The sequence below is a fragment of the Myotis yumanensis genome, unplaced genomic scaffold (genome assembly GCF_028538775.1).
Source record: "Myotis yumanensis isolate MYYU_CA2020_CCGP unplaced genomic scaffold, mMyoYum1.0.hap1 SCAF_7, whole genome shotgun sequence".
NCBI lineage: Eukaryota > Metazoa > Chordata > Mammalia > Chiroptera > Vespertilionidae > Myotis > Myotis yumanensis.
The window spans coordinates 57,473,689-57,931,919 of record NW_027223758.1 but is presented as its reverse complement, the minus strand read 5'-3'; the positions used below and the strand labels follow the sequence as shown (position 1 = coordinate 57,931,919).

Here is a 458,231-nt window from a genome sequence, read left to right as displayed (position 1 = left end):
GTGCCTTTATAAAGGAGACCCAGAGAGTTCTCTCTTCCACAATGTGAGGATATGATAAGTCATCATGTGCAACCCAGAAGAACCTGATCTGATCTTGGACTTCCAGCATCCAGAACTGTGATAAATAAATTTCTGTTGTTTATGCGCCATCTAGTCCATGGTACTTTGTTATGGCAGCCTGACCAGATTAAGGCAGTAGCATGTTTTCAGAAAGTCATAGGTTAATGGGGGAAAAAAGATTATTGATGCTTGTATTTCTTTTCTTATAAAGCTCAGATAAGGTGGGGACTAGGAGGAATAGAAGTATGGTAGGCAGTTAGACGGCCATGAGCAGAGCAAACACAATGGGCCAGGTCCAGGTCACCAGGGCGAAAAGCTGGGGGTGAGTTGCAAAGGACAATTGTAGAGTGGGACCTCACCCCCAGGGTGCAGTTTGGACCCCCTGACCTTTCCTCCCCGGAGATAACATCGAGGCCTCACCTGTATTTCAGCACCAGGCCCAGAAAGCCACAAAACCAGCCACAGCTGACCTCAGGATCAGCTGCATTGACTAATGACCCCTTGCCCTGACACTGACCAATCAATAAGTGGAGACCTAGACCCTGAAAGGACACACATAGAAAGCTTTTGACTATTCTATTGTTCTATTGAGATCTTCCCCTTGCACCTCCCCTAAAATCTTCACCCTTAAAACCCTTAATGGAGGACCCAGGGCGCTCTCCCTCCTGGGAGCATGCCCTCACCTTTCGCTTTCACTTTTGCTTTCCCTTTTCCTTCTCCTTCACCCACCACCATGGGTGTTACCTGTCAACTTCCTCACTCTCAAGCTTCAAGGGCCCTTCCTTTACCCCTATAACTTGTTTCCTAAGCCCAACTCTTTTATGAATTACTTCTACCTCTGTAATTTTCCAAATAATCATTCTCTGACAGTTTGGGTCTTGGCTCTGAATTCTTTCCTAGCCAGAACTCAAGTACTGAGGTTGCTGAACCCAGGTCTGGTCTGACCCCACCTGGTGTTGTTCCCACTGCCTACAACAAAAGCATACAGTACTTTAAAATAATAATAATAATAATAATAATAATAATAACAATAATAATAATAATAATAGCAACGATCTGTCGAGAGGGCTTACTATGGGAGATTTTTAAGGGATTTTTATTACCTCAGTTACTCTTATAACAAACCGGTGAGCTGGTACAACTATTAGATACGTGCTCAGCTGCAAGTAATAGAAAACCTCAAAACAGTGCCTTAAATAGATAAAGATGGGGTGGGGGGGAGGCGCGGGTGTTTCTCTCATATAACAAGAAGCTCTAAGGCAGTGGTTCGCAACCTTGGCCGCACATTAGAATCACCTGGGAATCCTTTTTAAATCCTGATTTCTGGGCCTCATTCCCAGGTGATTCTAATGTGCAGCCGAGGTTGAGAACCACTGCTCTAAGGTATACCTGGTACAGTCCAGGACCACGAGAGCTGCCCAGTGATGCTGTAAAGGACCCAGAATATCTCTATATTTCAGCTTATTGGTGATAACTGTGACCCATTGTCAATTCTAGCTGCAAGATCAGTAGCATCAGGAAAAAGTGTACAGACATTGGTAACTATCTGTTATTGTCATTATTACCAAAACTATTTATCACTAAAACTTCTGTCCCAGGCATTCAAAGGCCTAGACCAGTGGTCGGCAAACTCATTAGTCAACAGAGCCAAATATCAACAGTACAACAACTGAAATTTCTTTTGAGAGCCAAACTTTTTAAACTTAAACTATATAGGTAGGTACATTGTTATTAACTTAATTAGGGTACTCCTAAGGCTTAGGAAGAGCCACACTCAAGGGGCCAAAGAGCTGCGTGTGGCTTTCGAGCCGCAGTTTGCCGACCACGGGCCTAGACCATTGATATCTACTGAGACTTCAAGTTGGGGGATAGTTGGCCCCTAACAACTATATCAGTTACGTCCACACAGCCTTCAAGTCCTACTATCGAACAGTGATATGGAAAAAGTTTTAGCAAACACAACATTGTTAGGAGGTTTCACTGAGTACAGCTCAGAAGTGTTGGTAAGACTCTCTGAAGCCACGGGGGCTTGCTTTCAGGAGTCTTCTGTGGCCAAAACAATAACAATGGGAAACTTTCTCCCCGACACTGAAATAGAAGAGGTAAGGAGGTGTCAGCCTGGCATGCCCTTCTACACAGTGGCCCAAATTTAGACTCAAATCTGAGAACAGGAGGACAGATTGTTTCCATTGTAAATTCTACATCCCCAGGCTGAATTTCCATTAGTATCTTGTAGTGGCCTTTCAAAGCCCCCCACATTCACCCCTCTCCCAGGCTGCATCTGCTTCCAGATTGTAGACACACAGAGCTGTTTTCTAGCACAGAATCATTAGAAAATTCCAGAAAGTTTGAGGAGACATGAAATGCAGAAAGAAAGGTGGTTATTTGATGTGGTTAACAACAGCTCTGGAGAAGATCTTTCTTCACAGCAACCCTTACCCCTGCCCCCAAACTGCTCTTGTTTCTCAACCATGGGACAGTCAGTTGTTAAAGCTGATTTCTGATTGTGTGCAGAAGCATGGGTTCTCTCCTATTGTTTTCCTCCTTGCTACTCTGGGGGTTCAGGACAAGTTGCTCCAAGATGTGCCTCTGTGGTCCGCAGATTGTTTTGAGCTAAAGACAACTTAGCCGTAGGCTCAAGAGAAACTTCTGACCCTCCCTTAACTACCTAGAAGAATTTGAATTTAGGGCCTTGCCTATAATTAGCCATTATCAGAGATGACCTCTTTGGACCTAAGGGCAAGACATACTACAAGCATCTGCTCTTATCATCATCCTGCAATGACCCTTTGAAGCCCCAAGGCACCTTTCCTCATCCCTAGCTCAGGACGTCTTATATACCCATGTTCTCTTTCTGTCTCTGAACCTCTCCAGCATGTGGGGTTCCCATACATATGTATTAAATGTGGTTATTTTCTCTTGCTAATCTATCTCATGCCCATTTGATTATTAGACCACTCAGAACCTTGAGGGTAGAGGAAAGTTTGTTCCTCCCCCACACTACTCCTCTGTTTGTATCTTGTCTTTATCTTTTCCCTTCTGGTTAAAACAGAAAGTCTTAATAGTGTGTGGTATGTTTTTGGAAGGGAGGATGAAAAGGGAGTGGGATGTGTTGGCTGAGGGTAAAGGACGGTGGGGAATAGAAGCTGTTCCAACAAGGAAACATTTGAGAATCCCCTTTCCAACTGTACCTTTCCTTTCTTCTCTTTGAGACAAGTGCTGTATTCTTCTCCACCCACAAATTAATAGGAACAAACAGGGTCATCACTGAGTTCAAAAGTAGTCTGTTTCCTCAGAAAAGTTTGTGGAGGGTACTTAGTAACTAACCCGCTCGAGATTAGCTAATCTAAATATATTAAAGCCTAAGCGACCCTTATGACTAAAAGACAGGAACAACTGGTTGACCGATCGCTATGATGCACACTGACCATCAGGAGGCAGATGCTCAATGCAGGAGCTGCCCCCTGATGCTCAGTGTGCTCCCACAGTGGGAGCACCACTCAGCCAGAAGCCTGGCTTACGTCTGGTGAGCGCAGCTATGGTGGCAGGAGCCTCTCCCTCCTCCATGGCAGTGCTACCAAGTGGCAGGGGCAGTGGTAGGCGCAGCGGGGTCAGGATGAGCGGCAGTGGCGCTGCCTGGCCCTGGCTGGGGCTCCTCCCCAGCCACCTGCTGTTTTGGCACTGCTACATCCCCGCCCTGCCTCCCCCTCCCTGCCCTCCCCCACAGGGGTCCTGGATTGTGAGAGGGCACAGGCCAGGCTGAGGAACCCCACCTGTGCATGAATCTGTGCACCAGGACTCTAGTTAATTAATAACTACATAGCACTCTAAACTTGCTAAACATTTATTTAATGAATTCTGAGGATTATCACTTAATGACAAAAGACTCCCCTAGTGAAAACACTGAAACTCAAGTTCTAACAAGAGGATAATCTACAAAGTCATACACTTTCCCCTGATTTTTCTAACATCAAAAGACATTTGTCTACCTTTAGTAAGCCATTTAGAGAAATGTGAAGGAAAGATGGGGGAAAAAAAGAAAAACATTTTGGGTTGCCAAGAAAATTAATTTAGTGATGATCTTTTGTGAGGGAGAAAATAGGGAGGAGGGAAAGAAGAGGCATGCATACATCATCAAGAATCATTACTCAGAACTAACACCCCCAAATTGGGGAGGTACAAAGGATGGCTTTTGAAATCTTTTGGAAGGGAGCAAGGAGAGCAGACATACTCTACAAACACATTCTTTTAAGAACAGTTAGTGGTAGTCTAGACATTCCATTCAAATTAGTGGCTATTTTTGAAGAAAATAAAGACAGTAGCTGCTGAAACAAGCAATCTGGAAACACAAGAAAGTTAATATTCACGTACGGAAAGTTTTTCAGGCTGGTCTCAGAATTATTGGTGTAACAGTGAAGTGCTGAGGGCTTTCCAACAAGCTGGAGGCAGAGCCCTTCTTAGGTGAGTTAAAATCTCTCCTCACCTCCCCTTCTTAAATTATCTTATTACTAGCGTTAACAGTATTTGTTTGGTTATAATATAAAATACATTCGGATGGAAGAGCCCTACAAAAGAGCAGAAAAATCTCAAGGTGCTGATTAATAAAATCCTTCTACGAAATCTGCAGAACACATTTTCTCTAAACTGCCCGACTGAAAACTATGAAAGATAATGGGCACTCCAATGAGTAGTTTTTTGGGGAGAGTCTGTCTTCTAGATGACATCAATTGTCCTCAGAAGATCTCCCATGGGCAACAGTCCCCACTGCCCTATGTTCTGAGTTACCCCAGCATAATGAACTGCCCAGGACTGGAGAGATTCCAGCATAGACAGGACAACAACATTCACTGCTGAGATTTCTGCCCCAGCAGCATCCCTAGTTTTACAACCTTGGCAGCACATGACCAGTGAAAATCAGAAAGGCCACGGAATGACTGGAACAGTCTTTGTTCCCAGGACTAAGAATTATAACCGCTGATTTAGAAGAATGCAAACAAACCTAACTGGAATGATTTGGAGATAGGTATATCATGAGTAACTTATTAGTTAGAAGAGTGTTCTACTTCTACTAGTTCCTTTTATACATCTGGTCCATCTTACATTACTTTTTCTTCCTCATCATTTGGAAGGATTTAAAAAAAAATTAAAAAAGCTGTATAATGCATTGTTGAAAAAAATCATTCCTTGCAGCTTCTTAGGGAAGTCCTAAGATGTAAGTTTATCTATCTTACAAGAGCTTAAAGTAAACATAAAGCTGTGGGCACACAATAACATTAAAAAACGTACAGGTGTATTTTGTTACAATGGTGTGTTTTTTCTAACTCTTTTGCTCTATATTTCAAACCATTATCTCTTCTAATATAAGCTTTTAGGTCTATACATTTTCCTTTAACTCCTTGTTCAGTTTTATCTCTCAAACTTCCACATATGGTATCAAATATTTGATACATAGAATTGAAATATTACCCTAGCTGATTTGGCTTAGTGGCTAGAGCATCTGCCTGTGGATTGAATGAATGGTCCCAGGTTTGATTCTGGTCAAGGGCATATGTCTGGGTTGCAGGCTCAATCCCCATTAGGTGGTGTGCAGGAGGCAGCCAATCAATGATCCTCTCATTATTAATGTTTCTATCTCTCTCTCCCTTTCCTTTTCTCTCTGAAATCAGTAAAAACATGTATTGGAAAAAGAATTGAAATATTCTCATATATCCATATGATTTATTTTTTATCCTGAGTTTCCAAACAGATGGGTGTTTCTATTTATCTTTTTAAAAATTTGACTCTTGACTTAATTGAATTTTAAGAATATAATACAAAATTTTTGAAATTTGTGGATGTGCCTTAATGATTTTGTGGTTCCAGTTTTATTAAACTCCCAGCTTAAAGGGCACTAGGCTTTTACTCCGGCCCCCAAGACTCCCAAGGCAGCAAAAAACAATATTCAAGTTCACTAAATTCAGCAAATACCTTCCAGACAAAAGCTGACTTTGGGCTCTGCTTACCTCTGTGGGTTCTGGCCTTTATTCTGTCCTGGTGCTATTTCTTAACTTTTTTCCAATTTATAGATGCCTTCCAGAATATATTTTTAATATTTTATCCAGTATTTTTGTTGTTGTTTTCATTGAAACTTAGTCCAGACACCCTAGCCAAGTATATTACTAGACATGGAAATCTTCATTTATTTTTCATCATTTATTGGGCACCTACTATCTATAGAATAAGTGTTATGATAGTGATCTGTACAAGGTGGACTAGTAGTGTGAGAAAAAGAAACATTGATTGGGGTAGGACAATAGAGGCAACTAATGAAGGTGATGGTTAGAGAATCAAGCAGGCCTGGAAACAAAGCCCAGAGTCATGCTCACTAACTGTGAGACCTGAAGTAAGTCACTCAACCTCTCTGTGCCTCAGTTTCTTCATCAATAAAGTGGTGTTTACAATAGCAGCTGCCTCAAAAGTTTGTAGCTAGAATTACTAGAAGAGCTAAGCATATGGTAATGGCTCAGACAATGCTAACTAGTCTTTGTCCTTACAGAAGAGATGCATACATACAAACAAAAAAATATTTCTTTAAGGCTTAATCACCTCTCCTGGGAGCTGCCAGAGGGAGAACGTAGGACCACCTCCCTTCCAACTCCAGGGTGGGGAGACTTGATATTTCCTGTGCCCACTTCTTGATTCCCTCAAATAGACTCCTTCTCATGGGCCCTCTCCTTCCTGACTTAGATTGGTTCCTCAATGAGTTTAGAGTGTTGGAAATTAAAGACAGGAAGGAAGTGTCTTGCAGGCAACTTCTGCTTTCCAGAAGGTCCTTGAGACAAGCAGAATGCCGGGGTGCATTCTTATAAGGGGGAAAGAAAGAGGAAATACAGTACATGGAAAAAACAGAAATTAATGTTTTAAAAATTACCCTACTAAAAGGGAATGGCTAAAGCATATTGGCTATTAGGAGCTGGAGAGAAAATTTGAGGAAAAAAAAAGAGCATCCTGGATGCCATGCTAGGGGACTTGGAGTTTTTCCTCTAGGTAGTGGATTGTCAGTAATTTGTGCCAGGGTCAGATCTGCAATTCAGGGTAGAGGGTACTTAGAACTATGAAAGAATGGAGGGCAGGGAGCCCAGCTTGAATATGCCTGCAATGAATCATAAGACATGGTGAGGGAAGGCCTGATTGTTAGAAGAGTGAGGCTGCACGGTTATGAAACTGTGGAGGACCTGAAGGTGGGCAACAAGGCAATTCTGTAGAGAGCTCAAGAGAGTGGAAATGACAGGACTTGGTGGACATGGAATGGGAGTAGAGGGCAATGAGACTCCCGCCTAGGTTTCTGGCTAGGATGACTAAATGGATGATGGTGCAATTAGCCAAGATCAGAGATTCAGGAGGAGCAGGTTTGAAAGCAAACATGATGGGCCTGAATATGACGTCACTGTGGGCCATGCTGGTAGAGAGGTCTAAAGTCACTGAGCACAGGCATGTGTGGCTCTCAGAGGAGTTCTGGCTGATGAGAGGAAGGGGTTTTAAGAAGGAAATTGTGGTCCATGTTGTCTTTCCCTATCGAGATCATGAGAAAGAGGACCTGAAAGAGATCCATTGTTTTTGACAACCAGAAGGTTGTTGGTGACTTCAGTCTGAGCCGTTCCCGGGGTGGAAGAGGAGCAGGAGCAGGACTGCAAAACGTGAAAAATATGAGACTCCTCTTTCCAGGTAGCTTGTCTGGGGAGGAAGTTGTGAGATAAGTTGATGGGATCCGGGGGAATAAAGGGACAAAAAAGTCTGCGTCTCCTTCTCTTCCTCCTCTTCATTCTTTCCTCTCCACCCTTCTTCCTAAGTGATGGAGCTGGAGGGTGGTGAGGTCAGAGGGCAGGTGAAGGAAGAGCTTCCTTCCTCTGACTTTCCACGGGAATTCCTTGGCTCCCCACACACCTCTTAGGTGTCAGGAGCAGGAAGGGTAGGGCTATCATGTAACAAATATTTAATGAGTCTGTAGTTCGCTTTAAGTGGTGGCATAAAATAGGTAGACACTAGAGAAGAATGAGGAAGTCTTAGAAATGTGAACCAAGCAGAGTGAGGTGTACAATCTAAAATGGGAGCATGGGAGGGATGCCTATACTATACTGTAGCTTCCTGAATGATGGAAGGGAGAGAGGAAGCTCGGCAAAACCCTTCCCTCCCAAGGCAGGAGGAAGTGAAAATAGCCTGGGAGAAACAGAAAAGTCTGAGTGGGGAAAATGGAAGAAAGCCAATACTAACAGCACTGTTGTAGGTTCCAGACACGAAGCTAAATTGGGCATTTTATAGGTAATTGTGGGACGGCCTTAAAACAATCCTGGGAGAAAGGCACTACTGTTTCCATCGCATTGATGTAGAAACGGAGGATTCAGCTTTTTTTTCGCTCTAATTTCACTCCCCCATAGACAAATAAAATGCTTTGAAATATGGAGGGAAAATTCCAGTCCCGTCTTTTAAAATTTTTATTTCGCTTGTGGAGTCAGGTGAAAGGCACAAAAGAGGAAAATTCCTAGTGTGCGTGGGCCAATGAAACCACCTGTGTCTCCGTCGGGCCTTGATTAAGGATGAGGCGAGGAGTGACGGAATGCTACAGAAAGGCCTAGGCGCTTGGATGAAGAAGTGGTTGCCAGTTCCTTCTGCAGGACCAGCCAGGGGAGCACTGTGACCGCGAGCCATGCCCCGGTCCCAGCACAGCCGTCACTCCACACTCCGTCTGCGGGGAGAAACTGTGCGGTGGCTGGGCGCTACACAGAAGCTTTCTATAAACGACTTTTTTTTTTTTTTTCAATATCCTCAAAGCTATATAAATTATCATCCACAGGATGCATATGGAGAAATTAAATGGCATTGAAAGAAATATGCATGCACTGCCATTCATAACTTTCAAGAGAATAGGCCGCAAAAAAATAAAAACCGGTGTGCAACAATAGTATGCACTACTGATAACCCATTTGTTTAAACATATGTATTTAAAAGGAGATGTAATAGAATTTGGGAGCGGGGCAAGGGGCAAGAGAAAGTAACCAGTTAGACAGCCACTGGTGATAAAATGTGGAAAACACTCATGCCCTATACTTTTTTGCACTTTAATAACATGTATTCTTTTTTGGCAACTGGGCTCTAAGGCCCACGTGACGTGCCGCAGGGTTGCCATGGAGACCAGAAGAAACTTTATTTTTAGAAAAGTAACGCCCGGGTGGCGGCGAGCAAGAGGGAGGTCGGAGCCCCAGTCCCGCAGCGTAGGAGGTGGGCAGCGGCGTCGGCGGCGCGCGAGCAGCGGGACCCGCCGAGAGGCCGAGAGGGGGCGGCGCAGCGGGGCCACGTGACCTGGGCGGGGCCTGCGCGCCGTCCGGCTGCCGCCGCCGCCGCCGCGTCCCATTCATGAGGGCCGGCCGGCTCGCCTGCGGCCCAGGCGGCTCCCGAGGTAGCGGCGGCGGCGGGCGCTGGAGCTCCCCGCGCGCCTCTGGCCTGCCCCGCCCCCTCAGCTGCTCGCGAGCCCGCTCTGCCCCGCAGGTCCTCGCCGTCCCCGTCCAGCCGCCACCGACCCTCGTCTGCCCGCGGGTGCCGGCGCGGGCCGGGAGCCCACCCGCCGCAGGTAAGCGGGTGCCGGGCCGTGGTCCTCGCGCCTCCGTCCGGCCCGCGGCGCGCGTCCTGTCCCTGCGCTCGGAGGTGGTTGGGGGCTCCGGCTCGCGCAGGGCTGCCCTGCGGGCCGGACCCTCGGGGCAGCGCGGGCCTCGCCGCCCCTGCCGGCGCCCCACACTGCCCGCCGCCGTCACGTAGACGCGGCCCCGCCGGCGCCGTGGCGGGACGGGCTCGCGGGATGGGCTGGGGCGCGGTACCGGGAGGGGGGACAGGAAGACTCCGAGAAACTCGGGTTCCTCGGCCGCTGCCCGCGGTGATGGCCATTCAGACCCCGCCACCCGCGCGGGTTTCTGGCGTGGAGGCTCGAGCTGAGGGTTGGCCAAGCCGGCCGCGGCCAGGGAAGTGCCGCCGGAGGCCGCGTCTCCCTCCCGCCCCCGGTCCGCGGGGGAGGGGGCGCCCGCGGCACGTGACCCGTGGGGCCCGGGCTGGGAAGTTGCAGTTACTGCCGTGGGGCCGGGCGTCCGCGCCTCCGGGTGGAGGACCGGGTCCGGAGCGTGAGTCCTTGTTCTCTTCCCAAGCCCCCTCCCCTCGGCCGGTCTTCACGGGGACGGGACTGGTCCAGATCCCCATCCTCGGGGCTTCTCTCGCAACTTGGGACTCCGGCGGGTCGCCCTTTCCCCCTGACGATTCTTACCGAAAACCTGGGGTGACATTTTGGAGGCACAGTTACAGCACCAGAGGATCACCCTTCCTTTCAGAAAGTGCTGGAACGCTGACTATTTGGAAATGCTCTGAAGGATTTTTTTTTTTTTTAAACAAGCCGCTAGGCTCATTTTAAATGCACATTTGGCGATTATGATTCCAAACCTGTTTTCTTTTTCTTTTTTAATTAAAAAAGTGTCTCTTGCCTTGGGGTCAAGCCAGGCCCTGTTGAAGCTCTGTGCTCAGTAGAGATGCTTGGTGTTACTGTTTATTAAAACTTGGCCTGATTCGTTCATCATGCTTTGACGGTACAGCATTGAAATATATTTCGAAATATTTACAAATAAATTAGTGGCCCATAATGGTTTCTTTGTTGATGGGATAATGATTGTTCTTAGTGGCTCGGGGATGAAAAGGGGCGGCAGGTGATGTTGAGATGGGGGCAGCAGAGCCCGCAGCCAGGTGCAGGGGAAGGATTAGCCCTGAGCTCTCCGTGGGCAGGTCCCCCAGGGCAGCATCCTCACTCTGCCCCAAGGGCAGCCAGCCTCCTGCGAGCTCACGGCCCAAGGCCACGCCTGAAAGAGTGTTTGTTGGGCAGTACGGATGACTTCTTTTATCCAATTAAATACCAGTTGGTTTCGGTATATTAAACCGAAGTATCTCCATCCCCAACTTTTGGTAGAGATGGCCATAGAACGCTGCAAATGAGATGAGCTTGGTGTTTGATGGCACAGGTGAGGACCAAGAAAAGCTCTATGTTTAAGGGGAACTGGAAATGGGAGCATGTGAAGACCATTGAACCTATAGTAGAGCCTCTGTTAAGAAAACAAATAGAGTCAGCTAGGGCTTTGTGTCCTTTATTGCTATATCACCCTGAATTGTAATTTTTGGTTTGCTGACTGGACTGCCTCCTACCCTAGACCAGGAGCCCTTGAAGACCAGACAGACTCTGGTTGCTGCCTGGTACCTAAGACAGTACCGGCTTTTAGAAGAGCCTCGGTTGAGGTCTGTCAAATAAAAGTAGGAAGCAACAGACAGTGTCCTTTCCAGTGACCTGAGAGCTGGTAGCGCTTCCTGAATGAGTTAACTCAACTTTCCTGAATTGTGAGCTTTGGATGAATAATCCTGGCAGTGCCAAGCATTAGTGGTGGTAAAAGTTTAAATTAAGTTGATGGTCATTACAGTAAACATTTTGCAATGTTTAGTTTAAATATTAATTTTTTTAAAAAAATATATTTTATTGAGTTTTTACAGAGAGAAAGGGAGAGAGAATATTTTATTGAGTTTTTACAGAGAGAAAGGGAGAGAGATAGAGAGTCAGAAACATCAATCAGCCGCCTCCTGCACATCCCCTACAGGGGATGTGCCCGCAACCCAGGTACATGCCCTTGACCAGAATCGAACCTGGGTCCCCTCAGTCCGCAGGCCGACGCTCTATCCACTGAGCCAAACAGGTTTCGGCTAAATATTAATATTTAATTTACTTATAGCTTGGTTCTTTTTGTCAGCAACTCTTTCCTCTGGGTATGTTTCTTTGTCTGCATATTTCCTCCTGTATAAGCAGCACAGTAACACTTAGCCTGAAGCTTTGTCTTGTTAGGAGGTAGATTCAGCTACCTCCTTTTGGTGCTTAGCAATCTGATCAGGAAGTATTCCGTTAAGCTTGACTTAAGTCTGCCCCCCTTTAATTTAAATCCTTTCCTTTTTGCTCTGACCCCAGTGGTTGACATTGTGCATGTGTTTATAGTGACTTGCCCAATCACTAGGCAGTGGCTTTATTTTGAAAGCCCGTTTTTTTTTCTGTTGTATTCCCTTCTTCTATAAGTAAGTTATACATACTCCTGTCTGAACCTCAGAATCGTTTGGTCTATCATTTGCCTTCTTCTTGATGAAATAACTCTCTAGTTAGTAAGAAGGTATTTGAATAAGAAGTTTTGATGGCTTTGCTAGCAATTAGCTTCCCTTTTTGGAAGTTACCTTTCCTGCCATGGTCTTGATTCTTTATTTTGTATATTTCTGTACTCTTCAAAAGATAAACCTGAGGGAAAGTTACTCACCGTAACTGGGTAGTCTTCCAAAGTCAGCTCTGTAGTCCTCACCTCCTGCAGCCCTGCTCCTGATCTGGAACAACCGGAAGCTCTTGGCCCAGAGGTCTGCCTTTGGTCTGAAATCCTTCCACTGGATGATTCTGCTCTAAGTTTTCAGTTTATCAAAAGGGAAGGAGCCCTGGTAAGGTGCTCAGTTGGTTAGAATGTCATCCCTATACGCCAAGGTTGCCAGCTCAATCTCCAGTCAGGGCACATGTAAGAAGCAACCAGTGAATGAATGCATGAGTGGTGGAACAAAGGGGTCATTGTTTCTCTCAAATCAATCAATAATTTTTTACAAAAATGGAGAGAGAACAAAAAAAGAATTCGTTAGGATATAAACTGCTGCAATGCAAGATAAAGCCTTTAATGTGACGTCTAGGATTAGAATGATGATAAAGTATACATTTTTTTCTTACTAGATTCACTGACTGTTTAGATTCTTTTTATTCTAAAGCCTTTGAGTACTATATTTTAGTGATCCTATTTGTCATTTTAGATTGGTGTAAAAATGGTTACTGAGAAATGAGGAAGAAAGGAGCCAGAAATCATTTTTCTTGTAAAGTATAACAAAACAATTACAGCATCAGCTCCTTTTCCTACCTTCATTTCACCCCTGTACAGAGAGAGTATGGCTGAAAGGCAAGGAGGTATGATTGTTAGAAGTGGGATCTTTTAGATTATTTAGGTCAGCTGTATAATTTGAGAGAATACACGAATGCATTAGAAAAATGAAGGGGGAGCTCCTATAAAGTGTGGTCTTTTAAAAATCCATTTAGAATGTGGTACCTATTTTTGTAATCTTTGAATTTAGAACTTTATTATGTGGTATTTACATCTCTCTTTAGTGTCATATTTTGAACATAAGCTATCCAAAATAGGCTTTTCTACTGTTTTGGAGGAGAAACACTAGCTCACAGAAAAACATACCTTGTGATGTTCAGGTAGCTGGTACATTGCCTTTATCTCACTTTTTGGCATATTTGAATGGTTTAGAAAATCTATACTTCTCTAATCTTATGAACAGTAACTGCATCTATATTGCCTTTGTTTCATTTTATATCCTTATTTTTGTCTAATTCTCTTATCTTAATTTATTGTTTTCTCATATATGTCTGAGCTACATCAAATTATTTTTTTCAACCAGGCAAAGTATAAATACAATTTAAAGTGATTTATAAATTCTAAATTCTTTTCAATTCCTAGATCTTTTTATCTTTCCTATTCAAGACTCTACAATGATTCGTTCTCACCTGGTTTAGCAACTCTAAATTCCTCATCTCAGTTCTCTCAATTAGTTTTCTGCCTACCATCTCCACCTGTCCCAAACATTTAATTTTCTTGAGTACTCACTTTCCTTGATTACCTTCAGAAGTAGGACTCACACCTCTTTACATGTGTTGATATTATGTTTTTTAGTGTTCTATTTGTGTTTGCTCTCAAGTCATCTATGACTTTCCTCTAGCTGTTAATCGATATTAGAGTAAATAACTACTGTCTCCTTAATTTTCAGGCACTTGCCTGGTCATTTTGCCTCCTTTGCTTTCTATAAACTGAGCAAAGAGTAGGGGAGAGATGGAGAGAGTCAAATGGAAGTAGTAAGAAGCTGGCCTTGAAGGTTTGTCTGATTCTAGTAAAATAAGTAGGATTTGAGGAGGGAAGGAAGGAATGTTTAAACATGGGCACCTTGAAATATGGTCATAGGGACAGGATCTGTTGATTTTTAAAAATAGTTGTGAAGGGGAAAGAGGAAATGATGAATCTTCATAGGTTGTACAGAAAGAGCTCAAATGCAGTAAGCTAGAGTAGTTGAGCTATAAGCCCTGTTATTCTCGGTGCATTGGAAACTTTGAAGATCTGGTGTGCACTCTCCCATTGTTTTGATTTTTAATTTTTGTGGTCACTTGTTAATTTAGTTGAAATTTTAAGTAACATTGTAGGGGGTGTAAAGGGACGTGGATTTGGAAAGATTAAGGAAACACGGTTGTTAAAAACTAGTATTTCAAAAGAGGTGCCAGGATGTAGGTTTAAAAATTATTTAGTGGCTATAACTAAGTAATTAGGAAAAGAGGAGAAGCTGATGATGGGGAAAGCATCCTTCAGAAATTCTAAAGTTGGAACTAGTGATTTTACTGCAAGAAAAAAGGCATATGGTAACAAATAACTTTTTTAGTAACTGACTTTCTGCATTTACCTACTTTTGAAATATGATGGGAAAGATACTTGATTTAAATCTATAGTAAAGATGCTTTCTTTTACATAGAAACTATCATAATTATAAACAAAAAGTTCATTGGTTAATCTGGAATTGAAATCTACCTAAGAAAGTTTTTTATTCCTTTGAATAAACAGAATTATATAATGGTCAGGATGGTTCTAATCTATTCAATGCATTATGATGTGGCACTTATTGCTCCTAGCAGAATAGGTGTGTCCAGCTGTACTAGAGACTTGGTGTATAACTCATTCTAAAAGAGGGGTGTCCAGAATAACCCTTCAAAGGTATTTGGCCATAATCTATTTAATATAAAGACATCTGATAATTTGATTATATGATTCTGTATTGTAATAAGACAGTAAAACCATCAGATAGTTAATGTGAATTATGAACTTTGGATTGGTGTTCTTTGAATTCTGATATGGTACTTTCCCCAAGAGTTGAGTCTGTAAATTGTTGGCCCTCGTAAAGTGATGTGCCTTTCTTCTGAACCAACGTAAGTCAAGGAATACTTGGGTTTACTGAAGAACCATAAGGAATATACTTTTTGCTTCCTTTGGGATGCTAAGTGTAATTGTATTTCTTTGTAAAAATCCCAAAGTGTCCACATGATATATTTCTTTAAAATCTCAACTTTTTTTTTGATGAATATTAAGCACCTATTTACTCCATCATAGAGACTCTTAGTCTTTAAAAGGGCCTGATGCCTTCGTTTTATGATCACTAAATGTTTCTAGAAGGTGTTGCATGTTTGCAAAAGATTGTCATTATTACAGTTACATGATTGAACATCTTCTGGCTAGGTGTTGTGCTTTACATAAATTATCTCTTTAAGAGTTAAAACAACCCTGCAAGGTAGATATATTAGCCTCATTTTCTAGGTGAAGACACTGAAGCTGAATGAGATTTGCCAAAGGCACCAACCGTATGGTGGTGGTGACCTAATGCCAGTGCCGCTATGCCACCACATTGCCCAAGGACTATGAGAAGTATGTGACATGCATAAATCAATTTTAGGGTGTTGTTTTGACTTTATTAGATAGAACTGGATAACTTATTGTTAATGTTAGCATCTATAAGCTGCTGATAGACTAGTGCCAGCTCTATAGGGACCTTGGATTTCTCTGAATCATTGGTGTATGCAAATCCAACTGTATTAGGGAGAGAATACCAGCCAAGAAAACAGTGGAGGTGATTCAGTCCCACCAGGCCAATTTGGTGTTTGCTATGGAAAGAGGGAAGCTGTCTGCCTTCCACAATGCAAGCACATCACTGCTAAGTTGGGACTGAGTATCAAAAACTCTAAGTATTACAGTTGGGCTCAGCTTGAGAGCAAAGTGATTCTGTTTAGAAGGAGAAGTGGACTCAGTGGGACTTTTTTGAGACATGGGATATCAGTATTCAATATGATACCTTCTTCAAGGATTTTCCCTGGTATTTTTTTTTTTTTTTTTTTACTATTCCTGATTTGAAAACTACTCTATCCCTGGATTACGTGGGACTGGACTGTGTGTAGGAATACTGAGTCACAACATTTCATAGTTGGACAGAGCTTCTAGCATCTTACTCTATTCAGGAACCCTTGTCCCATCACATTGTGGGTAGCCAGCTGAAACCCCTAATATTGTTGAGTATCTGAGTTTTAGTTTATTTTTTTGTTTTTTAATCCTCACCCAAGGATATTTTTTCCATTTTTTTTCTTTGAGAGAGTAGAAGGGAGGGTTTGTGGGGGTTTGGGGGAGACATGGATGTGAGAGAGACACATTGATTGGTTGCCTTCTGCACAAGCCTGTTATGCCCAGATTTCAAGATCCCCACAGACCAACAGGGAGCCTGCCAGTCCCATGCAAAAGCATAAGAGTCCGTATTTCAAACCCGGGTTTGGCTCCCCTACCCTCCTTACCAACTCAACGGCAAGCCAAGTGGCAGAGAGAAAACTCTGTGTGGAGACGGGTTTTATAGGGGGGTTGGAGTAAGGGGCGGGGAAAGGACTGTGCTCTGCCGATTGGCCAGGCGCAAGTCGGTGTCTTGTTCCTGGGTGTGGCTAGCAGAGGCTTAGACTTCTGGGAAGAAGCTCCTTGCCAAGCACGTGGCTGCCCCAAAATGGAGGACACAGGATAAGATGGAGGGCGTAGTCCTCGCCCTTTCAAAGCCCTGACCTAGAGCAGAGATTGAAACCTGCAACCCAAGTATGTGCCCTTGACTGTGAATCAAACCCTTGGTCTCAGGGCTGATACTCTAACCACTGAGCCAAACTGGCCAAGGCTTCATGTTGAGTAACACTCCCTCCACATTCTGCGTGGAGTAGGGTTTAGTATCTGAAAGAGGAGCCGCACAACAAATGAGAGAAAAAGACACGAGATAATTTCACAATATTGGGGGACCAGGCGGGCAAGTCCCGAAGGACTTCCACCTATCTCAGGCCCAGGCCGCTCTAAGCTTTTATTTGATCTGGGGTAGCCCTAGGGTAAGGAGGTTTGTTTGGGGCAGCCCTAGGGTAAGGTGGTTTGAATGACTCATGGATTAGTTCATTGGTAGACAATTTCCAGAAATAGGCAGAATATCTGATCAACAATAATCAACAAGGATCTACACAAGTATCTAAGGAATTAAGGGAACTAAGGTGGGGATGCTTCAGCTATTATTACCTAAATTAACTGGGTGGTGCAGTTCTGACCTTTGCTAGGACTTCAAAGGTTACTAGCTTTTGGGGGTCTCTGTCTAAACAGCTAGTGAAGACAATGAATGGACTCCGGCAGCTTCACTGTATTATTTTGACTCATTTGGTAACTAACTACATGTGTGGATACATTCTCTGTAATGAAGTTTTAATGGTGTTTTACTTACTATAATTGAATAAATGATTTGGTATTTACCAACTGTTCAATACAGAAAAACCTCTTATACAGAAATACATTCATAAGCTTTTAGGAATTCCCAAATTCATGAGTACACTTTTGGTATATAGTTTACTCAGTTGTATCACCTGTAAAATGGAAATAATACCTACTGATGGGTTGTTTCTGAGGATTAGATGCAGAGGCAGGGCAGTAGGCTAGGAGCTCTAACTAAATGAGACAGTGTGGAGAGGCACTGGGCAAAGGAGAAAAAAAGAGACTAGAACATCTCTCTTGTCCCTGAAGTAGCTGAAAGTCTTGTAGGTGGAATTAAGTCTGTTACATAAAGTAGATGTTTATAAAACTGCTGTAGGGAGGGATTAAGAAGAGAGTACTGCATGAGTGATTGAGTGTAAGTTACAGAAGATATCTTGGAGAGAGCTTTTGTGCTTATATTTTTAGCATGAAATATGTTTAGTTGAAAGGTGTTTGTGTCTTGAATAAAAATATGACTGCTTCATGTGCTTGCTTAAAATTTCTATTTTGACCCAGAATTTTTACTTTTATAGTGCCAAAATAGAAAATGTACTTTTTTAAGTTAGTAATGTTGTATATAAGTTTTATGCACTACATGTTTCTAAATTTAAGCCTTGTGAATTTTGCCATTAAAATTTATCTCTGAATTTTGTTGTCCAGGCCTGTAGGTGGAGCCTTATCTTTGTTTAGAAAGCAGAGCTGTCTTCTATACGTAGTGTATACAAGATGGGGCAAAAGTAGGTTTAAAGTTGTAAGTACATGAAACAGAGTTTATTCCTGTGTTATTATTTATTAAGTATTGTATTATTTTCCATGCAAACAGCTGTAAACTACTTTTGCCCCACCTTGTAATAGTACAGATGAATGCTTAACTGCAAAGAATAATTCTGTTGCTCGCTAGTTCATGAAGTGGCTAAGTAATTAACATTTTTCTATGAAATCTAATAACTGATTTTTATAAAAATTTCCCTAGATAATAAAACTACATGAAATTTTATTCTATTTGAAAACCACTAATATACATGTATTAAGGTGGGTGATTTTCTTTTTTTTTTTTTCTTTAATTTTCTGAATGCTCAATAAATCTTTTGTGGGTGTCCTCACCATAGAATGGAAAAGGGCTTTTGGCCCAGCTGGCATGACTCATTGGTTCAGTGTCGACACCAGGAGGTCATGGTTCAATTCCTGGTAAGGCACATGCCCAGGTTGCAGGCTCCATTCCCCAATGTGGGGCATGCGGGAGGCAGCCTATCAATGATTCTCTCTCATCATTGATGTTTCTATATTTCTCTCCCTCCCCCTTCCTTTCTGAAATAAATAAAAATATATTTTTTACAAAAAGAGAGAAAAGGGCTTTTGTATTAGGACATTTTCTTATCCCTAGTGAATGAACTAGATCAGCGGTCACCAACCTTTCGGACCTCATGGAACTAGAACTAGACCTCACGGACCGCTGAACTAGATAACTTATAGGAACTTGGCTGTACTTAAATTCCCTGGTTCGTTTGTTTTGTCCTGTTAATTACACATACTTAAAGCTCAAATGGGCCATAGATGCTGATTTCAAGAGTTAAAAAAGAGCTTTTCCTAATTAAAAGCAAAACCAAACCCACAGTGCTTATATTTGTTTGGTGTTTATTTTTTCTTTTCCATAGTTTTCATTTCTGTAAATATGATTTTTTCATAAGGCTGCATCATATAATAGTTTTGTTTATCTTTAAAATGTTTAAGTATATTATTTTTTATATATAACTTTAAAGTTCAAATAGTACTTTGAGGTATATTATGAAAAAGACCAGTCTCTTCCTCACTGCTGATGCTGCTTAATAGAAGTAACTTCTGTCAACTCATACCTGTTTCTTGTGGGATTTAAGTTCATATTTGTATGCTTATACTACTATAACTTGGATTTTAAATTTTAGACATTTTCTATGCATTTCCTACTATGCAAGATGAGGATTCAGCTTTTATAATACCTTCCTTACACATTTCCCTCTACCTTCATAATACAGTTGTATCATAACTTTTTATTTTCTCAATATTCAGTGTTCTTATTTTCATGACTAAATATTGTTTAGAACAAGCATGTGCGATGATTTTATTTCTTTTCCTGTTCAAATTTTTGTTTTCTCTGGACGTAATTGTTTTGTTGGCTTATGCTTCTCAGTACCAATCACAAATTCAGGCCCCCAATTTCTGACAGAACTAATACAAAACTTCCCAGTGCAGTCAATACCTCACCTGAATCCCAGTAATTTCTCCTGGGTTGGTCCTGTTTACTAGATATTCCTTTCAGCGTGCTTCCTCATTTTGGTGGGCACACCCTCCTCTAGCTTTTTGAGAAAGGGATTAGAGGAGGTCATGTCTATGAGACACCTTACAGGTCTGGAAATTTATTCTAGCCTACTTGATTGGTAGGCTGGCTATGAAATGCTAGAATGAAATAATTTGAAGTCCCAGCTTTTAAATTTGTTTCTCTCTCCCTCAACTTCTCTTTTTCTATCATTTCCCATTTTCTCAAGATTTTTACTTGTTTTAGCACCTTTTTAAAAAGTCTCTCCTTATTTTCTCATCTCTTGATGAATTGCCTTCATTTGTGATTTTCAGTATTGGTCCCTGGACTGTTCATGGTCAGGGAGTGATTGGAACACCTGGAAGTGCCCTTCTCAACCTGGCTTCATGGTGAACCTCCAATCCTGGGCTTGTTTTGTATCCTTGCTCCTGGCTAAAAGGCAGGTATGTCACTGGCCTCAATCAGTCAGGAGAGAATAAAAACATGAGAGAATATAGTGCAGTGATGGCAAACCTTTTGAGCTTGGCATGTCAGCATTTTGAAAAACCCTAACTTAACTCTGGTGCCGTGTCACATATAGAAATTTTTTGATATTTGCAACCATAGTAAAACAAAGACTTATATTTTTGATATTTATTTTATATATTTAAATGCCATTTAACAAGGAAAAATCAACCAAAAAAATGAGTTTGCGTGTCACCTCTGACACGCGTGTCATAAGTTCGCCATCACTGATATAGTGGGTGCTTCTCAGGTCTGGTGAAGCTTCACCTCACAAGCAGAATCATCCGCAGCTGTGTGTGCTCATGAACTGTTTGGGAAGTGGCCAAGCACTGGGATACTGCAACTCTGATTGAGAGCATGATGTGCATCTGCTTTGTGTAGCTCTGCCCACTGAAGGTTTCTTAATCCTTTGCCCTTAAAAAAATTGCGGAGCCTTTAACATTGTCTTTTGGCATCTTTCTGTCCCGACTGCCTTTGGTGGAGCCCACAAAAGTGCAGTCCCTTTCCATCCTTTGTCCTGGACACTTGATGGGAACTTTCAACTTGGAAAATTGTGTCTTCAACTCCGGGAAATTTTCTTATCGTTCTTATTTTTATGTATTTCCTTCCTTCCTTCCTTCCTTCCTTCCTTCCTTCCTTCCTTCCTTCCTTCCTTCCTTCCTTCCTTCCTTCCTTCCTTCCTTCCCTCCCTCCCTCCCTCCCTCCCTCCCTCCCTCCGTTAACGTGGGCTTTGTTTGAGCACTTCCTTGTCTTTTTCTTTTTTTTCATCATTTTTTGTCTTTCAAAAACCTGACTTCTTTCATTTCCTATAATTTTCCTGTAACCATTTTCTTTGTACTTGTGAGTTTACCCCTTTTATATTTCTTTGCTGTTACGTTAGTAGTGTATTCATTTGCTAGAGCTGCCTTAACAAAGTTCCACAGACTGAGTGCCTTAAACAACAGAAATTATCACAGTTCTGATGGCTGGAGGTCTGAAATCAAGGTGCTAGAAGGGTTGATTCCTTCTGAGGCTGGGAGGGATAGTCTGTCCTGCCTCTTTTCTAGCCTCTGTTTGCTGGCAATCTTCAGTATGTCTTGTCTTGTAGGCGCAGTACCCTATCTCTGCCTTCATGTTCACATGGCTTTCTCCCTGTATATATGTGTGTCTGTCTTTGTGCCAAATTCTCCTTTTATAAGGAAGCCAGTCCTTCATTGATTTAGGGCCCACCCTAATGGCCTCATTTTAACTTGATTACCTCTAAAGATCCTATTTCTAAATAAGGTCGTGTTTTGAGGTATTGAGGGTTAAACTTCAACTTATCACTTTTGGGGACAGTTCAGTTCATAACAGTGAATTTCAAGAAAAGTGTGTGACATCTGTGTTTAACAGAAGGTCTAGTTATAGCAGTATTTTCAAAGATGGTTTAGTCACATCTATCTTCACTGAAGATCAGAAACCGCTCTCGGAAGTACTTTTTAGATTACAGCTGGAGATTTTTGTTCAGATTTTTGTGTTACTGTAAAATTTCCACTCATTTCCCGAATGTTTAACTTAGTATCGGAGTCATCTCATTTTCTACTCTTGCTTTGTTTCTGAAGTAATTTGAAGGTTGTAAAAACAACTAAGGAAAAAATAGCAGCAGTGTCTTGTGTGAAAGTAAATCTTTTTTTTTTTTTATTTCTTTTTTATTGGTTTCAGAGAGGAAGGGAAAAGGAGAGAGAGATAAAAACATCAATGATGAGAGAGAATCATTGATCGGCTGCCTCCTGCACACCCCCACTGGGGATTGAGCCCGCAACCCAGGCATGTGCCCTTGGCCGGAATCGAACCCGGGACCCTTCAGTCCGCAGGCTGATGCTCTATCCACTGAGCCAAGCCGGCTAGGGCGAAAGTAAATCTTAAGTATGTGTGAACATGATCTTCCAGGTTCTGATATTCTATCTCCCATGTTACTTATACCCTATTTCTTTTTCAGATGTGAGCCTTCCTGGAGTTTGTTGGTTTTTTAAAATTCTGTCATACATTTTCTTGTTTTTGGCTTCCTAAGCCCTTTACCTAGAATAGCCTCTTAACCTTCCTTACTTTCTGAGAGCATTACTCTTTAATTTCCTTCATAATAGTTATCCCAGTCTAGAATTTTATTTTTCATTTGTTTTCTCTCTCTGTTAGAATCTAAGTGCTATGAGAGCAGGTAACTCATCAGGCAAGTTCAATGCTTGATCCCAGTTTAGAATAGAATAGTGCCTGGCACATCAAAGTGGACTCTGCTTTTAAACAGATCAATGAGTGAAACAAGCTTTCTTTTCCGGTATTCCAAATGTTGTTTCACTGACCTGTAATTGTTCTTGGAAGTCCTCTCTAGTTGAAGTAATTCAGCACAGCCTTTCCTGGCATTTGTTTTGCATAGCTACATCCAACAAGGACACAGCTCAAACTAGAATGATGGGTGATGCTGATAGCAGTGGTGCAGTTGGCCTCCATTTCCACAGCCTCTCCCTTCATCCTCCCACATGTTCTCCCAGAGCCAGGAAAGGGAGCTCCCTATTCTAATATTTCTGAAAAGTTCAACTGGGGTCCCAGTAGGCACTGTACAAAATAAAGCAGGGCATGCAATTTGAGCTGTATTTTAATTGGCATTGGTGGAAGATTTTTACACATCTCCATTTCCCTAGGACCCTCAAAAGACACCTGCACAGGATGCCTATATTTGTGAGCAGTATCTCTGCATAGGTACTAGTATATAGGCATTGACATCCCTGTTTCTTGGCCTCATGGTCGTCATGTTCTATTTAACTGAGACAGATGGGCTAAGGCAGTTCCAAAGAGCAGTAGAGAAGTGGTGAATTTGTGCTTCCTGATCTTCTAGTCAAAGACTTCCCTCTGGGAAACTAGGGGGCTGCATTCCCAAGAGTTAAATGCAAGATACATTGGAGGTGTTTGAAAAAACTGAGTGTAATGGGAAATGAGGAATTATCCTGGTCACTTTTATGACATCAGCTCAGTAAGCTGGTGGATTGGTACTTGTTTTTTACTTGTTTCTTTTCTTTTTTAAAAAATTAGTAATCAGGGAAGATCCTCTTCTGCACCTATAGGAAACATTATAAGATGATTGATGTAGTATGTTGGTTGGTCAAATTTTTTATGTAAAATCATGGCACTGTTTTGATTTCTTCCTGACACACCAAAGGGCTACAGGCACAATGGCTTGATATTCTGATGATGTCCCAAAGGTGATTGCTGTAGCTTTAATTTCATTAGTGTTTCTTTGAATTTCAGTTAGATTTAGAAAAATACAAGCTTCCAAAAATAAGTGTACATATTCATGAAGTGTTGAATCTGGCACCTCTTATGCAAAAAGTTTACAATTAGCTTTGGAGTTCCTAGCAGATTTAGAGAACTTGGTGTCTGTGGCAAGGTCTCTGTAAAACCAAATGATTCTTTCTGTGTGTTGGTGAGGAGAGGGGAATGGCATGTGGCTCTGTTGTTCTGAGATATATTATTTGATCGGTACATAGACACATACATACATACATACTATCATGGGATGTGAACAAATAGTCAGTTCTTTCCTGCAGCCTCACAGTGCTAATTGAGATGGGGTGATGGATGATAATTGATGGATAGTATTCATGATGAAAAATATTACTATTTAAATAACAAGTACAATATGTTAATAAATCTAAAGGGGTTCAAATATATGATAATGGTAGGAACACAGATGTTGAATTGTAATCTTGTACACCTGAAAATTATGTTATTAACCAATGTTACCTCAGTAAGTTCAGTTTAAAACTATTTTGCTGAACAGTTCATCCATAAAACTACATTCCACCAAAGTAATTTTCAGGAGGAAAGATTGTAAGGAAAAAGAGAGGTAAAAGACATAAGAGTGACAGAAATTTGATTATTTCCTTTTCACTTCAGTTGTAGTATTTTTTTATTACAAGATTTATACGTTGTGTTAAAGAGAACACTACAGGGCCAATGGTGTCAGGTGCTATAGCCATGATATCGAGGAAAAAGTGAAGGCAGAAAATATATAAAATGGAGTCACTTTAATCAAGCTGCTAAAATTAACATTATGAAGGTTGAGGTATGAGGAAAGACTTTATTTTTGTTCTAACTAGCCCTGAAACTTAAAAATTTTGAACTTTCTAGTCCTTAGTCATAAAAAAATGTAACTGTAAAGGAATATGACAAGAACTTATCCAATCAAGTGTACATTGCCCAGGTTAGTGACAATATGTGCATTTCAATGATGCAGTCATTCTCAGAAGCATTCTTTTAAAATTGCTTTCAGAGTCTTGAAATACAGGGTGGGGCAAAAACATGTTTACAGTTGTGAATGCATGAAACAGAGTTTATTCTCGTGTTATTTATAATTATTGTATTATTTTCCAAAGGAGCAACTGTAAACCTACTTTTGCCCCACCCAGTGTATATCCTTTTGTATTCACTTCTGACCTGGAGTAGAGAAACCTAACACTGTGCTTCCTAAAGTACCTTTACTTACTCAGTGTTGTAATACACTCGTTCATTCCTGTCAGTTGTGAGTTTATAGCAAAATATTTGTTTCTATTTACTATTTTCAAATTTTATAATAATATGACTTGCATTTTAACAGAATTTCTTTTATATATATTTTTTATTCAGAGAGGAAGGGAGTGGGAGAGAGAGATAGAAACATCTGTGATTAGAGAAAATCATTGATCAGCTGCTTCCTGCATGCCCCCTACTAGAGATCGAACCCGCAACCCATGCATGTGCCCTGACCAGAGGTCGACACTCAACCACTGAGCAACACTGGCCAGGCAACAGGATTTCTGGAGTGTGAACAAAATGGAGCGACAAAGCCCTAGTACATAAAATTGCTTATATTGTAGGATGTCACCCCTGAGTGTCAAAGAAACAGATTTCATTAAGACAGGGTCATTCACACACACACACATCCAGTGAAGCAGCCGTCATGGGAGTTCTGATTAGTGCAGAGGGTTTCCCACTTGTTTTGGCTTTATTTATTGGAAATGTCCAGAATTTGTGACAGTCAAGCCATGATTCTTCTGATCCTTGATTGGGCTGCTTAGCTTCACTCTCTTAATGATCAAACAGATTGGCTTAACTGCTACAGCTGGACAACTCTCAGTATTTTTCTCTCTGGTTTCAAAATATTTGGTGAAAGTTTGACCTTAGAACATTAGTGTCAGAAGGTTTAGATCTCAGAGGATGTTTAGTCACGAACTTCTTAGATTGTAATATGTACACTGAGGATATTCTAGGTCATGTAGTATGTATATTATACATTAACCCTTGAACTTTGGCCAGTTAGTCTTTTGGTTTTTTTGTTTTGTTTTTTAAATATATAAAGAAATGGATGCACTAGAGCAGAATGTAAAATATGTTGAATTTTAAAGCTAAAATCTAAGTCTTCAAGATTATCTTTGGGAGTGTCACTTTAAGCTGGGCCTTCTGACTCAGGAGAATCTTTTTCCCCTCCTTTGTTCCTAGAAAGACCTGTTTGCATTTGATTATTCATTCATTCACAACTCAAAATAGTCACTAGCTACCCTTTTTATTATTTTTTTAAAATATATTTTATTGATTTTTTTACAGAGAGGAAGGGAGAGGGATAGAGAGTTAGAAACATCGATGAGAGAGAAACATCGATTCAGCTGCCTCCTGCACACCCCCTACTGGGGATGTGCCCGCAACCAAGGTACATGCCCTTGGCCGGAATCGAACCTGGGACCCTTTAGTCCGCAGGCCGACGCTCTCTCCACTGAGCCGAACCGGTTAGGGCGCTAGCTACCCTTTTTAAAGTTTTGATAAAGTGAGGATATAATGAAACACTGGGACTTGAGTAAACTAGATAGCCATTTTCTAATAAACAGTTAAACTGCAAATGTTTGAGAAACCTCAGAGTGGCATCAAGAGGAATTTTCTCTTGGTTTTGAAGGAAGCATATCAGTAAATTTTGGGTTGTTTTAATAGGTAGACAGTGAATTATAAGTAGTTCCTGATAGGGAAAGAAAAACTTGATATGCATTAGTGTAGATGATAAGAGCCATCTGCCTCAAGGAACTCTGTTTCAGGGGGTTTTGGTCCTTTTGTGTGAGTATCTGTCATACATGAGTGGTCTTGAAAATGCAGAAAGGCATTTGAGTTAATTCCTTCACTATAGAATAATTATGGTGGAGATTATGAATTCTTTGTAACTGAGGCTATTTTCATCATAATTTTTAAAATATATATTTTTATTGATTTCAGAGAGGAAAAGAGAGAGGGAGAGAGAGATAGAAACATCAATAATGAAAATCATAGATTGGCTGCCTCCTGCACACGCCCCCTACTGGAAATCGAGGCTGCAACATGGGCATGTGCCCGACTGGGAATCGAACCGTGATCAGGTTCATAAGTCAATGCTCAACAGCTGAGCCACTGAAGCCGGGCATAATTTTTTTACTAAAAACTTTAGTTTTCTCACCTCTTTATTGGTAATTCAGTAGAAATATATTGTTACTCCATTGTATGACCACTGGGGGGGAGTATCTTATTTTTATGTTTTGTGTTAAAATCAGAATGTGATTTGTGGCATAATGATATTTCTATTGAACCAGTGTAGCCCAACTTCAAAATAAGCAAATTTCAAGTTAAGAAGTTTTAAATAAATTCTTAAATCTTCTTAAACCTACTCTCATTTACTAATGGGATTAGTAGTAGAAAAACACACACAAAGTATATATTCTAATGTTACTATCAGTTGTGAAATCTAAACAAGATTCCAACTCTCTTGACTAGCAGTTTAGTTTTGTTTCTCTGAGATAAACTTCGGAAAGATTTAAGTCTTGGGAAAAAAGTATTCCAACTTCTACACACCTTAAAAAAAAAGATAATGAAGATACTATGCAAAAGTAAAAAGTAATTTTTTAAAAAATTTAACCATTATTCTTATCTGAGCCTATAGAGAAAAAGTTTGACAATATACAGTAGCATTTTTCTTTGAAAAGTCACATGTGTGATAAAGAATTATTGGTTTGATTTGCAACATCATGGATGGAACTGGAGAGCATTATGCTAAGTGAAACAAGCCAGTCAATGAAGGAAAAATACCACATGATCTCACTCATTCATGGATAATAAAGACCATTACAAACTTTTGAACAATAATAGATACAGAGGCAGAGCTGCCTCAAACTGATTGTCAAACTGCAGTGGGAAGGCCAGAGAGAGTTGGGGGGCAGGAGGGAGGGGAGTAAGAGATCAACCGAAGGACTTGTATGCATGCATATAAGCATAACTAATGGACATAAGACACTGGGGGGTAAGGGAGCGTAGTGGTTTGTCAAGGGCGGGGGGGAGGGGGAAAGGATACTTATGTAATACCCTTTGTAATACTTTAAGAGGAAAATAAAAAAAAAAATAAATAAAAAAAAAAAAATAAAAAAAAAAAAAAAAAAAAAAAAAAAGAATTATTGGTTTGATTTTTAACTCTTACTTACCAAGTCTGCAAAGCCACCACTCAAGTGACAGGCTGTAACCAAAATATTGGGTACCAGCTTGGGGGTTACATGATCCAAGGTCACCATAGGAGAGGAAGCTGGAGGTGTGTGCCTCTTGATTAAACAGATGTTGGAAGATGATCTCACCATCTGTTGCTCCATGTTGCATGCTCCCTTGCAGTCAGGACATTCTGCGAGTCATCAATCCAAACACTGAAATAATTTCAATACTAGCAGGAAACTGAAGTGACTGGCTTTGGGCCTGCTTGTCATGTAAAATGCATTTGAGGCAAAGCTTGCCAGAACAGAGGTCATACCCTCCAATCTCTGCCCTCCTGGATCTCACCTCTCTTGTTAGGCCTTTCTTCCTCTTTCCTGCCAATCTGTATCCCCTTTCCTGCTAGCACTTTCTCTTGTCTTAACCTGGCATTGTGGGAAAAAAGGTGCTGAACCAGAAACCTAGTGTCAACTAAGTGGATGAGCTGGGGCTAATTGCCTGACCCCGTTCTGGGCCTCAATTTCTTCACATTTAAAATGGATGAAGTTTTGCCCTGGCCAGTGTGGGTCAGTTGATTGAGTGCCCTGCCAAGTACCAAGAGAGGTCATGTACAGGAGGCAGTCGATTAATGTTTCTCTATTTACCTCTCCCTCTTCTCTCAAATTCATAATAAAATAAAATAATAAAAATAATTAAATTAAAATTAAATATAAAATAAAATGGATGAGGTTTTTCTCCATTTTTTTCTCTTTCCCTGTGTCTTCATCCTCCCATCTACCCTCCTAGTTAAATTTTCCCCCTATATGTTTTCTCATCTCTTCCAAGTTTTATTTCTTCTGATTTTTCTTCCCTCCCCACCCCACTTCATCACCTTCTTATATAGTTTCTCCTTAATCTCCTTTGTCTCCCACCTCTTATTTCTCCTTCCATTTTTTTCCCACTGGCAGCACCCCAGTATCACTTTTTTCTTACTACTCTCTGGTGTCAGGGATTCGGAACTGCAGAACTACATGGAGGAAGAGGTTTGGGTTTTTATACAATGCATAATATTTAGACTTTCCAAAAAATCACTTTTCGTGAAAGGAAGAATTTGTGTACATGATGCGTATTGAATTAGATTGCCAGTGCCTGTGCGCACTTCATGTACTCTAGGCTCAAATTAATATTTGGTAGGCTGGGCAGCAAGCAGTGTAATAAATTGAACGTAAGGAAACTTTTCCCATTTCTGATTTTGGTGAAATTTTTTAATTCTGCCATTTAACATTTTTATTATGTGTATATTAGTGATATATTGCTGCAGTAAACATTATCAGCCCCTGTTTATTTTGTCAACTATTTGGAAATTTTATCTTTTTGTAATGTTTAAAGGTAGAAATAAAGTTTTAACAATATGAACATCATTAAAAGTTAGAGGACCAACTAGTATATTGTTGATGAATTATAGCAAAATACTTTTATGGAATGAAGAAAATTCTGTCATCTTTAGTTATTCATTAGTAGAATTTTGGCTGAATATCCTTTTTTACCTCCCTTGCTCTCAAGATTGTCTTAGAGTTCTGAAGTAGTATTGTCCAATGGAATGTTATGGGAGCCACATATGTAATTTTAAATTTTCTAGTAATGTTAAAAAGTAAAAAGAAAAAAGCAGGTAAAATTAACTTTAAGAATATATCTTATTTAACTCAATATATCCAAAATGTTATCATTTTAACATGAAACCTATATAGTATGTAAAAAGTAATGAGATTATTTCACGTTCTGTTTTTATTCTAAGTCTGTATTTTATACTGATAGCACTCTTAATTGGTACTAGCCGCATTGCAAATATAACCACATATGGCTAGTGGCTATTTGTAATGAACAGAACAATCCTAGATACTGATGAATAAAAATAGTATATTTTAATTTAAAAATTAATACATTTTGTCCATCTGTATTTTAGGTTTGTTTAAACAATTCACTTGAAGCTCCTATGTTGACTTACTGAGAGCTAGAAATTCCAAGAATGTTTGAATTTTACAATGTTGCATTGTCATACTCTTTAAGTTAAATAAATGGTTCATTATTATATAATTATGTAATAATATAACAATAATATTAATATACTTAATATGTTAACACTTTATTATTTGTTCATTATTTACAGTCCTGAGCAGGCTATTTCTCTTCCAAAATTGTGAAAATATGTTGGGTCATGCCAGTATGACAAAGTAAAAAATTTTGGGTAATTGAGTTCAATAAAGCATATATAACCCAGCTGTCTTTGGGAAGCTCGTTGATACTTACAAATATACATAAATGATTTTCCCTTCCATGATTACTTTATATAAGCGTACTTCTCCATATTATAGTTGTTTTTATTTCTAAAAACAAGGATGTGATTGATTTAGAGAATCATTAACTCAATCCCTGTCCTGTGTGATGGAAGCTGCAGTGACCGTCATGTGATTGGGTAGGACTTGGTACCTATCAGTGTAAACACATGGCACAGCCTGTTCCATGCCCTTTCTTATCTCCTTCAGAGAGAAGGGGTTGAGTCGTTTTGAGCAAATCTTATTGGTAAAGTCGTGTATGTATTGCTTTTTTTTTAAAGAACCATTTCCTTTCAGTTTTAACCATATTACTGTGTCTGCAAACAGTTTGTCAGCCGAGCAGCTTTCCGTTTTGATAATTTAGAATTGTGCCTTCATCTTTGAAAAAAGACATGCTTGATAAGCTAGTTCAATTTTAAGATGTTTTACTTAGAAGATGATAGTGAAGATGAGGAGAAGGTTCATGAAGATTCATTAAGTAAAACTGAAGATGTTTACTATGGAAAGGCCCCAGCTGGTATCCTGGTGAGTTACATCCACCTATATCCTGGTCACTTTGCTTGCTCAGTCTGGATAATACTACAAGAAGAGGGGAGAACACACATCAAAAAAATGGCTAATGCCTTTTTTTTGGAAAATGTAGTGTCATAAGGGATTTTATTAATTTTTAAATGATAGGTTTAACAGAAATCTTTGCCTACCTGTTCTCCCTCATTCACACTACACCATTTTTCTACCTTTTTCCATTTATTAGTTAATAACTTTGTGCCTAGAAAAAAAATGAAGTTGATGATTTAAACTGAAAATTAAAAAAAACCCCACTGGTTTTAAACTAAATGTATCTGGTTTCACATTCTCTTTGCATCTAAGTGCAGTAGTTGAGGAATAAAAAAAATATTTAAAGTTCTTACAGTTTTTATTGTTTTAGCCAAAAGTTTTGAAAACTAAGCCAATATTGTGAAACTGGCATTTTATTCTGATATATGATAGAGAAGTGTGATTGCAGTCTTTTTTCTTCTGTTATTGCAAACAAAAAGATTTTGTAAGCATGAAATAGAGGGGGAAATGCATATTGTCTAAATTTTTAAAAAAATATTTTATTAGGATGTTTTATATATGTATTTTTTATTTGGATGTCTGAGATTTTTTTATCTTGAGTTTTCTCTTACAAAATATAAACCAAGTCACATAAACTTAGTGTTAAGTTCCAAAAGTCTGCATTAAGAAAACAAAATCAGGAGAATTAAGGGTAATATTATTTAACTCTATTTATGGAACCTTTTCCTTTAAAAATAATCTGAAGTAAATGCAATGAGGTAAAGGTATTTTTTAGAAAACTAAAAAATGTTTTTATGAAGATAGGTATAAAATAAACAGGACAAATTAGTTTCTAAAGTCTGTGGCTCATAATTAGGTTGATTTTAGTTTTAAAAATTATATCACCTTTTAAAAACTTTATCATATCTTGTGTGTTTTTGCTTTAGGATCTGTTGGTAAAAGTACTTTTTCAGGGTTCTCAGGAATTGATAGAACTGGACATTATTTGAATATGGGCATCATTTGAGTATGAATGGAAGCCAAGTGCTACTGAGAGGCAATTTACTTTTGAAATTTCCATTTTAATAGTATATAGCAGAGGTCCTCAAACTTTTTAAACAGGGGGCCAGTTCATTGTCCCTCAGACATTCCACACATGCGCACTGTGGGCCCCGGGCCCGGGACGAGTCAGCTGCTAAGCAGGACAGGTAGCGGCGGCAAAAACACCCATCGGGCAGGATAAATGTTTTCAGCGGGCCGCATGTGGCCCGTGGGCCGCAGTTTGAGGACGCCTGGTATATAGTATATGTAGATTCATGCACTTTTGTTGTAAAGCTCAGAAAGGAAACCAGTGAACCCAGCTGATAAGAAGTATTTTAAAAATTCATTTGGTGAGTAGCACTAACCCAAACCACCCATCATAGGAAGAAGTTCTTATGTTTCCTGCTTTCTAAAGGTGTGTGTGTGTGTTTGGGGCGGGGAGGGAGGGAGGGGGTATTTGGTTAGGTTGCATTTTATTATTAGCTCCCTTTTATCATAATGTTAGAACATTGATTCTGTGGGTTACCTCCCTGCCCCAAGAGAAACTTGGATTTTCTGAATGGCTAGTGTTCAATACTGGATTTGATATATGCTTAATAAGCTTATACTGATTGCATAAGAGCTAGACTTTATAACCTGGGTGTGCATATATAGGCGTGGGTGTGGGTGTGTGGCAAGGGGGAGAGGGCGAATCCTGGTTTTCAGGGTCCAGGCCCTCAGTGACCTGGATGCTCCCTGCTGGTCATATGTTGTCTGCAAACACCTCCCATTGGAGGGTGAAAGTCTTCATCTTAAAGAAGGTGATTGTATGTGTTTGGAATATAAATGTATATCTAGTAACTTAAAAAACACACAAAAAACTTTCTGTGCTTCATTAGAAATTGGGAATTTTTTAAAAATCATGTTTCCATAATAATTTCTAAACAAGTGAAGATAAATTTCTTTATTTGGTAAGGAAAAGGCAAAAATAGTTTTATATTCAAATATCTTGAAGTTTCAAAATAATTTGCTGGCCTTAACCCCACTTATTTTAAATTACCTTGATTGCCTTTTTTAAAATTAGGGCAGAATGTACTACCGGAATTCTCAGCCAAACTTGTAATCCTAAGAAATGCTTCTAGAATTGAGTCTTTCTGTGGTTTAGAGCTGGAAGAGACTCTAGGGCAGGGGTCCTCAAACTTTTTAAACAGGGGGCCAGTTCACTGTCCCTCAGACCGTTGGAGGGCTGGACTATAGTTTTAAAGAAAACTATGAACAAATTCCTATGCACACTGCACATATTTTATTTTGAAGTAAAAAAACAAAACGGGAACAAATACAATATTTGTATTTGCATGTGGCCCGCGGGCCGTAGTTTGAGGACCCCTGCTCTAGGGAGCATCTGGCCATTCTTGTTAGATATGAGAGCCCCTCTAATGACGCCGAAGTGAGACTTGACCTTGCTTGGATCTTCTTATTTTCACCAGCTACAGTGGACTCCAGGAAGCACTGAGGAGGCAGTGCTTCTCCACCCTTGTCCCTCTGCTCTCTTTATCAAAGACCTAGGCACTTGTGTGATTGAGTCCTAGAAGCTCACTTTTTTCATAGAGAATTTAATATTTTTATATTATTTACTGCAAGATTTAGCAACATAAACAGTGGTAGAAGATAGCGAGGTACCCTATAGGTAGAGTGTGTGGCTTGGGGCAGTGCGCTTTATTTTTTTTTTTAAAATATATTTTTATTGATTTCAGCGAGGAAGGGAGAGGGAGAGAAAGATAGAAACATCAATGATGAAAGAGAATCATTGATTGGCTGCACGCCCCCTACTGGGGATCGAGCCCGCAACCCAGAAGTGAACCTGGGACCATTCAGTCCGCAGGCCGACACTCTATTCACTGAGTCAAATCAGCTAGAGTGGGACAGTGCGCTTTATATTGAAAGTTAGGAAACCCTCAGTAAGGGTGGGGGTGGGGTGGAGAAGATGTCCCTGTGGCCCCCCCCCACCCCACCCCCCTGCCCCAGCACATTTGTCATTACTCCCTGCTGCCAGAAATCCTAGGTGAATGGGTCCAAAACCAAACTTTCCTTCAATCCAGCATGGAAATGTTCACAAACCTGATTAAATATTTAGTGGCATAGAATTTTATTTCCTCACAGAAATGTGGTGATGTTACTAGTTAGGCACCTTGAGGGAGTAAATTCTGTTAGAATCTTTCTGTTTTCACAAATTGTTGCCTCATTTAATCCTGATGCCACAGATGAGCTCAGGTATTTGGGGAAGAGTAACTTAGAGGCTTGGCGAGAATTCTGTCTCTAGGTTGTTTCAAAATTATTATGCATTTTTATATTTATGCCCTTATCTGCTTTCAGAAAGAAAGACTTGGAGCTAGCTTACAATGAAAACACATGTATATACAACTGCTCCACAATATTGTAGAATGCATGACTAAACAATTTAAAGAAACCAAAATTATCTTCATTCAGTAAACATTTATTTGCCACACTGAGTCTGCTAGATGCACACAAACTTTTTTGTTTGCATTTACTAAAATGTCTGAATTGTTTGCTACTTTAATTTTGTGAATAACATCTGGACAGATATCCAGCAGATGCTTATGTAAATACTAGCTCTTTTAGTTTGCCCGCATACTTGGTCCTAATTATATACTCTGAGATAGTTCAGCTATTTCACTCAGTTGATTAGGAAAAGCCCAGTATATAGATGTAATCCAGATGCTGGTCAGTCAGTTTTGTGCATAGAAAATAAAAGTCATAATCCCATCACTGTCTTTAGGCATTTTAAAACGTCAAGTGTAGGTCTAGTCTAGAGGAATTGGACATAGCTATTTGAAAAGATCTATATGAAAATATTACCTCTCCTGGAAAACACTTAAGTTTTATCTGTTTGTTTTATAATCATACCTTAGGTATTAAATATTCAAGACAACCTAGTTCTACTGAAGAAAAAATTATAGACACCAATCCTAGAGTAGATAATTTTTGCATGTATTATACATTATTTATCTAATTGAAAGTAGAGAAAATAATTATTTCTTTTCTTTTCTTTTCTTTTTTTTTTAAGAGAATTCCACTGATTGGAAGGCAGAGGTTGGGAACGTTTGGTGAGGGCCCTGCCAAGGCAACCACAGGCAGGACTTGAAATTCAATAATCTAGGAGCTTTTTTCATAGCAACATAATTTTTAAGTTGGTAATTTTGTATGGCCCACAAATGATATAAATATTCAAATGGCCCTTGGCAGAAAAAAGGTTCCCCACCCTGAACTCAGCCTTCTAGGAAAAAATATCCTGTTTCTTGTAGTGGGATAGAAACTGGTCCAGTTTTGTGGCCAGCATTCTTACAAAAATTTGTGAAGAGACATTGAAAACTTGAGGGAATGTTTAGTGATTTGAGTGCACAGAGAAACCATATGTACAGGTGGGTCAAAAGTAGGTTTACAGTTTTGAGCACATGAAACACAGTTTAGTACTGTAGTGATAGTTATTAATTGTACTAGGAGCCCAGAATCTTGCGGCCCACTCCCTCTCCGGCCCTTGAAGCAGCCACGGCAGCTGATCAGTCCCTCCCCCAGCGCAGGCATGCTCCCCGCCCACTGCGCTCGAAACCTCCTCCTGTCTGGTCGACCCTTAATGGCGTCCAGGTTAATTAGCATATTTCTCTGTTTTTATATATATATATACACACACACACACATATATATGTATGCACACACACATATATATATAATTTTTCATATAAATAACTGTTAACCTACTTTTGAACCCCCCCCCCCCCGTGTAATAATATGCACACAGCCCACTCAAACAAATGACAAAAGTCACAGAATTTCACTAAAACCAAATTTATTTTAATCCTTGAATTATGTTTTTGATAAGGCAGTCTGTATTCTTTTCCTAAAATGTAACTTTCTTTTTAAAGCAGGTACTTTGTTTATCAGACTCCTTCAGTCTTGGGTTGTTGAGGTTGCTTAGGTGGTGAACTTAAGGCCTACAGGTGCTTGTTAAGTTAGCACCTGCTAAGTTAAAGTGCAGTGACCATCAAATCCTACTGAGGTAATTCATCTGGCTTGTTCCTACCTGCACTTAACTAGGTAATATGATGCAGGTTGAAGGACTTTCAACCCAGGGAATTAACACAGTTGGTACAACTTAATTCATCTGTGATACTAACTGACATTCTTTTAGGGGGATAAGAGAAAGATGAGTGAAGCTTAACATGTCTTTCCCTAGACCTCCAAACTACAGGACTGTGTTCATTTGTTCCCATTCTCACTGCTATAATTTCAACTGTAAAAGAGTCATGATGTCAATTCCTGACTTCTAGGTCAGTGAGTATGTAGAAAGAACATCAAATAAAGTCAGAATGTTTCAAAGAAAATTATATTCTACCAGTGTCTAGACTAAAGTCATAGTCATCACTGAAAATACTATGTATGGTTTCCATGGAAACCTGTTAAGATTATGTGCCTTTCATATGTGAAATTGAGGCAAACAATCAGGTTTCCTGTTTTATTTTAGAGTTGCTATGATTATCAATGACCACCATCAAAATAGGTTACCCACACAATTCTATAATCCTAGAAAACTTAGAATGAGAACATGTTCCTTAAAACATTTATGACTATAATGTAATCATATCTTTAAAGTTACTCATAATAAAAAGCTTAACATTTTCATGTATGATAGCATGTAGAAGAATCATCAATTATTGCTCTCTAAATGCACTTATGAAATTCCTACTTACATGTAGCCCTGAAAACTACATCAACTTAGCATTAATGTTTTTAGGAACTTGTGATCCCAAGATTCAGTAAGAAGATCCTGGGTATATGAGACATACGTGAGCTTTTGTCTGTGCCTGTCGCTGTATAACTATCTGCTCTGAACCCATTTTCTTGCTTGTACAATGCATATAACATATGTCTTATCTAATGAGGATTAAATGAGATGAGGTATGTAAAATGGCATTTGGAAGGGATAAATGTTACTGCCCTTTTCCCCTTTTCCCTCATCACTTCCCCATGGCTAACACGAGGTGGAATACTGAGTAAAACATCCAATTATAGTTTAGATTATATATTATTTATCAAGGATATGCATAGTTTAAAATATTAGGGTGTGAGTAAATGAAGAGTTTGAATTTTTGATGTTTTCTGGCCGGGCGGCTTCAGAGAACCCAGGCGCCTTTGCCTTGGAGGAGCCTGGGCTGGCGAGGCAGGGCAGTGGGGTAAACCAGAGCAGTTCGGAGTGGGGTGGGGAGGCCATGGCGTCAGGCAGTAACTGGCTGTTGGGGTGAATGTCGTGCTGGTGATGGCCTACTGGAGCCTGGACTTAAAAGAGGAGATTGATATTCAACTATCCAGGATTCAGGATATCAAGTATGAACCACTCAGCTCCTTGTAGACTGCTACAGCTGGACACCCAGGGAAATCAGAATTGCTACAACTATTTATTTTACATGCAGTAAACATTAATATTTTAAGAAAAACCATCTTAAATATAATAATGTTACATGTAATAAACATTAATATCTCAAGAAAAACGATTTTTAATATAATGTTACATGCAATACCAATTATTCAAGAAAAACTATCTTAAATATAATATTACATGCAATAAACATTAATATTTCAAAAAAAAAGGATTTTAAGTATAGCAATATTACCAAAACTGTACCAACATAGTATGATATCACAAAAGTCATAGGAAGTATTAAAAATCTGCAAATAACAGAATTCTATTCTAAAATATTTTTTTTCCTTTGGCTCTATTTTTGTTCATCAGTTTATGTTGTTCATTATATTCCACAAATGAGTGAGATCATGTGATATTTATCTTTCTCTGACTGGCTTATTTCGCTTAGCATAATGCTCTCCAGGATCATCCATGCTGTTGCAAATGGTACGAGTTCCTTCTTTTTTACAGCATCGTAGTAGCTACAACTAATTATACAGGATGAAAGCTCTAGATGCCATCCGTGCCTCTGAAATCCCATTTCATGCTGAAGGTCCGGCATCCTCATTTCTTAATGGGCAGAATTTTCACTCCTATCTGCTAGATCTTCGAAGCGCTAGTGCTCCTTTCAAGGGTGTGCACAAGGCCCTCATTGATACCCTGCTGGATGGCTATGAGACAGCCCCGTATGGGACTAGGGTCTTTGGCCAGAGAGAGTATGCACTATCAGGACCTGCGCTTTCAGGAGGCCCTGAGTGTGCTGGCCACAGTGGTCAAAGCATGAAGTGGGAGCTCCCAGCGACATCAGTCAGCAGCCAAAGACCTAACCCAGTCTTCTAAAGTTTCCCCAACAGTCATCCAGGTGACATACCTCCCCTCCAACCAGAAGAGTAAACGTGCCAAGCACTTCCTTGAATTGAAGAGCTGTAAGGACAACTATAACACACTAGAGAAGTGATGGCGAACCTTTTGAGCTCGGCATGTCAGCATTTTGAAAAACCCTAACTTAACTCTGGTGCCGTGTCACATATAGAAATTTTTTGATATTTGCAACCATAGTAGAACAAAGATTTATATTTTTGATATGTATTTTATATATTTAAATGCCATTTAACAAAGAAAAATCAACCAAAAAAATGAGTTTGCGTGTCACGTCTGACACGCGTGTCATAGGTTTGCCATCACTGCACTAGAGAGTACTCTGTAATGGCGCTAAAGGACTTGCTGTTGATGGAGCCAGAGAGACTGCATTGTGTTTGCCAGGTGCCCCTCAGACCACCTGGACCAGCAGGCCTACACTGGATTAGCTGAAGCTCCCAGTTGTGTCCAGAGCTCATGCCTAGAGAATCATTCTCCAAACCTTTCTTATGGCCAGTTTTCAAAACATCAGTTAAGACTTTATTTTCCCTTGGTAGCACTTTTTTTCTGGAGTTGAATTAAGATGTTTTTCTTAATGTTTCTGTCAGAACTTCCTTAAAAGTCCTCACTTGGTTTTGATCATAGTTCATCTGCCCTTTTCCAGACTATAATCCCAAGGGTAAGAGAGTTGGGGTAACAGGGAAAGAATGGTCAGACCAATGCACTGGTCTGACTTTATAAATTAACTAGAGGCCCTGTGCATGAAAATTCATGCACTTGGCGGGAGGTGGGGGAGGTCTCCTCAACCTGGCCTGTGCCCTCTCGCAGTCTGGGACCCCTCGGGGGATGTCCACCTGCCAGCTTAGGCCCGTTCCCTGGGGAATTGGGCCTACACTGGCAGTCAGACATCCCTCTGGGAGCCCTCAGGGAATGTCCAACCAACGGCTTAGGCCTGGCATCATTAGCGCTGCTGCAGAGCTGCCTGGGAGCCCTCGGGGGATGTTCGACCAATGGCTTAGGCCTGCTCAGAGCGGGCCTAAGCTGTTGGTCAGACATCCTTAGCACTGCCACTACGCTGGTCAGCCATGAGCTGGCTGGCTTCTGGCTGAGCGGCGCTCCCCCTGTGGAAGCGTAGTGACCACCAGGGGGCATCTCCTGAGTTGAGTGTCTGCCCCCTGGTGGTCAGTGCGTGTCATAGCAACTGGTCGTTCCACCTTAGAGTCAATTTGCATATTACCCTTTTATTATATAGGATAAAATGAACAATGAAACAATAAAAAAGTTTGAATTTTGACCTGTGTAAGTGAATGTAACTCCCATATATGAAAATTCAAAATTATGAAACAGTTAAATTATCACCACTTTATAAAATAATTTAAGGAGGGATTTATTTTAATAGCAGACTCCTAGTGCACTAAAGATAGCTTAAGAACAATAGCTGCAAAATCAATCTTGCAAAAATACTTCTAAGCAATTCCACTCCTAAGTATTTAACAAAGTGAAATGAAATTTTATTCACACAAAAGCCTGTACACAAATGTTTTTAGTAGCTTTATTTGTAATTGCCCCATACTATAAACAACCCAGCTACCTTTCAGTTGGCAGATGGATAAACAGACTTTGGTACATCCGTACAATGGTCTACTACTTAACACCAAGAAACAAACTATTGATACTTGCAATAATACTGATTTTTTTTTTAGAGCAAAAGCAAGTTTTATTTAGATAGAAAGATGCTAGAACAGTGATGGCGAACCTTTTGAGCTTGGCGTGTCAGCATTTTGAAAAACCCTAACTTAACTCTGGTGCCGTGTCACATATAGAAATTTTTTGGTATTTGCAACCATAGTAAAACAAAGACTTATATTTTTGATATTTATTTTATATATTCAAATGCCATTTAACAAAGAAAAATCAACCAAAAAAATGAGTTCACGTGTCACCTCTGACACGCGTGTCATAGGTTCGCCATCACTGGGATAGAACATGGGTTCCTGGAGACAGGATCAAGGTTGACTCTCCTATGGCCCCCCTTGTTGCAAGTCTCACAGAGTGCTATAACAATATTGATTAATCTCAAATGTATTAATTAAGCTAAGTGGAAGAAGCCATATTCAGGAAGCTACATACTGTATGTTTCTACTTATATAACATTCTAGAGAAAGCAAGACTAAGGGACAGGAAACAGATTGGTAGTTGGCAGGGGATGGGGGAGAAATACTGGCCACAGAGGGACATTAGGGGTGTTTTGGAGTGGTGATCTAGTTCTGTATCTTTATGGGTCAATTTTACTCTATGTAAAGTGCACCTTAATTTTTTTAAAAAGTCTGTTTTGAATAGCTCAGGACACAGGCATAAGTTATTTGAAATCTTATTGCATTTCATGGAGTTGGCATGAACTTTCAGCTAGAAGTTTTATGTGCTGATAGGTATAACCATCACACAAAGTTGGCTAAGTAATTACTTAATATCTTTCATGATTATTTGCAAGTTTTTTGTTAATCCTCACCCAAGGATATTTTTTCCCATTGATTTTTAGAGAGAGTGGAAGAGAGGGGGACAGACAGAGAAACATCAATGTGAGACACATCTATTGGTTTTCTCCCCTATGTGCCCAGATCAGGGCCTGCAACCAAGGTATCTGCTCTTGACAGGAATCAAACCTGAGACTGACACTTCAGTCCGAGGGCTGGTGCTCTTACCACTGAGCAAACCCAGCTAGGCAGTTAATTGCGTTTTAATTTTACTTCTGTATTTCTTTCCAGTCTCCAGTCAGGTTAAATGTTCCCTGTAACATTTATGATCTGTCACCTCATGTACAAGTAGATTAGAACTGGGGATATTGTAGTCATGATAGGAAAAGATATCAGAAAGCTTCATTACAGTGCATTATTCTGCAATTTGTAATAATGGAGAAGCAGTGAAGAGAAATGAAGGAATGAGAACCATTAAATTTTGTAGAGCTGTGATAGTTCAAAACAAATTTGGACACAGGAACACATGGGAGTTGAGGAAAGTAGTTGGGGCCCCTAGTGTGCTGCTTTCTACTTTAGGATTTATTCAAGGAACAAACAATTTATTGTGTATTGAAATCTAAAGATATGTGTAAAATTGAACTTTTCTTTTTTCCTTTTCTGTTGCTGAAGAAAATGAATATTCTGGTACTTGCTGAGCATTAGGAAAATGAAACTATTGCTATCTGCCATTACCTTGAAGGTTGTGCTCTATAGAATTGTGATGTTGGGCATTTTCATGTAAGTAGATTGACTAGTCGGAAGTGGTAACTGTAAGTTTGTTTTCTTTCACTCTCTGTTTTCTGTAATAATCTTGGTCATGGTATAACCATTGTCCATTTAGCCTTGCCGGTACCTCAGCTGACTTCCCCACACCCACTTCCCCTGACAGACCAACAGTCTAGTCTCTCTTCCGCCACAAGTCTCTGTGAGACTGGCTGCTCAATGTTCTTCAGAGAAGTCTGCACGGATGTCATTTGTTCTCACAGGGATATTTTTAGATTTACTCATTTAAGGTGGGTGTCATTATAATTGATACTCACATAGACTAGATTTATGCAAGTTTTTTCTCTGAGGTTTTCACCAGTATCTGGAGGAAAAGCATTGGTTTCTGAATATCTGAGTTTTGCTTTTGGAACATTGGGTTGTCCTCCACTGTTCTTGGCATTTTAAAAAATATATATTTTATTGATTTTTTTACAGAGAGGAAGGGAGAGTGATAGAGAGTTAGAAACATCAATGAGAGAGAAACATCTATCTGCTGCCTCCTGCACACCCCCTACTGGGGATGTGCCCACAACCAAGGTACATGCCCTTTACCGGAATCGAACCCGGGACCCTTCAGTCCGCAGGCCGACGCTCTATCCACTGAACAAACTAGTCAGGGCAGTTCTTGGCATTTTTTAAATGTGTGGTGCTGTATGTATGTGTGTGTATACAGATATATCTTTACCTATTGAATTTCTTATTCGGGTTACAATACCAAAACATTGTACATATTCCTCCCTCTTCTTGCTGATTTTGTTCACTAGATCTTGCATTCATCCACTTGTTAATTCATACATTCATTGATTGAAAAATACTCATTAAGAACCTGCTATTGCTAGTCATTGTGCCAGGCAGGCTTTGGGGAAATGGTGAAGCATACAACACTTCTTTTTTTTATCAGAAGTTAGTTTGGAGGTGTGATAAACAAATTACTGCAGTGTGGTGAGTGCTTATATGATGTGTTAAGGAGAGGGCAGGATACATCAGTGCACACAGCCACAAGTACTTTGCTACTGCCCTCTGCTTTCTTCTCATCATTGAGCCCATGCTTTCCCATCTCTTTTTGATCTTTTCCATTATGCTGTGTGTGTGTCCACAATCTCCTTTGGACATACTAGGTGTACTGGTTAATAATGGTGGATTTTGTAATCAAAGAAAACACGACAATTTCAAGAGAAACATCGAAAGTGCTTTATTCAAAGTAATGTCCATCGCTAGCTACACATTTTCCCCATCTTTCAGGTAATTTGTGGATACCGTCCCAATAGAACTTTTCTTGTTTTGAGGCAAGCCATTCAGAGACCCAATTTTCCACTTCTTTGTATGTTTTGAAGTGCTGCTCAGAAAGTGCATGTGCCATCGATCGGAACGAGTAGTAATCTGAAGGAGCAAGGTCTGGTGAATACGGTGGGTGGGTTAATACCAGGCAAGATCTTTTAACCCGTCTTTAACTGGTTTTGAAGTGTGTAATGGTGCATTATCATAAAGCAAAATTACTTTGCCCTTTCTTCTGGCCCATTCTGGTCATTTTACGATCAAGGCATGGTTCAGATTGATTATTTGTTGTTGGTAGTGATCAGTATTAACAGTTTCACCTAGATTTAGAAGCTCATAATACACCACACCTTCCTGATCCCACCAAATGCAGAGCATTGTCTTCTTTCCAAAGCCATTTGGCCTTGCAGTTGATGATGATGGTTGACCTGGATCAACCCATGATTTTGTGCATTTGGGATTCTCAAAATAAATCCACTTTTCATTGCCAGTCACAATTCAATGAAAAAAGACTTTCTTTCGTGCAATTGAAGCAACATTTTACTGATGACTTTTCCGTTTTCCATTTGTCTTTCGTTCAGTTGATGTGGCACCCATTTTCCTTCCTTTAAAATCTTTCCCATTGCTTGTAAATGATCGGAAATTGTTTGCTGAGCAATGTTTAATCTTTCTGCAAGTTGTTTTTGAGTTTGACACGCATCTTCAATAATGCTTGTAATTGTTGGTCTTCAAATTTTTTTGGTTGACCTGGACGTTCTTTGTCTTTCACATAGAAATCATCACTTTTAAAGCATTTAAACCAGCGTTCACAAGTATCTTGAGATGGAGCATGTTCACCATAAGCTTCCTGAAGTATACGATAACTTTCAGCAGCACTTTTCTTCAAAATAAAGTAATGAATTAAAACTTCCCACAAATGATCTTTTTTTGACACGAAATTTGACATTTTTAAACCTAAAAATATGTTAACACCTTCAGCAAATTTGACATATGAAGTTTTGAAGCTTGCTATCAATACAACAAAATAGCATACATATCAAATTGCATATATATCAATATATGTTTAACTCCATCTATTGGAAAAAATCCGCATTATTAACTGGTACACCCAGTACTATATTTATTCCCATTTCTTCATCCAGGAAGTCTAAAACATCTTGCTCCTCATATAAAATATTAGATAAATAGTAGTTGATGGATTGAGAAGAAAACTAGTGTTGGATTTTGAAAATTATTGAGTCAGTGACTAGGGTGGAGGGTGGGGAATTGATGGTGTTTGAAGATGCATTAGGTGTTGACACATTATCTTTCCTTAGTTGTACTGCTGAAAAGCTGAAACAAATAGTTGAATAAAACTTGGGGCCACCACTTGGTAAAGAATGTATCTATAATAATAAAAGCATAATATGCTAATTAGACCCGACAGCTGAACAACCTTCTGGATGAAGCTATGGTGGCGGTTGCTGAGGCAGAGCCGGTTAGGGGTGATCAGGCAGGCAGGAGAGCTGTTAGGGGCGATCCAGCAGGCATGCAAGCAGTTAGGGGCGATCAGGCAGGCAGGTGAGTGTTTAGGGGCAATGAGGTAGGCAAGCAAGTGGTTAGGGGCGATCAGGCAGGCAGGCAGAGTGGTTAGGAGCGATCAGGCAGGCAGGTGAGCAGTTAGGGATGATTAGGCAGACAGGCAAGAAGTTAGGGGCATCAGGCAGGCAGGCAGGCAGAGGTGGTTAGGGGCAATCAGGCAGGCAGGCAGGCAAGCAAGCGGTTAGGAGCCAGCGGTCCTGGATTGCAAGAGGGATGTCCGACTGCCCTGCGGGATCGGGCCTAAACCCGCAGTCGGACATCCCCGAGGGGTTCCGGATTGCGAGAGGGTGCAGGCTGGGCTGAGGGACAACCCCCCCCCCCCCCCAAACAATTTCGTGCACCAGGCCTCTAGTATTTCTATAATGGCATAGTGTCTTCCCTTTTTTGAACTTTACTCAGTCAAAAATAATTGTCTACTTTGTAGATAGTGAGTGTGGTGAAATCATAGAGAAGTGAGCCCAGTGAGCTGAAATCTGTGTTTCCAAACTTCTTAAAGTATATTTTGACAGGCTTGAAATCTGAATTTATCAACTTATTAGCCTTGACAGAATCATGTCACCTTATTAAACAACAAAAAACAAAAGCCTGAGGTTAGTACAAGGAGGCTTTCACTGGGTTACATTTGGGTTATTTTCTTGCTAATTTTCCCAGGGTGTTCTTCAAGTTAGAATCAGTATCAGCATATTTGTATTTAAGTCCTTTGTTGGCAGACATCAGAAATGGACTCTGAACAAGCCAACAAACAAACTTATGACTTTATCATTCAGAGAGATGATAAGAGGGCAAGAACTAGGGCTGCTTGGCATCTCGGTGTCTTGAGCTAGTGAGCCTTCTGGATGGCTCAGGTGGCTCAGCCTCGCCGGTTTCTGATTACGTTGACTCTCCATACACACTTCAAGAGTATCAATTTGGTACAGTTTGGGTCAGATGTCTCCTCACTCCATCAGCCAGTTGATGCCAAGGCCCAAGCCCCATATTATAGACATGGCTACTGGGGTTTACTTCTGTGTTTGGGGATCTCAGAGAGGAAATCATTGCGATACAGGGAGCCCTATTTATAATATGCTCTGAGCCAGCCATTGCTTCATATAGCTGTTCAAATACCAAAACAAGATTATTGAGTCAGAAAATTTCCTCTGTATTCAAAAGGTTGGTGTTGAATAGTACTGAGTTGTAATTAGGGAAGGAACTCCTAGAAAAGCAATCTTCCCAGACCAGAATTTTTTAAAATGAGTTTTTGATGGAATCACTGCCAGTCCTAGAATTAATCTTACAAAATGATCAGGTCAGCTGTTTGTTCAGTAAAACATATAAAATTCAAGGTCTGTTAAGTTTGGATCACATGTCCAGGTAATAGATATGCCTTAGAGACTGGGATATATGCTGAGAGATCCAAAGGTTCATACCCCCCGCCCCCCCCCACCCCGCCCCTTGTAGTCTATTTTATGACAGATTGATTTTTTTAAAAATATTTTTTATTGACATCAGAGAGGAAGGGAGAGGTAGAGAGAGACAGAAACATCTCAGTGATGAGAGAGAATTATTGATCGACTGCCTCCTGCACACCCCACACTGGGGATGGAGCCCGTAACCCGAGCATGTGCCCTTGACCGGCCAAACACAGGACCCTTCAGTCGTAGGCCGACACTCTATCCACCGAGCCAAACCAGCTAGGGTGACAGATTGATTTTGGAACTAAAGAAGAGTCATGGAATTTTATCAGAGGGTCTCTTGCTTTTACATGGAGCTATGCTTTCCTAACTTGGCTCATCTTCATTATAAGTTATTAAACTTTTAAAAAGATCCAAGGAAAATTGCATTTAAAAAACTGTCCAGGATGATTTCATGTATATACAATTTTGAACCAATGGAATAAATAATATTTTTCAAGTTCAACCTTGATAGAAAGTTTCCCACCAACTCTACCCTTTTTATTTTCATATCTAAGTTGGTTTGTTCATTCATTCAACAATATTTACTGAATTCCAACTATGTGCCATATGTATTTCTAGCTCTGTCTAGAAATTGTGGCATGATTCTAACCAACTGCTTTCTTTCCATTAACATCTGCCTTGGGTTGGTCATCAGGTCTTACTGATTCTCAGCCTCCTTTGTACCTCTTCTGCCTTTACAGTGGTGCCATCTCTTGCTTGATTGGTTGTAGTAGCTTCTGAAGTGGACTCTGCTTTTAGCCTCCTCTTCTCCAGCACATCTCCCCACTCCTAAGTCATTGAGTCACTTCCCTGACTACAACCACTGCTGGTGCCCATTGCCCATGAGATACACTTGAAGCACAGGTCCAAGACCTTGCATAACTTCTCACCTTTGCCTCATACTCAGCATACTCATCATGTGTTTTTCTCTCTGTCTGGGACTGCCCACTGAAACTTCCTTTTCTTGGCCTAATAGACTTCTCACATTTACACTGCTAGAACAAATATTTGCTGCTTCCTGAAGCCTTCCTTGACTCTCCAATGAAGTTCTTTTTTTCTTCCATTCTCTAGTCTTCCTAAGTCACCAAAATAGCATTACCACAGGCATTATGTAAATTAAGACAGTATGTCTCTTTCTCTGTTGGACCCAGAGGCCTCTGAGAGAAGGATGGAAGGATTTTATTTACAGTGGATCCTCGGTTCTCGAACTTAATTTCCGGAAGGCTATTGAAAAAGTGATTTGTTCGAAAACTGATCATTTTTTCTCATTAGAAAGAATTTATTCTTATTTGTCCCAGACCCCAAATGCTTCCCTGTTTAAACCTTTCTTATATATAGTACATATCTAATGTACTGTTTAATCTATGAACAAACACTTCTTTTCTTAAATTTATCAAACCACCTCCTACTAGCCTTAAATGAGTCACTTTCAGCACTCATTCCAGGGTTGTCTTTTAGGAAGTCAGCATCTTCGCTTTTTCACATATCACTGCCTCCAAAATACTGTCACAGCTAACTGCTTTTCGTTTATCCAAATCAACAACCATTTTTCTGCCTCTTCAATTGCTTGTAATCATTGTTTCTTTTACACCATTATCAACAGTAGTATTCTTTTTTTTTTTAAATATATTTTATTGATTTTCCACAGAGAAGAAGGGAGAGAGATAGAGAGTTAGAAACATCGATGAGAGAGAAACATCGATCAGCTGCCTCCTGCACATCCCCCACTGGGGATGTGCCCGCAACCCAGGTACATGCCCCTGACCGGAATCGAACCTGGGACCCCTCAGTCCGCAGGCTGATGCTCTATCCACTGAGCCAAACTAGTTTCGGCAACAGTAGTATTCTTTTTTTTTTTTTTTTTTTAATATATTTTATTGATTTTTTACAGAGAAGAAGGGAGAGGGATAGAGAGCTAGAAACATCGATGAGAGAGAAACATCAATCAGCTGCCTCCTGCACACCCCCCAGTGGGGATGCGCCCGCAACCAAGGTACATGCCCCTGACCGGAATCGAACCCGGGACCCTTGAGTCCGCAGGCCGACGCTCTATCCACTGAGCCAAACCAGTTCGGCAACAGTAGTATTCTTGATTGTCCATTTCTTCAGCAACAAAAGTAAAAAACACCAAAAAAAAAAAATCACAGTGCAATTTTCTGAAAGGTTAACAACTCCAGGTTTAGGGGAAAACTGACTGGCATTCTCTTTTGTGGCCTGAGAGGTACTTTTTGTCATGCCAATACATCATGACAAAGGGTAGTGAGATCTAGAACCTAAGTTTTGTTCAATAACCAAGACATTTTTCCTGTGAACAACTTGGTCAAGAATCGAATTGTTCGGGATGGGATTCATTCGAGAACTGAGGTTTAACTGTATTTTATATTGTAACGACTTACTGTGGTACCTGTCATGAGGCAGGTGCTCAACTTTGTTTGACTATATGAAAATCCTGTCAGACACAGGTCAGTATAATGGTCATTTTGATAAGTAGATTATAAATTATCTGTTGTGTGCCTTGAAGGAATTACACAGTCGGAGTTTTGGTTTGGTTTTTGGTTCACAGATTCTGTAGATGGGGCACTAAATGGTCTAGAAATGAAGGAGAGCCCTGTTCCAGTGATCACCCTACCCTGTACTCTGGGGCAGAAAGAGACCTGCCATGTTTTTGAGCAGATGTTTGGGGCAGTGTGTTTTATTTTTTACTTATTTATTTTTAATTGATTTTAGAGAGGAAGGGAGAGGGAGAGAGAAATGGAAACATCAATGATGAGAGAGAATCATTGATTGGCTGCCTCCTGCACACACCTTACTGGGGTTGGAGCCCACAACCCAGGCATATGCCCTGACCGGAAATTGAACCGTGACCTCCTGGTTTCTAGGAGGGCCACACTCAACCACTGAGCCACACTGGCCAGCTGGGGCAATGCATTTTAGATATGCAATTATCAGCATTTCCTCAAGGATTTTGGCTTCAAGGAGATCCAAATGGGGCTTAATTAACCATCTACTTTGTGAAGTTCCTGGGGTTGGCAACTATCTCTCTGATTGAGGACAAGGGCCGTATCTTGTGCAACTATTTCCTGTCTTATTTTATAAAGCAAATATTAAAAGGCAGCTAGGTCCTGGCTGGGTAGCTTAGAGCATTGTCCCCATACACCAGTGATGGCTAACCTATGACACGCGTGTCAGAGGTGACACGCGAACTCATTCTTTTTGGTTGATTTTTCTTTGTTAAATGGCATTTAAATATATAAAATAAATATCAAAAATGTAAGTCTTTGTTTTACTATGGTTGCAAATATCAAAAAATTTCTATACGTGACAGAGTTAAGTTAGGGTTTAAAATGCTGACAGGCCAAGCTCAAAAGGTTCGCCATCACTGCCATTCACCAAGGTTGCGGGTTATATCCCCAGTCAGGGTACATAAAAGAATCATTCAATTAATGCATATCAAATCAATTTTTTTAAAGGCTATCGGATAGAAAATAAGAAAAATTAAAATAAACAAGTTAGCATTCTGCTGTGATGGGAAAAAAGAAAAACTGAGAAGTACAGAGTAAGTCATTTAATGGAATTTAAGTGACCAAGAGCAAGTCATTTAATTGAATTTAAGTGGCCAAGAGCAGCTTCTTCAGGAAGTCTGGGTTCTTTGTCAGGTTTAGCATCAGTTGTCTGTGGCACTGCTTAATGCTCACTTAAAGACTGCACCTGTTTAGCTTTATTTTGTTTTGTTTTTATTGATTTCAGAGAGGAAGAGAGAGGGATAGAAACATCAATGATTAGAGAAAATCATTGATCGGCTGCCTCATGCACACACACACACACCCCCAACCCCCCACTTTCCCTCCCTCCCCTGCCAGGGATTGAGCCCATAACCCGGGCATGTGCCCTGACCAGGAATTGAACTGTGACTTCCTGGTTCATAGGTCAACACTCAACCGCTGAGCCAAAACAGCCGAGTGAGCAAGACTGCACTTGTTTTGAATAGTTCTTTGTTCTATGTGTTTAGCTAAGTTGTAACCTCCTGTAGGTCATTATGGTTCCCATGTGTCTGCTGGGCACAAGATACAAGTTTTAGAGAAAATGTCTTGACTGAGTTCATCAGCCCCCACAGGATGTGGGCAGATCTGCTAGGGGACTTTCACCCCCTCTTGTCCCAAACCAGGGAGAATTTTGCAGGTGCTGTTGTGTGTGCTATTGTTACCTTTCATCACCCACTTTTCAGGAAGTAAAGTTTTCAGCCAGGCTGAGTGGTACCCTCCTTTTGGGGACTCTTGGACCCTTGGAGAACTTAAATACAACTTGAGTTCAGCCTTCAGATCTCTTGTCTTCAGGAACTCCAGTCTGAAGATTTAAACCACAGATGGGAAGTAGCAGGGAGGTTGGGACCCTGAGTCACAGTGGCACTGCGTTCTAGTGAATAGTAGTAAACACCTTGTCTCAGTCTAAATGCAAACTGAAATGAATAATGTCTGCCTTGCATAACGTAAATTCTTTTTTTGAAGATCAAATGAAGTATGTTTGAGAAAGTTCTTAAAAAATAAGTGCTACTCAAACGCAGAGTGTAAGCTTGGCTGCCTGGAGGAGTTTGGTCCCAGAGCATAGGTATACGCTGGAATGTGTATGAGGTAACAGTGTTCTGGTGTTTGTTTCCTGAAGTATATAGAAGTTTCCGTTCCCTTATAGCACATTCCCTCATATCTGTAAGCAGAAGGTTAGATGGAATGTTGAGGGCAAGTTCTTCGATAAAAGCTGTCCTCAAATCCTCATCACATGGAATCTCCCAGGAAGTTCACACCCTAACAGTGAACCTTGGGTCTAGTGGAAGGGTTAAAAGTCAATGCTAACTCATAGTGATGTGTGGAGGAGACTTGGAAGATGGATATGGTTCTTTGGACTCTCTCTAATCATAAAGGTTATGTGTCCAGGTAGCATTAAGTAACAAATATTACAGTTCCTAAAAAAAACCTGGTGTGTGTGTGTGTGTGTGTGTGTGTGTGTGATTTGTGCATGTGAGCTTGAAGATAGGGAGGGATGCTCTTCTAGGAACAAATTCAGTTCCACAGTACTCTTTCTGTGGGCATCTTTGTCAGTCTGATTTTCTGATTATGTATTGTCTTTGCTTTTTCTCTGAGATTTCACTTGCAGCAAGGAATCTGGGGGTTTCATCATTGCTTAGAGCATTTCTGTCACTTAGCAATTCAGGGAAGGACATAGGCTCTAGAACAGGGGTGGGGAATGTCCGGCCCAACCACCTGTGGCCTCTCCCCCTGGCCATCCCCGCCCCTGATCGCCCCCACCCACCTCGATCAGGGGCAGAGCCTGCTGGCCAACAGTCCTTGGCCCCTCCCCCCAGCCGGCCCAGCCCAATCGCCCTGATGGCGGTGCCGGCCGGACCCCACCCATGCACGAATTTGTGCACCCAGCCTCTAGTACTAGTATAAAATGGATATATGAAGGTAAACTTAAAACTTAGGAAACAGATTTTGATTATATGTATAAAAGCAGTTTAGAATATATCAATTTGTATTGATAACAATTTTTACATTGTAATATTTTAATGGCTACCTATATCTTGGTAGTAACTCTTTTCTCTAACAAACATTTTTATTTTTGATTGAACATGTTACCTTTAAATAATTTTGGGCAGTTTTTGGAGGAGGGAGGAGATCTGTATTTGAACCTATTTACTGATGCTTTCCATTTATAAATCTCTACTACATATCATGATGATTTGCTTTAGTGTCTTTGATGCTCAGGTAAAGTTGCTAAGCAAATCTTTAAACTTCCGGTAAATAATTGAATCTGGAAAGCTACCCATTTATTCCAGGCACTAGTGTATGTTTAAATTATTTAATAAGAAAAATCTGATAGTGGGCACCATTGAATTGCATATATGAAGGGCTGTTTGATCTATTGAATTTTATGTATGAAGGGCCATTTGACCTCTAATAATTTTTTAGTTGATTACCCCCTACTGATTTTTTTTTTTTCATTTTTTAGTATAGTGATCTATAAGTGCCTGCCAGGCCTGTCTGTGCCATTTGTCTAGCTTTGGGTCTCCCATTTAAAGAAACACAGATAATTCTGCATTTAAAGTGGAAGTAAACATAGTCATTTCCGATATTTTAAGGAATAATAATGCTTAGCCCAGAATAAGTGAGACCATGTTGTGGTTGTACAATAAACTCTTTGGTGTGTAGTAGCGTCCTTTAGAAGAGGGTGGTACATAATTCAGTGTGTTTTCTAGTGGACATAATAACTAGGGCTGTCTGATACTGTTGTGAATTTCTTGGTGAAAGGAGTGTCTCTCTGTCGACTGGAAGCATCCCTAAATTGAAAAGCAGTGTAACATAGGATGTTAAAGAAGATCCTTGTCTTAGCCAGCCCTCATCCTAGATGTAGACAACTACCTCTCACTGTGTCCTCACATGGTGGGAGGAGAGAGAGCATGCTCTGTCTTCTTCTGGTAAAGACATTGATCCCATCATGGGGGAATCAGTGTCCTCATGACCTCATGTAAACCTAATGACTTTCCAAAGACCGCATCTCCGAGTTAGAGTTTCACCCTATGAATTTGGGTGTTGGGGGTAAACATTCAGTCCATAATAATATTTAAAAACTTTCTAAGCCTCAGTTTTATTATCTTTAAAAATAGAAATTCTACTTACCTACAAAGTGGTTCTGAGATGATAATGCTTAATAAGCTTAAGAATAGTAGGCTTTCAAAAATGGTAGTAGCTGCTACTGTGATGATTGTTAACTTTATCATATTTCAGAATAAAATGCTAGAAGCCTTTTTGGTATTTGTTGCAAGACTGAGTTGGATTAATTCTTCCAGTTTTAAGAATCAATAAATGCATTTTAATGTTTTTCTTCATGCTTATGAGCTGGAAGATAAGGATGCTGTTCTATGAACATTCTTCAGTTCCACAGGGTTCTTTCTGTGTGGGAATCTTTATGTCGTTCTGCTTTCTGATTATGTAACGTCTTTGCTTTTCCTCTGAATTTTTATCTATCTCTTTCTGCATTCTTCTCCCTTTGTCTCTGTCACTCTCTGTTCTTGAGTTAATGTTCTCTTCTCTTCCACTTCTTTTTCTCATCATTCACTATAAAATATGATAGTTTACTTTGCTATATTTTGAAATCTTAGTTTTATTTCAAAAGCTTATTTTACTGGCTTACCCAACCATCTATCTTTTCTGCCCTCGCACAGAGTCCTGCTTTCCTAGACTATGATCAGGACAGGTTGGTGGTGTTAGAGACCTGACTTTGCCGTCACTGGGTTTTATTATTGCTAGTGCTGAGCTGGGCATGTAGGAATAAAGTTTTATGGTGCTAGATTCTGCTTAAAAGAGGAAGCTGTTTAAGGTACCATGTATACAATGACTAACTGCTTTTCCTCCAGACATAACCATGAGGAAGCCCTCCACTCTCCCCCAGCCTTTTTGGGTTCTCCCCTAGCACTGTTTTGCTCCTCATTCCCAGGGTATAGTGACTATTAAGGCATAAGGACTCCCTTTACTTTTGTTTTCTCAGCCTTCATAACATAAACAGAATTGTTTTATATCTGCTAAGAGAAAATTAGTCATTCATTCGACAGACTGTATTTTTCTACATTTAACAACTGGCATTTACACAATAGACTTTCTTTTATAACAAACAGCATATCCTTCAACCATGGTAATTAAAATCATATTGAATAAGTGTAGTTACACTTAATTATGGATTCTATTGATTCCATGTTGATGTAAGCTTATTATAGATTTACTTTATAAGACTTGTTTATGGGTGAATGAAGTTGCATAAAAGTTACCATTTTCAGTTTCTTTTAAGAAAAGGCTTATTTAATTAGCTATGATTTTTTTTTAAATTATAACAAAACTAATTTTAAAATTGTCACTATCAGCCTGGCCAGTGTGGCTTAGCTGTTGAGCATCGACCCAGGAACCAAGAGGTCACTGGTTCGATTCCTGATCAGGGCACATGCCTGGGTTTCAGGCTCAATCCCCAGTAGGGGACATGCAGGAGGCAGTCGAGTGATGATTTCTCTCTCATCGATGTTTCTCTCTATCCCTCTCAACTTCCTCTCTCTCTAAAAATCAATAAAAACATTTCTTAATAATTGCCACTATCAGTCAAGCATTAATACAAAGATTGACTACTTGGGTGCTGTTTGTTTGACTAATGTATGTGCCAGGAAAAGCAAAAAAGCATGATGTGAATATATATTACTTACACAATATGAAAATTCATATGTATATATAATAGATTTTATTCTTAAAAAAAAACTTTATTGTTGAAAGTACTATATATGTTCCCTCTTTTCCCCATCCTCTTCTAGCCAACCCCAACCATTACCCTAGGCCTGTGGTCGGCAAACTGCGGCTCGCGAGCCACATGCAGCTCTTTGGCCCCTTGAGTGTTGCTCTTCCTAAGCCTTAGGAGTACCCTAATTAAGTTAATAACAATGTACCTACCTATATAGTTTAAGTTTAAAAAATTTGGCTCTCAAAAGAAATTTCAGTCGTTGTACTGTTGATATTTGGCTCTGTTGACTGAGTTTGCCGACCACTGCCCTAGGCCTTCACCACACTATTGTCTGTGTCTATGGGTTATGCATATATGTATACCAGTTCTTTGGTTGATCTCTTCCCACCTACCTTTTCTCTGAGATTCAACAAGTGTGTTCCATGCTTCTATGTTGCTGGATTTACTTTATTCATTAGATTCCACATATGAGTGAGATCACGTGATACTTAACTGGCTTATTTTGCTTAGCATAATACTTTCCAGGTCTCTCCATATTGTTTCAAAGGGTAAGAGATCCTTCTTTTTTACTGCTGCATAGTATTCCATTGTATAAACGTACCACGGCTTTTTTATCCACTCATCTACTGATGGGCACTTGGGCTATTTCCAGATCTTAGCTATTGTAAATTGCACTGCAATGAACATAGGAATGCATAGATCCTTTCTGAGGTATTTCAGGTTTCTTATGATATATTCCTAGAAGTGGGATCACTGGGTCAAATGGCAGTTTCATTTTTAATTTTTTAGGAAATTTCATACTGTTTTCCACAATGGTTGCACCAGTCTACATTCCCAGTGTACTAGCCTTCCCCTTTCTCCACATACTCACCAGCACTTGTCATTTGTTGATGATAGCCATCCTGACAGGTGTGAGGTGTTACCTCATTGTCGTTTTAATTTGCATCTCTCTGATGATTAGGACTTTGAGCATTTTTTCTTCCGCTTTCACCACTCTTACTCAACATAGTCCTGAAAGTCCTAGCCAGAGCAATTGGACAAGATAAAAAAACAGAAAGCATCCAAATTGGAAAGGAGGAAGTAAAACTGTTATCATTTGCAGATGACATGATATTATTATACATAGAAAACCCCAAAGACGCCACCAAAAAACTACTAGATTCCATAAATGAATTAGGCAATGTAGCAGGATGCAAAACCAACATCCAGAAATCGATGGCATTTTTATACACCAATAATGAATTCTCAGAAAGAGAAAGTAAAAAAATAATCCCATTTACCAATGCAACAAAAAAAAATCATGACACACAGGAACAAACTTAACAAAGGAGGTAAAAGACTTATACTCGGAAAACTACAGGATGTTGAAAAAAGAGAGAGAGGAAGATATAAACAAGTGGAAGAATATGCAGTGTTCATGGATTGGTAGAATCAACATCATTAAGATGTCCATACTACCCAAAGCAATCTGCAGATTCAACGTAATCCCTATTAAATGGCATATTTCACAGATCTAGAACAAATACTCCAAAAATTCATATGGAGTCAAAAAAGACCCCGAATAGCCACAGTAATCCCGAGAAAGAACAAAGTTGGAGGGATCACAATACCAGACATCAAGCTATACTACAAGGCCACTGTAATCAAAACAGCCTGGTACTGACACAAGAATAGGCACGTCGATCAATGGAACAGAACAGAGAACCCAGAAATTGACCCAAACCATTACACTCAATTATTTGACAAAGGAGGCAAGAGCATGCAGTGGAGTCAAGACATGATGTTGGGAAAATTGGACAGATACATGCAAAAAAATAAAACAACCACCAACTTACACCATACACAAGAATGAACCCAAAATGGCTAAAATACTCAAGTGTAGCCCTAACCGGTTTGGCTCAGTGGATAGAGCATCGGCCTGCGGACTGAAGGGTCCCAGGTTCGATTCCGGTCAAGGGCATGTACCTTGGTTGTGGGCACATCCCCAGGAGGGGGTGTGCGAGAGGCAGCTGATCAATGTTTCTCTCTCATCGATGTTTCTGACTCTCTATCCTTCTCCCTTCCTCTCTGTGAAAAATCAATAAAATATATTAAAAAAAATAAAATAAAATACTCAAGTGTTTTAAGTTGTGAAACCACAAAAATCCCAGAAGAAACCATAAGCAGCAAAATCTTAGACATCTCTAGTAGCAATATGCTTGCCAGTACATCTCCTAGGGCAAGGGAAACAAAGGAGAAAATACAGAATATGAAAATTCTGATAGACTATTTTAGGTTGCTGAAAAATACTTGTAGTAAGTGAAAAATTTTATCTCACTTTCGTTTTTGGAGACATTGTTAACATATAAAAATTGTATCCCATGACCCCCCAAAATAAGGCACAAACAAGGTGTTTATTCCCTTTAAATTAGTTGTGCTCTTTCATGAAACAAAATTTAATGATATATTTATACGGTGAATCACCTGAAAAGATGTTCATCATCATTAGCTATTAGAGGAATGCAAATTAAAACCAATATCATTACACAACTGTCATCATGGCTAAATTAAAAAATAGTAACAATGCCAATTCCTGTCCAGGGGTGTGGAGAAACTGCATCTCTTAAACATTGCTGGTGGGAATATAAAGTGATACAGCAACTCTGATGGCAGTGTCTTTAAAAATTAAGCATGTGCTGAAACTGGTTTGGCTCAGTGGATAGAGTGTCAGCCTGTGGACTGAGGGGTCCCAGGTTCCATTCCGGTCAAGGGCATGTACCTGGGTTGTGGGCACATCCCCAGTGGGAGATGTGCAGGAGGCAGCTGATCGATGTTTCTCTCTCATCAATGTTTCTAGCTCTCTATCTCTCCTCCCTTCCTCTCTGTAAAAAATCAATAAAATATATTTAAAAAGAAAAAAGAAAACGAAAAAAAAAATTAAGCATGCAATTCCCATTCAACTCAGCCACCATATTCTGGGGGTGTTTACCCTGGTCAATTGAAAACTTATTTTCATGTGAAAACCTATATAGGAATGCTTATAGCAGTTTTCTTTGTTAGCTTAGCTGTTCCTCAACAGGTGAATGGTTGAACAAAATATGGTACATTCATACCATGAATATGCTATCATACTATGAATGTACTACTTCACAATAAAAAGGCACAAACTGTTCACCCATGCAGCAACCTGGATGAATCTCCATAGAAATGTGAATGGAGCATGGAACAGAGTGCAGAATCTTGGAGGAAAGGTGGGAAAGGGTGGATGGGGGGTAATCAACCAAAGAACTTGTATGCATATATGCATAGCCCATGGACACAGACAATAGGGTGCTGAAGGCTTGGTGCTGGAGGGGAGAAGCAGGAGTGGGCTAGAGGGAGGCAATAGGGGAAAATGGGGACATATGTAATACTTTCAACAATAAAGATTAAAATATCCTATATAATAAAAGGGTAATATGCAAATTGACCCTAATAGCAGAGCAACTGGGAATCACTGGTCATTATGACACACACTGACCACCAGGGGGCAGATGCTCAATGTAGGAGCTGCCCCCTGGTGGTCAGTGTGTTCCCACAGGTGGAGCTCTGCTCAGCCACAAGCCAGGCTGATGGCTGCCAGTACAGTGGTGGTGGTGGGAGCCTCTCCTGCCTCCTCAGCAGCGCTAAGGATGTCCGACTGCAGCTAGGCCTGCTCCCCACTGGCAAGTGGACATCCCCCGGGGGCTCCCGGGCTGCCAGAGGGATGTTTGACTGCCAGCTTAGGCCCAATCCCCCGGGGAGCAGGCCTAAGCCAGCAGGTGGTCATTCCCTGAGGGGTCCCAGACTGCGAGAGGGCACAGGCCGGGCTGAGGGACCCTCCCAAGTGCACAAATTTTTGTGCACCACACCTCTAGTAAAATATAAAATAAAACAATTTTTTAAAAATGTCAGTGGAAAAAGGCAATCTCACAAGGTTACATACTATATGATTCCATTTATATAACTTTCTTTAAAATGACAAAAATCACAAAAATGAACAGATTAGTGGTTGACAGAGATTAGGGAGGGAAGTAGGTGTGTGTGGCTATGAAAGGCCAGTAGGATGTTTCTTTGTGATGATGGAAATATTCTGAATTTTAACTGATAGCAATGTTGATATCCCGATTGTCATACTGCACTAGAATTTTGCAAGATGTTACCTTTGGGGGAAACTGGTAAAGGGTACATGAGATTGCTTTGTATTATTTCTTAAAACAACATGCATGTGAATCTATAATGATCTCAAAATTAAAAGATTACTTTTAAAAATATATAATGAGTTATAATATAAATATTCTGACGAAACAGTATTTCCTCCCCACATATACTTCTTATTATTTTAGTCTCATTTATTGATGGTTCATTTGATCATTCTTTTATTCATTTCAGAAATAATTATTCTAAAACCAATGTCATCACCAACTTGTCACTGTTTTAGAATTTAGCACATAGAGGACACTCCCTAATTTGGTTACTTAGTAGTAAGTGCGACAGATAGTTTTTATCACTTAAATGTACTTTCTATAGGTGTACTTGGGCGCCTAGGTAACATTAGCTATAAAATATTCAAAAAATTTTCCAGGGTAAAAATACTGTGGTTGTGCTTCATGGTGTAAAACTCATGGGCCTTAATTACACATTCATCTGTGTACAAGAGCGGAAAGAAATAATCAGATACTGCCGGCAGGCACTTGCTCACCTTTAAAGAGTATGTGAGTTTTTCTACCGGCAGATGTCCTGGCAGGCCCCTATCTTTCCCCAAGAGATGGCATTCTTTCTCCAGTTCAACTTTGGAATTATCTGACATCATTGAATGTGATCTGGGAACTTTTCTGAACATGTAACTTTGAGCTCTAGGTGCCTCAAAAGCTGGGTTTAGAGAGACAACTGTGCTTATGGATCACCTGGAGAATCATTTCTTAGTTTTCTGATTTGGTGAACGTCAGCCTCTGGATTAGCCAGAGCTATGGAAGGCTCTCTTGCTGGTCTGCAGCCCTCTATCCCCAAGAGAATGCTTTTTGCTGAATTGTGCTTTGACATAGTATCAGGGGTGCCAGTGTCTAACGAATGAAATGGGGTATTTGGTGACTGGAAATGAAATTTGATAATCTTAAGACTAGAAAGGACTATTTTTTCCTAATTAGTGGAAGAGTTGAGGGGGGTGCCAGGAGACTTCCCCACTTGCCCTCACAGCATATCATATCATGGGTACCCCATTTTGTGGTCAGACAAAGCCAGCCCTAACCGCAGCCACAGCAGGTGTGGGTCACAGAGACAGAAAGCATTTCCTCTCGGCCCTGTAGACTTGTGAGGTGCCCTCGCCTCCTTTTTTGACCCTTTTTGGAGGATTCCTACAGCCTTGTGATCCTGGTTTGAGCAGTGAATTTCAGCCAAAGAACAAGATTAAACCCAATTTTTGGCTTTGAACTTTGTGGAACATGATGTATGTTCCAGTGAGTTATGCTGTAGGATAAAGGGATTTTCCCTAGAAGTAATGTTGTAAATTAGATTAGACCCAGTCTAGCTCACTAGAGTTTATTTAATCTAGCATCTGTCTGAACCATAATATTCCATTAATATCCCATAGAAAACGCAGCTCTCATTTATCTTTCAGCAGGTTCTCCTGGGGGTGATCTTTGGTCATTTTTTTTACCTTTTTGTCTGCCATGGCTAGAGAGGATGCAATAGCCATCTTAGGCAGATGGGCAGTGATGGTGGTCTGGGTTCTTTGGTGGTTCTGTGCAGGTTCTTTACTTTTCAGAAAAATATCTAATGGCATCTAGCACCATCCTTGATGATGGAAAGGAAAAGGAACGTGTGCATACCTCAGATACAAAGGAGGACCGTGTAGAATTGTCTATGTGTGGAAATGTATAGAAACAGAGGTAGCATGAGAATAATAGTTTCAAAATCATCAAGGTTACTAATGGTGCATAGTCTGGTGTACAAATAAGCAATGTAATTTTAGTCACTTTAGTTTTTTTCTTTGTCATTGTCATTAAATCCACAAATTCAGTGTTAACATTGCATCTAACTTTTTTTTTCTTGTCTTTTGTAGTCTCAAACCATGAATTATGTGGGACAGCTGGCCGGGCAGGTGATTGTCACTGTGAAGGAGCTCTACAAGGGTATTAACCAAGCCACCTTGTCTGGGTGCATCGATGTCATTGTGGTGCGGCAGCAGGATGGCACCTATCAGTGTTCACCTTTTCATGTTCGGTTTGGGAAGCTGGGAGTCTTGAGATCCAAAGAGAAAGTGGTGAGTGCAGGGCACAGCCTGTTCTCCAGGAGGGTGAAAAGTTAGATGACAGCAATGAGTAAATCATTACTGTGAGCTCTCTGGGTCTTTTATTTTAAATTTGTATGATGTTAAAGACAGTGGTATGAGAAGTCAACCTTAATTGCATTTTGAAGTTGCTTCTAAATTCAAAAAGCCCTACTATAGGAAGTCTCTCCAAAGGAAATCTCCCTGTATTATTTAGACTGAAAATTATTTTAATAATCCTCTGTGCTGCAGCTCAGAAGAGCAAAACAGAGAAACTGGAGTTATAAATGGGCTTGTTAGGTGTATTTAGAACAAGTTCCTTTACCTTAGATAGCATTTCAAAATATTTAGGGTAATGCCTTCATAACAATTCTGAATGGAATAGACTGACATAATCAAGAATATGTTACATTTCTTTAAACAGTTAATGCCAAAATTTTTTGTTTGTTTTGACAAAGCTGTAAAATCTTATTTGTAATCTAAATTTTGTTGATATCAGGACTTGTCTCCAAATCCAACTGAAATGTAAACCCACAGGCCATAGGCTGGTTGACTTCTATTTATTTTAGGGAAGATTCATTTAAAAAGACATTTGTGTTGGCTTTTCTTTCTCTTACATTCTCTTACCTCCAGGTAATGGAGCAATTGGAAGGTAAGGTTTGTTAGTACATCTGATGTCAATCTAGTCAGAAAATTGAGCTAATAATAAAACTTCCCAGGTACATACTACTCTTGGCCCACAGTATCTACCTAAACCAGTGGTCGGCAAACTGCGGCCCCTTGAGTGTGGTTCTTCCACAAAATACAACGTGCAGGCACACACAGACAGTGCGATTGAAACTTCATGGCCACACTCAAGGGGCCAAAGAGCCACATGTGGCTCGCGAGCCACAGTTTGCCGACCACTGACCTAAACAGTGTGGGGAGATTTTGTCAGGATTTTAAAGCACAATAAAACATCCACACCATTTTCTGAAATAGAAGTACAGTGTATGTGTTAGAGGACCACTGGCATAAGTTGAAAACATCTATTTTCAGATTTGGACTGTTTCACATAGCAGATCTTATTCTTTAAAATAGAAATTTCCCTTTATGTTAATTAAATTTAGGTTATTTTGAAAGTGAAAGATAAGGTTTATGGATTTCACAAAGTAGATTGAAAAAAAATCTCATTTTTCTAGGTATTAACAAAATCAGTATTCCACTGGAAAGCCTCATTTCAGGAGGCAGGGTTTGTATGGTCTGGCCTCTGTTCAGAGTCACCCTTTGGAAACCAAAAGTAGTTGCAACTTGTTTAGTGACTTTGAAACTTTCCATTGCAAAACAGTGTTTAGCCACAATTAACCTTACTGGAATTTTTCTTTCTGGTACCACTAAGCTGCAGTACTTTCACATTGCATTTGCTTTGGTAGAATCAGTTGTAATCTGTTTATGCACTGAAACTTGCCATTAGTTGCTCAAGGATCTGTTTGTAAAGCTGCTTCAAATGTATTGTTTATTTTTGCTGTGATTTTTTTTTAAATCAGATTGAATAAGTCTGGTCTTTCAAAGTGGAACTTATGTATATAATAGTGGCTCCGTGCACGAAATTCGTGCACATTAAAAGGGAATTAAATAGAGGAAATATTGTAATATTGCTATTTGCCCTTTCTCGATAATAGCAGTGTGAGAGATGAAAGGAAATTAGTAAAATGTATATGAAAATAATATATAAATTTATTAATAAATAGTATCAAAAGGATATAACAAAACAGACATGACATAAAAACAACAAAAACATGATATAAAAACAACAGTGATGCAAACAATGACTGATAAAGTGATTAAACTTATTCTAATATCTCCCTGTACACTGCATTAAGAGTGAAAACACTTTCAAAGTGCTTGACTAATTTCCCTTGTGATGAAGTATTTAGAACTTTAACATGCTCTTTGAACTTGAGAGAAAGCAACATATAACCGACCATGTGCGAAAACGGGTTCAGGTAGGAATATTCCTCCTCTGTCTAGAGTTTGTCCTTGTGATTTATTAATAGTCATGGCAAAGGCTGGCATCACGGGAAACTGTCGTCAAATTAATTTAAATGGGAGGCCAGTGTCAGATGAGGACAAATCAGTTCTTGAAATCGGAACAACCTCTCCCTCTACAGATCCTGTTAATACTTCAGCTTCAATAATGTTAGGTTGTAATCTTTTGATAATAAATATGGTACCATTACAAAGACCCCATTTACTATTAAGATTTCTCAATAGCATGATGATTGCACCCACTTTCAATTTTAATTTATGACACGGCATTCCCGAAGGAGTAATACTATTAAGAAATTCGATGGCAAAATTTTCCTTTTCAGCATCATCTGTTGAATCAATGGAATCATCACTCAAATATGTGTGAAAATCTCCATCAAGTATATTCAAAATTTCTTCATTTAATTTTTGAATGTGCTCATTTTTTAGACAAAGAATTGCATGTTTACAGATATATTTTTAACATTATCTATAGCTATACTATTTCCAAAGGTGGCTTCAATAATAGATCCATTACAAATCATTTCACAGGGGATTTCAATAATAATCTATTCCTAAATGAAAACTGCTATCAAGTTTGCCATCTCCAAGTTTTACTAACCATTCACTATAAGCAGAATCCTCTGATCTCATACTTGTTGTAAGAGACAACTTTCTGAAACATCCCCAAACATTACAGTAAACTCATTTGTACTATGGCTGATCCCATAGCATGTGGTACAATACTGAGACACTGTCGAAAATCCCTCCAAGAAAGAGAACTTTCCCACCAAATACAACATTCAAATTCATAATTTCTCTTAGTAGTCTGTCTATGGTGTTTATAGCATGACTGGATGCCATGTGCATTCATCAATAATGAGAAGTTGGGCCTTCTTAATAGTTTTAGCAACTTCACTGTTTATATCAAGTCTAGAAATTGAAGTTTCATTTAATGGAATTGGTAATTTATATTGGGAATGAAAGGTTCTTCCACCGAGAAGTAAATTTACAGCAATTCCTGTAGACGCTGTGGGTAAAACAGTACCACCACGACCTCTAATATAATGTATTAAAAGTTTATAAAGATATGCCTCCACACTCCGAGGGCCGGTTCCTGCCTCAAACCTCGCCTTCGCAGGAAACAGTTTGGGGAGGGTGCAGCCATTGCTAAAGCAACCCCTGCAGGACTGACTTCCTTCCAGTTGGTCAAGCTTTGGTTGTGATGGGTGTTACACCCAGGGTTTTTATATAAATAGATAAGCATTTGTGCATCTCAAATGATGACTGGGCAAATAAGATACCTTTTTCTGCATGCTGTATGCCTCTAAGAGAGTAATACAGTTCCTGTACAAGGTTACACAAATCATTGTGTTAAATATGTTAATTTCTTCTTTTCCACTCCTGGCTTGATATCCCAGAAACTCAAAAGATATTTTTGGGAGGAAATTTGGCTATTTAACCAAAACACAGCTTTCCTGTAACAATAAAATGATGTCCGCCTTGAGATTGCCTGGCACTTTAGATGAACTATTAGTCTTATTTTAGGTCAGTTTGGATTAGGGAAAGCAATTTATTGATTTTAAACTAAGACTCAGTTTTTAATTATGGCACCACCAATTAACTGAACTTTAAAATATATATATATATATATATATATATATATATTTTTTTTTTTTTATATATATATATATATATATATATCTTTTTATTGATTTCAGAGAGAGGAAGGGAGAGGAAGAAAGATAGAAACATCAAAGATGAGAGAGAATCATTGATCGGCTGCCTCCTGCATGCCCCCTACTGTGGATCCAGTCACAACCCCGGCATGTGTCCCTGGCTGGAATCGAACCTGGGACCCTTCAGTTCGTAGGCCGATGTTCTATCCACTGAGCCAAACCGGCTAGGGCTATGAGCTGAACTTTAAGGTGAAATCATAATCACCTTAAAAATCTCTGGTTAGAGAAAATAATAATTTTCCCACTGCCATTGGTATGTTTTTGTTTGATAGAATACCAACACAGTACTCCCAGGACGTTTCATAACTCAGGAGTTTAATTTCAGAAGGTAAAACTGCACTTGATATTTTAAAATATATTTTTGTTTTGTAACACAAAACATTATTTGATTACTTATCAAAGTTAAATAACCCAGTGTATTAGGAAAGACAGTTTCCATTGTGGATGACAAAAATCCACCTCACACTAGCTTAAGCAAAAGGAGAATTTACTGGTTTGCATGACTAAAGTCCAGGGGCATTTGAATTAATCAGGCTCTATTTAGAGTCTCTGAAGGTATTATCAGAACTCTCTTCCCCTCCACCTCTCAGTTCCACTTCCCTTTGTGTGTATTCTAATACAAGATGGCCACCAGTACCTCCAGGCTTGCTTCTTATTAACTCAGCAACCCCAGTGGAAAGAGAGCTTTCCCTTCCTACACTTGAAAGTGCTCAGATGTTTATTGATGATGATTTTTCCCAGTGAGGACCATGCAGAGTTCAGTACACTTAGATTATGGACTATTTTACTTATATTTATATCATGTCTTTATCTACAGGATGGGGCAAAAGTAGGTTTGCAGTTATGAGTAGGAGAAAACGGTTTATTCATGTATTATTATTTGTTATTGTGTTATTTTTCATATGAACAACTGTAAATATACTTTTGTCCCACCCTATATGTTTGCCTTTATATCCCTTTAACAGTCTAAAACTAGAGTTTACAAGGTTATTCATAAAAGTTTTAAAAGTTGGTATTCATTTATTATTGTACAATTATCAGATTAAAAGAATTGATTCACAGCCTAGAGATAAACAACTAAATTACTTTTAAGTGATATAATAGTAGTTCATATTATATATAAACACTCCTCACTTTGCATGGTAGTACAGACCTATAAAAATGACTGGACAAGCTGAAACTGTGCAAAGAAATTTTTTATAATCAAAGAGAAAAATTAGGATTCTTTCATAACCTTTATAAATATTTGTCATAACTTGAACAATTCTTTTTTATTTTATTTTTATTTTCTAAAAATCTTTATTGCTGAAAGTATTACATATGTCCCCCTTTCCCCCCATTGACCTCTCCCAGCTTGCTCCCACCTCCCACACCAGGCCTTTACCACCCTATTGTCTGTGTCCATGGGTTATGCATATATGCATACAAATTCTTTGAGTGACCTCTTCCTACCCATCCACCCCTGACTTCCCTCTGAGATTCGACAGTCTGTTCCATGCTTCTGTCTCTGGATCTATTTTGTTCAACAGTTTATTTTGTTCATTAGATTCCACATCTGAGTGAGATCATGGGATACTTGTCTTTCTCTGACTGGCTTATTTTGTTTAGCATAATGCTCTCCAGGACCCTCCATGCTGTCTCAAATGGTAAGAAGAGATCTTTCTTTTTTATTGCTGCATAGTATTCCATTGTGTACATGTGCCACATTTTTTTATCCATTCACCTACTGATGGGCACTTGAGCTATTTCTAGATCTTAGCTATTGTTAATTGGGCTGCTATGAACGTAGAGGTGCATGCATTCTTTCTGATTGGTGTTTCTTAGGATATAGTCTTAGAAGTGGGAATCACTAGGTTAAATGACAGTTCCATGTTTAATTTTTTGAGGAAACTCCATACTGTTTTTCATAATGGCTGCACCAGTCTGCATTCCCACCAGCAGTGTACTAGGGTTCCCTTTTCTCCACATCCTCACCAGCACTTGTCATTTGTTGATTTGTTGATGGTAGCCATTCTGACAGGTGTTAGGCGATACCTCATTGTCATTTTAATTCCATCTCTCTGATGATCAGTGACTTTGAGCATTATTTCATATGTCTCTTGGCCTTCTGTATGTCCACTTTGAGAAGTGTCTATATAGATCCTTTGCCCATTTTTTTAATGGGATTGTTTGTCTTTTATTAAGTTGTATGCATTCCTTACATATTTTGGATATTAACGCTTTATCAGATGTATCATTGTCAAATGTTTTCCCATACAGTGGGTTCCCTTTTCATTTTGTTGATGGTTTCTTTACTGTGCAGAAGATTTTTATTTTGATGTAGTCCCATTTGCTTATTTTCTCCTTAGTTTCCCTTGCCCTAGAAGATGTAGCCACAAACATATTGCTATGAGAGATGTCTGAGATTTTGCTGCCCCTGGTTTCTTCTAGGATTTTTATGGTTTCACGACTTACATTTGTCTTTTATCCATTTTGAGTTTATTTTTGTGTATGGTGTAAGTTGATGGTCTAGTTTCATTTTTTGCATGTAACGATCCAATTTTCCCAACACCATTTATTGAAGAGACTGTCTTGACTCATTGTATGCTTTTGCCTCCTTTGTCAAACATTAATTGAGCATAATGGTTTGGGTTCATTTCTGGGTTCTCTGTTCTGTTCCATTGATCTATATGCCTGTTCTTGTGCCAGTACCAGGCTGTTGCAGTTACAATGGCTTCATAGTATAACTTGATAATCTAGTATTGTGATCCCTCCAACTTTGTTGTTCTTTCTCAAGATTGCTGTGGCTATTCAGGGTCTTTTTGGTTCCATATAAATTTTTGGAGTATTTGTTTCTTAATCTTTGAAATATGCCATTGGTATTTTAATAGGGATTGCATTGAATCTATTGCTTGCTTTTGGTAGTATGGACATTTTAATAATGTTAATTCTACCAATCCATGAACATGGTATATTCTTCCACTTATTTATATCCTCATCTATCTTTTTTTTTTTTTAACGTCCTGTAGTTTTCTGAGTACAAGTCTTTTATCTCCTTGGTTAAGTTTATTCCTAATACTCTGTAAGTTTAAATCAGCTCCTAACTTTTCAGCCTTTGAACTTTCAATGTCATGAAGTATCTTTGAGAGTTCCTTAAACATGAAAATGTTTTGCCTATGTCACTTTCCTCAGGACCATCTTCATCATTTTCGTCACAACCACTTTCCTTCTATTTGTGGATAAGCTCACCTTCACCAAGTTCCTTGGGCTGCACATTTGAGTCTCTTGAATGGCAGCAGGGTCACTGTTCTCACCATCAGCAGCTATTTCTTCTTCATTTAAAAAAAATCTTCACCCAAAGACATATTTTAGAAAGAGGGAAGGTAAAGGTAGGGAGACAGGGGAGAGAGAGAAAGAAGCATCGATGTGAGAGAGAAACAGCGATAGGTTGCCTTCCATATGTTCCCCGACTGGGGGATCAAACCTGCAACCCCGGTATGTGCCCTGATCAAGAATAGAACTGGCAGTCTTTTGATGTACGGGGCAATGCTCAACCACCTAAGCCACTCTATAACTGTTTACATTTCATCTGAGTTTTACTTCTAATACTATTACTCTTTTTTTCTGTACTGCACTTTGATCTTGGCCAGTTTCCTTTTTCAATTATTCGTTTTTATAAAATGTTACATGAGTTTATCACTGGAGACAAGGAGGCAACACAACTCTGCTTTATTGTCTGAACCGAGTGCTAACAGTGCTAGGACCAGTCACCAACAGACTTTGAAAAAGTGACAAGATAGGTTATTGATCATGATGGGCATCTATTATTTATGTAGTGATTTGTGGACAGAAGAGCTGGCAGTGAAATTTGTACTTTCTATAGTTACTCACAGTTAACATACATTGGTAACTGAAATTTGTGTTTATCTGAACTGCGCAAAGGGAGACATACCTGTGCTGTAACTCTGAAGGTGCTCAGATGTTTGTTTACGATGATGTTCCCCCTATTCAATGATATTTGGAAATTAAATAATTTAAAATGTTTATATGTTATAAAAATAGATGATAAAACATTTTCTTTCAATCCCTGATTACCATCCCCTCCCACACTATCCCCCAAGGTTTGTATGGGGTTTTTTAGGGGTGGGATATGGGGCAGGTAGCATTGTTTCTCTGGGGCTGTCACTCTAGGAACTTCATTACTAAGTTTGACTTGAAAACCCAGAATTTAGCCTTAGTTTAGCCTGAATAAAAGACTCTTAATGCTAAATTGCACTTTGTTTCTCCTTTTAGATTGATATAGAAATCAATGGTGATGCAGTGGATCTTCATATGAAATTGGGTGACAATGGAGAAGCTTTCTTTGTGGAGGAGACTGAAGAGGAATATGTGAGTTCTAGTGGGTCATATCCACTTTATTCATTGTATTCAGGCCTCTGGTGCATATCCCAAAACAGAAATACTCAGTTTTCATGGTTAGTTGTACGTCAGAAAGGAGCTGGAGGAGTGGAGAAGGATCTTTTCTCCATGCCAGATTTCAGGGTTCAGAGAGAATACAGAAGGCTTTCATACTTGCTTTGTTTTAATAAGGAAAGGCACATCTTTTTCTCTAACTTTAATGAGCTTTCTTATTTAGTGTCTGTTACAGTTTATACCTTGACTTGAATACATATGAGTTCTGCCTAAGTAATCAAGGTGTATCTCTTCAGATTATGTGTGTGTTGGTACAAATGTGACCTTTAAACTTGGAAAGCAATTTTACCATTTTGATTTGGGACATTGTATCTCAAACCTTGAATAGTCACAGTGAAGTTCATATGGTCTCAAGGGAATTAAATCAGCCTATACCTTTTATAAGCAATTACTGCATGCTTGACTTCTTTAAGCAAGAGAGCACAACTTGTCCTGACCAACACACATTCCCTCCCCCTCCTACCCTAACCTCTTCCCCAACCCCCTTTCCCATCCCCCTTCCCCATCCTTCTCCTTCTCCCTCTCTCTCCATCCTTCTCCCTCCCCTTCCCTCCCTGCCTCTCTTTCTCCCTCCCCTTCTCCCTCCCTGCCTCCCCCTCTCCCCCCCTTCCCCCCTCTCTTTCTCTACCCCTCTTCTCCTCTCTCCCTCTCTTCCTCTCCTTTGTATCCATTGATTTGAATTGGTGGTAAACTATCCTTAATAGATTTAATGAGGATCTTTTAAATTCTTAGAACGCATTGTTAAATCTTTCATCATCTATACCTCTATCTATCTATCTATCTATCTATCAGCCTAAGTGACCATTCGACTGTCCAACTGGTAGCTATGATGTGCAATGACCACTAGGGGGCAGACGCTGCGACCGGTAGCTATGAAACGCACTGACCACCAGGAGCTGCCGAGCTGCAATGACTTGGCAGCTGTGGTTCTCAGGTGACATACCCGGAACCAGAGAGGAGGGAGTCCGATTCCGGGGTGTGTCACTCAAGAATTGCCCTCTCACAATCCAGGACCCTTGGGGGATGTCGGAGAGCCGGTTTTGGCCCAACCCCCACAGGCCAGGCCGAGGGACCCCACCGGTGCACGAATCCGTGCACCAGGCCTTTAGTAAAGAATAAAATCTCAGATCACTATGGCCCATGAGGCTTAGTTGGTTGAGCATTGTCCCATGCACCGAAAGGTCACAGTTTCAATTCCAGGTCAGGACACATAACTAGGATGCAGGTCTGGTCCCCAGGGTGCGTGCTGGAGGCAACTGATAGATGTTTTTTTCTCATTGATGTTTCTCTCTCTTTCTCCCTCTCCCCGCCTCTCTCTGAAATCAATTTAAAATATCTATACTAATAAAAGAGTAATATGCTAATTAGACTGGGCATCTTCTGGATGTCCCTCCAGACAAAGCCATGTGGCGGGGGGCGGGGGATGAGGCAGAGGTGGTTAGGGGCGATCAGGTCGGCAGGGGAGAGCAGTTGGGGGCAATCAGGCCGGCAAGGGAGCAGTTAGGGAGCGATCAGGCTGGCAGGGGAACGGTTAGGGGGCAATCAGGCCAGCAGGCAGAGGTGATTAGAAGCGATCAGGTCAGCAGGCAGAGGTGGTTAGAGGCGATCAGGCCGGCAAGGGAGCAGTCAGGGGCATCAGGCCGGCAGGCAGAGGTGGTTAGGGGCAATCAGGCAGGTGAGCGGTTAGGAGCCAGCGGTCCCAGATTGCAAGAAGGATGGAGAGGGTGCAGGCTGGGCTAAGGGACCCCCCCCCCCCCCCCCCGCATGAATTTCGTGCACTGGGCCTCTAGTATACATATAAAGAGATTATCATGTAAAAAAAGAAGTACAAGTAAACTTTATAACAAAAACCATTAAATTAAAAGACCTCTGGATGTCAGAGACCACAGCCTGTCACTTTGATAATATCCTATCATTGCAGTTTCTCTCTAAGTATGTGTTGATGGTGAATACAAATTTTGCTTGGGAAAACAAAACTTTGGCCTTGGTGTAATATATTTACCAAACCTAAATTCAAATGCTTGATTTAAAACAATTATGGAAACCCACTTATTTTCAGTATATTACATAAAGAGTGCTCTGAATTATATGAGGCTAATTTGGATCTCTGTTACCTACTTTCAATTTCCTCCATGATATAAAGGAATGAAGCAAATGATTATGAAGTTAATTTCCTGAACACCAGACTTGATCATTTATTTAATAATAAAAGAGTTTATTTCTAATTGTTGGGATTTATTTTCTTCTTTTTAATTCCTAAAAAGGTATCTTAAGTGTTTACGATTTAAAAATCCACTAATTTTATTTGTTACAGAGTATTGTTTCTGTTATCATCTTCCTCCATCTTCAATTAATTTAGCAAACACAAGCATTAACTATAAATTTTACCATAGTTTCTCACTTCACTTAACCCAGTGGTTCCCAATGTGGGGCACACGCCCCAAAGAGGGGGCAATTTAACCTTTAAGGAGGCCAATTTGAGAATGAGTTATTAACAGCGAATTTTTTGCATTTCTTATAGTTCTAGGGGCCTCGTATACAGTATATAAATGTATATCTTGACATATTTATGCATGTCAGTTCTCTATTATGTTTTGAAACTTTATTTGCTATTTTTTCATGTCACTTCATGTTACTATTTTTTTTTTTTTTTAACAATTTCTTAGTGATTTCTTCCTCAGTACTTTAACTGTCCTTCCCTTCTTTTATTTTTCTCTTTCATGGATGCCATATTCTTTGGAAGCTTGTTTAGACCAAGTTAATGGCCTTTTAGGCTTCCTCCACGTGAATAGGAGTTCACTTTTTGAACAATAAGAATTATATGTCACAAGATGAGCATCAGGATTTTATAGATGCTTAGGTGGGGCATGGCCAAAAAAGGTTGGGAACCACTGTCCTATTGTCTGTTGTCTGATGGGGTATTTTTGTCCTTGCCTTCTGCTTTGTCTGTTTTTACTGTTCTTTGTAAGTTCTTTACACATGCTTTGTAACACTTCCTTGGAATTCATCTGCTGCTGCTTTGAATTTCTTTTTACAGATAATTTAATTGGCTTTGCTTTAATTATAGCTTTCATGTTCCATGCTGTCTTGGCATAATGGTTCCTCCAAACATACTGAGTTATGTGGACCAAAGTGAGCTAATAAAGCTGTGTGCAATAAAGACCTATTTAGAGTGGGCAGTGCCCCAATTCAGTGTGACTTTCTTGCCTTCAGGGACTATTGTTTCTGCCACTATGAAAATTTAGATACGCAAAGAATTTATTATTATTTTGGTTGTCCAGTTTGCCGTGAACAACTTTTCTTTCTTTATGTTCTCTTTAAGGAAAAACTTCCTGCTTACCTTGCCACTTCACCAATTCCTACCGAAGATCAGTTCTTTAAAGATATTGACTCCCTTTTGGTAAAATCCGTTGGAAATGAAAGGCCATCTCAGAGTTCCAACATCTCGCACATCTTGGAAACAGAGACGGTTTTTACTCCAAGTTCTGTGAAAAAGAAAAAAAGAAGGAGAAAGAAATGCAAACAGGACAGTAAAAAGGAAGACCAGACAGTTTCCCCTGCTGCAGAAGACACTATGGATATGGATCTGAGCTCTGATGATGATAAGGGGGCCCAGTCAGCAAGGTAGGACTCTCAGTCTGTGAGGGCTCTTTGTGCAGATGCCAGATGTTCATACATGCTCCGAACAGAGCATAGCTAAAGTGAGAAGCTGTTTCTTTTATGGGTCTACAGTATGAGGTTTGGACTTGTTTTTCCCCTTGACAGTTTGTTGTGGAATCAAGTAGGAAAGGCATTTTCTTTTTTTCTTTCCATAACTCGACAAAATTTGCCATCAGACATCCTGCAGTAGTGCTCAAATATCATTTAAAGCAGACTGGCAATGTGTGTCTTTTCATCCAGTAAGTTTCCAAAAGCCAAATAAATTGTAAGTCTCAAAGAAGATCTGGACTAGTGACTCACCTCTGGGTATGCAGATACAAACATCAGGACTATTTATCTCCTAACCCAGTGGTCTTGTGCTTGGTAGCTCACCTATTCCTGAGAATTATTAAAAAGAAGAAGGGGAAAAAAGATTTTAAAATATGAACAATAAAATGTCAATAAACACATGTCTGTCAACAAATGAATCTAAAAAAAGGAAACGAAGCAAAACAGAAGCAGAATCATAGATACAGAGAACATTTTGTTGGTTGCCAGATAGGAGGAGGCTTGGAGGTGAAAAAAGTAAAGGGATTAAAAATACAAATTGGTTTTTACAGATAGTCGTGGGGATGTAAAGTACAGCATAGGGCATATAGTCAATAACATTCTAACTATGCATGGTGTAGGATGGGTACAGACTTACTGAGATGATCACTAAGTTATAATGTCTAATCACTGGGGTGTACATCTGAAACTAATATAATATTGTATATCAGCTGTAATTGAAAAATTAAAAAAATGATTAAAAAATTTTTAAAAAACACCCTAGTAAGTTAAAAGAGGAAAGAAGGGTTTTGTTTTGTTTTGTTTTAAGTGAGAAATCTTGATGACTACTTATTCACCAGCTCATTAGAAGAGCTCAAAATAGATGCCAGTTTTCAAGTCAGCAATGTCTGAGGTTGAAAGGTAGCAATTTGGGGTAGAACATGTATTTTTTCATTCAAGATTGTATTTTTAGATTATCTCTCACCTTTTATACTCAGTGGTTGTACTGGCACAGGAAGGATCATAGGTATGTCAGTGGGGTGCTTATCTTCATTGATAACCATTGAACAAGAAGCTGCTGCCCACAAGCATCCCTAAATTTTCAAATCTTTTAGGAGAATTGGGGTGGGGGAGGATGGCATTGTGACATGTGTGCTGGTTCACTTGTATCCTTCGTTCTCAGCTGCTGAAAAGAGATTATGCCCTACTTCCTGGGAAAATAGTGCTTTAAAGTTCTCTTCATGAAAAATAATTTCTGTCTCTAGTTATAGAAACCAAAAATATACCAATTGTAAATTCTGTTTTGACCTAGTATATGCTTGATTGACCAAGTTTTTGTTTTAAATGGTCAAGTCAGGAAAAAAGTGCTATTATTGTATTACTAGAGGCCTGTTGCACGAAAGATTCATGCAATAGGCCTGGGTCCCGGGTGCCGGAGGAAAACCAGTGCCGCTCCAGCCGGAGCCACCTTCACAGCCCTCGCTGCTCCCGCCAGCGCCGCCTTCAGTCTTCGCTCCAGTCTTCGCTCCGCCGCTTTGTGCCTACGTATGCAAATTAACCACCATCTTTGTTGGTGGTTAATTTGCATATCTCACTGATTAGTCAATGGGAGGTGTAGGGAAGGTATGGTCAATTTCAATCTTTGTCTATTATTAGATAGGATAGTTATACTCTGTTAATGAATAACATAGTATAATAATCCCTTTTTGGCAAAACTGTTAACTTATTTTCCAAAACTTTAAAATCTGGATTGTAAATTCTGGAAAAAAATTCTATATGTGATAGTAATTTTTAATATATGAACTCCTTTTCTGCCCATCTTTTATTACTCATCAACTACCATATTTGAGACATTCTTTCTCAGTCTTCCCACACTGTAGATTTTTATTTCAGTTCTCCTAGAATACAGAATTCCTCTATTACAACTAAACAACAGAAGAAAGCACAAAGTACTTTAGGCTCTACAGACCAGTGTAAACTATACCTAAAAAAAATTTAAAATAATTCAGCTGATTTTTTTTGGTCAGTGTCAAAACACTAGCTGGGAAGAGCTTAACACCTTTGGTACCGCTCACGAGCTTTCTCGTGTTTCGCGCGCCATCTGTTATGGACCTTAGATGTCAACAAACTTTCTTGTCCACATCAAATGAAGCGATCTCATTGGTGGAAACCATGCAGGTCAATCTACGAAAAACTATATAATTGCACGAACCCATAAAGCATTGCAGTTACCTTGTATTTTGGTCATTTGAATAGCCTTCGTCTTCAAGTTCCTGGCGCTTTTAGAAAATGTTTTACGCAGTACCATACGTTAAAAAAGTACTAGGAACTTTAATTGTTTAATTGTTTTTGTAAATAAAAATGTTATCATTATTGAAAAACAACATACAGTGCATTATGATCTGTAGTTATGATGATTTAAATAACGTGCAGTTTGCCCAAAAATGTGCAGTCCCTGGTGTATGTCTTTAGAGATTTCTATGCGGTACGAAAGGTGTTAATTAAAGTCCCAAAGAACTTTAAGCTAATACAGAGTACCGTAGTTTCTTAAAAAGAGACTCTTATTCTTTTCTTCCTGCTTCCAGTCTCTTAAGGGTTATTTGTCTTTTCCTTTCCTAAAAGAATATACTAGGAGACCCTTTGAGATCTTTTATTATTTGATTTTGGTTCTATTAACAACAGTGTAAACAGTTCCTTTAAAAGTTTTGATTTATTTATATTAAAATGTGTAGTGGGCAGGAAATGTATTCTTTTGACAAAACCTCAAAATACACATGCGTCTATATTTTATTTGGATTAGCATTAATAATCTATTAAGTGCCTTAATTCCTGGAAATGTTTTTGCCAACTAAAATTCTAAGATCCACCAGGAAGGATCCTGAAGTAAAACTTTCGTCTTCAAAGTTTCGTTGATGAGTGTTCAGCAAAGTCCTTTGTATAACATAGAACTAAGTTTAGAACTCCTGAACAACCTGCAGCTTTATTTTTATTTTTTTTTTTCTATTTTTCAATTACAGTTGACATTCAATATTATATTAGTTTCAGGAAAACAGCATAGTACCAACCTGGGAAGTTAAAACATTTCTGAAACATATGCGAAGTCATCTAGATGCACAAGAATTATTGTTCTAAAGGAATTTTGTAAATGAGTGCTGCAGGTGGACACTTGACAAAAATATTGGTGAATGCCTTTCTTTTCCAGATTGTGTGAAAGGCTGCATCAACCGAATCTGTTGGTGTACTGATTTGGTCTACAGCGACATGGTTGCCAGCTTCTCTATTTAAACAACAACCTTGCTTGCTTGGCATATCAGAATGCATGTAAACTAGGGCCTTGTAACAATTTTCATGAGTTTAGTGGTTTGCCTTTTCTGTGGGTACCAGTGAATCATAGATGCTACTACTTGGAGGAACACTTTCCTGAAATTTCCTTAAAACAGGATCTGCTTAATTATGTAGCCAACAGATACTAGGAGTTTGAAAAGACAAGATGTAACAGTTGTGAAAGTTCAGGTCATATACTGAAATAAGCGCTAAGCTGATAAAAGGTAGAAGACTGAACCAGTTAAACTTCTGATTGTGGAATAGCGACTTCCTGATCACTCCAGGCCTTCATTTTCTTAATCTATGAAATAAGGGAATTAAGCTACATGGTTTGCAAGGTCCTTTCTGCTCATTATTTAGATTCTAAAATAATTTGGATGAGGATATTTAGGGTCAAAAGTATTAACATCACATTAAGTGACACGTTAAAGAATCTGAAAGAAAAAAGAATAGAAAGTCTACCGTCTTTGCAGTAGTGAGAACTAGAGCTATATGGTATTGGAATTTGGAAGTTTTTAAAAAATATTTTTGTTGAATTTAGAGAAGAAAGGAGAGAGATATAGAAACATCAATGATGAGAGAGAATCATTGATCGGCTGCCTCCTGCATGCCCACACTGAGGATTAAGTCCACAACCCAGGCTTGTGCCCTGACAGGAGTCTAACCATGATCTCCTGGTTCATTGGCTGACGCTCAAGCACGGAGCCACACTAGCTGGGTGGAATTTGCAACTTTTAAATATCTTACCCTCCTCAGCTCCTACCACTTAGGAAAGAAATTCTGTTTCTAGAGAAGATACCTAAAATAAATGATTTTATTTTGATAGATACCATTCTATTTAAACTCTTTCCATTCATAACAGAATTAAGGTTAATTAAGGCTCCTGAAGGAGGCAAATGAAAGACAGCATCATTCTTTAAAGCAGGTTACTATATCACAAGGTAGAAGAAACTCAATTGGTGGAAATTGGAGTTTTAAACTACACAGAGCTTTGTGTAAGCTGTACCTAATGAACCTCTGTCCCTTCCTAAAATTGGACTTTCGGCTTAAATATAGTACAAAAGCCATGTTTGTCCTTCCAGAGGATGTGTGGACATACCAGATGTACCGGTTAATAATGCGGATTTTGTAATCAAAGAAAACAGGATAATTTCAAGAGAAACCTCAAAAGTGCTTTATTCAAAGTAATGTCCATTGCTAGCTACACATTTCCCCCATCTTTCAGGTAATTTGTGGATACCATCCCAATAGAACTTTTCTTGTATTGAGGCAAACCATTCAGAGACCCAATTTTCCACTTCTTTGTATGTTTTGAAGTGCTGCTCAGAAAGTGCATGTGCCATCGATTGGAACAAGTGGTATTCTGAAGGAGCAAGGTCTGGTGAATACGGTGGGTGGGTTAATACTTCCCAGGCAAGCAAGATCTTTTAACATGTGTTTAACTGGTTTTTAAGTGTCTGATGGTGCATCATCATGAAGCAAAATTACTTTGCCATGTCTTCTGGCCCATTCTGGTCGTTTTATGATCAAAGCATGGTTCAAATTGATTATTTGTTGTCGGTAGCGATCAGTATTAACGGTTTCACCTGGTTTTAGAAGCTCATAATACACCACACCTTCCTGATCCCACCAAATGCAGAGCATTGTCTTCTTTCCAAAGCCATTTGGCCTTGTAGTCGATGTTGATGGTTGACCTGGATCAACCCATGATTTTGTGCATTTGGGATTCTCAAAATAAATCCACTTTTCTTTTTTTTTTTTTTTTTTTCTTTTTTAATTAAATCTTTATTGTTCAGATTATTACAATTGTTCCTCTTTTTTCCCCCCATAACTCCCCTCCTTCCAGCTCCCACCCCACCCTCCACCCTCACTCCCCACCCACTGTGGTCATCCATAGGTGCATGATTTTTGTCCAGTCACTTCCCGCATCTCCCACACCCCTTTTCCCCCCAAGAATAGTCAGTCCATTCCCTTTCTATGTCCCTGATTCTATTATAATCACCAGTTCATTCTGTACATCAGGTTATTTATTCACTTGATTCTTAGATTCATTTGTTGATAGATGCATGTTTGGTGTTCATAATTTCTATCTTTACCTTTTTCTTCTTCTTCCTCTTCTTACAGGATACCTTTCAGCATTTCATATAATACTGGTTTGGCGGTGATGAACTCCTTTAGCTTTTCCTTATCTGTGAAGCTCTTTATCTGACCTTCAATTCTGAATGATAGCTTTGCTGGATAAAGTAATCTTGGTTGTAGGTTCTTGGTATTCAGCACTTTGAATATTTCTTGCCATTCCCTTCTGGCCTGCAAAGTTTCTGTTGAGAAATCAGCTGACAGTCGTATGGGTATTCCCTTGTAGGTAATTGAGTCTCTTTCTCTTGCTGCTTTTAAGATTCTCTCTTTGTCTTTTGCTCTTGGCATTTTAATGATGATGTGTCTTGGTGTGGTCCTCTTTGGATTCCTTTTATTTGGGGTTCTCTGCGCTTCTTGGACCTGTAAGTCCATTTCTTTCTCCAGATGGGGGAAGTTTTCTGCCATTATTTCTTGAAATAGGTTTTCAATATCTTGCTGTCTCTCATCTTCTGGCACTCCAATAATTCTGATATTAGACCGCTTAAAGCTGTCCCAGAGGCTCCTTACACTATCTTCACACTTTCGGATTCTTTTTTCATTTTGCTTTTCCAATTGGGTGTTTTTTGTCGAATCTTTGGTTTGATTATTGTGCTCCTCTGGTCTGCTATTGGGTATAATATTATTTATTTCAGTCCGTGTATGCTTACTTTCTAATTTCTTTATCGTAGCATCAAGGGTCTCATTAGTTTTCGTGAGGTTCTGCACAAATTTATGGCAAGCCCTCAAAATTGCGATTCTTAGCTCCATATCCTCCATTTCTGTCATGTTTTTTTGTCTCCGCATCTTTTATGCTTTCTTGGTGCACCCCCTTGTGGTCTCTGTGCGCAGTCTTGTTCTAGCCAAGCCTTAATTGTTGTAGTTAACACTAGAGGGGTTTGACCACCAGGCCGACTGGCTATAGGAATCAGCTGTATGGAAAACGTCTGCCTTCTGGGGAGGCGCTAATCCAGCCTTTGCCTGAGGCGATCCGGCAAATGGCTGTGCGCAGGGTTTGGGCGGGGCGGGATCAACAGGGCGGGCGGAGGGAGCAGTTATGGCCACGCTCAGTCCCGTTCCCAGAGGCTCTGCTTCTCAGAACCCCGGCAGCCGCTGCAAACTTCGGAGAGAAAGCTGCCCTCAGGTTCCAGCTGATGCCGGATAATCCCGCTTCTCCCGTTTGAGACTGGGTCCCTAGAGACTCGCCCGGATCTGGAGCCCAGAGTCTGAGACTCACTCCCGACAGAAAACGACAACCGCGCCCTCAGCCACCAGCCCGCTTTGCGCGCGCACCTCGGTACCTTTGTATTTTCCACACTGCGCCGCCTCTGAGCCTCGATTTGCTGTTCTCTTTCCTTCTAGTTGTAGAGTCTCTCTTCAGCCAGCCTTCCTGTGGTTCTGGGTGATGTCCGTTCAGTCTTTTAGTTGTATTTTTGAAATGGTTGTTTGCGGCAGCGGTCTCCGGTGTTTACCTACGCCGCCATCTTGGTCTCCTCTAATAAATCCACTTTTCATTGCCAGTCATAATTCGATGCAAAAAAGACTTTTCTTTCCTGCCAACATTTTACTGATGACTTTCCGGTTTTCCATTTGTCTTTCGTTCAGTTGATGTGGCACCCATTTTCCTTCCTTTAAAATCTTTCCCTTTGCTTGTAAACGATCGGAAATTGTTTGCTGAGCAATGTTTAATCTTTCTGCAACTTGTTTTTGAGTTTGACACGAATCTTCATCCAATAATGCTTGTAATTGTTGGTCTTCAAACTTTTTTGGTTGACCTGGACGTTCTTTGTCTTTCACATAGAAATCATCACTTTTAAAGCATTTAAACCAGCGTTCACAAGTATCTTGAGATGGAGCATGTTCACCATAAGCTTCCTGAAGTATACGATAACTTTCAGCAGCACTTTTCTTCAAAATAAAGTAATGAATTAAAATTTCCTGCAAATGCCCTTTTTTTGACACGAAATTTGACATTTTTAAATGTAAAAATACCTATGATGTTAGCATGTTCAGCAAATTTGACATACGAAGTTTTGAAGCTTGCTATCAATACAACAAAATAGCATACATATCAAATCGCATATATATCAACATATTAGTATGTGTAACTCCATCTATTGAAAAAATCCGCATTATTAACTGGTACACCTGGTAAATAGCTTATTGGAGGGAAGAGACTTTTCAGATTGGACAGTGCTATAGCTCAGTCTTGAGTGCAATTATATAAAACATGCCACTGATGGAAATACATAATATACCCAGCAATAACAACAGTGGAGGCTTAAGAACACACCATCAAAAAGGAAACACTTTTTAATCCATCAAAATGAGATTTACTTGCAAATTATATCTGGGAGTTGAGTGCAGAGAGCCTAAGATTTTTTAAATTAAATTTATTGGGGTTTTAGTTAATAACATTATATAATTTTCTGGTATACAAAATTGTAATTCAATGAATATGTATTTTATTGCATGCTCACCACCCAAAGTTTAGTTTCCCTTTATTACCATATTCTTGACCCCCTTTGCTCACATCACCCTTCCCAAGCCCTCTTTCCCTCTGGAAATCACCATTTTGTTGTCTGTGTCTATGAGTTTGTTTTTGTTAGTTTTGTTAGTACATGTATTACTTTTTGTTTTATATTCCATATATGAGTGAAATTATAGTTTTTGTTCTTTTCATCCGACTTAATTCACTTGGCATAATATTCTCAAGTTCATCCATGTTGTTGCAAATGACAATATTTCATCTTTTTATGGCTGAATAGTATTCTGTGTGTGTATACACACGCACATACCATATATATATGGACACTTTGTTTGCATGTCTTGGCTGTTATAATAATGCTGCAATCACATGGCCACGATGGCTCAAGGGTTGAGCGTCTACCTATGAACCAGAAGGTCACGATTCGATTCCCAGTTGGGGCACATGCGCGGGTTGCAGGCTCCATCCCCAATATGGGGCATGCAGGAAGCAGCCAGTCAATGATTATCTCTTATCATTGATGTTTCTCTCTCTCTCCCCCTCTCCTTTCCTCTCTAAAATCAATTCAAAAAAAATTATGTATAATGCTGCAGTGAACATACAGATAAATGAAAAGATGTTCAACATCACTAGTTATTAGGGAAATAGAAAATCAAAACCACAATGAGGATACCACCTTATACCTGTTAGAATGACTGTTATCAAGAGGATAAGAAATGAGTTTTGGAGAGGATGTGGAGGAAAGGGAACTCTCATACACTGTGGGAATGTAAATAAGTGCAGCCGCTATGGAAAACAGTATGGAAGTTCCTCAAAAAACTAGATGTAGAACTAACATATCATCCAGCAATTCCTCTTCTGGGTACTTACCCCCAAAATATGAAAACACATATTTGTAAAGATATATGCACCCCTATGTTCATTGCAACCAGACAGCCAAGACTTTTCCCAGACAGCCTCTATTGCCTTGAGGCTTCATACTTCATCTCCTGATCAGTAACTGGCTTCTAGAGTACCCTCTATCATCTTCTGTGGTGACATGAATCTTATGTCTTGCTCCTTGCCCTTTCTCCTCTTTATTTCTGACTCAGACAAAGAAACATTGCAGGGTTTTTTCAGTTCCATTATAAGGTATCTTTTACTAGTATGGGAAATGTAGAATATCCAAATGGAAACTTAGATCATTAGTCACTGAAATTTATTGACCAACACTGTGCAAAGGTTGAGGATAAACATTGTTAACAGAGTTAGTGTTCTTTGGTCATGGTAGTTAGCAACCCCATTTATCTCTTACATACTACCAGTTAAATAGACTTAAAACTCGCTTAGTTCTTCTAATTTATCCTGCATAAGTAATTTAGATTTTATTTTAACTTTCTATTGATTTTCTCTCAACTTTCAAAAATTGAGGTATAATTTACATCTACAGTAATAAAAGTGTATTATGCTAACTAGATTGAACAGCTGAACGACCTTCCAGACGACCTTCCGGATGAAGCCAGGACTGCAAGGGCCGAGCCACTTGCACGAATTTTGTGCATCAGGTCTCTAGGTTAATAATATACATAGATCTTAAGAATTCAGTGGATTTTGACAGTTGTATACATCTTGTAACCTCTGTTGGCTTTTGAGTGGGAAAGGTTTATAAAATGATGTTGAATTTGAAGACATGATGTTGAGGTGCATCTGTGAAGGCTGAAGTGCTGTATACACACTTACTATGAACTTCAACAACTGAAGCTCTCAACCTACCAATCCTGATTCAACATTAAACTATTTACCCTGCCGAAACCGGTTTGGCTCAGTGGATAGAGCGTCGGCCTGCGGACTGAAAGGTCCCAGGTTCGATTCCAGTCAAGGGCATGTACCTGGGTTGCGGGCACATCCCCAGTAGGAGATGTGCAGGAGGCAGCTGATCGATGTTTCTCTCTCATCGATGTTTCTAACTCTCTATCTCTCTCCCTTCCTCTCTGTAAAAAATCAATAAAATATATATTTAAAATAAATAAATAAATAAATAAACTATTTACCCTACTGCAAATCATCTGATGTTAGGCATTAATGCTTATAATTGTCCTTTGTTTCATCATAGATAAAGTTAGTCTTTATACTATTTTCTTCACATTTCTAATACGTACACTCCCTATAAACTTATGCCATGTACTTAGTTTAAGTTACTATGTCATGGTTTGCCCACCTGGTTGCCTGTTCTGAGGCATGTGTGCCATTTTAAAAGCGCTTTAGCAGGTTTTTAGGAGTCCTAAATTAGTTAAAGAATTGCAGGACTGAAAGGAACCTCAGCATTAGCAACCTTTTTCTTCACTCTAATGGGTCTAAACTAATGGGCTCTATTTTTGTCAGGATATGCCCAGAGAAAATAATTTCATGTCTTCCTAGGTTTGTAAATTCTTAATGATGCCTGATCTGTCTTTCAATATTTTACTAAATCCAGTTTGCTTTGCTGAACTCATCTTGGATTATCTTTTATCTTGCAGTGAAATATGTTCCAAAAATATTTTTTATTTAAAAAAATGTCTGTGGCTTTTACATTATTTTCAAACCATTTTCACCTAGATAAATAGTGATGGGTCAAGATGTACTATCCTTTTAAATTTGGCAAATAAGGACATAAACATCTGATTTTTCTCTTTCAGCATTTTATTTTTTCTTAAGAAACGAGGTATTTACCTAGATGTTGGTCTTTTTCTTTTCTTTTCTTTTTTTTTTTTTTTTTTAACATTTTTATAGATTTCAGGGAGCAAGGGAGAGGGAGAGAGAGATAGAAACACCCATGGTGAGAGAAAATCAATGATTGGCTGCCTCCTGCACATCCCCTACTGGGGATCAAGCCTGCAACCCAGGCATGTGCCCTTGACCGGAATCAAATCTGGGACCCTTCAGCCTGCAGGCCAATGCTCTATCCACTGAGCCAAACCAGCTAGGGCTGGCCTTTTTCACATATATGTTTTTCTCCCTTTGAATGAGGTTTTATGCCAGAGTTGAATACTTCTGAGCAAAAGAAGATTAGAGTAGGAAAACCTTGAATTAGAAAGAGCTGCTATATTGAAAAACTGTTACATGTCAAAGTTAGCAGTTAAGGAGAGCATGTTAAATTAAGATATAAAGAAAGAAACGTAATATTAAAAACTAATAAAACTGATTTATAGACCTATTTTTAGTCTAGCAAATTAAGTGGTAGGTATTCTCATTTTACCTTTAAGTTCTGGTAGAACATTGAATTTTCTACTAGATAAGATGCTCTAAAACTGTAGTGCTTTACACTTTTTAGAGTTTTAATTTTTTTTGGTGGTTTTTTTTTTGTACTTTTATTTATACTTTTTAGAGCTTTCAACATGACACAACACATAAATCTCACATTGACTGTGTGAAATAGGACAAGTGATAAATTTCCAACTAAAGATGAAAAATTTGGGCCCACATGCTTCTGAGGGATATTTTAAGGTTATATGGCAGGTTAGTTATATTAACTCTGCAACTTCAAGAAATGCAAAGGATAAATTAAATTAAACATTGATGCATTAGTTCAACCGCCTATGGTTTTAATGTCTGTATATGACTTTTTAAAATACTCATTTTTTTTCTTTCTTTATTAAGGTATTACATATGTGTCCTTATCCCCGCCCCCAATTACCCCTTCCCCTTCCCCGCCCCCCCCCCCATGCCCTCACCCCCCCTGGTGTCTGTGTTCATTGATAATAGTTATATGCATGCATACAAGTCCTTTGGTTGATCTCTCCCTCTTACCCCCACCCTCCCCTATCTTCCTGCTCAGATTTGAGCATCTGATCGATGCTTCTCTGTCTCTGGGTCTGTTTTTGTTATTTATATTTTTATATCATCTAACTCATGTCTCCACATCATGTAGATTCTCAGTAAAGAGAAAGTTTTCAGGTAATACTTGATCCAAACAAAGAGGAAATAAGTTCTGGTTTTTAAGAGTTTTTAGAGTGTTTTAAAATTTTTGAGCCATAGCTCTTCAGCTGATATTCTTATATTTTTTGTAATACATAGGAGAGGGTAGTGCAAAGAACAAGGGCTTACTTGTTTTGAATCTAGCAACTTGACTAGCTTCTTTACTTTGAGCAAGTTACTAAACTTCTCTGGATTCTTGATTACCTAATATCTAAAATAGGATATTATTACTTTAGATTTGTAAGGATTGAATGAAGTATACATAAAGCCTCAGTTTTCTTCTAGCCTTTGAATCAGTTATTACTAAGGGAGGTAAAAATGAATTTTTAATCACATCATCTTTTCTTTCCTCCTCTGTTTATCCCATATTTAAATAGTGGTTGTAGTAGGATATGTTGGGTGACATTGGTGAATCCCCCTTCTCCTTCATATTTTCCTTTTAAGAGGCCTTTTTCATCATTTAAACTTTAGATGATGTATCAGTAGATTTGGGGGATATTTTTAAGCTGACATAGTGTCTTTGTTCCTGCCTTTCTTTGTTTTCCCCATCCCCCTTTCACAGAGGATCTTCAAATGCTTCCTTAAAGGAAGAAGAATATAAGGAGCCTCTGCTCTTCCATTCTGGAGATCACTACCCCTTATCCGATGGAGATTGGTCCCCTTTGGACACGTAAGTATTTTCAAAATTTCTGTTTCTTAAAGGAAAATTATATTAAATTGCCTTTTCTGTTATTGGACAGTAATGGTGTTTCCTATTTCTCTCAGACAGTAGAGGCACTGAATGTGTACTTTTAACATGAATATGGACCTTTTCTCTCAATAATTATTTTGTTCCTAAACTTGATTAAATTTACTGTGTTGGCACTGTGCATCTGTATGATCAGCATGGAGTTTGGCTCTCTACAATTCTTAATTTCTAATCTTTTAGTGTTAACTATTAATTGTACTGTGTATAACATTATGAATGTGCAGTCAGGCTTTGTTCTGTGTTCAAATCCAGTTTCTCCCATGTAGTAATGTTAATTTAATCCTTCTTTCCATGCACTTTCTCTCCTGTAAAATTACCTTTCTTATAGATTTCTTATGAGAATCAAATGGGATGATGCATAGAAAATGTTTACAGCAAGTCCACCATAAATACTAGTGTGCACTGTTTTTATTATTAATAAAAAACTCAAGAGGAAGAAACAATTGACATTTTAAAAATAGATTCTTTATATCAGCAGGATAGAGTTAATATATTCAAACTTACATTTCTTTTAATCTGTCAAACTCAGCAACACTGAAGTTCCTGACTTTAAATTCATTACATTTCTTTGTAATGTGTTTGCAGCCCGTATTCCCCGGCAGCATGTCCTAAGAGTGATTCAGAGCTGGAGGTGAAACCCGCCGAGAGCCTACTCAGATCCGAGTCCCACATGGAATGGACGTGGGGCGGGTTCCCAGAGTCCACCAAGGTACTAGGGTTTACTTACCTACAGAGTAGTGTGTTTGTTGTCCATGAGTGAAGGGGTGATAGCTGACTGAGTCATATGAACATAAACGATGGTAGTGCCCTCATGGGGTCACATAAGTAAATTCAAAGTTAACATTTTTCATGTTTGCACTGTGTACAACAAAGGAAATTAGTAAGGAAAATTTAAAATGTACCTAATGGAATTTTCACACTGAAATTTTAAATAGGAAATTTATTGTGAAAGCTTTTTTGCCAACTCATAATGAAAGAAGAATTGGAAAGATACATTTTTTATTTATTCATTTTTTAAGAGAGACTGCTTTTATTTTATGTATGTGAATTACCCCAACTTTAAGGTTTTCTTTCTGATTTTTAAAAATTTACTTTAGAGTTGACAAATAATATTATATTGGTTTCAGGTGTACAACGGAGTGTTTCAGCACTTATATACCTTACAAAATGACCACCATAATAACTCTAGTAACCATCTGTCACCATACCTAGTTATGACATTACTGACTCTTATTCCCTATGCTATACATTACACTCCTGTGACTTTTTTATAACTGGAAGTTTATACTTTTTAATTCCCTTGCCCTTTTCTGCCCAACCCCACAACCTCCTCCCTTTTGGAAACCATCAGTTTATTTTTTGTACTATGAGTTTGTTTCTGTATCATTTTGTTTCTTCTCTTTTTTTATGTTCCACATATAAGTGAAATCATATGGTGTTTGTCTTTCTCTGTCTCTTGGAAGAGGAAATATTTAGACCTCTAGTTTTTTAAAGATATACATTTGATTATATGTGTGATTGCACATTTGAGACTTCACTACCCACTTTTACTTTTTTAAAAATTGGTTTGTAACATGTAAGTTTCAGGTGTACAACATTATAACTCAACATCTTACATTGTTTTAACAGAGCCTGAAGGTAGTGCAAGCAGGGCTAAATTTTTCTGTAGCATTCAAGTTTTCTCCCTGAAAATGAATACTCTCCCTCTTAGTATCTAAAATTGTCATCTATTTCCTCAGTCTTCAATATTGAACTCTTCATAGTAGAACCAGTTATAAATATAACTTTTATAACTATGATATTGAACAAAATGTGGTTATTAGTTTTCCCACTTTTCAATTATGAAATATTTCACACATAGAAAATAACGTATTTACTGAATATGTTGTTAATAAGCACATTTATTTGCATCCAACTGAAGAAATAGGCTATAACACTTTTGAAAGTAGTTTAATTTTTAATCATTTCAACTTTTTTAGGTCAGCAAAAGAGAGAGATCTGACCATCATCCCAGGACAGCTACGATTACTCCATCAGAAAATACCCATTTTAGGGTAATTCCCAGTGAGGACCACCTTATAAATGAAGTTGAGAAGGATGCGTCCATGGGAGAAACGGTCTGTACCATAGTGAAACCCAAACCCAGAGCCCCGTGTAAGCAGATGAGCGATGCAACTTGCACTGCAGAACTTCTTGAGCCTCTCCTTGAGCCTCAGATTTCATCTATATTAGATGCAGACCACCTTCCTAACCCATTGTTAGTGGAGGCTCCCTCAGAATCAAAACCAGCAGCTAAAGTAGACTCACCATCAAAGAAGAAAGGTAATTATTTGTTTAATTTGGCATCAGATACTCTAAATTTAGATGGTAAATTATTTCAGTGTTTCAAATAATGTGTGATGACTACCATTGTATCTGTACAGCTTGATCAGAACCTGTTACAACACTATTGGAATCACTTGTTTCATATGGCTTCCCCATTGCACTACAGGATCCACTGGAGTGGGACTCTGACTTCTTCCCTGCTCTCCCACAGCTGTTGCTACCCAATAGGCCTTTGAGAAGCACTTATTGAAAAAATATATATATTTAAATAAGTTAATGAGTAAAATAAACCACTTTATTGACAAGGTGTGTCAATAAAGTAAAGTGGAATCCTAAAAAATTATGTTTAAACAACAAAAAATTAGACTAGAGAAAAATATTTTCACTTAAACTTCTGGTTAGTTGAGGCCAAATTAAGTACTTTTTTTTTTCAATAATATGAGATATATAGATAAATGTACACTAATAATTAGCATATGTTCTCTTTCACTGACTATTTTACTCTAAAACAGAATGTAGGGTCCAACTCTTGGCTCAACATCTCTATCCCACTTTTGGAATACAAGTTTAATAAATCATAACATTCTTTCTGTTTAAAAACAAAAGTTATTCATTGATACTTGTTACAGTAAGAGCCAAAACACACTCACTATCTGAACACTAGCCTTGGATCCTATTTTTAGGGAAGTAAAACCTTACCTAAAAATACACATTGTCACTTATAGCCAAATATCTACTTCCATTTTTTAAAATTCTAACACCAAAAGATAATTAACTTAGTAAATATTCACTAGATGTATAGCTCTTCAGGGCCACTCAGAAATAACTTATTCTGTCTAATAGACAAACATGGTAATTGACCATACCTTTGCTACGCCTCCCATTGGCTAATCAGCACGATATGCAAATTAACCCAACCAAGATGGCGGCCGGCAGCCACACAGCTGAAGCGAGCAGGAGGCTTGCTTGCTCCAGTGATGGAGGAAGCCAAGGTTCCCCACCTGCCGCGGCCCGGCTCTGAGCTCCAAAAGCAACAAAGTTTCAATTATAGAAGCTAAACAAAGCCCAGATACCTGCTTTCAGCAGGCCATGGCCTCAGAGCTGGAGCAAGCAGGAGCTGGCTCTTAGCTTCAGTGACAGCAACAAAGTTTCAATTATAGAAGCCAAACAAACCCCAGATACCTGCTTTCAGTGGGCCGTGGCCTCAGAGCTGGAGCGAGTAGGAGCTGGCTCTCAGCTCCAGTGACGGCAGCAAAGTTTCAATTATAGAAGGTAAATAAATCCCAAAATATAAAAAAAAGAAAAAAATGAGAGGCTGGGAGCTTCAGTCACCAGCCAGCCTGAAAACGGCCCTCAGCCCCTCACCCAGACTGGCCAGGCACCCCAGTGGGGACCCCCACCCTGAAGGGTGTGTGACCAGCTGCAAACAGCCATCAGCCCCTCACCCAGGCTGGCCAGGCACCCAAGCGGGACTCCTACCCTGATCCAGGACACCCTTCAGGGCAAACCAGCCGGCCCCACCCGTGCACCAGGCCTCTATCTTATATAGTAAAAGGGTAATATGCAAACTGACCCTAACAGCGGAAAGACTGGTAATGACTGGTCACTATGACACACACTGACCACCAGGGGGCAGATGCTCAATGCAGGAGCTGCCCCCTAGTGGTCAGTGCGCTCCCACATGGGGGAGCTCTGCTCAGCCACAAGCCAGGCTGATGGCTGTCAGTTACAGCGGTAGTGGTGGGAGCCTCTCCTGCCTCCTCAGCAGCGCTAAGGATGTCCGACTGCAGCTTAGGTCTGCTCCCCTCTGGCAAGTGAACATCCCCCGAGGGCTGCCGGGCTGCCAGAGGGATGTCTGATTGCCATCTTAGGCCCAATCCCCCGGGGAGCAGGCCTAAGCCAGCAGGTGGTCATCCCCCCGAGGGGTCCCATACTGCAAGAGGGTACAGGCCGGGCTGAGGGACACCCCTCCCCCGCCCCAGTGCACAAATTTTTGTGCACCGGGCCTCTAGTTTAAAATAAAAGGCTTTGACTGTCAAGGGTATTTGTGGCCAAGTGTGATCATCCAGTTTAATTTGGCATCTTGCTCTTTGATAGATCAGCACTTCTCAAACCAAAAGCCCCTAACCGTGTGCTCTTCTAAGAAATGTTACGGGGGGAAAATCCAGTTGTCAGGGTGAATGCTTTGTTTTAGTTTAGGAAATACTGATTCCCCTATTCCTAGCACATAGTGTAGAAACTGACTAGAGTTAGGGGCACCAAGTGATTCCACCATTCATTTGACCCCATTTCTTCCTCTCCCCCCACCTTTTATTGTGAAAAGTTTTGTGCATATTTGTACGCTTTCACTCTTGCTCTATCTCTGTCTCTTTGTCTCTCCACTCACAAAGTTTTTTATTGGTTTAAACCATTTTGAAACAAGATGCAGATATTATGTCATTTCACCTTTAAATACTCCAAGATACACTTTGCGTGGGTTTTTTATTTTTTTATTTTTTTTTTATTTTTTTTTCAATTGCATAGGTATGCAAGTTTAATCACTTTAAAACTTCTAATATTATCGGTTTCCATTAAATAGAACCAACAATGCTGGGCCTGTTTAAATTACAAGGAAAAAAAAAAATCACTGTGTACCAACCCAGTATCTTACAAAACCAGCCGGGCTGGCCACAAGGGAGGGCGGGGAGCGGGCACCCCTGGGCAGGTGGCTGGGTGCCAGGAGGGGTTCGGGGTGAGAAAGAAGAGGGCTCCCAAACAGAAGGGGACTGATTGTCCTAGTGGGAGGGGTGCAAAAGGCACGTCAGAAGAGCGGAGCTTGGTGGGGAGGGGGCAGGCCAGGCCAGTGCTTTCTCCGCCAGGGCACAGTGTTGGAGGGGGCACGGTGCCGCCTGCCCACCCCTGGCACTTGGAGAACCAGTGACCCATGAGCCCTCGGCACGGCAAGCCCCATCTGAATCATGAACAGTCGCCCCTCCCACCGCGATCCCCATTTCCAAGGGCCCCCCCTGGCCAGCCTCCTCAGAACTTGGGGCTCAGCTACACCGCACTCCCCAGCAACATGCTGCAGCCCCCCCACACCTCTGGGCCAGAGCAGCTGGGAGAATAGCAGGGTGGAAAGTGGGTGTGGGGAGATGGTGGTCCGGCTGCTACCCCCATTAAAAATACAAAAAAAAAAAAAGAGAGAGAGAAAAAATCAGCATCTAAAGTGAAATAATCACAGAGTGAAAATATATATCCTCAAACAGCCCCTGAGATCCCCACAGGGGAAAGCAGCATTGGGTGTGCGTGGTTTTTTTAGTTGAATTTATTGGAGTGACATTGGTTGATGAAATTATATAGGTTTCAGGTGTACAATTCTATAATGTAACAAACTGTATATTGTATTGTGTGTTCACAGTCCCAAGAAGATACACTTTTTAAGAAAAAGAACCTTATATAACTATCGCAAACAATGGTCATGTTGAGGAATCCATATTCGTATTTTCCTAAACATATCAAGAATAGCTTTTTACCATTCTTTTCCAAACTAAGATCTCATCAAAGTTCATATGTTGCATTTTTAAACTTGGAATAGCCTCCCTACATGCACACATGCTCGTGCACGCGCACACACACACACACACACACTTCCTCATACATAAACACACACTGCTACACTTTTTTCCTTCTCTACACTGAAGATATTGACCTTTTGAAGAGCCTGGTCAATTGTCTGGTATACTTTCTTACATTCTGGATAATCTGTTGTTTTTTCAAGATGACATCCTCATATTTTCTTCAACCGGAAGTTAGCTCTGTCCGATAGAAATGTAATATGGATTGCATATATAATTTTAAGTCTTCTCACAAAAGAGTAAAAAACAAGTGAACACATTTTACACACCTCACACCAGACTAGGGCAGTTCAAGTTCTCAGTAGCCACATGTGGCTGGTGACTATTATAGTGGGCTTAATTCGATTTGGGTTACATATTTTTTATTTTTGAATTGAAGATTACTTTATGGGATGATTTGGTACTTCATATTGAAGCTCATAATGTCTCACTATTAGTGATGCTAAATATGATCACTTGTTTAAGGTGATCATTGTCTGCCAAATTTATTTGTTGTAAAGGATTTTTGTCCTTTTGCAATTAGAAGGTAATACTTTGGCACTAACCAACAACCTTCCCTTCATGGTTTTAGGATAATGGCTTCTTTCTTGATGCCAGTGATTTTGTCAAGCTTAGTCGTGCTTGATAAACTTCATTGTCAAATATAAATTATTTTTAGGGGCTAGGATTACTCATGTCAGCAAATGAAAGAATGAGTACATTAGCATATATTTATTGAGCAACTGTACAACACTGAATTTCACTTCCATTGGCATGGGTGGTTGAGAACCACAAATGAAAAGGTTATTTGACACTTTAAAAAATACAGCCCAATTCAAATCATGATGATTGGTTTTATTGTTTGGAAACCTTTGCTTTCTTGCAGAGTTATAAATGAAGAATAACTAACTTCTTTCTCTGATATGTTATTCTTATAAAAACAGGTGTCCACAAGAGAAGCCAACACCAGGGACCTGACGATATTTACCTAGATGACTTAAAGGCTCTAGAACCTGAAGTTGCAGCTCTCTATTTCCCTAAAAGGTAGTGTGTTCCTTGTATATTGAAGGGTGAACAGCTCTGACATAATATAGCTATTTCTAGAGTAAAACATTTAATCTGAGGAAAAGGAGCATGATGATGATATCCTTTAGCTAAGTTAGAGGATTGCTTCAGATTTAGAAGATTCTGAAATTGTGTGTGTGTTGATTTAACTGCAGTGATTTGAAACTAATAACAGCTATTTATGTAGAAATGTTTAGTATAACAAGAAGAGGTACACTAGTTAAACCTACATATGGATATACAATGGGTCTGACTTCACATTAGCACTGTTATAGTATTAATGCAACTCAGCATGCTTAAGAAAATTCTTTAGCATTTGTGTCATTTCTTATATGTTTTAAAGATAATATATCTTTATTGAAAAACTTTTTACAAAGAATGCCTTCACTCCCTCACTGAGTCTGAGCTCCCATGCTTTTTCTGAATTCGAGCCTGAGTCTGGTGAGGCATCATTCCAACTGGCCTCTGCACCCCATATCCTCTAGAGCTCTCCCCTCCTGTCTCTCTTCCTCTCGCTCCCTCATGATTTTCCCCTTAAATAACTCTAAACCCTCAGATTGAATATACTTGTACTGTTTCCGAAGTTCATCTTCATTCTTAGGTGAATTCCATTCCAGTGTACTCTGTGATTACAAAGAAAACACAAATTTTCTCATGGAAAGGTTAGTTTGAATATTCTGAACTGTAGGCACACATACTTAGCACTTTTAAATAAATTATTGGAAAACATTTAAATTTTTATTTAAAATAGATGGGATCAGTATGAAGATTATTTAAATTTTTGGCAGATACTTTTGGAAGGTCCTTAAACTCCTTCCTACTAGCTCTCGAAATGTGTCTCAAATATTTACTTCATTTGAAGTAATAGTTGTGGTTTTTTAATATATTTTTATTGGTTTTAGAGAGAGAGGGAGAGCGAGAGAGAGATAGAAACAGCAATGATGAGAGAGAATCATTGATCGGCTGCCTCCTACACACCCCCTACCTGGGAAGTGAGCCTGCAACCTGGGCATGTGCCCTGACTGAGAATCGAATCGTGATCTCCTAGTTCAGTGATGGCGAACCTTTTGAGCTCGGCCTGTCAGCATTTTGAAAAACCCTAACTTAACTCTGGTGCCGTGTCACATATAGAAATTTTTTGATATTTGCAACCATAGTAAAACAAAGACTTACATTTTTGATATTTATTTTATATATTTAAATGCCATTTAACAAAGAAAAATCAACCAAAAAAATGAGTTCGCGTGTCACCTCTGACACGCGTGTCATAGGTTCGCCATCACTGTCCTAGTTCATAGGTCAGTGCTCAACCACTGAGCCACGCTGGCCGGGCAGTAGTTGGGTTTTTAAGGTGAGAGAACTGAAATGCTCCATTTTTTTTTTTCAATAAGAAAATTATAATGTAAGCTGTCTTAGAATTAGTACTTTCTTTCAGATTTCTCAGTCCTTAATCATTTACTTACATCAAGATTCCTAAGATAGATTTCTTAGTTTCCCTTTTGAAAAATGGGGAAAGTGCCCTGGCCAGTGTGGCTCAGTTGGTTGGGTGTCATCCCATGCACCAGAAAGTTGCCAGTTTGATTCCCAGTCAGGGCACATGCCTGGGTTGTGGGCTCAATCCCTGGATAGGGGGTATGCAGGAGGCAGCCAATCCATGTTTTTCTCTCAAATCAATATTTCTCTCCCTCTCCCTTCCTCTCTCTCTAAAAAATCAATAAAAAAGATTTTTTTTTTAAATGGGGAAATAAGCAATAGAACTCTACTGTGCTCGATTATAATTTTACCATTATTCACTAGGTAAGTTTCTTACCTCATGAACGAATTATTTCTTGAGACATTTCATACATAATTAAAGATAGGGAGACTGTTGTAATGCTTATAAACATATATTTTGTTATGATTGTGTTTATTGTTATCTTGACTAAATATTCAGCATTCATAATTAAACTTTAAATCACATCACCCTTGTGGATTTGGTGACATGTTGAGTCAGGTGGCATCTTCCCTGTATTGGTTAAAAGTGACACTAGCTACTCTGATAAAACGCAAGACCCTAGTGGCTTCCCACGATAGAAGTTTGTTTCTTGCTCATGTGATAATATAGTTGACTCCTGAACCATATGGGGGCTAGGGGTACCAACATATAAAATTTACATATAATTTTTGACTCCCCCAAAACTTAACTACAGTCATCCCTCCACAGGGATTGGTTCCAAGACCTACCCTGGATACCCAAATCTGCAGATGCTCAAGTCCCTTATATAAAATGGTATAAAATAGTGCATACAGTCAGCCCTCCTCGTCCCCAGAAAATACTGATTTTAGTCCATGGTTGGTTGAATACATGGATGTGAAACCAAGGGACATGGAAGACTGACAAAATACCTCTTGAAAAGATCCATGTAAAGTGTATTGGTACTGTTCAAACCCATGTTGTTCAGGGGTCAACTATATTCCAGTGCTGGTGTTTGGTGGGAGGCCTTGCACACAGGGATTCAGGAGCACAAACTCCTTCCATCTTCAGGTTCCATCAGCCCCTTAGGGACTCAGTAGGAAAAGGAGAGAGGATCACATGGGGTAGTTTATAGGGACCAGGCTTGGGAAGGGCACAGCCCTCCCCTTCTGTCCACATCAACAACTCATCTGGTCACATGGCCACACCATAATGGGATGTAGTTGTGTGCCCAGGATAAAGAGGAAACAGGTGTTTGTGAATACATAGCAGCCTTCTGTTTGTGTTTTACCCATGGGGTCAGCCTTTCCCTTCAGCCCCAGCATAGCAGTAGGTTTTGCTGCCTTATATTGGCTTTGATTTTTTCACCATTTCCAGTGAAGAGAGTATTCTAAGTTAATTGCAGTGTTGTGATATTATGCATTGTTATTAAGACAGAACATATCCAAAAACCTAAATCTTTTGTTGGTTCAGATGCAAAACTACAGTTTTTGAAACTGCTTTCTAGCTATGGCATACCTGTATTCTGCTGCCATCTACTGCTCAAATTTGAGATTCTTTTCTGAAGATCTTATAACTACACTGGACTGTATATATTGATCACACACATTAAATATATTGGCTTTCTGAATAAAATAAAATAATTTGAAAATTCTAGAACAATAAATGTAACATCCATTCAAAGGGTGTAGAGCAATTAAATGTTCATGATTAAGAAACTTAAGGTGTCATTTCCTTATTCTTTTTCTCTCAAATTTATGCTTGACTACAGTTTCCCTTTTCATCTCCTGAAATCTGGCTTCTGTGCCTATCATCTAGAAAAATGAAAATATTAAATAACCTTATTTTTATTTCTGGCCCTCACACTAGTGTAAGGACAGTTTATTTTTAATTTATTTCTTTATGCATTTCTTTTTATGGTGGGTCTAGCCTCCTGAGACTTTCTCTTGCTTAACTTCTTTGTTCTGTTTTGTGGAATAACAGATGAATTTAGACGAGACTTGTTTTTAAAAATAACAGTCTTGAATTACAATAATTTCCTCCAGGAAGTATATACTATCACAGCTTTTTCTAGGAAATTAGGATCAAAAGGTTTCCAAACATCAGATTTTTTTTAATTGGCCTGTCATTTTCATCATGGAAATATACATAAATGCTTAAAACTTTTATACTCCTTTAATTAAAATAAAAAAGGTTGTGGGTGAAATGTTTTGTTATTGTGAATAACTTAATAGTTATTCACAATAGATTTTTGTGACATTTACTGTATTTTCAGTTAATTCCTCACTAGTGCTAATAATAGATTATTTTTAATATTATGACGTAACTCTAAACACTGCTTAAGAAAAGCTTTGTCTGATTATCGCTCAATCTGTTGCTTTTTAAAGGGGATTTGTTAAAATCCCCTCAGAATCATGTAGTAAGCTAGGAATATAAGAAGCTGTAATAAAGCAAATCTTTTTCTCCCTGTTCCCTGCCCACAGTGAATCAGACCCTGGCTCCAGGCAGTGGCCTGAGTCTGACACGCTCTCTGGTTCCCAGTCCCCACAGTCTGTGGGAAGCGCAGCTGCCGATAGTGGCACTGAGTGCCTCTCAGATTCTGCCATGGACTTGCCTGACGTCACCCTCTCCCTTTGTGGGGGCCTCAGTGAGAATGGAGAAATTTCTAAAGGTAAAGAATGGAGAAATTTCTAAAGGTTCACTGGGCAGTCATGCCCTGTCTTCACTTGAGAGAGAAGCCTGGTCATCACTTGATTAAAAATCTACTATTAAGCTGTTTCAGAGTATTAAAATTTTTAAATCATCTTGTGCAGGTAACAGGTGTCTCCTTTTTTTTTCTTAATGTATTTTTTATTGTTGATAGTATTGCAGATATCTCCCATTCCCCCTCCCTCCCCTTTCCCCTATTCTCCCAGCCCCTAACTACCCCCCAGGTCTTCACTATCCTATACAGGTGTCTCCTTTTACTGTAAGATCTTTAGCCCCTCACTTAAGGTACCTCATATGGGGTGACATCCTATATAATAAAAGGGTAATATGTAAATCAACTGAACAGTGGAGTAACCAGTCGCTATGACGCACACTGACCAGGGGGCAGACGCTCAATGCAGGAGCTGCCCCTTGGTGGTCAGTGCGCTCCCACAGCGGGAGCACCGCTCAGCAAGAAGCCGGCTCATGGCTGGTGAGTGCAGCGGCAGTGGTGGGAACCTCTCCCACCTCCACAACAGTGCTAAGGATGTCCGTGGGGAGCGGGCCTAAGCCATCAGTCAGACATCCCCTGAGGGCTCCCAGACTGCAAGAGGACACAGGCCAGGCTGAGAGACCACCCGCCCTCCAGTGCACCAATCTCGTGCTCCGGGCCTCTAGTTACATATAAATGGCTTGTATGAGGAAGTGAGCCTTAGAGGCTCTCACTTCACATTAAGAGGTTGAGAGATCATGGGCTGCCCTGTGCCACGACCTTCACTGCGGGGTTCAGGATCAGAAGGAGGGGCCGATGCACAAATGAAAATGCTATACAAGAAATACGAATTTAGAAGGCATCGGGTAGAGACCTTCTTTCTTGAAGAGGCGCACCGACTTCTGGCCTGGTCCACTGTTCATTTACTTGAATACACATTTGCCCTTTAGCAATGCATACAGGCAGATCAAAGGTAAAGTTTGGTAAACAGAATAAGGATGATCAGGTTAGGAAATTGCCTTGAGCCATTGAGCCCACAGCAGGGCAATATTATGCTGATTTTTCCATTGGCCTTCCAAGGGGTCTTTTTGCATTTATATGCTAACTACTGTTTGCTTTAACCTCTGGCATTTCCCCCTTTTGGTTTTCTTAATAAACCTTGAAAGGTGTATGCCCTCTGCAGGGCTCGAGTCCTTTTAAGACTTTTCATTCCGCATCTGCAGACTAGAATTAAATATATAAGAACGAGAATGAGACAATAGTGGTTATGCTAAAAGGCACATGTGGGAAGATCCAATGAAAAGGATTGAGTTCTGTCTTGTCCTTTTAAAATTGTTGTCAGGCATTTAAGGAATTAGTCCATAAGCTTGCTTGGGGCTTCTGCTATTTGGGGTCAGAGCAGTCGTCTGTCTGCAGCCACAGATACAGGTTGAGGCTCCAGGTGCAAGGTCCTCATCAGTTTGGTCAGTTCTTCTCTGCAGATTCATGTTGAAGTTTGATGTTTCTTGCAGGAATCCACACAGGCTTGGAGAAGTTTTCTGGAAATACACAAGCATATTCTCGACCAAAGGTTAATTAATAAAGGGTCAGAACCTTTCCATAAACTAGACTCAGGATTTCTCCATCTAACCAAACCATTTTCCTTTGGTTTATTTTGACACCAGTGTAATTCCATAGGTGTCTTGTCATCAGTGTTACAAGTGAAAAAATTTAAAGTAATTAAGGCTTGGTGTAGTCTACCTACAGGAGATTTCACCAGCATCACTATTCCCCCGTTTTGTTTTTCAAGTTGGGATTTTAGCCACTGATATTGGCATTCTCTAATTGCCTGTCCTTGGGAATTGTGTGGTATTCCTGTAATGTGCTGAATTTTTACAAAATTGCTGGAAATGAGTTTATGTAGGCTTATTGTCAGTTTTAATAATTTTTGGAATTCCTATGATGGCAAAAGTAGTTAGGCAATGATTAATGAAATGACCTGTTTTGCCGTGCCGTGACCCCCCCCCCCCCATTGTCGTCCCCCCCCCCCCCCCCAGATGCGGTGGCCCATAGGACCTTTGAAAGGGTATCTACAGAGACTTGCAATGCCCTAAGGCATCCAAAAGGAGTATAATGTGTTACATCAATTTGCCAGATATGTTCCCTTATCAATTCTCCAGGATTAATTCCTGTATTAGGCCTTTGAGGCAGATGTAACATATAAGTGGGACATTCCTTGACAATTTGTTTTGCCTGCTGTAATGAAACAATTAACTGATTCGCATATGTATTTCCTTTTGTTAAAGGACCTGGCAGGGTGGTATGAGTCCTAATATGAGTAATATAAAAGGGATACTGTGTTTGCTGTACAATTTGCTATATATGAGAAGCCAATATTTTATGAGCAATTGGTTCTAACAAGGTCCAAAGTAAAATTTGCATACATATGCAAATAAGCACTAGCCAAAAAGAATGCTGTCTAAAAGTAAATTTAAGCTTAAAAAGAAATTTTAAAATCTCTTCCGCTACTATTTACAAAGTAAACTAAAAATTATTATTCAAGCACTGAATCTGTAATCTTATTTTCCTAAAAGTCTCTGGCATATCTCTTTCTCCTGTTTTTTTTTGCTTGCTTGTTTTTAGCTGGGGGAGGCGTGGTGAAGGAGGGAGAGGATAGAAATGTTCTTTCTTGTTCTGGGGAAAAACTTTTGACATAAAAAAGTCCTTTTTAAAAAGGACATACTTTATGCTATAATCTTTTTAGTGCATAGAGTGATATGATAATGTCATTTGGGAATTTATATAATCTCTAACCAAGTTAATTGTTATTATTTTACATTGCAGAAAAATTCATGGAGCATATCATCACTTATCATGAATTTGCAGAAAACCCTGGACTCATAGACAATCCTAACCTTGTAATACGGATATATAACCGGTAAATAGTCTTGCTTTTGTAATTGTTAAATACTTTCGCAAGGTTGTTTTCCAAGTACTCTTTTTAACTATTACCATCTTTCTTGGTATAAAATATGTCATTTTATATAAATGAGCTAATGGGCAATGAAGCTTCAGCTCCTTTTCTGGTGATTAATCCTTACCTGAGCATATTTTCCCCCCGCCATTATTAGAGAAAGTGGAAGGGAGGGAGGGAGGAAGAGAGGGAGGGGGGGAGAGAGAGAGAGAGAGAGAGGAGAGAGAGAGAGAGACAGAAAAACATCAGTGTGAGAGAGACATGTCGATTGGTTGCCACCCTTATGTGCCCTAACCGGGGCCAGGGATTGAACCTGCAAAGCAGGTAAGTGCCCTTGACTGGGAATCAAACCCAAGACCCTTTGGTGCACATGCTGATGCTCTAACCACTGAGAAATACCGGCCAGGACTTCAGCTTCATGTTTAAGTAGAGTATTAAAATGTTATTTTTGGTAGATATTACTGCTTCTCTGTTCAGAGACATTTCACCTGACAAAAAACTTAGCTGACAATCTTTTTACTGAGAAGAATAAGGAATTTTGTTACTTCTAGCTCCTCTTTTTTAAAAAAAAAGTATTTTTATTGATTTCAGATAGGAAGAAAGGAGAGATAGAAACATCAGTGATGAGAGAGAATAATTGATAGGCTGCCTCCTGCACGCCCCCTACTGGGTATCCAGCCCACAACCTGGGCATATGGCCTGACCGGGAATCGAGGAACAGTGATCTCCTGGTTCATAGGTCAACTCTCAACACTGAGCCATGCTATCTGGGTTTGCCTCTTTTCTTTCTTTCTTTCTTTTTTTTTTTTAATATATTTCTATTGATTTCAGAGAGGAAGGGAGAGGGAGAGAGAGATGGAAGCATCAATGATGAGAGAGAATCATTGATTGGCTGCCTCCTGCATGCCCCCTACTGGGGACCAAGTCCACAACCCAGGCATGTGCCCTTGACCGGAATCGAACCCGGGACCTTTCAGTCTACAGGCCGACGCTCTATCCACTGAGCCAAACTGGCTAGGGCTGCCTCTTTTCTTTATCTCTCTTTACCCCCTTCTCTCTCACTCCTCATTCTGTGTAATGGTTTTACATAATTTTTATTTCTTACAGTTACTATAACTGGGCTTTGGCCGCTCCAATGATCCTTAGCTTGCAAGTATTCCAGAAGAGTTTGCCTAAGGTGAGTTGGTCTGCTGTTTGTTGTCTTTTCAAAAGTATATACAGCATATAGTACTTAGAAAATTCCATATGTACATATTTCTAAACTGGATACTTTTCAAAGTTTTATTTAATATTATAAAAGATCCAAAGAGTTCTGTGTGCCTACTCAAATGATCTCATGTCCAAAATCTAGGAAGTTACCTAGGCTGCCACATAATTGTCATTTTTACTAGGTATTTATACCATTTCCTGATTGTGTTTAAAACTTCAGAGATTTTTCTAATTGTTAAATATAGAATGAATGAAAAAAAAGGTCTTCTGATTAATATTGAAAGAAGCAGCAAGAAGAGGGTGATGTAGCCACCAAAAGCATGACATCAGTGCAATTGGGTCAAATTGTGCTTAATAAATTTTTGAGGGTTGCTTTGAATCTGTCCTGCAAGAAGACATCATCAGCCTAATTGGTCCTCATAGCTCAGTAGAGCGACATTTTCCAAGGGTAGAGACTTGAGAGCAGCGCACCTGCCAGCCCCTGAGGGGGCTGTTCCTACGTGGCCTGAAACCACTTGGGTCTCATACCACATAACTGCCATGAAGCCAGGTTGCCATGAGACAGGACACTGTCCATCTTTCTGGTGTTAAAAACTCTAGAGGATGCCGAAACCGGTTTGGCTCAGTGGATAGAGCGTCGGCCTGCGGACTGAAAGATCCCAGGTTCGATTCCGGTCAAGGGCGTGTACCTGGGTTGCAGGCTTATCCCCAGTGGGAGATGTGCAGGAGGCAGCTGATCGATGTTTCTCTCTCATCGATGTTTCTAACTATCTCTCTCCCTTCCTCTCTGTAAAAAATCAATAAAATATATTAAAAAAAAAAAAAACTCTAGAGGAGTTTCAGAGATGTGGAGATAGTTGCTCAGACTTCATGATAAGGCACTTCCTACGGGCTAGTGGTAGAAAGTAGTTGGGTGCTTTGTGACTAACAGATTTCTAGACTAACCCAAGTTGATTGTTTCCAGGCCACAGTCGAGTCCTGGGTCAAAGATAAGATGCCAAAGAAATCTGGTCGCTGGTGGTTTTGGCGTAAGAGAGAAAGCATGACCAAACAGGTAACCAGCCTGGAAGTATCCTTTCCATAAGCTGAAAAGAAGTGAATCTTTGATTTTTTTCAAAACACTGTCAAGCACAATAAAGCCCATTTAGGGTATATAAATTTACAGTAATAGTCACCATTTTTGAACAGTTGCTATGTGCAGGTCCTATGCTAGGTGCTTTACATATGTTATCCCTGACCTTTACTATAGCCCAAGAGTATAGATGTTTGAGTTCGCATGTGTACAGGTAAGGAAAGTGGGCACAAAGAGGTGAAATTCCTTGACTGGGAAGGGACAGAGCTAGGGTTTGGCCTTGACATCAGTTTTAATGCCTGTGCTCTTTCCACTTCGCTGCAATACCTTCTAGTTAGAGCAAGAGCTTGCTGCCCTCCTACACAGGAAGTGGGGCATCAGTCACTTCTGTTCTGCAATCCCAGTGTCTCTGCTGTGGACCACTTGTACTATATTTTGTGACTTGAAATGATGCTCTTTTAAAATTTTTCTTCTGGCTTTATAGTGACAGCTTTTGTGGAGCAGCATGTGACTTCTAAAGGGTGTCCCAAAATTCACGCAAGAAGTAATTTTGATAGAAAACACAGGTTTATAATTAAAAATTGTAAATTTTTTTATTGATTCATAAGGTATACAGTATAGGGTTATGTATGGAATAGCATATCGGGTAAATGGCCTCCACGGCTTTGCTGGCACATGCGCACTCTTGTTATTGCCTGAGCAGCCGCATTTTCAAAAAAGAATGATCCGATGATGCCTCCAGCCCAAAATCCGCACCAAACAGTGACACATTGTGGATGCATTTGTTTCTCAACAATCACTCGTGGATTTTCTGAACCCCAAATGCGACAATTTTGTCGATTAACCAAGCCATCAAGATGAAAATGAGCCTCATCGAAATTCAGCCACATTTATGCAAAAACGGTCATGGAAAATTTCAACAAAAGAGTGCGTATGTGCCAGCAAAGCCGTGGAGACCATTTACCCGATATGCTATTCCATACATAACCCTATACTGTATACTTTATGATTCAATAAAAAATTTACAATTTTTAATTATAAACCTGTGTTTTCTATCAAAATTACTTCTTGCGTGAATTTTGGGACACCATTTATCTCAGGTTTCTGTCCTTTGGCTCAAACTAGAGAAAGTGTGTTTTCTTGAGCATTTTTAAGTTGTAGATTCAGAAAGTAGTTTTGCTTATTCTTGGCAAGGACTGCTGATGAATTTTTGTTTGTCGGTGGAGAGAAAAGCTGCACTTGACCATTATTATCTTACTTTTTTAGCTGCCAGAGGCCAAGGAAGGAAAATCCGAGATGCCACCCACCAGTGACCTGCCATCAAGCACAAAGGAGCTGGCCAGTAGCAGGTGGGAACACCCTGTCTTTCCTCCAGGCTCACAGCACTTGGGTCACCCCTGCTTTGGTTATTGCATTCAGGTTGGGCAATTTTGTTTCATTTTTAGTTAGAAACATCTTTCTCCTATGGACATAGGTGAATAAGTGGCTTGTTCGTGCCACTCAGCTAGCAGATGATAACTTCTGCTTTTCTAAAAATAATACTTGCTTAAACCCTGGCTAGGTAGGTCAGTTGGTTGGAGTGTTGTTCTGTACACCAGAAGGTGGCAAGTTCAAATCCCAGTCTGGTTGCGGTGCGTACAGAAGGCAGCCAATTGATGTTTCTCTCTCACATCAATGTTTCTCTCCCTCTCTCCCTCCCTGTTTCCCTCCCTCTCCTCCTTTTCTCTCTCTAAAATCAGTGAACATATCCTTGAGCAAGAATTTAAACTATATTATTCAGTTAGCAAAGTAAGTAGCTCATCACTGCTTCCCAAATACCTGCCCCTCCATCCGGGAGCCATGGAATCGATGCCTCTGAAATAAATATAGGCCTTTGGGAAGGGGGAATATTGAGTCCTAAGATGGGCTGTCCCTGGTGCCCCTGCTCCCTGGTTTCCTTTCGAGCACAAAAGGGAGATATAAAAGAGAATCTCAGAGATTGTGGCTCTCTTTCATTTTTTGGAAGAAGTAGCACCCCTTTGGACATTCACATTGGCTTGCCTTTAGAGGAAGTGCCACCATATACCCCATTCTTTTTTCTGCCATCAATGTACTTTTCCCAGTCAGCTTCTTGTCTTCTTCTGTTCCCTAACTCTTTAGTTCAGTGGTCTGTGTGACAGTATACTCTTACTCTTTACCCCCTTCTGTTAAACAGTATGTAAGAAATCTTTCTTGTTAGTTTTTTAAATCAACATAAGCAAGTATATTTCCTTTTATTTGTACCTTTTGAAATATACGTATCTACTTTTATAAGTAGCATTCACTGGTCACAGCAGAAAATACTCAGTCATAGCTAGAAAGTAACCTCTGGCCAATCATGAGGGGGAGGAGGAAGGTGGCTTTATCACTCCATGAAATGAATATGCAGGCATGGAAGCAGGATGTGGGGGAGCGGCAGAGGGAAAAACTGTTTCCATTTCTAGAATAGATTGAGGATCTCTTTCTTCTTTTATCCTAAATGAAAAGCTCTTACCAATAAAACAGCTGCTGTCTCTTCAGTAACTGGGTTGATGTTGAATAGGTCAGCAGAGGATGACTCATCTAGTGACGAGGGGTCACAGGAGCTTCAAGAATCAGTCAAAATGGACCCCATCCCCACGGAGCCCCCGAGCCACAGCAGCACAACCTCATATAAGAAGTCTCTCCGCCTCTCCTCAGACCAGATCGTGAGTAGTGTGTGATCCATGTGGATTTGGTTGGATTATCTTAGTAACTGTTCAAGTTGATCTCCTTCCTCTTCTGTCCATTTGATCACAAGCCTCACACACATGACACTGTGTGTTTGTATAGATGTTTACGTATAAATGCTCACATAAATATCCACCTCCAGGGACCACCAGGATCACCTGGGGAACCTGAGATGTAGCTTCCTCCACCACCCCTGACCCTGCTACCTCAGTTTCTGGGAGTGAGCTGAGAAATCTGTATTTTTAACTTGTTTCCTCATGAATCTTAAACAGCTCTCTCATCACTGGTCACCCACTGTTTCAAGAGGCACAACAATAGAGAATTATGTTTTCCTATTTAGACACAATTTCCCCTTTCCTATTTGTTTTTACTCCCTGCTTTCACCTGTTTTCAGTGTGAAATGGTTTTGCTGTGCCGCCAGTCTTAGGTATGGAGAAGGAGCGGAGAGGTTTTTTTTGTTTGGGGGATTAGAAAAGTCTCTTGGAATCGCAAGCACTGTTCAGGCAGTGGCTCCCTAGGCCCAGCTCATTGAGTGAGCCATCCTGTTTTATAAACATTTAGACTGTGTGCCAAACTATTTTCATCTGATTTTTTTAAATTTTCAGTTATCTTGTTAATGTATTCCTGCCCATTTTTATGTATTCATACACATATATGTATATTTATACACTGTGGAGATTCGGTTGCTTTTCACTTACCATTATATCTTAGGCAATCTCTCAGTGACTACAAATTATTGGAAAATGTGACTTTTTGATGTGTGTAATTCCATCAGTTTTTAAAATTCTGCCTCTGCGGTTTTCTTTATTCTTTTACTTTTTATAAAAGGCAAAACTGAAGCTCCAAGATGGTCCAAATGATGTTGTGTTCAGTATTACAACCCAGTATCAAGGTACCTGCCGCTGTGCAGGGACCATTTACTTGTGGAACTGGAATGACAAGATCATCATTTCCGATATAGATGGAACAATAACCAAGTAAGCAGGGCTTCGTGGTGGGTGGCAGGGGGAGGAGGCGCAGGTCAGGCAGTGTGCAGTGGGCTGGAGTGGGGAGGCAGGTTTCCTCAGCAAGCACCCAGCTCGTGGTCATCATCAGGAGGGTTTTTTAAACTATATACACTGAGACATCCCGAGTGCAGTCCGCACATGGATGGAGCGGATGGGTGGAGCCATACAAACGTAATGTCGAAAATAACTTTTGGAAGTATTTAGTTATTTCGTTTCTAAATTTTGGCATTAAAAAAACTGAGAAGCTATTGAGATTAAGAAAGAGAAAAAGGTGTGTAGTTGTAAATTATCTCTGAAAATGAACAGCTGGCTGTCATGTCTCATTCTATTTTCAGAAGCTCCTCAGTGGTGTATTTGCAGGAGACTGCCTCACTGTAAATTGCCCTGTCAGTTGTCTTGCCCCTCTACCCAGTGCTTTTCGGCAGCTGGTATATAACTAAAAAGGAAAACACTTGGCTTTTATATGCTTGATTCCCAATACCTTTTCCTACTTTTACCCTCTTAGGTCTGATGCTTTGGGACAGATTCTTCCACAGCTGGGTAAAGACTGGACTCATCAGGGTATTGCAAAGCTCTACCATGCCATCAACGAGTAGGTCTCCTGTCCCACCTGCTAATGTGCTCTAGAATTTTGCTTTAAGAACTTTTGAAAAATAGCGTACATGGAAATCACATGTGTTCATGATCCAGCTATGACCACTCTTCTTTCCCACTCACACAAAGGAAAGTGGCAGCCAACATCTATCATCTCATTCTCACAACGCTATGAATTTTAGGCACTATCTATATTTAGACTTATAGCTATAATTGGGTTTTTAGCTTATAATGTAACAAGCCGATTTTCAGTTGTGCTTTATTAATTAGGTACTTGGCTACTTTTAAATTGGGTATTTCTTTGAGGAGGTCATGCATACATGCATGGGGGCATCATTTCACTCCTGGGGTCTTCTATGCCAGTGCAGCAGAGAACAAACAGTGCCATGGCCTTCATGGGACCCTAATACATATGAGTTAAATTGACTTGAAAAATTAGTGTCTTAAACATTAGTTGAGGATGCCCTAATATGAAAATTATGTCAGTCACCAAGGTATAATTTTGTTCCTTGGCTTATAGAATGGCTTGCCTTCTGCAAATTGTCTTTATAAATAAGATATTTTGTGTCTGTCCTGTATAGCAGATCATTTAAAGATAGTCTAAGATTTTTGTCTGTTTTGTAGTCTGCCTTTCATTGGACTATATGATGAATGTACATCAGTACTTGTAAACTTAGCATAATCCCTAGTTGCATATACCTTCATTTTCCCCCGTGGTATTTTCCATAAAGGTGAAATCTTTATAATCCTGTTTTTCTGTTAAATTCAATGATTTGATTTTCACAATAAATGGGAGGATCTCTATTTGGATCTTTTACAAGAAAAGTGCTTCTTTTTTTCTCCCGCCTTTACCCAAAGCACAATGGGCTAAATAAGACACATTCTCTTTCAGGAATGGCTACAAGTTTCTGTACTGCTCTGCTCGTGCCATCGGCATGGCTGACATGACCCGTGGCTACCTGCACTGGGTCAACGACAAGGGCACCATCTTGCCCCGGGGCCCTCTGATGCTGTCCCCCAGCAGCTTGTTCTCTGCCTTCCACAGGTAACTCCCAGCAGGCAGCCCCTCTGAGTGTGTGGGAGGGGGTGCTGGGGCCTGAATGGACTGTGTGAGGATGGGTGTCAGGCTCGTAGAAAGGGATTGTATCTGTTTCAGAGCTTGTCATAGTTCTTTGGCTTCCCCAAAGCATTCTTTTTTAAAATATATTTTTATTGATTTTAGAGAAAGAGGAAGGGAGAGGGAGAGAGAGAAACATTGATTGGCTGCCTCCTGTATGTGACCCTACCTGGAATCAAACCCAAAACCTGGGTATGTGCCCTGACCTGGAATCAAACCAGTGACCTATTGGTGCATGGGACAGTGCTCAACCACTGAGCCACACCAGCCAGGTCTCCCCCATAGCATTCTAAGTCACAGCTCACCTGGTCTATATCAAACATGGTCAAGGAAAGTTAAGTTCTAGGAGTGGCCATTTTCTCTTTCCCTAAACCCCATCAAATATTCGTAGTTATCAGATTGACTGGCAGAGAAGGAAAGAGACCAGTTACATTTTTAAAATGGGTGGTCATGCACTCTAAAATTTTTCAGTACCATACACCAGGGAATACTACCATTTTGAATTTGGTGACTTTATTTGAATTTTTCCCCCCCCTAGGGAAGTGATAGAAAAGAAACCAGAGAAATTCAAAATTGAGTGTCTAAATGATATCAAGAATCTGTTTGCCCCATCTAAGCAGCCCTTTTATGCTGCCTTTGGAAACCGTCCAAATGTAAGTGTCTCCTTTGGGCTGCACATTCTGATGTGGTGGGTAATATTGAGGGGAGTGTATTTTTAGGGTGTTAGCTATGTCATAATTCTCAAATGAATTTTATAGGCAAAATGCATGTCTATCCTGATAAATAGGTTTTCACTTTATCTATTCCAAATTCTTAGAGTAATTGGGGAGATCCTGTAAGTGGAGATCTGCCCCAGAATTTTGGTATATGATGAAGGGCACTTTCTCTTTGTTTCTGTGGCTTCAATTCTTATTTCCTCGGGTGGTTAAGCCGTGTCCTTAGATCCACCCCAGAACCATGGCATGAGTGCTCATCCTTAATTGACACTTTCCTGACCTGCCTCCACTTAGAGGGGCCTTCAGATCCCTCAGGCATGCAGAAGGGCTGTTTCCTGGCCTCTGGTGGGCAGTGGAGCTCCTCTTGCTTCAGGGTGCCACTGGCATCTCCTTGGCGCCCACATTTCCTGAATCCCCCAGCACTCTCTGGGTTTGTCTCCACTTTTTGTTTGGATTTGTCTAAAGCTCAGTTTCAGTGGCAAAGCTACATGGTGCCCAGTTCTGCATGTTTTCCGTAGAGACGGTCTTTTGTTTGTGCAGTTCTGGTTCACAGGAACTGGAGAAGCAATGCCTAATTTCTCCTCCCTATAATCCTCCTCCTTCATGTTTTCTTCTCCAGGACGTTTATGCTTACATACAAGTTGGAGTTCCAGACTGCAGAATATTCACTGTGAACCCCAAGGGTGAATTAATTCAAGAAAGGACCAAAGGAAACAAGTCATCGTAAGTGTGTTCCCATTTCTCAGCCTCGTGCTGTGCAGCCAGGGTGACAAACAGATACTAAGGATCGGGCCTTGCTCAAAGTGTCAGAATCACCACTGCCTTTGAAGGTGTTCCTCATTGCCTGGTATTTTCCCCTCTATTTATGGGATTGCTGATTCTCTTTGTGCCCAGGGAAGGGATGGAGACCTGTCTCAGGTCCTACCCATATGAGAAATCTGAATAACTAGCTTTACAACCTATAGTATTGTGCTCTTAAATCAACTTCACAGTAAGAGTCTGTGCTTTTCTTCTCCAATCCCTTCTAGGTATCACAGACTGAGTGAGCTCGTGGAGCATGTGTTCCCACTTCTCAACAAGGAACAGAATTCTGCCTTTCCATGCCCAGAGTTCAGCTCCTTCTGCTACTGGCGGGACCCAATCCCCAAAGTGGACCTGGACGACCTGGCCTGAGGCAGCCCCTCTGGGAGATCCTCAGTCTCCCACCTTGCAGCTAGGGAAGGTGACCGGCACTTCTGCTGGACAGAGGACACTGGGATCCCCTCCCAGCCACAGGTGTGGGGCAAGACCTATGTTGACAGCTAGGTACCAGCAGGGACAAAGAGAACTTGTGGAGCAGGAACTGCCCTCTCCTTCACCCTCCTGGGCTTGGCAGAGTTACAGCTCAGTGCCTCAGCAGAATTGAGGGCAGCTCGGACCTGAGGTCGAAGACCTAGGCTCCTGTCACTGGTCGGTTCTCATGCACACTCTGTGTCAGGTTGTGTGCTGGGTGCTCCTTTAATTGCATAATTTAAAAAGAAGTAAAAAGAAGCTAAATTAGGGTGGACCAAAATATTGCACAAAGTAAAGTGTTATAATTTCCACTGGGCAATTGAAAGTGTTTCTCTGTAAAACCAGGGCTTTATTAAGGGGTTCTGGGTCCACCGAGCTGCTTCATGTCCCATGAATGATGTTGGCTCAAACGGCTTGCTCACGTTTCTTCTGTGGGTTCCTCCTTCCCTGCTACACTGAAACAAGACGGCTGCTGGGGCCACCTATCCCACCCCACAGATATGGGCTCCTGGGGAGGAAAAGCCACCTTCTCATCTGTGACTGCTCCATGATGTGAACCTAGCAAGAAGAAACGGTTTTGCAAGATATGTTTTATGTCTGTAAGAATAGGAATAATAGTGAGTGTTGGTTAAGCAGCAAAGAACAGCTGTTTTCAGGGAGGCCTTGGAAATGCAGATGTGCACTTTCTATGGCTCCTGAGAAGGGTCCTTCTCTCCACCTGCCTGCCCCTCAGTTTCTCAGCCTGGTTGTACTGAGCTCGGGTCAGAGTCCAAGCAGACAGCACGGAGGAAGGCTTCTGTCCTGTAAGCTGAGGCCTGGAGAAATCAGGTTGGGTGTTGACAATCAACTCAGTACTAAAATCAACAGAAGTGTTGGAGAGGAAGCTTTCAGGGGACCAAAAATGACCACACAGCCCTCTTGGTGAGAAAGCAGTGAGCCGAGTTCCAGAGCAGAGTGAGAACTGCAGGTCCAGGCACCACCCCGCTCAGGATGGTTTCCATTTCCACCTCTGCTTCCCCCTGTGCTTGTTTTGGGGGGCTCTCCTTATTTTTGTTTACTCCACCCAAAATAATGCTAATGTAAAGATGGAGAAATGGGGGTGGTTATTTTTCCAGATTGGAGAGTTGAAAGTCCCTGCTGTAGCTCAGCCATTTTTCCTAGTGCGTTTGGATGCAGAGACAATGGTGAAGGCCCTTGAATGCGGTTCTCAGTGGCAGAACCTGGAGAGGCACGTTCCCAGAGGGGAAACAGCACACACTTCCTCCAGTGCAAACTTTCCCTCCTTCAATAGGTCAGGGTCTAATTGTTTAATGAGTTTCTTTTTGTACAGTAGGTTAGGGAAACTAGGTTATGTTTTTATGAAGTTCTTCCCAGTTAGTGAATTAAATTTCTGGTAGAGTGGCCATTACTTGATCTCATAGATGCCATCAGTGTGTCCTCGACTGTATTTGCTTTAGAAGAATTTTATGTGCTTGACCTGAGCCTCTGCACATGTGCAGTATGAAGTATCTTAATATATATCTTTTGTAGAGAGCTTTTGACTAGACAGTTTCTTTCTCTCTGGACACACGGGCCTATCTAGAAGGTTCACTGTAGGAACCCGGGTCTCCCAGTTCTGTGTTGAGGGCGGCTGATCCCTTTGTCCGAGTGTCCGTAAGCACTAGACTGTCATTTCCTTGCTGTAGACTGATCCAGTGGGTACATACACTAATTAACATATCTTTTTCCTTATTTAAAGGAGTCCCTCTTGCTGAAAAGTAGATTGCTATTACTGTAGTGTGGTAAAAGTATTGTTTGTGCTGAAAACCCATTGCCATTTGGTACAAATGACGTATTCTTTCTGTGAAAGAGAGATGCCCTCGAGTGTGTTTGTACACAGACCCTTACGAAGGTGAGTGAATGAAGAAGCATTAGCCTTGTGCTGCTTTCGGTGATGGATGGTATCACGGGGAGATTCCAGGCAGATCGGGCTCTTTTAAGTCATTCTCTCAGTTGCTTCACTGGTGAAACAGCCATGGCCCCTTCCCTCTTTCCCGCTCAATCTGACTTTAGTATCGGCGTTGATGTCCGTGTGAAGCTCGTGCGGCTGTGGCATCGGCATCTGCATCTTCCCAGGCATTAGGAAGTACACGTGTGGGCCCACAGTGTGCCTGTGCAGCTCTGCGTGTGTCCCATGTTTGCTGTGCTTAGCACATCCGCATAGTTTTCAACTGGAAAAAGAAAAACCTTACTACTGTGATGTCCTCAAATGAAAGCTGCTAACAGTCACAGGGAGGACAGCTGGTAAATGACTGGAATTACTTGTGCCCCCAGAGACTGCGCACGACCCTTCCACAGTGTGTGCTTCAGGGTGCAGGCAAGACCCTTTAAACATAGGCAGGAAGGCAACTCTTCCTCTTTGCAACTTGGTGAAAACAGACTTTTCCCGGGAATTTTAACTTTTCGAGATCATCATGCTTACTCTAGGAAGCCTTGCTTACCCGTTTTAGAGCATGCTGGCTATAATGTAACTAGTTAAAATTGAGTTTTTGTTTCAAGTAAGTGCTCTTTCCAGATGAAAACTATGTTTTTGGTTTGAAGGTAAGAAGGGAGGGTGAAACTTTGTTCTTTTAATTTAATAATTACTTTCTGATGAAGTATTTGATTTTTAGACAGCAGTGCCACTAAAAAGTTTTAAGTTGTCAGAAATTGTAAGCATCAGTCCAGTACTCTTAGTTATGGCAAAGACCATTGTCTTAAGATAAATGGTTCCTATTTTGGTGCAGTGTTTGATGTTCAAAACAAAATGTTACAACAATAAACAAACGTAAACTGCGTCCGACTCTTTCCTTCAGAGGACATTTAAACCATCTTCTCTGTACTCTTGCCAGAAATTGTTAATTTCCATAAATTAGCATTTTGATCTTTGCTGACACTTAAATTTGTCTACAGAAAGGACTTCTTTTTGGTGCTTGTTTTTATAAAACCTGACTCCAAAAGTGAGGCTACACCCTCAGGAACTAATCTCTTGCTTTGTAGGTCCTGCCAGGGAATGATTCACTCATCCATATGCGATTTCTGGTGTGTGCTCACTGGAATCCTCGAAACTGTGTTTCCATTCCACCCTCAGCCCTTCAGGGTTCCCCTGAGAGTCCTGCTCACAGTATCCCACCTTTCATTAAACCTTCCCTGGGGTGAACACCAATTAGTAATCCTGATGTTTTCATTGGCTTAGGAGAGTCGGAGTGAACTTGGATCAAAAACCACATCGCACGTGTTATTTAAATGAGCATCTTTTTATCCCTTCAGATTGCTGGATCCTGCCAGATGCAGCATGTGCTGGACATGTTGAATCCCAAAAAGTCCTTGAGAGTGTGCCTTCGAGTGTGGAAAGCGCTCATTTTGTGCTGCTTTGCCGTGCCATGATGGTTGGGTGAGAGGTCGTGGGCGGGGGCGGAGGGGGTTGTTCTTTAGGGAGAGAAAGGAAGAGCTCAGACTGGGAGGTTGATTCTAAAGGGAATGGCTTCCAGCTCTTCAGGGAGGAGCAGCCTGGGTCCCAGCCCTGCTCTCAGGAGACCTGACTGTAGCTTCCTTCTGCTGCACTCTGCACCCCTTGGAGCAAGCATGTCAGCTCAGAAAATCCAGCTGGCACATGCATGCTTCTGCCTTCTCTCCCTTTTGCATGCCTCTCCCGCCCGGCACGAGTTTGACATGCTTGCCTTAGAGTTTGCATGTATCCTTCCTTTTCCTTCCCTTCGATAGGACAGTACAGGGAAGACACGTATGTATGTTTAGAAAGTGGATGCAGATATATGCAAAGCCATGTTTCAAATATACAAGCATGGACTTGGTGTGTGTCTGATCACAAATACCTCTATCCTTTCAAACTACAAATAAATTGTGGAAAACAGTTGGAGAGATGATAGGGTCACTGAGAACGCTAGATTAATGTGCTAACATGGAAATAATTTCAAATGCACTTTACATTGATTTGCATTCTTTATTGCTGGGATCATTTTGCTGCTTGCAGTCATTTAACTATGGCCATTTGTAATAGTTCATGGGTGGGGAGAAGGTCTCAGTCTTGTCTACTTACCTTAAGAAGTGCTCTGACCTTTTCTCAGCAACAACTTTATTTCGCAAGTTGTAACTCTGCACCTGCATGAGTCCTGGGGCTTGGTTCTTAGTCTCACTCGCAGGCACACAGGGCTGTTACTTTCTAGGAAGGGGCTGCCCACAGATCCTGCAGCTCAGGTGACCGTGTGTTTTCTCTTGGTCTTTCCCTCCTACTTCATCCTGAAGTGAACACAGGACCTGCTGTAGTTAGACTTAGTGTACTTTGCCCACCTTGGATACACGGAACTGAAATTCTTTTTTTTTTCTTTTTTTTTAATAAATGAGAATGCACTGAGAGAGGAGGACCAAGTATTACTTGGTGCTCTAGAGAACCATCTGTGGTCCCTGTCTTTCCAACTATTGTGCACTTACTCCCTTTGGCACTGAGTTAAGGTGTTTACAAGGGGGTGTGAGGGAGAGAGGGCAAAAGCATGCATGCGTGCCAACTGGATTTTCCTGAAAATGCTCTATTGCACTGGGGTTTTTTCCATGAGTCATTTCTAGGAAGCCATTGATACTCTGACAGCCACCTTTAGCCAGTTCCCCAGCTGGAGAAATGGGGTGAGAATGCCTCTCTCCCCCACCGTCCTGGACAGAGAGACCCAGACTTACTTTAAAATACTAAAACAGCAAACCTTCAGGCTCCTGGCCACTCCTCCCTTGCCAGCGGGTGGGGTGAGAAAGAAGGCTCCTCTCTCAGGGCCAGTGGCCACCTGTGATCTCACTGGCAAGCAGTCTTGGAATGTTCACAATTGTTACAGCATAACAGTATCTGGTGGCTTGACTCAGTCCCAGGAAACTTGTCTGTGGTCCACATCTTTTCCTGAGGTGCTAGGGGATGTGCCTCCCCCAGTGGCACTTGATTGACCAACAGATCTTACCAACCTAATGAGCAGAGACCACCTGGAGCAGAGTCTGGTGTGCCTAGAGCTTTCTGTGGCTGCTGGGAAGGGAGTAATGTGCTGGGCTTCCCTGGAACAGAACGTGCTCTGCAGGGGGAAGTGCCTGCTTTTCTCAGATGATCTCAGCTTTATGTTGGGCCTCTTGTTGCCTGGGAACCCGAGTTTAAAGCCACATCTGTGTGATGTGGGCAGGGAGCAGTCTCATTAACTTACGCAGCTGCTAATTAGATGTGAATTCTCAGCACGCCCTGGAGGAGCCTCTCTTCAGCTGCGGGGCTCAGATGGAGGCCTTGACCTCCCAGCACATCTGGACTGTCTTTACAAGCAAAAAGGAACCAAGTGTACATCGTGGATGCTGAGGAGGAAGTTAAATGGTTGCGATTAATTTATTCGAGCTTACTTCCTATAGCCATTAAAAAGTCAACGTCTTTCTACAGTTTGCTTTTAGCAACAACTCTAAATCCACAAGGCACCGGATTTAAGTAACTTGAAGTGGTTTAGTGGTTTTACATCTTTATTGACACTCCCTGTCTTTGCACTTAATTGTACATGTCATTCAAGAAGCCCAGCGAGCTCACAACAGTCTCTTGGATTCCTTCACAGCTGGGCAGAGGCCCGGGTGAGCAGTGGTGAACCAGACCTGGGGCCGCAGACTGCAGACCCAGGCTCGTGGTGGCACGTGCCACTTCAGTGTTGAAACTTCTCTCCTGCGTGCGGTATAAATAAACACTAGCAGAGACTGTGGCCACAGGTATCCATTTTGGCCAGCCCTCCACCTCAGGCCTGCATCCAGCAGCATTTCCTTCTCCAGCAGCAGGACTGGATCCCACTGCCTCACCCAGGGCAGCACCTTTTAGGCCCAGCCGGCCCCTTGAGGCAAAGCCAGAGCTTGGGGAGGCCCTGGCTTAGAGGTAAGGGTGTGTCCCAGCTCTTCAGCTAGCCCGTGGGCAGGACAAGAGTCAGTCCTTGCTGCCTGCTGGGGAACTCTACGGTGTGTTCACGGCCTCCAAAGCCAGACCAGGCTGTTAATCTTGAGAGGTGGTGGGACGTCGACAGAATACTAGACCAGTGCTCCAGTTACATACATAACGTGAATAATATTAAAGCTTTCCAGTTCTTACAACTTTCCTTCGCCTTACCTTTCCCCAGTGCCCTAGAGGTGGGAAAGGAAAGGATATAAGAAGAACCCACTAAATGTGGAGTACATTTCGTCAAAGTCCGTGTGAGCCAGCCTGCCCCCAGTCACCACGATGTTGACGCCGTCTCCTGCCTTCAAGTGCACGATGAGGTGGAATGCTCCCGGGCCTCCACAGGTGTGCAGAGCCCCTTGGGGCCGGTGGTATTCCAGGAATTCTCTCTTGTAGCCAGCTGTGTGCAGCTGAGCCACGCTGGCATTGGAGACCGACAAGACGGCTTCCACGTATGTGTCCCTCTCAGGAGTGAGGGTGGCCGTGATCAGGTAGCGCCCATCGTATGGCGCTGTGAAGATCCCTGGGAGGAAGAAGGAAGACACCTGTGTTTATGGGACATCATCACAGTGCTTTGCAACAGGTTTTCAGTTAATGCTTGTGGGAGAGGTAGCCCACCTACACCCACCCAATGATAGGCATCGCTCTTGGCCACTGACCCAGTCCTCTGCAGGACCCACTGTGTCATGCTTATCACATCCAGAAGAGGACAAATACTGCAAAACCTCCAGCCCTTGGTATAATTACTACACCTCACCTACACCCAGCGCAGCCCTAGGAGGAACCTGCCCCTGTGTGCCGTGCACAGTGCAGGAGAGAACCATCTGGCCTTGCTGGGAGAGAGCTCAGTCCTAACACTGGCAACAGTGCGCCAGCCTTGGCAGTGCCGTGTGCACCACCCGGGCTTGGTGAAGACACAGGGCCCAGCCCGTGGCCTGCTCCCCCCTCCACCTAAGGTACAGTGAACAACAGCCACCCAGGTTCTGATTGCCTCTTGGAAGCTTTCACCACTGAAAGTACCCCAAAGCCAACTTAGAATCAGCCTCACAGCTTGAACCCAAAAAACCCACAAAGCTTGTTACTAATGCAGGGAAAACCGCAACCAGCTCCCCTGTGGAGGAGCCAGTACACAAGTGGCATCCCTTCATGGCCAGAAGCTGGCTGATTTTCACTTGGCCAAAGATTCGGAGGTGGGGATGGCGTGCGGAAGAGGCAATGGGGTTTGTAGATGTGCCAGTTGCAAAGCAGCGGTAGGTGGCCCCACAGCTAGAAGAGTGGGCGCCCACACCAAGTGCCGCCAGGAGCAGCCACTGTCCCTTGTCTCTGGGGAGAAGACAAGATTTGGAACATGGCCATAGGCCAAGAGCTGGCAGAATGGATGTCCTGGGGCTGAAAAGGAATTTTGGGGTCTGGGTCTTCACTCTGCCCTGAAAAAGAGGCCACCGGCTCCCTTTCCCATCTTGTTAATCACCCAAGGATGTTTCTTCCATTGACTTTTAGAGTGGAAGGAAGAGGGGTTAGGGGGGAGAGAGAAACATCGATGTGAGAAACGCATCGATTGGCTGCCTCCCACATGTGCCTCTGACGGGGGGCCGGGATAGAACCTGCAGCCCAGGCACGTGCCCTCGACCAGGAACCGAACCTGAGACCCACTGGTGCACAGGCGGACGCTCTAGTCACTGAGCAACACTGGCCAGGGCCCTTCTCCAACTTTCAGTAGTAACTTAAAGCTCCAGAATTCTTTCCTTAGGCACCTGGACCCTGAAGTCAGACCTGGCCCCAGCACTCTGGGTACCTGGCCTTCTTGTTCACCAGGGTCACCTGGAATGTACTGAGGACCTGCTTAACTAGAAAAGTTCTGGGCTGGGGGTCCCAGGGTCATGGGAGAAGTGTGGGTCACCATCCCTGCTTGCAAAGATCCCCTGACCTGTCGGAGGGGACCAGCTGCCCCCCAACAGGGCAGCATGGACTGGGGGGCCCTGGAGGAAGCTGTACTTGAGTTGAAAGCACAGATTGCCTCTCACACTGGGCTGGCATGCCTGAGCCTCATGCAGGGTCTTGAGCTTGCCTGCAGGGGCCCCGGAGCTCCACTGTTCCAGCTTCTGCACGTGACTTATGCTCACTAACACTTAAGAACCACTTCCGGAGAATAAGAGCGATTTAGCCTGATGGCAGGCAGGGCAAACCTGAGTGTGACAGCTAAAAACTGCCCAGAGGGAACTCAATTCCACCTCCCAACAGTCTCCTGCAAATCCACCAGCCACTGTGTGCACGCAGCCCTGGGAGAACCCATGTGGACGCCCAGCTGCTGCCACTTGATGCACTGGCCTCTTCTCACGTCTCAGCTCCTCAGGAAAGAACCCCAGGCCGTTTGGGCCCTCAGCCCCTGCTCAGACTCTGCCCTGACTTACCTCCCCTTTACCCTGGAGACCAGATGCTTATGTCTGACCTGGTGGGAAGGGCTCTGCCTCCAGTCCCAGGGGACAGGCCCCTGCTCAGGTTTTGTGGGCCAGTGGGAAGGAGGAAGCCTGAGCGCAGGACCCTCGGGTGACCTCTGCTGCACTGTTCCCATGGGCTGGGGGACAACATAGGCGGCCCATGCAGCTGAAGGGGTTTCAGAGCAGAAGACCCTACACACAGGGCCACCCTCCTGTCCCGCCCTGGCTCTGCTCATCATAAACCACAAGCTGCTGAAGGAGGCAGGGCAGGGCGGACTCTGCTGCCTGTCCCGGGTGTGACGCCAACAGACTGGGAGAGCCTTTATCTCCACAGTCACATGAACGATTCCCAGGCGAGGGCTGGTATGCTGACATCATGACTGGGAAATGTCACTGCACACCCACCGCCCTGCAGACTGGAGCCCTCTTCACAGCCCACAACGGGGGGCAGCAGCATTGCCAGCTGCTGGGCATCTCTGCCAGTCGGGGTCCCCCGCCCCAGGACCCCACACAGCACACCCCTCCAGACTTACCGGTGCTGGGGTCATACATGTCCCCGTCATTGACCAGCACTTTGTTAAAGAGGACAACACCCCCATCACTGGGGAAAGGCTTCTGGGTGAGCCCCGCAGAGAAAGACACCGGAGAAGGCGCTGGAACCCCTGGAACAGAGGACGGAGTGTTCACAGGAAGGTGGGGTTGGGGCCTGGAAGACGAGGCCTGTGTGCCTGTCTCGGGAGGCAGCCTCGCCACTTTATTTTGCCTTCAAGCGGTAGAGCACCCAGGGACACACCATCCGAGAGCCAGCAGTCGGATCGGCTGTGAGGATGGCAGAACTGGGCAGTGGGACAGGCACTGGCTGGGAGTATTCCTGTGTGAGCCCGTGTGTGAGACACTGTGTATACATGTGTGAGACCACGTGCAACCCTGTGAGAGTGAAGGGGGAGAGACTGTTGGAGCGGAACTGAGGCTGACTGAGGATTTCTCAGAACAAACTGATGCTGTATTGTGCATCATACGGGGGGTGGGGGTGGGTAATGGGAAAGATCTAGGGAGCTGCTTGCTTATTGAACTAGTAACACCTGGACCCCCAGGAAGCTGGTCAGGGCCACACCAGGCGTGGGTGCACCCAGTGGGCCTCTCGGGAAACTCCACGAGCTGGGGTCACGGATGAGGGAGAGGTCCTGTCTCTGGCAGGACTCTGACCCTCTCTGGGGAGCTCAGCCCACAGCTGGCAGGCAGGACGCTGGGCCCGGTCTCCACCCACACTAACAGTCCGAAATGAGGAGGAAGGGACACGCAGGGCAGAGGCTGCCACAGGCCTGGCCGCCTGCCCTGGTCTCCTGGCAGACGTACCTGGGGAGGCTGCAGGAGGGGACCTGGAGTACCCTGGAAAACAAAATGGGAAATGGAACGTCAAGCAAAATCCCACACAGCACCTCATTTTCAGAGCCTCCTTTCTCACTGCTCCTCACACTATTTAGTCATAGAGCAAGGGCACCCCTCCAAGCCACCTTCCTAGAAACAGATGCACCCCTGAACCTGCCTCCTCACTCGCCCACTTACCCCCGGGCAGGGAAGAAGGCCCTGAGGGTGAGCTGGATGAGGGACTAAGGGAAACGGTGAGGCGCGGGGGCTTGCCAAGCCAGGGAGGAGAAGGCCACAGACTGAGTCGTCCACTCACTCATGCCAACGACCCTGCTAGCCCTCCAGGGGTGGCGTCTGTTCACACCTTCCCCTCCAGCAGGGCTGGATGCAGTGTTTGCCACATGGATGGACAGACAACAGCTCCAGTGTACAAGCACCCATGACACGTGAAACTAATAGAAACAAACTGCTTAGAAAACATCTGTTTACATGTCATAGCCGGCGCCTCAGCTTACTCCTCTAAACAGAACTAGTAACATCTCGGTGAGTGTAATTTATTGCACGATCCTGGGGTGCCCCAGGCTCTGGGGTTTGATTCGCATGAACTGGTCCCTCAGGACCTCAGCACATTTGGAGAGCTACCTTTTGGACCTTATACCCTGAACCCTGAACCCACAAGCCCCTGCAGAAGCCCCCGGAGGCTCAGACTAACCCTCCATGCAGTCGCACCCTCTGCAGCTCAGATGTGCTGGCCCCTGTGAGCCTTACCTGGTGCTCCCGCGAAGCCTTCTGTGCTGGGGACGGGCGCCTGCCCCGTCTGGCCATCCACGCCCTGGGGCAGGCCTCTCCCCGACACGCCCATCCTTCCCGGAGGCCCAGCCTCTCCAGTCTCCATAATGACCCCAGTGGAGCCAGGCAGGCCTGTCCAGCCGGGCCACGCTGGCCAGGGCAGTGGCTGTTGGGGTCTCTTGGGCGGAACAGGCTGTTGGCCCGTGTGCAGCTGTTGTCCAGGGTCCTCAGGAGGTGGGGGCACACTGGGCCTCGGCAGCGGCGGAGGCGTCAGCTCCGGAAGAGATGGCTCCGTGGGGACCTCTGCCAACTGCGGGGGCTTCTCGGAGGCCTGTGGGGCCTTCCCTCGGGGAGGAGGCGGGGGTGCTTCTGAGGGCTCCTCCCCTGAGCATTTGGAAAGTGGAAAGAAGTAAAGTTGAAAACCTCAGGCTTGACTGCTCGGCCACTGCCCCTCTATGCTTGGGTGGCTGTCCGAATGTGGCATCAGGGAAGTCAGCCCTGCGCCAGGAGCACAAGAGCGGCCACCACAGCGTGGGCACGGAAGGGGCTGTGTGTCCAGCTGCCCTCAGGGGGCCTGGGAGCCACTAGGCGGCCATGGGAGGCCCCGGCCCAGGGAGGGGGTTTTCAGCCTCCCTCCATGATGGCTGTGCTCTCCCAACAGACCCACGCTTGGCTCCAGCACCGGAAACCTCCCGATTTCACCGTGTAATTATCCCATGGCGGTACCACAAGTTACTGAAAGGAACCGGCTGACCTTACATGCAGACAAGCTAGTCTTGGGGTCACTGTGGACGATTTCAAAAGCTGAGGGCCTCGGTACAGATGCCAAGGAACCCCAAGTAGGTGTCCCCTGCTGGGTCCCCTCTGCAGCCAGCGCAGGCCTTGCCCTCACCACAGCCCTAAGATCCCCAGCAGGGGATTTCCAGCAGAGGAACCTCCTGACTCACGCTTCCTGCCCTCAGGATGGCACAGTGACGCAGCCAGGAAGCTGCCGCCCTGTCCTCCACGAATACGTTCCTGGAACGAGGCTTCCTTTGGAGGCCCACACGGCATCTACAAAGAACCACGCCTGGCCAGACACCCCACCTCCTCAGGCCCACACGGTGCCTCCAATGCCCAGGCTCCAACGCTATAAAATTACGTCCTGGCAAAACCCGTGATTGCTTTTTGAACATCATCTAGTTTGATTTTCAAACTCACTAAAGTAACTGTGGCATAGAGAGTGTTGAAAAGTGAGAAGACTCCAAAATACATAAAATCTAGCAAATGATAACGCAACTCTATTACTAATTCAGCAAAAAGCAACATAATCCTCTTTAGCTATGACTGAGCTGTTTAGCTGGTAATGGCATAAGTACTGACTTGATTTTTGTGCTGTAACGGTTAGGAGTGGGAGAGCCTAATGTACAGGCCGTCTGTCGCTGATAAATCACATCATCTACTTAATATCTAAATGCTACCTATAATATCTGTATGGGAAGATACATAAAGCTAATCAATCACTTTAGAAATATGGAGGAGTTGCACGTGGCTGCCCAGAGAGAGGGTGACGGGGAGACTCGGGCACCGGCACAGATTTTCATCATCAGCTTTTCGGCACTATTTTTCTTGTTTTTATAAAATATAATTGTAGCCAAAACCGGTTTGGCTCAGTGGATAGAGCGTCGGCCTGCGGACTCAAGGGTCCCAGGTTCGATTCCGGTCAAGGGCATGTACCCGGGTTGCCGGCACATCCCCAGTGGGAGATGTGCAGGAGGCAGTTGATTGATGTTTCTCTCTCATCGATGTTTCTGGCTCTCTATCTCTCTCCCTTCCTCTCTGTAAAAATTCAATAAAATATATTTAAAAAAAAAATATATATATATGTATAATTGTAGAAAACACCAAGGGCCTATTTCAGGGGTGGAGAGTGTCTGGCCCTCAGGCCACATGAGACCTCAGAAATCATTTGGTCTGGCCCTGCCAAGGCTTTCGGAGTGAGGTAGTTAAATGTGTGACCAAATATAGCAGCTAGTTTTTTTTTGTTTTGTTTTTTTTTTAAATATATTTTATTGATTTTTTACAGAGAGGAAGGGAGAGAGATAGAGAGTTAGAAACATCGATGAGAGAGAAACATCGATCAGCTGCCTCCTGCACATCTCCCACTGGGGATGTGCCCGCAACCCAGGTACATGCCCTTGACCGGAATCGAACCTGGGACCTTTCAGTCCGCAGGCCGACGCTCTATCCACTGAGCCAAACCGGTTTCGGCAGCAGCTAGTTTTTAAGCTGATAATGTTGCATGGCCCTTGAATGATGCTATAAACATCCAAATGGCCCTTGGCAGAACAAGGTTCCCCACCCTGGGCCCTATTCTCCCCATCCCTCCCCCCTTCTTCAGTCTCTGTCTTTTGTCTTCTCTCCTCCTCCTCGCTGTCCTTCCTCCCAGGGCACACCTCTGCCTGAGCTGCGCCATCCAACATCACTCCTCTCTGCACGTCCCTTTCCTTCCTCCCCTCCAAGTCCTTCCTTTAAGCCCAAGTTTAGGTGTCTCCACCCAAAATGTATAAAGAAAAAATACTTGCTTTAGTCCTACACCCTCAATGAATTACAGTCAGCAAAGTACCTTAAAATAGCGAAGTCCAGGCCCTAAAACTGGCCCTTTTTTTTTCTTCTCCCCACCAAGCCCTTCTAACCAACTGTCTCTCTCTGAAATCCACCATCATTTTCCTGGTCTCTCATCCAGGCACCCAGCCTCATACTCTCCTCCTCCCTCTCTTCTTCCTCCCTCTCCCCCTCCTCCCTCCCCCCCCCCCCTCACACACACACACACACACACACACACACACACACACACTGATCTGTTGCTAAGTCCAGCTGACTCTAATTCTGAAATATTTTGGCTCCTTCTCCCACACCTTTTGCACAATGCCCTTTAGAAAGCATTCTAGTATCTTTTCCCTGCTCAAAACTCTTCAGCTGTTTCCCACTGCTCATCAAGTCAGATTTTCTCTGCCTGGCATCCCGAGCCCCCACCACCTGCCCCTCTCCTGCAGGCGACAGTACCTCAGTGGTGCCCGGCTCTTACCTGAGCTGCGTTCCTGCTGTTTTTTCTCACTCCCTAAATGGCCTCTTCTGGCTCCCTCACTGAGAGAAACCCTCCCACCCCTGAAGTTGCAGCTCAGATACCACCTCCTCCGTGAAGCCATCCTGGATCTGCCCAGTAGGGCTTGAACAATCCTGTCTCTAACCATGAAGCTCTCTGGGCCTCTAGGGCAGCGATCACCAACCTCGGACCATCCGCGGACACTGGTGGTCCGTGAGGCCCGAAAGGTTGGCGACTGCTGCTCTTTCAGTTTCTTACCTGGCCCCTTGCCGGGCGATGAGCACTTGAGGACACATTTAATGATCTTCCATCCCCACTGCCTGGCACCGGTAATGGGTGAATGCAAGGAGGCTGGAAGGATGGCACGTGCTATGGGCCACACCCAAATTCCTGCCAGCATTAAAGTGGCACCCTAATTTTGCCAACAGCTGCTCCTCTGGGTCCTGTTAGGTGACACTGGTATGCAGAGACAGGGACAGTTCTCTCTTTCATAGCCATCTCTCCCTCAACACCCAGACCCAGCATACTGAGGGAAGGCAGAGGGAAAAGAATGAATATACTGCTTGGGCCAAATATCCTCCACTAATCTCCCTGGGGGTCCTTCCACGAGCACTGAGAGCTGAATGCTACACACACACACACACACACACACACACACACACACACACCATCGCATCCCAGCAAAGAACGAGGAAGCTGCACCCGGACGGAGCCCAGCCCCGGCCCCTGCAGCCCACACTCCGCCCGGCACCCGTGGCTCCTGGTGCATACGCTGACTACAAACTCGAAACAGACCAGACAGCATTTTGCTCGCTCCGGAAAGATAACTCTGGCAGTCGGGCTTTCTGAACTGAGCATATGTTTCTCATTCAGACAGTGACCATCTGAGCTGAGTTCATAAGAGCCAAGTGTTGCTGCCCGCGTGTTAGTGCGTGAGGCGTGGTAAGCAATGGGCCAGCCCCACGGGTGCTGGCTCTTGTTCCGGGAACCTGCCCCCAGGGCAAAGCCTCCCCATGGATGGACTTGGTAATAAAAGCCACTCACTCTCCTTAAAAGTTCCTACTAAAAGCCAGTTTCAACTTTACTACAACAAAGACCTGCCTTTAAAAACTACCCAAAATCCATGAGGCTGGTGTGCTAAGCACACGTGTCTTCCAGCTGATTCATGCGGGTTGTCTCCTCCTGCAGCCGCTTGGGAGCCCAGAGGCAGGCTGGCTGCAATGTGAATCTCTGGTGCAGAAGTTAAGGCTCCTTAGCGTGTCCCTGGCATGTTCGCGGTGTCTTCGCGCAGAACATGAGGCTGTGGGTCAGGCCCTGGCCTCAGACGGCGGCATCTGTGTTCGAGGCCTGGCTGTGGGAGAGCCACTGAAACCCCCTGAGCTATGCCCTCCCCCACGACACAGGCCAACCCTGGGAGGGTGGGGGTGCGCTCCCTAATTGCAAAACACTGCATGCGGGAAGTGCAATTCACCAGAGGTCTGGTCAGGGGACAGACCTGCCTGCGTCCTGAGGATGTGTCTGCAGAACAAATGCTGCAACTATGGAAGTGCTGTAAAGACGTCAATCAAGACTTCTGCCTAAAAAATCCACCAAAATGCTGACATGAGGCAGCTAACTAGATGGATGCAGGATGTCCTCAGAGCCGATTACCACACCGAGCAGCAGAAGCTCAGTTTTTGGGAACAGCCCACGCCGCCACCGCCAGGAAGTCCCCACGGTGGATCCCGCACTGACCGCACAGAGTGGCCAGGGGAGGGGCCTCCCGAGGAAACAGCGTGGTTTCCCTGCAGGAGGGCAAGGCGAGAGCAGGCCAGAAGCTCGCCCCCTAAAGGGTGGGCAGGGAGGTACAGGAGAGGCTGAGGAGACAATCTACAGAACCTGCTCCCTCCGGACAACACAGGGAGGGAGAAGGGACTTCACTGAATGGCTCTACTCAGCACACGGGGTGGGGGGCCGGGGGGGGGGGGGGGGGAGGGAGGGAAGAGGAAAAGCCCCGGCTGGCACAGGGAGCTCTGGTTGGTTATGTCATAGCAGGGCCCATGCCGAGTCTCCTCGCGAGGGCCGAGCCCAGTGGGCTGGCCGTGACCACACGGAAGCCCGTGGAATCGGGCTGAACAGAGAAACCGGGTCCACGTCTCTAAAGAGCACAGCACTGATGATACAGCTGTAGTTGCGTATTAAAAGCGGCGGCGGCGATACACGAAGTGGGAAGTATTCACTCTCTGAATCTCAGAGAAGGGCCTCGCCTATGAGCGTCGGCATCACTTGGGGAATTCCTCTTTTGGCAGAAACCCACAGGCTGGTTCTAAGGTCTCTATGGAAAGGGGAGCGGACCCACACCACCTGACTCATGAAGCCGCAGCAATCAAGGCATAAGGAGGGGCAGATCGGTGACAAATGCGGAACCAGTCACCCTTCTGCTGGTGGCAGGTGTCACCGTCGGGGGTTTTATTCTCTCCCCTCGCCTCCCTCCTGCCCGTGTCTCCCTTCCTGGCACAGCCTGTCCTGGGCAGGTGGCTCCTGCTGCCTCTGAGGGTCCTCCCAGTTCCAGGACCAGAGCTGGGGAGGGGTTTATTGTTTTCATCACAAACTTTGCTACAAATTCCTGGATCTCCCCTCATCCCCGTGGAACAGGAATCTCCAGAGTGAGCCCAGGAGTTCTCGGTTAAGCTCCCGGAGGGTTTTGCATGCAGCTGTGGGAGAGCTCAGTCCGCAGACACTGCGCTTCTAAACACAGGTGACGATGGGGAAAGGCAGCTGCTACTTATAACAACTAAAGAGCACTGCAAAGTCAGATGCCCTTGCCCTGGCCGATGGCTCTGTGGGTTGGAGTGTCATCCGGGACATCACAAGGTCGCGGGTTCGATCCCCAGTCGGGGCGTGTATGGGAGGCAACCGATTGATGTTTCTCTCCCATCAATGTTTCTCTCTTTCTCCCTTCCTCTCTCTAAAATCAATTTGAAAAACACACACATATCCTTGGATGAGGATTAAGCAAACAAACAAAAACAGATACCTGCAGGGTCCAAGGCTGTGTGTTGTCTGGTGTTAGTATGGTCTGAGGGCGTGTAGTGTACTTAGTCTTTCTATGTTCATAACACTCCAGGCCCACCATGCGGCTCACACCTAACCTGGTCCCCTGGTCCCACGCCAGCATCAGGCCACTCTCCCAGGCCCGGCTTCATGGTTGGATCGTTATTTGAAAAATCCATGCTTTTTCATTCTTACATCTTAAATTAAGCAACTTGATATTGATGGGATTCTTAACACTGAACACTCCTAAATGAAACGTGATTAATATAACCGAAGTGGTATGAGAAGTTCCCCTGAGACGCGAGAAGACAGAGGTGGGCGATTGGAAAGGGAAGTGATGCTGTGGTCACTAGAGAATGTTGAAACAATATTGTGGCATCTACTCAGCCGGTCCCTTCTTGGAACTGTGACGTAGGGAAAGAGAGCTTCCCTGATGCACAGAAATGCTCGTCTGCCCACCATCTGTACTCGGTGAAGACCCAGGTTTCTCAACCCCAGGAAGTCCCCTTGTCTCCCAACTGTCAGGGGAACAGCAGACGCTGGAGTCAGCGGGCTCAGCGTCTCCCGCAGACAGAAGGCTGGGCGTGCAGGCCGGCCCGGCTGCAGCCAGTCTGGGGTTGAGGATGCTTGCAGTGCTGGCCAGGGGGGTCCTGGGCCCAGACAGGAAATAGACTCTGCCTTCCACCCTTGACTGGAGACTGGGTTCAGTGAAGCTGAAACTGGGCAACTTGGGGGCCAGGTGCCACTAAAGGAAAGGGAGAGGGTGCTGGTGAGAAGGTGTGAAGAGCCAGGGCCCTCGCCCATCTGTGGAAACGCGAGTGAGTGTGTCCAGGCAGAGGGCCCAACCCCTCCAGCCCCGGGGGACAGAAGAGCGAAGGATGAGAACCCTCCTTGTCCTTCGGAACCTAACCTATCCCTGAGTGCCAAGCCTCTAATGGAAGTATCCTACGTGAATTCTGAATGCTAGGGAGGGGCGACTACTAGGCTTTTTACACTTCCTACCGGGTCCACAATTTATCAAAGAAAAACACAAAAGGGAAAGAAGGAGGGAGCAACGCCCTTGCCTGTCGAGAGCATTCTGCAGAGCAGCCCGGAGCCTGACACCCAGAGCTCTCCTCCCACACCCGCTGTGTGGACAGGCCCGCTCACTCCTCGGAGGCTGAAGGGAAAGGGAGAAAAGTTTGGCCAGGCACTGATTGCCCATCCATTAGAGGGGACAGAGGGTTAAAATATGGGTAATATTTATTGCGTGATCACCACGGGCTAATTAATACACCACTACTTAGGAGTGTTAATCCTCAGAACAACTTTCTGAGGTATTGTTATTATTCCAATTAATAGATGCAGAAAGTTAGGCACCAGGCAGATAAATAACTTGCCCAAAGTTACAAAGAAAGTATGGGTTTAGATGGGATTGCAAACTGCTTCCTGGCTCAGAATCCTCTGATAGCTTCTCATTGTACTTAAAACCCAAATCCTTCACCACAGTCTGTAACATCCTGCACGCTCTGCTTCCTACCCCCTCTGCGGCCTCCCTGTCTACAACCTTCCCCCTTGCTCACAGACTTGATCAAACTGGCGTTCTGAGTTTCCAAAGCTGGCATTCATTCCTGCCTGAGGGTCTCAACATGCTGTTCCTGCTACCAGGAACACTTGTCCCACAGATCTCTGCAGGGCTAGTCCCTCACTTTATTCATAGATCTGCTCAAAAGCTATCTCCACTGTGCAACCCTCCCTGACCACTCACTTAAAATATACTGTCCCCCACCCTAGCCAGTTTGGTTCCGTGGATTAGAGAGTCAGCCTGTGGACTGAAGGGTCCAGGTTTGATTCCGGTCAAGGGCACATGTCCGGGTGGGGTGATCCCCAGTGTGGGGTGTGCAGGAGGCAGCCGATCAATGATTCTCTCTCATCATTGATGTTTCTAGCTCTCTCTCCCTCTCCCCCTATCCTCTCTAAAATCAATAAAAATATATTTTAAAAAATAAACTAAAAAAAATATATTGTCCCCCAATCTCTATTGCCTTACTCCGTTGAATCTTTCCTCACACACCGATTACTAGCTGAAATCACATCTTTATTTGCTTGGCTGTGCATTGCCTGTCTTCCCAACTACAGTGTAAGATCCCTCAGTGCTGAAACTCCAGCACCAGGACACGACTCAGAAAATATTCGTTGAATGAATGAATGTGTGAGAGTGTAGGGGGGCCGCTGCGCTGAAGGTGAGACAGTGAGGAAAATACAGTGATTCCTCACCTTTTGAAGGTTAGGCACCTGCCCAAGTACTAGATGAAAGTCATGCACCGTGTGTCCCATAAAATAGCCAAACATCTGCACTAACAGGAGAGACAGGAAAGAGACTTGGATATATTTGAACATCAGCTGAAGCCCCTCTGCCCGCCCTGCACTGGCTGCCTCCTGGATACTTCAGCCCCCAAGAGGGATGCTTCTGAAGAAAAGAATGAGACCTGTGAGGAGGGCAGTGGACTGAGAGGGAACTGTCTGCATCCGGGACCAGCAATCTGGTCACTGGCCACTGCATACACTACATTATGCATTCTCACCCCTGGCCCTTGGCTCCCAGTGGGAGATATGAGGACTGACATTCATGTTCCCTGCCTCCTGACAAATACAAGCCACACCACCCTTCAAAAGCTAACTTGCTTTGACCAACAGAATGTGCAGAAGTGACACCATACCAGATCGGGGCCCAGCCTGGAAGAGGTCCAGCAGCTCCCGCCTTCCCTTATGGCCGGTTGCTGTGTGATAAATCTGACTATCTTGAGACCATCCTACTGCGATGAAGCCCAAGTTAGCCACATGGAGAGAGAGAGGACGGCCAATGGAGGAATCCTGCAGCATTGACATGTGACTGAAGTCTTCCTGGACCTTCCAACCCAGACAGGCCAATGCCAGCTGATTGCAGCCTAGTGAATAGCTCAAGTCGACACCAAGTGGAGCAGAAAAACCGCCAAGCCAAGCCCTGCCTGAGTTCCTAACTTGCAGAATAATGGAGAACAACACATCTTTGTTATAGGTTGTTACATGGTAATAAGTAAGTGATTCATTCGCACCAACTCTTCACCAGGTATGCCCTTCATCCTTCTTCTTTTCTGATTCCTACACATCCCTCAATTAGCCCCAGTAACACTTCCTTCCAGAAGTTTCTCTCATCACTCTACCTCACTCCTCAGCCTCTGAAGTCTCAACCTTGGACTCTCAGCTCAGGTGCTCTCTCCTCTGAGAAGCCTCCTCAACTTCCTCAGCAGCCGTGGGTGCTACTCCCCAAGCCCAGTGCACCCATGAACACGGCATTCCCATGACCAACCCTGTCTGCTTGCTTCCCCTCAGACTGTCACTGTCACATACATAGTCATCCTCATACTCCACACACATAGCTCATTACCGACCGCACAATAAAGGTTCAATAAGATCCTATGAACTAAAAAATAACCCCTACCCCACCCACTGGACCTGGACATACGTCTCATTCAGGTCTCTGCAGACCTGTGTGTCTTCACCACTATGACCGACAGTGCCTTGCAGGTGAAGACTGTGATACTCATCTGAATCCCTCACAGAGCCTTGCACATAGTAGGAGCGCAATACATGTTCTGTTGACATTTTACTAGTCAATGTAACTTACACTGTGATCCTAATGCACCCCTGGATCTCTGATACTCAGGTCACAGATATCCCAGCCCTGGAGGCTACATGAGAGCGGATGAAGCTCTGCTTGATTATTTGGGCTCTTTGAAATGCCCGAAAGTCCACGCATTCCACATTCACAACACTGAGTTCATCGCAAAAGGATAATCTTTTGGAAGCCACACCTCCAACTCCTATTTCAACAGACAAACGTGAAAGAGTCCACACAGCGTCCCACACTGCCCGGGAGTTGCAAATCAACTGGAAATATCTGGTTCAATAGGTTACTATAAAGCACTGTCCAGACAGCACTGTCACCACAAGGGACAATCATTCTATGAACACACACAGTCTTGTGACCGTTACTCAACATTCCAGAGATACAGGAGCTTCGTGGGCCTGGGGAGGAGGCGGAGGGTTATAAATAGTGTGGTGTGATGGGCCCAACACCGGGGCAGAGGCCAGCTTCCTGCTCCTGGTTGACATGGGTAGCTCCTTATCTACAAACCCCTTATCTCTGACTACCTCGGTCCTTCCCCATGCCTCCTGAGGACCTGGCCCTGGCTCTCCCCAGGCAGGCCAGAGCTCATCTACCTCTCATGCTCCAACTGCCCCCTCCTCACATTTTATGTCTCAGCTGGGACCTAATCATAAAATCTTATAGGCTCAGCCCTGACTGGTTTGGATAGAGCGTCGGTCTGCGGACTCAAGGGTCCTGGGTTCGATTCCGGTCAAGGGCATGTACCTTGGTTGCGGGCACATCCCCAGTAGGGGGTGTGCAGGAGGCAGCTGATCGATGTTTCTCTCTCATCGATGTTTCTAACTCTCTATCCCTCTCCCTTGCTCTCTGTAAAAGAACCAATAAAATATATTTTTTAAAAAAATCTTATAGACTCACACCAGGCCATGAAATTTCAACGCAACGCATAAGGGCCTTTCTCACCCGGAGCTGAGCAAGGTAGAGAAGGTGATAAAGGCCCAAAGACGAGGAGAGAAGAAAAGAAAACGGAGAGGACAGGTCAGGAAGTGGTGGGGCGGGGGAGTCCTTCTGTCCAGCTGGCTCAATAAGTCGACGTTCAACCTTGGGAGTCACAAAGGAAATGTGCGCTGGACGGGAAGACAACAGTTCTTGGATGCAGCTCACACAGGTGCTTGAATGCTACAGTGATGTCAAATTCCTTTAAAAGTTCCTAAATACATGTTCTGAATGTTGGTATTTATGTCATTGCTACCCAGCACCAAGTGATTCACAAACCGGCACCAATCTATGAAGCACACTTCGAGTAGCGCTGATGAAATTAATTCCACAAACTGTCTAAAATCTAACACAATGTATGTTGCAAGCACACACAAGAACGATATTGTAAAGGTCAACCTACCTGCTGGTGGCTGAAACTTGATCAGATCTTGCAAGTCAGTAGAAATCTGGAAAACGTGGCTATAGAACTGCTGCACAGAATTCTTCAGGCCAGAAATGTCTCTGGAGTGTGATCGGAGGGTCCCGTTCATCTGCCTGACACAACTCCACAGGCCGCTGACATGCTTGTTGAGCCCTTCCTTGATCCTCTGAAGACTTCCTGAGATGGAATCCAGTTTGCTGCAAGTTTTCTCCATCTGAGACACCCTGTGCTCAACCACCGAGACCTCCCTCTGGACCCCGTGCGTATTGTCCTTACAAGTGTCTAGCTCCGCGAGCACCTGGCTCTGCAGCCTCTGCCATCTCTCCTCCAGCTGGCTGCAGCAAGGAGCCTCGGTGTCCTGGGGAGACGGGAGGGGCTCCACCGTCCTTTCTTGCTCGCCCCCCTTAGGAAACCCATCCACTCCAGCGTTTTTACCTTCCCTACACTTGCTCAGCTCATTCTGAAGATGATTCATATCATCTTCTGTGTGGTTTAGTTGAGAATACAGAAAAGTAAAGTCCTGTTGAAGTTTCTGGATGCTACGTTCAGTTTCTTGAAATTTCCTGTGCATCGTTTCATTCAGAGACTTCAAAAGACTCGAACTATCACCCACTGTGTGGTCTTCTCCATTTGGCAAAGTATCTTCTATCCCATGAAGCTCTCCCTGCAGGCAAATATCCTCAACAACTTGAACTTTCTTCTTCAAGTGGTTTAATTCCACCATGACCTGGTCATGCCCAGCCCCTGACCCACCTGGGCGGGCTGATGCTGGGGGAGTGGGTTCTGCATCAGTGTTGTTGGTCATCTCTAGGAGCAGGCTCCCCAGACGCTCTTCCAGAGACTGTATTTTCTGGTCAAGAAGTTGCTTCAGGTCATCTACCTCTCCATTAATGGTCCCCCGGAGGGTTTCTTCAATGTAAAAGCAATGTTCTTCCGCATTCTTCTCTGTCACATTGATCCTGGCATCTAATTCGTTCCATCTTGCATCAAAGTCCACATCTGGCTCTGGAACTTGGAGCCGGTCAAACTCATTGTCCAGTCGTCCATTTAGCATTCTGGTGGCTTCAGCAACTCTTTCAATTTTCTGGTCTAACACCTTGATCTGTTGCCCAAAGTCACCAGTCTTTCCACCATCACAGCAATTTGACCGGGCTGAAGGATCTTGCAGCCGGGCTCGAAGGTCATTTATTTCTTTTTTCAGGTTTGTTTCCTTCTCTCCTATAAGCTCAATCACTCCCAGATAGCTGCTCCCATAGTCATCACACTGCTGTTGAACACCAATCAGCTTGTACTCACAGGAGTTCTTCAGATCGGCCAGCTTTCTGTCCATTCCCTCCATGAGCTCCTCTCTCAGGGCTTCAATCTTACTATCGACATAGGCTTGGTAGAGTTCATTGGTCGTCATGGTCACCGTAGGGCCCTGGGCAGCCTCCTGGAGCTGTTTAAGCTGCCCTTCATAACCCTTCACTTTCCCGTCCAGCTCTTCCAGCTTGTCACTCTTGGTCTTCAGAGCATCCTTGACTTCAGCCAATTCGGATTTGATGTCCTTCATGCCCGATTCCGTTTTGTTGAGGTCACCAGGAAGCTGGACCGTTTCAGTGTCTCTACCAACAGCACTGTCAGGCACTGGCTGGGGGTGCAGGTTATTGAGCCATGATGCCAGCATTTTGCTGGCATCGTCCTGAATGGTATGTTTGATGTTTTCATTCACTCCAGCAATGGAAGACTGGAGATCAAGAACTGTCCTTGTGAGCCGGAGAACCTTCTCCTCAAGCACCTGGATTTTCTTATCCTGAAGTTCTTGGGGACCCAGTTTTGGATCTGCTGCCCGACTTGGTTCCGATGCACGAGTTGGTGACAAAGTCTTCTTGGGCTCTGAGACTTGGCTTGGTTCATTGTCTGTTACAAAAAAAGAGTTGGATATGACTCAACTTTCACCTTGTTTCTGCAAAGACAATAACCAGGGTACTTACAGAATACACTTAAGCCTTCACTCCCACATCCACTCTCACCACAGGTAATTAGAATGGAAAAGACTATGGGCTTTCAGTCAAACAGATCTCCACTTTCAGTCTGCCTCTGCAGTTTACTGTCTGCCCTCGAACATGTGAATTAACTTCTGTGAACTCTGATCCCCTCATCCATGGAGCGGAGGTACCATCTTCCCTCCTAGGGTGTTAAGAGAATATGTACATGGCACATGATACTCAATGGTCTCTTTCACCCTGAAGGGAAATATTCTTTATCTACTTTATCATACAAGTATCATCCCCCACACTAGTGAACTGCAGCCACACCCCAGTGGCTGACTGCCTACTGTAAGACCACAAGAAGCCACTTTATCGAGATCCACCCATTAGCTGTTGGGTGGTATATTATTCAAGCAGCAAGCTACTGTCCATGTAACTCCTAAATGTTCTTTTACTTTTATTAGCATCCCTAAGCTAAGAGAGTCTCAGAGACATTGTTTAGCGCTGTTATGCAGTTGGGGAAACTAACAGCAAAAGAGAGATAAAGCAACTGATTCTCTTGGCATCTCTTAACAAGGGAGCCATTTGGCCATATGTAGGAAGGCTCACTAAGTCAAAGAATAGCAACTTTGAATTTTTGATAATCCTACCTTGAGAAATATATCCCCAAGGAAATAGTCCAAGAGAAAGAAAAAAATATTATAAAATGATTGTGATGAGTCATAAAGTAAAAATAAACTGATAGGTATAGAGAAAGATAAACTAAAAGGAGGTGATCAAAACCAGAGGCACTGGAAATTAGAAAAAAATGAACAATGCTTTCAAATCTAAAGGGAAATTATTTCCAACCTGGAATTCTGAAACTAGAATAAAAATATTTTTAGACTATAAAATATCAGAAAGTTTCTCTCTCGTGCAATCTTCTCATGAGACTGCCAGAAGGTGTGCTCTACCAAAGCGAGGGAGTGGACTGAGAAGGAGCAAGCGGGCCCAGGAAACAGAATCGACAGGAGAGGCCAGTTCAGGTCGCAGGCAGCAGCTGGGAACAGAGAGGGTGGCAGCCCAGGTCGGGCAGTGAGGGCTCAAGGTGAGATTTCCTAAGGAATACTCGTATGTAACTGATGTACTGGATGTAATGAGAGGCCTTTTAGACAACCAGAGGAGGGTCTGGGTTGAAATAGGGGTAAAAACATAAAAAAACAAGCAACGAAAAATAGAAGATCATTATTCACTTTACAGAAATCAAAAAGCTGTATACGCCTGGCCAGTGTGCTTAGTGGTTGAGTGTCGACCTATGAACCAGGAGGTCATGGTTCGATTCCCAGTCAGGGCACATGCCCCCCGTCGGGGGCAGCCAATCAATGGTTCTCTCTCATCCTTGATGTTTCCATCTCTCTCTCCCTCTCCCTTCCTCTCTGAAATTAACAAATAAAAACTATATTTTTTATAAAGCTGTGTAGGAAAAGCAACAGATTCATAGCACACGACAGCTGCAAACATTCTCTACATAGTTACTACAAAGTAAACAGTAAACACTGAATGCATAAAAACGTGGTATAACCATATGGGAAAGATGGAGGTATATAGGAGCAGTGTGTTGGCCAGTAGATGAAAGGGAGTCAAATCCTCACCTTCCCTGTGAGAAGTCAATAGCTAGAAAGTAAATTATAAGTGGGCACTGGCAGCGTTTAAAGTAAGTATCCCTGGGGAGGGAAAGTGCTTTCCTAATAGTCCTTATAAAGCTCTTCGACTCATTAAACTGCATGTATGTTTAAAGGTAGCTAAAATGAAAACTGAACCTAAACAAAACAAAAATAAACTATTATGGTCCAAGACCATATGTGCCCATCATAGTACCTTCATGAGTTAGTATAACTACTTGTCTCATGTTTGCCTTCCATGAGGCCAGGGACTGTGTTTGCCATGGTCTTCCCATTTCCCAGGTTACCTAGTGTAGCTTCAGAGGCTCAAAAAATATTTGTGGGGAGAATGGATTTTTCTTTCACAACAATGTATATGCCGACTCGGGAAAGAGAGTAATGTTTTATAACAAAATATTAACAGTAGTTATATTTTGATGATGAGAATATTTGTACTTAAATATTTTCCTATGTTTGCCCTGCTGGTGTGGCTCAGTTGGTTGGTGTGTTGTCCCATACACCGAAAGGTTATGGGTTCGAGTCCCCGTCAGGGCACAGATGAGAGGCAACTGATTGATGTTTCTCTCTCTCCCCCTTCCTCTCTCTAAACATATCTTCGAGTGAGTATTAAAAGAAAAGCAAAGGTGTGCTTTGGTGAAATGATCCTTTCTTTCTTAGCAATTCATTGAGTTTCTGCTACTTCACTTCAAAAAGTTAATTCAGAAACAAATTTAAGAATAACCTCACTGGATGCTTGTAATGGGGGACTTAGCTTTGCAAATAATCTCACCCCAAACAGAATGAGGATGATTCTATATACCTATTTAAAAGAATTTTTTTAACTCCTTTAAATTCGGGTTTATGGGAGCTTATAGATGAAAGTAAACACATACAAAGCGTCACTGCTTTTGAATCTCTTCTCATCCCTGCCTCAGGCCATACAAGTCTGAAACTCCCAGCGTCTCCTACACTGACTTCTAAGACCTTGGCTTTCACGGTAAGGTGGCCCTAACAAAGCCATTTACTTGCAATAAGTTTGTCTTCCAATGGCTACTGCTTCTGCAAATAAATGTTATGTGCTACCCATGTCGGCTGCAGGCATAGATTTGCGTTCTTTGAAGACCTCAGAAAGCTCAACAGCGTAGCTCAGAGTGGTGCTGTCTGAAGGAGCGCTGGGAATGCAGTGGTGCCCTGCCCAGCAGAGCACAGGCCAGAAGTTACCTGTGGGTTTCTTCAAGCTGCTCCGAGGCCGGGCGGGCGTGGGACGCAGGGCCTTCCCGGGGTCTCTGGGGCCTTCTTGGCAGTCTGCCCCTCGGAAGCCAGGGCAGCACCTCCATTCCAACTGTGTCACCATCTTGTACCTGGTGACGTATCTGGGTCTGAAGTTCACGCGATACCTGCGGAGGAAGAGGTGGCATCTCTTTACTGGCTCCTGTCACAAACCCCCTGGCGCTTCTAGAGTGGACTCGAGGGACGAGGACCCAGGTCACTCAGGGCCCTGCCTGCTTCCTGCCAGGCTCCTCCATCCAGCAGTGACCTCCTGGGGCTCAGCCCACATCCTATTGGCCTCCTCCCTCTACTTCTTAGGTTCCACCCACCCCCAGCCTAGCACCCCTCCCACTGAGGCTGGGGAAACAGACAACTTAGCAAAACCTGGCCCCACCATTCCCATTGGGCGTGGCCAGTTTTCACAAACTGAGCTTTTGTTTCACCAACAGACTTTGTTCCAGAGTTTGCTGTTTTGTGGACAATTTTTCAGGTGTCACTCGGTCATTGTTTTAAAGGTGCATCCCCCGGCCTGGCCGGCATGATTCAGTGATTCAGCGTTGACTTATGAATCAGGAGGTCACGGTTCAATTCCTGGTCAGGGCACATGCCCGGGTTGCAGTCTCGGTGCCCAGAGTGGGGCGTGAAGGAGGCAGCTGATCAATGATTCTCTCATCATTGATGTTTTTCTCTCTTCTCGCTCTCTCTCTCTCCCTCCCTCCCTCCCTCCCTCCCTTCCTCTCTGAAATCAATAAAAATGTATTTTTTTTTTTTTAAAAAAGAAACATCCTGGCTCCCTTTCTCCCATAGAACCCAGGCATGACCACAGCCCTCTCTCCCTGGCACTAGCAAGATGGCAGGCCTCGAGCTACTCAGGAACTTGTGTTCAGGTTTTTTTAATGCTTTGACTCCTATAGCTAATGGGAGAAACAGGAAGCAGGATTGGAACCATTCAAAAGTCCCCATAGAAAGTGCGCGTCCCCCGATGCACCCGATGCAGGTGCGCATCACACAGACCCTGTGACGAGCTGTGAGGTCTCCACACCCGGCCGGGGCCGAGACCCGCCATGGCCCAGGGGACGGCTCCGGGGCGGCGGCTCCCCAGGGCCCGGCGCACAGCTCAGATGCGAGCGGCTCCTTCGTTTACCCCAGCCGCTACCTCTGGCTCGGAACCATGGCTCTTGAACCTCGTCCCGTTCTCTTCACGTTGAGCACCAGCACTCGCAGCTGGTCATGTTTTTAGGGCCAATTCCCAGAAAGAAAGAGTCTTTGTATCACTTCCCCAGGGTTGCTGCGTGCTGCTCGGGGTGGGGCTCGGGTCGACCAGCTGCCCGGTGGCCTGCGGCCCTCTGCCAGCCAAGCGACCCCGCCTGGGCAGCAGCCATGCGGCAGGTGCTGTTCAGGGTTATGCTCCTGAGAGACTTGTAACTCCTGCATGCAATGGGCTCAGCATCCTCCTGGAGGGTCAAGACCGTGGCACCCAGAACCTGTAATGTACGGTTCTCCACCACCAGCCAGGCCGGGCGGAACCCCAGGGGGCACTGCCCAGCACCTTCCATGGTCCCTGTTCCGCCTGGTGGTTTGGGCCCGAGAATCACTGTGAACACCTGTGAGCAGCTGCTGACGCCTGCGTCTCACCTCGGTGCTGACCGAATTGGTCTGTGGTGGGGCCTGATGTGGGGACGTGGAGAAGGTGTGGTGGGAGCCCTTTTCAAGGAAAACTGAAGAGAAAGCCCAGTAAACAGAAAAGAAGGGCTGCTCAAGGAGGGAGAGGTAAGGGGTGGGGCAGGGGGGGGAGCAAGACCTCCTTCCTGGCTCTTCATTCTCTCCCATCCCCACCCTACCCCCCAGCCAGTCCCCACAATTCAGATTTTCCTCTTTTCACAATGAGAAACAGAGGCTCAGAGAGGCTGTGACTTGCCCAAGTTCCAACAGTCAGGAAGGGCAGGGCTGGGATTGAAACCCGTGTTCTCCTCTGCCCCCTCCACCTCGCCCCCCCCCCCCCCCCCCCCCCCCCCGCAGCCGCGAGCCTCTCTGGCCGCACCCACCCCGAGATGGTCCAGAGGACTCGGTGAGCAGCAGCCACTGTCCCCACTCGGCAGGCATTCGCCCGAGTGTCTAATTCGGCCCAGGTGCACACCACCCTTGGCCCTACCACCCACCCACCCACCCACCCAAAGAATCCTCTGTGTGGCCCTAGAAATGATATTAGAAAACAATTCCACTTCATTGTTTTGCACGCTCCAGGACAGCATAATGCTGGAAAAATGTGCAACCTCAGAAAAACTTGGTTCCTCTGAGCATTTGAGATTGAATGTGAGAATGCGGCTGCTCTTGGGTTTTGCTCATGTGCCAGGAGATGACAGCCCACGTTAAACCCTTTGGATGAGGCTGCGCAGATAGGAGGCCCTGATGCCCTGGGAGGAGGTCCGACCTCGCACCCCACCCAGGGCCGTACCCTCGCCGCTGAGCCGGGTGAGAAAGTTTGGCTTCCCCACAGCCGTTCTTCCCGCGGAGGCGGTATTCTTTTGGAACCAGCTCGTAACTTAGAAAGCTCCCTGGAGTCCCGCCTTCCTCTCCACCCTCACACGCACCGCTCCCACCCTCCCCTCGCTGGCCTGGCAGGCAGGGTTCCGGTTTCAGATGGAGTTCAGGTGACGGCATCCCTGACAGCTTCAGGTCCAGCAGGGGAGGCGCACCTCCCCCCTCCCCCACCACCCCGGGTGACAGCTGGAAATGATCAGGCAGCCACCTCTAACGTGGGAAAGCACACGTTCCCACTTCTCTGTGCGTAACCACACGGACCCCAAGCGGCTTCGCGTCCTCAGAGCTCAGGGTGGGGGGTGAGGGAAGGAGGTAGGGCTGTCCAGCTCCACAGGCTCACTGGGATTTTCCCCACAGAAACGGGAAACGGGGTCCCTGCCTCCACAGTAGCCCGCTGGGGGGGTTGCACAGAGGATGGGAAGAATGGATGGGATTTCCATGCCCCCCAGAGCATGGCAGACAATATCCTGGCCAGGGAGCGTTACAGAAAAGCCTGGGCCTTTACCCCTCAAAATCCTCATCTTCATTGGCTTGGGGGCAGGGGGCACCCAGGAATCTGTACCTTTCAAAACCTCCCTAAGTGGTTGTCAAGCGCAGCCGGAGTTGAGAAGCAGCCTCAGACCCAGGAACGCCTCTGCCCTGAGGCAGCCAGGGCTGGACCACCCGCAGGGAAGTGACTAGAGCGAAAGCAGCCCAAGGGGCCCCTGGGCTGTGAGCACACGGAGATGCTCAATGAATACTTTCTGAACCAGCTAACCCGCTGCACCCAGCTGGGCCACCAAACCGAGGGGCTGAGGGACCGACACCCACAGGCGGTGCTGGGAGAGTGGAGGGCTGACCCAGACTGCAGCCTTACCCCCTCCCATGGCCGGTCCCTTGGGAGGCACCAATCCCCGCTGTTGCAGCATCCTGGGGGACCCTGGGGACTGTGGCCTGAGCCTGCCCAGACCCCTGCCTCAGCCATGCCCACTTGCCCTCTCCTCTCCCTCTGGGACTCTTTTTTGGTGAAACAAGGGTTTTCCATCTTTGAAAGTTCAGCCTCTGTGTGAAAGGCACCAGCCCAGCCCGAGGAAATGGTAGTGAGAAGGAAGGTAGCAAGAAAAGAACTGAAGGAGTTGAAGCAGAGTTCAGGGACCACACGACTGGAAGGGTCCCTGTTAGGACAGAATGTGATGGAATGTGCCTTCATTTGACCTCAGCACCACAACAACTCCTTCCAGGGGCTTGAGGTGAGGCCTCTTCCCAAACATGCTTCCACCCTCACTTGCATTTGCTTGCTCAGCGCCTGTCTTTCCTGCAGGCCGCGAGCCCCACTGGGGCAAGAATACCTGGGGGTGGTGTTCGCCACTAAAATCACAGTGCCTGGCCTATAGTAGGTGCTCAATAAACAATTACTAATCAACTAATAACTGATCAATCAAATAATTAATAATAGCAGGTCTACTTTTGACAAGGTTTTGTGGAATCCAATGTCCTAATTAAAAATTTCAGAATTACCCTTGGGTATAACCCCAAGTAGACACGAATTCCTGAGTCTTCCCCAAATCAAACCAAGCTTCAGGGCCTCAGGTCATGATGAACTGGGTCGGAATCACACACCGGGTAACCTAGAACTGTGCTGGCCAATAAGGAGCCATTAACCACGTGTGGCTATTTACATTTAAACTATTTTAAATGGACTAAAATCAAACATTTAGTTCCTCGGTCGCACTAGCCACATTTCGAGGGGTCAATAGCCCCGAGTGGCTAGTACATCTCCATTGTCGCAGTTTCACCGGCCAGGACAAGCCTAGAGAGCCTCAAGGTTGCCACGGGAACACCAACGGCACACGCCTATCTGCTCATCTCCTGGTTTCTATCTCACATCCACCCGCTGTCTTTCTCCTCCCACATCCTAGAATCGCTGGCAGAACATTTCTCTGAAAAATAACCACACATCCCTGGCAGAGGGACATCTAGATAGCGACTCCACAAGGCCAGAATCTTCGGCCTGCACTTCGGAGTTACCCGAATTTTATTTTAACTCCAACTACCACCACTGCACACATCGAAAGCCCAGTGCCCCATTGCAGACACTATTTTGACTGGGATTTCTCCCAAAAACAGATTTTTAATTTTTTTTTTTTAGTAAACTCTTCTCCTTCTTCCAGTCACTGGCTTGCCCTCAGAAGTCTGGAGCCAACCCTTCTGGCCTCACTCTGCATGCGTGGCTCTGCACAGCATCGCCCAGCATGGGCCTGAGAGGATGGGAAAGGCCAGGCAGCGCGGGGCCTGGAGGACTCCCCGCCTGCGGGACACGGAGAAGTAGCACGCGAGGGTGAGAAGTCATTTTGTCGCGTTTCAGGATGCTCACAGGGCGGACTTGGTTACTCAGCGGCTACGCCAGGTTTTCCATAGAGCAGCAACTAATCCACTTTCTAAAATTGTGGTAAATTACGCAGCACATTCCATGTGCCACAGCCATGTGTAAGAGGCCGTTGCACCAAGTCCGTTCACATTGCTGTGCAGCCGTCACCACCACCCATCTCCATAACTCGCTCATCATCCCAACTAACACTCGGCACCCATCAAACACAAGTCCCGTCAGCCCGTCCCCTCGCCCCGCAACCACCATTCTACTCTCCAGCTCCATGAATCTGACCTCTCCAAGCACCTTGTACAAGTAGAATCATGTAGTCTTTTTCTTTTGGTGACTGGCTTATCTTATTTAGCATAATGTCCTTGTAGAGAAGGAAAAAAAAACTTTTCCTCTACCCTCTTAGGTTTGTTCTGAGGCCTATGAATTAAACTGACAAAAGACAGACTAACAAGAGAAAAGACATACAGATTTTACTGATGTTACTAACTTTACATGCAGAGCGTCTTCACAGAAACGAAGAGAAAAATCCAAAGAAGAAGTGGTTAAACTTGGACTCATATACCATTTTAACAAAGGGCACAAGTTGTAGAGTAGCGGTTGGACAAAGGAAAGGGGCTTTGGGCTTCGAGGGGTGATAAATTGTGGGAAGGTGGCTCGGAAATGTACGGGGGAAACTAATGGAAGATAAGGCCTGTTTTAGGAGGTTTGCTTAGGCAGATTTGTGTCAGTGCCAGCTCTGCCTGCAGGGACAAGGTCACTGCCCTCATTCTGGTGCAAGAGAGGTGGGGGATTTACACTCGGCTTTTGAGTCTGAGCGGAGGGGGACCGAGAGTTCGTCTTTGTGTCTGCTGATTCTCAACGCTTTCAGCTCAAAAACATCAAGATGGGATGGCATATCCCGATCCCCTCCATCCTCCAGGTTCATCCCTATTGTGTCAAAATTGCCTTCCTTTTCGTATGGTGATTCGCTTTTACAAAGTTTGTCTCCACGGTCCAAGTTAGAATCGACAAAACAGTGGACTGATTTTCTAGGAACAAAGTGTGACCAAGAGGTTCCCCCCTGTTCTTTTTCTATCAATCAGTAAATAAATCCATGAGTTCTTAATTGAAGTAGCTGTTTGCCAAAAGTAAGTGCAGCCAGGCAGTAGAGACTACGAGGTTTGACATTAGAAGTGATTGTGGAACCGCGTGGAAGGAGAGCCGCTCTGACCGGCAGAGGGACACTCGCTGTTTGAATCTACTGTGCCCTGCTGACACGCAGGCTGCACCAGAGGCCGCACCACAATCTGAGGAGGCGACACTGGCCCACGAGGACCCCCAACACGCACTTCCCACGGTCTGAAAAGGTCCCCAGAGATAAAGTGGGGGAACCAAACACAAAAATCAGAATTTTCATCTTATCTCTTTCAGCTACGGTACACATTTTTAATCAGACCTCTGAAATCAACAACATAAAAAAATGTAAAATATTTTTCTTGACTTTCTAGGAAAATCCACCTAAGTTTTAAAAGCCAGAATGCTTAGGCAAATATATTTCTGAAATACAGACTGTATCTAGTGGATCTAAAAGTCAGACTGATGAGCCCTGAGTGAAGTCAGATTACAACAGAGCTTTGTACACGTTTCTAAAACAACAGCTCCTACATCAAAGCCATGTGTTCACAACGAAAATGTACACAGAGGAGACTGTTTCCCGGGACAAAGGAGATGTTTGCTGGAGAAACCACAGTTGTAAGCTGCTGATTTTTCTGTTTCCTCTTGAATTCATTTCCTTATGAATTACTTTGAGCAGCAAGTTAGATTTCACAACCTGAAATTCTCTTTACTTCTACTGATCATGCAGCATAATAAGTAGAAACTTTCCTCCAGAATTTTCCACAATTTATCACCCCTTAACCCTAAGGACAGAACAGTCCCGGAGAAAGGTGATTACAGAAAACCACAGTGGCTCAGCTGCAAGGCTCAGTCCAACTCGGCTGTAGAGAGAGTTAAATTTATTATAAGAGCAATCAGGACCTTCGGACAAACTTGCAGCGCTAAAGATGACATCATCTGCAAGTGCAGGGCGTGTCCACACCATGAAATACAGCTTATGCATCAGTTCCAATGAGCCCACATTCTCAGATTTAACTTCCTCACTTTGGGAGACACATTACAGAACTCAAGTCGATGCCGTGACAGCGGGGAGGAGGGTCCCAGCTAACCGGATGGCTTTCTGGAGGGCGAATAATCCAAGATGAATGATGAACTATGTTCTCCTAAAGAATGCTTTTGGGAAGGGCCATCGCTATTGCAGGCCATTTCCCCCAAATAAATGCTATACTCTTCCATTTCTCAAACTTGTATCATGTGCTCTTATTCCTGGAGTCAGAATCCCAGAAGGCTGTCCTCATCACTCCCCCGTGCTCACACTCCGAGTTCCCACAGTGCGGGCCATGCGACCGCCGGCTGGCCTCAGCCTTTCCCATCATGCTCACCACAAATATGACTTTCCGGGGTTTGGGGATCCAAACCTTTTCAGAGCCACCCAATAACTTTATTTTGATTATTTCCTCTTTTTGTTGAGCAGAAAAATTATTTTCTCAAATTATCCCGCAAAGTCACAATAATTTCGAAATCCTTTTTCCTGTGTTTCTCTTGACTTGGTTTGCAACATCCACCTCCCCGCCCCCCGCTCCCCCCCCCCAAGTATCTCAGCCACTCCCTGCTTTCTCTCCTTCCTCAATTCCATATCCTCCAGCCACTCTCCAACTTGCAGCTACACATCCATTGTTCTTAGTACTGCTTCTTGATACTGAAAAGGAATTGGCTATGACATCCCATCGGTATTTATTTTACACCTTCGGGTAAAGTCTATGGGTGCTGGCAAGCTCTTACACAGGCCACACCTGTAACTGGGTGGAAGTCACTTACAAGCTGAGAAAACCCTGAGAAAGTATGAGTTTCTCTGCAGATATAAAAACATTTTCTTCCTTTGGGCCGAGTCACTCACAGTTTAGAAAGTAATAATCTGGGAAGTGAAAACACAGGAACACTTGCATTTCTTTTGTAATTTATGACCAAACGGGGGGGAAAGGACGAAAACGCTATAACATGGGTTCATATTTCTCACATTATCCAGGCTAATCAGTATTACTTCATGTTTTTAAAATCCACACTTCGCACAGCGGCGCGACAACACTTCACCCACCTGCACTCTGCTTAGGAGGAGCATTGCTTTTCTCTGAAAGATGCTGCCACAACCCACCCCACCCCAAGACCTTAAGGTGTGGAAAAGTAGAGAGTGGGGGCTGGTTAGCAAAACCAAAAGAAGAATTTTTCTTATTTGCCTTTAAATGGGAGTTGGCAATGGAGCAGTAGGTCAAGGAAAAGGAACTTTCCTCCAAGAACACGTGGGGTGGCCAATGGATTTTCAAGGTTGGTGACACCTGCGACGTCCTTACAGCCACCTGTGCGGCTCACCATCTTCAGAACAGCCCTCACTGCTCATGCAGACTCATGGGACTGGGACTTTCTTTTTTTTTTTTTTTTTTTTAATATATTTTATTGATTTTTTACAGAGAGGAAGGGAGAGAGATAGAGAGTTAGAAACATCGATGAGAGAGAAACATCGACCAGCTGCCTCCTGCACACTCCCTACTGGGGATGTGCCGCAACCAAGGTACATGCCCTTGACCGGAATCGAACCTGGGACCTTTCAGTCCGCAGGCCGACGCTCTATCCACTGAGCCAAACCGGTTTTGGCAACTGGGACTTTCTTAAGGAATTGAGGGCATGGCATTCCTACCTTGGCCAACCCCATGTGGTTTTAAGAGAATCACCACAGAACCCAGGTGTGTAAGGGCTATGGGACAGCAAGCCCTGGGCATTGCCCCAGGTTAGAGGGAAGCTTTTGGGCAGGTGGTGAAAGAAATTTCTAGACTCAGATGGAGCTGCTCCTGACCAGGGTGCCACATCAGCAAACTGAGCTTTCATGTTCATGTAAATGCTCAACCTGGCCAGACACACAGTATCTCCAGCCAGCCAATCCCCAGATGCCAAGCCAACTCTGGGCTGTATACCTGTTTCTGTTCCTTGATCTTTATTCAACCACAGCCAATCATGCCCTGTTTCAGTGCTCCTCTTCCAACATGCTATAAAACTCACTCTTGCTGTGAAAAATTAATAAACAGAAACCTCACTTAAAATGGAATCCAGATGCCCACCTGACGTGGCTCAGTGGTTGAGTATCGACTTATGAACCAGGAGGTCATGGTTCAATTCCCAGTTGGGCACATGCCCTGGTTGTGGGCTCGATCCCCAGTGGGGTCGGGGGATGCAGGAGGCAGCCAATCAATGAGTCTCTCTGATCATTGATGTTTCTATCTTTCCCTTACTCTCTGAAATCAATAGAAATATATATATTTTTAAAAGTGGAGTCCAGAGCCTAGAAGAAAGGACACTTGCATATGTGTCACTCAACACACTATTGATCCCAACAGGAAGAGATATGCCTTACATCTCTGACAGTGATACTACTTTACTAACTCGGTCCTTGCCCAGTAACAGCTCAGTCAATGGGAGACCTGCCATAACTCAGCCAATGAAAAGTCACTATCCTTCCAGCTTTCAGTTTCCTCCAATGAACTCTTTGTTTACAATAGCCCCTCCCAAGTCCATAAAAGAGTGTCCGTCTTCTTTGTTTCTCTGGACCTGCTGGCGGCTGCCTTCACACCACATGTCCCAAATGGCCCTCTATTTGTTGTTCCTGAATTAACCCATTTTGCTGGAGAAATATCAGGCCCTCTGTTTGTTGAAGGTCAGGAGTGCCCAAGATCCTTCAGGAAGAGTGCTCCATTGCCTGTGAAGCACTGTACTTCACCCCCTCCTCCACCCGCCCCATTGATGGGTTATTTTTCCTTGAATAAAGGACAAACTTGTTACTAAATTATACAATTAGAGGGGAATCAGACAAATATATAGACACTGAGTGAAGAGGGGTCCAACAGATATCTGCTAAGTTGAAAATATGTGGGAGAAGACGGCATCTGCACTCCAAGGAGAGAGGCCTAGGACAGATCCTTCCCTCACAGCCCACAGAAGAAACCAGCTGTGCCCACACCTCGATTTACTCGTCACCGTGGACGTCCCTTCACATCCCATCTCCAGGCCTTCGTTCACGTGCTCGCTTGGCTTATGCTGGCATCCTCTCACCTTTGCATATATTCACTAGAACCATCCTTCAAAGCCCTGCTAAGATGTCACCTCCGCAAACAAGTTCTCACGTGCCTTCTGGCGGGAAATGATTTCTTCCACCTCGGAGCATCCTCTGCTGTTTGTGCTTCTCTTATCGCAAGTCTCATTTCTACCTTTCATTTTACTGCTTTCCATTTATGTCTCATTTCGCCTAAAGGACGTGAACTTCTAGAGAGCAAGAGAGAGGTCGGGTCCCTTGCTAGTCCTGTGCCAGACATGGACCCTGCACAAAAATTTGTTTAATGAAACTGAGTAACCAACAGTCTTTAAAGCAGCGGTTCTCAACCTGTGGGTCGCGACCCCTTTGGCGGTCCAACGACCCTTTCACAGGGGTCGCCTAAGACCATCCTGCATATCAGATATTTACATTACGATTCATAACAGTAGCAACATTACAGTTATGAAGTAGCAATGGAAATAATATTATGGTTGGGTCACAACATGAGGAACTGTATTTAAAGGGCCAGAAGGCTGAGAACCACTGCTTTAAAGAATTAGTCTTCTTTAACCCTACTGAGCTTTCAGTTCATAGTGTCTTATACTAATTTTGTAGCCTTAATCCAACATTTTCAAGGGCTATAAATGTGAAATATGGGTTGTTGTTTTTTACTCCATTATGGCTTTATCTAGTGTTCTGCATTTGTTATGCATTTATCACCTCATTGGTCTTCAGAAATATCGGAGAAGTAACCTTACTGTCATTATAAATTATTTTCTACATTCTTTTTTCACCAATTCTCAGTTGAAACACAACTACTCTATAGAAATTGTGGTGTACACATACAAAGGAATATTAGTCAACAATCAGAAGTGACCAACTATTGATACGTAGTACAAAAAAGATGTACCTCAAAACAATTATGCTCAGTGAAAAAAAAAGCCTAACATAGAAACAGTACGCACTGTATAACACTACATAAAACTTTAGAAATCGCAAACTCATCTACAATGATGGAAAGAAAGCTCATCAGCCTGGGGAAGGTATGTGGGGAGAACCTGGAGGGAGGATTACAAGGAGCATGGGGAAACTTTGTGGTGATGGAAATGTTCAATATCTCAATTGTGGTGTTGATTTCATGGGTCAAATATTAAATTATCCAACTTTAAATATGTACAGCACATACAGTGTATCGAAGTTAATCTCAATAAACCAACTATTTTGCATTGGGGTTATTTTTAAATCTCTTCAGGACTGTGGAAGCAAAATGCTAGCAAGTCTTGTCCCAACTACCCAAAATATGTCTCTGCTAAGTGGAGACCAAAAACAGCATCACTGAGTCTTTTTCAGAGTTTCAAAATGAGCATTTAACTGAAGTGTGGTGGTGGTGTTTTTTTAATGTATCGGATTACTCTTCAGACACACAACTCATTGCTTTGTCTATTGGGAACTGACGCTTATAGTTATTTTTGCACTTTTAAAGGTATGGATCAATGATTAAAGAAATTCAAGACAGAAATTTTCATAACTACCTTCAAATTGCCATTTTGTGTAAAATTACACAAAGCATCGAAGACATAAATTAGCATTTTGAAAATCGGATGGTCTACTCATCGGGATTATTTTCCAGTGACCCTTCCGACATGGAGTGTAGAGGAGGCCTTGCTACTGGATTCACGAAATAAGCCACTAAAGGTATTTCTGCTTCCCCTCCTGCACCGTCGGTGAGCAGGGAATCTGCGTTACAACTTCCTAGTTGTTTTTTACAATGATCAACACAATGACTCCCAAAGATCTCCAGAGCAGCCAGATGATGCAACATGTTGGGATGGGGAAAAGGCACACCATGTATCAGGACGACCAAGCTGGCCCGGACCTGGTCTTGTGGTCCTGAAAGGGCTGTTCCAGCCGAAAGCAGCTGATGGCTCTGCAGCGTGGGCCCCTGACACACGAATCAGATCTGAGCACTGTCCCGACAGCAGGCCAGACTGGAGATTCAGGAACATTCCGGATACCCAGAGGGGCTCCACGCTACCTCCCCGCCCAAGGCCCTGGATTCCACCAGCATATTGAGAGCGTTTTGGCTTGAAATGGACCGAGCCAGAGGAACGCTTTAATAGTGAAAAGACTGGACTGCGGGCTGGAACGTGAAACTTGCCCGCCCCTCCCTGAGTTCTGTCGCAATCACTGCCACAGCTTTTGGGCTACGTTTCCAAGATCCGAGGGAAAGCCTCAGCCCGGAAACAAGTGGCACTTTCACCTTCACTTTCGGAAAAACTTAGGCCCTTAGGCCGCGATCCTTCAACAGCCTCCCCGCTGAGATGTTGGAAACTTGAAGCCAGAGGGAAATTTCTAGAACCCTGTCTTACAGTGGATTATGAGCGAGTCTCTGAAAGAGACCTCGGATTACATCCCTGCACTCGGCGGATACTGTACAATCACAACTAATCTAAAGACGGGAAAAGTGAGGGAAACACTGAGAATCCTCAGGGCAGATTGCCTTCCATCGAAATGACCATGTTGAGAGACCTCCACCTAAACCCATGGTCAGCAAACTGCAGCTCGCGAGCCACATGCGGCTCTTTGGCCCCTTGAGTGTGGCTCTTCCTAATTAAGTTAATAACAATGTACCTACCTATATAGTTTAGGGTTAAAAAATTTGCCTCTCAAAAGAAATTTCAATCGTTGTATTGTTGATATTTGGCTCTGTTGACTAATGAGTTTGCTGACCACTGACCTAAACCATCTGTCTCTTAACCAAATTTTGTTTTAAGCAAATGCACAATAAAATGCACTGTCCTGAAAGGCAAAGAATAACTTTTAAGCGTCTCCCCTAGTCATCTAATATTTTCGAAGGTGGAAAAAAAAGGGCCAGCTGGGCCCTCACACACCCAGGAAAGTTTGCTCCTACAGCATTTTCAACCCGGGAATTGGGTTGGTTTGAGCCCTGCCCACTTTTTTCAACACCCATCACCACTTTAAAACAGGAAGGCAAGAAGAGCATTGACTGTGAGTCTGCCTGTAATCAGTTCATTATTTTTCCTCCAACGTGAACCACTACCACGACGGAAACGACTGTGCTCCTGTCCAGACCCTGCCAGGAAAATCAGTCTTCGCAAGGAGCAGTCACACCCGCACCATTTTATCAAGCGGTTCGTTGCTGTTCTTAAGCGCAGAAACTGCTTCATGAAGGACGGTAGCAGTAAAACAGTCTTGTACCCAATAATAAACCAAAACAGCTGGGTGACAGTCTGGGCGTAATCTGAACACTGGCCCAGTCTGTCAGTTTTAGCTTTTAAAAAGCAGCATGTAGGACACTGACCGTCCTGCGCAGCGCCTACCACACCATTCACACTCGGTGACATTAGCACCATCTTCACGCTACCAACACGAGGAAGAGGATTTGTTCTAAAGGTAAAGCATGAAAGCAGCGTGTCAGTGGCAGGGATGGGCAGAGATCACCCCCCTGGGGGCACCTGGGAACATGCAGCTCACCCGCTGACTGGCCTCCACCCCCCAACCCCCAGCCAGCCAGCAACACCCACGCGGCTGGAACCACCTGTTATTCCCTGGACAAACGCTTCTCTGTCTCTGCTTCCACAGCAGTCTTTGCAAGTTTAACTTCATGTTTAAAAGTCGATTTCAGCCCTGGCTGGTTTGGCTCAGCCGATAGAGCGTTGGCCTGTGGACTGAAGGATCCTGGGTTCGATTCCGGTCAAGGGCACATGCCTGGATTGCAGGCTCGATCCCCAGTGGGGGGCCTGCAGGAGGCAGCTGATCAATGATTCTCATTGATGTTCCTACCTTCCTCTTCCTTCCTCTCTGACATCAATAAAAATATATATTTTTTAAAAAGTCGATTTCAGTCATTTCCATTTCGTGATGATCTTAGCTCACCAAATGGAGTTCATTCTTTAGCCCTCCCGTCCTTCTCTGCCAGGTGAGGAAGCATGAGCTTCAAAGGCAAAGCCCTGAAAGGTAAGGCCACCTGAGTGGCAACACTTCACACAACACTTCACACAACACTTCACACAACACTTCACACAAGCAACGGGAACAGGCACAGTCACCAGACAGCCGTGCTGAGCGCACCACACATGAGCCTAACAGGCGCTTCTGCACAGTTCTGTCCGCTATGGCGCCTCCCCGAAACGCAGCGATGAGGACACCGTGCCTCAGAGAGGGTGAGGGGCTCGCCTGCAGTCACACAACGGGGTGGTGGGAGAGCTCAGGCCAGAAGGCAAGACTTTCACCTCCTCTTCAGAACATGTTGGCCACGCCAGCCAGCCCTGGGGGACGGCCCCAGCGGAGGCCTGGCCCCACTCACTTCCACCTTCCTGCTCACCTGGGAATTGTAATTCATTTACCAAGTGCCAACGTGGTAGACTAGATCAAGGGAGGAAGACCAGTTCATGGGACCACAACGGGGCTTAACAAAAAGCAAATTTTTCCAAAATGTATCTTTCAACATGTCAAGCTCTATTCTATTTAAGACAGGCCTACCACTGGCATTGGGCCCCATGCTGCCTGGAGGACATGGGGTCTGTTGTTTTGTTGTTCTCTCTTTTCTTTTTTGAAAAATCAATAAATTACAAGTAAAGCCTTCATGGAAAAAAAAAAGGGGGACAAATTTTTCCTTAAGGCCATGACCTCTACTTGAATCCCATTAATTTCCCCCAAGATAAGGTAGGAAATGTAGCCCATAAACATGAAAGTTCTGTCCCCAAGACCTCTGTCTCGGCCCTATCTACTCCCCTGAGCGTGTGCTGAGAAAAGGAAAACGCACATGGAAGCCTCTGGAAGCGCCGAAGGGCTCCCCGTCTTATCTACTGGGAGCCGAGGGAGGGAAAAGGTCAAAGAAGCTGAAAGGAAGGTCTGAGGGGTCTAGGGAAGCTCACACAATACAAACCCAAAAGGCAGATAGGGATGGAAAGTGCGAGGGAACCACACCAGCGGCAGCGCCAGGCCCTGGGGTCGGGGGGGCCTCCCACGCTCCTTCACGCCTCCTCCATTCATTCGCGTTTTCCTGGACCCCACGCTGTTTAACAGGCGGGGGGAAAAAAAATCCCCCAAAGCCATACACACAAGAGGCTCGTTTGGAATTGTTCCTGGAGATGCAGAAAACATAGAATTGTCTCTAGAAAACGTAAGCCCTTATGTTTCCCCTTAGTCTTAAGTGTTCTTAGTTTAGTTTTAGTTTTTTTTTAAAGCTTTTCCTGGCTGAGATTACTCCTTAACAGGCAACTTTTCTTCCAGCTGAATGACCATCTGCTCCCATTGGAACCAGCGGATTACAGAAGTTCTGGAAACTCAGCATTTAGAACCCACACCTGCTACACATGCGCAAATCCTCCGTCTATGTTATCAGAGCAGCGCAGGTTCCTTCAGTTGGCCCCATCCGGATGCCTCCCCTGACTGATGAGATTTTTTTAAAGAGCTAATAGGAAACATTTCACCAAGATGCTACACGCCCAAGAAGTGGGTGGGGAGAGGCTGATAAGCCCTAGTCAGTTTGTGGTGTCAGAGAGCAGGAAACTGCAGCCTGACAGGCAGCGCCTCAGCCCCGAGCTGGAAGGGACGCCAGTGCAGGGGAATAGCCTGCCTTGCATCTGGGACCCTCAGAGCCAACGGCAAGGCTCCAGCAGGCAGCTGCTCCGCTCACAGGACGCCCCATGTCTCAGGACTCACATCACTCGGCTGGACCACCGCAGGCTGAGTGGGAGGTTATGCAACTATCTGGAGTTACTGCCAGGAGGCATGAATGATGCATGAGAGGAAACAATGCCCAGTCCAAGAAGGAGAAGAAAGGTAGCGCTGTTTCTACCGCTGGGACACCCCCAAACACGACCCCCCCCCATCCAGAGAGGGACTCTGAGAAGCCTCCAGCCCTTACCTCCTCCCCTCCTCCCATCATCACAGCGCTGGGGTCACACACACACATCCTTGGGGTACTCATCCCAGGGTGCTCCCAGCAAGGGGCTACCGGGTGTGCAGTGGGAAGAGCCTACAGCTTGGAAATAACAGGCCTAGATCTGAATCCAGGCTCTGCTACCTCCCAACTACATGCCTGCCTGCAAAATGGGGCTACCAGCCCATTACAGGGATTTCGGTAAAGATTGAAGGCAATGCAGATAAAGGGGCTCATCATGTTACAACGATGCAGCCTGCGAAACTGTACTAAGCCTTCCAAACAGTTCTCAGTCACTGTTATGAGGGCACTGCCTTGCATGATGAGGGTGTACATGTTCTTTGTAGTTGAGTACTGTGCAGTCTACTGAGGCACACACTAAAACAAGCAAATGCATTCTCCATCCCAGGGACAGAGGCCAGGCCCCAAGGCCAGCAGCTCAATCTCTTACCATCATGTGACCACAGGCAAGTCAGGGAACATCTCCTGCTTCCTCGTTGGTAAAATGGAGACAATGGTGTTCATCTTGAAGGGCTGTCGCAAGAATTAAACTAATGTAGAGAAAGCAAAGTCCGGACACAGCGCCTGCCACTCAGAAGGTCCTTTACAGCTTCAGGAAAGGAATTGCTCAAAATGCCCTCATGTCACATAAAAACCCTCTCTGCTCCTGGGGTCGCACACCCCATCCCCAATGTGCAATCTCGAATCTAAGGCTCTTCCCACGTGCAAACGGAGCACTGTCTACACTTCCTGGAAATGCCCGTGGAGGCTTAGCGCCCGGTGACGGGTCAGGCACAGCCGTTCTCCTCTCCCCCCATCACACCCCTGTCTCCTCCCCTGTTCCCACCTCCGTTTGGAGCGTATTCAGCCTCTCCCTCTGGCTTCCTCACTTCTCTCCTAAGCCTGCAGAGTTCCCTCTCTTTAATTCTTCACCTGCTTGGCTTCTATCAGCTCCCTTTCTCCACCGAAGCCTTTGAAACATCTGATTCTTGGGTAACTGGGTCTCCTCGTGTCCTCCCTCAATCGCACAGGAGCCACAACCCTGCACCCCTGAAACTGCCTCCTTCTGCGTAAGCCAATCTTCCTGCTACCAACACCTCGGCCTCTCGGCCTGAGGTCTCTAAGATGTAGTTTCCTCCTCCCAAAGCTTGACTTTGCTCTCTCCCCCCGCCTGGCCCCTCTTCCTCCTTCCCCCCCACAACCCCTGACAACCCAGGTCCGCTCCAACTGGATGAAGGCCTCGCTGGCTCACACCTGCCACTCCAGCCGCTCAACCGTTACCAGATGCTAATGTGCATTTCTAGCTCCAGATCCTCAGCCAACCTCCAGTCCTATCCAGGCAAACCCTGGAGAGAGTGGGTTCGGGTCCAGACCACCGCACAAAGCGAGCACTGCACTCAGCGAGATGCAGTCATTCTGCGGGTGGAAGGCCTGGCCGTAGTTTGTAAAAAACGCAACACCTGTGAAGGGCAAATAAACAAGTACAGCTGTGCTTCTCACACGGCCTGGAAAGTGGTCCGAACGAACCTCCCCTCCCCAGGCCTCAGGTCTAAGGCCCCAGCGATGAAGACCTCACCTAACAGAGCCTGGAACTGAGAGAAGTTCCTCATCAGCAAACCCAGAAAATGCTATGTCAAACAGCCATTCTTTCTCATTTAAGTGTTAAAAAATGTTTCTCTTTTTGTCTTCATTTATCTACTAATCCTCAACATTTAGAAAACATTTCGTAGTTGAAAAGTAAGGTAAACTGGTCCTTTCCTGTCTCTAAAGACACAGAAAGAAAAGAACAGGACTGAGTTGAGTACTGTGCAGTCTGAGGACTGAGGACTGAGTTAGCCCCTTAAGTTAACTTCAAGATTTTCAGCTTGACTGGCTAAAACAGTGTTTTTATTTTTTAAATTTCACTTTTAATGCAGTACTTACAAGCACATTTGAATCATTTACACGGTTATTATAGAATAAAAATACCGAGGTCACTGACTTTGGTCTTGTTTCGTAAAATTGCAATTTTTATGCTTCCCATTGGATATCCTTCCCACCGGCCTTTCTCTCACCTGCTGGTCTGGAGGAGATTCACCCCCCACTGAAGATAGAGAATTTGTTTCACTGGTTTTGGTGAAATACAACAATTAAAGCGCCGCTTGATTTCCCAAGCACTAAAATATTTTCAGAAACTTTAAAAAAATCATTTAAAAGTATTACCTCCCCAAATGAAAAATTTGTTTATTTCTGACTTGTTACAAGTAAATATTAAAGTTATAAAGAGGCACAAAATTCTACTCTTGTGTAAGACAAATGAAATATTCCTGATTAACAAATCTAATTTTATAGAAATCAATTCAAATTGTATTGACTATTTACAGGTCTCTACCACAATGTAAAAATCTTACATGGTTCTGAATTCACTGACTGCTAACCATAGACTGTGGGTTTGTATCTTACCGACCTCAGATGCAGACAGAGCGACTGCACTGCGCCCCTGACAATCTGCCTAGCTCAACGCTGCAGCCAGCGATTCCCCTTCTGCCTGTTTCTCTGTGTCATCAAAGGTGAGATCTCTTCTAGGTGGTTGGTGACCCAGAGGAATTATCCCTTTTCTGTCTGCAGTTCCCATAGCCGCCCCTGGGGGGTGACTTAGGGACCACTGGCACCTCACTTGCCTGAAGGTTCAGGTCTCTGGAAGGAGGTTTTCTGGAGGACAAGTTTCAGGCCCTCCCTTTGCTTTGCCAAAGACAAATCCCCCTACTGGCTATTATTCTTTGCTGCAATGACAACTGTGCTCTAAGACAAACAACGTATTCTTAGGGGAAAACAATTAATTTCAGCCATCGGATGTGTTCCCCAACAGCCGTGTATTCACATGGGCTTGTCCTCGGATATCGGGCTTACACAAAACACGAAGACGTGCCCTGAGCACTGAATGAGTGTGCTGAATTTAAAGGAATCTTCACTCTATCGCATTGCCTTCCTCTTTGTGTGTGTGTGTGTGTTTTTTAAGCTGGTGAAATCTTTCTAAGCAAAAAGATGATTAATTCCTCCCCTTGTCTTTAAAAACTATGCTCTCATGACAACCTCTTAGCCAATCCCCAAATCTAACTTGGAAAAAAACAAACAACGACAACACACTTTTAAACAAGTTATTCCTGGGACTTCAGAGATTTACAGCCCTGGATGAGGTCAGTTTTACAGGGACATCTCAACAAAACTCATCTGTTTTAGGACACCCCGCTAATCCTACATATAAGCATTTTTAGCAGTATACGTGCTGAAATTTCTGTATGCCCCAGAACTCACAATATGGATCTAATTAGGTCCAGCTGCCTTATGTTAGTAATAAAATTGGAGAGAGAGAGAGAGAGAGAGAGAGGGGGGGGGGGGGAGGGATGGGGGTAGGGGCTTTGTTCACTCCCGCCTGTGCCCTGGTGATCACGAGCAGGTCCTGGGTATCATCAACGCTCGCTCAGGGCAACACATGCGTCTTCACTACCCTGCGGGCCCCGGCCCCGCTCGCGCTGAAACTTTTCAGCTGCGGAGCTCGCACCCGCCGGGGAAGCGATTTACGCAGCGGCCGGAGCCCCACGCTCGGACCCCACCCCACCGCCCCCGCCCGCTCCCCGGCACCAGGACTCACACCAGCGCGGACGGGCAGGGCATCTGGTTCCAGGGGCAGTTGTATTGAGCCTGGATAAAACTCTCACTTCCCTCCTGCACAGAGCAGCTCACATTCTTGTTCACGATGTAGGCGCACCAATTCCTGGGGCGGAGAGAGAGGGAGAGGGGCGGTGTGTAAACCTGAGGCTGGGGGAGATGGACTAGCTGCTGCAGCGGCAGATGGAGCAGATGGGGCGAGGGAGGCCGGGCTTGGAGAGCCGGCACCTTTCCCCTAACAGAGACGGGAAGGGGGAGCACCCGGCCCCAAGGACCCCAGCAAGTCCTGGGAGGGGTTTTCTGATCCCTCTGCTCTGCGGGACGGCCCTCTGCGCGCGGCCCAGGAGGCAGCACTGCTGGAGGCGCTGGCGAGGTCGCCGGGACCCCGCGCGGACCACGGAGCGCACGGCCACCCGCAGGAGGCGCCCCCCAGGGGCAGTCCGCGGGGGACCCCGGCTGCGGCTTATCGCCTCTGGCAGGGCAGTTTCGGGGCCCAGCCCAGGGCTTTGAGGGGGTGGCCTCGCCGTCCTGGGGGCGAAAAGAGGGGCCCCGCACTTACTTGTTCCTGGCACCGGGCCGCGCGGGGCCGGCTTGGCACAGTCCCGCGCCGCCCAGGGCCAGCAGGGCCAGCGCCCAGCGCCAGGACGCGCGGGGCCGGGGCCACATTGTGCGCGCGGGGCGGGATCCGGAGCGCGGCGGGTCGCGGCGAGCGCGCGAGTGTGCGGGCGGCCGGGGCGCGGCCGGAGGAAGCAGGAGGCTCGGGCCCTTCGCGGCGCCCCCACCGCGCTCCGCGGCCGCCCCCTCCGGCTTCTCGCTACCACTTCTCCTTTTCCACCCCGTGGGCCCGGGCTTCTCCTCGGTCCCTCAATGACGCACAGGTCCCCCCGGGTGCCGCCCTCTATTTCACTTCCCTCTCCGAAACGTGACTCTCCCTCCACCACGACTCCGTGTCTCCAGTCCCCCGGCCGCTCAGCAGGGGCCGTGGGGTGAAAGGGCCAAAGGGCTTGGGAGAAGGGTCTGTGTTACAGAATTTCCAATTACTCATTCCTTTGGTCTCTTCCCAGCAGCCGGGCAACCCCGCCTCCCACCTTCCAGCAGGCGCGCCCCGGCCCCTCGGGAAGTGGCCGCAGCCGGCGCGGCGCAGTCCTCACGTCGAGCCTGGGTGCCGGCTTCCCAGGGTGAACGGGACACCGTTATCAGTCCTTTATCAGAGGCGACTCGCATTTCCTCTTCTGGCAAGACGCGGCCGTTCCCCCGCATTTGGATTTAGGAGAGTTTAGGGGGAAATGAACGCGGATCCTCTTCTTTTTCTGCGCCCAACTCTGCCTCGTCCATCCATTTAACCGTTTCCAAGCCACCATGCGGGGCAGCAGGGGACCGTGGAAGCCACCGCCCCTCCACCTCCCCAAAGCTTCAGAGGCGCATCACACTGACCTTTGAAAGGCAACCTCGGCCTCTGCTGCTGCGGTCCTCCTTTGTTTTTCTATCAACAGTAAACCCATTTACTCCACCACAGTCCCTTTGCTTCTTAACAGTTGAGACACGGCTAGCCATGTCTTGTCACCTGCCTGCATATTTTCTTCATATTCGTGAGTAACACTCATCTTTATCAATTTCTTTGGGGGATGAAGCAAACCCCCTGAATAATGTTACATAAAATTCAGACCAAAGGGCTGTGTTCTTCTATTTGAGTTTACCCACTGCATGGAATGAACACTAGAGTGAGGTTATCGGTGTAGGTTAACTGTAATGACTGTGAGCTGTTATTACACTGTTGGCTGTGAGTTATGTGGGCAATAATAAGGCTTTGCTGCGTTCCCTGCGCTACTAAATGAGGCCATTGGCCCGTTTCTTTTCTAATATGTTTTGAAGGGGGATGTTGGTCTTTTGATTTGCAAATGAGAGAACGTTCCCTAAGTAGAAACTTTGCAAGATCCAAGCAGAAATTATACCATGTAAGGACATAGTCTGTTTATGAACTCTCCAAGGGGCGGATCATGCCAATAGGGACTGAAGTCATCCCAGCCTTCAAAAGAGCCACCCCAAGGGGAAAACAGCAGAAAGGGACAAGAAGCTGCCTTGCATAACCAATCTGTATCTTTCTGTGTGGCTGCACTACCGTCCCCATCCTGACACGATTTCTGTTCACAAAGTGTCATAGGGAAGAAACGGAGCCCAGAAATGAAGGAGAGGGACAGCAGGGTGGGGGGGGGGGGGGGAATGGAGGAAACACACAGGTGTGTGTCTATCTAAAATTAACAGCTAACAATCACAACTTCAATACAGATAATTCTCAAACTTGAGAGTGAAGATGAACTGATCAAGTCAAATCTATTTTTTCCATTGAATCGAAGTTAGAGTAGGAAGTTATATTCTAGTTCCAGAATTTGAGAACCAACTTCTCATTGAGAGGACCACAAATTATATTTAAGTCAGTAAATAAATTTTATTCTGAGCATCTGTTCCCTGCTAGGCATTGTACAAAAATACTGAGGATTTGTACATGGCTCTGTGTTTATCGAGCTTCCGTGTGCTGCTGTGCAATGAAGGGTATGAAGTTTCTGATGCTCAGTCCATTACGTGAGTCACAGTTATTACAGACAAGCCCACGTGTCCTCAGTGTGGGGCTGCTCTGGGAAGATGGAAGAAGACTCTTGGCTCTCAGGCCAAGACCCCAAGAGACTCTCTTCCCTTCCTCTTCTCTCGCCAGAGGAAGGGACACATCAAACTAAGAACCACAGAGCCCTCCAGGAGCTTCGTGAGGGTAGAGAGCTCACACACCTTAGGAAACAGGCTAATGTGGGCAGGTCATCTGGTCCCAGCCATAAGCAATAATGTGGACACAAATGGTAGGATGCTGGAAGTGTGGATTGCTCATCAGCCGCCCACTCCCTTAAGTCCTTGAAAACTCAGTTTGCTATAACAATCTAAAGGAATCTCTTCTGCTTTTAAATAAAAAGTGCCCCATAGTGACTTACACTCTTGATTGTGACCAACTTACCTAAAGCAAAAATGCGAAGTAGAACTACTCCATAACCCATTCCCTCACTGTTGGTCATGATAAGAGATCCTCATCGGGCTCTGAACTTGGGGGTACTTCTCACGAAGCAGTGAGCCTGCTGGGCCCTGGGCCCCCAGGTGGAAGGAAGGCGATCCTCACAGAGACCGCAGACAGGATGTTCCCCCATCACCATGCTCAGTCATCTGGGCACAGACATTGGATCAAGATGAACAGATTTTGCATCTCGGATGTGCTCAAGCCTTTAAGACTTGCCTGGGTGTCCCACGCTTCTCTCTCATCTTTGCTTTGTCGACATAGGAAATGCCCAAACCTGTAGAGAATTTTTATGAGTTTATTTGACTCAAACTGAAGACAACTGCTGGGAATCAAAATCTCAACGAATTGAGAAAATGCTCTGGAGAAGGGCAGTTTTGCAGTTCATTTTATGCATTACAATGAAAGGGGGAGGCGTAGGGAGGATTACATGAAAGCCATTGGTGGTAGATGAAGGCCGATGGAGAAAGCAAAGTGGGGAACCCTGGGATTGGATAAAAGTAAAATGGAGAGACACATGCTTCTCTTACATTGGTGGGTACAGGATAGTTCATGAACATTACAGCACACAGAGATGGCTGTTCAGGGAAACAATGCAGGTTCTGTGGTCTGCCCCTGGGTGTGGTGGGTGATTTCTAGCCCAGTTTCTTCCTCCTGCTCCCCAAGAGAAAGCACGTAGCTCAGCTCATTGTTTAGGAGCATTAATAACGCCACAAAAATAAATGCAGATCATCAGGCAACTCAACCATGAATATCTTCTTCCTTAAAAAGATGAAATTAGTTACTAATTCCATATCCCCCAATTTTTTCCAGATGTTTCTTCATTCTAAGGCTGCTCCCTATAACTAACTTTAAGCCAAATATTACATTTGAGAATTTATTGCTGTCACACTTATCATATGATTCTGAACACTTTTTTTTTTCTTTATAAGAAATAACTGACAAAAATAGGCTCTAAGAATGTGTTTGTTTCTTACCAAGAGAGCTATAATAGCTTAGGCAATAATTCTTCATCATTGCAAGCCACATCAAACTATGTTGTAGTTCATCATTTATTTATGGAATGAGAGTTGATTGTTCTGGAATCAGCAAACTGTTTTATATAGGCAGAATGAGTTTGATGATTTTAAGTTAATCAATTTTAGCACAATCTTGGTTCATACTCATTAGAATAATATTCATGAGCAAATTAACTCTCTCCAGTATTTCAGGTTGTGCAGTTCTAAGCAGTGGTTTAAGTATTTGAATCCAGTCAATTCTCATCATTTAGCACAGTATGTTCTATAAAGTTGCTGCAAACACTGAATTAGGGAATGCTATACATTGCTTCTAGGGGACATACAGAGTAGTTCCTACAAACCTCTGGTCACAATGGTTTTGTCAACCAGTCAATACATGATCCTGTTTTATATGTGTTTCTTTTAAAGGCACCTTACTTAATATATATTATTGGTTCATTAACATTGAACTCATGGCTAACACCACTGCAAGTCATACTTAACTAACATATTTTCTCCACGAGGCACACCACAGTCTTCTTGTGCTTAGAAACACTAGACAGCACTCAGCACTATGACTGAGGCCGTTTTGAACAGCAAAATGACTCACAAAGAGCACGAAAATGAAAAGGATGCCTGTTTATAGCATGGGAGCTAAAACAAGAAGGCAGAGCCTCGCCTTGCTGGACTTCAGCTGGGAACGTGCACATCGGGCAAGTCGTGTTTCTCACACGTCCACAGATGGGCATGAAGTGCTGCAGTACTTGCTGCTTTTGGAGTTACACATAAATTTAGGGAGTAGGCTAATTCACAAACACAGTCTACGAATAATGAGAATCAACTGTATTTCAACTTAAGTCTGGAAACAATAAGAAAATGGTATATTTGGGGAGATAAGAAGTTCTTGAGGTTTTGTGGCCATCCAGAGATTTGTTTCGTTGGGAGCATATTGAGGAAGTTTTACATATTGAACACTATCCCAGGCAATATGGAAGCCAGAGAAAAACAGATTTAGCTTTTATGTTCATTGACTGGGAAGCAAGGCACACATGTTTGAAATGACTTCAGAACATGTACAAAGTTACATTTAGTAAATAGAATATAGAGCATTGTCCACGGAACAGACTGACAGCTGTCGAGGGTAGGGGAGAGGGGTGACTGGATGAAAGAAGGTGAACGATTAGCCAAAGAACTTATATGCAAAACCCACAGACACAGACAACAGTGTGGTGATGGCCAGAGGGAAGGGAGGATGATGGGGCGGGGGCGGTGAGAAGGTGGGCAAAGAGGGGAAAAATGGCGGCATCTGTAATAGTGTAAGCAATAGGAATAAAGTCACAAATAAAGAATATAGCATTGTAAAAACAGCATACCTCGGAATGATGAAGAGAGATTGAGGCAATCAGAAAAGTTGAACATTAATTGGAAAAGGCTGTGGAGAAGTGTTTCTATTTTTGTTTTGTTTTGCTTAAAATCAGCTGATAAGAAAAATGAATGTGATCGCAAGAGAGGAAGTGATTGCAGTTGTGACCTGTGCACTGTATGTTTTTAATAAGCAAAGGCAGGAGCTAGCCCGCAGATTAGCTAAAGCAGGTGGTCTTTGAAGGATGTAGATGAGGCAGAACCAGGTAGGACCGAGGAGTCATGAACATGACCAACGGGTGCAGGACATTTCACTGTTAAAGGGTCCAGTACAGGCGAGTGGAGAAAAACAAGCTCTAGTTTGTTGTTTGTTTTTATCCCCTTATCTAAAAGTAGGGGGGCTGTCCAGATAGCCTGATTTGCCCGGGCCAGTCCCAGGTTACTCCGTTGTGGGTCAGTTAACATTGCTAATTCTTTTTAGTGTCTCCTTTCATCTTCCAAAGTGCCCTGGGTTTGGTCACTCTAAGAGACCTAAGATGAACTGAAAGACACACTATGTTTGTTTAATACAAACAGTATTTATAAAGGCTAAAATATTAGTAAACGTCAATGCAAATAATAAAACCAGAAAATGAGAAAGAATTGAACTGCTCTAAGTCATAACTTTATTCGGGAAAAGTTCTTCTGTTCTGCTATTACCTCATGTATTTTGGTAACTTTTTGAAGTTTATATTGTAAAAAAACAAGTTCATTAAGCACTGACAACTAGGTTATTTAGTTGTCAATGAAGCAGGATATTTGCATGAGTTTCTTTGGCTCAGTCTTTTCAGACTTACTCACTTTTTCAAAAAATATTTTTATTGGTTTTAGAGAGGGAGGGAGGAAGGGAGAGAGAAACATCAATGTGGTACTGGGGACTGAATCCACAACCTGGATTGTGCCCTGACCAGCAATTGAACCGGTGACCTTTTGGTGCTCAACCATCTGAGCCAGCCAGGGCCAGACTTAATCACTTTTAAACTCACCCTGAGGAGCTAAGAAAGAACACAGCACCATGGTGCAACATCACATTTAAATTCTCTGGCCAGGTCCCAGCACATTTAAATAACGCAGAGCAGGGAAGGGCATGCTCAAATGGAGCTCACCATCTCAGCCCATTGACATCTTTGATCATTTATTGGTTAAAAGACTACAACAACATAAATAATAAGCCATGGGCAGATAAAAGTTGCTAATATCTTTTGACTAATGGCAAATACAGGTGAGACGAGTTTCATATGCAGAGAATGCTGAGGGGTCAAGTAGGAAAGTGACTTCGTCTTCTATTACACTCTTACATGTTTTCCTTAATTTTTAAAATATAAAAACAAAATATTTTATTCCCAGAATATTCTGAGGTTATGCTTTCCAAGTGGTTGTTTGCGGGGGAAGTGGTGGTGCCAGGACTCCTGGGAGAAATAGGCAGAACATTAGAAAAAATGTACCAGCACTCAGTTCCAGCATATTTCAACCCTAAAACTATCTTTCCCTTTAGTACCAGGGATTCCAATGCCATAAAGGATTTTAAAAAGTAAGTATTTATAGATTAGTTTCTAATGTAAATTTTATCAACATACAGCATTATAAAAAGTACTTAAATCACAAGTGATTTATGAATGAATTTTCACAAAGTGACTATGCAATCAGCACCCAGATAATGAAGCAAGTCATGACCAGCACCCAGAGCCCCTCATGCCTCCTTCCAACCTTGAATCCTTTCCAAAGGTCACATCGACTCTCACCTCCAACACCATTGATTAGTTTTCAATGCAGGTTTGTTGAAGAAAAATGATTTCTTATTCTCCTTATTCATGCTTTCACCCTATGCCTGGCACAGTGCCTGGCATATATCAGTGTTCATTAACACAAGGGTAAATGAGTGAAAGATAGATAGGTATCTGGCTTTTGTAAGACAGTGGACCAAGTTCACATACGTAATATATAGTGGTAAAGTGGCATTAAATTTGGGGGAGAACTGGGATCTGGGGATGCTAACTTGGACACAAGTTGAAAACTCAAACTTTGAACAGAAGAGCATGCTTCAGCTTGATCTTGTAACAAATGTGCACAACATGAAGAAATCTAAACGGCCCTTACCTTTCCTTGGGCCTTTATCAACTCTGCTCACATCAGAGTGACTGGGAAGGCCAACCTCCAGAGGCTTGTTTCTCGTTCTCACTTGTAAATGGACCCATATTAGCGAGGCCCTCGCCTGACCCAGGCAGCCAAGAAATGACTATTTTCAGCTTCCCCACCCCACTCTGAGGCCCAGAACAAAATAAGAGTCACCCTCTCCCTAGGCCAAAGCATGTGATCTCCAGCCAGAGTGCTTCCCGCCCTCATGGATGAGGTAATGAGGGGCCAACTAAGGATTCAAACCTATGCTGCCTTAGAATTAGTTTTCCTGAACTTCACTTTTAAAAAGCTGGAAGTAAGAACCAACCATTGCCAAATCACTGCTTAGCCAGAAAGGTCTGTCAACTGTAGAGATAATAAATAAAAGGGAAATCCATTTTAAGCTTTGAACTGCTGTTCCTAAATGATTGCCAGGGAAATAAAAATTAATGATGTCTTCTGAAGGATGAATTCATTATGCATAATCTCATAGGTTAGGGAAAGTCTGAAAGGGAGCAAGTCTGGACAACGAAAACCGTTTTGGTCAGAGGAGGTTCCCCCCCTCACCAAGAGACGCAGGGCGCTGGATCCGAGGGGAGTCTTGAGAGGCAGAGCTAAGGCCCAAGAGAAACACGCAGAGCCGTGTCATCCACATCAAAACTAGTCTTTAAACGAAGAACGTTAAATCCAGAAACTAATCTAACTTGCCTGAAGAGGGCTGAGGAGGGAAAGGGATACTTTCCTCTTATTACCTGTTTCCAGTTATGTCTGATTGAAGGCCTTTAAGCAAATAAAATCTTTGCATAAACTGCTCCCTCTGTGTGGAGTTTTCTTCATGCCTGGGGACCTTCACTCTACCCTCAGACCCTGCAGTCCTCATTCACTCTGAAGCTTTCCCTCCTCCAGGCCCCTCACATGTTCTCAACATGTAGCTGATAGAGTTGAGAGGAACTTAACGAATCAACAACAATAAATCAACAAGAAAAAGACAATCCCATAGAAAAAAGGACAAAAGACTGGAATCTGCACTATACAAAAGAAAGTTAAATGGCCAATAAAAAATATATGCTCAACCTCATGGAAGTGCAGAGTAATTAATATCTACGATAGATACTACATCCTACCAGATTGACAAAAATTTTACAATCTGACAATTCTCTTAGTGTGAATGCAGACAGAAACTCTCGTTCATGGTCAGAGGGAGTTTAAATGGGCACAACTCCCTGGCCCGTGTGGCTCCATGGTTGGAGCGTTGACCTGCATACCAAAGGTTCCAGGGCTGGATTTTCCCAGCTAGGACACGTGCCTGGGTTGCAGGTTCAATCCCTGGCCCCGGGTGGGGAGCATGCAGGAGGCAACCAATCTATGTTTCTCTCTCACATCGATGTTTCTTTCCCCCTCTTCCCCCGCTCCTTTTCATTCTCTCTGAAAAATCAATGAAAAAAAATCCCCTTGGGAGGGGCTTCAGTGCAGGCCAATGTCAGCAGCTACCTGTGACCAGCCTGGGGCTAAGTCAGGGGTGGGCAAACTTTTTGACTCGAGGGCCACAATGGGTTCTTAAACTGGACCGGAGGGCCGGAACAAAAGCATGGATGGAGTGTTTGTGTGAACTAATATAAATTCAAAGTAAACATCATTACATAAAAGGGTACGGTCTTTTTTTTTATTTCAATAGTTTTATTCATTTCAAACGGGCCGGATCTGGCGGGCCCGCAGTTTGCCCACGGCTGGGCTAAGTGGTAGGAGCTACAAAGTGATCCATGGTTGGTAGCTCCCTGTGCTGGCCTGGAGGTGCATGGAAGAGGCCACACTGTGAACTGAGGCCGGCTGCCACTGGTACCGAGCCTGGGCAGCTCTGCAAAAGGTATAGGGCATAAGGCTACTCATAAGGCTCAGCCCCTGAAAGAGCCTTAGACTGTACACAGTTGGGTGAGACAGGGTCTAAGGAAGTTACCAGAGGGGAGTGAATGGTGTCGACCAGGTTAATGTAGATTCCAATCGGGTGCCATTGCTGAGCCTGGGACCACACAGAAAAAAGCACAGAGCACGCTGAGGCCAGCTGTCACATGCCTGGGGCCTAAAGACCTTGGAGGTTTTAAGGAAAAAAGTCTGCTCATTTTTAAATTGGATTTTCTTTCGCTCTTTCTATTGAATCATATGACTTCTTTATAGATTTTGGATATTAACCCCTTATCAAATATATGATTTAAAAATATTTTCTCCCATTTGATACTTGGTCTTTTCATGTTGTTGATGTTATCCTTTGCTGGTCAGAAGCTTTAGTTTGATGTAGTCCCACTTTTTTTAAACCATTTTTTAAAATTGATTTCAGAGGGAGAGGGAAAGAAACATCGATGAAAGAGGATCATTGATTGGCTGCCTCCTGTATGTCACCCACTGAGGATCGAGCCCACAACCCAGGCATATGCCCTGACTAGGAATCAAACCAACAACCTCCTGGTACATGGGGTGCTGCTCAATCAACCAAGCCACATCGGCCAGGCCTTTCTTCTTTCTTAATGTGGTTATTTATAACTACATTTCCCTCTAAGCACTGCTTTAGACACATCCCATAACTTCTGGTGTGTTTTCTTTTCACTCATCTCAAAATATTTTCTGAATTCCTTTTGATTTTCTCTATGACCTATTGGTTATCTAGGAGCGTATTGTTTAATTTCCAAGTATTTGAGTTTCCCAATGTTCCCATTATTTCAAATTTCATTGCATTGTGACCACAGAACCTACTTTGTATTACTTCTGTCCCTTTACATTTTTGGGTTTGTTTTATAGCCTAGCCCTAGCCTATGGTCTATCCTGGAGAACTTCCTGCATGTGCTTAAGAATGCATAAGGTTGTTGTTGGGTGAAATGTCCTATGTGCTTGTTAAACCTAGTTGGTTTATACTGCAGTGGTTCTCAACCTTCCTAATGCCTCGACCCTTTAATACAGTTCCTCATGTTTTGGTGACCCCCAATTTCATTGTTACAAATTGAACATAATTAAAGCATAGTGATTAATCACAAAAACAATATGTAATTATATATGTGTTTTCCGATGGTCTTAGGCGACCCCTGTGAAAGGGTCATTCAACCCCCAAAGGGGTCGCGACCCACAGGTTGAGAACCGCTGGTTTATAGTGTTCTTTCCATTGTGTTGTTGGTTTTATCTATTAGTTGGTCTAATTGTTCTACCTATTATTGAGAATGGGGTATATCTGATAGCAAAACCAGACACTAAAAAATAAAAAAAATTATAGGCCAATATTCCTGATGAACATAGATGCAAAAATCCTCAACAGAATCCAGTATTAGCAAACCGAATTCATCAATACATTAAAAAGATCATATACCATGATCAAGTGGAATTTATTCCTGGCATGCAAAGTTGGTTCAATATCCATAAATTAATGAACACGATACACCACATAAACAAAATGAAGACTAAACATTATTATCATATAAATGCAGAATAGCACTTGACAAAATCCAACATCCATTTCTGATAAAAATTCTCAGCAAAATGGTGATAGAACATCCCACAACATAATAAAGGCCATATATGACCAACCCAAAATTAACATCATACTTAATGGTGAAAAGCTAAAAAAATGTTTTTACTGATTTGAGAGAGAGAGAAAGGGAGAGGAGAAACACCGATGAAAGAGAGAACCATCAATATGGATAGGCTGCCTCCTGCACACTCCCCTGCTGAGGCGTGATCCCGCAACTCGGGCATGTACCGGGAATCAAACCAGTGACTTCTCAATGCATATGTTGACACTCAGCCACATGGACCAGGCTGAAAAATTTTTGTTTAAGATCAGGAACAAGACAAAGACATCCATTTTTACCACCTTTATTCAACATAGTATTGGAAGTCCTAGCCACAGCAATCAGACAAGAAAAAGAAAGCATCCAAACAGGACAGAAAGAAGTCAAACTGTCATTATTTACAGATGACATGATACTTTATAGAGAAAACTCTAAAGATTCCACCAAAAAACGATTAAAATAGATGACTCAGTAAAGTAGAAGGATAAAAAATTAATATTCAGAAATCAATTGCATTTTTATTTATTTTTGTTAATCCTCACCTGAAGATACTTTTACCATTGATGTTTTTAGAGAGTGTGCAAGGGAGGAGGAGAGACAGAGAGAAACATTGATGTGAGAGAGATACATCGACTGGTTGCTTCCCGCACACACCTGAACTGGGCCCAGGAATTGAGCCTGCACCCAAGACATGTGCCCTTGATCAGAAATGAACCCGAGACCATTAAGTCTGAGGGCCAACACTCTAACCACTTAGCCAAACTGACTAGGGAGATATCAGTTGCATTTTTAAAAAAAATACATTTTTATTGATTTCAGAGAGGAAAGGAGGGAAAGATAGAAACATCAATGATGAGAATCACTGATCAGCTACCTCCTGCATGCCCCCTACTGGGGATCAAGCCCACAACCCAGGCATGTAACCTGAGAATCGAACCTCCTGGTCCATAGGTCGATGCTCAACCACTGAGCCACACCAGCTGGGCTGAGCTGCATTTTTTTTTATATATATATTTTATTGATTTTTTACAGAGAGAAAGGGAGAGAGAGAGAGAGAGTTAGAAACATCGATGAGAGAGAAACATCGACCAGCTGCCTCCTGCACATCTCCTACTGGGGATGTGCCCGCAACCCAGGTACATGCCCTTGACCGGAATCGAACCCGGGACCTTTCAGTCCGCAGGCCGACGCTCTATCCACTGAGCCAAACCGGTTTCGGCAGAGCTGCATTTTTATACATCAATAACAAACTATCAGAAAGAGAAATTAAAAAAGCAATTCCATTTACAATTGCATCAAAAGTAATAAAATACCTAGAAATAAATTTAACCAAGGAAGTAAAAGATCTGTACTCAGAAACTATTAGACACTGAATCAAGAATCTGAAGACGTAAATAAATGGAAATATGGTGCTCATGGATAGGAAGAACTAACATCATTAAAATGTCCATACCACCCAAAGCAATCTACATATGTAATGCAATCCCTATCAAAATACCAATAACATTTTTCACAGAACTAGAAAAACTAATCCTAAAATTTATATGAAAGGTAAAAAGACCCTGAATAGTCAAAGTAATCTTAAGAACAAAGTTGGAGGTATCACGCTATTTGATGTGGAACTATAGTACAAAGCTACAGTAATTAAAACAGCATGGTACTGGCACAAAAACTGATACATAGATCAATGGAACAGAATAGAGTCCAAAAGTAAACCCATATCTACAGGGTCAATTATGACAAAGGAAGCAAGAATATACAATGGGGCAAAGACAGTATCTTCAAAAACGGTTAGGAAAACTGGACAAATACATGTAAAAAATGAAAATGGATCATTTTGCAAGTTATGTCTAATTACTATGTTGTACACCTGACACTAATATAGTATTGTATCATAACTGTAACTAAAAAATTAAAAAAAAAATGAAAGCAAAAGGTCCTTGCCGGTGTGGCACAGAGGTTAGAGTGTCGTCCTCTGCACAAAGTGTTGTTTTGGTTTGATTCCCAGTCAGGGCACATACCAAGGTTTTGTGTTCGATCCCAGTTAGGGTGCATATGGGAGGTAACCGGTTGATGTTTCTCACATCATCATTTATCTCTCTTTCTTCCTCTATCGCTAGAATCAATGAAAAAAACAAATCCTCAGGTAAGAATTCAAAAGAAAAAAAAGAAAAGAAAAAAAAGTAAAGGAAAATGGGGCGCAGTCTCCAACTATTATTGTTAAATTTTCTTACTTTCTGTCAGTTTGTGCTTCATGTATTTTGGTTCTCTGTTATTAGATGCACATGTTTATAATGTTTATATTCTGATGGATCCTTTATCATTATAAAACGTCCCCTCTTTAACATTTTTCTTTTTAAAGTCTATTTAAAGTTATGTTTTTGTTGACATGCATCTGTATTGAATGAACATGTGCAAACATTTTTCTTGTCATTGTTCACTAACAATACAGTATAAAAACTATTTACATAGCATTAAGTATTGTATATAATCTAGAGAAGAGATTTAAAGTATAAGGGAGGATATATGTAGGTTATGTACAAATACTATGCCATTTGATATAAAGAACTTGAGTGGTTGTGGATTATGGTATCAGCAAGGAGTCTTGCAACCAATTCCCTGTGGATACTAAGGAATGACTGTATATCCTCTTTTGTAAGTCAAAACAGGTACTATGTTCAACAGGCATGCAAAATAAAGCATCTTAATTAACATGTGTGAAAATAATTTTATAAATATAATTCCGTAACAATGAAGGGGAAAAGATGATTCCATGAAAATGTTTATCAGATATAACTGAAAAGTCATTTTAACAGCATAAAAATGATACAAACTTTTTACTAAAAAATATTATTTGAAAATTTATACTAAAATATAATTGAATTAATCCCACCCATTTAAAATAATTGTAAATAACCAAGTCAGAGAAGCAAAAGTATAGACTTTGATGTTTTTAGCACTAATATTTAAGAACAAATAAGAACAAGTTTCACTTAAAAGGAAACCAATCTTCCCTTTAGCTAATAGTATTATTGCCATTTTATTGGTCTCTTAAGCAAAACAGTTAAATGACTTCCAATTATAAAGACAGGTTAACATTGTAATAGCTTTTACCAAGGTAATAACTTTTAGAAAGCTTTCAATTGAAAAAAAAAACTATTCAATAGGAAAACCACCAGTTATTAACCTCACTGTGTATTTAGAAAGGATTAAAAATACACATTTCCTGGGACACAAAACTGTACCAAAAGTATTTCCTTACAAAGTAACTTTACAGAACAATACAACTGGACTTATACAAAGACATATATTGACATGTTAGCTTTAATACACAATTCAGATGTGTTTGAAGCAACTTTCTAGCAGGGCCTTATTGCATTGATATGGAAGTGTACAACTTCTTTAACTCTTTAAAAATAGTAATAAAAAATTACAAAATAATGCAAATGTAGAATTAAGGCTGAGACTATATAATCTAGTATTAATAGAATCAAACAATACTTATAAAAATGGATGCTGCTGTGGCCTATTTTATATATACAAGGATAAAGTCTTTAGAAATTTAAAATGCTACTGCTGTCACAAGTTCACTCATGTAGTTAATATTCTTTTCATGTATTTTAACATTTGAATTCCCAGATACCTGGTGCTTTTTCTTCTTTTATTTTGAATTCTTCATTAAGAGTTTCCTCACATATTTAAAATTAAATACCTAACCTCTGGAACTTTCCTTAGATACAATCAAAAAAACAGTTTTGTTAAATAAATTTACAGAAAAGTAATAAAAAGGTTTGTTTCCAAGAAATAGTTCTAGCAAATTCATAGTAATCATATTGAAAAATAGTTCATATATTTTTCTTCAGTATTAATCAATGCTATGTGCCAGTTTTATAGTCACTGCCGTCCAGATTTGCACATTTTCCTCTGACACATTTGCAAGATAATGATAACCAAAGGGCATGTTGACTGGAATAATTACAGTTAATCCATTATCATCCAGTAAGAGTCATAAAATTGAATGGTTGCGTTCTGGACAGACATGGAAATGAATGCCCAGGTGGTTGTACAGTCCCCATAGATATTCAGTCTGGTAAATCACCTCCTTAGTCTTCCGAAACAGAGCTGCAGAAGGCAGGGCATTCTCACTGAGACCACAGGTCCCCTCTTCTCTGTCACCTTTCACACATTTGTTTTGGTTACAGTTCTGGTCATAATGGAAAGAGAGAAAAACCATAATAAATGATATGAATCAAAGTTTTCCTTTCCCAAACTCCCTCATGAGACCTGTATGGTTAAATATCCAAAGGAACTATGGGCTATTATAATTCTTCATATAAACATATTTAATTAAGTCCTTGTACATAAACACTTCGTTGACATGTATGCCAAAAAAAAAAAAAAGTAAAAAAGCCTTAAAATAAAAGCAGCAAAAATATATACATGGGGTAATTTGTACCACAGTTCTTTACAATGGTGTATGTCAGACCCCAAATCTGAAGATTTTCACTTACTTAATCCCCCTTTTCCTTAAATGAAATTACAATTTAAAAAATTAACAATTATAATGCTTATTACAAAAAAGTTATAAAGACAAGCAAAAAGAAAAAACATGAAAAAATACCTATATTTCTATTCACATAGAGATGAACATAGTGAATACCTTGCATATAAATCTATCCAGACGTTTTTATTTGGGTATATCTAAATAATTTATTTTTTAATGATAGTTCCTTAAACTAAACTTCTATTTCCAAAAAGATACACATTTTTTTATAAAGAGCTAATTTGTGATCTTTATGAGTAGAAAATGAATTAGAAAACTGAAATCTCTATTAAAGAAAACGAGTCTACTGTGTAGTATCCCATAGTGCTAAGTATATTTTGTCGACTGTAAAGTCCACGTTTTTTCACATTTAACATCTCTGAAACCCACCTTTGAATGTCATGAGTTAATATGCAGTGTTTTTCTTTAATGTTCACGAAAGTTTCTATAATGTTTCTCTTATAATTAACATCTTAAAGTTGATGAAATATGGTAATAACTATAAAAGCTTATAATAAATATATAAGTATGTAATACACATATACAAGTAAAAACATACACACACATTTTGTTGCTATTTCCTGCTATTTAATTTGTTCCTGATTATATGGATGAAATAGATCACTATTTCAACAGTAAGATACCGCTCAAATGCTTTAATGTTTTTGAGATGTGTGAGATTAGTCCAAAATTTATGGAGTATAGGCCAAGACTGTGTATGAGAAAATTACTAAACACTAATTTAAGTTTTACATAGAAACTTATGAAATTTAAATTTTAAATGGCAAATTTAGAGTGACTTTAAATTTCCCAAAGATAAACAAGATGCAAAAGGCAAGGAAGCCATAGGCTGGAATATACCAATTTTCAACCTAAAACTTCTAACACTGCCAACACAAAGCTAAACCTTCTGGTGTGTGTTTTGTGTGTGCCAAAATGTGCATTGATAACATGGTTCTCCCTCTCTCTCTCTGAGAAAATTTACACTCTTCCATCTTTCCTTGATGTTCTAAAATTTTACTATCAATTATCTTCGAGCCTCTTTAGAGTCAGTCATTAGGCTAGGCATTCAATGCACCCTTTCATTCATCCGTGGAAAATTCTCTTCCACATATTATTTTTTTTCTACATTTTCTTCTTTCTAGGATTCCTTGGTCTGAACAGATTCTCTCTCTCCTCCTTTGTCTTCACATATTTTTTTTTGTAGGAAGTTTCTTTGACTTTAGTCCTTTGAATTTTTAATTTCAGCAACAGTATTTATCATTTATAACCTTGTACCATCCATAATCTCCTAATACCCTCTTGAGTTTCGTGACTATAACTCCTTCTGCAATCTTATTAAAAATTACAAAATTTAAAAAGAGTTTGGTTAAATTATCTTCTCTAGTTGGTTTTGCTATTTTTCTCTCACATGCATATGCATGGCGATTCTTGGTTTTATGATAATACTAGAGGCCCAGTGCACAAAATTCGTGCCCGCAACCAAGGCACATGCCCTTGACTGGAATCGAACCCGGGACCCTTCAGTCCCCAGGCCGACGTTCTATCCACTGAACCAAACCGGTCAGGGTGCTATAAAAATCTTAATTAACAAGATCCAAACCAGTGACATCTGTAGAAGTGCTGTAACTATAAGGTCTTGGGCTACTTCAGTGCTGAGGCTAAGATGAAGCTTCAGTATTAAGTACTTTAGTTTAGAACTGCTCAGCAGGAATTTCTTCACTGGCCTCTAGAAAACTGGAAAAATACTCTCCATCTTTAATAAAACACTCAATTAAAAATTATGGGGAACTTCATAAAAAAAGCTTCAGTAATTGTAATACTTTGTTCAATCTATTTTGATATCCTGTTACACATTTTTCCTCCTGTAGTATTTTAGAGTGCATCCCAGGCATATTATTTAACCAATAAATACCTCAGTACACATTTTTTTTTTGTTAATCTTCATTGGAGGACACTTTTACCACTGACTTTTAGAGAGCAATGGAGGAAGGGAGGAGGGAGGATAGGGGAGAAGGAGGAGGTGAGGGGAGAGGGAGCAAGAGAGAAAGAGAAGAGAGGAACATTGATGTGAGAGATACACATCGATTGATTGACTCCTGTACATGGCCTGACTGGAACTGGGGGTCAAATCTATAGCCATGGTATGTGCCCAAGACCCAATGCTCTAACCACTGATCTATACCCACGAAGGCCACATTTCTAATATATATTTATTTTAATGTAAATACCATGATGTTGTTATCCTTCCTATATAATAAAAGAGCAGCAACTGAACGGTGGAATGCCAGAACGACCAGTCACTACGATGTGCACTGACCACCAGGGGGCAGACGCTCAATGCAGGAGCTGCCCCCTGGTGGTCAGTGCGCTCCCACAGTGGGAGCAGCCGCTCAGCTGACTGGGATAAGTGGTGCTCCCACAGCAGGCTGATCCCCCAGGCCACACCCCCACCAGTGCAGGAATTCCGTGCACCGGGCTTCTAGTATATATATAAAATTAATAATTTCTTAATAAAACCAATATCCAAGTGATATTAAAATTTCTCCAAATCTTTTCAACTTTGTCATTTTAAAGGTTCAAATCCAGATCCAAAAAAGGGTTACATACTGCATTTGATTGTTATATCTTTCAATCACTTTTATTCTACAACAAATAGTTCATCCTACTTTTACGTAATTGATTTAGTGACAAAAGCAGTCATCTTTCCTGTACAATATCTTATACTTGACATTCTGGATTTGGTTAACTGCTTCCTGTGGTATCATTTAACTTGTTACTAAAGTTCCCCTATCTCTTGTACACTTGTTAAATTGAGCCTTTCTCAAATTTATTAGAGATTTAAGCTCTAATGCCTTAAGAAATGAATTATATGGAATGAATTAAATTCCTACCATACATCCCACTTTCATTCACCTAGTAATATATAGCACACAATGAGCATTCAAACATTTACTGCATAAATGTAGAATATGTAGATAGAAAGGGCATGGATACCAATTCCAAATACTACAGTCTCAAAGGAACTACTCTCAGGTCAATATGAGACATGTATACAGACAAAGGTTATATTTAAACTTTTTAAAATAATGTACAAGAAGCCCTTGTACCATGGTATCCTTCTGTGTGAGGGCCTTACTAATATCTAATTTAAAAGGATAGTTTTCTTATCATTGAGTTAGGTTGCAGACAGCTTTGTTGGTTTTTTGGAGAGCTATCTACATGGTATGTGATTTTCTAAACCAAACATGATATACAATTTTATTTTTAAATTAAATAGCCAACAGTACTTTATTTATTTATTTTTTAAAATATATTTCATTGATTTTTTACAGAGAGGAAGGGAGAGAGACAGAGAGCCAGAAACATCGATGAGAGAGAAACATCGATCAGCTGCCTCCTGCACAACTCCCACTGGGGACGTGCGCGCAACCAAGGCACATGCCCTTGACCGGAATCGAACCCGGGACCCTTCAGTCCACAGGCCGACACTCCATCCACTGAGCCAAACCGGCCTCGGCCATGATATACAATTTTAAAATAAGTAATGTGAAATGGTTTTGCATAGCCTATACTTACCAAGTTGCTGATCCTATGAAGTAGAATGCAGTTTTTGAAAGTTAAGCCCAACAACAGAAGAGCAATTTAAATCTTAACATTGACTTTCAACATATAAAAATAAACTATTAAACTTTCCAAATAATTAGCAAACATTATTTAGAAAATTGGAGTATCCTAGAAGAATATAATGATTATGTCTTCCTTCATTATCCATCGCTTAGTTCAATTAAAAAAATGCTAATTCTGGCTAAAGGGGAAAATTAGAAATAAACTCATGCTATTTTTTAAAGCATAATGAGACAAGTGCTTTGATAAACTAACCAATGATAACTCTCAGGTCATAAATAGACTTACCTATTTTGTCTTGTAACTTCTCTTCTCATTCTTTTAGGAGGATTTGGACAATCTGTCATTTCAACCTTTGTTGGATGACCTAATGAATCACTGCCCTTACGTGTGGGAGTCACACCTATAAAAGTAGAAAATTAACTTTTAGAAGACTGGAATTGTAAGCAAGAAAAGCAAATACAGCCCTAGCTGCATTTGTGGATAGAGTGTTGGCCTGCGGACTGAAGGGTCCCGGGTTCGATTACAGTCAAGGGCACATGCCTGGGTTGCAGGCTTGATCCCCAGTGGGGGGAATGCAGGAGGCAGCCAATCAATGATTCTCTCTCATCATTGATGTTTCTCTCCTTCTCTCTTCCTCTCTGAAATCAAAAAAATCTACACTAATAAAAGAGAAACATGGTAATTAGCCATACCTCTGCTAGCTACCCTTCCCATTGGCTAATCAGGGCGATATGCAAATTAACTGCCAGCCAAGATGGCGGCCAGCAGCCAGGCAGCTTCAAGCGAACATGAGGCTTGCTTGCTTCAGTGACGGAGGACTCCAACGTTCCCCGCCTGCCACTGCCAACCTCTGAGCTTGCAGTTTGAAACACTGTAACAAATATAGAAGCTAAACAAAACCCCAGAAACCTGCTTTCAGCCAGCCAGGATCTCAGAGCTGGAGTTGAAACAGTGTATTGATTATAGAACCCAAACAAACCAGATACCTGCTTTCAGCAGCAGAGGCCTAAGAGCTGGAGCTAAGCCTCAGAGCTAAAGCTGGCCCAGAATAAAAAAAAAAGAAAAAAAGGAATGGTTGGGAGCTTCAGTCACCCGCCAGCCTGAAAACAGCCCTCAGCCCCTCACCCAGACTGGCCAGGCACCCTAGTGGGGACCCCCACCCTGAAGGGTGTGTGACCAGCTACAAACAGCCATCATCCCCTCATCCAGGCTGGCCAGGCACCCCAGTGGGGACCCCCACCCTGAAGCGTGTGTGACCAGCTGCAAATAGCCATCATCCCCTCATCCAGGCTGGCCAGGCACTCCAGTGGGGACCCCCACCCTGAAGGGTGTGTGACCAGCTGCAAACAGCCATCATCCCCTCATCCAGGCTGGCCAGGCACCCCAGTGGGGATCCCCACCCTGATCCAGGACACCCTTCAGGGCAAACCAGCTGGCTCCCACCCATGCACCAGGCCTCTATCCTATATAGTAAAAGGGTAATATGCCTCCCAGCACCGGGATCAGCGGAGCTGCAAGGCCTCCCGGCACCGGGATCAGCGTGACAGGGGGCAGCGCCCAAACCCCTTGATTGCCCTGCTGCTCTGTGTGTGACAGGGTGCGGCGCCCCAACCCCCTCATCGGCCCTGCTCTGTGTGTGACAGGGTGCGGCGCCCCAACCCCGCCCCCCCACGGGCTCTGCTCTGTGTGTGACGGGGTAGAGCCATAACCTCCCCAACGGCCCTGCCCTGAGTGTGACAGGGTGCGGCACCCCAACCCCCTGATCCGCCCTGCTCTGTGTGTGACAGGGGGCGGTGCCCCAACTCCCCTATCGGCCCTACTCTGTGAGTGACAGGGGGGAGCTCCTCAACCCCCTGATGGGCCCTGCTCTGTGTATGACAGGGGGGAGCTCCCCAACCCCCTGATCGACCCTGCTCTGTGCGTGACAGGGTACGGAACCCCAACCCCCCTGAGGGGCCCTGCTCTGTGCATGACAGGGGGCAGCGTCCCAACTCCCCAATCGGCCCTGCTCTGAGCCTGACCAGGGGATGCTCCTAGGGATTGGGCCTGCCCTCTGCCACCCGGGAGCAGGCCTAAGCCAGCAGGTCATTATCTCCCGAGGGGTCCCAGACTGCGAGAGGGCACAGGCCGGGCTGAGGGACCCTCCCTCCCCCTCGAGTGCACAAATTTTTGTGCACCGGGCCTCTAGTCTATACTAATAAAAGGGTAATATGTTAATTAGGGCGGATGTCCATCTGGACAAAGCCACAGCGGCTGTGAGGGCCTAGGGCTGCACCACATGGGAGGGGCGGGCGGGTCAGGAGCTCACACAGAAGGGGCGAGCCATTCTGGTGCCGCTTGTCCAGCACTGCGGCCCCTTTTGCAGAGGCAGTGAGAAGGCAGTGCCGAACCCCCTTGGGACAGGCCGCGGTGTGGCCCAGTCCCAGTGCTGCCCCTTCTGCAGAGGCAGCACTGTCCAGGCACCATGCCTCCGCAGAGGCTGGACGGGGTGCAACCTGCTGTTCCTTCAATCTCCCACAGCTCATCCTCAGCAGGCCTGGCCCCAGATCACCCCCTACCCACCAGTGGGTGGTGGGCAGGGCCAGCACTAAGAAGCGAGGGCCAAGGACCTGCAGCTGCAGTAGCAGCAGCAGGGTGACGGGGGCAGTGCCTTCCCCTAATCATCCCGGTTGCCTCCCACCGAGGAGGACATCCCCTGAGGGTTCCTGGACTGTGAGAGGGCGCAGGCCGGGTTGAGGGACCTCCTCCCCCACCCCCCGTGCACAAATTTCATGCACCGGGCCTCTAGTATATATATATATATAAAAGAAAAGCAAATACATCTTAATTTATAGAAAAAGAATTAATAAATAATACTGAGAATGATTCTTACTACTCCTGCTGAGAGAATAGTTTACAACCATTTATCAGATGACTTCGAGGTCAAGAGTGTCTGTAGATTTAAGTTCTGTATCATTTGCATTCTTTCTTATGGTTGAACCTCTTTAATCATTAATAGTCATCTTCATGCTAACAAAATAGATGTTAACAAAAAGTAAGTACATACCTAGAAGGTGTTGCTCCATTAGTTTCAGAGTTTTCTCTCGTTCATCAAGTTCTTGTTTTTTCTTCTTCATTTCAGGAGACTGCAGGTACTCTAATTCACTGTTAAGTTCCTTGGTCAAACTGTTCAACTTGTCCAGAGCATTACGATACTGTTGAAGAAGATCTGCAAAGAAACCAAAGGCATTTGATTAAAACTACTGATATATCAAATTAGGGTTTTAGGAAAGAAGAATTAGCAACAATGGGTACTATGTTATAGTAACACGTGGGAACTACTTTTAAAGCCACAAAACATTCAATGTAAACAAATGAAATAAAAGAGCACACTTTAGACCTGAGCACAAAACAGGCTGCTAAATTTTAATTTTCTTCAATTGCTTGACTTTAATAAATTTATTTCTGTGTAAGGAGTTTTCTACATTAAAGTGCTCTGTAAATGGGATCAAACAATGTCTACATCCTGTTTGATATTCAGTATCTAATTTAACTCCACATAGACAAATTTAAGGAGGGATGCAAATGCATCAAAGGCAGCACTGTTAGAAAATCCTTGCTCCTAGCAGACATGACTGTTACCTTAATCACAGCTTTCAAAGATGCACTTTTGATAAAATACTTATTTTTTTTAAAAATTTAACTTTCCCTATATTACTTTTCTTAAAATGTAGTACAACACAGACCATAGTGTGATGATAGCCAGAAGGAGAGGGGGGTGAGGGCTAGGTGGAGTGGGCAAAGGCAGAGGGGGGGGAGGGGAATGGAAAGAGTTTTTTGTTTGGGGCAATGGGCGTACGATGCAGCCTGCAGATGATGTTTCATTGAGTTTTACACTTAAACCTGTATTGCTTTACGAACCAATGTCACCTCTATAAATTCAATTTTAAAAAAAGTAAAACTAAATGTATTAAATTATCCAAATTTGAGACTATCGCCTGTCTGTATGATTTACTTGATACTAAATATTAAATACAGTGACTACACTCTAGTCCAGGGGTTAGCAAACTACAGTCCACGGGCCAAGAATGCTTTATACAATTTTAAATGGTTATATTCTAAACGGCTATATAAATACCTTCATACTACCCTTGATTTTGTCTCTTGGCTCACAAACCCTAAAATATTTAATGTCTGGCACACATAAATATGATCAATAGTCATGAGAATAAAGATATAAACACCTAAACATTTAATAAATATACAGAGTAGTTTACATATAAAATTGTGAAAGATATTATTTAAGAGCCAGGCTCAAATTGATTTGAGAGTGGAAGTGGGCGGGGGGAAGGGGGGAGAGAGAGAGAGAGAGAGGCTGGCTTCCGAAGGCACCACGAGGGGAGGGGCGGGGATGGAACCTGCAACCTGGGTGTGTGGCCTGACCAAGAATCAAACGCCACCTTTTGGTGCACAGAACAATGCTACAAACATCTGAGCCACACCGGCCAGGGCTAAGTGTCTTTGCTTTTCAATTAAAGAATTTAATGTATTTACATGTTACTCAAGATCTTATTTCTAATCATCTTATTTTGTAACATGTAAATATTCTTTTCTTCCTTCTGTTTTTTGCTCTGATTTGCTGTTACCTCATATTAAATACTATAATGCAAAACGCTGTGTAGGCAAAATTATTTGAAGGCACTCTGCTTTAATTGTGTTAGTATAATTTTTGTGGAGGTAATGTGATTGAAAATTGCGTTTTCTCTGCAAACATCCCATGATATACTAGAAGGAGGTTCCTCAAAGCTCTGTTTTATCTGGTCTTTACTATGCTGGTTGATTCAGGAGGGACAATCTCCTAGAAGTTGTAGAATCTGAGTTCTGTTAAAAGATGCACTCCAGGATGAAGGTGAAAGGAACTCAAGGCTGCTGAAAGTCTCAGAGCCATTTCTGGTTCTGTCTTGGCTGTTTCCAATCTTCTTTGAATCTGTGAATGCTTCCAGTTTCCTTCTAAATACATTCCCATCTTGCTTCAAGTGGTCAGGGCTGGCTGCTACTGCTTACAACCAAAAGTACTTTGTACATATCAATAATCTTAAACTGTTTCGTTTGATTTTTTAAAACTGTTCGTCAAATATTTAAATTTTTATTGGTGAATCATTAGTATGTATATAGAATGTATCTTTGAAATATACATCCAGAAGGATTAAGCATCTGTTATATTTTTGAAGTCCTTGTATTATCTGTCAACTTTACATATATAAACAACCCAATAGAGAACACAAATCTTTAATTATAATCTTTTCTTCCCTAAAGTCTACAGATAATGCCTTATGGTTATACTAATGTTCAGGTTCCCAGGTAAACTAGAAATTCTGTCTGTACGGCACTTGTATATTTTAAAAGTACCACAGGTAATTCTTTTTGTTTGGGAACACTGCATAAACTATAGTGCTAGAGTGATAAGGGTTGAGGCTTTTTTATGTCGATTCACTGCTCTTTGCGCGCCCCCCGCCCCCCCCCCCCCCGCCTGATTTCTTACAGTTTGCTTAGATGTTCATTTATTGTCTACACAGAAGACTTTTGTAAGCATTCAATGCCATTATAAACTGAAGTAATGGACCTTTGTATTGTGTATAATTTTAATTTTCTATATATTATGATATGTTGACATCTTTAAAGACCTTTCTGGCTGGGAAACAGACTGCCCCTCCCAGAGTTAGCCAATTCTTGAAGATAGCAAAGGGCCCAGCATACCTTTGATATGTAACTAACTAATCCAGAGCCAAACCTCCTCTATCTGGCCTGTGCATGCCAAGACGCAATATTCTTCTGCCTTATCATCTCAGGGCCAGTTACCAGGCAACTAGCTAGAGACCACACCTATAACCCAAAGCCCATTGGAATTATTCAAACTAGTCCGTCCTGAACTGTCCATCCTGTGATGTGTGGCTCTCCCTCAGAAACCCCAATAAAGGCTGTGGCCTCAGCACTCTCCTTCCTGTCTTCTCAAGAATATTTACTCAACCCTAAAAAGAAAGGGTTTTCTCATATATGCTATAACGTGGATGCACCTGGAAGGCATTAAGCTAAGTGAACTAAGCCAGTCACAAAAGGTCAAATACTGTCTAAGTCCACTTATATTAAGTGCCTAGAATACTCCAATTCACAGAAAATAAAACCCTAGTAGTTGTCAGGACACTGGGGCAAAGGGGCAAGAGGAGCAGCTGTTTAATGGGTACAGAGTTTCAGTTTTGCAAAATGACAACAGGTTTGGAGATTGGTTGCACAACAATGTGAATGTACTTAATACTACTGAACTATACATTTAAGAATGGTTAAGATGATACACTTTATATTATGTGTATTTACCATTTTTTATGAAATATTAACAATAACAAACTACTTTTTACTGAAAAAGTAGATACCCAAGTATATTAAAGCTCTATAAAATTAAGAGCAAATAGGCTCTAAGGTAATGGCCTGGAGCGGGATTCCTGAAAAAGCGCAGGTGACCTTTAAACAACACAGGGTTAGGGGTGCTGACCACCTCCCCTCATCTCCGAATACCAAGATCCACAGATGCCCAAGTCCCTTACAAAGCATGGTGTAGAACAAGGCATACAGTCAGCCCTCCACATATGTGAATTCCCAACTGCAGATCGAAAATACTGTTTTTAATCTGCTGTTGGTTGGATCCAAGGATGCAAAACCTGGGGATATAGAGGGACAACTGTATATTTAGTGAAAAAAAAAAAAGATTCCTCATGTAAGTAGACCCATACAATTCAAACCTGCATTGTTCAAGTGTCATCTGTATATATACTTCAGAGCACAGATGTAAAAACAATTATATTGGATAACTAGAAAAGAGCTTGTAGAAGGGAAAATGGGGGAGGGCGGTCACATGTCATGAACAAAAACATCTTATTCATATGTGTTACTAGATTACTTTTCATGTTAGAATATCAATACACAAGCCCCAGATAAAGTATTAAAATTAAATGGGAAATTGTTATTTAGGAACTTATCCAACCTACCTATTTGTTGCCCTAAGACCAGGCACTGCTTTGGTACCGGAGCTCCAAATACCATTCCCCGAAGTTTGTCCATTGGAGGAGCTTTATTCTGAAGGCCCCCAAACTTTCCATTACTTCGAATGCGATCTCCATCTCTCGTGAGCAGTGTAGGACAGTGTGTGATTTTAACAACCTATTTTAAGTAAATAGATATTAATTAGTGAGTCCATAAAACTTATTTCAATTGTTCTAAGAAAGGAGAAATCATTTAAGAATTCTGAAATTAGAAATGACATGCCCATGCTAGTATTTATATAAATATTTTAATAAGCTAGTGATGTGTAAGATGAATTGGGGAAAAACAAGAGGCAGGGCAATAAGTTAGTATGAGTAATTCTCAAGTGTTAGCCTAAGTTAGACTAGTGACAACACAAATGGAAAAATGTGAAATTGACAGTTTGCTTGATAAGAAGAAGGAAGAGAGAGGGACCAGCAAGAGTAGGCTGTGCTTCTGAAAGCCATGGCAGTATCAAGGCAGCTTCAGTAGCTTAATTTCCTTCTGTGAAATACAAATTTTACAGATGACCAAAAAAAAAAAAAAAAATAGCAGAGAAGATTAGACTGAAGAAAATACAGACTGAAAATCATAGCGCTGAATCTTTAGTGGGCAATACTACAACTTCAGTCGTGGGAAGTAAAAGAGCTAGTAATGTGAGAGTTAGGGGAACTAGAATTACGTAGTAAATCCTAAGTCGTGGAAAAAAAGTAGGTAGGGTTAGTCAAGAATTAAATTCTTCAGAGAAGTGAGAGAATAAAAGAGACACTATATTTAGTATTTCATGAACTTCAAGAATGTTCTTTCAAAAAAGGTTTAGGAAAGTGTAAAAAAATTAAATGTTTGCCCTAGCTGGTTTGGCTCAGTGGATAAAGCATCAACCTGCAGACTGAAGGGTCCCAGGTTCAATCCCCAATAGGGAGTGTACAGGAGGCAGCCAGTCAAGGATTCTCTCTCATCATTGACTAGAGGCCCGGTGCACGAATTTGTGCACCAGTGAGGGGTCCCTCGGGCTGGCCTGCGTGATCGGGCCAAAACCAGCTCTCCAACATCCCCTGAGGGGTCCTGGATTGCGAGAGGGTACAGGCCAGGCAGAGGGACCCCACCGGTGCACAATAAGGGCTGGGGAGGGAAGTGGGAGGTTGGCCAGCCGGGAGGGACCACAGGAGGGCTCCAGGGCGTGTCTGGCCCGGTTCGCTCAGTCCCAATCAGCCAGATCCCAGCAGCAAGCTAACCTACCGGTCGGAGCGTCTGCCCCTGGTGGTCAATGCATATCATAGCGACTGGTCGACTGTCTGCTCCCTGGTGGTCAGTGCACGTCATAGCAACTAGCCGACTGTTTGACTGTCTGCCCCCTGGTGGTCAGTGCACGTAATAGCGAGTGGTTGAGTGGCCTTAACATATCAGTATACTAGAGGCCTAGTGCACAAAATTCGTGCACGGGTAGGGTCCCTAGCAGCTGTTTGCTGCCGGCCAGGGCCTCCCTCTCCCTGGCTGCCTGCCATCACCCTGGCCGGGGTGGGACCAGCCAGGGGGAGGGGCCACAAGGGGTTGGCCAGCCGGCCTCGCCCCCTGGTCGAACTCCCAGTCGAACTCCTGGTTGAGGTGACAATTTGCATATTAGGCTTTTATTATATAGGATTATACTTTGGTTGAATGGCCAACTGGATGACTGGACACTTAGCATATTAGGTTTTTATTATATAGGATAGGATGTTTCTATCTCTCTCTCTCCCTCTCCCTTCCTCTCTGATATCAATACAAAAAGAAAAAATTTAAATGTTCAACTTCAAAGGTCATCAGAGAAGCAGAATTCAAATGCGATATAGTCACTACTCAGAATGTTAACACATGCATACTGCACTGCACACCACCCTGAATGTTGGGAGAGTTATGGAGAAAGGGTCTTTTTGTCCTCATCTGCTCTGCAGCAGCCCTTCTAAAAGGAAATGTGAAAGTATTAAATAGCTTAACACTCTGCAAGACCCAGCAATTCTTTGTCTAAAAAGTTACTCTGAAGAAATAAAGATATGAACTATATGAAACTGAATGAAAAATATGAAACTCACATTTCAATAAGTTACAGAAATAATGGTAAATCCACACAATAGAATGCGTACATTAAAAAAAAAGTCTGAAGAACATTATAAGTTAATATGTAAAACCTACTCCAATCTAACAGTAAGGGTAAAATAGTCTCTGATTTATAAAAATAAAATTTGATATTTTTAAAATAAAAAAAGTAGTAGATCATGTAATAAAAAATCATGACCAGTATTTACTGTTCTATTATAATTCCAGGGGTACTTTACAGAAGTTTTCTCAACAAATTGGATCTTAAAAAATTTAAATGCAGCAAAATGCTTACTTGAAGAAAACGTGTGGTGAGTTCTTTGATAAAGTGAATCAGTAAAACAACACCTTACTTTCTTAGTTTTGGTTTGGATTTTTGTGTTTTCTAAAAGCAAACATTAACAATACAAACTGGATTCATATATTATCCATTTATCAGGAGTCAGCCAATGTTTTTAAGGATTTGATATCCACTAAAATAATAACACACTCAAACTTACAGACTTGTCTATTTTACTGTTAACAGACTGACGGATATAAGATATAAGCCTCAAGTAGAAAGAACGTTTTGGCTCCCCTTTTAGAAAAAAAATATGCTCATATTATGTTCATGGATAGTTTTTCAATGTACAAAGTATCCTTCAATCTTATAATTCTACTTGACTAAGCACTCTACTAGGACAAAAAAAACGAAAGAAAGAAATGACAGAATGTGCAAATCCAGTGAGTGAACAGCAGCCCTACCACTCTGGGAAATACCTATTCACAACTCCTGCAGGGACTAGCAAGGGGTGGAATAAACAAGGGATTGAAGTAATATAAATGGCATGAAAAAAATTAGGAAGATAAAACAGTAATAAAAACTACTGAAACTTAACAATGTAACCAAGGGATGCATAAAAGGCTTTTCTCAGAAGAGCTTTCAAACAATATTTAGCCACTGAAATTACATATGACTTACTTCAAAACTTTGGAAGCAAAGAAATCAATACATGCTATACCAGTTATGAGGAGCATATACTGCACCTGCTTTTGTCACATATACTCGCATTACGTTTTTTAAAGCTATGGATTGGTGTCTTTTATCAGTTTAAAAAATTTTTCACCCATTAGTTCAAATGCTGCTATGATTCTCATCTTGGCATTATAATTAGACTTTTTTGTTCTTTGAGATTTTTCTCATTCTATTTTCCATGATCAACCTTTTTCTTATATTCCTTCTTTCTGAGCTGCAGTCTGGATAATTTTTCTTACCTATTTCCCAATTCACTATTCTCTCTTAAGCTGTGTTACTTGTCCAGTATTTATTACATTTTTTATTTTTAGAAGCTCTATTTGATTTTTTAAAAAATATATTTTATTGATTTTTACAGAGAGGAAGTGAGAGGAAGAGGCATAGAGAGTTAGGAACATTAATGAGAGAGAAACATCGATCAGCTGCCTTCTGCACACCCCCTACTGGGGATGTGTCTGCAACCAAGGTACATGCCCTTGACCGGAATCAAACCTGGGACCCTTCAGTCCTCAGGCCGATGCTCTATCCACTGAGCCAAACTGGTTAAGGCTCTATTTGATTTTTAAGTTGATTTGTTCTCTCCTAATTTTTTAAAAATATATTTTTTATTGATTTTAGAGAGGAAAGGAGGAAGGGAGAGAGAGATAGAAACTTCAATGATGAGAGAGAATCATTGATCCACTGCCTCTTGCACAACCCCCACTGGGGATTGAGCCACAACCTGGACATGTGCTCTGACCGAGAATCAAACCATGACCTCCTGGTTCATAGGTCAACACTCACCACTGGGCCATGCCACCCAGGCTGCTTTCCTAATTTTTAACACTTTTATTTCTTGAATTATATTAAACATATTTTTAAAACCTGCTCTTTATTCAATATGGAAATTATTTCAGTTCTAAGATAAAGTTGAATTCCTCCAGAGAGAACCTGTGTTTCCTCTGATCACATATCTAAGGACACTATCAGTTCAGCACCATATGAAAACAAATATTTACCTTCAGATTTTTCAGACCATCCAAATATTATGAATGCAGGTTACAAACAGACATGAGGGCAAACCTGTTATACTTTGATAGGCCAACGTATCAAATTCTCCAGGAGAATAATTTAATATTTTTTCTTTTCTTCTACTTAAAACCAAAGGTTCAAGAGAGGCAATTTTCTTGCAGTCTCCAGGGGCACTTGGAATTGAGACCAAAGTGGCAGGTATAATATTTCTTTGTTTACCCTTACACTAAGATTTAACCCTTTGGGGGTTCCAGTTTATTGGGAAAGGGTCTTCTATCACTACTTGGAGAAACTCACAGATATATGAGAACTAATACGTGTTACTGTTTAAAGCAACTTTTGGAGTGTTTGTTATATAGTAATAGACTGAAACATGTATACTGCCCGACTGTGCCTTCTAAGGTGTTATGGGTTGAATTATGTATTTCAAAATTCTTATATTCAAGTCCTAACCCTTAGTCCCTCAGGATGTGATCTTATCTAAAGATAAGGTCTGTACAGAAGCAAGTTAAAGAGGTAATTAGCCCTGGCCAGTGTTCTCAATGGTCAGAGCATCAACCAGCACACCTAAGGGTCATGGGTTCTATTCCTGGTCAAGGGCACATACCTGGGTTGCAGGTTTGATCCCCGGCCCCAGTCAGGGCATGTTTGGGAGGCAATTAATCGCTGTACCTCTCTCACATCAATGTTTCTCTCTCTCCTTCACCTGCCTTCTTCCCTCCCTTCCACTCTCTCTCTCTCTTAAAAAAAAAGAGTAAAAAAGAGGGCCCTAATCCAATGAATGGTGCCTTTATAAAAAGGGGATATAGTTATGCACAGATATGAATAGAAGAAGCCGACCATCTACAAAACAAGGACAGAGGCCTGGAAAATATTCTTCCCTTACAGCCCTCAGAAAGAATCAACCCTGTTCAGGCCTTGAATATGGATTTCAAACCTCCAGAACTGAAAGGCAATAAATTTCTGTAGTTTAAGTTACCCAGTCTGTGGTACTTTGTTACAGCAGCCCTAACAACTAATAAACAAGGGATACATAAAATTACATTTCTACCAACATTAATGATAGCACGCTTTTCCAATACCATCCTATATAAGAGAAACATGTAAATTGACCGTCCTTCCACTACGCTCACCAGCCAATCAGGAGTGAGTATGCAAATAAACCTGACAAAGATGGCAGGTTAATTTGCATAGACAGGCTCCAAGTGGCCTGGGTCCCGGGAACATCCTCGGGACCCAGGCTGCTCCTAGCTGTAGGCCTGCGCATAGGCTCTGAGCAGCTGGGGTCCCAGAATGCCTCCGGCCACTCCGGGCCTACGGGCGCAGGTGCCAAGCAGATGTTCCTGCCCCATGGCTGCTTGCGCGTGTGCTGGGACCAAGTGGTGGCCCAGATCCACACCCCCCAACCCGGTGCCCACAACGCGGGGCTGCTGGTCTGAGAGGTGTGCCCCCGGCGGCAGTGGCTGCTGCGCGGCCCGGGTCCGCCCACCCCCAGCCCAGCGCCCACAATGCGGGGCTGGCTGCCAGCCTCGGGGGCATGCCCCCTCAGCAGCAGGAACATGCCCCTAGCCCAGTGGACATAACGCAGGGGGTCCTCTGCGCATGAATTGCAGAGGAAACACCTTTTCTTTTCTTTTTATTAAAAATATATTTTATTGATTTTTTTTTACAGAGAAGGGGAGAGGGATAGACAGTCGGAAACATCGATGAGAGAGAAACATCGATCAGCTGCCTCCTGCACACTCCCCACTGGGGATGTGCCCCCAACCAAGGTACATGCCCTTAACAAGAATCAAACCTGCGCCGAAACCAGTTTGGCTCAGTGGATAGAGCGTCGGCCTGCGGACTGAAGGGTCCCGGGTTCGATTCCGGTCAAGGGCATGTACCTGGGTTGCGGGCACATCCCCAGTGGGAGATGTGCAGGAGGTGGCTGATCGATGTTTCTCTCTCATCGATGTTTCTAACTCTCTGTCTCTCTCTCTTCCTCTCTGTAAAAAATCAATAAAATATATTTTTAAAAAAAAAGAATCAAACCTGGGACCCTTCAGTCTGCAGGCTGATGCTCTATCCACTGAGCCAAACCACCTTTTTTGACTGCTCATTGGCTAAGCTCCCTGTACACCGCCATTTGCAGTATTCTTGGTAACTGGGTTATAAGAATCCAAGAAGGTGATCTAGGGTTTTCCCACCACACTCTTGGAGGAAAAAGCAAAGGTCTGCTGCTGGAGGGGCTAAGAAATGTCATATCCTGCCCTAGCCGGTTTGGCTCACTGGATAGAGCCTCGGCCTGCCGACCGCAGGGTCCGTGTTCAATTATGATCAAGGGCATGTACCTAGGTTGCAGGCTCCTCCCTGGCTGGGGCCCAGGTCAGGGCTCATGCAGGAGCCAACCAATCAAAGTGTCCCTCTCACATTGATGCTTCCCTCTGTCTCTCCCTCTCTCTTCCACACTCTCTAAAAAATCAATGGAATCATATCCTCAGGTGAGGATCAAAAAAGAAAAGAAAGAAATGTCATATCCTATGAAAGACACATCTTGAAAATGCCTGTTTGGTCGTCTGTTCGGTTGTTTTGGTAAGCCGCAGTCTGGCCTCCCCCTGCGGGAGGTGACCCAGCTGATCAGGGGAAGGCTGAGTGGGGCGACAAGGCCGGCAGGGGAGTTAGTGAGGGACAACCAAACAACTGAACAGCAGGCTGCGTGGGGTGACCAGGCTGGCAGGGGGGACCATGAGGGGTGACCAAGCCAGCAGGGGAGGGGGTTAGTTGGAGGCAACCAGGCCGGCAGGGGGTTAGTGAGGGACGACCAAACGACTGAGCAGCAGGCTGCGTGGGGCGACCAAGCTGGCAGGGGGGTTAGTGAGGGACAACCAAACAACTGAACAGCAGGCTGTGTGGGGTGACCAGGCCGGCAGGGGAGACAGTGAGGGACAACCAAACAACTGAACAGCAGGCTATGTGGGGTGACCAGGCCGGCAGGGGGGGGCAATGAGGGGCCACTAGGCCAGCAGGGGGGACAGTTGGGGGCGACCAGGCCGCAGGCGTGGCCGTAAGGGGAAACCAAGCCGGCAAGGGGCCTAAACCGGCAGTCGGACATACCCTGAAGGGTCCCGGATTGGAGAGGGTTCAGGCTGGGCTGAGGAGGACCCCCCGCCCCCTGCACCGGGCCTCTAGTCATCAATAATAGATATCAGTTTTGAGTCTTCGATAATTTCATAGCCCCAAAACATGCATGATTTTAACTTGCATGATGGCCAATTCATTATTTTGCCCAATTTTATGTTGCTTATCGATATGTAGTATTTAAATTGGTTTTGACAAGGTTAATCATTTGCACATTTGTCATAAAATAATTTTTTTGCCATATAGGTCTACAATATATTAAATTTTAAAAATATATAATAGAACTAGAGCTACAAGTTAAAAAAGAATTCAATACATACCTCTTTTCTATAATGATTGGCAGCATCCAAATTATCCAAAATAATGGTGTCTCCTAATAGCATACCAAATACTAAAAAATTCAATAAACAAAATTTTAACTTGACATATTCTTTGATTACATTAAAATATTAACACACATTGAACATTTTTTTAATAAAGAATGATAATTTAGAATTTTATTCAACACTTTCCTATAACTGGAAAAAATTAGAATTAAATATTAATAAAATTGTTACTTTTAAACTAAATAAGAACATAAATTCCATAATCAATAATTTATATGTCTGGATCACATATGTAACATTTATATAAAATAAAGTTACCATAATTTCCTTTACCTGTTTCACAATGTTCTATGTTATCTGGAAATGTTAACAAATCTCGGGCAAAGACTGGATCTCCAATGGGTCTAAAATATAATTTTCCATTTCGATAATGAGGCAGAGGTCTGAATGAAAAGAAAAATTTAAAAAGTATTAAACAAAACTCATACAAATTTTAAATTAAAAAATATAAAATATGAAAAACATGAATATATTGCAAATTACTGTAATCACTAAATCAACTCTCCATCCATAAGTAAAACTCCTAAATGATTATTATGTCCTTAGAAATGATATACCATATACAAATATCTACTTAGTTTTACCTGTACTATTACCCTCAATTAGTTTGTCAAGTCAATATAAACTAAGTATTTTTTAGTTTGACAACAAAAGAAAAGCAAGCTCTAAAGCTGGCCCTAAATGAGGATGCCAATGATACGACTGTGTCATGGGAGAGGGGCCCTAGAATAGAGGGAAGGGGCAGAGCTAAGACTGAGACACACGAGGGAGGTAGCTCAAAGCCCTGGCTGTCTGTTTTTCCCTCACAGCATACAGAATAAACAATTGAAGCTCAGAAGTAACAATGAAATTCCAGAGATGGAAGTTGGTTGGGATGTCGGGCCTTTCATCTCCACATAGTATAGCTCCTTCCAAATCTTGAAGGTGGAAGTGCTGGAGGGTAAGGGTAGCTCTAGGACAGGGGTGAACAAACTTTTTGACTCGAGGGCCACAATGGGTTCTTAAACTGGACCGGAGGGCCGGAACAAAAGTATGGATCAAGTGTTTGTGTGAACTAATATAAATTCAAAGTAAACATCATTACATAAAAGGGTACGGTCTTTTTTTTTTTAGTTTTAAAAAAGTTTGCCCACGGCTGCTCTAGGAGCTAGTTAATTTAATCTCAATTAGAGGAACAATACCAGGAAGAGATAAGATAACTAGCTGCTGGAGCAAACATTAGTTCTAAATACCAAATTCACGGCCCCTGTGAGGCTGAGATGGCCCCTGTGAGGCTGAGATGGCCCCTGTGAGGCTGGGACGGCCCCTGAGAGGCTGCCACGGCTCCTGTGAGATTGTGACAGCCCCTGTGAGGCTGAGACAGACCCTGTGAGGCTGAGACGGCCATTGCGAGGCTGCGCCGGCCCCTGGGAAGCTGAGAAAAATACCACTTGATCTCACTCATTTATGGATAATAAAGACCATTATAAACTGATGAACAAAAATAGATACAGAGGCAGAGCAGCATTGAACAGACTGTCAAACTACAGAAGCCTGGGGAGGGTGGGGGGGGGGGGGTAAGAGATCAACTGAAGGACTTGTATGCATGCATATCAGAATAACCAATGGACACAAGACACTGGGGGGTAGGGGCGGCCGGGGGAATGTCAAGGGGGGGGAAAAGGAGACATATGTAATACTCTTTGTAATACTTTAAGAAATAAAACAAAATTTAAAAAAATAAATAAATACCAAATTCATACTTTCCTTAAATCATGGATTCTTAATATAGTCTTCAGGGATTACAAACATAAAAGAAGCCCTCCTGGAGGAAAAATTATTCTCACAAAAAATATTATTCTTATCAACACAGTACTTATGATTTGATGGGACTTCCTAAATTGTTTAAAATGGTTAATGAACCCAACTGGTGTGGCTCAGTGGTTGAGTGTCAACCTATGAACGAGGAGGTCACAGTTCGATTTCCAGTCAGGGCACATGCCTGGTTTGCAGGCTCGATCCCCAGTGTGGGGCGTGGAGGAGGCAGCCAATTGATGATCCTCTCTCTCATCATTGATGTTTCTATCTCTCTCTCCCTCTCCTTTCTTCTCTGAAATCAATAAAAATATATAAAATAAAATAAAACAAAATAAAATGGGTAATGACTAGTAGCAGAGTGAGAGATTTGTTTTTTTAATCCTCACCTGAGGATATGTTTTCATTGATTTTAGCCAGTGAGAGATTTTAGAAGCAGACAAATTTGAGTTCAAATTCCAGTTGTTTCCTTAACACATTAAGTGCCCAGTTACTCACCGGTGACTGACACTATATACTTTCCGTCCGGAAGACAAAACAGGCTGGGCGCTAAACGTGTTAAGCTATTTTTAGATTACAAAATGAAATGTTAGTTTTATAACATAGAAGATTCTTTTTTTTTTTTTTTTTAAATATATTTTATTGATTTTTTACAGAGAGGAAGGGAGAGAGATAGAGAGTTAGAAACATCGGTGAGAGAGAAATATTGATCAGCTGCCTCCTGCACATCTCCTACTGGGGATGTGCCCGCAACCAATGTACATGCCCTTGACCGGAATCGAACCTGGGACTCTTGAGTCCACAGGCCGATGCTCTATCCACTGAGCCAAACCAGTTTCGGCAGAAGATTCTTAATGAGTTCCCATTCTCCTTAAAATCCCTATTCCTATGCAATTGTAGGCCTTGCAAAGCTTTATGACTTTGAGAAAATTATTGGTCAGTATTCTGTAATTAATTTTTTTTGTTACCATTTCCTTCCAGTCTTTTAAAGTGAATTTTTAAAAAATAGTCAAAATTAGAGTACACATAAAAATATTTTAAATTTTATATTAAAAATAGCTAATTGATTTGAATGGCTGCTACCTAAAAACATACTTTGAAAAGCAAATGAAGAAATAATGTGTGCATGTTCCTGTGTGTATGTTTTATATATACAAGCTACATTTCATTAGTAAATTAAACATGGTCAGCATATATAATTCATCTTAATGAAATATACACATTTGTGATGAAGATGAAGATAGAATAATGTCAGTGATTTGAGTCACTTCTCAGTTTGTTTTAGGCATCTTTTTGAGAAATCATTTTAAAATTCCATGCTTAGTTTAAAAATATATATTATTACAGGAAAAAATAATTACTTCCACTTTTTTCTAACCTTCTCCAATCTGGAAGATTCTTCTTATAAATAGAATCAAGTGGTAACACTTGCTGACGACCTTGGGTTTCATCATAGATACGACGTGCAGCATCAGTGGTCAAGGTTACAACACAATCCATATCACTTGCCAGATGCCAAGAAATAACCATTGCAGCTCTATCATCTTCAATTTGTGCCAAGTGTGCAATCTATAACCCATTAAAAAAACAAGTATCAAACTCTAAATATATAAAAATTTGATAGTAAATATTTAAAAAGTCCAAGTCTAAGGAGCAAAAACACTTCTCTGAAACACATGAATTCACAAAAAATTATCAAACTTTAAAAACTTACTGGCTTGAATATCAAACTATCTATTCTGTTGTTAATTTTGGAAAAACTGTTTTACAGATTAAACTCCAATAAATTTTACAAATGAGCAAATAAAAATTTTGGACTATTACCTGCTAATTAATGATGTATACTCTTCACATTTACTATTTCTATCATTGGGAATGTGTTTTAATTAAGTAAACATAAAATACATTTAAGTAATATACACCTACAATAAATGGACTTTAAGATTCAATTAAACATAAATATAGTTACATACCATACCCTTCTAAGTATATATTTTACTCCACTACTACAGTATTTTGTTCAGAAAACAAAACTAAACGTCACAAATAAGAACAATTTCTTCTGCTTAAAAGAACACTTGGGAGTTTAGGCTAAATACCTACCCTCCTATTTCTTTTCTTTTTTTTTAAAAAATATACTTTATTGATTTTTTACAGAGAGGAAGGGAGAGGGATAGAGAGTTAGAAACATCGATGAGAGAGAAACATAGATCAGCTACCTCCTGTATACCCCCTAGTGGAGATGTGCCTGCAACCAAGGTACATGCCCTTGACCGAAACCGAACCTGGGACCCTTCAGTCCACAGGCTGATGCTCTATCCACTGAGCCAAACCAGTTAGGGCCCCACCCTTCTATTTCCAAATACTTTAGTCATAAGCATTCTTGCTCAAAATACGACAGCGTTGAAATTTTGAGAGCAATTTAAAAATTTCATTCACTGCACTGGTACGGTCACATCTACCCTTTATTCATACCTGCTCTAGCAATGAGAAAGTAGTCTGTCACTCTTAGAAACATCATGATGTCCACCTTTGTACTCCAATTCTCTTGAAATTAGTGGGAAAAAGGTAAGAAAACAGACATGCCGAGAAACTAGCACATGTAAATGAAGATAAAAAATATATCCTAGTAGATAAAGGAATGATTGGTAGTAGCAAATCAAATTAGGTGATCTAATTCTATTTTTGACTGCAAGTGCTAGGACAGATAGGTGTCCACTCTGATTATTCACAAGTTACTCTAATCCAGTGGTTCTCAACCTTCCTAATGCCGCAACCCTTTAATACAATTCCTCATGTTGTGGTGACCCCCAACCATAAAACTATTTTTGTTGTTACTTCATAACTGTAATTTTGCTACTGTTATAAATCGTAATGTAAATATCTGATATGCAGCCCTAATCGGTCTGGCTCAGTGGATAGAGCGTCGGCCTGGGGACTGAAGGGTCTCAGGTTTGATTCCGGTCAAGGGCATGTGCCTTGGTTGCGGGCACATCCCCAGTGGGGGGTGTGCAGGAGGCAGCTGATTGGTGTTTCTCTCTCATCGATGTTTCTGACTCTCTTTCCCTCCCCCTTACTCTCTATAAAAAAAACAATAAAATATATTAAAAAAAATATCTGATATGCAGGATGTATTTTCATTGTTACAAATTGAACATAATTAAAGCATAGTGATTAATCACAAAAACAATATGTAATTATATATGTGTTTTCCCATGTCTTAGGCGACCCCCTGTGAAAGGGTCATTTGACCCCCAAAGGGGTCCACACCCACAGGTTGAGCACCACTGCCCTAATCTTATAACTGCAATAATTAATTCTAAGTGAAGATATGATTGGGAGTTCTCAGTAGACTCCTTAACACTATACTTTCTCCATGAGTTTTCAGGCAATATAAAGTATATATCTCACCTAATAATAGACAAACATGTAAACTGACCATACCTTCACTACACTAACCAGTCAATCAGGGGAATATGCAAATTAACCCAACAAAGATGGTGGTTAATTTGCATATGTAGGCTCCAAGCAGCGGAGTGAAGCCTGATGGCCCCGGGGCCGGTGGAGAGAAGCCTGACAGCTCCAGGGCTGGCTCCGGCCGGAGCCTGGCCAGAGCGAAGGCCTGGGTCCCGGGTGCCAGAGGCAAACCGGTGCCAGCAGCCAAGGGAAGGGAAGGCCTATTGCACGAATCTCTTCGTGCAACAGGCCTCTAGTGTGTGTGTGTGTGTGTATAATTATTTTTTTTAAATCTCTTTCTAAGATGTACAGTTGCTATTTTTAAGTTGTATAACACAATGTTCTGTTCAAGCCTTAACTACTTTTTCAGTTTTAAGTGTATTCTACCTATTTTCATGGATGCTACTAATTCTTTCTTAGGGGTAAGACATAAATGGCACTTAAAAAAAAAAGGAGCTCTGTGGTGTGGCTCAGTGGTTGAGTACTGTAGACCCACAAACCAAGAAGTCATCGGTTCGATTCCCAGTTGGGGCACATGCCCGGTTTGCAGGCTCAATTCCCAGCAGGGGCATGCAGGAAGCAGCTGATAGTTGTTTTTCTCTTATCAATGTTTTCATCTTTCTATCCCTCTCCCTTCCCCTCTCTCTAAAATCAATAAAAACATATTTTAAACAACAAGAATATAGATGGAATCTCAAGATATTTGCAATTAAGAGGGCAACACTAAAATATCCAAGTTAATGGAGGTATTTCACCATGTTAAAAATAATATACATTGTAAATCTCCTGTCTCCTACTATATTCCATACTTATTTATTCTAGTTCTAGGATAAATGCCAGAAAAAAAAGTTGTTTTTTTTTTTTAAAGGAAACAAGGAAGAAGATTAGGCATGATTTGAAAAAAATTTTCTCTTGCTGGTTAGGAAAGGGCTTCTGAGATGACAAAAGAAACTATATAAAACAAAATTTCAAAGGCTTCCCTGATTTTTAAGAGATGTGATGAAAAACATCTGATTGGAAGACTTAAAAATATATTTATTCTGCTACATTTTATTTTATACTTTGATAAAAATCTTACATATTGAGCAAGAATTCTGTATTAAATGAACCACTGAATGTGGAATGTCAGTACTGAAAACAGGCTAACTATTACAGGTATCAATATGCTTAGAATCACAGGACTGCTTCTTTTTATAAAGACTGATTCTTCCTATAAATTCTATAAATTCGATATAAGGAATAACAATTTAAGAAATTATAAATTGTTTCAGTTTATAAATTCACATTCTTTTTAAAAAATATATTTTTATTGATTTCAGAGAGGAAGGAGAGGAAGAGAAACATCAATGATGAGAGGGAATCATTGATTGGTTGCCTCCTGCACCCCCTCATTGGGGATTGAGCCTGCAACCTTGGCATGTGTCCTTGACTGAAAATGAAACTGGGACCCTTCAGTCTGCAGGCTGACACTCTATCCACAGGGCCAAAATGGCTAGGACACAAATTCATATTCTTAACTTTTCAATTATATTTGGGATTTGGAATATAAGGTAACTTGGTTTCAGTAGTAAACACTACCCCTCCCTTTGAGATTAACCACTACCGCTATTTTCAGAATGCAGTTTGTTTGTGATGTTAAGGAGCCATTTACAAAGAAACTGCCATGGACTCTGGAGTCAGAAAGACTTAGGTTTATGTCTAAGTTCTGCTTCTTAATAACTATATATTGACAAGTTATTTACATTCTCTGAACTTCAATTTCCTCATGTAAAAGTAGAAATATTACAAACAATCACAGAATAGTTGTAAAAGAATGATGAATGAAGAACAGCAATAGCCCTGCTCTGTGTGGTTCAGTGGTTAGAGTGTCACGGGGTCGATTCCCGGTCAAGGGCAAGTATTAGGTTGCAGGTTTGATCCCCAGGCCCGATCCGGGCGCATTTGGGAGGCAACCAATAGATCTCTCTCTCTCATATTGTTTCCAGATCTCTCTCCCTCTCCCTTCTACTCTTTCTAAAAAAATCAATGGGGGAAAAAAAATCCTCTGGTGAGGATTAAAAAATACACACCAAATAGTAATAAACAGCACTGACTTTGGAGTTAGACTGGTTGTGCTTGAGTCCAGGCTCTGATGCTTGCTATGTAACCTTAAACAAGTTTTTAAATCTCTGTGTGTCTCAGTTTCAGTTTCTTCAAGTTTAAAGCAGAGGTAAAAGCAGAAAGCTAAGCTGCATTTTAAATGGAAAAGTTTAACAAGTAAGACACACATACATATACCATAAACCTTAACACCATTAAAAACTGAAGATGTTAGGGACACTTCTATAAGAAACACTTTCTATAAAAAAGTATTCAGGATTAAATAATGGTAGGATAAAAATGAAAATAAAATTCTGACAAAAGGAGAACCAAAAAGGGAATAGGAGAAAAGGAAGACTGGCACTGTTTTGGCAGCAAACATATATAAAGGTTTTGTTGTTGTTATTATTGTTTTTTCTTAAGTTCTAGGAGAATCCAAGAATTCACTCTCTAACAATATTAGACTCAGATAAATTAGATAAATTCTGATCTTTCTCTTCTGTTGTCTCACTAAAGTCTGAGTCACATAAAAAAGGTCTTGGATATCTATAAAGCCATATGACATGAAAGCATTTCTAAGTAGGTATTAAGCCTTGAATTAAGACTTGTTAACAATTTCTGCCACAGAAGAAAGAATTATGGAAATAAGTATGCAATTCAAGTTTTAAATTCTTCCAAATCCCTATTATAATGAGAACAAGTAATTTACTGGAAAAAGATTAAAAGTACGAAGGAACACTCTCTTATTATCATGTCATTTTAAAACACATTTTGAACAAAACAAGATAATAAAATGTGCTGCCTCTTAAAAGGCCTAAACACAGACCTTTCCCAAAATATTTCCACTGCTTTTAGTATAGTTTGGAAGAGTACATGATCTTCTTGGTTTTTTCTTTAGTTCTTCTTGTTCTAATATCTTTCTTTTTAAAAGTGCTTCAATGTGTGGCACCTGTAATTTATAAAGGAAAATTTACTACAAGGCCAATTACTCTTGTACCAGGCAGTCTATAATGAGAACCAAGAAAAATCAATAATTTGGACAACTCAATAACATAAAGTTACTAGTAAGCAGGCATTACTTTAAACCAGGGGTGGGGAACCTTTTTCTGCCAAGGGCCATTTATATATTTATAATATCATTCGAGGGCCATACAAAATTATCAGCTTAAAAATTAGCCTGCTATATTTGGTCAAACATTTAATTAACTGACCCTCACTGTCTTGGCAGAGTCAGACCAAGTGGTTTGTGGGCCATATAAGGGCCAGATGTCCACCCCCACCCCCCAACCCCTGCTTTGAAAGAATATGGTTATAGTAATGTAAAACTTCCATTCACCTCACTGATTTCTTATCTTAATCAAGAAATACACAACCTACAGTAGAACTTCTCTTTGAAAGTGAGTTATATAGTACATAAAAGAACATAATTTTAAAATACTCTATTGTCTTGTTTATTTATTTTTCTTCGCCACTACATATATTGGTTATAACTTACGCAGTCTCTTCAATGCAGTTCTCAAGTTGGTGTATTATTAATTTTACTTATTGGTGTTATTACATTAGAGATACAAACTGCAGCCTGGCTGATGTGGCTCAACGGTTGAGCATCAACCTATGAACTAGGAGGTTATAATTCCCAGTCGGGGCACATGCCCAGGTTAGATCCCCAGTAGGGGGCGTCCAAGATGCAGCCGATAAAAGATTCTCTCTCATCATTGATGTTTCTATCTCTCTCCCTTCCTCTCTGAAATCAATAAAATTTAAAAACAGCAAAAAACCCCAAAATTTTTTTGAAATTTATTTGAAAAGAGAACTTTATCATTTTGCTAGCCCCTTTTTATTGTCTAGTAAGTGACTAGACTACAATCCACATGTGTCTTAGTTCCCAAAAATAATAGTGTCCATAAAATTCCTAATATGAATGGCAAAAAAAAAAAAAATGTAAACCAGAATTTAATAAAAAAAAAATTTCACATATACTTGGAAACTGTACCTGTTGTGTTGTAGGAATGTCAATATTATTTGTTTTTAGTTCATTTCGCAACTGGGCCTCTTTTGATTTTGCTACTTCAACTTGGCCTAAAATTCAAAAGAAACAAATTAAAAAACCCCTGCATCAATGTGTAATAAAATAAAAATATTTTTAAAATATTTTCAGTCTCTTTTATTGTCTTCCTTATAATGAATGACCTAAAATAAAATCTATAATTAAGATCCTGCTCTAATATACAAAAAAAATTAATTGGTTAAGATATTATATTATACTAAAAACTCCAAATAATCTTGGATAATTTATTTAATCCTAATCCATATGCTTATCTATAAACATATAATACCCTAATATGCAAATAGACCGAATGGCGGAACCGAACAACCGGTCACTATGACATGTGCTGACCACCAGGGGGCGTCGGCAGTGGACAACAGAGCACAGAACATAGTGGGCGTGGGCCATGGCGGGATGGTGGAACAGGTGAGCAGGCACGCCAGACCAAGTCAGCCTCTGGTGGTTACTGAAAATTCTTTGCTCCCTCACACTGGGGTCCCGCCTGGCGCTTGCACCCGCTGCCAGCGCCAGAGCTGCCGCTCACACTTGCTGCCAGTGCCCAGCCCCGGCCCCAATCACCAGGCATCGTCAGTGGGTGCCAGCAGTGGCTGCCAGTCCCAATCACCCCTCAGGACTTCTCTACCTCCTCCTGCTCCTGAGGGGCAATCAGGGCCAGCAGCTGTTTCTCACACCTGTTGCCGGCGGCAGCCCCACTTGCACCCACTGTGGCACCAGAGCCACCGCTTGCACCCACTGCCAGTGCTGGCCCTGCTCCCACCTGCAGCCGGCACCTGGTGCAGGTCCCGATTGCTCGGCACTGTCAGCGGGTGCAAGCAGCGGTTGCCGGTCCCGATCACCTGATGGCTTCTCCACCTCTCCCTGCTCCTGAGGGGTGATCAGAGCAGCTCCTGCTGCTGGTGCTGGCCCCAATCTCTCCGTGCTGTCAGCGGGTGCAAGCAGGCCCGGTACCATCAGTGCATGGGAGCGGCGGTGGCGGGACTGCCGGCAGACGGTATCAGGGGGTGAGGCCATGGCGGTTGGGGCCAGGCAGGGGAGCGGAGGATGGGCTGAGACCTGCCCCTGTGCTCACTGCAGCCTCGCAGCCCACAGTTCCTTTCAAAGCCCATGAATTCATACACTGGGCCCTTAGTCTATATATACAAAAGCCTAAGTGACTGGACAACTGGCCAGTAGCTATGACGCGCACTGACCACCAGGGTGCAGACGCTCAACGCAGGAGCTGCCCCCTGGTGGTGAGTGCGCTCCCACAGCGGGAGCGCCACCAGATGATGGACTCGGCTGGAGAGCCTCTCCCTCAGACACTTCCCTTGCTCGCCTGAACAGTGGAGGTGGCAGGCACAGTGAGGCCGGGATGAGTGGAAGTGGCTTGGTGCCCAGCCCAGGCTCCTCCCCAGCTGCCTGCCACTTCACGCACTACTTCGTGCTGTGAGGGACCGATGCAGACAGCGGGCTGGAGCCCGAGAGCTGGCGGGTAAGGCTGGGCTACGGCAGCATGTAGGTCCACTGATCCCTGCAGGTCAGGCTGAGGGACTCTACTGATGCACAAATCTGTGCACTGGGCCTCTAGTATATAATATACACATACATAATTGCGTAAGGTTGTTTCAAGAAACAAATAAGCCTTTACTTAGTTCCTATTATCTTCTTAATACCCTTAACTTTAGATAGATAATACAAAAGTGAGTAAACATTGATGGAGGAGTACATATTTGTTGGTAAATGGGTCAAAATTTTAACTATATAATTAACATAGAGCCAAAAACCACAGTAAAAAAAATATGACAAATGGAAAGAGATGACAGAGCACAACTCATCAAATGCCTTAAAAGTATACAAACATTAAAATTTGCAGCAAACATTCCATGCATTGGTTAAAAAATAAGTTGTACATTTCTATATCAATGTATGCTGCCCTATACACCTCCATAGTGTGAAATACTTAAGATATTTTTTTTTAAACTTAAGATATTTTAAGTAAAACACACAATTCCATTACTCAAAATAAAAATCACATTACATATCCCACAGTGATACTGTCATCTAATATCATTGTCAGAAGCTGGAGCTGGATATAAACATTATTATTATGTCAAGGTCTTAAATTTCCACAGATTTATAATTCTTAAAAATCTTGAATTTTTGTAGGTAAACAGGATATAAATTCACTTGAAGTAAAGAAATATTTCATCTTAAGTAGCTCAAATGAGGAATAGTGTAAACCATTATTACTACCTTTCTGCAGTGTTTTGCAGTTTACTTGTAGTTTAGGAAAGTAGACAGTGCTTAGCTCATGGTCTCAACCTTCTGCTTCATCACTCCCTAAAGCATATTTTTTATTACCTTTGAATACAAAATGACTTACACTTCATTTCATCAATAAGCTGTCTGCTGGTTTCAAATACAGTTCTATACATTTCAATAGATTGAGATAATTCATCCTTTTGTTTTGCAAATGCTAGCATTTGTTGCTGCTTCTTAACATCTAAAAAGAAATATTCAGATAATTTAATTCAATTAAAAATAGTGACTTTTAAATATTTCATAACATGACTAGATAATTAATAAGCACAATATTAATGGAAAGCAAATCAAGATGATAAAGTAACACAAACATAAGAGTTTAATCCTCTATTTTCCTAGAAACTTACCATTAGAAAACATAAATGGTAGACTATATGATTCTAATGTTCTTGATAAATCTGGTAGCTGAAGCTCAAATTTAATAAAATATTCAGTACTATCCTTTCCAGGACTATTTTCTGCCAGCACTAGACTCTGAGTAAATAAAAAAACAGTAACAAAAAAAAAAAGTTAAAAAGATATTTGTCAATGTATAAACATTTTACCTTATATTGTGCTGTTTCCCAGTAAGTGGTAAATTTTAACACTGACCCATCCTTAAGATTCATTAAACATTTTACATTTTGATATTGGTTTAAAAGCAAAATGATCTTATCAGTAAATGATTATGCAAAAACATATACAATGGAAAATTATAAGAAAAAGTATCTTTTCTTTTAGACCTTAGAAATATCTTCCTGATTCAAACCTTTTAAGTTGAAGCAGTGTAAAACAGTTGATGGTATGAAAGTTATAAAAGCAACCACACACAAAAAAAATGCCCAAAGCCCAATGCTGAGTTTACGTTACAGCTGTTACCATGAAAGTACACCCACCAGTCCCAGGTGACCGAACAAGAGGTCCTGAAAAAAGCTCTGAAGATTTATTTTTTATAAAAATTGTATTTTTTTCATTAATTCACACACACACACAAAAACCTTTGGTATACTTTAGTTGAAGACAGCATACAACTAGTAAATAATGCAAATATAAATATTTATATAATAAAGGATTTTTCCATAGTCTTACAGGAAACAGATGCTAGCTGTTTTGTGTTTTAGACTACAATAATACGAATCATGGAGAAGAAGAATTTTCAAAAATGCAAATCAATAGAACACTATAGAACAATCCACAAAATAAAATTACAAATTATAGCGAAAAATTCTTAGAATATAGAATACAAAACCATTTAACTGATCTCTAATCCCACTTAGTTTCTGAAAGATGTTTTCAGTGTATTTACATGAATATAAACACAAATAAAAATAAAATGCTACTTGCATTTAAAAATAGCATATACTTTATACTTCAGCAATTTTCTTTCAGAATTTGATTTGTTGATCAATTCCAGTGAATGACTAGATACTAATTTTAAAATTTATGCATAGGACAGATATACTACACTATAATATTCTTTCACTGAATGATGAACATCTAGTTTATTTTTTAAAATTAGCTATTATGTAGAACACAGCAAAGAAAATATTTTTTACTACTACTTTTTGTGTTCTTTAGAATGGGTAACAAGAAATATGACTCATTAAAACAGACTAATAGGTAGTATCAAATTTCCTTTAAAAAAGGCAATATCAATTTATCCTCTTGCCATTAGTGTTTAAACATATCTAGCTCCCCTGATGCTGGCCAACACACTATCAATCAAGTTTTTTTTTTCTTTCTAAAAAGATGGATTAAAAGCAATTAGACATTATTGCTTTAATCAGCATTTGGCATTGAGGTCATGTTTACTGGTCATTTATACTTTCTATTCCATTAATTCATATTTTTGGGTCACTTGTTTGTCCACTAGATTGTCTTTTTTCTTTGATTTGCAGGAATTGTTTTTAAGGAGGTTTAAAAAATATGTTTAATATATTAATCGTGCCTTATATGTAGAAATACTGTTATACATATATATGGTAATACACACATAGCCATACATATGTAGCAATATTTCTACCCAACTTTTCTTTACAACTTTATTAAACAACCATATAATGAATCTCTATATGGCATCATTCAGTATCAATAATTATCAACATATCACCATTGTTCTTTTATTTCTAAGGTATGTTTATGGTATATAAAGTTTTAACTTTCGATATAGTTAAAAAAACAAAACCTCTCCTTCATGTCTTGTTTAAGGACAATTTCCTATTTCAAAGTTTTAGTTTAATCTCTGATGTACAACTTTTCAAAAAAAAGAGCATATACAGAATAACAGAAATGAAGAGAACTGAAGAGTCCGAAACTGAATCCATGTACAAACGGAAATTTAGAATATGATAGACAAATGCATAGCAGAATGAAACTTAGACACTTCTTTCAGAAATTTCCAGATCAAGTAGGCAAATAATATAGAAACTCTGAATAACACAGGTTAACAACCTTAAAAAATTATATATTCAGATTATAACTTTAAAGAAAGCAATACAGGTTCTTTACAAACAAATGTGTAACATTAACAAATACTGGTTGTACACTGGGTCAGTGTTTCCTACGTGTCCCTAGTGATAACAATCACTTGCTTATTACGAATCAAATTACAGAGCCCTGCCCCAGAGCTACTAAATCAATAAATGGGTCAGAAGCCAAGCAGGAATTGAGTTTTCTGCTTATTTAGTGTGATATTAAGAACCTCTAGTGGAAATTCATATGTGTGACATGAAGCTTAGATTCTGTATATAATTGTAGGGGAATAGCTTATGTCATCATCCCAACCTCACAAATGTGTACAGTGGGGTTAGTGATGTGAAAAGCCTACAGGGGGGCCAAGGAAACAGAACATATGTAAATAGGAAATAAGTAAAGTGGACTAGCTGTATTCTTCTAAAACAAACCTACTTTGAAGTTCAACGTATCTCGCCCCTTTGTTTTTCAACATGTGGCTTTCATTACCTCATTTTTGTGAGGGTACAAGAAAATTTCACTTTACTCTCCACTGTAATAAAAATAAAAGAACAAGTGTAAATATAAGTATCAGCTGACACTTGCTCTCAATGTCAAGAAGTGAAAAGAAGTGGCATAAATAGAACTGAATGGAAAGTCCTGCTGCCCTAAAAGAATCTTGGCTCAGTATTGCTGTGTTTGTAGAATTCTCCAAATAAATCAGAAATGCTTATCTTTTATGTAAAAATTCCAGATCTTTAAATGTTGGAAACTAGTTAAAATAGGAATGCTATAAAGGTCCTTCATTGACAATTCAACTGACATGTCTACTGTAGGTGAGATGCAAGCTAGCAGACTCCCTGATTATAAGCCTAATGTTATTAAAACAGGGTGATATGTTGTACACCTGATATATCATATGCTAACTATAATTTTTAAAAAAGTGGTATTAGCATTGGTCTACATATAAAAATAAACACTGACAAAAAGGTTGACACTTCAAATTTTCTGGTACAGGAAGAATTATTAAATAAATGATACCAAAAAATTTAGTTAATGAATTTGAAAAAAATCATAAAAATAAAATTCAGACAAATAAAAAATTAAGTGCATAAGAATACTACAGCTAGCACTGCAAAAAATCTTCCCTCCTGCCCCAATATAAACAAAGCCCCCAATAAAAGACAAACTCAGGAAAAGTATTTATATACAAAAGAGCATTAATATCTTTAATATGAAGTTAAGAAAATGATGAACATTCCAAAGAAAAAGAGTTAAGTAACAATCCTACAAAGATCACAAATATGAAAAATGTTCAACCTTATTAGTAACAAAGAAAATTTACATATTTTTTAAATAGAGGAAACTTGGTTAGAATTTTAAAAACTTCATATTCAGGGTTGGTAATATTATAAGGATGTACACATACTTCTGGTGGGAATAAAACCTAAGGAGCAATAGGCAATAACTACCAAAAGGCTTAGTCTCTAACCTTCTACCAATTTCTTATGGAGATAGCAGATATACGTAAAAAAGGATATACATAGAAGCTGATGGAAGCACTGCTGATAAAACAAGCTTTGGAAAGAAACTAAATTTTCACTTAGGATTGATCAAATAAGTGATCATCAATACAATAATCTAGGTTTATACTTATTGATAAAGAAATATACCAAAGATGTGTTAAAGTAGAAAACACTTTTATAAAAGCAATGTTCTATAATTTCACATACACACTACCCCAAGTATATAAATCATATACACACAGAGTATCCATACAATGTTAGAGTATATATGAAAACTCTGGAGGTTATACACTAAATTGTTAATCATCATCTCCAGAGGGTGATAATATAATGATTATTATTGAGTTTTTGCACTGTGTATTTTCTATAACTAAAATTACTTCCCTTTTGGGAGAAAAAATACAAAGATAAGTTGATTTATTAAATTTTTCTAAGATATGTATACATTTTACCCGAGCTATGTTTCATTGTTTCTATCCACAGAATGATAGCTTTTCAATGAAACATAAATATATTATCACTGAGGCTAAAAATAAAGAAATTTCATCTACCAAAAGACGTAAAAATTACCGTGATGTTAGCGGAACCTTTTACAAAAGGGAATTCAAGTGTTCTAACTTTCCCGATAAAGAGTGGTGTATCAGTATCTTCCTCATTAGAACCTTTGATGGTAGCTATTACAGTGCCAACCAAATCAAGTCCAGTCTGATTGTTGAAGTCATCCTTAAAGTAAATAATGGAAAATAACTAATTAGAAGAACTGGTAAGAAAATTAAACCCAGTGAAGGACATGTGCAAATGCAAATGAAAAATATTAAATTATCCTGATTCTTCACTCTAAGCACAGAATTCAATTCTCAAATTAAGTGATCCATGGGCAGAAAATAATCCCAGAAACCAAGAAAAACCAGCAGTTTCCAACTAATACAATGGCTCCTAACTTTCTTTTTTAAAAGAGCTCCCATTTTAAAATGTCATCTTGTTATGTACTTTTAACATCTATTGATCTGGGGCAAAGAAGTTAAGAACAACCTACTTGTCTAAAATAGGAAAATAAACTGAAAGAAATCAAGTACCTTACCTGCAAAATTTTCCATAAAGGTGAGGTCCCACCACTGTATTTTACTTGTTTTTGTTAATATTCACAGCAATCCTATTGCTGCTTAGTCTCCAGGTAATCAAAAGCTCTGAGGAGGAGCTCACTATGATCAGTTATCAGAGCAGCTCTCTTAAAAATAATTAATTACCTCCTTCTGTCTCCTCAATGCAATGTATATGGTGGAATCAATTTACTTGACGCGTATTTAATACATATATGAAATAGGAGATATAAAGGGGATATATTGAGAGGTAGGCAGGTTTTTGCATTTTTGAGTCAGTTCTACTTAGTATATCTGGATATATTTTATGTATTATGTATGCATTCTCTATTTGTATTCAGAGATGTTTGTATTTCATTTATCTAAACAAATTTTCCTTATAACCTAAAACTGAATGATCAAAATCTGATTCTATAATAACTATTTTACACCCTAAAAATTAGAAAGAATTCTTGCTACCCAATGCAATTTTGGAAGTAAATAAACATTACCGTGATAATAAGATGTAAATCTTTGACCAGGGTCCTATTGGCAACTGAGTGAACATTGGAAACAGCTGGTGTGGCTGGCTGAATTTTAGGTACTAACTTCACAGGTTGATTAGGTTGAACATCAATTATAATCTTTCAAAACAAAAGAAGAATTTCAATTAACAATATATATTGATAGCTGAGAATTTAAGAGTAAGAGAAGAAATGATAGCATATACTAAATGAAATGTTACTTTTAAACATGTACTGTCATTAATCTCTCAAAATGATTTAAATTAACTTTTAAAAACTGAGGATAAAAATGTGTATCAAAGATTAATTTTTCAATGTAACTATTTAAGAATAAATTTATAGACATATAAAAATACAGGTTGTTTTTAAAAATTTGGTACACTACCATTTATTGAATGGAGATGACGTATGTTAAAACTACCTTAAACCTCATTATCTATAACTAGAGGCCCAGTGCACAGATTCGTGCACCGATGGGGTCCGTTGGCCTGGCCTGCGCCCTCTTGCAATCTGGGACCCCTCAGGGGATGCCAAACTGCCGGTTTTGGCCTGATCCCCGCAGGCCAGGTGGAGGTGCCCCACCGGTGCACAAATCCGTGCACCAGGCCAATTTCAGCCCAATGCCCACAGGCTAGGGTGAGGGATGCCACCAGTATGCATATAAGATCTTTGGTTAATCTCTTCCTGCCCTCCCCCACTTTCCCTTTGAGATTCATCTGTCTGTTCCATGATTCCATGACTGTGCATTGAGCGTCTGCCCCCTGGTGGTCAGTGCACGTCACAGCTACTGGTCCAATGATCAAACGGTAGATAGGTCAAATGGTCACTTAGGCTTTTATATATACAGACTCTAGCATGTGAAAAGTTATTAATTGAAAAATTTTCACATATGATTGATAGCAGCAACTTTACCATGATATACACTAAAATGATTAACTGAGTCTTTGATATATAAAGAGATGGAAAAAGTAACTTCTGCAGCAGATCCTATTAATTAATATAATTTAAATGCATTCTATTCTAATATTCCTGAAAATGGCATTATTTATATTTTGCATCCAGTAAATTAATTCACTTGCATCCAATAATTAATTCACTTTAAAACAAAACATTTCTTTCTTAAATTAAGCAAGAAAATGTAAAGCTAACTATGGTATAAAAACAGAGTAAGCAAACCTGTTCACTGTTAAGAATAAGTGCTTTATCCATCATAAAACCAAACTGGATACAATATGTCCCCACTTTATGAGGAATTGCTTTATCCCTAAATTAGAAAGAAAGAGATAAAATTATTCACAACTTTTAAATAATGGGGAATTCACAACATCAACATTTCTGTTCCTTCCTCAAAAAGAAAATGCATAAAAAGAGAATTACTTCTACATTAGTCTACATCAGCAAATATTTCCTGCAATATTAGCTTTAATTCCAGGTCCCTCTTTCCCTGGACATTCTTTCCATAAAACATATAGAAACCAGGCTCTGAGTGTGGCAAAGTTGAAAAAAATAGGAATATAAAATTCATAAAATAATAAACATAAAAAGTGATGAATTATATGTGAGGAGAATTTTGCTTCAATTCTACATAATAAATTTCTAACTCAAAGTTTTGTATTTCAAAATTACAGGCTATCCTGCTGATCTTTGTATGTTGCTTTTATATTTTATATTTTAAACTGGGGGGGGGGGGGGGGGGGATCCCTCAGCCTGACCTGTACCCTCTCGCAGACCAGAGGGGATGGCCAATGTGGGGAGCGGGCCTAAGCTGCAATCTAGCCTCCCTCTGCGGGAGGCAACCCGCAGGCCGATCAGGGGATGGCACCAGCCGGGGAGTGGTCGGCCCCAGCCCCCATCGCTCTGCTGCCACCGCCCTGCCCCTCCCCCCCCAGATCACCGTCCCCTCCCTCTGCCCGCTGGCACCTGCCCTGGCTGACCTGGTGCCGCTCACTCACCAGCCCCGCCCCCACCGCCGACCGGTCATTCCGCCATTCGGTCAATTTGTATATTAGGCTTTTATTATATAGGATACTTAACTTTACAAGGCATTTACTGTGATTTAATTATCAATAAAGAATTTAGTACCTACTACGAGGTACACTTCCTAGCCTGTTTTGATCACACTTAATTACAATGAAAATATAAGTGACATACTATGGTATACTTTGCCTGGCATGTACAATATGGGTTATGATCTCTACAATAATGTTTGCATGTCATTTATAATCTAAAAATACTGGCATAATGTAGCAAAGAATACAAAGACTTTGAATATGTATGTGAACTGAAATCCCAGCACTATAACATATATGTAACCTTGGAGAAAATTATTTAATCTTTCTCTAAGATGACTTAACACATTGCGTACCGCATAGAAATCTCTAAGACATACGCCAGGGACCGCGTGTTTTGGGGCAAACTGCATGTTATTTAAATCATCATAATGCACTTTAGGTGTTGTTTTTCAATAATTATAATTTTTATTTACAAAAACAATTAAACAATTAAAGTTCTTAGTACTTTTTTAACGTATGGTACTGCGTAAAACATTTTCCTCTATGAAGAGGGACCAAACAAAATTTACATAAGTATCTAGATTCGCTCCTTTTTCCATGGGCGTGAAAAACGAGAACACTCGTGAGCGGTCCTTAACAGATGGCGCGCGAAACACACGAAAACTCCTGAGCGGTACGAAATGTGTTAAGAGAGAAATACCTAATAAAGTTACAGTAAGAATAAAACAGAATACTGCTTTCAAATGGCAGATCTACCCTTCTGATGAAGATAACTATATTTAAAGACATTTGCTTTAAAATGTTTGAGAGATAACAAGTAAAACGTGAAAAATAACTCAACAGGATGAAAAAATAGCATGGAAATCCTAAAAGGTGAATTTCATATTTAAGGTTGCTTTACTCTTGGGAGCAGTGGACCTAAGAAACAAGTGGACCTAAAGCAGATAAGCTCCCAATGGAAAAGCAACTCAGCTTTGAATCATCTCAACCTCTGAAACTGTACTGAAATGGTAATAGACTGCTAGTGGCCCAAACAATGAACAGAAGCAAATGTAAACCCTATCTGGAGAAAGATACCATCTGAGACTTCAAATTATTTCTATAAATATTCATAAATAAAATGTATTATAAAAACAAAACACAAACCACAGAAAAGAAACAACCAGATACATGAATAGGCCAAAAAACTAGACTGGGAACCAACAGAAACAAATAAAACAAATCCAGAAACACTCCAGATAGGCTTTGATTACTACTCAGGGTTAAAAACACATACAAAAGATTGAGAATCCCATTAGAGAACTAAACATGAAAATACCTAACAGAAACTGATAATTCAAAGATGGATTTAATAGCAAATTAGATACCACTGAATAGAGATTAGTTAATTGAAGGTAGTTCAGAATAAAACATCGAGAATGAAGAGAAACAAAAGAATGGCAAAGAGGGTAAGAAACAGAGAATACCCGGAGAAAGAGTAATGTGCATGTAATTAAGAGTTGCCAGAAGAAGAGGAAAAGGGAGGCAGATGCATATATGATGAAATAATAGTTTACAATTTTTCAAAATTGAACCAAGACCACAAAATGAAAGCCCATGAAAACTAAGCAGGACAAATAAAAAGAAATCTACACACAGGCATTGTTACAGTAAAACTTCTGAAAACAAAACTCAAAACCAAACAACAGGAGGAAATGATTACTTTTTAAGATAACAACAATAAGACTGTCAGGTAACTCCTCAACAGAAATAATGGGGTAGTGAATGATGGCAAGAATGCAACTGCCAACCTAAAATACCATATACAGGAAAAATATCCTTCAAATATGAGAGTGGAAAAAATATTTTTTAGGCAAAAATGAGATAACTCATCACCAGCAAAAGTACACTAGAAGAAAATAGTAAAGGAAGTTCCCCAGATAGAAAATGATCCCAGATGGAAGCCGAGTTGAAGGTTAACAGAAAGGATAAATAAATTAGTCAATAGAATTGACCACTGACTATATAAAATAATGCCTTGATAGGTTTAACATACACAACAACAGAAGCATGTATGTAAAGTGGGAGAGGGAAAATGGAGTTTAAGCTTCTAAGTTTCATGCACTGTCGCCCTGGCTGGTGTGGCTCAGTTGGTTGGAGCATTGTCCCATACACCAAAAGGTGGCAAGGCACATACCATGGTTGTGGTTTGATCCCTGGTTTGGACGCTTGCAGGAGGCAACCGATCGATGTTTCTCTCTCATATCAATGTTTTTCTCTCTCCCTTCCTCTTTCTCTTAAAACATACAAACAAAAAAGATTCATGCATTGTCTAAGAAGTTATAAAATGCAAATTGTCATTACCCATTGGTATGTCAAATATGCATGTTGTAATCTAAAAAAACAAACAAAAAACTTAGAGAATACTAAGAATGTATAACTACCAACTTAATAAGGAGTAGAAAATAAGAAAAACACTTAAAAAAGAAAAAAAAAAGAATAGTAGGATCAATAATAAACAGTAAGATCACAGATTCAAAAGCATGTGTTTTGATAATTACATGCAATCTCTAAACTTTTCAGTTAAAAGACATTATTTTAAAAAACAACTATACTGTCAGACTCTTAAAATAGAGATACAAAAGTAATGAAAAAAAGATATTTTATGCAAACACTATCAAGATTCCTAAGATGGCTTTGCATGTCAATCATAAAGAAAGTTGCTGTACTATTACCAAAGTAGATCTCAAGACAAAAACATTACTAGAATAAAAAGACAAATACTTTGTAATAATAGCTGATACAATATGCCAGGAATATATAATCTAAGTCTATATGTAAATAAGATATAGGCTTAAAATATATAAGCAATCAATGATAGAATAGAACTAAGAGGGAAAACAGAGGAACCCACACTCGTACTCACTGCTAGAAAACACAGACAAAAAAATTATAGCAAATTTTGAACTAATTAATATAAAAAACATTGTGCTTCAAATGCAGTATACATTATTGTGTAGCACACATGGAATATTTACAAAAGTGACACATATTACAAAAACAACTGTCAATCAATTTCAAAGAATTGAAATTATATGGGGTGAGTTCTCTGACCAAAGTGGAATTAAACTAGAAATCAGTAACAAAAAAAAAGAATAAGAAAATTCCACATTTAGGAATTAAACACTATATTTCTGAATAAACTTGGATAGAAGATGAAATCACAATGAAAATTAGAAAATATCTTGATCAAATAAGTAATAAAAACACAATATAAAAAGATTTGTGATTGTTCCTAAAATTATTCATGTATATACATAAATACTAGTATGACACTATTCAACAAGACCTTCCCATAGAATAAATCAAGAATTAGGGATCACTTCTTCCAGTTATTTTTGTGAGGCATACATGACCTAGACATCAAACTTGAAAAAGAATATGTACGAAAGAAAATGCATTAATGTAGATGTAAAATCCCAAACAAAATATTAGCAAAAACAAATCCACAAATACCTAAAAGTGATAATCCATTATGATAAAATCAAGTGTATCACAGCAGACAGTAACATGAAGCACCATGGGGAAATAAAGATCTCAATAAAGGTATATACAGAAGCAATTACAAATGTTAGCATTATTTTAACAATGGTTTGTAACTGCATTTTTTGGTTTCTACATGACTTAAGGACTAATACATTTAAAGAAACAAGATAATTATCTCATTTTCTATACTATCTTTTAGTGATATAATGCTTTTTACTTTGTGCCACTATCCTTTTTGTAAAAATCTAAAAAAAAAAAACATTTATCATTAAAAATAGATAAACAAAACCTTAGACATAGCCTACTCAAAATTATTTTTCAGATTTCAAAATAGAGGTCCAGAATGCAGAAGCAACACCTCAAAGTAATATGTACTTTAACGGTAAGAAACTAGTCCAGCCTTTTTTTTTAACTTTCTAAGATTGTAACTTTAAGATTATAGAAATCTCCTATAGAGTAAGATTATAAAGTAGTCTGACAATATAGTGTGATTCTTCTTCTGATGGCTTTGATAATTCTGAAAACATATATACATATAAATATCACAACAATCTTTCACCAAGCCATTTTACAAAGCTTACAAACAGTAAAAACACATATTCTCAAAAAACTTATTGGCAAAAAATAAGAGAGTATTAATTTTTATTCAATCACAAATTTTTTTTTCTCTAGTTGGGCAGGCAAAGGCTGATTAACTATGTAACAAAGTATGCATAAAAATATGAAATGACTTGAAAAATACCTGAAGTAGAAGCAGCCATCTTCCTTGTCATTACCTTTTATTTTATTACAACTAAATGTTTCTGCCTAGAAAGAGAAGAGAGAAGAGGACAGGGGAGAGAGAAATCACAAACATTTAACATAGTATACTTAGGATGAAAAGTTACTAGTATATCACCTTTACTAAATATGAATGCAAATCACATCTGAATTTATAAATACACAGGCACATACCTATATGTATATATCTTTACAATGTATATAAGACACAATATGAGATTAGCCACAATGGAAAGACATTATTAAAGGGCACATAGATCTCTTTGTTGGTGATACAGTTTAAGGTAATAGCTGCTTGATGGGACTGATGGTGTCAATTAAGGAAGTTAATTTCCTAAACAGATAATTAAAATGAATCATAAACCATGAAAGGCATTGTTAAATTGGGACCTGCCGGAAGCCGGTCCATCCTTGCTGCTTGACACAGTCTCTGCAGGAAAGAAACATCTGCACAGCATATGTTTCAAGGGACCTGGCGTATATGGCATACTGTTCTTAATATGTTTGCTCCCCTCCTTAGCGCTATGTGTTTTAACCAAGGTCACCTCTCTGAGAAAGGTTGTTTCCCCAGGTGGGGATTTTTCCCTCGAGTTAGGGATTAACAGGACTAAGGAAGGGAATAAAACCCCTTAACCAAGTGCCAGGCAGGTAATTAATCACTTTAACTACGAACAATCACTTAGGATAATCTCCTTCAGTTACTTCCTGGTAGTTTAACAGAACAATAAAGTAGTGACTTTGGAATGGAGATAACAAATGCCCTAACCTTTGGAATAGAATGGATAGGATTAAAATCAACTGGTATAAATACAGATGTAACAGGACAATAAAGACTGAACCTGGCTAGAGAACCTGGCTGGAGAACCTGGCTATGTTGATCAACTGAACGCTGCCTCCGTGTCCTTCCTTCTTCGCCGACTCCGTCTACACCTTTGGGAACCCCTGGACCTGCTGGGGCTGGACCCCAACAGGTACCTTCTGATATAGTATAAGGTATGGTAGCCAACAGCCACATCTGGTTACTGAGCACTTGAAATATGGTGGTGCAAATTGAGATGTGGTGTAAGCATAAAATACAAACCAAATTCAAAGACTTGGTAAGATAATTTTCGATATAGTAGGTTAAAACTACATTAACCTTAATCTTACTATTTCTTTTTACACTTTAATGTTGCTACTAGAAATAGGAAATATCATGTGACATATTTCCATTGGACTATGTTGCTTTAAATCCTCAAACTGTTCTTACCACTCTATCCCCCTTCTCTAACAAGTAAGTCTATTAATCATATTTCTCTACTATTTCATTTTCTATACTATCTTAGTGGTATTATGCTTTTTACTTTGTGCCTCTGTCCTTTAGACAAGATAATTTTATTGTGTAAAGTATCTGAAAGTTTTAGAACTATCACAATATAGGCTGTCCTTTTTCAGTAGCATCAACACAATTTTGAAATATTCTGATATATTTTTAAATCCCAAGTGATGGAGTGGGTTAATTTCTAGTTCTCCAGTATATACACACTGCATTTTCACTTAAATTACATTTAATTTTAAGATAAATGTAAGAACTATTTATAACTTCTAAAATGCTTTCCATGACTCACATTTGCTGGTGGTCGGTTCCCATTGTTAGAGTGCTTCCACATTTTCATGGTAATACGTGCTGGATTAATATTTTTAATGATGCTATCATCTTCAGAAATAACAGTAATCATAAAATCTGTCATGAGGAACATTAAAAAATTTGTTTTCTTTCTAGTTCAACTAATGAATTTGGTTAATTGCATAGCAGGTCCTTAAATAACATTGTTTGGTTTAAACGTTGTTTATTATAATGATGTCACAGGAACTTAACTCTGGTTTATATAAATTAGCCTATAGTAAAATTGGTTTTGTTATGTCGTTTCACTTAAAGTCACAGAACCTATCAACAATGTTAAGTGAAGACTTACTGTACAGGCATACCTCGAGATATTGTAGGTTTGGTTCTAGACCACTATAATGAAGCAAGTTACCATACATTTTTTTTTCTTTCCCAATGAATATAAAAGTTATGTTTGCATTATACTGTAGTTTAAATATGCAATAGCATTATGTCTAAAAAAACAATGTACATACTTTTAATTAGCCTGTTGGAAAAATGGTGCCTACAGACTTGCTCAACACAGGGTTGCCAAAACCTTCAATTTGTAAAAAAGCAGTATCTCAGAGACTCAATAAAACAAGGTATGCCTGTATGTCAAAGCATACAAATTGTTAATAAAATTCTGATGAAGAAAATAACACTCTTCTTTAATCAGCATTCTCCAACAATCCTATCTAATAAAGAGGGGAATATGGTAATTGACCCTCACATCGTCGCAAAGATGGAGGTGCCCACAGCCAGTAAGGAGGGAATATGCTAATTGACTTCCCCACCCGCAAAGATGGCAGTGCCCACAGCCAATAAAGAGGGAATATGCTAATTGCCATGCCCTCAAAGATGATGGTGCCCACAGCCAATGAGGGAATATGATAATTGACTGCCACGCCCTCAAAGGTGGCTGGCATTGGAGGGCAGTTGTGGGCAATCAGGCCAGAAGGGGAGGGCAGTTAGGGACAAGCAGGCCAGCAGGGGAGGGTAGTTAGGGGCTACTGGGCCAGCAGGGGAGGGCAGTTGGGGGCAATCGGGCTGGCAGAGGAGCAGTTAGGCGTCGATCAGGCTGGCAGGGGAGTGGTAAGGGGGTGATCAGGCTGGCAGGCAGAAGTGGTTAGGGGCAATCAGGCAGGCAGGCGAGCAGTTGGGAGCAAGCAGTCCTGGATTGTGAGAGGGATGTCCGACTGCTGGTTTAGGCCCTGTGGGATCAGGCCTAAACAGGCAGTCAGACATCCGCCAAGGGGTCCCAGATTGGAGAGGGTGCAGGCTGGCTGAGGGACAACCTCCCCCCGCCCCCAACCCCCCCCCCCCCCGTGCATGAATTTCGTGCACCGGGCCTCTAGTTTGTCTATAAAACTTATTAATCATGACAGACAACTCTGGTGCTAAGTCTTTCCCAGAAATCTACACATACATCTTTGCTATTAATAGTCCCTTGTCTTATTTTCATAGTCTGCCATGCTCTAAGTTCTATCATGCAAGACCAAATAGGTTAGACCAGCCGTGGGAAAACTACAGCCCGCAGGCCAGATCCGGCCCATTTGAAATGTATAAAACTAAAAAAAAAAAAAGACCGTACCCTTTTATGTAATGATGTTTACTTTGAATTTATATTAGTTCACACAAACACTCCATCCATGCTTTTTTTCCGGCCCTCCAGTCCAGTTTAAGAACCCATTGTGGCCCTCGAGTCAAAAAGTTTGCCCACCCCTGGGTTAGACTGTGGATATTCAGCAACCTAGAAATTTGGGCAGCTGGTCATAAAATCATATGCTTTGTGTATTCCAAGAATACAATGTTTACTTTCTTTTATGATTTTTAATAGCATACAGCAGCTAAATTATTACGCATAATATTCCCCTTATGTTTATCATCTGTACCAGCCATTTGACATCTGTTCCTTTTTTAATCACAGAAAATAGGTCTTATCTCCCCAAACATTTAAAACACTTGACTATAAAGACAATGTATATATGTAACGTAAGTAGTTACAAGAAGCAGACCAAAAAATTTACATTAAAAAATTAACAATTTTTAATAATTATATTTATGTACAGGAACTCATCCCTTCAAGAAAACAAGTCTTCAAGAAAGTTACCTGTATGAAGCAAATACTATTTCCTATTGATTTGGTACCTGCTAGATTACAATAAAATTATTTGCTTACTTGATTGTCTCCTACATTAGACTACTCATTGAAAACTGTCATATTCATTATTGGAACTAAGAGCCAAGTATAGTGCCTAGACATAGGAGGTATTTAGTAATGCTTGTTGTTCTGAAGTATCTTAAATCATAAATTCTGATGTGATGTATTTCCTTCCAAATTAAGTTAAACAATCTGGTTTTATTTTAAGTTAATACTGCAATACATTTAGTAGAGCCCTGACAGTTCTTGCCATTTAGCTGTTTATATTTCCTTTGCAAACTGAATTACCTGAGGCTATCAGTTTATGTATGAACTTTTAGTTTGTTATGTACCACTAAAAGAATGCAGGATACAGAGGTGACAAAAGACATTTAGCTAAGTCAAATGTACTTTCTGTGTCATTTAAAAGGCTATTACATACTTGCTTTCTTTATCATGCTAAGTACCTAGAATAAATACAGGCAGTCCTCGGGTTACGTCAGACTCGATGTACATTGTTTCATGGTTACATCGCCATCTTCCATTTATTTTTTATATAAAAAAAAGTTCTGTCATTTCAACGTATGAACATATGTGTTTTATGTTTTTTATTATTTATTTACCACAGGTCAGGAATTGTTATCTTTTAAATTTTTTTTTTTACTGTTTCACTTCATTACTGCTGTGTATGTGCTCCATGTGAGTGATGTAGGTGGGTTCCTACTTATGGTGAAAATCGCGGGTCTCTGACATAACCTGAGGACCTACTGTACTTTATTCCACTAATGTGAAAGGCAAATTATCATTACAAATTTATTTTAAAACTGTGAATTACTCACCAGTGAAAGTACCCCCTGCTAAAAATAAAGTATCTTTGTCATATTTAACATTGAGACGAATGGGTTTTTCAGGATCTGGAAGAATCATTAACTTAATTATAGGTCCTTCTATGGTATTCCTGTTATGGATGGCTTTCACCTGCATAGTATGTTTTCCTCTAAAAAGGAAAAAATGGGGGAAAGGATTCAAATTACATTAGTTATAATCTAAAAATTCTGAGAATTTATAAATAGTTTAACTCATTTAGGAAACTACTCTTGCTCATTCTATCACCTAACACTAAATAGAAGGCTAGTTTATTACTCTTTTCTTTTTAATTCCTCGCCAGAGGATATTTTTTCTATTGATTTTAGAGTTTGGAAGAGAGTTGAGGGAAGGAGGGAAGAAGAGAAGGAGAGAGAAATATCGATGTGAGAGAGACACATTGATTGGCTGCCTCCCCCAGGTGCCCCAACAGAGGGCAGGAATCAAACCTGCAACTCAGGTATATGCCATTGACAAGGAATTGAACCTGTGACCCTGCAGTAGTTGGGCTGACACTCTAACCATTGAGCTACACCGGCCAGGACAGTTTATTACTCTTAACTTCAGCAAATAATAAGAAAAAACAGTCTGTATAATACTAATAACCATTAAACTCTCAGTTCTTACCTAGGGTTTGCATAAACACTGAACACTCCCAAATTAGCCCTGCCCTTTTCATCTGTTTTATACTGTTGGTTTGAAGGAGTGAGCTAAAAATAAAACAAAATAAAATAATTAGAAAATTCTAGAGATGAAATTCAATTTCTCTATTACTAATTTAAAAGTTATAGTTGCATATACTTCTAAAACCTACAACTTTCTAATTTCACAAATACTGTATATTACAAAACTGGGGTTCTGGGGAATGGCATGGGAGAAATAAACATAAATACACACACACACACACACACACACACACAATTCAAGGCATCATAATACTATGTCCACTGTTACTTCATCTTTTATCTTTTTTTCTCTCTCACCCAAGGATATCCTTTTTTCATTGATTTCAGAGGGAGGAAAGAAGGGAAAGAGGAAAGGAGGGAGAGAGAGACACTGATGCAAGAAACATCAATAGGCTGCCTCCCATACTTGCCCTGACTAGAGATGGAAGCCAAAACCTAGGTATGAGCCCTAACCGGGAATTGAACGCACCACCTTTTGGTGTATAGGACAATGCTCCAACCAACTAAGCTACACCAGCCAAGGCTCATCGTTATCTTTATGTCTATCAAATGTGCTTCTAAATCTCTGTTGCAATACTACCTTCATAGTGATAACCAAGCTTCTACTTTCAGGTGATTAAGAATCAGTTGCCACATTTCCTAATAATTGGTTAGAAAAGTCTGTCAGCATTTTTATCTAGCAACTAGAGTCATATTCTTATTTGGGATAGAAAATAATCACTGTTTAACCCTCTTAGAAACAAACATTAAGAACAAAAGTGAATTTGTAAAGTGTGATAGCAGAAAATCACACTCCTAAAACCTAATACTTATTTCTGCTTAATGGAACCTAAAGATTAGATAACTACTAGTATAGTAGATGAAGAAAAAAAAAAAAAGCAACAGTTGGAGAGGCAAAAATGATAAGTGAAATGATAGAATAAAGTCCTATATTTGTACCTGTCACATTTACCCTTTGATCCCTTATCTCTCAACCCATTTTTCTCAAAATAGGCCCTAAATCCTTATTGCTAAGCCAGAGAAACAAGTCTGTTTCTGATTGCATAGCAGCAATATCATCTTTTTGACAGTTTATTTTAACCCTGATTACTTTACTATGAAAACAAGTCCATGTGGATCACAAGCCATTCTCGGCACTTTAAAATCCTGTATGTCTTTTTCTTTTTAATCCTCACCCAATGATATGCTTTTTGCATAAGGGATGACTCTCCAACTAACTCAATCACCAGCCATAGCTCTCTTATATGTGAGGATTGAAAACAAGTCCTGTATGTCTTTTAAGATCAACTTTTTAGGTCCTGGTAAATCCCTACTGGGGTTCTTATTGAACTGATAGATTAATTTCAAGGAACTGTGTATTTACATATTATCAACTGTTTTCATTCACTAAAATTATAAAATTCAAGTCTGGCTGAATATTACCTCAGGAACTCTCTCTGTGTTGCCTGGTAACAACCTTGCTGGAGCAAATTAATTCCCTTCAACCAATAGGAGGGATTGTGTCAAAACACAACTTTGTAAGAGACTGGCAACTTCTTGCTTTTCCCCTCATAGAAGGGCCTCCAACTTTGCACCAAGCATTCAAAGTCCCTAGTAGATTCTAAGCAGTTGGTTATCCCAGTATTTAGGTAAGAATACTTAATATTTGACTTCCTAATATCCAGCACTATCTTTGCCCCCAAATATTACAAGGCCATGTACATGACTGCCCCATACCCTAGAACAACCCAGGGTAGTTTCAGCAGCTATGCCTAGGCCCTGATAGGTACCGATCATGACTTTTTTTTGCTTATCCTCAGCTTGTAAGTTTCCCCAATACCTGTTCCTTAACTCATACTGCGGTCATTATACCTGCCCTTCAGTCACACCTCGTCAGTGTTATCTATTCATCCTAATCCAAAATCCAAAATCCAAAAATTAGTATCCTAATAATGAGGGAATATGCAAATTGACCATCACGGGTCACAAAGATGGCGGCGCCCATCCCCTCAGCCCCGCTGGAGTCCCCCAGTCCTTTCAGCCCCGCCGGGGGGGGGGGGGGGGGGGGAGGGGGGGGGGAGGGTTGGCAGGCACGGTGTGGCTGGACCCACCCTCAGCCCCCCAGGGCCGGCCCAAGGCGCAGGCAAGCCTTGGATGTCGGCTGCCCAGCCGCCCTGGGCTGCCCAAGGCTCAGGGAACCAGGGCCAGCCAAGTCTTGCGCTGCTGGCAGTGGCAGCAGCAGAGGTGTGATGTGGGTGTTGCCTTCCTCTTATTGCCGGGCGCCCCCTGCCCCTGAGGGCTCCTGGACCGTGAGAGGGGGCAGGCTGGGCTGAGGGACTCCCCCCATCCAGAGCATGAATTTTCATGCACCGGGCCACTAGTTACACAATAAATACTCAAAAGTCATAATTGAAGAATGCTGCTAACTTCTTACAGTACTTGTAAGATACAAACTTTATTTCCATAAAATAATTATGAAAAATCTTTAAGTTGATTTAAACTAAGCAAGTATAGACGTTATGTTATGTAAGACTACATTTAAAAAAAAGAAATGTGACACCTAAAGACATTATTATAAGAATGAAATCGAAAATTTTAAGTGAAAATTATTTAAGGACATTTAAAACTTACCTTTAAATTGTTAGCTTTTATGATATTTATTTTAACCAGTGGTACAGGTGCTGGATTATCCCACTGATCACAAAGTTGAACAATGAGAGGATGCTGTAATTCTTTTCCATTAATTACTGGAACAAACTGATACACATATAAATATGTGTCAAACAATATCATTACTATTTGTATACTTATAAAATCATCATAAAGTCTATCTCTGTTCTACTCACAAATGGTTTCTTTCATCAATTAAAATAAAATTTTAAAAGTCAATTATATTACTACTAATGATCCTCATAGAAATGATTAATAATTCAATAAAAGGTCAGGGCACATGCAGGAGGCAACCAATCAATGTGTCTCTCGCACAATGATGTTTCTCTCTCCCTCTCTCTCTCTCTCTCTCTGCCTCCTTCCTCTCCTCCACTCTCTCTAAAAAAAATCAATGGAAAAAATTCTCAGGATTTAAAAAAAAAAAGGAAAATCTCAAACTAGGGCACAGGCATGTAAACTCTTCTTAAATGATCTGCTTCTTTAGAAGTAAATTTTATCTACTACCATAGTCATATGAGTTCATTTTCCTTTAGAAAAAATGTAAGCTATCATACCAAAAGGTGCCTTACTATACCATAAGTAAATGCCAGAATCTAAACATTTCAATATTACAATTCTAAAAATTTAGTAAAAGCTCAACAAAAGTAACAGATTTGACAGGCATTTGCAGAATTAGATTTTAAGATTTAACTACTTGCACAGGAAGACATACTTAAGTTTTTATGGATATAATGACTTGATATCTGAAATATGTTTTGAACCTCCAATAAAAACATTTTTTTAAGTCAGTGAGAGAGAATGAAACAAAATTGGCAAAAACAAGTAAGAGTTTCATTATACTATTTTCACTTTTATGGATGCTTGAAAATATAACATATTTAGGATTTGAATTATTATACTGTTTTTTAACAAACAAGGACACAGTAATGAATTAAATAAAGTATAAAGAATCGTATTATTCTGTCCTTTTGCTGTCCTTTAACTGTTCCTATTGTTATCTGTTGTTCCTTAACAACAAAATATATCTGTTTTGATCCACTGATAAGCTGAAAGAAATAAGCCATGTGATATTAAATTCTTTCAATCAAGGCAGGAAGTTACTTACCTCCTTTAATTCTGGCCAGTCTATAAGGAGAAGTTTAGCTGGTGGTCCAGAAATTAGCTGTACTCGAATAAAGTCAGAAAACTCACGCCAAGTAAAACAAAGATCCTTATTTCCAGGAGGACCTGGAATAAATTTGATGCCTCTTACACTTATACTCTGTGTATTTTCCTAGTGAGGAAAAAAGTACATTGAGAAGATAGGAAGATGTGCTTCTGGGTAAAACAATCGCAAATAACTTGCACACATGTCAACATTGGCATACCATGAATTTCATTTCCTTCAGAGGAGAAACTGAATTTCTTTTTTTGTAAAGGAGAGATCTAAAAAGTCTGGCTATGTACTTTTATCTTTGTCTAAATCAGTGGTTCTCAACCTTCTGGCCCTTTAAATACAGTTCCTCATGTTGTGACCCAACCATAAAATTATTTTCATTGCTACTTCATAACTGTAATGTTGCTACTGTTATGAATCATAATGTAAATATCTGATATGCAGGATGGTCTTAGGCGACCCCTGTGAAAGGGTCATTCGATTGCCAAAGGGGTCGCGACCCACAGGTTGAGAACCGCTGGTCTAAATCCTATCTTATTTACACTGACATGGTCTCCTTTCTGTTCCCACATAGCCAAGCAGGTGCTTGCCTAATACCCTTTGCACTTGCTCTTTCCTCTGTTTGTAACATTCTTTACCAGATATCTACATGGCTTTTCTTTTGTTTGTTTGTTTTTGCATATAGGATATCTTATTCAGAGCGGTCTTCCCTGACCAATCAATATAATGTCACTCTATTCCCTTACCATGATTTATTTTTCTTCTTATCAGTCATGTCTTACCTACTGCATGCTCTCCAAATTACAAGGTGATCTCTAAGAAGGTAGAAGCTTTGATTTGTCACTGATTAATTCCTGGTACTTAGAATACTTAACACATCATATTAATGGAAATCAATAAAACTAGCTTGTAATTTTTACAATGTGATTGAATGATATAAACCAGTTACACACTGGCATGAGTACTGTTGTATTTGCATTTTAATACCGACTCTCAATGATTTCATCATCTTAAATTTCCACTGAGTACAAATTCATATTTTAAAAATTAGACTTAAAATTTTATGCTTTGTTTGTAAACAACTGTTTGTAGAATATTTTCTGTAAAAAGACATTGTAAAATAATCCACATTAATCTCCCCAAAACCCCAATGAGCACACAGCCAGCGGGATTTTTTAAATATTTTTTAAAAAAATTACCGAAACCGGTTTGGCTCAGTGGATAGAGCGTCGGCCTGCGGACTGTAAGGTCCCAGGTTCGATTCCGGTCAAGGGCATGTACCTGGGTTGTGGGCACATCCCCAGTAGGAGATGTGCAGGAGGCGGCTGATCGATGTTTCTAACTCTCTATCTCTCTCCCTTCCTCCCTGTAAAAAATCAATAAAATATATTTTTAAAAAAAAATTGAATATTCATTAGTAAAACATATTAAAAGTTCAAAATATGTAAAGTATAACCTAGAATTTCACATTTAATATGTTTTTATTGATTTCAGAGATAGGAAGAAAGAAGGAGAGAGGGATAAAAACATCAATGATGAGAAAGGAGCATTGATTGGCTGCCCCCTCAATGTCCTCCTACTGGGGATCGAGCCTACAATCTGGGCATATAATCTGATCAGGAAATGAAAGGTGACTTCTTGATTCATAGGTCGATGCTCAGCCACTGAGAAACACCTGCTGGGCTAGAATGTCACATTTAATAGTGAAACACCAAAAGCCCTTTTGAAGAGGTGATTTATTTTTTATATCATGTTGGAAGCTATTCTGGTTTTACTTCAAATCTTGAAAATGTAATCTGTTTATGCCTTTGCAAACTGTAGATAAGTACAAATAGAATTCAATATAAAATTCTTAAAGGCACTCTGTAAGGTCTAATGTTGAATTTATCAGAGGAATGTATTTCAGAATAGCAGGACATTTCATGTAGATGCAGAAATGGAATGATTTTAAGAAACAATGATATATTAAAACTACTTTTTATTTAAAAAACACAGAAGCTCTTTTATCTCTGCAGAGACTGGGGGTAGATTCCTGTTGTTTGAAAGTGAGTCAAGACAGTATATATCAGTTGTAAAATGACAGTTGGGCCCTAACCGGTTTGGCTCAGTGGATAGAGCGTCGGGCTGGGGACTGAAGGGTCCCAGGTTCGATTCTGGTCAAGGGCATGTACCTTGGTTGTGGGCATATCCCCAGTGGGGGGTGTGCAGGAGGCAGCTGATCGATGCTTCTCTCTCATCGATGTTTCTAACTCTCTATCCCTCTCCCTTCCTCTCTGTAAAAAATTAATAAAATATATATTTAAAAAAAAAATGACAGTTGGAAGAAAGAAAGTCTACTTGGCTGGAGAATATTAAGCTATAAAAGAAGAAAAGTGGGAGATTATGCTGTGGAGGAATACTACTGCGTATTTTAGGCCACACTAAGGTGATGGAGTCTAAATTTGTAATGTAAAATGCTGATAGGTCTGAAAGATGGCATGAGAACTAAAAACTGACAATGAATTTGGTCAGATGGAATAGGACAGAAAAACATGTCGAATGGGGCCTGCCTGGGAATGTGAAAACAGAGAATATATACAACTCTTCCAAGAAATTATACTATAAAAAAGAGAAATAGGGCAGTAGATGGACAAAGATTCAGAGCCAAAGGAAGTTTTGGAATGGTGGTGTTTTTTTGGGGGGTGGGGGGAGGTGTTTTTCAAAAATGAGAGGTATTGCAGCATGTTTATATGCTGATGGGTATGTAATGTAACTAAAGATGTAGGAAGACATAATTTAGGAGCTATGAGTGAAAGAGTATATGAGTCTGTGCATAAAGTAGAAGGAAGCAGATTGTTCATGCAAATCAGCAGTAGCAGTTATCTGCTTATTTCATTTATACATAGGGTAAAGCTTGACAATTGAAGAACTTGAAAGTCAAAGAGCAAACCTCAGCTTTGTATAGTGAACAAAACATCATTAAAGTTCTTCAGCAGTGCTAAGATCTAGTGAAAGTGGTGTTCTGAAAACTGGAAAATAGCAGCATGACAGATTAGTGGAAACAGAAACTCTAGGAATGGCAACAAGAAAGCTACTATGGTTATCTGTCAGGAAAACTGTAAAGGAGGATCTAAAAGGAAAAAGAGTCTTAAAAAGCATTAAGTGCTCTAAATGGACTCAACTTTACTTGGGCCTTAGAATTCCTCTTCTTTCAACTACTCTGTTCTCACAGGTTCCCTGAAGGTCTAACTTCCACACCTCTTTTTCCCTAAAAATGTCTTTAACCTCTCTAGAATACATTGTGTCTGCTTGTTTTAAATTGAAATAAGTGTACCACAATTCTTATTTTAAACTAATCTCAATTAACTACACAGTTGTAAAGTTTCACAATTACTTTAATAAAGAGTGTGAGCGCTTAGAAATTTGATTTAAACAACTGCATAAAAAACCGCCCTAATATGTATATCCAAGTGCTTATAGGTGAAATCATGTGATGTATAGAATTTGCTTCAAAAATGGTATGATAAGAAGGGAAGTAATGACTTGAAGTTGAGTGATGGGAGCATGGGATATATTTATACTATTTAATCTATATTTTGCATATGTTCAAAAATTTTAATTACAAAAAGGTTTTATAATTTCTTTTATGATTTTTTTTTTTGCTATAAACACTAAAATCAAATTTCTTTTAGTTTATTTTAGTTTCCCCCAAATTTTGTCATATATAAACCAATGGCATTAGCCAACTGTAGTGAAAAGCAGCCATACCTGAAAGGTAGTCTTCAACTGTGAGCTATCAAGTCCAATACCAGCAATTCCCAAGGCAGATAAAGAACTTGGTGAAAATGCTTGAATCTGATTTCCATACTGATCTGTAACTATTACAACTAAAAGGAAAGTTTGATTTCAAAGTGTTATCTTTTAATAAAAGATACAAATATCTATAAATACACTTATATACTTTAATAAAATTATGCCTAAAAACTCACTCTTTGTTCTTGTTTGTATTTTTATAAAAAAGTTATACTCACTTACCTTATAATCAATCACAACAAAAACATCAAGAATATATATATATACATTTGAGTTTATTCATTTAAAATGATGCTGATGCTAACCAGATTTTTACCATAAAAATTTGAAGAAAATAATTTATCTAGATCAGCAATTTTCAACCAGTGTGACCTGACACCCTGGTGTGCCATAAGAATCTGTAAAATGCCGAAGCCGGATTGGCTCAGTGGATAGAGCTTCGGCCTGCGGACTGAAAGGTCCCAGGTTCGATTCTGGTCAAGGGCATGTATCTGGGTTGCGGCCACATTCCCAGTGGGAGGTGTGCAGGAGGCAGCTGATCGATGTTTCTCTCTCATCGATGTTTCTAACTCTCTATCTCTCTCCCTTCCTCTCTTTGGAAAATCAATAAAATATATTTAAAAAAAAAAAAAAAGAATCTGTAAAATATGTAATACCTGACTATTTAGTCAGGGACACTGACCTCTTTTCCCTTAGATTGGCAAATTAAAAAATGACAATGGCTAATATAACAAAAGCCGTGCAGTGTGAATGTCCTGTCTTAAACCATAAATATAGAGATCATATAATAGAGTTGCTTCTTACTAATCAAATTGCATAATAAGGTTGTATCTGATTAATTCTTGGTACCAGACATACAAGTATAGGCACCTGATTTTTTTAAAAAGTCGCTCTGGAGCAAAAAGGGTAGATAATTACTATTAGTTTATGTGTAAAACAAGAAGAAAAAGGTTGAAAATCACTGTTTTAGACATATGAAAAATATAGGATGAATATGTGTTCACTGATATGAGCCAACGTTTTTTCCAACACATTTTTTACCAAATTAATTTCACAGTATGTCAGCCTGGGCAAAAATAGTGAAAACACTTCAATCTTTTCTGACAATGGATTTTAAACCAGTAATTGTATATAAACCCAAAGCTTTCCTTTCAGATTACATATGTCAAAACATGAACATAAATACGTATTATATAAGCTTTTGTGTTTTGTTTTGTTTTTAACGCTGGACATACTAACCTATTTCCCCTTGAAGCTCTTGGCCCATCTGTACTGTTTTTGCTCCTTTCAACTCACACTTTAGATGTTTAGGTTCATCAGGTAGGGGTCTGAAATTGGTTAAGTTAAAAGGTTTTAGTCACACCATTCATTGTACCAAAAATTTCAAGTAGTTACAATATGCTAAAGATATATGTATCACTCACTTTCTAAAACTCAAATGTAATAATTCCCCTACAAATAACCCAAGAGTAAATAAAGGCAGCTTGCAAAGAGTATAGAATACTGACAGAAAAAAATTACATAAATGTTAAATCATAGTATCTATGCTGGATTAAAAAGAAATTATAACGAGAGCACTGAGAAAGAAAAGAAGGTTAAGAATAACCATTAAGAGATCTAACTATAGTTGGAAAGTAGTACACCTGAAAATTTTATGGAGCTACTTAAAGTGTTGGAAAAAGTATGAAAATGGGTAGAAGGCTTGAAATGAAGGAGGTTGCCAAAAAAGAGATGGTCAAGGAAGTGACAGGCGAAGGTGAAAGATAAGATTTTTAATATATTTATCTCCCTCCCCCTTTTCTATCAGTTCTATATATTGGGTCTGGTTGGAGTTAGCTTTGAAACTCATCAATAACCAAGGAATATTTCCTTCTGAACAATACATTGACTAATAAGGCTGTATATTTCATACTTGTCGTGTCTTTCATCTTGCAGGTGTTTCACTGTTGCTTGCACTAGGAAGACTTTCCTTTAATGCAAGTTCTGGTTCTTACAGATACTAGAGGGCCAATTACTTAAGCACAGGGCTATACTGATATTAAAAACTAATCACTATCTCCAGTGAGGTTTTTTCCCAAAGACAACCTACTGTATTTCACAGAAATTGTGAAATTTCCTACATTAAAAAGAAATTTTAAATGAGTGCTTTTGAGAAAAGTATTTTTGTTGCCATATGCTGAATTTTGAAATATCTCCACGTGTAATATGTCCACAAACCTTACTGTAAATGCACTTTCCAAAGACACATGATCATCCTGAAATGAAACCTGGCAATAACGCATATCTTTTACAGATGTTGGTACTTGTACATCAGGAAGCAGACCTTGCAGCAAGTGTTCTTTGTTAATCTCAGGAGTCCAATTAACCTAAGAGAAAAATTACATAGTTAACAATAATAAGAAGTTTAGTCTAATATCCTCCTACTGCCAACTATCGTACTAAGTGAAGACTCTTAAAGTTAAATTATAACCCAGGCTCTCTCCCTCTGAGGAAAAAGAAGTCTCCCTTATGACCAGAATGATGGTGGGTCATATTATATATATAAAAGGCTAATATGTAATTTGTCCCCACGGGAGTTCGACCGGGAGTTTGCTCACTCACTATGACATGCGCTGAACACCAGGGGGCAGTGCGAAATAAAGGAAGGCCCTGGCCAGCAGTCAGCAGCTGGCTTCCCCTCGATAGTGCCTGATCGCTGGCCAGGCCTAGGAACCCTACCCATGGATGAATTTTGTGCACCAGGCCTCTAGTTATTATGATAAAAAAGTACCTTCTATGTTGTTTTTGCTGTTAATGTTGCCATATCTTTCAATGCAATATAAAAATTCTTAGGTTATTTCTTTAGAGTTTTACTACAAGATTCTCACGGTGATAATTATGGTTTAAAAATAATATATAGATCAAATTATATGATCAATTCTGAGAGGTAATTTTCGTTTTTTAAAAAGAATCTTATTAATATGGACTTTGAAGAGATTTTGAGTGGACCTTTGTTCAGCAAACACAGAAATTATGCCCACTGATGGTAATTACCTCTGGCCACACCTTTTGGCTTTAATCCATTCTTTTGCTAAATCTTTATATATATATATATATTTATTGATTTCAGAGAGGAAGGGAGAGGGAGAGAGAGATAGAAACATCAATGATGAGAAAGAATCATTGATCGGCTGCCTCCTGCATGCCCCCTACTGAGGATTGAACCCACAACCAAGGCATATGCCCTTGAGCGGAATTGAACCCATGACCCTTCAGTTTGCAGGCTGACGCTCTATCCACTGAGCCAAGCTAGCTAGGGCTAAATCTTTATTGTTGAAAGTTTTACATATGTCCCCTTATCTCCCTCCCCCCCCCCATTGACCTCTTCTAGCTTTAATCCATTCTTGAATACTTTTAGCTCTAATTTAATTTTGCACCTCTTGCATTCCATATTTTAATTTGTTACTAGATCCATATTTTAAAGTTGATTATCCCACTCTATCCTACTTTTAAACTTCCAATCCTTTCTATTTAAGAATTTTTTTTAGCTCAACTTCGTTGTAATTCTTAAATAATTCGTATTCTAATATTTTCATCCCAGTTTATGATGCTCTAATCTGTTTAGTCACCTTTTAATCTTTTTATTTATTTAAAATATATTTTATTGATTTTTCACAGAGAGGAAGGGAAAGGGATAGAGAGTTAGAAACATCAATGAGAGAGAAACATCGATCAGCTGCCTCCTGCACACTCCCCACTGGGGATGTGCCCGCAACCCAGGTACATGCCCTTGACCAGAATCGAACCTGGGACCCTTGAGTCTGCAGGCTGACGCTCTATCCACAGAGCCAAACTGGTTAGGGCCTTTTAATCTTTTTAAACCATGTTTCATTCTCATTTAGTCTTTATTATACTTTTTTTTTTTTTTAATAATGGAAGCAAGTAGGAGTTACACAAAAAGCTGTGCTATCCCTTCAATGAATACCTAGTTCAGTTTGGGTTGACTTTCCTCAATATTGAAGAATTATATAAAAACCACAAAAACCACTTTATAGACTATACATTTAATTTATTAAAATAATAGTATTTAATATCTTGTATTATCAATGAAGAGGTGTATGTTTTAAAATCTCTGGAACCCAAGAAACATAAAACTACTAGATGTGAGGCAAAAATGTGTCAAATGTAGGCCACAAGCTCTGAGAATGGCCAAAAGAAAGGTATATACAGGAAGAGGCTCTCCAGTCAATTCTTCTTCACCTCAATAAGAAGAAGAATGTGGAACTAGTTTAGAAGCCAGGTTCCTTGGCACCACTTTTAAACCACTCAGCCAACTCTGCTGATATAGGGTAAAAATGACTTGTGCCTCCCTTTCAGGATTATTTCTCTCTCAATCCTCTCTTCTCTTATTAATGAGGGAAAACATAAACGAGCTGGAGCAGAGGTTATTCCAAATAAAATTTTTACAATAAGGTCAGTTGAACCCCTGGTTAAACAATTCTTTAAAATATCAGTTATTATTTTTGGAAACTCAAGATGACTATAGGACATGACAGTATAAAAAAATAAGTTCTACATGTGTCCCACAACAGCAACTGCCCAAATATTTAGATAATTAGAATCCCTTGCATAAGGGTCCACAAACGTTGGAATTCCAGAGATGGGAGTATGTTTATCTCTAATTGCTTTAAATGAACCTGGGGTTTTAAAAATTAGTTTCTCACATAAAGAGGAGTTTTCCCTCTAAGAATGTCAAAGGGAAAAGTACAGTTTGTTCTGCCTATAATGCTTGGTTTGAAAATGTTTGTTCTAATGCAATTAAAATAATAGGGAAACTTTTGAGTATAAAAGCAATTTTACTTTACAATAGTTGAACACAAAAAACTGTTGAGCCAAGCCATGCAGAATATATAAAACACACACCTCAAACACCTACCAGCCTCATCAGCCAATTATGTGTATTGAGCTACATGAACACATTTAGTGATTTCACAAGCTGCAAACCCTTCCTGTACCCACTTCCACAAGTAAACTCACATATTTTTTATAGTGTTCATGGACTTCTTAATCATTTAACATGTGTTACTGCTACTGTTTTTGGTACTATTTTATTAGTTTCCTTTTTTTTTTTAAAATGGGTGAGTGATGAGGTTTGAGTATTGTGCCTCTAATTCCCATTTTCCCATAAACCCTGTGTTTTTTATTGCACCATTTTACACACAATGACTTTTAGGAATTTACATGTTTCATTACAGCATAATTGATAGTACTTTTAAAGAAGTAAGCAATCTACTTTATGTGATAAAAATTTAATCATTTTTATTTGGGTCTCTGTTAAGTGAGATGTTAAGTTTCAACATATAGATTAACCCATTTTAGGTACAAATGATATATTCAAATGTCAGCAAACTGATGAAAACCACCTAAAGTTACTGAGAACCTACTAAACTATTTTCTAAGATCATGCTTTTAGCAATTGTTATACAAATTTGAAGTGGCCAAATCAGGACTCTGTATAATTAACAATACTGCTTCATTATTTACCTTTAACAGACCTTTTATTAGGGCCTTCAGAATAGCTATGAATAGATTGCTGCAGTAAGATGGTGATTTTGATTGTGGATACAGCAATACAGCTGGCCAGGTAGTGACAACTAAACAAAATACCAAACATTGGAATTTGGTTTTAAGTGTCAAAATCATGTCACACATGAATCATTCACGTTTCAGTCTAGTGCATGGAAAAAAAACTCTTATTTAGCCTAGAATTATAAATGATGGTAGTATTTCTCTTTGGTAAGATTCTTCTTAGAGGTTCCGTATAAAACTTCTTGTTCAGAGAGTGACATCAGAGGAATGGAGGTGTGAGAGAACCCTTGGCCTGTCCCCGTAAACTGTCAATAAGTTAACCAACTATAATTCAACAAAGAAATCCCTGCTTAACACAGATGCATGCCTGAGACCTGCACACTGAAACATCTAAAGGTGAACAAAAAGGAGTAAATGGGAGACAAGAAGGAAAGCACAGACAGCCCCCAGAAGTAGGCCTGCAGCCAGGAGCTCCTGGTCCAGTTGGGAAAGGAAGAAAGCTGGTGGTAGCGCATGCATCCTTGGGCTGGAGGAACAGAGAGCTGCGGGGAGCAGCCCAGCAGGGCAAGCAGTGAAGAAGCGAGTGAACAGTGTCTGAGACGGCAGATGCCTGACAGAGCACACAGGGTTCTGCCCTGCAGCTTTCCACTGTTGGGCAGGGCAATGGTGTTTCACACAAAGAAACAGAACCACAGAGCCCTGCTGCCACTTGGAATCCGAAAACTTGCCTCACATTGTTCTTAGAGTCGGGTCCAGGAGCATATCTATAATAATAAAAGTGTAATATGCTAATTAGACCAGACATCCTTCCGGAAGTCCTTCCGTCCTTCTGGACAAAGCTGGGGCTGCAAGGGAAGCCTGGGTCCTGGGCTGCCTGCTGGCAGCCGGAAGGAAGCCTGGGTCCCGGGAACCGGAAGGAAGCTCGAGTCCCAGGTGCCAGAGCGAAGCCAGTGCCGGTAGCTGGAGGAAAAAGGCCGCATCTTGCACGAATTTCATGCATCAGGCCTCTAACTGTCTGTAAATCAAGAGCTATTGCAGTAGAACTGCTGTTTCCCTCAGTGACTGATCCCCAGGAGGAGTACTTGGAGCATAACCCCACGAGGTCAGGGATCCCCATTATGGTGAGGGCATAACAAATCCCACCCCTAAGCAGCGCAGCTGTACTGTCTTACGGAAGCTTTATGGAAGCCGTGGAGGTCAACCCTGAGAGATCACAGAGGTAAAAAAATCTTGCAATTCAGCATCATCTACTGGAAAATAGTAGAAAGACCTTTTCATTAACATAGGCAGATATAAATGCTTAGGCAAAGGAGAACAGCAAACACTACTAATAACAACAGTAACAAGGATGATCAGAAAAAAAATGAAAAACCTGCAGAAGCAAGCTGGAACACTGGGAAGTATCTTATCTAATAAAGAGGGAATATGCAAATTGACCATCACACCATAACGGTCAAGATGGCTGTGCCCACAATGGAGGCAGGGATTCCATAACACAAGATGGCTGCACCCACAGGAGAGGCCGAGTTCCTGTAACGAGCCTTAATGAGCAATCAGCAGGGACCTGAGGCTGCGCCCCCCACCTGGTGGGGCTTGACGGGGGACCTTAGGCCATGCCCCCCACCCGGCAGGGCTTGATGTGGGACCTCAGACTATGTCCCCCGCCTGGCGGGGCTTGACAGGGGACCTCAAGCCATGCCCATGCCCGGGTGCCGGACCGGGGGACCTCAGGCTGCACCCCATGCCCCAGCACCGGGACAGAGGACCTGAGGCTGTGCCCCCCACCCGGTGGGACTTGACAAGGGTGGGGCCGGCCGGGTCTGGATCTAGCCCAATGAGGGTGGGGCTGGCCAGGTCTGGGTCTCATGCGATTTCGAGGTGCACGTGGGTGGGCAGGAACCCAACTCTGGTTCCCGTGGCGCACCCCAGAGTCTGATTTTCATATACATTTTACTAATGTATATGGAGGAAGATTTTCATATGCATTTTACTAATTTTCTTTCATCTCTGACACTTCTATTATAGAGGAAGGGAAAATAGCAATAGTAAAGTATTTCCTCTAATTAATTCCCTTTTAATGCTCATGAATTTCGTGCACCAGGTCACTAGGGTGATATAAATGACAGATTTCAAGACTGCAGTTCTGAAAATACTCAATCAGAAGTGAGAAAATACAGACAGACAATTCAATGCACCCAGAAAACAAATCAATGAACAAAACAAGTACTTTACCAAAGAGATTGAAACTTTTAAAAAGAACCAATTAGAAACCCTGGAAATGAAGCATGCAATTAAGGAGATTAAGAGTGAACTACTGAGCATAGAAAACAGCCAATCATGGAGAAAAGATTTAGTGATATCCAAGACTAGAGGCCCGGTGCACGAAATTCGTGCACGGGGGTTTGGGGGGTGTCCCTCAGCCCAGCCTGCACCCTCTCCAATCTGGGACCCCTCGAGGGATGTCCGACTGCCGTTGAGGCCTGATCCCGCTGGACATCCCTCTCACAATCCAGGACTGCTGGCTCCCAACTGCTCGCCTGCCTGCCTGCCTCTAACTGCTTCTGCATGCCAGCCTGATCACCCCCTAACCACTCCCCTGCCAGCCTGATTGATGCCTAACTGCTCTCCTGCTGGCCTGATTGTCCCTAACTGCCCTCCCCTGCCAGCATGACCACCCCCAACTGCCATCCCCTGCAGGCCCGGTCCCCCCCCCCCCCCCCCACTGCCCTCCCATGCTTGCCTGGTCCCTCCCAACTGCCTTCCCCTGCTGGCCTGATTGCCCACAACCTATCTCCCCTGCCGGCCATCTTGTGCTGGCCATCTTGTGTCCACATGGGGGCAGTCACCTTGTGTGTTGGAGTGATGGGCAATTTGCATATTACCTCTTTATTAGATAGGATAGGAATTTAGAAATGACACAGAGGTAAGAGGAGAGAGAGAAGTGAGCATAAAGAAAAATGAAAACAGCTCTAAAAGAACTGACTCCATTAGAAAAAGCAATATTAGAATTTAGAATTATAGGCATTCTGGAGGAGAAGAAGGACCATGGAACAGAGTCTATTCAAACAAACAGTGGATGAGAACTTCCCAAACCTATGGAAAGAACTAGATCCTCAAATCCAAGAAGCAAAGAGAACACCTAGTTACTTCAATCCAAAGAGGCCCTCTCTAAGGCACTTGGTTTAAAAGCTGTCAAAAATTAATGACAAAAAATCCTCAAAGCAGGCAGGGAAAAGAAGGAAGTGACCTACAAAGGAAAACCTATCAGAATTTCATCCGACTTCTCAGCAGAAACTCTATAAGACAGAAGAGAGTGGAACCAAATATTCAAATATCTGAAAGAGAGAAATTACCAGCCGCGAACAATATAACCAGCAAAATTATCCTTGAAATATGAAGGAGGAATAAAGATGTTTCCAGACATACTAAAGCTAAGGCATTTTATCACCAGAAAACCTCCATTACAGGAAATACTCAAGGGAGTTATTTTACCTGAAACAAAGAACGTAAGGTCACAACACCACAACTAAGATCACCAAAAAACCTACAGCATAAACAGGGATAATTTGTGACAACAAAAACATAAAAAGAAAAGAACCATGGCATATATGCAACTTTATTTTTTTACAAACCTAATAGTAACCACACACAAAAATCCCCAAACCAGGTTATATAGCTTAAGAAGGGAGGAAAGAAGTATGGAATATCACAAAACAAAAACAACGAACAGAAACACATAGAAAATAAAACCAATGGAGGCACAGAGCTACCAGAAAACAAAAGATAAAATGGATATAGGAAATCCCCATACACCAATAATTACCCTAAATGTAAACGGTTTGAATTCACCAATAAAGAGGAACAGAGTTAGAGTGGATCAAAAAACAAAACCCAAGCATACGCTGCCTACAAGAGACACACGTAAGATGCAAAGATAAAGGTAGATTCAAAATAAAAGGGTAGAAAATGATTATCCAAGCAAAACTTCTTATTCAGAGTCTTCCAAACATAAAGTAAAAAAAAAAAAAATTCTTAAAAATAACCAATCTGTTGCCCAGCCAGTGTGATACAGTGGTTAAGCATCAACCTTGAACCAGGAGGTCACGGTTCGATTCCCAGTCAGGGCACATGCCTGGGTTGTGGGCTCGATTCCCAGTTGGGGGTGTTTAGGAGGCAGCTAATTGATGATTATCTCTCATCATTGATGCCTCTCTCTCTTTTCCCCCCTCTCTCTTGCTTGCTCTCCATTCCTCTCTTAAATCAATAAAAACATATTTTTAAAAATAACCAATCTGTTTTAGATACTTACTTTAATTTTCTCCGCTAAAGTTGATGTTACATGGATTTCTCTTTCTCCTTCATCATACATTTGAAAGATAAGATTATGCATAACATCGCCTGCTATCCAATTAACCTCATCTTGGTGTTTGATCTGGATTGCCTTTTGTCCTTCCACACTGAATATCTGTAATCTTGCAACATGGCTACTGGGAAGCAACTTAATCGTTTTCTCCACAGGTGCCACATCTTTACAACTCTAGGAAGAGAAGAAAACCAACATATATTGACTGACATCTGTACTTTTTGAAAACAGATTTTAGCTTTAACAGTGAATGTTTTATTACACTGCTTAAAAATTTATTCCAATAATATGGAAGATCATATCATATACTATTAACATTCATAAGTTTTGTAACTAAGAATATATTGTACTATCAATCACTCCATATTTTATACCACTAAGTTATAAATGAAGATAATGGCCACTTTCTTAAAACCAAAACACTAGCATGTTTGGACTTAAAAGGATTTCCTTCCCCTTATTTGTAAATTTACTTAAAAGTGCCACAAACTGGTAAAATTTTAATCACATAACAGGTATTTGGTGACTAACATTCATTAATAAGATTAAAGATATAAAATATTAAAAGCTTTCAATAAAATCAGGGGCAAATAATTGCCATCAAGCATATTATTTAATGATATTAGGATACACTAGTGCTTTTTCAATTCATTATTAAATGGGATAAGTGGACAAGTTTCCATATAGCTAGATAAAGATTTTAAACATCCTAAAGACTAAGCTGGCATATTTAAAATTTATTATAGGTATTACATCAGTGTTCCATAGATCAATAAAAATGAGCTGGATTAAGCTTTATAAGTTGATTTTAGGAGCACAATATTAAAATCTTATATCATTATTTCATAACCAGGTATATGCATTCCACAAAATTCAAAATAAGCCTAAGCCTAAAATACCTTTACAATCTTCCTTAGCTCATGCCTCTTTCCTTATCAGTTACAGTTCATTCCTATCAAAGCCCATTAACATGAAAGACATATTCAAAATTTCTACCTCACAGAATATCAGATAAACCCACCCTCATCCTCCATCATATGCATATCTTATTTGCCTGACTCAAACTCAAAACTCAAGAGTCATAAGCCTTAGATAACATTTTCTAACTGCATATTACATGCTATACTTTGGTCTTTGTCTTAACTGACCTGGATTCTTGGGTCCTCTGCCTGTTGCTGCTCTGTATTTGCATAATCCCTAATAATTTGTTATTCTTGCTTCTAAGCCCAAATTCCTTCCTAAATCCAAATCTTTTCTCCTTAAGCTTCCTGATAGTATGCTCAAAATAAGTTGGCCATATTATTGAAAAAAGAAAATACATAACAAATATTTGAAGATTATCAAATACAACCAGTCAGAAAATAAAATATTTAGAATAAAGTTATCTCATTCTAACAAAAATAACTAAATAAATAAAAGCTGTCTTTTACCCTTTTGAGGTTTAAAATGTTATTTGATGTATAACTTTTAGGAAAACATCAATCAAATGGAATTAGGATATTCATCATCTACTGCATCATATATGAAGAAATCACATTTAAGTATTTCATTTGTTTAAGTATTTGTTATCCCATTCAACAACATTAGGGGATCAATTGCTTATATCAGGCTGGCTTAACCTTCAGCCATGATGTACATCCAATAAAAAGTATCCTATGGTTCCCCGACTGGCGTTGCTCAGTGGTTGAGCTTTGACCTATGAACGTGGAGGTCACAGTTCAATTCCTGGTCAGGGCACATGCCCAGCCTGTGGGCTCAATTCCCAGTGTGGGGCATGCCGGAGGGAGCAGATCAATGATTCTCTTTCATCATGGATGTTTCTATCTCTCTCTCCCTCTCCCTTCATCTCTGAAATCAATAAAAACATATTTTTAAAAAATGTATCCTATGGTCATATTAACATAATAATGTATTTATATGAAAATACTAATTAAAACCACTGTTTAATTTTTAAAATTACACATACAAATTAAATACCTATAGTCCATCAGTGGTGGTTTAAATGGAAATATTTAGCAAACTTTCGAAAAAACAAGTGTAAACTATAAAAAACAAAAATGACACATAAATGTCAAATTTTTATATAAGAAAAAATTAATTTTAGGAATATGTAAATCAATAATGCTACAGAAATTACGAAAGGTTTGGTCAAGAAAATTACTAATATTCTATATAAAACATTAAATTATTCACTATACCACTTCACGCTTCCTTATTTTCCTTTGGCTAAAAGAACTGCAAATACCTCATTTAAAAAAGTCAAACAACTTTACAGAATTTACTATAAATCTCTTAAAGACTATTTGTATGAAGACTCAATATAATACCAATGAATAACAATAACAACTTACAGGTATTTCAATTTTAGCTTTAAGCGTCTGGTCTTTCTTAATATTCTGAACTTGAATTGCAGGTCCTGATAAAATACTGGTTCCAGAACTACTGCAATCCACAGTGTAGACTGGAAGATTAGGAGCACCTAAAAACTAGTAGAAGCACAAAAAATCATTTAAGACCTCAATAACTTACTAAATAATTGTTTAAATTTTCAAATACTTCATTAGAGCTATTATTTCTGGCTATAAACTAGAAAATTCTAAATAAAATTCACTAATATTCTAGGGAATTTATGACTGAAAAGAGTTAATTTTTTAAATTTCTGGGTAAAATTTATCTGTTTTGGAAGAAAATCTGACTCCTCAACCAATATTCTTCCTTTTTTTACTTTACAAACTAGGGTTTTCCTTTCCTTTTAGTCATCTTCATTCACCCATCCATCCATCCATCCATCCCCAATCCTGAAGGATTTTTATTCATAAATTAAATACTTCACCTGAAATGAGGTGAATGGACCAAGGAAGGAGAGGAAGGGAATCTTTAGTTCATAAATTTCTTTATGAAACTCAGTGTAGCTGACATTTTTATTGGCTTAGGGATCCTGAAAACTATTGGCAATACAATATCCCACAAATTTCTCCATGGAATAATCATTTAAGACCTAGATACTATACAAGACTTACTAAAAGCAGATAAAAATATAGTTATTTCCATTTACTACAATGGGATTCAAAAAAAAATCTACATATTCTTTATCTTACAACAGCTTACCTTACAATGAACAACCAATTTTGGTTGTGTTGTTATATTGTCTGATTCATCCAAAACTTCTACCTGAAATGGGAAAGCTGTTCCATTTTCTATAACTAAAAATTCAGAATCAGGTTTCACTTTCAATTGATGAGGGGGACCTACAAGGAAATTATATAATGAAATAATTTTTAACATTTCAAGTTTTAATATTTTATAAATAATGCTGAGAAAGGAAAAACTAAGCTGTAGGGAGCAGCTATAGGGTTAAGCCTCGACTGACCTGTTGGCAAAGCCACAAATAAGTCCTAGCTTAGAGGGCACAGCCCTCTTAGCATAATTAAGCTTGACCTTATGGCCTCCCTAGATCCTTCCTGGGTAGCTAATGGGCTGTGGGAGGTGCAGCAAGTGCTGCCAAAATAAGTGAAACTCACAAGAACATTGTAACTATGGTGACCACTACCTTGTTTACCTCTGACTATAAAATAAAACATCAGCTTGCCATCTGGATCTATCTTAGCCAGGCATGGGAGATCCACCGAGCCCCAGCTTATTCTCTTTGTCTTTTCTTTAATCCTTCACCCCCCTCTCCCCCCAACAGCTCACCGAACCCTTGGCTGTGCTGGCCCGGCACACTAAGCCATTGGTCAGCAAACTGCAGCTCACAAGCCACGTGTGGCTCTTTGGCCCCTTGAGTGTGGCTCTTCCACAAAATACCGACTTCTGCGCATGGGCCACGAAGTTTCAATCGCACTGTGTGTGCGCATCTGCACGTGGTATTTTGGGGAAGAGCCACACTCAAGGGGCCAAAGAACCGCATGTGGCTCGCGAGCCACAGTTTGCCGACCACTGCACTAAGCCATATCCATGTTTTAGCATTTCTATTCCCCAAATGCATAAATTCTATATCTGAGCAGGGTTGTCTCAATTGCATAAAAATGCCTGATGTCTTTTAAGATTCTCTCTTTGTCTTTTGCTCTTGGCATTTTAATTATGATGTGTCTTGGTGTGGTCCTCTTTGGATTCCTTTTGTTTGGGGTTCTCTGTGCTTCCTGGACTTGTAAGTCTATTTCTTTCACGAGGTAGGGGAAGTTTTCTGTCATTATTTCTTCAAATAGGTTTTCAAAAAGCAGCAAGAGAAAAACAGTTAGTTACCTACAAGGGAGTACCCTTACGACTGTCAGCTGATTTCTCAACAGAAACTTTACAGGCCAGAAGGGAGTGGCAAGAAATATTCAAAGTGATGAATAGCAAGAACCTACAACCAAGATTACTTTATCCAGCAAAGCTGTCATTCAGAATTGAAGGTAAGATAAAGAGCTTCACAGATACGAAAAAGCTAAAGGAGTTCATCACGACCAAACCAGTATTATATGAAATGCTGAAAGGTATCCTTTAAGAAGAGGAAGAAGAAGAAAAAGGTAAAGATACAAATTATGAACAACAAATACACATCTGTCAACAAGTGAATCTAAAAATCAAGTGAATAAAAAATCTGATGAACAGAATAAACTGGTGAATATAATAGAATCAGGGTCATAGAAAGGGAGTGGACTGACTATTCTCAGGGGGGAAAGGGGTGTGGGGGGTGCGCGAAGAGACTGGACAAAAATTGTACACCTATGAATGAGGACACTGGCGGGGGTTAAGGGCAGAGGGTGGGGTGGGAACCGGGTGGAGAGGAGCTATGGGGGGGAAAAAGAGGAACAACTGTAATAATCTGAACAATAAAGATTTAATTAAAAAATAAATAAATATTTTTAAAAAGCCTGATGTCTAGACTTAGTTTTATGCAACAAACTGACACAGTGATAACTCATGCTAGAAATCACCTATACACGTACATTTTTTAAAAAGAACCTGGAAAAAAAAGTAGTCAAGAAGAAAAGCAAAGTTTATTATACTTTTACTAACTTAAACTTTATACAATGACTGATTTCTCAGGCACATGTAACTACATGCTTGTTTAAAGGATAATGTTCAAACGATAAGTTCATGTAGTGATATAATCAGATAATTTGTCAGACTGCTTACTACTTTGCTGTCATAAGCAAATTACAACACAGCTCTAAGATCAATAAGAGGCCTTACACTTCTGTAGCAAGATGACTTGATGTGTTCTAAACACTGGTATTTTTAAAATTCAATTTATGCTAAATGCTGATAACACAAGTTTATAAAGAACAGTACTAGAAACACTTATTTTACTTTATATTAGTTAATATTTTTTTACTCTATGCCAGGCACCATGTTAAGTTTTAATTAAGTACTATCCTAATATATAAAAACCCTGGGTCCGTCACGACCGGAGGCTCAACCAACCGGAAGTCAGTCCTGCAGTCAGCGCTGGGTTGCCATGGCGACCCAGCACTGACTCCAGAGGCTGTGAATCAGACCCGAAGAGAGGCCTGAAGAGAGAAGCAGGGTCTGATCCATAGCCTGTGTGGCAGCTGTTGATCAGCATTTGCCTCTCTCTTTCTCTCCCAGCCGGGCCAGCAGCCGAGCCTCCATTTCTCTCCAGGCCTCCACCTGGGCTGCTGAGCAGGCCCCGTTGATAGGTACAGAGACACTGACTGGCATAGAAACTGACCAATCAGAACCAAATCTGGGTCAACTGTGAGGAGCCAATGGCTGCCTAGGAGGCGGAGCTTTTGACACTGACTGGCATAGAAACTGACCAATCAGAATCAAATTGGCCAGCAGGGGAGAGCAGTTGGGGGTGAGATCAGGCCAGCAGTAGAGGGCACTTAGGGGCAATCAGGCAGGAAGTCAGGCAGGCAGAGGTTAGTGGCAATCAGGCAGTCAGGGAGGCTGAGGGGTTAGGGGCAATCAGGCAGGCAGGCAGGCAGGGGCAGTTATGGGTGATCAGGCAGGGAGGAGCCAGCAGTCGCAGATTGCCTGTGGGACCGGGCCTAAACCGGCAGTTGGACATCCCCCAAGGGTCCCCGATTGGAGAGGGTGCAGGCTGGGCTGAGGGAACCCCTCCGTGCATGAATTTCGTGCACCAGGCAACTAGTCTATAACAATAAAAGCATAATATGTTAATTAGACTGAACGTCCTCCTGGACGAAACCAGGGCTGCGAGAAGAGCCTGGGTCCTCGGTGCCTGCCGGCGGCCAGAGGGAAGGCCGGGTCCCAGGTGCCAGAGAAAGCCAGTGCCAGCAGCCGAGGGAAGGCCTACTCATGCACAAATTTTGTGCATCAGGCCTCTAGTTCTCATATAATCCTCACAATGATCTTAATAAAGAAGGTAATATTATTATCTCCGTTTTATAGACAAGGTACTGAGATCCGGAGAGATTAAGTATCTTGTTCAGGACAAATGGCTAGAGAGTAGCAGATTCAGGTTTAAGTTCTGGTTTATACTATGAAACCTGATGACCACTATCACTATACTGTGCTACTTCCTACTTTACAACTTTCACTCTCGAATTCCAAAAAAATGTCAGAACCAACTGGTTACTAAGAATTTCAATACTCCAATTCCTACTTTTAGCTAACCTCTAAAATAAAAGAATTGTAAGTGTTTAGTAACGTGTAAAACTTTATTATACTTTATTTTTTATTTTTCTAAATTAAATCTTTATTGTTCAGATTACAGTTGTTCCTCTTTTCCCCCCCATAGCTCCCCTCCACCCGGTTCCCACCCCACCCTCTGCCCTTAATCCCCGCCAGTGTCCTCATTTATAGATGTACAATTTTTGTCCAGTCTCTTCCCGCACTCCCCACACCCCTTTCCCCCCCAAGAATAGTCAGTCCACTCCCTTTCTATGACCCTGATTCTATTATATTCACCAGTTTATTCTGTTCATCAGATTTTTTATTCACTTGATTTTTAGATTCACTTGTTGACAGATGTGTATTTGTTGTTCATAATTTGTATCTTTACCTTTTTCTTCTTCTTCCTCTTCTTAAAGGATACCTTTCAGCATTTCGTATAATACTGGTTTAGTGGTGATGAACTCCTTTAGCTTTTTCGTATCTGTGAAGCTCTTTATCTGACCTTCAATTCTGAATGATAGCTTTGTAGGATAAAGTAATCTTGGTTGTAGGTTCTTGCTATTCATCACTTTGAATATTTCTTGCCACTCCCTTCTGGCCTGTAAAGTTTCTGTTGAGAAATCAGCTGACAGTCGTAAGGGTACTCCCTTGTAGGTAACTAACTGTTTTTCTCTTGCTGCTTTTAAGATTCTCTCTTTGTCTTTTGCTCTTGGCATTTTAATTATGATGTGTCTTGGTGTGGTCCTCTTTGGATTCCTTTTGTTTGGGGTTCTCTGTGCTTCCTGGACTTGTAAGTCTATTTCTTTCACGAGGTAGGGGAAGTTTTCTGTCATTATTTCTTCAAATAGGTTTTCAATATCTTGCTCTCTCTTCTGGCACCCCCTTAATTCAGATGTTGGTACACTTGAAGTTGTCCCAGAGGCTCCTTACACTATCTTCATATTATGGATTCTTTTTCTTTTTGTTTTTCTGGTTGGGTGATTTTTGCTTCTTCGTATTTCAAATTTTTGACTTGATGCTTTCGATCCTCCAGTCTGCTGTTGGAACTCTGTATAATATTCTTTATTTCAGTCAGTGTATGCTTAATTTCTAGTTGGTCCTTGTTCATATCCTCGAGGGTCTCACTGGATTTCTTGAGCATCTCACTAAATTTATCGACGGTTTCTAGAAAATTCTTGAAAAACGTTCTAAGTGTGGTTTTGAGCTCTATATCCAGTAGTTTGCCTTCCTCCATTTCTGTCATTTGTGACCTGTTTCTTTGTCTCAGCATTTTTTATGCTTCCCTGTGTTGATAGAGTGGCTTTCTGTGCTAGGTGTCCTATAGGGCCCAGTGGCTCAGCCTCCCCAATTACCTGAGGTGGACACTCTTGGTGCACCCCTTTGTGGGCTGTGTGTACAGTCTTGTTGTAGTTAGGCCTTGGTTGTTGTAGGTATCACTGGGAGGAACTGACCTCCAGGCCAACTGGCTGTGAGAATCAGCTGTGTCTACAGTGGGAGAACTTCTGTGCTAGAGACACCCTTCTGGGGTAAGACTTGCTACAGTGGGGCTTTGGTGCTCACTGAGTCTGCCCCCTGAGTGTGTCCCTTATGGATCTGAGGAGTTGTAATCTGGATGGTCCCACTCTGACCACTGGGTACACTGGCTCTTGGACCTCTAAGGAGGTGCTAATTTAGCCTCTCCCTGAGGCTACCCAGCAGGAGCTATGGAGAGATCTGCAGATTCCCCTTCCTTTTTTGGAGTTTGGAGGTGCCCAGATGAGGCCCAGCTGTGAGGCAATGCAAGTTGCTGCGGGGCCTTGGGCCTTCTTTTGGAAGACCTGGGTCTCTCTGACCCAGCTGCAGTTTGTTAGGTAATTTTCAGATTGCAAAGGGCCAGGCCTTTCATATGCAAAAGCCTCTGTGCACAGAGGCTTGGGTGGGGCGGGGTCTCAGGGAATCAACAGGGCGGAGCAAACAGCTATGGCTGATCCTCAGTCCTACCCTAAGAGGCCCCGCGTCTCAGTGTTCCGGTAATCGCTGCAAGCACCTCTGAGAGAAAGCCGCCCTGGAGTTCCGACTGATGCCAGACAGTCCAGTTTCTCCCTGTATGAGTCTGGGTCCCCAGAGACTCGCCTGGAACTGGAGTTGAGAGCAGTCGGGAGCTTGTGACTCCCTCACGACTGAAAAAGACACCACGTCCTCCGTTGCCAGCCCTTTCCACGTGCGCCTCCGTACCTCTGCGCTTTACTTCCGCACCTCCTCTGAGCCTCAGTGTGCTTTTCTCTTTCCTTCTAGTTGTATAATTTCCACTCAGCCAGCCTTCCTGTGGTTCTGGATGATGTCCCTGTTGTCTTTTAGTTGTATTTTTGAAGTGGTTGTGCGAGGCAGCAATTTCTGGTGTTTGCTTATGCCGCCATCTTGGTTTCTCTATACTCTTACTAAGGCGCCAATTTTTATCAATTCATGATTGAGGGAAACCTCAAACTACTGGAATTTATAAAGGTAATAAAATAGCCAATGTTTCTTTTAACTCAAAACTAGTACAAAAGGTCATATATAAAGATATAATCATGGTATTGTTAATATTGGAGCTAAAGCTCACATCTCAAGCACTGTTCTAGTCATTTTACAAACACATGCAGTTCACACAGAGAATGCATGCATATTGAAACTGTGTCTTCCATTCAGTTACCAAGGAACTGCAGAGTAAGAGTTGCCCATATTAACTCATTTAATCCTCACAACTCTGAAAATAAATATTCTCATTTTACACATGAAGAAACTGACACATACAAATTTACCTAGCTCATCATAGGTGTCAGTTTAAATTCAAACCCAGAAGGGTTGCGTCTAAAATATACTCTGTGAATTTCTAAAATAGACTTTTCCTCAAATTAGCCAGCAACTTCTACCCTGTGAAACTGTAATGTAACTTCATTTTCAAATTGACAACTTAAGTACATGAGAAACATTTTTCTTAAAATACGAAGTAGTCACAGTTGTATTAGAAGAGGTAAAAGACTGATCCAGTTGTAATATAAGCGTAGTAAGTATAGCCCTAAAAATGGTTTCCAAATACATTTTCAATATTCAAATTTTCCTCCCAAAGTTATTTTTAGGATGTCTCTAAAGTCTTCCTCAAGGTTTTCATGTTTTTTACTGTTCATTTCTGTCAGTGCTATGTTTGACATTCATATGTCTTTTCAAGACTTATATAATTATCACACCAAAAGATATTATTACACATTATCATAAGAATATTATTTAAAAGGTAAACTTAGGGATATTTCTTAAAATAATATTACCTGGTAGTAATCTAATTTTCAAAATCTGTGAGTCTTCTTTAAAACCCGGAAGAATAACCTTCAGATTAAAATTCTGTTGAAAAAAATTTAAACAAATCCAAGTCTTACATAAATACTTAAGTATTTTATCACCTCAATTCTGATTTATTTTTGCTTTTTATTTTCATACCATTATAAAAGTCTACTTAGCAATTTTATATTAAAATTATATGTAATTATATATTTATGTATATATAGAAGATACAGGTAATAGAATTGTCATACTGCTTCTTTACAGACTATAATCTTCCGATTTATAAGGTATAACCTCTGAGTAATGACCAAATTCAGGTTTGACATATACAAAAATGTAGGACAATAGTCAAGTGGAAAAAACAAAAATCTACAAATTCAACAGAGTTTTCTGGATTAGATCCTGGAATAGAAAAAAATACTAGTGAAAAAACTGGAAAAATGTAAATAATAGTCCATAGTGTTGTCAACAGTACTGTATCAATGTTAATTTCTTAGTGTGGATAAATATAGAATGGTTATGTAAGATATTAATAGAGAAAGCTAGATGAAGAGTATGTGAACTCTGTATTCTATCTTCTAACTCTTCTATAAACACACTTTTCTTTATCCAAATACCAAACCCATTTTGTTTACAGAAGTGAGCTAAAGTTTCTCATATATTTGTTTCTGTTCTAAGAATTCAAAAATGGATGGAAAAAGCGAGAGAAAAAGGAATAATGGAAATACTGGGGGAATCACTTTGTAAAGAATATGATTGCCTAACCACTATGCAGTATACCTAAAACCAATACAAAGTAATATTGAAAGTAAATTGTAATTGAAAATTTTAAAAAAGAGAAACAATACAGTACTGAATAACTGTATTGAAAAATGACCTTGAATGTGAAAGACTGAAATAAAGATGATGAAGACAGTTGAAAAATATTGAATTAATCAATGTTTAACAAAAATAACAGTAGCAAACATGCAGATTTTTCTTAGAGATATACAAGGTAAGTAAGTGACATGATCCTGATTAATTCCTAAGAAGCCAACATTACTATCATGTTGTTACAAAAATAAGTTATTCAATTTTAAATTTACAATTTCATTTTTACAACTGCAACATTTATATCAATGCTTACCTTGCCTTGACAAGAATTTACAGGGCCCTTAGCTGTAACACCTCGAATTATACAATTCGGTCCCTTGGTTATTTCTTCATATTGTAAAGATAAACCACTGGAAAAAACAAATTATTATGTAACTTCCCCCTATTACCTACAAATAAGCTGCAAATGTGTTCTGTTTTCTCATATGCCATTCACAAGTTTAATTCATTTTTTAAATAAAATAGTATTTTTAAAAAAGGAATAACTGAACAAAAAAGCAAATTCCTATGAATTTTTCTTTCCATAGAAAAATGATCTAACAAGTACTCATAAATGATACCAATAAGCCAAACACTGCAAATGGTAGACATACTGTAAAATTTCATATAATGAATTAGTAAAGATACAAGGTAGGAAAATAAGCAAATGCTAGATTATGGATATACGTCTAAGAAGAAAAAATAATACAAACAGGCCAGGGTTAAGCATTTCTTCAGCTTTTGCATAGATTCTTTCAAATCTTTCACCCTTGCCCAGACAGTTGTGTTTCAGTGGTTGAGCATCAACTAATGAACCAAGAGGTCCCAGTTCAATTCCCAGTCAGGGCACATGCCTGGGTTGTGGGCTCAATCCCCAGTAGCAGGCATGCAGGAGGCAGACATTGATGTTTCTCTCTCATGGTTGTTTCCATCTGTCTATGCCTCTCCCTTCCTCTCTCTCTATAAAAAAAAATCAATAAAAACATATAAAAAAAAAAACCCAAAAAACTTTTTACCCAATAGAATTTCAGAGAATTTTTGGCACCTATAACAGGCAAATTTAAATAAAGTAAAAAAAAAAAATCAAGTATAGTCTTATAAAGATGTAATATTGTTAAAATATATACTGAGATCCCTAATCTACTACCATTGGCAATTTGATTTCTAAATCACCTTTGGACATGTGTAGATCCTTAGAGTGTAAACATTTTACTGTCAAGGGGTAAGGTGAAAAAATAAAGAAAAAGTACAACATGATGAAGAAAAAGCCGATTTTTTTTTAATGGAATTTAAATATTTACAAGTATTTCTGAATAAATTGCAAAAATTAACATACTTTGCTTGAAAAAAGACACACAGTAGCATATGAGATAAACTTCTTTGGGAAGATGACACATTAATAAAGGCACACATATAGTGTACTATCTCATAAAACCTTAGGAATATGCCAACAAAGAGATTTCTTTAATTTATTGTTAAAGACAAAGATTTAAAAAGGGAGAAAAGGAAGAAGAGATAAGGACAAAACTTACTAGAACACAGTAGCAAGTGACCTAGTAGTCTAAAATAAACTTGAACCCTAAAACAGCAATGGAAAAAGTCAGAAACCAATCTATACCACAGAATTCCCAGGTATCATTCAGGAACTGGTGGTACTAGTTACCTCTAAAAGTGGCTTAAAAAGAGAAATGCAAAATAATGATAGACTAGATAGATAGATAGATAGATAGATAGATAGATAGATAGATAGAGAAATCAACATCCCCAGACCTCCCCTCTCTGCCTCTGTCAGAGGACTAAAAGATTATTTTTAGAAAAAGGCTAAAGCAGAGTCTCTGAACCAGGGGAAAGCACATAAATTGAAGGACAGAGTAAAATAATAAAAAGAATAGAAAGGTAATCCTGAATAAATGCATTAGATGCTGAGACCTTCCCATCCCCATTCTTATCCCAGCCTTGTAACTGGACAGGTTATGAACCTGGAGTGCTAAACTATTCCTCTCAAAGCAAGACACTAAAGACTTTTCTTTGAGAAAACAGCCAGGCACAAGAAAAAAGAAAAGACATAAAAATACTGACAACAGGATTTCTCTCCAAGAAAGTGTTACAGGCAGATAATTCTATAGTGGAGTTCATAGTCATCAGTATCTCCCACACTCCATCTGCACTTTAGTTCTCCACTCAATTATAAGAAGACTAGAGGCCTGGTGCACAAAAATTTGTGCACTGGGGGGGTGGGGAAGAGGGGGTCCCCTCAGCCTGGCCTGTACCCTCTCGCAGTCTGGGACCACTCGGGAGATAATGACCTGCTTGCTTAGGCCCGCTCCTGGGTGGCAGAGGGCAGGCCCAATCCCTAGGTGCAGCCCCTGGTCGGGCTAAGAGCAGGGTCGATTGGGGAGTTGGGGCGCCACCCCGTCATGCACAGAGCAGGGCGGATCGGGAGGTTGCGATGCCACCCCTAGTCACGCACAGGGTAGGGCCGATTGGGGGGTTGGGGCACCGCCCCCTGTCACACTCAAGGCAGGATCGATAGGGAGGTTGCGGCACCACCCCATCACGCACAGAACAGGGCCGATCAGGGGGTTGGGGCGCTGCCCCCTGTCACGCACAGAGCAGGGCCCATCAGGATGGTTGGGGCTCCGTACCCTGTCATGCACAGAGCAGGGCCGATCAGGGGGTTGAGGAGCTCCCCCCTGTCACGCACAGAGCAGGGCCCATCAGGGGGTTGGGAGGCTCCCCCCTGTCAGGCACAGAGCAGGGCCGATCAGGGGGTTGAGGAGCTCCCCCCTGTCACTCAACAGAGTAGGGTCGATAGGGGAGTTGGGGCACCGCCCCCTGTCACACACAGAGCAGGGCCGATGAGGGGATTGGGGCACTGCCACTGTCACACTCAGGGCAGGGCCGATGGGGAGGTTATGGCTCTACCCCGTCACAGAGCAGGGCCCATGGGGGGGGGGAGGGTTGGGGCGCCGCACCCTGTCACACACAGAGCAGGGCCGATCAGGGAGTTGGGGTGCTGCACCCTGTCACACACAGAGCCGCAGGGAAATCAGGGGGTTGGGGAGCTCCCCCCTATCAGGCACAGAGCAGGGCTGATCAGGGGGTTGGGGCGCCTTCCCCTGTCACAAACAGAGCAGGGCAGATAGGGAGGTTGTGGCCCCGCCCCTTGTCATACACACAGCTGCAGGGCGATCAGGGGGTTTGGTTGCTGCCCCCTGTCACGCTGATCCCGGTGCCAGGAGGCCTCGCAGCTCCGCTGATCTCGGTGCCGGGAGGCCTCGCTGCTCCGCTGATTCCGGTGCTGGGAGGCATATTACCCTTTTACTATATAGGATAGAGGCCTGGTGCACGGGTGGGAGCTGGCTGGTTTGCCCTGAAGGGTGTCCTGGATCAGGGTGGGGGTCCCACTTGGGTGCCTGGCCGGCCTGGATGAGGGGATGATGGCTGTTCCCAGCTGGTCATATCCCCTTCAGGGTGGGGGTCCCCACTGGGGTGCCTGGCCAGTCTGGGTGAGGGGCTGAGGGCCGTTTTCAGGCTGGCGGGTGACTGAAGCTCCCAACCGCTCCTTTTTTTCTTTGTTTTTGTTATTCTGGGCCAGCTTTAGCTCTGAGGCTTGGCTCCAGCTCTGAGGCCTCGGCTGCTGAAAGCAGGTATCTGGTTTGTTTGAGTTCTATAATTGTAACACTATTGCGGTCCTGCTCACTCCAGCTCTGAGATCCCGGCTGGCTGAGAGCAGGTATCTGCGTTTGTTCTATAATTGAAACAATGTTGCGGTCCTGCTGGCTGAAGCCCGGCTGGCTGAAAGCAGGTTTCTGGGTTTTTTTAGCTTCTATATTTGTAACAATGTTTCTTAAACTGCAAGTTCAGAGGCCGGCAAGGTAGGTGGGGAACGCTGGCTTCCTCCATCACTGAAGCAAGCAAGCCTCCTGTTCGCCCAAGCTGCCTGGCTGCCGGCCGCCATCTTGGCTGGCAGTTAATTTGCATATCACCCTGATTAGCCAATGGGAAGGGTAGCGGAGGTACGGCTAATTACCATGTTTCTCTATTATTAGATAGGATAACCAATAATTACCAGATATCTGAGTAATGAGATAAAAAATCAACATGAGCAACAAAGTTGGAAACAACAGAGATTATCTATGTAAAGTATTCTTAAAAACTGTAATTTGTCAGTGAAAAAAAGTTTTATATTCATAAAACAAAAAGAAGATCTACAAAAGAACATTCAGAAAACCAGGAAGAACTCTCAGAAATTAAAAGTATAGCAGAGCCCTAACCGGTTTGGCTCAGTGGATAGAGCATCCGCCTGCGGACTCAAGGGTCCCAGGTTCGATTCCGGTCAAGGGCATGTACCTTGGCTGGGGGCACATCCCCAGTAGGGAGTGTGTAGGAGGCAGCTGATTGATGTTTCTCTCTCATCGATGTTTCTAACTCTCTATCCCTCTCCCTTCCTCTCTGTAAAAAATCAATAAAATATATATTTTAAAAAAAGTATAGCAGAAAGAAAAAATTCAATGGAAAAAGTTATAAAGTTGAGAAAAATCTGTCAGAAATTTAAAAAAATAGAAAAATTAGGAAAATCAGAGAACCAGTCTGGAAGGCTCAATATCAAATAAATAAGAATCCCATTAAGAGAAAATAGTGATGATGAAAAGTAGTGAATGAAGTACTTCAGATAATGAGGAGACCTAAACAGACATGTATCACTATAGAATTTTGCCTTCTTAAGAATAAAAAGTAGATCCTATAAGTGCCCAGAGAGAATACACAGGAAACATAAAAAGGAAACCTAACCAAGTTTAAATTTATTAGCAACAGTGAAAGTTCAAAGGCAGAAATGGAGGAATTCTTTCATAATTTTGACAGAAACAGTTTCCATTATTCAATTCAATCAAGTATCAGGGTAGAAAAAAAGATATTTTCAGAGCAATACTTTTATCTCACATGTACCCTTTCTTAAGAAACAGGAAGGATGTGCTTCAGCAACAGGAGGGGGACAAGGGATTCTTATACAAACAGAAGGCCCATTAAAGATTAAATGCTAAACAAGATAAGCAACTTCACAGACTCACAATTCAGGAATATTTCCTTGACCAGGGATCAAATCCCTAACCTTGGCCTATCAGGATGCCACTCTCACCAACTGAGTGAGCTACCTGGCCAGGGCTTTAGTGTTTTATTTTTAAACAAACATGTTTATTACACTTAAGCCTCAACACCTGGGCTTTATGCAATATTAAGAATAAAAACTATAAATGTAATTTTATCCTTATGATTTTCTTAGTAACATTTTATTTTCTCTAGCTTACTTTATTGGAATAGAGTATATAATACATATGACATACAAAATATGTGATAATTAACATTATTGATGAGGCTTTCTCTTAACAGGTGACTTATTAGTTAAGTTTTTGGGTAGTCAAAAGTTAAATGTGAATTTTTAATTGTGCAGGGTCGATGACCCTAATCCCTGCATTGGTCAAGGGTCAACTGTATATAATTCTTCCTTTACTGTTTAATATTCAAATGAATGTGATATGTCAAAAGAAAAGAATCACTTTTTACAAATTAAGGGAACATAAATCTGTAAAATTCAGTTAAAATATTTTTTATATATACGTATTGCTTTTCAGGAACCTAACCATGGTATAAATCTAGACACTAAACAATCTACACTTCACTAATCTGTGAGCTTCTAGAAGACAAATACAATGCCCTATTTACTTCTATAACTTCAGTTAGCAAATGTCTGGAATACAGTACATGTTCAAATGACTGAAAGAGTAAATATTTATACCATAAGGGGAAAAAATACATATAGATAATAAAAGAAAGCATATATAACAAGTTGCCCCAAAAAGACAAATTTTGCAGCGAATGTAAAAACAAAAATAAAATCTCAGCATTCATGCTCTTTAAAGTAATCAAGAATTTCTTCCTAGGCACCACAGAAAGAAGTGATGGAAAATAATGAACCTCCTCAATTACATCACTGAACATATTGTTAAGGTTTTTTTAAAAAATATATTTTTATTTATTTCAGAGAGGAAGGGAGAGGGACAGATGAGAGAGAATCATTTATCGGCTGCCTCCTGCATGCCCCACACTAGGGTTGGAGCCTACAACCCAGGCATGTGCCCTGACTGAGAATTTAACCATGACCCTTTGGTTCATAGGTCGATGCTCAACCATTGAGCCATGCCAGTCGGGCACATTGTTAAGTTTTTAAGAGCTATTTATTAATATAATCCAGTCCATCACTCTAAAAGATGATTCAGTAAGATCAAATTTTAAGGAAGAACTCAAATTTACATGGAAAACATATACTTTATTGCTATAGATTTTAAAACAAAAATAAACTGCATTAGCAGGTTAAAAACCTAGTAGGCAGTATTTCTCAGTTTAAATGTCCATAACTTCTAAGGCTAAGCAAATAACAAAATAGACATGTTATAACTAACAATTAATAACCAGAAGACATCATATCATACTTGCCAAAAGAAATGGAGTAAAAAAGACAGAACTATCAGTCTTACCTAAAGAATTTAACAGTAAATTCAATAAAAATTTTTTTTAGCCCTGACCAGTTTGGCTCAGTGGCTAGAGCAGCCGTGGGCAAACTACAGCCCGTTTGAAATGAATAAAACTAAAACAAAAAAGACCGTACCCTTTTATGTAATGATGTTTACTTTGAATTTATATTAGTTCACACACACTCCATCCATGCTTTTGTTTTGGCCCTCTGGTCCAGTTTAAGAACCCATTGTGGCCCTCGAGTCAAAAAGTTTGCCCACCCCTGGGCTAGAGTGTTGGCCTGTGGATTGAAGAGTCCCAGGTTCGATTCCGGTCAAGGTCATGTACCTTGGTTGCGGGCACATCCCCAGTAGGGGGTGTGCAGGAGGCAGCTGATCCATGTTTCTCTCTCATGGATGTTTCTAACTCTCTATCCCTCTCCCTTCCTCTCTGTAAAAAATCAGTAAAATATATTTTTAAAAAAATTTTTAGCAAGTCAACACTTGGATTGCGGGAAACGAGTTAAGTCGGCTCGCGTGAATTGCGCGTACTCCGCGGGAGCCGTCTTAACTCCGTTCATATAGATTTGCGGTGGAGTGCGGGAAACGTGTAAACTCGGGCCGATTGTAACTGCGTATTACCAAATATTTGTTTGTTTGCTGTTCACAAAGATACCTACCTGCGTATGCGAACCGCCATCTTATATTTTGGCGGGAAATTCACCCGACACCGTAGTGTTAATTTATACATGACCCTGAAGTCACAGGGGATAGCTTGAGGCTAAATACAACCCTCAAATATCATAAAAGCCACTAAACATTTTAATGATAATACTGAAGGTAAGCAAATACAAAATATTTAAGCCAAAAAAGAAAGGAGTATAAATGCTTAACAAATATAAAGTGTCAAATATAAGTTGATACTTCAAATTACCTTGCTTCAAGAACTGGCTGAATATCATTTATTAGTTGACTAGCATGACCAAATTCATCCTGGAACTCCAGAGGGATATTGAATGGAACTCCAACACGAAAAGGAGGATCCAGAAGACCAAATGAAAATTTTTCTGGCTTACCCTCTTAAAAAAAAAGAAAAAGTAAAAATATAAAGCAAATTCATTGGTCAGAAAATTCATTGTAGGCCAGAAACAGATGCATTTATACATGGGAAATTAAACTACAATAAAGATGGTATTTAAAATCTGTGCAAAATCTACTTCAGAAAATAATAAAGTTAGATCCCTCTCTCATACCATACATAAAAGTAAAATTCTAAAAGTAGAGATTATCCTACATAATAAAACCCTAATATGCAAATCGACCACACAGTGGAACAACCAGTCGCTATGATGTGCACTGACCACCAGGGGGCAGACACATAATGCAGGAGCTGCCCCATGGTGGTGAGTGCGCTCCACAGGGGGCATGGCTGGTGAGTGCAGCGGCGGTGGCAGAAGCATCCACCAAGGGGTCCGGACTGTGAGAAGGCACAGGCTGGGCTGAGGGTCCCCCTCCCCAGTGCACAAATGTCACACACTGGGCCTCTAGTTAGAATATAGTAAAGAATATGCTTATAACCATATTGTAGAAAAAACTAAGGCAAACATTATTACACACATAATTAATAATCTTATTATATACAATAAACAAAGCTAAAAGAGAAATCCTATATGAGAAAGTATTTGCAACACAGGATTAAAATCCAGAATACATAAAACCTCCTCTAAACCAGCTTTTCTCAAAGTATGGTCTCTAGTCTAATAGTTTCAGACATCCCTGGGAAATTATTAGAAACTAGAGGCCCTGTGCACAAAATTCATGCACTTGGGGGGGGGGGGGGCGGTCTCTCAGCCTGGCCTGCACTCTCTTGCAGTCCGGGAACCCTCGGGAGATGTCCAACTGACAGCTTAGGCCCACTCACGGAGAGAGTAATTGGTTGAACATCTTTTACTAAATTATCTATTTATTCCTCCTTAATTTAAAATACCACCTTTAGCATATAAATATGAATTAATATTTTGCTTACCTTTAACAGAAAATTTAATTGCTTTACATGGTAGTGGTCTTCCAGCATAAGTGTCTGCATTACTTTCATTCAATACAACTTGTAATTTCAATGTATAATTCCCCAATTTTTGAATATTTTCTGGAAAAATTAAAAAAAAATGATAAATCAAGTCAACATAACATTGATACAATTTTTAACATTCAGAATAACTCACCCATTTTTTTAAACCAGTAAGGCCATTTTCCTCCATGTTGACTAATATGTGAAATGATTTCTTTATTTCCACTTGAAGCTTAATAAAAGAAAAAAAAACAAGCATTTATTACCTATGAAACTGAATACAGAACGTGAATATAAAGTGTTACAATAGCATCAAATATTTCTTTTTTTGCTATAATTTTTAAAAGTTATTTTGAAACTTTGAAAGATCTAAAGCAGATATTCAACTGCAGCCAATCAAGCCCTGTTTCAGTGCTGCTCCTCCTAACGTTCTATAAAACTCATATGCCTGTGAAAATTAATAAACAAAAACCTCATTTAAAATGGAGTCCGAGTACATTGAAAAAGAGACAGAGGAAGATATAAACAAGTGGAAGAATATACTGTGTTCATGGATTGGTAGAATTAACATCATTAAAATGTCCATACTACCCAAGGCAATCTACAGATTCAGAGCAATCCCTATTAAAATAACAACAGCATATTTCACAGATCTAGAATATTCCAAAAATTTATGTGGAACCAAAAAAGACCCAAAATAGCCACAGCAATCTTGAGAAAGAAGAACAAAGTTGAGGGATCACAATACCAAATATCTAACTATACTACAAAGCCACCGTAATCAAAACAGCTTGATACTGGCATGAGAACAGGCATATCGATCAATGGAACAGAACAGAGACTCCACAAATTGACCCACACCATATGGTCAATTAATATTTGACAAAGGAGGCAAGAGCATACAACAGAATAAAGACAGCCTCTTCAATAAATGAAGCTGAAGGTATTGAACAGATACATGCAACAAAGTGAAACTAGTCCACCAACTTACATGATAAACAAGAATAAATTAAAAATGGATAAATGACAAATGTAATTTAGTGAAACCATAAAAATCCTACTAGAAAACAGGCAGTAAAATCTCAGATACCTCGCATAGCAGTATTTTTGCTGATACATCTCCTAGGGCAAGAGAAACAAAGGAAAAAATAAACAAATGGGACTACTACATCAAACTAAAAGGCTTCTGCATAGCAAAAGAAACCATCAACAAAATGAAAATGGAACTGTATGGGAGAACATATTTGCCAATGATACATCTGATAAAGGGTTATCTTTCAAAATATATGAAGAACTCATACAACTCAGGACCAAGACGACAAAAAATTCAATGTAAAAAAATGGGCAAAAGACCTGAATAGACACTTTTCCAAAGAGGACACATAGATGGCCAACAGACATATGAAAAAACGTTCCACATCACTAATCATCAGAGAGATGCAAATAAAAACTACAATAAGGTATCACCTCACACCGGCCAGAATGACTACCATCAATAAAAAACAACTGCTGGTGAGGATGTGGAGAAAAGGGAACCCTAATACACTGCTGGTGGAAATGCAGACTGCTGCAGATATTGTGGAAAAAGGTATAGAGTTTCCTCAAAAAATTAAATATGGAACTGCTGTTTGTAGTGATCCCACTTCTGGGAATATATCCTAAGAATCCCAAAACACCAATCAGAAAGAATATATGCACCACTGTGTTCATAGCAGTGACAGCCCAAGAGCCCACCAGTACATGAGTGGATAAAAAAGCAGTGGTACATTTACACAATGAAATACTATGTGGCTGAAAAAGAAAGAAGGATCTCTTAAACTTTGTGAAAAGCATGGATGAATCTGGAGATTATTATGCTAAGCGAAATAAGCCAGAGAAAGACAAACATCACACAATCTCACTTATATGTGGAATCTAATGAACAAAATAAACCAAGGAACAAAATAGGTCCAGAGGCATGGATGCATGGAACAAACTGACAGATCTCACAGGGCAGTGTGGTGGGAAGGACAGGAAGAGATGAACCAAAGAACATATATGCCCATGGACACAGACAACAGTGTGGGAAGGGCTGGGTGGGACAAGGGCTGGGTGGAGGGGTAAAGGGGGGGAAAATCGGGAACATCTGTAATACTGTGAACAATAAATAAATAAATAATTTTTTTTCAAGATTAAAAAAGCACTGTTTATATAGAGTAATCTCTAAGATATAGAGATCTATTGTTAAGAGAAAAAAAGCAAGGAATAAAAACATACTTACATAAATAAAACATGCTATCTTTTTTGTAAAGAAAGGAAAGAAATATGAATACATTTGTTCTTGCTTAGAATTATAACAGGAAAATTAGGAAAGATAAACCAAAAAGTAATGAAATTACTACATAAAGAAGGAGAAAGAAAACAGAGCAGAGAAATAACATCACTTCTCTAAATATTCTTTATTATGTTTTACTTTGAAATGATGTTAATGACAAATATTTTTTAAAAACCCATTAAAACAAAGCAATTGATAAGCGAAACCGAAATGTATGTCAAGTAGATGATATAACCACATTAAAAAGACAGAATTATTTTGAGTGATGTTAGAATTTTTTATAATTTGTACAGAGAACTATATTTTAAGTACAACAGAGCTACAAAAAGAGTCAAATTTAATCCAAAAGTCTTTTTAGTAGTAATTATATTAGCATTATTTTGAAACTATTTTAAAAGTTTTTGTTGATTTTTTTTTTTTAAGAGAGAAAAGAAGGGAGAGGGATAGAAACATTGATAAGAGAGAAACATCAATTGGCTGCCTTCTACACACACCCCACTGAGGATTTCAGGCATGTGCCCTGACAGGGAAGCAGGTGACCTCTTGGTTCATGGATCGACGCTCAACCACTGAGCCACACCAGATGGGCAACTTTCTGTTGAAAGTATTACATAGCCCCCCCACTCCCAACTGACCCCTTGTAGCCAGCCCCTACCCCCACCCAGGCCTTCACCACCCTATTGTCCGTGTCCATAGGTTATGCATATATGCATATAAGTTTTTCGGTTGATCTCTTCCTACCCACCCCCACTTTCCTTCTGATTTTTAATTAATGTATTTTTGAACAAATACTTAATCATTATCTCCTATGTACTAGGTACTAGAAAAAAGTGAAGAATATAAACAATATCCTTGCTTTCATGGAGTTTCTATCTTTAAAGCAAGCAGTCCAACAAAATATATTGCCTATGGCGGCTTTATTCCAGAAAGGCAGTTAGGGAGCTGTGACAAAAAACTTAAAGACACCTCAAAGCCTAAATATTTACTACCCAATCCTTTACAAATACTTTGCTACCTTTGTCCTAAACAGCAAAGATACATTTAATAAATAACAGAGTTTTGAGTTATAAAGATAAATTTAAGGAAATGAATGTGAAACTAGAAAAACGTAATGGAAAATATCTATCATTATTATTATAAGTTTCTCTGAAAAGTGACAATCTGAACCCTGAAAAATAAAGCTTGTCAAAGATTAAAGCAGAAGAAACATAGGCAAAGAAAGGTTTAGAGGTGGGAAAACTGGATTTGTATGGGAACAAAAAGAATGCAATTATGATTAGGAGTATGGTAAGTGAGGATGAAAATGGTATGAAATGAAGTTAAAGAGGGAGACAGCGCTAGATCATGTGTGAAATCTTGCAGGTCTATTAAAATTCCACAGCTAACATCATACCTAAGGAAAGACTGAAAGCTTTACTTCTATTCAACACATTATTGAAAGTCCTAGCCAGAGTAATCAGGAAAAAAAATAAAAGAATGCATTTGGAAAGGAAGACATAAAATGATCTCTGTTTATATGACAGTATCTTATATATATAGAAAACCCTAAAGATTTCACAAAAAATAGTTAAGAGTTAGAAAATTCAGTAAACTTGTGGGATACAAAATCATATTCATGGATTGTTGAGATGACAATAATACTCAACTGATCTACAAATTCAATATAATCCTTATCAAAATCCTAGTGACATGTTTTGCAGAAATAGAGAACCCACTCCAAATTCATATAAAATCTCAAGGATCCCAAAGAGCCAAAACAATCTTGAAAAGGAAGAAAAAAACTGAAGGAACTCACACTGAACAGTGTGGTACTTACTCAGCCACAAGAAAAAAAAAAAAAAAAAAAATTAAAATCATGTAATTTGAGACAACATGGATGGAGCTGGAGGGTATTTTGGTAAGTAAAATACCACATAATTTCATTTGTAGATTCATGTGAAATCTAAAAAACAAAACTAATAAACAAACAAAACAAAAAACAGATAGATATAAGAAATAAACTTAGTGGTTACCAGAGAGGGGAAAGGTTGAAGGGTGGGCAAAATAGATGAAAGGGATTAAAAGAGGTACAAACTAACTTCCAGTTATAAAGTAAGTTGTGGGATGTAATATAACACATAGGAAATATATCTATATATAAAATTTCCTATCTAATAAAAGAGAAACATGGTAATTAGCCATACCTCCGCTACCCTTCCCATTGGCTAATCAGGGAAATATGCAAATTAACTGCCAGTCAAGATGGCGGCCAGCAGCCAAGCAGCTTGAAGCTAACAGGAGGCTTGCTTGCTTCAGTGACGGAGGACCCCAACGTTCCCCGCCTGCCTTGCCGGCCTCTGAGCTTGCAGTTTGAAATATTGTTACAAATATAGAAGCTAAACAAAACCCCAGAAACCTGCTTTCAGCTAGCCAGGCTTCAGCCAGCAGGACCGCAACATTGTTTCAATTATAGAACCCAAACAAACCAGATACCTGCTTTCAGCAGCCCAGGCCTAAGAGCTGGAGCCAAGCCTCAGAGCTAAAGCTGTCCCAGAATAACAAAAACAAAGAAAAAAAGGAGCGGTTGGGAGCTTCAGTCACCCGCCAGCCTGAAAACGGCCCTCAGCCCCTTACCCAGACTGGCCAGGCACCCCAGTGGGGACCCCCACCCTGAAGGGTGTGTGACCAGCTGCCAACAGCCATCATCCCCTCATATGGGCTGTCCAGGCACCCCAGTGGGGACTCCCACCCTGATCCAGAACACCCTTCAGGGCAAACCAGCTGGCCTCCACCCGTGCACCAGGCCTCTATCCTATATAGTAAAAGGGTAATACGCCTCCCAGCACTGGGATCAGCGGAGCCTCGAGGCCTCCCGGCACCGGGATCAGCATGACAGGGGGCAGCGCCCAAACCCCCTGATCGTCCTGCAGCTCTGTGTGTGACAGGGGGCAGGGCCACAACCTCCCTATCCACCCTGCTCTGTGTGTGACAGGGGAAGGCGCCCCAACCCCCTGATCAGCCCTGCTCTGTGCCTGATAGGGGGGAGCTCCCCAACCCCCTGATCGCCCTGCGGCTCTGTGTGTGACAGGGTGCGGCGCCCCAACCCCCTGATCAGCCCTGCTCTGTGTGTGACAGGGTGCAGCACCACAACCCACCCCCCCACGGGCCCTGCTCTGTGTGTGACGGGGTAGAGCCATAACTTCCCCATCGGCCCTGCCCTGAGTGTGACAGTGGCGGCTGCCCAACCCCCTGATCAGCCCTGCTCTGTGGGTGATAGAGGGCGGTGCCCCAACCCCCTGATCTGCCCTGCTCTGTGTGTGACAGGGGTAGAGCCATAACCTCCCCATCGGCCCTGCCCTGAGTGTGACAGTGGCGGCACCCCAACCCCCTGATCAGCCCTGCTCTATGGGTGATAGAGGGCGGTGCCCCAACCCCCCGATCCACCCTGCTCTGTGTGTGACGGGGTAGAGCCATAATCTCCCCATTGGCCCTGCTCTGAGTGTGACAGGGTGCGGCACCCCAACCCCCTGATCCGCCCTGCTCTGTGTGTGACAGGGGGCGGTGCCCCAACTCCCCTATCGGCCCTGCTCTGTGAGTGACAGGGGGGAGCTCCTCAACCCCCTGATCGACCCCGCTCTGTGAGTGACGGGGGCAGCGTCCCAACCTCCTGATTGGCCCTGCTCTTTGCGTGACAGGGGGTGGCGCCGCAACCTCCCCATCAACTCTGCTTGAGTGTGACAGGGGGCGGTGCCCCAACCCCCCAATCGGCCCTAGCCTGAGTGTGACTGAGGGTGGCATCGCAACCTCCCGATCCACCCTGCTCTGTGCATGACAGGCGCCCCAACTCCCCAATCGGCCTTGCTCTGAGCCCGACCAGGGCCTGCACCTAGGGATTGGGCCTGCCCTCTGCCACCCGGGAGCAGGCCTAAGCCAGTAGGTCATTATCTCCCGAGGGGTCCCAGACTGCGAGAGGACACAGGCCAGGCTGAGGGACCCCCCGCCCCCGAGTGCACAAATTTTTGTGCATCGGGCCTCTAATACATATATATAAAAGGCGAATATGCAAAGTGCCCCTCGGGTGTTTGACTGGGAGACTGGGAGTTCGAGCACTCACTATGACATGTGCTGACCACCAGAGGACAATGCAGAATGAAGGCAGGCCCTGGCCAGCAGCTGGAAGGCCCCGATTGGTCCTGATCACCGGCCAGGACTAGGGACCCTACCCATGCACAAATTTCGTGCACCGGGCCTCTAGTCCTATATAATAAAAGGTTAATATGCAAATCAACTGAACAGCAGAACAACCGGTCTCTATGATGCACACTGATGTCCAGGGGCAGACACTCAACGCAGGAGCTGCCTCCTGGTGGTCTGTGCGCTCCCACAAGGGGAGCTCTGCTCAGCCAGAAGCCAGGCTCATGGCTGGTGAGCAGCAGCGGCGGTGGCCTCTCCTGCCTCTGGGCAGGGCTAAAGATGTCGAACTGCAAGCTTAGGCCCGCTCCCTACCCCCAAGGGCTCCCCGACTGCGAGAGGGCATAGGCCGGGCTGAGGGACCGCCCTCCCAAGTGCATGAATTTCGTGCACCAGGACTTTAGTATATATATTTATAAAAGCCTAAGTGACCAGCCAACTGGCCGGTAGTTATGATGCACACTGACCACCATGGGCAGATGCTCGACACAGGAGCTGCCAAGCAACAGTAACTTTGCAGAGTGCCCTCTTGCACTAGGGGACCCCTCGGGGGACATCAGACTGCCAGTTTCGGCCCAATCCCCACAGGCCAGGCCGAGGGACCCCACCTGCCGGAGGGACCCCACTCACTTCGCAGACATCTTTTGAGCCCCGGTGCCACCCCAGGTGTAGCCAGCCTGTGAGGGACCATGGGAGATTCGCTCCAGGGCATGTCTGGGCCATCTCGCTCAGTCCCACCCCCGCTGGCCACCTTCTAATTAATTTCCTTTCAATGTGCACGAATCCATGCACCGGGCCTCTAGTAGTCAATAATAAATGTAACAACTTTGTATGGTGACAGAAGGTAACTAGACTTATAGTGGGAATCATTTAATAATTTATATAAATATCAGAATTACTTATGATGTACATCTGAAGCTAATGGATATTGTAGGTCAATTATATGTCAATAAAATTTTTTTAAAACCAACCCACAAAAACAACAACAATGTGGTACTGTCATAATGACAGACATATATAGACCAATGGAATTCAATACAGCACCCTTCCATATACGTTAAATGATTTTTGACAAGGATACTAAGACCATTCAAAGAGGAAAGAAGTCTTTTTGACAAATGATGCTGGGAAAACTGAATATCCCCATGCAAAAGAAGTTAACCGTATTTTTTTTTAAAAATTAACCTATATAAAAGTCAACTCAAAATGGATCAAATAATAAAACTAGGAGCTAAAACTGCAAAACTCATAAAAGTAAACATTCAAGAAAAGCTTCATAACATTGGATTTGGCAATAACTTATTGTATATGACATTGAAAACACAGGCAACAAAAGCAAAAATAGACAAATTGGACTATATCAAAATATAACACTTTTTTGCATCAAAAAACACCATCAATAGGGTAAAAAGGCAACCCACGGAGTCAAAGAAAATACCTACAAATCACATTATCTGACAAGGGATTATTGCACAAACCATATAAAGAACTCCTACAAAGCAACGACAAAAAAACACTAATCTAATTTAAAAATGGGCAAAGGACTAGAATAAACATTTCTAAAAGAAGATGTAGAGATGGCCAATAAGCATATGAAAAGATGCTCAACTTCACTGATCATTAGGGAAATGCAAATCAAAACCACAATAAGATATCATTCATAACAATTAGGATGACATTAAAATAAAACAAAATAGCATGTTGGCAAGGATGTGGAGATACTGGAACCCTTCTATATTGCTGATGGGAATGTATAATGGTACAGTCACTGTGTGGACAACGGATAAAAAAGTTAACAAACAAGGTGACTCAAGATGAGCAATAATACCCACTTCTTTCCTCTTTACCAAAGAGTGGGTAAGGCTTATTATGTGAACCAAGTATTTTTGGCCAACAGGTTCTGAGCCACAGTATATCTACTTAGAGGGGATTTAAGGATTATTTACATTCCTATCTAGTACAAATTGTTATACATGTATTTTAGCCCATATAGTTACCTACATGGGAAAATTTAGAATAAAGTTTTTTTTTAAAAAAACTAAGATTATCAATTAGAAAACTCAAATTATTCATAACACATTTGAAATTCCTAACTTTAATAAAATCTAAGATTGCTACGTTGTCCTTAAATATATGAATATATTAAAATCTGTATTACACATTTAAGAACAATATTAAATATCCAAATTAGTTTTTATACTTACTGTGTAATATAACTTTGAGCTCAACCAGTAGTTTCTTTGACCCTCCATGACCTGTTCCTGGAAGCTTTTGCATCGCTTCTCCTTTTTTATTCAGTATTTCAATCCTTAATGCACCTATTATACCAAAATTTAAAGTAAGAGTTTCTTAGTTACACCCAATAATCTGATGAACTTGCCAGGTCTTCACACTGCATTTTAATTTTTCATGGTCTTTTACATATTGGGAATGTAAGACACAAGAAAAGCCTTTTTTCAGTATTAAGAAAAAAACAAAGCAAAAACATACCAATGGTAGTTCCAGCAGGCCTAATTTCATTTGGAAATAATTCATCTCCTTCAGGCCAAGTTACTGACAATCTATCAGGAAGCCTAATAGGAAACCGGCACATTAATGTTTAAGCCCACATTTAGAAAAAATTAACATTTTGAGTATTTCTCCATATTATAAATTATTTTGGTACAAAACACTTTAGTTTCACAAACTATGTTAATTATGGTGTTAATTAGAAAATAGAAATTACAAGAAACTTCAGCATTTCTCATATATTTTCAAAGGTTAAATCTGAACTTCTATATGACTAATAATCTAAAAGTTTTCTCCACCTTAACCATCACTGTGGCTACTGAAAAGTCAGGCAAAACCTCTTGGTATTAAGAGCTAGAAATTGTCAATTTTTCATAATTTTTCATTTATTATAAAAGTTACCCTTTGGAGATATAATAAATTCTTAAGAACAGAAGGATTACCAGTTAAATTCAGTGAGAATCAAAATGTCCCCATTATTAGCTATACAAGAGTCACAGATAGAATTTTGTTTTTCTATTTCCTTTTACTTCTCTTGCATTAATCTTTACCTCTCAGAAGTTACAATTTTCCTCTTGTTATAGGCCAAAGTTGTTTTTTCTTTAACATATCCTAATCATAATGCCTATAATAGTGATACTTTAGATATATAAAATTTCCTCTTTTTTCTGTAAAATATAGGATTCTAATTTTATAACTAGAGGTCTCGATTTTTTAATGTTATTTGTCATAATATATACATCTAGACTACAAATGCCCTATTAGAAGAGCATAACAACACACTCAAGAATAGTTGAAAGCACTATGATCTACTCTTGATTTTTTTTTATTGTTATCATGCATCTTGAAATGAGAATTACCTTGCCATTTCATCTTCTACATATTTTTTTACAGCTTTCTCAGCAAAGGTCCTATCCAGTTTTGCAATTGGCACAATTTTTGTTTCATCATACAGTGCTCGTGGTTCCTAAATCAATAAATTAAATTTGTATCAACCTTGCAAAGAAAACTATTTGAATTTAGCTGCAATAAAAACATTCATTTCTTCTAAAGAAATACATTTATCCTCATTAAATATATAAATTCATAATAGTTATTATCATTACACATCTGTGTTTATTTCCATTTTTCATGTTACCTCCTTAGGCCTAATTAAATACCATTCAAATATTAACAAGAGCATGGTTTAGAGATAAAACCCACTCTAGTTTTATAATCAGTCATTTTTTAAAATTTAAAAGTTTTTATTGCCATTTATTCCCTCTATGCCCTCTTCTACCAACACACATCCCCCTCCATCCCTGCAATCACCATACCATTGTCCATGTCCACATATTCTCTCTTTCCTTTTTTAAAATATATTTGTACTGATTTCAGAGAGGAAGGGAGAGGGAGAGAGAGAAACATCAATGATGAGAGAGAATCATTGATTGGCTGCCTCCTGCACGCCGCCTACTGGGAGTTGAGCCTGCAACCTGGGCATGTGCCCTTGACCAGAATCGAACCCAAGACCCTCCAGTCCGCAAGCCGACACTCTATCCACTGAGCCAAGCCAGCTAGGGCCACGAGTTCTCTTTTTACACGCTTTTTTACTCAATCTGTGCCCCCAACACCTCCTCTCCCAGAGTTGTCTCCCTGCTCTCTATGAGTGTCTATTTTGTTTCTTAGTTCAGTTTGTTCATTAAATTCCACATATGAGTTAAATCATATGGTACTTGTCTTTCTCTGGCTGGCTTATTTCACTTAACATAATGTTAGAATAATTCATTCTTAAGAGAATTCTGGCTCTAGTGTTTACTAGTTTGTGGGCCTTGGATGAAATGTGCACTTCACAAAATCGTTGTGATAAGTAGCAATAATATATGTATACTTGTTAAACATTGGGCATACAAATGTTAAATTCTATAGATTATTAAAACCACCAAATATGAAATATAAAAACGCATGCTGACACTACCCAATGGAAAAACCTGATGGCCATTTTCTTCCCCTTTTTATTTTCTTTTATTTTAAAAACCTTTGTACCTTGCCCTAACTGGTTTGGCTCAGTGGATAGAGCGTCAGCCTGCAGACTGAAGGGTCCCAGGTTCGATTCTGGTCAAGGGCATATACCTTGGTTGAGGGCATATCCCCATTGGGGGGTGTGCAGGAGGCAGCTGATTGATGTTTCTCTCTCATCTCATCGATGTTTCTAACTCTATCCCTCTCTCTTCCTCTTTGTATAAAATCAATAAAAAATATATTTAAAAAAAGAAAAAGAAAAAACCTTTGTACCTTATTTCTACATTTAAGCAAAAGTAAATGGTATCAACAGACTTTCAATAAATATTTTGTATTACTTGTTGTCTTACCATTGCAATTTGAACCTCTCCTCCAGTAGCATATACTTCTCCATCATGATTACCATAAAGAAAAAATTTTTCTATGCTTCCATAAAAAAGAGGAAGTGTCTTGATTGTCTTCACCTAATATTTAGTTTTGAAAGAAGACTTTAATGTTAATAGTTACTAAGAGAAACAGGTTTAATAGAATAATTATTTCACAGAACCATTTTATACAAAGGAAAAAACTTGGTATCTATCACTAGAAAAATGAATTTAAAAAAAATCATTCTAATATTCTAATAAGTTAGAATTGTGAAGTTCTCTACTTATTCTCAACACATTTTAAAGACACAGTACCTTTTTCATACAAAAATGTCATAGCTATGCATGTGTCTAAAAGGTCCATAACTCCTTCAAAGTAATTATTGTAAATACCAAAGTATCTCAAATCTTTTTCCACCATAAAATCTGGCTTTCAGACTATCAACAACGACTTACAAACTCCAACTAGTTATCACTTCCTTCAAATAAATTAGCTTAATATTGCCTATAGCATTTCTTTTCCTTACATGGCTTAAAAAAATCAAAGAGTAATTTCCATTATCCAGCTCAGAAATTCTTGACAAGAACTGTAAGAGTTGATACCTAATCTACGTTTCCAGTCTAATTTCTAAACTATTTCTCTTCACATACACATAGCCCAAGTCTACTGCTTGCTGTTTCCCTGAACTTACAAATATCTTTGTCTATGCTCAAGTTACCTCTCTGAGAAGGAATTTGACAAAGCTGATCACTCCCTCTTTCTTAAAACTCTTCAATTGACTTCCATATTCTCCTACTTTCCTTCTATCTCAACAGCTTTCCCTTTTACTCTTGTCAGCTCCCCTTTTTCCATTCTAATCCCTAAATGTTAGAAAAACAAGAATGTATCTACACACAGTACTTCTAAGTGATTGCATCCAAATCCGAGTTTTAAATAAATGACAATGATTCTCATGTTTATGGAGAGAATAAACAACCTCCTACCTTTTTAATAATCTGTGTAAACCTGAGCCTACACTTCTTTCGAGGTCCTTACAAAAGCTGTTTCCTGCCCAAAGAATTTCATGATTTACACTCTTCTCCTAGACCCGTGGACGGCAAACTGCGGCTCACGAGCCACATGCGGCTCTTTGGCCCCTTGAGTGTGGCTCTTCCACAAAATACCACGTGCAGGCGCACATACAGTGTGATTGAAACTTCGTGGCCCTTGCGCAGAAGTCGGTTTTCAGCCTGGGTGAGTCTATTTTGAAGAAGTACTGTTGATATTTGGCTCTGTTGACTAATGAGTTTGCCGACTACCATCCTAGGCCCATCCAAAGTCAGAAAATTTTCTCCTCACCTTCTAAATTGTCAAAGAACTATTCATCCTTTTTTCATAGTAGTTATCACCTTCTGACCTATTATTATTTACTAGAGGCCTGGTGCACAAAAAGTTGTCCACTCGGGGGGGTCCCTCGGCCCAGCCTGTGCCCTCTCGGAATCTGGGACCCCTCGGGGGATGTCCACCTGCTGGCTTAGGCCCGCTCCCCGGGGGATTGAGCCTAAGCTGCAGTCGGACATCCTTAGTGCTGCTGAGGAGGCGGGAGAGGCTCCTGCCACCAACACTGTTCTGGCAGCTGGCAGCCTGGCTTGTGGCTGAGCAGAACTCCCCCTGTGGGAGCGCACTGACCACCAGAGGGTAGCTCCAGCATTGAGCATCTGCCCCCTTGTGGTCAGTGTGTGTCATAGTGACCAGTCATTCCCAGTCGTTCTGCTGTTAGGGTCAATTTGCATATTACCCTTTTATTACATAGGATGTTTAGGTTATCTATTTTTAAGTTGTAATCACCCTAAAGACAAAGCACATCTAATAGATCTCTGAATTCTCCACAACGCAAAATCTATAGCAACCTACAAGAAGCACATAATAAAATTTGCTAAAAAGTCATAATTTCAAATCACATTAAAAAACATTGAAAATATCTATTTGAGTAAAGTTTATTGCAAGAAACAATAAAAACCTTGCTAACTGAGCCTTAGGCAACAAGCAAGCTTTTTGTTGTTGTTTTTTTTTTAATGCCATGTTAAATTATGGAATTAAAATCAGTTTGACCTTTTCATTTTTTCCTGGCTCCTGAGGAACCAATCAATATATACATTATTTTTAGTTGTTGCTAAATTCCAATACATCCAACCAATGTCACCCCAATAAATTCAATAAAATTTTAAATTCTAGTACATCTATTAGTTTCAAATTCTACTAAATACTGAATCTAAAAAAAGTTAAACCTACCATCTGTCCTGCTTTGTATATTTTTCCATCCCATTCTATTGCTGAGTATGTGGCCCAGGGGCCCTGCTTTTTAGCAGGAAGATCAGAACGTGTACTTATTCCTTTAAAAAGTGTAAATTTTATTTGTTTGTCATACTTTTCATGACAGTCTTTGAGCCAGAAAGAAAATTCTCTGTCAATTTTCACTCGCTGCTCCTGTAAAATTTAAAAACATTCTATGAAATATAGTTAACATATACAACCATGGACACTTGTCATTCATTCCATTTTTTCTTTCCCACCCAGAAAACCTAATAAAAAGCTAAAATATTTTGCTGGATTTTTCTCCCATACAAACTTAGATTTCTAACAAAACCAGTATTACAGAAAGCAAATCTTTATTATCATCTTTGGAACCAAGTCTCAATGGTCAACACCAACAATAAAACTTTACTTCCTTGCTTTAAATTTTAAGGTACAAAAGAAATTATGAACAGCAGAGGCAATGAGAAAGGGGTAAATGGAACCCTTATCACTGTGAATCATGCACATTCACAACAGGGTAATAAATAACTTTTTATGTATCAAGAACAGAGATACATAAATATAGTACATAAACATATGTAAGGCATATCTATGGTATTAAAATATCATGGGGGAAAGCAATAAGAAAAAAAAAGTATAAATAAGGTTCCTGATGAGGGTGATAATAAAAAAAGGGTTGAGAAACCCTGCTATGCAAAACACATTTTTCCTTTTAATTATGTAATGCATATTACCTATCCCAAAAATTAAATCATAAGGTAAAAACAGTGTTTTCTAATAATATATAATACAATATTACTGCTTATCATTCTTCACCCTGCTGGGAAATAGTTTAGAGATTTATACTCAAACATAATCTGCAATATATTGTTTAATGCTTGTCTTTAGAAGAATGAATAGGAAAAACAATCTCCATCCACATTACATGCTTTCACAGAAGACAATGACAAAATTACAAAAGTTCATTTCTTTCTCCATCCCTTTCTCCGTATTATACTATTTCCAAATGAAAATGGGGCAAAATTAAAAATGATTTCAGCTTTGAATAAGAAATACATGTACTTGGTAAAAACTCAAAAATGGCAAGTTTCAAAGAAAACTTCCCCAAATACTTTTCCCGGGTACCAACTCCTTTCCGAACAGCAAAAAACTGTTGTCACTTTGTCAACTTGACAGGGATATTAACATTATTAGTCTGGGTACATTTTTACACTGCACTTCAATGTATAGCCTGTGTATTAGAAAAAATTATTCTAAGCTAAAATGTAAAGAAGTCTTAGGATTCATTATCAACCAAATTACCAGATGCATTAACTAATTGCAGACATTCAGTAATGTGTTAAAGGAAAATGTTACAAGTGTGGCAAGATGACAACTAATCTAGGAGAGGAGTATGTGGGTACTCATTATAATATTCTTTCAACTTTTCTATGTATTTAAAATTCCCAAAATTAGAAAATACGTATTTTAAAATGCAATGTGACAAAGAAACAGAATTAACCTATTGTGGGTAACTTTTGGAAAGACCAAATTGTTCAATAAATGTTGGATAGTTAATAGTAATATATCTATCATGTGTAAGTACAAGTAAGACTTTTCTCAGGGGATAATTCTTTAAACGTATCTTAATCTTCCATGATTCAGAATCTTTTATTAACAGCAAAATGAATTTAAACATCTTGTAGGAATGACTATAAATACTGTAGGCTATTGTGTTTACTGTCCAGCAATTTTAGGTTCACAATAAATGCACCCATTTCTTTGCAACTCAACACTGAACTACTGAAAGAGTAGTATATCAGGTAAAAGTTTCTGAAGTATTTGGATAGAAGAAAAATACAACAGTACACTAGTTCCATTCAACTTAAAAAAACAAAAACTATCATTCTTGTTTTATCAATCAATGCCTGTATTTTAAAACTGACCAATATCAAATCACCTTTTAGCCCGAAATATTTCAGTTCTACCTCAACTTCACCCTTAAGATTAGATTAAAATTGCATAGTTTGGTTATTAAAATAGAAAAACAGCCCTGTATTTGATAATATTGTTCTTATATGCTCTCATTAAATGGATATTCTTCTATAGCTCCTATTCACTATGGTCATGGTCTTGATATTAAGATCTAATAAAGAACTTTAAATTTTACCCCAAATCATCTAACCATTAGCCATTTTTAAAACTTTGTTTTTAAAACTGATTTTTAGAAGGGGGGGAAGAGAAACATTCATTTGTTGTTCCACTTATTTATATATTCATTAGAGGCCCAGTGCACATTTGTGCACTTGGGAAGGAGGGTCCCTCAGCCCAGCCTGTGCCCTCTCGCAATCTGGGACCCCTCGGGGGATGTCCACCTGCTGGCTTAGGCCCGCTCCCCAGGGGATTGGGCCTAAGCTGGCAGACAGACATCCCTCTGGCAGCCTGGGAGCCCTCGGGGGATGTCCACTTGCCAGCGGGGAGCAAGCCTAAGCTGCAGTCGGACATCCTTAGCGCTGCTGAGGAGGCGGGAGAGGCTCCTGCCACCACCGCTGTGCTGGCAGCCATCAGCCTGGCTTGTGGCTCAGCAGAGCTCCCCCGTGGGAGTGCACTGACAACCAGGGGGCATCTCCTGCATTGAGCGTCTGCCCCCTGGTGGTCAGTGTGTGTCACAGTGACCAGTCATTCCCAGTTGTTCTGCTATTAGGGTCAATTTGCATATTACCCTTTTATTATATAGGATAGAGGCCCGGTGCATGGGTGAGAGGCGGCTGGTTTGCCCTGAAGGGTGTCCCAGATCAGTGTGGGGGTCCCCACTGGGGTGCCTGGCCAGCCTGGGTGAGGGGCTGAGGGCCATTTTCAGGCTGGCCACACTCCCTTCAGGGTGGGGGTCCCCACTGGGGTACCTGGCCAGCCTGGGTGAGGGGCTGATGGCTGTTTGCAGGCTGGTCAAGCCCCCCAGTGGGGACCCTCACCCCATGGGGGTGTGGCCAGCCTGGGTGAGGGGCTGAGGGCTGTTTGCAGGCTGGCCACAGCCCCTTCATGGTGGGGGCCCTACTGGGGTGCCTGGCCAGTCTGGGTGAGGGGCTGATGGCCGTTTTCAGGCTGGCCACGGCCACCGGCTGGAAGCATGTATCTGGGATTTATTTAACTCCTATAATTGAAACTTTGTAGCCTTAAGTGGAAGCCCAGGCTCCCAGTGCTTCCTGGAGCAGAGGCCAGGCCAGCTGGAAGCAGGTATCTGGGATTTATTTATCTTCTATAATTGAAACTTTGTAGCCTTGAGCGGAGCTCAGGGCCGGCCAGGGCAGGTGGGAAGCTTGGCTTCCTCCATCGCCGGGGCAACCAAGCCTCCCGCTGGCTCAAGCTCCGTGGCCGCTGCCATCTTTGTGACGGACTGACGGATTGAGGGTGTGATGGCTAATTTGCATATTACTCTTTTATGGGATAGATTGGTTGATTACTGTACGTGCCCTGACCGGGGATGGTATGAACACATAAATCCTCATGGGAAAAATTTACACATATTCTTTTGATTAATTAAAATGAAAAGTATACAAAATGTCTTATAAATCTACACTAATAGTGACTTTTGTTGTACATAAAATAGAACATTTGCAAATATTCAAAACTTGATATTTACAATCATACCTGTCCATTTGAAATCCTTGTAAAAAGGGTGTTCTTATCTTTCAATTTTAGCTCAAGATCCATAAAAGTCAGTTTATTTGTGCTGACCTGGAATCTGTCATTAGTGAATAATGCACCAGATATTCTATTGTAGCACTCGATTGGTACAAGCCCTCTCTTCTTAGGAGGAGCACACCAGTCAAAGCTTGAATAGAACAAAATATTAGTTAGTAAAAAGATTAGGTTATAAAACAATATAATTTCAGCAAAAACAAAAACTTACTCTTCAACAGATGTATATGGTATTAGTCGTCCATTCCAAAAACATTCAAAAATAGGCCTTTTTCCTCTTGCAGCTTTCTCAATTATATAACAATCATCATCATCATCTTCATCTTTTAATTCTAGAGCGCAGGAATGAAAAAAAATGTTTATTGCTATCAAGTATATGAAATTTTTAAAAAGTATATGAAACTTTTGTCACTTTTGTCAATTTCTAAAAGTAAAATGTTCAAGTTGCTTCAGAGAAATGGTAACTAAAACTCACGATTGTTAACGCTGTATTCTAGAAAACTTAAGGTAGCTTTATTCTTAGTTTGTCCTCAGAATAAAAGATTTCCAAAGTGGTTATACATTACCAATGGGGTTTCTCATTTAAAAGCCAAGAATTGCCGGCTGGCATGCTCAGTGTTTGAGCATTGACTTATGAACAAGGAGGTCACAGTTTGTTTCTGGTCAGGGCACATGCCCAGGTTGCGGGCTCGATCCCTAGTGTGAAGCATGCAGGGAGCAGCTGATCAATGGTTTTCTCTCATCATTGATGCTTTTCTCTCTCTCTCTCTCTCTCTCTCTCTCTCTCACTCTCCTGCTCCCCCTCTCCCTCTCCTTTTCTCTCTGAAATCAATAAAAATATTTTAAAAAATAAATAAAGTCAATAATTACTTATATATTAATCAATGTGTTAGGAGCTATACTAGCTAATAAAATTGCAATCATTAAAACCTGTTTATAAAGCAAAAGAGTCACATATCCAAAGACCTTGTGCTCTAGCACAATACCTCTTCCCTATAAATATAGGAGCATAAATCCTATGCCTAAAACACAAGTTTCAGCCCAGCTGGCATGGCTCAGTGGTTGAGCGTTGACCTATTAACCAGGAGGTCATGGTTCGATTCCCATTCAGGGCACATGCCTAGGTTGCAGACTCAATCCCCAGTGTGGGGATTGCAAGAGGCAGCTGACCAATGATTCTCTCTCATCATTGATGTGTCTATCTCTCTCTCCTCCCTTCCTTTCAGAAAACAATTAAAATATATTTAAAAACCAACAACAAGAGACAAGTTTCACAATTTTGTCAGAACCAGTATGTTCACTTAAATATTAGCTGGGAAACTTATAGTATCTAGCAGCAGCAAGTTTGTCTAGTTTGGGCAAATTAATCAATAATACTAAATTTAAGTTTAACTTACATAACTATTAAATTTTTGAAGATCAGATCCAGGTGATACAGCAGAAATTATAATATGTAATTATAATATGTTACAAAGCATCAAACACATATTTAACACAAATATCTATAGCATTTTATATTTGTTAGCAATATATTTTCATATATCCACTTAAATCACGATCAAACATTATAATAGTGATATAGCAACATCTCAGTTTTTCTAGCATTAAGTCAGCCTCACAAATAAAGACTTCTTCACACAAAAAACCCTCACAAGGAGTCCCTAAATAAAAGTTCCTTTCAGACAAAATTGCTTTGCTCTTAGAGAACCCCTCTAATCATGACTCAATTTATTGGCTCTTATTTTAAGAAATCATTTGAAGAACTTGATCTTCCTATCTATAAGCATACAAATATTAGAAATGGCAAATTAAACTGGGAGTGGAGACATCACAGGAGGCAGAGTCAGTGACTAGTAACATGTATGAACACTAAATAAATAATGTTGGACAAAAAAACAGCTGTTTCTTATTTACTCCTCAAAAAACTTCTATGAAGCATGAACTATTACCCACCCCTATCATTTCACAGATAAGAAAAACTGAGATAGGCAGTAAGTACTTTGTCAAAGTTTACACAACAGAAAGTGGCAGAGATGAGATTCAAATCAGGAAATCTGGTTCCAGAACCCAAAACACTAAGTACATAGAGAAAGTATTCTGAATGAGAAAATTTAATACTTTTAATCTATGAATTCAATGAAATCTAAATAATCCCATCAGGATTTTTTTTAAGTGCATGTACAAACTGATTTCAAAGTTTATCTAGAAAAGTAAAAGATTAAGAAATAAGAATTTTCTCAAAAAAAGAATACTAAGTGTCTTGCCCTACAGATACCAATATAGAGTATATAGCTATAAGAAGGTACCATTACTCACATATAAAAATACAAAATAGCCCTGGACAGTTTGGCTCAGTGGATAGAGCGTCAGCCTGCGGACTGAAGGTTCCCAAGTTCGATTCTAGTCAAGGGTACATGCCGGGTTGCAGACTCGATTCCTAGTAGGGGGCATGCAGGAGGCAGCCAATCAATGATTCTCTCTCACCATTGATGTTTCCATCTCTCTCTCCCTCTCCCTTTCTCTCTGAAATCAATAAAAGTATATAAAAATACAAAAATAGATCTATAGTAAAGAAACCAGATATATATCCATATGGGAACTTAATATTATTATAAAAATGATATTTCAAACTATTTAAAAAATCATAATATTCAATATAATTGGTGATAGGAAACTGAATGCTTACATGGAAAAATAATAAAGCCCTATCTTACCCTACACACAAAAAAAGGAGATTAGATTTCAGATACATTACAGATCTAAACATAAAATAATTTTTTAAAACTACAGGATCCCTTTATAGTCTTGAGAAGACTTTTCACAGTAAGACAAAATCAGAAAGCATGAATAAAAAACTAACTACAGAAAGTTTAAAACTCCTTTATATATGCCTACATAGATAATGGAAAAACAATAAGGGGGATATGTAAAAGATTAATATGCAGTATATAACTAAAAGTTCCGTTCAATAAAAGATCTAAGGTAAAATATGTAATGTTTCTTAAAGCCAGTGCTTTATTCATCTAAAAGTGAATATACACAAAAATCAAGAATTATATAAATTATAAATACCTAACATCTTTAAGAGATTTGCATAAGGAAAAAGGTTTTAATATTTATCCAGCCTTAATAGCCCAATTAACAATAATCATGAAAAGAAACAATCATGATCCTAAATCACTTCACATTTTGTAGCTAAGACAACAGGTTAACATACTTGATGGAAAGCATGGATCATCAGGGTAAGTTTCTCTATCATATAAGAAAGGGTGATATCGGATAATCCCTTCCACTACACCGTCTCCTTCAACGTGAGCTTTGAACTCAAAACTATCAGTTGCTGTGTTTATATACAACGTCTGCATGTCATCTTGTATTTCCCTTAGGTTGACAATCTTAGGTGCCTTCCCTTTTTCAAACATAGAAATCTAAAATAAAAATAAAACAAAAATAATTAAATTCTATGGTGACTTTTGTTCTCAGCTATGATCCAACAAAGGAACAGGCAAAAACTACTTTTATTTGTACAAGTAAAAATCTAGCTGAATGAAATATTTTACATGAGTTAAATAGCTATAAGTAGCATATCAGTATGAAATATACTACTAAAAAATAGAAAGCAAGCAAAAAAAAAAAAAGAGCAAAGCAAAGCTGAAGGACAGATAAGTCATGAGAATATTTACAAGGTGTCTTGCTAGAGGTAGGAAGTGGGACAATGATATACATGAAATTCTAACAGAACCCAACACTCAAATGTTTTGTGGTTCTAAATCTTACTTCACCATCATAAGACTTCTGTGAACCAAAGGGAAACTATGTCCCTTTTCCTCTCTGCTTTAAGACATAATATTCAGCAACAACTCATATCTCTATAAAAGAGAGAGAAAAAAAGAAACTATGGTACAAAGGTTCCAGAAAAACACATCTAAGAATACCTCTTTATCTGGACATCAAATTACCAAAAAACTTTAGTAAAAAGGAGAGAGAAGTTGTATTGACTGATTTTTTCTCATCCAGAGTCACTTGAACTGGAACAGATTCCTAATAATTCATAATAGTTGAAAAAGGAACTTTATCTTACTTCAATATCAATGTTGTTGAAAGGTCCAACTTCTTTTGATGTACGTTTTTCATTTCCTTTTGGGCCATGAATATAGTAATGATAAATATGCCTAAAATACAGAAAAATAACTTTATACTTTTAACTCACATAAAATTATAGTTCATATATTCTTCGACCAAAACAAATCTATAACTACTATTTAGCAGTACCTAATAGACACTATATCAAGCTTTTTAAAACATATATCCCATTTAATGGTAAAAACAATCCTGAGATGCAGGTACTATTGTACCTCATTTTATACATACAGAAATTGGGGTACAAGGAGTTTATATAATTTACCTAAGGTCACAGAACCTAAGACTTTGGAAGAGAAGAGGCTTCAATACAGGCCTTCCTATTTCAAAGTTCACATACTTTATATTTCCAAGAAATACAATTCAAAAAAAAACCTAGAAGGCAAGAGGCTATATTTTTACTTGTCAGGGATGTCAAGGACTCAAATATCAAGGAGTATATAGGATTGGATATATTTAAGTTATGTGTGCAACATGAGAATATTATTCTATAACACTTATAGTTCCTCTCCAATAGCACTGAAAAAATCTTATCCTAATATTCCCAAACAAAAAAACCAAAACACTAATGCATTCATTATTATTCCACTGAAAATCACTTCATTTTTAAACTACTACTTTATTTTTAAGTAAAGGTTAAAAATGACTATATTTTGGTGACATTTTATTCAGGGCTAAAACATACCAAATCTATAATTATTCCTCAAACAGGAAGTTGCAATCTTCCTTCATATAAATTTTAATTTTAAAAAAGAATTAATTATCCTAGCTACTGTTTAAAATACTATTTGATAAAAGAAAAATCACTAAAAATCGTGAGATATTTCTTCAGATATATCAAAAGTGTTAGCATTATAATCAAAGATAAATTACAAACATACATTAAGAAAGTTATTCTTTGTTAGTGCAGGCGTATGTCCTAATTATATGTTTTATATTAACACACTAGAGGCCCAGTGCATGAAATTCGTGCATGGGGGAGGGGTGTCCCTCAGCCCAGTCTGCACCCTCTCCAATCTGGGATATCCCTCTCACAATCCTGGACTGCTGGCTCCCAACTGCTCGCCTGCCTGCCTGCCTGCCTGCCTGATTGCCCCTAACCGCTTCGCCTGCCAGCCTGATCACCCCCTAACCACTCCCCTGCCAGCCTGATTGACGCTTAACTGCTACCCTGCTGGCCCAATCGTCCCCAACTGCCCTCCCCTATAGGCCTGGTTGCCCCTAACTGCCCTCCCCTGCAGGCCCAATCGCCCACAATTGCCCTTCCCTGCTAGCCATCTTGTGGTGGCCATCTTGTGACCATATGGGGGAGGCCATCTTGTGTGAGGGCATGACGGTCAATTTGCATATTACCTCTTTATTACATAGATAGACTTTTTTCATATTAATAGACTTGCTGCAAACAGAATATCTACTATGTAACAGGACATACTGGGTATATAGCAGTGCATAAAAAAAGACAATCCAATAGGGGAAAGCAAACAAAAAAATAAGTAAAATATACGGCATGGAACATTATGACAGATCTATAACAGAAGCACAAAAGAGAGCTATGGGAATGATGGCACTGAATCTGATAAATTCTGGCTTATTTTTATCAAAGATGTTCCAATGCCTGTGCCTCAAATATCAACCAATACATTACAGGTGACCAATAAATATTTACAGAATAGGAAACAATTTTAATGCTGACATCAGAGTACTAGTTACTATACTGAAAGGAAGAAAATGGACAGGAGCAAAGCAGATAGCCAAGAAGCTTCAATGTATCTGTAATATTTTCATTCTTAAAAACAAGTCCTCAATCAAATATAAATACTTACGCCAACTGTCTTGTCCAAAGATGGAAATAATTTTTCAAGTACGGTATGTGTTCTGATTGTACTCCTGTGATAACCACAGCAGTAAAGCTAACTTTTTCCTTCTCCTCTGAGATAAGGCAATGTAGAAATCTTTCATCATCATTTGTAATGTGAACAGAGTCACATGGCTACAAGAATGAATACAAATAAAACATTACATACACCTTAATTGTAATTACACAAATATAATATTTTGTTATTCACTCGGATAGCTTCAAATACAGTGAGGACAGAGAAACTTTTACACAGATTGCTAAACTGGCAAACATAAAAGAGTATCCTACCATAATGCTAAACCAATTTTAGAATCATGAAGAAAGGGTAAAGAAAAAGAAATACTGAATTTTAAAATGCTGAGAAAAATTAAGGACATTTACTCTAGAATGGAATGAGTCCTTGCTTGGGATACCTACCACTTAATTTGGTCAAGACCAATGCCCAGCTCTCCATGTTTAAGAAACCTAGGATGGGCATGGACCTAAACAGATACTTTTTAAAAGAGGACATACAGAAGGCCAAGAGACATATGAAAACATGCTCAAAGTCACTAATCATCCAAGAAATGCAAATCAAAACCACAATGAGGTACCATCTCACACCTGTCAGAATGGCTATCATCAACAAATCAACAAATGATAAGTGCTGGCGAGGATGCAGAGAAAAAGGAACCCTCTGCACTGCTGAGGGGAATGCAGACTGGTGCAGCCAATGTAAAGAACAGTATGGAGTGTCCTCAAAATACTAAAAATGGAACTCCCATTTGACCCAGTGATCTCACTTCTAGGAATATATCCCAAGAAACTAGAAACACTAAATAGAAAGGATATATGCATCCCTATGTTCATAGTGGCACAATTTACAATAGCTAAGATTTGGAAACAGCCTAAGTGCCCATCAACAGATGAGTGGATTAAAAAACAATGGTACATCTACACAATGGAATACTATGCTGCTGTAAAAACGAAGGAACTCCTACCACTTGCAACAGCATGGATGCACATGAAGAGCATTATGCTAAGCAAAATAAGTCAGCTGGAGAAAGATAAATATCACATGATCTCACTCATTTGTGGAACATAATGAACAACATAAACTGATGAACAAAAATAGATCCAGAGACCGTCAAACCTCAGAGGGAAGGCAGGGGAGGGTGGAGGTAAGGGGGAGAGATCAACCAAAGGACTTGTATGCATGCATATAAGCATAAACAATGGACACAGATACCAGTGGAGGTGAAGGCATGAGCAGGGTGGGGTGGGGGGCAATGTGGGGATAAAGACACATAAGTAATACCTTAATCAACAAAGAAAACAAAAAAGAAAACTAGGATGCAGTCTGAACTCAGTTGGCTTAGTAAAGGCACTTGTGTAATAAAATCATCCTGGTCCTCAGTCCACTTTCTGAGAATATCTATAGCTTGCAGAATGGAAGTGGGAAGAAGGGATTGGGGGGAGTGTTTGAGGATAAATGTTATAAACTTCTTAACTTTTACTATGAATCTATGTGTTAAAAATTGCATGCATATATATATATACTATGTATGTTGCCACATACTAAAAACTTATAAAGATACATACTGAACTATTATGTCTAGGAAAGCAACATTTTCTTTTGTTTAATAAGCATGTATTACTACTTTCTTAATAAAAACAAACCCTGCAAAAATATTGAACCATCCCTTACACTAAATCACTAATATTACAGCTACGATGTAGAATATATTTTTATACACTTATGAGAGTGAGAAGAATAGTTTAGGTTTACTAATTATGCAGGTTAATTATCCCAATATTTATCAAGTACCTTCCAAATCCTATCTATGAGTCCACCTAGGCACAAGGAGATAGGGTTCAAGATAAATGAAAAAGTGCCCTTCCTCCTTACAAATTCCATTTAGTACAGTGGTTCTCAACCTTCTGGCCCTTTAAATACAGTTCCTCATGTTGTGACCCAACCATAAAATTATTTTCGTTGCTACTTCATAACTGTAATGTTGCTACTGTTATGAATCGTAATGTAAATATCTGATATGCAGGATGGTCTTAGGCGACCCCTGTGGAAGGGTCGTTCGACTGCCAAAGGGGTCGCGACCCACAGGTTGAGAACCGCTGATCTATTAAGAGGTGAGAAATAAATTATAAGACAATGTGTCATTATAAAGATATGAACCAAGAGCTACAGAGTTAAGTCACCGAATAGACAGCTCAATATGAACATTCCAGACCAAAGAGAACATGAAGGATTGGAAATATAAGGGAAACACACTAGTTTAAAATATGATGAAAGGTGAAACAGAGGGTAGATAAACCATTTTAAAAGACAGAATTAAATGTGGTGAATGATTAACAATTACTAACTGCTTGGTCAGGGGATGCTGTTAATTAAAAAGGGTAGTTATGAGAAGAAAAAGAGAGACTAAGAAAGATTAGGATAATGTTTGATTTCAGATGTACCAAAAGTAAGTTACTTATGGAACCCTGGGAGAAGAAAATCCAATTGAAATTGGAAATGAGTATGCTAGATGGTACTCAGCCACCCATTTACACCACCTTTTTTTTTTGTTTCCTTCCTGGCTCCAGAGAATGGAAAACCAAAAATCACATTTCTCAGTCGCCCTTACATTTGGGGTTGTGGATGCAAATTAGGTTTTACCTAATTAGAAGCACTAGCCAAAGATTTTGAAGGGGAAAAGAAACAGCAGCCATTTCCTGAGGATTCTTGAAGGTTTTCTATAATGATGAAAGTTACTAAAAAGACCATTATCCTGGTTCCAGCTTTAAGTATAAGCATTGATACAGCACTGGTTATGCCAGACATTCTATATTCCAGTGTTGGAGCAATTGTGACAGCAAGGCTTTTCCAAATTCCAAATCACAGGTAAGGCAGTGTGTTTCTGAATTCCAGACCCAGGTCTTACAGCCATGTGATTATAAACTATGTTGCAGCATCCCCTGCAAGTCAACTTGTACAGTCTTAGAATCATTCCACAAGGTTCAACCTAGAATTCATTCCTTCATCCCTTCCAATAATCATGGAAGTATCTAATTCCCTTTACTAAATCCTTTTCTCTTAAAGTGCCTGGAATAGTTCGCTTCCTTTACAGAGTTTTCAACCTGATTCAGTGTCTCAATCTTAACAGTCATTTAACAAGAAACAGATTTGAGAACTGTTGATAGTAAGTGGCACGCGCGCGCGCGCACACACACACACACACACACACACACACACACACACACCAAGACTGTTGGTTATATAGAGATCAAGAACCACCAACCCCACACACATTTTTAGCAAATGCTAACAGGTCAGGGATATAAGAAGAGTATGCTAGAAAGAACAAGTCAGGAAATTAAAAAGACCAAGGATCCATTAGTACCTATGAATTGTTTGTGGGGATGAAGTACAAGACACATGAAAAGCTGTCAGAAAGGATGACCCAAGAGACCTCAGCATACAGTTCTGAAAATCACTTAAATTCTCAATTCCTATTTTTTCACCAGTTTTAACATGGCAAATAATATTTCCACCAATATACTTTAAAGCACTTTGTGATAGTAAAGTAATGTAGAAACGATAAAATGGAATACTACTATGCAAATACATTAAGATATATAAACTGTTAAATAAATATAACAAATTTCAAAAGAAAAAAGCGAAATAAAGAAATTTCCTGGACAGAGAAGAATGTTAAGCAACAGAAAAAAGCAAATGTATCCACCAAACAAGAAAAAAAATGTCAGCTTTGTAGCAATGTAAGAAAAGGTATTATTTTTACCTGTCAAATTGTCAACATTTTGCTGCCCTGCCCACTTTTAAAATAAGAAAATGATCAAAGAGGAACTTCCACATACTGTTGTTGGGAGTATATTTGATTTGGGCTCAACCTTTCAGAAAAGTTGTTTTATAATATATACTATGAACATTCATAAAGTTCATAGTATGTCACAGCTGTTAAAATTCTAACGATCTATACTAAGAAACATTATAATTCAGGCAAAATATTATGCAAAGGTATTCACAGAATTATCTTTATAATTATATAAGTTAATATAAATTATATATATTTATAGTTTTATAAACTCAAAAGAATAGTTAAGATATAGTACATTCGAAGATGGCGGCGTAGGTAAACACCGGAGACCGCTGCCACAAACAACCATTTCAAAAATACAACTAAAAGACAGAACGGACATCACCCAGAACCACAGGAAAGCTGGCTGAAGAGAGACTCTACAACTAGAAGGAAAGAGAACAGCAAACCGAGGCTCAGAGGCAGCGCAGTGTGGAAAATACAAAGGTACCGAGGTGCGCGCGCAAAGCGGGCTGGTGGCTGAGGGCGCGGTTGTCGTTTTCGGTCGGGAGTGAGTCTCAGACTCCAGATCCGGGCGAGTCTCTAGGGACCCAGACTCAAACGGGAGAAGCGGGATTATCCGGCATCAGTTGGAACCTGAAGGCAGCTTTCTCTCCGAGGTTTGCAGCGGCTGGCGGGGTTCTGAGAAGCAGAGCCTCTGGGAACGGGACTGAGAGTGGCCATAACTGCTCCCTCCGCCCGCCCTGTTGATCCCGCCCCGCCCAAAACCTGCGCACAGCCATTTGCCGATCGCCTCAGGCAAAGGCTGGATTAGCGCCTCCCCAGAAGGCAGACGTTTTCCACACAGCTGTTTCCTGCAGCCAGTCGGCCTGGTGGTCAAATCCCTCTAGTGTTAACTACAACAATTAAGGCTTGGCTAGAACAAGACTGCGCACAAAGACCACAAGGGGGTGCACCAAGAAAGCATAAAAGATGCGGAGACAAAAAAACATGACAGAAATGGAGGATATGGAGCTAAGAATCGCAATTTTGAGGGCTTGCCATAAATTTGTGCAGAGCCTCACGAAAACTAATGAGACCCTCGATGCTACAATAAAGAAATTAGAAAGTAAGCATACACGGACTGAAATAAAGAATATTATACCCAATAGCAGACCAGAGGAGCACAAGAATCAAACCAAAGATTTGACAAAAAACACCCAACTGGAAAAGCAAAATGAAAAAAGAATCCGAAAGTGTGAAGATAGTGTAAGGAGCCTCTGGGACAGTTTCAAGCGTACCAACATCAGAATAATAGGGGTGCCAGAAGATGAAAGACAGCAAGATATTGAAAACCTATTTCAAGAAATAATGGCAGAAAACTTCCCCCACCTGGTGAAAGAAATGGACTTACAGGTCCAAGAAGCGCAGAGAACCCCAAACAAAAGGAATCCAAAGAGGACCACACCAAGACACATCATCATTAAAATGCCAAGAGCAAAAGACAAAGAGAGAATCTTAAAAGCAGCAAGAGAAAGAGACTCAATTACCTACAAGGGAATACCCATACGACTGTCAGCTGATTTCTCAACAGAAACTTTGCAGGCCAGAAGGGAATGGCAAGAAATATTCAAAGTGCTGAATACCAAGAACCTACAACCAAGATTACTTTATCCAGCAAAGCTATCATTCAGAACTGAAGGTCAGATAAAGAGCTTCACAGACAAGGAAAAGCTAAAGGAGTTCATCACCACTAAACCAGTATTATACGAAATACTGAAAGGTATCCTTTAAGAAGAGGAAGAAGAAAAAGGTAAAGATACAAATTGTGAACAACAAACATGCATCTATCAACAAGTGAATCTAAGAATCAAGTGAATAAATAATCTGATGTACAGAATGAACTGGTGATTATAATGAATCAGGGACATAGAAAGGGAATGGACTGACTATTTTTGGGGGGGTAAGGGGAATGGGAGATTCGGGAAGAGACTGGACAAAAATTGTGCACCTATGGATGAGGACAGTGGGTGGGGAGTGAGGGCGGAGGGTGGGGCGGGGAACTGGAAGGAGGGGAGTTATGGGGGGGGGAAGAGGAACAAATGTAATCTGAACAATAAAAATTTAATTAAAAAAAAAAAAAAAAAAAAAGATATAGTACATTCAGTCCAAGAAATACCATGAAGCTATTTAAAGTGTGTTTAATTTAAAATGTTAATTTTAAAAAATTTGGGTTCAAACTATATATAATAAAAAAGTTAGACTAGAAGAAAATTCAACTAAACATTAAGTACCTTTTAATGGCATTTGAGATTTTTTACTTCTTTAATATTTTCTTTAAAATTTTTATATAGTTTTAGAATTAGACAATAATTCTTAAAAACCTCAAAATTACTTTAAAATAAAGATTTTAAAATTGAAAATTCTAAAGTGTTTTGAACGGTGAAAAAATTGAATACTAGTATAATAAATATCATGTACATGATCAAGATTCAATTTTATTAACATTCTACTTATTAAAATGAGAATTTGAAAGCAAATTTCTAACAGAAATGAACTGCTCATTACTTTCTCTAAAGCTCTGATTTCCTAAAAGTCTATTATTCTATCCGTTTTCCATTCTAGTTCTGTGATTATACAACAAAGATTTAAAAACTCAGTCAGTGCAAGGAAAAAAGTTTACAATCTTATGAGCACTTTCGAGGAGGCTCACTCAGCTTTACAAAAAAATTTGTTGTCTAAAAACTTCCAGCCTGAGAAAACACATAAATAATCACTTTTGCTATTCACATGATTAAAGAGAAAAAGAATAAAATTAAAGTAATTTAATTGTAAATGCCATACCTTCAAGTTTTTTAAAGCTACATTAGTATCTTAGATAGAATTAGGAAAAATATTCTTGTCCTATCATCCATACAAAGTAATACATTTACAATTGAGTTAAAATGTAGTGTACCTTTCTGTTTCTAATAAATCCACTATATATTGACTCTTTATTTTTCTCCTTCTTCTCAAAATCTTCTTTAGAAAGCAAAAGCTCATGAACATCTTGGGAGTCTGCAGGTTTGCTTATCATCTGTTAAATATTAAGAAGAGTGCTTTAAACATGAATAAAAGTTAAACTGATTAAAACATTTAGAGTCAACCTCAAAATAGTCTGATCAACTTTCTTTACAAGAAAGTTTTTACTCACTCTGGCTGATTGTCCAACAAAGAAAACAGCCTGCTTGCCCCCAACGCCGAAATAGGAAATATCACTATTTAAACTGCGTGGCACTGGTACTGGTCGAACATATCCTGAATGATCACTAAAATAAAACATTAAATTAATGCAGTGATTTTAAACCAGCTACTTAGGCACAAAAAGAAGCTGTCACAGCACTTTTATTAAGTGTTAATAAAATGATCCCCAAGCCAAACGATGCCCTCTTCAAAGATAAAAGAATCAGAGCCAGAAATCGAGACATCATCTCCCGTGGTCGGCAAACTGCGGCTCGTGAGCCACATGCGGCTCTTTGGCCCCTTGAGTGTGGCTCTTCCACAAAATACCACGTGCGGGCGCACGTACAGTGCGATTGAAACTTCGTGGCCCATGCGCAGAAGTCGGTTTTCAGCCTGGGCGAGTCTATTTTGAAGAAGTACTGTTGATATTTGGCTCTGTTGACTAATGAGTTTTCCAACCACTGACAGAGGTTCTCAAAGTTTATTCACCAGACCAGCTACATTAGCATCAACTGCATACTCTACGAAATGCAAATTCTTGGGTCTAGTTAAGTCAGAAAAATCTCTCGGCAAACAGAACTAAATATCTACCTACCTACCTATACCTCTATAAACTTTCCTTCAAAACTGTTTACTGCTTCAAAACTCATTAAAATATAGTCTGAAGAATAATGGAAATTATAGCAAAGGGAGTCTTAGTTCCATGTATCATGACAAATGAAGAACTCTAAGTGAACCTCCTACTGGCACCTCACTGGAGAGGAGACATCCCTGTTTCCTCAAAATATAGGCAAGATCTCTAGGGACATCATTGGCCAATATGAGAAATAAATAGAATTTGGAGTGAGACTGGAACCACTATTACACTAAACGGAAAGGTTAGAGAGCAGATGTGACACAGCTGTAAAGAATTAGAGAATATAAAGATACATTTAAATAACTTACCAATAAGAAACAACAGAAAAAAAGGAATGAAAAATATCAAGTGGGTCTAACAGATATGAACGACTAAAGGAAAATATCACACACAGTTTAAGTGTAGTTCTAGAAAAAGGAGAGAATCGATAACAGCTGATTCTCTTGAACCACTAAAACAGGGGTCCTCAAACTACGGCCCGTGGGCCACATGCAAATACAAATATTGTATTTGTTCCCGTTTTATTTTTTTACTTCAAAATAAGATATGTGCAGTGTGCATAGGAATTTGTTCATAGTTTTTTTTAAAACTATAGTCCGGCCCTCCAAAGGTCTGAGGGACAGTGAACTGGCCCCCTGTTTAAAAAGTTTGAGGACCCCTGCACTAAAAGATGGGGCTCTACAGATTCAGAACAAAAAACCCCAAACAGGATACATAAAAAGAAATCCATAGCACAGTGAACACCAAAACAAAACAGATGAACTAGAAAACAGGCTGAGATATAAAACAAGTTAGCAGGCTTTGACAGCAACAGTATCAGATGGTGGAATATTATCTCCAAAGTGCACAGGGAAAATCTGTCAGCCTAGAATTGTGAACTAGAGCTAAATAAAGAATTTACAGATAAAAACCAAAGGAATTTACCATTAAGATAGTGACTCTAAAGGAATGTTTCTACAAGCTGAGGATCGAGCCAGCAACCAGGGCATGTGCCCTGACCAGGAATTGAACCAGCGACCTCTTGGTTCATGGGTCGATGCTCAACCACTGAGCAACACTGGCTGGACAATGTATTGAAATTTTTAACAAACTCAATCTAAATTTCTATATGCAGCAAAAAAAACAAAAAAAAAAACACCTTTAATGGAGCAGGAGACAGAGGGGAAAATACAAATTTTATCACACACACAAAAGCTGAAAAATTCATCAAGAGCAAAGTTGATTTATAAAAACTATTGAAAGACCTTCAGGCATAAAAATGATGATAAGATTTACACAAAGGAATGAAGACCACCAGAAATGGTAAATATGTGAGTAAATAAAAATTGACTCAAGCAGATAGTTTTATGTCAACGGTCATAGCACATCTGATATGGAAGATTACCTTAACATGGTAAGTACAAAGGTAACTTTTAAAATGTGTTGTTTGAAAAAAAATGCTGTGTATAAATTGTGAGATTTCTAAAAAGACAGACTTGAAATACTAGACAACAAAAGTATTATTTTGGAGAGGAAGTGGTCAGAGCTAATGTTCCAAATTCTTTAACATGGCGGGGAGGGAGATATGCAGGAGGTAGTCGATTGATGAAGTTTTTCTCTCTGTTCGATGTTTCTATTTCTCTATCCCTCTCCTTTGCTCTCTCTATAAAAGTCAATAAAAACATATTTTTAAAAATTTCAGCCCCAGCTAGTTTAGCTCAATGGATAGAGCATCAGCCCAAGGACTGAAGGGTCTTCGGTTTGATTCTGGTCAAGAGCATGTCTCTCGGTTGCAGGCTGTATCCCTGGCCCTGGTTGGGGTGCATGCAGGAGGCAACCAGTAGATGTGTCTCTCTCACATCAGTGATACTCTGTCTCTCATCATCCCTTCCAATCTCTCTAAAAAAAATCAATGGAAAAATATCCTCAAGTGAGGATTAACAACCACAACAAAAATTTCAGTACATTTAAAATGTCATGCTCAGCTGGTATGGCTCAGTGGTTGAGTGTTGCAGTTTGATTCCTGGTCAGGGCACATGCCCCGGTTGCAGGCTTGATCCTCAGTGTGTGTGTGTGTGTGTGGGGGGGGGGGGGGGGGGGGGGGGGGGGGGCGGTGCAGGAGGCAGCCGATCAATGATTCTCTCTCAGCATTGATGTTTTTATCTCTCTCTCCCTCTCCCATCCTCTCTAAATCAATCAATCAAATGAAAAACAAAGTGTAGTTAGCTGTACTACAGCCATAAAAAAAAATGAAGTTCAGAAGGATTCTACAATACGAATAAACCGTGAAAACATTGTTAAGTGAAAGAAACCAGATATAAAATGGCAAATGTATGATTCTTCTTAAATGAGGTACCTAGAATAGGCAAATTCATTGAGACAGAAAGTAGAATAGTGGTTACCAGCAACTATATGTTGTCTACAAGAAATTAATTTCAAATATGATGACATAGTGACATAGATAGTTTAAAAGAAAATGATGCATGGAGGGAAAAAGAAAACGTATGAGGAAAGATATACCATGCAAACATGAATGAAACAAAAGATGGAGTAGCTACAAATATCACATAAAATATGCTTTAGAGTCAATATCTTAATGGTAAATTCCTTTGGTTTTTATCTGTAAATTCTTTATTTAGCTCTAGTTCACAATTCTAGGCTGACAGATTTTCCCTGTGCACTTTGGAGATAATATTCCACCATCTGATACTGTTGCTGTCAAAGCCTGCTAACTTGTTTTATATCTCAGCCTGTTTTCTAGTTCATCTGTTTTGTTTTGGTGTTCACTGTGCTATGGATTTCTTTTTATGTATCCTGTTTGGGTTTTTTTTGGTCTGAATTTGTAGAGCCCCATCATTTAGTGGTTTAAGAGAATCAGCTATTATCGATTCTCTTCTTTTTCTAGAACTACACTTAAACTGTGTGTGATATTTTCCTTCAGTCGTTCATATCTGTTAGACCCACTTGATATTTTTCATTCCTTTTTTTCTATTGTTGTTTCTTATTGGTAAGTTATTTGAATGTATCTTTATATTCTCTAATTCTTTACAGCTGTGTCACATCTGCTCTCTAACCTTTCCGTTTAGTGTAATAATGGTTCCAGTCTCACTCCAAATTCTATTTATTTCTCATATTGGCCAATGATGTCCCTAGAGATCTTGCCTATATTTTGAGGCGAACCTTTTGAGCTCGGCGTGTCAGCATTTTGAAAAACCCTAACTTAACTCTGGTGCCGTGTCACATATAGAAATTTTTTGATATTTGCAACCATAGTAAAACAAAGATTTATATTTTTGATATTTATTTTATATATTTAAATGCCATTTAACAAAGAAAAATGCCACTTAACAAAGGAAAATCAACCAAAAAAATGAGTTCGCGTGTCATAGGTTCGCCATCACTGCTTTAGAGCAAGACAATTACCAGAGACAAATAGTATTACATAATGATAAAAGGGTCAATCCATCGAGAAGTCATAACAACCTTATGTATACACAAAAAAACACAGGTTCAAATTATGCAGAGCAAAAATTTAGAGAACTAAAAACATAAACCTGCAAATAAACAGTGGACTTCAATACCTCTCCTCTTAGTCACCATTACACAGAAAATCTGTATTGATATCAAAGAACTGAAAATATTATTAACCAATTGAATGTAACTGACATTCACAGAACATTCCTCCCAATAGCAGCAAAATACACATTCTTTCCAAGGACACATAGAAAAGTCACCAAAATAAACCATATCCTAGTACACAAACCAAACCTCAAGAAATCTAACAGAACTGAAAGCATAAAGATTATGTTCTCTGACTATACTGAGATCAAACTAGAAATCAAAATACCAACAAGAAAATCTACTGAGACCACTTGGAAACTGAACAACACATTCTTAAAACAATCCATGGATCAAAGAGCAAGTTGCAAGGAAAATAAAAATTACACTGAAAATGAAAGTGAAAATAAAGCATATCAAAACTTGTGCGATGCAGCAAAAGTAGTTCGGAGAAGAAAATTTACAACATAAAATATTCATCTTAGAAATGGTCTCAAATCAATTATCTTAAGATTCCATATCAAGATTCTACAAACAGCAAAATAAACTCAAAGGACATAATAGAGATAAAAGCAGAAATCAATTAATTTGAAAACAGAAAAATGACAAAGAAAATTCATCAAAGTGAACACCTGTTCTTTGAAAAACATTACCAGCAATCATATGGTAATAAACTTGAAAATTTAATGAAACAAGATTAACTCCTAGTAAACTGACTTACCAAAACTAAATAAGTAAGAAATAGTCTAAATATTCTTCTAAGACTCTGAAAGAAATCAAAGCAATAGTTTAAAGTTCCTCCCACAAAAAAACTATCAGACCCAAATGTTTTCCTAAGTGAATTTAAGTTGTAGAAGTATAAATTAACTAGAGGCCTGGTGCACAAAAATTTGTGCACTCGGAGCGGGAGAGGTCCCTCAACCCGGCCTGTGCCCTCTGGCAGTCTGGGACCCCTCAGGGGATGACCACTTGCTGACTTAGGCCTGCTCCCCAGGGGATTGGGCCTAAGCTGGCAATCAGACATTCCTCTGGCAGCCCGGCAGCCCTCGGGGGATGTCCACTTGCCAGCGGGGAGCAGATCTAAGTTGGTCAGACATCCTTAGCGCTGCTGAGGAGGCAGGAGAGGCTCCTACCACCACCACTGTACTGGCAGCCATCAGCCTGACTTGTGGCTGAGCAGAGCTCCTCCCATGTGAGAGTGCCCTGACCACCAGAGGGCAGCTCCTGCCTTGAGCGTCTGCCCCCTGGTGGTCAGTGTGTGTCACAGTGACCAGTCATTCCCAGTCTTTCTGCTAGGGTCTACCTTTCTGTTAGGGTCAGTTTGCATATTACCCTTTTACTACATAGGATAGAGGCCTGGTGCACGGGTGGGGGCTGGCTGGTTTGCCCTGTAGGGTGTCCCGGATCAGGGTGGGGGTCCCGCTTGGGTGCCTGGCCAGCCTGGATGAAGGGATGATGGCTGTGTGCAGCTGGTCACACACCCTTCAGGGTGGGGGTCCCCACTGGGGTGCCTGGCCAGTTTGGGTGAGGGGCTGAGGGCCGTTTTCAGGCTGGCGGGCGACTGAAGCTCCCAACCTCTCCTTTTTTTCTTTCTTTTTTTATTTTGGGATTTATTTACCCTCTATGGCTGTCACTGGAGCTGAGAGCCGGCTTTAGCTCTGAGGCTGGCTCCAGCTTGAGGCCTCCGCTGCTGAAAGCAGGTATCTGGGTTTGTTTGGCTTCTATAATTGAAACACTGTTGCAGCTCCAGCTCCAAGGCTGGCTGGCTGAAAGCAGGGATCTGGGGTTTGTTTAGCCTCTATAATTGAAACATTGTTGCATCCGGAGCTCAGAGCTGGGCTGCAGCAGGCGGGGAACCTTGGCTTCCTCCATCGCCAGGGCAACCAAGCCTCTTGTTCGCTTCAGCTGCCTGGTTGCCAGCCACCATCTTGGTTGGCAGTTAATTTGCATATCGCCCTGATTAGCCAATAGGAAGCGTGTCGGAGGTATGGTTAATTACCCTATTTGTCCTTTATTAGATTAGATACAATCATTTTGGAAAAACAATTTGTCATTACCTTGTAAATTATAATTTAATTTTTTTGAATAAATCTTTATTGTTCAGATTATTACAGTTGTTCCTCTTTGTTTCCCCCATAGCTCCCCTTCACCCGGTTCCCACCCCACCCCATGCCCTTACCACCCCCCCATTATCCTCGACCATAGGTATAAGATTTTTGTCCAATCTCTTCCTGTAGCCCCCACACCCTCTTCCCCCCCCCCCCCAAGAATTGTCAGTCCACTCCCTTTCTATGCCCCTGATTCTATAATATTCACCAGTTTATTCTGTTCTTCAGATTTTTTATTCACTCGATTTTTAAATTAACTTGTTGATAGATATGTATTTGTTGTCACTTTGTTTATAATTTTTATCTTTACCTTTTTCTTCCTCTTCTTAGAGAATACTCTTCAGCATTTCATATAATACTGGTTTGGTGGTGATGAACTCCTTTAGCTTTTTCTTGACTGTGAAGCTCTTTATCTGACCTTCAATTCTGAATGATAGCTTTGCTGGATAGAGTATCTTGGTTGTAGGTTCTTGCTATTCATCACTTTGTATATTTCTTGCCACTCCCTTCTGGCCTGCATAGTTTCTGTTGAGAAATCAGCTGACAGTCGTAAGGGTACTCCCTTGTAGGTAACTAACTGTTTTTCTCTTGCTGCTTTTAAGATTCTCTCTTTGTCTTTTGCCCTTGGCATTTTAATTATGATGTGTCTTGGTGTGGTCCTCTTTAGATTCCTCTTGTTTGGGGTTCTCTGCGCTTCCTGGACTTGTAAGTCAATTTCTTTCACCAGGTAGGGGAAGTTTTCTGTCATTATTTCTTCAAATAGGTTTTCAATATCTTGCCCTCTCGATTCTTCTGGCACCCCCATAATTTGAATGTTGGTACGCTTGAAGTTGTCCCAGAGGCTCCTTACACTATCTTCATATTTTGGATTCTTTTTGCTTTTTGCTTTTCCGGTTGGGTGTTTTTTGCTTCTTCGTATTTCAAATCTTTGACTTAATTCTTGGGATCCTCGCATCTGCTGTTGGATCTCTGCATATTATTCTTTATTTCAGTCAGTGTATGCTTAATTTCTGATTGGTCTTTTTTCATATCCTTGAGGGTCTCACCAAATTTCTCCGAGGTTTCTAGATTCTTGAGTAATCTTATAACCGTGGTTTTGAACTCTGTATCTAGTATTTTGCTTTCATCCATTTCTTTCATTTGTGAAACACCCTTATGGGGTAGGACTTGCTTCAGTAGGGCTTTGGTGCTCACTGAGTCTGCTCCTTGAGTGTGTCTCTTATGGATGTGAAGAGTTGTAATCCGTTATCATCTCTAAGGGGGTGCAAGGTCAGGCACTGTCTGGGGCTGCCCAACAGGGCTACAGAGACATCTGCAGATTCCTCCTCTTTGTATGGGGTTTGGAAGTGCCCAGACGAGGCCTAGCTGTGAAGCAAGGCCACTGCTACTGCCAGGTAGTGGGCCTTCTTTTGGAATCTCTGGGGCTCTCTGACCCAGCTGCAGTTTGTTTTAGGCAAAAGGACAGGCCATTCATATGCAAAAGTCGATGAGCACAGCTTGGATGGGGTTGTAAATTGGTGGGGCAGGGCCTCTGGGAATCACCAGGACGGAGCAAAAAGCAATGGCTTCCCTGAACCAGAGAAGTCCCTGGTTCTCCGTGTCCTGCCCACCCATGCAGGAACAATGAATGCTGCAAGCACCTCTAAGAGTAAGTTGCCCTCACGTTATTGAGATTAATCCTTAAATTTGGGCGACTTTCCTTTACATAAGAAATACCAAAACAGGACATGAACAACTACTAACTACTTAATAAGAATGCCAATAGATCTTCCCAAGTATGTTTCCTAAAGTACACAACATAGCTTAAATATCAAAAGACTTGTGGATTATTGCTTACTAGAATTGAGTTAATATCCCAAAGACCTGAATTATTATATTCCTGAGAGTTTCTAGTATATTTTGTTTCCTCTACAACATTTTATTCAGGATATTTTTTACAAACACATTCTGATGTAAACTCCTGACTAGATTCTATTTCCTAGCAGTTGTAAATGTTTCGTAATGCAGAGCCCCAAAAGTAGAATAATAAGACCCAAAAGTAGAGTAATAGAGCTCAACAGAAATACATACGTTAGACATTTAGACATTTTTAAGTGTTATTAGTGATTTCTAATGCCTATTTTAAAACCATTCTACTCCTCCAGAGGCTACACAACTTCCATCAAACTTAGTAACAAAAAAGGGAAATGCCTCAAAGTACTCAACATATCAAAATAACTCCTACATACTTCAGAAAATGCAAAAACAATTGTTCAATGAACAGGCACAATATGATTTATGTAGTTTTGACAATTTCTAAACTAAGTTTTGATCATAAAAATTCTATAATATAAAAATCTAAATGTTAACATCAAAACCTCCAATGTATCATGTATAACTAAAGAAATATGAGTTCTTATCCTTATTAAAATACCCAGCTGCCCATAAAAAAGTGAGTAATGTTTTCTAACCTTTCAAAATCTCCTTGCCTTGTAAACTTGGACAGCCTATACACAGCCCAGTTATTAAGCTGTTTAGAGGTCATTCCTCTTCCATTATCTATCACTGCAACAGCAGGTTTTCCTTGTGTTTCATCAAAATGCTATAAAGTAAAACAAGTTCAAAAAGACAGAAAAAGTCAAATCAATATTAAAAACATGAAAAGTTAAATATAGGAAAATGATTCAATGGGCTCACTCATACATTTCTGGTGGAATTATAAATTAATACAACTTTCTTAAAGGCACTTCAGCTGTATAAATCAAAAGTCTTAGAATTCTTCATGTCCTTTAATCCAGAAATTTCATTTCTTATATTTACCTTGATGAATTAATCAGAGATGCATACAAAGACTTATAAGGATGTTTATCCTCTCAGCATTGCTTACAATGGCTAAAACACAGAAAAAAACCTAAATATGCAATAATAGTAGGCTGATTTGTATTATATTATACTAGAGGCCCAGTGCATAAAATTCGTGCACGGACAGGGTCCCTAGGGGCTGCTGGCTGCCGGACGGGGCCTCCCTTCCCCAGCTGCAGGCCGCCGACCAGGGCCTTTCTTCATTCCACACCACCCCTGGTGGTCAGCACACATCATAGCGAGCGATTGAACTCCCAGTCGAACTCCCGAGGGGACACTTTGCATATTAGGCTTTTATATAGATTTTATGTTATAATATAATTTATATCATAGCCAATAAACTAACCTGCAGCTATGGTATATTATATTGCATAATATTCATGATATGGCAATGTACTTACTGTTGAAGTAAAGAAGATCACAAACAACAAAATGTATACTATAATCACACATATGCACAGAAAAAAGGGCATGTGAAAATTTTAACATTAGATGAAGAGATATCAGATAATTATTTCTTTATTTTTTACTTTTTCCCCCAATTAACCTGTACTACTTTTATAAAAGGAAAAGCTGAATTGCTTAATAGTATTGTTTTCTTACCAATTTGATCTGTATTTTTCTAATCCCAGTGTTACGAGAAGTAGCAGACAATGAATTGTCAATTAATTCTGCAAGAGCAAATGCTGGAAAAGAATGAGAAAACATTACTGCTTTAATTTTCCCTTCCAAATACTTCATATAAAATTTCATCGAAGAAATTCTGAAGTACCTTCAGCCATCACTTTTATTTCCAAAATAACTAGAATTAAAGTATTATCCTGATCCTAATGATGCAATACATAATTAAAGGCATCATCACCAATCACCACCAGCATAAAAAAGCAGTCATCAACTAGTACTTAGATAGCATTATATGGCATGAGTCAGCCAACCACGATTCCTGACCTCACAGAGTTAATAATCTAAAGACAGACATACAGACATAAGAGACAGAAGACTTTTACAATAAAAATCCAGTAGTAAGTACTCTGTGGTATGTAATCACATCATGAAGAAGTCTAAAGTAAGTACATACAGAGTTATGGAGGCAAGTATAGAGCAACGCTAAATGTGTGTATTAATAGCTAATTTAGATATAGAAATCTTATGACAGCAACTTGTCAAGCAGCAGAACATGTCTGGTTAGCTGACACAGAACTGCTATTGATTTCCTACTATACAACCAACTGGATGTTCCATGATCACTGGCTCTGCTTTGTTCCAAATATTCTTTCTTCAAGGTCACTACTCAAATTATTTCTCACTTTTATTTCCTTTATTAGAAAAAAGAGCATAGCAAATGTCTGTCTCTTACTTCCTTTGAAGCTTAATACAATTAAAGCTGTAATTAATCCACAAAGTAACACTCCAGAAAGCCCTTCCACACTCTGAACACTTAGAGAACGGCTATGTTTATAAATTAGCTAGAAGTAAGATATGTATAAGAATCTGGTTAAGGGTAATAACTTTAAAAAAATCGAAAAGGAACACTGTAGGAAATGAGAAGAAAAAAAGAGTTAAGAGTAATTTGGAAGAAAGAAATGAATACAATTTAGTACTAGATTATAAATAAAAGGAGAAAAAAAAGAAAGAAATCCAAGACAGTTTTGGGTGTTTGCTCCAGAACACTGTACAATTGGTCAGTCATATTTCCCATAAAGGGAAAATTTAGAGGGAGGAAAGAAAAATTCAGTTTTGGAGGCAATGCCCCACCACTATATCAAGTTCAATGAGTAAAGGAGCTCCAAAGGGAGCTGGAGCAGATATCGCACTTAATTGGGAGAATAAAGATAGCTACAGATATTTTTGCTCTACTGACATAGAATAGTTAAAGCTTGGATCAGTAGTTAAGAGAAAAGCATAAAAAGAAAAGATCAGCATGACTGAAGAGATGTCTACCATACAGTAAAGAATAACCCGAGGTAACACCAAAGGCAAAGGAAAGAGAATCAGGGAAAGACCCAGGAATCTATAATAATAAAAGCATAATATGCTAATTAGACTGGACAGCCAAACGACTTTCCAGACGACCTTCTGGATGAAGTTGGGGCTGTGAGGGAAGCCTGGGTCCTGGGTGCCTGCCGGCGGCCGGAGGGAAGCCCGGGTCCCGTGTGCCAGAGGGGAGCTGGTGACGGCAGCTAGGGGAAAGAAGGCCTACTCTTGCACGAATTTCGTGCATCGGCCTCTAGTATAATATAAAGTCACAAAAATCAAAGCAAGAGTTTAAACAGTGAGATTCCCTGCTTATTCATATAATGATGATAGGAATGAAAACTGGTTAAAACCAATCTGTATGGTAATTAATTTCTATCAAAAGTCATAGAAATGAACATATCTATTGAGTCCATGATTGTACATTTAGAAATTGATCCCCAGAGAAAGAATTTAAGGACCCACTATTTGCCAGGCATTGTGCTGTGAACTGAACACAACAGACAAAAATCCAGTTCTAGTGGAGTTAACATTCTAGTGAAGAAAGGTGGGAAATCAAATATAATTATAATAAATAAGAAAATTATTTAACATCTTAGAAGGTAAAATATGCTATGGAGAATAGAAAGAGCAGAGAAGAGAAATAAAGAACAGTAAGGCATAGAGGGAACATAGTTATAATTTTAAATAGGGTGATCAAGGTAAGTTTTGCTAGGAAGATAACATGTAAACAAGACTTGAATGGGGCGAGGGAATGTGACAGGGGCTATCTGGTGAAAGAGCATACCAAGCAAAGGGCCCTAAACTGAGAATAAAGCTGACACCAGAGTGGAATGAACAAGCAAGAGGAGCTGTGAAAACAAAGATAATTTGATAGTGCCTCAGACCTACTGTTAGCTATGGAAATGATGAGAAATAGTCATTTCTAGATAAATACAGAAAACAGTGCCAACAGGATTTTCTGACAGATTGAATGAAATGTATGAACAAAGGACAATCAATTTGATTTTTGACTTTAGCAACTAAAAGGACAGAGCAATGATCACTTTGAATAGGAAAACTATGTAGTAATAGGATTTAGTGAACAGATCAGGGTTCTCATCTTAGATATTCTAGTGGAGATGCCACATGGACAATTGCTAGATAGACAAAATTTGGGATAAGGCTATCATTATTATCAATTTTTAACTAAAAATGACCATTTCTCACAACCTCCATTTGAGGGTCATTGACATAAAAAACGGTATAGTATTTAGAGCCACAAGATTGGATGGGATCACTGAGTGAGGAAATAAGAGGAGATAATAAGACTAAGGGCTAAGCCCTGAGGCACTTATTTCAACATTAAGAAGGTGGGGAGATGTGTCAATTATACCTCAAAAAATTAAAAAACAAAAAAAGGTAGGGAAAGAGGAGAAGAGAGAAGGCAGTCAGTGGTAGAAAGAAAATAGAGTGTGATCTCTCAAAATCCAAGTGAAAATTATATTAAGGAGGAAGAAGTGATAAACTATCCTATATAATACGCAAATGATCGTTACGTAAAGACCAACCTCGTAACAACGGGATCACGGATCAGCAGGAGGGTGGGGCAGCGAGCTACAAGCAGGCAGTGGAGAGCTAAAGGAGGCATCAGGGCAGCAAGCTATGGGGGCGGTGGGGGGGGGGGGGGAACTACAGGAGGGTGGTAGCAAGCTACTGGTGCACGAATTTTGTGCAGGGCTACTAGTGTCAAATGATGCCTTGAGTAAAACCAGAGCTGAAAATTGATCATTGGATTTAGTGACTGATAACCTTAAAAGAGTAAGTACATGATAGTGAATAGGAGAGAATGGGAGGAGAGGTACGGTTGATAGTGAAGACAGTCAACTCTTTTGAGAGGTTTTGCTGTAAACAGAAGCAAAAATCTGGGCAGTGGCTGGTGGGATAAGATTATGATGTTTTTAAGACTGGAGAAATAAGAGTATTTGTTGTATGAAAGGAACAATGTCAGAGATAATATTAGTTGCACTTAAGGTAAGGATGTGCACAATGATTTAGTCATAAGAATATTCAGTCATTTGTAATTAAAAAACACTAAAATAACCTAAATGTCTAATAATAGAACATTGTTCAGTATATTGTTATCTAAATAGTGTTTAACCACTAAAAACATATATTTGACATTATTAAAGATGTTCATTTTATTTTAAACAAAAAAGTAGGTTAAAGTAGTATAAATCAGATAAAACCACTAAAATAGAAAAAACAAACAACATGAAAAGATCTGAAGCGATACATACCAAAGTATTAGTGGTATTTATATCTGGGTAGAAAAGATATGGATACTCTTTATGTTCTTTTTGCTTATCTATGTTTTCTAATTCTCTACAAACTATAATGCATATACAATAAAACTATTTTCAATAAGGAAGTTTATAATGAACATCTAAGTAGCATTAAACACATTAGAAGGGTCCAAAAAGAAAAAATTCTCTAAGTTAACTAATTTGTAAAGATCACTAGCAAACAATCCAAAGGTAGGATAAAAACTTGCGAGTGATAAAGATGGAAGGAAATAATAAAGAAATGAAATTAAGAAGACAAACCATTTACTCATGCAGCTCAACTACACAAATTGGCAAGGTAAAAACAATTGAGAGGTCTATAGGAGAAAAGGAAGAATTAATCAAAGTGAAGATTATACATGAGATAGAGCAGTGGTTCCCAACGGTTTTTTTGCCATGAAGCACCTAAGCATCTCTAAAATCCTGAGGCCCCCCGCTGTGATATATAATTCTTATTATTTAAAAAGTGAATTCCTACTCACGTGGTGGGAGTCTAAAAGGCCAATAACTTGGTCTAAACAAGCTTACAAAGAACATGGCATCCATGAAAGAGAAAAATAAAAGGACAGCTAAAGTACTGAGGAAGAAATCACTAAGAAATTGGTAAAAAAACATAACAATAATATGAAATGATATGAAAAAATAGCAAATAAAGTTTCAAAACATATAATAGAGAACTGACATGCATAAATATGTCACAATATATATTTATATACTGTACAAGAGGCCCCTAGAACCATAAGAAATGCAAAAAATTCACTGTTAACTCATTCTCAAATTGCCCCACTTAAAAATCAAATTGCCCCACACTGGGAATCACTGAGATAGAAGAATGTGTAGAAACAAGATTTCTTATGAGTTGAGAGGGAATGAATTCTAAAACTAGGTTAGTTTTAAAGGAGAGGTATCTTTACTCTGAAGATGGCAGGTAGGAAAAGAATTATATTGTAATGAAGAATTTGAAGTAAGGAAGCTCACAATGACTTGTCACAGTCTCCTAAAAACTAGAATGAGATACTTTTTTAAAGTAAAGGAATGGGACAGGTAATCAGGGGATAAAGGAGAGTAATAGTTTAACAAAATTAGTATAAATGGAATACTTACGCAAAGGATTTTGTCCTTCACTTGCATAATACTCATACATGCCACTTTTAACCAGTGTATCATAGTGAGGTAGGAATTCAATTCTTTCTTTTGTAGCCGTTAGTAGTAACTGGTCGACTGACTGTAGCAGGTATAGAGTAACTCCATCTTTAACAGTTTCATCTGTAATCAAAAGGTAGTATCTTAAGTGCAAAGCTAGAATCAGAAACACATGAATTTATAATTTTAAAAATGCAAACTGTATCTATTCTATGAAGTATCTTTAAAGATGATACAGGCAAACCCCCAAACAATGGCTCAATCTATAAATTCAGTTGTGTTTTGTTAAGAATATCAGTTAAATAGGCCCAAATACTTCCATGCATCTGAAACACTCAATTTAGTAACTTAAATTATCACAGGAAATCAGATGACGAACTACATTTGAGTGTTATCAACATGAAAGGAGAAGAGTGGTTAAATTCAAAAGGAAATCAGGCATGAAAATCTGGCAGGTCTTGCCCAACAAGTGTGGCTCAGTGGTTGAGCGATAACCTATGAACCAGTAGGTTATGGTTCAATTCCTGGTCAGGGCACGTGCTCGGTCCCAGTGTGGGGCATGATTGATGATTCTCTCTCATCCTTGATGCGTCTGTCTCTCTCTCCCTCTTCCTTCCTCTCTAGAAACAATAAGAATATATTAAAAAACAAACAAACAAAAAAGCTGGAAGGTCTTAGAATTCAATTGGGTAAGAAAAGATAATGGAAGAACCCAATCCAATTAGGAGAATTAGCTTCTTAAGGGCCCACATGGAAGGCCTGTGGCTAGCTGTTGGGCAAAGTCTCATCTTCTGTAGCCATAAATGATGTCAACTATTTTTCTATTACCTTGCTTGAAAAATATGACTTCTGTATAAACTGTGAACTTATAGACAGTTTCCTCCCCACACCAACAAAGTAACCAAAATCATCAACCATTTTTTCATGCTTATCTATGTAATCAAATAGTTATTGTTCTACAATATACTAGAGCAGCAGTCGCCAACCTTCTAGATCTCACGGACCACCAGTGGTCCGAGGACCTCCGGATGGCAACTGCTGTACTATAGCATATTAAATATAAAAGCATAAACTTAACATTGCTTACCAAAATTATCACTGGTAATTTCTTTCCTACTTGTTGTTGTAATAACAAATTTTTCCTCAGGTGAAATGCCAAGTGTCTACCCAAAATAATATAAAGAAAATGAATTATTACACAAAGGAAATAAATGCACCAATCAAGTTTTTAAAAATATGAAAATGCTAATAGTATATAATCTTGTAACAATTACTACATTTGTCTGTCATATTTTAAAATTTTGCCTTTTCATAATTAAGCACAAATCTATCTATAAATTATTTGCTTAACAAGGTTGTTTTTTCTGCTATTATATGCCAGCTAGGACGACGAGTGAATAATTGGGACATTTTAGAAAGGTTTCAACATCAGCAGACTCTTCCGAGACAAAAGACATTACTCCGAGTCAATATATAAGTAAACTTATTAACATAACACATGTTCACTACATTAAATATTTAAATAGGTAAAATAAAAATACTAGAAGAAAATAGAGGTTAACATTTTATTTTATAACACTGAGGTAAAAATAGCCATGCTATGCAGGTTACCTGTATTAAAGACTCATTATATCTTTTATAACCCTTCCCAAAAGAATAACTCTAAAATTTTAAGACAAATTATAAATTGGGGGATTAGGGGATTGGTTACAAGAAGAGACAGAGTTAGCATCCTTAGCAGAAAAAAAAAAAGGAAAAAAAAGCTTTCATAAATCAAGATGAAAATCAGCAGAGAAAAAGAGTGAAAAAACATGAATACAAGAACTCACGAATATACAGCCAATGAACACATAAAAAACTAAAATTTCTCGACAAAACAAAAAATGGGAATTAGAAAAGTGAGTTAATGGTTTCATTAAAATTTTACGTATCTTTAAAATGAAAATACAAAGGTTCTTTATAAAATTAAACAACACCACAATGTACAAATAGAGAAAAGGCTGATTTCTGTTTCAGGTAATCATGGACTAGTTAATGTAGACCAACCTTACTATAGAAAACTACTAAAAAGTTCTAAACTAATAATACTCAAGAATTTAAAAACCCTTAGTCCAGCGGTTCTCAACCTGTGGGTCGCGACCCCTTTGGGGGTCGAACGACTCTTTCACATGGGTCGCCTAAGACCACTGGAAAACACATATATAATTACATATTGTTTTTGTGATTAATCACTATGCTTTAATTATGTTCAATTTGTAACAATGAAAATACATACTGCATATCAGATATTTACATTACAATTCATAACAGTAGCAACATTACAGTTATGAAGTAGCAGCGAAATTAATTTTATGGTTGGGGGTCACCACAACATGAGGAACTGTATTAAAGGCTAAATTAGACCATAAAAGAGCAGACAAACCCAGAATGTGAAATATTATTTTTTAAAAAACTACTTGATTTCTTCAACAGATCAATGTCAGGAAAAACTAAAAAGAGACTGGGGGAAGAGTTTTGCTCAAATATTTTAAATTGTAGAAGATTAAGAAACAAAAAACCAAGTTCAATATGTGGACCCGTTGGGATCCTGAATTAAACAAGTCAATATTAAAAAGGCATTATTGAGACAATGAGAGAAATCAATATATGGACTAAGCTATTAGATAATATTAAAAATGTTAATTTTGATGATGTGGCAATAGAAATGCCTGCTGAAGTACATAGGAATAAAGTGAACTAAGACCTGAAATGTGATACAAAAGACAAAAATGATTCTAGTGTGGTAAATACTTGGTAACTTTAATATGAGTGATGAGTATATTTAGGTTCATTATATTTCTACTAGTAGCCCAGTGCACAAAATTCGTGCACTGGGGGGGTCTCCTCAGCCTGGCCTGCGCCCTCTGTTAGACTGGGACCCCTCGGCAGACATTCCTCTTGCAGTCTGGGACCCCTTGCTCCTTACCACCTGCCTGCTCGCTGTTCCTTACTACTCGGCTTTCTGCTCCTTAGCACTGCTGCAGAGGCGGGAGAGGCTCCTGCCACTGCTGCTGCGCTCACCAGCCATGAGCCCAGTTTCTGGCTGAGTGGCGCTCCCCCTGTGGGAACACACTGACCACCAGGGGGCAGCTCCTGCGTTGAGCATGTGCCCCCTGGTGATCAGTGCACATCATAGCGACTGGTTGTCCTGATTGTTCTGCCATAACGGTCACTTAGGCTTTTATTATATAGACTAGAGGCCTGATGCACAAAGATTTGTGCAAGAATGGGCCTTCCATCCCCTGGCTGCCAGCACCGCCTTCGCTCCGGCCCAGAGCCACCTTTCTGCCTTCCCATGCTGCCCAGAGGCCCAGAGCGGCTAGGGTGGTGCAGAACGCCTGCGTCATAGCCATGGCAACGACGCAAGTGCCCCACCCCGCTTGGCGCCTGCATATGCAAATTAACCCGCCATCTTTGTTGGGTTAATTTGCATACTCACACCTGATTGGCTGGTGGGCATCACATAGGTACAGTCAATTTGCATCTTTGTCTTTTATTAGTGTAGCTATATCTCTTTACATTATTTTTTTATTCCAGATATATCCTTCTCTCTCCATATTTTTTTTTATCTAGAACCTATCTTATCAGATGTAAACTAGTCTTTCATGTATTTGCACTAACCTGGCCTTGATTACAAATATTCTTTCTCTCCCTTTCTCTGTATGAAAACAGGATAGTGTGTTCTACTTGGGTGAGACTTTTAGTTAGGCTTTCTCACTTTTATTTTTTTTTTAAATCCTCACCTGAGGATATTTTTTCCATTGATTTTTTTTTTTTTTTTTTTTTTTTTTTTTTTTTTTTTTTTTTTAGAGAGAGTGGAGGGGAGGGAAGAAGGGGACACATCGATGTGAGACATATCCATTGGATGCCTCCCACAAGTGCCCAAACTGGGGCAGGGATCAAGCCTGCAAACAAGGTACCTGCCCTTGACCAGGAATCGAACCTATGACACTTCAGTCCATGGGCCGACACTCTAACCACAGAGCAAAACTGGCCAGGGCAATCACATCTTTTTCTGGATTAACTGTTAAAGTATATTAATCTACCTTTAATGAGTAGTATAGAGGATATGCCTTCCATGTCTTTAAGTCAGCTTCAAACTACCTGCTGCCCAACTTTTCCCCAAAGCTAATTTTAAGAAATATTTATGAGGAGCTAACTTGCAGTCCATAGAATCTTCAAATACTTTAAATTTCACCCATGGATTAAGTCAGTCAGAAACTATATAGTTCAATGCATTGCTCTGAAACTGCAAACTAGCCTTTAAGATTGTGCAATGGCATTATATTTAACTAGTGACCCAGTGCACCGATTCATGCACATTGAAAGGAAATTAATTAGAAAGTGGCCGGTGGGGCAGGACTGGGTGAGACAGGCTGGATACACCCTGGAACCAACCTTCTGCGATCCCTCCCTGGCCAGCTGCATCTGGGGTGGCACCGTGGCTCGAAAGGCGTCTGCGGAGTGAGCCAGGTCCCTCCAGCAGGTGGGGTCCCTTGGCCTGGCCTGTGGGGATCGGGCCGAAACCAGCTTTCCAACATCCCACAAGGGGTCCTGGAGTGCGAGAGGGCACTCTGCAAAGTTGCTGCTGTACAGGGTGTGGAACGCAAACGCAAGTGTGCAATAAACCAAATTCGGGGCTGACAGTGCCCCAGTAACAACATAACACACGGCCGAAGGTGGAATTGCACAGCCCCACGAGGAATCGGGCTCCCTCCTCTCTGGTTTTGGGGTGCATCACCTGAGAACTGCAGCTTAGCAGCTCCTGAGTTGAGCGTCTGCCCCTGGGTGGTCAGTGCACATCATAGCAACCAGTCGGACGGAGGGACACTTAGCATATTAGCAGCCTTTTATGAAAATCGTGCACTTGGGGGAGTGCCTCAGCCTGGCCTGCACCCACTCGCAGTCCAGGAGTCCTCGGGGGATGTCCAACTGACGCAGAGACGGGAGAGGCACCCACCACTGCCGCTGTGCTCGCCAGCGGTGAGCACGGCTTCTGACTGAGTGGTGCTCCCCCTGTGGGAGCACACTGACCACTAGAGGACAGCTCCTGTGTTGAGCGTTTGCCTCCTGGTGGTCAGTGCACATCATAGCGACCAGTTGTTCCGCCGTTCAATTTGCATATTAGCCTTTTATTAAGCAGAGGGAGGCCCCGCCCACCCGGCCGGGGCTCCACAATCAATCACCACGCAGAAGGTGGCCTGTGACTCCCTCTTTGGGGTAATCAATTGCAGAGCCCCACCATCAATCTCCCTGCAGAGGGTGGGCTGGGCCTCCCTCTGTGGGGCGATCATGGGGTGATGGCGGGGCCCCCCGACCAATTGCATTGCACCTGCCTTGGCTGGCTTGGTGCCAGTGCGTGTCATGGTGTGGTCGTCCGGACAGACAGTCATTCGGTCGGTTTGCATATTACACTTTTATTATTATAGATGGCTTTGTCCCTGTCCAAACTCATACAAATCCCTGACCATCCACAGACCAGGAACACTTACTACACTTGAGTCATCTACCAAAATTTTGGTGGTAACTGGTTAAAGCAGTTTGTACTACCCTAAATAACACAACCTACCTTGCACTAAAGGATAAGATAAGAAGCAGCCTTTCCTATCTGTAAGGATGTTGTCCATTTTATCACGCAGGATTTGTGAGGAATCTAGGGAGAAATTTTACTCAAATTAAAGCTTTGCTACCCTAGCAGTGGGAATGTTTCTTTTTTATGGATAGTGCGAATTTTCTATCACTTATCTTTCCTTCATCGTTTTGACCTCTAAGAAACTCAAAGCTGATTTCATGGCTCAGCATTAGTGTAATATATTATCAAATGAAAATGCATTTATTAACCCTCCTCGTTACTATTCTATTCTTTTCTACATCTATCTTCTTTTACTAATTTTCTTTTCATCTTATGGCGTTTTTAACATAATGTACCCTATGTTCAAAGTTTTTGATGGAAATAAGAGATTGATTCTTTAACTAAACAGCTATAAACTATTAGGTAAGGCTCCTGTCCTCAAGGAGCATACAATATAAAAAAAAAAAGTACTATGGTATCTATAGCAAGTGCCACAGTAGGGTAACAAGGTATAGTAGGCAGGAGAGGAGGGTTTACATACATGGGATTTAATGTCTGGACATATTTAAGAACTACCCAAATGAGTCATTTTCTAATCTTTGATTCTGAAAGACCACAAAGGCTCAGGTGAGTCGATAGCTGCTTACCACAAGTCTAGGGGCTTCTTACAGACCTACTCTTTCCTCTTTTTCCCTCTTGATTGCTCCCTTTTCCACAAGATGAGTTTTCCCCCAAATAATAATTTAGGATCCACAATACTTTCTAGCACTATAAAATTACTGATTTGAGTTTTAATGAAAAATTTTAATTTAGTACACTATTTTGCCTCCTCTCCTAACAAAGAAACTGAAAGCTTTAGTTGATAGCGTGGGCATTGTGGAGGTCTAAACCAGCCGTGGGCAACCTACGGCCCGTTTGAAATGAAAAAAACTTAAAAAAAAAAAAAAAGACCGTACCCTTTTATGTAATGATGTTTACTTTGAATTTATATTAGTTCACACAAACACTCGATCCATGCTTTTGTTCCGGCCCTCCGGTCCAGTTTAAGAACCCATTGTGGCCCTCGAGTCAAAAAGTTTGCCCACCCCGGTCTAAACAAACAAACAAACAAAGAAAAAAATACTACAAGCTTTAGAATAAAACATATCTAGATTCCAATCCCAGTTTCACTGCTTATCCTATGTAATAATAGACAAACATGGTAATTGACCGTACCTTCACTATGCCTCCCATTGGCTAATCAGCAAGATATGCAAATTAAGATGGCGGTTTATTTGCATACGTAGGCGCAAAGTGGTGGAGCGAAGACTGAAGGTGGCTCCAGGCGGAGCAGCGAAGGCTTGAAGGCGGCTCCGGCCAGAACAGCGAAGACTGAAGGCAGCTCTGGCCAGAGCGAAGGCCTGGGTCCCGGGTGCCGGAGGAAAACTGGTGCCGGAGGAAAACTGGTGCCGGCAGCCAGGGGAAGGGAAGGCCTATTGCACGAATCTTTTCGTGCAACAGGCCTCTAGTCCTGTATAATAAAAGGCTGATATGCAAATCAACCAAACGGCGGAATGACTGGTCGCTATAACACTCACTGACCACCAGGGGGCAGACGCTCAATGCAGAAGCTGCCCCCTGGTGTTCAGTGGCGGTGGGATCACCGCCCAGCCAGAAGCCAGGATAACGGCCAGCGAGCACAGCAGCGGTGGCAGGAGCAGCGTTAAAGATGTCCAACTGCCGGCTTAGGCCTGTGGGCCTATGCCATCTTTCAGACATACTCTGAGGACTCCCAGACTGTGAGAGGGCGCAGGCCAGGCTAAGGGACACACCCCCCCGAGTGCACAAATTTCGTGCACCGGGACTCTAGTTATTTATATAAACCTTGCGCTTTAATTCAGTAATTTACTTCAGTGTCTTGTGTTTTTTGTATGTAATGGACATAACATTTATATTAGTTGGCATAATCTAATGATGCTTTAAAAAGTCCTCAAGAATAAAAAAGTAAAGCTTGAAGATGGCTGCCAACAGGAAGGCAGACTGCAAGACAGTGTGTGAGTGAGAGAACGAAAGGAGAGTGTGTGGACATATGGAGAATGTAAATTTGTGGGTGAGTGATAGCTATACTCCAGGGGACTGTTGGAGACTGTCGGGCTGGGCTCCCCTGACCAGGCAGCCTCCACTGCTGCTGAAATCTCTCCCAGAGCGGCCAGCTCTGCTGAGGAGACCACGCCATCTTGAAGGGGAGAGTAGCTGTTATCGGAAGCATATACATCCCGGGACCCTGCAACCACCACCCAGGGACCAGCTACAAACCTGGGAACACTGGATCTCAAGCAGCACGAATACGTGGACTCAGACGAGCCCTGCTCCTCCTCACGGAAAGGTCAGATTTCCCCTAGGGAAAGGTGAGGTCTGCAATCCAGGTTGGAGAAACGCACACAGGGGAAGCCTGTGCCCCACAAAGTCCATGACCATTGGGGCCATTGTGATCCACGAGTGTGGAAGGGGATCTGCAGGGCTGCTGGCAGAAGGGAACTCTAAAAATCAGCCCATAGTTGGACTGGGCACAAAAAGGCAGCCTCGGATTTTACCAGTGTGCCGGCAGCTTAGTGCCAGGGGAAAAAGGACGTGCGGAATAGACGTTTGGAGAATTGCGCGCAGTGCTGGACAGTAAAAGTTGCGAGCTCACGCACTTACTTTGGCTCTTTTTTTCTCTTTAAATCCTTGATTTTGTTTACTAAACCCAATACATAGGATCACCCAATTGGGGACACTCTCAGAGACTGCAGGGAAAAGTTCTTTTTGTGGAACCTGGGGATCAGAGCAGGGAGTAAAGATCAGGGAACTATATCTGGGGCAGTCGATTCTCCCAAACCAGTATTAAGTGCTACAGGGAAAACAAAACCTAAATACTGGCTAGAGAGGACTTATAGCCCCAGAGGTCAATCCAGAAACACTGCCACCCAGGGGCTGAATCACAAATTGACTCTTCTGTAAACACAAATAAAGGCAGTCTGGGAAACAAAGAAATATTGCCTGCTTTAAAATCAGGACTGTGGTTTACGACACGGAGGAGCAGTGTATCGCAGGGAACTTCAATACTGTCCTGACTACCTAACAGGAAAAAGGCGTGCTAAACAGAAGAGTAGAGGAACTGAATGACCTTCACTATTGCTCATTTTTATTTTTTGACCTTTTACTTAAGAAAATAATTTTTTTCTTTTTTTTCTCACTTGATTTTACCTTCTTAATTATTATATTTTTATTTTTAATTAGTACTATTACCACTATTTTATCCTTTTTTAAAAAAGCTTCATTTTATTTTCTCTTTATTTTATTTTGGGATTAATGTTCTACATTCTATTTTCATTTTTCCTTTAGCATCATTTTACTCTATCTCAACTTTACCTTTATGCCAACACTCCACCCCTCACTTTTCCCCTTTTGTTGTCCTGTTCTCTTACCCTATTCTTGAATTAGATTTTCCCTATTCCTTCTTTTTACCACCTGTTAAAAATTCATCCTACTTATAAATCTAATTTCCGATCCCCTGGTCCAAGTCCATACACACCTCGCTCTTCGCCTTCTTCACTATCAAAATTTTTTTCTTCCCTTTTTTTTGTTTTTTCTGTTATTGTTATTTTTTTTCTACTGTAGTTTTGTTTTGTTTTGTTTTGCCTTGCTTTCTCTCTGTCCTATTGTTGTTGTTTGCTTGATTTTTGATTAGTGTTTTGGGTTTTTCTGCTTGCCTGTTTGTGAGATTGTTTCCCTTTTTTTGTTTTTTGTTTTGTTTTTATCTTTATTTTTTCCTTCTGTTTTTTCTCTCCTCGCTTGTTATTAGTTGTTGTTTGTAGTTTGCATTCATCTCTGGGTGTTTGTTGTTTGCCTTATTAGGGATTAGTTGTTGTTCTACTGGAGTTTTCTCCCCATATCAATAGTTCTTCCCCACTTCTTTTTTATTCTCTTTCTTCTCTCGATTACTTTTTTTCCTTTTCTCAATATCATTTTTGCACTTTTTTTTCTTTTCTTATCCCCTAATTCTTTCTTCTCAGGTGGTCACCTTTATTTGGGTTTATTAGTATCGTGAATACATTTGTGTTCAGTGCCTTGTGCATTGTGCCTTGTTGTGTTGTATTTTCTGCCTTTAAATCAACGCAGGAGAGAGAGCTACATAACCAGACACCGGGAGAAGAGAGATCATGAGGAGACAAAGAAACAGCCCACAAATGAAATAAAGGAGGCATCACCAGAAAAGGAAGAAAACGAAAAGGAAGCAAGCAATATGTCAGAGAAAGAATTCAGAGAAATGGTCATAAGGTGGCTGAAAAGAATGGAAGACAATTTCAACAATATGTGTAAGAACCAAGAGGAAATGAAAAATGACATCACTGCTATAAAGAATTCAATAGAAAGCATCAACAGTAGATTAGAAGAAGCAGAGGACTGCATCAGTGAGATAGAAGACAAGGTAGGAAAAAATACCCAAGCAGAGCAGGATCTAGAAAAAAAGCTTAAAAAACAGGAGGAGAGCCTAAGGGAACTTTGGGACTACATGAAATGAAGCAATATCCGCATAATAGAGTTGCCAGAAGGAGAGGAAACCGAACAAGGAATAGAAAACCTGTTTGAAGAAATAATGACAGAAAACTTCCCTGATATAGGGAAGAAAAAACTCATACAAATCCAAGAAGCTGACAGAGTCCCAAACAAAATGAACCCCAAAAGACTGACACCAAAGCACATTATAATTAAATTGGCAAACAAACACCAATGACAAAATAAGGATCTTAAAAGTGGCCAGAGAGAGACAAAAAGTTACCTACAAAGGATCCCCCATCAGATTAGCGACTGATTTGTCAACAGAAACGCATCAAGCAAGAAGGGAATGGAATGAAATACACAAAGTCATGCGAAGGAAGGGTCTGAATCCAAGAATACTGTACCCAGCAAGGCTATTAATCAAAACTGAGGGTGAAGCCGTAGCCGGTTTGGCTCAGTGGATAGAGTGTTGGCCTGTGGACTGAGGGGTCCCAGGTTCGATTCTGGTCAAGGGCATGTACCTTGGTTGCGGGCACATCCCCAGTGGGGGGTGTGCAGGAGGCGGCTGATCGATGTTTCTCTCTCATCGATGTTTCTGGCTCTCTGTCCCTCTCCCTTCCTCTCTGTAAAAAAATCAATAAAATATATTAAAAAAAAAAAAATTGAGGGTGAAATCAGGAGCTTCACAGACAAAAAAGGACTAAGGAAGATTATTACCACCAAACCAGCAATGCAAGAAATGCTAAAGGGTCTGCTGTAAAAAGAAGAAATAGGAAAGGAAGAAGGAACGCAGGTGTAAAGAATAAAAATGGCGCTGAAACCGGTTTGGCTCAGTGGATAGAGCATCAGCCTGTGGACTCAAAGGTCCCAGGTTCGATTCCGGTCAAGGGCATGTACCTGGGTTGCGGGCACATCCCCAGTAGGAGATGTGCAGGAGGCGGCTGATCAATGTTTCTAACTCTCTATCTCTCTCCCTTCCTCTCTGTAAAAAAAATCAATAAAATATATTAAAAAAAAAAAAAAAGAATAAAAATGGCGATAAACAAGTACCTATCAATAATAACTTTAAATGTTAATGGATTAGCCGAAACCGGTTTGGCTCGGTGGATGGAGCGTCGGCCTGCGGACTGAAGGGTCCCAGGTTCGATTCTGGTCAACGGCGTGTGCCTGGGTTGCGGGCACATCCCCAGTGGGAGATGTGCAGGAGGCAGCTGATCGATGTTTCTCTCTCATCGATGTTTCTAGCTCTCTGTCCCTCTCCCTTCCTCTCTGTAAAAAATCAATAAAATATATTTTAAAAAAAAAATGTTAATGGATTAAATGCCCCAATCAAAAGAAATAGGATAGCTGAGTAGACAAAAAAACATGACCCATATATCTGCTGTCTACAGGAAACCCAGCTCAGAAAAAAAGGGCTCACACAGACTGATAGTGAAGGGATGGAAAAGGTTTTTCAGGAGAATGGAAATGAAAAAAAAGCTGGGGTAGCAATACTTATATCTGACAAATTAGATCTCAAAGTGAAGGACATAACAAGAGATAAGGAAGGCCACTTCATAATACTAAAGGGAGCAATCTAACAAGAAAATATAACTCTGGTAAACATATACACACCCAAAACAGGAGCACCCAAATACATTTAAAAAACAAACAAACAAAAAAAACAACAACCTCTGGAGGATTGGAGGATATCAAGGAAGAGATTGATAGTAATACAGTCATAGTAGGGGACTTTAATATCCCACTATCACCACTGGACAAATCCTCTAAACAAAAAATCAGCAAAGAAACATCAATCCTAAATGACCCACTAGACCAAATGGAATTAATTGACATCTTCAGAACATTTCACCCCAAAGCCATAGAATATACATTCTTCTCAAGTGCACATAGGTCATTTTCAAAGATAGACCATATATTGGGTCACAGGCAAAGTCTCTTCAAATTCAAGAAGATAGAAATCATATCAAGCACCATCTCAGATCGCAATGGCATAAAACTAGAAATCAACTACAATAAAAACAATAAAAATAAAATCAAACACCTGGAGGCTAAATAGCATGCTATTAAACAATGACTGGGTTACCAGAGAGATCAAAGAAGAAATAAAAAGCATAATGGCAACAAACGACAATGAAAACACAACAATCCAAAAATCTATGGGACACAGTAAAAGCAGTCTTGAGAGGGAAGTTCATAGCTCTACAGGCCTGCCTCAAAAAACAAGAAACAATGGTAATAAATTATCTAACCCTACAACTCAAAGAGTTAGAAAGAGAGCAACAAGAAAAGCCCAGTGTAAGCAGAAGGAAGGAAATAATAACAATCAGAGTGGAGATAAACGACATAGAGACCAAAAAAAAATACAAAAGGTCAACGAAACCAAGAGCTGGTTCTTTGAAAGGATAAACAAAATTGATGAACCTTTAGCCAGGCTCACCAAGAAGCAAAGAGAGAGGACCCAAATAAACAAAATCAGAAATGAAAGAGGTGAAATAACACTGATCCCACAAAAATACAAACGATTATGAAAAAGCACTATGAAAAACTCTATTCCAACAAAATGGACAACATAGATGAAATGGACATATTCTTAGAAAAATACAAGCTCCCAAAACTCAACCAAGAAGAGTCAAAAAACCTGAATAGGTTGATAACTACCAAAGAAATTGAAACAGCGATCAAAAATCTTCCAGCAAACAAAAGTCCTGGTCCGGATGGCTTTACAGGGGAGTTCTACCAAGCATTCAAAGAACTAAAACCTATCCTCCTCAGACTATACCAAAAAATTCAAGAGGAAGGCACACTTCCATGCTCTTTCTATGAAACCAGCATTACCTAATCCCAAAACCAGATAAAGACACCACAAAAAAAGAGAACTACAGGCCAATACCCTCGATGAACATAGATGCTAAAATCCTCAACAAAATCCTAGCAAATAGGATTCAGCAATACATTAGAAAGATCATACACCATGACCAAGTGGGATTTATTCCAGGGATGCAAGGATGGTTCAATATCCACAAATCAATAAATGTGATACATCACATAAACAAACTGAGAGACAAAAATCACATAATCATATCAATTGGTGCAGAAAAAGCATTTGACAAAATCCAACACCCTTTCTTGATAAAAACTCTCAGCAAAGTGGGAATAGAGGGTCACACCTCAACACAATAAAAGCCTTATATGACAAACCTACAGCAAACATCATACTCAATGGGCAAAAACTAAATCCATTTCCCCTAAGAACAGGAACAAGACAAGGATGCCCACTTTCACCACTTCTGTTCGACATAGTACTAGAAGTACTAGCCATAGCGATCAGACAAGAAGAAAAAAGAAAAAGCATCCAAATTGGAAAAGAAGAAGTAAAACTGTCCTTATTTGCAGACGACATGATATTATACATAGAAAACCCCAAAGACTCCATCAAAAAACTACTAGACCTAATAAATGAATTTGACAATGTAGCAGGATACAAAATTAACACCCAGAAATCTATGGCCTTTTTATACACCAATAATGAACTCACAGAAAGAGAAATGAAAAAAACAATTCCATTTACCATTGCACCAAAAAAATTAAGATATCTAGGAATAAACTTAACCAAGGACATAAAAGACCTATACTCAGAAAATTACAGGACATTGAAAAAAGAGACAGAGGAAGACATAAACAAATGGAAGAACATACCATGTTCATGGATTGGTAGAATCAACATCATTAAAATGTCCATACTACCTAAAGCAATCTATAGATTCAATGCAATACCTATTAAAATACCAATGGCATATTTCAAAGATCTAGAACAAACTCTCCAAAAATTTGTCTGGAATAAAAAAAGACCCCGAATAGCCACAGATATCCTGAGAAAGAACAAAGTTGGAGAGATCACAATACCAGACATCAAACTATATTACCAAGCCACAGTTCTCAAAACTGCCTGGTACTGGCACAAGAACAGACATATAGACCAATGGAACAGAATAGAGGACCCAGAAATTGACCCAAGCCATTATACTCAATTAATATTCGACAAAGGAGGCAAGAGCATACAATGGAGTCAAAACAGCCTCTTTAATAAATGGTGCTGGGAAATTTGGTCAGATACATGCAAAAAAATGAAATTAGATCACCAACTTACACCATACACAAAAACAAACTCAAATGGCTAAAGGACTTGAATGTAAGAGGGGAAACCATAAAAATTCTACAAGATCCATAGGCAGCAAAATTGCAGACATATGTTGTAGCAATATCTTTACAGACACAGATCCTAGGGCAAGAGAGACTAAGGAGAAAATAAACAAATGGGATTACATCAAAATAAAAAGCTTCTGCACAGCAAAAGAAACCAACAACAAAACAATAAGAAAGCCCACTGCATGGGAGAACATATTTGCCAATGTTATCTCCGTAAGGGTTTAATCTCCAACATTTACAGGGAACTCATACAACTCAACAAAAGGAAAATAAACAATCCAATCAAAAAATGGGCAAAGGACCTAAATAGACTCTTCGAAAGAGGACACTCAGAAAGCCAAAAGACACATGGAAACATGCTCAAAGTCACTAATCATTGGAGAGATGCAAATCAAAACAATGAGGTACCACCTCACACCTGTCAGAATGGCTATCATCAACAAATCAACAAATGACAAGTGTTGGAGAGGATGCGGAGAAAAAGGAACCCTCCTTCACTGCTGGTGGGAATGCAGACTAGTGCAGCCATTGTGGAAAACAGTATGGTGTTTCCTCAAAAATTTAAAAATGGAACTGCCATTTGACCCAGTAATACCACTTCTAGGAATATATCCCAAGAAAACAGAAATACCAATCAGAAAGGATATATGCACCCCATGTTCATAGCAGCACAATTTACAATAGCTAAGATTTGGAAACAGCCTAAATGCCCATCAACAGATGAGTGGATTAGAAAACTATGGTACATCTACACAATGGAATACTACGCTACTATAAAAAAAGGAATTCTTACCATTTGCGGCAGCATGGATGGAACTGGAGAGCATTATGCTAAGTGAAATAAGCCAGGCAGTGAAAGAAAAACACCACATGATCTCACTCACTCATGGACAATAAAGAACATTATAACCTGATGAACAAAAAGATAGATACAGAGGCAGAGAAGCATTGAACAGACTGTCAAATTACAGTGGGAAAGCTGGGGAGTGTTGGGGGCAGGGGGGAGGTAAGAGATCAACTGAAGGACTTGTATGCATGCATATAAGCATAACCAATGGACAGACACGGGGGTGGGGGGAGTTCAATGGGGAAAAAAATAGGAGACATATGTACTACTATCTGTAATAGTTTAAACAATAAAATTAAATAAAAGAAAAAAGAAACCTTCTGGAGGAGGGAAAAGAGACATTGCTTGGGGCAATGGGGCACACGATATCACGTGTAGACGATGTTTTATTCAGTTGTACACTTAACCTATATGGTTTTACGAACCACTGTCACTCCAATAAATTCAAATAAATAAATAAATAAATAAATGGAAAAAGAAAAAGTAAAGCTTTTTTTTTTTTCTTACTAGCTTTCCTTCTCACTGCTAATCAAATTTAACCTTTGGTTTAGCAGGAAAAAGTAAGAAGAAAAAAGTAAAGAATTAGTAAAAAAAAAAAAAACTTTTTCTTGATTTTCAACTTAAAATATTGAAGAAATGGAATAAATATATCTATTCTCTATAACAAAGAACTTTATTTGTAGCAGAGTTAGTATAACAGAAAGAATATGGACTCTAGGTTTGAATCCTAATTTAACTCTACTATCCATTTTCCCTAACTTAAGTCACCATCTCCAAAAGTGAGTTTCTACTCTGTAATAAGAAATTAATAATACTTTTCCTATCCACCAGTTACTCAAACTTCTCACAGGGGAGAATTTATTTCTAGAGGAAAGGTAAATTAGTACAACCTATGTGAAAAACAATTTAAAAATATGAATCAAGAACTTTAAAAAATGTTATGAACCCTTGATCCAGGAATTTCACTTCTAAGATTCTAAACCAGTGATTTTCAATCGGTGTGCCACAATAATTTTTAAAACATGCAATACCTGGCACTGACCTCTTTTCTTTTAGATTATCAAATAAAAGAAAAATGACTACAGCCAACACAATAGCGGTCCGCTGTGAATCAAAATTATACTTTTTTTTGTCAGATCGGCAAAAAACATAATACATTTTTTTGGTGTGCTGAAGAATTTTAGTAATTAGTTTATATGTGCCATGATGAAAATCACAGTTTTAAATTAAAGAAAGGTATGAAAGACTATGTATTCAAAGATGTTTATCATAATATTACTTAAAACTGAAAGTAATGTAAATATCGACAAAAGGAGATTTCGTTACGTAAAGAGTAATATGAAACAGATCATTTCAAACTTTGATTATGAAGACTTACATTAAAATAGAAAGATAGTGACAACATTAAGTGAAAAAATAAACATGCATTACAGTTATTTTAAGAAATAAGGGTCTAGCCTGGCTGGAGTGGCTCAGTGGCTTGAGCATCCACCTATGAACCAGGAGGTCATGGTTCAATTCCGTCAGGGCACATGCCTGGGTTGTCGGCTCCATCCCAAGTGTGGGCATGCCAGTCAATGATTCCCTCATCATTGAGGTTCCTCCCTCTCTCTCTCTCTCTCCCTCTCCCTCTTTGATATCAATAAAAACATATTTTTAAAAAATAAGGGTTCCAGCGGTTCTCAAGCTGTGGGTCGCGACCCCTTTGGGGGTCGAATGACCCTTTCACAGGGGTCGCCTAAGACCATCAGAAAACACATATATAATTACATATTGTTTTTGTGATTAATAACTATACTTTAATTATGTTCAATTTGTAACAATGAAATTGGGGGTCACCACAACACGAGGAACTGTATTAAAGGGTCGCGGCATTAGGAAGGTTGAGAACCACTGGTTTAGACTTTTGGTGGTGAGCACACTCTACAGATGATGTATTATAGAATGGTACGCTTGAAACATATAACGTTATTATCCAATGTTACCCCAATAAGTTTAATAATTTTTTTTTTTAAATGAGGGCAGAGGATACAAAGAAATAACCCCAAGTGCTAACAGTGGCTATAAATTTTACAGTGAGTAAAGGTTTACTTTTCCCCTCTGGGTTCCATATTTTCTTTATTGTGCTGATATTTTTGCAATCAAAAAATAACATGAAAAGTTTCCTTTTGGTGGGATGGTTTTGAGTACAAAACGCTCATCAAAAAAAAGATACGCATTCTTTCACTCACTTTAAAAACACATGGGAGTCTTCCACATCACGGAACAGAATGAACTTCCAAGTTCACACACTTTCTGCCGTCATTCCAATGTGCATCCTAACTCTGCGCCAGGCACAGTTCTGGACCCCGGGCATACGGCTGTCTACAAGCCCAAGTCCTTGCCTCTCAGGTCACCTGCCCGGTTCTTGATTTCAGTAACTCCAGCACTACATGTGCCCGCTCAGGTTAACACACTTTCACACCAGCTTCTCTTTCCTTGGTAGCTTAGAGTTCGTTCTAGCGTCCCAAGAACCCCCAGCGGTTCACGCCGGGCAGGGCACCCTCCCACCTTGAAAGCTCAGGCGGCACGCCCCCTCCCCCCTGCAAAACACCGCACGGTTCAAGGTTGGTTTCCTCGCACGTCATTCGTTTTCAAAGCAAGTTCACACACACCCTTCCGCGGTGGCCTACCGCTGCCCACGGACACCCTCCGGGTGGGCCCAGGAAGTCCCGGGGACTAGGGTTCCGACGACCAGAAAGCCAGCCCCACCTGCGCGGCGACCGTGAGTCCCGGTTCCCGCCCCGGGAGGACCCCGCCGGCGCTCCTGACAGGCGGCCCGCGAAATTACCGCCTCATGTGAGGAACCTGAAGTCAATCGACTCCAGGAATTTCACAACTTTCAACCATCGCCACACTCCTGACAGCCACCCGGGATAACTCTGCTCTCCTCTTTAAACAATAAAAGCTCCACACGAAAGAGACACGAGCGGAGTGCCGAGTTCGCCCGGCCCGAGGAAACCCGAGGTCTCAAACCCTGGGCAGCGAGGTCCCCGGGGCAGAGCGAGGCCCAACGGAGAGGCCGGGTCTGCCCTCCGAGGCCCCGGCGGGCGCCGACCCGAGGCTTCCTGCCCTCGGCCACGGAGATGGCGGGCACCCGGGAGAGAGAAGCCGAAAACCGCAGGGTCAGGGCCGGTGACAGGTTTATGGCCCTGAGCACGAAACTTGGGCTTCTCTTCTCGTCCCCCTCCCGACCCCAACTCGCCCTGAGCATCCCTCCGCGTACCTGGCGCACCGAGGCGCGGAATCCCGCGTAGTCCGAGCGCTCCCCGACCTGCACCACCCGGTCGCCCTGCTCCGACTCCTTCTTGCGCCGGTCGAACAAGTACACCTTCCTGCAGCGGTCGCCTCGGCCGCCCCTTCCAGTCCCCGCCGAGGGCCCGCCGCCGCCCGCCGCTGCCATATTGGGGGAAGGAGAAAAAAACCCCGCGCCGGCGCCGACGGCCGCCGCACCCAGGGCCCAGACGCAGGCTCCGCGCGGCGCCTTCAGCTCCGGCCCCCCGGGCGCGAGGTCTCCCCGTCGGCGCCCTGCAGCTCCTCCCTCCGCGGCGGTGGCCGAAGGGCGGCGAGCGCGAGGTCCGGCCGGGAACCGATTCAAACAAACTCTTGCCTGGACCCCACGTCACTTCCGCGGCCAGCGGCTCCCGGGGCGGCGGGGGGGCGCGCGGCGCGCTGTTCGCAGGGCCCGGACCCGCTCCTGCGGCCGCCCACGACAGCCCCGTAGCGGGAACCGAAACCAGGGCCGCGGCCGAGGCCTGCGCCACCGAAGGAAGAGGAGCCGCCTGCGTCCCCGAGGGGGCGGGGCCAATCCGGCGCCGCGCGGTGTGGGCGGGGCCTCGGCGCCGGGCCCGCCCCTTCGCCTCGCGAAGTTGGAGGGAAGCGCGCGGCGGGCCCTTCGCGGGCGCCTGAGCTGTGGGGGGCGAACCCGTAGCGGAGGCCGGAGGGCCTGTCCCGGGAGGGGCGCGGGAGGCTTCCGAGTGACTATGTTCTCACAACCGAGAGGGTCCTGGTCTCTTCCCGCCTCGCCAAGGACCGGACCGAACCTGCCGGGCTTCGAGCTCTCGGCGCGGCGCGGGCTGTGCCCAGCGCGGCGGGTCCCATTCAGGCAGCGGCGGGAGGCATCTGGCCCGCAGGCCTCACGGGGTGAAACTTTCCCCGCAGCGAGCACGTGGGTTTCCACGGGCGGGGGGGGGGGGGGGTGGGAACATGCCAGGATACCCGGTGCCACCTTTTCCGTCTCATGTCCTCATGGTTCGACGTGGGCTCCAGTGTGGCCACCGGGCCAAGGTGGTGGTTCTGACAGGTCCAGAGGTTCTGTGACCCCGGAGGTCTCCTTCAGTGGCCTCCGAGGCGGGAGCTCCGACAACGGGGTGCAGGTCGCTGGAGCATCTCCGCATCCGAATCTTCTTTTTTATTGTTGTTTTTGTGTGTGGGTGTTTTTTGTTTTTTTCCCTTTATTGATTAAGATATTACAAATGTGTCCTTATCCCCCCATCCGAATCTTCTTACCACCCGCCTCGCTTCCACCGCTGCTGCCATGTTGCTGAAAATTGCTAATGAGAACACCTGTGCCGAAGAGTTATGAGGGTTAAATTAGACAAAATGTTTAACATGTAGGACACTTTAAGTAAAAGCCTTTGTGCTTCATTAAAGATCCTTATTGTGGGCCGTGTGGTGCCCTAACTCAAAAACAAAGAATACCGCCATTATCGGGGGTCTAGGTTCAACCATTTACTCTGCAATTCTTAAAAATACGTAATGAATATGTTGTACTTGAGAAGAAGATGTGTATTCACTAAGCCCAAGGAGTAGCAGGCAGGGGGATTTTTCAATTCTCCCAAGTAAATTTTTGGGTTATATTTAGTACATAGGGTATCCCAAAAAAAGGTATATACACATCGAATGATTATAAAGCCAGTGTTTATTAGCATACAGATCATTTTCAAAATTTAGAGGAATCTACAGAAATGAATAATTTTTTTTGTTCATGTCTGTTTTCAAACTGATGACCGCTCTAGTTCACGCACTGCTGCTAACAGGAAGCAATGGAATCGCAAACATCCAGAATCATTTCGTTGGGTATCTGTGCCCCTCAATTCATTTTGACAGGTTTTGTACTGTAAACTTTATCTTTTCTGTATCCCCATTAAAAAAAAGTCTAGTGGATAAATTTTCTTTGTTTAAAGCTTAGTCTGACTTCAGCCATTATTACAAATCGGCTAAACCTGAAAAGGAGTGAAAGTTAAGTGAGTTAAAAAGAGTGAAAATTAAATGTATACGCACTTTGAATAATTCCAAAGGCAGTGTTGGTGCTTCAACTGTGCTTTCAAACTTCCAGTAGCATTTTACGATGAATTTCCTTTGTTCAAAGTTTAGTCTGGCTGAAAAGAAACATCAATTGAGCTATCAGTAGTTAAAGTGTGTATACATGTTTTTGGGACACCCTGTATTTTCTGTCTTACTAGTTTGCCAAAATCTTCATGGTTAATTATATGGGTAGACTCATATCGCTAGTTAGAAATCTAGATTTGCTTGTCCACACGGAGGTGTTACAGAATCATGTTGTGTGTGCATGTGTGCGTGTGTGCATGTGTGTGTGTGTGTGTGTGTGTGTGGCTAGACATAAAAGATTACAGGTAGAATACAGTTGGAAAAAAAGTGCGAAGAGATGTGTTTGGGGGAGCATAAGTAATAGGGCTGGAAGTGGGGAAAATGGAGCATCGGATTTTGGAAGAAAAAATTGGGAAGAGTCAAGCTGTGGCCAAATGCCATTCCTTGTTCTTGAAGGGGGACTGTATGGGGAGACAGAGATCAAAGTAACCCTCAACCCTATGGGATTTCTTTGACATCTCATGTCTTACCTTTCAAATTCACGTGAACTTATCATTCTATTCCATTATATAATGGTGTTTGATTTTAATGACCCAAGAAAAATACAAATTGTTTTTCTAAATCTTATTTAATGGATAAAGTGAATTGCTTTTTGATTTCATCATATTCGGACTAGGGCTGGAAATTCACCATCAAGGCTATATCTCATTCCTATGTAATACCAAATTATACAAATATATGAATACAAACAAATTATTTTCTTGTCTTTAGAAGATATTTAAGTATAATCACTAGGAGGAGAGAGATCCAAAATACTACCAGGGAAGTGTATTACAATAATATGGGCAACTATTGATGAAAACATTCATACATTCATACCTATCTTCTTGTTGGGAGGTTAAGTCTGAATCTATAATAATAAAAGCATAATATGCTAATTAGATCAGGTGACCTTCCGGACTAAGCCTCGGTGCCTCGGGGGCTGAGGCAGAGGCAGAGGCAGAGGCAGAGGCAGCTGCTGTGGCAGTGGGGGCTGAGCCCCTTGCATGAATTTCGTGCATTGAGCCTCTAGTACTTATATAATAGTATGGCAGTCTGAAACATCCTCAGAATCATTTGCCAGTCACTTTTGTTCTCAGAAAGTGACTCCTCAAATAGTTTTTTTCAATAAAGAAAGATGAGTTTGTTCTTTAATTTTCATCACAAAGAGTTGATTTTTATGTATGATACTGAAAAGAAATCCAATTTCATTTTTAAATAATTAATTGTCAGCATCATTTATTAAATAGTCCAGTTTTTCCCTGCTATATTTTGTGTAATTTTTTCATATACCAAGTTTCCACAAATGCATGTTTCTCTGTTCCTGGGTTTTATAGTTTGTTCTATTGGTAAACTTTTTCCCTCTCTGCTAATACTGCACCACCTTAATTATGTAACTTTATTATCTAACTTATAAAGCAAATCACCTCACCTATTCTTCATAAGTGTAACGTAGTTGGTTTTTAAGTGTCAAAAATGATGACTACTTCCTCTTTTTTTCAGTGTTTTCTCACTTAAGAGACACTTGAGATGTGGCCACCAGCATTTCCGTAATAGCAAAACCCATAATTTAATCAGGAACTGAGTACACAGGGTGGAGCAGAAGTATGGGAACACAGAGTTTATTAATTATTGCATCATTTTCCATATAAACAACTAGAAACCTACTTTTTCCCTCACCCTGTAAATTGTGGGTGAAGGCTAAGTACTTATCAAACTGTACTTTGCAGTAAAACTATTTGATGCCCAAATGGACTCTTTGTCCATCACTTTGTGCACTAATCCAGAAAGAAATGGAAAGACCTTAAAGATGTGTATTTGCCAATATGATATTTTTGTGTGTAAGTCTTTTATAGTCGCAATAGAAAAAAAATAAATTCTGGGGAAATTCAATATTTTGATTAGCATAAGTGAATTTAAATGAAATTATAACACTATCTTCATGTTGGTGAATGAAGATAGGTGATTATTCTGTCCTTCTAGGCTCCTTTCAGATATTTTAATTGCCTCAACAAATATTCATTGATTAACCATTAGAAGCCAGGCCTGTGACAAATTTAGTGGTCTACTTATTAATTTAGCTGAACATGTGATTATTGTGCATCTACTATATGCACTGGTGTCCTGCAAGATAAAATTAATGTTTTGAAATGGACAAATAAGAAACCTAAACTCAAGGAAGTTAAACTGATTTGTAGTCTCTGAAGCAATGGTAGAGAATGTCTAATGCCATCTCTTCACAATTTTTTTAAAAAAACCCTGAAGATTTTTAGTGACTCTCCAAGTTTAAGAAATAGTTTAGAGCAAAGGCTAAAATTTTGGTTCTTTATTTTCAATCATGGGGGTAATGGCTGCACGTTGACTAGCTATTTTGCCATTATTTTGAAACAATGTTTGCCATATGGGGTAATAGGGCCTGAGAAACCTGGAGAGATACAGGTATTTAAAAAATAGCATATAACTATTAAAGAATTAAATCTAATAACAATAATGGATATCATTTTGATACTAAAAATAGAAGTTTGTAAATGAAGTTTGGGTATGTATTCCTAAAAGTCTAGGAGCTCTTCATTTCTGGAAACATTGCATTGTATAACTATTTCAGAGTTCTGCAAAACTTGTGTGAGGTCCTAACCAGTTTGGCTCAGTGGCTAGCTAGAGTGTCAGCCCAGGGACTGATGGGACCCGGGTTTGATTCTGGTCAAGGGCACATGTCTGAGTTTCGGGCTGGATCCCCAGTAGGGGGTATGCAGGAGGCAGCCAATCGGTGGTTCCCTCTCATCATTGATGTTTCTGTCTCTTTCTCCCTCTCCAATCCTCTCTGAAATCAATAAAAAAATATATTTTTTAAAAAGTTGTATGGGGATATATTTTCTATGTAAATTAATAACAGTAAAACACTGAAAAGTTCAAGTCCTATACATTCTTGACTTTATACATGCATGTGACAAAACTTTTAAAGATGAGTAAAATTGGAACCCCCACCCAAAAAAAAAATCCTGAAAGTAAAATTAGCCCTCTGAAATAGAATTATGGCTATTTTATCCTGTGACTTCTCCATCCCCTCATACCTCAAATTGAGAAGCATGGCTAGTGGCAGTCAGAAACAATAGAAAAATTTTATACATGTGAGTGGCATAATTAGATATATCCTAAAAATATAACTGTGGCAACAGTGTTAATGAAGGACATTATTTTGTGCAGACACTATTATGAACAGATTATAGATTATTTAGATGATAAATAAAGTGACAGTTATTAAAGGTCATATATCAATCATTCATTCACCAAATAGTCATTGGTGTGCCAATTAGGTAGTAAGGATGCAAGTCAGCCTCTGTCTTCATGGGGCTCATATTTTATTGAGTGAGACAAACAACTTAGCAATTAAATATACAGAATATCAGGTGATGATTAATGTGCTATGGAGAAAACTCTAAAGGATGGGAACCAGAAGGCCACATTTTTTATATAGTGGTCAGGAAGCACTTTCTGTTAGGGCATTATTTGAGCAGAAAGCTGAAGAAGCAAGTTGTAAAGAACTGTGAGACAAATGTTGCTGGAGGGGGAAAACAAGTGTAAATCAGTTTTGAACATGTTTGGCATTGTGTGTGAGAGAAATAGAGGATGAAAACAGAGAGATAAATGGAGGAAAGAAGGAATAATGGTAAGGGCCTCATAAGAGCAAAGTCTGTTGTTTTTCTGAAAGTTTCAGTTTTAATAGACCTTCTTTCAACCAATTAGAAGTTTGAGGCAAAGTGCTATATTGGTGAATACACTAGGCTCTTCTTCAGATGGAATCTGTTAACCCTGAGACATTGTAGTACCATGGCAGGTTCAAAAGCACACACTTTTTGCGCTCTTTAAAATAAGTTAGATAAAACACTGCGGTTACCTAAAATACAACGACCATGGGTTTGAATATTTGAAACTCACTGCTAGAAAAAAAAATGTTCCTTACCAATGAGAGGTGTGGCTAAAAATAAATGAAACTGATTATCAGATAAAGAAACTTGTGGTTTGTGAGCCCCTGAAAAACACTTAGAGCACTCAGGGGCATATTTTAATATTTGTACAGCATTAAAGAGGCAACATGGTGTTAGGGACATGAAACCTGAACTAGGAGTAAGAATTTGTACTCCCAAGTGCCAAACCTAATTCCTGTCTAGCTATGAAACTAAAGGCAATTCAACAGGTACTGAGCACAAGATTAACTAAGCAGAGATGAATCAAACAGACACAGAAACATAAATAACTACAATGCTTTATTAGAAGTATTCATTTGTTTATTCATTTATCCATTCAGCATTTGTTGCCAACCATATGTCTACCGTGTGCCAGGCACTGGGGCTTCAAAGATGAACAAGAAAAATCAGCACCTAGTTCCCATCCTCCAAGAAGCAAGTGGCCCAGGGAATAGAGACCAGACTTGCTGTGGCATTGACATTCCACTCCTCCCCCTAATAGACTTCTCTCTCCCCTTTCCATGGTCCTTCTTTCCTTCTTTCCCAATAGCCTCCCGCAACCCTTAGTTTAACTATCTGGGCCCACAGACCCTGAGCCAAATGAGCTTTAGAAACCTTAAACTCTGAAAATATGATCGTGTTTCCTGCTCATAGATAAAGTGAAATCTCAAACAATAAAAAACTATAAAATGGGTAAAATTATATATAATTAAACTATTTCTCCAGATATTCTAGACTGTGGAAAATCTAGTACAATTTGAGCATTATCTCTTCATGGAGAGAAATGTCCAAGTACATTTCAAACAATTTTCTAAAGCCTTTCACCATCCCCAGATGATTCTAAAATAATATTTATCCCTGAATTAAAGAAAGAGGTCAGACCTTTACAGGTCCTGGAGTTACCTTAAAGATGTTTTATTCTATCAGGACAACAATGGGAGTAAGGAGCTATGAAAGCTTTTTAAGGTAGAATGGGACACACTTAGATTTACACTTTAGAAACTTCTTTCTGACTGTAACATGAAGAATGGATCACAAGAACTTAAACTAATAGCTAGTTGGAAACCCAATCAAGAGATTATAGCCAACTGCTAAAGTGTGCTCTTTGGAGTGATTAAAAATATTTAAAATTAGGTTGTGGTGATGTTTGCACAACTCTGTGAATATACGTAGAACCATTGAATTGTACACATTAAATGTGTGAATTCTATGGTATGTGAATTATATCTCAATAAAGATGTTTTCAAAAAAGCAACAGGTAAGAAATAAAAAATGATTGAACCTAAGTAAATAAATGAATGAATAAAAGAGGTCATGGTTGTGTTAGGAACTGATATGAAAGACTTTTAGGGGAGAAGAGAAGGAAGTAAGGAGAGGTAGGAGTCAAGGATGACTCCAGGCTTTGGGTTTAGGCCACTGGGTAAATGATAATGCTTTTACAGAGATAAATGATAATGCTTCCATTTTACTGTAATGGAAGGTGTTCTGGAAGGCACGATACAAAGAGCTGGAAGGGACCGCCAAAAAATGCTCAAGAAACTGTTGCATTTAGGGAAGGATGGACAAACTTTTACCTGTCATCAGGGCAAGGTTGTCAGGCTTCTTTCTGAAGAAGTCAGAAAGACCGGCACACCATATTCAAACTATAAGTATTTAAAGGGAAAGAAAGGTAAAATTATCAAGGACACCAAGTTTATATTAGTCTTTTCATGGTGGGAAAAAAAAAAAAACCACTTTCTCACACAACTATCATATTTACAAAGATCATTCATGTCTTCAGACATCAGAATATAAAAAATCAGGGATAACAATCTTTAGAGGGTTCAGGCTTACAGGAAATGTTCCAGGGTTTATTATTCTGGAAGCAGAACTAGTCAGGATGAGCCTACTATTATACCGAGAGAGAAAGAGAGAAAGAGAGAGAGAGAGAGAGAGAGAGAGAGAGAGAGAGAGAGAATGCAATATCTAAGAGTGCAAAGTAGACTTATTTTGGTCTAAACTACAGTATGTGATGTGCTTAATCATACTGGAAGAAGAACAAGTGTCAGTTTTGCTTCTGCAGGAGATTAGTAACAGAATAAAGCATGCAGAAGGAAGGAAAGATGGCCAGAAAGATGGGATTGATGGTATGTAAGCATATGTTGGGTTGGGCATGGCAGGCATGTGAGGCAAGGAGAAAGCATTCACTGTTATTGGGGCTCTCGTCAGCTTTGTGTGATTACTAAGTTGCATCAGAGGCCCTGTAAGCCACTCAGCAGGCCGGTCCAAATAAAACAGTAAGGAGTCATTGTAGTATTTGGAGAAAATGAAACAGAATGCCTAAGTAAGGAGTCATTACAGCAGTGATAGCGAACCTATGACATTTTTTTTGGTTGATTTTTCTTTGTTAAATGGCATTTAAATATATAAAATAAATATTAAAAATATAAGTCTTTGTTTTACTATGGTTGCAAATATAAAAAAATTTCTATATGTGACACGGCACCAGAGTTAAGTTAGGGTTTTTCAAAATGCTGACACGCCGAGCTCAAAAGTTTCGCCATCACTGCATTACAGTATCTGGGGAAAATGAAACTGAAAAGGTCGCAGAATATATTGCCTGGCTCAAAGAAGATCACCTTCTTAAAGATTTAACAGCTGCCAGAACCGGTTTGGCTCAGTGGATAGAGCGTCGGCCTGCGGACTGAAGGGTCCCAGGTTCGATTCTGGTCAAGGGCACGTACCTGGGTGGCGGGCACATCCCCAGTGGGAGATGTGCAGGAGGCAGCTGATCGATGTTTCTCTCTCATCGATGTTTCTAACTCTCTATCTCTCTCCCTTCCTCTCTGTAAAAAATCAATAAAATATATTTAAAAAAAAAATTTAACAGCAGCCCACCGTGGAAGTCTCAGCCTTCAGCTAGTGGCAAGTAGTAGGGAAAGTATTTCCAGGCTTCTCCATAGGGAGGCAAAGCCTACAGGAAATCACTATTTCCTGCAAAAACAGACTAAAGGCTAGTTGGCAACAGAAGGAGAATTTACACACAGACAATGTAGAATAGCTAGACTTTGAAACTCCAATATTTCACTTGGGATTTCTGTTGTTGTCACCACCACCTCTCTCATTAAGTCTGTCACCTTCATGAGCACAGACCCCCTCCTAATTCCTGGAAGCATAGTTGAGATCCTACTGGGGTGTTCAGACTGTAGCATGCATAAGAATAACCTGTGAGGGGTGTTTAAGATACAGATCCTGAGGTTCCATGCCTATATTTTTAATTAGTCAAGTTCAGGATTATGCATAGCCCTTGGACACAGACAATAGTGTGGTGAAAGCCTGGGAGGGGCGGGTGCGGGTGCGAGGGGGAGGGGGTCAATGGGGAAAATAAAGGGCACATCTGTAATACTTTCAACAATAAAGATAATTTTTTTAAAGTTCAGGATTAGGAATTTTTATTTTTAACAACTTCCAGGTAATGCTAATGAAGGCAGTTCAAATACCACATTTCGAGAAACACTGGGCCACGGGTAACATAAATGTGTGATAAATAGCCGAAACCGGTTTGGCTCAGTGGATAGAGCGTCAGCCTGCGGACTGAAAGGTCCCAGGTTCGATTCCAGTCAAGGGCATGTATCTGGGTTGCGGGCACATCCCCAGTGGGAGATGTGTAGGAGGCAGCTGATCGATCTCTCTCATCGATGTTTCTAACTCTCTATCTCTCTCCCTTCCTCTCTGTAAAAAATCAATAAAATATATTTTTAAAAAAATGTGTGATAAATATAGCAAAGAATACATAGTCTGATTTACAAAAATGCAGCTGGGTCAATTGCAGTTTATAGCCTTGGCCTTCAAATGGTCAGAGATCGTCTTCCCCTAACAATCAGTAGTTGTGCAAACATGTCTACCTTATTTCAAGATAGTTCCCAAACAAAGCCCAGAGAGAAACACAAGTTTCCCCATGGACTAAGTTTCCATTTGCCATATAGGTTTCATTTTCTTTAAAGAGAACTAAGTTCTTCCCTGAAAACTGGGTACTGGTCATCTTCTCCTTACAGGGAAGTTGGTTGGCCTGTTATAAATTTAGATTGCAGCATCACTACAAGAGATACACAGATATTGTAGCAGGTAATTCACTTATTTTTATATAGCCATATAAATTATGATAAACAAAGACAGTTTGCATTTTTCACTTTTCTTAAAGTCTATATTTTTTAGTTCTAAATACTGCCATCAATAGTTCAATTCAAGTTGACCTTTGTCAAACCCAGGCCAGTCAGTAACTCTTCACTGACCCTCCTTCAGCTTGAGGTGAACATCACTCCCATAATTACCCCCCTTGCTGTCCTATGGGACTTAGCTCCTAATACCTCTGGAAAATTATCTTAAAAGAAATACTCTCCAGAGGAAACAATGAGTTTGCAGAGGTAAAGCTGCCTGCATACTCTGCACAAAGAAAAGCAAGCATCCCCACTCTCAATCATACATTTATCAAATATTGACTTTATCAAAAATGGTAGTTGGAACAAAATATTCGGCTTACATGATTTTATTCTTCAGTTTGTGAGTAGATATTTCCTGCTTCTACAGCTGTTGGGTGTGTCCCTCCCCCTGTTCCTCTGACCTAAACCTAAAAATATGCTTCTCAAAAGAAGTTGAGCAGAGTCTCAAGTACACACACACACACACACACACACACACACACACACTATACAGATTCCATGAATATTTTAGATTTTTAATTTCATGATATCAACCCTTTCCATTTTAGAGAATGTTTTTGTTTTACACTACAAAACTAAGTCTGTCCAGCCTGTTCCTTTTTTCAGAACAAAGAGAAGTTTATACTAAATTGTGTGTTGTCCCCAATTTTGCTAGCCTAAGAGAAAAAAAATGCTTGCATCTCAAAGCCAAATTCCTCAAGGTGTTCTAGCTCAAATCCAACCACAACAGGAAGAGGAAGTACACAGTGTCATATATTCAGTATCATTTTATGGTTGCCTCCCCATGTGCTTCAGTCTTCTTACAAAATAGAGTATGCAGGGAAGTGCAGGGAACAGCTGCTGTGCAACTGAGGAAAGGTTCATCTTAGATATTTCAACAACTGCTGAGCGGCCTGCTACCTCCACACAAGCCATATTCCTTCCTCATTTTCTCTGCTTTAGTTGAATTTTTCCTGGAGTGTTCCTCTAGAGTCACAACCCCACTGAAGCTTTTCCATGGCCTTCTAGTCAGCCAAATTACTGTCCCCAGCTAGGACCTTCAGTTCAACTCTAATTACATCCTGAGAAAGTACAAAGCAACTCTGCTAAGGTCAGACTGTGATAAACAAAATTTTCAACAGGATGCAGGGAAGCCAATAGAACAATGTTTCTAACCAAACATAATTAATGCTACACTGCAGTTGCAAAAATGACTAACAAGCACAACCAACCAAACCCCGTGCTCTGTCTTAATGAGACATCCCTAAACCAGTTCTTCCTCACTACAAGTTGATAAGCTTTTGTCTATAGGTATGACCGGCTGGCCTTTCCTTTGGTTAGATACCGAAGGTGTCTAGCTGGAGCAGAGTGAAGCAGACCAGCGTAGGGCAAAGCAAACTGGTATGGAGCAGGGCAGTACAGACAAGCAAGGAGCAGAGCAGTGCTATCTAGCCAAAGAGGGTCCAGGTGCCAGGGTCACTTCCCCCAGGGCTGCCTCAGAGCCGTCCTGTATAACAATTGAGCTGTTTTGTACTGACTAAAGTTTCCTTCTTCAGCGCACCCCACATTGGGGATGCCTGATGGCATTGAATTAGCATCAACAACCATTGGTTGACAGTGCTCCAAGATATACTCTTTGCTCACCACTTTCCATCAGAGGTTTCCTGCTTGATGCGTCACACACACCGCTTGAGCCTTTCCCCCTCTCCATGGCCAACTTTATGTCTGGCCTGATTCAATTCCACTCTTTCCTTGCTCACCTGAGAGTGGACAACTTGAAATAGCCAGTTGTTTCACCTCCCCATATCCTCTCTCAGGATGTGAGGCATGAGAGTGTATTAGAGCAAGGTGTGATTCCTTTTCTCTCCAACATACCTAATCTCACCTTCCCTACTCCAAAGCTGTCAGATACTTAGGAAATCGGTTTTATAGCCATTCCATTTCTCTCCCAGCATATTGGTAAAGTTTTGCATTCTCCATCCTTGTGAAGGAAGTACCCAAGGGACTTCTCCTATGGGCCTGAGCAACTAGATTACTCTCTGCTATGGAGAGCAGACACTGTTTCTACATCTGAGGCTAAAAGATATGCAGGGAGTAATTTTTCCCATGCAGAACACTACTCTGGTTTGCATCCCTTTTTAGACATAATATCCAAAGACTTCCCTGAGGTGGATTCATTTCAGCTAGTGAACAGATTAACTTCTGCAGCACTTCTTTATCCTGGTAGCCAGTGAGAGCTACAAATTGCTCCACCCTCCACCACAATGGAGCTATCACCTCCCTTGATGGGAAAAACAACGCAGGGGCATTTCTCATTTGTATTTTCACCCTGCCATTCTCTGGCTGGTAGAGTCTCCTGCTTCGGAAATGATATCTTCCTCCCCAGTAGAGCTTGGAAGGTCTGCAGAGATTAAACCATTCCACTATCATAAGCCTCTGGCACATTGGTGGTGAAGCTTGTTCTCCACTTACTTAGTTTAATATTAGTCATCATCATCATCCCATATGTAACCGTACCCTCCTTGCCCCAACACACTGCACCCTTGCTAAATAGACCACACCTTTGGCAACTTCGCTGACCAATCAATATTCCATGTAGTTTGCAGTTCCTTTTTCTCTAGTCTTTTTACATCATGCACAATTTCTCAGCCCCTGAATTACCCAACTTTTTGGATATCTTACTAAATTGCTACACAAACTCCTGTGTCTTCACAACCTTTGTATTGAATTCAAGGTGTTTCCCCGGGAGATCTCTCTTCCTCATGATATAATAGTTAAGTGGTGAGGTCCTTAAGTCAGACTGTCTAAATTCAGTTTTGCCATTTCCTAAAGGACTTTACCATGTACTATTGAGAAGTTAGTAAAATTATTTAACTTTTCTGTTTCTCAGTCTATGAGAGTACAAGTAAATAATAATTAAATTAAGAAAAGCTCAGTAATGTAATTGATAAGGCAGATCTGATTAATATATCAAATTTTAAAAAGAGAATACATAAACACTCACAAAAACTATCAAGTCACAGTCCTGTAACCAACCCGGTTACAGTTGTTTACAGCATTGTCCTCATATGCCAAGGTTGCAGGTTCGATACCTGGTCAGGACTCATACAAAAATCAACCAGTGAATGCATAAATAAGTAGAACAACAAATCATTTCTCTCTCTCTTTCCCTCTCCCACTTTCTCTCTCTCAAAAAAATTAATTAAAAAAATTAACCCACAAAGAAAAACCTTAGCAACATCTAAACCAGTGATGGCATTTAAATATATAAAATAAATGTCAAAAATATAAGTCTTTGTTTTACTATGATTGCAAATATCAAAAAATTTCTATATGTGACACGGCACCAGAGTTAAATTAGGGTTTTTCAGAATGCTGACACGCCGAGCTCAAAAGGTTCGCCATCACTGACTAAACTGTAAAGATAGCATTTTTTTTTGGTAAAGATTTGTATTGATTTCAGAGAGGAAGGGAGAGGGAGAGAGAGATAGAAACATCAATGATGAGAGAGAATCACTGATCGGCTGCCTCCTGCACACTCCACACTGGAAATTGAGCTTGCAATCGGGGCCTGTGCCCTGAATGGGAACCGTGACCTCCAGGTTCATAGGTCGACGCTCAACCATTGAGCCACGCCGGCTGGGTGATAGCATTTTTTTTTTTTTAAATCACAATGCAATATAATATAAATTAACAAAATTCTTTCTATGTGGAAATTTAAAACTATTTTAAACAAAGTTTAGAACAAAGAGAAACCATTAACTGAAATTGTAGACAATGAAGACACAATATATAAAAACTCCTGGAGTTGTAGGCTATCCATGTGCTCCTGTGGCTCAACCTCGTCATTCCTCTGCTCCCACTCTTCTAGATTGCAATGCAAAAGAAATCGCTGGGCTCATCATTGACAACGGCTTTGGCATGTGTAAAGGTGATTTTGCTAGAAATGATGACCCCAAAGCCATGATTCCATCCATTGTTGGGTGCCCAGGTGGTCTGGGGGGCAGAAAGTCCAGAGCAAGTGTGGCATCCTGATCCTGAAGTACCTCATGGAGTCTGGCATAGCCCTCAACTGGGGCGACATTAGGAAGATCTGACACACCTTCTACAACGAGCTACATGTGGTCCCTGAGGAGCGCCTGGTGCTGCTGAGGCTCCACTGAACCCCAAAGCCCTCAGAGAGATGACTCAGATCATGTTTGAGACCTTCAACACCTGGGCATGTACGTGTTCATCTGGGCCTTGCTGTGTCTGAATGCCTCTGGCTACATCACTGGTTTTATAATGGACCCCTAGGGATGGGCTCCTTCACATGGTGCCACCTATGAGGCCTATACTGCTTCACCACTCTCTGTGTCTGGACCTTGCTGGCTGGGGTCTGATGGACTACCTCATGAAGATCCTCACAGAGCACGCCTACAGCTTCACCACCACAGCAGAATGGAAAATCATTCATGACATCAAGGAGAAGCTCTGCTATGTTGCCTTGGAATTTGAGCAGGAGATGGCCACCACCGAGTTACCAGTTGTCCAGTCATCAGGTGATCACCATCACCAACCAGTGGTTCTGGTGTCCAGAAGCACTCATCCAGCCTTCTTTCCTGGGTATGGAGTCCTGAGACCATCTTTAACTCAATCATGAACTGTGATGTTGACATCTGGAAGGACTTGTATGTGACATGGTGCTCTCTGATGGGACCAGCATGTACTCTGGCATGTTTGACAGCATGCAGATCACAGCACTGGATCTCAGCAAGTGGAGGTCAAAATCATCACTCCTTCTAAATGCAAGTATTCAGTGTGAATTGGGGGCTTCATCCTGGCCTTGCTGTGCACCTTCTAGCAGATGTGGATCAGCAAGCAGGAATATAACAAGTTGGGCCCCTCCATTGTCCATTGCAAATGATTCTAAATGGACTGCAAGCAGATGCATACCATTTGTTGCATGAATTAAATCAGAAGTATACATTTGCCCTACCTCATGAAACTGGAATAAACATTTAAAAAGAAATTTGTCGCATGGCCAGCATGGCTTAGTGGTTGAGTGCCGACCTCTGAAGTGCGAGGCCAGGGTTTGATTCCTGGTCAGGGCACATGCCCCTGTTGTGGGCTTGATCCCCAGTGTGGGGTGTGCAGGAGGCAGCCGATTGATGAGTCTCGCTCATCATTGATGTTTCAGTCTTTCTCTTCCTCTCTTAAATTAATAAAAAACAAATAAATAATAAAAAGAAATTTGTCTTTGAAGCTTTTATTTGCTACAAGCTGGATTGTAGAACTTGTTAATTTTAATCTTATATTTAAGTTAACTGTTACCTTTGTATATTTTACAAAGTTATCTTTGATTTAAACCCTTGGTACTTCCTGACTGAGGTGAGAGAACACATTTATGGAAGAGAAATTGGCTTGGTGAGAATGTGTAAGACCATCAAATGCTTGATCTGTGCAGGGTATTAGAGTATACACACTGACTATTCCAGGGTTCTAGAGGCTGGCAGTTCTTGAATCAGCTGTCCTTTCTGTCTTCCCAGTCTAACAGTGTTGGAAGAGTCCAAGACTTCAAACCCAGTTTCCTTTCTTATGTTTTCCTGCCAGAACTGTGAGTTGTTAATTGCCTTGCATTGGCAAATGGTTTGCATTTATATCTGTAAATTTATTAATTCTTTTATGGCAAGCTGTACAACAAATTTTGGTTTTCTATTGTCAGGTGAGAACATTAGTTGCCAGCAACATGCCATTGTGCAAGGAAAATAAAGTGCTTAAAAAACCTGAAACACAAACAGACCAACAGAAAAACTTGTACAACCCAGAGGAAAATTCATAGTTTTTCATTCTTACATTAAAAAAAAAAAGAATTAAGATAAATGAATTGAGAATTTAATTCAAAAAGTTAGGGGGGGAAGGGGATAAAATAAATTGTTATTTCTTCTATTTTTATTTTATTATTATTTTTGATAAAATAAATTGAAGAAAAGCAAAACAAGTTACTTAGCAAAGAAAAAAGGAAAAATTAATAAATTAGAGAACAGAAGGACAAAAGTATTAAGTTAAAAAACTAATTCAATAGAGAAACCATCAGCTATTTGATTCTAAGGAAAAAAGGAAGAGAGCAAATGTGCAAAAATATAATGCAAGCGAAAGGACCATAAAAGCAGAAAGTAAATGGAATTGCACTAAATTACTTTGTTCAATTCTGTGTTCACCAGTTTAAAAAACTTTATTAAATAGAAAAATGTCTAAGATAATACAATTTACCAAAATCATGGAAAAGATCAAAAACAAAGACTTAAACAGAACTCTAGGGAAAATAAGTAGAGTTGTCAAAGAGCTACACCCACAGAGAGCAGCGCACACAGATGGGGAATTCTACCAAACTTTGAAAGCATACAATCTATCTAATAAGGAGGGAATATGATAATTGACCCTCACACTGTAGCAAAGATAGCAGTGTTCACAGCTGATAAGGAGGGAATATGCTAATTTGACTGCCCCGCCCTCAAATATGGCAGTGCCCACAGCCACAAGATGGCCGGCAGGGGAGGGCAGTTGTGGGCGATCAGGCCAGCAGGGGAGGGTAGTTAGGGGTGACCAGGCCTGCAGGGGAGGGCAGTTGGGGGGGACCAGGCCTGCAGGGGAGTGCAGTTAGGGGTGACCAGGCCAGCAGGGGAGGGCAATTGGGGGCAACCAGGCTGGCAGGGGAGGGCAGTTGACAGCAATTGGGCTGGCAGGGGAGCAGTTAGGTGTTGATCGGGCTGGCAGGGGATTGGTTAGGGGGTGATCAGGCAGGCAGGCAGAAGTGGTTAGGGGCATTCAGGCAGGCAGGCAGGCAGGCAGGCAAGTGGTTGGGAGCCAGCAGTCCCGGATTTTGAGAAGGATGTCCGACTGAGCATAAACTGGCAGTTGGACATCTCCCGAGGGGTCCCAGTTTGGAGAGGGTGCAGGCTGAGCTGAGGGACACCCCCCCCCCCCCCCCCCCGCCAGTGCACAAATTTCGTGCTGCAGGTCTCTAGTTCTAATATTAATATTATTACCAGAGAAAATTTCAAAGAAGGAAACATCTAATTTCTCTGAAATGATAACATTGATACCAAAACCTGAGAAAAATAAAAAAAGATATCAGACCACTAATCTAACTTATGAATAAAAATACAAAAATATCTTAAAAACCAAACAAAAAGAAAAAATACTTCATGACCAAGTAAGGTTTATTCTAGGAATGTAAGGATGTTTATATGTTAGGGAAAAAATCATATGAAAATATTAGAAGAGAGTAATAGATTCCATGTCATAGATGCTTACAAGTCATTTGAAAAATTCAACAACCATTACTAAGAAAATAAACTTAATAAATTACGAAAAAAATGGTACTTTCTTAACATGATATATCTAACTCAGCACAAAGGCTGAAATTATGATTAATGGGTAAATACTTCAAGCATCTTTACTAAAATTAGAAATAAGACAATAATGGCCACTCTCACAAATATTTAATACTATATTTGATTTACTGTTCAATACAATTAGACAAAAGAAGGAAATTGGAGTTATAATAATTGGAAAGGTGTAAGTAAACTATTACTATTTGCAAGTATTATGACTATGTAATTGAAAAACCCCGGAGACTCAATATTAACAACAAAACTGAGTAATAAAGACCTCATAAATTAGTTACAAGTTATATAAATATATAGAAATCAAATTCTTTCATTTATACAAATTATTACAAGAGAAAGCACAGTGGAAGATCCATTTAAAATAGCAACAACAAAAAAATACGTAGAAAAAAATTTAAAAGAAGCAAGACTTTTATGAAGAAAAATTTAAACTCAACAGAAGACTTCAACAAGTAGAAAAACATACCATGCTTTTTCATCATGGAGACTCAACATCATAGCACAACTTCCTCACCACTCAGCACATTCATATTTCATGGCTGTTGTGGCTGTATCAATTCAAGTAAATTGCAGTGTGGCGTCTACCACTAAGAACTGTGACTTGAGGTAAATCAGAACTTCTCTAGGAATGAACTCTCATCTCTAAAATGAGGTTGAACTAGATTATTTTATTATTTCTTCTGATTCTCACATTCCACATTCTGCTTATTTCAGAGTAAAGATGGAAAAAAACTAGACATAATTTTAGCTTCTTGGCTCTGAATAAGGAGTAGGTTGGACTACATGTCCAGAATCATTAAGAAAGTTTTTTAGTTGAACAGTAGCAACCCTATATAATTTATATGAGGGATTGGCAAACTTTGTTGTAAAGGGCCAGAATAGTACACATTTTTGACTTTGCAGTCCATGGGGTGGTTTCTGTTGCATATACTAAACTCTGCCATTGTAGTATGAAAGCAGTTATAAATGATATGTCAACGAATGGGTGTGATTAGATTTGGTCCACAGTTAGTTTGGTGACTCTTATTTTAGATCAAATACCTTTCAAACCATCTGAAGATAGGCAGAAAAATCAGGAAAAAAACCTCCACACTTTAATGTTAACATTTTATTAACCCTGGGTGCATAATATAACTGGTACTCATATCTAAAAATAACAAACCAACAAATTTTCATAATTTCAGGTTGTACACACTTTAAGTTAATGAACTTAGATTTATAAAAGCTACAAAATATTTCACAAGTATGGGAAGATGTGGTCATGAGACTTCATTGTAAGAATGGGCATAGGATATATAAGAGATTTTTCAAACCTCAAAGGACATTTTGAAATTTACAATGTTAATAAAGTTCTTGCTTAGATAATCAACATTTTTATCTTCATTCATCAGAAGATTTAATTAGAGCAGCTTTCTTCTTATACTTTTCTCCAATCTCTCTAATATTTTCCAAGAGATCTTCAGACACATGCTCTTCATACTCTCTATCAACTTTAGCAATCTGCTCCTCAAGGTGTTTCTAGTGGAAACAATTAGCAATTGTTAATGTAAAAACATTAATTTAATTTAAAGTGTTTAATTGTCAAATTTACAGACAAGAGTATTCCATTTGTAAGAGAAGAAATACTCTTGTATCCAGTATGCAGGCTCCTTTGTGTCCTTTCCTAATCAGATCACCTTCTCTTTTCTCCTGAGAGACAACCATTCTCCTGAATGCTTTTCCTTACTACACACACACACACACACACACACACACACAGGTATGTGCCTCTAACCAATATAGTTAGTGGTACCTGGTTTCAACCTTCATATTTATTGAATGATTTTAAATGTAATTTCACTTATTTTTTCATCCAGTATTTTAAGGCATGGTAGGCTGACGAGTAGCCTCTCCAAAGATGTCTGTGTCCAGCCCTAGCCGGTTGGGTTCACTGGCTAGAGCGTCAGCCTGGGGCGTGAAGGGTCTCAGGTTCAATTCTGGTCGAGGGCATGTACCTTGGTTGCGGGCACATCCCCAGTGGGGGGTGTGCAGGAGGCAGCTGATCGATGCTTCTCTCTCACTGATGTTTCTAACTCTCTATCCCTCTCCCTTCCTCTCTGTATAAAAATCAATAAAATATATTAAAAAAAAAAAAAAAAAAGATGTCCGTGTCCTAATCCCCAGAACCCTTGAATACATTATCTTACATAGCAAGAGAAACTTTGCAGATGTAAGTTAAGGATCTCAAGAAGATATTATTCTGCATTATCCTGGTAGACCACAAGGGTCCTTTTCAGAGGGGATGAGCAGTGTAACAGTCAGGGCAAGAAGAGAAGTTAGAGAGGATAGAAGATGCTGTGCTATTGGCTTTGAAGCTGGAGAGAGAGGTGACGAGGTGACAAGCCAATGAGTGTAGGTGGCCCCTCAAGGACTGCAGCACAGAGGCCCCCTTTTAGACTTCTGATCACCAGAAATATAAGAAAGTAAACTTGTGTTGCTTTAAGCCAATTTAAAAATTGGTGGAGAAACCAAGATGGCGGCATAGGTAAACACCGGAAATTGCTGCCTCCCACAACAACTTCAAAAATACAATGAAAAGACAAAAAGGACATCATCCAGAACTACAGGAAGGCTGGCTGAGTGGAAATTCTACAACTAGAAGGAAAGAGAAAAGCACACTGAGACTCAGAGGAGCTGCAGAAGTAAAGTGCAGAAGTACGGAGGCTCGAGCATGCGTGTGCGCTCGCGGAGAGGGGCTGGCACCTGAGGACGCAGCTCTCTTTTTGAATCGAGAGGGAGTCACAAGCTCCCCACTGCTCTGAACTCCGGTTCCGGGAAGTCTCTGGGGACCCAGGACTCATACGGGGAGAAACTGGACTGTCTGGCAGCAGGCAGAACTCGGAACTTGAGGGCGGCTTTCCCTCAGAGGTGCTTGCAGCAATTACCTGGACACTGAGACACGCGGCCCCTTAGGGTAGGGCTGAGGATCAGCCATAGCTGCTTGCTCTGCCCTGTTGATTCCGTGATACCCTGCCCCACCCAGGCTGTGGCAGAGACTTTTGCATATGAATGCCCTGGCCCTTTGCAACCTGAAAATTACCTAACAAACTGCAACTGGGCCAGACAGACCCAGAACTTCCAAGAGAAGGCCCAAGGCCCCACAGCAGCTTGCATTGCTTCACAGCTGGGCCTCATCTGGGCACCTCCAAACTCCAAAAAAGGAAGGGGAATCTGCAGATCTCTTCGTAGCTCCTGCTGGGTAACCTCAGGCAGAGGCTAAATTAGCACCTCCTTAGATCCAAGAGCCAGTGTACCCAGTGGTCAGAGTGGGACCATCCAGATTACAACTCCTCACATCCATAAGGGACACACTCAGGGGGCAGACTCAGTGAGCACCAAAGCCCCACTGAAGCAAGTCTTGCCCCTGAAGGGTGTCTCCAGCACCGAAGTTCTCCCACTGTAGACACAGCTGATTCTCACAGCCAATTGGCCTGGAGGTCAATTCCTCCCAGTGATACCTACAACAATCAAAGCTTAATTACAGCAAGACTGTGCACACAGCCCACAAAGGGGTGAACCAAGAGTGTCTACCTCAGGTTATTGGGGAGGCTGAGCCATTGGGCCCTATAGGACACCTAGCACAGAAAGCCACTCTGTCAACACAGGGAATCATAAAAAATGCAGAGACAAAGAAACAGGTCACAAATGACAGAAATGGAGGAAAGCAAACGACTGGATATAGAGTTCAAAACCACGTTTATAAGGTTTTTCAAGAATTTTCTGGAAACCGCCGATAAATTTAGTGAGACCCTGGAGGATATGAAAAAAGACCAACTAGAAATTAAGCAGACACTGACTGAAATAAAGAATAATATACAGAGATCCAACAGCAGACAAGAGGATCCCAAGAATCAAGTCAAAGATTTGAAATATGAAGAAACAAAAAATACCCAACCAAAAAAGCAAAAAGAAAAAAGAATCCAAAAATATGAAGAGTGTAAGGAGCCTCTGGGACAACTTGAAGTGTACCAACATCAGAATTATAGGGGTGCCAGAAGAATAGAGAGGGCAAGATATTGAAAACCTATTTGAAGAAATAATGACAGAAAACTTCCCCTACCTGGTGAAAGAAATAGACTTACAAGTCCAGGAAGCACAAAGAACCCCAAACAAAAGGAATCCAAAGAGGACCACACCAAGACACATCATAATTAAAACGCCAAGAGCAAAAGACAAAGAGAGAATCTTAAAAGCAGCAAGAGAAAAAAAGTCAGTTACCTACAAGGGAGTACCCATTCGACTGTCAGCTGATTCCTCAACAGAAACCATGCAGGCCAGAAGGGAGTGGCAAGAAATATTCAAAGTGCTGAATAGCAAGAACCTACAACCAAGATTACTTTATCCAGCAAAGCTATCATTCAGAATTGAAGGTCAGATAAAGAGCTTCACAGATAAGAAAAAGCTAAAGGAGTTCATCACCACCAAACCAGCATTATATGAAATGCTGAAAGGTATTCTTTAAGAAGAGAAAGAAGAAAAAGGAACTCTTACCATTTGACACAGCATGGATGGAACTGGAGAGCATTATGCTAAGTGAAATAAGCCAGTCAGAGAAGGATAAATACCACATGATCTCACTCATTTGTGGAATATAATGAACAACATAAACCGATGAACAAGGACTGATCCAGAGACGGAGAGGCATTGATTGGACTGTCGGGCCTTGGAGGGAAGGTAGGGGAGGGTGGGGGTGAGGGGGAAAGATCAACCAAAGGACTTACATGCAAGCATATAGGCCTAACCAATGGACACAGACAACGGGGGGGGGGGGGGGGGGGGGGGGAGGGGGGGGAGGGGTGAGGTCATGAGTGGGGGGGGGGCGGGGTGGTGGTGGTGGTGGTGGTGGGTAGGGGGTAATGTGGGGATAAGGACACATATGTAATATCTTAATAAAAAATATATTTAAAAAATTGGTGATAATTTGTTATGGCACCAATAGAAAACTAATACTCTAGGTTATTTTGTTATTTTACTTGGCACTCTGTAGTTGGTAGCTACATCACTATATTTCTGCCTCTATTTTCATTCAGACATTTTATAGTCTACCAGTCACTGGATTTAGGGCCTAACCTAATCTCGTATGACTGCATCTTATCTAACTATATACACAAAACTTTATCCAGTAATGTAAATAAGAACTCCCATTTCTCTAATTCTTGCTGGCATTTAATATTAGCAAACAAATTTTTTGCCAATTTTTGAGGGTGGGAAATGGTATATCTTTCACATGTTTGCTAGCCACATTAGGTCTTTGTGAAATTCCCATTCAAGTCTTTTGCCCACTTTTCATATCTAGTTTTCAGAGGATATATATATATATATATAATATATATATATATATATATATATATATATATTAACCCTTTATCAGTTGTTTTAAAAAATATCTTCTACCATCTTTGTGGCTTGTTTTCCTATCTTCTATGTCTTTTGATATAGAGATCTTAATTTTATAAAACCGATTTTACTTGAATAACTCACTTTTCCCCGACTGTATCAATTTCCTGTCTATTCTCATATATTTTTTTCTGGACTCTTAACCAGAGAGATTGGTTTGTATGTATTAATACTAAAGTGTGTGAGTTATTATAGCTTTATAATAATTTTTGGAACATCAAAACAGACAAAAGAAAAAAAAGATTTTGTGTCCTCTCAGGGAGGTTAGGAATCTAAAGGAGTTAGCAACCTTTTCCTGTCAAGGGCCAAGTAATAACTATTTTAGGCTTTGCAGGCCTAAAATACACCAGATGGTCTTTGTTGTACCTGCTGAGCTCTGATGTTGTAGTAAGAAAGCCGCCATAAATAGTATGGAAGTGAATGAAGTGGTTGTGTTACAATAAAACTTTATTCAGATCCAAATCTTGTTTTCTTTCTAGTACAATTTCATTACTCAATATTTCTCCACATTAAGTTTCAATGATAATTGGTTGACTTTCTATGCTCCTTCTATACTGTACTGGCTAATTGTGAATTTAGCATAGTGCAAAATAATTGCTCAGTAAATGTTTGTTGAATTTGGTCTGATGTTCTTTGAATATTAAAATATACAAAAAGTAATTAAAAAGTAATAGTAATTTATCATCAGAGTTTCAAATCTAATTTTATATTAACTGATTAAAAGTTTAGTAGTTGTGGTTAGCTTTCCCATAAATCCATAGTGATAAATCACTACTGGATTAACAACACTAAGGTCAGATGAATAGTTATGTGTAATAGACAGAGATACAAAGGATGTTGACAAATATTTAGTATAACTCTCTCATTTTACAGATGAAGTAAAGACCAAAAGAAGTCAAATGATACATATATCAGTAAGCAGACTTTCTTAATCTAAGCCAATATTTATATATTATGAATGAATATTTCTTATGAACCTATAATAAAACAACACCATCCTTGGGAAAATGAGAAAGTAGTCACTCAAATAATTTTCTGGTCTGTGGTTGAAAAAGGATTCATTAAAGGTTATAGAGCCACTAAGTGTCTGAATTAGAAGTAGGTAGAAACCAGGTTTTCTGATGTAGTGTCCAGGATGCTTTTCTTAGTTTTTACTAGTAAGCAGTGAAGAGCAGTGGCAAGCAAGAAAGCAGCAGTTCAATGTCCTCCAGGAGAGATGAAAGGAAGTAGGATATCATGTACTCCGCTTACAATACATGAAGCCTATTAGTGTGATATGAGTCTTCTTTCCTTAAACCATTCACAATGGGAAGTATATCACCTAATCAATTACCCAGGAATTTTGGAGTTCAGCAATTTATCTTAGCTTTTGAATTCTGTACAGCAGGTTGGAAGAATCATTTTATTGTTAAATTTTCAAGCTGTGTGAAAGGTGAGGATAAGGTAAACTTCATGTTTCAGAAATATTTTATGCTGTGTTTAATAAAATTAATAGCAAGAAAAAATATTTGTCATAACATGCTCTGTCATCTGAATGAAATCTTAAGTATACTAAAATGTTTTCAGTATGTACAACCAGGTTTGGCAGCAAATTCTATACTGTTGATGTAATAATATCATTGTTTGCTGTTTATGTGAACAAAACAGATTATGAGAGGCACAAGTGTCCCCTTACCACACCACTAGGTAGGATTCTTCTGATAAATTTATACTAGATCATATTTCCCATAGAAATAAAATATATCATTTAATTTCTGTAGAAATAAGACAGAAATATATCAGAGTTTTAAAAAGCTTTCTTAGAATGTAGAAAAGACCTTCACACACTTACCTCCACAGAGCCTACATGTGTGGCAACCATCTCTAAAAGACACTGCAAGTTATTTCCCACTTTTCGTCTTTCTTCAGTTGTGGTCTGTACAACCAGTTGGTATCTGTAGAATAAAAACTCTTATTTGAGTTGTGTAGGGAAAAAACTTAATATATCAGTTCTAGTTAGTTCACTTCTCCTTATCAGATTCAATAAAACCAGGCTGTGATTGGGATATCTGCTGCTTGTTCGCATATAATTTACAGAGATCCAGCTTTCAATCATTAAAACAGAAATAAAAACGTTTTCAAAGACCCTTTATAAACAACAAAACAAAACAGCAACAAAACCTCATTCTTTGATATACAAAGCTTGGGAGCAAATGGTCTTACCTAAATCTCCAAAAGATTGTAAACTTAATTTTTGATATAATATTTTCCTATGATTATCATGCATAATAGTATTATAGTAAAAATTCCTCTTTACAAATGCTTTCAGGGGCAAGACATTAAATACACTTGAATAGGAGAGGTGGGAGTCTTGTTTTTAGGCATTCAAATTCAAAATTGAAACAAAAACTACAAGCCAAAAAAACCTTCAACTAAGTTTCCCATTCCTAGGTTACACATAAGAAAATGAAGAATTGATTTTCTTAAGGCTTGTACTTCCAACATTAAAATAAGATTTTAAGTTACTTAAAAGCCACTTTAGACTTACGAGAACCTGTGAATTAACTAGTTAGTAAATTGATTTTATATAGTTTGCATGAGAGAATTATGTACACAGAGGCAGAATATTTTTAAGGAAGGAATGTCACTATTTTTAATTATAGTTATTATATAATATGTCTAAAATTTTCCTCTGTAAGTTTTAAAATTATAAGGAAAACCAGCCAGGAAAACTTAATGTATAATTTGAAAATGAAAAACTTCTAAGAAATGTACCATAGTGTCCAATCAGTTCTGCTATAATGTTTATTTGGAAATATGTATTTGTTTCAACCTCATATATTAGATAGCAATTTGAGCATAATGCAAATTTTGCATTCTCTTATGTCAATTTCCTGCTTGAGAAACATTAGGTGAATGCAGAAAACAGCACTCAGCTGAATCCAGATGCAAAGGAATACATAAAACACAAAATACTTAAGCACACACCTAACAGGAGCACTAGCTCCTCCAGTTTATTACATATGTGATGAGCCACATGCATCCACATCTGGTAGTCACAACTTTGCATTTAATTTCAGATAATCCTCCTTCTACCTCTTCTCAATAATTCACAAGCTGTAACCCTTTGATTACTTATTTCCCCACACAAACTTCAGGTCTTTTAAAGGTAAAATATATTTATCATAGTATTTATGCTTTTCTGAAATATTTAACATGTTCACAATTGTGCTAGCATTTTCATTAGGTTCCAGTTTTTTGTTTGTATCACTGACAGAGTTTTTGAGTATTAGGCCCCAATCACAATTTTCCCATAAGTCCTGTGATTTGTATTACATATTTTGCATAGTGTAGTGATTACAAAGGCAGACTGACTAAGTATAAATAGTTCATATATACCTAATTTCTAGAAACTGTATCCTAAAAAATAAGAGCTCAGTGGAATTTATTAAAGCTTAGGGAATTTTTATTAAAATTTACTAACAAATAGCTTAAATTATTTGAATTGACTTAAAATTTTGTGTTGTTTTGAGGGATTAAAAGCCATTTCTTAATTAGATCTAAAAATGAAGGGGCAATAGCTATAATAGCATTAGACTGTATTTGTCTGGTGAGAGTATCTTCATGTTGTAAGCTATTCTGCTTAAGTTCTAGTCACCATTCCCTCAACCCCCCAAATAGCTCTGCAATACAGATTAAAGCAAATAAGCATAGATCTAGTTCTATGGAAATGTTAAATAATTAAACTGAAAATAAACATTATAAATCTTGGTAAGATGAACTTACTCCCGCTGAATAGAATCTAATTCATTCATAGTTTCACTGAGGCCCTCATTAACAGCACTCTCCAGCATGTGCTTGTGTTTCTCCAAGGACTCCAGCTCATTGGCACATTTGTTGTCCTCTTCCTCAGCTTCCTATCAGGATAAAGTCATGGTTTTATATATATATTTTGATAGTCACATTCTATATACTTCAGGTGGATTTAAAAAAATGTATGCAAAGCATTTGAAAAAATCAGGTTGCATCATCATTTGTATTCCCAGGACGCTTATTGCTTTACATGAAGAGATATTAAAATGTTCCTCTGAGAACCTTATATTGTAAACATAAATGTTACCTTCTCAAGAGGCCTGCATAAAATTCATTCTGCAGTATTTTCAAGTCTGTATCATAAGAAATTTTATGATATTCTAATTTAAATTTTTTTCCATGAGCATTAAAGATGCGCTATTATACGTAAAAATGTGGATAATTTTCATGCTGCCATTATTTCACATATGTATTAATTATGTATAGGCAAAGTAGCCAAAATTCCTAAGTTCTTAGGTTTCTCAAGATGAAATATACTAAAGAAGTCTTTCACTTAAGTGCTTTAATGAAAATAACTCAAGTGCTGTCATAGAGGACATGAAAAAACAAAAACGATTACCAAGTGCCTCATTTCATATGAAGATCCTATTATTGTGGTGTATTTTCTAAAAATGTCACATTGCTTAAAAAAAGTGTAAACCCTAAATACACTACAGGTAAACAAAAAAGTTTTTAATTCCTAATACTTTGTCATTGTAACTAAGTGAAAAACATTGGTGTGGTTAAAATTTTCACATAAATTGTATAAGAGGTTATGAGTATTTCCTTAAGTAAAATGCTGGCCAGAAGGTCAGTTAGAGGTGGTAGGAAATGAATCTTATTATTTTACTCACATTTTAGATTTCACATAAATGATATTTGGAATTTGGCCAGGAATGTCAGTTTGGAATGACATTTTATATGAAATGACATATACAAAAGGCCTTATTGGGATTTAAGCTTTAAGAATATGTTTTGGTCTTTCAAGGATACTAAATCACATATGCAAGTATAAAAAATTAGTGAAAGAGTAAACATATTCTATGGTGAAATAGCCCAAGTCCAGAAAAAAGTCATTTAAAAGAATAAAATAAGTAACTCCTTACAATAAACTTTGGAAGAGAAGACAAAACTAATACACAAGTTATAAGATACAGCTTAAATATTTCAGTTTGTTGTCAGAACAGGTGCCCCATCAATCGCTCATGACATAGCTTTGCCTAACCTATACAAACTGCGGCAAAGTTCTTACCTTCACTTTTTGTTGGTAAAGATCATCCAGCTTTTGAATTTCTTCTTTCAGATTTCTTACACTTCTTCTGCTTTCCATTATCATTGTATTTAACTTGGAGAAGAAAATGTTGGGTGAGAAATCGTAACTATACATCAAAAAAATTTTCATAATAAGTTATAGGACTTTTGTCCTAACAATTAACTAAACCATGCTATTTCTTCTAGTCCTTTTGGACACTCACCTATGATTTGTCTTAAGAAGCTATTTATTGTAGAATTGTATACCTGAAACCTGTATAATTTTATTAACCAATGTCATGCCAATAAATTCAATAAAAAAAAAAAGAATTTCTTCCCCAAAGGGGAGTTAATTTCAAGAAAACTTATAAATAATGTTTAAATGCAGAGAGTAGTATAGGAGGGCATTAACTAGAAATCAAAGGTGTGGCTTAATTCTTAGTAAAATAGGATTCTATTATCTGTTTTTCTACTAGTAGCTGGTGAGAATGCTTTTAAGCTCTCATATATATTATATAAATATCATATCCTATATTTTTATATTAATTTATTAATAGTAAATATAAATTGCTTTTGCTTTCTAGTTTTTTTTTAAGACTATCTATTTTAGTTATCTAATTTTCCATTTATGTTCACTTTTTGGGATATTAAAGAAAACTATTCATATGGATTTTACCAATAACTTGCTGATTGGTTACAGTCAATGCATTCTTCCAAAGAGTAATAAAGTAAGCAAATTTAATCTTGTACTTTAAGATCTGTTAAAACTAAAACCCAGGAAAATATTTCCCACAGGAAACAGAAAACAGTAAAATGTATAAACTGACATCTTTCTTTAAAAGGATGATTCTATATGTACATAAAATTAAAAAATTATTTATATAGAGAGAAAAATTTAGTGAAGTTATTGTTATTTAGCAAAAGATAGGATGGTAAAATGACTACACTTGCTAAAAACACTTGCACATACTTCTCATTCAATCATCAAAAGTCCCTTGTAAGGGACATTCCTTTCTTATTTTACAAGTGAGAGGAGTGGGCTGGAAAGAATGCTATTTACTCACGATCATGCAGTGAGCATATGCCCAGAACTCAGACATAGACATTCTAACTCCAAGGACTTTCTCTATACCTCCTGCCTTTTCAATTATTTTAAAGCCTAGAGTTACTGAAGCTGTAAACTTTGCTTCCAACCTAAAGATATTTCCGAAGTAATCAGTAAGATAAGCTAGTTGTTTCATTAAATTCACCTGCAATAAGACCAATGGACACCCAAATAACCTGAACTTCCACTGGGCCTTCATGGATGGTCAAAATTTTATCTCTGAGGAGCTTCTATTTTCCATGTCAGCTTACTAAAGTTTCATCAACTAATTAAACATTTCCTCACTTGATTATGAAAATACACATTCTTTCATTCAATAAAGAGCTCTAAAGTTACTTATAAGAAGATAGAGCCACTAATAGACTGGAATTCCATTACTACTTGACTCCAATCAACCAAGATACTTGGAGGAGATCTTCCCTTCTTCAAGTCAGTTTCAGAATACAGAACACCCATTTTCCTCATGAAGAGAAGTAAGATTCCAGTTCTTCTCTGGATTCTATGCCTTCATATTTCTTCATGGACTACATTCATATCCCTCAATCCCCTTTGCTCTTAATTTTTAAAAACTTTACCCTTGAACTCCCTTATCTTTCAAACAAAACCCTCTCCCCCCTAAAACACCACAAAATAAAACCACAAAAAACAAAAACTTTCCCATATTTTTCTAACTACCGTTTCATCTCCTTTCCTTAGACACATTTATAATAGTCTAACTTCTAGTAGTCCACAAGGAGCAACCTATTCATACTAAAGTATCTTTCGTCTATCTTTCATCATTTAAGCTTCAATCCACAGTAAAATGCTTTCTGGCTCCTCTGCTTTTGAAAATGTCACTAGTATATCTTAATTGTTAAAGCCAAAGAGCAACTTACAGACTTAATCTTATTTGACATCGGAGTAACACCTGATTACTCCCTTCTGAAATCCCCTTACTTGGGTTTTAAGACCATGTAAACTCCTGGTTTCCTCTTTAAATTTTGGGAGGTCCTTCTAATTCTTTCTCACAAGTTTCTCTTTGTCTGATTATATTTTGGATGTAGATGTTCTCCCAAGATTTCGATCTTGGCTGTATTCTCATTTGCTCATTTGGGAGAGCTTTCTCTCAATCTCACAACTGGGAGATCTCCTGGCTTTAATTAACTGCATACTAAGAAATATCTACCTATATCTATATATCTCCGAACTCCAACTGGCTATTGGACATTCTCCACTTTGGTCTTCCAGAGACCTGAAACTCAGCATATCCCAGCCTGAAATTCTCTCTTCCATACCCTTCTCTTGTATTCTTTGTCAAGGTTCTAGAACATCACCAATGACAAAGATTCTCTCCTTGACAAAACTATGCTCTTCTGAACTCTCAACTAGGCTGAATTTTGGGCTTCATGTTTGTCTCTGTAGTGCTCAATTTTAACAAGAATTTTAACCAGAATCCTCCCATCCTCAATATCTGATCAGGTTTCTCATCCTCCATGCCCCTCCCCCTTCCCGTGTGATGTTCTTGCCTTCAGTAAGAACTCTGTTAGGTTGGTTTAGCCAGAATCCCCCTTAACCCTGAGTTTGCTCAGTCATTTTCTAACCCCTGAACTCCACCCTGCTCCTTGGCTATAAATTCTCACTTTTCTTTGTTATATTTGGAGTTGAGTCCAATCTCTCTTGCCTACTGCAAAACCCCATTGTAATAGTCTCCCTTGAATACAGTCTGCCTTATGGTCTTTAACAAGAGTCATGAATATTTTTTCTTTAACACCATATACTAAAGCTAGACATATGAACATTTTTAATTTCTCTCTTCCTTAAACTTTACATACAAATGGACCACTAAATTATGTTGTTTCAACCTTTAAATCTTTTTTCTTCATCTTTACTTCAGTGGCCTTAGTTTGATTTCTTACCACTTATCATTCAAGTTACTGTGATGTCTCTTAATTGTGTGTCTTTATCCTTCGAAAGGGCAATACTGTGAGCTTACTAAAACACACAGGTGTTATTCCCTGACTGAAAAAATTTCAATGGTCCCCACTGCCTACTACAGAGTAAACATTCAGCCAACAAGCAACTAATCCCCTTCATAATTATATCATTATTACTCCAGGCTTCTCCCTTATTCTATTTATTATACTAATAGTATTTCATTAACATGCTATGCTCTTTGGTCTCTGGACCTTCAGTGGTGTGTGTGTGTGTGTGTGTGTGTGTGTGTGTGTGTACTAGTATCCTTCTGTGTAACCCACTGGCCAATTCCTATTTGTTACTCACAACTCAGCTCAGCTACCACTTCCTTCAGAAAGAACCTAGTGATTATTTTAGATAGGTGTATTATTTAGATAGGTGTATTTACACTACAAAAATGTTGTAAGAAAAATAAGTGTTTTCCGGCCCTCCTTTCTACTTGAAATAGAGTTAAAAAGGGCAGATAATGTATCACCAACATCAATTACAATACCAGATACACAGCAGGCTTTCAAAAATATATCTGCTTCGCCCTACCCGGTTTGGCTCAGTGGACAGAGTGTCAGCCTGCAGATGGAAGGGTCCCAAGTTCGATTCCCAGTTAGGGCACATGCCTGGGTTGCGGGCTTAATCCCCATTGGCGGGGGGCGGGGGGGGGGGGGGGGATGCAGGAGGCAGCTGATCATCGATTCTCTCTCATCATTGAAGTTTCTCTCTCTCCCTTTTCCTTCCTCTCTGAAATCAATAAAAATATATTTAAAAAAAAAAACAACCAAAGGGAAATTTACTCAGTTACATATATCCCTTTCTTATATCAATGATATATGAAATCTAGGATGCTTAAATTACTTCAAATGTTTCTAAGTCAAGGGTATTCCCAACTCTCATTTATCATATTTTAAAATTCATTCCTTAGCAATTACAAACCACAAATTACATGTAATTTTAAGTTTAAAAAAAATCTTATTTTTGCTTTTAATGACTATGTTTTGTTACTTACTTGTTCTAAAGTATCATCTAACCCCATTTTTTTATTTAGAGCTTTATTACTTTCTTCTTCAGTTTGGTTCAAGAGTTCCTTGAGTGGTACCTATAAAATATTTAAGAATGGGAGTTACATATGACATATGTAATTACAAAGTTTCTCTTATGAGGCATCTACACAATGTGATAGGAGGAATCACTTTTGGAGAAAAAAGTGAATCTGTGATATGCTGAATCTAAATGAACACACCGTCAATAAGAATGTAAAATTAATTTTTAATATAATTTCTATAGAATATAACCTGCTTTTGGTTTTGAATACATGCAAAATTCTAGATTTGCTTATCTATTCTGGAAATCCACTGTTATTATTTAAACATTTTACAAATATACTCAGTTTAATACAGTCTTAGAAACAATTTGTATATTTTATGCTATATTCTCCAGAGGTATCGTTTTCTTTTAATCCTTTTTAACTGTTTAGCCTTACAATTATCTGCTTGTATTTCATTTCTTCACTTTTTTGCTATTCATTGTGACCCTACTGCAATGGCAAAGACTAGAACAGGGACTGGCTCAATAAGCCACACAAATAGAGGACTCTGAGGCTGCAAAAGAAACAAGGAACAACTCAATATACTACTGCAGAAAGATCATTGGGGTATGTTGTTCTGTGAAGAAAGCAAGGTGGGTGTACAGGATAGGTAAATGTTTACAAGTTTATTTAAATAAGAATATAACTCAGGAACAACCAGATAGGAGAGCTACATAGAGTAAGGTATTTGGGAAGGGGCATGCTCTCTGGGCTTTGCCACTTTCTCTGCATCTCCACATATTCACAAACCCAAAAGCTCTTACCTGCTTGTATTTCTTTTGTGTGTTTTTTTTTCTGCTATTTTACTGATTTATTTCAACATAGCACTTCATTGCTTCCTATTATTATTATTATTATTTGTTGATGTAAAACTTACACATTAAAATGGTTAAACTAAAATAATTAAGTTAAAATAAATTTAATATAAAATTAACTTTTAAAGTATACAATCCAGAGGCATTTAGTAATTCACAATGTTGTATCACCATCACCTCTAGTTCCAAAGCATTTTCATCACTTGAAAGAAAATCCTGTACATTACTATGTTTCAGTAGGCCTTTTGAAGTTATTGGTGAGTTTTAATTTGGGCTGCTCTGTTTTGAAAGATGTAATGTCCTCTTTAACTTTTCTCCAAATACTACTTAAAACAGTTGGAATGGTACCTTCTTGATGCTATTTCTATTTTTATTATTCTATTTCTATGTAAAACTACAGATAAATAAAAAATGTTTCCTTCTTTTCTGAGCATATGTATTCTTTTTGCAATGGATAGACTTTTCTGATTTGATTCAGGTAATTATTTTCTTACACTAGTCAAGTTAAACTACTCAAAGCAGCAGTGAGTACATTCTATCTGCCTGGCTGCCTGCCTACCTGCCTGCCTATGTGCCCATCTAGCAATTGTTTGAGAAACAATTCAGTAGAAGACTAAATGTTTACGGGGTGCACCTTTTGAAATTGAAAATGAGTGTGGCTTTACTTAATAAAAATCTATCTACCAATAAACTGTAATCTCTGAGAAATTAGAAACTGTATCTTTCTGGGTATTTTATTTCTAGCACTTAGCTAATATGGAACACTTGTACTAAATAACTTACTGAAGGAATGAAAAATTCTCAAAGGAAAAATGCATAAATTTAGAATTGAAATTCTTTATTTAAAAATTAAGTATTAAAAATTTACATTTTTTGGGGGGGGGGGCACTAGAGTACTGAAATTTGTGAATAACCGAGAAATTGCAATAGAGCAATTAAAAATTTTCTTCCCCAAATTACATCCTTGGATATATTTAACAAATTAGGTGCAAATTTGCAGATTTCTCATTGTTGACTGCTGAAGTCACTTAATGCTTCATGTTTTCATGTGTCTCCTTGTATATGAAACTCTTCTCCACAGACCACCCCATAAACCTTTTAAGATTCATTCCAGGTTCACCAGCTCTGTGGATGCTTTTTCTCTCAATTCTGGGAAGAACTGGTCTTGTTACCATACCTTGTAAAGACTTCTAATAAAGCACAATTTTTTACTAGATAAATAGATAAAATAGGTAGACAGGATGAAAAGGCATTATAGTTTTAAGAGTAAAGTACAATAGCAAAAATTTCCACTACCAAGAAGATAAAAATTTTCAGTGCTTTATTTTTAGTCTGGAATTATAGACATGTTGAAGTTTAAACTTTTACTTATAGACATATGAACCAGATAGCAATCATGTATCTGAAAATCTTTGAAATACTTATGATTACTTACATAAACTTGAGCTCTGTATTTGACAAGGCAGTTGGCACCAGCTTCAGGATAAAACTTAATTTCAAAGTCATAACCTTTGGAATTCTCAGCACCCTTAGGAATAAGTTTTAATTTTCTAGCCAACTTGTGATACTCTGCTAATTGTGTTTCAATCTGTAAGAAGAGAACAACAAAAAATGTTAAAAGAAAATCAAACAGCCCCATTCCAAATGGTTTTCAATTGGCATTTCTGTAATTTTACACAAAATTATATTGTCTATTTTTTTTAGTATTTTAGTAATGTAGTATTTTTAGTTGTAAAAGTGGCAATTTTAAAATACAAAAAATAAAAATATTTTATTCACACTAAATTTGTAGGATAATTATAAGACTATAATTAGTAAGCAATATACTACTGCTCTTCCATTTATCTGACAAGTAGTTTGAAATAAGAGTCTAGCCACATTGAGATATTAATGAAAATTCCCCTTCCCTCCCATAGAGAACCAATAAATAGAGCAAACATTAAGAAAAAAATATGAAGCAAACCAAACTTAGGTACATACATCATAGTCAACCTATTGAAAACAAAAGATAATATTTTGCCAATATTTTGTCAAGGATTTCATTTCTGTGACATATATTTGTTCATCACCACAAACAAATATAAGCTCCATGAAAGCAGCTGAATCCCCAGACTCTAAAATACTACTTAGCAATATAGTAAACAGTTAATATTTGATTAAAGAAATGAACCTGCAGAGTTTAGGCAATTTATTTTCATATTTTTTCCTCCATTTAGTACATATTTTGATTCTCATTGCCGTTACCCATCTATAAAAAAGAATACTTTGAGTGAAAGAATGCAATGGCAAAAGCACTCATTGGAACTTACTTAAATAACTTGCCATTTCCAAAAATTTATTAGCTCTACTTATTAAATTTAAGATTTCTTCTTTATGAAAGGAAATAATCTCAACTACTACAATTTGTTATATAGTAGCTTTCTAAGGACACTAAGATATGTATGTAGGTCTATTTGTCCTTATACTAAATGGTACTAGGGGTAGTTTCTTCTGTTTTTCACTAGCATTTTATTCATCTAATGAAAGCAGCTTTCACAAACCCATGTACTTTATCATGCCAAACTGCAGGGAGAGCAAATATGTGGTACATGTGCCTCTACTTTCTCCTTCCCACAACCAATTCAGACAGTGAAAACTGATCAACTCTTTTCTGATTAATCTAGATGCACTCTCAATATCTTTCTCAACAAAGATTTCCAGAAGGCTACCCCCACTTAGCGGTGCATGTAGAATAAAAATTAGTCCAGAAAAAAAAAAGATGAACAAAATATTTATATTGAACTTTTACATTCTTTACTCTCTCACCCAGTATCCAACTCAAGGGCTTTGTCTTCAGTGTCGATGGCCCTACTCTGGCTCATTAGGCCATTGCTTACCTATCCCAGATAATTTTCTTCTTTCAGCTTGGTCCTCCAAATCAAAAGTAGCATTCCCTTTAGTACAGCTAGTTTCAGTTAGTTAAACTCAGAGTTTACTTAGTCCAGAGATTCCTAACTTCCCTTTCACATATAGAACTCAAGAGATAAAACATACTCATAAATAACTGTTGAAGTAAGTCATTTCAGATTCATCAAGCGAATCTAACCACACTTCATTTTATAAATAAGGAAACTGAAGCTATTAAAGTGACACAGGCATAAGGCGGCAAATCCAGAGCTAAAACACATATTTACCAAATTCTAGTTTCAAAAACTTTAGGGATCACCTCCACAGACTACTTATAAATGCATATTTTTCTCCTTAATACATGAAGACAGGGATTACCTAGAGGAATAAGAGGATGAGGAAATATAGATGATTAAGGCAAAGTAAAAGTATAGTGAAACAGGGCCAAAAAAGGGGAGGTAATGCTTATTCCTCATACTGAACTGTCTATTCCTGATTAAGAATTACATATGTAGATGTTAAAATTCAGATTTTTAATAATGCACCTATTAAGAAACAATTTGCATTATACCTATAATCTACTTTATAATGTGACCAGGATGAAAAGCAGTATTGCCCCCATATGCAAACATGGCTGCATTTGAGCTCTTTTTTTTTTTCATTTTAACAATGGTGATAAATATATATAAGAAATATTGTATTAAGGAAAGTGCTGGAATAGGATAAAACAATGTCATTTCTTTTGGACCAAAAGATAAGAGATTCATTTTTTCTTAGTAACTATTTAAATTTTAGAACTATAACTACCAATAAACAAACACTGTAACTGAAAATACTACTGTAAAAAAACTTCAGAACAAGTCTGAAACTCTGAAAAAAAAAGCCTATTTATAGACATGCTTTCTTTTCCTTTCCTTAAAAATAAGTTTTATATAAGTTTTCTTAGGAATGCAAATAGTGTATATAGCAGAAAAGATTGCTGTAGAACTGACAGGAAAAATGTCCCTAGACATTTTAAAGTCAACCTGTTAACTTATTATATTGTTTAAGAATACATTGGTGTCATGTCCATGATAATGCTGAATCATTAAAAGTCCATGTATGCTGACAGCTACATGTAAAAAAGTAAATAGCATATAGCCATGTAAAGCAGAAGTATAGAATATTTATAAAAGATTGTCTAGAAATTTACATTGTCAGTAGGCCCACTCTCAACAATGTTGGCTAAAATGATAATGTACTACCTATAAAATTAAAATAAAGTCAAATAATTTGGTTTTGATAGTGATCACTATTTAGTGAATCTGACAAACTTTTGAATTGTCTGACTTATTGCATCTGACAATGCTAAGTCCTTTCTGAATATTTCCTTTCTCAGCTTCTATTCTCTTGACCTTTCTGGATAGTCTTTAGTTTCCTATTAGGCCTCTCTTAAAGAATCTTATCCACTCCAAGATGGTGTTCTCAGATTTCTATCTACCTATGTATTCTTCTTTGGTTTCCATCACAATATTACTGTATACTGATTTTTACTGAATCTACATTGCAAAGCCAGATTGTCCAGATCCATATAGCAACAGCCTATTAGACACTTTCACTTAGATGCCCAATGAACACAACAGGTTCAGCAGACCATCCCCATTCCTGACTGGTGACTTTCCTTTCATTCCCGAGTAGTATTACTGCTTGCTAACCACCCAAGCCAGACACTGTGACTATTCCCCTTTCTTCCACCAGGTCCTTTTCACTCTATCTCCTATCTAGTCAGAATCTACCCACTTCTTTGAATTTTCACTTGCATTATCCAAATTCAGCTTGTAATTTCTCACCACATTACTGCCACAGATCCTTATCTGTTTTGTTACTTTCCAATCCATTTTTCACATTACCAAAACTGAGATTTTTCTGAATTGTGATCATATCAGTTTAAAAATTTTAAAGGCTTTTTAGAGTTTTCAGGATAAAGTCCTAACAACTTCTAAACATGAAAAGGATCTTTACTGTCTGGTCCATGCCTTACCTCTTGAGTGTCATCTGTTGCCGTGCCCCTGTACCTTGCTATTAAGCACCAGCCACATGAAATGCTTAGGACACCAGAATGCATCATGCTATAATCTCTGTGGTGTTCCCATAAACTCCTTTGTTTGCTGACTCCCCCCCTACCCTTGCCATGCTAACTCTTCCTTAAACTTTCCATTTCAGTTCAGGTGCTATCTTTTCAAGGAAGCCTTTCTAAAAACCACCTTATCCATCTCCCCACTATACACACTAAATGTGGGTTAAGTATAATATATGCTTACTCAGTTACTTATGTAAATGCCTATTAAAGGTCTGGTCCCACGGTAGAAAATATCAACCAGATTAGAAGTTTCTTGAGGAGAGAATACATGTCCTTTTATCTTTATTTCCTCTAGGCCCAGCATGATGAGTGGTACACAGCACATTAGTTAAATAAATGTTTACTTGAGTAGTGAATAGGTAAATTAAGAGGTGACTCATATCCTCTTCTAGAATGAAAGGCATTGGATTTAAGAAAGTTATTTTCATGGCCTGAGAAACCTTTTTGTTTATTTTTTGATTCACTGTTTGACAATAAAGGCTACCTTAATTTGACTGACAAAAATTGGCAAGTTACTGAATTGACATAAAGGGATGAGTGTGTTTTAGTAAAATGTCAATGCTAAAAATTTTTTACCTCTTTAGCCAATTTATTCTACACTAGTGGCCCAGTGCACGAATTCGTGCACATTGAAAGGAAAGTAATTAGAAGAAATATTTTAATATCACTATTTGCCCTTTCTCTATAATAGAAGTGTCAACCAAATTCATGATTGACAATGACAGATGGAAACACATGCGAGCGATTGGTGCCAGTGTGAGCTTTATATATATAGATAAACTTACTTAATTAGACCTGCTTTCTGAGTTAGCTTAACTTTTCCAGTCCAGTGGAGCACCCTACCTTCTCTTTCAGGTAATTGTCAGCAACACAGCAGTAAATATCAACACGAAGATTATTATTGTAGATCACGCAAGAGAGAACAAAGGGTAAAATATTTAACTGCAACAGTGTTTGACTATATTCTGCGCAGTGAGAAAACCTGAAGTCATTTACAAGGTCCACCATTTCTTACTTCTTTTAGATCAGGTCAAGTTTCTAAGCTTTCAAGTCTCTGTTTTCCAGCTAATGAAAAGAAAATAGGATTCCGAGTCTCCTATCTACCTACTCCAGGGCTTCTGTGAGGATCAAATGAGATGAGGCATGGGAAAACACTTCACAGACATTTCGTTACAGTGTAAAATGTTTCGACCTGGCTATAAAGCAAGTAGTGTTCCTGGGCTGAAGAAACTCTAAGGAGGCTAGTTGCTAGGAGAGGAAGCCAGGCATTGCTACGTGACGTCATTACCTGGTGTCTATAGCCACTGTTTCTGGGGTGGGCTGAGCTGCGGGCTGCATTTTGCGCCATGGGGTCTCAGCAGCGTTGGCTGTGATTTGGTGGGGTGTTGCTCAGGGGTGGTCCACAGTGCCGTTTCTCTGTAAATGGCTAGTGCGTGTCACGGCAGCTCCTGCGTTGAGCGTCTGCCCCCTGGTGGTCAGCGCACATCACAGTGACCAGTTGGACACTTAGCATATTAGCCTTTTATATATATACTAGAGGCCCGGTGCACAAAAATTTGTGCAGTGGCGGGGGGAAGGGGTGGTGTCCCTCAGCCCCACTTGTGCCCTCTCACAGTCTGGGACCCCTCAGGAGATAACGACCTGCTGGCTTAGGCCTGCTCCCGGGTGGCAGAGGGCAGGACCAATCCCTAGGTGCAGCCCCTGGTTGGGCTCAGAGCAGGGCCGATTGGGGAGTTGGTGCGCCACCCCCTGTCATGCACAGAGCAGGGCCGATCAGGGGGTTGGGGAGCTCCCCCCTGTCACGCAGAGTAGGGCTGATAGGGGAGTTGGGGCACCGACCCCTGTCACACACAGAGCAGGGCAGATCAAGGGGTTGGGGCAAAGCCCCCTGTCACCCACAGAGCAGGGCCAATCAGGAGGCTGGGGCGCCGCTGCTGTCACACTCAGGGCAGGGCCGATGGGGAGGTTGCAGCTCTACCCCATCACACACAGAGTAGGGCCCATGGGAGGGTTGGGGCGCCTTCCCCTGTCACACACAGAGCAGGGCCAATCAGGGGGGTTGGGGAGCTCCCCCCTATCAGGCACAGAGCAGGGCCGATCAGGGGGTTGGGGTGCCTTCCCCTGTCACGAACAGAGCAGGGCAGATAGGGAGGTTGTGGCCCTGCCCCCTGTCACCCACAGAGCCGCAGGGCTGATCAGGGGGTTTGGGCGCTGCCCCGTCATGCTGCTCCAGGGGCCAGGAGGCCTCAAGGCTCTGCTGATCCCAGTGCTCGGAGGCCTCGTGGCTCCGCCTGACACTGGGGCAGTGAGGCCTCGTGGCTCCGCTGATCCCGGTGCCAGGAGGCCTCGCGGCTCCGCTGATCCCAGATTCGGGAGGCCTCACGGCTCCGCTGATCCCGGGTTCGGGAGGCCTCGCGGCTCCGCTGATCCAAGGTTCGGGAGGCCTCGAGGCTCTGCTGATCCCGGTACTGGGAGGCATGTTACCCTTTTACTATATAGGATAGAGGCCTGGTGCACGGGTCGGGGCTAGCTGGTTTGCCCTGAAGGGTGTCCTGGATCAGGATGCGGGTCCTGCTTGGGTGCCTGGCAGCCTGGATGAGGGGATGATGGCTGTTTGCAGCTGGTCACACCCCCTTCAGGGTGGGGGTGCCCACTGGGGTGCCTGGCCAGTCTGGGTGAGGGGCTGAGGGCCGTTTTCAGGCCGGCAGGCAACTGAAGCTCCTAACCTCTCCTTTTTTTATTCTGGGATTTATTTACCTTTTATAGCTGTCACTGGAGCTGAGAGCCAGCTTTAGCTCTGAGGCTGGCTCTAGCTTGAGGCCTCGGCTGCTGAAAGCAGGGATCTGGGTTTGTTTGGGTTCTATAATTGTAACACTGTTTCTGTCCTGCTCGCTCCAGCTCTGACTGCTGAAAGCAGGTTTCTGGAGTTTTGCTTTGCTTCTATATTTGCAACAATGTTTCTTAGAGAGCAAGCTCACAGGCTGGCAAGGCAGGCAGGGAACCTTGGCTTCCTCCATCACTGGAGCAAGCAAGCCTCCCTGTTCACTTCAGCTGCCTGGCTGCCGGCCGCCATCTTGGTAGACAGTTAATTTTGCATATCACCCTGATTAGCCAATGGGAAGGGTAGCGAAGTTACGGCTAATTACCATGTTTCTCTTTTATTAGATAGGATTCAGTTCTGAATTAGGATAGACCTTTACAAAGGCCCGCTCTGGTGAGCTACCAATCTGGAAATGCTATGACTTACCGCTTCTTTGCCTCGTGCATATTTTAACTCCTCATTCCACAACTGTTGCTGTTCATCCTCTAATTCCTTGGTTAATTTATTAATTGTTTGCTGCAATTCATTTCTTTCATGATTTATTCTCTCAATGTCTGCAACTGAGTACTTTTGGTTATCAACAATATTCTGTAGCCGAGTATTCTCCTGTTTCATTGTTTCACATTCTAGTTCTGCATAAAAAACACACAAATTTGTTAAATTCTTTCAATTTCTAGAAAGAAATTATGCCATTATTTAGTAGAGTTGATTAAGGTGTTTAAATTTTCAAGTTATGTACATGTATAATTTTCTCATTTGGATAATTCTATTTGATCCCACTTTGTTAATAACATTCTTAATAAACAAAGTTTTATGTGAACCTTATTTCCGTATTGCCATGCCATGTTTTTCAGAAAGTGCTACATAAAAAATATGACCCCATGTATAATGATTACAACTAAGAACTGTTACAGCTAAGAGGGACAGTCTATTAATGTTCAATTCCTATGCGATTAACATTCTTATGCGATTCTCTGCAATAAGCTTGAAAACCCGTAAGTTCTTCATAAACAGAAAAATTTTTATTAAAATAGATCAGTTTACTCTTATTTCACTGATATTTTAGTGGTTTCATCAGGTACTAAGTAACCATAGTGATTAGGCTCTTGCTTTGTCTATTAGTATTTACCAAAATTTGTAATCCAGAATGATTATCCAGTACCAAGAAAATATGGGACATAGAAACAGCAAATGATTATGCAAGGAGGAAGAGAAGTTATAAAATTAAAAATATTTGGTGTTATATAGAATAGTGTTTTCTAACCTTCTGTGACTCATAACTTGCAAAGAATATGAAAACATTTTTAAGCAGGCTGGAATAATTGGATGAAGATGCTCATGACCAAAGGGGCCAAGAGAGATCATCCTGAGGGCTGAGAGGATCAAGATCATGCATGGTTTTGTTATAATCTATTTGTAGCACTGTTGCTGGGAAGCTCTGCACCTGAGCTCATAATAAATTAATGGTTGGCTTAAGTAAAATTTTATACAGGAGTCTGCACACAAAAATCTGTAATGTACAGTATCTGTAGAGTTTAAATATGTCTCACTCACTTTTGGCCATGAATGGCTTTAAATAATCAAGAAAGTTAAAGTTTAAATAATCAAGAATAAAATCATCTTAGGTTAACAGCTGTCATATTATTGTATCAAACTAAATCAGTCTGGAATTGCAAATGATTAAAGTACTTCTCTCTCACTTTGCAGTTATTGGGGAAAAAAATTCCCAAACCAAAAAGTAGGAATTATTAAAATTATCTTGATTAAACACCAATAAAGAAGATAGAATATTAATATTATAAAGTATTGATTTAACTGCATGACAAACATTGCTATAATAAGAAACTAATGGGGTGGCCCCATTAATTTGAGCTAAAAGGAAAATGAAAAAGAGAAAGAACTCATGGACACGGACAACAGTGTGGTGACTGCGGGAAGGAGGAGGGTGGAAGAGGTATGGAGGGATAAATGGTGATTAGGGGGAAAAAAAAGTAGTCCATGGTTCCTTGTTGCTATAGAGAACAAACCTTAGAGATCAAATGTAAACTATTCAAAGAGTTGGTTTCGAGCAAATCTAATACATACAATCTGAGTTACTTAGCCAATCACACCATTAATTATAACCCTTAACAGATGATCAATATTTCATAGGGTAAGAGTTATATCAAATATCCTAAAGACAATCTACATAACTCCTATGTGAGGCAGACACTACCTGTAAAATACAAAAAGAATAAACTGAAGCAGGCAAACACCTGGGAAAATAGTATAGTAGGTTCATACACTAGTAGTTTTTTATTTTGTAACTGTCGTCCAATGGCCCTGTGATTTGTAGATAACTTCCTTTGTTCTGCTTCTGGCACTAGAGAAGTTTCGACAAATCATGTGCTAGTACAATAACATTTTCAGTGTTTTATGATTAAGATCAATGTGTTTATGAAAACAAAGTTAGGAACACACAGGCTATAAACAAACTTTCTTTAGTTGGGCTCCTGATTCATAAGAATTATAGTACTTACCTCTTTTCATTGTATTTTCAGTCAGCTTAAGCTGTTGAGTAGTTTAGGCGGTAGTGATGGAGGATAAGATAATCACAGCACACTGAGGCTAGCAGTGATTTAAGAATCTGGCTAATTAATTACAACGTGGAATACAATATGCTAGTATTTATATGCAGGCGGCATATGCTCTTAGGTTAGGTCCCTCATGGCTTCAAAAAGCCAGGTGCCTAAAAACATATTAGAAGGTATAGTAGGTTGAATAATGGCCACCCAAAGATATGAAGTCCTAATCCCTGGAGTTTGTAAACATTACCTTATTTGGAAAAGGGGATTTTGCAGATGCAATTTAGTATTTTGAGAAGAGATTACACTGGGTTATCTAGGTGGGCCCTAAATGCTATAAAAAATGCCCTTAAGGCCCTAAATGGTTTGGCTCAGTGGACACAGCATTGGCCTGTGGACAGAAGGGTCCCAGGTTTGATTCCAGTCAGGGGCACATGCCAGGGTTGTGGCTCAATCCTCAGGGGGGGCGTGCAGAAGGCAGCTGATCAATGATTCTTTCATCATTGATGTTTCTATCTCTCCCTCTCCCTTCCTCTCTAAAATCAATAAAAATATATTGTAAAAAATGCCCTTAAGGATAGAAGCAAAGAGAAACTAATACAGACAAGAGGACAGACATACAGATCAAGTAATGTCAGAATGGAGGCAGAGATTGCAGTGACATAGCCACAAGGACAGGAATGCTGGAAGAAGCAAGGAATGGATTCCCCTCCACAGTCCTTGGGGTAAGCTGGTCCTGCCAGATTTCAAACTTCTAGCCTTTAGAACTGTGAGTGAATAACTTTCTGTTGTTTCGAGCCACTGAGTTTGTGGTAATTTGTTACAGCAGCCTCAGAAAACACTGAAAACTTGAAAGCCAGCCCTGGTCGATGTGACTCAGTGGTTAGAGCATCTGCCCATTGCGGGTTTGATTCCTGAATTGCAGGTTTGATCCCCGGCCCCAACTGGGGCCGTGTGGGAGGCAACAAACCAATGTGTCTCTCTTACATCAATGTTTCTCTCTCTTCTTCTCCCTCCCCTTCCATTCTCTCTAAAAAATCAATGGAAAAAATATCCTCAGGTAAGGATTAATAAACAAACAAACAAAAAACCCAACACAAACAAAAAAACTTGGTAGCCTGCTTTAGCTATTTACCATTAAAGGAAAAAAGATAAGATGACAAAGATGTCTCTATATATGATAAATCCCATGTAGGTCTCCATCCCAATATGAATGATGTCTTTTAGTATTAGCTGTGCTTACCTATTCTAGAAATATCTTCATCGAGACCATTCAATTTCTGGTCAAGAATGGCTGAATGAGACTCCAAATTGCTCATGTATGCCTGATATTTTTGAACATCTGCTTGTAAGGAAGCTTTCAGTTTTCTCAATGTTTCTAAACGATTCTTTAAAAGAAAAGAACATTAAATTAGTTATTCTCATCAATAATTCCATACTTTCCTTGAAAGTAAAGAAATACTTCTTAAATTCATCATGGAGAAGGGTAAATAGAGTTTTATTTTTAGAGGAAGTCAAGGGACTTTACTGTTATTACATAATTAAGGTGTACTTTTCAAGAAGTCAGTTTGGGATAGAAAAAGTCAAGAGCTAGAATGAAAAAGCCAAACATTTAAAATCTGATATTTTACAGAATAGTCTAGCTGTTTCAATAATATAATACACAAAGTAAAATTAGGTATCTGAATATTATCAGTTTTTAGAAAGTTCCTAGAATACATTATATTATATAAACTCTGATTACTATTTCCTTTCCACTAACTAATAAAATAAAATAAAATAAAATAAAATAAATTAGGGCTCTTATATAGTGCTTCCTAGAGGTGTATAATATGGGGACCTGGTTCAAAATATCTTTTGGTCTTAAGTAAACAGGTAAGACTCTTTCATCATATTCTGAACATCATTAGTCCAAGACTGATAGATCCCAAGGGAAAACAAAGCTCCAGAGATACGAAATGTGTTTTCGTTGGGAGTTCTGTCCTATAAAAAATATTTAGCTTTTAAGAAGCTTATTTTGTAATCTATTAAAAAAATTGATAAATAGCTGGTATTCAATAAAGAGACACAGAGTCCAAAAGAGCTAAGTAAGTATATAAGTTTATTGAAGATAAGCATGTTTACTAACCGGTTCTTTTTCTCTTTCTTGTTCCAATCTTGCGATCTGTTCATTCAGTGCTTTGTTTTTTGCTGCTAATGATTCCAGTTTGAAAGCATCTACATTAAATAAATCCTCTGGAGACAAAAACCAACAACTTTATAAAATCTCAAATCTTCCTGGAACATTGTCCCTCAGGTTTTCACCAATGCTCTCACAAAACACTTTCGGTGAAGGACACCCACTCTCTGTCAGACAGCAAACTGTTCTCCCTTCTCCACTACACTCTCAGCCTCCTTATCCTGCTTTATTTTTCTGCATAGCACTTAGCACCATTGATTTACAGTTATTCATTTGATTAGTGTCTCACAGTCTAAAAGAATTTAAGCTCATTAGGGTAGGACTTTTATCACTTATTCATCACTGTATCCTTAGTGCCTAAATGGTTGCTGGAACATAGTTAAGTATAGAATAAATACTGTTTGAATAAATTTGATTAACTAATTATAAACAGAAGTATCCAAGAACTAAATAGATGCTTTTTGTATTAGATCACTATGAATTTTCCTTTTTTAAAACATTACTTACCTTGCTCCCTTTCTCGTGTGAAATTATCCTGCTTACTCTTCAGGAGTATGAGAACATAGGGAATTGCTTTCACCTTTCATGGCAATAGTGGCAAGGCAATATTCTCCTGTTTTGATTGATTTTATTGTCTTTGGAGGAATAGCTTTACACAAATTTACCTATTTTACTACTACTCTGGCATTTTATATACAAGGCTATTTCAATAAAAGGAACAAAAATGTAAAATAATGCCTTTGGAACATTTTAGAGTTAGCTAGTACATACTGAGTGTCATTAGGTTATAGCTGAGTGGAAAAAGTTTTCTTTGGAAATATAATGGACCACTAACTCTCTGTCACAATTCTGAAAGCAACCTTAGGTCTTTTGACTAATTGATGCTTTTAATTTCTCACATAGTAAAGCAAAGATATCACAGAAATATTATCCTTCAAGGGAGATAACACTTGATTATCTTCTGTGCTTCTGGTAGTGTGTTTGATACTTTATTCACATGGCCATTTAATCTTGCAAAACTTTAACAAGTAGTTTGTTAAGTTCACATAGCCAGTGAGGAGCAACACCAGTATTCTTTTTGCTCAACTACTACTTCTTTTCACCAAGGAAACAATGAAGATAAAAATAAGTAGGCATCCAAATGAATGTAATGTGAGTGCTTATATAAACACTAGTAGTCCTGCACATGAATCCGTGCACCAGTAACTCGCTGCCGCCCTCCTGTAGCTCTCCGCCTGCTGCCCCGCCCTCCTGTAGATCCCCCACACCTCCTCATAGCTTGCTGCCTTGCCCGCTCCTGTAGCTCGCTGCCCCACCCTCCTGCTGATCCGGTCGTGACGTGATCGATTGGTTGTTACCCTTCACTGCGTAATGACCATTTGCATATTACATCTTTATTATATAGGATTGGGTATGGTAAGCTAAACTATAAATGACCAAAAGCAAGTATGCTAGGAATGAGATTACTTACTCAGCTTTGACTGCAACTCTGCATTCATCTCCTCAAAGCTGTCGGCACCAGTCATGAAGCTCTCATAGCATTTTACGGTGTAGTCCAAAAACAACTGATGAGGATAAGCAGTTTTAAAAACAAAACCATGATTCTCTATTTACTTTGTTTCACTTTTTTAAGTGGAAGTTTAAATTTGAGTTTTTAAAAAAAAGTCAAGAATACTAATTAGCTATATGAACTCCTATAAATGAGACACAACCCTAGGTTATGTCATTAATAATGCCGCACAGACTTGGTCTGCTATGTATTTCTAATACTGGGGACGAAAAATACACTTAAATTTGGATAAAAGTGATAGTAAACAGTAAAAAAAACCCATACCTTCAGAATATGAGAAGGTCAAACAAGGAAGCTTGTTAATAAATACAATTCAACATAAAATGCACAAACTTGTTTACCAGGGATAATCTACTTTATAAAAATTTTAGTGAATCATTAATCATATAAGTCCAATTAAGCTGACAAGATCTAGTTGTGAAAACCAGAACTTAATAAAGATTATAATTTCATTGTAACTTCAGGTTTAAAAACGGCATGATTAGTAGAGATCTAAATAATATTATACTATCATTCTTAATATTTATCCAAGAGAGAGTAACACTGTATTTTGCATTTATGAGTTGTTTTGGTCACGGAGGATGCATACTTTGTTAGGAGGTAAGGACGACTGATCAGAATTTTCCATAGTCTAGATGACGTAAACATCCCTTAAGACAAACTAATTCCCTTTGCACTGATTCTGTGCTTACAAGCAACCTTTTCATTACGTGGCTGATATGAAAGGGGTATTCTGAATAGGCAGTGTGAGTATTCCTATAACAGGAAAGGTGTATCACTGATGGTAAACTAATACATTTTCAGTTTACTTAAGATAAGTTTTTTTGTGAATTCAATGAGGATGAATCAGTTTCCTTTAAGCTTGGTCAATTTTGATTTTTCAGATTAAAAAACACAAAACACGTTTCTAGATCCACAAAGCTGTGGCTCAGAATCTGGTGAAGTTAAACAGTTGATAATTCTCTAATTAAAAATTGCACTTTATAGTTACCAAAGTGCTTCTCCATATATTGTCATCTGAAATAATAGTTAAAATAGCAAGAGTAACTTTCACTGGTTTAACCTTTAAAATAAATGTAAAAAAATTAATATTTAATATGTGTTGAACTTATAATTGGGTGAAAACTGAGGTACAAATAAACCTAGTCCAGTACACATATGCAACTTGAGAGGAGAATTTTCTTTCTAGCTGCTTCTCCATAGTTGAAGTAGTAAAGGGGCATGATTATTCTTTGTTAAAAAAAAAAAAGGCAATATCATATCAATCAGTTGATGCATCACTGAACTGTTTCATAGGTAGTAATAAAAGATGGATCTAAAGTTATTTTCACTTTCTTTTTTTGAAAAATGCTCCAAAAAGTGAAGATAAGAATTAGAGCAGATAATGTATATGTATATTTTTTAGGGACCTGCATGGTGATAGGTATTTTACATATGGCAAGGGACATTAATGTTTAATGTCAACATTATAAATTTATTCCTTAGTTATTTGCTCATTAGGATATATGAATTCGTTTGTTTTAGGAAAAAAGGTGGGGCTAGTCATTCTGGGCTCCAATAGACTGTGGTTTGGGAACCAATTTAGACTGTTTATTTTTGGAAGTGGTAAATCTGATCTAAGTGGCAATATGTCTAACTGAAAAGTCAAACACAAAAGAAACAAACAAAAACCACACATGCAATATTTGAATATTCAACCAATTATGCTTTGCATTGACAAAGAATTATACTAAAATAATGCTGCCTTATTGAAATCCTGGTTCTAAGAGATAGGAGAGGAAAAGAAATGTTATTATGTATAAATTAACAATAACATGTCATGATTTAATTCCAATTGCCTTGTATTTTTCATTTACTTAGTTAACATTTTCAACTGTCTGTGCCTAATAAATTTCAGGAAGTTACAATATAATTCCAAGAGTAAATCCATTGACTAATATTTAAAAATCATTTTAGAAGTTTTTCAGGAAGTAAAAAGACAAGTTCTACAAAAGAACATATTAATTTCAAGGTACACATTTATTTAATAATATCATTTTATAGTTGATTACTATAAAATGGTATTTATAGTAATCAGTTACCTTATTATACATGATTCCATCTTCAGTTTCTTCTCCCCAAGGCTGGCCATCATCAAATAAAGGTGAGCTTTCTTTCATGGCAGTATGTAACTAATCAGTACACAAGCAACATATTATGTTTATAAGAAAAACACACAGCTCTCATGTTATGTCAATAGTTTTTAGTGTCATTTTTCGATGCATTTACATTGCTCACACTTGAAAGTCTCTTCAGAGATTTTATTGAACCTTAAATTATAATCCTTTATATTTTAGTAACTAAATCCCATAGGATTAAAAAAGAATGGGTTCCATATTTAGTTCTATTCTACAGAGAAAAATACGCTGATGTTTATACTATTAACCCATTGAAAGCATACACAGACATTTTTAAAAATATATTTTTATTCATTTCAGAGAGGCAGGGAAAGGGAGAGAGAGTTTCTTAGAAACATCAATGATGAGAGAAAATCATTGATCAGCTGCCTTCTGCACGCTCCCTACTGGGGATCGAGCCTGAATCTGGGCTTGTGCCCTGACTACAATACAACTCAGGACCCTTCAGTCTGCAAGCCAACGCTCTATCCACTGACTGAAACCAGCTAGGGCATACAAACATTTTAATACAACTCTGAGAATCCAAAACATAAAAGGTGAACCAATAATAATTATTTCTCTTTTATATGAACTCAAATTTTGGTGCTCAAATGTTATCTACTGACTCCTTCAGTATGTATAAATATGAAATTTAGATTGAATTTTACAATATAAAATCTTCAAAAGTACAATTGTTTAAGCTTAAAAATTACTACAGATAATAATTTATAGCAAAATATTCAGATGTTTATACTTTACTGGGGGCCCAGTGCACGAATCCGTGCACCTTGAAAGGAACTGTATTGATCCATGAATCAGGAGGTCACGGTTTGATTCCAGGCAAGTCACATGCCAGGGATATGGGCTCAATTCCCAGTAGGGGCATGCAGAAGGCAGCCAATCGATGATGCTTCTCATCATTGATGTTTCTATCTCTCTCCCTTCCTCTCAAATCAATAAAAACATATTAAAAAATATATATATAACCCTTTAAAAGGAAAAAAAAAGAAAATTTAAATGAAATTGTTATGAAAATGTAAAGATATAAATGTATATCTAGTATAATGAACATTAAGCTTCTAAGAAAAGGGCTATGCATTAGAAGTAAAAAGAAGAATGAGGTTTCTACTGAAAATATTTCATTAAATTTCCTTACCCTAGGGCTCAATACAGAATTCCTGAGTGGGAAGTCTCTCACTGATTCTTAAATTGCTATAATGTTGAGTTTCACTACCTCAAGCAAACCAAGATAGGAAGGAGATTTCGACTTTTATAATAAACTTAGAGTCATCTTAGGAGCTCACTTTTCAATAGAAGCCACAATAGGTATTCCATGACCTCCTGTAATCAATGTGAAAATGCTATCTCCAAACACATGACAACTGCTTAGACAAAAAAGGGTAAAGTGTTGCCGAAACCGGTTTGGCTCAGTGGATAGAGCATCAGCCTTCGGACTGAAAGGTCCCAGGTTCGATTCCGGTCAAGGGCATGTACCTTGGTTGCAGGCACATTCCCAGTGGGAGATGTGCAGGAGGCAGCTGATCGATGTTTCTCTCTCATCGATGTTTCTAACTCTCTATCTCTCTCCCTTCCTCTCTGTAAAAAATCAATAAAATATATTTAAAAAAAAAAAAAAAAAAAAAAAAAAAAAAAAAAAAGGGTAAAGTGTTTTAGCGGCAACAGGGTTACTTGGTGGGGGGAGCAAAAAGATGGTTATCCAATGTCCATAGGTATCAGTGAGGAAAAACAAATTGATATATAAATGCTATATATAAAGTTCAATAAAACTTGACTTGTATTAAAGGACTATGGTATTGGATTTCTACTCCAATTGGGGGTATTGAATATGCTAGAATGAATACTGGGTCAAAATCCATCCACCCAGTGCCTGACTACATTTAGTTAAGAGCCAGCTGATGGGCAAAATAATGCTAGGGGGACAATATTGGTTTTAAGGATTCTAGCACTAAGTAGGGCAGGAAACTAAGAAGTTATAAAAAAAACTGCACGAGGCTAGATAAAAATTCACACCTCTGAACAGTCAAAATACAGCATATAAATCAAGAGAAAGAGGAAAAAATACTTGCATCCTACACATAATAACTAATTTCTCCAATTTAATTATTTTTTATGTACAAAACTAGAGGCCCGGTGCATGAAAATTTGTGCACTCGGGGGGTGGGGACGTGGGGTGGTGGTGGGGTCCCTCAGCCCGGCCTGTGCCCTCTCGCACTCTGGGACCCATCGGGGGATGTCCGACTGATGGCGTAGGCCTGCTCCCCAAGTGATTGGGCCTAAGCTGGCAGTCAGACATCCCTCTGGCAGCCTGGGAGCCCTTCGGGAGATGTCCACCTGCTGTTAGTCGAACATCCTTAGTGCTGCCGCGGAGATGGGAGAAGCTCCTGCCGCCACCACTGTGCTGGCCAGCCATGAGCCAGCTTCTGGCTGAGCAGTGCTCCCCCTGTGGAAGCACAGTGACCACCAGGGAGGAGCTCCTGTGTTGAGTGTCTGCCCCCTGGTGGTCAGTGCACGTCATAGTGACCAGTCATTCCTGGTTATTCTGCTGTTAGGATCTATTTGCATATTACTCTTTTATTTTATAGGATGGCACTTACAAATCAGTAAAAAAAAAAAAGGCAAAAGATACAAATAGGCAGTAATAATGTGAAAAATGTTCAAGTTTAACACATTGTATGCGGGAAACGCATTTATACGTTTTACGTTGACTGGTAGTATACGTTTCCCGCATACAATGTGTTAAAAACAAAAAATGCAAATATGAAAATTATCATGTCAATTATTAAAAACATTGATAAGCTTAATATATGAATTCAATAAGGGTTCAAATTAATAGCAGGAGCAAATAATGAAATACAAAAAAGGACAAAAATATGCACAAATAAATTATGACAAATCATACAAAACATAATCGCTTAATAATATATATATTAAAACAAGCTATTTTTCACCTTCCTAATGGGTAAAGATCTTAAAGCACAAATGCCTATGGAATGGGAAAATTGGTATGTTCATACATTGTTGAGGAGCTTTTAACTGGTGCAAGTTTTCTGAAGGGAAATTTGTCAATATGCATAAAAAGTTTAAAAAATACACATAATTTTCATAGCAAAAATGTAACTTTAAGACTGTATCTCAAGGAAGTATTTTAAGTTGTCTTTGAGTTGTGGATATATCACTTTCTGTGTAAGCTTTTCTGTATTTTTCCAAACTTTTTGCAATAAATAGGAATTTTAATTTAAAAAGAGAAATAAATAAATAATAAGTGCTTTGGGGGAAATAATTTCCTACTGACTCACTTTTTTTTGAGCTGTAAAAGCTCATGAAAACAAAGACTCTCCTTGCAAATGTAGTACTTCCTATTCCTCACCTCTGGAATCATGTATTAATAGTTTGAAGAATTTAAAATCAAGCATTTGAAAACTGAAAACTGATGGAGACTTTAAGATAACTGGCAAAGCAAGATTAGGAGAGAAAAAGAAATAACTTGAGGAAAAAAAAATTTCTATGTATACATTTTATAATGAGAAATCAAATACCTTAATGCAGTCGATTAGCCAAACTAAGGCTGCCACAATGTGAGGCCATGTATGAGGGGCCCCTACTGTATACATGGAGCTTTTAGATAATGCAAAAGGATACCTATGAGAAATTAGAAAAAATAAACTAACTTAATAAGTTAATTTTATAAAAATGTCTAAATTAACCAAGAAATTATATTTAAAAACTTCCACATATACACCAATAGTCTTGAGTTGTTTAGAAGATCATTGTTGAGATTCTGTCCTGTCATCTTACTCTCAGATGATTTTGTGTATTTTTTGGTTTCTTTTCTGCAGATTACTGTGAATATATATATCCCCTAAGCTACAGAATGCAAATTACAACCAATATGAATTTGTCTCATAAAAGATCATCTATCCCCTCAAACTAAATGTACCTCAAATCAACCACACATATGCAAACTTGTCATCCTCAAATCCATTCTTCCCTGTGTTTACTCTACACAGCTTTCTAACTTCATCTCACCCCTTTTTCACCAGGTCTTCAATCCTATCCTTTTTGCTTCTATATTGCTTCTGTGGTATCCAGCCCATCCTACCTATTCCTTGTCACTTCAGTAGCTAAGGGCCTTATGATCTGTCACCTGTATTTAGGTAATAACCTTCAAATAGTTTTTCAAGTTATCCTACATATTTTGCCCACGGGGACCATCTTAAAATATATTATTTCTCTTAACTCAAAATCTTTATAAATTTATTGAGATTGATTCTTATCTGTGTTCTTACATTCTGTCTAGGCTAATAAGAAATATAACATACAAACCCAAGCCCTTTAAAGATTCTTGGAACCTCTTCTTCAAACTTTGTGTCAGGCAATTCATACGAAGGGCACAGGAAGCCATAAAGAAAAGTGAAGATCTTCAGGAAGTCTTTAACAGAAGGAGCTTGTAGAGATTTCATGGATACATTATATGCATAACCATTTTCTGTAAGGAACTACAATAATTTTTATGAAATGTCAAACATTTTATAATAGAAAAATTATTAGAAATGCTCACAATTTAGGCTATTTAAAATGATAAAATACCTCACAGAGTAGTCGAATACACTGCTGAATGAATGCTTTGTCATTAAGTGGTCTTGGGTCCTTGATTTTTTCAGAACAGGAAAATATACCAAATTGACTATTCCGGGATCCAGTTCCACTAGTTCTGTAAACATTAAAAAAAAAAAAGAGTCAAAACTATTTTCTTCTGTGGTCAAATCTAAATTCTTTCAAGGTGATTTTAAACTTTAACATCAGCATCAAACATTAAAGTTCAACAATTCTTTAATTTTTTCGGCGGAGATGAAAACAAGGACGTGCTTCTTATTAAAACAGCTTTGTTTATGAAAAACTAAAATAAACAGATGCTATTTATGTTAACATGTAATGGCTTCTTATTTTAAACTGAATTAATACATATTTTAAAATTTTCTCAGTTTTGATTTCTAATATGGTTAATATCAAGAGATATAGCCCACAAAATAAAAGCTTTTTGGAGTCTTAATATTTAAGTGTATAAAGAAGTCTGGGACTAAAATGTTTAACTAGATAACAGTTCCTCCTAACTTTAAATATTATGATTCCATAGTATCTGAAAGTTAGGTATAGAATTTTAAATTAACTATTCATTTATAACTATATAATAGTAGTCTTCCCGGTTGGTGTGGCTCAGTGGTTGAGCATCGACCTATGAACCAGGAGGTCACGATTCGATTCCTGGTCAGGGCATATGCCCAGGTTGCAGGCTTGATTCCCAGTGGGGGGCGTGCAGGAGGCAGCTGATTGATGATTCTCTCTCATCATTGATGTTTCTATCTTTCTCTCTCTCCCATCCCCTCTTTTCTCTCTCTCTCTCTCTCTCCCTGCTCCATCCCCTGTGAAATCAACAAAAAAACAGTAGTCTGACTGTGCTGATATATCTCTTTGCATCATTTAAAGCAGATATAACCATTTGAAACAGAAGAGAATTAGATTAAAACTTTCTCTTGAAAGGGACCATGCTATCTAATTTGTTGTATCCAGAGAGCATTTAGTTCAACCCTTGGCTTGAAGAATACCTTCAGTAGAACTAGTAAAAAATATCATTACCTTTTACCAAATAGAGAGACTTTTCTTTCAGATGTGGGTTTGGTCATATTCAACTTTCCAAAGGATGGCTTTTCTTTGCTTTAAGAAAAGGAGGAAAACACACTCTTTAAGATAAATATAAAAAAATATTAGTTCAAGAAACTTTTGGAAATACGTTAGAAACAACATATTAGGTTTCCTATTAGCTATAAAAATAATTCAAAATTATGAAAACTTTTAGTAGCAATCATAACTGCAATAAGGAGAATAGGCTAATACAGTATAAGTTATAATGCTAAAATGTTATGAAGAAAAGATAGCTACATTATGATTTCAATTATCTTAAAATATAGACATTTACGGATAACAACATTAAAGGAAAAGAAAAAACTTAAAAATATTTTCTATCATAGGAGGATAGCCACATTAAAAAAATTTTTTTGAGGCCTAGTCTATCAGAACACAGCTACACTTAACATACATTATCTAAATTACAGACCTAAAACATTGAAAATGGTAGCCTTTTAGTTCCTGTGCAATTCAAGACAAATCTTTCGGCGTAAGTAATATGCAACAGTATAAAAGTTTTTTCTGACTTCAGAAGAAAAACCATGCATAAATATTTCAAATTCCTAAAAGTAGCTGCAGCTTATGCTATGTAAACCTAAGCAATTTAAGAACAGTTAGCAAATAAAACTTGTACCTTATGTTAAACAAAATATGTTAATTACGTCTGAAAGTCTTTTTGAAAAGGATTTATTAGGCAAATGATGGGAAACCTATGACAGGCGTGTCAGAGGTGACACGCGAACTCATTTTTTTGGTTGATTTTTCTTTGTTAAATGGCATTTAAATATATAAAATAAATATCAAAAATATAAGTCTTTGTTTTACTATGGTTGCAAATATCAAAAAATTTCTATATGTGACACGGCACCAGAGTTAAGTTAGGGTTTTTCAAAATGCTGACACTCCGAGCTCAAAAGGTTCGCCATCACTGTTCTAGAGCATTAAGTCTGAACTGCCAGCAGCATGGCTAGATGAAAATACATGTCTGATGTCCTGGGAGATGTAAGCTATTCTGAAAGAATTTATATTAGCTATGGGCAAAAGGGGTGGGGGAAGCTGAAGTGGGGCCAGCTCGGGATGGGTCCAGAGTTAGCAAGGAAGAAGCATCCACTCCTTTGGGTTAGCTGTGGGCGGCAGACTGAAAAGTTGGTATGTAACTAACAAGTGGAGAGGCACCTGGGCTTCTAAGGCACCTGGCTATTCTCTGTTGGCTATTCACAGAAATAGCCATCTTGAAATTAACCCTAAATTCCCACTTAGAGAAATGCGAGCAATCTTTCGTCATAGGTGGCCCATGGCTACGAACGGCTAACCGTCTCTCACGCTCTCAGGCCACGGTAAGCTGCATGTCATTTCATTTTAGAGCACTTCAGAATGTCTTTCTTGTCACTTGGTGTTCGAGAAGGATTGATACAGATCTACAGGGGCTCACGAATAGCCTTTTTCTTAGTAGGAAGGAAATCACTCATAGAGTAAAACTAGTTTACCACAGCAAGTTCTTTTGGACACCTTTTTTCCCAGCGCATCTTGAGAAAACAGTTTGGAGAAGTGGTGTTCCGTAGACGGCTACTTAACTGCAGCTTACCGTTTGCTGCAAATAATACCTTTGATGGAGAACTTTGCTAGCTGAATACACCTCAGCAAGCTGAAAGTTACTGCACAGGGAATGAATGTCAGTTGCCTGGCCAAAGACACGGCATGGAGCCTTAAGGAACAAATGAGGTAAGGCACAACACCTTAGTAATATGCCCACTTTTTGCTGTCACTGACCCAAAATCGGGTGCCCCTGGCCACAGACAAGATTCATCGGACATCACTGATAGTGCAGCTTTCTTATCACCTTTACAGATTGCTTTGTCCAAGACAATGAGGCATGAGATACTTACGTCTGAGGGGTGTAGAGGCCTTGTTTATTGAGGTCTTGGGATCTTAACTCCTGCATAGAGAGGCGGCCAGCACCGCCGGTAGAAACTGAACTGCGCTTCATGCTTACCACCTGCATTCATGAATTCAGTATTAAAAAACAACAACTTTCCAGGTGGCACTATGAAGCACCCACTTTTATCTTCAGACAGAAAGGCAGTCAAGTTCCATTGTTCCTTCAAAATAATCTTTTCCCAGGGAGTTGATCCTAAATTCCCACAAACATAGATGCATCTGAGCCGTCTTGTGTTAGCTGCTGGTCAACAGCTATCAGCAGGCTAAGTGTTCTGCTTTTTTCTCTCGGCCTCTGGCTGCTGTAATTTCATTTACAACCTCTCAGACTTTTTCTTTTCTTCTCAATTTCTTGGTTTGCCCATGCATTTCTTTTTAAACATATGCTTCTGCATTCATCCGTCCATCAATCAATGTTTCCACTCTAACCCATAGGCCCCCTCCCCATCAATACTTGAAATGTACTCTGAGGATGGAGATGAAGACTTCCCCAAGTATGTACTCGGGCCCTAGGCTGTTACACTCCTATCTCAAACCCACCAAGCGGCTCCTGTCCCTGGCTCCCCTCAGTTCTTCCCCCTTTCCGGTCTCCTGCCTCTCTCCTCCCCATCAGCGGCCCCCAGGCCACCCCCTTTCCCGTGGGAAGTCGCTGCCAGGAGAAATGGATTGGACTCCCGGACACCAGCGCCTCGCAGAGTGGGGCCCGAGGCTTCCCACAGCAGCACAACAGCCCACACTAGACCATCGCCCCGCAGGGCCTCCGGTGGTGGGCGCTCTCGCCTTCTCCCTGCCGCCACGAAATAACCCCAAAGTCATTACTCACCTTTCTTCCAGTTTTCTGACCGGATTCAGAAATCAAATTTCCGTAAACCGTGCGATAACCTGCGGGACAGGAGGGCAGCCGCCAAAACACCAGCGCCTGGGCCCACCCACTCGCGCCGTTAGAATTTTAAAATCTCCGCGGACGCTGACGTCATCACGTTCCGTGCTCGCGCGTGCGCATCTCTTTCGCGGGGGCCGCTCGTCGCGGGACATCTGCGTGTGTGGCGTCCCGCCGTCTCGCCGGGCGCGCCGGCGTCTCCCGGGCCCTGTAAGCGTCCCCGACCCAGTCCGGTCCGACCCCCAGTGTAGCTCCGAAGGCCTGAGCGCTCTGAGTCGCTGAGTCGGGGGCAGAGCGCTCTGAGCCGCCCTGGAAACGCTTTGTCCGTACAGCAACATGGACGCGCCCGTTGACTCTTAGAGAAGATATCCTCTCCCCCGCTTTGGGCTGAAAGGGGCGTCTTTTATGACAACTATTTAGATACGTGCTTTTTTCACGATGCAGATCTGGGAAGCCGGCATGCACTTTTCTGATGAGGGAAGCAGTGAGGGAGGAGGGAGTGAGCCTGCTGAGTTTGGGCGCAGTCGGTTCCGAAGATCGCGCCGGTGTGGCCCACGCCTGGGTTCGGGCTCAGAATTTGCTCGCTAGGATTTTGCGACCTTTTTAGTCTGGTGGTGTCCTGTGAGAGGCTAGAAGGAATCCGGATGATTAGGGGGTGATTGGTGTGAAGCAGAGAAGTAGGAGAGACCGAGAGGTGCAGTGAGCGTAGGTTGCTCTGCTGTTGGTGGTGGTAAACCTGGTATTGGTCCTCCCTTCACAGTCACCCCCGCTTCCCTGAGTGGGGTTGGAAGAAGAGCTCAGAACCAAAGTCGGGGTACCTGGGCCTTGTAGCAGTCGTGCCATTAACTACAGTTGTAATTTGGGGCACGCCATCCCTTCTGTCTGAGTTTCAATCTTCCTGTCAACATTTCTAGCTCTCGTTAGAGATTACAGGACCTTCTCACCACCGCAGTGACTCTGAAGGGAGGACCAGTACCAGATTTACCGTCACCAAAAGCATTTGTTTGAGCAGTTGCTTTGTGTCAGGCGCAGCACAGCACTTCATGTCGATTATCGCATTACGTTCTCTAAACTGCCCTCCGAGATGTCATAAAAAAAAAGGTGAAATTGTGGCTCAGTGAGATCAGATAGCTTGTCCCATGGTCATAAAGCTAATGCATGGAGTTAAAAGTTTGAATCTAGATGTTACTAGTATTAACTGTGCTATTAGTCACATATATTAATTTGTCCCCCCTCTTCAGCGTTCCACTATACTAGATTTAGTAAGCGATATCCAGAACTGAAAAGCATCTTTTGAAAAAAGGAAGTTCTAGTTGCTGGAGGAGAACTGCTCAGAACCGATACAGATTTAGACTCTGTAACCTTGCAATTTTGCTGTGGTTTAGAGCTGTTAAAATTTCATTTTGCTTTACTTTTATCCTTTTGCACTCCATTGGTACCAGTGGTTAAGTAAGGCAATGATACCGGAGAATGGGCTGACTTATTATGTTAAATGTAGTTTGAAAAACAAGAGCTGATATGCTAACAGCTCCTCTAGGTTTATCTCACTAAAAAGGGTGGATTCACATAGGTAATACAGTATTCTTTGCTTTGACAGGACACTTTCACCTGTTAAGGATTCAGTGACTTTCTGACTTGGAAGTTGTAGACATTGTGGCTGGATCCAAGCCGGGCCCAGGAAGATAGAAAGATCAAATTGGGATTCTAGAAATAAGATCAGGTTTCAACTCTCTTTGTCCAAGTTGGCTGAAAATTTTGAATTATTAACCCTGATATTAAAAGTTTATATTAAAACACTAGACCTGCTACATATCATGAATGCTAACTTTTCTTTTGTGTACATGTCAAGTTTATTTACTTGTGTATTTATTTGTGTATGAAGTATATTTTTATTGAAATACAGGACATTTAAGAACTTGATCTGGAAAGTTGGGTTTTCTAATCTCATCCCCAGAGTGTTTTCTTTTTTTTCTTTTCTTTTTTTAAAGAAAGAGAATGTCAGTGGTGCACCAGCTGTCACCAGGATGGTTACTGGATCATCTTTCTTTCATTAACAAGATCAACTATCAAGTTCACCAGCATCATGAGTCTTGTTGCAGTAAAAATGAGCCCACTGCTTCTGTTCACCTTGATTCTGTGTCCTCCTTTGGATCCTCAACTAAATTTATTGCTTCCGACTCTACCACTAAGCCCAAGAATGATGGTGGAGGAAATTGTGAAATGTTCATACAAAAATATATTTTTAGATCTGAACTGTTTGATATCACTAAACCTCATATAACTTCAGCTATTCACAAGGAATGCCAACAAAATAATGAAAAGGAAGATCTAATGAATGGTGTTAAAAAAGAAATCTCCATTTCTACTCTTGGGAAGGTAGAAAGTTTTAAGAAATTTTTATATTTCGACAGAAAACAAGAGATTTATTATTCCAGTATCAAATATTTTGTGATTTACTAAGTTTAAAGAATAAAGCATAAGAATCAATCAAGCATAAGAAGGCTTTAGTGTATCCAGAGTAATTTTTAACAATTTGCTAATAACCCTTGCTATACAATCCCTGCCTTCATGGATCTTATAATTGTAAAGGGAAGAAAGATATTATTAAATAAACATATTGAGAATTAGAATAAGAAAATTAATAGAGGTAAATTATTACATTCTTATAAGTATCTGAAGTAGCAATTTTAATATTCATTGATTTTTTTTCTCGTACATATGTTTTTTCTCTTTCAACTAATTATTGATCATCTGCTATGTGTCAGGCACAGAAAATATTTCCGAGCTTTCAGTAATAAAGTATGTAGATAATTTATCATTACTGTTATTAATTCAGGCAAATAATAATGAACAGTTGTAAAGGACTTTACAGTTCACCAAGAATGGACATTGTCTTTTAATGTTTATGTATTTTAGTATTTAAATGTTTAGGTGTCTTATATTGGGTAAATTTCTCATTTTAATATGGAAAAATATAGATGAGCATATGTAATGAGATTATCTTGATAAAACTTACCTTATTTCTGATATGCTATGGCAAATTGTGCAATTAACTTAATCTAAATCCATTTATTTATTCAGCCAACAAACATTTCTTGTTAGTCTGCTAGGAGTTTGCCACCATGTAGGCACTGAGGTTTCAGCAATAAAAAGTACATAGGCCCTGCTCTGTATTGCACTGTCTTACGTGTTCTTTGCTCTGGAGTTGTTAGATATAGGATAGTATTAGTATATCTGATTTGTACCTAGCCCTCAGATCAATTACAAACAACTATTAAAAATACATTGGACAATTTTTTAGGTATATAGATGATAGTTCTCCAGAACTGAAGAAAGTCCAGAATAATTATACCATATATATCAACTGACAGATGACACTGCTGACTGTTTATAGAAGGTCTCAGTTGTTCCATGGATGTCACTGGTACCATTTAGTACTATTTTTTACTAATAGCTGATAAGGCTGAGGTGACCTTTTATCACCTATTAAATTTGTGGTAAAAGTAATAATAATAATTATGTGGGAAAACATTTTTATCCTTTCTCCATACCCTCTGCACTGATTTTGACCTAAATAGTAATTATTACCTCTTAAAGACTGAGTTGCTCTAATATGGAAAATGTGCTAAAGAAAAAAAATTCAAAATATTAATATTGTGATAGATGGCAGCATAATTTTCTCCCTGTAATTTACTCTTTAGAAGCGTAAAAGGTGTGTTGGTTTCAATCAAGGTGAATTGGATGCTATGGAATACCATGAAAAGGTAAAGTGTGAAATGTTCATTGATAACATTATAAGATTGATGTGAAGTAGTGTAAACAGATATAAATAAGGATGTTCTTAAAAATGCAATCATGTGATCAAGGTTAGAATTTAATAAAGGAGTGGTTTATTGCTACTTTTATAGTAATGAACAATTTAAACAAAGTTTTTACTAAAACTTCATATATTCCTATTTTATATATTTAATGTAAGTAAATTTATGCTATATTGGTTAAGTTTAGAAATTTTATAAGTTATAAAAGCCTACTGTCCATAGCTAAAACAACTTAAGAGAGTGGCAGAAGAAAGCATGAATAATATGAAGGATATATTTCTGGAACTTAGAAATGAAATCTAGGAGATAAAGAAATGGGAGAAAACCGAGGGAACACAAATATTTAAGCTTAATTGCCTAAGGAATACCTTCAATTGAGATGGGAAATCAGGGTTGGACATGTTGAATTAATGTGATGGTATGACATTGGATTTTTTCCCCTAAAAATGTTTTTTGTGGTAAAATATACATAATAAAATCTATCATTTTAACCTTTTATAGGTGTATAATTCAGCATTAAATGCATTCACACTATTGTGCCATCATCACCACTATCCATCGCCAGAACTTTTTCATCATTCCAAGTAGAATCCGTACCCATAAAATAATAACTTCCCATTCCCTGGTATCCTCTACTTTGAAACTGGTTGATCCTCTTGAGACTTCCTTTAAGCTTTTTTAGTTAGCACCAGAGCAGACTTAGAGCTTTTTGTTTGTTTGTTTCCATTACTGAGGCAATGTTTGTGAATTATGAGATTTTTCATTTGGCCAGTGGGAGCACTAACTGTTCCCAGCCCTGTATGAGCTCTGGGGATTGTTCCCTTTGATCATTCCTGGTTCTTTCCTTGACTTTGAGTTTCATCATATGTATATGCTGATTAATACTGAAGTGGAGACTTTGCCCTTTGCAGCTTTCAAGACCTCTCTGTGTGCAGCTCTTCCTCTGTGGCATCCTCCTCTGAATACTCTACCTGCTTGGCCTTTTCAGACTCCAAGCTCTGTCTCTTCAACTCAGAGAGACAGTTGGACTCTGAATGGTATTCTCTGTGCTGCTGCCTAGAAACTTTCTCAAGGCAGTTGGCTGGAGCAATCATTTGCTTCTCCTTTTTAGAGACCACTGCTCTGCTCTGTTTGACATCTATCCATCATCTGAAGGCCTTTTTAGAAAATAATTTTTAGAAGTTTATTTCAGATGAAATGTATTTGATCTTGTCCAGAAGCAGAACTGGGTTTTATTTTTATGTTATTGTAGTTGCATGTCTGCAAAACTATTTATATATTCATTCTACAGTTATTTTTCTTTAATTTTTTTAATAATTCAAGCTATATTTTATAAACTCAAAGTATGTTTATTCGAAAATTAAGTCACTAGGAAAATTTAAGATTAAATCTTGTGATTTGAACTTAATACTCTTTACAGATTAGAGATTATACTTTCTTTTAGAAACACTATCAAATTCATTTTATAACTTAAGGATGTATTTTCTTATATATATTGTTTTGTTATTTAATTTTCATTGAATTTATGAGGTTTGTATCATTCCCCCATTAGGAAACTACAGTTCAAAAGTATACGGATGCATTCTTATCTTTTCATTGTAGTATAAAATTATTTTCCTATAAGCATTCTGGTTTGATTGCAATCCATAAATGTTTACATATTCAAAGCACAGTAGGAATTTTATTTTTTAGAAAATTGTTTTAATGTCAGTGACCTTTTAATGTACTTAAAATTTTTTTCTTACAGATCAGGGGGCTGATTTTGGATGGATCTTCACAGATAATCCAAGAAGGTTTAAAAAGTGGCTTTCTTCATCCACTTTCTGAAAAACAGGACAAGTGTAATGAGCCCATTACTTTATCATTTGATACCTGCAATTTATCAGAATTATGTGGAATGGCAAAGCATTTGCCTTCTCTGAATGAAATGGAACTTCTGACATTACAGTTGATGGAAAACGATACGTCTGTTACAGAGCAGGTTTTATTTTCACGGATTGTTGAAAACAACTCTAGATTTACAAAAATGATTACTTTAATGGGACAGAAATACCTGGTGCCACCAAAAAGCAGTTTTCTTTTGTCTGACATTTCTTGTATGCACCCGCTTCTGAATTGTAAGTAATTATATTTATTATTAGAAAAAGATAGTTTTTCTGTGGCCTCAAAAGTCAGGAGCTAGTCTGAATATTAACTGAGGGCAAAAGTTTTATGAGGGTAAGGTAAACACTGAATTTTCTCAATGTAATTTTGCTTTTAAATTCAAGTTTAAAATGCTGAATTTTGCTTTTTAAAAATATTTTAAATTCTTCTTATGAACAAGGGGTCAAAAATACCTAGTCCCTACGAGAGCAAATACAATTACTGTTTTGTACTTAGGAATTCAGGATACAATTGGGTTTGACCAAATAATTTTATTTAACTTTTCTTCATAGCAAAGTAGAAACACTTCAGATATGAATATTAATTCTTAGCCTTTTAGGTTCTTCTATTTCAAGCTAATGTTCAAGTTTATTGTACCAAATTTCTTGAAACGTTTTCCTGTATAAAGTTGAAAACCTTAAATATTGAAGCCCAGACCAGAATTTGAATTTAGATTCTGAAGCTTAGCTAAATGTGAATTTGGGCACTTCACAAAACTGAGCTTGAGTTCCCTAATCTATAAAATGGATATGATAATACCTACTTCTCAGGGTAATGTTGAGGTTAAATGAATAATCTGCATCAGGAGTTTAGCTCTGTGATTTATATGTTTTTAATAAATTACAACTCAGTATTCTAAGGGATGAGTAGGTAAAAGGTAGGTATTGGTCAAGTTGAATTTAATCTGCTATTATTATTTGGACATTTTATATAAAAATTTAAAGTTAAAATGACATAGCTTATTAATGAAAAGGTTAATTTAATTGTGATCAAGCCATCTTACACATGAGTGGTTATTCATGCCACAGTATTATAAATTCCACAGGGTACATGATAGTTTAACAAATTAATGAGAAATTCATGCTATTCTTGAACATTTTTTCCATTCTTTTTGGTTTTTGTTACTCTAATAGTTTAAAAACTGTTACTTCCTTATTTTAAATTGCGTTCTTTTGATTACTTATGAGATTGTACATTTACAAAAATATAAACCACTTTTGTTTATAAAAGGAGGAGAAGTGACAGCTCTTCCTTACTGTGAAATTCCAATTAATAAATGTGGATGGAATGAATGATTGAACTGGAAAATGTACATTTGGCAAATACCACAGTAGTTGGATATAAAAGTAGTGGGTGAAAACATGAGACACACTATATTTGCACAGTCTTAAAATATGTGACACTTATTAATTACAAAGGAAAATCTAGAGAAACCTGTAGACTACACTTTAACTGAGTGATCAAAGGTAGTATCACCAATAATGAGACATTCTGACATCTGTATTTCCTGATAGGTGGTTTTGATAAGGACACAGCATTACTTCATTGGTACTCTTGCCCAAAAAACCTATATTTAATCATGAGGAAATACTCAAACTGACGGACATTCTACAAAAATAACTGGCCAGCAGTCTTCAAAAGTGTCAAGATCATAAAAGACAAAGAAAAACTGAGGAACTTCCCCAGATTGGAGGAGATTTAGTAGACATAACAATTAAATGCAAAGTGTGATCCTGTTTTGGATCCAGGACCAGAAAAAAATCGACACTAGTAGATAATTGAGGAAATTTTATTATGGCTGATATATCATTTAAAAGACTGAAAGTTTATTTCATAAAGAAACTTAAAAATAAAGCAAAAAACCTTGAAGTTTGAAAGGACTATATTAATATTGCTATGAAGACTAACAGGGTTTTAAAATCATTGGTGTCCAGCTAAGTGAGCTTTAGTTATTTTCAGACAGTCTCTATAAAAACAGTAATAGGTGAAATCATGTTAAAATCCTAGCAGTACTAAATTAATATTTTTTAGTTCATTTAGTCTATTTGAATGAATGCCACAAATCCTTTGTTGCATTGCATTATATTTGTGTATGTGGTGAATGCACTTTGGTTTTGAAGAACATGTTTAGGTTTTAGGGTGATCACATACACTCTAAAGTTTCTGAAATTGTGTCTTTGTTCTTAGGTAGGAAAACATATGATGTGATTGTGATAGATCCACCATGGCAGAACAAGTCAGTTAAAAGAAGTAACAGGTAAGTTTAGATATGTTTTCTGAAGGCTATCGTCCTTTGAACATTTTAGTTACATGTGCTAAAAACGTTAGTTTTTGATATAGGTTGTCTCAAACTGCTAAAACACTTTAGTATTAAAGTTTTAATTTCTTTAAGTAGATAATTCTCTTGAACTAGAGCTATATATAGGTGTAAGGATGTTAAAAGTAACATTTATTAATTACTGAGTTTACTGACTGAACCCGTTCAGGGATGTTTCTGCAAAGGGCAACATTTTTTGCCTTCTTTAATATCAAACACTAAAGTTTAGAAATAGATACCATAGTATGGATTTCCTTAATAATCTGACTTTTGCCCTAAGCTGCTGGAGGTAATCTGTCATAGCTGGTAGGACTGTGCTTGTGTAGTGTGTGTGTGTGTGTGTGTGTGTGTGTAATCTGTTTATTATAGCTTTTACAAATGTATTACCTAGATATTATCTGACCAAAGATATGAGACCTCTACACTGAAAATTATAAAATATTTTTGAGAATAACTAAAGGAAATATTTAAAAAAAATTTTCAGTTGTAGTTGACATACAATATTATAGTACTTTCAAGTGTAGAACATAATGATTATACATTGATATATCTTATGAAGTGATCACTCTGATAAGTTTGGTATCCATGTGGCATCATAGGTAGTTACTATAATATTATTGAATATATCCCCTAAGCAAAGAGAATCTTAATAAAAGAAGATGTCCCATATATAACTGGAAGATTGAATATGTAAATAGTATCTATTCTCCCTAAATTGTCTAGGTATTTTGCAATCTCAAACATCATCTCAGAAGATATTTTATTTCTGGTGAAAATTGAAAAGGTGATTCCATAATTTATATGGAAATGCAAAGGGCCAAAAATAGCCAGTGCAATAAAAAAATTCAATTTATGTATAGTTGGTATACAATCTTATATTGGTTATACTAGTTTCAGGTATACAATATAGTGATTTGACATTTTTTATCTGATAACCCCAATAATTTTAGTAATCTGTCACCATGCAAACTTACCACAATTTTATTGATGATATTCCCTTTCTCCTTTTTACGTATCCCTCCACTGCCTCCCTTCTGGTAACCATCTCTTTGGTCTCTGTTTCTGTTAAGTCTGTTTTTGTTTTGTCTTGTTTATTTTGTTTTTTAAGATTCCACATGTAAGAAAATCCTTATGGAATTTGTCTTTCTTTGCTTGACATTTCACTTAGCATAATACCCTCTAGATCCATTCATGTTGTTGCAAATGGCAAGATTTCATTCTTTTTTATTGCTGTGTAATACTCCATTTTGTGTGTGTGTGTGTGTGTGTGTGTGTGTGTGTTTATGTATGTATAGCACATCTTTATCCATTCATCCATTAATGGACACCTAGGTTGCTTCCATGTCTTGGCTATTATAAATAACTAGAGGCCCGGTGCACCATGGGTAGGGTCCCTAGGCCTGACCAGCGATCAGGGCCAGTCGGGTTCCCCACCTCCTCGCCTCCCTGCCTCCTTTCCTTGCTCTCTCAGTGCCCTGCAGCTGCTGTGCTGGTTGCCTGCCATGTTCCATGCTGCCCCCTTGTGGTCAGCGCACTCCATAGTGACTGATCGAATTCCCCATCTCCTGGTAGAGCTCCTGAGGGGACAATTTGCATATTAGCCTTTTATTGTATAGGATGCTGCAGTGAACATAGGGGTACATATATATCTGTTTGAATTAGTGTTCTCATTTGCTTTGGTTAAATACTGCAAAGAGGGATTGCTGGGTTGTATGGCATATCTATTTTTAGTTTTTAAAGGGAGCTATTTTTAGTTTTCTATAGGAGCTACACCAGTTTTCAGTCCCACCAACAGTGCACAAGGATTCCCTTTCTCTGTATCCTTGCCAACATTTGTTATTTGTTATTGACTTTTTGATACCCATTCTGACAAGTGTGAGGCAGTATCTCATTGTGGTTTTGATTTGCATGATAATTAGTAATGTTGAGCATCTTTTTGTATTCTTCTTTGGAGAAATGTCCTTTCATGACCTTTCCCCATTTTCTGTTGTATTGCTTATTTTTTTAATTATTGAGCTGTATGGGTTTCTTATATATTTTGGATATCAACTCAGATCAGAAATATCATTTATGAATATATTCTTTCAAGTAGGTTGTCTTTTTGTTTTGTTGAAGATTTCTTTCACTGTGCAGAAGCTTTTTAGTTTGTTGAAGTCCCACTTGTTTTTTTGCTTTTGTTTCCCTTGCTCGAGGGGATATATAAAAAAAGATATTACTCAGACTGACTTCCTATGTTTTCTTCTAGGACTTTTATGGTTTCAAGCCTTACATTTAAGTCTTTAACCATTTTGAGTTTATTTATTTTTTTTTTTTTTTATTTTCCTCTTAAAGTATTACAAAGGGTATTACATAAGTATCCTTTTTCCCCCCCCCCGCCCTTGACAAACCACTACCCTCCCTTACCCCCCAGTGTCTTATGTCCATTAGTTATGCTTATATGCATGCATACAAGTCCTTCGGTTGATCTCTTACTCCCCTCCCTCCTGCCCCCCAACTCTCTCTGGCCTTCCCACTGCAGTTTGACAATCAGTTTGAGGCAGCTCTGCCTCTGTATCTATTATTGTTCAAAAGTTTGTAATGGTCTTTATTATCCATGAATGAGTGAGATCATGTGGTATTTTTCCTTCATTGACTGGCTTGTTTCACTTAGCATAATGCTCTCCAGTTCCATCCATGATGTTGCAAATGGTAGGAGTTCCTTCTTTTTAACAGCAGCATAGTATTCCATCGTGTAGATGTACCACAGCTTTCTAATCCATTCATCTACTGATGGGCACTTAGGCTGTTTCCAGATCTTAGCTATGGTGAATTGTGCTGCTATGAACATCTGGGTGCATATATCCTTTCTGATAGGTGTTTCTGGTTTCTTGGGATATATTCCTAGTAGTGGGATCACAGGGTCAAATGGGAGTTCCATTTCCAATTTTTTGAGGAACCTCCATACTGCCTTCCATAGTGGCTGCACCAGTCTGCATTCCCACCAGCAGTGCACAAGTGTTCCTTTTTCTCCACATCCTCTCCAGCACTTGTCGTTTGTTGATTTGTTGATGATGGCCATTCTGACAGGTGTGAGATGGTACCTCATTGTTGTTTTGATTTGCATCTCTCGGATGATTAGTGACTTTGAGCATGTTTTCATATGTCTCTTGGCTTTCTGAATGTCCTCTTTTGAAAGGTGTCTATTTAGATCCTTTGCCCATTTTTTGATTGGATTGTTTATCTTCTTTTTGTTAAGTTGTATGAGTTCCCTATAAATTTTGGAGATTAAGCCCTTATCCGATATGACATTGGCAAATATGTTTTCCCACGAGGTGGGTTTTCTTGTTGTTTTGTTGATGGTTTCTTTTGCTGTGCAGAAGCTTTTTATTTTGATGTAGTCCCATTTGTTCAGTTTCTCTTTAGTTTCAACTGCCCTAGGAGCTGTATCAGTGAAGAAATTGTTTTGGCATATGTCTGAGATTTTGTTGCCTTTGTATTCTTCTAGAATTTTTATGGTTTCCTGTCGTACATTTAAGTCCTTTATCCATTTTGAGTTTATTCTTGTGTATGGTGTAAGTTGGTGGTCTAGTTTCATTTTCTTGCATATGTCTGTCCAATTTTCCCAACACCATTTATTGAAGAGACTATCTTGGCTCCATTGTATGTTCATGCCTCCTTTGTCAAAAATTAATTGAGCATATTGGTTCGGGCTAATTTCTGGACTCTCTATTCTATTCCACTGATCTATATGTCTGTTCTTGTGCCAGTACCAGGCAGTTTTGAGAACAGTGGCTTTGTAATACAGCTTGATATCTGGCATTGAGATCCCACCTACTTTGTTCTTTCTCAGGATCGTTGCAGCTATTCGGGGTCTTTTTTTATTCCAGATGAATTTTTGGAGAGTTCGTTCTAGATCTTTGAAGAAGGCCATTGGTATTTTAATGGGAAGTGCGTTGAATGTATAGATTGCTTTGGGTAGTATGGACATTTTAATGATGTTGATTCTACCAATCCAAGAACATGGTATGTTCTTCCATCTGTTTATGTCTTCCTCTATCTCTTTTTTCAACGTCCTGTAGTTTTCTGAGTAGAGGTCTTTAACCTCTTTAGTTAAGTTTATTCCTAGGTATCTTAATTTTTTTGGTGCGATGGTAAATGGGATTGTTTTTCTGATCTCCCTTTCTGAAAGTTCACTGTTGGTGTATAGAAATGCCTCAGATTTCTTGGGGTTAATTTTGTATCCTGCTACATTGCCAAATTCATGTATTAAGTCTAGTAGCTTTTTGATGGAGTCTCTAGGGTTTTGTATGTATAATATCATGTCATCTGCAAATAAGGACAGTTTTACTTCCTCTTTTCCAATTTGGATGCCTTTTATTCCTTCTTCTTGCCTAATTGCAATGGCTAATACTTCCAGTACTATGTTGAACAGGAGTGGTGAGAGTGGGCATCCCTGTCTTGTTCCTGTTCTTAGGGGAAATGGTGTTAGTTTTTGTCCATTGAGTATGATGTTGGCTGTGGGCCTGTCATATATGGCTTTTATTATGTTGAGGTATGATCCTTCTATTCCCACCTTTCTGAGAGTTTTTATCAAAAATGGGTGTTGGATTTTGTCGAATGCTTTTTCTGCATCAATTGATATGACCATGTGGTTTTTTTCTTTCAATTTGTTTATGTGATGTATCACATTTATTGATTTACGGATGTTGTACCATCCTTGCATCTCTGGGATGAATCCTACTTGGTCATGGTGTATGATCCTTCTGATGTACTGCTGGATCCGATTTGCTAAGATTTTGTTGAGGATTTTGGCATCTATGTTCATGAGGGATATTGGCCTGTAATTCTCTTTCATTGTGATGTCTTTACCTGGTTTTGGTATTAGGGTGATGCTGGCTTCATAGAATGAGCTTGGAAGCGTTCCTTCCTCTTGAATTTTTTGTAGTAGTCTGAGGAGGGTAGGTTTTAGTTCTTCCTTGAATGTTTGGTAGAACTCCCCTGTGAAGCCGTCTGGCCCTGGGCTTTTGTTTGCTGGAAGCTTTCTGATGACTGCTTCAATTTCTTCCATAGTTATTGGCCTATTGAGGTTTTTAGATTCTTCCTGATTGAGTTTTGGAATGTTGTATTTTTCTAGGAATTTGTCCATTTCCTCCAGGTTGTCCAGTTTGTTGGAGTAGAGTTGCTCGTAGTATTGTTTAACAATCATTTGTATTTCTGTGGGGTCTGTTGTTATTTCGCCTCTATCATTTCTGATTTGGTTTATTTGGGACCTCTCTCTTTGCTTCTTGGTGAGCCTGGCTAGGGGTTTGTCAATCTTGTTTATCCTTTCAAAGAACCAGCTCTTGGTTTCATTGATTTTCTGTATTGTTTTTTTGGTCTCTATTTCATTGATTTCTGCTCTAATCTTTATTATCTCCTTCCTTCTGCTCACTCTGGGGTTTTCTTGTTGCTCTCTTTCTAATTCTTTGAGTTGTAGAGTTAGATGATTGACTACCATTTTTTCTTGTTTTTTGAGATAGGCCTGTAGAGCTATAAACTTCCCTCTCAGGACTGCTTTCATTGTGTCCCAGAGGTTTTGGATTGTTGTGTTTTCATTGTCATTAGTGTCCAGGATGTTTTTAATTTCTTCTTTGATGTCATCGGTAACCCAATCAATATTTAATAACATGCTATTCAGCTTCCAAGTGTTTGAGTATTTTGGGTTGTTTTTATTGTAGTTTATTTCTAACATTATGCCATCGTGGTCTGCGAAGAAGCTTTTTATGATTTCAATCTTCTTGAATTTGTGGAGACTTTGCTTGTGACCCAATATGTGGTCTATTTTTGAATATGTCCCATGAGCACCTGAGAGGAATGTATATTCCGCAGCTGTGGGGTGAAGTGTTCTGAAGATGTCAATTAAGTCCATCTGATCTAGTGAGTCATTTAGGATTGCTGTTTCTTTGCTGAGTTTTTGTCTAGCGGATTTATCCAGTGATGTCAGTGGTGTATTAAAGTCCCCTACTATGATTGTATTGTTGTCGATCTCTCCCCTGATATCTTCCAGAAGTTTTCTTATGTATGTGGGTGCTCCTGCATTGGGTGCATATATGTTTACCAGGGTTATATCTTCTTGTTGTATTGATCCCTTTAGTATTATGAAGTGGCCTTCCTTATCTCTGGTTATGGCCTTCACTTTGAGATGTACTTTGTCAGATATAAGTATTGCTACCCCAGCTTTCTTTTCCTTTCCATTTGCGTGAAAGATATTTTTCCATCCCTTCACTTTCAGTCTGTGTGAGTCCCTTCTAATGAGGTGGGTCTCTTGTAGACAGCAGATGTATGGGTCATGTTTTTTTATCCATTCAGCCACTCGATGTCTTTTGGTTGGAGCATTTAGTCCATTTACATTTAAAGTTATTATTGAAAGGTATTTGTTTGTAGCCATTTCTTTTTGTGTGTGTGTGTGTGGCTGTTTTCTTTCTGAGCTTGATATTTCTTCTTTTTACACCAGTCCCTTTAGCATTTCTTGCATGGCTGGCTTGGTGGTGATAAACTCCCTTAGCCCTTTTTTGTCTGTGAAGCTTCTTATTTCCCCTTCAATTTTGAATGATAGCCTTGCTGGATAGAGTATTCTTGGATTCAGTCCTTTGCTTTGCATCACTTTGTAGATTTCCGTCCATTCTTTTCTGGCCTGATGTGTTTCTGTTGAGAAATCATTTGATAATCTAATGGGAGATCCCTTGTATGTTACTTTCCGTCTCTCTCTTGCAGCCTGTAAGATTCTCTCTTTATCCTGAACATTTGCCATGGTAATTATGATGTGTCTTGGTGTGGGTCTTTTCGGGTTCACCTTGTTTGGGACTCTCTGGGCTTGTGTGACTTTTTTCTTCCCCACCTCAGGGAAGTTTTCTGATATTATTTCTTCGAATAGGTTTTCTAATCCATGTTCATCTTTCTGTTGTTCTGGCACCCCTATTATTCGTATGTTGTTTCGTTTCATGTTGTCCCAAAGCTCCCTTAGGCTCTCCTCCTGTCTTTTAATTTTTTTCTCCATTTGCCGTACAGTTTGAGTGTGTTTTGCTTCCTTGTCTTCTAATTCACTAATTCGGTCCTCCGCTTCTCCCAGTCTACTGTTGATACTTTCAATGGAGTTTTTTATTGAAGCTATGTCACTCTTCATTTCTTCTTGGGACTTACTTAAGTTGTTGATTTTTTCATCTGTTTCTTCTAGCTTCTTGCATAAGTAGTTGAGTTTTTCATCTGTTTCTTCTTGCTTCTTGAACATGTGGTGCATGTACTCTAGGAACCTTATTCTGAATTCTTTTTCCGTCATGTTGCATATCTCTGTCTCACTTAGCTGCTTTTCTGGCGAGTCCTCCTTTTCTTTCCTTTGGGGGTTTCTTTGCCTACCCATGTTTGATCTCGCTGACATATGTAGATGTTGAGGTGTTCAGTGGCTGCTCCCTGGGTGGCAGGGGCTCCTTGGGTTGTGGTTGCTGCTCAGACGGTTGCGGTAGCAGCTGCTTTCCAGTTGGCAGCAGCTCCTCTGGTGGGTGTTGTTCACAGCTGTGTTGGCTCTTCTGGCTGGTGGGGGGAGGCTTCACGTACAGTTGCTGTTCCACAGACAGAGGGTGTGGTGATCAGGAGGTTGTGGTGATCAGGAGGCTGCGGTGATCAGGGGGCTGCTGTTGCTTGGATCTGCGGTCTGGGAAACGCTCCTCTTACCAGCACTGCATGGTCTGGGAAACGCTCCTCTCTTATGGGCACTGCACGGTCTGATCAGTTCCTCAGGATGCCCCCTTTAGTCTCAGTTCTCCGCAATCACAAAATCCAAATCTCAAATCTCCTGGCGCCAGCAAACCCGCGGAACTCCTTACCCTGGTCAGGGTCTGTGTCTGTCCCAAGAGACGCGGCTGTCTGCCATGCGGTCTCCCTCCGACCCTCTGGGCTCAGGTCTGGCAAACTTTCCTGCCCAGATCCCTGGTTTTTAACCTTTCCAGGGGAGGTCTGCCCTTCCAGGCTGCAAGCCGTCTCACCAGCTGAGTAAATTTGCCAATTCGGGGTGGGTGTTATTAGTTTCAGCTGCTTACTCCGTTTGCTCCGGGACAAGACCTGGGACGCGTCTGCCTATATCGCCGCCATCTTGCTTCCTCCTTGAGTTTATTTTTTTAGCCAATAACTTTTTCAATTACATTTTGCATTCATCATTATTTTATATCAGTTTCAGGTGTACAACAAACAGTTACCCTGCGTTAGAGTTGGATTCCATCATTTATTGTATTTGGCCATTTTGATGTTATTTACTCTTTCTAGAGCTGATTTAACAGTAGAAACCTCATTGTAGTCAATTGAGGAATATAGGAGAGATAGCAGAAAGACTAATTGCATATCAGCCCTTAATTTAGCTGTAGGCAGAAGGAGACCAAATTGAGGAAAATTCTCTGTTCTATAAGAAACATTAGAGGTTAGCAGGGCTGGATAGCATACCTCTCAAAGAGAAGGGGATTTTATGCAAGGATGGATGAATTATATCCTGGAAGCAGCAGAACTCTCCTAGGAGAGTTCTGACCTCGCTTCTCCCAGTTGTATGTATTGAGTGTTGGAGAAAGGGCAACATATATTTGATTCAGTATTGTAGAGCACGTAGTGCAAGGGAAACTAGACTTCATACTATTAATGGCCACGAGATACAAGACTAGGATTTTTAATTTTTTAAATTTTTTTGTAATGAAAGCATGAGGGTTTTAGAGAGGCCAGTGGAATTGATTGGGAAGGAAGAAAGAAGGAGGATGATAGACTGAGGGATGAAAATACGGTAGAATGTTGAGATAGTAGTGTCAAGACTCACTGTGACAGGGTCCCTGTGTGATGTACAGATTATGACAACCAAACAATAATGGTAAAAAGCATGTTGTAAATATTAGTGAAATTACTGAAATGTAATGCATTTAGAAGTGATAAAGAAATATAGCCTGACAAGTTTAAACAAGTAAAAACAAAAAATGAAGTTATTTCTGAGTTGCCTGTAATAGTGTGTCCACTGGATGTCACTGTGGGTTCATATTTAGTAATACAAATACATACCTATGGGAGCTTTGTATTTATGGAGTGTTATACAGGTTTTTTCCCTGCTTATTGTTATTTTTGCAGCAAATTTTGCTAATATTTTTCTATTTATTTTTAGGTATAGTTATTTGTCACCACTGCAAATAAAACAAATACCTATCCCTAAACTGGCTGCTCCAAACTGTCTTGTTATTACTTGGGTGACTAATAGACAGAAGCACTTACGTTTTGTAAAAGAAGAACTTTATCCTTCGTGGTCTGTGGAGATAATTACTGAATGGCACTGGTTAAAGGTAAGTTCAGAAGTTAATTTGTTCATATAGCATGACATCTAAGTCAAATTAATATAGCATCTACTTTTTAATACTTAACACGTTGCTGCTCTACTCCTTCAACATAGTCTAATTAAAACTTCTGCTTTGCTGCTAAATACTTTTATCTTTTCATTTATTTAAAATATATTTTATTGATTTATTTACAGAGAGGAAGGGAGAGAGAGAGAGAGTTAGAAACATCGATGATAGAGAAACATCGATCAGCTGCCTCCTGCACATCTCCTACTGGGGATGTGCCCGCAACCCAGGTACATGCCCTTGACCGGAATCGAACCTGGGACCTTTCAGTCTGCAGGCCGACGCTCTATCCACTGAGCCAAACCGGTTTCGGCTATCTTTTCATTTTTAAGGCTTTATTTGTTCCCTCTTGTTTTGTAACAGAGTTCTAAACTACTGGCCTTAGTAAGCCACTCAGAAAAATACCGGGATGACTTTTTAAAAAGCTCTGATGTCTGTAGTTTAAAAAACAACAAACAAAAATTTTGAGGAATCTGTTCATCAGTAAACATAGAAATAGCCTTACCTTTCATCTTCTTCCTCTTTATAACTCCACAATTTCAGTCACCATTTTTGACTCCTTTCCTTTCTTTCTTTTGTTGCTGGGGATGGGAAGGAGAATAGCAAAGTAAACCAGTGTGGAAGAGATGGGAAGGTGCTAGAAATAAGAACTTTTCATACTTTAAATCTTAACTTAGGCCCTTCAGTGCCTTATGTGCTGCTGTGCATATTTTTTAAAAGAATGATTGCAACACTCATATTGGTTGAATGATCTTAATATCTTGCTTGCTATAAGAATACCAAAATATACAGAAAAATTAAGGCATTAATTCAGAGTTTACAGGACATCCTTTTAAAAATACATTGTTCACTTAGATGAATTCCACAAAAGCCCTCCTAAATTTTAGAAAGATAAGCCAAATTATTATCACTTAAATGTTTAATATTTAGATAGGTACATTCATGTTAGACACGGGAGAGTTCTATTTTTATATGCTTTGTTTGTACTTTGTAGTCTACTGAAATGTTGTAAAAGCTGTGTACATTATTTATTTGCATCTGTTTTATGGGGCTTTCCAAACAAGCATTCACAGTTGTATTTTTGCTTTCATGATGTATTTTGGGCTTAGCTTTGGTTGATTTGGTATAGGATCATGACAGGAATATAAAACCTTATTTCATCCTGCCCATTATGACATTTCTTTTAATAGTCAGAATGGTGCCAAAGTCAGGAAAAGGTTACCCTCTGAACTCATAACCAGTAAAATGTTAATACATAAAAACTAAGACTATTTGTAGTAGTAATCAGTTCTGAGAGATTATATGGTAAGACCAGAGTTTAAAACAAAAATACAGTCCTTTATATTAAAAGCCTAATATGCTAAGTGTCCAATCGTCTGTTCAGCCAATCAAAGTATAATATGCTAATGACATGCTAAGCCACTTGCTATGATGTGCAGTGACCACCAGGGGGCAGATGCTCCGAGACCAGTAGGTTAGCTTGCTGCTGGGGTCCTGCCAATTGGGACTGAGAGAGATGGGCTGGACACGCCCTGGAGCCCCCACTCAGTCCCTTTCTGGCTGGCCAACCTCCTGCATCCCTCCCCTGGCTCCAATTGTGTACCAGTGGGGTCCGATGGGGTCCCTTGGCCTGGCCTGTGCCCTCTTGCATTCCAGGAACCCTTGGGGGATGTTGGAGAGCTGGTTTCGGCCCCATCCCACAGGCCAGGCTGAGGGACCCAACTGGTGCACGAATTCATGCATCAGGCCTCTAGTGCAGTATATGAAACCCTATTGTTATAACAGAAGGAGTAATATGCATTGAGTATAAAGAATATCCAAAGAATGAGAATTTCCAGCGCTTTTACTGCACTGTATGGTCGAGGTGCTATCTCTCATGGGCCCTATTGGTGATAAAAAGGTTTTCCTGATTTTGTTTTTAGATACTTTGATATGGGGTAAAGGATTCTATATAAAAGATATGAATATTCTGATAATGAAAATTTATATCTTCACCTTTAATTAATGAATTAATAGAGTTATTATGAATTACATTTTGAAGCTTAAGTGAGTCTTTGAGAGTCTGATCACTTCAGGATGAAATGATAAAATTAATTTCTGGATTTATAATGCCCAAGGATTGTACTATTGTCTATCTCATCAATCCCTGAGCTTCTGTCATTATTAATTTTAGCTCTGACAGCATTAATGACTCTGTTTCCTATAAATGAAGGAAAGTATTATAATCTACTTAGTCACATTGCCAGTAATCATTAAATATTTGAATGAATGAATAAATGAGTTAATGATGGCATGGTTTCCAGGAATAAATGTTAATGAAAATTGGAGATTTTTGTGTACAAGATGATAAAGTGATTTTTAAAATATATTTAGTCCCTTACAGCTGCTTTGTCCAATATGGTAGTTTGTTGTTAGTCCAAACAGATGTGGTGTTAGGTATAAAATACTGTATTTTGGAGGTATAGTATGAAAACCAATATAACATATCTCAATACATGTTTTGAATTTATTACATATTGAAATAATATTTTTGATATATTAGATTAAATTAAATATATAATTATAATCAATTTCACTACTTTCTTTTGACTTTTTTAAATGTTGTGTCTAGAAATTTTTTTTTTTAATATATATTTTTATTGATTTCAGAGAGGAAGAGAGAGAGAGAGAGAGAAAGAGAGAGAGAGAAATCAATGATGAGAGAGAATCATTGATTGGCTGCCTTCTGCACACTCCCCACTGGGGATCGAGCCCGCAACCCAGGCATGTGCCCTTGACTGGAATCGAACCCGGGACCCTTCAGTCCACAGGCCGACACTCTATCCACTGAGCCAAACCAGCCAGGGAGCGTCTAGAAAATTTAAAATACATATTTGTGGCTCACATTATATTTATTTTTATTAGACAACACTAGCTTGGAGGTATAATAAGTTCTTTTTCTTTGGTGGAAAATGTAGGAAAAAACCCCACAAACAAACCTTTCCAGGATATTTAAAGATATATGATTTTTTTTTACTCGTTCCTATCAGATCACCAATTCAGGAGAGTTTGTGTTCCCATTAGATTCTCCACACAAAAAACCTTATGAAGGTCTTATACTGGGGAGAGTTCAAGAAAAAACTACTTTACCATTAAGGTAGGAGTGGTGATTTTTCAAAATTATATAAATGTATTAATCTTTAGGTTTTTAAAAATTATTAACCAACTGATAATTGATATTCATTAATTTTTACATTTTCAAAAATCTGCAAATGTCCCATACCAGAAAAGTATGAATGGTATGGTACATGAAATTTTATAATATTTTTTGTCTTATGTAGTATGTAGTATGTAATTGTCATAATTGTTGAAAAGGAAATTATTAGTACTTAATAATTAAATTGTTGATTTCCATTATTGTTTCTATTAAATTAATTTTAAATTCAGATATTATTTGAAAGGTGAAAAAAATTAAGGCAACTGTAGCTCATATATAAAAAATGTCCTGTAAAATATAATTTACTTTGTTCTCTTTTAACTAGGAATATGCTCCCCATTCCAGATCACAAATTAATTGTCAGTGTACCTTGTACCCTTCACTCACATAAGCCACCTCTTGCTGGTATGTTTTTCAAATAAAATTGTTCTGACTTCTGACAAAATAGAAAAAAGGATTGAATTTAGTATTTGAGTTAAATCAGATATGTTATTTTAATTAATCTAAAATTTTATAGCAGAATATATAGAGTGTTTTTTGTTGTTGTTTTTGTTTGTTTGTTTTGCTGCCCTTGCTTGTTCTAAAACCAGGAGCTCAGAATAGCAGTCAGAGGTGGTTACAATTCCCTTGATATTTGGTAGAAACTCTCAGGGCTTTATGTTGAGGTAGTGTTGCTTTTCTGAACCATTGTAAAGGTAATTGCTGCAGCCTGCAACTCTCACTAGACTTAATGCTTTAGTATAATGTTCATCATTCAATTAAACTAAGCAGCAAGGAATAGTGAAAAGTTTTGGCTTTGGAGATTGACTGCCATGAGTTTGAATACTGGTGCAATTTGAATGAGTTACTCTAATCATTTTCCACCTCAAAGTCCTAATTTAAAGAGGGAATAATGATATTTAATCTTTCAGATATGTGAGGATTGGTTATAATATATTTGAAATTCTGTAGCATGCACTAGAAGCTCCGTGAATGCTATATTTTTCAAGTGAAAGTTCAAACAATAGGATGTAAATTCTTGAGAGAGACTGAATTTGATATTCAAAGTTTGCTATTCAAATAATTTCTTCAGGAATATATATTTTATTAATTTGATGATCCCTGCTTTTAAAACCCCCAACTTTTCAAACTGTTACTCAGGAAAACTACAGGCTGCCATCCTGTCATATTATTTTGTAGAAAATGGTATAGTTTATGAGTTAGGATATATAGGAAAGTGAATACACATTCCCCAAAGAATTTTTATTGATAACACTTAGACTTTCTGTATCTTAAATTGCTTATATAGAAGAAACAGTGTAGTGTTACTTCATTTGAGAAATATTCAGATGTCTACCTCATGATTAATTTTTTTTACTTAGAAGAAGGATTCTCTGTGAATAATTGCCTTTAAACTTTGGACTGCCATAGATTCTTTAATGCGTTAAATATGTGACTTAAATGAAAAGTGATATTGTACTGCTCTTTGAGAAAAAAAAATTGTTTGACACCAGTTATATTTGATGGAGGAATTCTAATTTATAGTCTTATCACTTAAATTCTAGTCAGTCAGTGAGTGCCAAAGCTCAATTTAGTGTTTGCTTTAGGGCTTATTATTTTACTTTTAAAAATCCAAAAGCTAAGATCCAAAATCTTTAATTCTTAAATAATAATTAAACTATTTATCAATTACTTTTAAATAAAATTATGTTTAAAGAGATAATGTTGTAAAATAGTGAAAACAATTAGTTTTTTGTTACTACTAATAAAAATTAGTGTTACAGCCTATATCTATGAAATGCAGTTCTGCCATATTCCCAGTAGAGAGCAGCACAAGTACACTTTGAGAACCATTTAAAACAAAAGTTAGATTGGAGGTAATGGGGTGGGGGACGAATCACATTATTCCATATATGTAATCCTTATGCTTTGGGTAAGTAGTGGTAGACAAGAAATATTTGTAATCCTTTATTTTTGAGTGCATGTTATTATATAGCATGTGCATGTATTTTAGGTGTAGAGCTACACAAATTAAAGCTACCAGAAAGCAGCTTTCAAATTTCTGCAGTATATTTTATTCTGAGATCATAACTCTAGGATTTAGAATGATACATGTTATATATATAATGTTTAGAACTTTTACATGTAAATGTTCTTAAACTGCAAATTCATAAAATGAAAAGTTCTCTTTTGCTTCTAGAAACACCAAGATTTTTTAAAAAATTATCATTTGTTATTTCTGCCTCAAAATATAAAAAGCGGCAAAATTAGCAGCGTATTCATTTCAAATCATACATTTACCCGATTTTTAAGTTTTGAAGTTTCCTCCTTAGATTGAAAGATAAGCCATCAATAACTATGATGGCTTATAACCCAACATTATAAATGTATATTCTTAAGTTTAAAGATTTAATAGGAAGATTAGGAAATAAAAGTATTTTAGTCAAACTTTATTTTTTATACTTTACCTTAGATGAATTTCCACTCCTTTTTACTGCTTTACTCAGTAACAGTCTCTATCTGAAGAGTAAAACATAGTTTTATGAGAATCTATATAGCGTTTGAGCATCTTCTTCCCAACCCTGCTCCTTGCTCTCAGAACAAAAGGAGAATGACTGGCTATGCATGGATTACTTCCTCATTATTGGTTAGACGTATATTTACTAATGCCAGATATTATGTAATTATCTAAGTATGTACATGTTGTGCTCATATTTAAATATATATGCACTTACTTTAAAAAATATATATACTTTTATTGATTTCAGAGAGAAAAGAAGAGGGAGAGAGCGAGAGAAACATCAGTCATGAGAGAGAACCATTGATTGGTTGCCTCCTGTACACCCCACACTGGGGATTGAGCCTGCAACCCGGGCTTGTGCCCTGATGGGAATCAAACCATGACCTTCTGGTTCATAGCCCTGATTTATCGGTTTTTGTTTGTAGATGAGAAATGAGGATTTTAACACCCACACAGATGACTTCAGTTTTCCAACAACTTAGCCATACGGGCTGGGCTGCACTTACTTTTTAATTGAGATATAAGTGACATATCATACTAGATTCAGTTGTACAACATGATTCAATATATGTATATACAGATGGCCCCCAATTTCTGATGGTTCTACTTAACGATTTTTTGACTTTACAATGGTGCCAAAACGATATACATTCAGTAGAAATCATACTTTGAATTTTGATTTTTTTTCCTGGGCTAGTGATAGGCAGTACCATACTTTCTCATAATGCTGGGCAGCAGCAGTGAACCACTGCTCCCAGGTAGCCACCTAGTCCCAAGGCTAACCAAATCACTTAAAACCTACAGTGCATTTATTGTGTTAGATGATTTTACCCAACTATAGACTAATGTAAGTGTTCTGAGCATGTTTAAGGTAGGCTAGGCTCAGTTGCGATGTTCAGTGGGTTAATTGTATTAAATGCATTTTTGACCTATGATGTTTTCAACTTGTGCTGGGTTATCAGGACATAACCATCGTAAGTTGAGCATCTGTATTGCGAAATGATCACCAACAATAAGTCTAGTTAATATCCATCATCACACATAGTTATACATTTTTTTCTTGTGATGAAACTTTTAAGATCTTGCATTTACTTTTAAATTGATATTTAAAATTAATAAGAATAATTTTTTTTATTAATTTGCCTTTATGTCATTTGTCCTCTTTTGAACTTAAACAAATATTTAGCATCATAAGACTTACTCCTTGATTTTCAATTTTTTTGTCAATTAGAAAGAAAAAAAAAATCATGCAGTAATATGTTGCATTGAGAAAGGACATAGTAAATGGGTTTAGGTTGTATGTATTTTTCCACTCTAAGTACCTGGTCATCTTTTTCTATTAGATTGTGAACTCTTAGAAAACATGGATATCTGTAATCATAACACTGATTAAGTAGACACTTAGAATAGTAAATATTTTTGACTGGCTGACTCCAGTTTAGATTCTAGATTAAAGTTCCAAAATAGAGTTGCTAACATCTTTGTACTGAAAAACTGAACAAATAAGCAAAAACAAAGAGAACCTTGGTTTACTATTATCTTAGACCACCTTAAAAGTGAACTGAGGTTGGTAATGTATTGAATTCATGGGGTAAAAGTAGAAAAGTGCTACAGAATTATTGTCCTAAGACTTTGGGGAAATCTTTCTCTTTCAAGTTCAGTAACATTTAATTCTGTACTTATAAAAGTACTAGAAGTCTTTATGTTACCATCTCCTAGATGCTAGCAAAGCCCAAATTTAAATTCAGTTGAGTTATAGACAGGCTTTTAATTCTTTGATTTTTTTTTTTTAAACAGGGCCAATACTTTCAGACAAATAAGTATCTTGCTGTGAGAGCAATTGAAGAACATTATAAAAACATAAAAATTTTCATGTATTGGCCTTTAAACCTTACCTACATTAATTATTCCTAAGGAACTCTCCTTATTACTAAAGGGAATTTGATAGATTTCTTCCAAGCTCAATCTTGTATAGCAATTAAGATTTTATTTTACCTGTCTAGTGATTTTTCTTCCCTGACTTGTGATTTTCATACCCAGTTTCTGTAATTAGTGAATAGCTAACTTAGCAATGTGATTAAGGTTAAATTGACTTAAGTATTTGTCTAAGTGAGCATGGTAAAAGCTTCTATGGTATTCTTTTCTTTCTGTTAGTGTTGATCACAGCTACTTATCCAGTATATATGAGATACTTTTTTTCCAACAAAATATCATTTTCAATAATAATAATAATATAATGAATAAGGAATACTTAACTGTGGAAATAATATGGTGAAAATTTTAGGTAACTAAGGATGTATAATTTGAAAGTGAAAGAATATTCTTAGTACTACCAAGTTATAGCTAAAGGGATATAGTTATTTCTTAATTATGTGTTCTGAATATTTCTGGGTCCAAATGTTCATTCATTTTACTTTCACTAAAGTATATGTTTTCAGAGACTTACATTTTATCTTAGTTTTTAAGGTGAGTTGATTGTATTGTTACTGTAGACTTCTTTTTTACGCATGGATTGCATTTATTAAAAAATAAATTAAGTTTGTACTCAGAAGACATGTCAGCATTATTGGAAAACTGAAGTCATCTGTGTGGGTGTTAAAATCCTCATTTCTCATCCACAAACGAAAACCGATAAATCAGGGCTACTGGAAGTTCTCAGTGTTTTTTTCAATCTCAAGGGTACTTATTTCAAATGACTTTCTACCTATAAATAGTAAAGCCTGTGAAAAAATCCTTGAAATTAATTTGTTCTCTCTTTTTTTTTAAAGGAAATATTTTTGCTCTTCTACTCTTAACTGCTAAAAGGATATTGATTCCTTTCTTAATAATTTTTGTGTTTTTTTCTCTTTTTCGAACAGAGGTTTTAAAAGACTATATCAAGCCAGATGGGGACTGTTTGGAATTGTTTGCTCGAAATTTACAGCCCGGTTGGACTAGTTGGGGCAATGAAGTCCTCAAATTTCAACATGTGGATTATTTTATTCCTCTAGAGTCTAGAAGCTGACTCTGATCTTAAAGTTGTGATTTTCATCAGTTTTTCCTCATCTCTCTCCCTTTATTCTGATTTTTTAAAAAATTATCAACCAGTATGCTTAGAAATGTAAACAGGACATGGTTGTTCAGCAAATGGCCAGAGGTGATTAGCCTTCATGTGATTTTGAGATGAATTTTACTTCAGTTGCACTAGCATTGTATATTATTCTAGGCTCATTACAAATAAAGATGTTAAGTGTTTAGAAAGATGGCAAAACTTTGTTATGGAAAAAGTCATGAAGTCTGCACTATGGACCAGAGGTCATAATTCTGCCTATGGATGTGTTTTATTTGGCCCACACATTGATATAAAAAATGTGAACCATCATTCTAAAAAAAATCAGGACATTTCCCATACAAGTCGAGATTTCTGCTTCTTTTCAAACTCCAGATGCTCTGGCTACACTGTGGTATGTTTTCTTTCCGATGTCAGTCTGTAGGACTCAGTGGTGGCAGCTCTTTTGGGAGGGGTCATGTACTCTCCAGTGTATAGCAGTGTACCTCTTGCTCCATGACACTCACTCATATTATCAATCTGGCCCCTGTATAATCTAAACATACAGCCTCTGTTATACTGTAACATTCTGGGAAAAGCATTCAGAGACCTGCCAAGTTTATACTGAGTTTAGGGAACATTTTTGGAGGATTTTAAATTGTGTTCAAGGCTACTTTTCAAGTATGTGTTAGTTTGCTTATTTTTCTGGCAAAAATTTTAAAAAAATTTCTTATAAAAAGGTCAGAGGTGGATCCAAGATGGTGGCAGAATAGATGGAAGCTACACTCACTTCTCCCAGGACCAAACTAGAATTACCATTAAAATACAGAACAATCAACCTGAATAACCAACTGAAGACTAGCTGAACAGAAGCCTCATAACCAAAATTTTACAGAAGAAGCCACATTGAGACTGATAGGAAGGGTGGAGATACAAAAAGGGATGGCCTCAGTCCCACAGGTGGCTGAGATTCTAGAGGGATCTGTCAGCTGAAAAGGTTCCCCCACAGGAGCATGGAGTCTCAATCCCATGCCAGGCTCCCCCACCAGAGCACTAGAGCCAGGAAGAGGTGCCCGTATAACATCTGGATGTGAAAATCAGCGGGAATTCTGCCCGCCAAGGAGAGACAGTCGTCTGCTAGAGACACGGGAGCACTCTTAACTATGCTGATTTATTATATATAATCTTTTAAAAAATTTTGAGGTATAATTTTTAAATAAAAATTTCCAATTTTCTGTGTAGAAGTTCAGAGAGTTTTGGAAACATATAATCTTCTACCACTAGTAATTATGATATATGACATTTCCTTCTCTTTCAAAGTTCATGTGACTCTTTGCTGTCCACCCCCTCCTTCTAGCTATGGCCCTTGACAAATAATGATTTGTTGTCTGTCATTATTTTTGCTTTTTTAGAATTTCATATAAATGGAATTATAGACAACATAATCTATTGTGTTTGTATTCTTTCTCTTAGCATTTTGAAAAAGCATACTGTCAACATAAGAAGCATTCAGACCTTTAGAGAATTCTTGTGAGTTTATTTGAGCCAAACTGTCAACAATTGCCAAGAAGCAAAATCTCAACGGATTGAGATTATGCTCCAGAGAATGGCAGTTTTGCACCTTATTTTATACATTACAATCATTCCAATTTTAGTATATGTGTTGCCGAAATGAGCACTACATTACAGTCAAAAGAGAAGATGTAAGTGGGTTACATGAAATCCATTGGTGATAAATTAGGGAGGTGGGAGAAAGCAAAGCAGGGAATCCTATGGGATTGAATAAAAAGTAAATAAACCAGTGAGAGAAAGATAAATATCACATGATCTCATTTATGGAATATAATGAACAACATAAACTGATGAACAAAAACAGATCCAGAGACAGAGAAGCATTGATCAGACCATCAAACCTCAGAGGGAAGGTAGCGGAGGGTGGGGGTAAGGGAGAGAGATCAACCAAAGGACTTATATGCAAGCATATAGGCCTAACCAATGGACACAGACAACGGGGGGGTGAAGGCATGAGTGGGGGGTATTGGGGGGTAATGTGGGGATAAGGACACATATGTAATACCTTAATAAAAAAATTAAAAAAGACAATGAAATAAAAGTAAAATGATACATCTTTTACATAAGTGGGTGCAGATTAGTTAACAGTTGACAATAACAATGAGGGGATCTGTGGTCTCTGCGTACCTGTGCTTTTAGGGGTACAGAAAAAAAGTTACTTTGACATTCCAAAGGTATGTTTTTGTAGATGCAAAGAGACAATAGGTGGTTGTTATTTTGCTTAATCCTTTCACCATTTTCACCCAGCAACCCAATTCCCCTCCCCTTAACAGCTATCAGTCCATTCTCTGTATCTCTGAGTTTATTTCTATTTTGCTTGTTAGTTTATTCTGTTCATTAGATTCCACACAGAAGTGAAATCATATGGTACTTATCTTACCAAGTAATCCTAGGTCCCCAAATCTTACCTTTTCAGGCTTGGTAGAGATATTTTAGTGCATTGTTATGTTTCCAGCTTCAGTGAAACATTGGGTTTTCAGAGGAGGATTATCACCTTAAAGGGCCTTCCTTTCCCTAGAGATGCTGTATAATTCACCTCTTTTGACTCATATTATGCACCACTGGCCTACCACACCCCGGAAACACCGCAGCATTGTTGGCATAGTTCTCTGTTTACCAGAGTTCTTATATTACTTTATCCTCAAGGGATTTTATGAAGTTGTAGTTATAATTGAGGGATCAGGTTCATAGAGGTTAGCTGACAGGGCTAATAAGTGATAACCAAGACTGGAATTCTATTCTGATTCCTAGATTAAGTACTTTATGTGATGCCATGTTTGCTAATGAACCTGAGGTCTTAATAATAGCTACTAATCAGAGGATCCACTGTGTGGCCTGAAGAAAACTTAGAATGGTTCATGTATAATCCAAACATACCTTTCTCAATACATAACATCACCAGTCTTGGGTTACTAACACAATATTTTTTTATTAGAGATTTTAGTGACATTATTTGGGACTGGCAGCCTGAGTGCAACTCAGAATCACTCTAAATCTTGGTTTTAGGAGTCTTCCTTTCCTTACTTTATTATTATTATTTTAAAATATATTTTATTGATTTTTTACAGAGAGGAAGGAAAAGGGATAGAGAGTTAGAAACATCGATGAGAGAGAAACATCGATCAGCTGCCTTCTGCACACTCCCTACTGGGGATGTGCCCGAAACCAAGGTACATGCCCTTGACCAAAATCGAACCCGGGACCCCTCAGCCCGCAGGCCGACGCTCTATCCACTGAGCCAAACCGGTTAGGGCATCCTTACTTTAAATATATCATGCCATTTTCTCTGGCCTGTGAAGTTTCTGCTGAAAAATCAGCTTATAATCTTATGGAGGATTCCTTGTACATAATTAGCTGTTTTTATAGTAGTAGTAGTAGTAGTAGTAGTTCTTCTTCCCATCCCCTCCTCTTTACCTTCCCCTCCCCCTCTCCCTTCTCCCTCCTAACCCCCTACCCCCCTCCTCCTCTCCCCCTCCTTCTCCTCCTCCTCCTCTTCTGCCTCCTCCTCTTCTTTTTTGCAACAAGGATTTCTCATTCTTTAGTTTCCAGTGATATGTTTCTCTCTACTGAGCTCTCATCAGCAGCATCTTTAATGTCCATATTTTTTACTAACAGTCTGTTTAAGACTTCTATCATGCTACTCAAAATTCTTGCAGTCTCTGCCCACTGCCCAATTTCAGACACATTTTAGATGTTTGTTATCAAAGCACTCTACTTCCAGGTAACAAAATATATATTAGGTTTCTATTATTGTATAACCAATTACCACCAAACTAGAGGATTAAAACAACAGTATATTTTTCTTTAGTCTCACAAAATAGAGACAATGATATAATGAACCCTTATGTACTAGTATGTGTCATCCAACTTTAACAATTATCAACTTATGGCCAGTATTGATTAATTCAAACCCCTGCCCTCTCATCTAGGTTGTTAAAAAAGGAAATCCAAGACATCACATTATTTTATGTGTGGTGTCCTATTTTACAGATGAACAAACTGAGTTTCAGAGAGTTTAAGTATTTTGGTCAGCGTCATACAGCTAATAAGTAGCAAAACAGACCCAAACTCCAGTCTGTTTCTCTCCAAAATCCATACTTTTGTTTGTTTAGTTATTTATTATTAAACTACTTCATTGTGGCATGTAAAAATCTGTATTTAATAAATGCAACTTGATGAGTTTGTAGATAAGTATACACATGTGAAACCATTATGCCCATCAAGGCTTTAAACATATCCATCACCTCCCAAAGTTTCTTTCTATGTATTATTATTTAATTTTTTTGTGTTAAAAATACCTAACATAGATCTACCTTTGTAGCAAAATATTTTTAAATATATTTTTTATTGATTTCAGAGAGGAAAGAAGAGGGAGAGAGAGATAGAAACATCAACGATGAGAGAGAATCATTGATCGGCTGCCTCCTGAATGCCCCCCACTGGGGATCAAGCCTGCAACCCAGGAATATGCCTTGACTGGGAATGAACTAACAACCTCTTGGTGCATGGGATGATGCTCAACCAATTGAGCAACACCGGCCATGGCAGAAGCAGCATTTTCAATGTCCTATTTTATTATAAATAAAACATTGTAGTTCTCAGAAGAACTGATGGGAATGACTATTTCCTCTAATTCGGTGTTGATGATGTGGGGATAGTATAATCTAGTTGAGTAGAGTGCTATATTTTAAAGAACCAGGATTTACCTTTTTTACAGAAAGTAAATTGGAAAAACTCTGTTGAGTTAGAACTGGATTGAAATTGACACAACTTGTTATTTTTTAAAATGCTAACAGTTTATCAATTGCAATAGATAAAATTTTTTTATGTGCTTCATTCAGTAAGACATGAGATGGGAGTATTTTGCTTAAGAGTTTCCAGCTCTCTTTTAAACTAACTTTTGTAGTCAATGACGTGGAGAATATAGCACAAAAAGCCTACTCTCCTTATTTATTTATTTTTAAATCTCCATCTATCCCTTCAAAATTCCCTTTGTGGCAATATGCATTTTTGGTGGCTCTATCTGCTGGAGGGCTGCTTTTTTCCAATCAGTGATAGAGTTTAAGTCTCACTTTCCACTCCTCCAGCCTCTGCTAGCTCCACTAAATTTTTGTTTTCATGCTCTTTCTCTCCTTCTTTGCTTTTTGTTCTATATTAAACTGAATGATCTCTTCATTTTTCTTTGTGATGTATTTTAGCAGTGAATTACTCCTCCTGGCTAAGAACTTTACATCTTCCGTATCAATTGGGCTTCTTTCCCTCTGCCTGTTGAGAAGAGAATCTCTGTTGCTCCTGATCCCCCTCCCTCCCCCCCCCTCCGCCCCACAGCAGTGGCAAGAGCTCCACAACTTGTTATTGATCCTGGTAAAGTCTATTGACATCTCTGAGCCTCACTTGATCATCTCATGCAGTGGTTTTGAGTATCAAAATGAAAATACACTCCTTAAAATAAATAAGACTTTATTTTTTGTTCTATCAGTGCCTAAAACAGTGATGGCACATAGTAGGTATTTAATAAATATTTGTGGAACAAATATATATAAATGAATAAGATTTATTATACATTACTTATACATGTAAGCAAATAAGGCACTATTGTGTATTCAATGATTAATGGCAATTAATCCAGATTTCTTAATTTCAAATCAAATACTCTTGCCATTACTAAAAATTGTATTGCTAAATTTACTTTGCTAAAAAAGGTAAAGTACCATTAATAAGTACTATCTTCATAAGAATGAACTGGGAAATGTAAGTTTTCAATAAATAGTCTGAGTATTTTCTCAATGTGTTCACTAAATGTTTTCCAGGTATGGTACAATTGATGCTTTTATTGATTAAAAATAACTACTTCATAAAATGTGCATTTTTTTTTGCACAATTGGCTGGATTAGGAGTTATTATATGGACTTAACAGTTGAGAAAAATTAGAATTTGGAGAAGTTAAGTAATTGACCATAGCTATCGAACTAACAAGTAATGAAGTCTGACCTCCAGGATTCCAATATTTAACTTCACTTTCAGCTACGTCATGAAACGTCTCTTGAAAGGAAGGGGTACCTAATGATAGAAGTAAAAGGAGATACATGTTGTTTAAAAATAGAGGGATGAATTTGCTTTGAAACATAACTGAGCTGTGATTATCTTAGCCTAACAAAGAAGTAACCTATTTCAACATAGAAATATAAATTCCATTTTTGTCCTAAATGCCATTCAACTGTTTTCCCACCATGATGATATTTTACATTTTTTAAAAACCTAGTTTAATAGTGAGATACACTTCCTACATAATTATTTTTAAGTCTCACATCAACTCTAAAAAGTAGCTATTATTATTGCTGGTTTACAGATGGTGAAAGGGAGAGTCAAGGATGTTAAGTATGTACCAAGGTCACACAGCTAGTAAGTGGCAAAACTAGAATTCAAAGCCACGTAGGCAAGAGTCTAAACCCTTTAATGTCCACTACCCACAGTCATACCCACCAGGCATTATGCCATGTGCTATAAATAAAGCCAGAATATGCTTCTTTTTAGCATAAAGTTTAGTACTTTCTGGTCACAAATATGAAAATAAATCAGCATGTACCTGTTTTTTATTCTGGTTTCTACAGTGAGATAGTGTGTGCTCTCATTGCTCTTACTAACTAGCCATCAATAAAATGCCAACCTGCAGATATCATTACTTTAGAATCTTGAGACATAAAATATTTCTTGAGGCCAAGTGGGAGCTGAAATATTATCTGTTCAGATGAAGCAGATGAGTGGACAAAATAATCCAGTTAGTTTTCTTTCAAGTTGCAGTATGAGGCATTATTAAAGGATTAGTAAAATGGCAACCCTGAATAGCCAAGACATTTGTAGAATATAACTCTCATTGAATTACATGAAATTCTACAGTGTAGCTTTAATTACAAAGGATTACTTACAGATATGACATGTGCAAGAAAATTTCAACCTTTATTCATTTTCTTATCATTTGAATATTTTAGCCATTGCATTTTGTAGTTGCTTATCATTCCCTCTCATTTTTCATATAATTTAAGTAGCCCTTTCTTTTTTTGAGTTCCTTAGAAGAGTTGAAACATTAAAAACAACATATTCTAAACTGAGAAAAAACTTTTCACCTGCAAAATTGGAGCTGATGCGAACATAGGGACTTTCAGAACTGGGAATGAGATGCCCTGATTCACTTTGAGTGGATTAGTTTTGCTTTTACATTATTTGGAATGACTTGTAAACAAATAATTTTATATTATTTGAAATATGTTTAAATTATTTATGTTGGTATGAGAACTAGAAATAATTGGCCAAAACATTGGTGGTAGATGCACGAGGATTCCAGTGTTTTAGTTATTTCTTGGTTGAGATCAGGTTAACAATGAAGATGTTGTTTACATATATATTAGAAGGTGTTCCTTTTGAATCATCTGATAAGCAGTTTCTCCCCTTATATAAATTTTCTGCTGGAATATAATCGACTCTACTGAGAAGTGTGACAGGATAAATTCCCAAGTTTTTTTCCTCTAAACTTATAGTTTATTCCATAAAATTTTTTATTTGCCTTATATGTTTTTTTTAATTGGTTAAAGTATTACAAAGAGTATTACATTTGTCTCCTTTTTTCCCCCCCTTGACAATTCACGGCCTCCCCTACCCCCCAGTGTCTTATGTCCATTGGTTATGCTTATATGCACCCAAGTTTTTATATGGCATATATTTGTACTTACAGCTAGACAGAAGAAAGTGTGAAAAAAATGTGTATCTTGCCCCATTCTTTTTTGAAAGAAATTATATTACTAAATTGAGGGGCTTAGTGTGTCTTGGTGGCATTTGTGGCACAAGATTCAAATGCTGTTTTGTTTAGATAGTGCTGGGATACTGTCTACACCGTCACTTTGCAATAGAACTTTCTGCAGGGATGGAAATGTGCTATATCTGTCTGTCCAAGGAGTAGTCATATGTAGGTAGCTTTTGAATGCTTGAAAGAGGGCTAGTGTGACTGAGGAACTGGATGTTTCATTTAATTAACTAAAATCATGCGGCTAGTGGCAACTTTATTAGACAGACTCAATTTGATTTCTTATTCACAAGTACTATTTAATAAGAATAAAATAATTTAAAATTTTTGAGTTAGAAAAAACATAGTAAGTGTATAAAGGTTCTCTCTGTCTCTGTAGAGTCAATTCTGTTAAAATGTTTTTGGAAAGGGGGCAGTATAGTATCATGAAAAGGGAAGACTTGCATTCATTTTGCTCTGCTTTTAAGCAGCTTGGACAAATTATCTCTCTGGACCTTTCCTTGCCTATAAAATGAAGAATTTGTTAGTTTTCAAGTTTATATTTAACAATGTGACTCTTTTCTTAAATTAAAAACACACACCACTGAGCAGAAACCAGAGGTGAAAGCTGGGGTGGGATGGGATGGGATAGCAGCATCCTGTCCATTAAGCTATCCCCTTATCTCAGTAATTCCTAAACTCCTCCACTACAGTACAGAGTGCAATTTGCAAAATACCGGGGTTGATGAAATCCAAAGTTTCTTCCATCTCTAATAAAGTATGGTTTTAACAGGATTACATATGGAGTTTTCTTTCTTTGATATCATCTTGGTAGCAATTAATCTCCAAAAGTCAGTCTTCACCTGTATTTCGACCCAACTCATTAAAGTTGAGTTTGAGAGTTACTCAGGTCATTCAATAGGGGAAAGGTTTGTGTTCTAGCTCACCAAAAATTAAACTAAAACAAGAGCTTAATGGACATATAGCACATAAGGGTAGCTCCAAATAATTTTTGCATGCAAATTTTAAAAAATCCATTTATCCCTTTGTAAATAGTTTTATTATTTTTCTGGACCGAGTTTCATAAAAGAAACTTTCAGTGCTGGAAATTGGTATTTTAGTGGCTTACTCTGGACTCTGTCTGTGCTCAAGAAACTCGTGCTTGCCCTTCCCTCCCTTCTAGGAAAAAGTAACTCTGATCTGTAATGGAGTCCTCACATGCATACAACTAGAACTTGGTATAAAGTGGAAAGTTTCAGAGGACTGGATGAGTTTTTTCTTAATTGCAAGTTCTTTGTGTAAAAATCATATTTGAGGGACCAATAGAACACTTTCTTGGCAATCACAGATCTGTGGTTCATAGCACACTGAAGAGCACAGTCACTTGGCCAAGATGCTAAGTGGGTGAGGACGTGGGAGGAAAGTCAGATGCTCTAGTGATGATTTATTTCTTTTGGGGTCTCCAGTATCCAAACGCATGGTGGAGTTTCACCTTTCAGTGAGGGTTGAGAAATATTGATCTAACCTAATATTATCCTCTGCCCCTTGAGGAATTCAGGTTACCTACATGTGGCTTCTTTTTTATTATTGATTTTGAGAGAGAGAAAGAGAGAGAGAGAGAGAGAGAGAGAGAGAGAGAGAGAGAGAGAGAGAGAGAAACATCGTTTTGTCATTCTATTCATTTATGTATACAATGGCTGATTCTTGTATGTGCCCTGACCGGAGATCGAACCCACAACTTTGGCATATTGGGATAGCACTCTAAGTAACTGAGCTCCCTGGCCAGGGTCTACATTTGGCTTTTTGATAACATCTCTTTTCTTCATTGCAATTTTCCCTATAGTGAGCACAACATTAGAAATCAAGTTGCTGGCTTTTGTACTGTTTTCTAGGTTGGGATTTCTGCAAAACAAGTCAGGGACATATGACTAGGCACTGCTCATTTTAATTTTGAATTTAATAATGTGGCTGTAAAAGCAAATCTGTATAAATTAAGTTACTCTAAGGCAGTGGTCGGCAAACTGCGGCTTGTGAGCCACATGCGGCTCTTTGGCCCCTTGAGTGTGGCTCTTCCACAAAATACCACGTGCGGGTGCGCATGTAGAGTGCGATTGAAACTTCGTGGCCCATGTGCAGAAGTTGGTATTTTGTGGAAGAGCCACACTCAAGGGGCCAAAGAGCCGCATGTGGCTTGCGAGCCACAGTTTGCTGACCACTGCTCTAAGGTGTCTTGCTTAGATTTATATTTTCTCTTAAGAGCTTTCATTAAGGAAGTAACATTAGAAGAAGATAACTTTCAATAGTAAAGTTGATGCAAAAAGAAATCATTAGAATAATATCTATAATAATAAAAGCATAATATGCTAATTAGACTGGGCGTCCTTCCAGACGAAGCCGGGACTGTGAGGGAAGCCTGGGTCTTGGGTTCCAGAGGGATGCCCGGGTCCCGGGTGCCAGAGGGAAGCCGGTGCCGGCAGCCGGGGGAAGGAAAGCCTACTCTTGTACAAATTTTGTGCAATGGGCCTCTAGTATTACAATAAATACACATTATGTCATTAGGAGTTTAATATATGTAGAACAAAAAGATTCTTTATATTCAGATGTGCACTTTGGTTTACTTATCCTAAGAGCTCATCAACATTCCCATGCTTAAAGCAGTTGCTATGAAGATTAAAAGTATGTTTAGTTTTTGATGATGTGTCTGATTAAAGCCAGGCATATTTTATTCCCAGTTTTTGACATCTGCCAGTTGCCTGTAGGTGTTACACACACACATACACACACACACACACACACACAACACATACACCATTTGTTTTGTTTTACTTTAACTGTAATATCATTTAAATAAATCCATAGGAAATAATAAATGGCATGAAAATAATGTTGGAGAAATGTAGGAATTCATTAAATTTGCTTAATTATTACTTTTTAATCCTCACCTGAGAATGTTTACTTACTTGTTTTTTTAGTTGATTTGAGAGAGAGTGAGAGAGAGAAAGAGAAACATCGATATGAGAGAGAAACATCAATCAGTAGCCCGCCTGTGTGCCCCAACCAGGGATCAAACCGAAACCTGGGTATGTGTCCTGTGTGGGCATTGAACCCACCACCTTTAGTTGTATGGGAAAATGCTCCAAACAACTGAGCCATACTGGCCAGGGCTTTGTTTGCTTAATTAATTAATCATGGAAGAATTTAATAAAATGGATTCTTGGTGCCTGGCATTGGCCAAAGGGCTGAGAGGGGTACAATCCTGATCATCTGGAATTTGCAATCTAATTGGAGAGATAAGTCAAAGCAGAAAAAATTAAATAAATTTGCATGTGATTTAATGATTGAATAGTAACTACAATAAGTACTACATTTCAGATAAGGGAGATATGCACAAAATAAGTTTCCTAAAAGATGAGAAAGTAGAAAGACTTACATTTTTTATCAGATCCAAGTCAGAATCAAGTTCTCTTCCCCTCCCTCCACAATCTATCCTTCATAGAGCATTGTTTGGTGTGGGTGAGCTGATTTCTGAGTTTCCCCAAATTTAAAAAGCATAGATTGTAATAAAAAAAAATTGGATTGGATTTTGTTTATTATGAGTTCAGCACAGATAGATATCTTGACTCCTAGTATGGAAAACTGGTAGTGAGTGATGGGGCTCAGATCCAGAGTCTTTGGGGAATATCGAATTCTTTTAACGTGCGTGCTCTCCTGAGCTTAGAGACAGGTAGGCAGATACTTTGGCCCTCCTTAGGAACTTCCAGTTGCTCTTCCTGTCTTAATTCTGCTGGAGTATGTAACAACCTGAGGTGTCTAAAGCACTTGTGAGGTATATTCCAAGTAATGAATAATGAACTTTTCCTACACATTAGAGTGCTTATCCTACAAAGATGGTAGTTACACATCACAGTTCTAAAGCTGAAGAGGGAGAGATGAAATGTGGTGAAAAATTGCACAAGTTTGAACCTACTAGGTTTTTGTGTGCTTGTTTGGAATCTGTCTTAAGTGGAAACATCATTTGTCATATGTGTCTTGGTGGAAAAAGGATAGAAAACAATCGCTCTAATGTAAGGACAGCTATTTCTCTCTGCTTTACTCTTTCCTTATTGGGAAAGAAAGATTTTTTTACTTTTTATCTGGGTCTCAAACCATTTTTTGGTGGCTGGTCAAAATTGCTTTCCTTTCAGCCACCTGAACGCCAATTCAATTAGACCCTCTTTCCGTCGGGTACCTAACCCTTATTATAAAAAATCGCCTAAGATGCCCTTAGTGTTTAACACCTCCCCCACCCCCCCAATTCTAATAACTTCTTACTTTTTTTCTCTCCCGAAGGTCTCTCTAGCTTTATTTAAAAACAAGTTTGCCTCTTTATTTTCACTCTCTGTGGCTTTTATTTTGACTCCTCATCTCAGAATCAACTTCTTGTCTATCATCTCAAATAAATATTAGAGTATCTGCCAGCTAATTACATTTCAATCCTTCCAGCCTCAGATGGCTTGGGATTTCTCAAATCTCTTTTGATTTTGGGAAAGGATTTTAAAAATGTTTTTGCTGCAATTATTTAATGATTCAACATTTGTGGAAACTTAAACTTCAGAGGAGCAAATAGCCTCAACATAAGTCTAATTAAGCTTCATGTTACCCTAGTGAAGTAGGGAGAACAAGTGAGCAGGGAAGCTGCAATAATTTCCTCTGAAGCCCAATTAGAAACAAAGTTTTAAAATGTTAAACCAGTACTAATCTGCATGACTGCTTGGGGTTTCATTTGAGAAAGAATTGTAGCTGCTAATATTATCACTAAAATATGTGGATCTATTTCCATAATCAGAGCCCTATGATATGGCCATAGATTTAAATGTGGCTTTGGTGCTTATGTGATTTCCAATACACTGTCTGGTACTGTCCTCTATTGTGGAACCCAATCAGGGACAACCTGTCAGAGGACTGTTTTCTATAAATTTCAGGTGAACCAATATCTGTAGAAATCTTAAGACTAAAGAAGAGTTGATGAATATACCATAATTAAAACTTGCCTTGTGAATTGAAGAATGGGTTAAAGGATAATGAACATGTTGAAATGATATCACATGTTTTATGCATGAAAATTTGTAATTAAAACAGATCCTGAAGGTAAGTTTGTGTATACTAATATAATGATTTCAAACAAGCAGAATGTGTTAGTAACTATCCACAGGGCATATTTCCCAAGTGGAGAATGTGAAAATTTGGCTCTTTTCCTTCCTCAACAGAAACTAGAGATGGAGTACCTCAGCGAACCATACTTGTTAGGAAATTTGTTTATATTGACCAACTATGTGCATATTATGCAAATCAGTTCAGCTTCAATATATAATTTTCTAATATTGTTTTATAAATAACTTCAATTTCAGTTTCTCAACTAAACATTAGCCAAAATTCCTCAGTTTTACAAGGAATCCTTTGAGACCTTTAACAATTCAACATTTATTTGTTCAAAGCAGCTCAAGTTTGCAGCTGTTACAGCCATGACCATCTTAGGATTTAATAATAATAATTTACATTTGCAAAATATATCAACCACATCACATTTATAACTTTTTAAAACAATTTGATCCTCAAAATAATTCTGTGAGGTAGGAATAAATATTGTTACTACTTTACAAATGAGGAAAATAGAGGCAAATGACGTGTTCTAGAGACTTTCATTTTTTGGTTCTGAGTAATGGCTAGTTACCAATAACCTATTAAAGGAGTTATTAAAGTTCACTAAAATTTAGCTGTCATACAGGAAAATTAATAGGTAACTAGAGAACTCTAATGCAGTATATTTCTGGTTAAAGAGTCTGGCTACTATGTAGTTCTTGGCAAGTTGACAAAACTCCTATTGTACTTGTTCCCATGTAGAGAGCTGTAATGAACACAATATCTAGGAGAAACATTTATCTCTATAGCATCCCTGTTTTCTTGAGTATGGTTTTTAGTTGGTGCTATTTTGCTTTATAATTATAAATTACTGTGAGAATATTATTGTGAATTGTTTAATTAACCTTACAGTATAGAGTGTTGCATATTTGTAACAACTGTATCTTTGGCCATTACTTTTCATCATAATAAAAGCATATACAAGGAAGAAATTAAATTTGGTATTACAGTAATATCTGAAATATTACATTGAGACAAATGACCAATTATCATTATTGTCTAAAAGGTATGGATGAAAAATAATTATTCAAACTATTATCCACAAATACCACTAGATATGAATGAGGAAGAGGGAGAAAGAAGCCCAGGAGTAAATAAATTTGGCATTAAATAAATGATTATAAATTTTGTTGTTGTTGTTAATCCTTACTTGAGGATATTTTTTCCATTGATTTTTAGAGAGAGTGGAAGGGAGGGGGAAAGACACAAAGAGAGAAACATTGATGTGAGAGAGACACATTGATTGGTTGTCTCGTAAGTGCCCTTGACTAGAATTGAACCAGCAACCCTTCGGTCTGAGGGCTGATGCTCTAACCACCGAGAAAAACTGGCTAGGGCTAAAATTTGATGAATTATGTTACTGAAGTAGATATCTGCTTATAGTTAATAAGGCATATTACCTATAGTTAATAGTTTGTAAGAAAAAGTACAGCTCTTCTTTAAGTAAACAGTTAAACAATCAGGAGTAGGTTGTCTAAGAGTGAAGGGAAGAGTTTCTCTTGGTGACAACTGGTTGAAGATCACTGAGGGGCTGCATCAGTGGCATCAAAGCAGCAGTGTATCCATGGCACCAATGCATCAAGGGTATCAGTGCACGGGAGGAATGAACACATCAACACATCATTGACATCAGTGTATCGACGTTGCATCCACCCTGTCAGTGGAGCAGTCACAGCAGGAAGGAAGGTTTTGAGATAATTTATATAAAGTAAATTTTATTCACATTAAGGAATACAACCCATTTAAAACCTTTGAATAATAAGGCCATGTGAAACCTTGAAATAGGTGTCCCTTAAAGAATATACCTTGCCCTAACTGGTTTGGCTCAGCGGATAGAGAGTCAGCCTGCGGACTGAAGGGTCCCAGGTTCGATTCCGGTCAAGGGCATGTACCTGGGTTGCGGGCACATCCCCAGTAGGGGGCGTGCAGGAGGCAGCTGATTGATGTTTCTCTCTCATCGATGTTTCTAACTCTGTATCACTCTCCCTTCCTCTCTGTAAAAAATCAATAAAATATATTTAAAAAAGGAATATACCTTGCTGTCTTGCTTAGGCCTTTGAACATATAGTTTCTCTGCCTTAAACCTTCTCCATCTCTGTATGCCTCTTTGGCCAGCCCCTACTCCTCATTTTATAAGTCTCAGCTTAATGTATCCTCCTGGAAGATTTCCTGACCCCTCAAGTATGGAATAAATGCTCCTTTTAGGCACTGCTAAAGTAGATTGGACCTCCTCCATCATTCTCTGTACATTCTTCCCAACACATTGCTTTGTATTCTAATTGCATGTTAACTTGTCTGTTTTCCTGACTAGACTATAAATTCCTGAAGGCTTCAATGCATTTCTACTTCATGTATTATTTTACCTCCAGGTAAACAGTAGTCTTCAAGAAATATTTATTGAATCAATAAATATGTGAATACATTTATTTAAGTTACATAAATAGTGTGTTATGATTTTGGTAAAAAAAAGTTAAGTTAGAATATAATATTTTTTAAAGTTGATATAAATATTTTTTAACAAAGACACTTTGCACCATGATATTCCTGCAATGAATTATCTTATACTAACAAATTAATAAGCACACCATGAAAAATCAAACTAATATTTATGCTATTTATCATATCTATAGGTATGATTGACTAATGTATTGATAGCCAATTATATTCAGTGGTTTCTAGAATATACTCTTCTATTATGTACTTACAGTATTATACTTTTATAATAATATATTAAAGTATTATATTTAATTATAAAAACTGAGATATATTTTGGTAACTATGGTATCAGTAGTATAGAAAAATCCAATACTGATACTGGTATAGTATCAGTATGGACCCTGTTGGATTACTGAGTTTTTACTGAAGTTTGCCTAAGGGTGGGCTTCTAGTAGGTAGCAGAACCCAGATTGGAAGGTCAGCCAAGCTGGTCAGCCAAGGTTATTTTACTGTTTTATATAGTTTTTCTGCTCTAATATGGCTCCTTAGAGAGGTTATTGAATAACTGTGCTGATGAATAACATATATGAAAGAAAGGATACTATTTTGGGAAAGAAAAATATAATACTGTAACATATAAAGCAAGTAAAATATATAAAATTTTTTATAGTTATCAGAGTGTGGTTCTTAGCTAACAAAAAATCCAATTGCCCTTTATTCTTTTAAAGTGGTGTCTTGAGAGTGCTTTACTTCCTTTAAATGAGTTTATTGTATTATTGGTGAAATAATGAATGTTGCTCTCCTTCCTCATTTAGAGCCTGAGTCATGATCATGTTTTCTCTTTCAGTGAGATTATTACAGGATAAAGGCCAAATGAATGTCAGGAAAAACAAGACATCAATAAATAGAATTTCTAGAATTTTTGTATCACGAAGTAAACAGATGCTTGCTTGCTTTATTTACTTATTTATTCATTTATTTTTAACAGATGCATTTTAAACAATACAAGTTCATGGTGTTGAGGCAAAGAAGGGTAAATGGTTGGGGAGAGGGGTGAATTGAGAAGATGGAAGGTGGAATGAGCATAAAGTTCTCTTTTTTCTTTTCTTCTTCTGGACTGTGATCAGAATTTGCTTCTCACTTCTCTTTTCTGGTTACTGACTCTTGCAGGTCAGAAAGGGAGAGGGAGAGCTTCGATGAGCCAGGTCTTTACAAAGTACTTTACTAAAAATGTGCTTTTGTCTAAGCCTGAGAGCAGAGTCTGAGACATACTTGTGTGTGGGCAAAGGAATGGGGGAACACCGATTCCTGGGTTCATCATCAGGCTATTGAGCACTGTAGACAGCTGCAGCTGGTTCCTACTGGCCCCCTTGGAGAGCCGTGTAGAATGCACCTTGGAATTAGCCACCTGGCTGACAGAGGGAGGTGGCATTTAATTCACTGTCTCATGGACTGTAATTCACTCAGTCTTCCAGATTAGCCATGTATGAGTGCCACAGGTTAAGAAAAGCCCTGGGTCATAAACGAAGAGCTGTCTGGTAGAGTGGAGAGGAGGAGCAGCAGGACCCACTCCACGGGCATGCAACACATACAACCACAGGACTCTGTGCTTGGTTTATTTTACTCATGTCATTGCCTTGATATTCTTAATACATTTTGAACAAGGGGCCCTTTGTTTCCATTTTACACTGTTTTTTTTTTTTTTAATTTGACAGTTTTAAGGAAAAGAAGTCAGTGACTTGTCAGGTATTACATATTTTAAAAATTCTTGTGGCACAGCAGTTGAAAATTGCTGCCATAGAAGTTAGCCAGAGGTGCCCAGAGGAAAGGAGCATCTAGTACATAGTTTTAAATTAAAATTTAAATATTTAGTTTTCTAGGTGAGAATACATTTAACTCCTGTCTGATCGCTGTGTGGAGAGAAAGGAAGTGCAACAAGGGCACAACATGGTGTACCCAATTTATTGGCCAGGGTTCAAACGATTGGCTGATTCCAAATCCACATGCAGTGCGAGAGGCTTTTCCCCACCTGGCCTCTCTCTTAATCACCATGACCAGCTCTCAGTTGACTCCCCACTGGGGTAGTGCAATGGACAGAGAGAGTGTGGGCAAACATGGGGAAGTTGTTACTGTTCAGCATCACTCACCATCCAAAACTTGAAGTGGAGTTATTATTACTATTATTTTAAGTATATTTTTTATTGATTTCAGAGAGGAAGATAGAGGGAGAGAGATAGAAACATCAATGATGAGAGAGAATCATTGATCGGCTGCCTCCTGTACGCCCCCTACTGGGGATCGAGCCCGCTACCCAGAGAATGTGCCCTTGAACCGAATCAAACCTGGGGCCCTTCAGTCTGCAGGCTGATGCTCTACCCACTAAGCCAAACTGGCTAGGGTGAAGTGGAGTTATTTTTCTCACTTTTAAGTTTCCCTATGAAAACCTCACACAAGTCATCTGGGTGTGGCTGACTTCATTGAATAATGAGGATAATGACATGTAGGTTATGCTTGATGGGACAATAGGTCTGGTTTGCCAGTGATAGCCCTGTTTTATATGTCCTGACATTGCATAATTATTATTAGCACCCCCTTTTATTCTCAAAGGGCCCAAGTTTGGGCCATAAATTACATGGTTGCCCTAGGGCCTAGGTATACTACAACTTCAGGCAACAGATTACTAAACAAATTAAATATTTGGCTTCCTTGTTCTCAAAGGAGCCTTATATGACATGTCTCCGGTTTCCCCCTATATGTGAGGGACTCTCTCCCTTTCTCCTCCAGTCTTTTCCTCCTTTTTCCTTCTCTGTCCCCAGTTCCTATTTATGTCTCTGTCCCCAAATGTTCAAGGCCTGAGTTTGGAGGTAGGGGCTGCCCACATCTCTGAGTTTTGGTCATCTCCTTGGTGTTTCTGAAATATATCAATCCTAATGTCACAGATGAAGGAAACTCAGTAGAGTGATGGAGTAAAATTTCCCATAAGAAAGCAGAAAATCTAGCCTTGAAGATAGCACAGAAGAATTACAAGCAGAGTTGTGTCTGTCTTGAATCACTCAAGCTTATGACAAACATGTTCATGAATAAAAATCTGTGTTCTTCAACTTATGAACTTTTTTTTTTTAATTACAGGGATGTCTTAATGAGGAAGCAGGTAGGAAATTATGTTCAGAGAAAGCTGCCTAAAGCTCCATCCTCAACAGTGTTTAGGAAATTTTTGAGTGGTATGGAATTAAAAAGTGATATAACCTTTATTGTTATTCCAAACAGATGTGAATTAAATTTTGATTTCTGGAATTATAGTGTTACATGGTCAACATAATTGAATAATGGATTACCTCTAGATCAGGGGTGGGGAATGTCTGGCCCAGAGGCCATATAAGGCCCACAAAATCATTTGGTCTGGCTCTGCCAAGGCATTAGGGGTGAGTTAATTAAATGTTTGGCCAAATATAGCAGGCTAATTTTTAAGTTGATAATTTTGTATGGGCTGTGAATGGTGCTATAAATATCCAAACGGCCCTTGGCAGAAAAAAGGTTCCCCGTCCCTGGTCAAGATGTTCTTGTTTCTTTGTAACAAGTTGTATATATAAGTGAGTGAATACAGGGAAAAAAGACTCAGAGAGGAGCAATAAAACAAACCTTTTTATGACTGATACGAAGCTAAAAATAAACACTATGCCTCATTTATACATATCGTGGCACACGATTCTTCCTTTTTGAAAGGAAGAATCCCAAAGTCTTCTGAAAATGTAATTTTCTATTTAAAGAAAAAAGTTATTTTCCTCTGCTATGAAAAAATATTTACAATAAAAGCATTGCTTCCAAACGTATTTTCTTTCAAAGATGTTCTTTTTATTTGGGAATCTAGATCTTTAAAGATTTTCTGGTTTAACTATACTTAGAAATAATGGGTGTAAGTGGCACTCATGGTACCCCACTCAGTGAATCAGTATTAGATATGATGAGTGGGAATACTGAGGCTGAGATTTTCCTACCTGTTGGTAACAGATCCAGAGACAGAGAAGCATCGATCAGACCATCAAACCTCAGAGGGAAGGTAGGGGAGGGTGGGGGTAAGGGGGAGAGATCAATCAAAGGACTTGTATGCGTGCATGTAAGCCTAACCAATGGACACAGACACCAGAGGGGGTGAGGGCATGAGTCGGGGGGGGGGGGGGGGGGTAGGGAGAGGACAATGGGGGGATAAGGACATATATGTAATACCTTAATTAATAAAGGGGAGAAAAAAGAATGCCACTGAACCACTATGCTACCTTTACAGAGCCATTAAATGGGATCTTTAAAAGATAAAGATCATAAATAAACTGCCACAAAATAAAAAAAATGAACAGTACACATTATAGATTGTTTCTTATACTCCTCTAGCATTTTCATTATTCAAAACACTGGGGAATCAGGTAACTAACTTTCATGAGTTGTCCTAGAACCTTATGCATTAGGGGACAAGAACAAAGTAGCATATTTTTGAGAGAAAGAACACTAATCTAATCATATTTTGTCTATCTCAGTAGGCATCTTCCTGAATAATTGTATCTAAGCCAAATCACATAAAATGTGCTAAATTTAGTTCATTACAGGTGTTGGGTACATAAGTGTTTATTGTATTATTCTTCATACTTTCCTGAAGTTTAAAAAATTTCAAACTGAAAAAGGGAAAAGTGTTCAAAGAAAACTCATTATTGAATCACTTCTTAATTTATACTTTCTGTGAATTATTCTGTTAATCCAGGTCCGTCCAGAGGCAGACACCAAGATAGGATCAATTGTGCAGGAGCAACTTAGGTTAGACAAAACAAAATGAAAACAAACAAACAAAAAAACAACAGTCAACCCACAAAATTCTGAGAAATAATAAATCATTGTTTCTTTAAGCCACAAAGTTTTAGGTGGTTGTTGTGAAGTGGTAGATAGAGTCTAGGTGAGATGAATAAGAGTTCTTGTTTTCTTTGCGTGAGCACACAAGTTCCTAGTGTACCCCTCACCGAGGGTGTTGTGCTTTGAACTAGAACCCTATAGGCAATATATATTTACAATGCATATTTGTAAATGAATTAAATTGTATTTTTATGAAGAGTAGCAAACTAATCTTATTTAATGATAGTGTGATCCTAAAATGGGGCATCTAAATTAAATAATTTAAAATTTCAAAGAACTTAGAATAATAAATTCTTTAAGTGACTCTTACAGTGAACACATTTAGAAAATAAATAAGATTTCCTTAATCTATAAATTTTGTAGTGTACTTTTTATTTATTTATTTTTTTAAATATATTTTATTGATTTTTTACAGAGAGGAAGGGAGAGAGATAGTTAGAAACATCGATGAGAGAGAGACATCGATCAGCTGCCTCCTGCACATCTCCTACTGGGGATGTGCCCGCAACCCAGGTACATGCCCTTGACCGGAATCGAACCTGGGACCTTTCAGTCCGCAGGCCGACGCTCTATCCATTGAGCCAAACCGGTTTTGGCTGTAGTGTACTTTTTAAATTGCCCTCATTAGTTGGGCTGAAATTGTTCAACAACAGATGTGAAGAATTGGCATATTTGACAGAAGAAGAAATCCTAAAATGATTTTAGTTTTGAGTAATGAGTCCTTGAGGTCAAACTTAGCCCAGAAATTGTTAATTCTTGCCAAGTGTGGAAGGAGTAGCGGTCTTAAGATCATCTGCAGTGAGAACGGGGGCAGAGTGAGGGGAGGGGGGAAGCGATGCTGTTATGGGGTCTGTGTCTCTCTAGTTCCTATAGGCTTTGTAATACACTCCATTAGGTGTGTTCAGTCACTTTCAACATTGTTTTTAGTTGTAGTTTTAAAATGCTGAGCCAACTAACTGACCAATTAACCAACCAACAATCAAGACTCCCAAGCCTTCTGATATTATCCTGGAGATACCTGAATTGGATTAAGTCCTCTGGCTGATATTTGTGGTTCCCCAGGTGGGCCGAAAAGGTATGCAGCCCCTTTCAGGGAGGTCTCTGCTTAGGCCTATTTCTATCTTGTGTGCCATGTAGTTTTGCTTGAATCAGCAATATGAGTATTTGAATAACAAGTACAATACAAGTGACTAGAATAAGAAGCTCTTTAACTGCCGATAGGGCTCTATTTTAGGCAGCACACCTGTTTAAAATCTCCTTTGGACAGCTACCACTTGAACGCCTAGGAAGAAAAGAGCGGCAGGCTCATCTCGAGCAATCATCCCCTTGAAAGGGATAAGAAAGGATGAGCCTCGGAGTGATTACTCCAGCTCAAAAAATATCTAAACTGTTTCTCTCTTTCTCTGCAGTATACGTATTTCCTCTTTAGTCTCCTGGAGAGATGTGAAACAAGGCATGGAAAAGAGGCCCTTTTTTGATAGGGAGGATATAAAAGAAGGTAGCTTCACAGTCTCGCTCCTTCTTGGTAATTTATCAGCAATGAAAACACCAGGAGGCCACAGTGCCTCCTATTCTAAGCAGCGCGATCTTTTCTTCTTGTCTCAAATACCCAGAAGTCATAGCCAACTCTTTCTTCTCTTCTTGGAAAGTATTGTTTGTGAAGTTGCTTCTTGACAAATAAGTGCCCTGGGGCATACAGCATGTATAGCTAGAAGTTGGAGGGTTATCTGTATAATATGATAGTTAATTGTTACATGTAAATCTCACCATTTAAAGTTGGATATTGCTTGGTTTGGGTTCCTTTTCATATTTAGCTCCCTCAAACTGTTACTGCTTTCTATTTTAAGGTAATACAAAAAGAAATATGTGGAGTCAGTAACTTAGATAAAACCTAAAGGGTTTGATTTCATATAACAGAAATCTGCTAATAGGTAAAACAACCATATTTCAGTTTACAATTCCTTTAACTCTTGCGTTTCATGTATCTGTTATTGAAACTTTTGAACATTTGTGCATATTAATAATGTAATATAATAAAAACATATGTATGCATTCATATATTAAGGCCAGATGGGACCAGAAAAAATCAATGTGACAAATAAAAGTGATTTTTCAATTTACTGTTTACTATATCCTTATATGGAAATTAGTCTATTGCCACCTGTTCAGGTCCTCTTATTGAAAAAATAGAGCCCTACCTGGTTTGGCTCAGTGGATAGAGCATTAGCCTGCAGACTGAAGGGTCTCAGGTTCAATTCTTGTCAAGGGCATGTACCTTGGTTGCAGGCTCCTGGGCCTGGTTGGGGGCATGCAGGTGGCAACCAATCAATGTGTCTCTCTCACATTGGTGTTTCTCTCTGTCTCTCCTTCTCCCCTCCACTCTCTCTAAAAAGTCAATGGGAAAAAATATCCTCAGGTGAGGATGAAGAAAAAGAAAAAATAGAAACAGAAATGACATAATATTCTCCTTTGATGACTAAAGAAAAAATGAGTAGTATACTAGTACTAGAGGCTCGGTGCACGAATCCGTGCATGGGTGGGGTCCAGCCAGCCCACCATGATCAGGGGCAAGGATGGCCAGGGGGAGGGGCCTTGGAAGATTGGCCAGCTGGCCCTGCCCCATCAGGCTGGTTGGCCGTCCACAGTGTGCAGTCATAGCGACCGGTGTTTCTGGTCATTCTGGTCACTTGGCTTTTATATATATGTAGATGATTTAAACTATTTCTTGCATTAAAAGAAATTCCATTTTTGGCTTTGTAGCAGTGAATGTTGATTGACTATTTCTTATTCCTGAACCAGTTAGCATGCAGACCTAGACCCTTCAATATTTTCCATGGTCTGGAGTGGACATTTACTGTTTTTTTTGGAGTGTGTCAAAATTCCTCCCCCCTCTTTTTAGACCTGCATCTCCTGTGTCATGCAATGGAAGCTGTCATCATTTTGGCTGCAGTGATTGGTCTAGGGTGGACATCTTGCCCATGCTGGGCCAATGATAAAATCCCCTCCACTCTCAGTGGGGTGGGAAAGCTTTGGGATATGGGTCCTGGAGCTTCTGAGTCTCTTATTTTCTGTCACTGGCAAGGACTGGAGGCAATATAATGCAGTGGAAGTGACATGCAACTTTTCAGCAAGGTCTTAAGATGTCTTGTGGATTGAACATAAAAGTATCATATAATATCAACACTAGTGAGGAATAGATTCCGTTTTGTAAAAAAGATAATGGCAAACTTCTGCTAAAGTGTCTGATGACACCTTAAGGTTAATTAGCCACCTCACTCATTTGTTACATTCTTTTTGGATGGCTATTACACAAATAAGGGTTTTTTTCAGTAGAGACATAGCATAATATCTGGAATCAGTGGAAGTATGGGCTAGTGGACAGACCCATACATTGGGAAGTAGGACTGTTGGGTTTATACCTTGTTTCTAACTCTGTGTTGTTTTTGTATAAGTCATATTCACTGCTTTTACTATGGTTTATTAAAAGTTCTGAGAGACTATGATTTGTGTTCACTTTAGATTTTGACCAAATCAGAGTTGGACATAGAAGTCCTGGAATAGAAAAGGTAAGATTGTGTACTTTTCTTTTCTTTTTTTTAAAAAAATATATTTTATTGATTTTTTACAGAGAGGAAGGGAGAGAGATAGAGAGTTAGAAACATCGATGAGAGAGAACCATCGATCAGCTGCCTCCTGCACATCCCCCACTGGGGATGTGCCCGCAACCCAGGTACATGCCCTTGACCGGAATCGAACCTGGGACCTTTCAGTCCGCAGGCTGACACTCTATCCACTGAGCCAAACCGGCTTCGGCAAGATTGTGTACTTTTCACTTGTCCATCAGGATCTGGACAAGATAATGCCAGTCATGATGGCATTTGGAGAGATGTGAAAGAGAATAAAACTTCTTAACAGCCAATGCAAAGGCTTTCATTTTAACTGAAAAGAAGTTTCTGACACCCATGCCATTGCCCTTGCTGGCAATTATGACCAAAATTGACTTAGGTCATCGCAACTTTGGCCATTGCAGTTTCCTCAAATTTGTCTCTTTTCTTCCCTGTCTCCTGCTACAGTTTATTCTCCATGTAGAAGCCAGGAGTGATTTTTAAAAAATATTTATTGTTGAAAGTATTATATATGCTCCCTTTCCCCCCATTGACCTCTCTTCTAGCCCACCCCTGCCAGGACTGATCTTTTAAAAAAATAAGTCAGATCATTTTACTCTCCTCTTCGAAGTCTTCTATTTCAATTAGATTTAGAATAAAATCCAGATTCTTCATTTTCATCTTCAAGCTCTTATAGGAACTGGCCCATACTTTTCTCTCCAACCTCATCCTGAACCAATTTCCTCTTCATATACTATACTCTAGATGCCTTGGCCTTTTCCTGTTCCAAAAACATGGAGAATTCCTCCTTGTCTCAGGACTTGGCACCAGTGGGTCCCTTTACTTAGAAAGTTCTTTTAGACCTTCAGGGATGAATTTATCTTTATTTACTTTTTGGTTTACTGTCTCCCCTTGAACTAGATAGAAATATATGCTATGCACTTGTATGTCTCATTGGCTGGTGTAGCCCTGGTGCCTAGGAGAGTACTGGGTAGATAACTCAACAGTTTTTAATGAAAAAAAGAGAGACTTTATAAGTAGATGGAGTACAAGGTAGCTTGTCTAGGGTTAGTTGAGGGTGCATGAGGCTGGACTACTGTATTCTAAATTCTGACCATATTATCTGTTACGTGACTAAAAATTTACTTCTTTGAGTCTTGAAAGATTTGTAGCCTTCAAGATTTTCCTCTTAAAATGCAAATAACCTTGTGAGCTCATTTTTTTCTTTTCTTTTTAAAAGAAATATATTTTTATTGATTTCAGAGAGGAAGGAAGCTGGAAGGAGAGAGAGAGAGAGAGAGAGAGAGAGAGAGAGAGAGAGAGAGAGAAACATCAATGATGAGAGAGAATCATTGATCAGCTGCCTCCTGCACATCACATACTGGGGATTGAGCCCAAAATCCTGGCATGTGCCCTGACCGGGAATTTAACAGTAATCTCCTGGTCCATAGGTCAATGCTCAACCACTGAGCCACACCAGCTGGGCATGAGTTCATTTTCAAATCAACTCATATTTTGGTTTTTAGTGACCACCTAAGGAGAAATAGGATGTAGGATGTACAAATGACAGAGTGTCAGGAGGTGGGGGAGGGGATGGTAAAATAAAAACAGAGCCAAAGGAAAAAGGTCAACAATGAGAAAAAATAGGTACAAAATGATAAAAAGGTGGTGGGAGGAGAATTACATCAGAATTTTGTCTAGAGTGGGAACATTATTGTTTCTCAATCTACGGGTTAGTGACACTGTTGACAACTGGCACTCTATGTTTCCAAGTATCAGAGAGTTTTTTAATTTTAATAAAGCAGATTATTTAAAAGCATCATTTTTTTATGGTTGCAAATAAATTAAAAACAAGGGAACACTATGTGTTTTCAGTTAAGAAAATGAAAGGTGGAAGCAACTATTACATAAAACAATGTATGCTGTTCAGCATGAATATTTCAGGGAAAAATTTGGTGTCTTATAATGTTGCCGTTACTATGGTGATAATGCATTTTTAATCGCACCATTAAATGGTAGTATAACTACTTGTAACTAAGGAGTGCTGAATAGTCACAGCTATGTTGTTTGGAGTTTACATGTTTTTTCTCCAATATGGTCTTAAATGACTTCAAAATAAAAGTGTTGTATAACAGAACATCACTTTGCTATATAATATATGTACTTTTTAGAAATAGAAAGGACTTTAGAGAATGTTATTCTCTTACTAGACCTTACACACACACACACACACACACACACGTGAGTGAACACACACACACATATATGCATATTTGATAGATGATGATCTATAAACTACTAAGATTAAGTAGTTTTCTCAGTTCCTTTAGCTAGTGACAGAATTAGGTTGACAACTTAGGTTTTCTGACTCCTAAAATAGTTTCTTCCTACCATTACACACTGCCTTTCCCCAACACAATACTACACACAAAGTACTCTACATTTTCACAAATCAAAGTGGTAAGAAATTGCAGTGAGTTTATATCACCCTGTCTGGTTATGAGGTAGTTAAGACCCAGATGAAAGAGTAATGAATAAGTAATGTAACTTAAAGAGTCTGTAGATGAAATCCAAGAGGTCCATAAACCCTTTAAAATTGTTTACAAATGTATATGTGCATATGTTCATTTTTCTAATGAGGGACTCAGCGAATTCTCAGAGTTTGTGACCTGTCCCCAAATAAGCTCTTTCCCCATTTAGGATCAAAATATAAACAAAATGAAAAAGTGAATGGCATATTGAGAAAAATGTTTCTTACTGTGTGATAAAAGATTAATATCCCCAATTTACAAAAATCACATGCACATTAAGCAAAAGGGTGAGAATGTTGGAATTGCTATTCTGAGAATTCTTAGACACAGACAAGCATGAGGCTGCTAGAAAACCCTGAACTACTTGATTTTCCATGTGAATTACCATGCTTAACATTCAACTATTGAATTGATAGTTCACAAGTAATTTGAGCTCCAGAGTAGCTTTTCATTAGCTTTATCTCTGGCTCTGATTTTTCAGTAACAGACAAAAAAAAATGGTTTAAAGGGGTGGAGGGTCTATTGATGTCAAATCTCTAGGACTTGTTATGAGGGATGTGGTAAATGGAAAGGAGACAAAACCCTATTGGTACCTTTATTCTGGTCATAAGAGTGTATCCTCTTCCACATACAAAAATCTAGTTGTGGAGAAAAAAAAGAAGAAATAATTCCTTTAATGATACTAGTAGATATAATCAGAAAGGACATAGCAGAGAGGGTGTAAGTACAAATGTTTCTGTTTGCAAGTCTCAGTGAAGTCTTATGAAAACTGTAGTAGAAAAGGTGAGAGACTATTTTTTGTATAACTATGAGAAGAAAATGGTGAAAGGAGCCTTTCTGGAAATGAGTGTGCACTAGGATGTGGGAAGGTTGCTAGGATCTTGACATTCCCAGTTCTTGTAGGGCCTGGATGAACTCAGGCCCATGTGCTTGTCCCATTCTGTCTGGGCACCCAACTACATATCCACCCCAGGGCTCTGGGCTTCCTTGCTTTCTGATTTCCTGGCTCTAAATGTGTACTCCTCATATGTGCTTCTCCATTTAATCACCCATTCAGTATTTATTCTGTAACTAGTGACCTGGTGCACGAAATTCATGCATGAGGGGTGTCCCTTAGCCTGGCCTGCACCCTCTCCAATCTGGGACCCCTCAGGGGATGTCTGACTGCCGGTTTAGGCCTGATCCCACAGGATTGCCTCTAACCACTCTGTCTGCGGGCCTGATTGCTCCCAATTGCCCCCCTTCTGGCCTGCTTACCCCCAACTGCCCCTCCTGCTGGCCTGCTTGCCCCCAACTGTCCCCCCCCCCCCCCCCCCGCTAGCCTGATCGCCTCCAACTGCCCTTGTAGGTAGCAGGTGCTGATTAGGGGAGGACGGCATGATTGTTTCCTGTGACTACAGGTATCTAAGCTTTGCAGAGGGTTTGGCAGGTCTCGGAGGGCAGCCCTGTAGCAGTGGTCGTCCCTGGAGGTGCTGGTGCGGGGGGGGTTCTAGGGGGTGCTAGGGGTGCAGTGAGGCTGAATGGGGAGTAACTGTAAAACTTCCCCACTTGGCGCCATTCTTTAAATGTGGCTGTTTCACAGTTCTAAGTGCTCAGAGTGGGGCTCCGATCTCCTGGAGCGGGGCAGGGGCCGGGCCAGGGCGGGGCCAGGCAGGCTAGGAGGGCAGGTTTAGCCGTGGCCCCCTGTCGAGGATCAGTGTGCTTCTGCTGCAGAGACAGTGCTGCTGCTGTGTGTGTGTGTCGGGGGGGGGGGGGGGGGGGGGAGGATGGGTCTGACCCTGGGGGGCTGCTCGGGACTGCCTCCACCCGGGTCTGGAGTTGTAGAGAGGAGAGATGTGCCCAGCCCCAGCAGAGGAGGCCTGGCAGTGGCGGGCCGTGGGCCCCGGGTACCTTGGGGTGTTGACGGGTCGTTGCTGGTGAGCTCTATTGTTGTGGGCACCACTGGCGGGGGTGGCAGCATGGGTGGGGGGAAGAATATTGGGAGTCAGAGGTATGGGCTGCAGCTACCCCCAAGGCTGGGTCTTCTCCCGGTCCTGTCAGCCTCCTGTCCCCCTCAGGGGTGCAGGGGCTGGGGTAGGGTGTCTGTACAGAGGGATTGGAAGAGCTCCCCATGGCCACTTCCTCTTCCTTCTTTGCAATCCGGGCTCCTGTCAGGCACTCTCCTCAGACCCCCGGGAACTTGGCTCCAGCTGCCTGCCCCTCTCCATGGCTCCCTGCTGCCCCCGCCTCACTCAGCTCTCCCCAGCCACCCGCCTGTCAGGAGGCTGCTGGGGCACCCTGCTCCGGGCAGCGTGGTCCTGGGGTAGGGGGTGGGGGTGTGGGGAGCAGCTCCAGTAAAGTTTAGTAAACCCCAGGTCCGATTCGGGATTTGGCTGTGGGACCGCGGGGGAGTCTGCCTGGATGGGACAAAATCGCCTGCAACCCGGAGTCCCACCCTATGGCCCCACAGCCCTGCCCACCTTGTTGACCAGTCGTGACTGAGACACCGTTAGGACCAATTAGCATATTGCCTCTTTATATATATAGATTGCTGTGCGAGTCTTTGCTCCACATACTCTCTTGCTTTTAGAGATCCTGTCAGCATTGGACGAGAGAAAATCCTTCTGGCAGCTCAGTAGTGCCATGAAATCCCAACTATAGCTTCCTGCTTTTTATTCTTTTCTGGCTGGAAAAATGAATTTGCCTCTAGACTAATTGACACCCATCCTGCATCCTAGCAGCTTGAGAAGAATGAAATCATGAAGCTGTTTATGAAACATCCTACAGATAAAAAAATATGTATATTTTTTTAATACATATTTAGTTTTAAGGACTGTGCAGCTTAAGTGTATTTGCTCTAGTGATGAAAAGCAAATCCACTGTGAAGTGGGGTGAATGTCAGTAGTTGCTTTCATACCTGGATGCTTCAGCCTGCCATGCCTCCTGGTTGGGATTTGACATATAAATTTCATTAGAAAATATTTCTTTAGGATGTCAGAGGTTGAAAAAAAGGAGTACTGAGATTGGATGATCACAAAGGCAGGATCTGAAGTGGGAAGTATGTGAGAGGATGCTAAGGGAAAAGAGGAGGAATGAGAAGGATTTTGGTATTATGTGTAAGCACTGGATTTGCTTCCTGTGGGAAGCTGTGTTTGTAAAACAAGCCCTCTGATTTTCAGAGACCATTTTGCAGAGGCAGGGATTAGAGGCTCCTTGAGAGCATCCTTTCTGTCCTTGATCTCCAAACTCCTTTCTTCTTGCCTGAAGTCTTCTCAATTTCTCTGCTTGTCTCTGCTCTCTTCTCCCTCCTTTCTGTCCAATGCCATTTTTGCAATTGTCTCGACACTCCCACAGTTGCGTTTTCTTTTCTTCTTTCTTGAGAAGGCCCCAGTACAAAGAGTGTAAAGCTTTTTGGGGAGTGACACGGAGAGCCAGGTTCTTAATAAAAAATAAAGGACAACAGGCCTTGAAATTCTAGTGGAATTCACTGAAATTCTTAGATATAATATTAATTGAACAGTGCCTCTGTTATGTTTCTCAAACTAGTCTTAACTGTCAGGTCAGGACCCAAGCTTTCACTGTAATTCTTAGCAGCTGCTTATCTCAAAAGACAGGAATAACATTGACTTCTCATGGTGATGACAACAACAACTCCCTCTGGAGGAGGCCTTTTCTGACATCATGGCTAGAAAAGACTTTCATATGATTACATTTTATGGTGATAGAAGATAATTTGTGCTTATTGTTTATATATATATGTGTGTACATATGTGTGTATCTATATCTATCTATCTATCTATCTATCTATCTATCTATCTATCTATCTATCATATAACATCTTTCTCATCTAGAATGAGTCAGTCATGTGGTCTTATTTCCCTTGCTATTCAATTTGGACACGGGCAAATGACCTTCTCCTGGGCAATGGAACCCAAGGGTTAATCTGCTAAGGAGATTCTGGGAAAGGCTTCTTTTACTCAAAAAGTAAAACAATAAACAAACAAACAAAAACAGGTGCTCACTATAGAGTGCTCCTCTTCTTCCCTGGATTTTGTTTGTTGCCTTGATGCTTAGAATTGCAGCCTCTTGGGACCATGAGGGGGGGGCAATTTTGACATATCAGAGTAGAAGAGTAAAAGAATTTGAGTCCTCGTGATTGTCCTACCACTGGGATTGTTGTTATGTTTGTTGTTTGTTTTGTCATACCTCTTATTGGTTAAGTTAGTTTTAAGTACAGCTTGATCTGGGAAGCTGATATATGCTTTATTAATATACAATGGAACCTTGGTTCTCAAACTTAATTCATTCTGGAAGGCTGTTTGAGAAGTGATTTGTTAAAAAAACGGAATCATTTTTTCCCATCTATAAATATAAAAGCCTAAGCAACCAGACGACCAGACAACCGACTGGTAACTATGACACGCTCTGACCACCAGGGGACAGATGCTCAACTCAGGAGCTGCCCCCTGGTGGCCCAGTGCACTCCCACAGTGGGAGTGCCACTCAGCTGGTAGACGAGTGCCAGACGGTGGCTCACAGCTGACAATGGGGTGGGGGCAGGCTAGAAGAGGTCAATGGGAGATAAAAGGGGACATATGTAATACTTTCAACAATAAAGATAAATAAAAAGAAAGAAATAATATAAATTGAATTAATCTGTTCCAGACTCCTGAAATGATTCCCTGTTTTAACCTTTCATATATACAGTACATGTCTAATGTACAATTTAATCTATTATTAAACACTTATTTTCTTAAATTTATCAAACCACCCCCTACGCCTTAAACCAAACATATTGAGCACTCGGTCCGGGGGTGTGTTTCAGGCCAGCACGCAGTATCTTTGCTTGTTCATGTATCACTACCTCTGAAATGCTGTCACTGGCTAACTGTTTTTCATTTATCCAAATCAACAAGTTTTTCTACCTCTTCAATTGCCTGTGATCAATGTTTCTTTCACACCCTTGGCAACATTAGTACTTTTGATGGCCTCTTTAGTTTTAAAATTGTGCTGATCAGCAGTTGGCCAGCAACAAAAAACAGTTTCTCCTTTGTTTATTGCCTGAGAGACACTTTTTGTCATGCCGAGGTATCAGCTTGAAAGGGTTGTCAGTTCAAAAACTGAAGTTTGGTTTTTGGGTCAAGAACCGAATTGTTCAAGATGCAAGACCTTTCAGAAATGAGGTTTGACTGTCATTTTTTTACATATATCCTGGACATATATTAGGTAATTCTGTAGAGCAGACTGAAATATAAGCAGCTACAAAGAAGAAATGTGGTGAGGTAGTGAAGAACATTGGAACCAGTTGCCTCAGTGTGCTTCTCTGTTCCAACTCAGTATCTGGCTGAAACTGGGGAAATTTTTTAGCCTTTCTAGGTGTCAGTTGCCTGATATGTAAGATGGGGATACTAATAGTACTTGCCTAGGGCTAAATGAATAATAGTGGCAAAGCATTGAGCACAACTGGCACAGATTACATACCCAATAAATATTAGCTATTGTAGTTGCTATATTTGAGAATATCGACAGGATTTTCAGAGAAAGTATAAAAATGTTCATGTTTTTCGTAAAACAAAGTTTCTCAAAGATAAAAAATGTTATGAGTGTTTGTGATTTTCACTCTTAAGTTACAAAAGTAAACAACGATTTGGTAATAAAGTTGCAAAGAAAATGAAATATTCTCAAAATTTAATATATAGAATGTTTTGTTTTAACAAACATTTTTTGAGTTAGCTATGTAAAAATTCAAAAGACATAATGGCACTATGTTTCTCTAAATAAATGGAATATAAATGGAATAAAATATCATACAAAAAAGAGAATTGTGATTTAACAGCTAATCTGAGTGAAAGGAAATAGAAGAAAGGTTTAATGGAGAAATTTCCCAATATTTGTATTTACCCCAAAGTCAATGCTTCCTTCAAGTAGCAATGAATGGTTGGGATTTAACTACTGGCTAATATAAATTTGGGCTTTATCTGTGAATCCTAATTGCTCATATCCAATCCTCAGAGATAATTTGGAATTAGCTGCATTGCAGGATAGAATAATATGGTATAGACAATTCTTAACCCAACTGAAGCAAATTTCTAAGCTGAACACTCAACTATTATGTCTTCAAACACACAATGGCGTATTTAGTTCTGATACATGTTTGTGTTGACCTTATTATATAGCTAGGTTCAGTTGTAAATTGTTTTTCCAGAAGTAAATATTGTGAAAGAAATCAGTTGATTTAAGAATGTGAGGCTGACTTTTAGCTGTAGCTACTTATGAGAAAACTTTGGTAGTATCTTAACATTCCCCCTAGAATTCTGAAATAGTTTGTGTCATGCAAAACATTTTGTAATTTATCATTATAATGTAATAGAGAGGTACCTTATGGGGATGAGGCTAGAAAAGGATTTTATGTGATTAAATCATATGGTGATAGATGCTAACAATTTGTGCTTATTATGAGAGCAGTTTTCTGAAAAGAATTCTTGATAAATTTTGCAGTTTCTCTTCATTAGATGTACATAGATATAGGTTATATCATAAATACATATAAATAACAAGTTAAAAATAGGCCAGGGGGACTTAAAAGTTGTCTGGATAGAAAAAAAATAGAGTTTGTGCATGTTTGTTCAGGTCTTGATTTATTTATTTGTTTATTTTTTTAAATTTGGATTTTGTAATTGAATTTATTGGGGTGACATTGGTTAATAAAATTATATAGGTTTCAGGTGTACCATTCTATAATACATCATCTGTATATCACATTGTGTGTTCACCATGCCAATTCAAGTCTCCCTCCATCATCATTTTCCTCCCCTTTACCTCTTCTACCACCCCCATCCACCTTTCTGGTCTCAGTTTGATTAAAGGATGACTGGGAAGAATGAAAAAGGAAAAAACAATTCTAAGGAAATATTTACTGGAATTATAATCCATGCTTTTGCAATCCATGACCTCTGGAGTAAATGATCGAAGGGCACACAAGCAGAGGTCAGAAAGAATTTTCCTTAGATATCTGAGTTGGAACAATACATAGACTGAGAATCATTAGATATCTAGAACTCACTGTATCCGTACTAAAGCTCAGATCACAAGATAAGTAACAGGTCTGTCCTACCCCTCGGATTTCATTTTGGAGCTGCTGAGCTGAGAATATGTGTACTTCAGAAATGAAAGTGTAAACTGCTTTCTGAGTCCAGTCACTTTAAGGGTAGCCTTAACCAGGAAGAGCTCAAAGGCTCTGCTAGAACCTGTTACTGTACACCTGGAAGGAGGTAAATGAAATGTACACGCACATGAGTATTTTACTTTATTGGCTAATAAGTCAATCTCAGTCAACAAAACTTTAATGGATATTTACTATATATTTAGCATTGTGAAAGATACTCTGAGATGTCAGTGACATAATACATGGCTCCTACTCACTAAATGCTATAATCAGGACTCTTAATCAGGCCTTTTGACTCCAAATCCTGTGTATCTTATGGTACTATTACCATTGGCTAGACATTTTTCTTACATTGTTATTTATTTATTTTTAAATATATTTTTATTGATTTCAGAGAGGAAGGGAGAGGGAGAGAGAGTTAGAAACATCAATGATGAGAGAGAATCATTGACTGGCTGCCTCCTGCACACCCCCAACTGGGGATCGAGCCCACACCCAGGGCATGTGCCCTTGACCTGAATCGAACCCTGGACTCTTGAGTCCACAGGCTGGCACTCTATCCACTGAGCCAAACCAGCTAAGGCTACATTGTGTTATTTAATATTTACTGTAAGCTTACAAATACATTATTATGATTCACAATTTGTACAGAAACCTCACCATTTAAGCAGAAGGAACCCAGTTAGTGATATACAAAATGGAAAAGCATTTTTTCAAAATCAAAAGAACAATGCCAACTACACTATAAAACAGACTCTTGCTTGTATAGTGTTATCAGGGCTCACTGGTGGTGCTCACCAGATGGGCTTTCATGAGCCAGTAGAGTTGCTTCTCTTTTTTACATAGCTTACCTATACTCTTTTTTCTTGTAATTCAACTCTGAAGTACTAGGAAAAATGAACTGCTTACCATAATCATTAGTTTGAAAAGCTTAAATATCACCCATTTCATGCATGTTGTATTACAAGATTTAGAAAAGAATCATCTAAAAGGTGAAGAAAAGTAGCGACAGCAGTATTTTCGAAGAAACATCAGGTTTTCTATTGTTAATTAGTTAACACAGTACGTGTAAAGTGCTTAGAAGATGAAAAGCAGTGTATAATTAAGTGTCGCCTTTCTTATCAGCACCAGTGGACTTTAATCACATTATAAGATCATAGTCTATCTATTTTGCTACAATGGGAAAAGAGGTTTTTTTTCCCCTCTTACACTGTAGATATTTCTTTAGAAGTAAATATGGGAAAAATTACTTTCTCTGGGTTTCTTAAACCAATTAATATTTTTGTAGTTTCCGTGGGTTTTGTAATCTAGTCATAGGTTCATAATGCCTGGGATTGGGGGCTGAGGGGACTGTTATGACAATGAAACGTAAAGATACCTCTCTAATCCTGACTCCCACATCTTCTGAGAATTCTATTCACTGTGTATTGGATAGCCGTACTCAGATGTCTACTGTTCCCCTAAACACAAAACAGGATTAGAACCAAGCTTTCCACTCAGATTGTTGCACCTGGTTTTATTCTGATCTAAGTACTGCCATCCTTTTCACTCTCAGGATTATACATTTGTAGTTACCATTTATCTCTCCTCTCTTCAATCTCAGTTGTCTAGCCAGTTATTAAGTCACAGAATTATTGAATTTGTCTCCTCTTTAAGAAGACCCCAGTGACAGCTTTGATTTAGGTCTCTGGCCACTTGTCACTTTTCTGCTTTCCTTTGTTTATGTGAGCACATTCTTACATTTTGAAAGTGTCCCAGATGAAAGGTTTTTTTTTTCCTTTAAACAAGGAGTTCCATTTTAATTTATGAACAATAGACTCATATACTGTGAATAGCATTTGTTATCATTATCTTGTGATGGTAATACCTTAATATCTTACATAATAAAAGCCTAATATGCAAATTGACTGAATGGCAGAATGACTGGCAGAACAACCGGTCGCTATGATACGCACTGACCACCGGGGGCAGATGCTCAACACAGGAGCTTCCCCCATCCTGCAGGCCCCAGGCCAGCCACGGCAGGTGCCAGTGGGGGACCCCCCCATCACCCCGCTGGTCGCTCCCCAGAGAGAGGTAGAGAGGTGACCAGTGGCGGTGGTGGGGGGCGGGGCCAGTGAGCGGGTGGTGCCAGGCCAGCCAAGGCGGTGCCAGCAGGGGCCCCCTGATTTTGCCCCACAGATTGGCCGTGATCACCAGCCAGGCCTAGGGACCCTACCCGTGCACGAGTTTCATGCATTGGGCCTCTAGTTCTACCATAGTGGATGTGCTGCTTAAGAAAATCCTAATGCTTTGTTGTGGGAGATAACTAAGAAGACTTTTTTTATTAGTGGATTATTTATTTTGCAATTAATCAAGGTTGGCATACTCTTTAAACTTTCATATTGAAGACTCATAATTAAAAAATTAATAAAATTGTGAACAATTATTTATAATACCAACACTCAAGAATCTAGGGATAAAAGAGCAATGAATTCATATTTACAAAGAGTTACAAATGTAGGGGGAGGAAAAATTCCCTTCTACCCTCTTTGGGTCTGTGGCTGGGCTTAAGAACTAAACTGTCATAAGACAGCCTGACCAGTGTGGCTCCGTGGTTGAACGTGGACCTATGAACCAGGAGGCTGTTGTTCGATTCCCAGTCAGGACATGCTCTGGTTGTGGGCTCAATCCCAGGTGGGGGCAGGAGGTAGCCGATCAATGATTCTCTCTCATCATTGATGTTTCCATCACTCTCTCCCTCTCCTTTCCTCTCTGAAATCAATAAAAATATATTTAAATATATTTAATAGGAAAATAGCATACATATTTATTGAATTTTTAAATGGATGATTTTTACATGTACATGGATCCTTTACAAGAGAATGCAGACCTGAAGAAGTGATCATAGCAGGATGCTTTTATATCTTTTAGACAAAGAAACAATAAATTTGTGAAGAATTAACAAGACAAAGGAGTTTGGGCTATGGGTAGTAAATGGTGAAGAGCTAACTAAGGAATAGTTTAACAAGGTTTATTTAAACAGCCTTCTTGGCCATAAATTCCCTGTCTCTGATGATATGGATGTCTTCTATTCTCCTGATACAGGGAGGGTACCTTTTCCCATGTAGTTATAATCACGTTGGTTATTTTAGATATTATTCTGTATTTATTTAAATAATTTCAAAGCTTTCCATTAATCATTATTTTATCATAGCTTCTTCATTTTGGAGTTCTTTATTTTGATTCATCTTGTCTGTGATTGGAATTATCATTAGGTAGTTCACCAACCAGGCATGTACCCTGACCAGGAATTGAACTGTGAACTGGTTCATCTGTTGATGCTCAACCACTGTGCCACGCTGGCTGGCTTATTTAGTAGTTTTTAGAGAAGGACTGTATTTGTGTGCTATCATTTAGGTAATGTTTTATTTCCTCCTTTTTTCTGCACTCATTAAACACAATTTTTAGCCGAAACCGGTTTGGCTCAGTGGATGGAGCGTCGGCCTGTGGACTGAAAGGTCCCAGGTTCGATTCCGCTCAAGGGCATGTACCTGGGTTGCGGGCACATCCCCAGTAGGAGATGTGCAGGAGGCAGCTGATCGATGTCTCTCTCTCATCGATGTTTCTAACTCTCTATCTCTCTCCCTTCTTCTCTGTAAAAAATCAATAAAATATATTTTTTAAAAAACACAATTTTTAAATCTATTGTTTTATTATCTCTCTGTTGTATGTGTGTTTTGAAAAATAAAATAACTTTTCACAAATTTGTCATCTTTTCTCAAGGCTTATCCTCATATACCCTTGTTCTAATTATCTATAGGAACATATGCACAGGTGACCCAGAGCGCCTCATTTGGATATACCAATACAGATGTCAAAGGGTACTTACTATTAATTAATATGGCCGAGCTTAACCAAAAACTAAGAAGAGAGGAGACATAGGAGATAAACAATGCAAGAAATCACACAGGTTTATTTACCAGAGAGCTGATGGGTTTCAGTCCTTGGCAGGCCACCTGGAGACTCTCGCTGACAGAGGAGACACAGAAAGTCATTTGTATTAAGGTCGTCAAACACAAATTAAGTTTCACTTCTAAGTAAAGTTTAAAATTCACTCTAATAAAGAAATGAAATTTGATTATACTATCTTATACTCACTAAACTTATTACTGTAACAACCTTCAATCTTTAAAATTATAGAAAATGTACTGGAGCTTACTCACTATATAATATTACCATAATTTAACTTGTCAGGGAAGTCATGCTTTGGTTAAAGCTGTTGTAAATCTATTATCCCTTTGACAATTTTCACATTTTAAAGGTTTTTGTTATGCTTTATCATAAGCACAGATCACAGACCCTTAAAATGTTGGAAATTCCTTAGTGATCCTCTAGTTAACCATGAATCCCATAAATTTTATTTCTTCTTACAATATCATTGAAAGATCAACCTACTCCTGCTTGAACTCTTTCACTGATTTGGAACTCAGTATTTTGTTCGAAGTTCTCCTCATTTTGGAAAATATTTCTTAATGAAATAGAAAATTCTGTCATTGTCATTTCTGCTCATTAGTTGATGATATAAGGAAAATATACCTATTTCCTCTTCCTTGAGAGTCTTAACAAGGTCTAACCTAAGTCTTCTCCACTCATATTTTCCTGCTTTGTAATCTCTATTTTGAAGAAAGATTCTGAGTGAAATTTTAACTTGTAATCTCTACTTAAAAAGATACACACCTCAATTCCCTTTTAAAATTATGTTGCTTCCTCTTCGAGAATGCTGTAGAAATATAGTTTATGAATATAAACTGTTGTGTTAGTAAAATTATGAAGTAGAAAGTCATTTGTATTAAGAATATACATAAAATCTGCATTGTACAAGTTCATATCTACTAAGAGGATAACATAAATGCTTGTTAAATAAGGATATTATACACATGTTAAGGACTGACAGTGTATAAAAAAAAGAAGAAGAAAAAAAAGAAAATCTGTGATACCACATAAAAACCACCCATTTAGGGGATGGGGCCCCAGGGCACAAAAACAAATGGGGATTACAAATCCCCTTCACTTGGGAGGGGAAGACAGCACAGGTGGCTCCCTCTATCCAATGTAGGAGATAAAATTCTCTAAAAAGCTATTCCAGGATGGAGCAGCTTCTAACATGGTTTCCATTAAGGAAATGTCAATGCCCTTTCTCTCTCTCCTCCCCCACCCCCGTTTCTTCTTTTTATTTTTCAGAATAAATAGATGATGGAGGAGAAATAGACCCCTGTTTTTCTTGGTTTCTAAGCAGCACTGGGGAAAAACAACTGCCTATGCAGAGTAAATAATAAAGAGCCTTAGAACTGTTTTGAAATGTAAATTTAAAGGCTCTTTTTAAATTTAAATTTTCTATTGGTTTTGGTGGTTCTCTTAATGACCTATGTGAATTATCCAAATGGAATGCAAACTACAACACCATGAGCACACAAGGTTCTCAAATTCTTGATTTGGACCACATTTTTGACAAATGAAGTCCAAGTGTTCATTATCCTCTTTAGGCTGGTTTATACTGATTTGATCCTTAAACAAATTAGCATATAATTTTCATAAGAAATGCAATTAAAGTAGATCTCCTCATGCTATAGTTGTGCAATTAAAAAATCCCAAAATTTAAATGCAGAATTTTGCATTTATTTTTGTCTATTTTTTTGATGTTTCTAACAACTAATGAGGATATTGAAGTCATCAGTTCAGATTGGTAACTTGTCTGAGGTCACACAGCTAATAAGGGTGGAGTTTGGATTCCAAACAGCTCTAAGGCTGGATTAGAATCTAACCTTGATGTTTTCTAGTCTATAGCTCTATCCATTAAAGAAGAGGGTCTACAGCCTTAGTTGATTTTTCTTAGTGGTTAGAGCACCAGCCCTCAGACTAAAGGGTCACAGGTTCAATTCCAGTCAAGGGCACATACTTCGATTGCAGGATTCATGCTGACCCTGGTCAGGATGCATGCAGAAGGTAACCAATCAATATGTCTCTCTCACATCAATGTTTCTCTCTCTCTGTCTCTCTCCTTCCCTTCCACTCTCTCTAAAAATCAATGGAAAAAAATATTCTTGGGTGAGGATTTAAAAAAAAAAAAGAAGAGATTGTGCATATATATTCAACATTTATCTATTTGTACTCTTTATGTAAATTGGCAAGTAATATATAAATGCATTCTTATTAAAAATTCAGGACATAAATACCTAGAATAAATATCAAAGTTCCTTTTTCCCACACCAATCACAATTCTCTCTGAGAGGAAGTCATTTTTACAGTTTGGTGTGCATTGTTCCCTATGCATTTACATACACATAGTGATATATTGGTTTGGTTAAAAGTGCTTTTCCATAAAAGAGTTCATGAATACATATTGCTCTTTAGTTTTCTTTTCACACTTAATGAAAGATATTAGGCAAATGTCTATGTCAGCCTTAGAGCTCTAATCCATTCTTCTAACTCCTGCATGGATTATACAGATTCAATTGTCTGTAAAAAATAAAAAGGAAAACAAGATTCACATCACCTGACTGAGAGAAAATGAAAAGATTTTCCCTTTCACTTAGTGTATTTCCAGGGCTTTCTTTTTATTATTGTTTACTTCCTGACTTGTACTTGTTCCCTGAAATTAAACTGTTTTCTCTAAATGTCTTTCATCTCTTTCTCTTTCCTAAATGAAATATATTTACAATAGTTGCCATTTGCAGCATTTTCTTTTTAGTTTGTTTCTTTTTGGTGTTGTTGTTGATTTCAGAAATATGAAGGGAGAGAAAGAAAGAGATAGAAACATCCATGATGAGAATCATTGATCGGCTGCCTCCTACACGCCCCCCCGCCCCCACTGGGGATTGATCCAGCAATAAAAAACCCAGGCATGTGCCCTGACTGGGAATTGAACTCTGACCTCCTGGTTCACAGATCAACACTCAACCACTGAGCCACTGGCTAATGAGAGGATTGTCATATTTTTAAAATAGCACTGTTATCATGAAAATCCCATGAAACAGGAATGAGATAAGCATTTTAAACTTTGTATTTCAAATCAAAGTTTAACCAGTACAACTCTCATTCTGAATGACAGCAATATTAGGTTCAAAGCAACATTTTTTTTCTGCATTTATTACCTGTCTAGTATTTGAGAAAAGTCATGCTATGAACTTGCATTTCCTATATTTCTTATCTTTTGACCAGTTATACTCTAAACCAGTTACAGGGACCTTTCTGTTTTGCAGGCTGAAGTTGTGCTCTTGAAAATTCTGTCAGGTGACACTGTGTAAAATGAGTGCCCTGGTGGAAACCTAGAGGCTCAGCTTCCTTTATAGATCTTGTTCACAATGGGAGGCAGGGCCTGTGATCTCTAGCCTGCTGGCAGCCCAGCCATATAAATCATCCCTTTCACTTTAGTCAACTTCACCTATGGTGAATGAAATCCAGGCCTTTAAATAACACATGGCTGGGCTGTGGTTTCATTGCTCTTACAGACATGATCTAAGCTGTCAGTTTCTAATCTAAGGAAAGACAGGGAAAATGAGGAGAAAACGACAATGAGGCATTTCATTTCTTAGGGGAAGAAGGCAGATGAAATGCTCTAATAAATAACTGAATAAATAAAAGCACTATATTTAGGGGTTGATTTTATAGTCCTTGCCAATCTGGCCATACCTACAACCTCTGTGGCCCATGGATTTTAGTGTCTTTACTCTAAACTTCATGATATTCACAGGAGATTGTACTGCCTTTTTCGTTTTAACATTTTACATTCATGAAAGTACATATTGTAAGACAGAATTTTGATCTTAATATCATACTTGAGTGCATCTCTTAATCCATGCTTTGATAAAATATACTATATCTTCAAAAGAGGAGCAGATAAGAACAGCAACTACCTACTACCATTATACTAACTTTATACACTTAGTGCCATGCTCTGTACTGATATCAAGTAGTTCAAGAAAATGCTGGCTGGACATATTTTGATAAATAGACATATAAGACAAGAAAAAATTTATACTACTGGCAAGCAGTAGAAATCAATAATAAAAATGATATTTTTGAGTTGAAACAGTCCTTCTTGAGGAAATAGCTAAGCACTCAGTTAAAGGAAGCTTCTACAGTTCAATCCCACAGAAAGGCAGATTTTAAATATCCAAAAAGAGATAAAGAAAGATGCTTACATTGACAAAGGTTTTGATGTGTACATTTGTGTACATGACGCAATCACGAAGCTATCTGTAAATTCTAAAGACTTTTCAAAAGATTTCTAAATAATTTTTCTGACATAATTCCTAAAACGTTCAGTTACAGTTTTTCTGAGTATTATATTTTGTTTACACTTTCTCGGTATTTGTTTCCCCAGTGTTCTACAATTGCACTCATCTTTCAGATTTCCTGTTGCTTTGCTAGAGGAATATGGCATTTGTTGATAGGTGTCCCCTCAAATCCCTTCCCAAACCCCATTGCATTTAGAAAAGAGAAAGTAAGGAGCATAAAAATATCATGATGACGTGGGTTTGCCTGACAGTACAGAGAAGCCAGTCTCGTTGCAGGCAGTGTGTCCCATTACACAAGAGGATTATAGCACGCTTCAGTATAGAGATTTTACATATGTCTTTATTATATAAATGCATACCTATTTATAGAACCTCTGTCTAGAATAGCCAAGCTTGCTTCTCCGGTTCATTCCTCTTCCAGAGGGCCAGCCGGCCAAACTCGGAGTTGGTTATGCTGAAGATTCAAATACACAAGACAGGTTTTAATAAGGGCCGCCAGTGTTTGCAACTCGAAAGCACTTGCTGTTGGAATACACAGATGGATGAAATCCCCGGTGGGGCAGAGGTTGAGCCAGACAGGACATGTGAGTGAGTTCTGTCCTGAGGGTAGCTCTGTTTTTTCAGGGGGAAATCAGTCACACTTTTCTTGGAAACCAGAGAGTTTTCCAGCAGACCGTTACCACCCTGACTTTGTAGAGTTCAGACCTCTCACTGCCGAGGTCTGTGTCACCTCAATGAAACCATCCTGCCTCTGCAGGGGTACTTTTGAGATGGAACTGGGGCCCGTACTCTACCTCTCATTGGGTTCTTCAAAGTGGCTGTTATCTCTGGGAAGTGTCCTAGACCACAGTGAGGCAGGGGAAACAATGAGGCACTGCTATTCCATAGACTAGACACCTGAGTAAAAGGATAAGACAAATTATCGAACACGCAAGGAACAGAACTAGCAGGTGTGTGTGTGTGTGTGTGTGTGTGTGTGTGTGGTCTGGCTGTTGAAAATGTGAATTCAAATCCTCACTCTGCTCTGACTTGGGAATTATGCTATGAAATGTTCTTGATTAGGTTACATGATGGCTTTTCATTGTCTTCCACTTCATGGAAAGGAATCTGGGAGGTATTTGATAATGTCTTTTCCCTTTGTTCCTTCTTTCCAAATATGGTGTGATCTTAAAGAGAGCATCAATCCACATAAAATTTTGTTTTGTTATATATAAACCCAGACACCAATGTGTTTTTTGCTTCTTGAGGTAGGCCTGTAATGCTATAAATTTCCATCTCAGGACTGGCCTACCAGTTTAGGAACAAAGTGTTGGAGCTTTTTTTTTTTTTAATCCTCTCTGAGTATATGTTTTTCTATTGATTTTTAGAGAGAGAGGAAGGGTGAGAGAGATAGAGAGAGGGAGAGAGAGAGAAAGAGAGAGAGAGAGAGAGAGAGAGAGAGAGAGAGAGAGAGAAACATTGATTGGTTTCCTCCCTTACGCATCCTGACTAAGAACTGAATCTACAACCTAGGTATATGGCCTGACTGGGAATTGAACCCACAATCTTTTTGGTATCTGGGACAACGATCCAACCAACTGAGCCACCTTGCCAGGGCACTGTTGGAGCTTTTTATATCCCTGTACTGACTAAGGGAAAGTGGTCAGGTGGTGGAAAGCAGAGCATTTTCTATTCTTCCAACCCACTTCTAAGGCAGATTGTGAATGGTGAGATAGTAAGCCACCTGTCTTAATGAGTCTATCACCAATATCAGAGCAGCTAACAAAACAAAACAAAACAAAACAAAACAAAACAAAACAGACAACCAACGTATGGAAAGAATTTGGGATTTGGAATAATAAGTCACGAGTTGAATTTCCTGCTCCATTATCACTTGCAGCTCTGTGATCTTGGGAGGGTCACTTGGTTCTCTGAGTTTCCTCGTGTATGAAATGAGGATAATAGTAATAGCTATTATTACTGGAATTACTTTGTGAATTATATTTACTAATGTGTCTGTAAACTTGAGAGAGTGTATTGGTTATTTTTTAAATTCTTAAAATATTTAATACATTCTAAATAAGAATGAGTCCTGGTGTTCTAATCAGTGAATTGAATTATTAAACATATAGTAGGTGACTCTTTAGGTGTAAGGCTAAAATCACCTCTTGTGTATAAATGTATAAAAGGAAGAGAAATCCAACCCTTCCTGTACCAAAAAGAAACCCGTAGGAGGTTAATAACTGTGTGCTCTTTCACTGCCCCAGGTGCAAACATCAGCCCATTGGATGGGTAACGCAGCTGGCCCAATTTAGCACTCAGCACCCGTCTTTATCCCTGCTCTGTTGGAACTCGAAACACAAAGAGTAGCTTCTGAAAAAACTGGTTTTAATACTAAGATAATGTCCCCAAGAGTTTAGGTTCAGAAATGAATAACATTCTCCACCATTTTAAAAACAGCAAACAGGATTTCAATCTAGCTTTTTAAGAAGTGTTTTCCTATTTTCTTCAAAGAAACAAAAAAGCGGTTACCCACAGAGCTCAAATTTTGTCCTCCAAATACAAAAAGCAGACACTGTCATAGAGCCCTTCCCAGTACTCAAAGCCAGAAAATCAAAGAAATATGCTAGCTTTCTGATACAGGTGATTTAAGAAAATCTTCTTATGTGCTGAATGTATAATGGGTGTGCAGTTAATAATGAGTTCATAAGGCAACACCCATCAGCAGAGGCTTTGCCATTTCAGAAGAAAAATGATTTAAATATACATGCACTTACAGCACGTATATGTGTCATAGGCTACTGCTCAGAGATAAGGGATATGGCAACATCAAACAAATGATGAGATGATGCATCTGTTGGAAGATGAGTTCCTCTTGTTATAGAACATGCTCATGGCATAGCCCTGTACTTCTAGGCAAAATACAACTTGCCCCTACATTGTAGAAGTTGCACTTGAATTAGGCTTACAGAGGCAAATCTATTAGAGAACCTTAGGCACTATGAATGACCACCACAGGGAAAAGTGGTGGAAAGAAATGACAGCCTTATTTTGTTTTATTTTTCCTGATGGCTGTGATGGTGGTGGTGGTGGTGGTGGTAGTGGTGTGTGTAGAGATAAAATATGTTGTTGTTTTTTATCCTAGATTTATGCTGAGCCTGTTAAAGATTGAAGGAAAAAGTATAGTAGAGCAAATTTCAACAACTCAAATGTACTTGGTGCAGCAGATAAATTACATGATAAAGGGGGAAGGATAAAGGCTATAAGGACTGTGATGTAATGAACATGCCTAACTTCTAAAGGCATTCAAAGAACATTTCTTTTTTTTAAAAAATATATTTTATTGATTTTTTACAGAGTGGAAGGGAGAGAGATAGAGAGTTAGAAACATCGATGAGAGAGAAACATTGATCAGCTGCCTCTTGTACATCCCCTACTGGGGATGTGCCCGCAACCCAGGTACATGCCCTTGACCGGAATCGAACCTGGACCTTTCAGTCCGCAGGCCAACGCTCTATCCACTGAGCCAAACCGGTTTTGGCGACATTTCTTTTTTAAAAACATTATGCAGCCCAAACAAAACAGGTGTAGGAGCTCAAATCCATCTCCTGGATTGTAAACTCTAGGCAAAAGTTTAAAGAGTAGGGGCTCTGGAGTCAAGATGTCTAGGTTCAGTTCCTGTTAGCCAGCCTAGGTGGTAAGTTTGGCAAGTTATTGAACATCTGAAAGCCTCATTTGTCTTAACTCTAAAATGTAAGCAATAATAGACTTACCCCATGGGATTATTGTGAGGATATTGTGATAATGTATATACATAACATGCTTAACAGAGTGACTAACACCTAGTAAGCACTTAATAAATATTAGTTGTGTACACACACACACACACACACACACGTAAGCTATATGTACAAATGATCATTTCCTTCTTCAAATAGCCATCCAGGGAAGCTAGCTATACACTTTTAAAACGATGTTTTGTGGCATATATATTTTTTAATTGAATTAACTGGGGTGACAGCCTATATAATAAAGAGGTAATATGCAAATTGACCATCATGCCCTCACAAGATGGCTGCCTACAACCAGGCCAGCAGGGGGATTAGTGAGGGATGACCAAACAACTGAACAGCAGGCTGAGTGGGGTGACCAGGCTGGCAGGGAGGTTAGTGAGGGATGACCGAAAAACTGAATAGCAGGCTGCGTGGGGCAACCAGGCGCACGGGGGGGGGGGGGGGGGGGGGGGGCGTGAGGGGCGACCAGGCCGGCAGGGGGGGCAGTTAGAGGCGACCAGGCCGGCAGAGGGGGTTAGTTGGGGGTGACCAGGTTGGCAGGGGGGGTCAGTAAGGGGTGACCAGGCCAGCGGGGAGGGCAGTTAGGAGTGATCAGGCTAGCAGGGAGGGGGCAGTTGGGGGTGACCTGACGGGCACGCAGAGGCAGTGAGGGGTGATTAGGCTGGTGGGGGGGCAGTTAGGGGTGGCCAGGCAGGCAGGCAGGTGAGCGATTAGGAGCCAGTGGTCCAGGATTGTGAGAGGGATGTCCGACTGCCAGTTTAGGCCCGATCCTAGGAATCCTGGGGATCGGGCCTAAACTGGCAGTCCAACATCCCTTGAAGGGTCCCAGATTGGAGAGGGTGCAGGCTGCGCTGAGGGGACCACCTCCCATGCGTGAATTTTGTGCACTGGACCTCTAGTTGGTTAATAAAATTATACAGGTTTCAGGTATACAATTCTATAATACAATCATCTGTATAATGTTTGTATGTTTTCTACCCCAAGTCAAATCTCCTTCCATCACCATTTATCCCACCTTTACCCTCTTCCATCTCCCCCATTCCCCTTCCCTCTGGCTATCATCACACTGTTGTCTGTGTCGACGAGTCTTCTTTTTCTTTGCTTAATCCCTTCATCCTTCTCACCCAAACCTCTGTGACAGCTATCAGTCTGTTCTCTGTATCCATGAGTCTGTCTCCACTTTGTTAGCTTATTTTATTCATTAGATTCCACAATAAGTGAAATCATATTGTACTTGTCTTTCTCTGACTGTCTTATTTCACTTAGCATAATACTCTCCGGGTTCATCCATACTGTCACAAAAGGTAAAATTTCCCTCTTTTCAGGGCTGAGTAGTATTCCATTGTGCAAATGTATTACTGCTTTTTTATCTACTCATCTACTGATGGGCAGTTGATAAAATAGCCAAATCTTGGCTATTTTAAATTACGCTGCAATGAACATAAGGGTGCATATATTCTTTCTAATTAGTGTTTTGTTTTTTGGGGGGGATATATTTCCAGAAGTGAAATTGCTGGGTCATAAGGCAGTTCCATTTTTAATTTTTTGAGGTAACTCCATACTGCTTTCCACAGTGGCTGCACCAATCTGCATTCCAACAGTGTACAAGGGTTTCCTTTTCTTCACATCCTCACCAACACTTGTTGCTTGTTGACTTATTGATGACAGCCATTCTGGCAGATGTGAGGTGATATGGCATTGTGGTTTTAATTTGCTTCTCTCTGATGATTAGTGACATTGAGCATCTCTTCATCTATCTATTGGCCATCTCCTTTTTGGAGAAGTGTCTATTCAGTTACTTTGTCCATTTCTTAATTGGCTTTTTTTTTTTTTTGGCTTTGAGTTTTATAAGTTTCTTACAAATTTTAGATATTAAGCACTTATCAGGTATATTGGTAAATATGTTCTCCCATTCAGTGGGTTGAATTTTTATTTTGTTGATGGATTCCTTTACTGTGCAAAAGTTTTTTAGTTTGATTTAGTCACATTTGTTTATCTTTTCTTTTATTTCCTTTGCCCAAGGCAATATATCAGAAAGAATATTGTTACGAGAAATGTCCAAGATTTTACTGCCTGTATTTTCTTCTAGGATCTTTATGGTTTCAAACTCGGCACATTTTCTCACTTCTTTCAGGTCTTTTCTTAAAAGTCACCTTCCCTGGTTACCTGATTTTGAAGCTTTATTTCCTCTCCCCCATGCTTTATTTCTTTTTCCTTAGAAATTGTTTTTGTTGTCTCTTGCTTTAGAAGGTAAAGTACATGAAGTCAGAAAATTATGTCTGTTTTATATCCTCAGTGCCTTTAATATGCCTGGTCCATAATAAACACTCAATATATATTTGTTAAATGAATGAATACATGAATTAGTTGCCTTTTTTGTTACTTATTTTAAAATGATGGAGACACAATGGAAGAGATAGACAATGAGGTACAGTGGTGAAAACATTGGGCCAGGAATCCAGGTACTTGGATTCTACCTCTAGCTGTGCTATTAAGGAGCCATGTAGTTTGGGGCTTGTTGCTTTACTTCCATAAGCCTTGTTATCCTCATCTGAAAAATGAGGTAGTTAGTTGTGATAGATGGTTGCTAGAATCTCTTCCATCTCTGTGGTTATGTGACTCTGATGTAACAAGAAAGATGTTTATAACAACAAAGACCTATGCTATATTTCAGACCAACTTAGAACTTTCTGTGCTAGCCAGAAGGGGTGTATATTGAGGTTAGCTCCAGTACTCTCTGTCTTCGAGGGAGGATTGAAGGCAGACAGTGGGGAGAAGAGAGGTAATTCCCTGGTGTTGGTCTTCAACTCTCATCCAACATATGCATACTGGCTTAACACATTCCCTCACCAAGTTGAAAACTTATTTTGTATTACTCGCTCATATTATGCTGATGCCATAATATCAATTTATTTTTCCCCCTAAGTATTCCTACATATATTTATTGCTATCACAATATCACCATGCAGAAGATGAGCCAGGTTTTATTAACATCACCATTTACAGACACTGGAAGCAGAAAACCAGAGGGTGATTAATTGACATTGTCACAGAGAACGTTTGTAGCAAGTCAAGACCAAAATCACATAACAAGAAGTGTTCTTTCTTTTTTTTTTTTTTTTTAATCTTTATTGTTCAGATTATTACATTTGTTCCTCTTTTTCCCCCCCATAACCCCTCCTTCCAGCTCCCACCCCACCCTCCACCCTCACTCCCCACCCACTGTGTTCATCCATAGGTGCATGATTTTTGTCCAGTCACTTCCTGCATCTCCCACACCCCTTTTCCCCCCAAGAATAGTCAGTCCATTCCCTTTCTATGTCCCTGATTCTATTATAATCACCAGTTCATTCTGTACATCAGGTTATTTACTCACTTGATTCTTAGATTCATTTGTTGATAGATGCATATTTGTTGTTCATAATTTGTATCTTTACCTTTTTCTTCTTCTTCCTCTTCTTAAAGGATACCTTTCAGCATTTCATATAATACTGGTTTGGCGGTGGTGAACTCCTTTAGCTTTTCCTTATCTGTGAAGCTCTTTATCTGACCTTCAATTCTGAATGATAGCTTTGCTGGATAAAGTAATCTTGGTTGTAGGTTCTTGGTATTCAGTACTTTGAATATTTCTTGCCATTCCCTTCTGGCCTGCAAAGTTTCTGTTGAGAAATCAGCTGACAGTCGTATGGGTATTCCCTTGTAGGTAATTGAGCCTCTTTCTCTTGCTGCTTTTAAGATTTTCTCTTTGTCTTTTGCTCTTGGCATTTTAATGATGATGTGTCTTGGTGTGGTCCTCTTTGGATTCCTTTTGTTTGGGGTTCTCTGTGCTTCTTGAACCTGTAAGTCCATTTCTTTCTCTAGGTGGGGGAAGTTTTCTGCCATTATTTCTTGAAATAGGTTTTCAATATCTTGCTGTCTCTCATCTTCTGGCACTCCAATAATTCTGATATTAGTCCGCTTAAAGCTGTCCCAGAGGCTCCTTACACTATCTTCACACTTTAGGATTCTTTTTTCATTTTGCTTTTCCAATTGGGTGTTTTTTGTCAAATCTTTGGTTTGATTCTTGTGCTCCTCTGGTCTGCTATTGGGTATAATATTCTTTATTTCAGTCCGTGTATGCTTACTTTCTAATTTCTTTATCGTAGCATCGAGGGTCTCATTAGTTTTCGTGAGGCTCTGCACAAATTTATGGCAAGCCCTCAAAATTGCGATTCTTAGCTCCATATCCTCCATTTCTGTCATGTTTTTTTGTCTCCGCATCTTTTATGCTTTCTTGGTGCACCCCCTTGTGGTCTCTGTGCGCAGTCTTGTTCTAGCCAAGCCTTAATTGTTGTAGTTAACACTAGAGGGATTTGACCACCAGGCCGACTGGCTGTAGGAATCAGCTGTGTGGAAAACGTCTGTCTTCTGGGGAGGCGCTAATCCAGTCTTTGCCTGAGGCAATTGGCAAATGGCTGTGCTCAGGGCTTGGGCGGGCGGGATCAACAGGGCGGGGGGAGGGAGCCGCTATGGCCAGTCCGTCCCCAGGGGCTCTGCCTCTCTGTCCCAGCAACTGCTGCAAACCTCGGAGGGGCCGTAGCCAGACAGTCCCGCTTCTCCCGTTTGAGTCTGGGTCCCTAGAGACTCGCCCGGATCTGTAGCCCAGAGTCTGAGACTCACTCCTGATTGAAAACGACAACCGCACCCTCAGCCGCCAGCCTGCTTTGCGCTCGCACCACCTCACCACCGCACCACCGTACCTTTAAATTTTCCACACTACGCCTCCTCTGAGCGTCGGAATGCTGTTGTTTTTGCTTCTAGTTGAAGAGTCTCTCCTCAGCCAGCCTTCCTGTGGTTCTGGTTGATGTCCGTTCCGACTTTTAGTAGTATTTTTGAAGTGGTTGTTTACGGCGGCAATCTCCGGTGTTTACCTATGCCGCCATCTTCGATTCTCCATCTTTTCTTAATTGTAAAGGCTGATGGGTGATAGTAGAGGTATGTAATATTCTGCCTAGATGCCCCACGTTGGGCGCCAGTTGCTGGGGTCCAATCCCAGCGGGTCCAGGGGTCCCCAAAGGTGTGGACAGAGTCGGCGAAGAAGGAATGACACGAAGACAGCCTTCAGTTGATCAGCAGCCTAGTCAGGACCTATAGCCAGGATTTCCAGCCAAAGTTCTGGTCGGAGCTCTGGTTAGGAACTGATGAGGTTCTGATCAAGAAGTGTTCTTTCTTAATAATAGGGTGCTACCATAAGATGTTAAGGTCAGAACTGGTAGCATTCTTGCCAAAACACCTCAGTCTGAAATGGTAAGTTGATTATAAACACTTATATAGATGGTTCTGCAACTATGCAGTACCCAGGATGCCACAAAATTTTGTTAGAGGCTTAAGATTTTCAATGCCACATAGAGTTGAGATAACAGAGCTTCTTGACTCTGGGCTTTATAAAATAAATATCCTTTCCCTTCTCTTCACTCAAATCATGTGAAGATAATGGTCCTAACCCAGGTATTTTACCAGAGTAGCAATATATTTCTGTCCTCTGAATTTCTGGTAAGAAAAAAAAAAAGAAGGAAATATGTGGCCCTAGCTGGTTTGGCTAGTGGATAGAGCATTGGCCCTGGAACTGAAGGGTCATGGTTTGATTCAGGTCAAGGGCACATACCCTGGTTGCAGGTTAGATCCCCAGGGCACATGTGGGAGGCAACCAATCAATGTGAGACACATCAATGTTTCTCTCTCTGTCTCTCCCCCTCATTTCCACAATCTCTAAAAATCAATGGAAAAACATCCTTGGGTGAGGATTAACAAAAAAATAAAATATCTGGAGCAAAATGTGCTTCATTATTAAGCAACCCAATAAATTCCTCAGTTGAGAGTAGAAGTGAGCAATGGCAAATATAACTATACAGATATTAACAAATGCAGAATTTTTAAAAGCAAAATAAACTTTGGAGAACTGGGAAGTTTATCATGTCATAGAAAGCATATGTAAATGAAAAGATTTAGTTTTTCATGCTCAGTAATTAGAATACAAGTAATTAGAGTTGAAGTTCAGATATTTTTCTGAGACCAATTTGAAATAAGCCTATCCTCGGGCATAATCTATAGGGTTCTAAGATCGAGTGTGTAGGAAGTACAAGGTTGAACCAAGTTTCTTTTCCTGGAAAAGCTGGAGAATGGTTTCTAAAAGATGGATTCCTTAGTGATACCTTTACAATATTACATTTTTGATAATGAGGTCAAATATATCACACTGAGGTGAAAGTTCAGAAATCTGAGTACAGCAAATGAATGTATGTAGTAGTGTCTTGTACTTTAAGGTAGGAAGTGTCAAGGGCATATGCATTGTAGGACTGTTTATAACTTGAGCTCCAATATCATGGAGAATCTTCCTGGTAAGGGAACAGATTAAACCTTCCTCTTAACCCCAGCACCTGAAAGAGAATGCAGTTGTCAGAGCAGAGACTTCCACACATGAAGTGCATGTTAGAGCTGCCTAGAGCAGCATACAGATAAAAGCTATTCCAAAAGATAAGTAGAACAGGCTGAAAGCATTTTGCAAAGTATATTAGAATGGAACAAAGCTTCAGTAAAAATCAATAGGTAAAAAGAACTTTGAATAATTCATATGTCAAGAATGATCATACTGCAAGGAAGTAGCATCATTCCCAGGGTAGCACAGCGCAGAGATTCAGCAGATCTGGGACTAAACAGGAAGGTGGTCCCCGCTGAACCAACTGAGGTTTTGCTCTTAGTCATACTAGCCTTGTGTGCTTTCCAGTGTATTCAGAGGGACTGAAAGTCAATTTTAGAACCTCAGTGCTTATTATTTATATTTGTGTGTATTTTTTTCATCGGTGAGTATGGGTTGAGTCACTGCCAGTGAGTACTTCTGGCCTAGTCATGGTCCTCAACTAAAAGAACTCCTGCAGGGATTGTTTTATTCAGGTTCCTGGACAAGGTGGACCCTGACTTTTCTTGATAATCGTGGAGATTCTGACATTTAAGAATGCTGTATTAGCAGGGTTGGTATCTGTTTCAGTGGCAATTTATAGTTTACCATTCTCTGAGAGATACTGGTTAGATTCCTTCTTTCCATACATTGCATCTGGAATTATATGTTCCAGAATAATCATATAACATAACTTACAAGAGTATTTGTGAACATTCTTTTAAGCATTTTTATATTCTTATAAGGGTGGTTTTCCAGAGCTATAAGATAAAGATTAACATGTCTCTTTAGAACACACACAGAGGAAAGAAAACAAACTTTTAGATAGGAGACCATGGGAACACATAAGCTCATGTGTCAGTGAGCCTATCCACAAATCTTTTCTCTTTATCAAGATCTAACTAGACCTGACACTAAGTTAATTCTTCTGCCCAGGTGATGCATTATCTAGTGCAAGGGTGGGCAAACTTTTTGACTCGAGGGTCACAATGGGTTCTTAAACTGGACTGGAGAGCCGGAACAAAAGCAGGGATGGAGTGTTTGTGTGAACTAATATAAATTCAAAGTAAACATCATTACATAAAAGGGTACGGTCTTTTTTTTTTTTTAGTTTTATTCATTTCAAACGGGCCGGATCCGGCCCGCGGGCCGTAGTTTGCCCACAGCTGGTCTAGTGGGTAACACATATCTGACTATGTTATCATTAGCATAAAATCTTCAATGACTCCCATCATCTGTGGGATAAAGCTTAAAGTCCATTATATAACATACAAGATTTCATCTTCTGCTGTCCTTGCTTCAGATTTTATGCTTTTTTTTGGGTTAATTTTTAAATGAGGATATTTTTTCATTGATTTTTAGGGAGAGTAGAAGAGAGAGGGAAAGACAGAGAGAAACATCGATGTGAGAGAAACACATTGATTGGTTGCCTCCTGCACACGCCCTGACCAGGACCTGGGCCAGGTAGGAGCCTGCAACCAAGGTATGTACCTTTGACAGGACATGAACCCAGGATCCTTTGGTCCACAGCCAGTGCTCTATCCACTGAGCAAACCGGCTGGGGCCATATTTTATGCTTTAGTGGCAACACACTACTTCTGGGTCTTTATACACATCACACTGTTTATTTCCTCCTTTCCTTGGTTTATGCTCTTCCCTCTGGAATATATTATCTCATTTTCTTCTGACTATTCATATGAAAGCTGAGTTCAAGTCTCACTTCTTTTAACAAGCCCTTTAAGATAATGCCACTGCCCTGTCCTTCCCACCTCTTTCAGGCCTTCTGATCTCAACTATTTGTGTGAGGTGCCCCTCTGAGTTCCCATTGGACTCAATGCAGATCACTGTAAAACATTTTACTTATTTATTTGTCTGTCTTCTCCAATAGACTCCACATTTCTCGAAAGCAGAGGCTCTTTATTTCTTATTAAGTAGCTCAATTTGTCTAGCGCAGTGGTTGGCAAACCGTGCCTCTCGAGCCACATGCGGCTCTTTGGCCCCTTGAGTGTGGCTCTTCCACAAAATACCACGTGCAGGCACACATGTACAGTGCGATTGAAACTTCGTGGCCCATGTGCAGAAGTCGGTTTTCGGCCTGGGTGAGTCTATTTTGAAGAAGTGGTGTTAGAAGAAGTGGGGGGTGTCGGTAGGTCAGGCAACAGGAGACGTGGTGCAGCCGGGCTGCGGGATACGCAGTGCGGGGGAGGCGAGCGGGATTCATGGACGAGTTGAGTGAGCCAGTCAGTCAGCAGTCTCATTGTGCAGTGGTTAGTGCTAGTCGCGTCTGCAAATTGCGCGCGGGTGACAAAAGTACCTATTCCAAGTATAAAGTTACCTGTATTTTTCCAACCAGCTGCAAATCCTACAGGTATTTGGCTCTCAAAAGAAATTTCAGTTGTTGTACTGTTGATATTTGGCTCTGTTGACTAATGAGTTTGCCCACCACTGGTCTAGCGAAATATTTGGTAGATAGCAGCTAAAATAAATAGTAACTTTTTACTTAATTGAAATGATATTGTCATTCAAAAGATAGCAATCTTAAGAAGTCCAACAGAAATTGTTATGACAGAACACATATTATGAAATTTAGAAAAAATGTTAACTTGTCTGATTTAATTTCTATCCACGTGGGTTTACCATCAAATTGGCAAACAAGCAGTGCAAAGAAAGTAAAAAAATAAGGAATCAGATGAATGAATTATTCTCATTTACCTCCTCAGGTTTTTGATGCCTCAATATTATCTCAGTTCTTCAAGGAATTGTACTTAAAGTTCACAGGTGAGGCTGGAGAGCTGGGCTCCTTGCCTTTGATAGCAGGAGGCTGAGGAAGCAGCCATCAGCATGCAGGGGCTTATCTACAAATGGCAATTTTTGCTTTGCCACAGAAACATACTCTTAGGTTCTATTTGTCAGTTTGTCATCAGGACAATAGCAGGCCTGGCCAAAGCTCAATCATCAACATATCTTTCAAATGTGGGCAGAATGTAGCCTCAGTATGTCATCAAATTACAGACCAAATAATAACTGAAAAGAAGTCATTATATCTAAAGTTTTCTGCTACTGTGGGTCTGCCACAATCTGCACAGATACTTTACTAAAGATGTCCCATAGCACTATTCATGTGATTTAGTATCTATACTAATAAAAGGGCAATATGCTAATTAGACCAGGAGACCTTCCAGGAGACCTTCCGGACATCCTTCCAGACAAAGCCATGGTGGCGGGGCCGAGGCAGAGGTGGTTAGGGGTGATCAGGCCAGGAGGGGAGGGCAGTTGGGGGCGAGCAGACTGGCAGGCGGGGCAGTTGGGGGCAATCAGGCAGGCAGAGGGGGGCAGATGGGGGTGAGCAGGCTGGCAGGGGGGCAGTTGGGGGCGAGAAGGCTGGCAAGGGGAGGCAGTTGGGGGAGAGCAGGCCAGCAGGGGGGGCAGTTGGGGGCGAGAAGGCTGGCAGGCAGAGTGGTTAGGGGCAGTCAGGCAGGCAGGCAGGTGAGAGGGATGTCTGACTGCCAGTTTAGGCCCGATCCGGCAGTTGGACGTCTCCCGAGGGGTCCCAGATTGGAGACGGCGCAGACCAGGCTGAGGAACACCCCCTCCCGCCCAAGCACAAATTTCGTGCACCGGGCCACTAGTGTGTGTGTGTGTGTGTGTGTGTGTGTGTGTGTGTGTATGTGTATAAAATTTACCAGGATCATGTTCCAGTTACAAAAATGTAGAATTAAAATCAACTTAGACAGCAACTAAGAGAATGTTAATAAGAAAATAAAAACCCCAAGAAAATAATAAGAGTTCTGGTTGTAATTCAGAGAATTTATTTGGATACTTTGTTAATAAAATCCATAGAAATATGAAGAAAGGCTTATAGATGAGATTTTCCACATGGCCTGAGAGAGGGAACATTTTGAATGTTAGGAAACAGTATTGTGCATTTGTCTTTTCTTCCCCCCAAAAGATGTGTGTGTATGTAGGAAAAGGTGATGACTTCTGGTTAAAAATCTGTGCTTTTTGAACTTATAAATCATCCCTTTTGGGATACTTAAAATACACTGGAATGCATATTGTAGATGATGCAGAGTGATTCATGCTGTCTCATTGGAATTATATAGGCTTTTCCTGTTTTTAGGCACTTAGTTCCGGTCGAATCACTCACTAGACCATTAGTAATTCTATTTTGACTTCTGGCAGGTTAGAAAGGTTGAACAAAGTTAGCTGGAGAACTAGACTAGAGGATATCATGTGTATTTAAAAATCTATGTCATGGTGTGCAGGAGTTTTAAATCTTTTCTCTGCCATCCTATCAATTTTATTTCCTGTTCTT

At 39.9% G+C, this 458,231-nt stretch overlaps 5 protein-coding genes and 2 pseudogenes across 13 annotated transcripts; 4 read left to right on the top strand and 3 right to left on the bottom strand.

Annotated features, from left to right (window-relative positions):
* Positions 1–9,588: 9,588 nt before the first annotated feature.
* LPIN2 (lipin 2) lies at positions 9,589–111,202 on the top strand. Of its 4 annotated transcripts, none has more exons than XM_070420564.1 (20): positions 9,589–9,664; positions 59,907–60,107; positions 68,132–68,227; positions 71,634–71,935; positions 84,418–84,525; positions 85,189–85,312; positions 86,583–86,925; positions 91,466–91,565; positions 95,523–95,710; positions 98,543–98,636; positions 99,780–99,849; positions 100,846–100,935; positions 102,220–102,302; positions 103,514–103,658; positions 104,509–104,657; positions 105,193–105,279; positions 106,174–106,326; positions 106,937–107,051; positions 107,734–107,837; positions 108,143–111,202. In XM_070420564.1, exons 2-20 carry the CDS (start codon positions 59,916–59,918, stop codon positions 108,285–108,287), a joined length of 2,688 nt encoding a protein of 895 aa, XP_070276665.1. In that variant the 5' UTR covers positions 9,589–9,664; positions 59,907–59,915; the 3' UTR covers positions 108,288–111,202. The 4 variants fall into 4 exon arrangements, with proteins under 4 accessions (XP_070276665.1, XP_070276666.1, XP_070276664.1 ...); XM_070420565.1 differs by lacking the exon at positions 9,589–9,664 and adding an exon at positions 10,199–10,205; XM_070420563.1 differs by lacking the exon at positions 9,589–9,664 and adding an exon at positions 30,432–30,641.
* LOC139014279 (protein C1orf43 homolog) lies at positions 36,830–38,107 on the top strand (annotated as a pseudogene).
* A 940-nt stretch (positions 111,203–112,142) lies between the features above and the next one.
* EMILIN2 (elastin microfibril interfacer 2) lies at positions 112,143–155,286 on the bottom strand. 2 transcript variants are annotated; one of them, XM_070420561.1, is made up of 8 exons: positions 155,180–155,286; positions 154,604–154,726; positions 134,944–135,119; positions 130,092–132,011; positions 118,926–119,330; positions 118,146–118,178; positions 117,323–117,451; positions 112,143–114,874 (listed from the first exon to the last, which is right to left on the bottom strand). In XM_070420561.1, the coding sequence occupies exons 1-8, from the start codon at positions 155,284–155,286 to the stop codon at positions 114,537–114,539; spliced, it is 3,231 nt and encodes a 1,076-aa protein (XP_070276662.1). In that variant the 3' UTR covers positions 112,143–114,536. The 2 variants fall into 2 exon arrangements, with proteins under 2 accessions (XP_070276662.1, XP_070276663.1); XM_070420562.1 differs by lacking the exons at positions 154,604–154,726; positions 155,180–155,286 and adding an exon at positions 151,424–151,505.
* A 10,249-nt stretch (positions 155,287–165,535) lies between these two features.
* Positions 165,536–318,156, bottom strand: SMCHD1 (structural maintenance of chromosomes flexible hinge domain containing 1). Of its 2 annotated transcripts, XM_070420559.1 has the most exons (48): positions 317,671–318,155; positions 300,305–300,380; positions 299,179–299,340; positions 294,380–294,462; positions 293,386–293,516; positions 284,625–284,739; positions 284,388–284,507; positions 277,603–277,769; positions 275,721–275,811; positions 274,857–275,067; positions 271,851–271,971; positions 271,589–271,772; positions 267,938–268,132; positions 265,651–265,764; positions 264,160–264,266; positions 263,282–263,364; positions 262,996–263,109; positions 254,462–254,539; positions 254,266–254,385; positions 253,174–253,318; positions 246,002–246,098; positions 244,863–244,935; positions 238,099–238,238; positions 237,342–237,476; positions 234,937–235,164; positions 227,277–227,425; positions 226,299–226,387; positions 225,015–225,133; positions 221,217–221,384; positions 220,073–220,198; positions 217,404–217,486; positions 216,752–216,909; positions 213,753–213,868; positions 212,108–212,172; positions 207,005–207,092; positions 205,817–205,948; positions 204,796–204,948; positions 200,617–200,743; positions 200,331–200,450; positions 197,894–197,979; positions 196,727–196,849; positions 191,744–191,934; positions 188,845–188,954; positions 188,506–188,576; positions 180,933–181,104; positions 176,960–177,121; positions 174,199–174,313; positions 165,536–169,944 (listed from the first exon to the last, which is right to left on the bottom strand). In XM_070420559.1, exons 1-48 carry the CDS (start codon positions 317,845–317,847, stop codon positions 169,920–169,922), a joined length of 6,015 nt encoding a protein of 2,004 aa, XP_070276660.1. In that variant the 5' UTR covers positions 317,848–318,155; the 3' UTR covers positions 165,536–169,919. The 2 variants fall into 2 exon arrangements, with proteins under 2 accessions (XP_070276660.1, XP_070276661.1); XM_070420560.1 differs by lacking the exon at positions 220,073–220,198 and having other exon boundaries at positions 317,671–318,156.
* Positions 318,157–331,734: 13,578 nt separating this feature from the next.
* LOC139013493 (actin, cytoplasmic 2-like) lies at positions 331,735–332,863 on the top strand (annotated as a pseudogene).
* A 2,775-nt stretch (positions 332,864–335,638) lies between these two features.
* On the bottom strand, positions 335,639–375,674 carry NDC80 (NDC80 kinetochore complex component). The gene is made up of 17 exons (XM_070421563.1): positions 375,574–375,674; positions 374,702–374,811; positions 372,768–372,845; positions 371,721–371,844; positions 371,457–371,629; positions 370,670–370,772; positions 367,038–367,127; positions 364,858–364,951; positions 363,336–363,442; positions 362,451–362,595; positions 359,070–359,275; positions 352,253–352,405; positions 349,925–350,014; positions 345,868–345,960; positions 344,550–344,680; positions 342,616–342,718; positions 335,639–336,866 (listed from the first exon to the last, which is right to left on the bottom strand). The coding sequence occupies exons 2-17, from the start codon at positions 374,800–374,802 to the stop codon at positions 336,729–336,731; spliced, it is 1,929 nt and encodes a 642-aa protein (XP_070277664.1). The 5' UTR covers positions 374,803–374,811; positions 375,574–375,674; the 3' UTR covers positions 335,639–336,728.
* A 99-nt stretch (positions 375,675–375,773) lies between these two features.
* Positions 375,774–403,237, top strand: METTL4 (methyltransferase 4, N6-adenosine). Of its 4 annotated transcripts, XM_070420556.1 has the most exons (10): positions 375,787–375,840; positions 377,228–377,350; positions 377,619–378,006; positions 379,332–379,394; positions 381,196–381,565; positions 383,559–383,628; positions 392,834–393,008; positions 396,098–396,204; positions 396,590–396,669; positions 401,623–403,237. In XM_070420556.1, the coding sequence occupies exons 3-10, from the start codon at positions 377,626–377,628 to the stop codon at positions 401,766–401,768; spliced, it is 1,392 nt and encodes a 463-aa protein (XP_070276657.1). In that variant the 5' UTR covers positions 375,787–375,840; positions 377,228–377,350; positions 377,619–377,625; the 3' UTR covers positions 401,769–403,237. The 4 variants fall into 4 exon arrangements, with proteins under 4 accessions (XP_070276656.1, XP_070276657.1, XP_070276655.1 ...); XM_070420555.1 differs by lacking the exon at positions 377,228–377,350 and having other exon boundaries at positions 375,774–375,840; XM_070420554.1 differs by lacking the exons at positions 375,787–375,840; positions 377,228–377,350 and adding an exon at positions 375,990–376,731.
* Positions 403,238–458,231: the final 54,994 nt, after the last annotated feature.

Coding starts and splice junctions, on each gene's coding strand:
- SMCHD1 (XM_070420559.1), bottom strand. CDS start 317,847: ATGGCAGCGGCGGGCGGCGGCGGGCCCTCGGCGGGGACTGGAAGGGGC. Junction 284,740..293,385: donor AGGCAAGGAGATTTTGAAAG/GTTAGAAAACAT, acceptor GTTTTATTTTAG/TGATCATTCAGGATATGTTC. Junction 254,386..254,461: donor TTACTGGTTTAAAAAAATGG/GTGAGTTATTCT, acceptor TAATTTTTCCAG/AAAATATTCAAAAATTGGGG.
- EMILIN2 (XM_070420561.1), bottom strand. CDS start 155,286: ATGTGGCCCCGGCCCCGCGCGTCCTGGCGCTGGGCGCTGGCCCTGCTG. Junction 119,331..130,091: donor CAAGTTTCAGCCACCAGCAG/GTAGGTTGACCT, acceptor CCAAATGCTCAG/GGGAGGAGCCCTCAGAAGCA. Junction 118,179..118,925: donor AGGCTTCGCGGGAGCACCAG/GTAAGGCTCACA, acceptor TTTGTTTTCCAG/GGTACTCCAGGTCCCCTCCT.
- NDC80 (XM_070421563.1), bottom strand. CDS start 374,802: ATGAAGCGCAGTTCAGTTTCTACCGGCGGTGCTGGCCGCCTCTCTATG. Junction 371,845..372,767: donor GTCTCTCTATTTGGTAAAAG/GTAATGATATTT, acceptor TAATGTTTACAG/AACTAGTGGAACTGGATCCC. Junction 344,681..345,867: donor TTTACCAACAAAAAGTGAAG/GTAAGAACTTTG, acceptor TTATCCTGATAG/GAAGCTGAGGAAGAGGACAA.
- LPIN2 (XM_070420563.1), top strand. CDS start 30,537: ATGTTTTACTTAGAAGATGATAGTGAAGATGAGGAGAAGGTTCATGAA. Junction 103,659..104,508: donor GCCTCTCCTCAGACCAGATC/GTGAGTAGTGTG, acceptor TTTTTATAAAAG/GCAAAACTGAAGCTCCAAGA. Junction 104,658..105,192: donor ATAGATGGAACAATAACCAA/GTAAGCAGGGCT, acceptor TTACCCTCTTAG/GTCTGATGCTTTGGGACAGA.
- METTL4 (XM_070420555.1), top strand. CDS start 377,626: ATGTCAGTGGTGCACCAGCTGTCACCAGGATGGTTACTGGATCATCTT. Junction 383,629..392,833: donor TCAGTTAAAAGAAGTAACAG/GTAAGTTTAGAT, acceptor ATTTATTTTTAG/GTATAGTTATTTGTCACCAC. Junction 393,009..396,097: donor CTGAATGGCACTGGTTAAAG/GTAAGTTCAGAA, acceptor CGTTCCTATCAG/ATCACCAATTCAGGAGAGTT.